Source organism: Aquila chrysaetos, chromosome W (assembly GCF_900496995.4).
Source record: "Aquila chrysaetos chrysaetos chromosome W, bAquChr1.4, whole genome shotgun sequence".
Lineage (NCBI taxonomy): Eukaryota > Metazoa > Chordata > Aves > Accipitriformes > Accipitridae > Aquila > Aquila chrysaetos.
In genome coordinates, this window is record NC_054457.1 from 8255084 (window position 1) to 8831799 (window position 576716).

General features: G+C 42.1%; 1 protein-coding gene across 1 annotated transcript; it reads right to left on the reverse strand.

The window, feature by feature from the left end:
- Positions 1-166714: 166714 nt before the first annotated feature.
- Positions 166715-406819, reverse strand: LOC121232755 (potassium/sodium hyperpolarization-activated cyclic nucleotide-gated channel 1-like). The gene is made up of 8 exons (XM_041121157.1): positions 406230-406819; positions 368914-369337; positions 274701-274862; positions 239456-239674; positions 221041-221187; positions 192149-192389; positions 170422-170586; positions 166715-168529 (listed from the first exon to the last, which is right to left on the reverse strand). Exons 1-8 carry the CDS (start codon positions 406613-406615, stop codon positions 167715-167717), a joined length of 2559 nt encoding a protein of 852 aa, XP_040977091.1. The 5' UTR covers positions 406616-406819; the 3' UTR covers positions 166715-167714.
- Positions 406820-576716: the final 169897 nt, after the last annotated feature.

Genomic DNA, 576716 nt, shown 5'->3' on the forward strand with positions numbered 1-576716 from the left:
GGACAGCCTGCCATTTCACCACAGGCTGCAGAGGCATTCACCTCCTGTGGTGCACCCCTCCCCCTCCTTTTTCATTGACCTTGGTATCTGCATAGGTGTTTCTCTCATGTTCTAGTCCCCTCTCTACTGCAGGTTCTCCCAGAGGTGCTACCACCGTTGCTAATTGGGTTGGCCTTGGCCGGAGGCAGGTCCAACTTGGAGCCAGGGAAGCTTCTAGCAGCTTCTCACAGGAGCCACCCCTGTAGCCCCCTCCCCTGCTACCAAAACCCCTCCACACAAGCCCAAAACAAACAGGTATACCTTTGTTTATATATATCTCTTTGTGTCTGTGTGCATGCATGTGTGATTTGACCCAGGTATCTGATAGCAAGTATAGTATAAATATTGCCCTTTTGAATCTATAATTAAGTCACTGTTATGGTTGTAGCAATTCTAATTAATCATTTTATAAAATATTAAATTACTCAAAGATTAAGTGCTGCTAAATCTTGTGATTCACTTTAAACTGTGAATGAACCTTAGACTGCTGCTACACACATATAATCCCTTTAGATATAAACCTTTGACCAAGTCTGGGACTAGGAGTGGATATAGCCACACCTAAGCTCCATCAGGAGTTTAGAAAGCAAGGGGGTCTTCTCTGAACCTCATGACTCAATGGGAGGGTCTCCCCTATCTTTCTGCACCTCCGATCTTCGTACAAACCATGAAAAATTAATTCTAAGTTGATCTTTCTTTGTATGTTTCTCCCTTACTCTTTTGTGTTTTCAGTCTGTGTATGAATCATTCTAGTTTGATTCTAACTTGATTTTTCTTTGTACACTTCATCCATGTACTAAGTAATAGAGTGAACCTTGCCATCAAACTTTGTGAAGTTGTGCTTTTATAAACACCTATTAAATCACTTTTGCTAATACCTTTGATGGTGATTCTTTAAGCAGTCCAAACCACAATAAGCAAATAACATTTATAGTAACAGCTTTGTGTCCTGTATTTTTTGACAAGTGCTGGCTACTTAGCACATTCATTTACTCCCTTTTTATCCATGTATAAATGGATATATTACTTATTTTTAAACACCTATAGAATATTTTGAGTGAAAACATTGATACAAGTAGCAGATTATGAACAGTACTCTTCCGCTGATTGTGATTTGCATTGGATAGTTATTCTGTTTAGTACTAGGCTACATCTGGAACTTCGTGTGCAGTTGGCTCCATATACCATAACTTGTATCCTGACAAGCTTATAAAATGGGAAAGTTGGTGGCAAAAGATGTGGTACCAATATCCCTTCTCATATTGCTGAAACTTTAACACTACAGGAACATTTTTCACAACTATCAATAGTCCAAATATACAAGAAAATAAACTGTGATGAGCATGCATAGCAAGGCAAAGCAACTGAACAATTTTATTTGAAAAACATTTGCAAATCATTTTTGTTAGCAGCTGAAATAACTGTGATTATGAATATAAAGTATGTGATTGACAGAGTCAAGAGAATTGCTTTGAGGTTCACAGAATTCTGATGCATAAGAGAATAAATGAAATGCATTTTAAATCATATAAATAAGCAGATTTATTGTTCAGACTTTAAGAACTAGAAATTTTGTTTCTCAAAGTGATGTCACATTAAAATCTAGGTTAGGATTGTATTTTAACAAAGGTGCAGGTTATACGTAGCATCTAACCCTTTCTGGTAAAATTGCATTATGGATTTGAACACTTCTGAATCAAATCACTGTGTTTGATATGTTTCAGTTTATGACCAGATTAAAATATTGCAGTGCCATCATACTTTTAAAAGCAGGGGGTTTATGTCATAATTTGGCGGGGGGGGGGAAATTGTTAGATGATCTTCAGCAAAGGAACAGTATTGGAAATACCTTGCACAGATAGCTATCGGTGTTTAAGGAAAAATGTATAGTTCCATTTATTTTGAGAGATGCCTTTAGATTTACTGCATTGTGAAAAAGCTAAATGTATGTTTAACTTAAAAGACAGGCATAGTCCTTGGATGGGCAAGTTAGTAGAATTTACTTTTCAAAGGGGCTGTTGCTTCTATAAAATGTATTTGTTAGGTAGAACTACAGCTGCAGGATGTGGAATGATTGCTGGAGGTGACTTATTGATATGTCCCACCCCTCTTAAGGGAAGGTAAACCTCCAGGGTGGAATGCGGTGGATATACACGAAATCTGTTCCATAATAATTCCCTAAGCAACATAACCTGCAACCTTAGATGTTAGCAACACCAGGGGAGCTTGGTATGCTGACTAAGAAAAACAACACGGAGGGTGGAGCGGAGTGGAGACACCGCGGCCAGGCTCTGTGATATCATTGCAGGGATAGGGAACTGGAACTAGGAACAAGAATGGAAGGTCCCTGCATTGAATCCACTGAAGCAAGGAGGTGAAACAATGGGGGTTCTATCAACCTACTGCCTTACTTCTGATTTATATCATAAGTGCCCAGTTCTCGAGTAGTGACACGCTAAATCATGTCCTTTGGGTGAACCTTGCTCATTATAATCTCATTATAATACCAAAACACACCTCCATCTCAAAAGCTACCGCCTCAAGGTGCGACCACCCCTCACTGAGCATGCGCTCTGAATTTTCTCTAGCTCATACCTTTAAAAGTAAAGCGAGGAGATTTTATACCAATCAAAGTAAAGGTATGTATGACTAGAGTCACTCAAGCTCCACCTAAAAATAAGAAAATAGTATAAAAGGGCTTAAGAGAGGAGGAATGTTAGGGAAGACACCATCATAGACAAGTCGGGAGGACATCGCTGACTTCTGGGATCAGTCGACAGGCCGAACCTCTCTTCCCCCCCATAGGGACGCCTTTTGGGTAAGATTCGAACCCTCGGTTATACTGAGTGCTTCCCCGGGAAACTTAGAAATCTCTATAGAGTTTTTCCATAATTTAGTGTGCTTGTAGTCGACTGTATTCTTGGTACTTGCACATGCTTTGCAGACAGTGTATTTATCACTGGCAATCCAAAAGAACCTGTACTCCTGTTGCTTTAATAAACTGTACTATTGATTAAAATGTAGCTGTGATAGTTTGTTGAACGCAACCAAACTCCTTAAGTCTGGCCATTCTAGTTCACTGAACATGACTAAATTGAAAGTACAGTGCGCTATTAGTACATCCATAATTGTGATAGTTCAATATATTGAATGCGACTGGACTTATAGTGCTGAATTAGGTATCACCCAGAATCTAAGCCTAGCCGCCCCCAGCCCCTCTGACATCTGAGGACAAGCTGGAATGCAAGTGGGTTTATTTTCTGCTAAACTTCATTATGCTTTAATGCAACACAGCAGAAGAGGGATTTTTTCTTGAAGTAAATTAACTGTTCTATTGAATCATGGAAATAGCAGGGAAGATTGTTTTAAAGAAAATCTAATTAGACATTCCCTGGGGTCACAAAACATCAGCAGATCCAGCAAACATACACAGTTTTCTATTCTTCATGAATAGGGTGTCATAAAAGTACTAGCCATCTGTCCTGGGTTCAGCTGGGACAGAGTTAATTTCCACAGGAAGCTGGGAGGGGGCACAGCCGGGACAGCTGACCTGAACTAGCCAAGGAGCTATTCCATACCATGTGCCATCATGCTCAGTATATAATCGGGGAGCGGGCTGGGGGTGCTCTCTCGGCTTTCGGTGGGGAAAGTGGCGGAGCATCGGGTTCTGGGTGGTGAGCAGTTGCACCGTGCATCACTCGCTTTGTATATTCTTTTATTAGTACCGTTGTTGTTGTTGTAACTTCTCTTTTTGTGTTGTCCCAGTAAATTGTCCTTATCTCAACCCTCGAGGTTCTGGGTTTTTTTTTTCCTTTTCTCCTTTCTGATTCTCCTCCCCATCCCACCGGAGGGGGGTGGGAGGAGTGATCGAGCGGCTGCGTGGTCCTTTGTTACCGGCTGGGCTGAAACCAGGACACCATCATTTGCACTCAACTGGTGACATTTGTAAGTCATGTCATTATTTCTTTGTATGTCAAAATTTACCTGATTTTTATCACTATATCTATGTTAATAAGTGTTACATGGCTGAAGTAAGCCATTGTCAAATCTCTGCATTCATAAATATTGACAGTATTGTTATCTGATAATCATTTAAATGATTTTTTGCTTTACTGTCTCTAAAGCTTGTTGACAACTGTTTGGCAACTTCCAAAAAATACTCAATCCTCTCAAAGTCCTATGTTTTCAAATATTGTTGAACTTTGCATTGATTACAGCTATATAGAACAAGCCTTTGATCACTAGAAGTCTGACAGTTTGGCAAAACCTTAAGAAAATGCTTGGCTTTGAAAATTTTTTTTGTATTATTAAAGACAAAAAAGCCAGTGGAATTATTACAAAATGAAATAATGAGGATCTTATGACTCTGGAATTTGAAGTTTATTCAGTAATTCTTTTGACATATAGACCACTTAATACTCTCAGAATTTGTAAAACGAGATTAAAAATTTTGAATCTAAAAAAATTAATTCAGCTGTAGGAAATGACAGTTAGTACAAGCACAACGTATTGGCTTTGTGTGGCAAGGTTTTGGTAGCGGGGGGGGGTTACAGGGGTGGCTTCTGTAAGAAGCTGCTGGAAGCTTCCACTGTGTTTGAGAGAGAGCCAATACCAGCCGGCTCTAAGACGGACCCGCCGCTGGCCAAGGCCGAGCCAATCAGTGATAGTGGTAACACCTCTGTGATAACATTTTTAAGAAGGAAAAAAAAGTTGGGACAGAGAGATAACAGCAGCCGGAGAGAGGAGTGAGAACATGTAAGAGAAACAACCCTGCGGACACCAAGGTCAGTGAAGAAGGAGGGGGAGGAGGTGCTCCAGGCGCCGGAGCAGAGATTCCCCTGCAGCCCATGGTGAAGACCATGGTGAGGCAGGCTGTCCCCCTGCAGTCCATGGAGGTCCACGGTGGAGCAGATATCCACCTGCAGCCCGGGGAGGACCCCACGCCAGAGCAGGTGGATGCCCGAAGGAGGCTGTGACCCCGTGGGAACCCTGCGCTGGAGCAGGCTCCTGGCAGGACCTGCGGATCTGTGGAGAGAGGAGCCCACGGAGCAGGTTTTCTGGCAGGACTTGTGACCCCGTGGGGGACCCACGCTGGAGCAGTGTGCTCCTGAAGGACTGCACGCCGTGGAAAGGACCCATGCTGGAGCAGTTTGTGAAGAACTGCAGCCTGTGGGAAGGGCCCACGCTGGAGAAGTTCGTGGAGGACTGTCTCCCATGGGAGGGACCCCACGCTGGAGCAGGGGAAGAGTGTGAGGAGTCCTCCCCCTGAGGAGGATGAAGCGGCAGAAAATAACGTGTGATGAACTGACCGTAAACCCCATTCCCCATCCCCCTGTGCCGCTGGGGGGGGTTGGTAGAGAATCCGGGAGTGAAGTTGTGCCTGGGAAGAAGGGAGGGGTGGAGGGAAGGTGTTCTGAGATTTGGTTTTATTTCTCATTACCCTACTCTGGTTGATTTGTAATAAAGTGAGTTAATTTTCCCTAAGCTCAATCTGTTTTGCCCGTGATGGTAATTGGTGAGTGATCTCTCCTGTCCTTATCTCGACCCACAAGCTCTTTGTTATATTTTCTCTCCCCTGTCCAGCTGAGGAGGGGGAGTGATAGAATGGCTTTGGTGGGCACCTGGCATCCAGCCAGGGTTAACCTTGAGGCAAAAATAATCTGTGATGTGAGTTGTATGTTGTAGGAAGTAATGTAGCAGGAATGACCTGAACTGCAGAGGAGTGAACTTCGCAAGGAACCAGGCAAGTGCATCGGTGACCCAAACCAAGCCAGTGTTGGTGCCCAACAATCGAACATACTGCTTCTTCTGCCCTGACCACTCATCTTGATGGATGGGGCCCAAGTCATAACCTGTGTGTGAACATCTGGAGGAGTGGAAGAAGCCCATGGAATATCTATCTCTTAAAGGACAGGGGACAGTAATTAATAAGAATGTATAAATCTGTATGTTGGGTATAAAAGTGGTTTAAGTATGTAGTTTCAGTTGTAAGTGTTGGTAAGAAGGGATTTCAGTAATGAGAATTAAATACAATGGTGTGGTTAGAAGATATGTGTATTAAATTATGTGGGACCTGAGCATGACGCAAATGGTATGGAATAAGGGGTGGAGATTGTATTGGGTCTGGCTGAGATGGAGTTAATAGTCCCCATAGCAGCCCTCATAGAACTGTGCTCTGCATCAGTAACTAGAAAGGTGTTGATAACACACCAGTGTTTTGGCTACTGCTGAGCAGCGCTGGCACAGCATCAAGGCTGTCTCTCCAACATTTTTGCCCCCCCCTCAATGGCAGGCTGGGGCAGGGCAAGATCTTGGGAGGGGACATAACCAGGACAGCTGACCTAAACTAACCAAACAGATATTCCATACCATATGACGTCAGCTCAGATATAAAAGCTAAGTAAAGGGAGACGGAAGGGGGGGCATTTTGTCTTCCAGAGCAACCACCACGCGTACTGAAGCCCTGCTTCCCAGGAAGTGGCCAGACATTGCCTGCTGATGGGAAGTAGAGAATAACATTTGTTTTTCTTTGCTTTTGCGCACGACCTTTGCTTTCACTTTATTAAACTGTCCTTATCTTGACCCACGAGCCTTTTGTTATTTTTCTCCCCCTGTCTAGCTGAGAAGGGGGAGTGATAGAGCAGCTTTGGTGGGCACCTGGCACCCAGCCAGGGTCAACCCACCACACACACTCAGTAGGTAAAGTGATAACATTAGGTTGCAACAAAAGAAGGACCATTTTGCTAGCACGAAAGGGGACTGGTAATGTTCCTCAATGATTTGTTCCAGGATTGGCTGAATTTAGTATCTTCGTTGTTGTACAAGTTGGCATATGCTACTAAAATTTGCAGATGATACATTGTTGGCAGGTGTTGCCATTTCATGAAAGGATTTGAATAGCATGTGCTCTTGAGAACAGATTAAGAGATACTGTGCATTTAAGTACTTATCAAAACTTTTGCTGTTAAGAGTGGAGATCATGGGTTGAAAATGGTAGAGGAAGGAACATCAAGGTTAATATTAATCCTGTTATGGTCATCAGGATAATATAGATATGTAGAAGACACATGTGATTCCACGTGTGCAGTTAAACCACAACACCAGGAAAAAAATATCACCCAAGAGGTTTCCAGGAGAGATCAGAAGATATTTGTGTGTTTCTTTCTACAAGGCACTGGTGAAATATCACATATGATCCAACATGCAGTTCTGATCACCAAGGTATAAGGAAGACGAATTCAAAATGCTGTATGTGCAGAGAAGAGCTGCCAGGACAATTAGGAGGAGGAAGAGCTTATCTTCACTTAGCCAAATGAAGAAGCAAACTGAAAGAGGCTAGGACTGTTATCAGCAAACTTAGCAGGAGGGTAAACAATAGGAAGGGAAGGGAATTTGAAAGAAAATGCCGAAACGACAAATAGACATTAATTGGTCATGAATAAACTTGGAAATTCAAAGATTTATAATTGCTAAGGTCTGGAATGTCTTCCAGTGGATTGACAGACTGAACTTGAACTTTTTGTGAATGGAAAAATGTTATATAGTTGCCTGAAAACAGAAGAAGGAACTAAGTGAACCGGAAGTCCTTTCAGTCAAACATCCTTACAGTGTTGTTGGCCTCTATATATATGATGGGTGAAACACTGTTCAAACTTCAAACACTGCATAACTTGGAAGGGTGGGGATCTAGGTCTGTATTTACCATTGAAACTTCCTCCTCTTCCACTGCTAGCTCTTGCAGTCCTGTACATGTCCTGGTGTAGAAACTTTATGGAGTTTGCCAGACTGCAGCAAGAGTGAATAAAATTGGTCAAAAGATCGCTATCACTCCCGTTTAAGTTTAAGAAAGTTTCCTACAAAAAGCTGACTTTTCCTACAATTTTTATTTGGTGCATATTAATGCTCTAAGCCATTATCAACCTAATGAGTGCAAGTCCACCATGTTCATGATGCCAGCCAGTACCTATTTCAGCATGGATACGGAATATATGTAGATTCAACCTGAACAGTCCTGTTACTAAATGTAAACATCAAACAAGGTTAAGACATGCAGTCTACACTTTTGTCCAGTGATTCCTATTCATCCTCTAATATCCCTTCAGAGCATAAGGGTTGCTCCTGGTTTCTTGCTATCATTCCAGTGTTTGCACTTCAATAACCTAGTGATAATCTTGGATTCTGAAGGCCTGTGTGAGAATGGAGAAATTAATAGGAGGGTTTCGTTGTTCATAGGTTTTAGTGGTTTTTTTTCTCTTATCTGTCCGTGTTCTACTTCCACTGTTTAATGTCTGTCTAGAGGCAGACTGAGTTAAATGGCTTTGGATTCAGTAGTATGCTCACATAACAGCATTCAAACATAAAATTCATGTATAAAATAATAAAGCACACTTAAAGTTTCATTGTATTTTAGTTCCAAAAAAGTAGTACGTCTGCTTCTCTGTTGAGGAGTTAGTCTGGATCTGCATGACTGAGAATAACTGAAGTTATTTCCACCAAGTTTATTTGGCACAGATTCATTTAAAGCAAATGAGCTGTCTTCTTACATTTTGCCTTTGGGCTGGAGGCAGTGTCCATTGCTTGTGCTACCTTGCATTTTCAAATAGTTTAACCTGCATGAAGAAACATGGCCTGGTCTCAGCCAGCAGAAAATACTTTGGAAAACAAAACAATACCTCCCCACCTGAAAGAAATCCAAAGAAACCACCCTTTTAATCTGTCTTTGTATTTGCACATAGTCGCATCTACATGCCACTTTATAGTATTCAAGATACTAAATGCATCTGTCCATTTTAAAACCCAAGGCTTTGAAGAGCAACAGCTGGCTTTGCAGCACATCTATCTTCCGTGCCTCCCCTTATTATCTGTGATTCAGAAATATATACAGATTTTTCTTTGACAAAGTCAGGACTTCTGGAAATCATAAAGATTCATGAAATTACTGTTGGTGACAGTTCTTCCTCCTAGCAGAAACTGTGTGAAAGAAAGAGAAAGAATTTCATATTGATGATAGTCAACAGTATTCAGCATTTTTCTGGAAAGAAGTTTTAAAATATTTCTCTTTTCTTTTCTTTTATGTAGACTATTAATAAAGGTAAAAATCCATTGCTGTCATGGTCTTATATACTGCCATAAAAAATAGTCTTCTAACACTTGGAGAAAGGGTGCTGATCATTTTATGAAATGAGATTTCTGCCAGTTCTGGAATATAGATGCTAAAGAGGGAAGGGGAATTACAAAAGAGCATAAGTATATGCTGATTCTCCCCCCCTCAGAAGCTTAGCAGGATAACTCTGATTAAACACTTGGAAGAAAACCAGGTGTGTCTGGATGCAAAATAGCCATATGATTGCCATGCATCACTTTAAAGGGTTTTTAAGTTGGGAACTCTTTTTTTTTTTTTTTTTTAATTTTCCCCTCACATGCATATAAACAGCAGGCTGAAAGCTAGGTGCTCAGAGGCCTTACTATAGCTGACACACTAAAAACAACAACAAAAACTATCAACAAACCCCAAAAGGACACACGCGTTTTGGAAGAACAATTGAAATACATTATTTGTGCTTGCAATTACTAGAGATGCTCTGTAATAGTGAAAGAATAGTAATATCAGGTATTTTCCAAAGTAGGAAGAGCATTCAGGAATAAAGATACAGTCCTTTTTTTTCCTGTTTCAAGATTAAGTGCTCACCACTGCACTTATATGCAGGGGATGCTTACAATTTAATTTACCAACAGTCTCGTCTTGCTTGATACAGTTGTGAGGTACAGGCTCATTCACTGACAGACTTCTCTGGCACCCTGTGATTTCTCCTCCAGTCCATGTGTACGAGTGCAGGAGGAGCTGGCTGGCTGCTTGGGGGACCCAAGACTTACCTGGCTCCTGCAGCTTGTGACTTTGTTTCTCATCATCTGTCACAAATACCAGTCCCCTGACTTGCTTTTCCTGGCTGCTAATTCAGGGCAGGATTAGAAAAGAGTTTTGTCATCTGGACTCCACACAGCTTCCAGTGACCTCCTAAAGTGAGCTCGTCAGAAGGGAATAGAAGTGGAGCTAAATCCAGTAACTTATATAAAAGTATACCTTGGGCTTTCTTCTTTATTAAATGGAAAAAAATTATTTAAGCAGAATGAAACTTTTCTGCTGTGTTTGCAGGTTGCTTCTTCAGGGGTCCCAGCAGACCTCTGGTGTGAAATGCATCCTTGCAATCTGCTACAGCATGTCAGGGCCCACAAGCCTGTCCTGTCTCCTCTCCCGCTAAGAGCAGTTGTTGCATTACAGCCATGGCTGCTGTGTTGCATGTTATCTAATGCTGTTCCATATCAACAATTGTAAATGCTAAGTAATTTTTTTTCTATAGATTTTTCCAATCTAATTCTGTTTTTCTATCAGCAGTCATGTGTGATTATCTTTCAGCTGATACAGAATCCAGACAAAATTGAAATTATCATTATTTTAAGAGCTTCAGTGCTGATATGCAGCTATTCCCCTTATTCCCTATGTATTTGTAATGAACTCCTAGTATATTTTCCAAAGTCTTTCCTCCTTTGTTCCTTTCTCCAACTGTCATCCTACAACATAAATGACTTTTCTGTAATAGCTACTTTCCTCTGGTGCTGTAATAACATGATACACAGTGCCTGAGACTAAAAGTGGTAAAGAACTAAACACTCAGTTGGATTAGGCTCTTGAATCAGAGTTGTTAATAATTAAAAAGGAAGAAAAAAACCAACAGGGAGCTTAGTGTAGGTGGAAACATCACTTAGAGGCAGCTGTAGAAAAATCAGGTACAATATCCATGGAAGAGCATCACAGTCCATCAGGTAGCTGATTTAAAATTAAAAAAATGTAAACAACTGAAAAACCCCCACCTTTTTCTTTCCCTGTTGTTGGCATATCTAATAACTCCTTTTCTGTTGATAAGGATGAATTTGTTTTAAATACTGATTGTTCCTTATTTTTTTAATGTGCTCAGAATTTTATTAAGCAGTTTTGAGAAAATATCTTTGAGAAAATGTCTCTGCCCTGATTGTTAGGTCTGCTTCAGATACATTTATCACAGTAATATGACAAGAGTCTGCTCTTGTCAGACAAGGGACTGCTTTCCTTCTCCTTTCACCTCTCCACGTTCTTGGCCTTGTAAAGGACCTGGCCACCTCCACTTGAACCTGGTGTAGTTTTACTTGGCTGCCTAACTCCCTGCATTGGACCTTTCTGCAATGCAATAAGACTCTGTCCCTTCCTCTTTGCATGGTCACTTCCCTTGCAGAGAATAGCACCAGCCAGGCCAGTTTCACCAGAAAGAAGTTGCTGCACTTTTACAAAGTGAAATAAGATCAACATCTGGAGCTCAAGTTACTGTGTGATGATTCCCCTGCACTGAAATTACTGTTCTTCACTGTTAACGCAGTGTTTGGCATTAAATTATTGAACATTGACTCGAACTGTGCTTCTTAATGTCTAAATTTTGTCAGTTATCCGAATGCAATCTATTGCAAATGTTACTGACTCCCATGGTACAGTAAAGCTTATGTAAATAACAACACTCTTGAGGCCTTATTGAATTAAAATAATTTACTAATGCTGTGTAGGAGGGGAAGAGGAGGAAAGAAAAGTGGGAATTAAACAGGGTGTTGGTGTGGCACTAGAAAGATTTTAAATGGCAGTTATCAGATTCAGCTGTTGCAATGTATGGATACCGTGTTATCTGAATGTAGTAGACAAGGACAAGAAATTGCAGTTACATATTCCTGCATTTTTTGAAAATAACACTCTTTTGGATCCTTCTTACATCATTTAGGGGACATGATTTCTGGCTGCAGCTATACAGTTTCAGTGCTTTAGCAGAGATTGCTTGTGCTTTTGACACAAGCAATTGTGCCTGTTGCTGTCATTATTATCCAAGAAATTTTACCCTCTGCCAAAGCTGATATTCTTTAATGACCTGTCACAAACTAACACTAAGCATTGAAATTGCACTTGTTGATTTAGATTGTTCTGGGGTTTTTTACGTTGTATAAATGCATATGCATTATCCTTTAATGATTCAGGTTATTTAAATTTCACATCAGATTGGGGATGTAGTGCGTGTGATGTTTCTATATTCCTCTACCATCTGTCACCAAGGAGCTCCTTAAAGCTGCAGCCTCGGTTAGAACAGCTTGGTCCTATAATCTCTCTGTCACTGTTTCTAAGCAAAGACTAGAGACAGGCTTCTCATCTATTGAGAACAATTTTTTGAATTAAACTTTCATAGCGACAGTGGCAGAAACTAAGGCCACGTGGAATATTGAAAGACTATTGTGTTGGTATTACAAATGTTATGTATATCTAAGTGGTTCAGACCAGGGATGTTTCCTGCAGGAGCTCATGTCACCAGGTAGTAATTTAATGCAAATTCCTGGTGTTGAAGCAAGGCAGGTGACTCGTCTTAAATTGCACTCCCACAGGGAAGGGAGGCACTGTCTGATCTTACTGTTTTCCTTTTGGTGCCCTTCAGTCAGATCAGACAACCCTAGCTGAAGTTGTCACGACTCAGACTGGACAGACCAGGGAGTCCTGTTTAATTCAAAATTCCCTCGGGCTAAATTAAGGTGAAATGACACCAAATGATCAGTTAAAGATTTTATTCATGACAACAACTGAACTGGGGAGGCGTGGTAGTAGGTGGCAGGGTTTCTCACAACAGGAATTGGCATAAGACTACTTCTGTAAACTGTGTAACCATATACATTGATTCAGGGAATAAGGAGATCCCTTCCATTGAGTCACGAGGTTCAGAGCAGACCCCCTTCCTTTCCAGACTCCACTCTTAGTCTCAGACTTGGTCAACGGTTTATATCTTGAAACGGATGAGGTGTAGGGATTGTGGAAAAGGAAAAGGAAAGAGAGAGGAAGACAGAGAGAGAAAAAGGAAGAGAGAAAGATTTCACCGGTCCTGGGTCCAGCATTGGTTCAGTCAGCCGAGGTGTCCAGTCAGCTGAGGGGTCCAGTCCCGGTGGGCTTGCACACCCGGGGCTTCAGTTGGTGTCCTTTTATCATCCTTGCCCCTCCTTCGGGCGGGCACCCGAACTGGTCAGGTTAATGAACAGTTTGTGAGCCTTTGGGTTTGGGGGTCCTTTGTAGAGTAACTTCTCATTCCCTGCAGACACGGCCATTATTTGATCTTTGTATCAGAACAGCTTATCAGAAAAGGGAGCTGCACACCCTCCAGCATGCCCTCCCCCTCCTGTTGCTGATGTCTGAGCTGATGGGCTTTTCACCTTAGCTCCTTGCTGTGCAGGGTTTGTCTTTAAGCAGAACTTGCCCCACCACGATGTTTGAGACATTAACTCTTTCAGTCTCTCACAGAAGGAGAGGAGTCGCTCACTCATTTCAGAAGTGAAATGGGACTGACCAAAACAGAGAGACTGCAAAGATGGTCTGAGATACTTCAGCTTTAGAGTATCCTTGCAGAATTTGGGTGACAGCCTGGGAAGAGCTAATGATTATTTTCTGAGCAGGTTTCCCTGTGATGCTTTTGTTCTGAATAAATAGTACTTTATCAAAGCTGTCTGTTTTTGATTCAGGCTGTCCTTAGTCTTGGGAGACAGTCTGTTTTCAGGAACTGAGTTAAGTCAGTCTTGCTCAGGTAGATCATAGTGGACTACAGGCATCAGTCAGGAGAAAGAGCGGGGACAGGTTGGAGGCCTGCAACCAAAGAGGAATGTCCTTAGGGAGCCCCTGATGGCACCAGAAGCAGCAAGCCTGGATGCTGACAGCAAACAAGAGTGCTTATTCCAGTGCTGGAAGAGCAAATGTCTTTGACAGAAAGGAAAATGAATTAGTCTGCAAAGATTAGTTCCCCTCCATCCCCAAGAGTACAGCAAGATTTTTTTTTCTTCCTGAAAACATCTATGATATTTCCCCTTTTCTGCATGCCCATGTTATCTGGTTAAGTAATGCTGCTCTTGCTCAGCAAGAGGCCCAATAGCATAGCTGATAAGGTACGGGGCTCAAGAGACAATCCCATGTGTCCTGCAACGATCACTAACATTTTCTTCTCTCCCTTTTTCTGTCATATAGTTTGCAAACTCTCCAAGAGAATCTTGTATGAGGGAACTGTGTTATAGACGCTCGTGACAAATTGGAGGAGCCAATTTGTATTAAATAAAAGATCAAATTTATTAGCAAGCGATAAAAGAGCAAAACAGCGCTGGGCGGCCGGGGAGACAGTGCTCTGCCACAAGCTCGCGCCCAAACGGAGGAAGAGCCTCTTTATTTATACAGTCTTTTTAGTCCCTGATACCTGATGGCTGGCTGGTATCTTCGGTATCTTGTGCCATCAGGTGTTAAGTGGTCGTAATTTGCCTTCTGGTGGTTGTTGGGATGAAGGCCGAAGTCTTCCTCAGCTGTTCTTTAGGTGACTCAAGTCCCATTCATGCTCTGTAAACGTCTCTCTACATATGCTAATCATCGGTACTCATGGTCTTATCTAAGTGAAGAATATCCCTACTTCCACATGCGATTTCATGAACAAAGTTAACCCATTCATTACAATCCCCCCTTTTCTTTTTTATCCTGATTTTGTTCATTAAATCGATCTAATACTTCTTTTGCCCGCCCGAGGATAGGATTAATTCCTTCATCCTCGATTTGTTCATATTGTTTTCGTAGCAGCATTAAGCGTGCAGCTTCTAAGCGCCCTTTAAGAATAGCGATTAACTTATTAAAAATGCATGGCCTAACAAGCAAATACCACAGTAACATTATCCAAACACGGATTGCTGGTGGGGTTTCCTAAGGAACACCAATGGGTGTCGATGTCAATTCCTGATTATCTCTTTGCCAGGGCATACCTGGTCCAGCTCCCAGAGTCCATTCCTCCTCTCGAAGTGTCTGTTTTTCGTCATTACCCGCCGATGATCTCACAGTGTACTCACACTCCCTTTTTCGTACGCCTCTGCCTACTGCGCCTACTCCGGTGCCTGGAGCAGCAAGGTTTCTCATCTTCTCGGCAGCAGTCGTATTTCTTAAGGGCGTGTTTTCCACTTGCAATGTTACTGATTTGTCATTTATTTGTTGTTAGTTAGAATTAATCATATTTAGTTTTAACATTTTAGCAAAATCATATGTATGTTGTATTTTATACATTTAACCACCAACCAGTGTCTGTTGTGAAATCCCCTGTATAGCCCCGTACCAAGGCCGGAGAAATTGGCTAAAATCATCTAGTAGGAACATTTAGAACTTAGATAACAAGATAAAGAAATTAAAATCTGATTATAAAAGAGTTTGATTTGACTAAAAGTAGAAAATTGTGAAGCATAAGTATGGGAGTGTTAAGTTTGAAATGTAGCCTTAGGAACTTAGGAGCTTAGAAATGTATAATGTGTAACCATAAGTATTGTTCAAATCATTTAACCACAGAAGTTTTGACAAGATTGGTAGTCTTGTAGTGTTTGTTTTAAAAACTAAGGAAACCGTTATGGACACCAGTTTGTTGCTTGGAGACACCTGAGAGGTCAAGAAACGGACGAGTGAGGAAGACTATGAAAGACCACCAGAGGACTCCTGAGGACCACCAGAGACCTTCAGTGCGCCTGCGTAAAGGACATTTACATATGCTAATGATTTCCCAGAAGTCTAATGAATATGTATAACTTTTCTTGGAAATCTAATGAATATGCATCAATAAGTCCTAATATAAGGTGTATTGTTTTGGTGACAGGTGTGCGTGGTTCGTGAGAGGACTCGCCCGCGCACCCGGCCGTCAATAAAGAAGTGTCTGCTTATCTACACTAAATTGGTGTTGATAAGTTCTTCATTCCGAGCTTTTCGGTAACAGCAAAAGCCCTTACGGGATTTAGCTCCTCCCCGGGAACTGTGTAGAATATTTTATATTACCTGGGAAATGACAAGACACTCGCAGGATTCAGGGTTATAGGAGTTTCGGGTTGGTTAGGGATTTCCTGTAGCTACCTCCCCGCTCCGTAAGGCAGACGTGTTTAGTGCCCTTCTCCTTTGGGTACACTGTGTACAGCCGTCCCTAAATGGGTGGCTGTTCCTGCAGTGTGTCCACCAGCATTCCTTATACAAATTTTATTTAAGAGTAGACGCTATTCTAGTGATAACGTCTAGCTCGCTTCCATGCGAATTTGATAGCACACCGCCTTATAGTTTCAGGTACTAATAATTCCTACTCACAAATTAGTCTATTAATTTCCACTCTATTCAATTGGTCTCCACGGGAAATTGGTACTCTCGACACTTCATACAATATAATGTCCCCTTCTAGAACTACAATACCATTTCTGACCGTACAGTTACAAAACACCCAACTCCAATGGTTATGGTTACGATGCTTTAAACACGGAATCCCTAAATATTCCGGTGGTCTAGGGACCTTAGTCCCCACTTCACAATAAAAAGTAAGTACATAAAAAGGTAGTACTGAGGAGTTCCTGCTAATTTATGTATATATACCAGCTCCGCTGGTTTGATGAGGTATCTGTTCTGTACGCCAAGGAGTAAAGTTCACCACCTGTAAATTCTCTCCAGGTGATACCTGGAACCACTGGTATAGGTTTTACCGTTCTTCCAAAAGGATTTATTCATTCATGCAGTTCCTTTTTCTTCCTTATCACTAGTTTTAAGTCCTCTGAAGTCTTTGTTACTTCCCACTGATCTCTGGGTAAAGGTCCTTTAATTCGCGAGGCGTGCGTCCATCCTCGTTCTGTAGTCCGGACAGCAGTTTCTGTGGTAAGTAAAAAAAAGGGCCCCTCCCACCTAGGAGTGAGAGAGGATTCTTTCCAGGCTCTGATTAATACCATATCACCTGGCTTTACTGAATGTATGGATATATCTAGGGGGGCCTCTGTACCACCATTCCTTCTTTCGCAATTTCTCTCTCCTTTTCATCAGCTGAACAATATAAGGGTTAATACTATCTTCATCTAAAGTAGGGTAATTGGCTGGGCATTCCATATCATAGGGCATGCCATATAACATTTCAAATGGGGAAATTCCAGTATCCGTTCGGGGCTGAGTCCGAATATTTAATAAAGCAATTGGCAAACATTTTACCCACGACATTTTGGTTTCTATCATTAACTTAGTTAATTGTTTCTTTATTTCTCCATTCATTCGTTCTACTTTCCCGGAGCTTTGGGGGTGCCAAGGTGTATGGAACTCCCATTTAGTTCCAAAGGGGGCTAGAGCTTCTTTTACTACTTTGGAAACAAAATGTGGGCCTCTATCTGAATCAATAGTTTCAATATTTCCATATCGCGGTATGATATGTTCCAAAAGTACTTTTACCACTGTATTGGCAGTTGTCCTAGCAGTAGGGAACGCTCGATAGTGAGTGAGGTGGTCCACCAATACAAGTAAGTGTTTATATCGCCCTACTTTAGGGAGATCAGTAAAATCAATCTGTATTTTGGCGAATGGTCGGTGTGCCAATTCCCGTCCCCCTTGTACTTTTTTCTAAGATGCTGCTTATTGATCCTCTGACACGTTAGGCACCCCTGTACGATTCCCTTGGCTACATTATAAACCCCAATACACATGTATTTTATTGCGAATTGATCAACCAGCGCTTGGACACCCCAATGAGTCTTTGAGTGCATACCTCTCATTATTTTCCACGTTAGTGCTTTTGGTAATACTTGTCTCCCATCGGGTAGTTCCCAATTACCCTCTTTTTCCACTACTCCCATTTCCTTCAATTTATCCATTTCTGGTTTACTAAACTGTGGGCTAAGGATTTTTGCTGGCGTTTCACCTGCCAGCGGGTGATGGTCACAGCAAGTAGTGCTGCCGCCTTGGCTTCTGGTCAGCAAGATTATTCCCTCGAATTTCGGGGCTTGTTCCTCTTTGGTGTCCCTTAACATGTATTACAGCTATTCGCTTGGGCCCTCTTATTGCTTGTAGAATTTTGACAATCAGTTTCTCATGAACCAAACCCCTTCCTTGAGAATTAATAAGTCCCCGTTCCTCCCAAATTTTTCCAAAGTGTGTACCACTCCATACGCATATTTTGAATCAGTGTACACGGTTCCTCTTTGTCCTTCAAAGTTCCAATGCCCTAAGTACTGCATATAACTCACATGCCTGCGCCACCAACTAGGACTGAGGGGTCCAGATTCCTTTACTTTTAGGCTCCCCCGTCCACAATTGCATATCCTGACTTCCTTTTCCCTGCTATTACTCGAGATGACCCATCAGCAAAGCTTTTCTCCCTCCCCCAATTCTACCTCTTCTAGATCTGGCCTAATTTTTGTTTGTTGTTCTATGGTTTGGAGGCAATTATGTGCTAACTCTTCTTCAGGACCTCCATACAAAAATTGCGCCGGGTTCTGCAAGCTCGTTGTTCCGATCTCTAATTTAGGGGAATGGATCAGGATCCCCTCATATTTTAAAAGCCTAGCATCGGTGATCCATTTTCAGCCTTTTGTTGGAGAACCCCTCGAATATTATGGGGGGAGAACACTTTAATTCACTTCCAAATGTTACTTATTCTTCTTCCACTATCAGGGCTACAGCAACGACTGCCTGTAAACAGGTGGGCCACCCTCTGCTGACGGGGTCTAATAATTTGGAAATATACCCTACAGGTTTCTTTTTCCCTGCCCACTCCTGGGTTAAAACTCCGTATGCTGTCCCTCCTCAGTGGCCACAAATAAATAAAAGGGTCTCCTCACATCAGGCAGACTCAAGACAGGGGTTAACTAGATCAGCCTTGAGACTCTCTAATCTCTCTTCATCCTCCGGGGTCCATTTAAGCAACCCATCCATAGTTAACTTTTGATACAAAAATCGTGCTTTCGCACTAAAGTTTTCAATCCACTGCCTACAATACCCAAATAGCCCCAACAATTGTCTAATCTGTCGTTTACTCCTCGGGGCTTTCAGTGATAAAATTCCATTTACTCGTTCGGGGTCCAACTTTTAGTCCCCTTGCTTATCCAGTGTCCTAAATATTTCACCTCCTTTTCCACAAACTGTAGTTTTGGCCGTGATACCTTGAGGCCTTGAAGGCCCAAGAAATTTAACAACCGTATGCTTTCTTTTCTGACTGTTTCTTGATTTTCTCCTGCTAACAATAAGTCATCCACATACTGTATAGACGACCCCATCTGCAGTTATTCCCGTAGAACCCGTTCTAGGGCTTGTCCAAATAAGTTTGGGGATTCTGTAAACCCCTGGGGGAGTACAGTCCACCTTAACTGCTGTCTCCTATGAGTGTCTGGGTCTTCCCACTCGAAGGCAAAATAATCTCTACATTCCTCCTTTAGAGGGCATGACCAGAATGCATCCTTAAGATCTATTACGCTATACCATTGGTTCTCGGGTCCCAATTGACTCAGCAGGGTGTGTGGGTTTGCCACTACCGGGGGCTGACAGTCCGTTTATTGATTTCCCTTAGGTCATGCACCAACCGATAGCTACCATCGGATTTTTTTACTGGTAAAATCGGGGTATTAAAAGGGGACATGCAGGGTTCGAGTACCCCCTTTTCCATAGTCTCTCGATCTCAGGTTTTAGTCCCCTTTCCCTTCATTAGATAAGGGATATTGTTTAATTCTCACTGGAATCTCGGGGTTCTTAATAACCACCTCAAATGGTTCAATATCCAGTTTTCCAACCGTTTCGGGAGTATACCACACTTCGGGGTTAATTTGTTTCTCGTCCACCTCTGTAAGGGGACAAAGCCTAATTTTTAACTCTTCCTCTTCCACGTCTACTCGAATCCCCATTTCTATGATTAAATCCTTACCTAATAGGTTATATTCCGCTTCAGGTACTAACAAGAGCGTTCCGATTTTGCATCTGCAACTTGATTCCACCGCCACATCTTTTATCACGGGGACCCTGAAAGGTTCCCCTTTTGCTCCAATTACATTAACTTTATCGGATATTTTACATCCCGGAGGTAATGATTGTACAGTAGACCTTTCGGCTCCGGTATCTACAAGAAAGGTCACCTCCTGGCGCTGAGGACCCACTTTTAAAGTTATCAAGGGCTCCTTCTTACTGGGGGTCCTCAGCACATAGAGCCCCTGACCCCGCTAATCCTCCTGGAACATTTTTTCATCCTGAATCCTTTTTCTACATTCTCTCTTCATGTGTCCTTTCTTCTACAGTAAATAATATGCCCAGGATAGACTGTAATTCATCCCACGTGTACAAATTCGGTCCCAAGAATTGATCTAGCCTCTCGGCTACCCCCAGGGGATCATCTAACAAACTCCCCATTTCTTTCTTAAATTCCCTTACATCCCCTGTATTAAGGGGAACTGCCACATACCCCGTTCCCGGTCCCCCCTGTCCATCCCCACCAGGCACTAACATTTCTCGAAGAGGAAACAATCTTTCCTCTCCTCGCCTTATTTTATTGCTTGCAGACCTTCTGGGAGGGGGTGTCGGGGTCGAGGAATTAGGTTCCGAATCTGACCCTTCCTGGGCCTGGGCTATTTCCTGGCCTTGGAGTGGGTCCTGAGGAGGAGGGGGCCAAAGGGGGTCCTCATCATCTTTTCGAGGTTTATCTGGTCTGTTTTCCCTTAAGGCAAAGAGGAATGACAGTTCCCAGGATTGGGAAATCCATAAGGCAGCATATTCACTTTCCTCTGGGTTGGCTGGTGGTCTCTTATTGTTTACCCATATATTTAATTGTTGACACACCCAATCCTCAGAGGACCCGAACACAGGCCAGAGTACATGAGGATTGCTGAGAGGTTTTCCACCCCAAATCTCAATACAATAGCTAATCATCTTTTTCCTTAGACCTATCTTTTCTCCTTGGTGAACTGTCCCAATATCTTAACATCAGGTCTAGGGGACTATCCGGGGGTATGTCTGGTAACTTATTTCCCTTCCCATCCCCATGGGTCCAGAGGGCTTGCTTTTCCTCTGCCCCATCTTCCGAGGTGCCCTTATCCACACACACTCACTTCCCCTCGGTCGTGACTCGCTCCCTCGCGGGCTACGAGAACTGCACTACTGGAGGGTCCGCACTCGTGATCTCAGAAGACCTCTCACACAATCGCACCTCGGGATAACCACCCCAACCAAACGGCTCACGCTTTATATACTCACCCGCTCCCGGGGTCTTCGTTTGGTCATTGTGCACAAAATTTAAGGGGTCCTGCAGGTTCTTTTGCTCAGTTATCGTAATTTAGAGGGGTTCGTGGGTCCAGGGTATGGCGGCGGCACCTCTTCAAGACGGGGCTATCCGGGGATAGGGCGCCTCCCCGCTTGCAAGGGTCCACCAAAGAACCTGGATCCGAGTCACGGCACCAGTTTGTTATAGACGCTCGTGACAAATTGGAGGAGCCAATTTGTATTAAATAAAAGATCGAATTTATTAGCAAGCGATAAAAGAGCAAAACAGCGCTGGGCGGCCGGGGAGACAGTGCTCTGCCACAAGCTCGCGCCCAAACAGGGGAAGAGCCTCTTTATTTATACAGTCTTTTTAGTCCCTGATACCTGATGGCTGGCTGGTATCTTCGGTATCTTGTGCCATCAGGTGTTAAGTGGTCGTAATTTGCCTTCTGGTGGTTGTTGGGATGAAGGCCAAAGTCTTCCTCAGCTGTTCTTTAGGTGACTCAAGTCCCATTCATGCTCTGTAAACGTCTCTCTACATATGCTAATCATCGGTACTCATGGTCTTAGATAAGTGAAGAATATCCCTACCTCCACATGCGATTTCATGAACAAAGTTAACCCGTTCATTACAAACTGGATGTTTGTTAGGGCCTTTGTTAAAAAAAAAGTAGTGATATCTCTGTAGTTTTACTTAATTTATCCAGCTCTAACCTGTGTTGAAATATCTGAGACTGGAAGAAGGAAAGCTCCATTCTCTTCCCCCTTTTTTAATAAAATATAATAATAATTTAAAAAATCAATTATCGTCATAATTGATCTGTAGGGAACACCGTTCGGAAGATCTCGCGATGTCACGGAAAGGTAGAAGGCTAGTCGTCGCCTCCCTATGACATATCAGTAATCCCACCTACCGTTGTTAGTATAAAAGGAATTAACTGCGCAATAAAAGACGGAGCTGGCACTCACACCATGTGTGTTATCTGTCTCTTCCCTGGTCCAGGCCGACCAGTGATCTAATCGCGGCACCTTGATATGTAGCACTGCTACATAGTGGTGACCCCGACGTGATCGGCCCAACAGGCGACGATGAGGCTTGCGCAAGCGATTAAGGTATTAAAGGTGTTAGCTGATGAGGTGGGTGCCCGCGGTTCGATTAGGAGGGGCCCCACGGGCGAATGCATCCAATGGATGCTGCGCCGGGGGGACATTGAGTTTCCTAGATAAGTTTTGAGCCCCCCAAATTGGGGAGAGATTCGGGAGTCCTTGCTCCGATCCGAGCGCGGAGCTGCTGAACGATCGCAGAGTTGGGGGAAGGTGGAGCAGGTGGTCGCGGCGGGACGGGAGGCTGAGGCGTGCTGGTTGGCGGCGCGAGCTGCTGCGTCTGCGGGTGCAGCGCCGCCTCGGGAGCAGCGGGGACAGCGCCCTCGGGGACAGCGGGGACAGCGCTCTCGGGGACAGCGGGTCGGACTCAGACGGAGCGGGCGGCCGTGGAGCGGGGCTCGCAGAGTGGTCCGTCTTTGATCGCGGACATGGGCACGGAGGGTGCCGCGGAGACGGAGGTTTTTCCTGCAGAGGCGGCACCAGCGGGACCTGATGCGCCCCCCCCCGGTATCCATGAGAGGAGTTGCGGCGGGTGGTTCGGCAGCTCATGGGGAGGGACGGTTTGCAACGCCTCAGGCACAGGCACGGGGCATGCGCGGGCGTGACTTTACGGCAGTCGCAACAACTGCCTTGGCCGCTCTTGGGCGTGTCGCGGCCATGGATAGAGCGGACCCCCCTTGCGTGAAAGTTCCGCAGGGGATTGCCGAGAGGTTTACTGCCTTTTTAGATCGGCTTCAGCTTGCTGTGTAGGGCGGCAAACCTCCCGGAGGCGGCTAAAGTGGCGATTGTGCTTGAATGTGCTAGGGCTCAAGCTAACCCACAGAGCGCAGCGCTTGTCTCTCATTTGCCAGCGGGGTTCGTCCCTAGGCAACATGATACGCCATGTACTGGAGAGAGAGCAACAACCGGGAAGCGCGTTCCGATAGTGGCGGCCTTGCAACAACTTTTGCAGGCGGGTACAGCCTGATACTGCTTTTGAGGAGGCAGTCTGTAAGCAGACCACTAACGAGCAGGATTCTGATTCCGATAATAATTCTTTTGCATCAGGCAGGGTGGACTCTGGAAAAGAGCCGGATTTATATCCCTCATTACCTCCACCGCTGCCTGCCGCGGCCGTCCCGCCGCTGCCTCCCGCGGCCTCTGCGCGGCCGGGACCGCTGCCGTGCCGCCGCCGGCCCCTGCCCCCCCACCCCAATCGCCTGGTACTCCCTCTCCAGGGTCTGCAGAACTTACAACGGAACCTGGCTTTGCTGCACTGCCTGTATCTCCTTCTCCTGCTAATCCCTCTAACTCTGTGCCTCTGTCTAATCCATGACGATTCACTTAATGATTTGGGAAAAAATACACATAGTTTGATGCAACGCTGTCGAGAAAAAGCTCTACAGCAAGGAGATACCATGTTTACTTTTCCTGTTGTATGCACACCTGCCTCAAGAAATGCAAGAACCTCAAGAGAGAGTTGTTAGGATCAGTCATCATGAATCCCTGTGTGATGTTTAATTACACCCATAACACCACTCGAAAGGGTCAGAATATAAATGCTATTTTGCCTGTATATAGAAATGCTACAGCTTGGTGTAACTATATCTATTCCAGATTATCACACTCTTTTTTCTATTCCAGCTGCTTTACCTATGCAGATGTTTTTAATTTGTGGGAATAGAGCGTGGGAGAGGAATTCCATTGAAACTTAACAGGAGGCCATGTAGCCTCGGACAACTTACGTTACTAACACCCGATATTAATATGATTCACAGTAAAAGGCTCACGATAACTGACACAGGTTTAAATGGATGGCTAACAGTTGGGAATTATGGGATGGGTTGAAAGATTTGCTTATGCATGCTTAGTTATTTTAATTGTAATATTAGCAGTTGTAATGATTGTACCACGTATCATAAAATAGTTGAACGTATGATTGCAAAAGCATTTCATGTAACTTGGCTTGCATAAAAATAATTGGAAAAAAAAAAAAGAGAGAGAGGAAGAGACAGGAAAAAAAAAATTAATGAAAACAAACGGCTGGAGAGGGGGAAGAGAGATGCGGTTGCGGAACACACAGACATGGCAGCTGAAGAGTGAGAACATCTAAGAGAAATAACCCTGCAGACACCAAGGTCAGTGCAGAAGGAGGGGGAGAGAATGCTCCAGGCGCCGGAGCGGAGATTCCCCTGCAGCCCGTGGTGAAGACCATGGTGAGACGGGTCGTTCCCCTGCGGTCTATGGAGGTCTACGGTGGAGCAGTGTGCTCCTGAAGGACTGCACGCTGTGGAGGGGACCCATGCTGAAGATCTTCGTGGAGGACTGTCTCCCGTGGGAGAGATCCCACGCTGGAACAGGGGAAGAGTGTGATGAGTGCTGCCACTGAGGAGGATGAAGTGACAGAGATAATGTGTGATGAACTAACCGCAAAACCTCATTTCCCGTTCCCCTGTCCAGCTGTGGAGGAGAGAGTGATAGGATAGCTATGGTAGGTGACTGGTGTCCAGCCAGGATCAACCCATCACATAGACAAAATGCATTATAAAATAGAATGAAATTACATTGCAATTGGGAATTTCAAAAACAAGGGCTCTGTGTAACTCCTTTACAAGGGAATGAAAGTGTATGTGATTGGAATTAGGTGAAGGCACATTTGCAAGGTGCATTTGCTACTAATATTGCAGGAGAGACCTAAGACCTTGCACAGATATTACAAGATCAAATGGGAAATATACGAAATTAGCAGAATAAGGTGTTTTTCAAAGAATTGTCTAATACTGTTGAATGCTTAAATCCAAAAAACATGATTTGAAGGTTTAAATTTGTGTATCTGAATTTATATTGCTATTGGAGAATTATTAATCATTTGTGTGTTTGCAGCAATCAGAATCACCTGAGGAGCAGTACGAGGATTGCGTCAGTTCGAAGCTAGAGTCCTCGCTGCCTTCCTCGTGAATCTGATGTTCCTAAACAAAAAAGGGGGAGATGTGGGAGCAGCTCGGAACACCTGGCATTTGTTTTCAGAGTGACTGTTAGAATTTGTTGTGCTGCATGTTTGCCAAGCCTTGAAGAAACTAGTTTTACAAGGTCAGGTTGGAGGATGGCCTTGTGTAGGCCTGGGAAGATGTGGCTGAAGACAGTCACAGTATGTCTATGGAATGTTTTTATCTTTAACTGTTCTGAGGACTGGCAAACATCCCAGCTGGGTCAGATATGCCCTCCTGTGCTAGTAGTATTGGCTGTGAGTCGTTAGTACTTTTCTGGATCTTTGTTGAAACATATATAAGTTGGATTCTTTTGTGAAATAAGGGAATCTTGCAACGGAAAAAGAAAAAAAAAAAAAAAAAGACGAAGAAAAGGGCAAATTGTGGGAGATTTCATAGAAAATGGGGGAACATTTCTTTGAGCCTGATTATTTAGAGTTAGCATAAGTAGCCCGCAGTCAACATGAGTGGACCGGAGTACGCTCCCTTTAAGCCACTACAGTATTTGCATGTTACCGTAGACACCTATAGTAAAATATATTCTTGCTACAGCGCACAGGAAGCAAGAATAGCTTGGCGGTTGTACAACACTGGCGTGCTTGCCTAGCCCAGCGGGGATTCCACGACAGATCAAGACGGATATGGTACAGCTTATACTGCGGAAAGGTGAAACGATTTTGTGCAAATCTGGGGTATAGCCCTTGTACATGGCATTCCTTTATAACAGCACTGGCCAGGCCATTGTAGAACGAGCAACATCGAACCTTAAAGACCCTGCTAGACCGTCTTAGGGAGGGGGACCAGGCGGAGCCCTCCTGCTTACGGGATAATTCACCTGTTCTCCGTACACAGCGTCTCCTGTTAACTGCGTTAACTTCGTTAAATCAGACAATTCGGGGGGACCTGGACCAGACGACGGCGCAACGACATTTTACGGCTACGGAAGAGAAAGGCCCCTACCCACTGGTCCGTGTGCGTGATCCCCAGACACGCCAATGGGACGGACCGTTTGAGCTGCGTTGCCTCGGGCAGGGGTACGCCTGTGTACAGATGCCTGAAGGGCTACTGAAATGGGTCCCTAGTCGTATGGTTCGTCCTGCCCTAACCTTGTAGTGTTTGAGTGTTTTTCTTTACAGATTGCTGTTATCCTTTCCTGGCTTGTGACGTCTTGGGTATCTGCTACAAATTTCTGACGCTGGAGCAATTAATAAACAAGATAACAGAACTGCAGAAGCAAGAAGGCGCTGCAAGACCTTTATAGCAATTAAGAAAACTGTCATTTCGGCTTAGAACATTTAGCTGCAGGATGGAGACTTAGGAGTTGGTTTGTATCTTTGTTAAAAATCGGGGTTTCTTTTATTCTTGTGTATTTTATTAGGTATAATGTTGCTTTTACTGTGTTTAATTAATTGTGTTCATATATCTTGTAGGTCACCTTAGCCGACATAACAGGTCAAGATTCTCTGTGCACTGCAACCACATCACAAAGCCCGTGAACCAATAGACAGGATGGCTATGACTCGTGCGGCACGTCTGGCCAGCGACCGCATGTGCCATAGGCTCCCTGTGTTTCAACCGAGGCGAATTTTAGCACCCGCTGGCCACGTGTGCTGAAATCTGTTCCTCTGCAAATGTACAAATACCGGGATTTTCCAAAGAGCATCGGGCCGGTGTACGGCAAGGCCATCATTGCCTCTGTGGGGACGCCCACGTAAAGCTGGCACCTACCGATTGCTGGGCTGAGTTCGCGGATGGTGGTGACTAGATCTGCTAATGCTCTTCTAATAGAAAAAGGGAGGGGAATTGTTGTGGGAACATTTTCAGCTAACGGTCACAAAAGCATTCCAGACGCCTTTAGAAGGCTGTCGTGGTTTCAGCCCAGCCGGTAACAAAGGACCACGCAGCCGCTCGCTCACTCCTCCCGCCCCCCCTCTGGTGGGATAGGGGGGAGACGGAGGAGAGAAAAAAAAAAAACACCGGAACCTCGAGGGTTGAGATAAGGGCAGTTTACTGGGACAACGCAAAAAAAAGTTACAACAACAACGACGGTACTAATGAAAGAGTATACAGAAAAGAGTGATGCACAGTGCAACTGCTCACCACCCGGAACCCGACGCTCCGCCACTTCCCCCACCAAAAGTCGAGAGCAGGAGAGCCCTCCCCCCCGGCCCACTCCCCATTTATATACTGAGCATGATGTCACATGGTATGGAATAGCTCCTTGGCTAGTTCAGGTCAGCTGCCCCGGCTATGCCCCCCCACCTCCCAGGTTCCTGTAAAAATTAACTCTATCCCAGCTGAACCCAGGACAAAGGCCTTGAACAGAATAAACAAAAAGACAAAAACAAGAAAGATACCAATTAGAAAAACACAGGTGCATATTCCACGATAAAGAGAACTTGGCACAAACAACCTCAATTCGGCAGTTTATCTTGACAAATTAGACTGAGATAAGTCTCGTATGCTTAGTTAGTATGACCAATTATATTTTATGTTTATGCGCGTGTGCAGTGTTGATGCAGCCAATCATTGAGTGCAACTGGACGCGTGGACAGTGCATGAATAGTGTGTGTAACCAATGGGAGCTAGTTGGACATGAGGAGGGGGAGATGTAGGGAACACCGTTCGGAAGATCTCGCGATGTCACGGAAAGGTAGAAGGCTAGTCGTCGCCTCCCTATGACATATCAGTAATCCCACCTACCGTTGTTAGTATAAAAGGAATTAACTGCGCAATAAAGGACGGAGTTGGCACTCACACCATGTGTGTTATCTGTCTCTTCCCTGGTCCAGGCCGACCAGTGATCTAATCACGGCACCTTGATATGTAGCACTGCTACATTGATCTACAAAAGCTATCGGATTGTTTTTAGTTTTTCTTTCAGTAAAGGCTCTACTGTTGATTTAGTGATGCTGGCTGATGGGTAAATACATCTCTTATCAGTTTATTACATAGTTTAAATGGATGTTGGTATGATCTTTAAATAGCACTGAGATGTCAGTGAGGACAAATGCCATCCATTTACTGATACCTATAGGCTACTGTATATATGAAAAAGTCACATGTACAAATTAAACATATGATGTTTCCTAACAAGATCTTTCCTACTGTTTTGGATGCTGACTTGTAGTGCTTCACTGATATGTGAGTCAGAATCATAAGCAAAGTCATAATCTTCCTCTTACATGCAAATATACGACATGGACAAAATGGATGCTCCTTTCTATTCTCCAACCTCATTCATGTCTCAATAATGTTAGAATATTTTTTGCCTTTACATTTCTAATTGGCTTCATGCTGCAGTGACTTGCTGAAATTCTGTCCTTGTCATATGAGTGTTGCTAACATTTTTGTGTGAAACGGGTCCTGAACTGTTAGAAGAAAGCACTTTCATATGTTCCTGAGTCTTTGGGTTCTTTCATTCTTTGGAGTATTTTCTTCTCTTCAAAATGAATTCACTAAGTAACATTGACTTCCCATCAAAAAGATGTTTTCTGCTGGACAAGTAGGACTTCAGTGCTATAATTCAATATATGTCACTAACCACACTAACCACAGTTGTGATTTCAGTGCCAGTACTGAAAAATAATAACATTTTTAATGACCTTTTTTCACTTCTCTGTTCAATTTAAAAATACAGTCTCTAGCACATACATGTTTTCCATTGGTACACTTGGGCTTTTTGAAATTACTAGATGAAAAATATGTGCTAGATTATAAGCTTACACAGAGAACGTGACTTAAAGCATGTATATCAGAATTTCTTTTAAGTGTCTGACTGTGTATAAACACTGACAAAATTAAATCACTGAAACAGGAGATTATTAGAATACTCTAAACACAAGGCTTTCCTAATTCAAAGTATTACTTACCAGTGGGATAAAAAAAAATTATAGTTAACATAATACTGTTGTTACCTAAACTTCTGTTAGTTCTCAGTTCTCTGAGTGTAGAATATATTGTATACAATTATATATAACTATTTCTAAAATCTTTGTTCTCTTGTGCTCCAACAAGACACAGAACCCCTGCTGTGCTTTGGGCAGGACCTTGAACAGCCTGGCTTAATGGAGAGGAAAGGGCGTTATTGCTGTGTGCCATGAAAGAAGGACAATACAAATTCCTATGAAAGATGATTACAGAATTGTAAAGGATATTGCAAAATATCCAACAGCATATGAAGGAAACTCTAGGAATAGATTAAAACATTAGAGAGTAAAAGCAAAATCTGTGTATGCCTAGTATGATTCATAGAAGGCTGAGAAAGAAGAGATTATTGAAAACCTACCTGTAGGTTTGGGGGTGAATATTGCCTGCCAGTTCCCCTGGGCACTATAGAATTGCAGATTTTAAATGTCTCATAAAAGTGTCATTGCTCCCAGTTCTACCTTCTGTGGCAGACATCTGCACTTTGGGATTCTGCCTTCCTAATACAAAAGGCAGCCAACAGCACCATAAAGAGTCAGCTCACTTACCCTGCTGCAGTCCTTGTTTGTACAAGGCTGATCAAAAATTGCAAAAATGAATAAAAAAAGACAAAATTATCTACTGAAATATGGAAAATAATAATGGCAAACTTTTCACGAGTAACAAACCAAACAGCAAATAAGACATGCAACCGTTTACTCAAAGAATCATTTCTTTAATGCATGGGGTGCTTTTCAACACTGGGAACTAACCTATTCTGAACCACAGTAATTGAGAAGCAACAGTCTTTGCCATGAGTGAAAAAGGTGATGTTATACATGTTTTAGGTAGCTAATTCATATGACTGTCTGGTATGTCCTCAGTGCACAATGCTGTGCAGTATAGAGACAGCTGAGCTAGTCCCAAATGCACTAGTTTTGCTATCAGAAGTGGGGTAGCTAGAGATCCATACAGGTGCATTTGTTCTAGTTTTCACTTTTCAATCACCTGCAATTCAGACATGCTTTATGAATCATAGAACAAAATGTTCTACCTCCTCACTTCCAGCTTATGTTATCAAACAGAGAAAAACTTTACAAATATTCTGTGAACTGTGCTCATGCCATTTGTTATCAAATTTCTGGCACTTTGGTGAACAACTTTCTGTTGCAAAACAAAATCCTAAAAGATGAGTTTTTAAAAAATAAAGCAATGCCAATCTGTATGTGTATTGGGTCTGTCTGGGATGGAGTTAACTTTCCCCATAGCAGCCCTCATAGTGCTGTGCTCTGCATTAGTAGCTAGAAAGGTGTTGATAACACACCAATGTTTTGGCTGCTGCTGAGCAGTGCTGGCACAGCATCAAGGCTGTCTCTCCAGCCCCCACCCCACCCCCAAAGTCCAGCAGGCTGGGGGTGGGCAAGAGGTTGGGAGGGGACATAGCCAGAACAGCTGACCCAAACTGACCAAAGGGATATACCATACCATATGACATTGTGCTCAGCAATAAAAGCTAAAGGAAGGGGGGCATTCGTTATTAAGGCATTTGTCTTCTGAAGCAACCACTACACATACTGAGGCCCACCTTCCCAGGAAGTGCTGCCTGGACATCACCTGCTGATGGGAAGTAGAAAATAATTTTTGGTTTGTTTTTTTTTTTCTTTGCTTCTGCATGCGACCTTTGCTTTTCTTTATTAAACTCCCTTCATCTTCATCCATGAGTTTTTAAACTTATTTTCTCCTCCCTGTCCAGCTGAGGAGGAGGGAGTGATAGACTGGCTTGCTGGGCACCTGGCAGCCAGCCAATATCAACCCACTACAGTCTTTTGTGGGGCCCAATGTGGGGCATGAGGAATTCGAGATAAGGATTGTAATTGGAGAGGTAACAGGCAAAATATGGACTGAACATTGCTAGAGAGTGGAGAGTGGAATAATCATGGGAAATTTCTGTTATAACTATGGTGAAGGGATGAGGGGTGGAGTGTGTGTAAATTGTCCACCTTTGTCGGTGTTGTGATGATGTTATTTTGATTTTGGTGTGGGGAATTCTTTTTGTTGATGTAAGTGCAGTCTGTGAAGATTATAAATTGTGTGATGAATGTGTATTTTAATGATAAGTCTTATTTAAGTGATTCACAGAGGTGAGGGGTGGAATTTATTGGGTTTGCGTGGTAAGGTTTTGGTAGCAGGAGGGCTACAGGGGTTGCTTCTGTGAGAAGATGCCAGAAGCTGCCCCCATGTCAGACACAGCCAGTTCCAGCTGGCTCCAAGATTTACCCACCACTGGCCAAAGCTGAGCCAATCAGCGACAGTGATAGCACCTCTGCGATAACATATTTAAGAAGGGGAAAAAAGTTGCTGTGGAACAGCAACTGGGAAAGAGGAGTGAGAATATGTGAGAGAAACAACTCTGCAGACCCCAAGGTCAGTGAAGAAGGAGGGGGAGGAGATGCTCCAGGCACCGGAGCAGAGATTCCCCTGTAGCCTGTGGTGAAGACCGTGGTGAAGCAGGTTGTCCCCCTGCAGCCCATGGAGGTTAACGATGGAGCAGATATCCTCTGTGGAGGACCCCATGCCAGAGCAGGTGGATGTGCACTGAAGGAAGCTGTAACCTCATGGAGAGCCCCTGCTGGAGCAGGTTTTCTGGCAGGACCTGTGGCCCTGCATGCTGGAGCAGTCCGTTCCTGAAGGACTGCACCCTGTAGAAAGGACCCATGCTGGAGCAGTTTGTGAAGAACTGCAGCCCTTGGGAAGGACCCACATTGGAGAAGTTCATGAAGGACTGTCTCCCGTGGGTGGGACCTCACACTGGAGCAGGGAAGAGAGTGACGAGGAAGGAGCGGCAGAGACAATGTGTGATGAACTGACCCCAACCCCCATTCCCCATTCCCCCTGTGCCACTTGGGGGGAGGAGGTAGAGAAGCCAGGAGTGAAGTTGTGCCTGGGAAGAAGGGAGGGGTGGGGGGAAGGTGTTTTAAGATTTGTTCTTTTTTCTCATTGTCCTAGTTTCAGCTGGGATAGAGTTAACTGTCTTCCTAGTAGCTGGTATGGTGCTATGTTTTGAGTTCAGTATGAGAAGAATGTTGATAACACCGATGTTTTCAGTTGTTGCTAAGTAGTGTTTAGACTAATGTCAAGGATTTTTCAGCTTCTCATGCCCAGCCAGCAAGAAAGCTGGAGGGGCACAAGAAGTTGGCACAGGACACAGCCAGGGCAGCTGACCCCAAACTGGCCAACAGGGTATTCCATACCATGTGACGTCCCATCTAGTATAGGAACTGGGAAGTGGGGGCGGGGAATCGCCGCTGGGGGACTAGCTGGGTGCCGGTCGGCGGGTGGTGAGCAATTGCACTGTGCATCATTTGTACATTCTGATCCTTTCATTATTGCTGTTGTCATTTTATTAGTGTTATCATTATCATTATTAGTTTCTTCTTTTCTGTTCTATTAAACCGTTTTTATCTCAACCCATGGGTTTTGTTTCTTTTCCCAATTTTCTCCCCCATCCCACTGGGTGGGGGGGAGTGAGTGAGTGGCTGCGTGGTGCTTAGTTGCTGGCTGGGTTAAACCACGACACTCATTATCCTACTTTGATTTTGATTGGCAATAAATTAGATTATTTTCCCCAAGTCAAGTCTGTTTTGCCCATGACAGTAATTGATAAGTGATTGCTCTGTCCTTATCTCAACCCATAAGCCTTTCATCGTATTTTCTCCCCCTGTCCAGTTGAGGAGAAGGAGTGATAGAGTGGCTTGGTGGGCACCTGGCATCCAGCCAACATCAACCCACCACAGTATACTAGATAAATATTGCATTATACTCTGCATGCCAATGAAAGCCATTGAGAATGCAAATATACCAACATAATCTAGGTCTTCTCATCCTCTAGTCCAATTTTTGGGTTTTTTTAAGACTATCTTACAATTTTAAAAGCATCTGAGTAACTACTTCACAAAAAAATTAAATAGCATATCATTCTTCAACTTAAAATTTTCTTGTAGACTGCACATTTTTGTATAGACTCAGTTGTGGAGGAGGCTGTAAATTTCATATAGGTGCATTTGATTTAATTAGCTGCTTTGATGTATGTACTTGTATCTATTCTGAATGTCAGGCCAGAGCATCAGCTGGTGTAAAACAGTAGTCTTCTATTACATCCAAAGGAAGTATCTGAATTGCATCCTCTGAGGAAAAGGAGCTCTGTCTGCATTAAAAATATGTATATAGAAATCCAAAACCAAAATTCAAATGATTGGTGAAAACTTGAGTATGAAAAGAAATCATGGTTTGTACTCCACAGTTTGAATGTCTTCACTTGATCATGTAGTTGGTGACTTCATGCTTCTTGTAATCTACCCCAGGCTAAAAAGGAAAGCCATTTTATGGCAGCTATAAACCCAACTGTCAGCCCTTTAAAATCTGTTTTCTTAATTTCTTTTTGCTTTTTTATGATTTCCTGAGGCCTCCTGCAAACTTCTTTTGCTGTACCCATGGTCTTGTTTTGCATTTTCCATGGTACTCATAAAAACAGGCTGAATAATTCATATACAAATTTAAAGTACAGAGTGAGACTTTTGAAAAGTAATTGTATCCTCTCTTGTTTTTGCCAGAAGAAAAATTACAAGAATTTCCCTAGGTACCTAGTAAATCATGTTATTTTAAAAATTTGGCTCTCTTTGAACTTACCTTATGATAGGTGTTTGGGTATGCATTGCCATAATATCCAACAAAACTTCACCTACAGCATGCTTAACTGTAATATGGAAGTACTGAACACAGCATTGGACTTAATGTGTATTAGATTATTGAACATGCACAGATTGACTTTACAGCATGCATAAAATGAATCAAACGAGTCAAGGATATGTTGGATTTACTCCACCCACTCTGCACAGCAAACAGTAAAACATCATCTGTTTCACAGACTCAGGCCGGCATGCAGGCAAGCCGCACCTGCTCTGCTCTGCCTGAGTGCTCTGGGGTTGTCCTGGTTTCAGCTGCGATAGAGTTAATTGTCTTCCTAGTAGCTGGTACAGTGCTATGTTTTGAGTTCACTATGCGAAGAATGTTGATAACACTGTGTATTGGCTTTGTGTGGCAAGGTTTTGGGGGGGGGGGTTACAGGGGTGGCTTCTGTAAGAAGCTGCTGGAATCTTCCCCTGTGTCCGACAGAGCCAATACCAGCCGGCTCTAAGACGGACCCACCGCTGGCCAAGGCCGAGCCAATCAGCGATAGTGGTAATGCCTCTGTGATAACATTTTTAAGAAGGGAAAAAAAGTTGGGACAGACAGAAACGGCAGCCAGAGAGAGGAGTGAGAACGTGTAAGAGAAACAACCCTGCAGACACCAAGGTCAGTGAAGAAGGAGGGGGAGGAGATGCTCCAGGCACCAGAGCAGAGATTCCCCTGCAGCCCGTGGGGAAGACCATGGTGAGGCAGGCTGTCCCCCTGCAGCCCATGGAGGTCCACGGTGGAGCAGATATCCACCTGCAGCCCGGGGAGGACCCCACGCCGGAGCAGGTGGATGCCCGAAGGAGGCTGTGACCCCGTGGGAAGCCCACGCTGGAGCAGGCTCCTGGCAGGACCTGCAGATCTGTGGAGAGAGGAGCCCACGGAGCAGGTTTTCTGGCAGGACTTGTGACCCCGTGGGAAGACCGCACTGGAGCAGTGTGTTCCTGAAGGACTGCATGCCATGGAAAGGACCCATGCTGGAGCAGTTCGTGAAGAACTGCAGCCCGTGGGAAGGACCCACATTGGAGAAGTTCGTGGAGGACTGTCTTCCGTGGGAGGGACCCCACGCTGGAGCAGGGGAAGAGTGTGAGGAGTCCTCCCCCTGAGGAGGATGAAGCGGCAGAAAATAACGTGTGATGAACTGACCGTAAACCCCATTCCCCATCCCCCTGTGCCGCTGGGGGGGTTGGTAGAGTATCCAGGAGTGAAGTTGTGCCCGGGAAGAAGGGAGGGGTGGAGGGAAGGTGTTCTGAGATTTGGTTTTATTTCTCATTACCCTGCTCTGGTTGATTTGTAATAAAGTGAGTTAATTTTCCCCAAGCTGTGCCTGTTTTGCCCGTGATGGTAATTGGTGAGTGATCTCTCCTGTCCTTATCTCGACTCACAAGCCCTTTGTTATATTTTTCTCTCCCCTGTCCAGCTGAGGAGGGGGAGTGATAGAACGGCTTTGGTGGGCACCTGGCATCCAGCCAGGGTCAACCCACCACACACTGATGTTTTCAGTTGTTGCTAAGTAGTGTTTAGTCTCAAGTCAAGGATTTTTCAGCTTCTCATGCCCAGCCAGCAAGAAAGCTGGAGGGGCACAAGAAGTTGGCACAGGACACAGCCAGGGCAGCTGACCCAAACTGACCAAAGGGTTATTCCATACCACGTGACATCATGGCTAGTATATAAACTGGGGGGAGTGGGTGTGGGGGGATCGCCGCTCAGGGACTAACTGGGCGTCGATCGATGGGTGGTGAGCAATTGCATTGTGCATCACTTGTATATTCTAATCCTTTTATTAGTACTGTTATCATTTTATTAGTGTTATCATTATCATTATTAGTTTCTTCTTTTCTGTTCTATTAAACTGTTCCTATGTCAACTCATGAGTTTTACTTTTTTTCCCGAGTTTCTCCCCCATCCCACTGGGTTGGGGGAGAAGTGAGTGAGCAGCTGCGTGGTGCTTAGTTGCTGTCTGGGGTTAAACCACGACAGGGGTGCAGCTTCAGATTCTGGTTTTGCAATGAAGAGAACCTGTCATGGGTTGTGTTGAGCTTGTCTCCAAAATCTTTGATCTAAAGACTAAAGAAAAGATATTTCTCAATTCTTAAATTTATTTCCCCTTTGCTGTAACAGTAACCTAATTTGTTCTGCTCAGGGTACACGAGAAGCTCGGTTGAGGTTGTCTCTGATTGGGGCAGGGACTAGTAAATTTTAGAGCTATTATCTGGGTGAATTTTTATGAAGTTACTTTGTCAAACAAATGCACATAAACCTTTGATAGGACCATTCAGAGAATATGATGTGATACACTTATACAGGTATAATGTTTTCCTTCATTAGCCAAACTATTAACACTTCTCTCTCTTAATAAAAGGAAAAAAGTTACAGTCTAGAAATGATATGAACCAAACTCATATGGACCTTTAAAAATAATCTCTGCAATAAATGAATGCCTTTTCACTGGCTTCGCAGTTATTCATGTCCCAGTTAGAAAGTTAATACTCCTAAGTGTTACTTCTGCCATAGGACATTTCATCTGGGTATTTCTTTTGACTTCACACCTTCTCATCTTGAACTAATACTACCTACTCTTTGCTGTAGGTGTCAGTATATCAGCAACTGTCCTAACAGCAGTTTCTGATAAGGCATTTCTTGATGATTATCTACAAAAATGACAATTGTACATTCTCACTATTCAGACTTCTTCATCATTAGAGATCAGCAAGTTCAACAATGTTGAAATGATGTTCTGCAAAGTTGCAGAGCTGAGGGTGATATACAAGCCTAATAGTGATATTAAACAAGATGGATATTTTACTGTAGTCAGTAAGCAAATCACTGTTCCTTGCATGTCTGCTGCACTTGGTGTTTACATTGTTTACATTTACATTAATATTTAGTATATGCTTCTGAATCACATGAAGATCATGAAGATGTAAATTTTATGTAGTTATGTGTTGCTAATGCATTTTGGCTATAGCAAGCTATTGGTTTTCTTAGATGTAACTGAGGCTGAGTTTGTAGCGTCTGCAGCCAGCAGTGGTAGTGGTTGCTGTTTTTTAACACTTACACATGCACAGAACAGAATTTTCTCATTCTTCTGTGTATATGTGCAAATATGTATTATGAAAGACATGAAAGTACCTATTTATTCCTTGTTTAGTCAGATTGTTTGTCCTAATAATTTAGACCTGAAGCTTATTTTTAAGTAAACACTCAATTAAGGTGTCCTGGAAGCAGCACAAGAACTTTCTCCCTTAATCTAAGTGGTATTCTTTTCTATATGAGACATCCCTCCATTTCTAAGCATGCTGTCACAGATAAGTGTTTTTTCGGTATGTTTCCCAGAAGATGGATCATTGAGATTATTCAGAAATGTCAACCTGGTTGTCACTGCAAAATGACACATGATATTCTCTAGGGTCCACTCTGGCTACTACTGGAGTGTGAAGCTCCAGTTGGCATGGCAGAGGCTTCCCTAATTGCTTACAGGTGCTGTGCAAAGCCATCCTCACTGAGACCTGTCAAAACTGAACTATTCACAGCTGACACACTCTTCCTGGGCCTGTGGATAAATTTTTCTGGTTTGTTTTTTTTTTTTTTTTTTTTTTGTGTGTGTGTGTTTATCTCACTTGTAGCCCATATTTGTATGCATTTTTCCTAGATAAGACCTCAAAGAAGAAGGCAGCTACTTTGAGATGGAACCTGATCTGTTTATGAATGTTATTTATATCACATGCAAGAACAGGAAACAGAGCAATTCTTCTCTAAGCGTATATCCTACAGCATGCCAGTGTAGCATATTTTTCTGTTTATCATCTGGATTATGACAAATTACATTTCATACAAATGTTGAAATGTTCCTGGGGGCACAAATGATTACAGCATTCGCTGTGCAGAATCTTTAAACTTCTGTTTCACTACGTGAGTAAACTTAATATTTTAGTGGAACTGTTTTGCTTGTTTATTTCTTTTACAGTCAATAACTAAATTCTCATTTTGGAATGACTGATGATAAAGTAGCAGTTGAAATTCTGTGCAGATAAATGTAAAGTAATGCATTTAAGGAAAACATCTTAATTTTACATTAAAAATGACAGGAACTGAGTGAATATTAATATTTAGGAATAATATTTTGGGATTACAGGAGTTCTGTAGGAGCATGAACTCATTACCCAATAAGACTTAACACCTCTGCACTCCCAAAATATGTTAGAAATGAGAAGGAAAAGAACAGAACATAAAACAGAAAATATAATTTTACACATATAAATCCATGGTATGTCTGAATTTTGAACACTGTGCAATTCTGATCTTGCCAACTCGGAAAAATGTGGCAGAATGGGAGAAGATTTAGAAAGGAGCAATAAGTATGAACAAGTTATGGAGTGGCATGCATATGTGACAAGCAGACAAGGGCATTTTTGGAATGGTGAAAAATAGAGGTCTATAGACTCATAAGCAGCCAGGAGAAAGTGATTAGGGAATAACTGGAAATTGGTTATTGGCCTAAGGATACGTATGGTTTGAACTAATACAACTGTTCTTTTGGAAGAACAGGAAGCCTTAGTAATGATACCTAAAAGACATACAGTTTGCTTAGAATTTTCTGTTTAAATACACCAGTGAACCTGAGCTATGTTCAGACTGACGCAGTTTGGAAATTTGGATGAAATTTAATTTTAGTGAAGGTTCTTCAAACTGCTGCAAAATTCTTCACAGAGAGCAAATTATTTTTTGGGACATCAAGAGAAACATTGCTTTTAGTTTCTTTACCTTGTTTATGGGTAAAGTATTGACATCCCAGTTAATGAAATTTTGCCATACACTTTGATGGTGCCTAGATTTTTCCCTTGGGTACTTTCAGACTGTGATATGAGGAGCTTCAGCTATGAAGCTGGAGTTGAATGTTGAGCTAGATGTTGAACTCACCTTCTCCCACTTTGTTCTGGGTGATAATTAATTAATCTGCACAATCTGATGCCTCCAATTCTGTCTCTGATACACTAAGTACTGAGAAGGGGGGGAAAAGGGTAGGGGCTGGAGGCTAGGGAGAAACTATTCTTCATTTACATGCTATAATCAAAGAAAAAGTAGGTGAGCGACTGTCTAATCCCAAACATTAGCAGTCAAAGGGTGATATGTCCATCTAAGAACATAAGGATAGGCATTTTTTTAATTCTAGCTTTGAATCATGCTTACTCAGGCAGATCTTCAAGATAGGATCTTGTCTTTAAAAGCTCACTGCTGTGTAAGTATGCAAGAGTAATAGCTTGTTAAAGAATATGCCAATTATGAATTGGGTTCTATTTCAAAATCATTCTTCAAAAAACATTTTGAGTTATAATAAGATTTCACAGAAATAATCAAATCAACTCCCTATGTTTTCACTAGAAATGAGCATTTTTTTTTTAATCACAAATAAATTAGAGTTACTGGCTTTACTGCTGTCGTGGTTTCAGCCCAGCCGGTAACAAAGGACCACGCAGCCGCTCGATCACTCCTCCCGCCCCCTCCGGTGGGATGGGGAGGAGAATCAGAAAGGAGAAAAGGAAAAAAAAAACCCAGAACCTCGAGGGTTGAGATAAGGACAATTTACTGGGACAACACAAAAAGAGAAGTTACAACAACAACAACGGTACTAATAAAAGAATATACAAAGCGAGTGATGCACGGTGCAACTGCTCACCACCCGGAACCCGATGCTCCGCCACTTCCCCCACCGAAAGCCGAGAGAGCACCCCCAGCCCGCTCCCCGATTATATACTGAGCATGATGGCACATGGTATGGAATAGCTCCTTGGCTAGTTCAGGTCAGCTGTCCCGGCTGTGCCCCCTCCCAGCTTCCTGTGGAAATTAACTCTATCCCAGCTGAACCCAGGACATTATCCACCCCTTATTCTATACCATCCACATCATGCCCAGATCCTACATTTTCCAATTAATCACCACCATTTTCCTTGTCTTATATACATATATATATATGTATATGGACACCCCCACACACACACAAATAGCATTCCCTTAGTCTATGGGCCATCCCTCTAATGTGTCCATCAATTTTATTTAGTCCATGACTTTGGGGCTCCATCTGTTGCAACAGTCCTTCAGGATAGGAGAGATGGTGTGAGGTGTTGGATTGTTGCATGCTGCCTCTGGAGCTTGCGGCTGGTACATTTGGTGCAACCCACGCCCTTGGTCTGCAGGTCGAAGATGTTGATCTTGAGGAAATCGCTGGGCGCCAGTTCAAGTTCCATCACTGTTGCACTTGGCTCGGTTTCAAAGTCCATCCTTCAGTCATTTGGGTAATTCTTACTGTAATACCCTTGATATGGCATATAGCCACTATAGATACAATGACATACATTGGCAGGTTATTTAGCAATTAACATCATACAGCCTAATTCACTGGCTATTCTCTCCCAAAACCAAAGCTCCTTGAGGTACACATCGAACTTCCCCATCCTTCTGCATCACCCGCCAAGTGTACCCAAGTCCTTGAGCAAAAACAATCCCTTGGATGGGTTTGTCTCTGCTTGAGGCAGGACTAACCCAGACCGTCTTCCCTAACATACTCCTCATGTGCACTACAGGGACTTTATCCCCTTCTACAGTATGTGGAAGTCTTGGTTGGGCAGGGCCAGCCCGATCGATTGGCAGATCATCTAGTATTAACTAACCAGGTGGCTTTTGCTAAATGTGTATCCCAATGTTTGAAAGTCCCAACCCCCATTGCTCTCAACGTAGTTTTCAGCAGTCCATTGTATTGTTCGATGTTTCCAGAGGCCGGTGCGTGATAGGGGATGTGATATACCCACTCAATGCCATGCTCTTTGGCCCAGGTGTCTATGAGGTTGTTTCGGAAGTGAGTCCCGTTGTCCGACTCGATTCTTTCTGGGGTGCTGTGTCACCATAAAACTTGTTCTTCAAGGCCCAGGATAGTGTTCCGGGCAGTGGCATGGGGCACAGGATATGTTTCCAGCCATCCAGTGGTTGCTTCCACTATTGTAAGCACATGGCACTTGCCTTGACAGGTTTGTGGGAGTGTGATATAGTCAATCTGCCAGGCCTCCCACTGTTTATATTTCAGCCATCGTCCTCCATACGACAGGGGTTTTAGCCGCTTGGCTTGCTTAATTGCAGCACAGGTTTCACATTCATGGATAACCTGTATGACAATGTCCATGGTCAAGTCCACCCCTCGATCACAAGCCCATCTATGTGTTGCATCTCTTCCCTGATGGCCTGAGGTGTCATGGGCCCACAGAGCTATAAATAGCTCACCCTTATGTTGCCAGTCCAGGTCCACCTGAGACACTTCAATCTTGGCAGCCTGATCTGCCTGCTGGTTGTTTTGATGTTCTTCAGTGGCCCGACTCTTGGGTACGTGACCATCTACGTGACGTACTTTTACAAATAGCTTCTCTACCCAAACAGCAATATGTTGCCACAGTGCGGCAGCCCAGATAGGTTTACCTCTGCGCTGCCAGTTGCTCTGCTTCCATTGCTGTAACCACCCCCACAGGGCATTTGCCACCATCCATGAGTCAGTATAGAGATAGAGCACTGGCCACTTCTCCCTTTCAGCAATGTCTAACGCTAGCTGGATGGCTTTCACCTCTGCAAACTGACTCGATTCACCTTCTCCTTCAGCAGTGTCTGCAACTTGTCATGTAGGACTCCATACAGCAGCCTTCCACCTCCGATGCTTTCCCACAATGCGACAGGACCCATCAGTGAACAGGGCATATTGCCTCTCATTTTCTGGCAGTTTATTATACAGCGGGGCTTCTTCAGCCCGTGTCACCTCCTCCTCTGGCGACATTCCAAAATCTTTGCCTTCTGGCCAGTCCATGATCATTTCTAAAATCCCTGGGTGACTGGGGTTTCCTATGCGAGCCCGTTGTGTGATCAGTGCAATCCACTTACTCCACGTGGCATCAGTCGCGTGATGTGTAGAGGAGACCCTCCCTTTGAACATCCAGCCCAGCACCGGCAGTCGGGGTGCTAAGAGGAGCTGTGTTTCAGTACCAACCACTTCTGAGGCAGCTCGAACTCCTTCATATGCTGCCAATATCTCTTTTTCAGTGGGAGTATAGCGAGCCTCGGATCCTCTGTATCCCCGACTCCAAAACCCCAGGAGTCGGCCTCGGGTCTCCCCCGGTGCTTTCTGCCAGAGGCTCCAGGTAGGGCCATTCTCCCCAGCTGCAGTGTAGAGCACATTTTTAACATCTTGTCCTGCCCGGAATGGCCCAAGGGCTACTGCATGAACAATCTCCCATTTAATTTGTTCAAAGGCTTGTCGTTGCTCAGGGCCCCATTTAAAATCGTTCTTCTTCCGGGTAACTTGGTAGAGAGGACTACAATCAGACTGTAATTTGGAATATGCATTCTCCAAAAGCCCACGACACCTAAGAAAGCCTGTGTTTCCTTTTTATTAGTCGGTGGGGACATAGCTGCTATTTTGTTGATCACATCCATGGGGATCTGACGACGCCCGTCTTGCCATTTTATTCCTAAAAACTGGATCTCCTGTGCAGGTTCCTTGACCTTACTTTCTTTTATGGCAAAACCAGCCTTCAGAAGGATTTGGATTATTTTCTTCCCTTTCTCAAAGACTTATTCTGCTGTGTTGCCCCATACGATGATGTCATCAATGTACTGCGGGTTCTCTGGAGCTTCACCTTTTTCCAGTGCAGCCTGGATCAGTCCATGGCAAATGGTGGGGCTGTGTTTCCACCCCTGGGGCAGTCGATTCCAGGTGTACTGGATGCCCTTCTAGGTCAAAGCAAACTGTGGCCTGCACTCCGCTGCCAAAGGAATGGAGAAAAATGCATTAGCAATGTCAATTGTGGCATACCACTTAGCTGCCTTAGATTCCAGTTCATATTGAAGCTCTAACATATCTGGCACAGCAGCACTCAGCGGTGGCGTGACTTCATTCAGCCCACGATAATCTACTGTTAGTCTCCATTCCCCATTAGATTTCCGCACAGGCCATATGGGACTATTAAAGGGTGAGTGAGTCTTGCTGATCACTCCTTGGCTCTCCAATTGGCAAATCAGCTTACGGATGGGGATCAGGGAGTCTCGGTTGGTGCGATATTGCCGCCGGTGCACCGTCGTGGTAGCAATTGGCACCTGTTGTTCTTCAACCTTCAGCAACCCCACAACCGAAAGGTCTTGAGAGAGACCAGGCAGGGTAGACAGCTGTTCAATCTCCTCCGTCTCCAAGGCAGCTATACCAAAGGCCCAACGGTACCCTTTTGGGTCCTTGAAATACCCCCTCCTGAGATAATCTATACCAAGGATACACGGGGCCTCTGGGCCAGTTGCAATGGGGTGTTTCTGCCACTCATTCCCGGTTAGACTCACTTCAGCTTCCAATACGGTTAGCTCTTGGGATCCCCCTGTCACACCAGAGATACAGATGGGTTCTGCCCCTTTATAACTTTTGATGGCATTAGGGTGCATTGTGCACCAGTGTCTACTAGAGCCTTATATTCCTGTGGGTCTGATGTGCCAGGCCATCGAATCCACACTGTCCAGTAGACTCGGTTGTCCCTCTCCTCCACCTGGCTGGTGGCAGGGCCCCTCTAATCCTGGTTAGAATATTCGTTACTCGCTTTTCGCACACGTGAATCAGAAGTCCCTTCAAGAGGATCAGAAATGTGATCAGCCCTTCTACTCTGTCTGGGGGACTGCTCACGGGAAACTGGAGCAGCAGTCTTCCAAGAAGAATCCTCTTTTCTGATTGCTTTTTCTCGCAACTCCCGTACCCGTGCATCCAGGACTGAGGTAGGTTCTCCATCCCACTTCCTCATGTCCTCTCCATGGTCACGCAGGTAAAACCACAGGTTAGCCCGTCGTGTGTACTTTCTCTCTCCTCTCTCTTGGGCAGAGGAATGCTTACTCCTAATATCTGCGATGCGGGCCTGTACAGGTGGGGAGGAGGAGATATCCACTTTGAATTGCTGGAACTCTCGGGACAATTCCTCTACAGCTGAGACACAGGCCCGTAGGGAGGAAGAGAGACTTCCTTCATATTGCCGGAGTTGGACAGCCAATTCATCCACCGTTTGTCCATAGCCTTCTTTCCAGGACATTACTGCCAATGAGTTGGCATAGGTTGGTGGTGCACTTCGTAGAAACTTCCGCCACATGGGTTGTGCGCATTGGACTTCATCTGGATCTGTGGGTGACTGCCCATTTTCTGGATCATTATAAATCACCTCCAGCACGGCTAATTCCCTCAGGTACTGGATACCTCTCTCCATGGTGGTCCACTTGCCTTGGTGACATGTAACTTCATCCTTGAAGGGGTATCTTTCCTTTACACCTGACAGAAGTCGCCTCCAGAGGCTGAGGACTTGTGTTTTTCTCCCAATCGCCTTGTCGATGCCCCCTTCCCTAGACAGAGACCCCAACTGCTTGGCTTCCCTACCCTCTAATTCCACACTACTAGCTCCATTATCTCAGCATCAGAGCAGCCAGGTAACAATGTGCTCACCTGGGTGGCGTCCAAAATCTTTTCACGTCACGCAACTCACTCAGGGATAGAGATCGGGTGATTATTTCAGGTTCTGCCTCTTCCTCCTGTTCTTGCGATGACCCTGGTTCATCTTCATCTCTTACTAAGCAAACTGATTTCTTTGTGTGTTTCTTTTTCTGTACAGGGGCGACTGATACTGGCACAGGTTGGTTCTCTGGTTTAGCTGCAGTACCTGTCACCGGGGTTGGGGTAGCCACACTGCCTGTTGCCGGGGTAGGGGTAGCCATGGTGCCTGCTGTCCTGTTTTCCATCTTTTCCCCCTTTTCCCCCTGAGGGTGCTGCCTAGTACCAAGCAGTGTTTGGTAGATACTGGCCAGGGCCCAGCACAGTGCAGTGAGTTGTGCATCTCTGGAATAGCCACAGCATTTTCCTTTCAAATATTCCACCACTTCATGAGGGTTCTGTAGTTGTTCGGGAGTGAACTTCCAAGCTACTGGAGGTGAGAAGTTCTCTAGATACCTGCCCATATCCTCCCACATGCCGTGCCACCCATGAATATCCAGCTTTGGGGCAGATCTCTGGGTGGTACTCTTAAAGAGCCTTTTTGTAGCCCTAAACAAGACCTGAAACATATTCAGGAGGCATAGCACTAACAGCACACTGCCTTGTGCATCCCAAGGATATTCGAAGTTCTCAAAAGCTGTTGTAATTAGTCGGAAGGAGAGAAGGGAGGCGAACGGACGGGGGGGAAGTATCCCCCCTGACTTCCCCATGGATTGAGTGTAATTACCAGTAAAATCCGATAGAAGTTGCCCGAAGTATGGAAATGATATCACTGCCTCATACAGATACCAGCTTAACCTCATGACCAGTGATGTAATCATTTCACAAGTCGACATTGCCCAGTACAGCAAAATGATAATCCCAATCACTCTCCCAGAGGTGAGAAACGTAACTACAGGCAATACATAGAGCATATAAGAACTTACAAAACGCCACCATGTAAACAAATGAATCAACATTGTGACTAACATCTATTTATCTAATATAAGAAATGCGTATGACAAATTTGTTTCAACATGCTCTGGCCAGATCTGTCGTTATCTCAACCTTTCGTGACCCACGTTGGGCGCCAAAAAGGACTGTCGTGGTTTCAGCCCAGCCGGTAACAAAGGACCACGCAGCCGCTCGCTCACTCCTCCTGCCCCCCTCCAGTGGGATAGGGAGGAGAATCAGAAAGGAGAAAAGGAAAAAAAAAAACCAGAACCTCGAGGGTTGAGATAAGGGCAGTATACTGGGACAACAAAAAAAAAGAGAAGTTACAACAACAACAGTACTAATAAAAGAATATACAAAACGAGTGATGCACAGTGCAACTGCTCACCACCCGGAACCCGATGCTCCGCCACTTCTCCCACCGAAAGTCGAGAGAGCTCCCCCCAGCCCGCTCCCCATTTATATACTGAGCATGATGGCACATGGTATGGAATAGCTCCTTGGCTAGTTCAGGTCAGCTGTCCCAGCTATGCCCCCCCACCTCCCAGGTTCCTGTAAAAATTAACTCTATCCCAGCTGAACCCAGGATAAAACAGAAATAGTATTTCCTGTTTCCCGAGCAAAATGCTGGGAACACGAGTTCTGTTCAACAGGCCCATGTTAATACTTATCTTCATTTTCCTTGCAATTTTCATTAACAACTAACAAAATTCTAAAGCAAAATATGTAGTATGTACACTTCTAGTATAATTTAGTACATAATACCCCATATTTATTTGCTAGCACGGTATAATTTAAACTGGCTAAAATTATGTCCCAGAATATTGTTTGAATCAAGAAAGTAAAACCAGCAACTTTTTGTGCGCAATAAAACCCTGTGGATGGAATATGATATAGAATATTATGTGCACATAAGTATAGTATAGAATATGGGACTTAGAATCAGAAGGCAACTGGATATTGCAATGATGTATATAGTATGTGTATCTTTGGATTTGGGATAATAATAATTCTAAAAAGAAGATGAAATGTAGAGGGAATAATAGTAAGTAGTTAATTTCACAAACACTGGAAACAGCTTGAAAGTCTATTTGAATCTGAAGCCACTACTGAATTTAAATCTGGGTTGTTAGTCTTTGCATACGTATCTAAATGTGTGTGCGTATACGTGTGTATATACATTTATGTAGATGCGCGCACACACAGAGCTCATCAAAAGCTGATGCAGCTACTGAACATTGCTGACATTTTCTGTTGTTGAGATGGTTTTTCACGACATGCATTTGAACATAGGCTTTGCTGGAAAAACAGTAATGAAAAAGAAGAAAATTGTGGCTCTTTAAAGAAACTAGAGGCCAGACATGGTTTTGCAATATTCATCAAAGATTAAAATAGTTCCAAATGGACAATCCAAAATTTCTGATCATCCAGAGGCACTGAACATTCACAAACAATAGCTAAAATTTGAAAAAGATGACATGAATTGCCCTGCAGGCTGGGTCTTTGCCATATTTATGCATTTTACCAATTTGCTGTCATTTTTAATATTGATTTACAGGAGTGTGGCAGGTACACCCGCCCTGATAGAGAGCGAAACTTCTCGGCCCTGGAAAAGAAAAAAAAACCCTAGAAGCCACTGTTTGGGGATTGAGCAACCCTGCCTGCATGGCGGAGTAGGGTTATGACCATCAGGTACAGGTACACACTTCAGTCAGGAATAAGGAAGTGTTGGCCCTCGGCCAATGAGGACTAACATGACTTTATTTGACCACAGATCAGATTCAACTAGGGTATAAATGGAGCCCCACTGTGGCAGTACATCCCGCCCCCCCCCCCCCCATCCTGCCAGCAGGAAACGAAACTTCTCCAGGAAGGGAGAAGGGGAAGGAAACCCTGGAGGCTGCAGGTTGAAATTTGAACTGGCCAATCGAGATGCGCCAGGTACACCGAGGTGACCCTTCTAGCCAATAGAATTAAATGACCACAGGTCAGATTCGACAGGGGTATAAACGGGGTCCCGCCGGAGGACACGTTGGCAGTCCTCCTCGGAGCAGCGGGTCTGCAGTCGGGGACTCCCCCTCGGGTCGGGGCACCGCCCGAGGTAACTCCTCGAGGGAGAGAGCCCTCAGCTTTTAGGTGAGTGATATGTGCATTTTGAGCCATCACTTTAAATCTTGGGGATTCTTAAGTCGTCCGTGTAGTATTAATTCTCTTTACATCATTGAGCCTGTGGTTTTATAAAATGTTACCGGACTTCTAACTAACTTTTTACTGAAGAATAAATCTGAGTCTTAACACCTGTTGGATTTGGTTAGTCATGCATCCGTAACACCCACCAGAGGGCGGTCCTTCTCGCAGAAGTGGGTCTGCAGTCGGGGACTCTCCCCTTGGGTTGGGGGGCCGCCCAAGGTAACTCCTGCAGGTTGAGAGCCCTCAGCTTTTAGGTGAGTGATATGTGCATTTTGGGTTATCATTTCTAAAGCTTAAGAATTCTTAAGTTGGTTGTGAAGTATTAATTTCCCCTTACATCATTGAACCTGTGGTTTACTAATGTTGTTGGAGTTCTAAACGATTTTGATTGAAGAATAAATTTTGTTGAGTTTAACACCTGTTTAATTTGATTGTGTGAGCCCCTGTGACAAGGAGATACTTTTACACTTAGGCTCCTAATTTTCAGAGCCTCTTAGCAATCACCATATACTGAGTATTGAGCTAGTTCAGTTATTATCAGTCCTCAAGTGAGAATGAAGCACACCATATCCTATTATTTGTCTTTGCTTATCTTCCCATTGCCACTGAGCATATACTTACTGTGTTTTCCTTCTTCACTCATTTATGTGCCAGCATTTACACACATTGTGTTATTTTATAAAGTATGAAATATGTTTTGGCACACATTCAAGGCTCTGCCTTATAGCAAATTTTAAAAATAATAATGCATGGGAATATTTAGGAGACTGGATAAATTTAACTTGGTTTTACAGCTAAATTAGCTAGCTACAAATTAACTATATTGATCCTGTCTTCATACTATGGTGATGCTGTCTGAGTGAGTAGGGCCAAGAGACTTCTGATGTGTCCAAGACTCTCAGCAAAATCAGGAAGATGAAAAATATATCTTCTAGATACATTTTTCTAAGATAAAAATAAATATAGCTCCTTGTATGAATTTTAAAAAGAAAGACATGAATTTATTTCAATACATTTTTGTTTGTTTTGCTGTACTGTAAGATTAAAATAGTAGCTAGAAAGGCACTAAGGCTTAACTTAACATTTCAAGATTTTAAGAAAAATCTACATGTAGAATAGATGCTAGTGAATACACCTACACAATTTGTGTTTGTAGCATTTATGTTTTTACAACCACACCCTGGATTCTAGCAATGGTTTTCTAGTTAAAGAACTGACAGTTTAGTCTGTCTAGTTAAAGTGTGACAGTTCAGAACACTTGTAAATGTGAATACTTGTAGCCTTACCTTTACTAGCATTGCACTGCACAAAAAATAATTTTGTGGGCTACCAGTGGCCTATAGACTCTCTTTCTCCGATACTGTAATGTCAGCATAGATAAAAGCAACTGGAATTATGTCTAAAATTGTTCCTTTGAACTAGCTCTTTTTCTGCAAATAATTCTTATAAGATGCTTAAAGTTTCTTGCTACCATCTCAATAGTCACGCTGTTAAAATGTTTGTTTTAAAATAGAGTCAAGCTCAGCCTTTTAAAAGGACCGCTTTATTTAGCAACATCTTTTTTTCTTTTGCAAACTTTTCCTTCACTTACTTTGTGAATCCCACTCCATTTTCTAAGCTTATATATATTTTAAAAGTTACTCTCATCTTATGGACATCTACTATTGTGTCACCTCACATCAAACAAGCATCAAATGTCCCTACACAAGCTCCTGTCCTGTCACTTCAGGGGAAGTAGTGCAGATGTACAAAAATAAGATGCACCAAATGGTCATGGCTGCAGGCCATATGGAAGAGGCCTTAGTGGGTGTGGCAGGTACACCCGCCCCAACAGGAAACGAAACTTCTCCAGGCAGGGAGGAGAGGAAAAAAATCCCAAACCCTAGAGGCTGCAGTTTGAAAAATGAACTGACCAATCGAGATGCACCAGGTACGCTGAAGTGTTGACCTTTTGGCCAATGGGGATTAAAATGACCATGGATCAGATTCGACAAGGGTATAAATGGGGCCCTGCCGGAGGACAGTTTGAATCAGTCCTCCTCGGAGCAGCCGGTCTGCAGTCGGGGACTTTCCCCTTGGGTCGGGACGCCACCCTAGGTAACTCCTCGAGGTTGAGAGCCCTCAGCTTTTAGGTGAGTGATATGCGCATTTTGAGTCATCATTTTTAAATCTTAAGAATTCTTAAGTCGGCTGTGTAGTACTAATTCCCCTTACATCATTGAGCCTGTGGTTTACAAATGTTACCGGAGTTCTAACTAACTTTTGCTGAAGAATAAATCTGAATTTTAACACCTGTTGGATTTGATTGTGTGAGCCTCCATAACAGTGGGCCGCATCTGAAGCTGTTTTAATCAGCCAGAGCATCTTTTGCTGTAAAATGCAGAAAAAGACCTGGGGGTGCTGGTTGACAGCCAGCTGAATATGAGCCAGCAGTGTGCCCAGGTGGCCAAGAAGGCCAATGGCATCCTAGCCTGTATCAGAAATAGTGTGGCCAGCAGGAGCAGGGAGGTGGTTGTTCCCCTGTACTTTTGAGGCCACACCTTGAGTACTGTGTTCAGTATTGGGCCCCTCACTACAAGAAAGACATTGAGGTGCTGGAGTGCATCCAAAGAAGAGCAATGAAGCTGGTGAAGGGCCTGGAGCACAAGTCTTATGAGGAGCGGCTGAGAGAACTGGGGTTGTTTAGTCTGGAGAAAAGGAGGCTGAGGGGAGACCTTATCGCTCTCTACAACTACCTGAAGGGGGGTTGTAGCAAGGTGGGTGCTGGTCTCTTCTATCAAGTAACTAGTGATAGGACAAGAGGAAACGGCCTCAAGTTGCACCAGGGGAGGTTTAGATTGGATATTAGGAAAAATTTCTTTACTGAAAGGGTTGTCAGGCATTGGAACAGGCTGCCCAGGGAAGTGGTGGAGTCACCATCCCTGGAGGTGTTAAAAAAACATGTAGTCGAGGCACTTCAGGACATGGTTTAGTGGGCATAGTGGGCATGCTGGTGTTGGGTTGACAGTTGGACTCAATGATCTTAAAGGTCTTTTCCAACCTAAATGATTCTATGATTCTATGAAAAGAGATATGTCATTTTACACTGGCTACGGATTTGCTTCAGAATGAGAAATGGTTGGGGGTTTCCTTTAAAGTAGGCTATTTATCTATCCATAATATGTATAGCTGTCTCACCACCAGGTAATTAATAAATATAAAGTGACTGGGATACTTAGAGGATCACCTTTCTGTTTAATTTTGTTGTTTTTTTTTTTCTTTCCTCAGATGACTTGTTAGTTTACGGACAGACATGTAACAGGAGCAGGCAACTCCATTGTGTTGTAAGTCATGCAAGCGGAGCAGAAGACCAGCTTGGCTGAACAGGGAACTCCTCGTGGAGTTCAAGAGGGAAAAGTAATTGTACGATGTCTGGAAGCAAGGTCAGGCTTTGCAGGAAGATTACAGAGCTGAGGTTCATCCATGCAGGGAGAAGACAGAAAAGGGCTCAATTCTAGGGCCAGTTCATTTCAATATTTTTATCAATGATCTGGATGCAGGAGTTGAATGCACCATTTGCAAGTTTGCTGATGATACTAAACTGGGAGGTGGTCTTGACTCTCTTGAGGGATGAGAGGCCTTGCAGAGGGATCTAGATAAATTGGATCATTGGGCAATCATCAATGGCATGAAATTTAACAAGAACAAATGCCTGATTCTGCACCTGGGACAGAGTAATGCCGGACACAAGTGTAGATTGGGAGAGGAGTGGCTGGAGACAAGCCCTGCAGAGAGGGATCTGGGGGTGCTGGTTGACAGCAGGCTCAATAGGAGTCAGCCGTGTGCCCTGGCAGCCAAGAGGGCAAACAGCATTCTGGGGTGCTGTGACGGTCTGACAAATTATAGTCAATGTCTCAAACATTCGTTAAAGAACTTTGGTGGAGAAAACGGCCTCTGTAAAAACGCTGGAGTTTTGTGAACAGGACAATGTGGCCAGAGGAGAGGGCCCCACGGAGGGTGGGACTGCACTTCTCCAAAGTCGTAATTCCTTATCTTAAGTGACCAGGAGAAGGAGCACAGCATATGCGCCTGGAGGAGGCCCCACAGAAGATGGGACTGTGCTTCTATCTTAAGCGGTCATGCCAGCAGGAAAAGAGAGGCAGCTCCGCAATGAACCCCCCCCTCCAAAGCTCACCGACCAATTCCAGAGAACCCTGGGAACGGGAACTGTGCATGTCAAGACCATCGACTAACACACTATAAAAGAAGGGAGAACGAGTTCTCAGTGCGCGCCCTCCGGAACTGGATCTCTACGCTGGCTGGACCAACGCTGGACCCAGGACTGGTGAAACCCTTCTTCTTTCTCTCTCCTTCTCTCTCCTTCTCTCTCCTTCTCTCTCCTTCTCTCTCCTTCTCTCTCCTTTCCACAGTCCCTACACCTCATCCTTTTAAACATAAACTGTTGACCAAGTCTGAGACTAGGAGTGGATCTAGCTGCCCCTGGGCTCCTCTTTGAGAAGGAGTCCAGAAAGCAAGGGGGTCTGCTCTGAACCTCGTGACTCAACGGGAGGGCTCTCCTTCTGATACATTTCATGTTCCTTTTTCCATTTCTTTTTCTACACCTCCCTTCTCTTCTCAAACAGCGGCTTAACGACATGTTGCAAGGTTCATATTGATAAGTTCACTTGTACTTGGGCAAGGTTAGCTAGGTTGAATAAATGTTGATTGTTGTTTGAACTCCCCTGGTGTCGTTTCACCTTAATTCTGACAAAGGAAATCCACGAACCTGAGTCGCTCCAACTTTGGGATGCGACAGGTGCATCAAACACAGTATAACCAGCCAGTCAAAAGAGATGATTATCCTGCTGTATTCAGTGCTGGTGCCACCTCACCTTGAGTACTGTGTGCAGTTCTGGGCCCCACAATTTAAGAAGGATTTTAAGGTCCTTAAATGCATCCAGAGGAAGGCAACAAAGCTGGTGAAAGGGCTGGAAGGCATGTCCTATGAGGAGCAGCTGAGGACTCTGGGTTTGTCTAGCTTGGAGAAAAGGAGGCTGAGGGGCGACCTCATTGCTCTCTACAGCTTCCTGAGGAGGGGAAGTGGAGAGGGAGGTGCTGATCTCTTCTCCTGGTATCCAGTGACAGTGTGAGAGACTGAAAGAGTTAATGTCTCAAACATTGTGGTTGGGCAAGTTCTGCATAACAACGAACCCTGCATAGCAACGAGGGCATTGAGGGCGTGCCAGAGGGTGCGTAGTTCCATGTTCTGATATGCTAAGCAGGGCAGCTTACCATATATCGCCAAAGGTCAAAGAATGGTCGTGCCTGCAGGGAGGGAGAAGTGACTCCCCAAACGACCCCCCCAAGCACACCGACCCATTTCCTGAAGGTTCTAGAAGCACAAACTGCACATGAGACCTAATTAGCATACTGAGTTCGAGTGTCTGCCCGAAGGAGGGGCATGGAGATTATAAAAGGGCACAAATTAAAGCCCCATGTCCACATGCCCTCCAGAACTGGACCTCTAGGCTGGCTGGACCAACACTGGACCCAGGACTGGTGAAATCTTTCTCTTTTCTCTCTCTGTCTCTTTTTCTCTCTCTTTTAATTCCATAATCCCTACACCTCATCCCTTTAGACATAAACCATTGACCAAGTCTGGGACTAGGAGTCGATTTAGCCGCTCCTAGGCTCCTCTCTGAGAAGTCTAGAAAGCAAGGGGATCCACTCTGAACCTTGTGCCTCAATGGGAAGGCTCTCCTTATTTTCTTCCCTGAACTGATCCCCAAATAAGCAAGGCCTGTAGTATATGTTTGGTGATGTATGGTTAGCATGTGTTACACAGTTTACCGACGTAGTTTCATGCCAATTCTTATTGTGAGCGAATAAAAGTTGAGTTTTGTGAGGCAAAGGATCCCTGGTGTTGTTTCACCTTAATCCTGACCTGGGAATCGATGAACCTGAGTTGTCGTCCTGAGAAATTGTCCTAGTTTCAGCTGGGATAGAGTTAACTGTCTTCCTAGTAGCTGGTACGGTGCTATGTTTTGAGTTCAGTATGTGAAGAATGTTGATAACACTGATGTTTTCAGTTGTTGCTAGTAGTGTTTAGACTAATGTCAAGGATTTTTCAGCTTCTCATGCCTAGCCAGCAAGAAAGCTGGAGGGGCACAAGAAGTTGGGAGGGGACACAGCCAGGGCAGCTGACCCAAAGTGGCCAACAGGGTATTCCATACCATGTGAAGTCCCATCTAGTATAGGAACTGGGAAGTGGGGGCGGGGAATTGCCGCTGGGGGACTAGCTGGGTGCCGGTCGGCAGGTGGTGAGCAATTGCACTGCGCATCATTTGTACATTCCAATCCTTTGATTATTGCTGTTGTCATTTTATTAGTGTTATCATTATCATTATTAGTTTCTTCATTTCTGTTCTATTAAACTGTTCTTATCTCAACCCGTGGGTTTTGCTTCTTTTTCCCGATTTTCTCCCCCATCCCACTGGGTGGGGGGGGAGTGAGTGAGTGGCTGCGTGGTGCTTAGTTGCTGGCTGGGGTTAAACCACGACAGAAATTGGGACGCGACAGACAGGATGTGTGGGAATGGTTCAAAGCCGCATCAGGGGAGGTTTAGTGTGGACATTAGGAAGCATTTCATTACTGAGAGGGTGGTCAAACACTGGAACAGGCTTCCTAGAGAGGTGGTCGATGTCCCATGCCTGTCATTGTTTAAGAGGCATTTGGACAATGCCCTTAATAACATGCTTTAACTTTTGGTCAGCCCTGAAGTGGTCAGGCAGTTGAACTAGATGATCGTTGTAGGTCCCTTCCAATTGAAATATTCTATTCTATTCTATTTGACTTTTTCTTTCTTTCTCCTCTGTATCTCTACACCATGCAACACAGTGCCATGCACAGATATTTGACCTAGCTGTGAGCAAGGTTTCTTGGGTGCTAACAGCAGCGTGACCATATTCTGATGCATGATCTGAGCCTCCTAGTCTCCTCTGAGTGGAAAATTAGCCCCCTGGGATTGCTCCACTAACTTGCCAATATGGCTCCCAGGACTTAGGCTAATTACTGTATAGCTCTGTCATACTTTTGACCTACGTTCAGATCAGGAACTGCAAAATTATGAGAAGCATCTGCTCATTCTTTGTGTGTCTTGGGGACAGTAAGAGAAACTTACGTCACTGAAGCTTTAGATCAGTGTGAAATAATAAAAAAAATTATTTTGAAAAACTAGAAATATCTTTTCCAGTCTCTTTTTTTCTTTTTTGTGTCATAGCAGTAGTGATCCTATTGCTGATGAAATTTCAGACTGGCATTTACTTAATACAACAACAATTCATAGTGAACATCTGGGCTCATTTTTTTTTGTCTGTCACAGTCCATTCTGACCCAAGAGCATTGCCCTGGTGGGTGGTAAACACATACAAGGGAAAATAAAGCATACCATCTGCCTTCTTTTCTGTTTGCCCATAATGTCTTTCTTCATGTTATTTATTCACTAAGCAGGGTCAAGAGCTTCAGTGTGGTCAAACATATACAGCAAAATAGATTTGACTTATGGCATAGCTTCCATAATCATATTCCTATAAACTGCGTAGTAGCCTTAACACACCAGGCAGCATGGTCTAGATGAAAATACTATATCATGGCTTTCAGTCTGTTTGGGAACCTACTTGGAGAGTTATTCTGAATAACTCTATGCCATTATGAAAATGGAAGGTGCATCCAATGGGATTCTGTAAGGGTTGCTCTGACCCTGCTACCATTCAGTGTTTTTGTTAACAGCCAGATGCTAATACAGGGTACAAAGAGCCAGGAAGGGTCTGCTGGTGTGTTAGCTGAAAGGTTTTGAAATTACATTATGTGGACAAATTGGAGAAATAGTCTGAAAAAGATAAATTAGCATTTGACATGGACAAATGTTGAGTCCTGACCTTGGCAGGGATAAACAGCTATGCAGCTGTAGGAAGTAGTTCAGAGGGCTCTGTATCGTAAACTGAACATGAGGCAGCACTGACATCTTACAAGGCAAACATCATCCTGGAAAAGAGAAGGAAGAATAATTTGAGATAAGCAATATATCCTTGTGCTATGCAGAATGAGTAAAGCATAAGTCTAGAGTCAGTTACCTCGCTCTGAGGGACACTTGGGCCAACTGCAAACATTTCAGTAGGACACAACTCCTAGGCATCCAGAAAATATTTCCTACAGAAAAGACTTAAAGATTCAAGATTTTTTAGACTAAAGAAGAAAAGTGGAGGAGTTGTATGTGAAAGGAGTCTCGACTTTGTAAGAGAAATAGTAGAATTTTGTTGCAGCAATGAAGATTCAAACCAGCTGTTAGGAAAACCTTTGTACCTAGAAAGAGGGCCAACCTCTGTGTAGATTCTCTGGGGAGATTAATGAGGCTTTATCTGTGTAAGTCTTCACAGCTATGGTAGACAAGTAAATGTCGGGAGGTATATTGGTATGGCTGATTTTACCTTGCCTGTATGAATGACCCAAATGACACCTTCTAGGGATTCTTTCTAGCTTAACATTGCTGGATCTTGACAGCAAATTAGCTTTCACACGTAATTCAAGAATGGTTCTTTTATTAAACAAACATAGTTGAAGTTAAAGTAAATACAAAGGCACAAAGAGCTGTATTAACCTTTGTTTGCTTTCACTCCATTAACTGTTTTAATCTAATAGTTTACTAAAAAATAATTTTACTATTACTAAACTGTTTTGCATCAAATTGTAAATGTCTTACAATCCTGGCACTTGGCCACCAGCATACTATATTTATGTTCATCATGACTTGTAAAACAATTATTCTCCCTAGAAAAATAAGGCTGGGAAGATCGTGGTTTAAACTAACACACGGAAGAGTCAGGATAGCCTTGGTAGTAAATTTTATGCTCTTGAAAATTATAGGAGAAGAGAATCGGTGACCCTTTTATGAGGTCAGAACAAAAGCTAACACAAGCCTTTAAAGCACATGCTGCTTCAGTGAACATTTTCAATGTTTTAACCAAAGCAGATGACTTTCTGACTTCTGATGAGTGCCTCTATTGTCCATTTCACTAAAAAAGTTACAGGAGAAAACTCTACCTTGGCCTAGAGACATCAATTTTGAAGCTGTGATTTGTATCCATGTGTTGATTTTAATAAAGACTTTTAACAGAAATTCAGAATATATGGTCCATTCTGAAAGGACTTTTTATGTACATAATTTCTGAGTTTCCTATAAGTTTTCTATATAGAATCATAGAATGGTTTGGGTTGAAAGGGACCTTTAAAGGTCATCTACTCCAACCCTCCTGCAATGAGCAGGGACATCTTCAGCTAGATCAGGTTGCTCAGAGCCCCGTCCAACCTGACCTTGAATGTTTCCAGGGATGGGGCATCAACCACCTCTCTGGGCAACCTGTGCCAGTGTTTCACCACCCTCTTTGCAAAAAATTTCTTCCTTATATCTAGTCTGAATCTACCCTCTTTTAGTTTAAAACCATTACCCCTTGTCCTATCGCAATAGGCCTTATTAAAAAGTCTGTCCACATATGTAGTGGGTTGACCCTGGCTGAATGCCAGGTGCCCACCAAAGCCGTTCTATCACTCCCCCTCCTCAGCTGGACAGGGGAGAGAAAATATAACAAAGGGCTCGTGGGTCGAGATAAGGACAGGAGAGATCACTCACCAATTACCATCACAGGCAAAACAGACTCAACTTGGGGAAAATTAATTCAATTTATTACCAATCAACCAGAGTAGGGTAATGAGAAATAAAACCAAATCTTAAAACACCTTTCCTCCACCCCTCCCTTCTTCCCGGGCACAACTTCACTCCCAAATTCTCTACCTACCCACCCAGCAGCGCAGGGGGACGGGGAATGGGGTTAACAGTCAGTTCATTACATGTTGTCTCTGCCACTCCTTCCTCCTCAGGGGGAGGACTCATCACACTCTTCCCCTGCTCCAGCATGGGGTCCCTCCCACGGGAGACAGTCCTTCAGGAGCACACTGCTCCAGCATGGGTCCCCCATGGGGTCACAAGTCCTGCCAGAAAACCTGCTCCGTGGGCTCCTCTCTCCACAGATCTGCAGGTCCTGCCAGGAGCCTGCTCCAGTGCGGGGTTCCCACGGGGTCACAGCCTCCTTCGGGAACCCACCTGCTCCGGCGTGGGGTCCTCCACGGGCTGCAGGTGGAGATCTGCTCCACCGTGGACCTCCATGGGCTGCAGGGGGACAGCCTGCCTCACCATGGTCTTCACCACGGGCTGCAGGGGAATCTCTGCTCCGGCGCCTGGAGCACCTCCTCCCCCTCCTTCTTCACTGACCTTGGTGTCTGCAGGGTTGTTTCTCTTACATGTTCTCACTCCTCTCTCCAGCTGCCGTTTCTTTGTCTCCCGCAACTTTTTTCCTTCTTAAATATGTTATTACAGAAGCGCTACTACTATCGCTGATTGGCTCAGCCTTGGCCGGCGGCGGGTCCATCTTAGAGCTGGCTGGTATTGGCTCTGTCGGACACAGGGGAAGCTTCCAGCGGCTTCTCACAGAAGCCACCCCTGTAAACCCCCCCCCACCAAAACCTTGCCACACAAACCCAATACACCATCTTTCTTATAAGCCCCCTATAAGTATTGAAAGGCTGCAATAATGTCTCCTTGGAGCCTTCTCTTCTCCAGGCTGAACAACCCCAACTCTCTCGGCCTTTCCTCATAGGAGTTGTGTTCCATCTGTCTGATCATTTTTGTGGCCCTCCTCTGGAACTGCTCCAACAGGTCCATGTCATTCCTGTGCTGAGGATTCCAGACCTGGATGCATGTATTGGGTTTGTGTGGCAAGGTTTTGGAACTGAAATGGAAAGCTTATTTGAATTAGTTGTGTTCACAGGGATTTTAAGATAATTGACTCAGAATGAAACTCATGGAACTGTTAAAGCTCAAAGACAAATGTTGGTGAGAGGCAACACAAGGAAAAAAAACCCAGAACTGATAGTGATTCAGTGAGCTGTACAGCATGAGGGGAATTGAGACAAAACCCTTGCATCAGGTAAAGGGATATTTGATTTTTGGGTGTTTTATAGGTAAAATGAAATTGTACCCTTACGTAAATGGTACTCTCATATAAATGAAAGATCTTGGGGCATGCTTGCAGATAGTGTCAGCCTCAGAACCATCTCTGCCTTCCAGCTTCCAGGTCAAATTGTGCTAACGTCAACTCTGTCTGTAATTTTCAGAGTTGCTTCCTTTCACTTTTCATCAGCTCTACATTGTTGATGTTAACTAAGCACATGTCAGCGGAAGCTGACATATAATTGGAAAAATTAAAACTGAGCAAGAGTTTTCAGTGAACAAAAATTTAGGGGAATATTCAAAAGCCCTAAATTCACATTGGTTCTATCATCAGGTGTCTAGTATTGGAGACAGAAGGCTTGATTTTTTTAGAGGTGGTGTTCACATGAAGGACACAAAGTGATCTTTATTCAAGACTGAATAATAAGCAATTAATAGTACAGAAGATGGTTTGAAAAAAATCCTCCTTGGCTTGCTATTACTGAGAAACAGTAACAATTTATGGAGAACTAATAGAACAGGAAAAGATGGGAATAAAGAGAAATTTATTCTTGTTCCTTTCTGAGATTATAATCTTGCCCAAGATATAATTCCCAAAAAAGGGCAATTTACCTGCAAAACATTGTTGTTTACTTTTCTTTTGTCATATGCAATTGCATATGCATACAGAGAAGTAAACAGTGCAGTGAATTACTGTATGTCTGGATAACAATGTTTCGATATCAGAGCTTTGGAGATTTCTCAGAAACTGTGTCCTTATATGATGTAGAACAGTGTTTTATCTCATATAACAATATCCTCAATATAACATATGTGGTATATGTGACTAGGGGAACACATGAATAGAAAATTCACTTTTCGTTCACTTGAATATTAGTTGGAAATCATCACAAAAAACCCATGAATGATCAAAGAAAATTCACTTGCCAGATTTAATATGTCCAGGGAGTTCTATTTACTATAATCCTTTATGTAAATAACAGTCTATCTTTTTATTGACTTAAAAGGGTATACAGGGTGAAACTTAAACCATCAGAGAAAATCTGCCAGATGAAGTGGTAGGGAAGTTGGATAGATGATGAATTTTAAGGGCAAAATGTCTTTCTACAGATAAGTTGCTTTGTGCTAGACAGAAGGAATTTTTTAAAAGTCTACTTTATTCCAATGACAGAATTCATTTCCTCAAAAGTCTATTTTCCTTCTGTCAACAAAAAATAATTTTGTTAAGCTTCTTACTTCCTTCAGCAGATAAAATATGTTCCAGTGCACTATTGTCAACCAAATGTTGCTGTCATTTTACCAGCAGACAGAAAAAAACCATAATGTTATTTTCTTAATAAAATTGAGACATTTATTTTGGGATAATAAAAAAGAAGAAAATTTTTAGCAGTCACCCTGAAATTCAGCAAAATTTTCTCAGCTGATATACAAACTTGTTGATAGTTATATAAAAATGAGGGCTGTCTCAATATGAAAAACAGTGTCATCATGCTACAAACTGTGTGAGAAAGAAGAAAGATTAGAAAGACCTGGTGTGTTTTGTGGATGATCTGTCAAAGGAGATCGCAGTACTCCATTCAGGATTTTTCAGACTTAATAATGGTCCTGAAAGTATATACATCATTTTCTGCTGCCCATCTGATATGGCTTTTAGGAAAAATTGTTGTGTGGAGAAATAGTGAAAGGATTATTTCAAACTGTTTTGCAATTGAAAATGAGTTTTCAGATAACAGAAAATTTCAAGAGAAATCTCTAGTTTCTTTAATTATTCTATTTTTTTTCAGAAAGCTTGAGGGTGATTTGCCAGGAAAAAAAAGCCAGTACAAGTGGTCAGATTTTTAAAGATATTTAGATGCTCCATGCCCATTGACATTAGTAAGAACTAGAAACTTAAATCTCTTTAATATATCTTCTCTGTGATACTTCAAAATGGATACTTCATCTCTCATGAAAATAAAATGGTGAGGCACACAGCTGGTGAATACGTCTTGGATTGATTTCTGACAGAAACCTGTAACTAATCAGGAGTTACACACTGAGGTAGTGATAGACATAGAAAAAGCAGGTATCCTGGCTTGAAAGGTTTTATTGCAGTTAGTACATTTTGATGCCTCTTGGATATTTCCATGGATCTTGAAACATCTGAGAAATTCAGAAGGCATATTTGAGTTGAAAGCTTTATATTACTTACCCTGTTCACATTCCCCCATCTTGGGATACTGGGAAGTGGGAGGACAGGTAATGGTACCTAATGATATTTGAACTTATCTGAATTATGTTAAAACCCTGGCAGAAAGTTGTTTTCAAGCTAAGTTTAACTCTTGGGCGATAGCTCAGGTCTGCAATTCTATCTTCACACATGTCTATCACCAAATTCTGCTCTGTTTGAAAAGAGAACAAATAATTTTTTTCCTGGAAATTAGCATGGCTGTAAATAAGAATTGCATAGTGAGATTCAGCTTTTGAATTGTGTAATCCTGTCACAAAGCTTCTCTCTTCTGCAGTTTGGTACGAGGTGTGTGTTTCCATTCTAAAAGACACAGAGGGATCCTTCAAATATTTAGTTACAATGATACTTTTCTGGGGTTTGTTTTGTTTTGTTCTTTACTAGTCTGAACAATGAGCTAAAATGTAGTCTTTTGCGTTGTTTCTTTAGGAAGAGGGATTAATGATGAAATGGAAATATATACATTCCGATTTCTCCAAGCACAGTAGACCTCACTCAGCAGGAGAGAGTTATTTGAGCATTGTACAAGGTCTCCCTCTAAATACCAGTTTATCCTTAAAATCCTGCCTGTCAAGAAAGTTCTGTCTTTCTCCCTTTCTTTGGTTTTCTTAGGATCATGCTACAAGGACATTAATAGCTCTATGTTGGCTTCTGCTCTCTGATGTTTTGCAGCCTCCCAACATGTGTATCAACATACACAGAAATTCATCTATAATCAAGACCATATTCTGTACATTTTTTGTTCATCAGACTTACATGAAATCCAAAGGATCCCAATACTTGTATGGAGGTGGTGATTCCCATACTTGGGTGATGATTTTTCTACTATTTCATGTGAAGTTCACTAAAGTAGTTCTATTATTTCTTAATTTTCACTGACTGGAGTCTATCCTGCCAAATACTTTTTCACTGTCACTGACAGGTCCTTTTAAGTTGCTATAACTTACAATAGCAGGAGTTCAGATAAAAACTCTCAGGTTTTGTGTGTGCATGTTAAATTTATCTTCACAGTTTAACAGGAGAGAAAGAAAACTGCATTGCATTGAAATAGCCTGTCTTTTCTGCTTCGCCCACCTTGTGACAAATTCCAATAACTTGACAGAGTAAGATAAGATCAAACTCAATTAACCATTTCTTCTAAACACTGCTTTAAATCTTAAATTACTTCTAAGTCTTAAAGCTTGTAATGAATTTATAATAAATGTCTTAATAAAAGAAAATGAAAATGTCTTTAACATTTTAAAGTACCTTTTTATCCCTCCTGTGTTTATGTTTATAGGTTAGGAATATGATCTGCTTAGAATAAAAGAAGCAGAAAAAAAAATATCTGAGACTTTACTTCATTTATATAGCTCAGTTCACCTTATTTATCCCAAAGCATTTCACATATTATATGCATATCAGCAACAGATGTCAGTGGTTATAATAAAATATTTGAACTACCTGTACCATAAATAGGTCCCAAGTAGATTTCACTATTCCGGTAGCCCTGGAACAGCTCTATTACCATTGGAGAGTGCAGCAAGCCAATGATGCAGACCATGACATATACAAATCTACTTCCCTCCCTCCCCCTTTCTCTCTCTCTCTGTTGCTGTGCTTTTTCTTGATCCAGCCAGGACTACGACATACATACATACATACATACAACATACATACTAGCACTGCTTACCTGTTTTACCTGTATAAAACTAAATGTATTACATTTTAGGAGAGACCCTGTCTTCCTATTTATGTTGAAAATCTCAGAGGCTCTAGTTTGGATACGCATCTGGCTGTAAGGTGCTTGGCAAAACCATTCTGCTGGTATTTTTGATGTATCTCCACTTCTACACTTTGCCCAGTCTTGATGCTTTGTTGTTGCTACTTGGTTTCTGCAAGCATTTATGTACGTGAATAACTGTCATAAAGAAAAGTTGCTGGTTCTTGAAGAATCAGGCCGTGACTCCATGAGCTCCTTTTTAAGATTTCCATGAGCAGGCATGCTTTCCTGTGGCACCTTTACAGCACAAGGCAGAGCTGATCCTGCCTAGGGCTGCTGGCAAATATAGCACTGCAAACATTCATATATATTGCAAACAGAATACTGAAGCAAAATGAGGACAAAAAGATTGTGCAAGCATCTAATTCCACAATTCAATATGTGAGTGACTGCACGGTGAAGGACAAAGGAAAGGGAAAGTGAAAGGGAGAGAGTGGTAACTTTCATGTAGTCTAGATAGTTCTATCAGATACATATAAAAGGCCGAACAAGAATTTCTGCTGCAGATTCTGAAAACTACAAGCCCTTGCTTTCTCTAACGAGTTATACTGGGAGAGTCAGCCTTTTAGACTACCTGCTAAGGTTCTTTTCTCCCCGAAATTGTCATGTTAAAGAAGTTCAGTACACGTGAAGTCTATGAAGTCTATTAATCTAAAGCACCTGATTGCAGATTTTTTAGAAATAACAGTACTGAAAGGTGGTAAGGCAGCATTGGTTATATAATCTAATAATACAAGGGCTTTATGTGGTGCTGAGAATATATATAGCATTGACAGCTACAGTATGATTTGAGAACATGTAAAGTAATTTCAGATATACCTCTGTGGAGCTGATTTGACAATGAAAAGTGACTGTACATTGCCTTGGTCCAAACTAAAAGTTTCCTGAAAACTCTGTCTAAACAAGGAGGAGCTTATTCTTCAAACTATGCCAAACCTCACCAAGAGTTTATAAAGAAAATGCAAGGCAATCTTCCTGATTCCTGCACCCAATGTTATGTATGTCCACATTTGTTGGGCCCACCTCAGGACCAGAAACTACATGTAATCTGTGCAAACTATTACAGCAGGTTTTTAAACTAATTTTTCATAGCTGTAAATACTGCATTTGATGAAAAGGGGTGAAAAGTTAGGATGTTGAGGTAAATTGTCCTCCTGGAATGGACTTTCCACAGTTTGTTCTCTTTCATGGATGAGATATTCCACTGGCATAAACTAGTGTGGTCTGGTGGTTTTGAGGTACTAGTTCACATAAAGTAGGGATTTGGCATTATGGAGAATTCCAAACTGGTGTTCAATTTGATACAGAACTTAACAGAAAATACCAAATTAATACATTAGGGTGTTTGGCAGTATGCAGTAAGGATACAGTGTGGATTTGCCAGCTCTTCAATATACATGAAAATTCACTTTTAATTAAACAGGAAGGTGTCAGTTTTCACAGAAGTGGGAAGGGATTCTTTTGAATGTGGTACAGTTAAAATTCTGCATAAGTCTTTGAAATTTATCCAGTTTTAACAAAAAAAACCACCACCAAACCAAAAATACCTGACTAAAAATAAAAACTGAGTAAATAATAGTAGGCTTTAACACTTGTTTCCTTTTTTTTAGGGTAATGTAAACTGAAGCAGAATCACACATTAGGCAATAATTATGTTGCTGTCCTGGTTTCAGCTGAGATAGAGTTAACTGTCTTCCTAGTAGCTGGTACAGTGCTATGTTTTGAGTTTAGTATGCGAAGAATGTTGATAACACTGATGTTTTCAGTTGTTGCTAAGTAGCATTTAGACTCAAGTCAAGGATTTTTCAGCTTCTCATGCCCAGCCAGCAAGAAGGCTGGAGGGGCACGAGAAGTTGGGAGGGGACACAGCCAGGGCAGCTGACCCAAAGTGGCCAACGGGGTATTCCATACCATGTGACGTCACATCTAGTATAGGAACTGGGGGGAGTGGGGGCAGGGAGAATCGCCGCTCGGGGATGAACTGGGTGTCGATCTCGGCGGGTGGTGAGCAATTGCACTGCGCATCATTTGTATATTCCAATCCTTTTATTATTGCTGTTGTCATTTTATTAGTGTTATCATCATCATTATTAGTTTCTTCTTTTCTGTTCTATTAAACCGTTCTTATCTCAACCCATGAGTTTTACTTCTTTTCCCGATTTTCTCCCCCATCCCACTGGGTGGGGGGGTGTGAGTGAGCGGCTGCGTGGTGCTTAGTTGCTGGCTGGGGTTAAACCACGACAACCACCATCTACAGAATATTATACAGTGCTGGAGTGAAGGGAGGCAGGGTACTGGGAGAAGACAAACTGTAGAATCTGTTTAGTTTCAAACATGTCTATTGAAGCTGTTCTATTTTATGTGTATATTGGATTTGCGTGACAAGGTTTTGGTAGTGGAGGGCTACAGGGGTGGCTTCTGTGAGAAGGTGCCAGAAGCTTCCCCTATGTCTGACAGAGCCAGCTGGCTCCAAAACAGACCCACTGCTGACCAAGGCTCAGGCAATCAGCAACGGTCGTAGCACCTCTGTGATAACATATTTAAGAAGGGGAAAAAAAATGCTGCACAACACCAGTTGGAGTAAAGGAGTGAGAATATGTGAGAGAACCAACCCTGCAGACACCAAGGTCAGTGAAGAAGGAGGGGGAGGAGATGCTCCAGGCACCGGAGCAGAGATTCCCCTGCAGCCCGTGGTGAAGACCATGCTGAGGCAGGCTGTCCCCCTGCAGCCCATGGAGGTCCACAGTGGAGCAGATATCCACCTGCAGCCCATGGAGGACCCCACGCCAGAGCAGGTGGATGCACCCAAAGAAGGCTGTGATCCTGTGGAGAGCCCATGCTGGAGCAGGTTTTCTGGCAGGACTTGTGACCCCTTGGGGGACCCATGCTGGAGCAGTCTGTTCCTGAAGGACTGCACCCCGTGGAAGGGACCCATGCTGGAGCAGTTTGTGAAGAACTGCAGCCCATGGTAAGGACCCACGTTGGAGAAGTTTGTGGAGGACTGTCTCCCATGGGAAGTACCCCACACTGGAGCATGGGAAGAGTGTGAGGAGGAAGGAGCAGCAGAGACAACTTGTGATGAATTGACTGTAACCCCCATTCCCCGTCCCCCTGTGCTGCTCAGGGGGAGGAGGTAGAGAAATCGGAGGTGAAGCTGAGCCTGGGAAGAAGGGAGGGGTAGGGGGAAGGTGTTTTAAGATTTGGTTTTATTTCTCATTACCCTACTTTGACTTCTGATTGGCAATAAATTAGAGTTAATTTTCCCCAAGTCAAGTCTGTTTTGCCCTTGATGGTAATTGGTGAGTGATCTTCCTGTCCTTATCTTGACCCACGAGCCTTTTGTCATATTTCTCACCCTTGTCCAGTTGAGGAGGGGGAGTGATAGAGCAGCTTGGTGAGCACCTGGCATCCAACCAGGGTCAACCCACCACAATGTGGAATAAATAAATTCCACAGAAACAGAGTCTGGAAATAGGAAGGAGCCTTTCTCTTTCTTATAGTAGGTAAGGTATGTCTTTGTGCGGAAACATAAATTTAAGTATTCTTAAATGTTATATGTTTTTGTAAGGATAGCTTAATTAAGGTTTCTCTTTATTTGGCTGAGTTCAGCCAGTTGTGCTTCAAGACTACCAAATATGTTCTGCAGGAAAGAAAAGTGAACATATGGCTAGTTTATGCCTTCCTACAGAGTATAGAGGTGAGCTAGGTCCTAACTGCTGGACAGTTATAAAACTAAATTGACTTTTAGACTAAGATTAATTTTGCATCTACCCTGAAAAAGAACTGAGGGTCCCTATGAAAAAGTGAGTGCATATCACTCAGGTAGCAGCTGAGCTTTGAGGATCTGAATGCTCCTAGCTTGTTCAATCTAACCAAAAATAAATGAGATTTCTCTTTTTGACACTGAATAAAAGGTTAAAGGCACTCCTAGAATATATCAGTGTGGAAATATCAAGGCAATATTAGCTATGGATATGAAGCTACATTTGTGTTTGGTTTGGTGTCTACTTGCCATCATCAAACTGCAAAAAGGATACTCACAAGCTGCAAACATTTCAGGAACAGCAACAAAAATTATCTAAGGTGTTAAAACTAGTCTTTTAGTAACACTGAAGAAATTTAGTCTACTCATCAAAAGGAAACTAATCGGATGATCTTATCATTCCTATGTGGAAAAGAATTTATTTTCAAAAGAAAAGGCTTAATGGAAACTGAAGTTAGATTAATTCATAATAGAAATAAGGTGCAATTTTTTTTTAAGAATGAGGATAATGAATAATTAAAATTCTAAGAATGCTGGATTTTCAGTCATTCAAGGTCTTTAAATCAATATTGGCTAATTTTTATTTTAAGTATGCAATTACTCACATGGAAGTTATAGGTTTCACAAAGAAATTACAGCACAATATCCTTTGCCATTTCTGTGAAGAAGGACAGGCTATATAAATGGATTTATTCTTTTCTGTTTTCAAATAAACTGTTCTATTCTAACCCATTTATTTGCACCAGAAACATGTATCTCTAATCCATATTTTTTTGGTTGACCAAAATACTAGCATTGAAAGGTCAAGATGTCAAAGTAAGAGAAGGTGAGGTGAATTAACAAAATAAAGAACTAACAATTTACTTGACTGGACAGTGCACATGGCTTTCCAAATGACCTCTATGGTTTAAAAATCACTTTTCCATATATCAGTATCCTGTGTTACTATGGACCCACTAACTCTTCCTCTCCCATAGCCCTTTTATCTTAATTGAGCTTAAATGATTTGTAACTGTCATTTGCTATTAATTAAACTCTAATGTCATTTGCTATTGATTATATAATCTTAGACCAAAAGCTAATCACTGAAATGGTGACTAATCAAAAGGTTACCCAGCTTGTTACTGACTGTAATACCAGGAATAAAACACAGGTTTGGTTATTCTCAAATTAGGTTCCCTCCAAAGTTCAAAGCTGTAGGTATAAGTCAAAGTATTCTTTATTGCATCCTCTGGATTCAGACAAAAGAACCCAAGACAAAAAATTAGTTATCAAACTTCTACGGATTCGTTACCTGGTGTGCAACAGACCAATCTCACACACTCAGGAGAGATATTGCTTTATTCTGCACAGGGTGGACTTTCCACAAATCAAGCACACCAGATTCATCAGGTGTGTCCCTTTTATACAGTAACAATTGCATCTAATTTATTAAACTACTCCTACCTAATACATATTCAAACTATCTGATGCATATGCATAGGATTATGTAACCATGACACATCAGATGCCTTCTCCACATGCGCGGGGGTCTTGGGTGGTCTTCAGTGGTCGTTTGAGGAGGTATCCCCTCCTCACTTTGACTGCTAAGTTGCTCTGTATCGGGGCAGTGGTTCATTTTCCTGCCAAGAGGGTTGCACCATCAGTCAGGAAGAATAGAAAGGATCAGAAGGGGTGCTCCAGGTGAGGCACCATTAAACAGGAAGAATAGAAAAGCTCAGAATGATCTTGGCTAACTAACTTAATTTAAAACAGGACTTTCTAATCTACCACAGGATTTTCTGTATCTGACATCAATTTTCTCCTTTTGAGACTTATGAAGGTATTTAATATCCATCCTAAGTCTCACACCATTCCTTTGTAAATTCCTGGTCTACATAATGGATTATTACTGTAACTTAATATTGGGTTTTCTTTAGTTTCAATTTTAAAGGTCCTTTGGCATGGAAGTCCATAAGGGGGATGGTATCTTCTTTATTCTAGTGTAGTGAATTCAGGATTCAACTCCCTGGAGCTTCTCTGCAGTGTTTGTAGTCAGTAGTACTTGATAGGGTCCTCTCCACTTCTCCACAAGTGGTTCATATTTCCACATCCGCAGATATCACAAGAGCTTTAACCTGGATGTATCTATGGAGAGAGTTAATGACTTTGCCCAAAGATATTAAATAATCCCCCAAGATCTGTTCTCCTTTCAGGTGCATCTGACTATCTTTTCTTGTCAAATTTGTAACATGAGGCCTTCCATACAATATTTCAAATGGACTAATCTTGTCTTTTGTCCTAGGTGTTATTCTGATTCTAAGTAATGCCAGAGGCAAGACTTCAATCCATTTCATCTGAGTTTCCGGACATAATTTTCTAGTTTGTTGTTTAATTGTTTGATTCATACTTTCTACTTTCCCACTAGACTATGGTCTCCATGGAGTGTGTAAATCTCATTTTATCTGTAAGAATTTAGAAATTTCCTGTATGATTTCTGTTACAAAATGGGGTCCCCTATCTGAAGAAAATCCTTTGGGAACTTCAAATTTAGGTATTATTTCTTTTCAAAAGCATTTTTACCACCTCCCTGGCTTTGTTGGTGTGACATGGGAAAGCTTCTGGCCAACCTGAAAAAGTATCAACAATTACTAATAAATATTTATATCCTTTACACTTTGGTAATTCAGAGAAATCAATTTGCCAGTAATTCCCAGGTATAAAACCTCTTCTTACCTCTCCTGGTAAAGGTCTTTTTTTGAATTTTGGGATTATTCTTCAAACAGATTTCACAACCTTGTGTAATACCATTAGCAATTTTTAGCATGTTAATGCCTATTGCATATGTTCTCACCATTTCTACCAGGGCCTCAGCTCCCATATGAGTGGTATCATGTGTTCCTTTCATAAGTTCCCTCATTATTTGAGGGGTAACTATACATTGTCCATCTGAAGTTTTCCACCATCTTTCAGGAGTCTTAATACATTTTAGAAATTCAGCCAATTTATCTTCTTTCTCTGTATATTCAGGGACATTAACATTAAAAGCTCTTTCAGGAACTAAGGTTGCAATTTTTTTAAATGAAGCAGCTCTTTTTGCAGTCTCATCGGCCTTTCGATTTCCTTTGATTATATCAGTCTGTCCAGATTGGTGTACTTTGCAATGTATTACTGCCACTTTGGTTTATTGACTGCTTCAAGTAATCTCAAAATTTCTTTGCTATATTTTATAGGATTTCCTTGTGATGATAATAATCTTCTCTCTTTCCAAATTGTACCATGTGCATGTATTATTCCAAAGGCATACTTTGAGTCAGTGTAAATGTTGGCCCGCTTTCCTTCCGAAATCTCTAAAGCTCGGGTTAATGCAATTAGTTCGGCCTTCTGAGCAGAAGTGTTCACTGGCAGCGACGTTGCCTCTCTCTCTTCCAGCAGCCATGTCTGCCCCCAGCAGTATGTCATCCATGTACTGTAACAAGGTAACATTAGCTTCCTTACCTTGCCACTGCTCCAGTTCTTTTGCAAGTATGTTACCAAAAATCGTGGGGCTATTCTTGAATCCTTGGGGAAGCACTGTCCAGCATAACTGCATCTTTCATCCTGTTGAGGGACTTTCCCATTCAAAAGCAAATAGTTTCTGACTTTGCTCTTCTACAGGGATGCAGAAGAAAGCATCTTTCAAGTCCAGTACTGTAAAATAAACATTAGAATCAATAATAGTTGTTAGCAAGGTATAGGGATTAGGTACCTGTCGTGGTTTAACCCCAGCCAGCAACTAAGCACCACGCAGCCGCTCACTCACTTCCCCCACACCCAGTGGGATGGGGGAGAAAATTGGGAAAAGAAGTAAAACTCATGGGTTGAGATAAGAACGGTTTAATAGAACAGAAAAGAAGAAACTAATAATGATAATGATAACACTAATAAAATCACAATAGTAATAATAAAAGGATTAGAATATACAAGTGATGCACAATGCAATTGCTCAGCACCTGCTGATTGACACCCAGTTAGTCCCCGAGTGGCAATCCTCCCGCCCCCACTCCCCTCAGTTTATATACTGGGCATGACGTCACATGGTATGGAATACTCCTTTGGCCACTTTGGGTCAGCTGCCCTGGCTGCGTCCTGTGCCAACTTAGAATCATAGAATCATAGAATCATTTAGGTTGGAAAAGACCTTCAAGATCATAGAGTCCAACCATTAACCATGCCCACTAAACCATGTCCTGAAGTACCCCGTCCACTCGCTTTTTGAATACCTCCAGGGATGGTGACTCAACCACTTCCCTGGGCAGCCCATTCCAATGTTTGACAACCCTCTCAGTAAAAAAATTTTTCCTAATATCTAACTTAAATCTCCCTTGCCTCAACTTGAGGCCATTTCCTCTTGTCCTATCTCTAGCCACCTGACAGAAGAGACCAACACCCACCTTGCTACAACCCCCTTTCAGGTAGTTGTAGAGAGCTATAAGGTCTCCCCTAAGCCTCCTCTTTTCTAGACTAAACAGCCCCAGTTCTCTCAGCCGCTCCTCATAAGACTTGTGCTCCAGGCCCCTCACCAGCTTTGTTGCCCTTCTCTGGACATGCTCCCACACCTCAATGTCTTTCCTGTAGTGAGGGGCCCAATACTGAACACAGTACTCGAGTTGCGGCCCCACCAGTGCCGAGTACAGGGGAACAACCACCTCCCTGCTCCTGCTGGCCACATTATTTCTGATACAGGCTAGGATGCCATTGGCCTTCTTGGCCACCTGGGCACACTGCTGGCTCATATTCAGCTGGCTGTCAACCAGCACCCCACCTCTCCTTCCTTGCCTATCCCTTCTGAAGAGCTTATAGCCATCCATTGCAGCACTCCAGTCATGGGAGTCATCCCACCATGTTTCCATGATGGTGACTAAGTCATAGCTATCCTGCTGCACGATGGCTTCCAGCTCCTCCTGTTTATTGCCCGTGTTGCGTGCATTGGCATAGATGCACTTGAGCTGGGCTATAGATTCCACCCCCAACATTGGCATGCCACCCCTAGGCTCATCTCTGGTGAGCCTAGTTTTATCCCCTTCCCCCTTCGAACCTAGTTTAACGCCCTCTCTATGAGCCCCGCCAACTCATGAGCGAGGATTCTTTCCCCCCTTTGAGATAGCTGGACACCATCTATTGCTAGCAAGCCCGGTGCTGTGTAAACCTCCCCATGATCAAAAAACCCAAAATTCCACCGATGGCACCAGCCTCTGAGCCACGTATTAACCAGGTGTGTTTTCCTGTTCCTTTCAGTGTATTTCCCTGCCACTGAAGGGATTGAGGAAAGCACTACCTGTGCTCCCGATCTTTCTACTAATCGTCCCAGTGCCCTGAAGTCCCTTTTGATTGCCTTTGGATTTCTCTCTGCAATCTCATCACTGCCAACCTGCACAACCAGCAATGGGTAATAATCAGAGGTCCGAACCAGACCAGGGAGTTCCCTGGTAATGTCTTTTACCCAGGCCCCAGGGAGGCAGCAGACTTCCCTGTGGGATGGGTCAGGTCTGCATATTGGGCCCTCTGTCCCCCTCAGAAGGGAGTCGCCTACGACAATTACCCTCCTTTTTCTTTTTTCAGAGGATGCGAGGATGCGTGGGGCTGCCCGACTGGGCCTAGGCACCTCCCTAGATAGGCCTTCATCTACATTCTGACCTTCACTGGCCTGGTCCTCAAGTTCCAGAGCCCCATACCTGTTGTGTAGAGACAACTGGGAAGGTGAGGGAGACCGGGAGGGGATTTGCCTGCCTCCCCGAGCAGAGACCTGTATCCATTCCCCTCCATCTCTTAGGTCCCCTCCTGCCTGGTGGCAGGAGAGCAGGGGAACCTCCGCTTCTTGCAGAGCCTCCATCTGCTGCCTCTGCCTCAGGGATGGTAGGGTGTGGGCCCACCAATCTATCTCCCTCTCACACTCCCTGATACTCCTCAACCTTTCCACTTCCTCCTTCAGCTCTACCACCAGGCTGAGCAGATCATTCACCTGGTCACACCTCACGCAAGAGGTGTCCCCGCTGACCTCCATCATTTCTGATAGACTCAGGCACTCCCTGCAGCCAGAGACCTGGACAGCTGCACGTTTACATGGGACCTCTGTCTGCGTTGCCATATTTTTCCTAACAATGGCTTTCCCCCAAGTGGCAACCATACCTGGGTCTCCCTCTGGGCTGACACCTACCACTTGAGTAGCCTTCTCCAGCTGGGAAGAGGGGGGCTGCGCCCTACCTGCACGAACTGCTGCGCCACACCCTGTTCGCCGCGCTCCCGGTCGCTGGTGCTCCTCAGGGCCGTTCAAATCTCCCGCGGTTGCCCCTGGCAACGCCCACGCCGCGTCAGCCTCTCTCGCGAGAGCCGCCGGCTCTGGCCGGGTCCCTCCGCTCTTCCCCGGCGCTCCTGAGCTTCGGGAATCTCCCTGTCCGCCTCAATCTAGCGCTTAGCCGCCGACCTACCGTTGCCTCGCCGCTGAACTTCTTGTGCCCCTCCAGCTTTCTCGCTGGCTGGGTGTCAGAAGCTGAAAAATCCTTGAATTTAGATTAAACATTACTTAGCAACAACTGAAAACATCAGTGTTATCAACATTCTTCTCATACCTAGCTCAAAAACATAGCACTGTACCAGCTACTAGGAAGACAATTAACTCTATCCCAGCTGAAACCAGGACAGTACCACTGGATGGACATCCACTACTATTTGGTTGATAGCTCTTAGATCTTGTACTGATCTGTATTCCTGTGAATCTGGCTTTTTAACAGGTAGGATTGGAGTGTTATATTCTGACTGGCACTCTTGCAACAGTCCATACTTGAGGAAGTTGTTTATGATAGGTTCCAGTCCAACACAGGCTTCCAATTTTATAGGATACTGGTTTTGTCTTACAGGCTGTGAGAGACTGAATTGTTATCTGGAGCTATTTGTCTCAAAGATTGTTTGTTGTGAGGGACTGGGCTATCATCTCAAGCCATTCATCTCAAGGATTGTTTGCTGTGATGAGCCACTTATCTCAGAGATGGCTTGTTAAAGCAGGGCACTCCTCTGTCCAAAAGGACGATTACCAGGCTACTGAGGCATCCAGGGGAGGAGACAGGCCAGAGCCAACAAAGAAAGTGGAGACTACCATTCTCATGGAAACTGTAGTCTTTGAGATAAGGTACTGGTTTCTGGTGTTGATCACGCGAAGGTCGTGTGATAGACGAAACCTGCAGCACGTGAACAGTGCATGAACAGTACGTATGTGCATGCATCATCAGACTATGCCCTATAAAAAACCGTGGAGACAAGCCGTGGTGTGCACCCATCACTGAAGAACTGAAGACTGAGGACCAACGGGATGCCACTGGTTCCATGGTGGTGACTATCCTTGCAACTCTATCCCGACTGCTTGCTTGATTTCTGCCTTTTCCTCCAATCTATCCTATCGCTACTATTTTCTACTTTTGATACTTTTGATAATAAAAGCTCTTTTGGGTATACAGCATTTGACCTCTTTTGTGTCTTAATCTCACTCTTGGGATCTTATCAAAACATTCCCTGACATTGGATCGGGACACCGGCTTAGCTCTTGTCTTCAATTCTATTTTTACCGGTTCAGCAGATTTAGCTCTTCCAGGTTTCTCAGTTGCCCATACAAAGGGAGTTACAGCATCTTCTATTTCTACAATGGAGTTGACTTCCTTTTCTTTGTCTTCTGCTGTCCCAAGTAGTTCCTGTAACACACATATCTGCGCTTCCCAGGTATTATTTTGCAGAATATGGACTGTGGGAGCAGCTCGGAACACCTGGCATTTGTTTTCAAGAGTGACCATTAGAATTTGTTGTGCTGCATGTTTGCCAAGCCTTGAAGAACTAGTTTTACAAGGTCAGGTTGGAGGATGGCCTTGTGTAGGCCTGGGAAGATGTGGCTGAAGACAGTCACGAGTATGTCTATGGAATGTTTTTATCTTTAACTGTTCTGAGGACTGGCAAACATCCCAGCTGGGCCAGATATGCCCTCCTGTGCTAGTAGTATTGGCTGTGTGCCGTTAGTTCTTTCTGGATCTTTGTTGAAACATATATAAGTTGGATTCTTTTGTGAAATAAAGGGAATCTTGCACAGAGAGTTTGAGCGCTTAATTGAGTCTCTGCAATGGACTCTTATTTTATTTGCATCAAAAGCTATTTGTGCCCCTAATTTATTGAACAAGTCCCTTCCCATTAGAGGTAACGGGCATTCTGGCATGTATAAAAACTCATGTACAAATATCTTGTCACCAATTTTACACTCAGTCAGTTGGAAAAAGGGTCTAACCTCTCGTTTTCCCTTTGCACCAACAACAGCCATAGAATATTTACTCATAGGTCCTCTACAATTATTTAATACCAAATAAATTGCTCCTGTGTCAACTAAAAATTTAACTACATCATTCCCCATTTTAATTTCAACCAGAGGTTTGGCTGGGGACTCTTTTTCAACCCCCAGTCCCTATCAATCGGAGTCTTCATAAATGACTCCAATTAATTCCTCCGGCATAGGTGCTGCTGCAGGAGTTAAAATATGATTAGACTATCTTTTTGGGCATTCATTTTTCCGATGTCCTCTTTCCTTGCAAATAGCACACTGGTCCCTATTTAAGGGGACCCTAAACTCCAGATTTCTTCCCATCCCTCGGCTCTGTCCTTGTCCTCATCCCCTTCTAAAATCTCAACCTCTAGATGAGGTCTGAGACTTGACAAAAGCAGCAGCAAATATTGCTGCTTTTTGTTTTCTATCTTGCAATTTTTCTTTTTTTTTTCTCCACCCTCCTTTCTATTATTGTATACTTTATATGCAATTTCAATCAGCTGGGATACTGTCATCCCAGACATTCCATTTTTTATTCCCTACAGAATTAGCTGGTGGTATTGCTTAATCATTAACCTACCTGTACTTGAATTTGGGTTCCAATTAGGCTCCTGAATGGGCCATCTCTGGCACTCTGCCATTCATTCTCCTCCCTTGTCTTTTCTATAACCATTTTTTTTTTCTTCTGGTGCTACTAACATCTGGATATCCTCCTCATCTTCCAGGTTTAGGCACCTTTTCCCAATACTACAAGCAGAACAACACCTTGGTGCCTTCTTAATATCCTCCATCATCATCATTACATTTGAATCAGAAGTTAACAAATTACATTTTTTCCGTATCTCATGACTGTTCCTTAACGAGAAAAACAAATCAACATATGGCACCTCATCCCATTTATCCAATTTTTCTACAAAACAACATTAATTGCAGAATTGTATTGATAGCATATTTCCATACATTCTGTATGGTATGTCTAAATATTTTGATGGTTTTAATATTTTGTACCAGCCGTGGAAACTGGTTTGCTGCTAGATGACTGTAAAAGTGAGATTTGGTAAATAAGTATTAGAAATCTTATACTAACACTATGATTGAAACAATAGACAAAAGTGTAGCCAAGCAATTAACTAGTAGAGGTAGTTCCTCATAAGTTTTGCAGTTCTTTGCTCTTATGACGGGATGTTCCTGTACGCTAGATGAGAACAATGTTGAAACTGAACGCATGTGATTGAAACTGCATTAAGCTTCAAGATCAAAGAACAAGGACAAGAACAAAGACTTCAAGGACAGCCAACAGAATCTCCAATGGGTCGGTGGTCGTAAAAGCAGCCCTTCGACTCAAATGAATTCTTCATTGCGCATGATCGGATGTAGGCAGTACTATGATAATCAGTTACAATAATTTTTATGTATATGTATACTAATCTGATTAATATGTAATTGTTACTCCATATAACCTGTTTGTGCTGAAGCTTTGGCATGCATGCTAGGTGGAATTATCCCCCGTGCTGAAACGGGGAGCCAAAGGAACCTTAGTACATATAGTAGATATATGGATGTAGATAGGAACTGTTTAATAATTATCTAGCTTATAGTGAAGTTAAAGAAATTTCAATACAGGTAGACATGGACCAAGGGGATGAGAAGTGATGCTTAACGTTTGCATTGTTGAGGCTGGCTGGGGCAGGAGATAGTCCCTGATAAGAAGCAGCAGTGGACCCCAAGAACCAGCCAAGACCGGCCTTGTGACATCTTGGAACTAATTTTAATACGAAGCAGGGGTAGATCATGCCTATGTATAGGCGTATGGCGAAACTCCATGTATATGTAACACTTGACTGTATAAATTTGAAGCGAACTGCCGCGTCAGGTGCGCACGACTTTGGTGGGACTACCCCCCGTGCTGCCCAGCGCTGAATGAACATACCTACTTTACAATCTCACTGATTGTGGAGTCCGTTTCCGCACGTCAGTTTGGCGAGCCAGCCAGGAGACTCTCTGCTCGGCTGTGGGACTGACTGTGGAGCGGACGCCCCTAGGCACACCCTGAGCACTTTCCTCGGAGGAGCCTCTGCTGCCAGCCGCTCACCGTGGGAGCAGACAACAACCTCCTGAAGCCGCGGACCAAACGGTATGTGTCACAAAGGGAGCCTGTAAAGGTACAGGCCGGGGCGGCTGGTAAATCGCGCAGAGATGTCTGGCGTGCAGTGTAGTCCCCGTATGGGAGGAGGGTACCCTGTATGGTAACAAGGGGGGATTTGCTGACCGATAGAGCGGCCACCAGCGATCTTGGGGGTAGATCGAGCAAATCTGGGGTGACCGCTGTTTCCCAGTATCGGGGGCCAGGACGGGCCTGTCGATGACTGGTATATAAGAGGCAGGAGAAGGGTAAGCAGACCCCCCTCGCAATTGCGCTTGGTACATTTTTGCAGCTGCTGAAAGGTTGTCAACTGGAGCGATGATTGTATGATGTGAATGTTAGGAAATTTAATGTTAAAGATTTTGTGTGAGTATGTGGAAATGTTATGTTGAGATTTATATGTGTATATATGCTTGTTAATGTGTAAATGTCTAAAACTGTGCATTGAATGTTTGAGTAAAAGAGACGCAGCTCAGCTGCAGAGCGTGTGTGGAGTTCTGATCCGCAGTTTTGTAACTCCACAAGGGGTACGGCCGGAGACGAACGAAGTGTGACTCACTGATGATTTGGAACTTGAATTTATATGTTAGCGTTGTAATTGTAAGTGTGAGTTTGATTATCTTAATCATTTTGTGGTGTTGGTATAAGAAAGTCCCTGTATGGTGCATCGCATAAATGTGGGTATTTGAATGGTGTCTTTTACATCCAGGAAATGAGTGTATGCCCTCATATGTCCTGGAATGTGTGTGGTGTAAACAGAGGTTGCAAATAGATTGTGGAGGGGATATTGAATGCCCTGAGTGTCGGGTTTGGACTCCCTGGGATAAGAGGGGACGGGCTACGTATACAGTTGAGATTGTTTGTGGTTGGAAAGGTAGCCGAAATAGTGAAATTGGTGTGTGGAAAGGAAAATTTAATCCCGGAAATTCAGAACGTGTGGGAGGAAAACTGGGAGAAGACTATAAAGAGGTGTAAGAAACGATTTGCATGGAAGCTTCTTAAAAGGAGAAGTTATAAAATGGGAAACAATCAAGGGGGAATATTGAGGAAGAATCCTCTGGGTTGCGTAATTGCCCACTGGAAAGATATTGTTGGGACCAGAGGTATGGAAAATAAAAAGAACCTTATTAAGTATTGCAATCAATGGTGGCCATTGTATAAGTTAGAAGGTGATGCTAAGTGGCCACTTAATGGGTCAATAGATTATAATACTCTATTACAACTAATGCTGTTTTTAAGGAGAGAAGGAAAATGGGATGAGGTTTCGTATGCAGACATGTTTTTCACCCTCCAAAACCATCCGGAGTGGCAAAGGGACTGTGGAATGGTACCCCCACAGGACCCCATGGTGCTCGCAGTTGAGTGAGAAAACAACAAGGAACTTAGAGGTAAACTGAGGCAGTGCTGTTCAGCATGTAGTATTGGACAAAGATGTACAAAGACAAATAAAATCCATCAGGCACCAGAACAAGATCTAATTGATTTGTTTAAGCCTCCCCCTCGACCACAGGAACAGGATGCAGACTCGGATAGAACTCCGACCCCCCCCGGACAGCCCTGTATCTTCCCGGACTAGGAAGAAAACTACCTCAACAGCTTTACAAGCACCTCTCCGAGAGGCGGTGAGGCCGGATGGTGGGACGATGTTAATCAAAGTACCCTTTTCTACTGCTGACCTAGGGGAATGGAAAAAGGTTGCAAAAGATTATAGGAGTGATCCGGTAAGTGTAACTAAGCATTTCCAATTTATTGTAAAACAGCATAACCCTGATTGGAAGGATATACAGCTATTATTGGAATATATGACCGAGACAGAGAAACAGCTGATTTTAAAAACAGCAGGGAACTTAGCTGAAGATCATTATAAGATCACAGGAGGGGACAGTAAGGAATATTTCCCTCTCCAAGACCCAAAGTGGGATGTTAATAGATCTGCACATATGGAAAGATTGCAGGGGTATCAGGATTGGATTACAAAAGGAATGGAGAGGGCAATCCCCAAAACTATAAATTGGTCAGCTTTATATGCAGTTAAACAGAGTCCTTCCGAGTCTCCATCCGAATTCCTGGATCGACTGAGGGATGTAATGCGCCGCAGCACACCGCTGGATCCTGGGTTAGAGGTAGGAGTACAACAATTGGTCTCCCTGGTTTTGGGTCAATCTACAGGGGATATAAGGTGCAAACTTCAGAAATTACGCCCTACAGAGGGTAGGAATTTAGAAATATTATTGTGCTCCACCTGTTGAAGTTAGGATCAAGGAAGGCCGAAAGCCGGTAAGAATTAAACAATATGCCCTAAAGAAGGAAGACAGAGAAGGAATCTGGCCGGTGATAGAAAAATTTTTGCAGTTGGGATTACTAAGAGTGTGAGTCTGAATTCAATACCCCTATATTACCTGTTCAGAAGCCCAATGGGTCATATCGGGTGGTCCAAGACTTACGGGCGGTGAATAAGATAACTGAAGATCTTTACCTGGTAGTGGCAAACCCATATACCCTGTTGACCGTATTAACACCTGAATTGACTTGGTTTACTGTTTTAGATTTGAAGGATGCTTTCTTTTGCCTCCCTCTCCATGAGACCAGCAAAAAATTATTTGCATTTGAATGGGAAAACCCCAAGAGTGGTCGAAAGACCCAGCTCACTTGGACGGTGTTGCCACAAGGATTCAAGAATAGTCCTACCATTTTCGGCAATCAGCTTGCGAAAGACTTAGAATCCTAGGAAACCCCGTCTGAGGAGGGAAAGCTGTTGCAGTACGTGGATGATATCCTGATCACCACCAAGACAGAGAAAGATTGTATAATATGGACGGTGAGTCTGCTGAATTTCCTGGGACTCCAGGGGTACCAGGTATCCAAGAAAAAGGCACAGGTAATGCAATGCAAAGTGAATTATTTGGGCTATGAAATTAGTGCGGGACAAAGAACTTTGGGACAGGCCCGTAAAGAGGCAATATGCCAAACTCGGAGACCTCAGACAGTGAAAGAGTTACGGACTTTTCTGGGAATGACGGGGTGGTGCCGATTGTGGATCTATAATTATGGATTGCTTGTTAAACCACTGTATGCGCTGACAGCCACTGAGCAGAAACACCTTGAGTGGAACAAGGAGACCGAACGAGCCTTTGAGCTACTGAAAAAGGCTTTGATGTCAGCCCTGGCCTTAGGACTCCCAGATGCGAGTAAGCCGTTTCTTCTTTACTCCCACGAGAAGCAGGGCATTGCCCTGGGAATATTAGTACAAAACTGTGGGAGCATAATAATGGACTCAATGACAGATCAATATGATCATAGTTGAAGACCCTTTACTAGAGCATCAGACATCATTTTATACATTGGTTACATCTGTACATGCGCTTAGTTATTTTACTCTTGGTTACATACATTATTCACGTGCTGTCCATGCGCCTAGTTACACTTAATGATTTGTTATTGCCAACAAGTCACTCAGTCCCGTATATGGATGTCGTGGTTTCAGCCCAGCCGGTAACAAAGGACCACGCAGCCACTCGCTCACTCCTCCTGCCCCCTCCGGTGGGATAGGGAGGAGATGGAGGAGAGGAAAGGAAAAAAAAACACCGGAACCTCGAGGGTTGAGATAAGGGCAGTTTACTGGGACAACATAAAAAAAAAGGTTACAACAACAACAACGGTACTAATGAAAGAATATACAAAACGAGTGATGCACAGTGCAACTGCTCACCACCCAGAACCCAACGCTCTGCCACTTCCCCCACCAAAAGTCGAGAGAGCTCCCCCCAGCCCGCTCCCCATTTATATACTGAGCATGATGGCACATGGTATGGAATAGCTCCTTGGCTAGTTCAGGTCAGCTGTCCCGGCTATGCCCCCCACCTCCCAGGTTCCTGTAAAAATTAACTCTATCCCAGCTGAACCCAGGACAATGGAATATGTTGACATTCCTGTGGTTGATAGTCCAAACTTAGTTCCTGTTTTTGTGCATGCTCAAGCGTTTCAGCTCCTGCTTCTTTGTTTCACTGTGTCCTTTTCTTGACCTTGAGCTGAGGCCTATCTGAGCAGAACCAGACTTATGTCAAGCTGTTAGTTTGGATAGGCCATATGTCCTTGTTCTGCCAAGTACATGGCCACACAAAACCTAGGTCCATATCGATGGGCAGTTGCCTACCTCTCTAAGCAGTTAGACACGATTGCAAAAGGTTGGCCTGGATGCCTGCGGGCAGTTGCAGCTGTGATACTGAACATACAGAAAGCCCAAAAGTTTACTCTGGGCCAGAAAATTACTGTTTTGGTGTCTCATACAGTATCAGCAGTGCTGGAAGCAAAGGATGGACACTGGCTCTCTCCACAAAGATTCCTGAGATATCAAGCTATATTGGTAGAACAGGATGATGTGGAGATTGTAGTCACTAACATTGTCAACCCAGCTTCTTTTCTCAGCAGGAACACAGGAGAACCGGTACATCATGACTGTTTGGAAACCATCGAAGCAACATACGCAAGCCACCCAGACCTGAAAGACAGCCCCATGGAAAACGAGGAAACTTGGTTCACAGACGGAAGCAGTTACGTCCTAAATGGTAATCGACATGCAGGATACGCCATCACCACTAGCCAAGAGGTAATAGAATCAGGGGCTTTGCCCATGAACACCTCCGCACAGAAGGCAGAAATAATTGCTCTAGCCCGCGCCCTGGAATTGGCCCAGGGCAAAGTTGTGAACATTTATACAGACTCAAAATATGCCTTTGGAGTTGTACACGCACATGGAGCAATTTGGAAGGAGAGAGGACTATTGAATTCCCAGAGGAAAAATATCAAACACGCAGAAGAAATTCTGAAGTTATTGGAAGCTGTCCAGCTCCCTAAGAAAGTAGCAATTATGCATATTAAGGCACACCAGAAAGTGAGCTCAGATTTGGAAAAAGGGAATGAACTGGCAGACAGAGAGGCAAAACAAGTGGCCAAAACAAAGGTAAAAATAGAAGGGGCCGTAATTCCTGATAGGCAGATCTCCCTAGAAGGTAAGCCAGAATACACCAAGGAAGATCAGAAGCTCATTACAGATTTAGAAGGGTCATATAATGAAGAGGGGTGGGCTCATACCCCACAGGGAAAGCTAATCGTTCCCTCTTGCTTATTATGGCATTTGATACGGGAGGAACATAGGAAAAGACATTGGGGAACAGAGGCTCTGTATAATCATTTGATAAGAGAAATTGTGGCTAGAAATTTATACACCACGGTGAGACAGGTGACTCAACAGTGTGATCTTTGCCTTCAGACTAATCCTAAGAATACCCCCAAGCTGGAAATGGGCCAGATTGGAAAAGGCAATAAGCCTGGACAACAATGGCAAATTGATTTTAGAGAATTTCCAAGAAAAGGGGGGTATCGATATTTATTGGTATTAACTGATACCTTTTCAGGTTGGCCAGAAGCATTTCCAACAAGAACAGCTAAAGCTCGGGAGGTAACTAAAATACTGGTACAAGAGATAATACCATGTTTTGGGGTTCCAGCAACCATATCCTCTGACAGAGGACCACATTTTGTCTCAAAAATAGTACAACAAATTAGCTGCCATTTGGGTATAGATTGGCAGCTTCATACTCCATATCACCCCTGGTCGAGTGGTCAAGTGGAAAAAATGAACCACTTAATCAAACAGCAAATTGTGAAATTAGGACAAGAAGCAAATTTGACATAGCCTCAGTCTCTCCCTTTGTTGCCGAAATCCGGAATAAAACTCCTTAACAGCAATGAGAAGTTAAGAAGCAGGCACTCCTTTATTGCAGTGCTGGGCACACGGGGGATCGCTCCACCTAGTGTGTGCACCTGTCTGGTTTAACTATGCAGGTTAAATACACACCTGTTTTACATATTCACTAGATTTCCGAGAAATGTTATATATAATCATTAGTTTCCCGAGAAACTATTAACATATGTAAATGTCCTTTACGCAAGTGTGTTGAAGGTCTCTGGTGGTCTTCAGAAGCCCTCTGGTGGTCTTCCATAGTCTTCCTCACTTGTCCGCTTCTTGACCTCTTAGGTGATTCTGCGCAGTACGATTCTTACCATCATATATTAGATTACACAAAAGTACATTCTATGTTAATTCCTTTTCTATGATTGGTCTTTTAATCATACCACCTTATTAATATTCTTATGTTAAAACAATCATTGGTCGATCTCACATAATCCATTAACCAAAACTGTGATCAAAATAGGGTTTCTAAGCAACAGAACTAATGTCCATAACGATTTCTTAAAACAAACCACTATAATTAACCAATTTGTGTTAGAATTCTATGGTTAACTGACTGCCAACAGTACTTGTATTCTTATGATTATGCTTAGCACATTTTGTAATGTTCCTAAGTCTCTATAACTACATTGCAAACTTCACACTCCTATCTCATGATTTTGTTTTAATCAAATCTTAATCAAAGTATTTGCAACACCTTTAGCCCTTCTGCATATACAAACAAGACCAAGGGCGAAAGAAGGACTGAGCCCCTTTCAAATCCTGTATGGACAACCCTATGGGATACAGAGAGGGGTGTCTGTACAAGCAGGGGATGAAATTATGACTTCTTACATGGTAGCATTAGGTAAGCAACTTAATAAAATCAGGAAGCATGTGGTAGGGACTCAAGGGAGAGGTTTGGATGGGCCTGTACATAATATACAACCAGGAGATTATGTGTATATAAAGTCTCTTACAGAAAAAAATCTGGACCATTTCAAGTATTACTCACCTCCTTTACTGCAATCAGAATCAAGGAACAGAACGCCTGGATTCATCACACCAGAGTGAAAAAGACACCCAAAACTCCATGGAAAGTCACCACAAAATCCGATGGACACTGAGTTTTTACGCGGTAATATGGGCAACCATGGGGACAAGGAGCGTAGCATGGGATGGGAACGTGTTTGTTCAACTCACAGGATGATACTTCATGGGGATTTTCTGAGGTATGGAAAAAAATAACTTCCTGGTTGCCAAATTTAACATGGCTAAAACAACTGCTTGTGCCAACAAATATTTTGAGAGAATGCTAGATAGGGAAACAATGTATTAGAAGTACTAGGATTAGATATAGTAAAAGAATTTACTATTTTCTAGAAAAGGGGGGACTGAGACAAGGGGAGTCAAAAGAATCTCAGTAGACATAATAAAGGGGGATGAAAGATGATGTTTAGCGCTTACATTGTTGAAATTAGCTGAGGCAGAGACAGTTCCTGATAAGAAGCAGGAGCTGGCCCCAAGAGCCAGCTAAGACTGGTCTTGCGGCTTGGGTGAATACCAAGAAACCACTGAGCCTGCGCAAGAAAAGAGGTTACTAGCAGTGACGGAGTCATCTATCTTCATCACTGCGACCACCAGACGACCACCATAAAGAGGCACTGCGCAAGCGCAGTGCAGAGGAGACTATGGAAATGACCTCTCGGAGCTAATTTTAATATGAAGCGGGGATAAGTCATGCATATGTATAGGTGTATTGTGAATATGTAACACTTGACTGTATAAACTTGAGGCGAACTGCCGAGTCGGGCGCGCACGACTTTGGTGGGACTACCCCCGTGCTGCCCAGCGCTGAATAAACATACCTACTTTACAATCTCACTGATTGTGGAGTCTGTTTCCACACATCAGCTATAGCAGCTAGTGATTCAAAGTTGTAATCAGAATATTCACCTACAGGAAATCACAAACAACTCATATCTGCTTATCACTCTAGCATTATAATGTATCCTCAAACACTTTAATCTTTAATAGAATACTAACCTTCAAAGAACCAAGGCACAGTTTATAAAAATTAGCCCTATATAATCCTATAATAGTTTCATAAGATTTTTAATTTACATAATTCTGAGCAGGAAATGTAGCAGCAATACTTGAACTGAGATATTAAGCAGGTGACATGCATACTTCATATGATTCCAGCCCTTTAGACAGTGTGAGAGACTGAAAGAGTTAATGTCTCAAACATTGTGGTGGGGCAAGTTCTGCTTAAAGAGGAACTCTGCATAACAAGGAACCCTGCACAGCAAGGATCCATGGGTGAAAAGCAGTCTCTGAGCACCCATCAGCACAGACTTCAGCAACAGGGTGGGGAGGGCATGCCAGAGGGTGCACAGCTCCCTGTTCTGATGTGCTGTTCTGATAAACTGTTCTGATACAAAGAACAAAAAATGGTCACAGAAGTTACACCCCAAATGACCCCCAAGCCCACCACCTGAAAGGTTACACCTAATTAGCCTAAGGAGTTTGAGTACGGGTCCAAAGGAGGGGCAAGGATGATAAAAGGGCACGAACTGAATTCCCCTGTGTGCAAGCCCACTGGAACTGTACCCCTTGGCTGACTGAACCAATGCTGGACCCAGGACCAGTGAAAATTTTCTCTTCTGCTTTTTCTCTCTCTGTCTTGTTCTCTTTCTTTTTCCTTTTCCATAATCATAAAATCATAGAATTGTTTAGGTTGGAAAAGACCTTTAAGATCATCGAGTCCAACCGTCAACCCAACACCACCATGCCCACTAAACCATGTCCTGAAGTGCCTCATCTACATGTTCTTTAACACCTCCAGGGATGGTGACTCCACCACTTCTCTGGGCAGCCTGTTCCAATGCCTGACAACCCTCTCAGTAAAGAAATTTTTCCTAATATCCAATCTAAACCTCCCCTGGTGCAACTTGAGGCCGTTTCCTTTCATCCTATCACTAGTTACTTGAGAGAAGAGACCAGCACCCACCTCACTACAACCCCCTTTCAGGTAGTTGTAGAGAGCTATAAGGTCTCCCCTCAGCCTCCTCTTCTCTAGACTAAACAACCCCAGTTCTCTCAACCGCTCCTCATAAGACTTGTGCTCCAGGCCCCTCACCAACTTGGTTGCCCTTCTCTGGACATGCTCCCACACCTCAATGTCTTTCCTGTAGTGAGGGGCCCAAAACTGAACACAGTACTCGAGTTGCGGCCTCACCAGTGCCGAGTACGGGGGATGATCACTTCCCTGCTCCTGCTGGCCACACTATTTCTGATACAGGCCAGGATGCTACTGGCCTTCTTGGCCACCTGGGCACACTGCTGGCTCATATTCAGCCGGCTGTCAACCATCACCCCCAGGTCTTTTTCTGCTGGGCAGCTTTCCAGCCACTCTTCCCCAAGCCTGTAGCACTGCACGGGGTTGCTGTGACCGAAGTGCAGGACCTGGCACTTGGCCCTGTTGAACCTCATACAATTGGCCTCAGCCCATTGATCCAGCCTGTCCAGATCCCTCTGTAGAGCCTTCCTTCCCTCAAGCAGAGCAACCCTCCCTCCCAACTTGGTGTCATCTGCAGACTTCCTGAGGGTGCACTCGATCCCCTCGTCCAGGTCATTGATAAAGATATTAAACAGAACTGGCCCCAAAACTGAGCCCTGGGGAACACCACCTTTGACAGGCCGCCAATTGGATTTAACTCCATTCACCACAACTCTCTGGGCTCGTCCATCCAGCCAGTTTTTCACCCAGCAAAGAGTACACCTGTCTAAGCCATGAGACGCCAGCTTCTCAAGGAGTATGCTGTGAGAGACAGTGTCAAAGGCCTTACTAAAATCCAGGTAGACAACATCCACAGCCTTCCCCTCATCTACTAGGCGGGTCACCTGGTATTAGAAGGAGATCAGGTTGGTCAAGCAGGACCTGCTTTTCATGAACCCATGCTGGCTGGGCCTGATCCCCTGGTTGTCCTGCACATGCTGTGTGAGCGCACTCAAGATGAACTGCTCCATAATCTTCCCCGGTACCGAGGTCAGGATGACAGGCCTGTAGTTCCTTGGATCCTCCTTCCGACCCTTCTTGTAAATGGGCATCACATTGGCAATCCTCCAGTCATCTGGGACCTCCCCTGTTGACCAGGACTGCTGATAAATGATGGAGAGTGGCTTGGCAAGCTCCTCCACCAGCTCCCTCAGTACTCTTGGATGGATCCCATCTGGTCCCATAGACTTGTGAGTGTCCAGGTGACATAGCAGGTCATTAACTGCTTCCTCCTGGATTGTGGGGGGTATATTCTGCTGTCCGTCCCTGTCTTCCAGCTCAGGGGGCTGAGTACCCTGAGGATAACTGGTCTCACTATTAAAGACTGAGGCAAAGAAGGCATTAAGTACCTCAGCCTTTTCCTCATCTTTGGTGGCAATGTTCCCCTCTGTATCCAATAAAGGATAGATATTCTCCTTGGCTCTCTTTTTACTGTTAACTTATTTGTAAAAACATTTTTTGTTTTCCCTTACAATAGCGGCCAGATTGAGTTCTAGCTGAGCTTTTGCCTTTCTAATTTCCTCTCTGCATGACCTAACAAGATCCCTGTACTCTTCCCGAGTTGCTTGCCCTTTCTTCCAAAGATGGTAAACTCTCCTTTTTTTCCCCGAGTCCCAGCAAAAGCTCCCTGTTCAGCCAGGTCGGTCATCTTCCCTGACAGTTCGTCTTGTAGTGCATGGGAATAGCCTGCTCCTGAACCTTTAAGACTTTCTTCTTGAAGAATGTCCAGCCTTCCTGGACCCCTTTGCCCTTCAGGACTGTCTCCCAAGGGACTCTCTCAACCAGTGCCTTGAAGAGGCCAAAGTTTGCCCTCCGGAAGTCCATAGTGGTGGTTTTGCTGACCACCTTCCTTGCCTCACCAAGAATCGAGAATTCTATCATTTCATGGTCGCTAAGCCCTAGACGGCCTCTGACCACCACACCTCCCTCCAGTCCTTCCCTGTTCATAAACAATAGGTCTAGTGAGGCTCCTCCCTTGGTAGGCTCACCTACCAGCTGTGTCAGGAAGTTATTATCTTCCACACACTCCAGGAACCTCCTGGACTGTTTGCTCTCTGCTGTGTTGTATTTCCAGCGGACGTCTGGAAAGTTGAAGTCCCCCACAAGAACTAAGGCACACGATTCTGAGACTACTGCCAGCCACTTGTAGAATGTTTCATCTGCCTCTTCAACCTAGTTGGGTGGTCTATAACAGACTCCCAGCATGATATCTGCCTTGTTGGCCTTCCCCCTCATCCTTACCCATAAGCACTCGACCTTATCATCACAATCGTGGAGCTCTGTACAATCAAAACATTCCCTAACATAGAGACCCACCCCACCACCTCTCCTTCCTTGCCTATCCCTTCTGAAGAGCTTATAGCCATCCATTGCAGCACTCCAGTCATGGGAGTCATCCCACCATGTTTCTGTGATGGCGGCTAAGTCGTAGCTATCCTGCTGCACAATGGCTTCCAGCTCCTGTTTATTGCCCGTGTTGCGTGCATTGGCATAGATGCACTTGAGCTGGGCTACTGATTCCACCCCCAACATTGGCATGCCACCCCTAGGCTCATCTCTGGTGAGCCTAGTTTTATCCCCTTCCCCCTTCGAACCTAGTATAAAGCCCTCTCTATGAGCTTCGCCAACTCATGAGCAAGAATCCTTTTCCCCCTTTGAGATAGCTCGAATCCCTACACCTCATTCCTTTAAGACATAAACCATTGACCAAGTCTGGGACTAGGAGTGGATCCAGCCACCCTTAGGCCCTTCTCTGAGAAGGAGTCTAGAAAGCAAGGGGGTCTGCTCTGAACGTCATGACTCAACAGGAGGGATCTACTTATTCCCTGAATTGATGTATATGGTTACCCTGGGTTACACGGTTCACTGAGGTAGTTCCATGCCAATTCCTGTTGAGACAAACCCCGCCACCTACTGTTATACCTCCCAAGTTCAGTTTGCTTCTGTCATGAATAAAATGTTTAACTGATCGTTTGGTGTCTTTTCACCTTAATTTAGCCCAAGGGAATTCCAAATTCAACAGGACTCCCTGGTCTGTCCAGCATGGGTCCTGACAGAAAGCTGTAACTAAGGTGATTAGAGATAGTTTCAAGTATGTGAAAAATTAAGACTGAGAAGCTCTGCAAAGCAATTGTCGTGGTTTAACCCCAGCCAGCAACTAAGCACCACACAGCCGCTCACTCACTCCCCCCCACCCAGTGGGATGGGGGAGAAAATCGGGAAAAAGAAGCAAAACCCACGGGTTGAGATAAGAACGGTTTAATAGAACAGAAAAGAAGGGACTGTGGTGGGTTGACCCTGGCTGGGTGCCAGGTGCCCACCAAAGCCGCTCTATCACTCCCCCTCCTTAGCTGGACAGGGGGGAGAAAATATAACAAAAGGCTCGTGGGTCAAGATAAGGACAGTTTAATAAAATGAAAGCAAAGGTCGCGCGCGAAAGCAAAGAAAAACAAATGATGTTATTCTCTACTTCCCATCAGCAGGCGATGTCTGGCCACTTCCTGGGAAGCAGGGCTTCAGTACGCATAGTGGTTGCTCCGGAAGACAAAAAATGCCTTCCCTTCCTCCTCCCTTTACTTAGCTTTTATATCTGGGCTGACGTCATATGGTATGGAATATCTGTTTGGTTTGTTTAGGTCAGCTGTCCTGGTTATGTCCCCTCCCAAGATCTTGCCCTGCCCCAGCCTGCCATTGAGGGAGGGGGCAAAAATGTTGGGGAGACAGCCTTGATGCTGTGCCAGCGCTGCTCAGCAGTAGCCAAAACACTGGTGTGTTATCAACACCTCTCTAGCTACTAATGCAGAGCACAGTTCTATGAGGGCTGCTATGGGGACTATTAACTCCATCTCAGCCAGACCCAATACAGAAACTAATAATGATAATGATAACACTAATAAAATGGCAACAGCAATAATGAAAGGATTGGAATGTACAAATGATGTGCAGTGCAATTGCTCACCACCCACCGACCGACACCCAGCTAGTCCCCGAGCGGCGATTCCCCGCCCCCACTTCCCAGTTCCTATACTAGATGGGACGTCACATGGTATGGAATACCCTGTTGGCCACTTTGGGTCAGCTGCCCTGGCTGTGTCCTGTGCCAACTTCTTGTGCCCCTCCAGCTTTCCCACTGGCTGGGCATGAGAAGCTGAAAAATCCTTGACTTGAGACTAAACACTACTTAGCAGCAACTGAAAACATCAGTGTTATCAACATTCTTCACATACTGAACTCAAATCATAGCACCGTACCAGCTACTAGGAAGACAGTTAACTCTATCCCAGCTGAAACTAGGACAGCAATGTAACAAGTTTTATAGTATGATTAGAAAGTCCATGAAGTGATTTCAGTTAGTATGTGGTGATTTTTCTACTCCTTCAATGACTAATATTTGCTGCTGTCCATGAAGCTGCTGTCCAAGATATATTTTGCTATTTCCCCTGCCTTCATGGAAGCATCTCATAGTATTGTATTTTTACATACTTCTCATTTCCTTCAATTAGAGGCATTTTTGTCATTTTACTACTGATAATTATACGAGTATAGAAGCTCTTACTTTTACATAGTTGAACATTACTATAACATACATAATGAATCATGAAACTAGAGTTACAAAGAGTTATTTATGCTAAAGTAAGTAATTCCAAACAACTTATACTCAACTGCATTGTTTAGTCACCTGTGAGGCTTAAGAAGCAGGAGAAATGTGTTTCTACACTGTAGCTCAACATTTACAGTCCATGCTGTATGCAACATAAAAAAATGTACCTGAACCAATATCCCAATCCAACTAGAAAACTATTTTATTACTAAAATATTACTAAAATTGACAGATTCTGTAAACTGATTCACACAGAAGTGGCCACAGAGTTCCTTGGCAATGTACAACATACATTTCTCATTCTTACAGTTGCTTTGAAGATTTTAATACCTGCCTGACTGACTCTGTAAAGGAGAGTGTGTAAAAGACTGTGCTGGTTTTGGCTGGGATAGAGTTAATTTTCTTCACAGTAGCTAGTATGGGGCTATGTTTTGGATTTGTGCTGAAAACAGTGTTGATAATACAAGGATGTTTTTGTTACTGCTGAGCAGTGCTTACACAGAGTCAAGGCCTTTTCTGCTGCTCATACCACCCGACCAGCGAGTAGGCTGGGGGTGCAGAAGAAGTTGGGAGGGGACACAGCTGGGACAGCTGACCCCAACTGACCAAAGGGATATTCCAGACCATATGACATCATGCTCAGCAATAAACTAGGGGGAAGGTTGTCTGGGGGGCCACTGCTCAGGGACTGGCTGGGCATCAGTTGGCTACTGGTGAGCAATTGTTTTCATTTGCATCACTTGTCTTTCCTGAATTTTATTTTTCTCTTTGTTATTTTCCTTTTCATTACAATTTATTATTATTATTACTATTATTATTATTTTATTTTATTACAATTATTAAACTGTTCTTTTCTCAACCCATGAGTTTTCTCACTTTTACCCTTCCAATTCTCTTCCCCCCATCCTGCTGGCGGGGGGAGTGAGCGAGTGGCTGTGTGGTGCTTAGTTGCTGGCTGGGGTTAAACCACGACAGTGGCATAGTGAAAATGTATCACCTTCACCATGTGAAAGATCAGGTATTACAAGCCAGGCAGAGTAGCAGTATTTTTTATCTTTTACCTATGTGAGGGACTGAGAGACTGTGAGAGACTGGCAACCATTTTGTCTCAAACAACCAAGCAGGTAGCCGCAAGCAGCCGAAACAGGACATGCCCTGCAGAGGTGGGGTAGTGAACTGTTTCTGGGAGGCTTTCTAGCAGTTGTGCCTCGAAGAGGCTTTCTGGCGATTGTCTTTCTGGGAAGTTTTCTAGTGGTTGCGTTTTGGATGTTTTGTCACAGGTTCGGAGTTTTGCCACAGGCCCTTACCACAGCAGTTGTGTAAACAAGTTAAATGGGATAAGGGGGCATCAGCGGCCCCCCCCACTCCCTCCTCAAGAACTTTTGAGAAAACCCCACAACACATGCGCAAAGGGCTCTCGGACAAGGGTATAAAAGGTGGGGAGACCAACCCCCAGGCGTGCACCCGCAGCCTGAGGAATCCAGACAGTTACTACCGAGACTCTTTCTTCTCTGGATCCAAGGGTGGTAATACTTCTCTCTCCTTTTTTCTCTCTCTTATCTCTTCTCTTCCTCCTACCTTGTTGTTAGGAATATTTTGCTACGGCTGTTAGGTGTCAAGTTTTTTATTCGAAATATCTGCTATGCCAAATTTAGCCACACTTGTGTTACAAGTTAATGTTAAATAAAACATATTTCGAGCATTTAGGAGCCATTTTTGTGAATCCTGCCCTGGGATTCACTGAGCGAAATGGGGTGTTGAAATTTTCCCTGTCCCTCCTGAGTTATTGTCGTGACTCCTGTGTGCGGCAACAGACTATCTAAAAGATAACCTCCCCTGAGCCCACTGAGTGGGACAGGACAACCTATCATTATCAACCTATCTTTAACATTGGGTAAGATGAAACTGCAGTGACGACTGTGTCCCCCTAACTGTTAATCTCTGCCTTGATCTTTAGGGGAGAAAATAATGTCTTTTATTTTTCTGAAATACAAGTTTATATCTCTAGTACTTTGGGTGATAGACTGGAGCTGCACCCAACCCAAAAGACCATGTTAACTTAACAATTAAACTTTTTAGCCATTGCTTTAGCATTGAGAAGGTGTAAAAGAACACATATATCTTTTTTTTCTTCTTTTTTTACTTCATAGGACATATTTAAGAAGAAAAGACCACTGTGACTATATTAGTTTGCTCATCAGAACACTGTATTTAACTCCCTGGCCCATATGCAGAGTAGATTGTCATCTGAATGTGATTTACTTTAGATCTTTCTTACAATCCATTCTAGAGTGGCTGGATTGTGTCTAAAATCACTCTAGCTTTGATTTCTTATTAGAGCACTCTGAGCTGAGCTTATTCTTTTTAGAATGGATGAACTAGCTTTTTCCTTGCTTTGCTTATAAACCACATATATAGGAGCTATGTGGACAATTATTAGGGGGAAGAAGGGGCTCAGGATATTGAAAAATACTTACCTGTGCTGCATGTTACAGAAGACGTACATATGTTAACAACAGATCTCACAGGTCCCATTAAAAGTAGGATAGAGTAGCAGTGAGATATTATATAACTATGATGCTTTAATATAGTGTCATCACTATGAGAACAGCTGCAAAACATTATGCATTAAAACTTGAATAAAAACATTTACTATTATTATTATTATATGCATAAAAACTTGAATGTAGTGTATGCTGTGATGCATGTGATCCTTTTCTACCATGCCTTATATATTATTTATTCAATACCAACAGAACTTTCACAGGCTAAGTAAGAATGGGCTCTGCTCTGAGAAGTGTGCAATCTTCTTGCCAGCAATTGCACATTCATAAAGCATTATGATTTGCAAAAGGAAATCGCATGAGGAGAGTTGTAGTTATACCCCTATAGTCAGGGAGGAGGATGGAGATGAGACATGACTGTGATCCCTGCCTCCCAAACATGCTGCAGCCACCTTCCTCCTTTCCTCCCCAACATCTCCCTGCCCTCCACAGTCTCCTTCCAGTTACCTCTGTGGATATGCAGCCCTTCTTTCTGAGCAATACCAGTAACAGCAGCAACACCAGCAGCTAGAATGGCTTCAGCATGGTGATACTCCTCTTGCCCAACCCCAGTTAACACAACAAAAACTTAAAAGATTGCAACAGTCTGGCAGCATATGTCAGAAATATTTGCATGCTCATGCCACTAACAAATGATTCAGTGACATCTATTTGGTCACTGGAGCAGTTAAATCATAACCTCGCATAGAGAATAGAAAAAGAAAAGAAAAGAAAAGAAAAGAAAAGAAAAGAAAAGAAAAGAAAAGAAAAGAAAAGAAAAGAAAAGAAAAGAAAAGAGTGTCTTGGCCAAAAACTGATCAGCAAGGATATCTAGAAGAAAATGGTTCTGCTATCTGATAGTTGTTCCCTTTAGTCTGTTTATTCTCTCTAGTAAAGTTATGCTTGAACAAAAGGGGAGATTGAATTTTGTACTGCAGGGGATGGCTTGAGAAAAGCAACTATCTATACACAGATGCATTTCTATTACAAGGAACATGGGTCACATAGTGACTAGGACTAAAGAGAGAATTGGAACTAGAAAATAGTACAAATAGTACCAAGTCTGTTACAGAGAATACTGTACAGTAAGAGAGATCATGTGTTAGGAAGATGAAGTAGAGGTGTAATTATTAGAAGAGAAAATAAATAACATGTAATGAATTAAATTATAAATTACCTGAAGAGGTAATGAAGTTTGAGTTTTACAATGAAATGAAATTAAAATGCTTCTTCTATAAGAATTTGAACAATGACTGTACAAGCAAGGCATCAGGGAGTCCTAATCCTATTAAATCTAATCACCACAGTGTCTGTTTTGGCATACAGAATGAGTTTTCACACAGAAGAAAAAATTAAAGCACATTGCAGGGTTTCATACTTTTCTCCAGACAACATGATGGGACAAATCCTGCCCTTCTAAAATGCATACACTCACAACTTCTGACAAGTTCATATCATTAAGAGACTTAGGTGTTTGTCATGGTTTAACCCCAGCCAGCAACTAAGCACCACGCAGCTGCTCGCTCACTCCCCCTCGGTGGGATGGGGAAGAGAATTGGAATGGTAAAAGTGAGAAAACTCGTGAGCTGAGATGAAAACAGTTTAATAGATAAAGCAAAAGCCGCACACTCAAGCAAAGCAAAACAAGGAATTCATTTGCTACTTCCCATTGGCAGGCAGGTGTTCAGCCATCTCCAGGAAAGCAGGGCTTCCATCACGTGTAATGGTTACTTGGGAAGACAAATGCCACCACTCCAAACGTCCCCCCCTTCTTCTTCTTCCCCCAGCTTTATATGCTGAGCATGACGTCATATGGTCTGGAATATCCCTTTGGTCAGTTGGGGTCAGCTGTCCCAGCTGTGTCCCCTCCCAACTTCTTCTGCCCCCCCCCAGACTACTCGCTGGTGGGGTGGGGTGAGAAGCAGAAAAGGCCTTGACTCTGTGTAAGCACTGCTCAGCAATAACAAAAACATCCCTGAATTATCAACACTGTTTTCAGCACAAATCCAAAACATAGCCCCATACTAGCTACTATGGAGAAAATTAACTCTACCCCAGCCAAAACTAGCACATTCTTACTTAAGACACCTGGGGTGTGATGATCTTCTTGATCTACTTTTCACATTTTTTTGTGTAAATTTCAACAAGTCACTTCAAGTTTCTGTGACATGATTGCCTACTTATTCTTTCCTACTAATACTCCCCTTCTCTCAGCTAAATGAATAAAAGAAAAAAATTTTAGCCAGCTAAAAGTGAAAAGAAACAACTTAATACAATATCAGAATCTTAAAGTATCATCATCATGATCATCATCTTCATCGTCATCACAGGAGTCGCTTTAATGTCATAATATGCATGATGACTGCACTACAGTTATAATTTTTTCCTAACTCATTTTCTTTCTCATCTCTGTTTTCAGTTCCAAGCTACTTTCCCAATCTGGTCATGGAAAAGGAAAAGGAAAAGGATCAGCCAGATCCAAATGGACTACTCTGACAGATGAAAAAAACATTCTCTATGATTAGTGAAGCAGATGTGACATAAGAGAGAGGAAAACCATAAAGACAAAGAGAATAGGGAGAGGAGAGCTAGAGGAGGATGGAGAGTTCAATGAAGCTGCAGCTTTTAAAAATCTTTGTAATTTTTCACAGTGGACACTTGTGGGACAATGACCAAGCCTCTGATCTTGGGCATATGAACTGATGAAAATTTGAAAAGTGGTTTTAATCCCTTTCTCTCATCTCTGAGCCATGAATCTGACTGATTTTATCTTCTCCAATATCAATGTGTTGGTTCCCAGAGACAATGTTCTTAGTACAGCTATATTTAGTGTGACCTTAATCCTGCATACACTTAGGCACTAGTTCCATTGAACTTGATGTAAGCATATTTCATGGGTGCTTCACGATGCTTACTGTGAACATCAGGAAAGAATTTTCCAAAGCTGTCAGGTATATTAGCTGTTTTACTTTTTTTATTTTTGTCCCTACTCTGAAGCATCAGGAATACTCTGTTACCTGAAAAGGGGATCCTGCACTTACTGTAGAGAATGAATATACTGATTTGGTATGACAAATCCTACATCCCTTCAAAGGTGACATTTAATTTATCTTTTTCTTGGAGAATTTCTCTTTTGCTACTGGTGCTGACTGAGTTGTATAAGAGCAGGACTAGAAAAGACATCACTGGAATAATTGCACATCAGTTTTCCCTGCAGGATCTGTAAAAGCTAATATTTGTATGGAAGGGGAAAGACCATTTAGCAGAAAGATGCCTCTACCAAAATAACTATTATGAATAAAATATATCTGGCATGATGGTCATAAGTATAGCTCCTTTTAAGTCAGTTTCCCCAGAGAATATAACACTGACATTTTCTGTTGCCGGGATTAGTCCCATCTTTGGCTTTATATGGAGTCCTCAAAGTGCTTTGGATTACAAGAACCTAACAATAAACTATAATTCACTTGGAATTCTGTCTCCCTAAAAGAAATCTCAAGCATGTGGATCACTGTAAGAACATGTGAATTTTGTAGGGGTGAAATGATCTTATAGTGGTGGGGTCCAGTTGGGAAAAAATGTAAATTGATAGTGCGTATGAGCAGAGTATGTCTGGATCAGTCTGTGTACTCCATGTTGTACTTATCAAAGAGAGATAACACTAGACACATCTGATAACTTTCTTTGATAAAATAAGACCATATTAGACAAGAGAAATGAAGTAGATGCAATCTATCTGGATTTCAGTAAAGCATTTGATGTGACAATCATTTAAAAGGGAAAAGATAGGGATTAGTGCATGAATTGTAAGGAAGATAAGGGATGGGCTAGAGCAGAGAGCAAGTGATTGTGCTGAAAGTGAAAGAAAGGTTACTAGTGAAACATAAGAATGGCTCATGGGACTGAGCCATTTCCATTTTTGAACTGCTTAAAAAGTAGCAATGTGCAAATGAAAATTATGGAGATTTACAGAGATTTAGGATGATTCTTCTCCTAAAAGAAAAAAAAAGAGGAAGAAAGAAAAAAAAAGAAAGAAAATGTGAATATAATTTTTTTTAAAAGTCCCTGAAAGACTTTGCAGATTTTAGTAATAGAAATAGGATTTGTTTTTAAAGTACAAAGTAAAAGGATTTAGGAATTAACAGAATTTCTGTTATAAACTTAATGTTTTCATTTGCAAATGGCAAGGGGAAGAGCTCAGTGAGGTAAAGAGTGAAGGAGATGTTTTTCACCTAACTGTAGCCATCTACAAGCCACTGGGGAGAGATCATTACCCCAGAGGATGATTCATGTAATCTTAAAATATATGTCCAAGTTATATGGGAAATATGATACAGTTCCTGCAGAGAGGGATCCGTGGCTCAGGACATGCCACATCCTGTGCTGTGGCTGCCATCAGGGTCTGCCCAGGGGAGGGCATGGAGGAAAATGGGCACTCTGGAAAGTATGAGCAAAGACTGAGTGGGTTAGGACTGTTAAGAGTAAGGACATCAAGATCAAGGGTGGAAGGTACTTACACTTTGCTATTTTTCTGTAAGAGGCTGTTGAAATGAGGAAGGGAGCAATCCTGAGAAGGTTGGAAATTTGTATGAAAAAAATCAGCAACTATCTGTCAGAAATGATGTATTGATTCCAAAACTGCTATTCTTGTGACTTGAGGCCACTTTTCTGTGATTATTGAATGTTGATCTTTAAAACCTTTTCAAGATAAAACCAGGAACATTGACTGATTGACTCTCAAGTTCTTAAAAGTTCCTATGAAACAACAGTCTCTCCATTCAATAGCCTGGGGAAGATGAGGAACAGGTTTGACATCTGAGGATCCATTCAAAAGGATATTGTATTTCAGAAGGGCCACACTGAGAGAGGATGGAAAGAAAGGCAGCAGTGGGACTCCATCTAGACTGAAATGCCAAAAAGTATCCTACCACAGAGCAGGATGAGACTAGATGAGAGGCAAGAGCATTGCAGAATATTTGCAAAACTTTGTAACTCTTGACTTTTTTCTTTAGAGTAAATGTATGCACAGACTAAAATACATTGCTAAACTTTATTCCTAAATTTCCTGCTGTATTTCTCCAGAGGGTGTAAGTCACAATATCACCTTACAAGATGAGCTCTGTGGGATCACACAGCTCAAAAGAGTCTGAAGAGGCTGGCAGAGAGTGCCCTGCACCTAGGAAGGGCTTTGGGCAATAACACAAGATGTCCAGTCTAGATTCAGCTAGGATCCCAGATCCAGAATTAGAGTCATGTAGGAACAAACACTTTCAGAGAAATTCCCAGAGAGTACTTACTGGGTCAGTTTGTAACATTACCCAGATAGTGTTCATAAATAATACATCACCAGAGTGATGGATCATAATTATAGTTTTCCTTAATTCATTTCCCACTTGTGTGAATGCTATTGGCATGTCCTACTGATGCCATGTAATCCCAGTGTTGGGTTCACAGAAGGTCTCTACAATGGCTTGAATCAGTCCTTCCAAAGGACACGAACCATAATGAGGCATGAAACTACTTCTGCAATGTGAATCTAAGAGGGAAAAGATGGTCCAGCCTTCCATCAGGATCAAGTTCTGCTAGGGCATTAAGGTCCTATCCAGAACAGAGAAAACTACTACTAGTTTTAAACAATGAGATCACAGCAATTATTTATTGTATCCTGATTATTGATTCTGGTTCAGCTATAAGCCAGAAGCTGCACAATGAAAAATGTGAATTTTGTGAAATATAGTTGTGAAAACTGGCATAGTTTTAGATAACAAATCCAGTGAGAAATGAGGAGACCTCTCCCCTCCCTGAGATTTAGAAACTGAGCAATGTACAAGTCACTAGGATCAGGGTGCATGTCAGCATTTTGGATGTGCTCAGGAGCAAGTTAATTCAATTTGCTGCCAGTGCAGGCATGACAGTGAAGATCCCGGTACCTGTGCAGAGCTCCTGTACAAGTGACAGCACCTCTGTGCGAGGCCAGAGCTGTGCTCTGAGCTGCAGAGACAGTAACTGATGGGGAGTCAGTGCAGATCAGTGCAGATCAGTGTGTTCCCATCCTAGGTGGTGTAATGAGGCAGATCCAAAAATAAGGTTTAAATGCTTGATTCAGTTCAGCTTTTCTGTTAAGTGACATAAATTCTGAGAAGAATTTAACTTGCATGTATGAGTCCGAATATATTAAAGGTGCTAACGGTACCACTAATCATCTTGCCAACAACTATACACAATTCCCATTCAGGACAGCACTCTGCTCTCTAACAGCAGGAAACCTATTAGAAATGTTGCATACATGTAATATACCAACTCTTAGATAGTGCCTGAATATTTTTAGTCACTTCTGTAAGTCTGCAGAATAAAATCATCTGAAAAGCTGGCTGAGTGGTTTGAATTTGCTGTGGCTGAACCTGCGTACCTCTGGTTTTAGAACCTCATGACATAAATCTTTCTGGTGTCAGACTTTTTGAAAGTGTCTGTCACTTACTGGTGGATCATGTTTTTAAAAAGAGCCTAGCTCCTTCCCACAGGAGATGTTAATTTGATTTCTGATTTATTTGACTCAAGGCATGAATCTTCAATTCCCTGATTTATCAATTTTTACTGCATTTTTTAAAGATTCCATAGGGATGGACTTGCAGACTTCACTTAAATATATTCAAGTAGCATTTTCATTTCACTTCACATTTCCATTTGTTTCCATTTCCATTTTACTTAAATATATTTCTTTGGAGAACTTATATTTAATGTGATTGTAATAATAAAATAGTGTAAATTATATATGAAACCCATATAAGATCAATCTCTTTAAAATACACATTTTAATAGAAGGAAATTACATAATGAATGCTAAGGCTTGTGATTTACAGTGAATTTTGGCTCCATGTGAAATAAAATTGAATCCCATCATTTTCCTTTCTCTTATTTTTGTTAAAAATGCACTTTACTTAATATAAATGGTTGTCCTGGTTTCAGCTGGGATAGAGTTAACTGTCTTCCTAGTAGCTGGTACGGTGCTATGTTTTGAGTTCAGTATGTGAAGAATGTTGATAACACTGATGTTTTCAGTTGTTGCTCAGTAGTGTTTAGTCTCAAGTCAAGGATTTTTCAGCTTCTCATGCCCAGCCAGCGAGAAAGCTGGAGGGGCACAAGAAGTTGGCACAGGACACAGCCAGGGCACCTGACCCAAACTGGCCAACAGGGTATTCCATACCATGTGACGTCCCATCTAGTATAGGAACTGGGAAGTGGGGGCGGGGAATCGCTCGCTTGGGGACTAGCTGGGTGCAGTCTGTGGAGGACCCCACGCCGGAGCAGGTGGGTGCCCAAAGGAGGCTGTGACCCCATGGGAAACCCGTGCTGGAGCAGGCTCCTGGCAGGACCTGCGGATCCATGGAGAAAGAAGCCCACACTGGAGCAGGTTTTCTGGCAGAACTTGTGACCCTGTGGGGGACCCACGCTGGAGCAGTTCATGAAGAACTGCAGTCTGTAGGAAGGACCCACGCTGGAGAAGTTCATGGAGAACTGTCTCCTGTGGGAGGGACCCCACGCTGGGGCAGGGGAAGAGTGAGGAGTCCTGCCCCTGGAGAGGATGAAGCAGCAGAGATAATGTGTGATGAACTGATTGTAACCCCCATTCCCCTTCCCCCTGCGCCGCTTTGGCGAGTAGGTAGAGAATCCAGGAGTGAAGTTGTGCCTGGGAAGAAGGGAGGGGTGGGGAGAAGGTGTTTTAAGATTTGGTTTTATTTCTCATTACCCTACTCTGGTTGATTGACAATAAATTGAGTTAATTTTCCCCAAGCTGAGTCTGTTTTGCCTGTGATGGTAATTGGTGAGTGATGTCTCCCTGTCCTTATCTCGACCCACGAGCTTTTAATTTTATTTTCTCTCCCCTGTCCAGCTGAGGAGGGGAGTGATAGAGTGGCTTTGGTGGGCACCTGGCCTCCAGCCAGGGTCAGCCTGCCACAAGATCCTAAATATACTGCGCAATACTATGGGAATTCACCCTGACTATCTTTTGGCATTAAAGGAGGGAGGCTGCTCTTATTAAGCTCCCCAGGAAAAAGAAAACTTCTTCAGAGAGGGTTTCAGAGTGCTTATATTAACATCTTGCCTATATGCCTGCAACTCAGGACTAGTCTCCTGAGTTCTCTAATATTAGTCAGCATGAATACTATCCCTTAGCCCTTTTTGCAGTTGAATTTTCATTAGAGGGAAGTACTGCATGCCCATGAGCAGTAGCACATTCCCTTGTGGACTGCAGCAGACATTACAGCTAATAATTATTTTTCTGCTGCTTGTGTAAAGTATTCATAACCTGTACCCCTTCATTATTAATGGTTAAACCAAGCCACTGGTGTAGAAATAACTGTAATTGCTGAGATAGCTTGGCAGAAGACTCTTGATTTAAATCAAATCTCATGTGCTTGTAAATATCTTTCTTGACTTTTTAACACAATCTGCACTAACATAATAGAAGTCCCATTACTGTATAGCATTGATGTGTAAGGTGGTTTTGGTGGAAATATCACAGAAAATGTAGGTAAGTATGTAAGCCCTAATCTGCTGAGCTACACAGTTTACCGTATCAAGTCTTTACTGTATTCCACTATGGATATTTCATTCATCAGTGCCTCCCTAGTCCCTAATTAATCATGTAATTGGCCAAGATAAATGGCTTTTAAGAGCTGCTATTTATGGCAGTATAGTATTTAACTCAGATTCTTTTTCAAACTGAGCACTTATGGCTATTTCAGATCTATCTAGTCACTGACTGGTTTGAATGTCTTGTCTACTTTTACTGTTTGTTGCTATACTTATTGTGGAATGATTGCTGGAGGTGACTTATGGATATGACACACACCCCCTCAAGGGAAGGTGAACCTCCAGGGTGGAATGCAGTGGACATGTAAAGAATCAGTTCCATGGTAGTTCCCTAAACAACTTTAGATGTTCACAGCACCAGGGAAGCTTGGTGTCCTGACTCTGAAAAGTAACACAGAGGGTGGAGCGGAGTGGAGACTGCGGCCAGGCTCTGTGATTGCAGGGATAGGGAACTGGAACAATAGGAACAAGAACGGTTGGTTCCTGCATTGAATCCACTGAAGCAAGGAGGTAAAATAATGGGGGTTCTGTCAACCTAATGCCCTACTTCTGATTTATATCACACGTGCCCAGTTCTGGGGTACTGACATACAACATCAGGTCCTTTGGGTGAACTTTGCTCATTATAATATCATTATAATAACAAAACACACCTCCATCCCCAAAATTACCCACCTCCAAGGTGCAACCATCCCCCCACGGAGCATGCGCTCTGAATTTTTTCTAGCATATACCTTTAAAAGCAAAGTGAGAGAACTTCATACCAATCAAAGTAAAGGTATGTATGACTAGAGTCACTCAAGCTCTACCTAAAAGGAAAAATAGGATTAAAAGACCCCAAAAGAGGAAGACTATTAGGGAAGACACCATCATAGACAAGTTGGGAGGGCATTGCTGACTTCTGGGATCAGTTGACAGGCTGAACCTCTCTTCCCCCCCATAGGGACGCCTATTGGGTGAGATTCGAACCCTCGGCTGTACCGAGTGCTTCCCCAGGAAACTTAGAATTCTTTAGAGCTCTTTTCTTTCATAATTTTATGCGCTTGTAGTCGACTGTATTATCATTTGCATGTGCTTTGCAGACAGCGTATTTATCACCGGCAATCCAAAAGAACCTGTACTGTTGCTTTAATAAACTGCACTGCTCATTAATCTAGTCCTGATAGTTCGTTAACGCAACCAAACTCCCTAAGTCTGGTAATTCTCGTGTGTTGAACGCAGCTAAGCCAAGAGTGCAGTGTGCTATAAGTGCATCCGTCATTGTGCGACTAGACTTATAGCGCTGAATTGGACATTACTCAGAAACTAAACCTAGCCACCCCCAGCCCCTCTGACATCTGAGGATAAGCTGGAATGCAAGGGGGTTTATTTTCTGCCAAATTCCTTTACCCTTTAATGCAATACTTATAGATGTAGCTAATGGCATAAGCACCCTGATGAAAGGGTTAGTATTCATTCAGAATAGCCAGCCCATCTAAATAAATTCAAGTGTAAATGTAAAAGAGATTAGCAACATAGTACTTGATTCACACTTGCATATATACAGTTTCCACTAGCACCATCAAGAAATTATTGTGTCATTTATTACTGCAATGGGCATGCAGTCAGGAAAAAAAAAAAGGGAGGAAAAAGGCATTTTTATGTGCCAAAAAATGAACGGCAATATGTTATTAGGCCCTCAGTCCTAAAAAAACATCTGGAATCCACAGCCCCAAATTACCACCCGTTAGATCTGTAAAGCTATGTTTTACTTATGGCAATTAAATACCTAATGTTTGATTGCTGAATAACTCAGCAGAAACAATATCTTGACAAAATGTGGGTTAGGATTAGACAGTGGGTTATTAACATTTATGCTGGGAAAATTGGGGTTAGTTGTACATTCCATTATTTTTGTACTCAATGTGTAAACAACTTGTGATGACCCATGAAGGTGAAAATAATGAAGTTCTTGCTGAGTCACTAGCATATTTATAACAGCTTCTGAGTTCAATATAAGTCAGGAATGCTGTAATGTTTTGGTGACATTCTGTCAAATTTGAAGTTTTAAGTCACCTGACCTACATGTTGTCAACACTGAAATATGTGAGAAAGCAAGCTACAATTTACGAAAGATGTGGAAAAAAAAAGATAAAGTGACATTAAGTCACCTGTGTAACATTCTCATCCATATATGAAGTGGGCTTTAGTTTATTTCCAGAATAAACCAAGTGGAACCAGTCTGAGGCCCCTCTTACTGTGAGGAAGTGGCCAGACAGAAATTTAGTGATGTTGAACCAATCTATAAAATTTTCCTGAGTGACCATGCATAAACAGACTTAAAGGAATGACCTATTGCCAAGTGTTGGTTGTGTAATTGTCCCTACTAAATATGAACTAGCTTTGATACTGGCTGTGATATCCTGCTGGGACTCATTATCAAATATTGTTTCAGTTTTACTCTACATGGCCTCCTCTAATAAGTATTTCACAAATGGCATCCTAGTCAGGTAAGCAAGGTATGATCCTATGCTTTAGTATGATATTACTTTCCCAGCTCATAAACTGCAGCATGATATATTTTATAGCTTGTACAAAGACCAAAAGTTAGAGTAAAGCTGCTGTAGGTATCAAGGTGCTGGATTTGTGTTTACAGCAAAAACTTTAGCCATGTAGAAAATAGGGCAAATATAATCCCATACTCTACAAGGTTCTGAAACAGAGATAGTAGCACTTTATATCTATATATCTATATATCTACAATGCTAAGGTTTATAGCACAGTAACTGCAATAGTGGCACTGCTGGTAATAGACCACAAGCTTTGAACTGAGTCTGCAAGGCCTCAACACTGCGGTTTGTCATGCTTGCTTCATCTGAACTTGTCTTCACCTGCCTGGAGCTTTGTTTATACTTGATTTAGCTGTAATAGCAATTTGTCTAATGGCTATGTCTAATTTATTTTACTTTTCTTCATATGGTGTAGCCATGTTTTTATACTGACAGTGGAAAACAATATATTCTGTGTAGAATAAGATATTTATGAATCTGGTATAATGATATGCTGTGGAGAAACACAGGCATGGCATGGCATGGTACCTGAGGCCTTGAGAAGTGGGGGCAGAGGATGCAACATACGGGCATGGGGAACAGGCTGGCACTGGAGACCTCTTGGCTGTGACATTCAGTTAAGAAATGCAGCCCTGGAGCTGGGCAGAATAGGGTTAGGAGAAACAGAGAATGAGTACAAGCAGCTAACATACATAAACCCCACTATATATAATTAATTGGAAGTAACATGGACTCGCAGACCAATGAAGAAAGAGCAAGTTGTAAAAAACATGTCAGCAAAGATAAGAATTACCCCAGGTAGATTATAGACTGAGGAAGAGGAAACCATCAATATCAACAGCACACACCTCCTGGCAAAGGATGTGGGATACTAATGACTTCTTGTACACTCCACCACCACCACCAAATGGACACTATCAACATTAGGACCCCAAGAGACAATGAAAGGGCATGCATAACACAAAAAAAAGGCATAGACAATAGGAAGTAGTTATGTATATTGTGTGTATAGTCAATTTAATTTTATTATTTTGAAACTTATTTCCTATAGTGGTGTTGTCTGTCTTTTTGCATTAAAAATTTGGATCTTTACTAATAATAGCTTGTTGATTACATTGTTAAGATTTCATTTATACTAGCAACAAATTCCTGGTTTTACCTATTAGGTGTGTTTCCTGTTTGACCTTAACAATCCCACAATACAACTTATAAAATAGGCTAGAAGAGTTTATACACGATTTGATGTGACATTGCATACTGAGCTGTCAAAATCTGAGCAGGTTCTCTTGGATTTTCTGAAGTAACCAAATGGAAAATTAGGATATATCCTAAGCATATCGAATTGTGTTTGGCCACCAGGGACACAGATCTGATCTTTGCAAAGCAGGAGTTCATTCTTTTTTCGTTCTTGAGTTAAAATTTGAGTGTATGTTAGCAGATTTGATTTTCATGGTGGATGAATCTTGAGTGCTGTAAAATACTTAGTTGTTGTTTGAGTGACATGAAAATCATGACAGCTTTGTAAAATCACAGTCTGATGTTTTAGTCAAGATATTTACCATATGGGATAATAGGCTTCCTAATTTGGGTATTTAGGATCTAAAGTCAGAAAAGTTAATTATGGAAAAGGAGAAGACTGTAACACCAAGATCAGTGAATATCTGCAATTGAAATTGGGTGCCTTCTAAGTGATGGCATCATAAATTTAATATGTTGGGGTGTGGGGGAGACAGGAATTCCTTGATGCTGGGAACAAAAATTTGATGCACAGATGGAGGGTTTGGACAACTTGGAGGCACCACCACAGTTGTTAAGATATAAAGTCTTATTAGGAATTTGAAGTAGAATGAGTCTTGTACCCACATGGTGTGGTTACGTAATGGGCATGTGGGCATGATAATAGCTTGGATGAGAGCTCATGTTGCTCAGAGAGGAGAGTCCTTGCTCAGGGTCAGGAGTAGACAGAGGCAGTGACTTGGAATTGGTCAAACTAGTCCTGGCTTGTACAGACACAAGGTCACGAGGTGTTTTAACATGCTTAGGAACCACCTCAAATTGGTGGACTAATTTTACAAGATTATTCAGAGAATAGCATGCAGTTTTTGTACCAATGCTGTTTTCCTGATTTTTTTTTTTTTTAAATTTGCTTTATAGTAGATGTTCAGTCACAGTATTTCTTTTGTGGTTAATTGCTAAATGTAAGCTTGTACACAAATTTTCCAGTACTTTGGAAATTTACTGAGAAAAGTGAATTTCTCACTCAATAAGAATGTAGCATTTATTTTTCACTTTCATGTATTGATTAAAAATGTATTATTACTATGTTTCTTCAACTGCTTATCCATTTAGTTCCTTTAACTTCATGATTCATTTCCTTTTATTTTAGACTAGTTTCCATTTCATTCTCTTTTGCTTATAATGTGTGCTTTATTCAGTGTTATTAAAACTGTTAAAATATTCAACACTGACCTCACTCTCCTTATCACACAGTAATCTATTAGTAACTCTACTAGAGAGAGAAAGTGAGTCTTAAGTGAATCTACTCTTTTTATTCATGTATGAAATAAGATCTTGCTGAAACTTCAAATTCATGTCCATGAAGCACAGTAGCAGCATCTGAAGTATGTGACTATGAACAACCAAGAGTTAGATGGCTAAGAGCAGATTTATCCAAATTTCATAGGATATCCATGAAAATCAAATTTATTCTCAATTTTAGACATTTAAGAAGGATTCTTATAACTAACTTGTGCTTAACCAAACCCATTCTGAAATTCTTTCTTTCCTTGCAGCTGAGTTCTCTTTGCTGCAGCTTGTGACCTCTGCCTGCTGCTTGCCCTTTTGCTCTGCACCCCTGAGATGAGTCTGCCTCTATCTTCTCCATAATTTCCTGCCAGGTCATGGAAGGCTGCAGTGAGGTTCCCCCTCCATCTCCCCCTGCATCTCCTTGTGTGTCACCTGATGATGTCACTTTTGTAAATGCAGCTCCCTATGTGGATAGCCTCTGTCACCATAAGGGCACACTGCTGACTCATGGCAGAACAGGCACCGGAAATGATATCCTAGCATTCAGAAAGGATTACAGGACTCCAGAGGGCTTGAATTTTAAGAATTGACCTGAAAAATTAATAACAATGGCATGGCTTTACCATTTTGCAGAATTTAGCTGGAAAAGAATAGAGTAAAACAGAAGATAGAATTTGCCTATCTAGAGTTCTGTACTTCTCACTTGATGACAGCGAGTGTCTGCATTATTCGCCTTGGAATTAAGACTCAAGGATGCAAAGGGTGCTCCTTAAATCATCAAGTCCAATCCTCTTTCATGGTAGGCAGTTGTAATGTATAATCCTAGGAATACATTTATTAGAGTTCCTTGTAAAAAGTAGCTAGGGCTTGTGTTTCCAGTGCTTGCACTAAAAAGTGGTTCCACTACACTGATGGTTAGAAAAACTGTTCTAATTCTCAGACTAGATATATTCGGCTCAAGTTTATAACCATTTGTAATTGTGCCAGTATTGCCTTTTAACTTTAATAGCTCTTTATCCTCCCCAGTAATAATAGTGCTGATGTATTTATAGTTACATTCCTTCTTAGGCTTTCATTTCCTAGATTCAAAAAGAGAAAATCACAGAGCTTCTTTTCTAAAATGTTGTAGAATCGTACTAACCTGTTTCATGACTACATCACCTTAGTGTTTAATAGTTCCCCTAGTGTCTCTCACCACCTGTACTGCTTCCAATTACCTCACTCATTAAACATCTGACCTTACCCCTTGTTCCTTTAAAATACTGAGAGATTTGATTTTGCCTCACATATGTTCTGAATGAGAGCTGTAACCATTGGACCACTGACACAGTACTTTCATTTCACCCTCCTTTTCTCTGTCTCTTAGAAACTTCAAGTTACTCAAGATTTTTTTTTCTTTCTTTCTTTTCTGTTGAGCTGTCAGCTGCAAATAAAATAGATTAAATAGATCTAAGTGACAGAAGAACAATAGAACAAAAGTGAGAGGATAGAAATGTCTTTCTATTGTTCCTACAATGAAGATGATAGCTGGGAATCTTCCTGTCAGAGCTGTCACAAATTATTTGAGCAAAATTCTCTTGTATTGGAAGTTATTTGAGATGGAGGAGCAATTTCTTTCCCATAAAGTTATTGATCCAAATTTAAAGGGGAGTTTTTAATGGTTTAAACTCTGTGAACTATCCCTCTTGGTACCAAAAACTAAAAAGGTGGATATGTAAGTGATAGTCAGAGCATCCCTCAGCAGAAATTTCTCAATATAGTGTACAATCTATAGAAAGGTTGCCTAGAGATGTTAAACATAGGTTACAGGAAACTAATGATGTGTCTACAGCATGGCTGGATGAAGAAATGCAACCTTCAAAAGCTATGAAGATGAAGAGAATATCAGCAAAGGACTAAGTTAGATATTCTTTACTAATTAATCCCTACTAATCTTTCAAAAATATCATTTTTAAAACTGACCTGTACAAAAAACTATGAAAAAGAGTAATTTCTAGGAAAACAGAAAAGAGTTTGCATTAAGATACAGAAAGCACCATTCTCATATTATTTTCTGCTTTTGTTTTGCAATGCTGAAAGAATATGTATTTTTTCCATTCTGCATAACATTAAAGAAAAATATATGTATGATCAGGGCTAGGACAGTAGCAAGCTTAATGGGAGAATACCAGCATTACTACGTAACTGATTCTTATGAATACATTTTCAAGTATTTTTAAGTAACTTATCTGTCTTTTAATTTCAATATTTAATCTACTATTACTGGTATCAGAAGTAGGCACTTGAAACAAGTTTCATTTTAGATGGTAGCAAAGTTGTATCTTAATATTAATAGACATCTGATGAAGTACCAGTATTAAGTGTAAAGGAGTATTTTTTAAAAATGTGGTTTGTAGGTTTTTTAAATGTAGTTTGTACGTTTTTTTGTGTCATTTTTATGAAGTTCGGGTTTTCACAGTTTTAAAGATAAAGATTAGATTTGTTTCTGTTAAGCATTAACAGGTAATTCGAAGACACATGTTAATTAATCTCATCCTACAATGTCTAGTCATGCTTGTTAGCAAGAGAAAAAAGGCTTTCTTTTTTTACATGCAAATCCCATGAGTCCTCTGAAATCCATTTGTAAATGAATATTTTTCTTTCAGACAAAATGCTTAAGGATAAATTAAATAATAGCAAGCACAAGGGGCATCCTTACCTGAAAAAGTCATGCACCCAATTAAAAACATAAATAGACCCAAATAGTGACCTATCGCATTATTTTCTTTCTGAATGATATTGTAACATGACCCCTCCTCACCTCAAAATGCATAGTTTTAAGAACAAAAATGACATACAGAATTTTTAGGATTGTAAAACTAAAACTACTACTTTTGAAACATATTTTTAATTTTTTTTTTAGGAACATGCTTTATGACCTTGCTGCTATATATCTTAATATCCTATAGAAACTTAACACTTGTCTTCCAGGTGAATGCACTAACCATCAGGCTATAGAAACAGCATGGTTTCTTTTGCTCTCCCTCTCTCTGTTCCTGTAAATTTTGAATTATCCTTTTTTTCAGGATGGCACAATATTAAGAGGACAAGTGTCCTGCCCAGAGCAGCCAGTCACTTAGATGTAAGGCACTCTTCCACAAGATCAGAGCTATGGGTTTAGCCTCCCTCTGGCTGACACAGGTCTTTTCCTCTCCAGGTAATTCCTCTATCCATTTGCTTGTAGTGTTGAAAGGCAGGCAGCCTCCTTTATTAGGATTTTAAGAGAAAGCAGATTTGCTCAGTTCTTCAAAAGAATGGTTGTGGTGGGTTGACCCTGGCTGGATGCCAGGTGCCCACCAAAGCTGCTCTATCACTCCCCCTCCTAAGCTGGACAAGGGAGAGAAAATATAATGAAAGGCTCGTGGGTTGAGATAAGGGACAGGGAGATCACTCACCAATTACTGTCACGGGCAAAACAGACTCGACTTGGGAAAAATTAATTTAATTTATTACCAATCAAATCAGAGTAGGGTAATGAGAAATAAAAATTAAATCTTAAAACACCTTCCCCCCCACCCCTCCCTTTTTCCCGGGCACAGCTTCACTCCCGATTTCTCTACCTCCTCCCCCCGAGCAGCACAGTGGGACGGGGATGGGGGCTGTGGTCAGTTCATCACACGTTGTCTCTGCCACTCCTTCCTCCTCAGGGAGCAGACTCCTCACACGCTTCCCCTGCTCCAGCATGGGGTCCTGTTGTGGAACATTTTTAGCTAATGGTCACAAGAGCATTCCAGACGCCTTTAGAAGGCCTTGAACAGAATAAACAGAAGACAAAAATAAGTAAGATACCAATTAGAAAAACACAGGTGCGCATTCCATGATAAAGAGAACTTGGCACAACCAACCTCACTTCGGCAGTTTATCTTGACCAATTAGACTGAGACAAGTCTTGTATGTTTTAGTTAGTATAACCAATTATGTTTTATGTTTATGCGCGTGTACAGTGTTGATATAACCAATCATTAAGTGTAACTAGACGCATGGACAGTGCGTGAATAATGTGTGCAACCAATAGTAAAATAGCTAAACGCATGTACAGATGTAACTAATGTATAAAATGATGTCTGATGCTCTAGTAAAGTGGACTTCACCTGATCACATTGGTCTGTGTGTGCTGTCCTGTGCCTCCGCAGGGTCCCTCCCACGGGAGACAGTTCTCCATGAACTTCTCCAGCATGGGTCCTTCCCATGGGCTGCAGTTCTTCACGAACTGCTCCAGCATGGGTCCCTTCCACGAGGTGCAGTCCTTGAGGAACAGACTGCTCCAGCGTGGGTCCCCCACAGGGTCACAAGTCCTGCCAGAAAACCTGCTCCAGAGTGGGCTCCTCTCTCCACAGGGCCACACGTCCTGCCAGGAGCCTGCTCCAGCGCGGGCTTTGCACAGGGTCACAGCCTCCTTCGGGCACCCACCTGCTCCAGCGCGGGGTCCTCCACAGGCTGCAAGTGAATATCTGTTCCACTGTGGACCTCCATGGGCTGCAGGGGGACAGCCTGCCTCACCATGGTCTTCACCACGGGCTGCAGGGGAATCTCTGCTCTGGCGCCTGGAGCATCTCCTCACCCTCCTTCTTCACTGACCTTGGTGTCTGCAGGGTTGTTTCTCTCACATATTCTCACTCCTTTCCTCTGGCCGATGCTGTGCAGGTTTTTTTCCCGCTTTCTTAGATATGTTATCACAGAGGCACTATCACTGTCACTGATTGGCTCAGCCTTGGTCAGTGGCAGGTCCATCTTGGAGCTGTCTGGCATTGGGTCTATGGGACATAGGGGAAGCTTCTAGCAGCTTCTCACAGAAGCCACCCCTGTAGCGCCCCCCCCCCCCCCCCAAAACCTTGCCACACAAACGCAATACAATGGTTCAGACTGGGAGTCACAAAGAGATAGAGGCACCTCCCAATAGTTCTGGATCAAGCATTCAATCTCCACTGAGACATGGGATTTCAAAACACACCCTTTCCTCTGTGTTTCTTGTTTGTCAGCACAGGGGCCTTTCCTGCTCAATAGCTCCTTTTCTGGAGTGCCTAACTTTCCCAGGCCCTGAGATGACAAAACATCCTAAGGGTGAAATAATGAAGAAACTAAAAAAGAGGGTTTATTTTTGAAATCTCTCTTTAAGTTACAGCAGTAATCGGTTACCTGTAGAAGTGCTTGGAGTAACAGTGCATGTGCCAAAAACCTCTGTGTGATGAGCATGGTGGTAGAGCAGTAATGGAAATGGAGGTGGAAAACTTTTTATTTATGTTCATTATGATGAGTACATTAGTTCCAAACTTAATTAAAAACTGGGTTACGTAGCTCATACTCTCAGACAAGTTTTGTGTTGTTTAACATTATGTTATTCCCAAAATTGTCACCTTTCCTAAGCAGTTGTAAGTAGCATTTCTTTTTCCAGTTCCAACTCACAGCCTGATCCTGAGGGCAATGACAAAAATGCATTTAGATTTTAGCAGATATATACAATAAATTTCATTTTAAAAACATTCTTTCACATTTTCTTAATTTTTGTTAGTTTCTGAAACATCATTGTTGCTTTTTTTTCTAAACTTCAGTCACAGTGAGGACTTCAGTCCTAAATTTCTCATATGAGCAATCAATTACAATCTTGTACCCTTTATAGAATACATAACAGGAGTCCTTGGGAGAAAATACCTAGAAATGAATTTATTAGATGCTTCAGGCTCAAATGACAACTAATATACTGATAGTTTAAGAAGTATTTTTTGAAGACCTCTTTTATAAAGGAAGAACATTATTCACTGTTATGGAAAAATAACAGAAGATTGGTGAGGAGGTATCCTAGTTTCAGCTGGAATAGAGTTAACTGTCTTCCTAGTAGCTGGTACGGTGCTATGTTTTGAGTTCAGTATGTGAAGAATGTTGATAACACTGATGTTTTCAGTTGCTGCTAGTAGTGTTTAGACTAATGTCAAGGATTTTTCAGCTTCTCATGCCCAGCCAGCGAGAAAGCTGGAGGGGCACAAGAAGTTGGCACAGGACACAGCCAGGGCACCTGACCCAAAGTGGCCAACAGGGTATTCCATACCATGTGACGTCCCATCTAGTATAGGAACTGGGAAGTGAGGGCGGGGAATCGCCGCTCGGGGACTAGCTGGGTGCCGGTCGGTGGGTGGTGAGCAATTGCACTGCGCATCATTTGTACATTCCAATCCTTTCATTATTGCTGTTGTCATTTTATTAGTGTTATCATTATCATTATTCGTTTCTTCTTTTCTGTTCTATTAAACTGTTCTTATCTCAACCCGTGGGTTTTGCTTCTTTTTCCCGATTTTCTCCCCCATCCCACTGGGTGGGGGGGGAGTGAGTGAGCGGCTGCGTGGTGCTTAGCTGCTGGCTGGGGTTAAACCACGACAGGAGGATTGTAAACATGCTGTCACATCCCAATTTCTCAGGACAATGACTCAGGTTTGCTGATTCCCAGGTCAGGATTAAGGTGAAATGACACCAGGGATCCTTTAACTCACAAAACTCAACTTTTATTCGCTCACAACAAGAACTGGCATGCTCTCTGCAAAAATTGGTATGCTCACAACAAAAATTGGCATGAAACTATGTCAGTAAACTGTGTAACACGTGCTAACCATGCATCACCAAACATAGAGATTTAGGTTAGATATTAGGAAAAATTTTTTTACTGAGAGGATTGTCAAACATTGGAATGGGCTGCCCAGGGAAGTGGTTGAGTCACCATCCCTGGAGGTATTAAAAAAGTGAGTGGACGGGATACTTCAGGACATGGTTTAGTGGGCATGGTTGATGGTTGGACTCGATGATCTTGAAGGTCTTTTCCAACCTAAATGATTCTATGATTCTATGATTCTATGATATACTACAGGCCTTGCTTATTTGGGAATCAGTTCAGGGAAGAAAATAAGGAGAGCCCTCCCATTGAGGCATGAGGTTCAGAGCGGACCCCCTTGCTTTCTAGACTCCTTCTCAGTGAGGAGCCTAGGGGCGGCTGGATCCACTCCTAGTCCCAGACTTGGTCAACGGTTTATGTCTAAAGGGGTAAGGTGTAGGGATTATGGAAATGAATAAAGAAAGAGAGAAACAAGACAGAGAGAGAGAGAAGAGAAAGATGTCACCGGTCCTGGGTCCAGCATTGGTTCAGTCAGCCGAGGGGCCCAGTTCCAGTGGGCTTGCGCACCTGGGGCTTCAGTTTGTGTCCTTTTATCATCCTTGCCCTTCCTTCGGCCGCTACTTGAACTCCTTAGGCTAATTAGGTGTCATGAGCAGTTTGTGACCCTTTGGGCTTGGGGGTCGTTTGGGGAGTAACTCCCCCTTCCCTGCAGACGTGATCTTTTGCCATGCATGGTGAGCTGCCCTGCTCAGCATATCAGAACAGCACATCAGAACGGAGCTGTGTACCCTCCAGCATGCCCTCCCCCTCCTGTTGCTGATGGGTGCTGATTGGCTTCTTTCCACCAGTGGTTCCTTGCTAGGCAGGGTTTATTTTTATGCAGAGTTCGTCATAAAGCAGAACTTGCCCCACCACAATGTTTGAGACATTAACTCTTTCAGTCTCTCACACCACCCCGTGGCTCAAACATTGTCTATATAATATTCTCCATAGTCTTCTCCCAGGCTGGTGATTTAGATGTAAAGAAAGGGGAGAGAGAGAAAAAAGGAGAGAGATGATGGATGGAAGAGGGAGAGAAGGGAGGGAAGGGATGGCATGGGTAATCATACAGTGAACAATTGTAAGGCCAAGCATTAAGAACAAAAAATCCACATAACGACATGAGTCCAATGCTAACAAGCCATTTTCCCCACCCCATGAGTCCCAAGGACGTTAGGAGAGAGGTCAGCAACGATCCTCTGTTAAGCCAGTCTCTTGGTTGCATCACTTGGAAAAGTTCCCCAGTCTTGTCTGTAACTTCTCTCATCTTCTTTCGCGCTTCTTCTAAAGAGGTAGTTGCGTTGTGTATGGTGAGACAGCATTCTCCGTCGGAGAGATTTAACATCCCATGTACCCCATGTTCTTTTAACAACATCACAAGATTCAAGGTTTCCTCCTCAGGGAAGAAGATAAATCTTTGAATAGTCAAGAGGGAGGGTTTTTTGGTTTGCTGGTTTTTTTTCACAGGATAGGTGATATATAGATTAATGAGGCCGAATTTAATTCCTTTGTACAAACACTTGAATTGGTGTCATTCCAGAGGTGCATAAAACCTTGAATCAAATTCCAAGCTAAATCTGGAGAATCTTTTCCCTGTCCTCCAGTGGAAAGGATGAGGATGAGGGAGAAGGCTCCCCAAAGCATCTTTCCCTATAATAACAGACAAAAATTACAAATAACAATAAACTGTTAACACAAATAACAATATTGTCAGGACTAACACGCGTCCCTTGCCATCTTTCTCCTTGGTTCTACAACGTGCAAATATAAAGCATACATAGATTAAAATGAGGGCATTATCCATCGCGTGTGGATTCAGTGGTCTTTTCCATGTGCATTGGTTGCTATTCATGCATACAAGTTCAAAGGGCTTTTCAATATCAGATACTTCCCCTACAGTAGGTAAATCTACCAGAACAAGTTGTCCAGGATAGTGGAGCGGGTGTATTGTATCTTTCTTATCTCCCCTTCCTGGAAGTAGGGAGGGGGTCTTTGGGCAAAATGCAGTCAGTCTAGGACATCTGTTCACCCCCCAGCAGCTATTCATTTTCGTGACCATGTCTGGCACTCCTGCGGCCATCCCAGTTTGTGGAGTTTTAGGGTTTGTTTTAGAAGTCCATTAGTACCCTCCACTATCCCATTTGCTTGAGGGTAGTATGGGGTGTGGAAAACCCACTGTATTTCTTCATTGTGTACCCACTCTTGGACCAACCCGGCAGTAAAGTAGCTCCCGTTATCTGATTGGATTGATTGCTGTTGTATGATTCCTTCAGCTTCCTGCAAAGCTAGGCTAACTACAAAGAGGCCTTTTTCCCAAACTGAATACCGTTTTCCTGCACCTTTAAAACTGCGTGAATAGAATCCGATAGGCCGAGTTGTGCCTTCTGGTCCGCATTGCCACACATGTATGGACAGTCTGTGAATTGCAAAACCCCACTCGATGTGGAGTGGATCTGTCGGGTGTATTGGCCCTAAGGCCTGATATACCCCAGCCTCAAAGATTAACAGCTTCAGAGCTTCCTCATGAATGGGGGTCCAGTCCCATGCAGCTCTTTTGCGTGTTAAGTCATAGAGGGGCCGGGCTATGATAGACAAATCGGGAATATGTTTCTTCCAGAATATGAGCGAACCTAGGGCATGTTGTAGTTCCCTCTTATTTCCAGGCATTTTTAACCTGTTTCAGGGTAGTTAAGGTTTTGGGGGGTATGTACACTGTTCCTCCCCTCCACCAGATACCCAGGAATTTCGCTTGGGAAGATGGGAGTTGTATCTTTTCATCTGGAATTTGGAGTCCAAATTTTTCTAGGTGAGCAATTATCTCTGCTTGGGTCTGTCCCACTTCTTTGATATCAAGGCTGCCAATCAACACATCATCAATATACTGGTATACCTTAACCCCTTCTGCAGGAGTGATTTTGGCGAGCTCTTGATCCAATGCATAATGAGCCATTGTCGGCGAGTGCCGATATCCCTGGGGGAGACGTGTAAAAGTGAATTGCACGCCTTCCCATGTAAAAGCAAAGTGATCTCTGTCTGCTTCCTGCAAAGGGACCATAAAGAACAGATCTTTTACATCGATAGTTGCTAAAATTTGATGGGCTTGTTCTTGTGTGGTTGCAATTAGCTCAGCTATGTTAGGCACCACAGCTGTCAAGGGGCCCATGTTGGCATTCAGGCGCCGATAGTCAATGGTCAATTGCCACTTTCTGTTGGGTTTACGGACTGGCCACACCGGGGAATTACAAGGCGAGTGTGTGGGGACAACTATCCCCTGCTCCTGTAATTCAGCTATCACCGAAGTGATCCCTTCTCTTGTCCCTAGGGGGAGCGGGTAAGGTTTGACATTAACAGTCTTAGAAGGGGGTAGTTCAGGTGCAGGCTGTAATAGCCACACAGACACGGTGGGGAGACCAAACACCCACTCTCTTCCTCTCAACTCTATCCAGGCTCGTCCTTTCAGGAAATCTAGTCCCAATATCATTATAGTTTCTACTGCAGTTTCATATCCTGGCAACCAGCACTTAACTTGAGTAGGTGGTCCTTCTTTTGGGGGTATTTCCCCCTTTCCCTTCCACGCATGGACAAGTTTCTCCAGTGCCATGGCGGGCATCCCCTCCATTAAATCTCGGGGAATTCCCCTCTCAATTCCTTCAGCCAATAATAAATTCCTCCTGACTCCCATTCTCCTTCCATAATTAATTAATTCCTGGGCGACCTCCCCCCAGGTTAGGGTTCTGCCCGTTCTCAACCTGGCAGGATTTCCTGCTTGCAGAGTCAGGGCATCCCTTAACCGGTCTTGCAACTGAATTTTATCAGCTATCAATAGCATTGGGGATGGTTGCCTCAGGATTAATTGTCTATGATGCATGAATTGGAGGCAGGCGGTTTTTTGGATGCTTTCAGTTAAGTGATCGATATTGGGGCTATCAATACTGATTGGATCTCCTCTTTCTAGAGGGTCTAAACCTCCCGCCCAATAAGCTGCCCTTTGGGTCAGTGACCAAGGTCCTCTAGGGTCATCTCTCTTTGCTAGGGATGGAAAACCAGCCTCACTTTCAGAATCAGTCTCGTTAGCTCCGCTCTGGTTCTTAAGTGCCTCACACAGTATTTTCTCTCTATCTTGTAAGTCAAACAGGTCAGTACAAAGTTGGTGATTCACCTTGCATTCCACATCTAACAGGGTCTCTTCTTGTATCCTTCTAGCCCTTTCTTCCACCAATTGATTTTGCAGCTCCCTCACTAAGTCTTGGAGAGATTTCATGCTTTCAGCAGATTTGCTTACACTCCTATACCATTGGGCTGCATTTAGAGCGGCTCCCAACACTCCACATGCCATTGCCTTTCCTTTTCCCAGTCTCTGTTCTTGCTGTTTTGCCAATACTGTAATTCTTTCTGCCACTGATTTAGGATCATGCCAATTATTGTGAGCCCATATCATCCCTGGTGGGGTGGGACATGCCTTATATTCCTCCAATTTTTCAGAAAGGGCAAAGCAGTGAAGCTCCAGCATTTCCTGGGCAGCCATGGCTTGCCACTGCTTGGACCTCTCCCGGCCAATGGCTGAGAAGTCACTTCCCAATTCTCCTCGCCCATAAATCGAGTGGATCGTCAGTATTCCCATCTGATCCTCCTTGACTCCGGAAATCCTGTCCATGACGCCAATTAAAATGTCATGTCCCAATTTCTCAGGACAACGACTCAGGTTTGCTGATTCCCAGGTCAGGATTAAGGTGAAACGACACCAGGGATCCTTTAACTCACAAAACTCAACTTTTATTCGCTCACAACAAGAATTGGCATGCTCACCGCAAAAATTGGTATGCTCACACCAAAAATTGGCATGAAAATATGTCAGTAAACTGTGTAACAGGTGCTGTAAGCAGAACTTGCCCCACCACAATGTTTGAGACATTAACTCCTTCAGTCCCTCACACATGCTCAAGTGACTTGCAGCTGGGGTGTCGAAAAAAACATATCATACTAATTGTTTGGCCTTGTGTGTTGGACAAGTAGAACATCTGTGTTTAGATAACATAGGCCTGCGATAGACTTAGCGGCACCCCATCGAACATGCTTGAAAGTCCTGCCCTGCTGTGGGAAAGATCAAAGCACAGTGGTAAACTATGCCTGCGTGAATCCCTGAAATACAAGCGCAAACAGCAGGTTCAGTGATCCTCTAGCAAGGACTGAGCTCTGCGGTGCCTGTGTCCTCTCTTGTGTGCTTCTGCCCGGGTGCTGCTTCAGGGATCCCCCAGTTAGCGAGGTAATGAAAATAAATTTACTATTTGCATTTCATTCGTGGTTTTGTTATTGTTCCTGTGTCCTGCCTGTGCCAGCACGCAACTGTTCATCAGTGTATGTCTGCAGAAAAGAACATTGCAATCCATCACAGATTGCTAAGAACAGAAAGTATATTTTAGACAGTAAAACAGCCGCACTTCTATCTAGAGAGGGACAGATAAGAAAGGCTTTTCACAGAAGTGATTTATACAGATTCTGTTCATCTTAGCTGAATGGTCAGGTCTGGTCAAAATTAGTCCTGTACTTGCTGCTAGACAGAATATTCTGCTCTCTCTACTTTGATTTCTCCATGAGTATTCTGTGAGTACCCTCCTCTCCTGGTGGATGATAGCCCATAAAATACAAATGGTGAGTGGGTGTAAGAGAAGCAGTCCAGGGGCTCCTAAGTCAATAGTGGAAGACTGCAGCTCAGGCTAGCATGCTTTCTTTTCTTCCTCAGGCATATATATTTATATTGGGTCTGGCTGAGATGGAGTTAATTCTCCCCATAGCAGCCCTCATAGTGCTGTGCTCTGCATTGGTATCTAGAAAGGTGTTGATAACACACCAGTGTTTTGGCTACTGCTGAGCAGTGCTGGCACAGCATCAAGGCTGTCTCTCCAACATTTTTGCCCCCCTCAATGGCAGGCTGGGGCTGGGCAAGATCTTGGGAGGGGACATAACCAGGACAGCTGACCCAAACTGACCAAAGGGTTATTCCATACAATATGTCAGCTCAGCTATACAAACTAAGTAAAGGGAGGAGGAAGTGGGGGCATTCATTATTTACATTTGTCTTCCGGAGCAACCACTACACGTACTGAAGCCCTGCTTCCCAGGAAGTGGCCAGACATTGCCTGCTGATGGCAAGTAGAGAATAAAAACTTTTGTTTTCCTTTGCTTTTGCTTTATTAAACTGTCCTTATCTTGACCCACGAGCCTTTCATTATATTTTCTCTCCCCTGTCCAGCTGAGGAGGGGGAGAGAGAGAGCGGCTTTGGTGGGCACCTGGCATCCAGCCAGGGTCAACCCACCACAGTCCTTTTTGGCGCCCAATGTGGGGCACAACTTCACTCCTAAATTATCTACCTCCTTCCTCCGAGTGGCACAGGGGATGGGAAATGAGGGTTGTGGTCAGTTCATCACACGTCTCTGCCACTCCTTCCTCCTCAGGAGGAGGACTCCTCATGCTCTTCCCCTGCTCCAGCATGGGGTCCCTCCAACAGGAGACAGTCCTCCACGAACTGCTCCAACGTGAGTTATTCCCATGGGCTGTAGGTCTTCACAAACTGCTCCAGCATCGGTCCGTTCCACGGGGTCACAAGTCATGCCAGAAAACCTGCTCCAGAGTGGGCTCCTCTCACTCCACAGGTCCTGCTAGGAACCTGCTCCAGCACTGGCTTCCCACGGGGTCACAGCCTCCTTCAGGCATCCACCTGCTCTGGCGTGGGGTCCTCCCCAGGCTGCAGGTGGATATCTGCTCCACCATGGACCTCCATGGGCTGCAGGGTGTGAGAGACTGAATTGTTATCTGGAGCTATTTGTCTCAAAGATTGTTTGTTGTGAGGGACTGGGCTATCATCTCAAGCCATTCATCTCAAGGATTGTTTGCTGTGATGAGCCACTTATCTCAGAGATGGCTTGTTAAAGCAGGGCACTCCTCTGTCCAAAAGGATGATTACCAGGCTACTGAGGCATCCAGGGGAGGAGACAGGCCAGAGCCAACAAAGAAAGTGGAGACTACCATTCTCATGGAAACTGTAGTCTTTGAGATAAGGTACTGGTTTCTGGTGTTGATCACGTGAAGGTCGTGTGATAGACGAAACCTGCAGCACGTGAACAGTGCATGAACAGTACGTATGTGCATGCATCATTGAAGTATGCCCTATAAAAAACCGTGGAGACAAGCCGTGGTGTGCACTCACCACTGAAGAATTGAAGACTGAGAACCAACAGGACGCCGCTGGATCCATGGTGGTGACTATCCTTGCAACTCTATCCCGACTGCTTGCTTGATTTCTGCCTTTTCTTCCATTCTATCCTATCGCTACTATTTTCTACTTTTGATACTTTTGATAATAAAAGCTCTTTTGGGTATACGGCATTTGATCTCATTTGTGTCTTAATCTCTCTCTTGGGATCATATTGAAACCTTCCCCAACATTGGATTGGGACACCTACGCAGTGTGTGATACTACAAACCAGGTACCGGTTTGGTCTTGTGCTCCTGCTCACCCAATGCCAACCCTCATTCGGTACCCACCCAGCTCCTGCAGGGTGAGTGTGGAGCACTTGCACACACACACACATGCAGATCTAGAGACTGCCTGCCTGCCAGCATCCCTAGCACTGTGTGCATCATCACAACCCATCACAGGCTATACAATTTCTCTGATGCTGATGAGAAATCCTGTCACTAGGACAGAGTGCTCAGGACCCGATGAATCCATCTTGAAACCATCACTACAGACATTGGATTGGGACACAGGGGTACAGCCTGCCTCACCATGGTCTTCACCATGGGCTGCAGGGGAATCTCTGCTCCGGCACCTGGAGCATCTCCTCCCCCTCCTTCTTCACTGACCTTGGGGTCTGCAGGGTTGTTTCTCTCACATATTCTCACTCTTTTCTCCAGCTGCAGTTTCTGTTGCTCAGCAACTTTTTCCCCCCTTCTTAAATATGTTATCCGAGAAGCGCTACCACCATTGCTGATGGGCTCGGCCTTGGCCAGTGGCAGGTCCGTCTTGGAGCTGGCTGGCATTGGCTCTGTCGGACATAGGTGAAGCTTCTAGCAGCTTCTCACAGAAGCCACCCCTGTAGCCCCCCCACTACCAAGACCTTGCCACGCAAACCCAATACAATATTTTCAATAGCTAAAAAATAGAAATTTCAGGGTAAGAGATGTAGGCACTAGGAAGACAGGCATCAGCCTTGCCATATAGAAACTGATAAAGCAATGGTCATCTGTTTTCTAAGGTGTTCACTACTTATTACTAACTTAGAATCATAGAATTATAGAATCATTTAAGGTTGGAAAAGACCTTTAAGATCATCGAGTCCAAACGACAACTATGCCCACTAAACCATGTGCTGAAGTGCCTTGAACTTGTGCCAGGCCAGTTAAAATATGCGGCTTGTGGGGGGTGATCATAAACCAGAACATTTTCTATTTGTGGTTCACAGTGATCTAAGTGGGTTGCAACTCAAAGAAATTATGTTAATTTTTAAGCTTTCTGTATTCAGGCAACTGAAAAAATGATGCTCTAGAGCCCTTCAGTCCCAGTCTAGTCTACAAACTCCACATGCAGATCAGAAATGAATTCCACTCCAAAGAACCCCTGGTCTGACTGTTTTCTATTTCCTGCTACTAGTATCTATATTTAATGAAAAAAGATCAACACCCATAGTAAATGAAAGGCATGCTATCATGGTTTAACCCCAGCCAGCAACTAAGCACCACGCAGCTGCTCACTCACTCACTCCCCCCCACACAGTGGGATGGGGGAGAGAATCAGGAAAAAAAAGTAAACCTCGTGGGTTGAGATAAGAACGGTTTAATAGAACAGAAAAGAAGAAACTAATAATGATAATAATAAACATAATAATAAAATGACAATACTAATAAAAGTATTGGAATATACAAAACAAGTGATGCACAATGCAATTGCTCACCACTGACTGACTAATGCCCAGTTAGTCCCCGAGCGGTGATCCCCCCCCCCCCACTCCCCCCAGTTTATATACTAGATGTGACGTCACATGGTATGGAATACCCCGTTGGCCACTTTGGGTCAGCTGCCCTGGCTGTGTCCCCTCCCAAATTCTTGTGCCCCTCCAGCCTTCTTGCTGGCTGGGCAGCATGAGAAGCTGAAAAATCCTTGACTTGAGACTAAACATTACTTAGCAACAACTGAAAACATCAGTGTAATCAACATTCTTCTCATACTGAACTCAAAACCCAGCACTGTACCAGCTACTAGGAAGACAATTAACTCTATCCCAGCCAAAACTAGGATAGTATCTACCCCTTATTCTATACCATTGACATCATGCTCAGTTCCCATACTTTCAGTTACATCCTGGTCAATCATCATCACCTTTTCCATCCTTCGAAATATATATATGTATACGCACACACAGATATCATTCCCTTAGTTTATGGGCCATGTTTATAAAATGTTCATTGAGTTCATTTAGTTCCCAACTCTGGGCTCCATCTGTCATACCAGTCTTTCTGGGCAGAAGGGATGCTGCAAAGTCCTCTCAGTCGGCAGAGCAGGACTGGGCTTCAGTGCGGTGTGGCGAGCGGGTGACATTGGACGCAGCAGGAGGATGGTGTGCACCATTGGATTGTTGCATGCTGGAGTCAGTTCTGGTTCCATCACTACTGCGCTTTGCTCAGTTTTATCACAGTTCATTCTTGATTGATCTAAGTGATTCTTACTGTAATACTATGGATATAGCATATAACAATTATAATAATGATAACTTACAGTAGCAGGGTTATATAGCAACTAATATAATACAGTTTAATTCTGGCTATTCTCACCTAAAATCAAGTCCCCTTGAGGCACACATCAGACTTCCCCATCTTTTCGCATCACCCACCAAGTGCACCCAGGCCCTTGAGCAAAAGCAATCCCACGAATGGGTTTGCCTTTGCCTGAGGCAGGAGTAACCCAGGCTGTCTTCCTGTCATGACCCAGGCTGGACAGACCAGGGAGTCCTGTTGAATTCGGAATTCCCTCGGGATAAATTAACGTGAAATGACACCAAACAATCAGTTAAACATTTTATTCATGACAGAAGCAAACTGAACTTGGGAGGCATAACAGTAGGTGGTGGGGTTTCTCTCAACAGGAATTGGCATGAGACTACCTCCGTAAACTGTGTAACCCAGGGTAACCATATACATCAATTCAGGGAATAAGGAGATCCCTCCCGTTGAGTCAAGAGGTTCAGAGCAGACCCCCTTGCTTTCTAGACTCCCTCTCAGAGAACAGCCTAGGGGCAGCTGGATCCACTCCTAGTCCCAGACTTGGTCAATGGTTTTATGTCTTAAAGGGATGAGGTGTAGGGATTATGGAAAAGGAAAGAGAGAGCAAGAGAGTGAGAGAAAGATTTCACCAGTCCTGAGTCCAGCGTTGGTTCAGTCAGCCAAGGGGTACAGTTCCAGTGGGCTTGCACACAGGGGAATTCAGTTCGTGCCCTTTTATCATCCTTGCCCCTCCTTTGGACCGGTACTCAAACTCCTTAGGCTAATTAGGTGTCATGAGCAGTTTGTGAGCCTTTGGGCTTGGGGGTCGTTTGGGGAGTAACACCCCCTTCCCTGCAGACGTGATCTTTCGCCATGCATGGTGAGCTGCCCTGCTCAGCATATCAGAACGGAGCTGTGCACCCTCCAGCACACCCTCCCTGTCCTGTTGCTGATGGGTGCTGATCGGTTTCTTTCCACCTGTGGTTCCTTGCTAGGCAGAGTTAGTTTTTATTAAGCAGAACTTGCCCCACCACAATGTTTGAGACATTAACTTTTTCAGTCTCTCACACTTCCCTAACATATTTTTTATGTGCACTACAGGGACTTTATCCCCTTCTACAGTATGTAAAAGTTCTGACTGGGCAGGGCCACCCCGATTGGCAGATCCTCTGGTGTTGACTAACCAGGTGGCTTTTCATAATGTGCATCCCAATGTTTGCAGGTCCCACTCCCCATTGCTCTCAATGTAGTCTACAACAGTCCATTGTATCGTTCGATTTTCCCAGAGGCTGGTACATGATAGGGGATGTGATACACCCACTCAATGCCATGTTCTTTGGCCCAGGTGTCTGTTAGGCTGTTTTAGAAATGAGTCCTGTTGTCTGACTCAACTCTTTCTGGGGCGCCATATAGCCATAACACTTGCTTTTCAAGGCCCAGGATGGTGTTCCAGGCAGTGGCATGGGGCACGGGATATGTTTCCAACCACCCGGTGCTTGCTTCCACCATTGTAAGCACATGGCACTTGCATTGGTGGGTTTGTGGGAGTGTGATATAGTCAATCTGCCAGGCCTCCCCATATTTATATTTCAGCCATCGCCCTCCATACCACAGGGGCTTTAACCACTTGGCTTGCTTAATTGCAGCACATGTTTCACATTCATGGATAACCTGTGCAATAGTGTCCATGGTCAAGTCCACCCCTCGATCACGAGCCCATCTATATGTTGCATCTCTTCCCTGATGGCCTGAGGTGTCATGGGCCCACAGAGCCATAAATAGCTCACCCTTATGTTGCCAGTCCAGGTCCACCTGAGCCACTGCAATCTTGGCAGCCTGATCCACCTGCTGGTTGTTTTGATGTTCTTCAGTGGCCCAACTCTTGGGTACATGAGCATCTACATGACATACTTTTACAACCAGATTCTCTAGCTGGGACGCAATATCTTGCCACAGTGCGGCAGCCCAGATGGGCTCACCTCTGCGCTGCCAGTTGCTCTGCTTCCATTGCTGCAACCACCCCCACAGGGCATTTGCCACCATCCATGAGTCAGTATAGAGATAGAGCACTGGCCACTTTTCTCTTTCAGCAATGTCTAACGCTAGCTGGATGGCTTTCACCTCTGCAAACTGACTCGATTCACCTTCTCCTTCAGCAGTTTCTGTGATTTGTCGTATAGGACTCTGTACAGCAGCCTTCCACCTCCGATGCTTTCCCACAATGCGACAGGACCCATCAGTGAACAGAGCATATTGTTTTTCATTTTCTAATAGTTTATTATACAGTGGGGCTTCTTCAGCACGTGTCACCTCCTCCTCTAGTGACATTCCAAAATCTTTGCCTTCTGGCCAGTCCGTGATCACTTCCAAAATTCCTGGGCGACTGGGGTTTCCTACACAAGCCCGTTGTGTGATCCGTGCGACCCACTTACTCCATGTGGCATCAGTTGCATGATGTATAGAGGAGACTCTCCCTTTGAACATCCAGCCCAGCACCAGCAGTCGGGGTGCTAAGAGGAGCTGTGTTTCAGTACCAACCACTTCTGAGGCAGCTCGAACTCCTTCATGTGCTGCCAATATCTCTTTTTCAGTTGGAGTATAGCGAGCCTCGGATCCTCTGTATCCCCGACTCCAAAACCCCAGGGGTCGACCTCAGGTCTCCCCAGGTGCTTTCTGCCAGAGGCTCCAGGTAGGGCCATTCTCCCCGGCTGCAGTATAGAGCACATTTTTAACATCTTGTCCTGCCCGGACTGGCCCAAGGGCTACTGCATGAACAATCTCCCATTTAATTTGTTCAAAGGCTTGCTGTTGCTCAGGGCCCCATTTAAAATCATTCTTCTTCCGGGTCACTTGATAGAGAGGGCTTACAATCAGACTGTAATTTGGAATATGCATTCTCCAAAACCCCACAACACCTAAGAAAGCCTGTGTTTCCTTTTTATTAGTCAGTGGAGACAGAGCTGCTATTTTCTTGATCAAGTCCATTGGGGTCTGACGATGTCCATCTTGCCATTTAATTCCTAAAAACTGGCTCTCCTGTGCAGGTCCCTTGATCTTACTTTGTTTGATGGTAAAACCAGCCTTCAAAAGGATTTGGATTATTTTCTTCCCCTTCTCAAAGACTTCTGCTGTGTTACCCCATATGATGATGTCATCAATGTATTGCAGGTGTTCTGGAGCTTCACCTTTTTCCAGTGCAGTCCGGATTAGTCCATGGGAAATGGTGGGGCTGTGTTTCCACCCTTGGGGCAGTTGATTCCAGGTGTACTGGACGCCCCTCCAAGTGAAAGCAAACTGTGGCCGGCACTCTGCTGTCAGAGGGATTGAGAAAAATGCATTAGTGATGTGAATTTTGGCGTACCACTTCGCTGCCTTTGACCAGTTCGCATTGAAGTTCTAGCATATCTGGAATGGCAGCACTTCATTCAGGCCATGACAGTCAACTGTTACTCTCCGCTCGCCATTAGACTTTCGCACTGGCCATATGGGACTATTAAAGGGTGAGCGAGTTTTGTTGATCACTCCTTGGCTCTCCAGTTGGCGAATCATCTTGTGGATGGGAATCAGAGAGTCTCCGTACGTGCGATATTGCCGCCCGTGCACGGTTGTGGTAGCAATTTCCTGAGATAGTCTATGCCAAGGATGCATGGAGCCTCTGGGCCAGTCACAATGGGGTGTTTCTGCCACTCATTCCCAGTTAGGCTTACTTCAGCCTCCAATACAGTTAACTCTTGGGATCCCCCTGTCACACCAGAAATACAGATGGGTTCTGCCCCTTTATATCTTGATGGCATTAGAGTACGCTGTGCACCGGTGTCCACTAGAGCCTTATACTCCTGTGGGTCTAATGTGCCAGGCCATCGAATCCACACAGTCCAATAGACCCGGTTATCCCTTTCCTCCACCTGGCTGGAGGCAGGGCCCCTCTAATTCTGGCCAGAGTATCCAGTACTCGCTTTTCGTAAAATTGACTCAGAAGTCCCTTCAAGAGGATCAGAAATAAGATCAGCCCTTCTACTCTGTTTGGAAACTGGAGCGGCATTTTTCCTGGGAGAATCCCCTTTTGTGGTGGTTTTTCCTCGCAACTCACGTACCCGTGCATCTAGGACCGAAGCAGGTTTTCCATCCCATTTCCTCATGTCCTCTCCATGATCACATAGGTAAAACCACAGGGCACCTCGCAGTGTGTACCTTCTATGTTCTCTCTCTTGGGCAGAGGAACGCTCACTCCTAATAGCTGAGACATTGGTACGTGCAGGTGGGGAGTAGGACATATCCTCTTTGATTTGCTGGAAATCCTTGGACAGCTTCTCCACAGCCGAAATGCAGGCTTGTAGGGAGGAGGAGAGATTTCCTTCGTATTGATGGAGTTGGCGAGTCACTTCATCCACCATCGGTGCCTCTTTGTCTTTCCAGGTCATTATTGCCAGTGAGTTGGCATAGGACGATGGTGCGCTCCATACAAACTTCCGCCACATGGGTCGTGTGCATGGGACTTCATCTAGATCTTTGGGTAATTGTGCGTTGTCTGGGTCATAATGAATCATCTCTAGCATGGCTAATTCCCACTTGCTTGATTGACATATAGCATCTTCCTTAAAGGGGTACCTTTCCTTCACACTTGATAGAAGTCGCCTCCAGAGGCTGAGGGCTTGTGTCCCTTTTCCAATTGCCTTGTCGATGCCACCTTCCCTGGCAAGCGATCCCAGCTGCTTGGCTTCCCTACCTTCTAATTCCAAGCTATTAGCCCCATTGTCCCAGCATCGGAGGAGCCAGGTGATAATATGGTCACCTATATGGCAGCCGAAATCTTTTCACATATCCTGCAGCTCACTCAAGGATAGGGACCGGGTCATTATCTCTGGTTCTGCCTCTTCCTCATGTTCTCATGATGACCCTGGTTCATCTTCATCCTTCGCTAAGCGAACTGATTTTTTTGTATATTTCTTCTTGTGTATGGGAGTAACTGATACTGGTACGGGTTGGTTTACTGGTTCAGTTGCAGTGCCTATCACTGGGGTTGGAGGGGATGCAGTGCCTGTCGCCAGGGTTGGAGGCGCCGCAGTGCGTTTTGCGGGGGTTGGAGGGGCCGCAGTGCCTGTCGCTTTGTTGTCAGATCCAGAGACCTTCTCTTCCCCTTGAGGCTACTGAAGAGTGCTGAATATAGCTCAGTAGGCATGGGCCAGGCCCCAGCATGTTGCAGGGATTTGTATCTCTCTGGAGTTGCCAGGGTGACAGCATACCTTTTTCACATACTTTACTAGTTCTTCCAGATCTTGCACTTGTTCAGGGTTGAAGTTCCAAAACATTGGAGGTGCCCACTGTCCTAGGTACTTGCCCATACTACCCCACACACCCTGCCACTCATAATTATCCAGCCTCAGGGCAGATCTCTGGGTGATCTTCTTAAATAGTTGTTTAACCTTAAACAAGACCTGAACCACATTCAGGAACATGATAGTTCCTAGCAGTAGGACTAGGACCATGCTGGGCTCAACATCCCAAAAGTATTCAAATGCTTCAAAATTCTCAAACGCCATTGTAACTGGACTGAAGGAGAAGGGAAAGGGGAAGAAAGGTGTCTCACCCATAGATTGCCTCTCCGAGGAGGAAAGGTAAAGGGTGTAATTATTAATAGTTTCCCACAGATGGCTCCCAAATAATAGAGGTGACAACAATGCTGAGTGCAAATACTGGATTAGTCCCATGACTGATAATTTTATCATACCATAAGCCAGTATTACAGAAAACATCAAAGTGAAAACCTTAATCCATCTCCCATGGATGATAAGCAGCAGAAGAGGGACTACATACAGCAAGTGAGGTGATACATAACAGAACTCTAAAAACGAGCGCCACAGCTCTAAGAACTCATAAATCGACATAGTGACCAGCGACTATTAGACCAATGTAATGAATGCTTGTAACAAATTTGTTTTAACAAGCTCTGGTCAGGTTTGTCATTATCTCAACCCTTCGTGCCCCACATTGGGCGCCAAAATGGACTGTCATGGTTTAACCCCAGCCAGCAACTAAGCACCATGCAGCCGCTCACTCACTGCCCCCCACCCAGTGGGATGGGGGAGAAAATTGGGAAAAGAAGTAAAACTCGCGGGTTGAGATAAGGACAGTTTAATAGAACAGAATGGAATAAACTAATAATGATAATAATAACAATAATAAAATAACAATAATAATAAAAGGATTGGAATATACAAGTGATGTAGAATTGCTCACCCCCCACTGACCAATGCCCAGTTAGTCCCCGAGCAGCAATTCCCCCCAGCCCCACTCCCCCCCAGTTTATATACTAGACATCACATGGTATGGAATACCCCGTTGGCCACTTTGGGTCAGCTGCCCTGGCTGTGTCCTGTGCCAACTTCTTGTGCCCCTCCAGCCTTCTTGCTGGCTGGGCATGGGAAGCTGAAAAATCCTTGACTTTAGTCTAAACATTACTTAGCAACAACTGAAAACATCAGTGTGTTATCAACATTCTTGGCATACTGAACTCAAAACATAGCACTGTACCAGGTACTAGGAAGACAATTAACTCTATCCTAGCTGAAACTAGCACAGAATACATACACTTTTCAAGGAAGAATAAAAATCCCTTTGCCCATCATCCACATAAAGAAAAAGCCAAATAATGCTGGGACATAGCTCACCTGCTAAAACCAAAAGAGAAATTACATGACTAGAGCACTGAAAAATTAGGAAGATTGCAACAGAGAGTAGTGAGATTTTTAAATCAAGCAAGTAACCTAACATTAGTGTTCCTTACATACCACCATAGTCTCCATGCAGCACTGGTCAACCAGAAATGCCCTGTTAGGGAATCCCCCCAAATCCCAGAAGGTCACTTTCCACTTACACAGCTCTCTCCCATGTCTTTTCCCTCACAGGCTCCTGCAGGCCAGGAATCATTATGATTTAGGTCTACCCAGATGGCTTCTATGGGACCAGAGCCAAGTTAATCAGTAATTCAGAGCAGCTCTAGGTTGCTGTACTTTCCACTGAGGCAAATGTAGAGGTTTAGGATCAGGGAACTCGGAGCTGTCTTACCGTCACTTAGTTAGCTGCACCCAGTACAGGCCACATATTCAGGTGTATTGACTTTGCATGGCAAGGTTTTGGTAGCAGGGGAGGGCTACAGGGGTGGCTTCTGTGAGAAGCTACTAGAAGCTTCCCCTATGTCCGACAGAGCCAATGCCAGCCGGCTCCAAGACGGACCCGCTGCTGGCCAAGGCCGAGCCCATCAGCGACAGTGGTAACACCTCTGTGATAACATATTTAAGAAGGAAAAAAAGTTGCGGCAGCACAGAAACGGCAGCCGGAGAGAGGAGTGAGAACATGTAAGAGAAACAACCCTGCAGATACCCAGGTCAGTGAAGAAGGAGGGGGAGGAGGTGCTCCAGGCGCCGGAGCAGAGATTCCCCTGCAGCCCGTGGTGAAGACCATGGTGAGGCAGGCTGTCCCCCTGCAGCCCATGGAGGTCCATGGTAGAGCAGATATCCACCTGAAGCCTGTGGAGGACACCACGCCGGAGCAGGTGGATGCACTCGAAGGAGGCTGTGACCCCATGGGAAGCCTGCGCTGGAGCAGGCTCCTGGCAGGACCTGCAGATCTGTGGAGAAAGGAGCCCACGCTGGAGCAGGTTTTCTGGCGGGACTTGTGACCCCGCAGGAGACACATGCTGGAGCAGTGTGCTCCTGAAGGACTGCACCTCGTGGGAAGGACCCATGTTGAAGCAGTTCGTGAAGAACTGCAGCACATGGGAAGGACCCATTTTGGAGAAGTTCATGGAGAACTGTCTCCTGTGGGAGGGACCCCATGCTGGAGCAGGGGAAGCATGTGAGGAGTCCACCCCCGAGGAGGAAGGAGCAGCAGAGACAACGTATGATGAACTGATCATAACCCCCATTCCCCATCCCCCTGTGCCGCTGGGGGGAGTAGGTAGAGAATTCGGGAGTGAAGTTGTGCCCGGGAAGAAGGGAGGGGTGGGGGCAAGGTGTTTTAAGATTTGGTTTTATTTTTCATTACCGTACTCTGGTTCGATCGGCAATAAATTAAGTTAATTTTCCCCAAGTCCAGTCTGTTTTGCCCATGATGGTAATTGGTTGAGTGATGTCTCCCTGTCTTTATCTTGACCCACAAGCCTTTCATTATATTTTCTCTCCCCTGTCCAGCTGAGGAGGGGGAGTGATAGAGTGGCTGTGTGGTGCTTAGTTGCTGGCTGGGGTTAAACCACGACATCAGGCAAGCACTGAAATACACAGGGTAATTTTCCAAGCAAAAATTAAACAAAACTCTCCCTTTTCACTCTAATTTCTATTTATTATATTTTGCTCTCCACTACTAATGCCATAATTTCCATGCTCATTGTTCCAGCTGTCCTAGGAGAGCAAACTACTGACCAGAGAAGAGGCGAGCAAACCTCTTAGAAGACAGAGATCAGATCCTAAGATCTTCTTCTCCTTGATGCTGCCAAATGCTAAGTAAGTTCTAAGTGACCACTCAGCATGTATGCAACACAAATAAGAAAAACAGGCTTCCAAAGGAGAACTGATTTTGTCCGTAAGCTCTAAGAGGCCTACATATTATGCTGACCAAGATACTCTCGTTATCCTAACCAGCTTAAATAAGTCATGGAATAACATTAAAATAGAATTTAGATGCGGTTAGTCAATTACCTTTAAACATAGTTGGCTTAACTGAAAAAATAAACAGCTACCTCATCTGTAGTCATTCTCAGATCATAGGAAGTTTAGCACAATGCTTTCATTGACAGGAAACATTAAAAATTAAATTGTCCATCCTTACTGTGTTTGTTACAAATATCCTACATATATACCATGTTTCTATGTTATAGTAAAGCGTTATATATTTGTGTCAACACTTGTTAATTATTATCTTTCATATATTTTTACTTACATACTGCATATATTGGATACATGCAAGAACACAGCATACAAATAACATGATCAGGAAATGAATAATACATTAAACTTGAGGTTTCTTTAGAATTCATGTGGCTCCTGTATTTCTGAAACATTTACCAGTGTGGGTTTTCTTAGCTCCCATACATAAGAAGGTTGGCCTAAGTGATTGGGAACGAAAAGTATAGAAATGCACTCTCAGACCATAGCACAATGTGGAGATTAAGATAAGTGTTGAAAGCTTTTCCTTTTCAAATATATATTGCCATTACACTTTTGATAAAGCTAAAAGGTAATCAAAATTACTGGAAATAGTTATTTGAATGAACTTTAGCTATGAATTGCGGCGACTGAATTAAGCACTCAAGCTATCTGTACAAGATTCCGTTTATTTCACTAAAGGATCAAACTTATATATGTTTCAACAAAGGTCTGGAAAGAACTAACAGCATACAGCCAATACAACTAACACAGGAGCACATATCTGGCCCAGCTGGGATGTTTGCCAGTCCTCAGAACACTTAAAGATAAAAACATTCCATACACATACTCGTGACTGTCTTCAGCCACATCTTCCCAGGCCTACAACCAGGCCATCCTCCAACCTGACCTTGTGAAACTAGTTCTTCAAAGGCTTGGCAAACATGCAGCACAACAAATTCTAACGGTCACTCTTGAAAACAAATGCCAGGTGTTCCAAGCTGCTCCCACAATGAATGAACTGCATAAATACTTTTTCTTTCCCCTTTTGTAGGCCACAAATGAAGGTGAGACTATGGCATTTAAACTGGGTTAAAATAATGCTGCTAATTTTAATCTTGGTAGATGAGATAATAATCCCAGTACAAGAAAATTGCAGCATGGTTCTAAACCCAGACTGGGCATAGGAATATGTACCCATGGTCCCCAGAAGGGTGCACCTCAAGCATTTCAAATAAGATATCCTTACCACTGCATGAAAAAACATGTAAACTCATCTAGTGACTTCGCCATCTGAAAAAAGTCAGCTGATTGTTAAGAGAGCAATGACTCAGATGTCTCCCTAATATTGCTAGATGACCTGGCAAGGTTTACTGAAATTCCAATTACCAGAAGTCATTCAAGCACTCTCTAGTAATAATTATATCCTCCGCTACTCTAGTAGATGGTACTCAGCAGAAGGAAATTGGAGGAAACAGATAACCCTGCATTAGATTCTAATTACTTAAAATTTGGTAAACAATCCAAGGAAAAATTACTATTTCCACATGATTGCCCCTGAATTTCACAAATAAAGATAAATATTAAGCATTATCATTGATAAGCATTAAATGAAAGCACAGCTGAAAAACAATTACTTATTCGATGTCTTAATAACCCCATGGGTTCAGATATTTCTCATCACCACAGTTTGAGCAGGTATAGGATTTTGCTTCCTTCTTGGTCATTATGGCCTCGTTCCAACATTTTAATATTTAAATGAATCTTTATCTTTCTGTCCAAGACACCTAGGTAGTTAATGGTTGAATAGTAATTCTAATAAATGTGTTGAACAAAGTAGATGATGATCATCATAATTTAAAATAATTCCATAAATGCTTTATCACCATTGTGTAATAATGTAGCTTTAGAGTGTGTTTTGGCAAAGCTTGCACTTCTGATACATTGTTACCCTGGCCTCAAAGCAAGAGTCTCATTAAGAAAATTGCTTAAATGTTTTATCTGGCAGTTAATGTATACAATGTAAGAGTGGTCATCATTGACTCATTACAGTAACAAATATGATAGCATAAATCTGGCAAGACAGTGAGATTTATGGGGTCAATACATGTGGATAAAAGAGAGCAAGATGAGTCTAAATTCATTAGGTGCTGGGGATCTGTGGGAAGAAAGAAGATCCTGGGTGGGAAGTGTTATAACCAGGCAGCAGACAGTACCAACATCATTTTGGAGAGCTTACAGACCTTTTTGGAATTGTTTATCAGCTTTTTAGCAGTGATCTCATGGCTGTGCAGCCTTGCATAGACATACAGCACCCATGGGGAGTGTAGACACAAGGTAGATAACCTCACCAGGGACGGTGGCCAGCCTAAGGGTGAGTGTCCTGGCACACCTTGTGCATCTCTGTACGGAGCAGCCTTGTCTATACTGACTAATGAGAACAGTTTCTGACCTGTTCATCTCACCATGACTATTAAGCAAAATGGATAACTGGAGGCCAGAGCGTGAACCCTTGCCCCAGCTCTGTTCAGTTTGCAGCCTACCACATCCTGCCTAATTATCTCACAAGTGCAGCTGTACTGACATGAGTTGGGTTTCGGTGCACTCATCAGGAATTTACATCATCAGCTCTGGATGGAGTTTACATTTCCACAGTGTTACTTAAAGAAGTTATGTGAAAGATATAAGATACATCTGATATAAAGATATAAGAATATCTTCAAGATATTTTTAAAAAAACAGGGACTTGTATTCTGTGCTGTTAATGATCTCAGTGCCAAATAGCTCATGCCAGAACTTCTCAAATATGGCATTTCCTTTATCTGGTTTTCCCAGTTTAGCAGAACAAAACCACAACTAGCAAAGTATAGAATTTAAAATCGGGTACCTATTGCTAACTTCTTGAGTAAAAGAACTGGGAGTACTTACTAAGTGCCATGCTGCTTGCGCTGTCCCATGGTGCAGTGATGCTTTCCAAGGTGGTCAGTGCATCAGTTGCCCAGGAGCAGTCAGGCCACCAACTCTGGTGAAGGCATTCCCTGAGGCTTAGTTATTTCAAGCTGCTGGAGCTGCTTCTGGCTTCAACCTTCGCAGACAAAACAGACAACTCTCTGCTATTATTGCACTGAGAGAAGATGTTGCCCTTTTTTCTGTTTGTCTCTGTGTGGAAAGACTTGCTTTCATATCACAGGGGGCTGTGCCATTCTTTCCCATCATAGAAATATGTACAGTGTCTTCTTTTAGGAAGCCGTGTCAGCTCCAGGCAATAAATTAGAAGAGTTTTTGGTTTTCTTTTATATCTGCAAGTCCTCAGTGGACCTCCTACTAGGTAGCAGTGATGCTAGCAAGTCTTATTATCAATTTTCAACAGAAGAGAAAGTTGGGAGAACTATTCTGCATTCACTCCTTCTTGGCCTGTCTATGCACAGTGTGACCCAGTGGCAGGGGCTGCGTTACTGTTTTCCACCAGGCTCTTGGATCACTTGGGATAGCTGGGGCTTGCAATATATATTTATGTCCAGTCTTACTATGAGCAGCTTAAAGTCATGTATGTGGTTTGTTGTCAAACATAAAAATGAAAGGTTTACCTTATGAAACTAGGTATAATAGCCACAGTAAACTATTAAGTAGAGTACTACCTAGTCAATATAAATCAGAGAAATTATATAACCCAGTCTCATGCATGAACTCATCACTGATTTATTAGTAGGGTTAGGTTTTGTGAGGATTCCTCAATATCCCAACATATTTGAGACCTGCATAAACCATCTTCACCATCTTTCATATTTTTCTGCTCCCAAATAATCTCTGTGTGAGTTCATTAAACATCTCTGTTACACTTCAGAAAGCACTACGCAGATGTGTTTAAGCAAAATCCCAGCTAGGCCTGGCAGCTGTCTCTCAGAGAGACAGTAAAGGCTATGATTACACTGTCCAAATACTCTTAATAATTTTTTTCTGTGTCTTATTCTCAACAGCAGTTTGGGCAATCGCAATCTGCTTTCCCTTCACTATTGGAAAGGCAGGTTTGTTTTTTTTTCTTTTTTAAACTGATTGGCATGCTGTGATGGGACTCTGAGTTGTGCAGAGCTGTGAAGTAGAACTGCCTGCATCATTTTCCCTAAGGGAATACACCTAAAACCTCCCAAGACTTTTGAATCAATAAATCTAGAGATTTTTCAGATCTCACTCTAGAATAAGTAACTTCTTAAACAGAAAAGATCAGGGTTAAATAGAGGAAAATTAAAGGATTTATTGCAGAGATAGCTCCCTTCCTTCTGAGCAACTGGTAGTTCAGAAAAATCTGTACAGTCCCCTATGGGCCCCTTGAGATTTCTCCTTTCCATCTTATCTGACACTTGGCTATGCAACTGCTCTGTGTCTTGCTGGGAACCCTCCCAGCCTTTGACCGAATGGCTGAGCCATGGCTCACAGGGCCTCTCCCTCTCCACCTGCCCTGCCTGGCAGCCCCATGAGCCCTACTACCCCAGAGGGGCCCGTCTGACACTGTGTGCAGCAGCCTGGGCACAGCAAGCAGGTAGCTCTCTTCCTTGCTGCTCAGCCATGTCACGCAACCAGCACACATGGTGACAGAGAAAAAAATGAGAACAAACGTGATCACATCTCCACCACACAGGCAAACTATTGGCTTTGTCTCACTTTGTTTTTGTCAGCTGCTCCAGAAAGTGCGTCAGGATCAAACAAATCTTTCCCAGGTTTGTACCCAATCTGCAAATCATATAATTGCATCTGAAAACAAACAAGCATTAAAGTCCTTGGAGGGTTTTCTTCCTTGTGTCATGGTTTAACACCAGCCAGCAACTAAGCACCATGCAGCCGCACCATATTGTTGTCTCCGGGATTCTCTCGTATTTTGTTCAAAGGTGGTTTTATTTGTTTGTCTGGCTTTTTCTGATGTCTCCTTCAACTCACAGAAGACTCATACATAAAATGAATCATGGCAAGCTGGAGAGGAAATGCATTAATTTAGTATGTCTGCTTGTGCTTTCTCTCCTTTGTTTCACACTTTCACACTGTTTTGTTTCAATCTGAAAAACATGGTTCTGCAAACAAAAAATAAATTTGCTTTGTGTTTACACTGTATTAATGTCAGCTCTGGTGTGGACTTTCAGCCCTCCACCTCAGACATCCTTATGTTAAGAAGGACATTAACATTCCACCTAGAAAAAACAAACATGAAAGTGTATCTTTGTTTGATGGGAACATCTAGGGTAGGATTCATCTTAACTAACGTGAAATGTCTAAAGATGCCTAAACCCATGCAATTGGTTTAAGCTCCCTCCCTCATCAACAGAGAAAAAGTCACGTCCAAGCAGTGATTCATCCTATCTATTTTAGGCATTTATTTTAGTGAGTCTCTGGAGATGCTTGTTTTTCTTGGTTAAGAGAGATTTCTTAGTTCTGTTAAATTAAAGATTATCAAGGTCATCAGGAGTTACATTTTTAATTAGCATGTGTCATGGTTTAACCCCAGCCAGCAACTAAGCATCACGCAGCTGCTCACTCACTTCCCCCCCACCCAGTGGGATGGGGGAGAAAATCGGGAAAAGAAGTAAAACTCATGGGTTGAGATAAGAACAGTTTAATAGAACAGAAAAGAAGAAACTAATAATGATGATGATAACACTAATAAAATGACAACAGCAATAATAAAAGGATTGGAATGTACAAATGATGCACAGTGCAATTGCTCACCACCCGCCGACCGACACCCAGCTAGTCCCCGAGCAGCGATCCCCCGCCCCCACTCCCCCCAGTTTATATACTAGATGTGACGTCACATGGTATGGAATACCCCGTTGGCCAGTTTGGGTCAGCTGACCTGGCTGTGTCCTGTGCCAACTTCTTGTGCCCCTCCAGCCTTCTCGCTGGCTGGGCATCAGAAGCTGAAAAATCCTTGACTTGAGACTAAACACTACTTAGCAACAACTGAAAACATCAGTGTTATCAACATTCTTCTCATACTGAACTCAAAACATAGCACTGTACCAGCTACTAGGAAGACAATCAACTCTATCCCAGCTGAAACCAGGACACCTTGGTTAAGCCTCTCTTAGCTACGAGGATCAGCGTTTCTTATTTAGCTAATATTGACCTCCTATATGCAAAGACATGAAAATTATTTATGCCAGTGCCCGAGGACCAAAGCCTAGTTCTCCATTTGAATGTATTGTGACTGTTTTAGCAAGTACTGTGGTAGATAAACCATTGAACAGTAGTGCTTCTGGGCATCATTTTATCTTGCATTTTATGCTACAGCATGAACAACTCCTTGTACTGGTTTTGTCAACTCTGAGTTCGAACAGTACAGAACTTTCTCCCCCAGGTCTCTTTTCTTTCTCATTTTATATTCTTTCTCATGTCCAAATTGCAAAACCACTATCTGTCCCTATAAACATCAGACTGGATGAAGCAAATTCCCTTGCTTGCCAGATTTAATTACTTTGTCAAAGGCAAATCCTGGATCTTTCTGAATATTCTGCCTTAAATGCTGGAATAATGTGTTCCCTTGGTCAGAAACTCTCCTCAATTTTTATATTCTTCTTCTACTCTCTCAGTAAGCATACATCTAAAATGTTTGTTTGGGGTTTTTTTTGCCTGGAATAAAAAGGAAATGCAACACTTGATTCAAATGATTTTGTCCAAGTTCTGTATTCATATAACTCCTCAAAGGCCTATAAATTATACCAGTTTATAAGTGGAGTGTTAAACTGATGATTGGAATCACAGCTATCAGATTGCTGCACTATAGAAAAATTGGTTTGGGAAAAATTTCTTTTAACATCTTAGTCTGCTGTTATGTAACAGTCTCTGTGTTCCCTAAAGATGAATCAAGTTATAAAGAGCCTTTTGTTGGACATGAGTTATGTTCAAGTTTTAACTCCCTTAATTTATGATTGCCCCTTTGTTAAAGATTTCTGGGTACAAGGTCCAGAATTCATTACAGAAGTTATAAATGCTGACCTTGATCTACCCTTGCCTCTGGTAGTTCTTATATCTGCCTTCCTGCCCAGGGGCATGGATGCTAATGCTGAAAATATATTAAAATATGCTTCCACAGATTCTGTCTAATTGGCCAGATTTTTCTAAGATCAATAGCAAGCACACTGAGCTGAACTCTGAGTACTTCACCTATGAATGATAAAAAAAAAATCCCAGCAACCAAAATAGACAGGCTAAGTTATTAAGATTTGATCCCAGAATCCCAGAATATTTTTAGCAATTGCTAAATTTTCCTACTCAAAACTTGAAGCTACAAACTTCAAGTCTCTTGTACTGTGTCCTGCGGCACCATATTGTTGTCTCCGGGATTCTCTCGTATTTTGTTCAAAGGTGGTTTTATTTGTTTGTCTGGCTTTTTCTGATGTCTCCTTCAACTCACAGAAGACTCATACATAAAATGAATCATGGCAAGCTGGAGAGGAAATGCATTAATTTAGTATGTCTGCTTGTGCTTTCTCTCCTTTGTTTCACACTTTCACACTGTTTTGTTTCAATCTGAAAAACATGGTTCTGCAAACAAAAAATAAATTTGCTTTGTGTTTACACTGTATTAATGTCAGCTCTGGTGTGGACTTTCAGCCCTCCACCTCAGACATCCTTATGTTAAGAAGGACATTAACATTCCACCTAGAAAAAACAAACATGAAAGTGTATCTTTGTTTGATGGGAACATCTAGGGTAGGATTCATCTTAACTAACGTGAAATGTCTAAAGATGCCTAAACCCATGCAATTGGTTTAAGCTCCCTCCCTCATCAACAGAGAAAAAGTCACGTCCAAGCAGTGATTCATCCTATCTATTTTAGGCATTTATTTTAGTGAGTCTCTGGAGATGCTTGTTTTTCTTGGTTAAGAGAGATTTCTTAGTTCTGTTAAATTAAAGATTATCAAGGTCATCAGGAGTTACATTTTTAATTAGCATGTGTCATGGTTTAACCCCAGCCAGCAACTAAGCATCACGCAGCTGCTCACTCACTTCCCCCCCACCCAGTGGGATGGGGGAGAAAATCGGGAAAAGAAGTAAAACTCATGGGTTGAGATAAGAACAGTTTAATAGAACAGAAAAGAAGAAACTAATAATGATGATGATAACACTAATAAAATGACAACAGCAATAATAAAAGGATTGGAATGTACAAATGATGCACAGTGCAATTGCTCACCACCCGCCGACCGACACCCAGCTAGTCCCCGAGCAGCGATCCCCCGCCCCCCCTCCCCCCCGTTTATATACTAGATGTGACGTCACATGGTATGGAATACCCCGTTGGCCAGTTTGGGTCAGCTGACCTGGCTGTGTCCTGTGCCAACTTCTTGTGCCCCTCCAGCCTTCTCGCTGGCTGGGCATCAGAAGCTGAAAAATCCTTGACTTGAGACTAAACACTACTTAGCAACAACTGAAAACATCAGTGTTATCAACATTCTTCTCATACTGAACTCAAAACATAGCACTGTACCAGCTACTAGGAAGACAATCAACTCTATCCCAGCTGAAACCAGGACAGTATGAAATAAACTACATAAAGTACAATAAACTGGTATGGAATTCTGGCAGATTATTAAATACATTTCTTTGAATTACACTGGAATGAATGATTACTTGTTCTGGTAAGAATAGGACACAAAAACTTCCAGTGTTGAGATTGTCTTCTGATTTCTAATTCCATACTTGATACTTGATGTGCTCTTTTATACGAAACCTGAAACATTTCATACACTTTATCATTTCCTATGACAATCAAATGACCCTTTAAAAAGACTTTTCTGATTTGAATTTATGTTTCTCTTTAAACTAGAAGGGTGTTGAATCGCAAAGTGGACACTGCAAATACTTATTGATTCTCCTTTAAGGAGAAGCATTTTTCTCACCTTCTGTTCTGTAATATGAGAAGCCACATAAATGGGAATAGAAGTGAAACTGCCTGGAAAAAAAATAATAAAATAAAACCAACATAACGTATCACATCTGTTTTATTAGTTATTGGGGGGCACAAGACTGCCTATTCAGCTGCTCCTGAGGGCTGCATGCTGGGCAGGAGCCAGTGGGAAGGAGTTTGGTGCTGGGAAGAGCTGAGCCCACCTTGAGCCTGCCTGAGCTACAGGAACAGGTATGCCGGCAAGCTCAGGAGAGGAGGGGAAAAAAAAAACAAAACCAATACACAAAACCACACCAAACCCCACCTTTCCTTAGTGATCCAAAGGGAACTGTGAAGAGTTTCAGGCAATCAAGGAAACCAGGGAAAGGTACTGGGCTAAGATCAAGGGAAAAGGAACAGACAGCAAGCAGAGGAGATCTGTTTTGAAATTTTTGATATAAAGCTTCTCACCAGGAAGACTCAGCTTTCTCCATATTATAAAGTGACCTTTTTTCTAGTATAACTATACTAGTAAAGTCTGACTTCAAGAGACTGAAAGCAATTGGTGGTTTCACTGTGCTCAGTTAAAGGTAAAATTGTAGGCAAATCTACTTCAGTGTTCTGTCTAAATTGGGGACTCATCACAAAGAGAAAAACTTTTCCTAAAATCCTCAGTTATAGTGATATTAACTTAACTTGTTTGTAGTAACAAGGTGCAAAAAAAGATGTAGAAAGGTGCCTGGTCCTCATATAAGAACTATTTTATAAATGGTAGCTCAAGATATTTTTAATATCAATTGGATTGATCAGAGCATTTTTGTGTTATCTGGGAATAAACCCACTGAATCTTCGTGAATATTGTCATTGTATGAATAAAACAAGCAATAGCCTGTTCTTAATTTAAAAGGTCCTTCATAATATCCTAGTCAAATACTTAATGCACATTTTCCAATCCTGAAATCCTTACCAAGGGGTAGTCTTCTTCCTTGTTCTATGTGTTATTTTATGAAAACCTAGGTTTGAGGCAAAGACAGTGAAGTTTCCTTAAATTACATGCTACTTTGATCTCAGATAACCCTAAAGCTGGTGTGCACATGGCAACTCAAGTTTCCATGCATTGAAGGCAGCAGTAATTTTTACTTTAGGTTATTTGCATGTAGTTTCTACTTTGGTATTAAGCCTTTGCTGAGCTAGAGTTTAGTTTGTTTTAATTGCTTTTGTCTTCTAATTTTATTTCCACTTTTTTAATGTAGAAGACATCCAGCAGGATAATGTAGAAGCAAAGGAAATGGCCTCCTTTTTTGCAGTGTTTGCAAAGGAATAATATGTAGAAACTGTCTCTGCCCATATTACATGAGGGCTGGAAACTGCCTTGGAAAAGGTTGTCTGTGCCAAAAAAATCCCAGATGAAGTTTTTAGTTGAAAACTGCTGGAACAAAATATCCCGATACTCTGAGTTACCCATATGGAAAAAACAAACAAATGAACAATGGCATTTTAGTTTACTTACTTTAGGAAGAAGAGTTCATACTGAAAAATAAAGTCACTGACTTTCTAACTGTATTCTCAGTGGCCAATTATAAAATCAAATTAAAAAAGAGGAAAAATGGACTAAGGAGGTCACCTATTTTACCTCCAGGTTATATCAACTATACCTAACCAGTCCTGACAGATGTTTCCCTAACTTGTCCTTAAAATCCTCCAGCAATGGAAATTCTACAGCCTCTCATAGCAGTCTCATACATATCAATTTATTATGATAGAATCTAAATAGAAAACTGAAAAGTTTAATCAGAGATTACATGTAAGGCTCTAAAGGAAAACATGTATATAGTTTTAAAACTGTCTGGCTATCATCCAGGCTGGGTTGAGAGAGTCACAAGAAGAAAGATGTATAACTGCAGTGCACTCAAGGTCAAGGCCAATACCCAATGGGGTACATCCATTTACTCGAAAGGATGATGAATCAAGTGCTGAATGCAATTCAATATAGAATTATAAATTACTGGCAAAGGTACAGCACTAAATCCATACAGCACCTGGTAAGCATACATGCACACGCAGCTTCGCTAAGTACCCTAGTTCTCATCTATCAAGTAGGAGGAGATCTTACATTTGACAGAGGGAAGAGACTGGACATAGCCCAGTAATGTGGAATAGCTGACTAAAAACTCACACCACAGCTTACTTTGCAGTAATATTTTCAAGCATCTATACCTATAAAATGGATAAGGCAACACATCATATTCTTGATTATGCTTAAGATTTTGAGGAAAATATAGAAGATGACCTTACTTTTTTTTTCTTTTTCTAATCAAGGTTTCCCCAGTATCAACCCACTGACAATCACAGGGGAGTCTTATGCTGGGTCAGATGAAAAAAACAAAGGTTGAGCTTTTATAAAAACTAAAAAACAGCAAAAGGACTAAGTGATATAAAAATTTCTGTGAACTAGATAATAGGTTGTCTATTGTATAACTGGACTGGAAATCCAATACATTATTGCTATTTTTCAGTTCCTCCAGCTCTCCCAGTATGAGTGAAAAACTATCTATCTGACCTGCACATTGACTTTCATTGCAGATTAGAAAGTCCTTTGAGCCATGAATGTGTACTCAGTCTTTTGTATCATACATTTCTGCATCTGTTGTGAACAATACTAAATTTGCCACAAACTACACCCTGTAGAAAATGTTGGCTAAAGGAAAACAGAGTTGCAATATTTGGTCTTGCAGGTATGTTAGGAGTAAACATTGATGTGGACATCAGATATTAACACAAAACTGTCTATTTACACTGACTATACTCAACACCCTGCTTGCAAAGGGACCATAATTCTGCAAAAGGAGAATAAAAGAGTTTAAACAACATGACCTACAAAAAAAGACTGAAGATGCTGTAGTAGTTTTGGAAGAGAAGAGATGATCAAACAAAGGTGAGAATGAAACTAAGGGAATAAATATTCTACATCCCTTGAGAACAGGGCAAGAGGCAATAGTTTTAAATTACACCAAGGGAAGTTTAGCTTGGAAATTACAAAAGAGCAGGGAGAGTTAGGTACTGTAGTGCTGGAAACCAACTGCTTGGCAGAGAGAGGCTGGGGAAATGCTATCTCTGGATGTTTTTTAAGGCCTGGTTAAAATAAACCTCTGCGAGGATTGCTTTAGGAATAGCTGATCTTGGCTTGGAGTAGGGGACCGGACCAAGACACCTGTAGCTCTGTCCCGTGCTGTTTTCCCAGCCCTACGGATCTTAGAAAATGGCAGGGATTATGCAGTGGGAAGCCACTGCTTTGCTAAATGATCCAAAAGGCCTTCCAGCTAGCACTCAGAAAAAATCTCTACCTCTGCTTTCTCTCAGAGCCATGTTTCTAATCCTTTGCTTTGCATTTTCTTGGCTGCCTTTTTGTAATACTTTTTCTGTGATGATTTGCCACTTTTCCCTCAGGCAACCAGACATAGAGCTGTGAGCAAATCAATCCCTTACTCCTTGCATTAATTTTATTTTTTTTTAATCATCAGAGCTCTTGAGATTAGAAGGAAGTCTTGGGCACTGCCCATGTTTGCATAGTCTAGTTTTTGAAGTCTGCATATTCATAGTTTCTTCAGTGGCTAGATATAGGGCAATTTATTTCCTTATTTAGCGTGCAACAACTGTCACATCTTTCAAGAAGGTGATGAGATTACCGACCTAACTCGTAACAACACACACTCACATTGGGAGCTACTGCTCCAAAAAATGAGTTGGAGGCAGGAGAGAGGGAGATAAAAGATGCGTGAAACTTACTGAGACAAATGAAAAATGATGAGACCATAAATACAAAGCCACATGATGGCAGCATTTTGCACACACTTTTCTGACTACTACTGTGCACTAAGAAACTGGAGAAAATGCTAGAAACTAAACAGGAGTGATCTTTTTCTTTATATAAACCTAATTAAAACGTTTCTCTCATGTATATTTTTCATCTCTAGCTCCTCTGGAAAGAATGAGCACTCAGTAGAAAACAGATGCCACCTTCGCTCAGGTATGTTTTAGAGATGTTAGCAAAAGGGAGAAGGAAGTGGTACATTAAATAAATGAATTAATAAGATGTGGTGAAATAAGCTGCATCTGAAGCTCAGCTTCTCAGTTTAACTCAAAGATCAATTGTGGCTAAATATCTCCAAATAAATAAAAAAATGAAATCATTAAAATGACAAAGGCAAAATTTAACACAGATCTTGAATCCACAGCATTACAAATTTCAGTACAAATGCTCAAAAAAGACTTTGTGCTACTTCCTCCAGAAGCAAAATCAAGGAGACATTATCCTACTGAAAGTTCTTACAAATCTGTACAAGGCACTGGCATGCATGGAAGTATGAGCAGATCTCTTCAGAAGCAGACAATATCACTACAGTCAGTGCTTTTGTAATTCAGTGTCCTCAGCAGACCAAAAAATGAACAGTGGCTTGAAGACTCATTGATTCCAGGGGAAGAAGCAATTTATTTCACATTCTCTTCGACAACTGGTCACCCTCTGGCCAGCTAGAAAGCTGCAGTCTGTGTTCCCTGTACTGCCCTGGGGCTGCAACTCATGTGCTGAAGAGAACTTTGCATGAAGTGCAGCATTCATGCTACAGTACATAATATACATGCTCAGTACAAACAGTGTGAACCATTTGCAAGAATATTTCTGCTTTAGGTGTGGAAAATGGAAATGAAAGTTTAATTTGGAAAATAATTTAAAGAAACAATTGCATACACATTCAGTATGTACTTTTGATCCTGCTAGATATGTAAAAGCTAGAAGAAATACTAAATTGTAATAAGATTTAGCATGTGGTTCCAGCTCACTGAAACTCCATTTAGTATTCAAAGAGCTTAAAAGACTTCCCAAATACATAAGACCAATGTTGCAGACCTCTGCTCAAACAAAATGTAATAAATTTGGCTTTTCTGCCTACAGTAACTACAAATGTATTTGGAAGGATGCCAGTAGCATAACCTTATCGCTTATAACCATTTATTGCTTTATAAACTTGCTAGTAGGTTTGCCTCAATGCAGGACCATAGTGCAACTGTACCAATTAAGTTCTAGCCAAGTAAGAGAGAATGAAATTGGGAACAAGGCACTACAGGCAAGGCATATAGATACTATTCAACAAGTAAGAGAGGAATGTCTCTGAATGTAGCTTATTATAAAAGCTACATAGGTTGTCTTAAACACACTCAGTATAAAATCCATTTGAAAAATGCATGTGTGAGCTAACATATTTTAACGAATAATCTGTTTCCTGGTCTAGACATAACCTGGGGATGAGCCATTATATGTACTACATGTTGTTGGTAGTCCAAGTCAGTGAGAGTAACATAGTTCATTCAATTCATGCTGTCCACTTCAATGCTTATGCCCCTTCTCAAGGACAAGGTATTAGCTGAACTTCTCTACAAGGGATTTTTTTGTGGTGCTTATATGCTTTTGTAAAATTTTAATTGGGGAGGTTAACCAAGTGAATTGATTAATCTATCTAGTGCAGCTCAAGGAAATATCTTCCACAAGCAGGTAGGCTAGTAAGTCTCGGACAAGGTGGAACAGGACACTGTTGAAATACCAGCAGCCCCAAGCACATTGCAGCACAACTAACTAGCCCTTCATGAGAATTTGCAGAACTGCTCATGGATTCTGGGCATAGGAGTTATTTACTATTGTAAACCTCGTAATTATACTGTCTCTTATTTTAAGCCAAGCTTTTTTTGACTTACAAGTTTTGAGTGCTGGGTGTCTTTGCTTGTATATGATGATATGGTATTAACAGCGTACTGAAAAGATTTCTGGAAATTGGATGAGGGTCAGGCATGCAGATTCTCCACTCAGAGGGCAGAACGGTCCCAGTGTAGCTACCAGAAAATAAGGGGAGACACAAACATAGGATTCTTCTTTTAGTCCTCTGAAATGACTGCAGGATGAACAAACTTGCTACTGTTACTGCTGCTGTAGTCCCAATGGTTACAATGAGCACTCTCCAAGAAAAGGGATTGTATAGCTGGTCATCTCTTGTCTCTGTGTTTAATGGGGATTTACTTCAAAGCAGAATGCCGCACCAGCCAGGGGACTCATATTCCCTGCATGGCACTTCAAATTCAGGGAAGTGAAAACACACCCATTCTGCCTCCTTGTTAGTTTGGACATTCACAGAGGAGGAGGGCAGAGTCTACCACGACCTTCTGAAATTGAAGGCATTCATTAATTTGTATGCTTTTCTCAGTCTATGAACGTATTTGTGTTACCATGTGTTTAAGTACCATGAATCTTTTCTTACATCTGTGCATTTAATTTCAATTAATTAGAAATAGTGCTGATGCTAGCTGGATTATGCATGGATTAAATATGTAGTACAGCCTCTAGTAAGAAGGCTTGACCAGCACAGTGTCATACATACAAGGCCAAAGCACTCAGTAAGATTTAGGAGGAATGATTTAGACTTACAAATTGCAAACCCCCCCCCCATATTTTGATTAAATTTTTTTCCCTAATAAGTGCAATCTTCAGTTTAGAGACAAAAAACACAACTCATTCCCAGAAATGCTAGTGAAAAGTTAATGAATATACTTTAAAAAGCATAATAAACTAATTAATAACTGCCCAGCGAGCCAAAAAATGTTTCCTTACCTATGTAACTATTTTAGGAGAATTTTGCTGTTTGATGATCTTAGCCTATGTCTATTTCTAGTTTTGCAAGCACTGTTGTTTGGGAGTTTCACAGCATTTAATACGTTACACTGGTGTGCGCTGTCCCCGATGTGTCATTCTATGTGCTAAAATATATTTGCAGCATTGCAGGTTTTTTTCTGCTGACTCAGTACAATATCAAAGGCAGGTGCATGCAAAAGTTGGATAAAAAAATTGTTAACTACCCTATAATTTTTTTTACCATCAATATTTTTTTTGTAAGTATACAAACATTTTCGATACTTCCCAGGCTGCAGGGCTGAAAAATGCAAAGGCTCAAAATCTCTTTAAGATATATATAATTGGAGTTGTTTTAATAAAATTCCATGGAGTCATTTGTTCAAACAAATTTAACTATTTTGCTAATCTTATAGATGAACTAGATGCTCAGGAAAAGACTATTTGGGTAGCTGATTTGAGGGTTGGATTGTATTGTGAAAGTTGCCACATGCTCCCTGGAGCTTTTTTATTAATGCCCATTACTGTAGGGGATGGAGGGGCCTTGTAAATTCTTATAGAGAGATAGAAGTAATAACTAAGCCAGACTTAGTCCTCAATACTGTTACTATTTTAGCTCATCTTCTTTCTTGAGCCAGATCATCTGATATGTAAAAATTGTGGCTTTAGCCCTAATCTCTTTAAGTACTTGCACTGAAATTGTTCATGTGTCTGAGTGCTTCCTGGATAAGGACATCTAGTTATTAACTTCTTACATTTGTGTCCTATTTTAAGCAGAAAAACTTGAGTGTGGCTAAATCAGATGTCATGGGAATGTCTTCAGTGAAGCTGGAGATCAGCTGAGCTGTTTATGTCTTTCACCATAGACAGTTTTTAAGTCTGTCTATTTAAAATGTATTTAGCAACACTGAACTGAAAAGACAAAGAACAGATTTTTGATGTAGCCTTTTAGGCATCATTCTCCTACAAACTCCCTGGTCATTAAAAAATCTTGACTTTGTAAGAATGAGAACAAATTGAAGGAATCTTTACTGGTTATAGCAGCCCTTGGAGTAACTTTCCCTTCCCCACCTCTCCTCTCCCACACACACATGCTTGGCTTGGGTTTGTCCTAATTCTCTTATATGCTAAATTCCTAAAGCTTCTTGAAGCCTTTGGAAGGGAGAGATGTAATAAAAACAGCAGAGGGGAGAGGAGGTCATTAGGACTTAGAATAACAGTGTCACCAAATGGCTTCCACCACTGCTGAACAGTTGTAAACACATTCCTGAGGAGGGATTTGTCAGGCTGCTCACCTCTCCCCACTGCATGTCTGGAGGTAAAGATTAGCTTCACAGTAAGAAGCAGACTAATAGAGCAAATAGGGGGAAACACACAAATCTAGTAAACACAGTAGACAGGGAAAAACTCACGATCCCATTAGCCTGCTCTTATGTTGATTTACCTAGTGAGCAAGATTTGTGTGCATGCATCGGTCATGCCTCCATGTAAAATCCCTCCTGTACCAATGCGCTCGGGAGTTGCCCTGTATTGTGTTTTCTTCAAGATTTGTGCATGCCTGGAGACAGCAGGTCCTGGCCACTGGCATACTGCACCCACTGTGCTGTGCTGTAGACACCAGTTTCAGTCTGCATTGCCCTGCACTACAGGGTGCCTATGCTCTGCAGCAACAGCACACTAAACAATATAGAAAATACAGATTCTACTGCAACGAGCAGTTTGTCCAGTTCTGTGCTATTAAATCAAGGGATATGCATAAATGCTAAAACTTACCTTGCCTGAACAGGTACAGGGGTAAGTTACACTCAAAGAAGTGAAGATGCAACTAGAAGCCAAGAATGTCAAGATCAAAAGATGTATCTTTGTAAATAGAGAACTTGGAAATATTTAGAAATATTGGGACACATATAGGAAATGAAATATTGTATAATTAAAGTATAAAAATATGTTTTTTCAATGCTTATAAGTTTTGGAATCTGTTAACTGGATTCAACACTAGGTAATCAGGCATAGATAAAATATTATTTATATCATTAAAACCATTTAATCACTAAAACCAAATTCTATTTTCAGATTGTACTAAAACAAGAGCTTTCTCTTTATTATGCATATTCCTAAACAGGAGTAGACATTTTAACAGGCAGAAGATTCCTGCAGAAGAAATAAAATCTTTCTATTCTATTAACTACTTTATATATGATTTTACAGTAGCTTGGTTGACAGACAAGAAATTTGTTTGTGAACAAAAGAAAAACTACTTAGCACATTGACGAAAACCTATCTTATGCCATTTCTGTCAGAGTATGATAGATTGTAGTAGCCTAAATATGTTATATACAAATAATACACAAAAAATGCAGAACCTATGAAATACATAGTTCATGTTTAGTAAGGATCCCTCCTGTGAAGAAAAAAAACCTATTAATGGCAAAGACTCACAAAAGCTTGAGTGGAGGCATAGTTTCCCCATTTCCTGGTCTTTCCTCATTTTTCACAGGAGTAAGAAGTGTATTACAGAAGTATTACCACATGTAATACTGCACATATTGTCTCTACCATAATTCTTCATTAATCCAGGTAAAGAAAAAGGAACTTTTCAGATCATTCTCAGGCCTTTTACTTTTTATGCTAAAATAATGTTTTAATTTCACTTAGATCCTACTTGAGGTGCAATTTTATCTTGGACCTCTTGTTGGCTAGGACAGAGGTACAATTTTTACTGACATAACCAATAGTGGATAATTAAAATCCTAGTGAATGCATTGAAATAAAGTTCAAAAATAAATTGTGGTATTTTCTTGACTTGGAACTTTTCTGAAAACTACTAATCCCTTTGTTTCTTTAGGACTGTATACGAACCATCACGTGTTCAGCAATGTAATTTAAAAGCTAAGGGTCTTTTTCCTATTGAAAAGACAACCAAATTCTATTCTTACTTTTCATCTGAATCTAATGAACTGTAACTTGGTTTTATAAATGTAGTTGAAACTACTGTTAAGAGTTTGATGTTATAAAACACTGTGAAAACGTATGTGTTCATCCTGTGATGGCACTCTGGGAGTCCAGGTAGACAATATCCACTGCTCTCCCCATATCTACAAAGTCAGTCATTTCATTGTAGAAGATTTTCAGGTTGGTCAAGCATGACTTCCCCTTTATGAATCCATGTTGATTACTCGTGATTGATAACTTTATTGTCCTTCATGTGCTTGGAAATGGTTTCCAGGATTAGCTGCTCCATCACCTTCCCAGGAATAGAGGTGAGGCCGAGGGGCCTGTAGTTCCCTGGATCCTCCTTCTTGCCCTGTTTGAAGGTAGGAGTGACGTTTGCTTTTCCTCCTCTCACCATTCCAATTAATCATGTTGTCATTAATTGTGAACAATTTAATGATGAGTGCTACTGCATAAGAAAATAAGGATTATAACTTTTTTTTTTAATATTCCCATGACAACTCCCTCAATTAGAAGTATTTGGAATCTGTCCTGCTTCAGGTAGACACAGTTCTCACTTAATTCAAAATTGTGTATACAGAGGAGTTATATTTCTAAGATTACATCTGAGGAAAGGAAATGCATAAGTATAGCTCCTTGACTTTTCATGTGGTCATCACTTCTTCAGTCAACTTAAAAATTGTGTTAGGACCTACAGCGGTCTGTTCATTAAGTTCATGTGGAATTATAACAGACACCAACTATTAGAGAGTTAAAGCTATGTAAGCTACCCTTGGTCACATCAGTTCTGCTGGTAGTAAATCAGGAAAAATTCTGGAAAATGAATCAAGGAAAGATCAAGGAAATTCAAAAGAAACTTTATTAAAAAAAAAGTCACTTTGTTGGCTACTTCTATTTTCTAGTAAATACTTGCCATCTAAATCTGTTTTGTTTTTTCTCTGATATAATGATGGAAGATTTTATAAGATGAGGAAATAGACATTTCAATAAAATCTTGCAAAGCTTTATGCATACACATTAGAAAGAATACGTGCCCATTTTCTGTGGACATGTAATAAATAGAAGAGCTTTTTATAAAACATCAGGAAGAACTGGATAACGACTCATAAATACTATCAGTAAGAATGTGTCATTTTATTCAAATGACTTGTGTATATATATATGACAGTATGTTCTTTCTCTTACTGAACAAATTCTATCAAGATGGTGGAAAAAAAAATCTTAAGAAAAGTAGCTTCAGATATCTGAAAGTGAAAAGTTGATATACACATTTTTCATCCTTCCTGCATAAATGTAAGACAAAATCAGGGCTGCAGAAGATAGATGTGAATTAGAACATGTTTTTAAGAATCAACATCATTAAGCGCTGTATAAGTGCTAAGTTTTCCTCTAAACTTAGAAAATGTCCCTGAAAGATATATAGATACTGCTCACATGCATAAGGGAGCAAGAAAAACAGTGTGTCAGATCACTATTTCATCTTCAACAGAGCTTGTCCCTAAAGAATTTGGAGTCTTGTTACTGACACTTAGCTCAGCCTGCAGGCTATGGTCCCCAGAAACTCTGGGAAGTGGAGGCTGATAAACTGAGCACTGCAAACTCATGAGGACTATACACTTGCTAATTGTACTGTGCAAATGACCACCACTGGCTAAAACACAGATTTCCCAGCCCAAGCCCATGCACCCTGTCAGTACAGCTGACATTCGTCCACTGCACTATGGGTCCTGGCCAGCCCAGGGTGCCAAGGCAGCGTGCATGCTTCTGTCTCCTTGCGCAGTGCTGTTTATGCCAGCCTACACAAAGGTCATTCATTCAGGTCTTCTGGGTGCTGGACAGTCTTCTGTAGCATTGCAGTCATGTCCTCACACTCCCAAAACTGTCTCAAGCAAGCAAGGGCACCCTCACTCCAACCTCAGCTGCTTCAGTACTGTTATAAAGCCTAAGCTAATAAGCCTAGCTGAACTGTACCTTATTTTGGGACACAGTATTAGTGAAGTGTGTCTCACTCCTTGGGACCTGGTGCTTCAGACTGATGAAGGCATTACGCACCATACTATTACATGCTCATCTGCAGCAAGTCTCCAAATCTGATTCAGTAATAGGCATTGCCTGTGTTTCAGCTAGAAATCTTGCTGCATGAAATGCCTTGCAGGAATGTATTGAGTTTGCATGGCAAGGTTTTGGTAGCGGGGGGGCTACAGGGGTGGCTTCTGTGAGAAGCTGCTGGAAGCTTCCCCTATGTCCGACAGAGCCAATGCCAGCCAGCTCTAAGATGGACCCACTTCTGGCCAAGGCCGAGCCCATCAGCGACAGTGGTAGCGTCTCTGTGACAATATATTTAAGAAGGGGAAAGAGGTGCTGGGCAACAGAAACTGCAGCTGGAGAGAGGAGTGAGAATATGAGAGAGAAACAACCCTGCAGACCCCAAGGTCAGTGAAGAAGGAGGGGGAGGAGGTGCTCCAGGCGCCGGAGCAGAGATTCCCCTGCAGCCTGTGGTGAAGACCATGGTGAGGCAGGCTGTCCCCCTGCAGCCCAGGGAGGTCCACGGTGGAGCAGATATCCACCTGCAGCCCGGGGAGGACCCCACGCCGGAGCAGGTGGGTGCCTGAAGGAGGCTGTGACCCCATGGGAAGCCCGCGCTGGAGCAGGCTCCTGGCAGGACCCATGGAGACAGGAGCCCACACTGGAGCAGGTTTTCTGGCAGAACTTGTGACCCCATGGGGGACCCATGCTGGAGCAGTGGACTAAAGTCCTGAAGGACTGCACCTTGTGGAAGGGACCCACGCTGGAGCAGTTTGTGAAGAACTGTCTCCCGTGGGAGGGACCCCACGCTGGAGCAGGGGAAGAGTGAGGAGTCCTGCCCCTGGAGAGGAAGGAGCAGCAATGTATGATGAACTGACTGCAACCCCCATTCCCTGTCCCCCTGCGCTGCTCGGGAGGAGGAGGTAGAGAATTCGGGAGTGAAGTTGTGCCCGGGAAGAAGGGAGGGGTGGGGGGAAGGTGTTTTAAGATTTGGTTTTATTTCTTATTTTCCTACTCTGATTTGATTGGTAAGAAATTAAATTATTTTTTCCCCAAGTCAAGTCTGTTTTGCCCATGATGGTAATTGGTTGAGTGATCTCTCCCTGTCCTTATCTCAACCCACGAGCCTTTTGTTATATTTTCTCTCCCCTGTCCAGCTGAGGAGGGGGAGTGATAGAGCAGTTTTGGTGGGCACCCAGCGTCCAGCCAGGGTCAACCCACCACAGGGAAGCACTGCTCTGTAGGTATGCTTTTATTGTAACAAACAGCAACACTCCCTATTATAAAGAATCATTTCACTGATTCAACTTATTCAATTTAAATGGCTAATTAGTGGCCATAAGATTGCATCATGTGCTTTGAATAGGTTCAGCTATGGTGAAAAGAAACCACCAAACTAGTAAGGAAAGAAATGAAAGGTATGCTCGCTCTTCTCTCCTGCAGTTTGCCGCCTTTTGAGCACTAGTTAAATGAGTGTAATTGAAAAAGAAACTTTCACCCAGAAGCATTCAGCAAAATAACAACTGAAGGGATGTCGCGGTCGAGACGGACAAACGACAAGTACGCATTCTTATAGTACAAGCAAAGAAGGGATCTTTTATTACTACAAGCCAGCAAATTTATACCCATTATACTTGTTACCTTGTACATATGTCTGTCCCTTATTGGTCAAAAAGTTGTCAGAAGTTGTTTTTCTCACCCCTCATTGGGTGACTTTTTCAGGTTCCTTATCACAACTGCAAACGGTCAACACATTGCTTAAACTTAGTTTCCCAGGCATTCTTCTCCTCCTTTCTTGTTCTCTCACGGGAACACTGTAATCTTGTCAAGGTCAATATCCTCCCCAGGCCCCTCGGTCCAGCCGAGGTCCTCCACAAAGGGAGATAAGCTATTTTTCTCTATATAAATTTGAAATATATACATCTAAAAGAAGATGTTGGCTTTTTGTCGTGGTTTAACCCCAGCCAGCAACTAAGCACCAAGCAGCTGCTCACTCGCTTCCCCCCCACCCAGTGGGATGGGGGAGAGAATTGGGAAAAAAAAAAAGTAAAACTCATGGGTTGAGATAAGAACAGTTTAATAGAACAGAAAAGAAGAAACTAATAATGATAATAATAACAATAATAAAATCACAATAGTAATAATAAAAGGATTGGAATATACAAAACAAGTGATGCACAATGCAATTGCTCACCACTCGCCAACCCATGCCCAGTTAGTCCCCGAGCGGCAATTCCCCCCGCCCCCACTCCCCCCAGTTTATATACTAGATGTGACGTCACATGGTATGGAATACCCCATTGGCCACTTTGGGTCAGCTGCCCTGGCTGTGTCCTGTGCCAACTTCTTGTGCCCCTCCAGCCTTCTCGCTGGCTGGGCATCAGAAGCTGAAAAATCCTTGACTTGAGACTAAACATTACTTAGCAACAACTGAAAACATCAGGGCGTTATCAACATTCTTCTCATACTGAACTCAAAACATGGCACTGTACCAGCTACTAGGAAGACAATTAACTCTATCCCAGCTGAAACCAGGACACTTTTATAGTTTCAGGAGTATCAACTGTAAATAATGTGATAACACAAAGCAAACAACCATTAACACTGGATATTTAGAGCTATTAAAACCTGGAAAAATTTCCATGTGAAACCTGTTCATGCTGAACACACAAAACCTGACAAAAAATAAATTTAAAAAAGGACAATGTAAAAATCCAGCAAATCATAAACCAGCAGGAAATTATCATGGACTAGTAAAAAATAGAAAAAAAAAATAATGAAACTGTGAGGATATAGCTTTTCCATCACTGAAATCTGTAAATTGTCCCAAATCAAAAGCAACCAGCAATGGTTGGCTCAGCTATGTGATCATAAAAAAATAGAGTGCAGGTCCTGTTCAAGCATATTATGTTACATAGCCAAGGAGGTGTGAGAGACTGAAAGAGTTAATGTCTCAAACATTGTGGTGGGGCAAGTTCTGCTTAGCTACGAACTCCACCGTTGACCAAGTCTGGGACTAGGAGTGGATCCAACCGCCCCTAGGCTCCTCTCTGAGAAGGAGTCTAGAAAGTAAGGGGATCCACTCTGAACCTCGTGCCTCAACGGGAGGGCTCACTTTATTGTCTTCCCTGAACTGATTCCCAGATAAGCAAGGCCTGTAGTATATGTTTGGTGATGTATGGTTAGCACATGTTACACAGTTTACTGACATAGTTTCATGCCAATTTTTGTTGTGAGCATACCAATTTTGGTGGTGAGCATGCCAATTCTTGTTATGAGCAAATAAAAATTGAGTTTTGTGAGTTAAAAGATCCCTGGTGTTGTTTCACCTTAATCCTGACCTGGGAATCAGCAAACCTGAGTCGTTGTCCTGAGAAATTGGGACGTGACACCCCCCCCCGTCAATTGGGGCTGTTGGAAAACATGCACTCTGTCCCACCATCATCATTGTTAATGAAGACACTAAACGGTATCAGCCTGAGTAATGATCCCAGAGGATCACTACTGCTAGTTACTGACCACTAGCTGGACTTTGCACCAGTCCCACCACCCATTCAATGAGCGTATGCACCATTTAAACAGCCTTAAAAGGCAGGTAATCACTGTAAGTGGCCTGTGTTTGTCCTGGAGAGGAGAGTGAAAATTCAAGCTGGACTTGGGAAGACTAGAAAAAAGGCTAGTGGATAAACTACTGAATGAATAAACCTGTGCAGAACAGATGCACCAAAGCTAAGGGCTGGTACTGCAGTGAGACTGTGGGAGCAGAGCTGAAGAATTTTTATTCATAGTGCCTGGTAGAGTGTGAGATTTCTTTACTCTGGCCCTTAAAGAAAACCCTCTGTTCAGTTCTATCAGGTCAGGGGGTTTTGTTGCATTTAAACACTATTCTCTAGTGCCAACAGGAAATATAAGAAATAAAGGTAATAATCAAAACTTACCCATACTGATAGAATTTTAATCTTAGTATATGGTGTAATCTTAGTATATGGTATAAATGAGGGTTCTAGATACTAATTGCTGAAAAGAAACCTGAAATAAAATGTCTAAAGTATTATATTTAGTATTTTAATACCTGCTAACAGCTTAAGATTAGCAAATACTTTTGACTAAAACATTTCCCTGCACCTAAAGTTTGGAAGCAATAGTTTTGATTCCCAACATTCTTCTGCTGGCTGAAAAACTGTCTTGTCAGCCACTGAGAATGGTATTGCATCCATTTAGCAATGGCTGGAGATCACAGATGGTTGTAACAAAGTTAACATCCAACGTGTATTATTTGCATTTAAGGTGTAGAAGGCTGGGCTGCACTGCTGTCTGCATAAAAGCTCATGCAAGAGATTTAGATATATGTAGATAACTGAATATGTTTCAGTTTTGTTATATTCATTATCTTTTAGTTTAATTTTTTTTCTTTATACATTACTGAATAGCTTTCCATCATTTTGCTGTACGGGCATAGCTTCAAAGTGCTAGTGCCAATAAACTTTTAACAAATTTACATGATGTTTATTGGGATAAGATGTTCCATCACAAAATGCAATTTGTATGAGTGTTCTTAGATATTAATGGTTAAATGAGTTACACCTCTTTTCCTCCCAATACTAATTTGTTCTAGAGTTGTAAGCATAGTCACTAGATATTATATTTATTTATCCTAGGCTTGCTGTTACTATCTATAATGAATTCCTCTTCCCCCAACTGTAGTGTTAAAACAAAACTTAATGTACAAATAGATAGAATTCAATCATATTCTGGATATTTTCTTCTAGATGGATTTCAAAATAATGCATGCCTCTGTTTACCCCTAATGTTTGCAGGACATACTATGAAGCACACAAGTAACCTTTTCTGATTATAGTCTCTGGCTACCAAAGACAGCTTTATCATAGTTTTGTGGGGTTCTGTCATGATTTGCTGCCTTTCATCACCAGTACAGTGATGTTCTGGCTTCACTCCCAGAAGCAAAAAAAGAAATGGGAGATAAGCTGGACACAGCAAATAAGAAAGATAGGGAATGTGTGGGAGGGTAAGATTTGGTCTAAGTTAGAACAAATCTTTGGAAGAAACCTCTTTGGAAATCTTACATGCTGGTTATGCTGTGTTGCAACCTCCACCAAGTCCTGATCAGCAGTATTTTTTGTGGTTTCCATCTAAAGTATTTGGACCCACTCACATTCATCTCACTTCAGCCTACCATGGAGCTTGCTTAACTCTGTTGACAAAGATTGTACATATTTTCCAAGTTCATAAAAATAATTGTTAGACACAGAGTGCAATGCTATTATAACATGACAAAAAATTTACTACAGCATTTTTCAATATACAACAAGTGCTAAAAGGGTGCATGGGATCAAAAAAGTGTCCAGAATACCCACCAGTTTTGTGATTTTCCAGACTTTCTCTCTTACACCCTTCTAGCAGGCCCAGCTCTGATATCAACAGAAGCAACCAGCAACGTGGGTCTCTATGCTTTCAGTTCTCAAAAGAAATGAAATAAATTACCTAAAAGAAGTCATGTATTTGTGATGGAAACACAAGAGAGAGTGATTTCTCCTGCTTCATTGCTACTCTCTTGACAAAGCTGCTTGGCAGCCTTAAATAGGACATGACATATTGTCATCTTTCCTCCTCTATCTCTTTCATGTCCTTCAGGGTATCTCAACGCAAGTGCCTTATTTCAAGGAAATAATTTTTTTCTGCCTCTGGCACTTCTCTCTGCCTTTCTTCTACTCACTGTTATTGTTTCTTTTGCTCTTTTCACTGCTCTCTGGCAATGACATCAGTATGTCCCATTACTATTGAGAAGTCCCCCCCAAACATCTGAGAAAAAAAAAAAAACAGAGAACAATCATTCCACATAGCACAATGTATTTTATCACCTATCACAGCTGAAATTATGAAAAAGCTGTTCTAGAAGACAGAATAATTTCTGTATGTTCCAGATATCCAGTATCTCTGTCTTGCACAGGACTGTTAGGGACAAGATAAGAGAGCAAGAAGTGAGCCAGAAGAGTGCAGCAATAAACAATACGTGACTTCATTAACAACCATAGACCTGAAATAGCCAGTGTAACTGGGACCATGACATATGGTGCTCTGTGCTCAGTACTATCTTCTGTAATAACACTGCCTACACTATAGAAGTTCACCCCAGATACGTCAGTTTTTGCCAGCTATTAATGCCAACTCTCCTTTTCTTAGCAAGCTGTCCAAAAAATGGCAAAAGACAAATTAAAAATGTCTCTTCTTTCACAGAACACTTGACCATCATAGACCTGAGCAAGAAAATAAAGGCTATAAAGAATTCATATTCTCAAACTCCAAATCTGAGAGATGTCTTATGTGAGACATTTTCATTCAGATTAATTCAGCTCTCATAGAAACCAGAAATGCAATTGTAATGCTTGCTTATTGTTACGGATGCACGACTAACCAAATCCAACAGGTGTTAAGACTCAGATTTAGTCTTCAGCAAAAGTTAGTTAGAAGTCCGGTAACATTTTATAAAACCACAGGCTCAATGATGTAAAGAGAATTAATACTACACGGCCGACTTAAGAATCCCCAAGATTTAAAGTGATGGCTCAAAATGCGCGTATCACTCCCCTAAAAGCTGAGGGCTCTCTCCCTCGAGGAGTTACCTCGGGCGGTGCCCCGACCCGAGGGGGAGTCCCCGACTGCAGACCCGCTGCTCCGAGGAGGACTGCCAACGTGTCCTCCGGCGGGACCCCGTTTATACCCCTGTCGAATCTGACCTGTGGTCATTTAATTCTATTGGCTAGGAGGGTCACCTCGGTGTACCTGGCGCATCTCGATTGGCCAGTTCAAATTTCAACCTGCAGCCTCCAGGGTTTCCTTCCCCTTCTCCCTTCCTGGAGAAGTTTTGTTTCCTGCTGGCAGGATGGGGGGGGGCGGGATGTACTGCCACACTTATAGAGGATCAAAACCTAAGGAACTCATCAAGTCACAGATCCTTTTTTTTTGTATTTGGATTTATTATTCTGGGAGATTTAAATGTATACAAATAAAATAGGAGATTAAAAGCCCAAAGACACAGTTTCTCACTTTCTGGCTCAGAGGTTATATTTGATCTAACCCACACAGTAGATTAGTGTTTAGGGGCACATACCATCTTCAGTCATGTATACAGTGGTGACAAATGATTTTTTTTCCACTGTCTAAAAGCTTGCTTTCTGATGTTATGTGCCAGATGACATATGATTATCATATGCTCTAGAAAGGAAGTTTATTTCTCTATGTGCTAATCATTAGTTCAGTCAAGAGTTTGACTAAGAGTTCTGAACTGTGTCCACATCTTCTTGTCTTGCAAAGCAGACACGAACAAAAGCAAAAGCCTTGAGCTGTCCCATCTAGAATCTGATTTGTCTGATGGATCTGATGAACAACTTCTTGCTATGGAGAAAATAAAGGAGATGTCCAAACCATTCTCTTGGATTTTTCCACAGCATTCACCATTTCTGCCCAGGGCACCATTATCTGTGAGATAATACCAAAGGTCCAAGTGAATCATTAAAATTACTTGAGCCCTTCCTGGAGGAAGGCATTAACATTATACCAGTTGGTAAAATGTGCACAATACACTTCCTTTATAGGGTTTTAAAAAAATATTTCTTAATCTTTTTTGAGTATCAACATACAGGTATCAGCTAAACTGAAATACAGTTGAGATACAGCACTGCCTCCAAATATCGGTACACATTTCTGTTGCGAAGATGACTTAGCACAGGATGAAGATAAATCATAGGCAGAAAGGGTATCAACTGGCTGATTAAAAAAAAGCAAAATTTGCAATTACCATATAATCTACTTTCATAAAGGATTCAGATGTGAATTGATCAGTCCAGGTCATATTTAGGAATACTTACAGTTCTTTGTAAGACCATCTCTAATATTGTTGTCCATCTTCTCTCCTTACCTAGAAGATTGCCTGTTGCAGTGGATGATGACCTGGCATCAGTTATTGCTCACACCGCCTCTTGGCTGGACTAGAGGAACCAATATAATTGGATGTAAATCCTCCAGCATGTAGAAAAAGCTAATTAATATAAAACTCTGCAGGCATCTCCTCAACAATGCAGACTACACCTGTGGTGTAACAAGCACAGCAAACCCATTGTTTATGTTGACTTTGCACAGAAATAAAAAATCCAATTCAAACAGAGCCTGGTCCAGAACTGCAAAATGCCTAACTGTCCACAATGAAGACTAAAATCTGAAGTTACTGCCTTCTGATACAGAGGAGTTTTTCTTACTTCAAAACCAGGTCTCTGTTTAAAACCCCCACACTGCAGCAACAAAACAGGACACAGACTGCACACATTTTGCTCCCTAAAGAAAAGGTGAAAATAATCCATGAGCAATGGTCACGCTCAGTGTACCACCCAGAGAACGTCTCTTTTGTGATGCAAAGTTGTCCTGGTTTTGGCTGGGATAGAGTTAATTTTCTTTCTAATAGCTGGTATAGTGTTATGTTTTGGGTTCAGTATGAGAAGAATGTGATAACACACTGATGTTTTCAGTTGTTGCTAAGTAGTGCTTACACTAAGTCAGGGACTTTTCAGCTTCTCATGCTGCCCTCCCAGCGAGAAGGCTGGAGGGACACAAGAAGTTGGGAGGGGACATAGACAGGACAGCTGACCCAAAGTGGCCAACGGGGTATTCCATAGCATGTGATGTCATGCCTAGTATATAAACTGGGGGGAGTTGGCCGGGGGGGCAGATCGCTGCTCAGGAACTAACTGGGCATCAGTCGGCAAGTGGTGAGCAATTGTATTGTGCATCACTTGTTTTGTATATTCTAATTCTTATATTATTATTATTACCATTATTATTATTTTCTTCCTTTTCTATCCTATTAAAGTGTCTTTATCTCAACCCATGAGTTTTACTTTGTTTCCAATTCTCTCCCCCATCCCACTGGGTGGGGGGGAGTGAGCAAGCAGCTGTGTGGTTCTTAGTTGCTGGCTGGGGTTAAGCCACAACACAAGTGCAATATGCAACCTATAAAGAGTAGGGTAGTCATTAAATAGAAGACAGATAAGATGCTTTGCTAATGCTATAGGAACTATTGCCTGTGTCTATGTAAACTTTTCAGTAACTGTGGAGTCCAGAAGTAGCTGACATTGAAGATGCGTTTTCAGATTGGACCCTGGGTTTGTTGAGACCCATGGTTCAGTATCAGAATCCCTGCAGGTGTCTGCAGACTTTCCAGAGAAATGGGTCAAGTACCTGCTTCCCTTTTGTGCACAGGCTAATTTGGACTGGTTGTAGACTTGGCATTTGGCATCTTCCCTTCTCTTTTGGTCTGCAGTTCTACTCGATCCAAATTTGCCACTGACCTTTCAGCAAGAACTAACTCACTGCTGCAGATTGTCTTCAAAGCAGAGTGTAGGGAGAACCATACTACAAATCTGACATGTAAAACTGGAGAATAGTAAGAAATATGGTATCTTCTGCAAGCAGGTGAAATAACATCACATATCTGGAACAGTTTCAAGGATGGGGCAAAATTTAGTTTCAGTTCAAACGTGTGCTTGACTCTTTCAATTCATAGGCCAAGGATCACCTTAGCCATGGTGTACATCTTAAATCATCTAATGTAGTTGGTAAATGTGGTTTTCATTCTCACAGCATATATCTTTTTTCATTGGGTGCACATTCACGTAGCAGTATTTTAAAATATATATGGAAGGTACACAAGTAGATTTAAAATCAATTCATTTAGCTGGATACTCTGCTTGTCTACTATCACTGTGTTTCTCTTTCTAAATATTCCCATATCCTCACCTGAAAAATTCGGTGCTGCCATAAGTTCTTAAGATATTGCATGTGTTCACAGAGGTGAGGGAAATGTAATCACAGACCAGAAATTATGCCATCTGGCTGTATGACCCACTACACTAATCAAGTAGGTGATTCAAATTGCTAAGTATGCAATGGAGCACTGGGTACTGATTGTTGGTAAAAATGTATAGATTCAAGATTCACAACATGTATTTCTCAGAGGATATGGTCTAGGGCAATTTTAATGTTCTTACTCTTCCCTGTTCAAAAAAAAGATGGGAGGGGAAAGGCCAAATCTGCTAAACAAATAAGCTGTGCACACCCAATTCTTATAATGTGTTGTCATGGTTTAACCACAGCTGGTAACTAAGCACCACTCAGCCGCTCACTCACTTCCCCCCCCCACCCAGTGGAATGGGGGAGAAAATAAAAAAAAAAAAAAAGTAAAACTCATGGGTTGATATAAGAATAGTTTAATAGAACAGAAAGGAAGAAACTAATAATGATAATAATAACAATAATAAAATGACAATACTAATAAAAGTATTGGAATATACAAAACAAGTAATGCACAATGCAATTGCTCACCACTTGCCAACTGATGCCCAGTTAGTTCCTGAGCAGCAATCCGTCCCCAGGCCAACTCACCCCCCCCAGTTTATATACTGGGCATGACGTCACATGGTATGGAATACCCCATTGGCCAGTTTGGGTCAGCTGTCCTGGCTGTGTCCCCTCCCAACTTCTTGTGCCCCTCCAGCCTTCTTGCTGGCTGGGCATCAGAAGCTGAAAAACCCTTGACTTTAGTCTAAACATTACTTAGCAACAACTGAAGACATCAGTGTGTTATCAACATTCTTCTCATACTGAACCCAAAACATAATGCTATAGCAGCTATTAGAAAGAAAATTAACTCTATCACAGCCGAAACCAGGACATGTGTCCTAGAATGTGCCAGATAATGCTTGTAACTCAGATCCCTGATTTCCAAACAAATACTTTCTGTTCCTATCTTGTAACATTTTTTTTGTGTGAACAGGGGATTTTGGAACAGCTGAAATTACTAATGTCACTGCATATTCCCAGGGCAGTTGACTTGCAGGTTTGTTTAAAAATCCAACATCTTATTTTTAAAACAAAACATTTTTCTTCACTGGACAATGTCACCTATAAAGTAGAAAAGATCTCACATGGATAGACGTGTCACACTGACAAAGTCAGTGTAAGAACTCACATGAGCAAATTTTGAAAATAAAAATATTAAGATTGAATCTTAATGACATGCATCAAGACATGAAAGTTTGCTGTTTAAAATAAAATTTACTTTGCTTCCAGTTCTGCTGCTGCTTTTTAAATTAAAATTAAAATTAAGGTAAGATAGAAATTAAGCTGAGGTAGAAATAGATATTAGAAACAGACAGACTTTTAAATATATATACATTGGTGTGTAGGTACATATAGATATCATATGTAGTGATATGAAATATCACTTAAAACCAACCCTTTGTTTCTTTTGGTTCTGTACACATATATGTATTAAACAATAAGACTGGACCAAAACAGCAAAGTATACCCTGTGCAATGGTCAAATGTAGACGGGAGGACAGAATTTTGCTGCTAGACAAGAAATTTCTAGTACAATGCTGGTCCTTTTGGAAATAATTTAATTGACTACAATTGGACTGGAGTTATATCTTAGTAATGCAAAATAATTAATTAAATGCCACTTAAAAGAAATCACAATACATTTTAGGATGCAATTTGAAAATACAACTACTCATGCTTGCTTAAAATCACAGTTTATCAATCTAGGATTATATATCCTACTGAAGTTAACGCAAAAAGATCTATTATTGTTTTGAATGGACTATGCTTTTCCATTTACAGTGACCTAAAATGTAATTAATGAACACTACTTCCACACCGATGTTCCTTTGAAATCTCAACTATTATACACAAGTTCAGAGGTAGATCATCTGGGATTGGCACACGTATTACGATAAAGTGAACATATGATTGTGAGAGACTGAAAGAGTTAATGTCTCAAACATTGTGGTGGGGCAAGTTCTGCATAACAACGAACCCTGCATAGCAACGAACTGCAGGTGTAGCAACAGGGCCTGGAGGGTGTGCCTGAGGGTGTGTAGTTCCATGTTCTGATATGCTAAGCAGGGCAGCTCACCATATATCGCCAAAGGTCAAAGAATGGTCGTGCCTGCAGGGAGGGAGAAGATACTCCCCAAACAACCCCCAAGCCCACCAACCCATTTCCCGAAGGTTCTGGAAGCACAAATTGGGCATGACAGCTAATTAGCCTAATGAGTTCGAGTGCCCACCCGAAGGAGGGGCAAGGAGATTATAAAAGGACACCAACTGAAGCCCCATGTGCGTGTGCCCTCCAGAACTGGACCTCTAGGCTGGCTGGACCCATGTTGGACCCAGGACTGGTGAAATCTTTCTCTTTTCTCTTTTCTCTCTCTCTCTTTTTTTTCCGTAATCCCTACACCCCATCCCTTTAGACATAAAACCGCTGACCAAGTCTGGGACTAGGAGTGGATCCAGCCACCCCTAGGCTCCTCTCTGAGAAGGAGTCTAGAAAGCAAGGGGGTCCGCTCTGAACCTCATGACTCAATGGGAGGGCTCTCCTTATTTTCTTCCCTGAACTGATCCCCAAATAAGCAAGGCTTGTAGTATGTTTGGTGACGCATGCTTAGCACCTGTTACACAGTTTACTGATGTAGTTTCATGCCAATTCTTGTTGTGAGTGAATAAAAGTTGAGTTTTGTGCATTAAAGGATCCCTGGTGTTGTTTCACCTTAATCCTGACCTGGGAATCAGCAAACCTGAGTCATTGTCCTGAGAAATTGGGACGTGACAATGATAGAATATAGTTTTCTTAAGTTACACTAACAACTACTTGGGATTCTCCCCCAGGATATTTAAAATTATATATATAAGTAAACTTCAGTTTGAAATACTTGTACTCAAGAAATATTACAGGTTAGTGGTAATGGCTTAAATGAGAGTTTTTGTGGGGAAAATATTTTTTAGCACAATGAATTCCTCTAATCTACAGAGGAAATATTGCTTAGGAATTGCTTGAGTAAATAAGGTAGTATCCTCGAATTTCTAAGCCCTCTTTTTCCTACTGTGCACATAATTACTCAGGCTTTTTTTTCCCCACCTCCCCATACTTAGTGCATATAATTTCTGGGGCACAGAACAAAGAAAAGAGAAAAGCAAACATTTCTTCTTTCATGGTAAAGCAAAACTTGTTCACTTATAAAGATATTGGAACCAAAAAATATTCATGGTTTTATTGTTTATATATTTTCTTCGGTTTATTAATAGTATTTTTTATATTTATTTATGGCTTTGAGCAAAGACAAAAGAAAAATCTAAGTCATCCCTGGTCATACAATTATTGTAAGAATCTGATCTATAGTCTTCCCAGCAGCAGTAAGATCCAACCTTTTTCATTAATACATTTCATCCTGTACAGATGTGAGATTTCATACTTATGGGCTTAGTTATGTACAGAGAAAATAGGTCACTTCTGAAACTAGCAATGGACCTTTATATTACAGGAATGTAATTTGTTTCTTAATCTAAGTATATATACATTCATATATACATATATATACACGTATATAATTTTATACCCTGTACCATTTTTTTGAATTAATATACAAATCCTAGATATTGTCCACTCTATTACAAAGTCATTAAAAATTATTATGGTTTCACTGAAAGACAATGTGAATTAATATTTCTTCATAGTGCTTAAAATAAAATAAAAGTATATATAAAAATATTTGGCTACTAACCCCATTTCTCCTAGCAAATGTAAACCTTAAACAGTTTGAAAGATCAGTATATGATCTTAATTAACTGTCAGAATTTGTTAGTATTGAAATAATATAAGGGGTATTGTACTGATAAATAAATGGTCTTGCAGCATATCCATAATGTTCCAAACACTTTTAAACAATTGCTTCTTTGTATACTACTCTGGGCCACTTGGATTAATGGCAGCAGCATGTTAATGGGTTAATTACATTGATTTTTACTGGTGAGTGGGAGTCACCAAAACTGGAAGTTTATTTAAAATTTTTATTTGATGTACCACTTTAGTAAAAGGTATAACAGGCAGCATGGGTTCTAGCTCTGTTAACTTTAGAATGTTTACTTGGCTCTCAAGTACATCTGGATTCACTGCATTACATAGTTTGTGATGTTATTTAATTTTTCCATGCATTGTTAAACTCAGCATTAATGGGAAAAGAAGAACTCCTTTGCATTCACTTCCTTCACATGAGTCAGCTGGGTTTTAAGGAACAGAATATCTGCTTGTATCATATCCATAATGCTGATTTTTCAATGAGTTAAATTATGACACATTTAGTTTCAATCTCTATTTAATGTGACAAATCAGGCACAAATGATTACGGAAGAACTTTTTTTGTGGATAACATAACATGAAGGTTTGAGCAAACAAAACAAAACGTTCATGGAACAGTATGCTTTAACCCTGCTTTCTGTCACCATTTCCTTTCTGTTTTGAAGACATAAAAAATAATAAACCTTGTACCTATGGGTTATGCTTGGCACTACATGCCTTAGGATATACTAGCCATCTAATTACAATATACAATAATCGTGCATTTCCAGACAGACTTGATGCTATATTATATATATTTTTTTTTAAATTAACACCACAGTCAACTACAAAACTACAGTGAAGACAGAAAGCGCCTGAAAGCCTAAATCAAGCTGTGGTTTACAAATAATCCTTTAAATAAAAAACCTCACTTCTAGACTTAAACCAGAGATTCAAAGTCAGCATTACAGGAATTTTAAGGTAGACACAATTAATGAATGGTTATTATTTTCTAAGATACTGTAAAGCCTTTTCCTAAAATGGCTGACTGAACCTATTTTTATCGTCTTTTTTTTTTTTCCCAAAACATGCATGGAATATTTTCAGATGCTATTGAGGGCAAGGAGAAGAAAAGTGATGGTATTGGTGAAGTACAAGCAGTTTGCAGGATCAAGCGTACAATTTTGCATAAAACATTGCATGTAAAAGTAACATTGTAGGTTTTAAGCCATTGCATTACAATTCAACAGTTGTGTTGCACTTAGCTTTAACAAATTTTAAAACTGTAAATTTTGAAGTGAAGAGCTGAACCTAAATTCCTAAACAAAGACCTTGCAATGGTACACCACACAGCAGCTATTTTTGTTTGGGTCTAAAAAGTTATTTATAATGGCAATATTTATAGTCTTTGTAAAAGTCTTTAGCAATGTGAAGATTGAAGTCCACCCATTTTTCTGAAACAACAGAATGGTTGACATATCGTGAGGTTACAATCTATCCAGAGGAGTACTAGTGCCAGCCTTTTGACTGCAGGTGTTTGCAATTTATTTGTTTTCCAATTTAATTCTGAATGGAAAGTGCTAAAATATGAAATGCAATGGGAAATAACAACTGAATTCTTCATGTGAAATTAACAACATATATGTAATAAATAAAATAATGAAGGTTTCAGAATATCACTCAGTCAGTGCTATGTTTTAGTTACATTGATTTTTTTTAATATACTTGTTTGAAGTTTGTTATTGTGTTGACAATTTTCCCATGAAAATAGCAAACCTCATAAACAGAGAAATCTGTCAGACCGATTTTAAAGTCAACATGTTAAAATTAAATAATATTAAAGCTGAATTTATACTTCTTTAATGGTTACAAGAAAGGAAGACATGAATTCAAACAAGTTTTTTTAATTCCTTTTTTTATATATATATATATATATAATTTTTAAATTTGTTTTGTAGGGCAAAGCTGTCTAAAGTATTTTTCTCATAGTAGACTGCTGGAGTACATTAGGAAATAGGCTAAAACAGTTCCAGGAATGGTTCTCAGTTCATTACAAGTCTGTTGCTCACAGTTACCAGGGATCATAAGTTTGATGCGAACCGCAGTTTGTCTCCCTCGGGCTCTGTGCTTAAGACCATGGAAGAATCCCTTTGCAGAGGGGCTGTGGGCAGCATGGCCCCCCAGTTCAGGGGGATGGCTCCTGAGGACATCTGTCGGAAGAGCGAGACATGCTGGGGGACGGTGGCCTGGCTGGCCGGAGGCATGCTGGGGCCAGGGGTGGGCTGCGGGAGGGAGGCAAGGGACTCCCCCATGGTGGGGTGAGGCCTGGCAATCAGGGTGGAGATCCCATGGGGCAGGGAAGGCTGAGAGGCAGAGAGGGGCCGCACCTCCCGGGTCAGATTGGTGTTGTAGAGGGCCTGGGTGCTCTTGTGGACCTCGTTCTTCTGCACAGCACCACGTGGCTGCTGGGGCACCTGCGGCTGCTGCTGCATAAGGGAGAGCTGCGAGGTGGTCGGTGAGACATACTGGAAAGTTCGGCCAGCCAGAGGGCTCTGTACGGGTGGGCTGCAGATGGTGGTGGTGTAGGAGCAGGGCGAGAGGATGATGGCTTGCTGGGGTGTCTGTGTGCTGGGTGAGGTGGAATGCAGGTTTCCGTGAGAAAGGCTGCTCGTGGTGTAAATGGGAGGGGACTGCGTCCTGACACGCAATGATGAGGAGGCGGTGGAGGTGCTGGAGTTTGGCACGGGCATCTGCTGCAAGCTCACTGGGGTGATGGTCTGCACCATCTCTCTGTCATGCTTCACAATCTGCTTCAAGATCTCGTTCTCCTGGTTGTTGAAAACCCTGGTGTTGAGGTCCTTCTGGAACTTCTGCAGGAGGATCAAGTTCTTCTTCCCTTTACAGAGAGGCAGAAGAGTTAGCAAGCCTGACACACAGGGGCAGTTCCCCACTCTGACTTTGCATTTCAACCCCCATCACTGAGGCCTATATTGGCATTGTAAAAGCCTCAGCAAACACCAGACTGAGCGCTGGCCACAGCTCGGCAGTGAGCCCACTGTGATAGGCTGCGCCGCACTGATCTCCCCAGGAGCCAGGGACCAAAGAGCTCACCCCTTGTGGTGGAGCGGTGCTGAGCCTCTCCAGGCACCACCACAGCAACTCACGCTGGCATGCAGCTTCTGACAGCTGGCCTCCACGCACACCTAGTTCCCCCTCTCTCTGCACCAGCATGGCAGGTTTTCATAACACCATTGTGCTCAAAGACACCTGAACTTTCTGTGCCTCTTCACTTGTAGTGCATTGCTATTACTACAATTATTCTGAAAATGTAACCATGGTAATTTACTGAAAAACAGGGTGGAAAAAGCCACCAGTCTGCATGTATAACATCCTTCTCATTGCAAAACAATCCCAATTTCCACTAAACTGTTGCATAAGTTATAAATATATCTGTCATTTAGCACATTCCCTGGAACTAATTATTAGACATTAGTAACCAGCGAGCTCTAGCTTGCAAGAAATCATCTTCTTAAACATTTGTGAATTAATATGAACTCATGGCTAATGTGACACCTGCTTACACAATAAAGACTGCTATACACTGTGTCCTGATGTTTGCTTGATGGCTCTCAGTGTCTACAAGATGTAGATGCTATTCTGTGTCATCAGATACACAGGAACACAATTGCACTCAATTGTTTCTTTTTTTCAATAAAACAGTTCATATTTTATCTTTTGTCCTGTGTAGATTTCATATTGTAAACACAGCACTTCAGATGGAATTACTACTCCAAGAGCAGACTGAACTTTACTACTAATATTATTTAAGCACATATTACTTTGAGTTTGACTACATTTCCAAAGAGTCGAGAGACAAATTATAAGAGTTTGAAAAGTCTTGAAAACATAAATTAATGCACTGAGTGTTCACAACCTGCAAAATACTAAACCAGGTCTATTAAATATTTGAAACCTTTATACATGTATTTAATTTCTTTACTCTTGCTATATTAAAGAAAACAAGTTTTCTTCCAAATCAGAATAAACAATTTTTTATGCATAGCTGCATTTTAAAACAAGTGTCAATAATGATGATCAGAGTGCACTTTTCCCCACCAAAGACCATATATTTTATCTAGTATGTCCTATTAGAGAGGTCCAGAATGTCTGGACGCACAACAGCAGACTTCACACACCCTGTTTTGATAATCTGCCATATCATTCTGCCTTTCACTTGGATATCGTTGGCCTGCTTTTCTGATTGCAAGCAGATCTCAGTAATGCCAGTGTGCAGCCATCAATGCTAGCAGTGCCCATGTTGTGAGGAAAACGAGAGTCCTGCTGCAAAGGACTAATTCACTTCAACAAACATGGGTTTTCTGAGTGCTGAGAGACTTCAGCTCTTCCCAGCATGTCATCTGTAAACTATTTATGTAGGACAATGTCATCCACTGCTCATGAAACTGCAATAAACCCTATGAGTGCTGAGGGCAGCAAAAGAAATATACAGGATTAATAAATAATACTAATGATAATTAAAGTATACAAAATAATCCACAGAGGACTATGAGAGCTTTCTAAAATTCAAAGGTTTTTATTATTTAAAAGTGAGCTTGCAGAATTTCTTGTCTGGACATGTCTTATTCATACATCAACAGAACATTTACTGCAGCATAACAGAAATGAAACTTTTAAGAAGGATTTAATCTGGGCATTTTATCCTTCAACTCAAGGAAAAGAAAAGGTAGAAAAGTTTTAAGAATTTAAAATATGGAAAAAAAATAATACCTATCCTGTCAAGTCTATCAATTGCCACCGTTTCAAAGGCCCTTCTCATCATGGGGTACTCTTCCAGGACCTCGTTGAAGTTGTCCACTGAGAGGGAATACAGGCGACAGTACGTGTCTGCTCGTACACTGGCAGTTCGACGGCCCTTGGTCAAAAGGCAAATCTCTGGGGAGAGAAAAATTCAACACACACAGGAAACAAAGAAGTTAGTGAACCATGTGAAACTTAAAAGCTACGAAGTAACTTAGTGCTAACAGTACTCAGCAGCAATTTTTCTACTGCTGTTTACGCAAGGTTGCAGGGGCAATTATGAAGGTGTTTGATTCTATTTTTGCTACTCTGAAAAAATAACTAATCTCCTTTAAGAGCCCTGCTTATAGGTTTTCTGTCTAGACTCTGATTTTATCAGGCCTTTTTAAAAAGAAAAAATCTTCTTTAACTTGTAAGAAATGATCCATCTGCTGTCAAACACAGCTTGCTGACTCAATTAACCCAAGTGATTCTATTGATTTTTTTTAAATATTCAGCTGACATAATAATTCACCAGATTTACTAAAGTAATTTAATAATTCATATAATGATATTTGAATATAAGAACTGCTCTAAGAAAAAAATGCTTCAAGCATGAAAATGCCTTCTGTTTCCTTGGGTTTTATGTCCTAGGTATTTTGGGAGAGCAAATGTATGATTTTAGACTTTTTTTCCTCATTGGGCTAAACAACAGATCCCTTTGAACCTCTGCTTACTCCATTTGATTAGTCTAGTAGACTTTCTCTGCAAGTGCCTCCAACAGGAGTTCATCATTCTGGAACAGAGGAGACCAAAGCCATATGCAGAGTCCCAAGAAACAGCCCCAATTTTGCAACTGCTGATTCCTGAACCCGCAGGAAGAGGGTTACTGGATAAAGGCCAAAGTCGATGCCTGAGGCTTATAATGTGCTGGTTTTGGCTGGGATAGAGTTAATTTTCTTCATAGTAGCTAATATGGGGCTATGTTTTGGATTTGTGCTGAAAACAGTGTTGATAATTCAGGGATGTTTTCGTTATTGCTGAGCAGTGCTTACCCAGAGTCAAGGCCTTTTCTGCTTCTCACCCCACCCCACCAGCAAGTAGGCTGGGGGGGCACAAGAAGTTGGGAGGGGACTGTAGCAGTGCTACATATCAAGGTGCCGCGATTAGATCACTGGTCGGCCTGGACCAGGGAAGAGACAGATAACACACATGGTGTGAGTGCCAACTCCGTCCTTTATTGCGCAGTTAATTCCTTTTATACTAACAACGGTAGGTGGGATTACTGATATGTCATAGGGAGGCGACAACTAGCCTTCTACCTTTCCGTGACATCGCGAGATCTTCCGAACGGTGTTCCCTACAGGGGACACAGCTGGGACAGCTGACCCCAACTGACCAAAGGGATATTCCAGACCATATGACATCATGCTCAGCATATAAAGCTGGGGGGAAGAAGAAGGAAGGGGGGGATGTTTGGAGTGATGGAGTTTGTCTTCCCAAGTAACCATTACACGTGATGGAAGCCCTGCTTTCCTGGAGATGGCTGAACACCTGCCTGCCGATGGGAAGTGGTGAATGAATTCCTTGTTTTGCTTTGCTTGTGCACATGGCTTTTGCTTTACCTGTTAAACTGTCTTTACCTCAACCCATGAGTTTTCTCACTTTTACCCTTCTGATTCTGTCCCCCATCCCACTGGGGCAGAGTGAGTGAGCGGCTGTGCGGTGCTTAGTTGCTGGCTGGGGTTAAATCACAACAAAAACATATGGGGTAGAATAAGAGAGACGCATAAATGAATCTTAGGGAATTTTCCAAAGTCTTCAATATTCAGAAATGTTATAGAATTCTTCATAAGTTTGTAAAGTTGTCAAACTCAAAATATTGCTGATATGCCACTTTTTAAATGCATATATGTTAATTCTTTTCCACATCTTTGCCCCTCTTTTCAATGAAGATTTACATTAGAAAAGTTTGTGAGGCTTAGTATTACTTAAAATAAAAGAATATTTAACACAGTATTACATAAAGTAGAGTCAGTTAGAATTATTTTTCATTATATATTCCAGTTAGCTAAAAGTCAGGGTCTTTGCAGGATACTTCAAAATTAAAAAGAATTTGGAAGCTTCTTTCAAATTGTCTATCCATTCTTACCTATCTATCCATATTCCCTAAAAAGTAAAAATAAAATATGTTTTCTTTTAGATCACAACAGGTGTTTTATTAAAACATTCAAGTTAATTTATATTAAAATACAAAAAATTAAAAAGTCAGTTGCAAAAAGAAGTGTTTGAGTTGATCTCATTTTCAAGTCTGGGCATAAGAACACACTTAGAAATAGAAACAATTCTTGGACCCTACCTAAGTCTAGCAGTTGAGAGCAGTGAGTTCATATTTGTTCATATTTAAATACTAGCAGTGGGCTAGGAAACTGTCTCCTACCCTGCTTGTATGTTTATCACAAACTATCATTCTCAATGAATTCTGGAAATACAAATATTCTTCATTAATAAAAATAAAGAGTTCTGAAGGCGTTACTTCAGATGTATAATGTGCTAGAATAGTTCTTTCTTGTTTTGTATGTCTTTAAGAAAACACATTTTTTATTAATCTAGAATGTAAAGAACCTTGATGGTTTTCAGTCTCATACTTCTTGTTGAGGAATTTCCACATGCCACCTAACTCTGAAGGCTTAGGGGCTAAGATGCTTAAATAAGAGTGGATAAATCTGTGGTGGGTTGACCCTGGCTAGACACCAGGTACCCACCAAAGCCGCTCTATCACTCCCCCCCCCTTAGCTGGACAGGAGAGAGAAAATATAACAAAAGGCTTGTGGGTCGAGATAAGGACAGGGAGACATCATTCACCAATTACCGTCATGGGCAAAACAGACTCAACTTGGGAAAAATTAATGTAATTTATTACCAATCAAATCAGAGTAGGATAATGAGAAATGAAAACCAAATCTTAAAACACCTTCTCCCCACCCCTCCCTTCCTCCTGAGCTCAACTTTACTCCCGAATTCTCTACCTCCTCCCCCAGAGAGGCGCAGGGGGACGGGGAACGGGGGTTGTGGTCAGTTCATCACACGTTGTCTCTGCCGCTCCTTCCTCCTCAGGGGCAGGACTCCTCACACTCTTCCCCTGCTAGAGAGTGGGGTCCCTCCCACAGGAGACAGTTCTCCATGATCTTCTCCAACATGAGTCCTTTCCAAGGGCTGCAGTTCTTCACAAACTGCTCCAGCATGGGTCCCTTCCACGGGGTGCAGTCCTTCAGGAACAGACTGCTCCAGTGTGGGCTTCCCACAGGGTCACAGACTCCTTTGGGCGCATCCACCTGCTCTGGCATGGGGTCCTCCATGGACTGCAGGTGGATATCTGTTCCACCATTAACCTCCATGGGCTGCAGGGGGACAGCCTGCCTCACCATGGTCTTCACCACAGGCTGCAGGGGAATCTCTGCTCCGGTGCCTGGAGCACCTCCTCCCCCTCCTTCTTCGCTGACCTAGGGGTCTGCAGAGTTGTTTCACATATTCTCACTCCTCTCTCCCAGCTGCTGTTGTTGTGCTGCAGGGTTTTTTTCCCCCTTTCTTAAATCTGTTATCCCAGAGGTGCTACCACCGTCATTGATTGGCTCGGCCTTGGCCAGCGGCAGGTCCGTCTTGGAGCTGGCTGGCATTGGCTCCATGGGACACAGGGGAAGCTTCTGGCAGCTTCTCACAGAAGCCACCCCTGTAGCCCTCCCATTACCAAAACCTTGCCACACAAATCCAATGCAAAATCAAAGTACATTAATGTGGGATTAATACTAGTATTGAATGTATTTAAACTCCAACAGCTTTGGGGAGAATTTATAGAGACTAATGGCTATTGTAAGAGTCTTGACCTAACGTCCCTCACAAAACCTGATGTCCACGAAATAATGACAGTTTGCTGTAAAGAGCCAGCGAGGTCAAACAGAAGTCAGTCCTTTCCTCTTCCATCCCCTAGCTCAGCCTGACCCCTTCTCCTTTGAACCCACTGCTTTTTGGTTACAAGAGTGAGAAGGAAATTTTGCCGAAAAGGAGCAGTTAAATGCAGCAAATGACTGCTCCATTTCTTAAGTTTTACAATACATGGTTGAATTTATAGATAACAACTATCTGGAAAATCTGTGTGACTAATGATCACCTCTTGATTTTTAACTTTCTTCACTTAAAATTGCTGCAAACAATACTAAAGACATAAGGAGGTGTCTTCTGCTGTACTCAACAAATAAATATACTTGAGTCTAAAAATATCACATGCCCAAAACAAACATTGACTATGGATCCCAAGCATTCTGAACAGTGTAAAAAATAATGGAGAAAGTACTGTTTTCATCATTATTAATATAGAACATTGCATTTTTTATTACTTCAATAAGAAGTATAGGAAGAAACCATAAGAAACAATGCTAGATTTCATCACAGGACAACAGGACCATGGAATTCATGGATGTTACTGCAATAAATATCATTACTTTTTCCCCTTCTTTCCTCTTCCATTATTCTTGTCAAGTAAGGAGAATGGAAAGAATCACTCTGTAAACTATACATCATATTCTGCAAACCCTGTCAGCCCACAACTTATGGTTGAAGAGTATCTTTTCGGAAGGCTCTTAATAACCATAATAGTCTTCTAGTTAGATACGACAATAAAGGATGGGTCAGAAAAGATATGAGAAATGTCCCAGAGCCTAGAAACTGATCAGGAGTGCCACTGTGGAGCCTGAATGCTCAGGAAGCAGGGAAAACTTCATGTTCCCAGCTCCAGTTGAACGGTCTCATTCAAAAGATGAAATACATCCTTCTGACAGAAAAAGTACCATGTGATGAACATCCATAAAATGCATTTCCAGCAATGTTTCTTGACTGATTAGAGTTGTATTATAGCCACTGATATATCATCTATATTGCTTTGTTATACGTATCAATAGTATCATTTGTACTCTGGCCACAAGACTAATGTGCTTGTTAATTGTATGTGTTCTGCATTTAAGTTCATTTCATCTATTAGCTATTTGCTTGGAACAAACTTTCAAGCATAATAAGACATAATATATGAAATCTCATTTACTTGGACCGGAGAGCAAGAACAGAGAATGCCAAAATGTGTTCCCATCAAACACTTGTGTTCTTTTAAATAAATCAAAGTAATATTTTTTTTTTTTACAAATAAATAAACAATAGATTTCATGAGGAGAACTAAGTAATGAAAATATCCATGATATATTTAAAATGAGTCTTAGTGGCATCAAGTACACCAGGTACCTTCAACAATTACACTCTCCTTGACGTTCAGTTGATTTAAATGGACTATGAAAAACAATCAATAGCACAGGAGTGTGCAGTGAAAGACAAAGGGCACAGACTATTTTCAAACAGCTTGGACAAACAAGGTTCTTTATTAGCATAAAAAGAAAGCGGTGGCAGCATATTACTCACTAATATTCCCATCTGCGCTTGGCATGGTGCACTGCCTTCAGGCTGATGCTTTCAAAGTGTCAAATGTTTTATCTTTCCTTTCCAAATGTAAGAATGTCTTCAGTTCCAATTAATAATTATGTATTAGGCTACAATGAACCTGTAATTCAACTCTTAATGCAAGTTTTACTTTAATTATTTAATCCCTTTGGACAACTGTTCCCTAGAACATTCTGAAACAAATGTCAATCACTGCACTAATGAAAAATGACTATTTGAAAGTACTAAACAATGCTAAAAACATTAATTTGTTCATACATTCTATATTTAATACAAATGCAATTAATTTATCTGTGAAAATCACAATTTGTGTTCTGCTAAGATCTTTCTCACAGAACAATGCAGCTCTCAGAAGAACATTGAAAAGGGCTCAAATACCATGTACTTTTTGCTGTCAAGACATTGAACTAAACCCCACAATAATAAAAATTTGAAGCTAAGTCTGTTCTGAAGGTTATAATTATAATAATCAAAACTGATCAACAATATATCAGTTGCGCACATACATGGCAGCATTTCAGTAGGAGCATCAGGTTCAGTTTTTGGAACACCATGAATTTCTAAAGAAGCTTGCCCATATCTGTATCTTGTAAAACAGGAAACATGTAGATCATATTTTATTATTGCATCACTATGACAAAACATTCTGGATAGGAAATTCTACATACGTGAAAGACAGCACTAAGGAAGACTGATTTTAGGAAAACCTGAATGAGTGAAGGTGAATGATACAACCCATAGGTTGACTCTTAAAGAATTAGGATTAGTAGGCCTTTTGTAAGGGCCACAGTTTTGGTACCAACTGAAATCAGGTTCATACTTCTTATGGACTATATCGATATGCCACTGTAGGTGCTAATTTTCCCCCTCCCCTGTTGCTATGTGATTCCTTAACATTTTTTTCCTCAAGAAAATAACTGGTGCACCTCTAGCACCATTTGTGATGTTGCATTGCTTTATTAGTCTTTGCTGGATTGGTACATGAACTGGCTACCCTAGCGATAATTTCCTGTTTCCAATTTATATAGACCTATGAAAAACCTTTTCTTCTGGGAAGCAGTACAGCTTAGCTGACAGTGTGGCACCTATCCATTAACTGTCAGTTCATTTTCCATATAAATTATACTCCAGATGTAATTACTCAACTTTCTATGTCATATTAACATTTGACTAGAGATTGAGAAACTTCAAAAACCAAAATAACAATATAAAGTTGCCTTGAAGACAAAATGTGTCCACAAACAGATAAACTGATAATAAGGGAAACAGTGTGAGTCAAATAGTTAGCTGGTTTATTAAAGATATCAAACTGGTCCTGTCTCCATGGAACATGAGTCCTTCCCAAGGGCTGCAGTTCTTCACAAACTGCTCCAGCATGGGTCCTTTCCATGGGGTGCAGTCCTTCAGGAGCACACTGCTCCAGCGTGGGTCCCCCACGGGGTCACAAGTCCTGCCAGAAAACCTGCTCCAATGTGGGCTCCTCTCTCCACAGATCCGCAGGTCCTGCCAGGAGCCTGCTCCAGCGCAGGCTTCCCACAGGGTCACAGCCTCCTTCGGGCACCCACCTGCTCCGGCGTGGGGTCCTCCACAGGCTGCAGGTGGATATCTGCTCCACTGTGGATCTCCCTGGGCTGCAGGGGGACAGCCTGCCTCACCATGGTCTTCCCCACGGGCTGCAGGGGAATCTCTGCTCTGGTGCCTGGAGCATCTCCTCCCCCTCCTTCTTCACTGACCTGGGTGTCTGCAGGGTTGTTTCTCTCACATGTTCTCACTCCTCTCTCCAGCTGCAGTTTCTGTGCCCGCTGCAACTTTTTCCCCTTCTTAAATATGTTATCACAGAGGAGCTACCACTATCGCTGATTGGCTCAGCCTTGGCCAGTGGCGGGTCCATCTTAGAGCCGGCTGGTATTGGCTCTATTGGACACAGGGGAAGCTTCCAGCAGCTTCTCACAGAAGCCACCCCTGTAACCCCCCCCCCCCCCCCCCACTACCAAAACCTTGCCACACAAACCCAATACAAGTTCCTCAGCAGGAAACTTGTTTCATCATGTAGCAGGCATATACATTGCTGTGCAAATGGGCAAGGAGCTATTCAGACCATCTGGTTACTTTCAGCAGCAGAAGAAAGATAGAAAATCAAAGCAATTCAAAGGCTTGGGTCAGTTGGTCTAACGCATTTGGGAATGTTTTGTGAGAATGGGACAGCAGATTAGAATATTGTTTATTTTATAGAGAACAATGAGTTACTAAACTATTATAGACGGAACTTAAATGTATGACAGCTCTTTGCATCCCCCCATGCTTTCCTGCCTTTTTATAGCATGTCCTGTAAGTCTTCAGAGCATGTTTCCCAAAACTACCAGCTTTAGGTAATTCTCCCTAACTCTTCATAACAGCAACTCTTTGGCACAGTGCTAAGATCAGTAGTTCTTGATTTCCTTCAAGCTACTGAAGTTGTCCACTGACCAGAAACTAGCTAACAGGCACCTTCTTGGTGTGCCAGTCACAGGAAGGGACAGTAACCTTCAACCTGGGGCACTCTGCTCCCAGCTTTACAACAGGAAATGTGAGTGATATTTTTTCTTTAGCAAAGGACTATATAAACTTCAAGCAATTAAAAAAAAACCAACAGTAAGCTTCTTGAGAAATGGAGAATCCTTCAGAAATGGAGTGATTTTCCAGTTCCATGTTGACTTAACCATCTCTAATACAGAAAACAGAGAGAAGCTGTTTCATATGATAAAAATGTGATTGCTTTAACATATACTTTTGTATGTCTGTCTCCTTTTTCTTTATTAAACTCTGGAAAGCATCAAATACCTCTATCTTTAACTATTTTTTCTAACTTTTTAATATCTTCTTTTTATCTTTCAATATATTATCATTAGTGCACAAAATGGAAAACCCAGGGATATGCTACTTTTTGTTATAGACACTAAAATGACTAACACCAAGTCTTATGATTAGTCAGAATGTAACTTACACAAATTAAATGAGTTTCAGTAATTTATTTTCTCCACAGTAATAATTAAATGCTATGCCAGATAGCTATGTGGATTTTGTTTTGCAAAACAGTATTTACGTTCACAATAGTCAAGACTGTGGAGGGGAAAAAAAAAGCAATTCATATCCCCCAAATCCATATCTATGGAGTGGATGGAAATGAAAAGGCTCAGGTAACACTTAGCTCTGAAATCAGTCCTATATTTACAAAACTTTAAAATATAGTCACTGCCCAACAAGAACATTACCAGAGCAAAGGAGTGAATTTAAGGAGGAAGGAAAATGGAGACAATTACTGCCTTTTACAGCCAGGTTTGTAATCTGGACTGTCCAACAGAAAGGTATGCAAAACCTACATCTTTTCCCACCTTATTTATACTAAATATGGAATTGCAGACAAGACAGTTTGAGTTTGTCAGAGTGAGCAATAGCAGAAAATGCCTGCATGACCTCTTCATTTAAAATCTGCCAACAACAATTTTCTGTAAAGTTGCTTTCAGATATCTGGGCTCATCAACCAGAGAGAGGGTTCATGGCACATGGAAAATAAGGAGGTGGTTGGTGACAGCCAACGTGGCTTCACTAAGGGCAAATTGTGCCTGACAAATTTGGTGGCCTTCTACGACGGTGGATAAGGGAAGAGCAACTGACATCATCTACCTGGACTTGTGCAGAGCATTTGACGCTGTCCTGCACAACATCCTTGTCTCTAAAATGGAGAGACATGGATTTGATGGATGGACCACTCAGTGGATAAGGAATTGGCTGGATGGTCACACTCAAAGAGTTGCGGTCAACGGCTTGATGTCCGAGTGGAGAACAGTGACGAGTGGCGTTCCTCAGGGGTCGGTATTGGGACCGGTGCAGTTTAACATCTTTGTTGGCAATATGGACAGTGGGATTGAGTGCACCCTCAGCAAGTTTGTCGACAACACCAAGCTGTGTGGTGCGGTCAACATGCTGGAGGGAAGGGATGCCATCCAGAGGGATCTTAACAGGCTTGAGAAGTGGGCCTGTGCAAACCTTGTGAAGTTCAACAAGGCCAAGTGCAAGGTCCTGCACCTGGGTTGGGGCAATGCCAAGCACAAATACAGGCTGGGTGATGAGTGGATCAAGAGCAGCTCTGCAGAGAAGGACTGGGGGTGTTGGTTGACAAGAAGCTCAACATGACCCAGCAGTGTGCATTTGCAGCCCAGAAAGCCAACCATATCCTGGGCTGCATTAAAAGAAGCATGACCAGCAGGTCGGGGGAGATGATTCTCCCCCTCTACTCCATTCTCATGAGACCCCACCTGGAGTACTGTGTTCAGCACTGGGGCCCCCAACATAAGGACGTGGACCTGTTGGAGCGAGTCCAGAGGAGGGCCACAAAGATGATCAGAGGGCTTGAGCACCTCTCCTATGAAGACAGGCTGAGAGAGTTGGGGTTGTTCAGCCTGGAGAAGAGAAGGCTCTGGGGAGACCTTATAGCAGCCTTCCAGTACCTAAAGGGGGCCTACAGGAAAGATGGGGAGGGACTTTTTACAAGGGCATGTAGTGATAGGACAAGGCGTAATGGCTTTAAACTGAAAGAGGGTAGATTTAGATTAGATGTAAGGAAGAAGTTCTTCACTGTGAGGGTGGTGAGGCACTGGAACAGGTTGCCCAGAGAAGTTGTGGATGCCCCCTCCCTGGAAGTGTTCAAGGCCAGGTTGGATGGGGCTTTGAGCAACTTGGTCTAGTGGAAGGTGAACCCTGCCCATGGCAGGGGGTTGGAACTACATGATCTTTAAGGTCCTTTCCAACCAAACCATTCTAAGATTCAAACCATTCTATGAAGGAGGCCTGGATATACTGCTGAGTAGTTACTATTTTGAAGACGGACTGAAAATGGCCAATTACAATTAAGGGTCCAAACCAACTTCCTTAAAGCCTCAGTTTCAGTCTCCTGTCACTTTTTGAACTCTTTACCTAAACCTAATTTAAATTTAACTCTTTGTGATAGCTGTTGCCCTTATATAGTCATCGTATTTAAAAAAGAAAAAAAAAAATAAACTAGGTCAGTTTCTTTCACATTTTTATTGCCTGTTTCCAGTCATTTGATATTTCTGGCTCTGAAGACCCTGACATATGAGTTCTCAGCATGTACATTGTTTATTATTTTTTTGAATTTTATTTAATTTAACAGGGCAAATAAAAGAAATAGAAAATGTGCCCTAACCAGCAAGGTTGAAATTGTCAACTTTTTAAACAGAAAAAGATTAGAAAAAGGTGAATTAGGTACTTATTAATATAGCAATTAAAAATGCAAAAGTTTATCTATCTCATTCAGTAAGCTGGAGACTCATGCTTACTGACTTGTGTCATTGCAAGTTAGGAACATGATTCTTGTTTGCAAATACCTGTCCCTCCTTGCCAGCACCCTTACTGGCTGAGATAATTTCTCCATCATGAAGATATGTCATATATCTGAAGATAGGAAGAGAATGAAATGGTGTAAGAGACTGAATTGTTTTCTTGAACCATTTGCCTCAAAGATTGTTAGGTGTGAGGGACTGGGCTGTCATCTCAGGGAACTGTGAACTGCTTATCTTGAGCCCTTTGTCTCTAAGATGGCCTGTTTAAGCAGGACACTCCTCTGTCCATAAGGACGATAACCAGGCCATTGAGGCATCCAGGGGAGGGAACGGGGCTGGAGCTGAAAAGATACTGGTTTCTGGTGTTGATCACATGAAGGTCGTGTGATAGACGAAACCTGCAGCGCATGACATCATTGAAATATGCCCTATAAAAACCCATAGAGACAAGCTGTGGTGGCCTTTTCCCCACCACCGAAGAATTGAAGATCGAGGACCAACGGGATGCCGCTGGATCCGTGGTGGTGACCGTCCTTGCAACTCCCACCACCGACTGCTTGCCTGAGGACCAACGGGACGCCGCTGGATCCGTGGTGGTGACTATCCTAGCAACCCTACCCCAACTGCTTGCTTAATTTCTACCTTTTCTTCCATTCTATCCTATCGCCACCATTTTCCACTTTTGATACTTTTGATAATAAAAGCTCTTTTGACTATATGGCATTTGACCTCATTTGTGTCTTAATCTCGCTCTTGGGATCATATCGAAACCTTCCCTGACATTGGATCGGGACAAATGGGGACTGAAGAGAACATTTGCTTCTATATTTGAGGATGACATAATGATATGGTGTAATAGCCAATAAGTAATAATAGGGGTTTTAGTCTTCTTGAGGTACGAAATGGTCAGTAGGACAAAGAAGTAGATGATAAGGGATATCAGCACCCCCCCCCAAACAGTATTATACCAATCCCTTTGATCCAGAATGTTATCCTTTGAACACAATCACCACATTTGGAAAAAGGAAGTCTTGTCTCCAAAGCCTCTGAAACAAGAAGGAACTTTCAAAACAGACAAGTTGGAAGCAGCTGGAGACATGTATCCATGATTGGCATTTCAGAACCATTTTCCTGATCTACAATACAGGTGAAAGCTGATTAGGTCTTTTGCTATATTTCTTTCCATTACTCTTTTCCATAAAGGTCTCCCTCCAAAGCCCTCATTTGCTTAACTTTTGTGTATATATGTCAAATGTTTGGTAGAGTAAGTGGTCTAATTAGAGAGGTTCTATTCTTTATTTTTTTCTAATAGCATTTCTAATTGGCAGAGGTGTACATTTATTTCATTGTAGATAGCATAAATTTCCAGGGGGGGAAATTATTCTTCTGAAAAGAATTGCCTAACTTTCATTGACCCAAACTTTGATAGGATTTATAGAGGAATACTTATTTTTTAAAAACAAAGTCTGCTAATGGGTGAGCAACTTTTCATATTTATTTAGGATTTGTCAACAAGCCTAAAAGTATGTGCCTTTCTTTACTTTGACCCAAATTTATCTTTTATGCCACCTACCTATAAGAAGCCTGTTTCTTGAAACAACTTGTGTTCTTATCAGTCCATTTCCTTGAATAAGTCTTAATACAATACTTGATAGCAGCACTGAGAAAAGCAGTGTGATAACATGCTACTAATTTGGATGTTCTGAGACTTACTCAGAACAGGCCTCATTATTTCCATGTGAAATTCATTAAAACAACTTGGCAGATCCTTTAAAATATTATCTACTGTGATATAAGTAAATGTTGATACAGAAAAAGACATTTTAGGCATATATTAATTTTCAAGGCACGTTTGGATGCAATAAGCCAATCCATTTTAGCCATTCTCTAATGACTTGTAATTTTTTACAAGACTGATATATAACAATTTTTTTAAGCCCTCATATTTCCTGTAAAGTTAATACTGATACACTATTGAGCATATTTCAATGTAATACGCTTTATATATATCGACAGTGTTACAAATATTTTGATAAAAGTTAAAAATTCTATTTTATGTATGAGCTGGGTTTGATTAAAGGGTAAAGATTGTAGAACATAGGGGTGTGAAGCTCACAATGTAATTATAAAACTTAGGAACATACAAAACGTGTTGTAAACAATCATAAGAAAATGAGTATTGTCTAAAATTAGTTAACCATAGAAACTTTGACAGATTTGTTAGTTTGTAGTGTTTTGTTTTAAGAAACTAAGGGAGATCGTCATGGACCTTAGTTCTGTTGCTTAGAAACCCCACTTTGATCAAGATTCCAGTTAGTGGAATTAAGTAAGATTAACCAATGATTGTTTTAGTATGAGAATATTGATAAGGTGGTGTGACTGAAGGACCAATCATTAGAAACGTTAAATTTAAGAATTAACATAGAATATATTTTATGTAATCTAATACATGATGGTGAAAATCGGACTGCGCAGAATCACATAAGAGAGGTCAACTATCGGACAAAGTGAGGAAGACTATGGAAGACCACCAGAGGGCTTTTGAAGACCACCAGAGATTTCACTGAGTCTGCGTAAAAAGACATTTATATATGCTAATGGCTTATCGGGAAGTTGATGATTATGCATGACATTTCCCAGAAATTTAGTGAATATGTATAACAGGTGTGTATTTAACCTGCATGATTAAACCAGACAGGTGCACACGCTAGGTGGAGCGATCCCCCGTGTGCCCAGCGCTGCAATAAAGGAGTGCCTGCTTCTTAACTTCTCATTGCTGTTAAGGAGTTTTATTCCGGATTTTGGCAACAACAGTATAATTTAATTCTTTTCAGAAAGGTTGTTAGTAATAATTATTTTTACAGCAAGAAAGACAGCCAAATATACATGGTTAGAATACAATTGCCTTTATAAAAAAATGGCATGTTATCTGCCCAGAGACATTTTATGTCTTTTCTTTTTTCTATCTGAAGGTACTGCAAATAGCTGTGGCCAAGTTTTCATGACTAGAGCAGACAGAGGCAGCATTTCTTACATCCTGCCTATTTTCTCTTGTTAACTCAAATTCTCCTGAGAAAGCTCTGATAGAAGAGAACAGATAGAAGAGAAGCTTAGAATCATTATATAAAATAGAAATGCAAGTCCTTATTTTATCTTCAATGCTATTTATAACAGAGCATCTATATATTTTTATTTTACTTTAATGAAGTGTGCTTTCTACCAAGAGAGACTAAGATAGTCTATTTATTTTCTTTTAAAAACTCATAATTTGGATTATATTAATTTAATTTTCGTATAAAAAAAATTAAGCTTAGATTCTAAGATAATGTGCCTAAGTACAGATTCAGCTTTTATACTGGCTGGGTCAAAGTCCAAAAGTGACTTTGTTCCATTCATTTATGCCTACTTTTGTTCAGATGGATGCCTGTTGCCTTTTGAAAAAAGCCACTTAGTTGCTTATGTATTCAGTGTTATGCTCTTGTTATCTTGAGTTTGGCAAATAATAAGTTACAAATTAGACTATTCAACTTGAATTTAAGTGGACTGTAAAAATATTCCACTTCATTTTTTTTTATTAAATTATTAAAGAAATGATCAGAGACTGTCAGTTCTGAATTAAATATTTAGATTAAATATTTAATCTAAACCCAAATATTTAGTTTAAATTCTACTGTGTAAAAGTGAAGGTACTTGCAAAATCATCTTCTGGTTTATCTGTGTTGGTCACTTCAGATTTCCAAGCTATACTGATGTGACATTTTGCTTGTGTCCAGTAGACGCTCTTAGGTATAAAGATTAAATTAAATTTTTTTTATATTATTCATGAATTCACAGAACTAGAATTATAATTTGGTTTGAAGCCTATGTTATTTAGATACCAGGAATTATTATTAGCATTATTATCATTAACATTATTAAATATATATTTTAGTTTTTGCTAATTACTAAAACTCCTAAAACCAAATCCACTTCTACCTTCTAGCATCGCAGAGTAAGTTATTTTCTTTCTAACTTCTTTAGAAGTCTCTTAGACTTTTAAAAAGAATAAATAGCAAGTTCTTCTGACTGCATAGTATTTTCTATATAAAATATGGTGTCAAAAGAACAACATAATGCAGAACAAGGAATTATGCTATACCATGAGGAAACTGTATCCTCAAAATGGCAGACTAGTCTGTGCCAAAAAGACATTTCATTTTTAGGACCTCTTGCAGACAATACTTTTAGAAAAATGGTTTATACTGTTCACTTGAAAAGTATTTTATGAATGAGTTGGTAAGGAGATCTGGAGATCCTGCTCTCCTAAAGCATTTAATAGTGTACTTGCCATTAAGAATATGAATAATCACATCTCAGAGAAACTACTTATAATTAATTATGTATTTCAGTGTGGTGCTGGATTGGAGTATGAATACTGAGAGACTTAATTCACCAATACCTTGAATAAGAAGTAGCCATATGCAGTGTTTTTGCAAAATGTAAAACTGCATCATATCATATTGTCCAGGTATAAATTACAAGGTGTAAAGCAGTGAGCAGACAGGCACTTTAACAGCATTTTCTCTATTTATAATCAATATTATGCTGCAAATCCTTAAAAGTAGAGCATCAAAAGGAAGTACCTAGAGTGTACCCAGAAAAAAAAGTGGCAAAATATAATCTAAAGTGACTCAACATTTCCCATGGTATTATTTTCCAATGCACTGGTCTAAAATATACTGACAGTTGCTGTTCAGAAATGAGGAAAAAGCTCCATCAATAATAGGTAGGTCAAAGTAGTTCTGTCTAACTGGCCTTCTACAAGCTGAAGCAAATGCAAGATACAATTTATTAGAATTTCAAGTGTGTAAGGATAACTGTTAAAACAGTATTAAATAATTTAGGCAAAATAAAATATTTAAAAATCTAAAGTATTCCATGAACTACATGTTATAAAAAATAAAGGGAGGAAAAGGCCTTTCCAGAAGGGAAGGAGAACTTGCAGAGCCAGAGCTTATGATGATGACTAAAGGAGCACTAAGAGCCACACATGGAACCAATTGAGTAAGAGAAAAGGAATTGTTGGAAAGGAGTTCTTTTACTAAAACCAACTTCTCTCTAGTTTATTGCACTCTTGTATATTTTTTGTTGTTATTAATCATAAGACATTTTGAATCACCAACATATATAATATTATTATAGAGTGGTTCTGATATCATTTACTCCAGCAAAAATCAGAATTGCCTCGTATCAGCGGTATTACACCAGTTTATACTGATGTATATTGGTATAATGTAAATTAGATTAGTATTAGGTTCATTAGATACATTATTATTTCTGCTCTGTAAAGCCTCAGTAAATGATGAACTATGCTTCTCTATAAGCAAAAGACTCATATTCTTGTGCTTCATCTGTAAAGACTTCAGAATCTTTGCTTTTTACCAATTTTATGTGTCTAGTGAGGAAGAAATATGCAATCTGTTCAGTAATACCTCCTACCACAAGAAGCCTTTGAGTAATTTCTAATACAGTCATCTGGTACTCAGAGGAAAAGGTTCAGTAGGACTGAAACATGGCAATTTCCTCCTTACCATTTACTACTGGGATTATAGCATAAATGAGTTTGAAATACTGAGGTATTAAAGAAACACAAATATATACTGAGACAGACAAAAAAATTGGGGAGGTCTCATTCTCCACTGCTGTGTACTTAACAAAGACTTTACATTTTCAGTATTGTAAACTGCAAATACTCAAAACCATGGACCAGATGACAAAAAAAAAAAAAAATTTAGCCATCACAACATCCTCAAAATACAATTGCTTACATTTTTCACCCGCCTCCCAATTCTTCTCTGTCCCAGGAAGGCTGAATTCAAGTGTGTTCATATCAAGCTTACAATTCAACTTAGCTGCAAACACACATTCAGTCAGGTTTCCCTACTTGCTGTTCAAAAGGGATAAGTGTAAGCACCTTCCTGCTCCCTTTCCAGCTTCTGAAGGTTGCTTTAGGCTTGTTCACACATTCTCTTGCCCCTTGCATTTTCTTCCCTTTCCCATCAATCTCATGCCCACGACATTCCCCTGCACTCACAGTTCCTCTATCTCATATCTTTGCACCACTCACAACCTGACTCCTACCCACACAGTCCTCTCTCTGTTGACCTCCATCTCGCTCTCCACACTCTTCTGACCTCCCCTATGGTTTTGTCCTATACGTTAACATAGTCTACCTTCTCCTGGTCAGGAGTATCCACTCTCTCCTGACATTCTTCATTCACATTTTACTCTCCCTGCCCATCTGTCATAGTTTAACCCCAGCCAGCAACTAAGCACCACGCAGCCGCTCACTCACTTCCCCTCCACCCAGTGGGATGGGGGAGAGAATCAGGAAAAAAAGTAAAACTCATGGGTTGAGATAAAAACAGTGTAATAGAACAGAAAGGAAGAAACTAATAATGATAATAATAACAATAATAAAATGACAATACTAATAAAAGTATTGGGATATACAAAACAAGTGATGCACAATGCAATTGCTCACCACTCGCCAAACAATGCCCAGTTAGTTCCCAAGCAGCAATCCCTCCCAGGCCAACTCCCCCCAGTTTATATACTGGGCATGATGTCACATGCTATGGAATACCCTGTTGGCCACTTTGGGTCAGCTGACCTGGCTGTGTCCCCTCCCAACTTCTTGTGCCCCTCCAGCCTTCTTGCTAGCTGGGCATGAGAAGCTGAAAAATCCTTGAGTTAGTATAAACGCTACTTAGCAACAACTGAAAACATCAGTGTGTTATCAACATTCTTCTCATACTAAATCCAAAACATAACACTATCCCAGCTACTAGAAAGAAAATTAACTCTATCCCAGCCGAAACCAGGACACCATCCGACAGAAGCAGCTAGAAGGAGAAGGTTATAATTTTCATTGAGGGCAACCTTGTTTCCTGTTGTATGAAAACTGTGTCAGTCTCAGTGTGAGAAGTTCCATTCTCTTTTATTTGTAAAGAGAAAAGACATGTTTACTGCTTTGCTGAAAGTAGCAGCAATCCCATTCCTAATAATGGGGAAGTAGAAGATATTTTATAAAACGGAGTAAAGTGAAGGAAGACATCAAAAATCCATAGACATTTAGGAAAAATAAGTATTGCGGTATTTCCTCAAAAATAACAAGATATGGTCCTGAAGAATCTGATGAAAGCAGCTATAGAGTATTAAAATCCTGGAATTCTCCATTGGTAACTGTGGCTTATGTCATTTCACTGATGTAGAAATGAATATATAACTGAGCAATATAGTGAAAATTAGCATCATGTATTATTCATTGCCTAATTCCTTTCCCTGCTATAAAAACTCACACAAACACATCATGTAAGGACAGGGATTCTAAGTTAAGGCAATAAAAAGTTACTGTTTTCTTTAAATGTCAGTAAAAGGAAAAGGAAAATGGATTGTCCTGAATCTTTATGAAACAATCCTTCCACTGATCCATGTCTGTTCAAGACATAATTTATGGCACTCTTTAAAACATTTCCTCTGTGGTCATTACTGAAAGGTTTGAAAGAACATAGTCAACCTCAAATCACACTTTTTTTCTGAACATATTTATATATCTATTTTGTTATTCCAATAATTGGGGGACATTGTTTTTTGGTATGTTGACTGCAGATCTGAGGGAGTGTAGACTGGTCAGTATTTCTCACTTGCTCCCTTACATGTTTTGTGTATTCTGTCGAAGGGGAAGTGGAGGCAAAGGTAGGGGGGTACATGGCCTATGGAAAAGCATAATACCAAAAATTACTTTCAAATTCATACTAGTACTTGGAGTAGACATGTCGGATGATAATATCCTTCAATTAGGATATTGAAGGACAAAAAACTTGTTGGGATCAAAATTAGCATCCTACATGCTGCTGGGCTAAGTAATGCTCCTGCACACAAAGTTCAAGAAAATTAGATTTATGAACACACATGAAGGTTAAGGGATAGGATGTTCTTCCCACAGGAATAGCAATGAACAAACCACAGTATCTCTGTGGCTAGTCTTGTACTTCTTCCCTCCAGAAAGGAGAAACCAGTGAGCACAGATGAGGAAATGATGCAGACAGTAATCAAGCCCAGATCTATGGAGGGCTCTCTAGAGTCACCACTCTGCACCTCCCTCAAAAATCAATGTAAAGCAGAGATGAAATGTAGCCTGATTAATCAATTCCATTGATGGTTATCCAGGCACATTCTTTCTGAGAATTTCTAAGCAATTGTAAGGTTTATCTAGTTTCATGTGCGACTTATAACACCCAGATCCATAAGGAAGCCTGTTTTTTAATTAAGAACAAAGATCAGGCAAGAGAATTCTGCTTTCGTCAGGAAGCTTTACTCAGATTCTGATACACATTTCAGGGAAAGAACATCTCCAGAGAGAGGAGAATATTAGAATTTTTTTTTCTGCTTTGACAAGCCAAACATTTTTCAATTTGCAGTTGTCCAATATGCAGCTTGTTTCCTCTCTTTTCAGCTGCAGTCAAATAGGTATTTCTTCTCCAGGGTCTGAAACCAACTTCAGGGAATTCACAATGCTATATGGTATTCTGTTAAAACAGATCTGAATCGCAACACTTTGGATCTCAGGGCACTTCCTTTCTCAGGTTCTTTCTCCCTGTGTCCTCTCCTCTCTTTGTTACATCAAGCAGCAGCTATTATCTCCCATTTTCCTCAGCAGCTGTTAGGGTTTGGATGCATTTGCCCCCATTTTTGCACCCCTCGTCTCATCCCAGCTGCAGTTTGGATGAACAAAACTTCTTTGGTATGCAGTGTAATAAGTTCTTGTGGTGTCTGGATATTGCAAATAGCTTATTTTTTGTCTGCATTCCTGCTAAGAAGGGTAGCGGATGAACAGGATGAGCTAAGTAGTTGTTTGCACTGCAACAACAGGCTAACAGTTATGTAAAATACTTTCATGTGCAATCTCCTCTGATCCTCTGCTGGTTCAGAGGAGTATTATGGCCAGATTCAGCACACAGGCTCTTGCAAACTCATTTTCATAAACTAGGGCACTGCTAAGCATAGAGAAGACCGAGACCAAGGTTGCTCTGTTTCTTCATCCTCAGCATTTACCTTTTCTTTCTCCTTAATCTCCTGTCTTCAGCATCTACAGTTTAAGCCCATGTGTGGCAGTACATCCCGCCCCCCCCCATCCTGCCAGCAGGAAACGAAACTTCTCCAGGAAGGGAGAAGGGGAAGGAAACCCTGGAGGCTGCAGGTTGAAATTTGAACTGGCCAATCGAGATGCGCCAGGTACACCGAGGTGACCCTCCTAGCCAATAGAATTAAATGACCACAGGTCAGATTCGACAGGGGTATAAACGGGGTCCCGCCGGAGGACACGTTGGCAGTCCTCCTCGGAGCAGCGGGTCTGCAGTCGGGGACTCCCCCTCGGGTCGGGGCACCGCCCGAGGTAACTCCTCGAGGGAGAGAGCACTCAGCTTTTAGGGCAGTGATACGCGCGTTTTGAGCCGTCACTTTAAATCTTGGGGATTCTTAAGTCGTCCGTGTAGTATTAATTCTCTTTACATCATTGAGCCTGTGGTTTTATAAAATGTTACCGGACTTCTAACTAACTTTTGCTGAAGACTAAATCTGAGTCTTAACACCTGTTGGATTTGGTTAGTCGTGCATCCGTAACACCATGAGATAAGCACAAGACTTCTTTACTGAAGTGCTTCTACAAATACTGGTACAAATCACCTTGCAGAGGCTGCTGCAGAGTGACAAGGCCTGCTGGCCAGATCAGTAGGAGTTGCTTTAGCGTATTATTCTAAAATGGGATTAGTTAAGTAACTCTATAGCCCAATTCAAACACTGAGCCAAATTCACTTTTCTAAGCTTCCCACTTCTATATATCAGCTAAATACCACTGATTAGATTTTCAACTGAACATTTTCTGAAAGGCTTTTGACTCAGTTCTGGAATAATTCATGGGATTCAACAGAAAATTAATACAATAACCAACTAACTGTAACCATCATGGGTGGCAGTGGTACACACAAATGTTCAATCAGCTTCTGGAAACCAGTCTTGCTGCTACTCACAGAAGCAGACACCTATTCTATTGCACAAAGTCAATTTACAGTCACAAGGAACAACATTTTCATACCGGTCAATTATTATATGTAAAAAAAAGAGATTGTTTTAATCCAAATATAAAAATTTGGATGCCTTCATCTAAATAAACCCCTATTTTTCATTAGGATTACCAGATGAATTTAATTTGGATTAAAATTATGGTTTTTATTAATATACATCTGTTAGAGAGCTATCTAGTCAAATAGGGAGTCCAGTTTCTCATAGTATATACTGGAAGGATAAACATTGTTGTGTGCTAAAATTCAGTAAAAAAGCACTAATAACAGCCTGAAATATTCTTGAAGAATAACAAAATATCCCATGTAAATAATGGTCTTTTATCCACTGTCTAATTTTGTAATTCTTACAGTGATATTTACCTTTTAGAAGTACTTTACATTTATGACTCAAAATTTGTATCCCTTTTTAAAGAAGATTAATCCTGCTTATTTTACCTTTAAATAGCTATAAAATTACTATGCAAATTATTATATTTTTATTGAAATACTGTCTGTTAAATAACAGTGCTCAATTCAAAATAACTTGAAAATTCAGGAAGGTCATTCTGTATCTTCAATAGTTATCCTTGCAACAGTAAGCAGACTATGAATGTCTTATTCAGAAATATTTTGTGCACTCTTCACTGCAATTGAAATTTTCTAGGCAAAAGACACTCAGTAGACTTATTCTGATGTCTCTATATGTCTGATATCTGAACATGTTTTATTCTAGTGCATTCACTCCAATCTTATAATTAATTTTTTCCTACTCACCCCCAAAGTAAGAGCCATCTGTCAGCTTCAGCTCCTTGTTGGATTTGGTGATGACACCAGCAACACCATGCTGAATGAAATACATCTTTTTACCCACAGCCCCTTCTCGGATAATATAATCACCAGGTTGGAACACCTCGAATCGCAGTTTGCTTAGCATGGCAGTCACAAAATTTGGGTCTGCATTAGCAAAAAGAGGCATTGTAGCAACCAGCTTCCGACAATTGAAGTTGACAATCTCCTAAATGGGAAAGAAACATAATGATAATAATGGTCAGCAAATATGTACATTATGATGGGCATTGAGAAAAGACTTTCTGCTTTCTTCACAAATAAGTTCTTTATGCTCTTATTGGGCTTTTCTGTGTTTCTTTCCATGCCTAATTTTTTTACTCTTTTCATTACAATTTCATCTGTTTGTACTTAAGTGATTGAAACAAGAGTGCAATACTGATTTGTATTACTGAGGTTAAAGGTTGCCTTCTTCAGGTGATTTTCACATTATTTGTTATTTCCTTTGGCTTTTAAGGGAAAAAAGATGACAGAAAGATAAAAATTAAATAGGAATTACACTGGCTGACAACAAGATTAGCTGCTGCAATAACTGTATTAAGTGATAAAAGTTATGCAAGCAGAAAGTTTATCCCTGTGTTTTCAAATATTACACTAGTAACATCTTTCTGATTGGAACAACTGCAGTGGTAATATAAATGCACAGTATAGTTAGCTGCAGGGCTAGCTGAAATCAACAGGAAAATTTCCTTCCCAGAATTTAATTCATCTTATAAACACTGAGGCATACATTCCTGCCCTTCAAAGAAATGCATATACAGTAGACCCTTATATGCAGAAAGCACTACTATTTTCCTAAGACTGCTACAGGCCTTAAGGGCATCTCCCACCAAGAATATTTATATTTACAGAGCCAACTATGAGCACATCTACACGAAAGTATTAGTAGCAAAAAGCTATAAATGTACTACTTGCTTTAAACTAAAAAATGAACAATTCCTGAAAGAATTTCAAGAATTTCAAATTGTTTCAAGCTAATTCTTGCAGACCTTACTTTGTCTTAGGAAACTGAACATCGTCAGTTGTCATACAGATTTAACAGTGTATTGAAGAACTGGGACTAATCAGTATTAGACTTGAAGAGGGGCTCAGGCAAGCAACATCTACTGAGTTAGCAACCCAAACATGACAGGAAAAGCATATATGATCATCTGTGTATAAATGCACAGAGAAGAAATAAAAGAAAAATACAACCAGCAGTCACCTAACTGCTTTGGAAACCTAAATATTATTTCAATGTCAGAGGAGCATCCCTAGTATTTCTTACACCAAGACAACTCTTCATGACTGATGCAAAGGAGACATCCCACCTACCAGTGCTCTCGCCTCCTTGACTGAGGCCCCTTGCACTCCTGCTGGATGTTGCTCTTTCAACCTTCCATGCAACTGCTGTCTCATACTTACATATCTCACATATCCCATGCAGCTTGCTCTCTGGGCAGCAAGTTCAGTTATGCTTGTCCACAGTTCAGACAAATTCCTTCCTTCTTCTCCCACCCCCACCATCTGATATCCTGCTTGCAGACGTGATGGGAAAGTTCAGCTAATTCCACGGTATAAGCATCAAAACCATAATGGGTTCTTTGTAGCAGTGCTACATATCAAGGTGCCGCGATTAGATCACTGGTCGGCCCGGACCAGGGAAGAGACAGATAACACACATGGTGTGAGCGTCAACTCCGTCTTTTATTGCGCAGTTAATTCCTTTTATACTAACAACAGTAGGTGGGATTACTGATATGTCATAGGGAGGCGACGACTAGCCTTCTACCTTTCCGTGACATCGCGAGATCTTCCGAACGCCACACCCTACAGTTCTTAAAATCAGTCCCCTTGCATCTGGGAAGGAGGGGGGGAATCTGCCTTTGAAGGGTATGACGGTCTGACAAATTATAGTCAATGTCTCAAACATTCGTTAAAGAACTTTGGTGGAGAAAACGGCCTCTGTAAAAACGCTGGAGTTTTGTGAACAGGACAATGTGGCTGGAGGAGAGGGCCCCACGGAGGGTGGGACTGCACTTCTCCAAAGCCGCAATTCCTTAAGTGACCAGGAGAAGGAGCACAGCATATGTACCTGGAGGAGGAGGCCCCACAGAGGATGGGACTGTGCTTCTATCTTAAGCGGTCATGCCAGCAGGAAAAGAGAGGCAGCTCCGCAATGAACCCCCCCAAAGCTCACCGACCGATTCCAGAGAACCCCGGGAATGGGAACTGCGCATGTCAAGACCATCGACTAACACACTATAAAAGAAGGGAGAACGAGTTCTCAGTGCGCGCCCTCCGGAACTGGATCTCTACGCTGGCTGGACCAACGCTGGACCCAGGACTGGTGAAACCCTTTTCTTCTCTCTTTCTTTCTTTCTTTCTCTCATTCTCTCTCTCCCTCTTTTCCTTCTCTCTTTTCCACAGTCCCTACACCTCATCCTTTCAAACATAAACCATTGACCAAGTCTGAGACTAGGAGTGGATCTAGCTGCCCCTGGGCTCCTCTTTGAGAAGGAGTCCAGAAAGCAAGGGGGTCTGCTCTGAACCTCGTGACTCAATGGGAGGGCTCTCCTTCTGATACATTTCATGTTCCTTTTTCCATTTCTTTTTCTACACCTCCCTTCTCTTCTCAAACAGCGGCTTAACGACATGTTGCAAGGTTCATATTGATAAGTTCACTTGTACTTGGGCAAGGTTAGCTAGGTTGAATAAATGTTGATTGTTGTTTGAACTCCCCTGGTGTCGTTTCACCTTAATTCTGACAAAGGAAATCCACGAACCTGAGTCGCTCCAACTTTGGGATGCAACAAAGGGAAGCCATTGGCTACTGAGGCAATTAAGAGGCATGGGCATGATCTAAGAGTGAAGAAACAACCACCTTTCCAAGAGAAATTACATCCTTTCAAAATAAATCCAGTGGAACTTGGAAAAATAATGTGAAGCAAAATGTCTCACCAGGCACCTGGGAAGCAGAAAGCTGTTATCTCCAGCAATGTCTTATCTTCCACTTAAAAAAAAAAAAAGAAAAACCAGGGCAAAATTACTTCCTTGTGCTACTCCTAGGATAGACATGATATCTTCTGACAATCCCACAAGAAAGTGTCATTATATAATGGCAAGGTGGAAACAGAAGTGTCTGTAAGCAGAAATGAACATTGACTCTTAACAAAGAGCAGTACAGTGATTCTCTTTAACCTTGGTCTCAGTAGCATCACATCTTTATACTTAGATAAATATAATATCTTTTTTCCTCTGGAATGAACCAAGGAGATACAAAAAATATATAAATTTATATAATTTTAATTTAATGTAGATTTAATTTCAGAATTATTGGGTTAAAGATAGAGTGAATGAAGAGTAAGATGCTACATCTTTGAAGTCAATCACTAAACTCCAATTGAATTCAGTGGTGTCCTAGTTTCAGCTGGGATAGAGTTAACTGTCTTCCTAGTAGCTGGTACAGTGCTATGTTTTGAGTTCAGTATGTGAAGAATGTTGATAACACTGATGTTTTCAGCTGCTGCTAGTAGTGTTTAGACTAATGTCAAGGATTTTTCAGCTTCTCATGCCCAGCCAGCGAGAAAGCTGGAGGGGCACAAGAAGTTGGCACAGGACACAGCCAGGGCAGCTGACCCAAAGTGGCCAACGGGGTATTCCATACCATGTGACGTCCCATCTAGTATAGGAACTGGGAAGTGGGGGCGGGGAATCGCCACTGGGGGACTAGCTGGGTGCTGGTCAGTGGGTGGTGAGCAATTGCACTGTGCATCATTTGTACATTCCAATCCTTTTATTATTGCTGTTGTCATTTTATTAGTGTTATCATTATCAGTATTAGTTTCTTCTTTTCTGTTCTATTAAACTGTTCTTATCTCAACCCGTGGGTTTTGCTTCTTTTTCCTGATTTTCTCCCCCATCCCACTGGGTGGGGGGGAGTGAGTGAGCGGCTGCGTGGTACTTAGTTGTTGGCTGGGGTTGAACCACGACAAATGGGGATATGGGGATATGATTCCACCAAGAATATTTTATCTGAGAATTATTTATAAGTGATGGAAATAGAACACTCCTATCACTTTTCACTGTACTGCCTCACTCTCCCTCACCCTCTCTAATTACCATACTTCCCCTTATGAATGTTTTAGCATGCCTGAAACACTGCAACATGTATGGACTCCATGGCTAAGCATAAATGGGCTGGATTAAGACACGAGGAGACCAATCTGAGATCAAGAGCAGACTTCTTTGTGGTTGCATGAAACTTGAAATGTACAGGAATACATGGAAGGAATGGAAACCAGAAAAGATGGGAGGAAAAGAGCAGATGTAATGACTGGGAGACTCCTACTTATAGAAAGGAGGAGTGATCTGGCTATGACTTCCACCCAGTGCAGGCAAAGACATGGGTGCTACTGGTGCAGTACTATGGGACAATACTATCTCCTCACATGACATCAGAATCAGAGCTTAACCCCCACCTCACCCCCAAACTAGTCTTGCTTGTAAAAACACATGGAAAATTTGATGCAAGACGTGGTGCTGTTTGCCTGAATCCAAAAATAATCTCAAGCAACAGCAGTGCAAGGTGTGAACTACCAGATAAGTGTCATTGGCATTCAAGATCAGTGAATCCTGCCGAGTCATTAAGTCAAGAGGGGTAATCCCAGGCTACCCTGGTAAATTCTGTATGAGAGAATAAATATTTAAAAAGAGATTCCAGCTCACTGTCTTTCTAAAGGATGAGGAAAAGTCTGTTTTCCTTCTCATTTAAATAGGTAACAAGGAACTTAATTTCTCAGTAAAGCTTCAGCCACCACTTCCCTTCCAAGGGAAAGTTATTCTCTGCTCCCACTGCTTGCAGTATGGTGGCATCACACAAGAAGTCCCAGACTACATTCTTAGCTCTGTATGAGACTGCGTTACTGCAGTCTTGGCTGATGCTGGAAAGCTGGCAACAACTATTACTTGTCTTGCCTTGCTCAGGGACTTTTCAGTAGACTTGCTTCTTGTTTTCTGTTTCTGAAAGTGAATAACTCTGTCTTGCATGTCCAGGAGGCAGAGAAAGGAAATTACTAAAGAAAGAAAAAAAAAAATTGACTGGAAATTATATAGACACTGGTAGGGAAGCACAGAAAAGGCTGGGAGAGTGAAAAGTTCAACTCCAGTCACGATCAGGAAGAAAGAAAAATAGACCTAGGTGGAGTATTAAGAAAGAGAATGGGAGGAAAACAAAAAGAAGAAACACAAATGAACTAGAAGAAAGGGAAAAAAGGAGGCAGGAAGGCTGACTTTCAAAAACAGATCAAGAAACTTAAATTCCTGAACAAGTGAGAGCATGGGAGCACAGAACCTGGAGAAATGGTGTCTGGAGTGAAAGCTGAGAAGTGGGGCAGATGAAGTAAACAAAAAGGAAATTGGAAAAAAAAGACAAGTGATCAGTAACGTATATTAATAGCTTCATAGGCGAGCATAATATAGACAGACGGGAGAATTCAGGCCTTCATGACTCCTCCGCACAGAGCCAGCCCAGCTCAACTGAAAAGGAATTCATCTCGTCTTGGGAAACTCAACAAAGCACACCCTTGGTGCAGGATTTTCATCCTTGGAACCTCATGTCCTCTTATGGTTCCATCTTCTGCCTGCCTTTTTCTCTTGATATATAAGCTATATCTGGATATACCCATGTATACACACACCTTACCTGCTCAGCCTGAGTTGCCTAATGAAGGTACCAACATAGCTACAAAATCATACTGCTGTGGTGTGGTGGGTTGACCTTGGCTGGCTGCCAGGTGCCCACCAAAGCTGCTCTATCACTCCCCCCCTCAGCTGGACATGGGAGAGAAAACATACTGAAAGGCTCATGGGTCGAGATAAGGACAGGGAAATCGCTCACCAATTACCATCATGGGCAAAACAGACTTGACTTGGGGAAATTAGCTTAATTTATTGCCAATTAACACCAGAGCAGGATAATGAGAAATAAGAACAAACCTTAAAAACACCTTCCCCCCACCCCTCCCTTCTTCCTGGGCTCAACTTCACTCCTGATTTCTCTATCTCCTCCCCCAGAGCAGCGCAGGGGGACGGGGAATGGGGGTTGTGGTCAGTACATTACGTGTTGTCTCTGCTGCTCCTTCCTCTTCACACTCTTCCCCTGCTCCAGGGGCCCCTCCCATGGGAGACAGTCCTCCATGAACTTCTCCAACATGAGTCCTTCCCACGGGCTGCAGTTCTTCATGAACTGCTCCAGAGTGGGTGCCTTCCACGGGGTGAAGTCCTTCAGGAATGGACTGCTCCAGCATGGGTCCCCCGTGGGGTCACAAGTCCTGCCAGAAAAACCTGCTCCAGTGTGGGTTCTCCACAGGGTCACAGCCTCCTTTGGGTGCATCCACCTGCTCCAGCATGGGGTTCTCCACAGGCTGCAGGTGGATATCTGCTCCACCGTGGACCTCCATGGGCTGCAGGGGGACAGCCTGCCTCACCATGGTCTTCACCACGGGCTGCAGGGGAATCTCTGCTCTGGCGCCTGGAGCACCTCCTCCCCCTCCTTCTTCACTGATCTTGGTGTCTGCAGAGTTGTTTCTCTCACATATTCTCACTCCTCTCTCTTCCAGTTGCTGTTCTGCAGCAATTTTTTCCTTTCTTAAATATGTTATCCCAGAGGCGCTACCACCGTCATTGATTGGCTTGGCCTTGGCCAGCGGCGGGTCCGTCTTGGAGCCGGCTGGCCCTGGCTCTATTGGACATGGGGAGGCTTCTGGCATCTTCTCGTGGAAGCCACCCCTGTAGCCCCCCCACTACCAAAACCTTGCCACATAAACCCAATACATGTGGTAATTTCAGCCATTACATCCTAGTAATGCATTCATTTTGTTGATTAGTTTTCTGTGAAAGTTTATGCTAAAGTACAAACTTTCCTTATTTAAGACGTTAGAAGGTGGAAAATTACTTAGGGAGAAAGAAATGTGCTTTGTTTTTCTTTAAAGTGTTCTTTTATTTAAATATGAGATCATTCAGAGCAATAAAATACATTTCCCTGAGTCTTAATCACAAGCAGCACTGCAATTTCAGATTCTTGTGTATTACTTGAAATATCATCTCGGGGAGAAAGAAACAGTAAAGATTATGAATCTGTTTCATGTCGGTTTATGTAACTCAGAAAGTACTAGGAGAAATAGTTCTGTATTTTAAAACAAAGGTAACAAAAGAACAAACTGACAAAATAAAAGTTGACATTTCATGCAATGTGTCCTGGTTTCAGCTGGGATAGAGTTAATTGTCTTCCTAGTAGCTGGTACAGTGCTATGTTTTGAGTTCAGTATGAGAAGAATGTTGATAACACTGATGTTTTCAGTTGTTGCTCAGTAGTGTTTAGTCTCAAGTCAAGGATTTTTCAGCTTCTCATGCCCAGCCAGCGAGAAAGCTGGAGGGGCACAAGAAGTTGGCACAGGACACAGCCAGGGCAGCTGACCCAAAGTGGCCAATGGGGTATTCCATACCATGTGACGTCACATCTAGTATAGGAACTGGGGGGAGTGGGGGTGGGGGATCGCTGCTCGGGGACTAGCTGGGTGTCGGTCGGCGGGTGGTGAGCAATTGCACTGTGCATCATTTGTACATTCCAATCCTTTCATTATTGCTGTTGTCATTTTATTAGTGTTATCATTATCATTATTAGTTTCTTCCTTTCTGTTCTATTAAACCGTTCTTATCTCAACCCACGAGTTTTACTTTTTTTCCTGATTCTCTCCCCCATCCCACTGGGTGGGGGGGAGTGAGTGAGCGGCTGCGTGGTGCTTAGTTGCTGGCTGGGGTTAAACCACGACACAAAGAAAAATCTTTCACTATTATTTTCTTTGAGTTAATTCTTTGGAGCCAGACTAGTACCAGATTATGCTGCCTAATATATCTTATTTAGAAGAAATAGTAATGATTTTGTGTCACCTCTACACCAAGAAAATACCAAGTGAAGCTTTAGGAAAGGATTAGGAGTGTGTTATATAGCTAAAGTAGTTAAAGGGCACGAGTGATTCAGACCTACATAGAGCACATGTTGATCTAGTTCAATTGTTGGTCTCTGTTACACAAGAACTAAGTCGGAAGTGCAACAGTCTACTTTATGTAAGAGATTGGTTAGGTAATTACACTGGCTCCCACTCCTTTATATTGTACCAGTTTTATCACTCATCTTGGCCTTCCTGGCTATTTTTTCAAACTGATATTAAACCATCAGGTATTATAATTTTGCATGGGTTCAGTATTTCTGGATGACTGCTCTGATGCATCTCAGGATGTCACATTTACAGAAGCAGCTGCAAGGCTGTCCTAGCTGTGACCGGGGCACGACAGTGACCCACAGTATGCTACTTCTGTGATGGCATCTATAAGAGTTTTTAGGACCTTTTCCCCAGGAGATTTTTAGATAATGGTGGTGCTTTTAGTTAGACTGACTGGAAAACGCTGTTGCTAGAAAAAAGCAGACAAAGTTCTTGAAAGTTCTGTTTGCTTTTTCCCACTAATCCAATTGAGCTAATAAAAGGTACTACTTCCATCTACAAATTGTGTCCTTCTTATGTGTAGGCCACCAAAGTCTGTTTACGGCTACATCGAAGAATTGCTTAGTTTCATTAGGTCACTTCTACATACTATTGTAAAAATCTAGTGCATAACTTTAACAATGCAATTTTCTTTTTTTCTGAGTGTCCCTCCTTTACACTCCGCTTTCAAAGGATGAGTAACTAAATCAGTCTTAATTTCCTGGCTATTGAAAGGAAGAAATCACCTTATTAAGAAAGCTATTTTTTCTCTTAGAAATAATTCACAGAAGGAAAATTACTGAGCAGGTGATTAAGAGAGAACTACAGGAAAAAGCATGATATTTAGGGATTTGGGGTTATATGGGCAGGTTAAATATATTTAAGCTGGGTTTTAAGAAGTCATATTCTGTATGTGTTCATGACATCCCGTAGTTTTTTAACCCATTGGTCAATTATAGTCAACTTAGGCAGAAAGGAGGCATCACACAGATATTAAATTCTCACAGGTTTTATGACAGCATGCAATCTGGAGGACTAGGATTAGTAGTCCACTGAGGGAATGACTACATCATTAGCTCAGAACTTGTTTAATGCCAGAAAATCTACATGCGGCAACAGGATGCAATATTCTTTATTTCTGGTGCACCTGAAGTTGTTCAAATTACTTTGACACATTGTATTTAATCATCTATACAGAGTGTATCACTTAAAAATAAATTTTGCTCAGAGGCTTTCATATAAGTAATAATGACTATGTACATTTTTCTCTTTGAATGGGATTTCCATGATTTTTCCATTTTTCAATTACATTGATCACTTTTAACACAGAGACCCTGCTGAAATTTTACTTACAAATAGGGCGACTCTTGGATACCATCATTTATGTCTAGCGCTACATTGGGAAACACAATTCTCTTTTCATCAGAACTTTGATATTTTGCCATTCTGTTAACATAGCTGGATATTGCGGGTGTGTGGGCTTTAGAAAACCTTGCTCTCTAGCCCCTGTGGCTATATATTATAAAGCTCAAGAATGCTGAGGTAACCTACATGTTTGACTTACAGACAAAGCACAAAACCTGAAAAAACTCTGATCTCTAGGGCAAAGACAGTCCACATGATCTTAGTTGCCTTGAAAACCAATGGACAGCCTGTGTATTTACAGTTTCAAAGCCCTCAGGTCCCCAAGACCTCCAGCATACCTGCATAGAGGTTGCCCAGATGCAGAAAATTTTCCAGCCAGCTGTGAGATGAGACAGGCAAAAGGAGGTAGGCAAAAGGAAGGGAGGAATAAATATGCTTTCCAGCCAAATGTTGAATGAAATCCTCTGCTTGGATTCTGCCAGGACTGAGTGAAGGCAGGTTATTTTTTTTTTCTGTCTTGTTCTGTTCACCTCATTTTAAGACAAGTCAGTCTTAAAGAGTGCGTATGCTAGATAATATTGCTGCCTCCTAAGAGAAAGCAATCTTTTTTATGCATTTGCAAGCAGAAGGGATATAGATTTGACCAATTATGTTTTCTTGGCTTCATTGATTAAATGCTGGCCTTCTGCATACTTTTCTATCATTCCCTAGTTGGTTAGAATTTTCTATTCAACTCCTTATATGCATTTTTTAGGCTTAAGAATTATTATTTCATTAAATTCAAATGTAGACAGGATAATCCTTTTAAGAATATATGGTTCAACCAAACCTTCAATAAAGTCAGTCTGATGAAGGATATCCATCTTTTCCCAGCTTAATTGATTTAATTGAGCTTAAGGGAGAGCAGTTCTGTGCCTCTCATGCTTCTCTTCTCTTTTGGATCTTCCATTATATTTAGAAGATTAAACAAGAGCAAAAGAAAGATGGAAAGAAAGAAAGAAGACACTATCTATTCAGCCTTTCACTCACCCAACTGTCCATCCATGCCTAAACTGGGCTGTTTTTTTAAGGGAATTTAGCTTTAATCTTCTTTAATGTTCTGAAATGTTCTACACCTCTTAATTTTGGTTTCCAGCTAGGAAAGGGATGAGAAGCATCAAAATGAGAACAGAGATACAGGCAATGTTTTAAGGCAGTCTGTAATTGTGAGATAGCCAGTCTAATTCCAAAAGCCTGAGAAGTCCTGATAACTCAGATAAGTACTTAAAGTTTGGGCCAGTTGACCAACCTCTATTTCTTGTAGGTTTTCCTTTCTGAACTGTACTGCTGAAGAAATTTCCTGAATGCTCTTAGAAAAAACACACTCATGGTTTATTACAGAAGGTAATATGGAATTAGTGCTGTACAATACAGCAGTTGCTACAAAGACTGTTCCCTTTTATTAACTGAATAAATGAACTGCTATTTGCAAATATATTTAACAATTGCTATTTCAGTTTTCTGTCCCTGAGTATCCAAATATCTTTATTCCCATTTGTGTGTGTGTGTTATACTCACTAATACTAGCATATTACAGAGGGTAGATTTAGATTAGATGTAAGGAAGAAATTCTTTACTGTGAGGGTGGTGAGACACTGGAACAGGTTGCCCAGAGAAGTTGTGGATGCCCCATCCCTGGAAGTGTTCAAGGCCAGGCTGGATGGGGCTTTGAGCAATCTGATGTAGTGGAAGGTGTCCCTGCCCATGGCAGGGGGTTTGGAACTAGATGATCTTTAAGGTCCCCTCCAACCCAAACCATTCTACGATTCTATATTTCTATTATACTATTTACTAAATACTATCTTGGGCAGGTGGCACTTAAGACTGAAGTCTTGGTTTAGTAAGGCATTTTAAATATTGAAGTTGTCACATTATGCCAATGAGACTACAGATTTTAAAACATGTATTGTCAAATTGTGACAGAAAGGTGAATCCTAAGAGATGTGAAATTTACAAAATCCTATTGGTATCTATATCAGAAACTTGTGTTAGTACATGGAAGAGTGCCGTGAATTAGTCATGTTTGTTGTACAAAGAATGAAGCACAACTCATGTTTTTCTAAAACAGTGATTAAGGAACAGGAGAAAGTTGGTTTTGCTAATAATTACAAAACTTTGTCTAGTCTGCTTGCTCACAGGTTAATAGCTACTGTAGCATTGCTTTTCCACTGTCTTTGGAGCTTCCAGTCACCTCCTCTATCTGGTAATCTGATGATTCTGGAAACTATATTCATTCTTATGCATTTGTACTGAAACTCCAGTAATACTACTTGCTAACACCAATCAATCTGTGGTTGACCTTGTATGTGATCTGTGTGGCAGCTACAATTTTTTTCTACTATATCCTTAAAAAAAAAAAAGCTCAAATGCTACTTATAGCTCTTCTGAATGAAGAGTACTTCTTATATTCACCAAAGTCAGTGAGATTTCACCTGATTGCCAGAAAAAAATGGTTTTGTTTTAGAATAGTGGAGGAAAGAGTGTTGCTATTCTCAGGACAGTGCTTGATTCACCTGATTGCAAGGGAGCATAGTTGTGTATGAGAGAAAGGAAGCCACAGAGAAAAAGAGAGTGGAGTTTCACAAAGGCAGCCTGAGTTACTGTGATTTATTAGGTAAAATATATCCATTTGGATGCTTCGTTGTGTAAAATATGTCAGTCAGAACGCAGAACAGCATGTGATGCCTGAACAATAGTTTGTCTCACTGAAAAAAGGGAAGGCTATAACTTGTGGATGAAGGCAGGGAGGAAAAAATCTGTGTTTGAAGCTAGCAGGGGACTGGCTGGGGGCTAAAACAAAGTACTGAAGCAAAGAACTAGGTGGCAGGAAAAAAATCAACATGCCTTAGGAGAAATAGAAAGCTATAGCTTGGATATAAATTTTTGCATTGACTTATTTCTGATTTGTACTTCTTTGATCAAGAGCAGAACTTGAAGCTAGGAATACTTCCATGGAGAGTTTATTATGAGCTTTGCAACAGGCAAGAAATTCCTTCTGCCATCTTATCCCTTTCTCTTTGTCCCCTCCTCCTTTCTCCAGTCCCCTGTGTACTGCAACCCAAATGGCCAAAACAACTGAGTCAGCAAGGAGGTAGTTCTCAAGAGAATGTGCTTTATCTATACCCTATGTATATAGTTTAGCTGACACAGTAGCAACAACAACCAGGAAAACAGTTATTTAAAAATCAGTGGTGATTTGTTCACTGAGTTATTTTAAAGCTCTCTAAGAGCTCTGGATCAGAAATACTGTTATCTTGTTAATTGCTAGGTTAACACTTACTTATTATGAATTAAAAGCCCATTGGTTCAAAGCCTCTCTCTATAAAATTAAGTGACTTAAATTAAATCTTACTGATTATACTGGATAAATCCCAGTTAGCTGAGCTTGAAATATCCACACTGAAGTTATGTTTAGAGTTTTTAATTACATTTTGTTTGCATCTTATTTGATTTGTAACTATTTAATGAAGGCCTACTCTGTATTATGATATAGGATAAACAGAAAACTCAATCTAACACACAAAATCTAAACATTGCTGCATTATGTATATTCAGCATCTTAAAGTGGAGAAAAAAAGAGCATTTATAAACAATGAAAAGATTTATTTAGATTTCTTAGACAAATGTGTGATAGAACCCTGAATGCCTCTGTGTGTGTGTGTGTATTAGAATATTTACAATGTCAGCTATATATGTACACATCTATATATAACAGAAGGATATAAAAAGAAAGCTAAGGAGGATGCACAATCCCTTTCTAATTCTGAATCAGCCTTCGTCACTGCTTTACTATGTGACTGGGACAAGCTAATTATGAGACCATTTGAATTTGCCTTCTAAATGAAACTATTGAAAAGGGTGCTGGAGTGGGATCAGGTGTAAGGGCTCAGTGATGTTATGTTGTGAGTAGCAACTTGCGACACGAGTCTAAGGAACTCATGTCCCACATTCAGGCCACTGCGCTGGAGCACAAGCATGTAGATGTAGAAAAATACTGAAAGTGCAGATTCTGGAGCCCAGTTTTACAGTGAAACATGAGGATGCTGCTCAGTTACAAATGAAAGGGTGAGACATGGAGAGCTGGCTCCAGAAGAGATATCATCATCTGGTAAAAATGAAGATGAAGTCTCTGGAAATAACTTAGTAAAGTGACAGCCAGACACCCCCAAAGACAGAATTTGCTTGAGAGTGCCACTTTGACTAATATTGGTAGCTGCAGGGGAAAGAGATGCATAAATGGCACGAGAGGTGTAAAGAGTATAAGAAATTCTGAGGAGTGCAAGTAGGCATGGTGACAGCAAGAACAGCCTCGATAGCAGATCATGTGGAAGAAAGAGAAGGCAAACTGGCAGGAGTAGACTAAGCCTATGTGGATTAATAATAACAGCTAGAGTAAAAGTAATGCATCAGACTCTTTAAACACCCAGTAGGCAGACACACTTAATAATGGCAGATCTTGGGATGGCCAATTGGCCCTGAAAAAAAGATATTTAAGGATATCATCAGCTGTAGAACAGGTACCATAGTGAAAGAACAGGTGCCATAGTGAAATACCCTAAATCAGAAGTTAAAAAAAATAAGGCCTTTAGGGAATACAACTTGAAGGAATTTTAGGCCAGTATTTGAGCCATTAGTGTATAATATAAACAAGAGAAAAGGGAGTGCATGGTATCAGAATAACAAAGAAAGAGTCACATTACAACTAGGAGCCAAATCATGGTCAAGACTTGACAGATCAAGGACGCATGGAACATCCTCAGCATTTGTAGATCCTGAAAATTTTTGTTCTAGGGAGCATGGAAAGGAAATTGCTATGTAAATAATACATCCAAGAAGCCAGGGGAGATACCTGTAGCTTTCTATCATCTACATTTAGTAATTATGCTGTGCTTGCTCTTTGCATGCAATCACTAAGGCCTTAAATATTTGTGCCTGTGCTTTCTTTCGAGGACTAGACATGTGCTAAAAGCAAGGGGTCTGATGACAGCAGGGCTCTCAGAACCGCCATTAGCATCTGTATATGAGACTTGGCAGCCACAGGATGCAGGTGCATATGCAGTGCCACATTCTTTACATCAGTTAAATTTTTTTTTCAAAACAATTTCAGTTCATCTGTTTGCCCAAAGTTTTACATTTATTTAACCATTAATAGCATTTAAGTATAAGTACATTACTCACTTTATGAATTAAATATAGGTTGAGGATTATTTCCATAAGAAATATGTTCCTATAATTTATTCAGAAAGATTTTCAAATTATCTTAAGACTATATTAATCTCTACTTTTATGAATAAATTTATCTATATTGATTTTATATCATAGGAGAGCCCTTAAAACCTTGTCATTACAGTTCATTGTAAGGTAATATATTATAAACATAGACTGGTGGCATAGGAAATATGTGTTGAGGTATACTGTAACAGTGAGAAACATAAAGACCATATTGGAGTACATAATGCAATGTATGTATTTACACAGTACTATGCAAAGGTATCAACAGAGTATTATATAGTATTTTTCTCACACACACATCTTGGACACATGTTTGCCTGAATGTCTGTTTATGTGTGTATATATATGCAGTCCCCCACATATATTTATATGTGTACAGGGACATACCTATATGTATACAAATGTACATATTTGTACATTTAATGTAAAAAAAAATCAAAGTTTAATGTGCCCTATTATAACTATATTTCAAATTCATTTCAGTTAAATATTTAGAGGTTAATATAACTCATGTAAGAGTGTGTGCTTGTATAACTGAAGTCATAATCTACAAGCAAAAAGATGAGAGGAAAGAAGATTCTGCTCCCAGTCCCAATTATGTTCTTTGAAAATGAACTGATGTTCTATATTCTGCAAGGACACATGATTTGTATCTATTTTCAGCGAGCATCTTCTCACATGGTGGCCTAAAAATAGGCCAGCCATGAACTTTAAATAATGGCTCAGGAAGGGTATTAACCTCTTTCTCACATTATAAGTTTGTCACATTGCTGTAAGTATCAATATTATGAAGAACATATCTGGTGTTAGAGAATGGCAAAGCAAGCTACATACACCTCCAGTTCTGCTCAAAAGGTCTACAGATGTCATTGCCTCTTAATTCCTTTCAAGGTCTGTTATATATTAAGCCATCCACACATAATATTGACAGCATTTCTCTACCTCTCTGTAGTGAATCTATTTTGTGCCAGATGCTAAAAAGCATGAACTATTTTATTTCCAACCCCTACTGATGGGAGACTTTCTACTCTTGGTGAAATGTGGATGATTATGAAAACTGGTGTTTTCATAAATACCCAAGTGTTAATACAATGTCTAGCAATGAGTGATACAATGAGTCGCTAGATTTTTGTTTCAAGGACTGTGGATGCCTGAACTAGCCACTGTATTTCCCAAATAATCTGTTGTCCAATTCCCATAACATAATGCTCTCATCAGGTATATTTTTCAAATGATTCTAAGTAGTTCTACTATTTTCTTACTTTTTTAATACACACGGACCCATCTTCGCTTCCTGATTTTCAATTTAGTACAAGAAAAAATTCCTCACTATGAAATAAACTTATTTTTAATACATGTGTGAGGGACTGAGAGACTGTGAGAGACTGGCAACCATTTTGTCTCAAACAACCAAGCAGGTAGCTGCAAGCAGCTGAAACAGGACGTGCCCTGCAGAGGTGGGGTAGTGAACTGTTTCTGGGAGGCTTTCTAGCGGTTGTGCCTCGAAGAGGCTTTCTGGCGATTGTCTTTCTGGGAAGTTTTCTAGTGGTTGCGCTTTGGATGTTTTGTCACAGGTTCGGAGTTTTGCCACGGGCCCTTACCACAGTAGTTGTGTAAACAAGTTAAAGTATTCCACCTTTGGCTTGCCTGCAAGACAATTTTTGGAGAAAACATTATAAGCATTTGCTTACTGCATTTGCTAGATAACAGCAACAGTCCAAAACTAGTTTAGACAGATTTTTGTGCTGCTTTCAAAAAAAGGTACAATTTTTTTTGTTCAAGTGGCACTAGGAAAAAGGCAAAACAATGATCTAGCATTGCCATGATGTGCAGAATTTAACTTGGTTATGTCCCACAGCTTTAACAAGATTTACCTTCTTAAATCACCAGTGTACCAACTGGAAATTAAGTCCATAAGTGTGCATTCAGAACATATTTTATGCTTTGTTGTTTTTCATTCTCCTTATCTTGCATTTAGGATCACATGCTTTTAAAAGGCAACTCCAAATTTATGCATGGGAAATACTGTGTACCCTTCTGTATGCTGTTACTACTATTCCTAGTGTGCAAATGAGTGCATAAAAATAGGCACATGCATTTGCTTCTGCATCAGACAGTTCACAACGTATTTGTCTCCTCTTGCTGGTGGTGAGTCACAACACTAATCTTTATTTGTGGTGACTTTCATGGACACTGGCAGATTTAAAGGGTGCCCACTCAACACAGAAACTTTTGTATTACATGACCCCTAAAGCACTTTTACCAATTCCAAACAAATATGCTTCAAAAGGCTTTATCCTGCTTCTGGATCCAGAATATAAATTCCACAGTGGAAACTGAAGGAAAAGAAGTTCCTTCTCACCACCTCCAAGGATGAGATTTACAGGAAAGAGACATGGGCACATCCATACCACGCATCCCTGTCTTGTCTGCACCAGTGTTTCTACTGGGATCAGGACTGCATCCCGCCTTCTGCTTCCCCTCTTCCCCTTCCCACATTCCCCTTATGCAAGTGCCATGACTTTTTACTGCAGAAGCCCATGAGTGGAAAACGGAGAACCTTGACAGATACCAGAGTGCTTTCCTGTAGCCAGATCCTGCATCTCCTAATCTTGAATTAAAACAGACCATGTAGTTTCCAAACCTGCATCAAGAATTTTCATTTATTTATTTTTCATTTATCTTCAGTTATTCTCTAAAGGGTTCAGAGGAACATGTGTTAACTTTTGCTGTTTTAATGTAAAGGGCTCATTCAGGGATAAGGGCAAAAGATCATTTGGTTTTAGCTGAGTAAACCAAAACTTTCCAAATCCTACTAGAAAGAACACTAGCCAAACCAAAGCAAGCACAGTGTTAAAAGAATGTGTTTACATAAGGGAAACTAACTCAGAAGTCATCTGAAGTAATTTGTTATTATTTTTAACCTCCTAAAAATCAGCAACTCCATTTATAATTGCAATAGCATATTCAGACCTAATAGGAATGAATATGCTGTGGTAAGCATTGTTTAATATGTAGTAACTTTTCCTGGCTTTCAGCAGAAGCTACATGAAAAAAAAGTAAAAAATATCTGCCTCTTTCCATCTGCTGCCCCTAACACTCTGGGTATTAGCTAGCTGAACAATCCTTCACTCCGTTAAAAACTGAGACATGACAGACACTTGGAAGCATGGTCTGAATGGACTGAATGAGGCAAAGGTGTGAAATTATCCTCTGTGGGACAGTACTCCTGTTGCATTAGCTGCTATTCTCTCAACGCACTGGACCTGGTGCCCAAGAAAACCTTTCTGATTCTGCTTTTCAGATGCTTGAATAGCAGTTCAGACAGGAGCAGGCACAGACTGGACTTACTCTTCTATAATGGGCTTTGACATCTCTCACAGCATTTAGTTTGCACCTAAATAGTCTGGTACTTTTCTCAGACAACTTACTGTTTTATGAAAGAAAACTACTGCACTAAGATTTGGGGATTTGATTTGGATTAGTATACTTGAAGAGCTCATGAAAGAACTGTCATGTCTGAAATATTTATTAAACAATTACGACAAAGGAATCTTGTAGGTGCAAGACTGTTCAAAATCATAATTACTAAGAACTGCTGGTGTATTATTACCTGTATTATTGGAAGCAGTTAGATCTTGGACTTGCCAAAGCATGTCTTGGCTCAGGATGGATTTACTAACAAAGCATGTCAAACAGAAGGGACGACTGTTTCTGGAAAGTTTCTGGAATATGTGCAAGTGATGAAAGTGGTCGGTAATTCAAAAGCTGTGTCTCAAAAATTGAGGAGCAAACACACTCTCCATAGTTCAGGAAATTAAACTACATTGTCTAAGGTCCCTTGGAAACAGATTTGAGTGTGCACAGTTTGTTACCATGTCACACAGCCGGTGGGATTGAACATCTTAAAACACAATAATCTAATCACCTGGTGATTGTCTGCCCATTTCCAACATTAAAATGTCCCATTTATTGCTATTTTTAATTTTAAAAACTTAATTATAGTCCTTTCTAAAAGGTTTTCAGGGCTTTGCTTAAGCCTTGTATACTTAGACTATTATTTCGACATGCCTTACACAGATCTTTGAAAAATAGCAATACTTTTTTTTAAGCATTTGTCAAAGAATTAATGCTGTGGTATATCAGCATTTATTCTGCAAGACTGACATGCTGCATAATTCATTCATGACTTCAGTACTCCAGAGTATGAACTAAAGTTCTGTTTTATCTCTGTCTGTGTGAAAAAAACCTTTAATGCACTAGATAAAGAGGTATTCAATCTGTCCATATAGCTATAAAAAGAGATACTTAAATGAGTTCCTGTATGACTACATCTATAATTCTGATGCATTTTCCCTAGTTCCCCTCTTCAAGCTTCATACCAAGGTTCACTGCATATAAAAATGCACAGTGGATTATAATGAAACAATTACCTCTCAGTCTTTTATGAACTTAAATTTATGGACATAAGTTGTTATGGAAGCAAAATATTTGGAATCTCCAATAATTTAATATTGATGCTGATACTTTATTGTTTTTTAATAAACTCATTTGATATTCTACTATAATTTTCTCCTTGTTTCAGCTGGGATAGAGTTAATTTTCTTTCTAGTAGCTGGTATAGTCTTATGTCTTGGATTCAGTATGAGAAGAATGTTGATAACACACTGATGTTTTCAGTTGTTGCTAAGTAGTGTTTAGTCTCAAGTCAAGGATTTTTCAGCTTCTCATGCCCAGCCAGCGAGAAAGCTGGAGGGGCACAAGAAGTTGGCACAGGACACAGCCAGGGCAGCTGACCCAAAGTGGCCAACGGGGTATTCCATACCATGTGATGTCCCATCTAGTATATAAACTGGGGGGAGTGGGCCTGGGAGGCATTGCTGCTTGGGAACTAACTGGGCATCAGTCGGCGAGTGGTGAGCAATTGCATTGTGCATCACTTGTTTCGTATATTCCAATCCTTTTATTACAACTATTGTCATTTTATTATTGTTATCATTATCATTATTAGTTTCTTCCTTTCTGTTCTATTAAACTGTTCTTATATCAACCCACGAGTCTTACTTTTTTTTTTCCCGATTCTCTCCCCCATCCCACTAGGTGGGGGGGAGTGAGTGAGCGGCTGCGTGATGCTTAGTTACCGGCTGGGGTTAAACCAAGGCAAATTTTAATGTTTGATGGCCTGTATCCAAAAATCATGATTACACTATCAAAAAGGATTGAAGCTTACTATGCTCTAATCACACCATATTTTGGCCTCATACTATTAACTCTGGAGATGTTTCATCCTTTGCTCATAGGATTATAGCATAGTCTAAATAAGAATCTAATGTTTTGTGATTTCTAAAGATAAATATGAAATAGAAGGAAAGATATTACAAAAGGAAGTAAGTTTTAATGGGGAAAAGGAGAAAGCTAACAACTGGGAAGAATAGTGAAGTTACCGAATTGATAATTTTAAAAATTGATTTTGAAAGGACCAAATACTTTCTCTAAAAATATACTCAGTTTGTCTACATGTACCAAACTGATCTGGTTTTAGCCCTGTTTTCATTTAGATACAATTACTATTATCAAATTATAAATCCAGTAATAGAAGCTTTCTATTATTTTGTTTGAGAGTACCTCCCTTACAAGAACCGTCAAAAAACGCAGCTCTTGATGCAATACTAAGCACTGTGCAGGATCTTTTTCAGAATCTTACACCTGATTCATTAGGCTGTAATAGGTATGGGAACAACAAAGGCCAAGAACTTCATACAGTTTTGCTCAATTTCAGAAATGACACTGTGTAAAGATGAAGCAGCTTGTTAAAAAGAAACTAAAAGGGACTTCTTATGGGCTGGTTGGAAATTACTGATGGAGAGCAATGTTAAGTGATACACATAGGCAAATACAAATAATGTATCTATTACCTCTTAGGAGTTAGCTCTTACAGATAAAATAAAAACAAAAAAGTAAGCTCAGTGGTTGGAGTGATTAAAAAAGCAAATTAATGTTAGGAATTATTAGGAAAGGAATTATTCATATTATTATAACATCAGTATGCTGGGTGCAGATCTGGTGCTCTCATCCCTAAAAGGCTATAGTAGAGTCAGGAAAAAATTTTGAGAATGGCAAGAAGGATGATCATGGGGGTGATCTGGCTTCCATGCAAGAAAGAATTAAGTAGAATAGGTCTCTTTACCCTCAAAAGATACAATTTAAGAATGTTATCATAGAAGTCCATAAAATCATAACTGGCATGCAAAGGGTGGGTAGGAATTAACTGTACTATCACTTTTGCTACAAGAATTAATGGCCATCAAAACCAAAAAACAGTGGGAGCCAGGTTCAGGCCCAAGACAAGGAGGTGGTTTCTCATGCAGCAGGGTACAGGTCTGTGCTCCTTGTCAAAGGATGTTGTGGTTGCAGAGATTACATGGATTCAAGAGGAGTGTAAATAAGTAATTGGAAGAGATATGTATTAAGGATTAGTCAATAGACAAATCACATCAATCTCAGAGAATCCCTTGAACTGAAAGTAGTTGGAGTCTAGAAGAGTCATCAAGGGAAATACCATACTTGCCCTGTTCTTGTTCTTCTCTAGGTGTCCACCTACAGGCACTGCTGGGGAGGCTAGTAGCTTAGATGAACACCAGAGCTGACCCAGTTTGACATTTCTTACACTCCGTTCTTAGATGAAACTGTTTATGTATATGTCTTTTAACTTTTGTAATTCAGGTGCCCTTTTGGAAGAGATTTCTCTTAGCTGTGTTCGTTGTTTTGGGGGTTTTTTTCTTGTTGTCTGTACCATCTCCTTTTCATGTCATGACAGTTACAAAGACCACTTTTGGGACTAGGGCCTTCTGATGCCAGATGATGTTCAAGCATGTAGGTGGCAAGAACTTCGAATTAAAAAATGTAAACTCTAGAAAACTTCACAAGAATCTCTGTCTGCTGAAGAACCAGAGATGATATTTATGTAAGGGAAACATGCTAATTGCTACCAATTGCTAATTACTACCTCAAGAAATGACAGAGATAGTTAATTGCAAATATTATTAAAGACAGAATTTATCTTGCATGTCAACTGCTGTTTGAAGATGTAGCCTTTTTTCTAAGCTAGTCAGCTAGTTTTTCTTTAACAGTGAGAGAGTGTGTGTGGGGGGGGTTGTGCTGGTTTTGGCTGGGATAGAGTTAATTTTCTTCATAGTAGCTAGTATGGGGCTATATTTTGGATTTGTGCTGGAAACAGTGTTGATAATTCAGGGATGTTTTTGTTACTGCTGAGCAGTGCTTACCCAGAGTCAAGGCCTTTTCTGCTTCTCACCCCACCCCACCAGCGAGTAGGCTGGGGGTGCACAAGAAGTTGGGAGGGGACACAGCTGGGACAGCTGACCCCAACTGACCAAAGGGATATTCCAGACCATATGATGTCATGCTCAGCAATAAAACTAGGGGGGAGGTTGGCGGGGGGGGGGGGGGGTGGGTTGCTGCTCAGGGACTGTCTGGGCATTGTTCGTTTGGTGGTGAGAAATTGTTTTCATTTGCATCACTTGTCTTTCTTGGGTTTTATTTTTCTCTCTGTTTCAAGACATGGTTTAGTGGGCATGGTGGTGTTGGGTTGATGGTTGGACTCGATGATCTTAAAGGTCTTCTCCAACCTAAATGATTCTATGATTCTATGATTCTGTTATCACCACATTCCAGTATTTAGAGTGGCTACAAAGAAGATGGAGACTCCCTTTTTACAAGGAGTCACATGGAAAAGACGAGGGGTAATGGGAACAAGTTACTCCTGGGGAGATTCTGATTGGACACAAGAGGAAAATTTTTCACAATGAGAACAATCAGCCATCTCCCCAGGGAAGTGGCGGATTCCCCAACATTGGACACTTTTAAGATTCAGCTGGACAGGTGTGATGGGTTGATCTGGAGTGGGTGCCTGGAGCACCTCCTCCCCCTCCTTCTCCACTGACCTTGGGGACTGCAGGGTTGTTTCTCTCACATATTCTCACTCCTCTCTCTTCCAGCTACAGTTGCTGTCATGCAGCAACTTTTTCCCCTTCTTAAATGTTATCCCAGAGGCGCTACCACTGTCACTGATTGGCTTGGCCTTGGCCAGCAGCGGGTCCGTCTTGGAGCCAGCTGGCATTGGCTCCATGGGACATAGGGGAAGCTTCCAGCAGCTTCTCACAGAAGCCACTCCTGTAACCCCCCCCCGCTACCAAAACCTTGCCACACAAACCCAATACAACAGGGTGCTGGGCCATCTTGTCTAGACCATGCTTTTGCCAAGAAAGGTTGGACCAGATGATCCTTGAGGTCCCTTCCAACTTGGTATTCTATCATTTTTTTCCCCCCTCTTTTCCTTACAATATTTTTGGGTTTTGTTTTTTAATTATTAAACTGGTTTTATCTCAACCCACGAGTTTTCTCACTTTTACCCTTCCAATTCTCTCCCCCGTCCCACTGGGTGGGAAGGAGTGAGTGAGCGGCTGTGTGGTGCTTAGTTGCCAGCTGGGGTTAAACCATGACAGGGGTGTGTGTAGAGGGAGCCTGATGATTAGCTCAGATTTGATGCAGAACTTGTATAGAGCTACAGATAGGTTAGATGAATACAACCCTGCATGGCCTGGCATAAGCAATTTAAAATCTACCATCTCTACAGAAAATGTAACTGCCAGGAGTCTCCTGACTATCTGATTCTCAAGAAGGCTGGACACTTATTATCAAATAAGTCTACCTGTGAAAAAGGGGATATGCTTTTCAGTAAGAGTGAAATTTCTGAATTTAATTAAAAGAAACGTTTAATTCCTAACTTTCATGTGAGAGGACATTTCCTTACGAGCAGGTAGTAGCACACCATATAGTAATGTGTGGTTAATTCAGTTTGAGTGTGTAGAGTTGAGGATACCCAATTAACTACATTACCATGGGACTAATATACCCAAATTGTGCAACTAACTTAACCAGGGAGAAGATGAGGTTTTTAAGTCCCATTTTCTAATAAGTATCTACCTTTGCTCCCAGTCATTGAAGAGAATCTCTATTAATGCAAGCTTATCCTTAAATGATACAGGTCAGCTACTACTTGGTTTACCAGTTGCTTTACTCAGCTATGAAGCACCTAGAGAGCCTTGTAAAATTTAGAAATGTTCAGCATCCGTTTTTCCTTTTTAGTATGAAGCCCTAGCTAATTCCCCATAATAAACATGACTATTTTCTGTTACCCAATGAAGTTAGCCACTCACACATATGCATCAAACCTTTTCTTAGCTTTTCACTATTTTCCTCAACCAATCTACTATGTTTATACTCCAACTGAAAAAGAGATATTGGCAGCATATGAAGGAGTTTGAGCTGCCTCAGAAGTGGTTGGTACTGAAACACAGCTCCTCTTAGCACCCCGACTGCCAGTGCTGGGCTGGATGTTCAAAGGGAGGGTCTCCTCTACACATCACGCGACTGATGCCACATGGAGTAAGTGGATTGCACTGATCACACAACGAGCTCGCATAGGAAACCCCAGTCGCCCAGGAATTGTGGAAGTGATCATGGACTGGCCAGAAGGCAAAGATTTTGGAATGTCGCCAGAGGAGGAGGTGACACGTGCTGAAGAGGCCCCACTGTATAATAAACTGCCAGAAAATGAGAGGCAATATGCCCTGTTCACTGATGGGTCCTGTCGCATTGTGGGAAAACATCGGAGGTGGAAGGCTGCTGTATGGAGTCCTACACGACAAGTCGCAGAAACTGCTGAAGGAGAAGGTGAATCGAGTCAGTTTGCAGAGGTGAAAGCCATCCAGCTAGCGTTAGACATTGCTGAAAGAGAGAAGTGGCCAGTGCTCTATCTCTATACTGACTCATGGATGGTGGCAAATGCCCTGTGGGGGTGGTTACAGCAATGGAAGCAGAGCAACTGGCAGCGCAGAGGTGAGCCCATTTGGGCTGCCGCACTGTGGCAAGATATTGCGTCCCGGCTAGAGAATCTGGTTGTAAAAGTACGTCATGTAGATGCTCACGTACCCAAGAGTTGGGCCACTGAAGAACATCAAAATAACCAACAGGTGGATCAGGCTGCCAAGATTGAAGTGGGTCAGGTGGACCTGGACTGGCAACATAAGGGTGAGCTATTTATGGCTCTGTGGGCCCATGATGCTTCAGGCCATCAGGGAAGAGATGCAACATATAGATGGGCTCGTGATCGAGGGGTGGACTTGACCATGGACACTATTGCACAGGTTATCCATGAATGTGAAACATGTGCTGCAATTAAGCAAGCCAAGTGGTTAAAGCCCCTGTGGTATGGAGGGCGATGGCTGAAATATAAATTTGGGGAAGCCTGGCAGATTGATTATATCACACTCCCACAAACTCGCCAAGGCAAGCGCCATGTGCTCACAATGGTGGAAACAACCACCGGATGGCTGGAAACATATTCTGTACCCCATGCCACTGCCCGGAACACTATCCTGGGCCTTGAAAAGCAGGTCTTGTGGCGACATGGCACCCCAGAGAGAATTGAGTCAGACAACGGGACTCATTTCCGAAACAACCTCATAGACACCTGGGCCAAAGAACATGGCATTGAGTGGGTGTATCACATCCTCTATCATGCACCAGCCTCTGGGAAAATTGAGCGATACAATGGGCTGTTAAAGACTACATTGAGAGCAATGGGGGGTGGAACTTTCAAACATTGGGATACACATTTAGCAAAAGCCACCTGGTTAGTCAACACCAGAGGATCTGCCAATCGGGGTGGCCCTGCCCAGTCAGAATTTTTACATACTGTAGAAGGGGATAAAGTCCCTGTAGTGCACATGAAGAATATGTTAGGGAAGACAGTCTGGGTTACTCCTGCCTCAGGCAAAGGTAAACCCACTTGTGGGATTGCTTTTGCTCAAGGACCTGGGTGCAATTGGTGGGTGATGCGAAAAGATGGGGAAGTCCGATGTGTGCCTCAAGGGGATTTGATTTTAGGTGAGAATAGCCAGAATTAACCTGTATGATATTAGTTGCTATATAACCCTGCCACTGTATGTTATCATTACTATAATTGTTATATGCTATATCCATAGTACTATAGTAAGGTATTTTATATTCCATATAAAATTTTCAGAAGCTAAGTTAAATGAACATCCATCCTCTTTTACCAAAAATATCTTACCTCTACTATAAGCATATACAGCTTTATTAGTATTTATCATGTAAGAATTATTTTTACATCAGATTTCTACTCCTAATACTATGCCCTTTAGCTTCTTTTAATGGTTGAATGGTCATATTTATATCATGCATAATTACTTGTCTGCTAAAAAAAGTGTGAACCAAATTTTTAAAACATGGACCAAAAAAAAGGTCATCACTCCTAAAGAGAGTCTAGCTGTGGAAAATTTCAACCCATACAGTAAGCTTGAATGGCTGAGAACAAGGAGAACTGAGAACACTGCAACTTTTTTTATAGTATTTGATGATATTCATGCTCTAATTATGCAGTTGTTTGTGTGGTTTCTTTTGTTCTGCTTACTGTAAGTGAGGAAATAATGGTTTCAGTTGAATGTCTTCATCAGAAGCTACTTTCATCAAGCTAAATATGCCCTGTGGAGACTCTGAATGTTTAATTCTTACCCTACACCAAACTCAAGGTATAATAAAATGCAGGATTTATTAAAAAGAAATGCAGTAAATATTTATTCTTGAATCATGCAGCTAGGGTATCTCTGCTATCACCTGGACATTATAGCCTTGTGCAGTTATTGGCACGTAAAATGGTATATCCCGTCCAATATAAGAACAATTGTGTTCTGCCTTTAAAATGGTCTAATTTACTATCCATTAGTAACACCAAACAAACAGCCACTACCTGCACTACCAAACTGCGCATACTGAAGCAGTAGCTAAAATAGAATTTGAAACTGCTAAACTAAGCAAACACCCAAGTCATGTTTTCAGAGCACAGTGTGTGAGCTGCAGCCAGAATTTGGACAGATTCATTAGGAAACCTGTTCTGGCATTGCCACTGTCCAGTTCTTACTTTTTTTTTTTTTTTTAAATCCAACTTTTTCTGGAACAACTACTATGTTGTCATCAGGGCAGTGTGCAAGCTGATTGTACCTTCTGAGGAATGCACTCTACTGAGTAAATAATTTTTTTATATAATACAGAGAACAAAGAAAACATGCGAAGTACAGCATGATCATAGCAAAACCAGAAGCTACTCCTTCAGTGAAATACTATTCTTACTCCATGTTTTTAGTGGCTCATTAATTTTTTAAATTTTCCATGCTTGATCTCTCCCCAGAAGTGCTTTTTGGTTTTTATGCTTGACCAAATTTACCTTGCTGTTCTTAAGCAATGAGAAAAAAGGAAGGGGAGGGAGGAAGGAAATAAGGAGGGAGGAGGGAGGAAAAGACAGATAATTTTTTTTTTTTTTCAGTGGAAGGGTATTAGGCTTTATTTATGGAGAAATGCTTTCCTTAAAAGCAGAAATAGATTAAACTGTTTCTGATGTCTGTGACTGATGAGTCTGTACATTCATGTGTTTTTTTAACAAAACAAAAGCTCCATACTGGCCAAGATTCATGTTTTGACTGTCATTGTACTCTAGGGATAATTTCCACACTTTTCCTGTCCTGTATGATAGACTTTTATAATGCATTCTCCTCTTGACATTTCAAAAGATACCAAGGGGACCTGCAGGCTAAATTGGCAGTGCAGAAGCCAGAGCCCTCCACCTACCCTCCAAAACACTTACAATTCCACAATGAAAGGACTCAGGCTACATCTATGTTAGGGTATTAAATGGGTCCAGGAATTGAAATTCAGTCATCTGTACTGTTAAATTGTTAGAACAATCATGGTTTGGCCTGATTTTGACTTGAACCATCTAGCAATGACTGAGTGATTTTGGGCACCATTCGCCATTCCCAGTTGTCATTTTGTAAGGAGGAAGGCCACTTTTGGACTATAATAACACAGACATGGCCTCAGAGCCCATGAACAGGAATGGCATTGTTTCTTATAACTTGAATATGACAACTATTTTAAATATGGAACTTGATTGATTTTGGAAATGGATTGTATGACATGTTTTCCCTTCACAACAAAGAGCTGGATTCAATGATACAGACAATCCATCACAGACCTATGTTCTTCTTATGCCACAAAACTTGTTAAAAAAAAAAAAACAACCTTCACATATCTTTCCAAAAGTATAGATGTCATCCTGTGCTGTGTTGGGAGTTATATATACATGTATTCAGCACCACTCCTCCCATAGCAGAGGACACTAAAAGGCATTACTTGGTATCACTGAAAATTACATAGGTTTCATCACACATCAGACCACTCCTCCTTTATTCTCCTCTTTTCTTGTTTCTTTTCTCTTTTCCCTATTTATGCTTTCTTCTCTCTGAATTTTTCAACTTCCTTCTTCTCCTCTGTTTTTTTTTTCTCCTCCTTTCTGTAGAAGATACCAGCCAACATCCTTAAGTAGATCAAGCATGAGCATCACCCAACAGAAGATAGTCAGATTTATATTCCAATTAAGCAGCTACCTCTGTTACAGGAAGATGAATTCTGCCTTCCTCCCACACAAGCACCTTGCCAAAGAAAATTCCAACTGCTTCCACACAAAACATAACATTTAAAAAAACCACAGAACTGGAATACAAACTAGAGTTTTAACAAAAGATATTTTTTAATGGCTTGTATGTCATATTCCAGCTTCCTCTCCTCAAGTACAGACCATCTTAACCAAGGATGCTACTTCACAGAATGAAACAGAGGAGCTTTCCCTTCACTTGTGGCTTTCAGTGGTTTCATCTGCACAGATACCTGGTTAGCAAGTAGAGAGAGCAGAAAAAAACATTCTAGTCTAGCTACTCTATTTTAAAGAATGGCAGAAGACCAAGAGTTTCTCTCAACACTTGACAGGATTTTACTCTTTGACATCCTTGTGTGGCAGTGACTTCTTTAGACTGATTCAGAATAGTGTAAACTTGCTTATTTCTTTGTATTGATCTAATACAAAATTCATTCTCCTGGTCATTAATTGACTAGGTAGATGGTCAAATGAGATTAAATGTTACAGAATAGAATCAGAAAGAGCATTTCAACACAGAAAGAGCAGACATTAAAGTTTTCCATACCGTAAAGAAACACTTGAAAGCTTACCTCCCTAAGGGGATCATTGAGCTCATTGAGAATGTTTTCTTCATCAAAGATCTTGCCTTGGTAGCGGTGCTCATAGTAATCATGGATCTTCTGGCGCATTTCAGCAGGTAACTTGTGGAATGACATGTACTGTTCCACTTGTTTGTACTGTCAGGAGAATAAAAAGAAGAATCAGAAAAAAAACCACCCACTTTTTTACTATCTAAAGGCACCTACAAAATGAAAATTCATTCATGTATCCACTTAAGCTTTATATATTTTATAAAGATAACATTTTATACATATGTCAGAGGACCCATGCAGAAATATTAGTTAATTTAGTATTACTGTTGCTCATGTGATAGCACAACTGAAAATTATGGAAACTGCCTTTAGTGGTGATACTAATATCCACATTAATTTATAAGTTTTAGAAGTCAAACCCTCATGCTTGTCATGTGTTCCCTAAATTCCCAGCTATATAGAAGTTGTGAAACTACACCAACACCATTTTTAGCTCATTCCATGCAGCAGACAGGGAAACTGTATGCAGTGTATATCTACTTCTCTAGTGCTGCATTCAGAGAGAGTTTAAGGCGTGAAGTTTCAGAAACTGGATATGCTGTATTAATATGCAACATATTAATGTTGTGTATGCTTATAAGGTGACTGAAGAAAAAAGTTAAAATCTGTGGAGAAAATGAAGTAGAAAGCATCCCTCAGGAGGAATGAAGAGAAGAGAGAAGTGAACTGGAAAACCAGGCATGGCATCAGGAAACAGATAGATGCCAGGACCCAGGAGACTCAGAGGACCTCACTCAATTTACCTTGTGCATTTGGTTTCCTTGTTTCTACTAGTCCTCTGCCCTGTCTTCTGCTTTGTTTGCTTCCCTTCTTCAGAAGCTATTTTGGATAGCATAATTTTCAGAAAAGAATGTCCCGAACTAACATACTCAGAGTTGTACTGTACTAAACTATATGATACATCTGAGACCCACAAAATGGAGAAGTTGCCTAAACCACAACTGGACAAGTATCACCTGACCAAGACTTTTGCCTCTCCAAACCCCCATCCATGTCTGGTTGAAGAGAATAAGGCACTGAGACAAAGAAGGAGAAAACCCCACCCAGGCTTATAGGTGAGTTAAAACTTGGCAGAAACTTGGTTTCCTTATGTAAAGAGTCTTCATTTAATTTTTTCTTCATTTTTTTGCATGCTGAATTAGGCAATTTTAACTGTTTTCAATCAAAAAAGCCAACGAAGTCTTAATTAGGATCAGCATCTCTGTAGAGCAATTAAATGAATTTATAATGTACTGTCCTGGTTTCAGCTGGGATAGAGTTAATTGTCTTCCTAGTAGCTGGTACGGTGCTATGTTTTGAGTTCAGTATGAGAAGAATGTTGATAACACTGATGTTTTCAGTTGTTGCTAAGTAGTGTTTAGTCTCAAGTCAAGGATTTTTCAGCTTCTCATGCCCAGCCAGCGAGAAAGCTGGAGGGGCACAAGAAGTTGGCACAGGACACAGCCAGGTCAGCTGACCCAAAGTGGCCAATGGGGTATTCCATACCATATGACATCACATCTAGTATAGGAACTGGGGGGAGTGGGGGGTGGGGGATCGCCGCTCGGGGACCAGCTGGGTGTCGATCGGCGGGTGGTGAGCAATTGCACTGTGCATCATTTGTACATTCCAATCCTTTTATTATTGCTGTTGTCATTTTATTAGTGTTATCATTATCATTATTAGTTTCTTCTTTTCTGTTCTATTAAACTGTTCTTATCTCAACCCACGAGTTTTACTTCTTTTCCCGATTTTCTCCCCCATCCCACTGGGTGGGGGGGGAGTGAGTGAGCGGCTGCGTGGTGCTTAGTTGCTGGCTGGGGTTAAACCACGACATGTACATGCACTCCTTATGAACTGTAGCACATATCCTTTAACTTGTATAGTTGAAGGCTGCTCCATCCTCTGGAACTGAAATTAGTTTTTGCTTTGCCAAGTGGCAAAAGATTAGATGAGGCCACATGTACAACATGCATTCCCTAAATAAGAAGAAAGTAATTTTGCATGGGACTATTTAACAATGTATGATGAATATATAAGTCTGATTTAACCTCTGTACAGCTATTTTGCACCTCTGAAGCAAGAATTCTTCACCCCCATCCTTTAGAACTGAGATTTAAATTTGCATGCTCATCATTGGTTTCTGCTCAAAGAAGAAATTTATCCATATATTCTGGGTATAAATCAGAGTTCTGGGTCACTAGAAGACAGACATGCTCTAGCATAAACAAGGTATTGCTTCTAAAATTACCCTACTAATCAGTTGCAGCTAATCTAGGCATGGATTTACTTGGAGGGAAGGGATATGAGATCGCCCAGTGCTCTATATAGCTCACCAAGGTGGTCACACAGTCCCAGCTGTTGTGCAGTGCTCCAGCTTTTCTGCAGCAAAGCCAAAGAGAAGATGCTGCACTATGCAATGTCCCCTTTGTGTTTGTGTCCAGTCCTCCATTGCTGTGGTCTCATGTAAGAAGGACATGTAACACGTGCCATGTCATAGCATACATGGACAGGGAAAGGACTTCACTATGCTCCTTAGCACAGGGGCTGCACCCCTCTACCCAATCTTATTTGCATACAAATGTGCTTGAGCAACACTAATAAAGAATAATCCTTGCTAATCAAAAATATATATTCATTTGAGATATGTAGGGTATAATGCAAGAGAGTTGCAAAGGACTTTTATATGAGCATTCCTTGTTACTGCAAGGCCTTCATGTTATGCAAACACAACATAGGTCTAAGCATTTACCTACTGCCCTTGGTTGAGCACCTGAATGGTTTTTAGATTACCGGAGGACAGAAAGGAGAGAAAGGTCAAAAACATCTTCCTAAGCTATAATTTTTGGATAAAAATTCCTATAGTGTTTAAGCTCAACTTCTATTGTCTCACCCAACATTTAAAAGCATTATCTTCAGTAGCTGCTACTACATATTTGCTATTTGCAATGCTCATTCTCTTCCATACGACAACAGTTTTTTCATCTGTATAGGAGTGGACTCATTGATTTTGTCCTAATGTTAAAAATAATCTCTTTAGGCTCCTGCTTCATATTCACTAGGTGGGCTGCAGCTGGTTTCCATGCACTTGGTCATGGGGACTCTTGTCCTTCACTGGAAATTCAACCAGGAATCAAGAAACATTGCTGTGCCCCTTGCAAGGGTTACTGTATGTCTGGTATTTGTACAGTTCATCCTTTTAAAATCCTTTTAATCCTAGCCTTGACTGGGATTATTAGGAAAAGAAAGAAAGGTTTTGAATGTTGAAATACCTCTGTTTCAAATGGGGACAAGACTCAAATCCCTGTCCCTCTCTTGTATGACTTTCCCTAACTGCATTTGAAAAAGGAACTACTTCCATTTTACGAACACCTCTCATTTATGTGTAGTCCTCTAGACTAGGATAGCAGGTTATTTCATGAGCCAGCTGAAGTTTAGATCTGGCTGTCAAGGCTCCGAAGGACAGTCTCTAACCGAACACTTGGTCAAACTTGAAGTTAACACTAACCTTAACATTTACTCATAGGACGATTACCTGTGATGATAACTGTACATACCAGAAAATGAGTAAGCACAAATGGTTATCAAATGACCAGATATCTGGTTGTGTTCAGAAAAGGTAACAAAAAGCGAACCTGCCAATCATCCATTTGGTTATCTTCTTTTGGTATTAGCAAAGTAATAAGCTCACCTGTCCATCCCACAATCACTGAATGGCTGAATTCATTATGAATCCAGAGATATTTCTACGATCTGTTTTCTTCACCACTACTATGCTTAGCTTACAGATATTTTCACAGAAAAAAACCAACAATTTATAAACAACCACAGATCAAAATAAAAAGTAAGTTTCCTGCTGAATGATGCGATAGGTTCACTTTTATAGTTCTTTATCAGTGACAAAGTTTAGCCTAAGTGATTTGTTTAGCCTAAAAGCTATCATTTTTTTACTATCTATTTTTCACTAATTACCCCCCAAAGAGCACTGTTGCTTGCAAGAATGCTTTAAGCTGTCATTTTACTTACACACAGTAATTAAACATTTCCTTTCAATTGCCACAAAATACACAATCTCTTATTATTGTTCTTTATAATTAGTGTAATTGAGAAATTAAGTTATATGGAATTTTCTGAATAGGATTTGTTTTCTTATCCTGTTCTTTATATTGCACAAATTTGCTTTTTACTGTTTTAAAAAGGGTAGGGGAGAGGATGGAAGGAGCATGAAAAGCAAGCTCAGTTCCTCTCTTCACAGAGGCAATGATAGAACTCTGATTTAATGAAACAACTATCAAAGCCTTGAGGAATGAAAAGCATCTTTTCTCCATGCTACTATAGGTGAAACTGTATCAAGTCTAAAGCAGGATGATTTTCTTTTTTAATGAGAAAAATACTGTACAGATGACAGCTTATTTAATAATATCAGGTACACTGTAATGGTCTCCTTAAAGTTGCCAGTTTCAAAGTGAAATTTAATACCTATCCAGTCATCTTGTACAATTTTCCGTATCTTTTGAATGTTTTGGATTTTTTTTTCTTTTCAATTTCCCTGTGCCAGTAAAAAAGAATATACATTAAAAAAAAGTGCCTGGAGTGAAGGCAGAGGAGGCAGGAGTTCTCCCCTCATGCGCACTCTGGGAGAAGTGCAGGGGCGAGGGAGCTCATCTCTGCTCGGTCGCTCCTTCAGTTCAGTTCTAGGCACGAGCAGCAGTTTGTGCCAGCTGAAGAACCTGTAATGGGGACATCTGTCTCTAGGCACTGAACACACACTGCAGCTACCTTTGATGCTGACTCTGAACACAGGGTGAAAAGTGTCAATTGCCTATTTTCATTTGAATGAATTTTTTTTTTAGAAATGCATGTTGGGTCTGCCTATCAGGAGCAGTAGTTTCCTGTGGCATTGGCTTCACCTCACCCCATTGGTCCTGCAATACAGAAACATTGCATAATGCTAAATTCAGCACATGCTACAATGCCTTTAGCTAAATGGGCATGCTTAATTGTTAGCATCTCGCCCACAGGAAATCCAGTTATTTCAAGAAGCAATTTGAAGTAGTAATTTAGAAAAGGAATATAGAAAAAGGAATAATTAGGTTGAAATTATGTAACTTTATATCTATTGCTTAATAGTTGTAATGAAAAGAAAAAAAAATGTTTTATTAGCACCATAATTGTTACATCTGCTTGGTGTTGTGCCGACATCTATGCTAATAGCAGTACCAGCACAAGTAAGGTAGAAATGCTGGTATGATACAGCTGCTGATCCTGGAAATTCTGGCTCTGATAAGACCTAATTATGGCTTGCCTTGCTTGCCTTTTTATTATTATTATTATTAATTAGTGGAAAATGCCAATTTACCAAAAAGAACTTGCTTTTTAAATTGTTCCATTTCAAAGAAACTTGCATGGCAATAAGTTTATCATGCATGGGAAGGTCTGTCCAAAGCCAAAGGGAGACACAAAGATTCTTCAGTAAACAAATATGGTCTAGTTGCTCAATTATTGGATATGTTGCTTTTCTTGACTTCTGATCAGAGACCTGAAACTGGCCGTCCCTCATTTCACAGCAGTGTCCTAATGATGAGGAAATGGTTGTTCTAGGCTGGGCATTTCTCAGTGTATTTTCTGCTTTGCATAAGCACGTATCAAGCGAGAGAGAGAAAAAAAGTTCTCTTGTTCTTCATAGGGATAGAAATAGCGATGTAGATGATCACATTTCACCTTGCTTTTCCAATATAGTCACTTACACAGAATCGAGGTGGTGGGAAACACTGACAAAGACTCATCCCATGCAGATGCTACTCATGGGAAAGAAGGGTCTGCACAGGGCTATTGGCTGCAATTAATCCACCTCATCACAGGCATTTAACATGTAAACACCTGAGTCAGTGTCAGACAGCTGCAGTACTAAGATTTTTTTTTAAGAACCACAGGAGCTTAGAGCTCAGAAAACCTCTGCTCTGAGCAGGTAACCTCATTATATACTATTATTGCTTTATGATCTACTGCTTAACATATACAGTCTGAAACCTTGCATATGTTATTTGAGCATATAGCTTGTCACTGCATGATGCAAAGAGCCCTTTCACTTATAAAGGTGACTTGAAGATTATGATTAAATTTTTAAAATAATCTAAAATTGTCTGACTGTTCAAGTCTCCAGCTTCACCTGAATCACTGAGGTTAGCATGCAATATCACCTGGCATTCATGATTCTGAGCCTTCTGCACCACCAACTGCAACAGCCTCCACCAGTCCAATGAACTGCTCCTCTTCTTCATGTTCCCAGGAGTTTTGTTTCATTCATTCTTACAAAATATCTATAATCTTCCTATCTTCTTTTTCTCCTTACCTTTCCTTTATCTAGTCTTGAAGTATAAACACTTCAGAGACATCCTTAGGGAAAGGAATTTATGTCACCTCGAGGCTTCTTTGATAAACAACAGCCCTAGAGTCATGGCAGTAAAGTAATACTCCAAGCAACCTTTTGTACTCCAACGAAAAGCAGTCATTATAGACCTGATGGTTCCAGAGGAATGCCTGTGAGCGACAGGATGTTTCCCCTTGTATTTCAGAATTATGGAACTTATTCACCTGGTACAGAAAAAAATTAATAAGTTTTAATAAGACTTAAAAATAATTCTTTAATTAGATAATGATGAGAATTAGGAGAGCTAGAGGGCCTATCAGAGAAAAGCCAATGGGGTGCATTCTGCAAAGAACATAGTTTAAGGCAATTTACAGCTTGCTTCAAACAAATAAGCTAACAATCCTTGTTTTATTTCTGGTTGTGAAGAAATAGTTCAGTGCATCAACCAGAGTAAATATTATTTTCAAGTCTCCAAAAAGACAGAGAAAAAGTTCTTAGTAATAGTGGATTACTTCCCACATCTCTATAGAGATTTAACTCTCAAACGAATGATGACATTACATTTCTGTGCTGATCATTTTAGCAGAAACACTCAGGGAAAGTGTTTTATTCAATATAGCTGGATTCATCCAAAGGTAAAGTCACAAAGCTGTAACTTCTGAAGAGAAATAATGGAACTTCTGTCAAATACTACCTTTATTTTCTTTTTTTTCCTTCCTCGATAACATGAAGGAGAAATATAGAGAGCTTTGGAGAAGTGGGCAAAACATCTGTAAGAGGCTAAGAAAAAAATGTGAAAGTAGTGAAAGGCTAGCAAAGGGTTCCTAAAAAATTCTATAAACAATTCTAAATTAAAAAGACCGAAGGATTATTTACATTTTCTTTGACTTCAGAGAAATCAGATTTATACAATACATATCTCTTTCTTCCTATCTTATGTATTTTTAGGAGAACTCTGTCCAGCATCTGAAATTTTAGCAAAAATTACATTAGTTTTAGAGTAAAGAAGCCTTTATTTCCATGGCAAGAGAAGCAATTTGCACTATAGTACCACTGGCTGTAAGTATGATAGCATCCAATGGCTATTGTTTCACATGTGCAATTGATAATCTAAGTCCACCTTTATTTTGAACTTGTGTGGTGGGTTGACCGTGGCTGGATGCCAGGTGCCCACCAAAGCTGCTCTATCACTCCCCTCCTCAGCCAGAGAGAGGAGAGAAAATATAATGAAAGGCTCGTGGGTCGAGATAAGGACAGGGAGAGATCATTCACCAATTACTGTCACGGGCAAAACAGACTCGACTTGGGGGAATTAGTTTAATTTATTACCAATTAAATCAGAGTAGGGTAATGAGAAATAAAACCAAATCCTAAAAACACCTTCCCCCCACCCCTCCCTTCTTCCCAGGCTTAACTTTACTCCTGAATTCTCTACCTCCTCCCCCAGAGCGGCGCAGAGGGACGGGGAATGGGGGTTGCAGTCAGTTCATCACACGTTGTCTCTGCCGCTCCTTCCTCTTCAGGGGCAGGACTCCTCACACTCTTCCCCTGCTCCAGAGTGGGGTCCCTCCCACGGGAGACAGTCCTCCACAAACTTCTCCAACATGAGTCCTTCCTAAGGGCTACAGTTCTTCACGAACTGCTCCAGCGTGGGTCCCCCACAGGGTCACAAGTCCTGCCAGCAAACTTGCTCCAACATGGGCTCTTCTCTCTCCACAGATCCTCAGGTCCTCCCAGAAGCCTGCTCCAGCACGGGCTTCGCACAGGGTCACAGCCTCCTTCGGGCACCCACCTGCTCTGGCATGGGGTCCTCCCCGGGCTGCAGGTGGAGATCTGCTCCACCGTGGACCTCCATGGGCTGCAGGGGGACAGCCTGCCTCACCATGGTCTTCACCACAGGCTGCAGCAGAATCTCTGCTCTGGTGCCTGGAGGACCTCCTCCCCCTTCTTCTTCGCTGACCTTGGTGTCTGCAGGGTTGGTTCTCTCACATATTCTCACTCCTCTCTCTTCCAGCTGCAGTTGCTGTCGCGCAGCAACTTTTCCCCCTTCTTAAATGTTATCCCAGAGGCACTACCACTGTCGCTGATGGGCTCGGCCTTGGCCAGCAGCGGGTCCATCTTGGAGCCAGCTGGCATTGGCTCCATTGGACATAGGGGAAGCTTCTAGCAGCTTCTCACAGAAGCCACCCCTGTAACCCCCCCACTACCAAAACCTTGCCACGCAAACTCAATATAACTAGTACTCTAAACACCATTACCAGCACTGACAATGGCATCCTATCGAAAGGCTCTAGTGCGGGAACCCCAGTGAAGCCAACCTGGCACCAGCACAGCCCTGCTGAAGAGGGTCCTTCCAGGTGGGCAACGCAAAGTGGTTGTTTTTGTTTAAAAGAACTTTTTTCTTGTTGTTTTGAAGGGGGCTTGATTTTAAGGATGCAATAGATAAATAATAGATCACCAGGCCATTTTTCAGTCTTCTAGAGATATGTGGTCTAGACACAGAACATAATTTCTGAATTTCTTCCAGATGAGGTCATGTACTGCCCAATCAGAGGCTCTTCTCAGCAGATGAATTCAAGGTCCATCAACAAATCCTCCATTATAAGCTCCTATGTCTATCATGGTTCTTCTACTTAAAAGAAGCTGACAGCCTCTCCCCCCAGTGCAGTCCCAGTTCTTTTCCCTCTTCATCCCTCCCTACCTCCCACTTCACATATCCTTTGGCTCCTACTTCCAGCAGCTTTTTTCCTTGCAGGCATACCACAGGAAAAAGTCACAGGTGCCTTCCTCTGTTACACTGATCAATCATCCCTTTGGGCTCTCTGCCTCAGTTTTCCTTTGCGTTAGCCTTTTGGGCTGCCTCTGGTGTCAGTGGTACTCATGGCTGAGGTGAGGCCCATGTCCATCTTCTGATGCTGCCCTGACACTGCCCAAATGAGGGCTGAAGAACTCCTGATGCTGTGCAGGAGTGAAGCAGCAACAAAGAGAGCTAGACTCTTCTGCCAGGTGATTGCCCTCTCCTCTTACTTGCTTAAATTCAATACAAATTCAGGGGAAAAGAAAGACCTGTGCCAGAAAAAATATTGTTGAAAAAGGAAAAAGGATATGGAGGTATCTGAATTAGGGGAATTAACTCCATTAAACTCAGGTTACCAGCTCCAATCAAATGTATAAGAAACACCCAAAGACTTGCCTTCACTTTTCATTTAAGAATAGCTCAAAGTTTTCTTCAAAACTTTATAAAATTTTTTTTTACATTTACATCAAATTCTGCACTAAAGGTATATGTCCAGCCAGCTCTGCCTGAATATATATAGGCATCCAGCACTGCCCATAATAAAAAACAGCTGATGAAAAAATATTTTTTCTAGAAGGCAATTGTATAGATGCTTATGTGAAAATGACATTTTCCTAACCCCAAACTGTACAGTGCTAACTCATAGCATTGTGCATTTTTATGAAAAGATCTGCTTTCGTTATGCTTTTAGTAAATACTTAGTGTTTAGAAAAATGTGTTCTAAAGGATTTTTTTTATTTTTTGTTTTGCACAGTTTGGCACAGGTATGATGCAGCTGGGTGGATAGCACTTGGCTTGCACAGTACCTGCTACTGGGAGGAACCAATCGCCTTTTTAGAGATACAAGGCAAAAATAAGCAGCCTGATTACCCCAGCAAGATTGACTGTAACAAGAAGCTGACATACAATAATGAAGTACCGGGAAAAAAACAGGAGAGCAGTCTAGTGAGAACATTCTGACTGATTTTTATTCCTCTCCTAAAGTCTTACCCTCAAACTGAGGATATGTACTGGGTCTGGCTGGGATGGAGTTAATTCTCCCCATAGCAGCCCTCATAGTGCTGTGCTTTGTAATTGTAGCTAGAAAGGTGTTGATAACAAACCGGTGTTTTGGCTACCACTGAGCAGCACAGCATCAAGACATAGCCAGGACAGCTGACCTAAACTGTCCAAAGAGATATTCCATACCGTATGACCTTGTGGTCAGCAATAAAAGCTAAGAGAAAGGAGGAGGGGAGGGGGACATTCGTTATTAAGGCATTTGTCTTCCGGAGCAACCACTATGCGTATTGAGGCCCACCTTCCCAGGAAGTGGCTGGACATCGCCTGCTGATGGGAAGTAGAGAATAATAATTTTTTTGTTTTCCTTTGCTTCCATGTGTGGCCTTTGCTTTTCTTTATTAAACTGCCTTTATCTCAACCCACAAATTTTTCATCTTATTTCTCCCCCCCTGTCCTGCTGAGGGGGGGAAGTGATAGAGCAGCTTGGTGGGCACCTGGCAGCCAGCCAGGGTCAACCCACCCACCACAGCATACTATTCAGTTCCACTTGAAAAGAAACACATTTATTTTGTTATTGCTGTATTGTTAAAGGTGAGTAATTTCTGGTTTTTGTTTAGGGGGAGAGGGGGAATAGTTTTTGTCCTTACTTGTTGCAATAATATCTATTTGTTCTTTCCCATTTCAAAACCTGGGAAGATCAAGGTCAAATTAAATATCACAACTATGTGCAGCAAAAATTCAGATAATTATAATAAATGAAAATTGATAAGATGAGCTGACAGAAAGAGAAAGCAAGTGATGCTAGTAAAGGCCTTATCCCGACACAACAAACATTTTCACATTCAATGAATAAGTCTCTGTGCAGTCCACACTGGCTCTAGTGTCTGTATTTACATATTCAGTTATATATCAGAGGGTTGAGTTCATGATGGTCTTTATTATGCATCAAAATATTTAAATAATCTTTAAGAATAAATAAAAGAATTAACATATCTATAAGTGCAAGCATGTTCTTTTAAATAACAGTATGCACCCTTTGACACAGAACATCTGAAAAGTTTTTTCTGAGCTGCAGCTATGTGTTTTTTCCCTTTCAGAACATTTTGTAATTTGGCTATACCAAATATCTTTTAATAACTTGTTTTATTCTAAGAAATCTCAGCACTTTCTACAAGGATCAATAAGGCTCACAGAAGACAGGAATACTACATCTATCCATTTAGCAGCCTGTCATTGGATGGTTGCCAAAATAGCATAAGATGATATAATGATTCAGAAATAATCCAAAAGTCAAGACTTCCAGACCCTTTCTAACTAGAAGACCCCATGGACTTCCAAATAAAATCACAAACCCAAGAATTATAACTACCAGAAACAATCCATAGATACTGGCTCAGGCATTGGCTCTCAGTTATTCCTAAATATTTAGGAGAGGTGGGGGAGCAGAGTGTGTTGTCCCCCAGGGAGTCACGGTCATTCACCTTAACCCTCTCAGGCACAGTGCATTTTCCATTCCTTTCAGCAATGTAATGTGTTTTGAGCTGCTGATGTGAGGAGTCTCCTTTCCATTTTCCATCTGCTTCATCTCGCACCAGCACAAGGAGCCCAGAGCAAGTGGCAGGGACATACTCCTGCTTCAGGTGCAGGTTGGCTCTGAACCTGCCCCTGCAGTTTCCAGGACTGTCCTCTGCCCCAGGTGCATCTTGGGCAGGGGAGGCATTTCCATCTGCTCTTCTGGCCGCCTCCGAAGAGAAAGGTGGTCCCTCTTCCCTGTTTTCAAATGAAGGAGCTCAGATGTCTCACTGCACAAGGTGCTTGAGTATGTGCCACAGCTTCATGGAGGGGAAGGGAAATGGAAACATGCTTCAGCCACTGCTGCCCCAAAGCACCCTGAGAGCTTGCTGTTTCTTGTGAGTGCATGTTGAGTATCTCCCCATGTGCTACACAGACAATTTAGATATCCAAACTGCAGCTGTGAGAGGCAAACTTGAAAAGCCAGTGCAAGGCCCCATGCTGCAAAATCTAAAGCCATCTTCCTGCCCTAACCCTGTTATTCATTTGTAAACATTTATTTGGATGCTTAAAAAGAAAATGAAAAATGAACAATCTGTGCTTCAAATCACAATGCTATGTAAAAATACCCAAAACCAATTAGTAAGTTGCTTTTAAATAATCTTTATATGCAATTATTGCTTTTTATCTGTAGAAAAGTACATTTAGATCCTTTTCTCCCTTTGAACTAGACTGATTTAACTGAAAATGTGCTAAAAGACCATAAATTAAGAGAGAAGATAAAAGCAGAGTATAGGGCTAGGAGGAGATGTCTTTTGGGACATTTGAAGTTGATGTCAAGCCCAGAATTCTTTCATATCTTTAATAATCATTTAACATATCTTCCCAAGACTAGGACAACATCCACTATATGGAGATAGTTGTAATTTTTTCCATTTCCTATGATATGCATATGGTTGAATTAAATATATTTTATGCCTCTCTAATACTTGCAACTGGTAAAATTGCTTTGTCTGTCTTTTCTATTTTTGAAACCTTGCGCAGTTGAGTTGCTTACCAATAGAGAAAAATCAAAATATACAAAATGATAGCATAATGAAAATGGATCCAATAGCTGTCATTTTATCAAACCAATTTTAAAATCTTTATGAACATGAGACAATCTGTATGCTATCACAAATCTTGCCTCTATTAGCTTGTTGTGACTTTGTTCCTGGATATTTTATGCCCACAACAGACTGGAACAGATGAAATACTAACCAATCTTCAGTCAAGATTATTCAATGATATCCAGAGCGTTAGGTGAACATCTTCCTATTAAAAAACTGCCAACATCGAAAGGAAGAAGTATGTTACTAATGATCTTTAGTTCCTTGTCAAGTGACTGTTCATTTGGCTGCTTTGTTTCGCACTAGTTTGTTAACAAATTCTGCATATGCATTTCTAGTTGTTTCAAACGTTGCCTTAGCAAAGGCAAATGTCTTTCAGATATGGTGAATTCCTAGATATTAGAAAATTTCAAAGGAGTTATCTCTTAAAATATGACTTCTATTTACTGATGCATTCATCTTGGACTTATACCAAAGACTGGGGAGGGAGAGTGCTAAGATGCCATTGATTCATTGACGACTTCTGTCCTTTTATAAGGTAGAATGGTCTGTCAGACTTCCTTATTGAAAAGGGAATATGGACTGAGTATACCTGGCTTGGACACGTCTTTCTTCTCTGTAAGGCATTGGCACTTCACTCACTGAAACTAAGTTCTGATGTATGTATTCACTCTGAGAGGTATTTTTGATCTGAGAACAGTTCCATTCACTTCAGCAGAAAAATCTCTGAAGCGTTCCTCAAAGTGACCAGAATGCACTAATGTGTCCTTTTTTTGTAGCAATTCTTGGTATGTGATTTTATTGTCCACCTTCTACATTTGGCAGCTAATAATCACTGTTAATTTCCTCTGATAAATTATGTCTTTGGCCCATAACAGTAAACTCGTGGAACAATATTTCCTTTCTTACCATACTTTGATTTCTCTCAGCATGCAATGCTTGGCACAGGTCAAGTTCTTAGATGGTGTTTGACATATTTGGCTTAATGAAAACTCTCTCTTGTCTTCCTGTGTTTATTTCCTCCATTTTGAATTATGCCTGTTCTAGTTTTGCATACCCTGAGCTTTGGAAGGATCTGAATGAAGAGGATATGGTGATTTCAGCAAATATGTCACTTCTAGCTGCTTTCAGTGTGAGAAGGACCAGAACTCTCCTTCCATTAGTTGCATTCCACAGATACATTTATGAAATATCATTTTAGCTACAGCAGAAAAAACAGTAGGACAACAAGGAGGATAAGATTTTGGCATCATGTTACTCAGAGAAGAACCTAAGAACAACATCTTTCTTCATCTCCACTATCATTCTATGTTGCCTAGCAATTCATGTTAATTCCATTATTTTCTGTATCTCTTATAAAGAAAACAATGGAGCCAAGAACTACAGAGTCCTATATACATAAGACTAAAAAAAAGAAGTTGATCCTAGCATTTAAGCCCCAAAAAATCTAAACAAGTCACAGTCTCCTGATTTTTCCAGTTTTTGAATTCCAGGAGAAAAAAAAGCAGCAATGCACTAGGCAAAAATAGATATTGCAGTATATATATTAAAACTCTGAAACCTGTGGCTGAAGATTTGATTTACTTTTTTCTCAAGTCTCAGTTAAGTGAAATATAAGCTATTTTTATCTGTCAATAATTTAGAAAATATGCTGACAAAATGGATAGCATAAACTGGTCTTTGAAATACCCATTTATCTAGTTTGCAGAGTAAAGAAAAATATACGATATTCATTAGCAGTATATAGTAATGATTTATAATTCTTAGGCCATAATCAAAGATTTATTTCAAAATATATGATTAACTATGATAAAGCAATGGACAAGAATATACAAACATGTCAGTATAGTTGTTATAGCTGATACATATGATTTCAGGGTCTCAGAAATCAGTAGAAAAAATTCTTTAATTAAGACATCCTTTAGCTCTAGCCCATAATAACTGGCATACAAATGGCTGCCAGAAAGACAGAGAAACATACAGTTTCTGGCTCATTTCTTTCATTCCTGATTGTCAATGCCATGTTATGCTTTTGCGTCTGATGTCAGGAAACAAATAAAGTAAAAACAAAAAGAAGAATGAAAATGTTCAGAATTGCAGGAAGTGAAAAATGCCAGACATTTCTATACTAATGTTTAATAAAGTGTGTGCATAAAAAACAGGGGAAAAAACAAGAAAAGCTTTGTTATGTGAAAACATGAGAAATGCAACACCACTTGACTGCTGCCAGGTATTAATTTACACCAAAAATGCAAATGAAACAGGTTTTACTTAACACAGTTTAAAATATATGAATATTTTTACACATGCACTATATTTCTGATGCTCAAAACATTGTCATATCATGCTGCAGTTATACTAGGTTTAGGATTTCCTTCTCTCACTCATTGTCTCCTAAACCTCTCATCCTCACTTATGTTTTAAGATAACATTGTGTGGGCTTTCTTGCTTGCAAACTTCTGTTTTAAACAGCTGTGAGATTAAGGTGTCAGCCACTGGCTAATTTTTCTATTGCTGGACTTATAGCTCATCCCTTACCTCTCCCTGTCTCTTATATATTGACTCCATGGTCTTGTTGCAACTTGAGCTTAACAAAACTGAATGTAAACTTTTTTTCTCCCACACACTCTTGTCTTCCTCTCTCTTTGCCTGCCTGCAAAGAAAATGCTCCAATCTATCCTACTCAAATCGGTTTTTGGACTTTTCCCTTTTTCTTGCCCAGCAAACTCAGGCCATTCCTTTTCATCTTCAATACATGCCAGGGACACCCTCTCCTCTACTTACTCTCTGCCAGGTTTCTCCCCAAGGCTTGTGTTCCATCACACCGGGATTTCTGCCCAATTTGCCTTTCTGGACTTTCTTATGGACATATGCCAAATACTATTGCTCAGGCCGTGTTTTTTATTTGCTGATTTGAACTCTCTGATTTCACTACCTTGCTCAGCTGACCTCTCTCCTGGCATGGTGTCCTGGTTTTGGCTGGGACAGAGTTAATTTTCTTTCTAGTAGCTGTTATAGTGTTATATCTTGGATTTAGTATAAGAAGAATGTTGATAACACACTGATGCTTTCAGTTGTTGCTAAGTAATGTTTAGACTAAGTCAAGGATTTTTCAGCTTCTCATGGCCAGCCAGCAAGAAGGCTGAAGGGGCACAAGAAGTTGGGAGGGGACACAGCCAGGGCAGCTGACCCAAAGTAGCCAACGGGGTATTCCATACCATGTGACGTCATGGCTAGTATATAGCCTGGGGGGAGTTGGCCGGGAGGGGCGGATCACTGCTCTGGAACTAACTGGGTGTCGATCGGTGGGTGGTGAGCAATTGCATTGTGCATCACTTGTTTTGTATATTCCAATCCTTTTATTATTATTATTGTCATTGTCTCTCCAGGCAGGGAGAAGAGGAAAAAACCCTAAACCCTAGAAGCCGCAGGTTGAAATTTGAACTGGCCAATCGAGACGTGCCAGGTACACAGAGGTGACCTTCTTGGCCAATAGGGATTAAAATGACCACAGATCAGATTCGACAAGGGTATAAACAGGGTCCCACCAGAGGACATGTTGGAATCAGTCCTCCTCGGAGCAGCGGGTCTGCAGTCAGGTACTCCCTCTTGGGTTGGGGCACCGCCCGCCCGAGGTAACTCCTCGAGGGAGAGAGCCCTTATCTTTTAGGTGAGTGATATGCGTATTTTGAGCCATCACTTTTAAGTATTCTTAAGTAAGTTGGCTGTGTAGTACTAATTCCCCTTACATCATTGAGCCCGTGGTTTATAAAATGTTACCAGACTTCTAACTAACTTTTTACTGAAGAATAAATCTGAGCTTTAACACCTGTTGGATTTGGTTGTGCGTGCATCCGTAACAATTATTGTTATTATTATCATTACTAGTTTCTTCCTTTCTGTTCTATTAAACTGTTCTTATCTCAACCCACGAGTTTTACTTTTTTTTTTTTCTCGATTCTCTCCTCCATCCCACTGGGTAGGGGGGAAGTGAGTGAGTGGCTGCGTGGTACTTAGTTGCTGGCTGGGGTTAAACCATGACATAATGGTATTGTTTACACTATCCTCCATGACCTGTTAGATCCTCTCCAAGGACAGAAGGAATGGTGGCCAAAGGTTAGAAATGTAGAGAGAATTTAGTGGAAGAGAGTTCTTTATGAAACAGGAAGAAAAAGTTGATTCAATTTCTTATTAGGTCCCTTGTAGGTTGGAATTAAAAAAGCATAAATAGGTACAGGGTGGGAACTTTCTGAAATGAGCATAAAGATGCACTAATTAATAGTCAGTTGTGTAATAAAAGGCAGAGGCAAGTATAGGTGAAGCTATGAATCCAGGTGATGAGGCAAGGAATGGTGGCGTAAGGAAGAAAGGATCAGAATAAACCTCAGCAAGGGACAATAAGGATATGCAGAGTTATTGAGGTGCTTAAAAGAAGACAAAATTGGTTATTATAGCAAATGGGGAACTGAAGAGGCCATGTGTCATGGTATAACCTAGGCAGCAACTAAGCACCACGCAGCCGCTCACTCACTCCCCCCCACCCAGTGGGATGGGGGAGAGAATCAGGAAAAAAAAAAGTAAAACTCATGGGTTGATATAAGAACAGTTTAATAGAACAGAAAGGAAGAAACTAATAATGATAACACCAATAAGTTGACAATAATAATAATAAAAGGATTGGAATATACAAAACAAGTGATGCACAATGCAATTGCTTACCACCCACCAATCGACACCCAGTTAGTTCCAGAGCAGCAATCCACCCCCCCCCGGCCAACTCCCCCCACTTTATATACTAGACATGATGTCACATGGTATGGAATACCCCGTTGGCCACTTTGGGTCAGCTGTCCTGGCTGTGTCCCCTCCCAACTTCTTGTGCCCCTTCAGCCTTCTTGCTGGCTGGGCATCAGAAGCTGAAAAATCCTTGACTTAGTCTAAACACTACTTAGCAACAACTGAAAACATCAGTGTTATCAACATTCTTCCCATACTGAACTCAAAACATAGCACCGTACCAGCTACTAGGAAGACAGTTAACTATCTCAGCTGAAACCAGGACACATTATAAAGGAAAGAAAGACCTCTTCTGAGCACTTCTCTGAGGTAGTTCCAAACTAAACTAATTGGGTTTGGTCCTCATTTAAAGGCCATTCTTTTAACATGTTCAAGTTTTTCCCTAAATTGCAGTCCAAAGGAAGTTGTATAGACATACCCAAGGTACTGAGCTCAAGGCCGTCATTCAAGCTACGTAGATCAAGTACCTACAGAGTATAGCACAGGGGTATAAAGCACAGTCTGAACCAGAGGATGGAGTTTTCACAGATTTTACAGAGTTTAAAGCAAGTTTCACATCCAATATTTCATTCAATGCATGTGACACACAGAACCATGTGCACTCTAAGGAATGTGGGTTCATGCAGGAATATATTTAGCCCATGGCATGTTCTGAATTCAATGAAATTTGCTGCAGGATTCAGATGCTACTAGATTATTTCATGTAAACTTGTAAGGCCTTTTCCATTTTTAAAACATCTCATTAATCTATTTCAAAACTTAAGAATTTACATTAAAATGAGTTACCTTTTCTTGATATTGTCGCCGTGAGGAATCCAGAGACTGAATGAGGGCAGTGGCGTGACCAACAAACATGGCATAACAAGTAGCCCCCACAATCATACTCAACATGGTTATCCAGAGGTCAGACATGCTGACAGGGGCACGGGCTCCATAGCCAATGCAGAGCATATGGCTCATAGCTTTGAAGAGTGCGTATGAGTACTGCTTTCCCCAGGAATCGTTCTGCAAGAAAAGAGACAAGTGACTGAGCCAGCAAGCAACTGAAGGGAAAAATACATTTGTACCTGTATAGTGGGATCATAGATTACTGGCTCTGAAAGAGCAGTCTAGTAATGTATCCTCTGTACATGAGAAGAGATATTCCTTCTAAATTAAATGTTACATAAAGTGTCAGAGATTCTGCCAGATAGTACTTAGCACAGTGAGATGAAATAAAATTGACTATTTTTAATACATAATTGTTTTCTTAAACGTGGGTGTTAAGCTAATTACAAGGAGACTAAAAGTCAATTATATTTTACAGTCCATGGCAGATGGATTAGAAAGAGCTGAGCATGCAGACTTATCAAGCGCAAGAAGGTAGTATTTTGTTTTAATATGCATGAACATACTCCTATGGCCCCATTTCTTTCTTTTCAGTTGTCCATTTTAACACACAACCACATTTCATCTTATCAGATGTTTCACTTTCCAAGGAGAGAAAAAGTATTATTTGTTGTAACATATGCTTGTCCTGTTTTTCTTGTAATATTGTTTATACCAGAAGCATCTCAATTCAAAAGAAGTCTGTTTATTCTGCAATTATAGCAAACCCATGTTCATAGCCACTATCTGTGAAACACAGCTCAAAATAAAAGGTGAATACCTGGGTCCTGCATGTCTGATATGTAGCTACCCCTTCCCATTCTCTCTGGGAGATTAGAAGGACCCGACAGCTCACTCACAAGCTTTTAAAATTGCAAAGGTGTTGTCAGCATCCTCCCTTTAGCTTTACATAGAGACAGTCAAAGGGGTTGTTCCCAGAGAAAAGCAGACACTTTAACACATTCCAAAATGCCCTGGGAGTCCTTGTCAGATTTTTCTATTTTCCTTGTCAAAGGAATGAAACGAGAACAGTTTTATAGTTCTTGATCATCCAGTGCCCAGGAAAACAAATTGTGCTTGGAGGCACGCAGCATACATGAGAAAACACAGTATTTGCCACAAAGAACTGAGAATAATTTCAGAAATGAAGTAGTGAAGAAGGAAGAACTGGTATGACATTAGTAAGATTAAACAGTTATCCAGTAAAGTGTCTAATATACAAGACCAAAAATAATAAACCTGTTAACATAAACAAATCTCCAAATGAGCAGTAGCATTTATATATAAAATTTACATATGAAATATCAATATTTGTGTCCCTCTTCCATCCATACAAGTTTTGCTCAAATGCTCTTTTTCCTCAAAGAGCTTCAGGCTTGCTCTCTTGCCTTTTAAATGCCAAGGTTACAAACTACTCTTGTGCTTTTCATCTATTCAAATGCTTTTTTTCTAGACCCTATCAGCTAAAATAACTGGTAACAGAAAATAAGCTAACAATTCTTGGATTGCAGATGACAAAGTTACTATTTATTCACTAATATAATAATTTACAAATTAATGGTTCCTCTGTATTTACACTTGTTTCACTTTCTAAGTTAAAGCTTTTCAGATTTGTGAGCTGTTTCTGTCTTTACAAATGAAACTTCTGTGTTGTAGATACTGCTAAGGAATAAATTTTCAATGTCTGTACTAAAAAAAAAAGAATTATCTTAGATTAAAATTACACTGCTGGTAATCAGGTGGGTTTCACTGAGTAATAAGGATATAAGCTTCCTTTTGTTTTGGGGCTTTAAAAAAATACTCAGAAAATGAAAGAAATTAAGAAGCTTCCCTCAAAAATCTCCAGTTCAGGATTCAAATATCCAGCTGGAGCACAGAAACTCCTTGCCATCTGGGTCAGTGCAGTATTTTAATCCAAGTTCCCTGTCTCTCAGGAAAGCAACTTATATCAATCAAGGTTCGGTGTATTTTGAAGGACTTTCCTTCCAGCTGGTATCAATCTCCTTTGGGTGGAAATAATTAATAAGGGAATTGTTAGAGAACCATACCAAATTCTTTGGCAGTTGCAGCTTTATATAGACTACATTGGGGAAAACAATAAACTACTTGCTGGAAAAAAAATTAAATCTGAACTTTAAGGCTACAAGTAGCATTACTAAAGTCATAGTATTCAAGAGGTTGTAAGATCAAAACCTCACTTCTCACGAGACTCCATACAGTGGATCTCACTCCTAAACTGTACTTTTTAGCATAACTATTATAAATATTAAATAAAAGCTGATCTTGATCTTGTCTATGAACCTTTTCTATCATATCCTCGGTGTGATAAATCTCAATTAAAATTCTTTCAATAAAATGATATTTTTACATCAAAGCGTTTGAGTTAATCCAAAAGCTGGTTGATTTTATTTCTTGACTGAGATCCTTTCCAAGTCTGTGAATTACAATTTTAAGTAAAATACCACTGTCTTTAAGAAAGAATAAGAAAACGGAAGTGAGGAGAAGCAAGAAGAAACAAAATACAAGGAGGGCTTTCTACTAAATATGTAACAGGGTGAGTGAAAACTAAGCTAAATATTAATTGAGAAGTAGTACCACAAGGGAATAAGTGAGCTGTAATGACAGAAGAGAAATAACTAAAAATGTATAAAATAAAAAAATATATATTTAACCATATATCTACCCATATATATGCCAAAGTAGCATCCAATACCTCAAACAGTCATGATTACATCTGAAACCCGACTGGAGGTCAAGGCCATCTCAAATGGCCATTTTGTTATATAAGCGGCATTAGATATTACTACTTAGCTTGTCATAGACCTTGTTACAGGCTAGGCACATTTCAGACATTTGTGAATGGATGGTCCTGAGGAGCTGGTCCTCAGATGGGTAGAAAGGGTTTAGCAGAAGGAGAAAAAGACCTGGTGAAAAGGCCTGACAAAACATTTAAATTCAACTTGGATTTGTCTGAGGATTTTGTTGCTGAAAATACTTGCCAATGCTTTTTTATTTGGGTTTTTTTTTTTCCTTAATAATCAGTTGCAAACATTGGTCTTTTTAGTTTCTATGGGGATTTTTTTTAAGATGGTGCTGAACAAATGCCATTGTGGAGAGTACAAATTTCAGGACAGTTACTTGTGTTGTTCACTGTTTTATCCCAAATATAGAAACCACTTAAAAAGAACATTGGTTCTAATGTCAAATTCTATAAATCATGTATGCTGCTACCAATGTTACTATATGAAATAATAATTATTATTTAATTATTTTTCTACTTGTGTTGTATAACCTAAGGGTTTGGCAGGAGCAACCCTAACTTTGTTTCAATGTGAGAGGTTGGAATTTTCCACAACCCAATTCTGCTGTGCTGCTCTTTGCTGTACAAAAGTGAGGAGTGGCAATTCCTCTGCTACTAGCCTACAGAGGTTTTTTTTTTATTAAGAAGCATTTTTGCACTTTCATCGTAAGGCTATTTTTACATAACACATTCACATATAATATTCCTGAGTTAATAAAAGCCCATCCTATGAAATAAATTCCTCTGTTTACATAGACAGCTTTTCTTTAATATAATTGTTAAATATTAATATTTCTATAAATACATGTTAAATGTTTCCCTAAATGGTCATATTCTGTTTTTAAAGTATAGATTTTAAAAAAACTCCAAACCCCTATGAGATGAAAAAATCTCCTACCAATCAGTAAAAAAGGGCATTTAATTTCTTAGTTGACAATGGGTTGATCACTGGTTCCAGATTAGCAGTAATCGGTTTAAAATGTTTTAAATAAAATTAGATTAATTGGAAAAACTATTAAAGACTGTAATCATGAGAAATACGAAAGCTGTTTATCCAAGGACTGATTACATAATCTAGCTTGATGACATTAGGAAATCTTCACATTTGTGAAAGCAATGATCACTGATCATTTGCAATTAGTTTTGTAAGTATATACATTAACTTAGCAGTTATCCTAAAGAATACATTCATCACAGGGCACTTCTGATTTTTAAAGGTCTGTTTCCAAGCCTCTTCCTTCACTGCAGGATGCTATCCTTTGTCTCATAATTTCACACAAAACTGTTACAAATATCTTTTTGTAATATTAACTCTTCAGTTCATAAGAAATAAATCACAGAAATGTCACATGGCACCTTCTAAGGGACAACAATAAAAGGCAAATTATTTTTCTCAGTGGATTAGGAAAGGGTTTCTATTTTACTGGAATCTATGGAGGTTTTCACCAGGAGATTTTGTTGTCATCAGACAAATCAATTCCACTTCCATATTGTAGTCATTCCCTCAGGCACAGCTTATCTTCCCTCAACCATACCCTTGCACTGAGATATAAATTGATTTAGAAATCTCGTAACAAGCAGACTATTGCACAGACAGTAGTGGTTTCCAAATTTTTTACTCGGTTCCTTTTTCCTTTCACATCACAGTTGCTGCGTGTGTCACAGAAATGGTCCTCTCAGTTTGCAAGGGCATGCTTTACAATCATGGAGCAAGGATTGACTTGGGAATTAAGTGAAATGGTTTCTACAAGGATCTTGAACTCACACTCCTGATTCTCCCTTTCAAAACTGCAGTAAGAGTGGGGGAGTAGCCTGCCCCTACCCTGAAGAACTTGCCTTGTAATCCATCACATAGATCCATTCATGCCCACCATAGACTTTGGATTCTCCTGAAAGGAAGTGATATCTGAAGGAGGGAAGATGGATACAAATCTTGACAGGGTATAGATGGTCTGTGTCTATACTAGTAAATTAAAAAATATTGGAAAGCATTTCCAAGCTCTAGAACTTGGTTCACATGGGTATACTCTTAGAAACACCCCTGACGTGGCACTGGCCACATAGCACTCTCCCAGCAATACCAGTTCTATTTGGAAGCTGGTGTGGGTGAGGATCCATTCCTTCTAGGCTGCTGACATGAGTCTGTCCTGTGCTGAAACCCAAACAAGATTAATACTATGGACACACTAGGTAGCTCATATCCCACTCCTTCCCCAGTGCCCATTAAAAGTGGGCACTTTTAATTTATGAGAGTGGAGGCACAAAGACAGTCCATAAGCCCTCTGGTTTTAGCATTGTCACAGAAAGTTATTGCACAAAACAAATGTAAAGTTCAGGGTGGGGGTTCACAGGTGGAAGAAAGCACAAAGCATCCTTGCTGGTTTGGTAGCACATAGTATAATGCAGTGGTGGCCCCAAGGAAACATCCGCCTAAAATCTGGAGGATGTGAGCCACTGCTGGTCAAAGTTACTGTAAAAATTACAGTCTTTTCCAAGGGGAATTTGATTAAACTGTATTTATGTCTTATATAGCCATAATATAAGTTATTTTTATATATTTATCTGCAAGCCATATTTAAAATATAATTTAACTAATCAAAAAGGCATGCTAATAAAAGACTATATTGCATGTTTATGACACTTCTAATATGTCAAACAGAACTAGAAAAAAAGATACGTTTCTTACCAAATCCTGCATCATCTAAGTTCAATAACCAAATCTTCCCAACAGTTACACTTAAATTTCCATAAAAGTTTTATTGACATCAAAAGTTTCTCATGCTCTAGATTTGGCATCTACATGTCTTCAAATTCTGGCTCTGCTTTCATATTTCAGAATACAAGTTATATCCATTAGCAGTAATTTCCCTGTGTCAACTAAGTTATATGCATATAACACTGACATCAGACTAGAATTGGGCCCCTATAAGAAATCTATCATTTCAACAGCAATCCATATATACATTTTTATATGGATATACAGCTTACATACTTGTCCATCAGTCAGTTGCATAATTTACTGCCTCTGGCTTCATACAGTTCCTTAGAATGACACATTAGTTAAAATCTCAAACAGCAAATTACAGCAAAATACTATCATCTCAGCACTTCAACTTTAAAAAATGTTGTTTGAATACCACAGTGAATAACCAAGCTGGCCAATGGGAAAGTTGTGCAATGTTTATTGTTTCAAAACTCATGCAATGGTGAATGTACTATCATGCAAAACCTCTACTTCTTATCACAGCTATTATTACTAAGAATCTCTTGTTTTCTAAAACTAGTAAACAAAGGCAAAGTGAGATCAGACTTGGAAGACTAAAAATTCTGCTGTTATTCAAAAAATCTTAAGAAGCACTAGGAAGAAGAGTATATTTTAGGAAGTGTGTAAGTACATATGATTTAAGGAAAAAAAACCAACCTGAATTGGTAAGCTCAGTGGAATAAGCAGATATCTTCAGAATATTCTCAACATTTCTCTCTGCTGATATGTGTACAGATAACAGATGGTGCAAATGATTCAGCATATACTTTCAAGACCAATATGGGCAGAAAAATTTTAGAAAGTGTTTGGCATTGCATTTCACAGGAAAAGAGGTTTGACTGGAGGAGCAATGACTAAATATTATATATTTACTTTGTCCAGAGTTGTGCAGTGACTTTGCTGTCATTACAGTTTATTCATGTTTTGGTGCTATGTCTTTGGCACTAGCCATCAAACAAAAACACAGTAGTGAAACAGATCTTTCTTCTGATTATTTTTCTTGATGCAGAGGAAATTAAATATTCCCCTATTAAAAACAAGCAGCAAGAATATCTCCCTGTGATCACCTTTTTGTGGTAAGGATGAATAATTTTATTTGTGGAATCAGTGTGGTAAATCATAAACAGCAATAACTGTGCAAATATTTGGCTTATGCACACAGCCTGGTCTTTCACATATATTTGAGTTATGTTCACATGAATATGCCTATTGCATTCAACAGGATGGTTCACATAAGAAGATATGCTCAGAATTTCATAGGGGAGGCTTCCCTGTACACTGCTTAGTACTGCTCTTTGTTCTGTGTATCTGTACCTAATCAGAGATACAATCATAAATTCCTACAGTTGTATATAAAAGTCACAAGATAATAAATTAAAGCTTATGGGAAAAATACTTTTTCTATTCTTTTGCCTATGAATCAGCCTGCTCTGACTCAACTTTTTATCTGGTCACTGTGCTCCCTTCATTGAACCAAGAACAATAAAGACAGTTCGTAATGCATGAATCCCATTTAAAATAATACTCCATTCCAAAGGACTATTTTAATAATAATTTTTAAAGAAATACAGCTTAAAAAGATGTTACAAAGCTTTTATAAAGTTTAGAATAAAATTTTAAAAGCACGGAGTATGTCGTGGTTTAACCCCAGCCAGCAACTAAGCACTATGCAGCCGCTCACTCACTGCCCCCCCACCCAGTGGGATGGGGGAGAAAATCGGGAAAAGAAGCAAAACCCATGGGTTGAGATAAGAACGGTTTAATAGAACAGAAAAGAAGAAACGAATAATGATAATGATAACACTAATAAAATGACAACAGCAATAATGAAAGGATTGGAATGTACAAATGATGCGCAGTGCAATTGCTCACCACCCGCCGACCGACACCCAGCTGGTCCCCGAGCGGCGATTCCCCGCCCCCGTTTCCCAGTTCCTATGCTAGATGGGACGTCACATGGTATGGAATACCCTGTTGGCCACTTTGGGTCAGCTGCCCTGGCTGTGTCCTGTGCCAACTTCTTGTGCCCCTCCAGCTTTCTCGCTGGCTGGGCATGAGAAGCTGAAAAATCCTTGACTTGAGACTAAACATTACTTCGCAACAACTGAAAACATCAGTGTTATCAACATTCTTCTCATACTGAACTCAAAACCCAGCACTGTACCAGCTACTAGGAAGACAGTTAACTCTATCCCAGCTGAAACTAGGACAGTATCCACCCCTTATTCTATACCATTGACATCATGCTCAGTTCCCATACCTTTAGTTACATCCTGGTCAATCACCATCACCTTTTCCATCCCTTTGAGACATATGAACAATGATATATGTATATATGTATATATGTATACATACACAGAGATATCATTCCTTTAGTTTATGGGTTATGTTCATTAAATGTTCGTTGAGTTCATTTAGTTCCCGACTCTGGGCTCCATCTGTCATACCAGTCTTTCTGGGCAGGAGGGATGGTGCAAAGCCCTCTCAGACAGTAGAGCAGAATTGGGCTTCAGTGCAGTGTGACGATGTCCTAGTTTCAGCTGGGATAGAGTTAACTGTCTTCCTAGTAGCTGGTACGGTGCTATGTTTTGAGTTCAGTATGAGAAGAATGTTGATAACACTGATGTTTTCAGTTGCTGCTAGTAGTGTTTAGACTAATGTCAAGGATTTTTCAGCTTCTCATGCCCAGCCAGCGAGAAAGCTGGAGGGGCACAAGAAGTTGGCACAGGACACAGCCAGGGCACCTGACCCAAAGTGGCCAACAGGGTATTCCATACCATATGACGTCCCATCTAGTATAGGAACTGGGAAGTGGGGGCGGGGAATCGCCGCTCGGGGGACTAGCTGGGTGCCGGTCGGCGGGTGGTGAGCAATTGCACTGCGCATCATTTGTACATTCCAATCCTTTCATTATTGCTGTTGTCATTTTATTAGTGTTATCATTATCATTATCCGTTTCTTCTTTTCTGTTCTATTAAACTGTTCTTATCTCAACCCGTGGGTTTTGCTTCTTTTTCCCGATTTTCTCCCCCATCCCACTGGGTGGGGGGGGGAGTGAGTGAGCAGCTGCGTGGTGCTTAGTTGCTGGCTGGGGTTAAACCACGACAGTCCATTTTGGCGCCCAACGTGGGGCACGAAGGGTTGAGATAACGACAAACCTGACCAGAGCTCGTTAAAACAAATTTGTTATAAGCATTCATTATATTGGTCTTATAGTCGCTGGTCGTTATGTTGATTTATGTGTTCTTAGAGTTGTTGCTCTGGTTTTTAAAGTTCTGTTATGCATCACCTCGCTTGCTGTATGTAGTCCCCTCTTCTCCTGCTTATCATCCGTGGGAGGTGGATTAAGGTTTTTGCTTTGATGTATTGTATAACACTGGTTTATGGTATGATAAAGTCATCAGTTGTGGAATTAATCCGGTATTTGCACTCAGCATTGTCACCTTTATACTGCGGGAGCCATCTGTGGGAAACTATTAATAATTATACCATTTACCTTTCCTCCTTGGAAAACCAGTCTATGAGTGGGATACCTTTTTTTCCCCTCTCCTTTCTCCTTCAGTCCAGTTACAATGGTGTTTGGGAATTTTGAAAAATTTGAATACTCTTGGGATGTTGATACCAGCACGGTCCTAGCCCTACTGCTAGGAACTAGCATGCTTCTGAATGTGGTTCAGCTCTTGTTTAAGGTTAAACAACTATTTAAGAAGATCACCCAGAGGTCTGCCCCGAGGCTGGATAATTATGAGTGGCAGGGTGTGTGGGGTAGTATGGGCAAGTACCTAGAAAAGTGGGCACCTCCAGTGTTTTGGAAATTCACCCCTGAACAAATGCAGAATCCAGAAGAACTAGTAAAATATTTGGAAAAGGTATGCTGTCACCCCGGCAGCTCCAGAGAGATACAAATCACTGCAACGTGCTGGGGCCTGGCCCATGCCTATCGAGCCCTGTTCGACACAACTCAGCACCCCCAAGGGGAAGAGAAGGTCTCTGGACCCAACAACAAAACGATGAGCACTGCGGTCACCCAAACCCCGGCAATGGGCGCTGCGGCCCCTCCAGCCCCGGCGACGAGCATTGCGGCCACCCAGACCTTGGTGACAGGCACCGCGACCCCTCCAGCCCTGGCAATGAGAACTGTGGCTACCCAAACCTCAGCAACAGGCACTGCAGCCCCTCCAGCCGTGGCAACGAGCACAGCAGCTACCCCAAACCCTGGCAACAGGCACTGCGGTCCCTCCAGCCCCAGCGACGAGCACTGCTGCTACCCAAACCTTGGCGACAGACGCTGCGGATATCCAAAACCCGGCGAGTGATACTGCAACTGAACCAGCGGATCAACCTGCACCAGTATCAGTTGCCCCCGTACAGAAAAAGAAATATAAAAAATCAGCTCGCTTAGCAAAGGATGAAGGTGAACCAGGGCCATCACGGGAACAGGAGGAAGAGGCAGAACCAGAGGTAATAACCCGGTCCCTATCCTTGAGTGAGCTGCGGGATATGCGAAAAGATTTTGGCCGCCGTAGAGGTGAGCATATTATCACCTGGCTTCTCCGATGCTGGGACAATGGGGCTAATAGCTTGGAATTAGAAGGTAGGGAAGCCAAGCAGCTGGGATCGCTTGCCAGGGAAGGTGGCATTGACAAGGCAATTGGAAAAGGGACACAAGCCCTCAGCCTCTGGAGGCGACTCTTGTCAAGTGTGAAGGAAAGGTACCCCTTTAAGGAAGATGTTATATGTCAATCAAGCAAGTGGACCACCATGGAAAAAGGTATCCAATATCTGAGGGAATTAGCTGTGCTAGAGACGATTCATCATGACCCGGACAACCCACAATTACCCAAAGATCCAGACGAAGTCCAATGCACACGACCCATGTGGCGGAAATTTGTACGGAGCGCACCATCGTCCTATGCCAACTCACTGGCAATAATGACCTGGAAAGATGAAGAGGCACCGACAGTGGATGAAGTGGCTCGCCATCTCCGTCAATGCAAAGAAAATCTCTCCTCCTCCCTACAAGCCTGCATTTCGGCTGTGGAGAAGCTGTCCGAGGATTTCCAACAATTCAAAGAGGATATGTCCTATTGCCCACCTGTAAGGACCAATGTCTCAGCTATTAGGAGTGAGCGCTCCTCTGCCCAAGAGAGAGAATATAGAAGGTACACACCGCGAGGTGCCCTGTGGTTTTACCTATGTGATCATGGAGAGGACATGAGGAAATGGGATGGAAAACCTACCTCGGTCCTAGATGCACGGGTACGTGAGCTGCGAGGAAAAACCACCACAAAAGGGGATCCTACTAGGAAAAATGCCGCCCCAGTTTCCAAACAGAGCAGAAGGGCTGATCTTATTTCTGATCCTCTTGAAGGGACTTCCGAGCCAATTTTACGAGAAGTGAATACCGGATACTCTGGCCAGAATTAGAGGGGCCCTGCCTCCAGCCAGGTGGAGGAAAGGGATAACCGGGTCTATTGGACTGTGTGGATTCGATGGCCTGGCACGTTAGACCCACAGGAGTATAAGGCTCTAGTAGACACCGGCGCACAGTGCACTCTAATGCCATCAAGTTATAAAGGGGCAGAACCCATCTGTATTTCTGGTGTGACAGGGGGATCCCAAGAGTTAACTGTATTGGAAGCTGAAGTAAGCCTAACTGGGAATGAATGGCAGAAACACCCCATTGTGACTGGTCCAGAGGCTCCGTGTATCCTTGGCATAGACTATCTCAGGAGAGGGTATTTTAAGGACCCAAAGGCGTATCGATGGGCTTTTGGTATAGCTGCCTTGGAGACGGAGGGCACTGAACAGCTGTCTACCCTGCCTGGTCTCTCTCAAGACCCTTCGACTGTGGGGTTGCTGAGGGTTGAAGAACAACAAGTGCCAATTGCTACCACGACGGTGCACCGGCGGCAATATCGCACCAACCGAGACTCTCTGATTCCCATCCACAAGTTGATTCGCCAACTGGAGAGCCAAGGAGTGATCAGCAAAACTCGCTCACCCTTTAATAGTCCCATATGGCCAGTGCGAAAGTCTAACGGGGAGTGGAGACGAACAGTTGACTATCGTGGCCTGAATGAAGTTACGCCACCGCTGAGTGCTGCCGTTCCAGATATGCTAGAACTTCAATACGAACTAGAGTCAAAGGCAGCCAAGTGGTATGCTACAATTGACATTGCTAATGCGTTTTTCTCAATCCCTCTGGCAGCAGAGTGTCGTCCACAGTTTGCCTTTACTTGGAGGGGTGTCCAGTACACTTGGAATCGATTGCCCCAGGGGTGGAAACACAGCCCCACCATTTGCCATGGACTAATCCAGACTGCACTGGAAAAAGGTGAAGCTCCGGAACACCTGCAATACATTGATGACATCATTGTATGGGCAACACGGCAGAAGAAGTCTTTGAGAAAGGGAAGAAGATAATCCAAATCCTTCTGAAAGCCGGTTTTGCCATAAAAGAAAGTAAGGTCAAGGGACCTGCACAGGAGATCCAGTTTTTAGGAATAAAATGGCAAGATGGACGTCGTCAGATCCCAATGGATGTGATCAACAAAATAGCAGCTATGTCTCCACCGACTAATAAAAAGGAAACACAGGCTTTCTTAGGTGTTGTGGGGTTTTGGAGAATGCATATTCCAAATTACAGTCTGATTGTAAGCCCTCTCTATCAAGTGACCCGGAAGAAGAATGATTTTAAATGGGGCCCTGAGCAACAGCAAGCCTTTGAACAAATTAAACGGGAGATTGTTCATGCAGTAGCCCTTGAACCAGTCCGGGCAGGACAAGATGTTATAAATGTGCTCTATACTGCAGCCGGGGAGAATGGCCCTACCTGGAGCCTCTGGCAGAAAGCACCCGGGGAGACCCGAGGTCGACCCCTGGGGTTTTGGAGTCGGGGATACAGAGGATCCGAGGCTCGCTATACTCCAACTGAAAAAGAGATATTGGCAGCATATGAAGGAGTTCGAGCCGCCTCAGAAGTGGTTGGTACTGAAACACAGCTCCTCTTAGCACCCCGACTGCCGGTGCTGGGCTGGATGTTCAAAGGGAGGGTCTCCTCTACACATCACGCGACTGATGCCACGTGGACTAAGTGGACTGCACTGATCACACAACGGGCTCGCATAGGAAACCCCAGTCGCCCAGGAATTTTGGAAGTGATCACGGACTGGCCAGAAGGCAAAGATTTTGGAATGTCGCCAGAGGAGGAGGTAACGCGTGCTGAAGAAGCCCCGCTGTATAATAAACTGCCAGAAAATGAGAGGCAATATGCCCTGTTCACTGAAGGGTCCTGTCGCATTGTGGGAAAGCATCGGAGGTGGAAGGCTGCTGTATGGAGTCCTATATGACAAGTCGCAGAAACTGCTGAAGGAGAAGGTGAATCGAGTCAGTTTGCAGAGGTGAAAGCCATCCAGCTAGCGTTAGACATTGCTGAAAGAGAAAAATGGCCAGTGCTCTATCTCTATACTGACTCATGGATGGTGGCAAATGCCCTGTGGGGGTGGTTACAGCAATGGAAGCAGAGCAACTGGCAGCGCAGAGGTAAACCCATCTGGGCTGCCGCACTGTGGCAAGATATTGCGTCCCGGCTAGAGAATCTGGTTGTAAAAGTACGTCATGTAGATGCTCACGTACCCAAGAGTTGGGCCACTGAAGAACATCAAAATAACCAACAGGTGGATCAGGCTGCCAAGATTGAAGTGGCTCAGGTGGACTTGGACTGGCAACATAAGGGTGAGCTATTTATGGCTCGATGGGCCCATGATGCTTCAGGCCATCAGGGAAGAGATGCAACATATAGATGGGCTCGTGACCGAGGGGTGGACTTGAGCATGGACACTATTGCACAGGTTATCCATGAATGTGAAACATGTGCTGCAATTAAGCAAGCCAAACGGTTAAAACCCCTGTGGTATGGAGGACGATGGCTGAAATATAAATTTGGGGAAGCCTGGCAGATTGATTATATCACACTCCCACAAACTCGCCAAGGCAAGCGCTATGTGCTCACAATGGTGGAAACAACCACCGGATGGCTGGAAACATATCCTGTACCCCATGCCACCGCCCGGAACACTATCCTGGGCCTTGAAAAGCAGGTCTTGTGGCGACATGGCACCCCAGAGAGAATTGAGTCAGACAACGGGACTCATTTCCGAAACAACCTCATAGACACCTGGGCCAAAGAACATGGCATTGAGTGGGTGTATCACATCCCCTATCATGCACCAGCATCTGGGAAAATTGAGCGATACAATGGACTGTTAAAGACTACATTGAGAGCAATGGGGGGTGGAACTTTCAAACATTGGGATACACATTTAGCAAAAGCCACCTGGTTAGTCAACACCAGAGGATCTGCCAATCGGGGTGGCCCTGCCCAGTCAGAATTTTTACGTACTGTAGAAGGGGATAAAGTCCCTGTAGTGCACACAAAAAATATGTTAGGGAAGACAGTCTGGGTTACTCCTGCCTCAGGCAAAGGTAAACCCATTCGTGGGATTGCTTTTGCTCAAGGGCCTGGGTGCACTTGGTGGGTGATGCGAAAAGATGGGGAAGTCCGATGTGTGCCTCAAGGGGATTTAATTTTAGGTGAGAATAGCCAGAATTAAACTGTATGATATTAGTTGCTATATAACCCTGCTACTGTATGTTATCATTACTATAATTGTTATATGCTATATCCATAGTACTATAGTAAGAATCACTTAGATCAAGCAAGAAAAACTGTGATAAAACTGAGCGAAGCGCAGTAGTGATGGAACCAGAACTGACTCCAGCATGCAACAATCCAATGGTGCACACCATCCTCCTGCTGCGTCCAATGTCACCCGCTCGCCACACCGCACTGAAGCCCAGTCCTGCTCTGCCGACTGAGAGGACTTTGCACCATCCCTCCTGCCCAGAAAGACTGGTATGACAGATGGAGCCCAGAGTCAGGAACTAAATGAACTCAATGAACATTTAATGAACATAACCCATAAACTAAAAGAATGATATCTCTGTGTATGTATATATATATATATATATCATTGTTCATATGTCTCAAAGTGATAGATAAGGTGTTGATGATTGACCAAGATGTAACTAAAGGTATGGGAACTGAGCATGACGTCAATGGTATAGAATAAGGGGTGGATACTGTCGTAGTTTCAGCTGGGATAGAGTTAACTGTCTTCCTAGTAGCTGGTACGGTGCTATGTTTTGAGTTCAGTATGAGAAGAATGTTGATAACACTGATGTTTTCAGTTGCTGCTAAGTAGTGTTTAGTCTCAAGTCAAGGATTTTTCAGCTTCTCATGCCCAGCCAGCGAGAAAGCTGGAGGGGCACAAGAAGTTGGCACAGGACACAGCCAGAGCACCTGACCCAAAGTGGCCAACGGGGTATTCCATACCATATGACGTCCCATCTAGTATAGGAACTGGGGGGAGTGGGGGCGGGGGATCGCCGCTCAGGGACTAGCTGGGTGTCGATCGGCAGGTGGTGAGCAATTGCACTGCGCATCATTTGTACATTCCAATCCTTTCATTATTGCTGTTGTCATTTTATTAGTGTTATCATTATCATTATTAGTTTCTTCTTTTCTGTTCTATTAAACTGTTCTTATCTCAACCCACGAGTTTTGCTTCTTTTCCTGATTTTCTCCCCCATCCCACTGGGTGGGGGGGAGTGAGTGAGCAGCTGCGTGGTGCTTAGTTGCTGGCTGGGGTTAAACCATGACACACTATTTAGGAGAGCTAAAAAGGCAGAGTGCATTAAAGACATCATATCTTTTTTTCTGCTCTTTTCAGTTTCTGAAAGGAGCTGGATATGATGCAAAACACATTACTTAACAAGCCTCAAGCACTGCATCAAACCATTTATGAAATGCTTTTAGAATGCAACCACCAAGAAAAGCTTTGAATTTTCAACAGTAGTTATCTGATAGTGAAGAACAGGCAGATGAAGTGTACTAAATATAGTACAGTTCTGGGAGACAGCTGAAGGAGTGAAGTGATATAAACCTGACTCGTGCCTCCACAGTGTACTGCTTTACTGAAAACTGTTAGGTAGAATCTCTATTATAATAGAAAAGTATTTGCAAGCAATTTAGAAAAGGGAACTCAGCAAAAGGAACAGCATCTCTGTATTCTGTGAACAGCTCAGACTAGACAGGAAATTATGTGAAGCATCTGATCCCAAATAAAATGACAAATGAAAATGAACTGTTTATGGCAGTGGACATTTAGCTTTTTGAGTGCTATCACCATTCTCTTTGAATCAAAGTGACTTCACATGGCCACTCTGTTGGTCTGGAATTCCCATGTGAATGAAATCTCAACAGCTGAATCATTAACTTGAATGCAGCCATACAGGTACATTTACGTTGCATTCAGGGCTCAAATTAGCATATCTGCAAAGAGCTGTGCTCTATGAACTCTACAACAAACATGCCATAAATTTCCACGAGGATTTTGGTATCTCTTGAGAGAGACAAGTTCATCTCAAGTATGAGTACACTTCCTTAGTCCTGGGATGCAAAGGAAAAAGGGGATTTATTTTGTCTCCTACTTATTCTTCTCTTTTCTCTGCCCACCTTCCTACCTCTTCCCCAAAACCTCTTGTACTCTTCACCTGAAAGTGAGATGCACTAAAACCATTGATGCATAATTCTAATTCCATGTTCAGTCTTTTGTATAGCCTATTTCACTGCATTATTTTTACCTGATTAGTGAACATGTGGGTTATAACTTCCTTTACTATCATGTGTAGTTTTCAAACAAATATATTCTTTGTTGCTGATCAGAGAAACAACAGTTCAAAAACATTAATTCCTTGTTCCAAATTATCTACCTCCACTAAGATTTTTATAATCTAAAGAAGAGAGAAAAAATGTACTTTAAATAAGTCAAATTTGGAGCGAGCCATGGCCAAATCATAAATAGGCTTCACTGTTATATGTTCACTATACTCTGTTTCCACAGATTAGTGAATACAGAAAAGGATTAAATAAAAAATTACCAAATTTTATGGGTCTAACTTTTCTTTAGCCAACTTGCCTTCTCACAACTTTATAGTAAGTATTCATGAGACTGTTGTTCCATTCACATAGCAATGGTAATGACATTTAACTGTACAGAAATGCTTGGAAAGCATATAGGATACCTTCATAGCTATAACATAGCTACTGTCTATATGACTACTGTCATGGTTTAACCCCAGCCAGCAACTAAGCACCACGCAGCCGCTCACTCACTCCCCCCCCCCCCAGTGGAATGGGGGAGAAAATCAGAAAAAAAAAAGTAAAACTCGTGGGTTAAGAACAGTTCAATAGAACAGAAAAGAAGAAACTAATATGATAACACCAATACAATGACAATATTAGAAATAAAAGGATTGGAATATGCAAGTGATGCTCAATGAAATTGCTCACCACTCACCAACTGACACCCAGTTAGTCCCTGAGCGGTGATCCCCCCACCCCCACTCCCCCCAGTTTATAAACTAGTATATATACTAGACGTGACGTCACATGGTATGGAATACCCCGTTGGCCACTTTGGGTCAGCTGCCCTGGCTATGTCCCCTCCCAACTTCTTGTGCCCCTCCAGCCTTCTTGCTGGCTGGGCATGAGAAGCTGAAAAATCCTTGACTTAGTCTAAACATTACTTAGCAACAACTGAAAACATCAGTGTGTTATCAACATTCTTCTTATACTGAACCCAAAACATAGCACTGTACCAGCTACTAGGAAGACAGTTAACTCTATCCCAGCTGAAACCAGGACAACCACCCAAATGTAAAGAACACAATTCTTGATAAAAAAAGAAAATATATTAAAGTATTTTTCAGATCCAACCTTTAGAATCAAGCCTGCATTAAGGAACAAAATCACTCCATGCAAGGAAGTTCATCAGAGGAAGTATATCAAAGGAGCATTCATTCTTCAAAATACCAAAATACCATGTTTTTCCACTCTTTTAAAATAAAATCTAGAGTCATTATTGATTAGAAACACAGGTTATATTTAATTTGGGTGAGTTTTTCATTGACACTATACATATTTAGTTGTTCAATCAGATAATGCATTCAATGTCACCACTGTAAGTGAATTTCTTAAATAGTATTTTTTTCTGTCTTAAAGTCTGAAAGATTTTAGAAGCAAAGGAGTAAAACCAACACGCTTTTTTAAACTCTAGAAATCCTTCAGCTTGTATTTATTTGTACACATGCCAACTTTATATTTCCTCAAATCATGTTGAGATGGATGAGTGCACTGGCTCATAGAGTTTTTTTTTAAGAAGAGACCTACGCTTCAGATGTTATATTTCTATTAAAACTGGGATGCTGGGATGGAGGGCTATAGGCTGTTCAGGAGGGACAGGCAGGGCAGGCGAGGTAGAGGAGTTTCACTGTATGTAAGGGAGAGGTTTGACTGCACGGCCCTTACAGTTAGCGATGATGTGCTTGAGAGCCTCTGGGTGAGGATTAGGGGGGTGGAAAACAAAGCAGGTGTCATTGTGGGTGTCTACTATTGATCACCCAGCCAGGATGATAGCACTGATGAGTTATTCTATAGGCAATTAGGAGAAATCTCTGGATCAATAGCCCTTGTCCTTACAGGTGAATTCAACTTCCCAGACATCAACTGGGAATAGCATACTGCTGTGATGAGCAAGTCTGGGAAATCCCTGAAGCTTGTGGAAGATAATTTCTTGTCACAAGTACTCAGTGAGCCAACTAGGAAAGATGCCCTCCTAGACATGTTGTTTGTGAATAGAGATGTGGTGGTAGGTGGCTGTCTTGGATGATGAAATGGTTGAGTTTAAAATTTTCAGTGTAATGAGGAAAAATGTTTTGGTTTAACCCCAGCCAGCAACTAAGCACCACGCAGCCGCTCACTCACTCCCCCCCACCCAGTGGGATGGGGGAGAGAATCAGAAGGAAAAAGGTAAAACTCCTGGGTTAAGATAAGAACAGTTTAATAGAACAGAAAAGAAACTAATAATGATAATAACAATAATAAAATGACAATAATAATAAAAGGATTGGAATATACAAAGCAAGTGATGCACAATGCAATTACTCGCCGACCGATGCCCAGTTAGTTCCCGAGCAGCGATCTGCCTCCCAGGCCAACTCCCCCCAGTTTATATACTAGGCATGACGTCACATGGTATGGAATACCCCTTTGGCCAGTTTGGGTCAGCTGTCCTGGCTGTGTCCCCTCCCAACTTCTTGTGCTCCTCCAGCCTTCTTGCTGGCTGGCCATGAGAAGCTGAAAAATCCTTGACTTGGTATAAACACTACTTAGCAACAACCGAAAACATCAGTGTGTTATCAACATTCTTCTCATACTGAACCCAAAACATAACACTATCCCAGCTACTAGAAAGAAAATTAACTCTATCCCAGCCAAAACCAGGACAAAAGGTCAGCAGAGTTGCTACCCTGGATTTCAAGAGAGCCAATTTTAAGCTATTCAGGGAGCTACTTTGCAGAGTACCCTGGGAATCTGCTTTTGAGGCCTTAGGGGTCCACGAGCGCTGGTCAGTTTTTAAGAACTACCTTTTAAAAGCACAGGAGCAGGCAATACCACTGTGTTGTAAGTCAAGCAGGTGGGGCAGAAGACCAGCTTGGCTGAACAGGGACCTCCTCGTGGAGCTCAAAAGGAAAAAGAAATTGTACGATCTCTGGAAGCAAGGTCAGGCTTCGCAGGAAGATTACAGAGCTGTGGTTCGTCCATGCAGGGAGAAGACAGAAAAGGACAAAACTCAACTAGAATTGAAACTGGCCAGTGTTGTGTCAGGCAACAAGAAAGACTTTTTTTAAGTATGTTAATAGCAAGAGGAGGGCTAAAGAAAACATTGGACCGATACTTGTTGAAGATGGTCACCTGACAAATGGGGATGAAGAAAAAGTGGAGGCATTCAGTGCTTTTTTTTGCCTCAGTCTTTAATAATACCAATAGATCTTGGGCTGCACAGTCCCCTGAGTTGGAGGACCATGACTGTGGGAACAGTAACTTTCCATTTGTGGACACTGGAATTGTAAGGGACTAGCTGTATCAGCTGAATGTTCATAAGTCCATGGGACCTGATGGGATTCATCCCAGAGTACTGACGGAGCTAGCAGATGTTACAGCAGGACCCCTCTCAATCATCTACCAAAGGTCTTGGGAGTCTGGGGAGGTCCCTGCTGACTGGAAGCTAGCCAATGTTATTCCAATTTACAAGAAGGGCGTGAGGGAAGACCAAGGAAACTACAGACTTGTTAGTCTAACCTCAATTCCTGGAAAAATTGTGGAGAAGATTATACTGGGTACTACTGAAAGGCATTTAAAGAACAATGCAATCATCAGGCACAGTCAACATGGGTTCACAAAGGGAAAGTCCTGTTTAACTAATTTGATATCCTTCTATAATAAGGTCACCCACCTAGTCGATGAAGGGAAGGAAGTGGATGTAGTTTTTCTGGATTTTAGTAAGGCTTTTGACAATGTTCCTCACAGCATCCTTCTGGACAAGTTGTCCAACTGTGAGATGAGCAGATACACAGTGTGATGGGTGAAGAACTGGATGAACAGCAGGGCTCAAAGGGTTGTAGTGAATGGGGCTACATCTGGCTGGCAACCAGTCACCAGTGGTGTTCCTCAGGGCTCAATTCTAGAGGAAGTTCTGTTCAATATTTTTATCAATGATCTGGATGCAGGAGTTGAATGCACCATTAGCAAGTTTGCTGACGATACTAAACTGGGAGGTGCTGTTGAGTCTCTTGAGGGATGAGAGGCCTTGCAGAGGGATCTAGATAAATTGGAGCATTGAGCAATCATCAACGGCATGAAATTTAACAAGAATAAATGCCTGATTCTGCACCTGGGACAGAGTAACGCTGGACACAAGTGTAGATTGGGAGAGGAGTGGCTGGAGAGCAGCCCTGCAGAGAGAGATCTGGGGGTGCTGGTTGACAGCAAGCTCAATATGAGTCAGCTGTGTGCCCTGGCAGCCAAGAGGGCAAACTGCATTCTGGGGTGCATCAAACACAGTATAACCAGCCAATCAAAGGAGGTGACTATCCCGCCATATTTAGGGTTGTTGCGGCCTCACCTTGAGTATTGTGTGCAGTGCTGGGCCCCACAATTTAAGAAGGATGTTAAGGTCCTTAAATGCATCCAGAGGAGGGCAACAAAGCTGGTGAAAGGGCTGGAAGGCATGTCCTATGAGGAGCGGCTGAGGACTCTGGGTTTGTCTAGCTTGGAGAAAAGGAGGCTGAGGGGCGACCTCATTGCTCTCTACAGCTTCCTGAGGAGGGGAAGTGGAGAGGGAGGTGCTGATCTCTTCTCCCTGGGATCCAGGGACAGGATGTGTGGGAATGGTTCAAAGCTGCGTCAGGGGAGGTTCAGACTTGACATTAGGAAGCATTTCTTTACCGAGAGGGTGGTCAAACACTGGAACAGGCTTCCTAGAGAGGTGGTCAATGCCCCATGCCTCTCAGTGTTTAAGAGGCATTTGGACAATGCCCTTAATAACATGCTTTAACTTTTGGTCAGCCCTGAAGTGGTCAGGCAGTTGGACTAAATGATCATTGTAGGTCCCTTCCAACTGAAAATATTCTATTCTAATATTCAAAGTAAGCAAGGCAGCATGATCTTTTCAGTCAAACTTGATCTGGAGAGGCACAGAAACCAGTCAACAACTGTTCCCCATGGACTCACTAGACTTTTTGGAAGACCAGTGGTGGCAATGGCTCCACAACTATCTGCCTGCTCCAGCCCTCTGTCGCAGTGGGGCCCTGGGTAGTGGACACGCAGTGGACATCCTACCAGCACAGCACTCCAGCACTGACTTCCAGGCCACTAGCATCACACTAACACAAGCCTCCTGGCATGTGACCAACACCCTCATCTTGATAAAAGGTTCATGGCAATCAACAATAATAATAGTTTAACTGGCCAGAAAACATTTCAGAACCACAAGTTTAATTTTTGCTAGACTTTCACAGAGCATATGGATTACATTATAATTCGGAGGTTGCTTGTTTTATTCTCTAAATGATCCAGGTTCATAAGTTCCCTTTGTTTTAAATTTATCCCTGAAAATATTTCTCAGTTTACAAATTGCTGATCTGAGAATATAAATAATTAACTGTAACTGTAAAACACACTAAAGGGGGAGTGTCGTGAGAATTCCCAGTTTTAAAATTCTTTATTCCAAGGTAAACCTACAGAGATTAGGCTTGACTATCATTTGAGAGAGTAGATGGCAAGGTACCTTTAACTGGTACTCAGAAATTGCATAAAAGAGACTTTTCAAGTAATTCCCTATGTACCACAGTGTGATTTGTCTTACACATTTTCCATCTTACAATAAATGTGAATGCTAATTGCTATAAATATTCAGTTTTATCCAGACTCTATGTATTTTTGCTTAGCATGTGATGGTATTCATCATATCTGTACACTTGCACAAACTTCCAAATTTCTCTTCTCATTTTTTTAATTCATATAATAGGCTTATTGCTGTGCTAGATTCCTTTTCAATAATCTAGAATTACCATACAGAAGGAACCACTAAATTAATACATCACTGCTACTATGATTTATAGGTACAACTACTACAACACTTTTACAATGCTATTGACCAAAATATTTCACAAGGCTGTTTTGGGAGAATAGGCTTCTCCAAGGAATCCTGAAAATGAGTGGAAACCAACTAGGAAATAATCACAAGAGATGTACATGTATCTGAGGCTCACTCCTAAGCAAAGCATTGCTTGATTTCAGATTGACCTTTACATTTAACCAGCACAGTGAGTAGTTACGTAATGAAGGCTAACCAAAGCCACACAAAAAACAGCCACCCAACTAACATAAAATATAATACTGAACCAGCTGATTTTATCCTACAGTAATCCACAGTTTAAAGGATTATTATGCACTGTGATTATGCAAAACACACTGGAGTTCCTGATGTTGAATGTCAGCGAAAGTTGTGGTAAAGTCAGGGCTTCAGTAATAAAATAAGACTGAATGCTAAGGACTATGAGATTGTATCAGTTTTGTATTTTGATTTTAGCCCAAAATATAGTATGATCTGATTAGTTGTAAGAAAAAGTCTTATTATATTATGATTCGTTTTTCATTTAGAAATGAATCAGACATTTTTCTTTTAGGAAAATGTTTCCAAGTGCCATTCTGTTGGCCATGTTACATGATATTTTTCTTTCAGGTGAGAAAAAAATACATGTGACTCCCTGTATTGCCCTTCTGTGACCTGTGCAGAGAAAGTAATACAATGTGTTCCTTGCCTACTGGTTCGGAACATCCTACTATCCATGTAACCAAGAGCTCTACATTATCTCTACATTTTAAAGAATCATTTTATACAGAAATAATTTTTAAAAATCACACTAATTATTACTTTTACATTTGGACAATGCCCTTAATAACATGCTTTAACTTTTGGTCAGCCCTGAAGTGGTCAGGCAGTTGGACTAGATGATCGTTGTAGGTCTTTTCCAACTGAAAATATTCTATTCTATACGTATTTTGTGTTGCATCTGCGTTTCATATACAGAGATGAGAGTAAGGGACAGACAGCCTTTATGTGAATGGTATGAGTTATGAGAGCTTATAGAGAGATGCTTGAATAGGTCCAAAAATTCTAGAGCCAAATATGCCCTCACCTAATGGAAACTGAGCATGCCTACCCATTGCCTTTGAGTGTACCTTTCCAGGGTGTGCTCTTGCATCTTCTCTTCACACAAATCTGACTTAAATTTATATTTTGTTCCCACTGAAGGTTTCTGTCATGCACCATAATCTTTATTTTTGAACATCTAGAAAAAGCTACTCAAAATAAATAGAAAACTCCTACAAAGATTCTTCTGTCAACAGTGTTTTAGCAACATTTAACTGAGTTTAGATTTGGCAGAACTTTTGTAGTTGTATCTAAAAGATAAACTTAAAAGTTTTTTTACTATTAAGTATAGGGATATTAGGTATTATTGCAGAGTGACAAACAATTGGTGCTATGTCTTTATTCCTGACCATTACTCAATTACTCTCTGTAAAACTGAACTAGCAGTCTGAGTAGACTCTGTTTGAAAATGCCACTTCTAAGTAGAAAGGTATTCAAAACCAGTCATGTAAATCCCTCCCTATCTATATCAATCTAGATAATCCTTTTTTTGATTATATGTACTATTGTCAAAGTGCTAGGCTACCCTCAAATGCAAGCTAACTTCATCCCTTTCCAAATACAAAAGATCAAATACAGTGACTACATTCTAATGTATTTTTGCCTAAAAATACTGAAAAAGGACAAAAATATTTTATGGAAATCCAAGAGAAATTACATTCTCTTATTTTATTACAGATTAAGGCATCTTGGACTGACTAAAATGATATATGAGATGGACTGGAAAAGGTACATGAGTCATCTGTGAAGAATATGGGAATTATTTTCTTGCCTCATTCAAATACCAAAGAATATTTAAGCTTGGTGATTTTGAAAGAGATTGCTTCAAAGCATCTCTCTGACTGTATTAGCAGTAGTGCGAAACCTAGGTAAAACTGTGTTATTGCACTAGACCTAATAGTGTACATCTTTCTCTTCTCCAATCCTATTCACATGAGATTGTCATGAACTTTTTGTAATAAAACCCAGCCATTCTAAACAAAGAGAAAAAAATATTAAGGTCATTTCAATAATATTTTTTTTAAATTTAGGGAAAACTATTGTTTGGGGTTTTTTTAACATCTAGAGTAAATAGATGTGTAACTTTTATAAACAGTTTTTAAAAATAGATGCTCAGCAATTTTTTAATGTCAATTGCTATTCCTCCCACATGAGAAAAAAAACACAGCAAATTATTACAAGTAGTGTATGGACCAGAGAAGGTCCCACACAGGGCTTTGTTCTTTTCCTTATATTATCAAAAGTATCGGCTAAGCAGTAAATGAAACAGACATAAAGATCCAAAAAGAAAGCAAAGTATATTTAAGAGGCATTTAATGTTTAAAGTTTGCAAGAAATTGATACAAGAAAGCGCTCACTGCTTGCTCATACAGATAATATGGAGACATCTGTAGAGAGACTATCTAGAAGATATTCTATTTACTCATGAATAATAATGTTACATAAGATGCTGCACATTTCAGATAAGGTAAAATTTGTGGAATATTACTGTATTTCTCCAATAGAAAATCCTTTCCATCATTTCTAGTAAATTACATTATTTTCTGAAAGTTTTATACCTCTAGTTGAATTACTTCAGGCTGAGTCTGCCCAAATGAGAGTATGTGCATAAAGCAGATTTATTGGAGAGCAGGAAAGGGAAGGGAGCAATGTTAAAGAAAATAACCCCACTCTTAGGGATGTGAAAGAAAAATCAGTAGATTAAAACAAATGAAAGAAAATAATAGTGCCATATATTTCCTCCTTTTCTCATGTTTTGGTAACCAGAACTGGATGCATATTGAGAATTCCTGTTCTACAGGGAGTTCTCCTTATTTAGCTTTTAGCTTCATTCTGAATTAAAGTGAAAATGACCTGGGGGTGTTGGTCGACAGATGGCTGAATATGAGCAGGCAGTGTGCCCAGGTGGCAAAGGCGGCCAATAGCATTCTGGCTTGTATCAGAAATACAGCAGAACTAGAAAAGTGATTATCCCTTTGTACTCAGCACTGGTGAGGCCACACCTTGAATACTGTGTTCAGTTTTGGGTCCCTCACTACAGGAAAGACATTGAGGTGCTGGAGTGTGTCCAAAGAAGAACAACGAAGCTGGTGAAGGGTCTAGAGACCAAGTCTTATGAGGAGCAGCTGAGGGAACTGGGGTTGTTTAGTCTGGAGAAAAGGAGGCTGAGGGGAGACCTTATCGCTCTCTACAACTACCTGAAAGGAGGTTGTAGCAAGATGGGTGTCGGTCTCTTTTCCCCAGTAACAAGTGATAGGCTGAGAAGGAACGGCCTCAGGTTGCACCAGGGGAGGTTTAGATTGGATATTAGGAAAAATTTCTTCACCAAAAGGGTTATCAAGCATTGGAACAGGCTTCCCAGGGAAGTGGTTGAGTCACCATCCCTGGAGGTATTTAAAAGACGTGTAGATGTAGCACTTAGGGACATGGTTTAGTGGTGAACTTGGTACTGTTAGTTTAACAGTTGGACTCAATGATCTTAAGGGTCTTTTCCAACCTAAATGATTTTATGATTCTATTCTATGAAAATATAAAATATTAAAATTTCCATTAAAGGAGAAGTTCAGAAATAACTAGATTAAAAAACATTGGTATTATATCCTCTTGCCTCCCTCCGGGATTTTGGGCATCCAGATTACAGACCCTACAGAGTAGTGATGTAGGTCTGGTGGACACAGGTCAATGGAAACAAAAATATCTCAAGTGTCTGATGTATGAAAGTGCCTCAGTTCAGAATGACATGACCCAGAACAAAGTATCTTGCTTTGATTTTTTTCTAATGTGAAATGTAAGCATTCTAAATGCCACAATTTCAGGTGGCCAACTGCATCTCAATAGAGACTTCTCTCCAGATGTACTTTAGATATTAGAATGAGTCGGGTGACGCATAGCCATGTATAGAAAGCTCAAATTTGATATGGCAAAAACCCTCAGTTAAAAGCAGTAAAATCAGTGCTCTTGAGAAAACCTGATTGTGAGATGGTTGATAATGACCCCTTGGAAATAATACACAGCTTATACAAAGCCAATTATCTTTATACAGTCTTAAAGCATACAGATCAAGAAGTTATATTGTGCATATTAATATCAGTTTGCAATGAAAATTAGAATGATTTGCTGAAGAGCAGCTGTATATGAAAGGTATTCATCTGGATTTATCTACACCTGGATTTATTCTGGCATAAATATTCCAAGGGTTCAGTGTTTGGATATTCCAGTCACAGGAGAAAAGGCCACCCATGGAAAGCTACTTCAGAATAATTGTTCCACACCAATATCCCAGTTCAACCTGGAATACCACAACATGCAGATAAACAGTGTAAAATTTATAGAGACAGAGCAAAGTAGCCTGATTCAGCTCCCATGAAACAAAGGGAATGCTCTCTTTTACAACAGAGAAGCTGCATTTGGCCATGAGGTGCATATAACTCTCCCCCTGAGTACTCATTATAAGGCAAATGGGGGATACAAGGTTCTAAAATATGAGAGGTCCAACTTTTGTTTCTGCTTTTGTTCACTTTTTTATTAAAGAAATGGCTTAAGGCATTGTCGTGGTTTAACCCCAGCCAGCAACTAAGCACCACGCAGCCGCTCGCTCACTCCCCCCCACCCAGTGGGATGGGGGAGAAAATCGAGAAAAGAAGCAAAACCCATGGGTTGAGGTAAGAACGGTTTAATAGAACAGAAAAGAAGAAACTAATAATGATAACACTAATAAAATGACAACAGCAATAATCAAAGGATTGGAATGTACAAATGATGCGCAGTGCAATTGCTCACCACCCGCCGACCGACACCCAGCTAGTCCCCGAGAGGCGATTCCCCGCCCCTACTTCCCAGTTCCTATACTAGATGGGACGTCACATGGTATGGAATACCCTGTTGGCCACTTTGGGTCAGCTGCCCTGGCTGTGTCCTGTGCCAACTTCTTGTGCCCCTCCAGCTTTCTCGCTGGCTGGGCATGAGAAGCTGAAAAATCCTTGACTTGAGACTAAACACTACTTAGCAACAACTGAAAACATCAGTGTTATCAACATTCTTCTCATACTGAACTCAAAACATAGCACCGTACCAGCTACTAGGAAGACAGTTAACTCTATCCCAGCTGAAACCAGGACAGGCATACATTATGATGCTTATTATTTTTCCCTAGAATGTCTATCAAATACAACATTAGACTTAACCATATTACATGCAGTTACTTGTATTCTTTCAAGTTCAAGCCTTACATTAAATATTTTGTAATTTATAGTTTACCAGAAATCCCTTCACAATATACTGCAGTATAAAAATTTATGAGTTGGGTTGATGGCGGGGGGAGGGAAATGGAAATTAAATTTTGATGATAAATGGGCAAATCCCTCTTTGCATCCACATCTTGATAATTCCCTACTAGCTCTTATGATAATGAAGAAAAAGTGTGGAAATAAGTTAGTATCTATCAGATATATCAATTTGCTTTTGCATGCTTCCTCCAAGTAATTGTTTTATTATTCTTATCCCATATAAGGAAAACCAGCTTTCTATCTGAAAGAAACAGAAGCAGGCAAGGCAGTCAACTAATTCATTACAGAAGTCATCCTCTTTAGCACCTATTATCACATCAGTAACACAGTGCTACAATCAACACAAACACCACGGGTGTCCTAATTTAGATCCTTTGCAGGACTGAGCACCAATACCTACCGAGATAACTATCACCATCAGCATTAAATAATTATATCAATACTGCTACATTGAGTTTAAAGTATTTTATAACTAAGAATAGTGAGAGTAAAGTAAGGTAGCAGGGCTTATGACAGTACTTGAGTTCATAATGCTAAACAATTTCCAAGGTTGGTGGAGTTTTGGGATTACAACTGGGAATACCTCCTTTGAAAGACTGTTTTCAGTTTTGTCTCAGTTGTAATCCAAATATTCATGGACATCATGGCTTGAAAGAGAAAGATAATACAATCTCAACCAGAAGACATAAAAGAAACAATAAGAAAGTAACTTGGAACAAATGAATACAATTTTTAGGACAAGAAACAGCAGCCATGATGGAAGTAACTTTTAAAGCATACTGTATAGATGCTGGGTTGGATCACAGGAACTTGCTTATTATTTGGAATCAATTTCATGTTGGCAGAAATCAATACACAGAAAAAAATATAAATAATGAAATATTTTCAATAAACATGAGGAATGGGAAATCTAATAACTGCTTTTATGTAAGCACATCAGAAATCTCTTAAAATACACAGTCCAAAGGTACAGGAGACATCAGCAAAATTATATACAATATTATACCAAAAGCATGAAGGTAAGAAGGAAAAGTTATTATTACTTCCTTTTCTACAGATGTTCTAGCCCTGCAAAAGCAGATGACCTGCTAACCTGTCAGAGAACAGAAAAAAGCATAAGCCAAAATCTATGTGGTCTTCCTAAAGCCTCAGCAATTGTTGTAAAACTGAGAACTTGATTTCTTTTCCTCTTCATTGATCATGATGGATTGAGTTAAATCAACAGTGTCCTCAGCTACCCCATTTCTCTGGTCTTCGCTAGCTTGGCATAAAACTTTGGTATTGCAGTTAACACAAATCCTCAGTCTACATTAAGCATACCTTGTCGTTCAGCACTGCATGTCTACAAAATTTTCCTCTGCAGTTTCTTATAGTGTCAAATCACATGAACTAATATATTTTTAGGCCTAACACTTGATCCCAACCCACTGAAACAGGTCATTACTTCATTATCTTGACGCAGCAGGAAATGGACTGACCTTAGTGGTTGGGTCAGTGCTGTGTGCAAGAGAGCGCAACAACTGAATTCTGAACAACTGCACATACTAGAAGGGATATTATTACTCAGTGTAGATTCCCAAAATATGGGTACCTTAGTCCTAAGAATATAAATTACATATTGTCATTATTGGTATTACCATATTTCCAAATTGTGTTGTAAATGGAGCACTTATCTGAATTGGGCAATTCCCACTTAACTAATATTTTGATCACAGTCCATCTCTGACAGGTAATTTCAATCTTTCATCTGTTCCTAGAAGCATTTGCTATAACTAGACATACATAAATATACATATATGAGTATAAAATATGTTAGAGTAGTAGTATACCTCATGAGATCCTCAGTGCCTCTAGTAATCAGATCATTCCCATGTGTTCCATATTTTCTAAGCACCCAATTTAAGATTGTGGGATTTGATTTACATAAGCATTTATTGCTTGGCATTGCAAACAAAGTCAGAGGAATCTATGCTTTGAACATGGCTCTACAATATCTTGCTATATAATGAAAAGGTACTCAAAAACATTTGTGAAGTACTAAATGATGATTATCACATAATGATCAAATGCAGAAAAATCTCATTAAAAAATTAGCTGCCCTAATGGCCAGCTATAGGGAAGAAGGTGCTAAGCCAATGCATTATCAAAAAGGAGAATATCCAATGCTGAATAACACATCAAATGACTATAATGCATTCCTTGATCTCCACTGAGTAAAGCAGAGATCTACATGTGATTCTGTATTTGAAAATGGTGTTCATTACTAAGAAATGTTGAGAATTAAAATTAAAGTTGTGTGTTACTACTAAATAGGTTTTGTGCATATTATATATATGTTAGCATAATTCTTAGAGCATTATAAATCCTCACCATCTATCATCTCCTGCATTTCTGAATTTCCCTATCAAGTATTCAAGCCATTCATTTTATAATGGGAAGGACTTTCAGACTCTACAGCAGAAATTCCAGATGAGGATCTGAAGTCTAACATCTGATTTCTTTTGCCCCTGAGCAAATGATGTGACACAAAGGGGAGTTAATATAATGCAAAATCCCCTTCACCAAATCCAAAACCTAAAAACCCCCAGGAGTTGGAAACAATCCAACTGCAAGGACAGTAAGGAAAAGCCAAAACAAAGAAACCAGAGTACCCGAAGGGTTCTTGCTGAGCAAACATTGGCTGACTGCTGTGAGAAATGCCAGCAAAGCACCCCTTTCCAAAAGCTTTACAATCCCTTTTGGCTTTTAAAAACCTCAGCATTCAAGTTAAATTCTATACTTCTCTGCTACATTTTTATCTCCCTAAGGGAACATTGTACATGAAAAATCTGGAAATTTCAGGTAAATACCTTGATTAAAGGACTATTTCCTAACCATCCAACAAATTATTGCATACATAGACATGAAAATAGAGGTTGGGGCTTTTCAGATACTGTTACTTCAAGGACTAACATGCTTTTGAGACTTTGCCATAGGTGATATGAAAAGCAAGAGCAAACTTCAAATACAACAAAAAATAATCTACTGCAAGGGATGCTTTATTGCAGGCAGTCATGCTTAGATGGCCAGGTGGCATCAGTGGCAAAAATGTCATCTCTCATCTCTACTTGCCTAGAAACTCTGTCCCATATAAGACCTGGCTATATCTGTTCATCAGTTGGGACTTACACGCTGTGTTTTTGTAATTCACTGCAGCTGAAACCAAATGCAAAAAGTAGAATCTCGGTTTGCACAGACTGACTATAGGAGAGGATCACTGTGTTTTTCTGTTCTTGTGCCTCCCCTGGTTTCAGCTGAAAGTTTTACTCCTAATTTTCTAAAAAACTATTGGTTCAAACTCTGAGGTATGATAAAGATGTTTGGTGTATGAGTCATTATGGAAATACACTAGTCTGAAGCAATGCAGATCAGATAGCTGAGGATAAATCATACAAGGAGATGTGGATAATAGGCTTTCTGAGCCAAGGAGAAATTAGGCAGTATCATTAGGAAAGTCTGTGAAACTTCTTCAGAAAAGACCTTTTTTAGGAATGAAACTCCCAATCCTAGTGTTAAAAAAACCTGGGAACAGCATCAGAACACCATATACCCTGGCAGAAGTAATTGTTATTTTGTTTGTAATGGATTGGTTGGAACATGACTTAAAGTGAGCAGAAAAAAAAACAGCTGCTGCTTACTTTTATATTGTATTTACTGGTTTTCTTATTTTGAATAAGTGCATTGATATTCTGGAAGAGCACAAGATCCTGATTGTCAATAGTAACTCAGCATTAATAAAGTCAGTGCAATCAAATGGAAGTAAAGATATAAAAGTGGGCAAGTGGGATCACATTTAGAAAAATTAAAGGAAGATACCAGCTCTGGCTTTCATTTCATAGCAACGTGAAGGCCAATGTTAGGAACTAGCCAAGAAGGCCAATCTGAGAGTACAAATATAATCTGTGTTTAATATTAATATTATTAATATCCCAATGTGATCTGAACATTTTTGTTGAACTACTTAGGCTGTAGGTTGGTACAGTATTAGCCAATGGTGATCTTATTCCCTTTTACACAGGAGGCTTTCCATTTCATTTCATAGTCTACTTCATGATCCACTGTGACATTTTTATCATCCTTTCAAAGATGAAAATCCAATCAATTTGTTTTGCTTTAATTGCATTCAGTTTCATTGTTCAGAGAGGCAGTAAGCAAACTGCAGCTTGATTTCATTATCCTATTGCTTTGTGACATTAAATTTAACCTATGTTATTTTTCTTAACCGTGAGCATGCCTGTGGAATTTGAGTACTTCCACATATCAGACTGTACAGAAGAAACAGCTTTCAGGAGAAGGCTTTTAGAAGTTCTTGCACTCTGCAGCCTGAAGCAACTAATGTGCAAGACAGAAGACAACTATGGGCTGGAAGAGTATGCTGGGCTGTGTCAATGGAGACAGCATGTCATCTTCATGGCATCCTTACTTCCTTTAGCATCAAGTTATCTGCAGATGCTCTGGCTTGCAACTGACCACTGGCTGTGCTGCATATTGGAAAACTAACTTTTTCTGGTTGAGCATACATTGGCTTGAATAAATCTTCAAGGCAATGATCAAAATGAATAAGTGTTAAAATTTTACTTCAAAGCAAATTTGGTGTATTAGCCTGAGGTTAGCCCTTGTAATAACGTCATTTTGAGGAATACACATTGGAGCCACAGTGTGAATCTCAGGAAATGCTCACACAAACCCTCCTCTACTCAAAAAAAGATTGAAATTCAAAGAGGGGTAATTTTGCCTTTCTTTGAGCAGTTCTATTTCAGAATTCTTTGACTTAGAAATTTGAACAAAACTCCAAATGTATGCAGGTGCAAGGAGTTATCTTTACCTACTAATCTACTAAAATTGACTAAAATATGAGTAGAAGGGAATACTTTGACGGAAAGGTGCATTAGCTGGGGTTAGGGAAAGACCTCCTCTTCCTGACAATATTGGCCTTTCACCGTGGCCATCATTACCAATTCACAGATAAAGAACTTAAGGCCAGAAGAAATAATAAGATTCTTATCTGACTTTCTGTCTCAACAGCATTTGAGTCTAAACCCCAGTATTAGGTGCAGTCATTTCAGTAACAAAAGTGCTTAAATTCAGAGCAGCTTAAATTGTTATATGCTAAAGTATACAAGGGGGAGTAAGGTACCCCTCTTCCCAAAGCTCTTGTAGTATTAGGAACCTGATGCCTTTCCAAATTCCAAAGTTAACAGTTGGTTAGACTCTGAATACACCAGCAAAGTATATAACTGTCATGGTTTAACCCCAGCCAGCAACTAAGCACCACGCAGCTGCTCACTCACTCCCCCTCCACCCAGTGGGATGGGGGAGAGAATCGAGAAAAAAAAAAACTCGTGGGTTGAGATAAGAACAGTTTAATAGAACAGAAAGGAAGAAACTAATAATGAAAATGATAACACCAATAAAATGACAATAGTAGTAATAAAAGGATTGGAATATACAAAACAAGTGATGCACAATGCAATTGCTCACCACTTGTCGACTGATGCCCAGTTAGTTCCCGAGCAGCAATCTCCTCCCAGCCCCACTCCCCCCAGTTTATATACTGGGCATGACGTCACATGCTATGGAATACCCTGTTGGCCACTTTGGGTCAGCTGTCCTGGCTATGTCCCCTCCCAACTTCTTGTGCCCCTCCAGCCTTCTTGCTGGCTGGGCATGAGAAGCTGAAAAATCCTTGACTTGAGACTAAACACTGCTTAGCAACAACTGAAAACATCAGTGTGTTATCAACATTATTCTCATACTAAATCCAGAACATAACTATACCAGCTACTAGGAAGAAAATTAACTCTATCCCAGATGAAAGCAGGACAATAACCATCATCATCATCGTCATCATCCTTTTATTCCCTCTATCATTTCAGAGGACTGATGTTCCGTGATGGGTTCTCTGTCTGTATTTAGTGCTAAAGAATTGACTTCCAGAGCCCAGAAACCAATCAGGAGATGTCTCATAACATCATGACGGGGTCAGAAGAAAGGTCTAGTTGTTTCCCCCAACAGTGGCCTTAGATATGCTCCTGATTCCAGGCTGTCAGTCCACAACTCTTTGTCTTGACGTAGGACTAAAAGACTGCCTATGCTGTGAACATAATCTTGCTCAATTTTCAAATTTCCCCACAATGTTCATTAATGGCAACAGATTAAGTTGCCAGAGGAAAAAAAAAAAGCGCAACTTTCAAAAAGGATCTTTCCAAGAGTATGTGGCCTGTAAGGACAGCAGAAAGAAGGTTCTCCCTGAGCATGTACACAGTGTGCACAGCCGCCTTAGATTAAATGTAGCTCTTATGGAAGAGAGAGAATTTTATAGTTCAGTGTTCTTTAAAAGTTAAATACTTTTACACTAAAAGTGTAATCCAAGGCTTCCTTTCACTCTCTAGCATGGTTTTCATCCAGATCTTTAACAAGCTGGTAGAAAATGTACCCTTTCTAAATGTGAATAAAAGATGTTACAAAGCAGAACTCAGAATGCAGCAGAATGCAAAGACATGCCAGTTGGCATCCTGGTGACCTACTTTTATTGTAGCGATCCCATTTTTGAGGATGTGTCACTATTTTTTTAGGAAAGCTGCACAATGAGGTATCAGCAAACATGCTGCTTATCATTAAAGATGTTGCTTGATGACTGAAAATACTTGTCTGTATGACTGACAATCTTAGTCAACAAGCTCCCACAGTAATGTGCAGTACCACAGAAACAAATACTGTTATGTTTCTACAGTAGAAATACGTGGGACTGAGTTGCCCATCTACAGTAAAGGTGTTCTTTTATGGATTCGAAGATTGTAAAAAGTGGAGACACTCACGTTTTCAGATGGCCAATCACAGTTGCTTGGGGCCTTTTCTTTTTGGTATAGGTATTTTTCAATAATTTTTTCAGTGTATTTCCTATGAAAATGTTCTATGTATTACCTCATTATCTGACTTCATAAAAACTATTTAATTCTTCACAGCCGTTGATTTTAAGACACACGTCAAGCAAGTGGAACATCCTTACCCTTCCTTATAAATAAGGCACAGCCAAATTCCGCCCTTGAACTGTCCTTTCACACATACAAAAGTATCACAGAAGTAAATCTGTATTTCCCATATTTTACTTAGAAAAAAATCATGTTGACAGTTAAGTTGGGAACAACTTCATAAAGGTGCTCCATGAGATGGCCCAGAAGTTATTTACAAAACAAACTGAGGACAACATTAGGTGAAACAAACACAAATAATATACCTTCAGGAGCATTCTGAAACTAGAGTCTACATTGAAAGCACTGGTGAACTGAGTGTTTCCAAATTTCTTTTGGTGGCTTTTTTGAGGGAATGAGGATTAATAAATTAAAATGACCTTAAAACTGAAAATATTTTCTGGCTCATTTACTGACAATGAGTCAATATAATGTTATCGGTGATGAAGGCTAAAAAAAAAAACTTTCATTCATTAGCAAGCCAACCAACAAAAAACAAAAGTAACTTTGAATAAAATGCAGGGCAGTGTATTACTAGGCATGTATATTTACACTTAAGTCTGAAGCTAACTGTTTAGAAAAAAAATGTTTAGAAAGCACAATGAAAAGTGACCAATACTTACAACCATACCATTTAGGGACACCCAGCAATCTGGTGGGAAATCCTGGAGTAATGGTACTAAAAATTGCAGACAACCATCCCAGTGGCACAGCAGCAGCATCATTCCGATCAGATTAAAGATTCTCACCACAGCACTGGCCAGATCGTATGTCATGTGGAAAATCTGTAGGCAAAAATTACACATGATGCATGTGATGCAAATCAGAAATGCAAATCATTTACTTCTCATCAGGCAGGTTAAAGACAAAGAAGTATCATCCTGAACTTCTAAGAAAGCTGAGAGTTCTCAGCAAGGCCCATTAATTTGGGCAGAGCTGTGCTGACACATCTGACTTTTGGCTGCACCCCAGTGTTATATAAGCTGCTGAAAAGGGCTTATTTTGGATCCGAAGTCACCAACTGAAGTATTTTCTTAAAGCCTACAACTTCTTTCATTTGAAGCAAGTCTCACAAATTAAAAAAAAAAAAAATTGGGAAGCTTGGTAAGGCAGTGAGACCATTACTTGTCTGTGAACTTGGTGTCTAAATACTCATGAAGTTGTGGGAGATACAAATTCAATGACCCATTCTGAAAAGATTCACTTTCACATTTCTTACCTTCTTAAAAGCACCAAAATCTGAGTAAAGAAACTATATAAATAATGTTACATATTTTTGGACTTCTGTTTCTACACTGTGTATTTATTAATCCAATTTGTACATACCAGTCCACCAAGAAAAATGACACTTAAGTATTTCATTGCTCTTAATCATTGGCAGTTTTCCTAAAATACTGGGAATCCTAAAACACTTGTAGTAGCTAAGTTTATGTCAAACTAATATAATCATTTGGATTTCAATATATTGTTCTATTCTTAGACAAAAAATGTTTGCATTTGAAAAGTCTTACAGCAACACATATATATATACTCTTAAAAACAACATAGACATTTTCAAGTTTGTCATGGGCAAGATTGTTGGACAGAATTAGCATGAACAGCAGAAGTCAGTTGCCAAATAGTATGGAGAAAAACATTATATTTAGCACTTTTCTTCTATATTGTTTTTAAAGCACTTCCAAGCTACAAATACAGCCATATTCTTTACTTATTATGCAATTCAGTCAACTCAGGGTAAATATGCTGTATTTTAATACACATAATTATCACTATCCAGGAGTTCAGTTTAGTAGATGAAGAATGTCCAGTTGATATTTCATGGAATTTTAAGTAGAAAATATTATTTAATTGTACAGATAGACATAGAAATCAGAGACTTTAGCGCTGAAAACATCAGATTGCTAGAGGTATACAGCCATGTTGGCACATGCCATTTTGCATTTTTAAATAAAAGAATTCACACATAAAAGAGGGAATGTTTGTATCCTGACTTACATATCTAAACTGAAAGTGGAGATTAAGTACCCACACTGTAAATGAGTGCAAGTGCAAATATGGAGAGTGCGTTAAGGTGCCTTTCAACATAATTTTCTGTTAGTGAGAGTTTGTCCTTGTTTGAAAATGATGGCGTATGTTTTGAGTCCCAAAATGCAAAACCTACATAGTAGAAACATACCTCAGACATTAACTTTATGTGCAAAACATTTTTTCAGGCTAGGGTATTTTAAGAGAATATATTCCAAATACCAGTTTGATAAACATTGGAAATAGATGCTTGTAACATTATTCAAAATGTCATGTCTTATCCAAATACCATCTATCTCCTGTCAAAATTGAGGAGATGACAGTGATATTTAGGAGATACTATAAATGGGAATAAACAGAAAAGTGTCACTATTACACATTTGTGTTGTTTAGAAATGTATTTACATTATAGCTATTTCAATAGCTACATTTTCAGTAGCATGATATGAATCGAGAGTAGATATGTGAAACTGAAATAATTTTCTTTTAAAAAACTGAAAAAAATAGCAAGGATTACTACTGTTTTGGAACACTAGCACTCATTCAAGTTACACCTTATCCACACAGTTATTTTATTACACCTGCAAAGTGCAGATTAATTCCTGATCACATGAAAAGTTGCAGAAGTTTTTTCAGAGAAAGCAGGATTTCCCTTAGAATATTTGTCTGGAAAAGTGCAGAAGATGAGATAGAAATAATACATATTTTACACAGAGATCACAACTTCCCCGGGAATTTTCTATTGCTCCAGAAAAGCAAGTTATCACATCTCTACACTAGGGCTGGACAAAAATCAAAGTTCCCACCCATACTGTTTTCATACTGCCTCAAGCTTCCCATTAAGCTTTACTGTAACAGACCAGATTTTCAGAATAATTCACTGTATTGGATACTGAGTGTTTTTAAAAAAACGGGTCACAAATATGACAATCAATCAGAGCCAAACTGAGCACAAACATCTTCATTTCTGTACTAACTTAGAAAGAGAACTTTTCTGAAAACATTCACCTAGGTGTATGTGATGAGCAGGGGAAGATCTGGTTCTCCAAAACTCTCTGGAGTCCACAAAACAGCACTTGCACAGACCCAAGGCTCCTGAAACCTTATCCTGCCTCTGTAACTATGTGCCTAGGCACCACGACAGATTGTGCATGTATCCTGTGATCAGAGCTGCATAAAAATGATCATTCTGTGGCTCTTTCACTTGGATGGAGCCCATTTTTGGGCATCAGTTCAGATTACCGAGATGCTCTGAATTGCAAAGCTCATATCTTGATATAGAATTTTGAAGATTTTAGATCATTTTGTGCTGGTACATTTTCATTTCAAATTTTTAAAGTTCCACATTATTCAATTGGGTAATGTGCACTGAAAAACAAAAAAAGCAGGTGGATGGATTTGCCAATGTATTTATTTAAGCATTTCCAAGATCTTGCCTAGCTCTTATGGATGTATCACCTCCTGCCTACCCTGTGAGACTGTGTGATGGCTCAGTAAGGCTTCCCAAATGAGCCAGTAGACCAGTACAAAGAGATATTACAAAGGGAGACTAAAATTCAAACCAAACAGCTGGAGCACTGTGTTCCAACTAAAGGGCCTTGCTGAACCAAAGAAGCCTGTCATTGGGGTTTGGGCTCTATTCTATCTTGTTACAGTGGTACGACTAACTTGTTTTTCTTCAAAGCCTCTTCATTAGTAGTGTGCCTCTGCAATAATGGTCACATACTGCAAGAACAATAACATGTTGAAAATTTTATGTGAAACTAAATCCACCAAAGGAAATGACTGCAACAGTCAGTATATGACACTGCAACCTTCCATCATTTCTGAAACCTTTCACTCCAGAAATAGCTCCTGTACAGCTTAGCATTCAGGATCAGTATTATTAAAAATACATGAACATATTCTGGATATTATCTGGATTGCTTAACATGGTAACATTGTATCAGCATTTCAACCATACCACCGATTAATTGTAGAGGTTTATCGCTCATCTTTTGCTTATATAGTCTAATATGTGTAGCCTATTCTAATAACTGTGATAACTCTGTATTAAAGAAAATAACTTCATAAGAAAAATCTTAAGCAAATGTTGAAAAAATCTTTTCAACAGCTCTGCATATTATCTCTCCAGTAAATAAAAGCTTTTTTTTTTTTTTTCCTGAAAAGAACTTATCATGGAAATGTGTGTTTGGTTGGAAAAAACATTTAAATACCCAAAGCATACACTGTAAGTGAACAATATTTGTTGATGGTACTGTATTGACATCTTTATGTTTAGAAGGGGGGGGGGGGTGTTTTTTAAAACTAATAGCCAAACTACCCTGTGGACTGAAGTCATATATTGCATATTTTATGTTCTTCTATTCAGGAACTGATTGTGATACATTGAAATAAGAGCAGTAAAAGAAGTCATATTTTTATAGCATTTTCTTTTTGTAATCACGAAGTACAGTGCCTGTATTAACAAATTAAACCTTATTAAAACTACTAAGGGATGTATGCTTCATACATAGTTTGTTAAGAGAGGAACTGGAGCACAGAAAGCTAATGCCACTCATTTCACCAGATAGTGGCTTGCCCGTCAGCCGGTCCTCCAGTAGGACAGGAAGAAATATGAGAAGACCAAAAATTGATTCACCTTGATTTCGCAGTACAGGTGTGTTGTACATTCAAGTCAAATCTCTCTGAATGGATGTCTTTTCAAGATAATATTCATAACAAAAATAATTCAAACAGTTGCACACAACTAAAGTTAGGCTCTTAAACACATTACTCAGGTAGTTAAATATAAATAGCCTAGTCATCATTAAATGCTTACCATCCACAAATCCCATGCAAATGAGCAGAAATTGCAGCTATAAAACACAGTTGAAAATCTGGCCACTTTATTTAGACTCCTAATTGCATACCTAAATATTCAGTTTAACTACGAAGAGGTGCAAATTTTGGACAACACATTTAAAAAAAAAATTACTAGAGTGACATGACATTACTGCAACTCAGAAAAAAATAAAACTCCCTTGAGAACTAACTCTTTCCGCATTTTTATTTCACATAATAGGAAAGATTTAATAGATATCTCTCCTTTTTGCTTACTACTCACTTTCATTTCAATTATGCATGATATTTTTAATTATTATTATCATGTTTGTCGGGGGGGGTGCTCTAATACTGTTATTTTTAATAGTTTCCATATAGTTCAAAATCATGCTTAATACTAAATTTAGTTTATGAACTTGCTTCTGAAAACTTGTAATTTCTTCCTATATTATTTTTATAACCTTTTCTCAATATCCCAGAAACCTTAAATTTTTGCCTAAAGAGCTGACAATGCCTTTTGACAATGACTGAAATGTAACCACAGATTAACAGGTTTTAATATTTTGGCAAAATATTGCTCACAAAGAATAAAAAATTGCTGAAGAAGTCAGAGTTCACGTTTTATCTCAGTTTTTACTCACACTTTATTAATGACTCTTTTTATTCCCACGTGTGAAACAGGAAGCAGACTATTCCTTCCTCACATTTATAATGGAGTGTATACTTTAAATCGGTTTTGATAACTCTGATTTCTGAGCCTAGAGACAGAAAAACTGTTCCAGTGTCCTAGTTTCAGCTGGGATAGAGTTAACTGTCTTCCTAGTAGCTGGTATGGTGCTATGTTTTGAGTTCAGTATGAGAAGAATGTTGATAACACTGATGTTTTCAGTTGTTGCTAAGTAGTGTTTAGTCTCAAGTCAAGGATTTTTCAGCTTCTCATGCCCAGCCAGCGAGAAAGCTGGAGGGGCACAAGAAGTTGGCACAGGACACAGCCAGGGCAGCTGACCCAAACTGGCCAACAGGGTATTCCATACCATGTGACGTCCCATCTAGTATAGGAACTGGGAAGTAGGGGCGGGGAATCGCCTCTCGGGGACTAGCTGGGTGTCAGTCGGCGGGTGGTGAGCAATTGCACTGCGCATCATTTGTACATTCCAATCCTTTCATTAGTGCTGTTGTCATTTTATTAGTGTTATCATTATCATTATTAGTTTCTTCTTTTCTGTTCTATTAAACTGTTCTTACCTCAACCCGTGGGTTTTGCTTCTTTTTTCCCGATTTTCTCCCCCATCCCACTGGGTGGGGGGGGAGTGAGTGAGCAGCTGCGTGGTGCTTAGTTGCTGGCTGGGGTTAAACCACGACATCCAGTCTTACCAACCCACTTGCTTAATAGTATTTGAGGGCTGTCATATTATGTTAATAGTGAATGTATAGTTTAACTAAATTAACTGCTGTTGTGGAATGCATAGCTTACCTCTTCTGCCTTCTGATAACTGGCATGTAATATTTGTTCAGTTTCGATTTTTAGTTCAGTTTATATAAAATTTGATTTATATAAATTATCAGAATTTAATTCCTCCAGGAGGAGAAAAAAAAAAAAAAAAAAAAAAAGTCTTAGGACTTCCTGGAAAATGTATTCAAATCTCACACCACCAAGTTCATCCTGATACCTCTTCTCTTCCACACGTTAGAAGTACTAAAGGTGTTTAGTATCACAAAGCTAGCTCAGGTTTATTCTTCATATTAGGATTTGCATCATGCCCTGGGCAATATGAAATGACACTCGTACTGAGCTGTGTGGAGTCTGGAGTATTAAATAGCCACAGTGGGGAGACAGAGAGCGCGGCATGTGCACGGCAGCTCTGGAAAGCATGCTGAAAGCAGTATCAAGGGCAACACTGGAACTTCAGGCTAGACTGCAGGGCAAAATAACAGTTATAAAAATGACAAGGGTTGTTTGGTTCAATCTCTGGGTCAGTCCAGAATTATTAAGTTTATCCCTCAGAGCAGCAACGAGAAAGAGATTATAAACTGTAGGATCCAAATTTTCCTACCTGAGCTAAATGTTCACTTTTAAGATAGTAATTGTAACAAAGCTCCCCAGGAAATAAAATAATATAAAAAGGGGGTGGAGCACAAAGCCTCTTTGTAAATATCACTTGGGACACTGTGGGTCTGATCCAACTCCTACCAAAGCCAATTTCTTTGGGAGTTGCAGGTTACTACACTCTACACTGAAAATATATCTGTACAATGTAGATGTAAAGGCCCATCGATTGAAATGCTTGGCTATGCCCTGAGAGTAACATTTTACACTCAACTGACTCTTGATGTGTGTGCTTAATTTTATGATAAATAATTCATCATTGATAATTCAGTAGTGGGGAAAGGTATATAGCACTATTTAATCTAGTTGTATTTGTGACCTTAAGCTGATGACAAATGTGAAGATCTGCTTCTGCTTTAGTTGCCCCTGAAGGTAAGACACCAGTGATTTAATAAACAGAGCAAACTATTTTTAATCAAACATATTCGGAAAAAAGAGCAGAGAATGTCCCTATTTTATGTGACCTTTAAAAATTGTTATTTTCTAGATGGAGTCAATCTGACATTAGGTTTGATAATGGAAGTCCTATTTATTCCTCTTCAAGGCACGTACAAATGGAAGCCAGCTTCGGTGGAGCAAAAAGAACACCACAACAACATATAAATGTGACAGTGCACTACGTCCAGATTAAACCTGAAAGCATTAATAAAACTACTTTGCTGAAGGAAGAATTAGGCAAGCCTTGGAAAGGTCATGTATAACCAGGAAGCAAAATTTATTTGCTATATATAAATTCTGCAATATATATTTTCTACTGTAAATTTGCCAATGCCATACTAATATATTACCTCTGACACAGAGGGCATGACTTCACTGCCAAAACGTGTGTTTTTATTATCCTGTTGTGATTAATGTGTGTGACCTGTCTTGACATTAAAATAGAGAGGAGCGGTCACTTTAGTTCTACAATGAAGAAAACAAGCCAAGACTGACAAACCTCAGGATCCTGAAATAAAAAATACAGTGCTAATTTTCACTGTTTTTACAGAGGTGGAGGTCTCATTCAACACTTATTTTGATGACAGAATGTACCTTATTAGACTAAGCCTTTACCTTCATTAACTGAAGCAAAGTAAAAACAAACAAAAAACCCAGTTCATAGCTGTCAGAAAGACACAAACATGCAATACTAATGGTCTGTCTTCATGACAAAATTTAGCTGAAGCTATTCTCCTTAAGTTATAGTACCAAATTGAGAGTGTCCATATGGCAAATAATACTTGGACTGTACATGAGCACAGAGATTGAGAGTTTTGTCAGCTTGAAGTATAGCTCAGTTTCCGTTTCAGCATTTCAAGCATCAACATTGCCTGACCTTCAGCTCAAGCTTCTTGATAGGCCAAGTATCTCAAGTGACAGCATCACTGAACTCAAGCTGGAGACCTCTGTGGGTGAAGCTGAGCTAGAAGGAACATTTCATTTATTATCTTTTATAATTATTTGTATCTTACAAAGAAGGAAGCTTGAAGATACAGCCAGTCTCTAAATGGCCCAAAATATTATTTATGATTTATCTTACTAGCTGAGCGAGAGGAACTGTTTCTCATATTAATGTGCAAATGAACTCTGGTAGCAAGAGAAAAGAAATATTATTCACCATCACTCATCTGCCCACAGAAAGGCCAAGGCAGGGACTCCCACAGCGCTGAAAAGGGCAGCAGAGTGAGCAATGTGAATCCTAAAAAATATCACTGCCTACAACATTTCAAATATAAGGGCATAAAGTCAGATACCTGATTGCATTTTTAGGAATTAATACGAGCTTCTGAAGCCTAAATTCCCCAGTTTTAATATACTTACTTACACAAGTTGTTTTCGTCCTTACTAAATGTGAAATAAAGCAATAAATATCAGACATATATTTATAAAGAAGTCTACCAGAAAATGTGTCAAAACTGCTGAGACAATTTAGGGATATCCTTAGGAAGTACTGAAGTCTTCACAAAAAGTGCCATATCTGATACTTGTTTTACACCATTTTTGATCGCTCAAGTCTCACAAACCTTGAACCCTTTTGATTTCCATTTTTAAAACATAACTTTGGAGATTATAACACTCCTTTGAGCCACGTATTTAAAAGAGAGGAACAGGGCAGTGCCTTGGCTGCACCTGCCATCGAAACAGGTGGGACACAATCTGGACTCCTGGATTCACAGATCCAACAGTAAAACAGATCACGAACAATGTTTCCTGTGATCCCTTTCAGACTTCTTAGTTCTGTCTGTTGTGGCTATGAGCAACGGTTGCCTTGAATATTAAATGCATCCCAGGATGTTTCAAAGTATGGACTAGGGTACATAAAGCATCTAAAGAATCAAATGGTTTTAGGTTTAACTGGGACAACCATAACTGAAGAAAAAGACTTCTACCCAAATTCAATAAAAATGAATAAACACTGCAGGAAGTATTTATAAATACATAAAAAGTAGCAGCATATCCCAGAACAATATATTTTTACAATCAGTATGGTACAAATGGGACACATGTAACCAACTTCTTTCAACCTCAGTATTTTCCTAAACTTCATTAGTTTTGGGTTTTTTTAGGGTAGTCATGTTTTAACTTCCAAACTCTGTGAATATGAAATGAAATCAGATACTTTCTGAAAGTAGGAGAAGCATCAAAAGATTGGATGTATACAGAAACTTGAAAGCTTGCACATTTATAAAAATTGTATCTGAAACTATTGTTTCTGTAAAACAATTCTCTCGGTGTTTTTTCTTTTCGCTAGATCTCCTGTATGTCATGACAGGCTGCAAATACTTCAAGGAGCTTCTCTTGTCTCAGCCAGAACCAGGCTTGGGAAGCAAAAGAAAGTGTGTGAATAAAAGGAAAAGAAAATTTTCTCTTACATCATCCTAAATGCCCAAAAGAATCAGTTTGAGATTTAAGGGGATGGTTCATTAATGTTCTTAAATCACCAGTTCTTTTTACATGATGCCTACCCCCAAAGTCATACTGGTGCATATCTGAGCTTCAAACTAATTGTCCTAATTATAATACAGCAACATAATGATCTAATAGGAAACAACTGAAATAATGAGGAATATTTCTCCAGGGGAATTAAAGTTGGTGTCTTACTGAAGCTGTTGAGGTTAATCTTCCAAACATGGAAATAATGGGCAAGGAATTGAAAATAAAAGTTGTTATGTTAAATTTCCTGTGGAATAAAAGTTCTGAAACCAAATTGATTCAGAATGCTTTCTTTTAATATCATGTGATACCTTCATTTTTAAAAGCCCCAAATGTTGTTTTATGAGGCACAATTGTTACATTTTAATGTTTAAATATTTGGGTTCTTAAGATTAAATATAAGCCATGAATAAAATATGTAAAATTCCATACTGTATTAGAATCTAAATTTTGCTTTTTATAGTAATCTAAAAGAAGAGTTCATAGGCCAATTCTTATTAAAAAAATAAGACTTTGGTTATAACAAGGATTGTCAGTACAAGTCAAGGCAGAAGATTAGTGCATGATACTCTGTGAAAGTCAGAACTCTTCATCAGTTGGATGCTTAAAGCCCAAAACACAGAAAATTCATTTATTCCTATGAAAATCTTGGTAATCTTGGTAATAGCAAACATGATAAAACCACATAATCACACACACACTTAAAAAATCAAAGGAATGACATCTAAAAGTATATATATGAATAAATTATTATCCTAATTACATGTCAATGATCTGAGGTCTAAGTCAATGTTTCACAATACTGAAAAATTATTTTTAAAATTATATGGTTAATTGAACTGCATTATAAAAAACTTTTTTCCGGGAAGTGCAAATGAAATCTACAGTTAAAATCTTATTGTCACTCAAAATCACATAAAGGACCTCTTTTGGGGTATTAAAAATTAAATAAAAACAAAGAACTGATGACTGAGCAGGTAGAAAGAACACGTCAGAATAGTAGTCTTAATCACCTCAAAGTTTGCCAGCAGAAATTAAGAATTCAGTTGCCTGCTAAAAACTTCATGTAGTCAGAAAAATATCACCAGTTCAAAGAAATTACTTTGGAGATTTGCATACAATACCATCTCTTGTAAAATATTATGTTTACTTGGTTTAGTACATAAAACTACCTTGAGCAGAAATTTTATATGCTAAATTATTCTATTTTTGTAACTGTGTTCAACATTTGGTAAATACATGACTAGCATTATGAAAAGTGAGTGTATGTTTGCATATCCACAAACATAATTTGCACACAGTTCTGAATACTCAAAAGTCTTTACTAATCTCTACGGATAGTCTGAAAAAATGAGAGATTGAAAAAAAAAGACAAAAAAGGCATACATACAAGTAATATCAGAAAAGAGGAACTACAGTAAGAAGAAAGAAGTGTTCTTCTATGCTCCTATTTGGGTTCTTTTTTTTTGCCTAATATTATTTAAAATATTAAATATATTTTTATTAAATTTTAAAAATATTAAAATATTTTTGCAAAATATTATTTAAAATAATACTTGCTTCTGATGGGTAAAATTTTTCACTATTCAATACGCAATTGTTTTGGACTTTGTGTTTTAATGTTGTCAGTCATAATGATGAAGAGCTGATGAGGGGACATTGTGCCTGGACTGAGTTTTTCACATTATTATTTGAACAAATAAATTAATATTAATTAATTAGTTATATTTTAACATGGTTATTTTACTATGGTAAGGTATTTTGAAAAAGACAATTGTTAGTGCACAGGAAGCCTAATGTGTAAAGCCATGGTATTTCTCACAGTACTTACTATTATATAGTCTCTCCAAGAAGAGTTTACATTTAGTAATATATATTTTTTTAACTAGTACCTCATTAAACACTATGCCTAGCTATAGTTTGCCATATGAATAATGGAACAAGACAGACTGCTTTATAGATGGAACAACATGTCTGCCTATGAATTTGAAACATACACTAAATGTGAGTAATATAACTGAAATAATTATTTACTAAAACTCATCAACAGCAAATCATAAACTACACAAAGATGTGGTAAGCCTGGTAAGCTTTCCAACTCCACTGAAAAATAATGATACCATGTAATTTCTTTTCACGCTAAATGAATATTCCTACATCACTACCACCACTACCCCCATTTTTTTTCTTTTGTATCATTCTTGCACTCTTTGTAGCACGCCAGTAAGAGAAGTGCAGGATGTGCACTGAGCCTCTGGCCAGCCCAACACGATGCCCTTCCTTTGGCCTCACACTCTACTGCACATTAATTTTGTGGCTTTCCATGCCACTCAGTCATTGAGCACAGAGGTGCTCCTGCGTGCTCTTTGTCCTGATCCATTTGTGCAGTGAGCTGCCTACCTAACCAGCCTTGTCCAGCGTCTCTGTTGGGCCATGGCACACCGGCACTCCTAGGAAGGTTGCCCCCAGCCTAGCAATCACCACATTAGGTTTATTCCTGCTGAAGGTGTACTGTGATGGCCCAGCATTTCCAGATACAGATCTGTACTTGTCTCTTTGCCTTTACTTTCTTGGCTGTCTTAGCACTGGCTTTCTATTGTTTTCTAGATGATCTGATGAAGATGTCTTGTTCTCAAATTGCCCTTCAGCTATAAATCACTTTGCTGCAAAATATTTTGCCCCATTTTCTAAGTACAGAATATCCACCAGGTTGCACTTTGCAAAGGCTGGCTTCAGTTCCCTACTGCAGCTCTTGCTGAAATTGGAGTCATCACAGTTGACCATCTATTATCTATCCTCAGAAGTTTGATCTGAACATTTTATCATTGCATTCAGATTTTATGAGGCTGATGGATCTTGAGTGATCTGTTGTTGAACACTATACAAGTAAATACCTTTTGCACAATTACTGCTGTTTCTGTGTATGCCTTCAATGGCCATTCATGTTGTGGTAGACAATATACCTCCTTATTTGTCCCAGGAATACCTCTGTCCTCTCATGTATTTTGATTTAGTATATCAACATTTCTGCTAGCTAATGCTATTGCCAGATCTCCTTCAGAGCAGTATTTCATTCCATCCTGCACTTGGTACCAGGAACAACCTTCTGTATACTCATTCCTTGCAATCTTTCAGTGATTTACTGCCAGGGGTTTGTCTGTTGGATTGTAGCCTTTTGCTACAGATGCAAATGTATGTCAAAAAACTTGACTGCATGTTGCTCCACAGAGCTAATCCATGCTGTGTTCTGCAAAAGGCCTTACTTAGAGGCTTGGCAACCATCAGTGAGCTTTTTTGGGTGATATCCTACTCAGACCACTTTGCTAAAGGCTCAGTAATTTAGGTTGCAGTCACATAGATTAATTTGCTTTCTTATGGCTTATTATTCACAAAAGCAAAAGTGACAGAATTTTGTCTGTTCTCAAGAGCACTTCATGCTGCCCTTTACTGTGACTCCCATCTCCAGACTATACCTGTTACAAGCATACCAGCAATTAAAGCACTCCCACAGCATGGTAGTCAGTGCAGGCTGGTGCTAGCATTACCTCTTCCTTGACATCACAGACTACGATTCAATGTCGTGGTCAGTGGCTTAGTTTTCTTTTCTCTCTTGTATAATAACCCTTGCTCTTTCCAAGATGTATAACAGTGCCTCTTCTTTTCAAGCGTAATAATTTCTTCTTTTTAGTTTCATAAGATTATTGTGACTCAAGGACTGCACATGGGGATTTCATTTTGTCTTCCGCTTTCTCTTTGTGGGTCTGTCTCTATGAAATACTATCCTTTTAAACTGCAAGATGCCTGGCCCCACAGGAACTGCTCCACTGAGGGTGGTCAGCGTTGTACAGAGATCATGAGTATAGCCTGTTCCTCCTGCCTGTGCAACACTGAGAAATACTCATGTTTGTCAACTGTGCAAAGCAAAACCATCTTTCGTTTCACATTTTCTTATGAACAGGCCACATTTGCCTGTTGGCTTCTGAGTGGATTTAATATACTCTTGACCCCACACAGCCTTTTTCCAGTCTCCTGTTTCTGCTTTCTGTCTGCTGACACTGAAGCTGACTCCACAGTCCAGCTGGAATCAAACTGGCTATTGAGGAAAAGCATATATGACAGCCAAATAATTGGCACCCACTGAAGAGGACACGTAGTGAAGCAAAACTTGAGTCTAAGAACTTGAAGCAAACATACTCTTCTTCACTGAAAGCCTCAATTATACCATGTACCCCTGCTTTTTTTTATTCTTCCTTGAACAGAAGGAAAACTTTGGGACATCTCCTTTGGGACATTTAATAGTTTTATCTTCCATTCACTTAACATTGCTGTTAAAAGATGGAGATTTTTCTTGTTGTACTTTGAATGTGTTCCTCTACAATACAGGTTGCACTCTACTGCTTTTCTTCTCTGTCAGTCTGTTTCTGTCTAGCCCTTATTTTGTACAGTTCTAACCTCCTGATATTTTCCTTTTCTGCTTTCTATATATAGCTCACATTTAAAACAAAAGACAGACTGCTAAAGCAGAATCATGTGGGGCTTTTTGAGAAGAAAAACATATCCTTACTTTCTCTTTGTGGATTATAAGCAATTCCAAATTGGTGTTGAGATTTTGACTCGCTTGCATTTTTAAAGGCAGACTCTTCTGTCACTAAACATCTGGAGGAAAAGGATTTACTTTCAGTAAGTAGACCAGAATTTCCTTCTGGTTTCTGTGCTTTGTCTTATTCTTGTCCTCCAGAGTATCCCTGCAGTACATTTTCAGTCCATCCATTCCAAATGATCTAATTTTTCTATACCCCATCCCTGTGCCACATCGTCTTTTTTTTCTTTTTTTCATACAGTCCCACAGAGAACATGAACATTACATCCAAAAAATATCCAGAAAAGGTTCTCAAATTTAGAGAAAGTAACTGTCCATCCTTTTTCAGAGTCATTGTATCCAATGGCTGCCATTAAAAAGTTAGTATTTCAACTACCACATTGTGGCAATATTACCAACTCCAAGCAAATATAACTGTGATTTAGGTGACCCCATAAAACTTGAGATTCATTTAAAAATATGCTTTGAGTTGTTCACATTTGCATGCCTATCAAACTTCCCTCAGAAATTGGTGAGAGGCTAAAAATAGCTGTAAGAAAAGAAAATAGTAATAAATATGAGATGTTTACAAAGTCACACAACTCCAGGAACTGGGACTTAGAGAGAAAAGCAATACTGTAAGGCCTACAATAAAATTGGAAGAGTTTGCAAATTTGCAATGGTATTTCAATCATCTTACTATTACTAACATAGTCCTAAATTACAGAAATCCTTTGTTTCCAGAAGGCCAAATCCTGGAAATGCTTATCCTGTGTGCTCTTAGTGTTGCAGTTCGCATCTCTGGGACAGTGCTGTGACAGAGACTTCTCCTCCTGCCTCAAAACTCCCACCTTACCAAAACAGTGGAAAATTAAGAATCACGTTAATTGCCTGTATTGGATGTGTCAAACTCCATTTCACATGCTTGAGTTTGCATTTCATTTCCTCCAGTCCAACAAAAGATGGGCCAGGTGGGAGGATTCCTTGGCAGTGGCATGAAGCCAAAGGGGAAGTCAACCACAGCATTTACTTACTCACTTCAGTTTTTAATTCTTGGGTTGCTTTGTTTTCTTTTCTTTTGTTTTCCCCCTTGCTTGTTAGTTTTTGTCAATGAGGGATATATTGGCGTTATTCTGGAAAGTCTGTGGATAGAAAAGTGGATTAATCTATTTAAGGCTACTTTCAGACACAGTTAATTGATCAAAAGTGCACTGCTACCAAAAGGAGCCTTGAATGTACCATACATCACCAATTACAGATAAGGATTGCTTCATTTTTCAGGCAGATTTTGTATAGAAAATTCTACAGCAAATATAATATATGCACAAGAATAATTCTTGCTATTGTTTTTCACTGCAAACTTGGAATGATCAAACTGACCAAACTCATGAAAACATTTTGATCAGGCTACCTTAGCAATGGAAATGCCTCACCACCTTCCGTGAACATGGTATGAACCCACCCCACAACAGTACCCCAGCACCTCACCAAGCCAGAACTGTATACATTAACTTGTTCAATAACAAAATATGCGTTTGCAGGTGATGTGGCATGAGCTTTACTGCCTAATCCAGGAAAGCACTTAGCAAGTACCTTATTTTAAGGATATTAGCAGTTGTCTTGACTCAGTAGGAAAAAACCCAGCCAACCAAACAGGGGTCTGTCCATCATTTTAACTTTGTATAGTTAGGTTGGCATCACTGGAAAGTTATCGTCACCTGTCAAAATGTAGATCCATCCTGGTTTTAGCTCACTCTGCTACATTCCAGTGGAGGACTCTCTGCTTTACATCATCGACCAGTCCAGAAAGCCTCCTCAATTACATTATTTCTCTTCTCTGAAGTTAGTACTTCTGCACCTAGATCCTGCAAATCCTATTACGCCCTTGTATGAGGGTCCCTGCATACAATTCACTAAAGTAATAGCATTTCCATATCTGTATTTCATTCCAATCTAATTTGATTTTCTAGTGGAATGGTTTAACCATCTATTTGGAAATAACCCCTCTCTGCTGTATTCTCTTAGGTTATTTTTCCCCTGCATGGAAAGAAAACAGTTAAGGACAATTACAATTACTCTGATAGAGGGAAAACTACATTTGAAATTATGTTCAGTAACAAAGAGTTTGTTGAGCTGACCTCACTGAGTTACAGAAAGGCCTAAAAATACAAAACAAACGAGTACCTCTCCTTGATACATTGCTTATTAACTTTCTCTTTCTTACAGAAAAACTGTTTAGACATTGTTGGTTTTTTCCCTTATAAATTACTGCCTTCATTTACACAAAGTGAAATTTTTATGAGTCAGGGACAATCTAGACCAGCCTATCTCTACCACATTCCCAACCTGTTATATTTTTCAGTCTGCCCAGAAAGTTATACAGTGGTCCCAGTTAAAACCCATGTTCTGTGCTAGATCTGCTTAGTATGCTGTTTGTCCCTTCTTCTGCTCTGTAAAGGCTACATAGCACAGTAATCACACTGAGTAACGGTTTCTGAAGCGGTGCTCTTAGCCACCTCCCCTTCCCTTTTGACTATTTGAAACATTTTATGGATTTATTTGTTTAGTTCTTCAGTGCCTATACTCTGAGATCCCATGGCACTGATCACATCAGAAATTCAAAATGGAATTTCTCCTTCTGCATAAAAACAGAAAAAAAAAAATGTTATAAGCTTTGTGGGGCTTTCTTATATATAAACTCTTCCTTATCACTCTTGAGGGGATCCACACTCAGACCAAACTGAGAACCAACAGAAGGCAATGCAACAGTTAGCACGTGAATCTTGCAAATCAGCATGGACTAAACAACGAATGCCTATAAATAACAACCGTGGAGACCCTAGTAAAAACATGGGTACAGTAAGACAGGATGGGATAAAATATGTGAGGAGTCAAGCTAGGCCCCTCTAAATAAGATTTTCAAGGATTGGTGGTAGTAGGCAGGGGCATTTAGCAATATTAATACACTTTCTGATTGGGAAAGGGAATATCAGAGGATAGAAATAAACACAGGTTTTCTTAATTCTTCCTGCAGAGCACACGAAGAGTTAGTGAGCGAGCTGTCCCACCTGAGCGCCAGCCAACATCCCAGATCTAGATTCACTGCTCCGGAGATACCTAGTAATCTGCTGAGACATAATAGCAGAGCACACAAAGATACTTATGTTTGATATGCAGCTAAAGGCCTATTTTGCTATTTTGTAGAACCAGCTGTAACAATTTCAGGATTCTCTGTCCGAAATAACAGCTTTAGCACCAAGTTTCAGCCAAATATTGCTTTTCTTTCATTTAGAGATCCAGGCTGTCCCTGGCCAGCCACAAAGCTGAATAAGGACTTCGTACACCCTTGGCAAGCTATAAGGAGCCCCCTCCTTTTGCAGAGTCACAGGCACCAGAAGCCAGCTCCCCTCTTCCCACCACCAGTTCACCCAGCCCTAGACGGAGAAGAAACAGGACTGCACACCAGCACTTCACCTCCATGCTCCTATGCAGAAGCCCCTGGCACATCTGTAATATGCGGTGAACTGCAATTCTCAGTTTCATTATCAAAACCAGGGCAAATGATTTGGCATCAATTATATTTTGAATAAAGTATCTAACGCAGCTTTGACACTTGAATTTGGACTTGTAGGTCACCTGAGGGTTTTAATGGAATGGTCTCATACACACTTACATGAACACTCAGAGATGAACCTATCCAGTGATACAAAACAGCTAAATTCACACATTGATCCCTGACATCAGACGGTGGAAGATGGTACTGAATGCTCCTCCTATCAAGGTCTAAGAAAATTAACAAATTAAAAGTACAAATCTCAATAAATGGGAAAAGAAAAATCATTGGCTTCTTTTGGTTCTTAGCTCATTACTGCTACAGTTAAATTGGCTTGTCAATGCTTATAAAATGTTCCTCAGATTCATACTGCCTGTGTCCAAAAATTATTCAGAAATCTAATCCATACACTTCTTTCTTGTGCCTCGCTTGGATGACTGCAATGCTTTCTCAGCAGGTCTACCAGTAAAGCCAATTAGTAGACTCCAAGCAATTCAAAATCCAGCTGCAAGACACATAGATAAAAAGAAAAGGATATTTCTGAACTGTAACCCCAGCATAAATCTTTCAAACAGACTTTTAGTTTGCACTTGGAAACATATCATTTTGCACAGAACACAGTAAGATTCTAAATTACCTTACGAAGTTGCTCATCACATACTTCATTCACTCCTCACTATCCCTTTGGTAATGCGGAAAACAAGACAGACATCACCAATCTATCTGTTTCATTGAAACAGGATGCTATTATAATCTGTATTATCACAGAACCCCACTGTGATATATTAATCAGAATAAACTCCTGATCCAGAAGGTTTACCCTTTGACAGGACAAATAATATCTTTAGAGTGGAGAATAGGGTTAAATATAGAAATTTTCTTATTGTGCAAGGAAATAGGTGACAGCAAGAGAATCCCTCAAATCTATCCCCAGCCAAGTCATGCAGGCAGCAGTGCTGTTTACTGTTCTCCTGCAAGCAAATGAACCAAAAGGAGGAGGGAAGAGCAGCAAACTGGGGGAGGCAGCAGAGACCCCTACATAAAATGTTAAGTAACTTGTGCTCACAATGTATGCTCCAGCTATAGGGTGCAGCTATACCAACACACGCCCTAAAACACAGGGCATGTATGCATGCCTGTGTCTTCCCAAAAGATGTACTATGACTGCGAGACACTAGAAAATGCTTTTCAGGCAGGGATATGCACAAAATGACCTTTGGACCTATTTCTTATCTCTCATAACTGTGATGCTATAAAATAGCTTAATGGCTAATGGCTTTTAAGCAAATTCATATGCATCTGACACAGCAGAGCAAACTGATTTGAGATGGGATTCTATAGACATTCTTATACATATGCTTCTACTTTTTAGAACTCTATTAATTTTCTAAATCAGAATTTGGAGTTACAGGGTAAAGTTCATTTCTAGGATAGGAGAATATGCATTCCAATCTACAGAAATTAAGACTGTCAGGAAAATGGAGTTTAGATTTTTTTAAAATAGTAAAATATACTAAATTTTGCTAATGCTTATATATGGCATTCAAGATCACATACACTATTAATCTCACTTGAACAATCACCGCCTGATATTTTATGTTTTGTCTTGCTCTAAATCCCCTCCAAAACTTGAAAATGACACTTTTTATGATGTCTTATTATTCTGAACTCACAATGAGCTCATGTTAAGGTACCAAAAATGGTTACATTGCAAACATATAGAATAGAATAGAATAGAATAGTTCAGTTGGAAGGGACCTACAATGATCATTTAGTCCAACTGCCTGACCACTTCAGGGCTGACCAAAAGTTAAAGCATGTTATTAAGGGCATTGTCCAAATGCCTCTTAAACACTGAGAGGCATGGGGCATTGACCACCTCTCTAGGAAGCCTGTTCCAGTGTTTGACCACCCTCTCGGTAAAGAAATGCTTCCTAATGTCAAGTCTGAACCTCCCCTGACGCAGCTTTGAACCATTCCCACACATCCTGTCCCTGGATCCCAGGGAGAAGAGATCAGCACCTCCCTCTCCACTTCCCCTCCTCAGGAAGCTGTAGAGAGCAATGAGGTCGCCCCTCAGCCTCCTTTTCTCCAAGCTAGACAAACCCAGAGTCCTCAGCCGCTCCTCATAGGACATGCCTTCCAGCCCTTTCACCAGCTTTGTTGCCCTCCTCTGGATGCATTTAAGGACCTTAACATCCTTCTTAAATTGTGGGGCCCAGCACTGCACACAATACTCAAGGTGAGGCCGCAACAACCCTAAATATGGCGGGATAGTCACCTCCTTTGATTGGCTGGTTATACTGTGTTTGATGCACCCCAGAATGCAGTTTGCCCTCTTGGCTGCCAGGGCACACAGCTGACTCATATTGAGCTTGCTGTCAACCAGCACCCCCAGATCTCTCTCTGCAGGGCTGCTCTCCAGCCACTCCTCTCCCAATCTACACTTGTGTCCAGTGTTACTCTGTCCCAGGTGCAGAATCAGGCATTTATTCTTGTTAAATTTCATGCCGTTGATGACTGCAGTCATCTTTCTGTGCATGAGAGATAATTTTGCACTAAAATTTGACTGTAATTTATTCATGCTTGACATTAAGGCATTAACTAATGGAGTCCAATTTCTCAGGAACAACCATATAAATAATGTTGCAATCATTCAAGTATTATTTACTAAAATCCAGTTTTGAATATATTTACATTATTATTATTATTTGATTATTCTAAGGGTTTTTTTCTGTGACTATTTGACATTTTTCAGTTCAGTTCCACAACCTCCTGCTTCCTCTTTTCAGTCATCAGAGCAGAGGATAAGATTCCTATTGACACCCCGTTCATTACCATCCTTGGGAAAGCCGCAGAGGACAACGTGACAATGAGGACACATGTAGGCATATTTCATTTTGATTTTTGTATTTGTGGAAAGCTTAACTGTGAGGGTAAAGTGAGAGAAAGGAAGCAGCATCCTCACAGTTTAGTGACCATCAGGGTAGGTGAAGAGGGTAGAGAAATCCATTTCACTCCTGCAATTTCACAGTGTCCTCTCTTCCCAAGAGGCCAACAGAGAAAACAGGTAGAGATTCTCCCACTACTATTGGGACTTCCAAATTATTTTTTGGAAAACAGTGGCAGTTTTATGAAAGAATAAATCTTTCACCACTGCTAACCAGCTACCCATTTCTTTAAACTACATGTCTAATTTTTTTAAGTGGTTTCAGAGGCATGTGTGCATGTGTATGCATGGAGGTCTAAGTGACAGCAACTGGAGTAGGAGCACAGGTGTGTCCATAGTGCCAGCAACTGGAGAGCCAGTGTATGTGGATATCACATGGGCATGTATGTCAATGTGTAATTGCTAGGAAACACCAAGGTGGACTAGCTGGTGAGCAGGATAAGAGGCTGGGGAGCCAAATATCAATGGGGCCGTAAGTTTGGGCTGGATACTGGAGAGACCAGAGGGTCTGTGAGTTGGCTCCTTGAGGTTCCAGGGGTCCAACCCAGCTACTGGAGAGACTGTGGGGTCTGGGTTTTGGCTAGTGGTAAGGTCATATGCCTGGACCAGCTACTATGCAAACATGTCTGCATGTGTTTGTGTGCAAGGTAATTGGGAGATGGAGATCCAGGGGCAGCTACTGGGCAGACTGAGTGTCTAAGCTCAGTTATTGCAGGGAACCATTGTGCATGCATAGTGCTGTGGGCCCCAGTGTTTGCATGTCCAGGTGCCAGCAACTGGGGACACCGAGGACCCAGGGGCAGCTACTAGGCATAGTGTCTGAGCCCAGCTCCTGGAGGGATCAACATTGTATATGTTATATTTATATGCATATATATTTTCCAAGTGATGGGAACAGGTTGTGTTTGTGTGAGTACTGTGTTTTCTGCATGGGTTGATCTATGTGGCTAGCTGTATGTATATGTTTAAGTATTGTGTGCATGTGTAACTTACTGGAAATACATGTTCAGCCTCACTACTGGCTGGACCTGGGTACATGGAGCTGCAGCAGCCTTGACTTTTTGGGGCTACCAGATCTGGCAACTTCTAACAAACATCACTGACACAAATATGGATTCTCAAAATAGTATTATGCACTATTCCAACTGAATTAAAATAGCTTAACATGTCTGTTGCTGTAGCTGTGCTACAATATATAATGATACAAGAAATACAAGGAGACTAGCTGATACAGCTGGAAAGGTGCACAAGCTTTTGGACATGCAGTCCTATCATTATGTATTTTTGTAATTCCTAAAAGAACAATATTATCTGCGCAGAGAACCTGTTTCTCCAAGTACTACATACCATAAACATGTAAAGCTGTCAATGTGACACCAAAACTAATTGCATTCTGAGGCCAGTATTACAGCTGAAGACGATGGCAGCAATAGAGAGGCTTAGGGAAGCTAAGCACAGAGAACAGATTTTCTGTGAGAAAGCCAAAAGGAACCAAGTATCTGTGTGGTCTGGAAGGATTTTATGGAATGACAATAAATCCCCATTAACCATCTCTAAATCTAAAAAGGGTTATATGTCCTAAGATTAATCTACACTGCCAAGATCTCTCAAATGTGCAGATACTTCCCTTTCTCTCAGTTAACCTCACAAAAAAACATTCGGGATGCCAGTATTTTAACTTTGCTTTTACATGACTAACATCCCAAGGTGTTTCACAGCAGTTAAGCAAGACTACATTAAAAGTACCGGATTCCATTTATTGTTATGCCAACTAATCTCCTGTTTGACATTAGTGAATAAAAGATAATTCCATACAGATAAGTAAAATAGCCAACTAAAGGATCTTATTACGGAAGCGGTGTGGCTGACAGTTCTTGAATCAACTGCATTTCTAAGCTCTACCTGGCCTCCCCAAGGGCATTTGCTTAATTTCCCAGGCTGCCCACTGTCACCTTTCCAGGGGCAGTATCCCCTAGGCTGCTCCCTCCAGAGCGGGGACTTAGTTGGCAGCCTCCCGCCACTCACAGTGATCTGTTTAGCAGGTCTGTATGGAGATCAGTGCTGCTCGTGACAGAAATGACAAGGTCACTTACTGGCCAGCCTGCTCTGGACAAGCAAAGGAGCATTTGATCAGAACAACATTTGGGGAGGAGGGGAAAATGTGTCTCAAAACAGCAAAAAGTTTACATACCTACTCAATTTATTGGGTAACAACCCATCTTCCACAAACAGCTCTCAGGTACTGGGAATGCTAGAGTCTTCAGAGCTGTTGAGGTCTTTGAATACAGTCCAGGTAGGTTATGTGAAATTTATTACTTAATTGTTTCATTATTCATAATTTATATTAATTATCCCTCTTGGCTTTACTTTCTCCAGAAGGTATTCCATATTTTAGCCATTAAAATATGTAACCCATTAAAAATAGCTAAAATAGTGTCTGAATATTCCCAGCCTCCAAAGTATATTGAAGGACAACAAACCATGTCTTTAATTCTTCTAAACTGGAGAATTTCCATTTACTTCATTGAAGTTAATAAATTTATACCAGTCAAAGAAGGGATGAAATGGTTAAAATGCATTTACATTACTAAACATGGCACAACTGCTGACAAAAGTAAAACATTTGTCACCTTAAACTAAGGTGAACCTCATTTTTGTCTTCTAGACCCTACTTCAAAGGGCTGTTTAAACTGAGAAAAGGTTTTGTTTCAAAACTGAGTGTACTTCAGAGACATTAATTAAATGATCCAACATCACTGTTACAAGTAAGCCCACCCTAACCTGACCTACAGGTAGGCTCAGCTTTAAATAGATAATACTTATTCAGCCCAGGAAAGTTTTGTGATTCAGTCTCAAAATTTGCCCCCTGCCATAAAGGGAAAAAAATTACTTCTGCCTTTGAGAGGACCATTCTCCATCCTTTTCTCCAAAACTTCATCCAGTGTAACATTTTTTCTCAAAACATCAACTTCTAGAATCATGTGATAATATGATAATCAAATTTTACTTTAGCTTGGTTTCTTAAGGAGGGGGAAGAGCAATTTTTTTCTGTGAATCTCTTATAGTGCCCCTTTGTCACCGTACTTTTGTGGTGGGTTGACCCTGGCTGGCTGCCAGGTGCCCACCAAGCTGCTCTATCACTTCCCCCCCTCAGCAGGACAGGGGGGAGAAATAAGATGAAAAATTTGTGGGTTGAGATAAAGGCAGTTTAATAAAGAAAAGCAAAGGCCACACATGGAAGCAAAGGAAAACAAAAAAATTATTATTCTCTACTTCCCATCAGCAGGCGATGTCCAGCCACTTCCTGGGAAGGTGGGCCTCAATACGCATAGTGGTTGCTCCGGAAGACAAATGCCTTAATAACGAATGTCCCCCTCCCCTCCTCCTTTCTCTTAGCTTTTATTGCTGACCACAAGGTCATACGGTATGGAATATCTCTTTGGACAGTTTAGGTCAGCTGTCCTGGCTATGTCTTGATGCTGTGCTGCTCAGTGGTAGCCAAAACACCGGTTTGTTATCAACACCTTTCTAGCTACAATTACAAAGCACAGCACTATGAGGGCTGCTATGGGGAAAGTTAACTCCATCCCAGCCAGACCCAATACAACTTTTCAATGAAATCCAACAGAAGGGAACAAAAGGACAGGGTTTAGTATATCCATTTCCTACAACTTTCAGGAAAATAGCTGTATATAGAACAGGAAATTTTACCTCAGTGGAAACTTGCTTTTAGTGATTTTAAAAATTATTTTTATAACCACAGGGTATTAACTACACAGAAAGTTGCTCTGGTAAGTCTTCTTTTCATTACAATTGTTTCTTCATTACCCTTCTTACCCTTTCTTGCAGCAAGGACCCAGATATCAAAAGGAGGAAGATGGTATATGATCTTAAAGCCAGGCTTTTCAAAATTGGGTGCCATATTTAGGCACCTATATATAAATGGCCTGGTTTTCAAAAGAACTGAGTGCTCATCAGTTCCCATTGATTTCAATAGGACCTAGAATTGATCACGCCTCTGCAAATCAGGCCATTTCTATTTAGGCTTCTGCATGTGAATATACCAGAACCGCTTTAAGCATCTGTGTTTAAAAACGATAGCCAAAAGTTCTACCATAGAGTTTTTAGATAAAGATTGTAATCTGTAAATGAACTCACATAAACACAAGAGGTGAAATAGAGACACCTGAGCTGTGACACTTTCTATTGCCCAAATGGAGTTGGTGAGAATTTTGCTGTCGAGAACAACTTCTCTTCAGAGCTTTTCAAAATACAGAACTTTTATATTTGTAAATAAAGTGGATCTGAATAATCTCATATATTCGTTTTCTTTCCTAACTAAAATAACCCAGTTTTCAGTTTCCATTTCACTAGCTGCCTGCTGTGACACTAAAAATTATGTTAGTTATATAACAACATGTTCTTTGTAGCTGCAGAATAAGAGAATAGTGACAGGGACTGGGACAGCAAAGTCCCCATGATGTTTCAGCCTTAGCTGTTTAATGACAGTAGGTTGCAAATGCACTTTGCTGAGCTGGAAGGAATTTGCTCCTTTTTTTCAACAGAACTAGAGAAGTTCAAGAAAAAAATATGGTATAAATTGCATGAACAAGAGGCATGAAATTCATTTTTAAACATTGTAATTGTGGGGAATTAGAGACCACTGTGATGGGTTGACCCTGGCTGGTTGAAAGGTGCCCACCAAAGCTGTTCTATCACTCCCCCTCCTCAGCTGGACAGGGGAGAGAAAATATAACAAAGAGCTTGTGGGTCGAGATAAGGACAGGAGAGAGATCACTCACCAATTACCATTCACAGGCAAAACAGACTCAGCTTGGGGAAAATTAACTCACTTTATTACAAATCAACCAGAGCAGGGTAATGAGAAATAAAACCAAATCTTAAAACACCTTCCCTCCACCGCTCCCTTCTTCCTGGGCACAACTTCACTCCCGGATTCTCTACCAACCCCCCCCAGCGGCACAGGGGGACGGGGAATGGGGTTTACGGTCAGTTCATCACACGTTGTTTTCTGCCGCTTCATCCTCCTCAGGGGGAGGACTCCTCACACTCTTCCCCTGCTCCAGCGTGGGGTCCCACCCATGGGAGACAGTCCTCCACAAACTTCTCCAACGTGGGTCCTTCCCACGGGCTGCAGTTCTTCACAAACTGCTCCAGCGTGGGTCCTTTCCACGGCGTGCAGTCCTTCAGGAGCACACTGCTCCAGCGTGGGTCCCCCACGGGGTCACAAGTCCTGCCAGAAAACCTGCTCTGTGGGCTCCTCTCTCCACAGATCCGCAGGTCCTGCCAGGAGCCTGCTCCAGTGTGGGCTTCCCACGGGGTCACAGCCTCCTTCGGGAACCCACCTGCTCCGGCGTGGGGTCCTCCATGGGCTGCAGGTGGATATCTGCTCCACCGTGGACCTCCATGGGCTGCAGGGGGACAGCCTGCCTCACCATGGTCTTCACCACGGGCTGCAGGGGAATCTCTGCTCCGGCGCCTGGAGCATCTCCTCCCCCTCCTTCTTCACTGACCTTGGTGTCTGCAGGGTTGTTTCTCTTACATGTTCTCACTCCTCTCTCCGGCTGCCATTTACTGTCTGTCCCAACTTTTTTCCTTCTTAAAAAATGTTATAACAGAGGCACTGCCACTATTGCTGATTGGCTCGGCCTTGGCCGGCGGCGGGTCCGTCTTAGAGCCGGCTGGTATTGGCTCTTTCTCGAACACAGGGGAAGCTTCCAGCAGCTTCTCACAGAAGCCACCCCTGTAACCCCCCCCGCTACCAAAACCTTGCCACACAAAGCCAATACAACCACACACAAATTAATTTTATGTGCCATTTCAGAGACATAGAAGCAATAAGAGCAACCTTATCTTTTCACAGAAAATGTCAGATTTTCTTTAAATAGCCCAAATAATACCTTGCCAGGCTGCTCCCAGGGCTGCCCCAGGAGAGCCTCAGTCCCCATGTCCAGGTGTAAAGCCCATCAAGCCAAGTCAACACTATTGCATCTTTTGAACTGAGGGGGGTGGCTGCCTAGAGGGTATGGGACACATGATGGGATGGAGGGGAAAAGCCAACTCAGACACCTCTGTATCACTGTCCTCAGCAAATCTAATTCCAACATGACTCTGTGCAATTTGATAGCCTTGCAATCAGGATAGGTGAGATGGGTATGAAAAGAGCCACTAGTGATGAGCTCACAGCAAGAACTTTCACACATAAGTTTGTAAATACAAACTCTCTCAGCATAGAAATTACCAACCACTCCCTTTAGCTCCTAAAGGACCACTCCTAAACCACAGCAACAGGGACACTGCAGCACTCTGTATATGCCTTTGCTCTTCAGGGACTTTGATGGATATCCTTCATCACTCCTCTCTCCTCCTCACTTCAGGGAGATGCTTGTACCAACATTCTTTCTTTCTCCCAGACCATAAAACGTGAATATTATGGTGCCTTCTCTTTTTGACAATTTTTTATATATATGTTGAAGCAAGCTTTTTGTAACATTTGTTTTCCTTATCACAAGCTCACTCAATCTTAATGCCTTTGCAATAAACAAGCCTTGTAAACAGAGAAAAAGGAGAGGGTTCAGGAGTGAGGCTGTTTTGTTTCAAGTTGGTAGCTAGCATGGATGCTGCTGCTCTTTTATGGAGGTGTTTTGGGATGAATGTCACAGGTGACAGTGACAGAGAAGCAGCAACAGAAATAAGTTGTCTTGAGCCCCCGTAACTCTGATTTGGAGGTTTACATTAAGAACTCTGAAAAGTATTATACCTCAAAGACACATTAAAGAAGCGGTTAAAAGCTGGATGCAACTGGATTGTGAATGAATGGGGGAGAAAACCAGGCATCTGTGATGGCAAATCGATCTGCTCCTGTTCACTGAATTCATGCCATAATGGGCAGTTCCAAAAAGGGCAAAGGAGCTTCTGCAGCCTTAGACCCTACTGCTCCTTATAGCTGTAATTTCTTACGCTAAGTTAAAGTGTGCCAGAGATTTTTCCCCTCTGCTATAGGGAAAGAAGTTTCACTGAGACGCAGAACATGCTGTTGTCCTAGTTTTGGCTGGGATAGAGTTAATTTTCTTCCTAGTAGCTGGTATAATGTTATGTCTCGGATTCAGTATGAGAAGAATGTTGATAACACACTGATGTTTTAGTTGTTGCTAAGCAGTATTTACACTGTCAAGGATTTTTCAGCTTCTCATGTCCAGCCAGCAAGAAGGCTGGAGGGGCACAAGAAGTTGGGAGGGGACACAGCCAGGGCAGCTGACCCAAAGTGGCCAAAGGGGTATTCCATACCATGTGATGTCATGCCCAGTATATAAACTGGGAGGAGTTGGCTGGGGGGGATTGCCGCTCGGGAACTAACTGGGCATTGGTCGGCGAGTGGTGAGCAATTGCATTGTGCATCACTTGTTTTGTATATTCCAATCCTTTTATTATTATTATTGTCATTTTATTATTCTTATTGTTATCATTATTAGTTTCTTCCTTTCTGTTCTATTAAACTGTTCTTATCTCAACCCACGAGTTTTACTTTTTTTCCCAATTCTCTCCCCCATCCCACTGGGTGGAGGGGAAGTGAGTGAGCGGCTGCGTGGTGCTTAGTTGCTGGCTGGGGTTAAACCACGACAGCTGTACATAAGCACAAAAAGCTAAAGTGTAGAAAATTTAAATGCTTGCCAGTGTTGGAGAAGCTGTAGCCTGGTTCCACTTTGAGGCCAGACTGAAATACAAACTGCTGAGACAGCTTGCTCACTTGCACCACAGCAGAACTAAGTGTCCATGAACATACAGAAATCTTTCCAGAAGAGTACAAAACACATATATCCTTCCATTGTGCCTGAAAAAGTGCATCTCAGTAGCTCCAGACAAAACAGTGAATTCATTCAGATTAACAGTTATTGGGGAAGGGGGGAGTTGTGGTTTTTTCCTTTTTGTGCAAAATGTATAGCTTGTGTAAATTCTGTTCATCATTTTTCCCTACTGTTATTTACAAATATTCCCTTGTTAGACCTAATTGACAGCATTTTCACATACTCCTAGAAAAGGGCTGTGGCATCATGTTTCTATTCTGAGGCTTCCACTCACGCAAATTGCTGCCTTTGTGATTGTTCTACTTATAAATAATTTCTGTGTTATTGTATATATACACAAAGAAACATATGATCATATTATTCTAAACTCCAAAGTCTAAGGATGCCAAAGATAATAATGAAATGAGACACTGATCCTGGAGTCCTGAAAAAAATGTGGTTCAGAAATAACAATATAAGACAAAAATTACAGATGATGCAACTATATACAAATGAGACTGATAGCAGGAAAATACCCATCTATCACATCAAACCTGGTTTCTTTAGACCTTATTAGTTCCCAGCTATCTGACTTGACATTTTCATTCAATGCCTTCCCTTTTTTTTCTTTCATTTACATACATATAATTAATATACATATATCACTGATTTCATATCTCCTTTTAACCTCCATGTTTTCTGACCAAGGTCAGAAAAAAAGATGTCAGGAAGAAACATTATAGATGTTTTTCCTTCCAGAGGGCACACCATTTAGGGGCCTCATTGACAGAGTCCCTTGGGAGGCAGTCCTGAAGGGCAGAGGAGTCCAGGAAGGCTGGACATTCTTCAAGAAGGAAATCTTAAAGGCACAGGAGCAGGTGTAAGAGACTGTAAGAGACTGTGTTGGACTATATTTGTCTCGACTTTGCCTACCATTTGCTAGCCTCAGCATCCTGTTGCTGTGGGGAGTACGTGCTGAAGGCCGAGAAGAAATCACCATATCCGCCTGAAGCTAGCAGTCTCTGTGGAAATGGCTGAACTCTTCGGAAAAACTGCGTACTCCTCCCTCGAAAAAGGAACTGCAAGGGACTGGAAAAAGGAACTGAAAGGAACTGCAAGGGATTGATAATCAGCGCTTGAAACTGGGACTTGGTCATCGTCAGTCTGCTGTAACCTGGAACTTGGACCCCCATCACCTGCACCGAGACCGAGCCAATGGGATGTTGCTGGCTTCGTGGTGGTGGTAACTACTCTTGCTGCATCTCTCCCATTTTCTTGCTTAGGCCTGCCTCTTTTTCCTTTCTTCTTCCCTCTGTCCTGTCGCTATTATCAGTTGTTATAGGAAATAAAATTTGTAAGGTTGTACGGCATCTGACCTCGTTTGTGTCTTAATCTCGCTCTTGGGATTGTTTAAGAACCCTCCCCGATATTGGATCGGGACAGCAGGCTGTCCCTATGTGCTGAAAGACGAGCCGGCGGGGAAGAAGACTGGCCTGGCTGAACAGAGCGCTCTGGCTGGAACTCAGGAAAAAAGAGTTTACGACCTTTGGAAGAAGGGGCAGGCAACTCAGGAAGACTACAAGGATGTCGTGAGGTTATGCAGGGAGAAAATCAGAAGGGCCAAAGCCCAACTAGAACTTAATCTGGCTACTGCAGTAAAAGACAATAAAAAAATGTATCTATAAATACATTAACAACAAAAGGAAGGCTAAGGAGAATCTCCATCCTTTATTGGATGCGGGGGGAAACATAGCGACAAAAGATGAGGAAAAGGCTGAGGTACTTAATGCTGCCTTTGTCTCAGACTTTAATGGTAAGACCAATTGTTCTCCGGGTACCCAGCCCCCTGAGCTGGAAGACAGGGAGCAGAATGAAGCCCCCATAATCCAAGGGGAAATGGTTAGCGACCTGCTACACCACTTAGACACACACAAGTCTATGGGGCCAGATGGGATCCACCCAAGGGTACCAAGGGAGCTGGCGGTAGTGCTCACCAAGCCATTTTCAATCATTTATCAGCAATCCTGGCTAACCGGGGAGGTCCCAGTTGACTGGAGGTTAGCAAATGTGACGCCCATCTACAAGAAGAGCCGGAAGGAGGATCTGGGAAACTACAGGCCTGTCAGTCTGACCTCAGTGCCGGGGACGGTTATGGAGCAGATCATCTTGAGTGCCATCACATGGCATGTACAGCACAACCAGGTGATCAGGCCCAGTCAGCATGGGTTTATGAAAGGCAGGTCCTGCTTGACTAGCCTGATCTCCTTCTATGGCAAGGTGACCTGCTTAGCGGATGAGGGAAAGACTGTGGATGTTGTTGACCTGGACTTTAGTAAAGCCTTTGACACTGTTTCCCACAGCATTCTCCTGGAGAAACTGGCTGCTCATGGCTTGGATGGGCATACTCTTCACTGGGTAAAAAACTGTCTGGATGGCCAAGCCCAGAGGGTTGTGGTGAATGGAGTTAAATCCAGTTGGCAGACGATCACAAGTGGTGTGGTGTTCCCCAGGGCTCAGTATTGGGGCCAGCTCTTTTTAATATCTTTATTAATGGTCTGGATGAGGGGATCGAGTGCACCCTCAGGAAGTCTGCAGATGACACCAAGTTGGGAGGGAGGGCTGATCTGCTTGAGGGTAGAAAGGGTCTACAGAGGGATCTGGACAGGCTGGATCGATGGGCCAAGGCCAATTGTATGAGGTTCAACAAGGCCAAGTGCCGGGTCCTGCACTTGGGTCACAACAACACCCATGCAACGCTATAGGCTTGGGGAAGAGTGGCTGGAAAGCTGCCCAGCAGAAAAAGACCTGGGGGTGCTGGTTGACAGCCAGCTGAATATGAGCTGGCAGTGTGCCCAGGTGGCCAAGAAGGCCAATAGCATCCTGGCCTGTATCAGAAATAGTGTGGCCAGCAGGAGCAGGGAAGTGATCATCCCCCTGTACTCAGCACTGGTGAGGCCACACCTTGAATACTGTGTTCAGTTTTGGGCCCCTCACTACAGGAAAGACATTGAGGTGCTGGAGTGCATCCAAAGAAGAGCACTGAAGCTGGTGAAGGGTCTAGAGACCAAGTCTTATGAGGAGCAGCTGAGGGAACTGGGGTTGTTTAGTCTGGAGAAAAGGAGGCTGAGGGGAGACCTTATCGCTCTTTACAACTACCTGAAAGGAGGTTGTAGCAAGGTGGGTGTTGGTCTCTTTTCCCTAGTAACAAGGGATAAGATGAGAGGAAACGGCCTCAAGTTGCACCAGGGGAGGTTTAGATTGGATATTAGGAAAAATGTTTTCACTGAAAGGGTTGTCAAGCACTGGAACAGGCTTCCCAGGGAAGTGGTTGAGTCACCATCCCTGGAGGTATTTAAAAGACATGTAGATGTGGCACTTAAGGACATGGTTTAGTGGTGGTCTTGGTACTGTTAGGTGTATGGTTGAACTTGATGATCTTAAGGGTCTTTTCCAACACAAATGTTTCTGTGATTCTATGATTTTACCCCTGAACATAATGATTTAAGTAAAAATCGGAGGAAAGAAATATATAATTGCAAAGGTACACTATTAACCAAAGACTTCCCAATAGCTCAAGGAGCCTTCCCACCCTTTACTGTCCTAGGCCGGACACAGTAAGTGGATGGCTTTTTATAGTACTTACATGTTCCTTTTATTTTTTTTCAAGAGAACTGGTAGGCATTGCCATAAAATGAAACAGGGAAATGATTGGGTTAAAGAAAATAATAAAAAGTCTATTTTGGTTTTGAGCTTTGATCTTCTCCCTGATCTGCTTTAGAGAGTGACCTGACAAACACCCATGCTGGCACAACCAAAGGGGTGATTTCAGGTTAAAGAGGTCAAGACAGGCACTTCCAACTAGTTTTTCTAACAAAGCATATTCTCTGAACTACACCATCAGCTACATCTTTTAAGAACGAGTCCTTCCATAATGCAGGGGTATAGGCTGTGCTCTTTGTCTCCACGCCCATTATGTTCCTTACTGATGCATTAAAATGAATTTTATAGCATTGATCAGTTTTCTTTCAAGATCAAGTTTTATGAGCAAAAGTTTTATATCTTCCTTCAAGTTACTGATAAATACATGAAGGAGCACTGGATAAAGAGCAGATTCTTCTAATACCCTGTTAATTTTCTGAGTTATATTGGTTTTCTTTTTCTTAATTTTCAGTGTGTGTTCAATATGTTTAGCTCCATTAGCCCTGGTTTCTTTAGCCCTTATCAGTTCCCAGCTATTTCACTTGACATTTTTATTCAATGCCTTCCCTTTTTTCCTATTATTTACATACTTATTAGAAATATACATGTATCACTGATTTCGTATCTCCTTTTGACCTGGATATTTTCTGACCAGTTCAGTGCTGAATAAATGTGGATCCATGGCTTTCTGGGCATTCAGGAAGATGTCCTTGAACAGTTTTTTTCTTAAGACTTAGCCTAACTTAAATGCATAGTCCTGCTCAATATAAGGACAGAAGCATTTTAGAAGGCTAGTCTCATACAGTCCTAAATTCTGATCATCTCATTTGCATACAGAAAATACAGCTAAATGATAATCACTGCAATCTGCACAGTGACTGATTTTCAGCTTCCATAATTAACTCTTTAGAACAATGTCTAAAATTGAGTTGGACCTGGTTTTCCACACAGGACTTCCTGCTCTGAGACAGTCTTTCTGACTTATGAGAAACTCTGAGAAAGTTTTCTTGGGTTATGTATTAATCAGAGAATCACTGAGGTGGAACAGCACCTCTGGAGATCACCTAGTTCAACCCCTTGCTCAAAACAGGGTCACCTGCAGCAGGTTGCTCAGGGCAGTGTCCAGTCATGTTTTGAGTATCATTAAGGATGAAGACTCTGTTGCCTCTCTGGGCAACCTGATCTATTGATTATAGATTAACATCACTGATTAATACATTCTATTTACTCTACAGTAACCTACTGAACTAGGGATTATTAGATTACTGCATTATGAACCTCTGTAGCATCCACCTGTGCATGGAGCCTTCCATTTTTATTGCTGAGAATGAGATAGAAGACATTTATTTTCTGAGAGATTTTAATTTGGTAGTTTGATGAGAAAAGTATAAAGCAGCTCTTGAGGAATAAAAATTCAACTAAAAACTTTCTAGTATTAGAGGTTTGGACCCTAAGAGAATGTGGAATTTCAGTCCAGCCAACATCAACCCATGTGAGGTGGATCAGATGAATCAGAGTAAAAATTTGGCTGGGAATGTAAAGACAAGCTGCTGCTGCTCCTCTGTGTTTATGAACTGCCATCTGTGGTGGGGTTGACCCTGGCTGGATGCCAGGTGCCCACCAAAGCTGCTCTGTCACTCCCCCCCTCAGCTGGACATGGGAGAGAAAATATAACAAAGGGCTCATGGGTCGAGATAAGGACAGGGAGAGATCACTCAACCAATTACCGCCACAGGCAAAACAGACTCAGCTTGGGGAAAATTAACTCACTTTATTACAAATCAACCAGAGCAGGGTAACAAGAAATAAAACCAAATCTTAAAACACCTTCCCCCCACCCCTCCCTTCTTCCCGGGCACAGCTTCACTCCTGATTCTCTACCTACCGCCCCCCCCCCCCCCCAGCAGCACAGGGGGACAGGGAATGGGGGTTACGATCAGTTCATCACACGTTGTCTCTGCCACTCCATCCTCCTCAGGGGCAGGACTCCTCACACTCTTTCCCTGCTCCAGCTCCTCCAAGAACTTCTCCAACATGGGTCCTTCCCACAGGCTGCAATTCTTCACAAACTGCTCCAGCATGGGTCCCTTCCATGGCGTGCAGTCCTTTAGGAGCACACTGCTCCAGCGTGGGTCCCCCACGGGGTCACAAGTCCTGCCAGAAAACCTTCTCCAATGTGGGCTCCTCTCTCTCCACAGATCCTCAGGTCCTGCCAGGAGGGTCACAGCCTCCTTCGGGCACCCACCTGCTCCGGCGTGGGGTCCTCCACGGGCTGCAGGTGGATATCTGCTCCACCGTGGACCTCCCTGGGCTGCAGGGGGACAGCTTGCCTCACCATGGTCTTCACCATGGGCTGCAGGGGAATCTCTGCTCTGGTGCCTGGAGCACCTCCTCCCCCTCCTTCTTCACTGACCTGGGTGCCTGCAGGGTTGGTTCTCTTACATGTTCTCACTCCTCTCTCTGGCTGCAGTTTCTGTGCCCGCCACAACTTTTTTTCCCTTCTTAAATATGTTATTGCAGAGGCACTACCACTATCGCTGATTGGCTCGGCCTTTGCCAGCAGCGGGTTCGTCTTGGAGCCGGCTGGCATTGGCTCTGTCAGACATAGGGGAAGCTTCCAGCAGCTTCTCACAGAAGCCACCCCTGTAGTCCCCCTGCTACCAAAACCTTGCCACACAAACCCAATACACATCACAACCACAGTTTTGAAAAATAACTCAACCCTACCTACTCAGTTCAAGAGGTGATATTCTTTGGTAGGTAAACTGGAATTGGAGTTGACTTTGTAAGTATAAAGATCTAGACTTTGGTGTTGAACTTGTTTCTTCAGGGTGTTCAGGCTTAATGCTTTGTACCCTCAACCATCTGGAACATGTAATAACGAAATATGTTTTTTTTCTACAAGGCTTCAAAAAACCAAAAATTTTAAAAGTCACTGTTTATTTTCCATTAGAACGAGCAACTGAAACCTCCTTACTGAAAAGTGTAACTAGGCCTCCTAACTCTTCTTTGTTGAAAGAATATTAATATTTATTTGTACTCTCAGCAATGATGAAACATTAAGACTGATTGCTAAAGGACATTCTGATAGCATGATGCTATAATGTACATTATTGACAATTATATTTTCTTTTGGTACCTTTCAGTAACTCAAAGACAGTTAAGAAAGTTGGCTACTACAGATTTAAGCTGTAACAGAAGCCTCTTCAGGCTTACTCTGAAAAGCTTGCTAACAGCTGTTTGTCTTTTAGATTTCAAATGGAAAACAAACCATAAAGCAGCCAATATTTAATGTGGAGACTTGCTAATTTTGTCTTTTCCCCATGCTTTTTCCCAAAATTGTCACTATTCAAGGGATGGCATATAAAACTATAAAGCAGGTGACGTTACTAAAAGGGAGACTGCAAGGAAGAAAAAGCTATTACCAATTCAAGTAAGACGACATTCATTATGAGTTTAATTCCCCTTTCTTTGACACTTCTTCCTCAATTTAATTAGTTTCTCCTGAGGCTCTCAGTCTTAGCAGTCTTTTTATGCAAAAGAAAACTTGCTTGCCAAGGAAAATATGTCCAAAACTCTCCCAACTCTGTGTCAGTGAGACTGGATTCTATAAATAATCCCCATGAAATCTATCACATTCTCAGCCTGCAAAGTCAAATTATTAAACCTGACATCTCCATTATATCCAGCTGTGGCACGATTCCTCTTTTCTATCTGAGATCTGCTACTTTACCTTGCAGAGAACAGAAATGCTGCAGCTGTGTCCCAATTTGTATAGAGATTAGGAAAACCTTGAAAAATACTAGTCTCAGAAGCTCAAAATTTCGACTCAACCATTTTTTCTTAAGGGAAATATCACAGTCTTTGAGGGACATAACTCCTGAATTTTGAACTCCTGGCAATACTTCTGGTATTTCGAGCCAAGGTTTCCATGAGATACTTTCATGGGGTATAGAAGGATTTATAAACTCAGTTCCCAATGACACATATCCATGACAGAAAGAGTGAAATACAGACCAGTTATTACTGCCCTGAATGTTCTCAGTTTAAGGCAAGGTAACCAGCTGTAAAGTTTTGTTGCTGCTTCTAAAATCAGGATGCTGCTTTGCTCACATTACTGTATCCAGCTGTCTTGTCTGCTTTAGGACCTGTTTATTTGCAATCATTTTTCAATGCATTTTTACTTCTGTTCACCAGTCTATAAATGTAGCGATGTTACCAAACTTTTGTCCTACATTCTTCTGTGCTACACACTTTCAAATATGGTGTTTGCTTTCTTTATTTCTCTTTCCCTCCATGAAGAATGTATAACAGTGCTCAGCAGAGGCAACAATGAACAAATGAGTTGTTCTAAAATGGGATTTTTTTCTCGTTATGTCTACCTTAAAGAAACAGAAGAGGAATACTCAGTTTTTCTATTTCATGACTGCAAAAGAATAGACTATAATATCTGACATCAAACCAGAAATGGAAGAGTCTGCATCAGTAAATGATCTTTCCACTTTACTTCTCCATATGGCTATGTCCTGAGCATCAGAAAGTGTCCTGGTTTCAGCTGGGATGGAAATAATTGTCTTCCTAGTAGCTGGTACAGTGCTATGTTTTTGAGCTAGGTATGAGAAGAATGTTGATAACACTGATGTTTTCAGTTGTTGCTAAGTAGTGTTTAGACTAAGTCAAGGATTTTTCAGCTTCTCATGCCCAGCCAGCAAGAAAGCTGGAGGGGCACAAGAAGTTGGCACAGGACACAGCCAGGGCACCTGACCCAAACTGGCCAACAGGGTATTCCATACCATGTGACGTCACATCTAGTATAGAAACTGGGGGGAGTGAGGGCAGGGGGATCGCCGCTCGGGGACTAACTGGGTGTCGATCGGCAGGTGCTGAGCAATTGCATTGTGCATCACTTGTATATTCCAATCCTTTTATTATTGTCATTTTATTAGTGTTATCATTATCCTTATTAGTTTCTGTTCTATTAAACTGTTCTTATCTCAACCCACGAGTTTTACTTCTTTTCCCAATTTTCTCCCCCATCCCACTGGGTGAAGGGGAAGTGAGTGAGTGGCTGCGTGGTGCCTAGTTGCTGGCTGGGGTTAAACCATGACAGAAAGCTTCCAAGTATTTTGTACCAAGCACTCCACTGAACACTGTTAGTTTTGTAAGGAGGCAAAAAAAAAAAATAATAAATCATCAGCTAACTCTCTCTTACTCCAGTCTTTCCAAAGTGCACAAAATACTTGCAATTACAATTATACAGCCCTCAATATATTTATCTTCTATTGATGCTAAAGCTGTTGGCTTCACAGCAGTTTACCAAGGCAGCCTATCACTTCAGGCATTTTCCCTAGAAGTCCATTACGTCATGACCCAGTTATCTCTGGATCTGCTCTTAAATTGTTCACAGAACTTTCCTTTTTGCTTGAACTTCACCCTCAGTCATCAGGCTCATTCGTCTCTCTGCAAGAGAAGTCTACTAACTCAAGTAAGAGTAATGAACTAGTTCTTACATTTCACACCAGAGCTATATACCTCGAGACCACTCAAAGCATTACCATAAAGAGGGGTCTCCAAATCATAACCCATGCTGGATTATTTGGATTCATGACAGCTATAAGAACGGGGTGCTACCCACAGCATTTCCCTTCACCAGCCTCAAGGCAGAAGACATTTAGTGGTAGGGTAGGAAATCTGTATTCCCATCATTCTATCCCACAAGCACCATATTCATTCAGGAAATGAACATGGGTTCAAGGTGGGTTTTTTCACCATTATTATGCTACCCAGCCAAAAGCAGAAAGGGGTAACCATACATCTTGCCACATGCCTCTGTTAATAACTCTGATGTACAATCTTTGCATTTCAAGACTAGAATTTAATGCTAACAGCTCTCCATAGCGTTGTTCTTGTTGATTTGCATTTTAACAGTCTACAACTGTCAGCAGAAAGAACAAAGCACAGATATAGAAATATATCTACTTCCTTGGTATCATCCTTAAAGTAGCTGAGCTGGTCCCAAGTATTTGTAAACAAACATATTTCTCTTTATACACAAGCTATATAAAGCATAGTTCAATTAATTTACCATTTCAGAGTCCTAACTGATTTCAGGAGGAATTTCTTTTTCATCAGTATATACTGACTAATTCCTCAGTATTTTTATATATTGACAAATACAAGCACTTCAAGAATATATTCAGCCAAATTGTTACCAACGTATACAGAAAAAATAGTTGTTTCAAATACATAACCCCACATTGAAGGAACAGTGACTTGCTTTCTGAACGTTCCTTGACCTTCTGTCTTTTTGTGAACAAAGCATGTAATAAACGGGTTAACTTTGTTCATAAAATCTCACGTGAGGGTAGGGACATTACCGCCCCACTTTGTACTCTGGCTCCCATAAGTCCATGCTTGAACGAAAAGCCCTTCTATTTTTGTCCTAGTTTTAATCCAGGGAAGGGGTATTACAATGCACCTAACCAATATTACTGTACTTATTGGAACTGTGTTACAATTGCAGAATATTACTGCTAACCTTAACTTTTAGTCCAGGTGTTTTAAATAAAGTTATAGCCCTTGTTGAAAGCAAGATAGAATCAATCCAATTAATGATAATAAGACAACAATATAACAACTTAGATCTTACATACCAATTGGGAAGGAGGAAGAGACATATTGAGATTTAACAGATGCCCCGTGTAAATAACAAAGCTTGCTTAAATGGTGCATAAAGGTCATGGGAAAAGGGCAACGGCTATAACTTACTAGATAAGGAGGGAAAAGACAACAGCTACAATTTACCAGATAAGGGGATTAATTCTGCCAAGATTGTACTTCTCCACATCAAAGGACATTCTACATCAAAAGACACTCATCCTTGAGAAGATCGACCGAATCTGCCTGCACGAGTGAAGAAAGAAGGAGCAGGACAAGGCGGAGACTTACAAGAAAGAGGTGCATGAACTGTATATAAGGAATATAACTATAACGTAAAGTTGCGAGCTTTTGGCGGAGCACTGTCTCCCCGGCCGCCCAGCGCTGTTTTGCTCTCTTATCGCTTGCTAATAAATTCAATTTTTATTTAATACAGATTGGCTCCTCCAATTTGTCACGAGCGTCTATAACAAAGCAGAGAGAAGAAAAAAAAAAAGTTTACATAATTGTCCTGGCATTACATACACAAAAGTAACTGTTTGTCCTGTTCTATAGCATAAGAAAAAGAAACTTCAGACTTCTTTAAGTCAGACTGTCGTGGTTTAAGCCCAGCCGATAACAAAGCACCACGAAACCGCTTGCTCACTCCTCCCCCCCCGGACCCTGTGGGATGAGGAGAAAATATAAAGGCAGGCTCGTGGGTCAACACAAGGACAGGGAGGGATCACTCCCCACTTATGGTCACGGGCAAAAGACAGGCTCAACTTGGGGAAGAAACAAAATCAATTTCATTTACTACCAATCAAATCAAAACAAGGACACTGAGAAGTAAAACCAAACCTTAGAACACCTTCCCCCCACCCCTCCCTCCTTCCCGCCTCAACCCCACTCCCGGTTCTCTCTCCCTCCTCCCCCCGGCGGCGCAGGGGAACAGGGGGTGGGGGTTGGGGTCAGCTCGCCACACCTTGTCTCTGCCGCTCCTTCCTCCTCAGGGGGAGGACTCCTCACTCGTCCCCTGCTAAACCGTGGGGTGCCTCCGAAGGGAGACAGTCCTTCACGAACTTCTCCATCGTGAGTCCTTTCCGCGGGCTGCAGTTCTTCCCGAACTTCCCTGGCGTGGGTCCTTTCCACGGGCCGATCTTCAGTCACAGACTGCTCCAGCGTGGGCTTTCCTATGGAGTCACAGCCATCTTCGGGGGCATCCAACTGCTCTGGTGTGGGGGGTCCTCCCCGGGCTGCAAGTGGGCATCTGCTCCACCATTCACCTCCATGGGCTGGGGGGGGACAGCCTGCCGTCTCACCACGGGCTGCAGGGGCATCCCCTCCTCCGGCGCACCTCCTCCCCCTCCTGCTTCACTGCCCTCGGTATCCGCAGAGGGGTTCCTCTCACATTCCAATCTCCTCCTCCACTGCAGGTTCCCCTTCTGAAATCTGTTCTCCCAGAGGCGCCACCACCGTCACTGATTGGGTTGGCCTGGGCCAGAGGCGGGTCCGACTTGGAGCCGGGGAAGCTTCTAGCAACTTCTCACAGGAGCCACCCCTGCAGCCCCTCCCCTGCTGCCAAAAACCCCACCACACAAACCCAATACACTCTCTTGCAGTGAACAGATGCTTTGGACTGAAATAAAAGTTTAAAACTTTCATCTTCCTTTAATCTTCTGTGGTTTTATCCTCCATGTTGTTCACTTTCTCCAGGAGACTTGGACTGACCTAGAATCCCAAGTCTATAAAAACTGTCCTGATATGTATATATCAGCACACAGCTTAGCCAGACATAAAACCACACTTCTGGCCCCTGTTTCAGCAAAAAGGTTTGGGTTTTCTTTATCAACTGCATCTCTTCTGTTCTTCACTGTTGTACAAACATTGGGCTAAAATGACAATCTTAATTTCTTTTTAGCTCTTTTCTTCTTCTTTGTGCTTTATCTCTTCCTACAGAAGTTGGCTACAGTATCTCAGATCAGCAGGGAGCAGCATGGTCAAGCCATGTATCCTTTAAGTCAGAAAATGTAGTTAACATTGAATTGTCTGAATTTTTATTTTTTGAGTAATGTTTTCAGCAATGTTTAAGATGCTGCTCAGCATATGTAAATATTTATACTAGTCTCTATCCTCTACTTCTAGTTTTTAATTTGCTGACTGCAAAGTCAGAGGGTCCTAGACTATCTTCCTCACTATTTGTCAGCCAGGGGCATTTCTTGGACTGGCATGGCTACATGCTACTGTTGTGATTATAAAAGTCATCAACAGTAATACAGAACCACTGAAAAAGTTGTCTTTCATAGAATCATTTAGGTTGGAAAAGACCTTTAAGAACATCGAGTCCAACCGTTAACCTAACACTGCTAAGTCCACCACTAAACCATGTCCCTAAAGTGCCACATCTACACCTCCAGGGATGGTGAGTCAACCACTTCACTGGGAAGCCTGTTCCAATGCTTGACAACCCTTTTGGTGAAGAAATTTTTCCTAATATCTAATTTAAACCTCCCCTGGCACAACTTGAGGCTGTTTCCTCTCATCCTATCCCTTGTTACTTGGGAAAAGAGACCAACACCCACCTTGCTACAACCTCCTTTCAGGTAGTTGTAAAGAGCGATAAGGTCTCCCCTCAGCCTCCTTTTCTCCAGACTAAACAACCCCAGTTCCCTCAGCCATTCCTCATAAGACTTTGTTGTCCTTGCCACCCCCTTCTTGGTTTTAGTAACCATTTTATACTTTCAGTTTTGACACAGATTTCTTTCATCCTCACTTTTCAACTTCTGTCAGTGACAGTCTCATTTGGCTAACTTCTCTGTCCTATACTAGTACTAGGTTTGTTTCAAAAGTTATCCAAATTAACTTGTGGAGTGGTTAAGATGCCTTTGCATCTTTCAAATTTGTACTAGAAGTGGCTACACTGACAGCTCCTTTTATTATGTTTTTGGAGATGAAAATAGTGTGGTTCATTGAGGATGAAAGAAGTGGTCAGGAAATTCCTGGTCTTGAAATATTTGTGTTTGAAAAAATACAAAAAAGTTTAGACCCCTGAGAAATTTGTTTGTTTGAGGCAGGATGAAGACAGCATAGAAGAAATAAAAATTTAATAGTCAGGGATCTATACGTTAAACAATATGCAAGTTAAAAAATTTAAAAAAAAACAAAAACAAACAAAACCCCCACACAAACCACAAACAAAACCCCAAACAAAAAAAAACCCCACACCAACACACACCACGAACACAACAAAAAAAAAAAAACAAAAAACCCACACACACCAAAACCACAAAAACCCCTAACCCTCAGCCAAAAGATATCTATCATATCACACCAGCACAGCTACAGCATTTTCTAATAGATTTTGAATCTGTATTGGAATGCATTCCAACAATAGTTGAAATTATGTATAATTCTGTTGTGGAACAGTTTTTATCATCAAAATATCAAGTCATTTGATTCTCACCAAAATACTCAAGTAACAAAAATGTTACACTGGTAATTCTTGACTCCTATAAATCCTCTTTAAAGGTTATTAAATCCATACCATTTAAGTTTTTGAAAATGCTTCTCAATTACCTTCCTGTAAATCACCAAACCAATATCCTATCACCACATATCTACTGAGCTCAGAACAAACTAGGTATGAAAACTATAAACCCTGAGAGACTTGAATGCTAACTTAAATGATTTAAATTGGTCCCATTGTTCCAAAACTTCATATTTTTTTTTATAGAGCCTAAAATAAGAGTTTGAACGTGACTGACAAGGATTATTCCTTTTTCTTTCTTCAGGGCATGCATATTTGCCAATTCTTGCATAACTTATATTTGGATAAGCAATAGATAAACAAATAGTTGACATTAGGAAGGAGTGTGAATATTATTTTTGTAAAAACTTAACAGAATTGCTATACTACAGTGTTTGACACCAAACTAGCATTTTATCCAAGCACCAACTGTTCAAGATGCTTCAATAAATATTGCTTAAAATGAAAATGTGTACATCAGTTGAGAAATGGTTACAAGAGTAATGAAGGGCAAAAAGTTCGCCAAATTCAAAGACCTTCTTCAAGCTGAATGAGCAAGAAAAACTGGAAAGACACATAGATCCATGACTGTTGTGCATTGCATGAGAGCCTACCTGGGAACATCCCTGAAAATTCAAAGGGACATTTTAAGCACATACAAACAAATTCCTAAGCTGTATCAGCTGCTTCTTCATGGATGACGTCCTGTCTTCAATACCCCTCCAACACAGAGGGAAATAACAGGGAGGAAGGTGTGGGAACATATTTAGCTAACGGTCACAAGAGCATTCCAGACGCCTTTAGAAGGCCTTGAACAGAATAAACAAGAAGACAAAAATAAGAAAGATACCAATTAGAAGAACACAGGTGCACATTCCACGATAAAGGGAACTTGGCACAAAGAACCTCAATTCGGCAGTTTATCTTGACCAATTAGACTGAGACAAGTCTTGCATGTTTTAGTTAGTATAACCAATTATGTCTTATGTTTATGCGTAATGTTGACCATTTTTTCTATAACCAATCATTAAGTGTAACTAGGCGCGTAGACAACGCATGGAATAATGTGTGTAACCAATAGTAAAATAGCTAAACGCCTGTACGGGTGTAACCAAGGTATAAAATGATGTCTGATGCTCTAGTAAAGGGTCTTCAACTATGATCATATTGATCTGTCATTGATTCCATGATTATGTTCCCGCAGGAAGGTATCCTGAATTAGAAATCTCTGAAGCAACTACTCATGGAGGGCAAGGAAAAAAGTTGTGCATTGCCTTGCCAATTCCTCTGCTATTTCTTTCCTAGAACAGCAGGTTAGGGAAGAGGAATTTTATAGATCTGAAAAATCCTGCTAAGGGCAGATATTTCTATTTGATACTTTGTGCTAGTCCCTGAGCAAACATACAATTGCTGTACCTAAGTGAGGCTGGGCACCCATGTTAACAGCATGGATTTTAGGAGATGTGCTATCTCATCCTGATACTCAAAAGTTGAAGCTCGCAGGTTGACACAGTGTGGTAGGTTGACCCTGCCTCAGTGCCAGGTGCCCACCAAAGCCACTCTATCACTACCCTCCTCAGCTGGACAGAGGGGAGAAAATATAACAAAAGGCTCGTGGGTCAAGATAAGGACAGTTTAATAAAGTGAAAACAAAGGTCGCACGCGAAAGCAAAGAAAAACAAATGATGTTATTCTCTACTTCCCATCAGCAGGCGATGTCTAGCCACTTCCTGGGAAGCAGGGCTTCAGTACGTGTAGTGGTTGCTCCGGAAGACAAAAATGCCCCCCTTCCATCTCCCTTTACTTAGCTTTTATATCTGAGCTGATGTCATATGGCATGGAATATCTGTTTGGTTAGTTTAGGTCAGCTGTCCTGGTTATGTCCCCTCCCAAGATCTTGCCCAGCCCCAGCCTGCCGTTGAGGGGGGCAAAAAAGTTGGAGAGACAGCCTTGATGCTGTGCCAGCACTGCTCAGCAGTAGCCAAAACACTGGTGTCTTAAAAACACCTTTCCAGCTACCAATGCAGAGCACAGCACTATGAGGGCTGCTATGGGGAGAATTAACTCCATCTCAGCCAGACCCAATACACACAGATGTTCTTCTTCCCAGGAGCAAATACAAAACTCTGTTCAATTTTTTTTGATTCAGTGTCTTGCAGCAACAGCAAGAAATCAGAGAGAAGCCCTAAAAACCTTCTCCAAGCTTAGCTTAGGTGAGCTAACACGTTTTTTTCTCGTAGCATCAAAACTGAAAGAATAACTGTTCAGTAATTAATCTTTTACTTCATGAGCGCTGATACCATCATCATTCTCCATTTCTCAGCACAGTTCTATCTATTTATCTGTTTTTATGAAATAAATAGAGCTTTTCAGATGCAGGGAAAGCTTCATATTAGGGAAGAAAATACTGAACTGATTTTAGTGATTATAGTATATGCATGCATCCATTACAGGTATGAAAAGCTAATTCTCTAATTGCAGTCCCATCTCAAAACTGCAGTGCTCTGATGTTTAGATATTTCCTTCAACTGTCAAGTTGAAGTGTTATTGCAGATTTCTAAATATATTCCATTTAAAATGGTCAAAGTAGTGCAGGAGGCTTCAAGACCTTTTTATACTATAACTGAAAAAAAACAGAATTCATTTTAGAAAAGCATGCAATGTATAAGTGTCCTGGGTTCAGCTGGGATAGAGTTAATTTTTACAGGAACCTGGGAGGTGGGGGGGGCATAGCCGGAGCAGCTGACCTGAACTAGCCAAGGAGCTATTCCATACCATGTGCCATCATGCTCAGTATATAAATGGGGAGCGGGCTGGGGGGAGCTCTCTCGGCTTTCGGTGGGGGAAGTGGCGGAGCGTCGGGTTCCAGGTGGTGAGCAGTTGCACTGTGCATCACTCCTTTTGTATATTCTTTCATTAGTACCGTTGTTGTTGTTGTAACTTCTCTTTTTTTTTTTGTGTTGTCCCAGTAAACTGCCCTTATCTCAACCCTCGAGGTTCCGTTTTTTTTTTCTTTTCTCTCCTCCGTCTCCTCCCTATCCCACCGGAGGGGGGCGGGAGGAGTGAGCGAGCGGCTGCGTGGTCCTTTGTTACCGGCTGGGCTGAAACCACGACAGTCCTTTTTGGCGCCCAACGTGGGGCTCGAAGGGGTTGAGATAACGACAGATCTGACTAGAGCGTGTTGAAACAAATTTGTCATACGCATTCCTTATATTAGATAAATAGATGTTAGTCACAATGTTGATTAATTTGTTTACATGGTGGCGTTTTGTAAGTCCTTATATGCTCTATGTATTGCCTGTAGTTACGTTTCTCACCTCTGGGAGAGTGATTGGGATTATCATTTTGCTGTACTGGGCAATGTCGACTTGTGAAATGATTACATCACTGGTCATGAGGTTAAGCTGGTATCTGTATGAGGCAGTGATATCATTTCCATACTTTGGGCACCTTCTATCGGATTTTATTGGTAATTACAGCCAATCCATGGGGAAGTCGGGGGGGGATACTTCCCCCCGTCCGTTCGCCTCCCTTTTCTCCTTCCGACTAATTACAACAGCTTTTGAGAACTTTGAATATCCTTGGGATGCACAAGCCAGTGTGCTGTTAGTGCTATGCCTCCTGAATATGTTTCAGGTCTTGTTTAGGGCTACAAAAAGGCTCTTTAAGAGTACCACCCAGAGATCTGCCCCAAAGCTGGATATTCATGGGTGGCACAGCATGTGGGATGATATGGGCAGGTATCTAGAGAACTTCTCACCCCCAGTGGCTTGGAAGTTCACTCCCGAACAACTACAGAACCCTCATGAAGTGGTAGAATATTTGAAAGGAAAATGCTGTGGCTATTCCAGAGATGCACAACTCACTGCACTGTGCTGGGCCCTGGCCAGTATCTACCAAACACTGCTTGATATTAGGCAGCACCCTCAGGGGGAAAAGGGGGAAAAGATGGAAAACAGGGCAACAGGCACCGTGGCTACCCCTACCCCGGCAACAGGCAGTGCGGCTACCCCAACCCCGGTGACAGATACTGCAGCTAAACCAGAGAACCAACCTGTGCCAGTATCAGTCGCCCCTGTACAGAAAAAGAAACACACAAAGAAATCAGTTCGCTCAGTGAGAGATGAAGATGAACCAGGGTCATCACGAGAACAGGAGGAAGAGGCAGAACCTGAAATAATCACCCGATCTCTATCCCTGAGTGAGTTGCGTGACATGCGAAAAGATTTTAGCTGCCACCCAGGTGAGCACATTGTTACCTGGCTGCTCCGATGCTGGGATAATGGGGCTAGTAGTGTGGAATTAGAGGGTAAGGAAGCCAAGCAGTTGGGATCTCTGTCTAGGGAAGGGGGCATCGACAAGGCAATTGGGAGAAAAACACAAGTCCTCAGCCTCTGGAGGCGACTTCTGTCAGGTGTAAAGGAAAGATACCCCTTCAAGGATGAAGTTACATGTCACCAAGGCAAGTGGACCACCATGGAGAGAGGTATCCAGTACCTGAGGGAATTAGCCATGCTGGAGGTGATTTATAATGATCCAGAAAATGCGCAGTCACCCATAGACCCAGATGAAGTCCAATGCACACAACCCATGTGGCGGAAGTTTCTGCGAAGTGCACCACCAACCTATGCCAACTCATTGGCAGTAATGTCCTGGAAAGAAGGTCATGGACAAACGGTGGATGAATTGGCTGTCCAACTCCGGCAATACGAAGGAAGTCTCTCTTCCTCCCTACGGGCCTGTGTCTCGGCTGTAGAGGAATTGTCCCGAGAGTTCCAGCAATTCAAAGTGGATATCTCCTCCTCCCCACCTGTACAGGCCCGCATCACAGCTATTGGGAGTAAGCATTCCTCTGCCCAAGAGAGAGGAGAGAGAAAGTACACACGACGGGCTAACCTGTGGTTTTACCTGCGTGACCATGGAGAGGACATGAGGAAGTGGGATGGAAAACCTACCTCAGTCCTGGATGCACGGGTACGGGAGTTGCGAGAAAAAGCAATCAGAAAAGAGGATTCTTCTTGGAAAACTGCTGCTCCAGTTTCCTGTGAGCAGTCCCCCAGATGCAGTAGAAGGGCTGATCTCATTTCTGATCCTCTTGAAGGGACTTCTGATTCACGTTCGCGAAAAGTGAGTAACGAATATTCTAAGCAGGATTAGAGGGGCCCTGCCTCCAGCCAGGTGGAGGAGAGGGACAACCGAGTCTACTGGACAGTGTGGATTCGATGGCCTGGCACATCAGACCCACAGGAATATAAGGCTCTAGTAGACACTGGTGCACAATGCACCCTAATGCCATCAAGTTATAAAGGGGCAGAACCCATCTGTATCTCTGGTGTGACAGGGGGATCCCAAGAGCTAACCGTATTGGAAGCTGAAGTAAGTCTAACTGGGAATGAGTGGCATAAACACCCCATTGCAACTGGCCCAGAGGCCCCGTGCATCCTTGGTATAGATTATCTCAGGAGGGGGTATTTCAAGGACCCAAAAGGGTACCGTTGGGCTTTTGGTATAGCTGCATTGGAGACGGAGGAGATTGAACAGCTGTCTACCCTGCCTGGTCTCTCTCAAGACCCTTCGGTTGTGGGGTTGCTGAAGGTTGAAGAACAACAGGTGCCAATTGCTACCACAACGGTGCACCGGCGGCAATATTGCACCAACCGAGACTCCCTAATCCCCATCCATAAGGTGATTTGCCAATTGGAGAGCCAAGGAGTGATCAGCAAGACTCACTCACCCTTTAATAGTCCCATATGGCCCGTGCGGAAATCTAATGGGGAGTGGAGACTAACAGTAGATTATCGTGGGCTGAATGAAGTCATGCCACCGCTGAGTGCTGCTGTGCCAGATATGTTAGAGCTTCAATATGAACTGGAATCAAAGGCAGCTAAGTGGTATGCCACAATTGACATTGCTAATGCATTTTTCTCCATTCCTTTGGCAGCGGAGTGCAGGCCACAGTTTGCTTTCACTTGGAGGGGTGTCCAGTACACCTGGAATCGACTGCCCCAGGGGTGGAAACACAGCCCCACCATTTGCCATGGACTGATCCAGGCTGCACTGGAAAAAGGTGAAGATCCAGAACACCTGCAATACATTGATGACATCATCGTATGGGGCAACACAGCAGAAGAAGCCTTTGAGAAAGGGAAGAAGATAATCCAAATCCTTCTGAAAGCCGGTTTTGCCATAAAAGAAAGTAAGGACCTGCACAGGAGATCCAGTTCTTAAGGAATAAAATGGCAAGATGGATGTCGTCAGATCCCCATGGATGTGATCAACAAAATAGCAGCTATGTCCCCACCGACTAATAAAAAGGAAACACAGGCTTTCTTAGGTGTTGTGGGGTTTTGGAGAATGCATATTCCAAATTACAGTCTGATTGTAAGCCCTCTCTATGAAATGACCCGGAAGAAGAATGATTTTAAATGGGGCCCTGAGCAACAGCAAGCCTTTGAACAAATTAAACGGGAGATTGTTCATGCAGTAGCCCTTGAACCAGTCCGGGCAGGACAAGATGTTAAAAACGTGCTCTATACTGCAGCCGGAGAGAATGGCCCTACCTGGAGCCTCTGGCAGAAAGCACCTGGGGAGACCTGAGGTCGACCCCTGGGGTTTTGGAGTCGGGGATACAGAGGATCCGAGGCTCGCTATACTCCAACTGAAAAAGAGATATTGGCAGCATATGAAGGAGTTCGAGCCGCCTTCAGAAGTAGTTGGTACTGAAACACAGCTCCTCTTAGCACCCCGACTGCCAGTGCTGGGCTGGATGTTCAAAGGGAGGGTCTCCTCTACACATCACGCAACTGATGCCACATGGAGTAAGTGGGCCGCACTGATCACACAACGGGCTCGCATAGGAAACCCCAGTCGCCCAGGAATTTTGGAAGTGATCATGGACTGGCCAGAAGGCAAAGATTTTGGAATGTCGCCAGAGGAGGAGGTAACATGGGCTGAAGAGGCCCTGCTGTATAATAAACTGCCAGAAACTGAGAGGCAATATGCCCTGTTCACTGATGGGTCCTGTCGCATTGTGGGAAAACATCGGAGGTGGAAGGCTGCTGTATGGAGTCCTACATGACAAGTCGCAGAAACTGCTGAAGGAGAAGGTGAATCGAGTCAGTTTGCAGAGGTGAAAGCCATCCAGCTAGCATTAGACATTGCTGAAAGAGAAAAGTGGCCAGTGCTCTATCTCTATACTGACTCATGGATGGTGGCAAATGCCCTGTGGGGGTGGTTGCAGCAATGGAAGCAGAGCAACTGGCAGCGCAGAGGTGAACCCATCTGGGCTGCCGCACTGTGGCAAGATATTGCTGTTCGGATAGAGAAGCTAGTGGTAAAAGTACATCACGTAGATGCTCACATACCCAAGAGTCGGGCCACTGAAGAACATCAAAACAACCAGCAGGCAGATCAGGCTGCCAAGATTGAAGTGGGTCAGGTGGACCTGGACTGGCATCATAAGTGTGAGCTATTTATGGCTCTGTGGGCCCATGATACCTCAGGCCATCAGGGAAGAGATGCAACATATAGATGGGCTCGTGATCGAGGGGTGGACTTGACCATGGACACTATTGCACAGGTTATCCATGAATGTGAAACATGTGCTGCAATTAAGCAAGCCAAGCAGCTAAAACCCCTGTGGTATGGAGGGTGATGGCTGAAATATAAATATGGGGAGGCCTGGCAGATTGACTATATCACACTCCCACGAACCCGCCAAGGCAAGTGCCATGTGCTTACAATGGTGGAAGCAACCACTGGATGGCTGGAAACATATCCTGTGTCCCACGCCACTGCCCGGAACACTATCCTGGGCCTTGAAGAGAAAGTTTTATGGCGACACGGCACCCCAGAAAGAATCGAGTCGGACAATGGGACTCACTTCCGAAACAACCTCATAGACACCTGGGCCAAAGAGCATGGCATTGAGTGGGTATATCACATCCCTTATCACGCACCAGCCTCCGGAAAAATCGAACGATACAATGGACTGCTGAAAACTACATTGAGAGCAATGGGGGGTGGAACTTTCAAACATTGGGATACACATTTAATAAAAGCCACCTGGTTTGTTAATACTAGAGGATCTGCCAATCGGGCTGGCCCCGCCCAACCAAGACTTCCACATACTGTAGAAGGGGATAAAGTCCCTGTAGTGCGCATGAGGAGTATGTTAGGAAAGACAGTCTGGGTTAGTCCTCCCTCACGCAGAGACAAACCCATCCAAGGGATTGTTTTTGCTCAAGGACCTGGGTACACCTGGTGGGTGATGCAGAAGGATGGGGAAGTTCGATGTGTACCTCGGGGAGATTTGGTTTTGGGAGAGAATAGCCAGTGAATTAGGCTGTATGATATTTAACTGTTAAATAACCTGCCAATGTATGTCATTGTATCTATAGTGTCTATATGCCATATCAAGGGTATTACTGTAAGAATTACCCAAATGACTAAAAGATGGACTTTTGAAACTGAGCCAAGTACAACAGTGATAGAACTTGAACTGGTGCCCAGCAATTTCCTCAAGATCAACATCTTTGACCTGCAGACCAAGGGCATGGGTTGCACCAAATGTACCAGCCACAAGTTCCAGAGGCAGCATACAACAACCCAGCACCTCACACCATCTCTCTTATCCTGAAGAACTGTTACAACAGATGGAGCCCTGAAGTCATGGACTAAATAAAATTGATGGACACATTAGAGGGATAGCCCATCGACTAAGGGAAATACTATTTGTGTGTGTGTGTGTGTGGGGGGGGTGTCCATATACTTATATATAAGACAAGGAAAGTGGTAGTGGTTGATGGGAAAATGTAAGATCTGGGCATGATGTAGATGGTATAGAATAAGGGGTGGATAATGTCCTGGGTTCAGCTGGGATAATTTTTACAGGAACGTGGCGGGGGGGGGGGGGGGGTGGGCATAGCCGGGGCAGCTGACCTGAACTAGCCAAGGAGCTATTCCATACCATGTGCCATCATGCTCAGTATATAACTGGGGAGCGGGCTAGGGGGAGCTCTCTTGACTTTCGGTGGGGGAAGTGGCGGAGCGTCGGGTCCCGGGTGGTGAGCAGTTGCATTGTGCATCACTCTTTTTGTATATTCTTTCATTAGTACTGTTGTTGTTGTAACTTCTCTTTTTTTTTTTTTTTGTGTTGTCCCAGTAAACTGCCCTTATCTCAACCCTCGAGGTTCCAGTTTTTTTTTTTCTTTTCTCTCCTCCGTCTCCTCCCTATCCCACCGGAGGGGGCGGGAGGAGTGAGCGAGCGGCTGCGTGGTCCTTTGTTACCAGCTGGGCTGAAACCACGACAATAAGCTAAAACTCTGAAATGCTGAAGTGCAATAAAAACCATGAAAGAATAAAGCTGAAAATTAACAGAGAGAAAGCAGTAGAAATAATGTCTCCAAAACAACTAACGCTTATTTTTTCCCCAAAAATATTATTGGGTGAAGAATGACAATGGAATGACACTTGAAAACAGTTTCTAAAAATGTATTATTCATATTAATCTATTTTACAAATCATATTATCTTGATTGCAGATCACTTTCATATTCTCCATTTTTTCCTATATCTGGACCAGTACCTCATATTTGCTATCATAATTAAGCTTAAATTCCATCTTGTTTAGTATTGAGTTAAAGTGGTTGAAACTTGTCTTAAAGAATGAACCCTGTATAGAATTTAATAACATAGCTTTAACAGGTCTGTATTTACTGTAGGAAACCTAAATTCAGAGGATCTTTACTTCCTTAAAATCCCGTGTCACCATAGTTAAGAAATGCTGAGCCACAGACTGATCAAATGAGGCATTGATGGAATAAGGGTACCTTTCTCTGATATACAATATTTTGCTATAGAAAGGATGTGGAGTGGGTGGATGCTTAGATGCACTCAGTGAATACAAGGTAATTCATAATTGCTATGACTTGTGTAAGGTGGAGAAATACAGGACGGGGAAATGAGAGAGAGGGCAGACAAACTGCCAAAGAGGGTGACAATTGCATGTCTATTTGAACAGCAGAAATGAACAACAAAGATGCAATATTATATTATTTTAGAAAAGCATGAGTTCAAAATATACTCAATGAGCACAAATTAAAGAGCAAAGAAAGGTACAAATAGATTGGTTTCTCTTTTTCTGCAGCCAACCTTTATAAAGAGCTTGTCCCATTAAATATCATGATTTGTGGCAGCTGAAGTTCAAGAAATATATTGTTCAATGGTAGTAAAATATGAACGGGTAATATAATGCAGTCTAATTGGTTCTGGTTTTAGTCAAAAGCAATGCTGTGCCATCACCACAGTAACAAAGTCCTCCCTGTATAAAAAGCTGAGTTCAGGGGAGTACTGACTGTTCAGCATACCAATGCTAAATTGCTGTTGTGGAAATATTACAGATATCACTTTACAATGGTTATCTTTTGCCACTACTTAAAATGAAACATAATGAAGGTATCCAGACACTGGAAGTGTGCAAAAGTGACATATCATATGCCATATACTCTATTCTTTGCTACACGTGTTCTCATCTCAGGTAACCAGTTACTTATAGTTGTATATCCTTTAATCCTTTATTGCAACTTGAATCTGATGCATATGGATTTTTTAATCATAGTCAAGAAGAAAAACCCCTAACTTTTCTTTAATGCACGCAATTGCTTATTAATAACTTTCATCCAAGTTTTAAGCTTGCTTTCTGTCATAGGATATTAACACCTTCAAATAGAAGCCTGAAATGTGGAGAAAGAAAATGCACTCAGGTGGTAAAGACTTTTTTTTTTTTTTTTTTTTTACACTAATGGACATTTATTTACTTGATGCATTTTGAGGGTTTTTTGTAGCCTGTCAAAATGAAATTAACAATGCCACAACTGTCATTTCTCTCATGGGACACTACTCCATAACATAACAGAACTTAACTTTATAAGCTATTTCATACTACTAAGCCCAACCTTTCTACAGAAAAGAAATGGGAAGAGCATGCAAAAAAACTTTATAATTCACAGACGTGAACTCACATCTGGTACAATCCTCTCAAAAATAGGAAGTCTCAAGAAGATTTATTAAACACTCTATTGAAGTGATTAATTCTTGAATAGAAGGCATAATATGGAATAGTAAAGATCTGGCCTGGCCAGAACACATGACCAAGAATATTACATTTCATGAAAAATGTTGAGATTTAAAAAAAAAAATAAAATAAAATTCATTTTATATTGAAAGAAAAAAATATACCTTCTGCAAATAATAAAAAACCCCACAACAAACCCCCAAACAAACAAAAAAAACCAAACCCAAAAAACACATAGAAAAGAAAATACAACCACATATTGTAGGTGAGGCTGGAATATTAACAGCCCCATATCAGGTTACTCAATTGGTATACGAAAGACTGGTTTTGACCTGAAGCTTGCAAACAACATTAACAGTTATCATCATCTTTCCTTTACAGTTCTAGTTAAATATATTTTGCTTTTAATATACCATTCTTCATTGTCTCATGTTTCTGCATATTGAGGAAATGTTTAATTTTCCTAACATTATCTTTCTCATATCTCTTGTGTGATGACAAAGAAACAATTTAGTCCATACAGCTCGAGATCCATGTGCAAATAGAGACTGTGATGGATACCAGGTGAGTTAGCCATTTTGAGCTGTATCCATCTTCAACACTGACTTCAGAAAATTATCTAAACAATTTCTCTTTAAAAGAACAACTAACTGCAATAGATACCAGCAGAAGGTAAGACATGCAGAAAAATATTTGTCAGTAGCCATTTCTGAACATAATGCTTCTTATAATTTTAAGTTAAATTGGGAAGAAGAGGCCAACATAAAGCCATACAGGAGACATTTGAAATACACTGCACTCGGAATAAAAATGAAATGTGATCAATACACTTTTTAAAAGAGAAAACAAATAGAGTGGAAACATAGGAGTTTATGATCAGTTAAAAGCTGAAGAACAAGTCCAGCATATTTTTGAAGGAGAGGAGGCTTATGATGTGTGGGCAATGTTCTAACATAAACAGACATTTTAAAGAACCCAAAATAAGAGAGAAAGGCCTCTAGAGTCCAAAATGGAATCTACCCAAAACCACAAAAGTGCATACACAGTTGTGGCAACCAACACAGTATAAGAAGTTATGCTTATCTTACGTGAAAAGATGCAAGAAAGGGAACAAATAATATTGCTTTGTGAGTTTGCTAGCAGGGACCAGAAGTCCAAATTACATCATCTGCCATAATGTTGTCTGTTGCATTAGCGAAGATAAATTGCTATCAGCCTAACAGCACAAAATATTTTTTTTTTAATTTTAAATTGGACAAAGACATACAAGCAAGTATTTTGCCAGGACAAATTTAACTGGATATTAAGACAGTAAATAGGTGAAACTCTGGGAATGTACTAACAGCATGTAAATAAAAAACGAAGTAGAAAAATAGAGTTCATAAAATCACATCAGTTGAAAGGTACTTCTAGAGGCCATCTGGTCCAATTCCTTGCTCAAAGGAAGGCCACCTTCCATCAGGTTGCTCAGGTCCACGTCTAGTCAAGTTCTGAATATCTCCAGGGATGGAGATGCCACAAGTACCCTGGGACCCTGTTCCAGTATTTCACCAGTCTCATGTTAAAAAAAACAGATATATCTTAATATGTAATCCAAATTTATTATTGCAATTTGTGTCTACTAACCTTCCTTTTATCCTTGTACACCTCTGAGAAAGGTCTAGCACCATCTTCCTGAAGACCTCCTAAAGTTAGGTGGTTGTAGACAGCAATAAGGACCCCCAAAGCCTTAAATAAGCTCTGGTCCCTCAGCTGCTTCTTGTACATCTTGTGCTCCAGCCCCTCAAGCATCTTGACGGTTGTATTGGGTTTGTGTGGTAAGGTTTTGGTAGCAAGGGGGTTACAGCGGTGGCTGCTGTGAGAAGCTGCTAGAAGCTTCCCCTATGTCTGACAGAGCCAATGCCAGCCGGCTCTAAGATGGACCCACCGCTGGCCAAGTACGAGCCCGTCAGTGATGGTGGTAGCACCTCTGTGATAACATATTTAAGAAGGGAAAAAAAGTTGTGGCAGGCACAGAAACTGCAGCTGGAGAGAGGAGTGAGAACATGTAAGAGAACCAACCCTGCAGACACCAAGGTCAGTGAAGAAGGAGGGGGAGGAGGTGCTCCAGGTGCCGGAGCAGAGATTCCCCTGCAGCCCATGGTGAAGACCATGGTGAGGAAGGCTGTCCCCCTGCAGCCTATGGAGGACCCCACGGGAAAAAGGGAGGGGTAGAGGGAAGGTGTTTTGAGATTTGGTTTTATTTCTCGTTATCCTACTCTGGTTGATTGGCAATAAATTAATTTTCCCCAAGTCGAGTCTGTTTTGCTTGTGGCGGTAATTGGTTGAGTGATCTCTCCCTGTCCTTATCTCGACCCACGAGCCCTTTGTTATATTTTTTTCTCCCCTGTCCAGCTGAGGGGGGGAGTGATAGAGTGGCTTTGGTGGGCACTTGGCATCCAGCCATGGTCAACCCACCACGACGGCCATCCTCTGGACTTGCTCCAGTACATCAATGTCTGTCTGGTACTGGGAAGCCCAAAACTGGACCCAGTACTCCGGACATGCTCTCAAAGGTGCCAAATAGAAGAGAAGGATTACTTCCCTCCATCTCCTGGTTGCACCCCTGCTCCTACAGCACCAGATGCTGCTAATCTTCACTACTGCCAGCCCCAGGGTAGCTCCTGTGCAGCTCATTGTCCACAGGGCCATTTCTACAGAGCTGCTGCCCAGGTAGGTAGTGCCAAGCCTGGACTGACAGGGAAATGACAGATACCATTGTACTAACCTGAGTCTTTTAAATAGCAAGATTAAACAGCTGAGGGAGAAGTTTAAGTAAGTACATCTTGCAATGCATAACAACTCTGTCAACAGAGGAGTACCACATTTCAAAATTAACAGATTCAGCAGTTGAAAGATCAGAAGTGTATCAAGATTGGCAACTAAAAAATATTAGAAGTGAAACCATAGTTTATGGACAGACCCAACTGAAAAGAAAGATATTTTTTGAGAGAAGTAAAGCAAAGATCAATAAATGGGGAGAGCGAATATTTACTCCTATGAGCTGATGAAGCAAGTGCCAAGAGTAAAACAGGGCAAACATTTGTGCTCAATTAACCCCTTCTTGAAGTTATGACTGCCAGATGAGGTCCTCAGAGGTGGGTTGGGAGAAGAACCTGACCAGCAAGAGACTCAGCAGAATGGCTGAGGGTTTATTGTTTTCAGGTTTGTTTACTGCAATGAACACATCTAGGGAGTACCTCCTTTATTCCTGGCATCCTTTACTTTTACATTAGTAAAACACTTGCATATTAAATATTCAGAATGTACCAGCTGTTGTGAGACCCAGCAGGCAAATGACCCTTCTACAGCTTGTTGTGTGTGTGCTGGTTTTGACTGGGATAGAGTTAATTTTCTTCACAGTAGCTGGTATGGGGCTATGTTTTGGATTTGTGCTGAAAACAGTGTTGATAATTCAGGGATGTTTTTGTTATTGCTGAGCAGCGCTTACACAGAGCCAAGGCCTTTTCTGCTTCTCACCCCACCCCACCAGCGAGTAGGCTGGGGGGGGCACAAGAAGTTGGGAGGAGACACAGCTGGGACAGCTGACCCCAACCGACCAAAGAGATATTCCAGACCATATGACATCATGCTCAGCATATAAAGCTGGGGGGAAGAAGAAGGAAGGGGGGGTGTGTTTGGAGTGATGGAGTTTGTCTTCCCAAGTAACCATTACACGTGATGGAAGCCCTGCTTTCCTGGAGATGGCTGAACACCTGCCTGCCGATGGGAAGTGGTGAATGAATTCCTGGTTTTGCTTTGCTTGCGTGCGTGGCTTTTGCTTTACCTGTTAAACTGTCTTTATCTCAACCCACAAGTTTTCTCACTTTTACCCTTCTGATTTTCTCCCCCATCCCACTGTGAGGGAGGTGAGTGAGTGGCTGTGTGGTGCTTAGTTGCCGGCTGGGGTTAAACCACGACAGTGTGTTTCCAAGATCGTGTTGAGAGGCAAACTGACAGACAGCTAGAGAGGAATGGTTTGCCATACGTTTATAGTGACACCTTGAATTGGACTGGGTACAAAATTTGTTTTAATTCTAAGTTTGAACTGGAAGTAGAAAAGGATTGTTCTTGCCCATATTCAAGAAAAACTTCAACCACATCCTCTCTGTACTCAGATAAAAAGTTTTGGAAATATTTTTTGAGCAAAGGATGGCAAAATTACTTCCAATTATGCCTGAAGTGATGTTTACTTTTCGCATTTATTTTCTTCATGGTAACAAAGACAGAACAGTGTACTACGTGTTAGATCAAAAGCCTAAAATGTTTTCCTGTCAAGCCTGAGTCTAATATTATATTCATTATAATATATAATTCATTGCCAAAAAGAATCAGCTGTAATCACCATCTGGAATGTGCTTTAAGTCTAACTGTGACATCTTTAACACACTGCTGAGAAACGTATGAGCTCATACTTAGGATCTTCCTGATGCTTATTATTATTGTATTTGTAAGTCATGTAGCCAAAACTGAAATAATTTAAATTAAATTCTTGAATTCATTTTGCATTTGAAGGTGTCATTCATTTGACAGATTCAGAGCAAGGATGATTAAAATGTTCATTCATCTATTTGAATATATTTGCATATGCAAAAAAATGAACAAAGTCTTTAGCCATATGATTTGGGAAGGAAGACTTACCACTTTTTTATTTATCGACTCCTTTTGAGTCTTTATTTTCCACTTAAATGTAGGGTAAGGAAAGAGAGTGTTTGTATATATGCTGGGTAACTTTCAGGTTTATGATGACACATTTTATCAGGTGTTTCCAAGACCAAAAAACACAGGATATCTCCATTAAATATTAGCAATTTTAGCAATTAATATTCATGCATTTCAAAAAGAACCTAGCTGTTTTGCTGTGCTGACAGCTTAAAAAAGGTCATTCTGGCTTATCGATAGTCCACAAAGTTATATTTCATCTCTATAAAATCTAGAGCAGCTCCTCAAGCTTAAAATAATGTCATGATATTCTTCTTCATCTTAAATACCAAACAACCCTCCAAAAGTGAATTAACACAAATGTAATATATTATTTAAAAAAAAAAAATCAGTCCATCATATGCAACTTCATATTGAGCTCTTTTTTCACTTTTCACAGGAGGCTTCCTTCCCACTCAGCTAGTTTTTACAGGCACAGTTTTAACAGAAGAGTGGCACTCACACCCAGATAAGCAGCAGTGAGGTCACATTAGCAAGTTTCAAGTTCAGTTTTCATCAGACGTTCACTTAGCCTTGATGGAGATCTCTATTAATGAGACACTAAAGATGGAAAATCTCTGTAGCTGCTAGGCAACTTTCTAAGGAACTGGAGAGTGTGCTGAGAGAGAATACTTTAAACTCTGTTTGACTGCTACCTCTCTGGTAAAATATAGCATGCTCAAAAGATCAGAAGAAAAAGCAGGAATCACTGAGAGATTATGCTTCAGTCTAATTATTGAAATACTTGTTACAGTGTCACATTCCAAATAAAATACACTCATATGCAGAACAATATTTATTCTTTTGATGGCCATCAAGAACAACAGTGCTTCAAATCAATTGGTTTGGGGAAAGGTGACACTGAAACAATTATAAAGGCAGCAAGAGGGTTTTAAGTATTTTTAGTCTTAGAAAAAGGGGAAATGAATGAAGGGATAGAGTTAAGGGGCAGAGAAAAGCAAGTAATTTTATGTACTTTGCGATCATATGTCGAAATAGTAAAACATTGGTAAGACTTCAGCTAGTCTGTCAGTATGATGATGTCATAAAAATTTTGACCAGAAAGTCATTTGAAAATGTCAACCACTTCATGTCAAGCTACTCTTGAGTCAGAAAAGCTGTAAAGAGGCATATTATTATATTAAATCAAAAAGCAGAAATGTCATACTTAAAACATCACATGTTAAACAATTGCACAATGTTTTCCTTTTGCTAAGAGGTCTGAGACTGAATTCTGATGCTCAGTTGTTTGCAGTTTATTGCTTTGTAATGGAGCTAATAAAAAGTATAGGAGGGAAAAAATGTTCCAAATTCAGTCTTGGTGTAAAAAGACTGACTCAGCTCACTTGATTTCATTTGAGTTTAATTCACTTGCCTCCAAATGAAATCAGTTGAATATTCTTAAAAGAAATGATAATGAGATCATTAGTCTTTATCTAGCAGATGTTGATAATTCAACAGTGACTATTTTTTAGAACAGTATGTTTAAGTTTCAGAAGCTCCTTCTTTCCAGGAAGGTTAATTACTCTAACTGTGTTTATCTAGTTCTCTAACAGTAATACCCTGTCATGTGGCAATATCACTTTAAAAATAGGGCAAATTAAACAAATCTCTTTACTTGACCTGTAAAAATATTCACTGTAGTTTAAAATGCACTTTCATAAGTATGCCATTAATGGCTTCTCTTCTAAAACATTAAGGCATGTGTAACTACAGTATTATGTTCTTCATAAACCCTAAGGCAATGTTGAAAGAAGATAAATAACACCTTAATTCTAACTGCTATTAGCTAAATCTAAAAGTGCACTAAACCAATAAGATCAAAATTAAACAACACTGAAGATCTGCTTATGCAAAGCAATATGTACTTGCTGAATTCTACTGCATCTTATTTCTGCAGTTTTCATGTTTAACACCTTTAAACAAGAAAAAAGCATAATGGTTTAAAAAAGCAAGAAGGCAATTTACACTATGCTTTTAACATTTAGCTCTCTTCTGCAAAGTGCTATACAGTCTTAACAAAACACAAGTTTTTGCAGGATCAAGCCCAAACATCTAAGTAACCCAATGCTTAACATTCATGCCTAGCTTTTGCTTCAGTGCCTTGACTAATTCATGTGTTTAAGCACAGGCCCTGGGTTGGGAGGGGGCTGCCCACCACACCAGCCCCTTCTTGTGAGAAATGCTCACAATGGAGAGGGGCCACCGCCTCTGCTGGGACTATGCTGGTCCCCATACTCATGAACAGCCTGGAAAGGGGGTAATGATGTTTGCTGATAATAATTAGTTAGGGTAATAAGGGCAAGGACAAGTTGAGAACTGCAGAAAGACATAAAAATAATCAATAAAATGACAGAAGAATTTTTATTTAAGTGTAAAGTGACACACAAGGTTAAAAAAAAAACCAACAACCTTAACTTCATATCCAAGATGATGAGCACTGAGCTAACTATTATATCAGGAGCAATATCTTGGGTGATGATAATCCCATGAAAAGAACAGCTTAATGCTCAGCTCTGGTTGAAAAAGCAAATTGTATGTTGGAAATTATTGAGAAAGAAATAGAGACCAAAATAAAGATCACTGTGCTGTGGTATAACCTGCGGCTTTCTTGCATCTTAAATACATTTTTTTGCCTAAATTGGAGACAGAGTACTCAGCACTCAGCAAGAGTTGCTTTCTAACATCTGTTGTCCACTATTATTCATAATCAGAAGATTCAGACTTGCTAAACAAAATACTGGATTGTTATTAGCAACACAGGAAAAAATTAACTGAGACTCTCAACGAAAAATTGCTTTGAAACAGAGTATCTTTACCTTAAAAACTCAGTGATTACACTTCTCACATTTTCCATTACAAATAGCACCTTCATTAGTTTTCTTTCATAAAGAACTAAATTAAAGCAAATGTTCTTATGAAAAGCAGATAGAAGTTATGCTTAAAAAAAAAAAAAAAAGACCAGTAGATGAACAGTACTGACTTTGACAAGGGACAAACAGCAAAATCTCAACTGTTTTGCTATGATAAATTTATTATGTAGAAGGCTGAAAGTTTCCCAGAAGTAGATATTTATATTTAATCAGATTAATTTTATCCCATGTGTCCATACAACTTTGATCTTGGCTTGAATCTCTAGGCACTAAGAGGAATAGAAAATAAATAGTAACAACTATTAACCTTGAAGATTACAGTGATATCTCAGTGAGTGAGCTATTGGAATGCAGATCAAGTTATTAATAGCAGTTATTAATTATATTACAGTAGTCCCTGCAAACCCCAGTTGAACACCAATACACAACTGTGCTGGTATTTTACAGACAATAAAAGAAAGCAGTCCCTGCTCCAGAGAATTCAAAATCCAAAATTTAGATAAGGCAGAATAAGTGGCCAAAATAGACTGCTGGATTGAAGGTAAGCCAGAATGATGAGTCAGCAATAAAACATGAAGTTTAGCAGAGTAGGTGGAGAGTCAGGTTTCTACTTGCATAAACAAAAAGTAAAACTGTCAGGGAAATGGAGTCAAAACAGAATGAAAGATGGGAATTATCCTGTTCCTGAAAATCTGGGTGCCCTCAAGTAGTGCCAGTAGTCTTCGACGCACAGATTGCCTTTATTTTCCCCCAGCGCTCTCATGACATTCTTGCAATAACCTCCTTGGTACCACAGCCTGTGAGCTTTCAGGGTACAATGCTGCAGCAAGAGAAGCACAGATTATGATAGCATCCCTCTAAATAATCTTCTCAAAGAGCACCTTGGGAAGGACGCATCAGCATAGGGATATTGGAAGAAGGTTTTATTTTTTAATTCACGATTTCAAAAACTGAATTGGTTCTGAAAAGGTTAGTGAAGTGACTACATTAATATGGTGTCACAGGGATTAAAAAGACAAGTGCAAATGAATGGCTGCAGGAAGAACATTATGTCTATAAGCAGGAAAATACTGACAAATAATTTCAGGGAATATTAACGTTGCTTTTCCGTCAAATCCATTTCACTTCTATTCATAGAATCATAGAATCGTTTAGGTTGGAAAAGACCTTTAAGATCATCGAGTCCAACCGTCAACCATGCCCACTAAACCATGTCCTGAAGTGCCTCGTCTATGAGCTTTTTGAATACCTCCAGGGATGGTGACTCCACTGCTTCCCTGGGCAGCCTGTTCCAATGCCTGACAACCTTCTCAGTAAAGAAATTTTTCCTAATATCCAATCTAAACCTCCCCTGGTGCAACTTGAGGCCATTTCCTCTCGTCCTATCACTAGTTACTTGAGAGAAGAGACCAGCACCCACCTCACTACAACCCCCCTTCAGGTAGTTGTAGAGAGCGAGGAGGTCTCCCCTCAGCCTCCTTTTCTCCAGACTAAACAACCCCAGTTCCCTCAGCTGCTCCTCACAAGACTTGTGCTCCAGGCCCTTCACCAACTTGGTTGCCCTTCTCTGGACACGCTCCAGCACCTCAATGTCTTTCCTGTAGTGAGGGGCCCAAAACTGAACACAGTATTCAAGGTGCGGCCTCACCAGTGCCGAGTACAGGGGGATGATCACTTCCCTAGTCCTGCTGGCCACACTATTTCTGATACAAGCCAGGATGCTATTGGCCTTCTTGGCCACCTGGGCACACTGCCAGCTCATATTCAGCCAGCTGTCAACCAGCACCCCCAGGTCTTTTTCTGCCAGGCAGCTTTCCAGCCACTCTTCCCCAAGCCTGTAGTGTTGCATGGGGTTGTTGTGAACCAAGTGCAGGACCTGGCACTTGGCCTTGTTGAACCTCATACAATTGGCCTTGGCCCATTGATCCAGCCTGTCCAGATCCCTCTGTAGAGCCTTCCTACCCTCAAGCAGAGCAACCCTCCCTCCCAACTTGGTGTCATCTGCAAACTTGCTGAGGGTGCACTCAATCCCCTCATCCAGATCATTGATAAAGATATTAAACAGAACTGGCCCCAATACTGAGCCCTGGGGAACATCACTTGTGACAGGCCGCCAACTGGATTTAACTCCATTCACCACAACCCTCTGGGCTTGGCCATCCAGCCAGTTTTTTACCCAGCAAAGAGTACACCTGTCTAAGCCATGAGCCACCAGCTTCTCAAGGAGTATGCTGTGAGAGGCAGTGTCAAAGGCCTTACTAAAGTCCAGGTAGACAACATCCACAGCCTTCCCCTCATCCACTTGGCGGGTCACCTGGTCATAGGAGATCAGGTTGGTCAACCAGGACCTGCCTTTCATGAACCCATGCTGGCTGGACCTGATCCCCTGGTTGTCCTGCACATGCCGTGTGAGCTCACTCAAGATGAACTGCTCCATAATCTTCCCCAGTACCGAGGTCAGGCTGACAGGCCTGTAGTTCCCCAGATCCTCCCTCCGACCCTTCTTGTAAATGGGCGTCACATTGTGTCCTAGTTTCAGCTGGGATAGAGTTAACTGTCTTCCTAGTAGCTGGTACAGTGCTATGTTTTGAGTTCAGTATGTGAAGAATGTTGATAACACTGATGTTTTCAGTTGTTGCTAAGTAGTGTTTAGTCTCAAGTCAAGGATTTTTCAGCTTCTCATGCCCAGCCAGCGAGAAAGCTGGAGGGGCACAAGAAGTTGGCACAAGACACAGCCAGGGCAGCTGACCCAAAGTGGCCAACAGGGTATTCCATACCATGTGACGTCCCATCTAGTATAGGAACTGGGAAGTGGGGGCGGGGAATCGCCGCTCGGGGACTAGCTGGGTGCCGGTGGGTGGGTGGTGAGCAATTGCACTGCGCATCATTTGTACATTCCAATCCTTTCATTATTGCTGTTGTCATTTTATTAGTGTTATCATTATCATTATTAGTTTCTTCTTTTCTGTTCTATTAAACCATTCTTATCTCAACCCGTGGGTTTTGCTTCTTTTTCCCCGATTTTCTCCCCCATCCCACTGGGTGGGGGGGAGTGAGCGAGCGGCTGTGTGGTGCTTAGTTGCTGGCTGGGGTTAAACCACGACACATTGGCAAGCCTCCAGTCGTCACAGCCATCTCTTTGCGTCGCAGGAATAATTTGCCAAAGCAAGGCATTTTAAATTCGTACTAAAGAACATTAGAAAACAGAATTGTTATTTATAGCTGGGAATACTTGTACCAGAAATATGATTAATTTTTTTCTGGCTGGGGAACACAAGAACACGTGACCTGTTTGTTCAGTCAAAATCAGCTGAAATTTGAAGACTGGCTTTACTTTTCATTCTAGCAGATGAATAATTGCTTTCAGAAATAATCCAGCAGTTTCTACTTGATACATTTGGAAAAATACCATGTAAGTAGTGAACAGGGAAAATGAGTTTTGACTGCTTAATATTAATATAGAGGAAAAATCAACTAATCTATGTGTCAGAATTGTTAAACAAGCAGGAATGCTCACACTGTAACAAGACTGTTCTTCAAATAGCAGCATTTCTCATCTCATCCATTAGTTGTATAGCTCGGTAACTCCAAATTTGCACTGTAGTGTAACTAAGCACAGTGAGGCATTAAATAAGGAAAATAGCATTTCTGGAATCAGTTACATTTACTTGTGGAAGCAATAAAGAACCCACGAATTATTCCACGTGAAAAGAGAGTTTATAATAAAATGTATCTGAGGTAATAACAGACTACAATATAACTACACAACAGTAGGGGTGAAAAGTAATTTATATTTCTGTAATTTGGAAATCTACACTGCTGCTACTAAGGCACTGTGAATGCAGTAAGTATGGATGAAGAAGAGGAGCTTTGGCTTGACTCAGGCAGAGAAAAGCAGATAGCCACCCCACTAGGCTCTCTCTAAATCTTGCACAGCTTTTTCCCATGATACATGTAAGCATATTCCTTGTCGTCTTTAATGATAAACCCAGCATTATTTAGAAAATTACCTATGGCTACTTTCAAAATTATAAAATCATTTCTCAGAATAGTATACATTTTAGAGTCATCTATTTGTTGTTCAAAAACTTTACAAGTAGTAAGTTCAAAATAAACACCAATAGTGTAAGTTCACATGTGATTTGAAATATTAATTAATAAAAGCAAACTCAGTGCATACACTGCAAAAAAGTGAGAACGTTCAGCAACTTCTGAGATAAAATTTATGTATTTATGTATTCTAAATGGAGCATATACTATTTGAATAGTTATAAAAATAACAGCAGCTTAATTTGGTAAATTCTAATGTCATAGGTTAGATATGGGTTAGATATAGACTAATCTAACAAAACTATTTTGCCTACAGAATGATACCTACTTTTCCCTTTTCCTCTCTCTTCTCAGAAAACCACAGTAGTTCCTGACTTGAAAATAAGTGAACAGTCACAATCATATTCCTTATGTTTCTTTTGTTGTTAGTCTAGAAAAACATAAGTCCATTTTTCTGACATGCTAGTGGAGCACTAAATAGAATATTGGTGGAAAAAATAACTCTCACACAGAGTAAATTACTGGCACTGATGCTTCAAAGTTGTTGCCGGAACCTGACCTTGTGTTTCTCATTCCTTATTAAAAATGTGCATACAATTAATACATAATTCCTCTATTTCCACTGAGAGGTGGCAAGCCTTATCTGTGCCATTCCATTGACCTTACAAGTAAAATTATCAGGAAGCACGTATTTCAGCTGCTGGTACACTGGGATATGTTTTCTGTTGATTGTTCTGTACTACTTTATAAATTATGCTTGGTTTATTTAGTTTTGCCTGTAATTAGTAATTTTTAATAGACTTGATACATTCAGTCTAGCTCATAATACTGTATATAAAGAGAAATATCATAAATATATTAGGGGAAAGTTTGGATGTACTGAAAAAGTCCTTTATGGTGAACTAAATAGGCCAACAGATTACCCTCCATCTGCCTCTAGCAGCTAACAACCTTGGACAGACTCCTGCTACATCTGAAACAATGTGACTTCCAACATCAAATAAAGTATTTCAGGTAGCACTATAGTACAATTAATGAACAAATATAGAACTCCATTTGATGTAAGGTTTCTTAAGAACTTGTCAATAGATCATATAAGATGTAAATGTCTTTGTCCTACTTAGCTGAGACATGGGCATAGATTGCATTATCCATTATAATACAAAAACTGAAGTAAGTCTTTGTTGCCTGCTCTTGCAATTTAACTGTACTGCTTGTACAGTATTAGCTTGTGATAGTGTATTTAAATCCATTATTAGACTAGAATATCATCATTTGGGGGGGTTAGATTTTGTTTAACCCTTTGAATCAAGCAATACTAAAACTGGATAATATGATTCTCTCCAATGTCTCTTATTGAGCTAATGTAACTTTTTTAGTCACTTCTATGAAAATACTGATGAGTGTGTTCAGTTTATTCATAGCCATTTCACTTGCTCCTCCACAAGATCAAAACACATAGATTTTATTTGATTTATTGGAAAACTGATGAATGATGAAGTTCATGACTCAAGTAATGGATGTGACAAAATTTGGCCTTATATACTAAATGTCTAACAATACCAAATTGCTTACTGTGGAGAAATCAGGACAATGTATTTTCCCCAAAGCTTTCATGTTGCTATCTTCATGAACAGCTTCCATTTTATTAATTAGAAAATATCAATCTTTAGTTACTGCATTTCAGGATCAGTTTAGCAGCTTAACAGAGAAGTGAATGGAGCTCAATGTTAAATGAATATTGAACTACTAAAAAAAAGAACTTACAACCAGTAACTGGTCCATTTTACAAAAACTCTTCACAGAGACAGTCAAATAGGCTTACCCTCTCTCACTGACTCTTATCATTTGTGAGCCAAAGATCATATGCTTCCACCCTGTCCCACAGCCCACAGTCTCACAGCAAAGAGAGATGTCACATCAGTGGAGCTTGTGCAAAATGTAGCAGAAAGATGAGCCAACAGTAGCTCCTACCTTCCAATGCAACAGACATCCTGGTGAAAGTGAAAGATGGAGCAGAGAGGAGAGAATAAAGGAAAATGGGGGAAAAAAAACCCCAAACAGCATGGCATACAAACATTAAAATTCCTATTCCTGCCATAATAATGAAACAAAGAAATTTAAGACTGTAAAAGCATGAAGATTCAAAACCAACCTCAGATTACCAGCAAAGAGAGACAAAGAGATAAATTCAAAGCTCAGGCTGAGGACATGATTCTCATTACATCCCTGGAAGCATGGTCTAGAAGCACTCCAACAGATCAGACTGAAGGTAGGATTACCTACACCTACAGCATTTACCTGACCTGGATAGACCCAGGACAGGATCCTGTGGAATACCTCTGGTTATGTATGTACATCTTTGAAGCACTATTTATTTCCTAAGGTATTTTTTTTCCAGACAGTTTAGTTCCCATACAATCATACTTTGCTCACACAATAGTGTGACCTCCTGTTCCATACAGATAAAGTATACTCAAATGCAATTTAAAGGACAATGTGAAAATAATACCTAGATGATGGGATATCTAGTGTCAAGCAGGAAACATGGGAAAGTAGAAATTGACTGAATTTAAAGCACGGTGGGTTAATAAATACATCATTTAACCTTAGCTAAACACATACCTTAATTTACCAACTTTAAATAATTTTCAGCCTTATTTGCTGTGAAGTCAAAACTAACAACAGAGCAGAGAGCACACTCCAGCATGCTCCAGAAATACCACACAGTCATGGGGTGGCAGGGTTGTTGTCACTTTAAATGAAATAAAATTAAGTGTGGTTATGGACATGATATAAAACCTAAACTGGCATATAAATTTACGATGGACAAATTCCTACTAAAGGTGCTGCCTATTTCCTTGGGTTCTTTGAAGGTGATAATAAAACATCAAGATATGTAAGGTTCTGCAACAGCCCATACAGCTTAATGCTGACTTTCAACTTGAAATGTTTTGAGTATTTTAAATAAATCCTATCTATTTCTTCTCTTAATTTTCTGAAGGCCAGTTTGGTAAGCCTTCTCAAAGCAGCCTAATACAAGCCATTGGGAGTTGGCTCCTCACAGAATTAAGAAGTGACTATTAGTGGCACCAGTTTTAATAACGATATACCTAGCTTTTATATAATAGCTTAGTAGATTGAGTACTTCATGATGATGGAGATGGGCCCCCTTTTCAGGCTGAAAGACCTGCCTCCATCTCACAGGACATATGCCTGAACCACCACAGTACAGACTATATTGAAGGGCAGAATCCTACACTACTCTGGCCTCTGGGTTTTATATTATTTACCCAACCGCATCTGGGTCAAGGTGAATGTATGCATTTGGGGGTGCAGCTTTCAGAATTGCTTTGAATCCTATTCTGAAAGTTGCACCTATGGGGTACTTTCCTCATACGCTGTACAGGGAACTTAGGCCTTGAGCAAGGTATTCTGGATTCCAGAAGATAAATATCAATGAGTAGCACTTGATAATGCTAAGCTTTAGGTATCAAAATCCGTTATTTTATTTCCCTGTTAACAACAGTAATGGCCCAGAGAATTCTTTCATTGAGAGGCTGCAGTATAAATTGAGTAACTGGAAAAAAGAAAAAAATTCCAAAACTTAGGAAAGGAATAATCTGTTATGAAAATGAATGAAAAAGTGAAACACCAATACTTTCTTAATCATACTCATTCACATATCCAGACTTCAAATAACAAAATCCCACATCAAGTTACAATAATACATGCTCAGACATGTATGAGCAACAAATTCCTTGGGACAAGTAATGGCATAAATATTGGGTATCATGAATTCTCCCTAGATATAATTTCCATGGTAAATTTTGTGCTTTCTGTATTATTAGCTTTTTAATGTTGCAAAGAGCAGAGAAGGTATATAGACCTTAAGATAAGAAAAGTATTAAATAACCTATGCTGTAATTGAAAAGTAAAAGCCAGACAGCATCAAAACTGTTCCAGGCAGTATAATAGTTTTATCTGTTCCTGAAAATGAGTCATTATATTTCAGCAAATGCATGGTCACCAATCTTAGTCTGCATTAAAATCTGTTATGGTTTATATAATTGTATGTGACTCAGTACTAGATCTGATAAAAAATTACAAAATTGTTACATATTGGGAATCACATTTCTTTGGAAAAGAAAGAACACCACTTTTTCCAACATTTTCTGGAGGAACAGCAAGGGGGAAGTTAAGGAGCTGACAATGCTGAAATACCCTGTCTCCCAACTGAAAATAAAATTGTAACAACTTTATATATAATAATGAAAATGAAAAATAAAGGTGTATTGGGTTTGCGTGGCAAGGTTTTGGTAGCAGGGGGGTTACAGGGGTGGCTTCTGTAAGAAGCTGCTAGAAGCTTCCCCTATGTCTGACAGAGCCAATGCCAGCTGGCTCCAAGATGGACCCACTGCTGGCCAAGGCCAAGCCAATCAGCGACAGTGGCAGCGCCTCTGGGATAACAGATTTAAGAAGGGAAAAAAAGTTGCGGCAGCACAGAAACTGCAGCCGGAGAGAGGAGTGAGAACATGTAAGAGAAACAACCCTGCAGACCCCAAGGTCAGTGAAGACGGAGGGGGAGGAGGTGCTCCAGGTGCTGGAGCAGAGATTCCCCTGCAGCCTGTGGTGAAGACCATGGTGAGGCAGGCTGTCCCCCTGCAGTCCATGGAGGTTAATGGTGGAGCAGATATCCACCTGCAGACCGTGGAGGACCCCACGCCGGAGCAGGTGGGTTCCCGAAGGAGGCTGTGACCCCGTGGGAACCCCGCACTGGAGCAGGCTCCTGGCAGGACCTACGGATCTGTGGAGAGAGGAGCCCACGCTGGAGCAGGTTTTCTGGCAGGACTTGTGACCCCGTGGGGGACCCACGCTGGAGCAGTGTGCTCCTGAAAGACTGCACACCATGGAAAGGACCCATGCTGGAGCAGTTTGTGAAGAACTGTAGCCTGTGGGAAGGACCCACGTTGGAGAAGTTTGTGGAGGACTGTCTCCCATGGGAGGGACCCCACGCTGGAGCAGGGGAAGAGTGTGAGGAGTCCTCCTCCTGAGGAGGAAGGAGCGGCAGAGACAACGTGTGATGAACTGACCGCAACCCCCATTCCCTGTCCCCCTGCACTGCTCAGGGGGAGGAGGTAGAGAATTTGGGAGTGAACCTGTGCCCAGGAAGAAGGGAGAGGTGGGAGGAAGGTGTTTTAAGATTTGGTTTTATTTCTCATTACCCTGCTCTGATTGGATTGCTAATAAATTAAGTTAATTTTCCCTAAGTCGAGTCTGTTTTGCTCATGACGGTAATTGGTGAGTGATCTCTCCCTGTCCTTATCTCAACCCACTAGCCTTTCGTTATATTTTCTCTTCCCTGTCCAGTTGAGGAGGGGGAATGATAGAGCAGCTTTGGTGGGCACCTGGCGCCCAGCCAGGGTCAACCCACCACAAAAGGTGAAATGAAAATATTTTGATTTTGTCAAAATAAAATATTCTAGCTTAACTGAAGAATATTCTTCTTGATTCTTCCTGTTGCTAAATTTGACATTAGCATATTTTGTTCTTTACTGAAGATAAGAAAAATGTCAAAATCATAAAATCCTTTGCAGAACAGAATTGCTGAACAAGAGATCGTCATGCAACTATATGTGCTGTTTCTTCAATTCACATCCTGAACATATAAAATTGTGCTCCTGCCTACATTCATTGAGGTTTCTTTGCCATTCTCATCTACATACAAAAACCAATGGCTTTGAGAAGTGAAAGTGAATAACTTCATTCAGAGTGTACTGAACTAATAAATAATTGCAAATCTGCATTGGGAAATTGATCAATATCAAAGAGTCATAAATAAATTGTTCCTATATTGTCTTTTCTCATGGTTAGATTGCAACTCTAGACCTACACAAACATACACACACAACATACATATATATCTCTTACCTGTAGATAAATGAAGAGAAATTCCACTAATTTATTTTTTCAAGCTAACAAAATGACCTTTGAGCTCAAAAATGACAAAATAGCTTTAAGCTAAGAAAATAACATTGCCTCCTACCAGGAAAAAAAAATTAGAGAGAAAACAAGGCGATAACTGGAAAGGTGGGAGGGAGGGGGGAGAAACAGGAAAACAGAACAGTCAAAGCTGCTGTAAGGATTGTGGTTCTGTGTACTGTTATTTTTATGACAAAAGACATATTTCCCAATAATAGTGGTTGAAGCAAGTCTCCTGATTCTTTTTTTCTAGCTGTAGGGTGAAGAAAGCGGATGGACTCTTTTCTGACTTTTCAAAGTTACAAATATATTTATACTCTCTGTCTATCTCTTTTGTACCAGCAATCAAATAATATCAAACTCAATGGAACTGAGAACACTTCTGAAAATATGATGATTAAATTTATCTGCATATCAATTTGCTTAGATATGAAGGGCTATTAGTAAGCAAACATTCCATTACAACATACATCAAAAAGCCTGGTCACTTTACGGGGTTCACTAATAATAGAGAGAAACAGAATTATTACAGTGCATTGGCATTGACCATTTTCCCAGCAATGAGCAGCTATTTTGTAGCACTGTTAATATTACCTTTTCATGAATTGCCAGCACTGACAGTTTAAAAGCAACTGCTTCCACCTCTTCTGTCACCAGTGGTTATAACCACCTTAATGTGGCAACTGGCAAGGCTCAGGAAGGCAAATGGAGAAAAGTTAATTTTCAATGGAAATAAGACAGAAACACCAGTTCAGAAAATTATTAAACATACTAGTTTCAATTTGATACTGAAATTTTGGAATAGGATGCAGACATAACATCTGCTTATCTTTAGGAATAAGCAGGAAAGGTTCTCCTCATCCTAAAAGCCTCTACAACTTCAAATAAAACACAGACACATTCCTATGTGTACTGTAACAGGTCCAAGACATTTTTGCAATAGAACAAAAAAGAAATAGGGAGGCATTTCTCACTGAGCAGCCTGGAGGCTGGACCACTTATCTGAGATAAGGAATAGATGAATTATTTCCTAAATAGTTGCCTAGTGAACAAAATGGAACTGCTTTAACAAATCAAAAAGAGAGTAGATAGTCATCTGATAATTCCAACCACTCCCTAGGGAGTATAGGAGCATAGCCAGGCAGGGACTTTATCTGATTCTATGCTCTAGATGACTTCTCTCATTTACTGAACATTATTCTTTTTGGCATCTCTCTCTCCTCCCTGCTTTGATGAAAAATATTCAGATCATTGGTCATTGGTACCACCACACTATTTTTTATTATTATTATTATCATCAATCATGAATTGACATCCTCTGTTGAAAGCTCATATTTGCAGAAAATGCCAGCTCTAATTATCCTAGAGACTTAACTTACCACTGCCATAATTAAGGCACGATTGGCATGCCACTTGGGTGTGTTACAACGCAAGGTCAGACATTGCTACTGCTGTTACTGGAATCATCTGTGGTACATAAAAATAGCAGAATAAGAAAAGAAAATCCCTACTAATAGGTAAGGAATATTTAATAGTTTAACAGTGGAATTTTCCTTTCGTTGGTTACAGTAACCTCCCTACTGCTTTCTCCCAAAGAAAAGAAAAACATGGACAAAATAACATCTGGGCCTAAACAAATTATATACATGGAACATGCCATTCATAATGGACTGAAAATATTATTAAAAGTTTTAAATATGTTTTTTCAAGAAACTGAAGTTCGCTGGCCTTATAGCTACCCAGCACAGTTGCATTTGTCATTATTTGTATAACACTCAAGGAATTGAAAAGAAAAATTGGTATCATGAAGCATCTTCAAGGAAATCCTGGAGTTTCCCTACTCTAGCGAAAGGTGTTATGGCAGACAGACCCCCTGGGAGTTTCCCAGTGTCTCCTCCCTCCCTCCCCCCCATAAACTTAGTCATGTGATTCCCTCATAATTGTGTCTTGAATATAGAGAATCACTGAATTTAAGACATTATGGAGAAAAAAGAACTCAGCACATGAAACCTATTTTCTCTTTAGAATTTGCTATATTCAAATTCAAGCCTTCAAACTATCTTCAAAGTATTCCATGTCTCTAGCCCTGAAACCTAAAAGTCTGTCAAATGCTCCAAAATGAAGACTGTAGGGAAAAATGATACTCCCCAGCAGAACTGAAAGTTTCACAACATCAATAAAACTTGCATTTCTTTAAAAGATCTTTAACAAAATAATAAGAAACCGACCAAAATAAGACAATTCATGTTATGCACTATTTCTGAATGAAAAAAAAATTAAAATATCAAATAAATCAATTTTAAGTAGCTTGAGAAATAAGACTTAAGAAACAATATTTCATTGGCTAGCATTAGACAGCGCTCACAGAAACATTAATAGAAAGGAATAGGTGATCTGCAAGGCATACAGCAGTTCCCTACCAGCTGCACTCACATGCAACAGGTGTATAAATCTACTTGCCTAAAAACTGCAGCAATCTCAAATCCATAGTAGATGCGGGGTATGTTTAACAGTGAGCTTGGCATGGGCACAAGGGAGCAAGACCAACAGAGCATCAAAAAGGGCTTGTCTCTAACAGCCTATTCAAGTTCTTAAAGACCTGCCCCTATTAGGTATAGAGATTACTGTAACTTCATTCATCTTAAGGAATAAACAGGATAAAAGGATACAGACACGTGAATACTGCTGGACCAAAGATCTGTGATAGCTAATCTGCACTACAAAGAAAAAGAACATTTTAGCGATCCTTTTTGGCCACTGCAGGTTCTCACAACCTCTTATCGACAACATACCTAAGAGACATAAAACAAAGTTAATTTGTAACACTTTGTTGAAGAATGGTGCTATAGCACCAGGGAAATTACTGACAATTAAACATAAGCATTGGTATATATCAAATATCATTCTGGATTGCTGTCAACTATGCCAAGGTTATAAGCCAATCTGCATTACCCTGAGAATGCCAAACCCCAACTGGTTCCCAGTTTAAAAAGTGCTGACTGTCTAGGAATTGGCCGAGACAGGACAATATAACCTTGTATCTTATCATGCATTTTTATATGCCAAGGACTCCATAGCAAACAACCAACCATGAAGGAAGAGGAGTCTTCAGCTGTCTACTGATTTTAGAAATCTCAGATTTGGATGTCCACTTTCAGATAGGTCATACCTCACTACTTCAAGGAATCAAGGAAAGGTGTGGCAAATCAGGAACCCTGAATAGATGTCATTTTGTGGAAAAAAAAAAAAAAAAAACCACAAAAAGTTGGTGACGGTACATGGTACAGGCAAAATCACCCAAGGACACAGGAGAGATCACAATCCAATAGAAACTGCATTTGAAACTAGATTTCAGCAGAAGAAATGGTAAACAGTGAAAAAAACATTAACTTACAACAGATATAATAGCAGCCTTTACTGATGCTGGTGCACTTAGCATGGCTAACAGGCAGAGTACAATATTTTTACATGCCAGCAAAGAGAGCACTATGAATTACAAAGCTGTTATTTAGGGTAGGGTAGAAATACATTTTGAAGAACTGTCTAAAATAAAAGATATGCCATGCCAGGCATTTTTCTGAAGGTGTGCAGATTTTACCTTAGCTTTTTAAATATAATACTCCAATTTCTGAGCCATTTTGGCTCACTGTTCTTATACTGATTAGTTATCGAGGCAGCAGATCTGTGTCAGTGTTAGACCACCTTTTATCACTTTTCAGTTACTGATAGTTTATCTCATCAAACTTTCAATCAGGAGGTAGATTAAGTCATCAAGCTCCTACAGAGACATGCTTTTCTATGCATTATCATAAAACTTCACATTGAGCACTTCAGGATAAAAGGCTTATTAAAATGTGCTTTATTTATTGGTAGAAATATTTTTTCTAAACTAGACATAGTAAGTAGAAGATTGAAAATCTAGTAATGGGCCAAATCAGCTGATGATTTTGATACATGTCTATATGTTTAAGAGTTATTATAACTGATTTCGTTTTACCTACATAGTAGTGTTCATCAAGCAACACTAGTGAGCTAATGAACTCTACTCCCCATATCCAAGAAATCTATGGTTATTCTTTCAAAGCACATAATGCAGAATATATAACTCTGTTTTTCAAGTACAAATACTTGATCTGCCATGGAAAACATCGTGAATAGGTAGAATCCTACTTAATCTTCTTCATCTGCTACTTTAGAAATATTGAGAACATCAGAATGCGACAGCAAAGACGCAAGGGTTGTTGATGTGTTAGAAACCACCGAAGCACCTGAGAACAGTCACATAGGAATTAGGGCTTCTCCCCCAAAAAAGGTGGTAGGATCAATAGCCCAACTGAAGTGCATCTACACCAATGCACACAGCATGAACAACAAACAGGAGGAGTTGGAAGCAATTGTGCAGCTGGAAAAATATGATACAGTTGCAATCACAGAAACATGGTGGGATGACTCACACAACTGGAATGCTGCAATGGATGGCTATAAGCTCTTCAGAAGGGATAGACAAGGAAGGAGAGGCGGTGGGGTAGCCCTGCATGTTAGGGAGCGTTTTGACTGTCCAGAGCTTGATGATGGTGATGAAAGGGACGAGTGTTTATGGGTAAGGATGAGGGGAAAGGCCAATAAAGCAGATATCATGGTGGGAGTCTGTTATACACCACCCAACCAGGTTGAAGAGACAGATGAAATATTCTATAAGCAACTGTGAGAAGTCTCATGATTGCTAGCCCTTGTTCTCATGGGGGACTTCAACTTACCAGATATTTGCTGGAAATACAATACAGCAGAGGGAAAACAGTCTAGGAGGTTCCTGGAGTGTGCGGAAGATAACTTCCTGACACGGTGAGTGAGACAACTAGGGAAGGCACCCCACTGGACTTGTTTGCGAACAGAGGACTTGTGGGTTATATGATGGTTGAAGGCCACCTTGGGAACAGCAATCATGAAATGATAGAGTTTTTGATTGTTGAAGAAGTAAGGAGGGTGATTAGCAGAACAGCTACCTTGGACTTCTGGAGGGCAGACTTTGCCTATTTAGGGACCTTGTAGACAGAGTCCCTTAGGAGGCAGTCCTGAAGGGCAGAGGAGTCCAGAAAGGCTTGGACATTCTTCAAGAAGGAAATCTTAAAGGCACAGGAGCAGGCTGTCCCTATGTGCTGAAAGACGAGCCGGCGGGGAAGAAGACTGGCCTGGCTGAACAGAGCGCTCTGGCTGGAACTCAGGAAAAAAGAGTTTACGACCTTTGGAAGAAGGGGCAGGCAACTCAGGAAGACTACAAGGATGTCGTGAGGTTATGCAGGGAGAAAATCAGAAGGGCCAAAGCCCAACTAGAACTTAATCTGGCTACTGCAGTAAAAGACAATAAAAAAATGTATCTATAAATACATTAACAACAAAAGGAAGGCTAAGGAGAATCTCCATCCTTTATTGGATGCGGGGGGAAACATAGCGACAAAAGATGAGGAAAAGGCTGAGGTACTTAATGCTGCCTTTGTCTCAGACTTTAATGGTAAGACCAATTGTTCTCCGGGTACCCAGCCCCCTGAGCTGGAAGACAGGGAGCAGAATGAAGCCCCCATAATCCAAGGGGAAATGGTTAGCGACCTGCTACACCACTTAGACACACACAAGTCTATGGGGCCAGATGGGATCCACCCAAGGGTACCAAGGGAGCTGGCGGTAGTGCTCACCAAGCCATTTTCAATCATTTATCAGCAATCCTGGCTAACCGGGGAGGTCCCAGTTGACTGGAGGTTAGCAAATGTGACGCCCATCTACAAGAAGAGCCGGAAGGAGGATCTGGGAAACTACAGGCCTGTCAGTCTGACCTCAGTGCCGGGGACGGTTATGGAGCAGATCATCTTGAGTGCCATCACATGGCATGTACAGCACAACCAGGTGATCAGGCCCAGTCAGCATGGGTTAATGAAAGGCAGGTCCTGCTTGACTAGCCTGATCTCCTTCTATGGCAAGGTGACCTGCTTAGCGGATGAGGGAAAGACTGTGGATGTTGTTGACCTGGACTTTAGTAAAGCCTTTGACACTGTTTCCCACAGCATTCTCCTGGAGAAACTGGCTGCTCATGGCTTGGATGGGCATACTCTTCACTGGGTAAAAAACTGTCTGGATGGCCAAGCCCAGAGGGTTGTGGTGAATGGAGTTAAATCCAGTTGGCAGATGATCACAAGTGGTGTGGTGTTCCCCAGGGCTCAGTATTGGGGCCAGCTCTTTTTAATATCTTTATTAATGGTCTGGATGAGGGGATCGAGTGCACCCTCAGGAAGTCTGCAGATGACACCAAGTTGGGAGGGAGGGCTGATCTGCTTGAGGGTAGAAAGGGTCTACAGAGGGATCTGGACAGGCTGGATCGATGGGCCAAGGCCAATTGTATGAGGTTCAACAAGGCCAAGTGCCGGGTCCTGCACTTGGGTCACAACAACACCCATGCAACGCTATAGGCTTGGGGAAGAGTGGCTGGAAAGCTGCCCAGCAGAAAAAGACCTGGGGGTGCTGGTTGACAGCTGGCTGAATATGAGCTGGCAGTGTGCCCAGGTGGCCAAGAAGGCCAATAGCATCCTGGCCTGTATCAGAAATAGTGTGGCCAGCAGGAGCAGGGAAGTGATCATCCCCCTGTACTCAGCACTGGTGAGGCCGCACCTTGAATACTGTGTTCAGTTTTGGGCCCCTCACTACAGGAAAGACATTGAGGTGCTGGAGTGCATCCAAAGAAGAGCACTGAAGCTGGTGAAGGGTCTAGAGACCAAGTCTTATGAGGAGCAGCTGAGGGAACTGGGGTTGTTTAGTCTGGAGAAAAGGAGGCTGAGGGGAGACCTTATCGCTCTTTACAACTACCTGAAAGGAGGTTGTAGCAAGGTGGGTGTTGGTCTCTTTTCCCTAGTAACAAGGGATAGGATGAGAGGAAACGGCCTCAAGTTGCACCAGGGGAGGTTTAGATTGGATATTAGGAAAAATGTTTTCACTGAAAGGGTTGTCAAGCACTGGAACAGGCTTCCCAGGGAAGTGGTTGAGTCACCATCCCTGGAGGTATTTAAAAGACATGTAGATGTGGCACTTAGGGACATGGTTTAGTGGTGGACTTGGCAGTGTTAGGTTAACAGTTGGACTTGATGATCTTAAGGGTCTTTTCTAACCTAAATGATTCTATGATTCTCTGATTCTATCATCTAAAGTATCACTGCAAAGCTTTGGCACAGTCTCAGAACTGGAACAAACTATGCAGTTACCTGCTTTACACTTAAACACAGGAGCAACTTAAAAAGAAAAGTTCAATAAGGTTCCTTCCTTTCTTGAAGATATTAGCGCACAATATGGTGGACTTACTTTGGTTTGTTTCTCTCTATATAAGAAAGCAGTGCTACTATAGGGGAAAATGTTTAATGGGGAATAAACTTGATGATTTTAACAACTCTACATTCTGTAGCTTTTGTCTGGGATGGACTGCAAAAATATTCTGTTTAACTCAGCAAATGTGACAAGTTTAGAAAACTGGTTTTCTCTCTTTTTTTTCAAACTGTATAAAATAAACTGAAGCATATGTCTTCTTGGTATGCTTATTTGTACTAGTCTAAGTAAACACTGTCACTAAAACCCCTCATGTTTTGCATCTTCAACTATGGAAACAGACTTGAAGAACTCAGAGCTATGAATTTGGTAACAGGCTCTTACCCTCTGCAGGCACTGCCTCCAAGCACAGGCTTTCTATCTTCCCAAGACACTTCCATGACATAAAGGACTGTATTGGTTTTGTGTGGCAAGGTTTTGGTAGCGGGGGGGGTTACAGGGGTGGCTTCTGTAAGAAGCTGCTAGAAGCTTCCCCTGTGTTTGAGAGAGAGCCAATACCAGCTGGCTCTAAGACGGACCCGCCGCCGGCCAAGGCCGAGCCAATCAGCGATAGTGGTAACGCCTCTGGGATAACATTTTTAAGAAGGAAAAAAGTTGGGACAGAGGGAAACGGCAGCCAGAGAGAGGAGTGAGAACATGTAAGAGAAACAACCCTGCGGACACCCAGGTCAGTGAAGAAGGAGGGGGAGGAGATGCTCCAGGCGCCGGAGCAGAGATTCCCCTGTGTCCCATGGTGAAGACCATGGTGAGGCAGGCTGTCCCCCTGCAGCCCATGGAGGTCCACGGTGGAGCAGATATCCACCTGCAGCCCGGGGAGGACCCCACGCCGGAGCAGGTGGATGCCCAAAGGAGGCTGTGACCCCGTGGGAAGCCCACGCTGGAGCAGGCTCCTGGCAGGACCTGCGGATCTGTGGAGAGAGGAGCCCACGGAGCAGGTTTTCTGGCAGGACTTGTGACCCTGTGGGGGACCCACGCTGGAGCAGTGTGCTCCTGAAGGACTGCACGCTGTGGAAAGGACCCATGCTGGAGCAATTCGTGAAGAACTGCAGCCCATGGGAAGGACCCATGTTGGAGAAGTTCGTGGAGGACTGTCTCCCGTGGGAGGGACCCCACGCTGGAGCAGGGGAAGAGTGTGAGGAGTCCTCCCCCTGAGGAGGATGAAGCGGCAGAAAACAACGTGTGATGAACTGACCGTAAACCCCATTCCCCGTCCCCCTGTGCCGCTGGGGGGGGTTGGTAGAGAATCCAGGAGTGAAGTTGTGCCCGGGAAGAAGGGAGGGGTGGAGGGAAGGTGTTCTGAGATTTGGTTTTATTTCTCATTACTCTGCTCTGGTTGATTTGTAATAAAGTGAGTTAATTTTACCCAAGCTGAGTCTGTTTTGCCTGTGATGGTAATTGGTGAGTGATCTCTCCTGTCCTTATCTTGACCCACAAGCTCTTTGTTATATTTTCTCTCCCCTGTCCAGCTGAGGAGGGGGTAGTGATAGAACGGCTTTGGTGGGCACCTGGCATCCAGCCAGGGTCAACCCATCACAAGGATGAGGTGGGGGACTGAAAAGATGTTGCAGAATAAATGCCTGGGGGTATATTTCTCAGTGTAAAAAAACAGCTGAGGGTCAGTCGAGTACATTTGTAGCTCAATTTATAAATAAACTAAAGTTTGATAAACTTTATCCATGTAAAACTTCAGAAATGTGAAAATGCTAAAAAAATATTTAACAGATTTGTATCTCTGTATTCCTATATCAGGTTTTCAAGCATAAATCAGCGAAAAGAACAATGTCAGGCCCCAAAATAGTATCTACCTAATCTGCTACCCAACTGGAATACCGCACACACAATGTTACATACATGCAAATGGAGAGGGGAAATGGTGCAAATACTGTAGAGCGAACACTTAGGACTAGAGCCATGGAAGCAGAACATGGGTGAATCTGAGGCACTTCAGTCGCAAGTATAGTGTTCACAACAGTCCAGCTCAGCTGCTGCCTACCGCTGATGGGGTCTGCATGTGCCTGACCCTACTGAAGTCCTCTAGGTAGCTAGAAACCTGCTTCTACACATTTCCCAAACTGCCCTAAGCAGCCCAGACCACCAAAGACTGATGAACATCCAAGAATTAGAACAAGGCAACTGAACTTGCATGATGACCAGCAAGAATATTCCTTTGTAATTTACTAATTAATTCAATTATTATATGATAAAATTACTGCAAACCTGGAGATGCCAGTCAAAACTGGAGTCCCAAAATATAAACACAGATTAAAAGATGGTGGCTGTTAAGGAAAACTGAGAAAAAGCTAAGCTAAGGCTAGCTGAAGGCTAGTAAGTCTTCAAGCCATCTTGAGAGAAATTATCAGACATTGTGATTTCCAGTATAAATTCCCTCAGTGTCCTGAACTGCCAGACATAATTCTAATATAGTCATAAATTCTGTGAAGATCAGCCATTCTTTCCATAATAACAACTATGAAAATACAGTAAAATAAAAATATTTACAAATAAAATTAATAAAAGCACTATTTAGCATATTCAGAAGAAGTTACATTGAATATACTTTCTCTCTTAGGAATTCAGAGAGACATTTTCTTGTGAGTGCCACTAGTCCTGCTGCTTTTTCATTGGACTGATTCTGCTGAGTATCTGCAATGAGAAGAACACAGTCAGGGGAGAAATTAATATAGTTCTCAGCTTCCAGCCACAAACTGGATGTCAGGGTACTGGACACAATTCAAAAGATCTATGTTACTGCCAGCCATATCACTTTGTCCTGGTTTTGGCTGGGATAGAGTTAATTTTCTTTCTAGTAGCTGGGATAGTGTTATGTTTTGGGTTCAGTATGAGAAGAATGTTGATAACACACTGATGTTTTCAGTTGTTGCTAAGTAATGTTTATACCAAGTCAAGGATTTTTCAGCTTCTCATGGCCAGCCAGCAAGAAGGCTGGAGGGGCACAAGAAGTTGGGAGGGGACACAGCCAGGACAGCTGACCCAAAGTGGCCAAAGGGGTATTCCATACCATGTGATGTCATGTCTAGTATATAAACTGGGGGGAGTTGGCCTGGGAGGCAGATTGCTGCTCGGGAACTAACTGGGCATCGGTCGGCGAGTGGTGAGCAATTGCATTGTGCATCACTTGTTTTGTATATTCCAATCCTTTTATTAGTATTATTGTCATTTTATTATTATTATTATCATTATTATTTTCTTCCTTTCTGTCCTATTAAACTGTTCTTATCGCAACCCACGAGTTTTACTTTTTTGTCCCGATTCTCTCCCCCATCCCACTGGGTGGGGGGAAGTGAGTGAGCGGCTGCGTGGTGCTTAGTTGCTGGCTGGGGTTAAACCACAACACACTTCCATAATTTTCACATAGCTTAAACTAAAAGATGGTAGTCAAGGAAAATATCACAGTTGAGCTTTTTGATATTGGTTTTCTAGACAGCAGCAGCTAACGAGAAGCACTAGTTATAGAGAAAAAAGTCATTTATGGGCATGAGATTGCTTGCCCCTTCTCTTGCTAGATTTTCTTCCCCCCCCTCTTCTCTCTCCTCCCCTAGGTTTAGCACACATAATGATTAATATATTATTAAATTTTTGAGTATATTTAGCACTGGAACATAGAGCTAGGAATGCATTGCTCCTCCAAAAAGCTTACTGTCAAAAGATCAAAAAAGGAGAACTAGTGGAAAATGAGACTCCTCAAACATGTATAATAATCCTGAAATTCAAGCCTTAACTATCTCAAGCTATAGCTCTTTCATGACTTATCAAAAAATTATAGTTTTATATTAGTGGGGAATTATTTTGCACTGCTCAGATGACAATCTACTACTGAGCTAAATTTTCTAATTCTGAATGACATAATTAAAGCTTCTAAAGACCACCATGATATGTTTGACATCAGAGGAAAACTTTTAGAGAAACTGGAAGGAAATCCATAGGACCGTGGTTATGACTCATTTGGGACTATAAGTTTCAAAACTGTTTAAATGAGGAGATAAACAAGAGTTGACAAGAACTAGTAAGTCAATCAATTATGTTAATAAACAGAAAAATAGTATATGTAAAAATCTTAGTGTTGATTGATTAATTTTATTTTCACTAGCTTCCATGGGAATAACAATGGGAAGGTTAAATGAAAAGGAAGAAAGCATGTAAAGTTCTACCAGAATTTATTTAATAATAATTTTAAAAATAAGCTATCTCGTCATGGATTTGCTTTTGATAAAAAAGTTACAGGGCTGATTAGTTTTATTCACGCAAAGTATTTCGACATCTTCATTTCCATTGCCTGGCAGTTACCATGTCAATTAAGAGCCCCAATAAACTGAATTTTTTTAAAACTATTTTTAAAAGATCAATAAATATACACATTTGTGATATGCAAACATTAACAGAAATACAAATAAAAATCCACATAGGGCTAAGATGTGTATTCAGTTACTAAAAGTATCACATAATAAAAAGGACAAAAAGAATGCCACATTTGTGGTATAGGTTGGTTTTGCCATGGGCAATATAAGTAAGTGATGGGGAAAAGAGTGTTTATATGATTGATGCTGAAGGAAAAACAGTGTTTGGCTTAGTTCATTGCAAAGAGTCTGCAAGAAAAGAGTATCTCACCCTTGTGAAAATATATATAATCAAACTACTCAAGTGTTGATCCCAGCAAATTATGACCATATATAAAGTTACTTGTTTGAGTTCAATATCTTAAAACTTCTTGGTGATCAAAACAATGCAGCAGTTCTAGAAGTTACCCCTTGCCTGTTGAAATCACATTTTAATTGCTTTTTTTTTTTTATTTCCTTGTTAAAACATATCTGATGTTAAATTTCACCAGTTGGAAAACAGTTCTCAGGTGGGATGCCCAGTCATTTCTGAGACAGATGAAGACATAATTCATTGCTTTGGTTGAGGGAAGAATTGATCATCTTGAAGAGAACTACTACACCTTTCTCAATAATGTGCTTTGGAAATCCCACAGGAAGGTAGTCTTAAAAACAGATTCATTTTAAATTACGCACAGCAATGCTCTCTACAGGTTCAGGTTTTGGCCATAAATATTGTATGCCACCATCTTAAAAGTATGATCAGACGCATCAACTCAGCAGCAAAACTTATAGGTTTTAGTGGAGATAAAACATTGTTTGTCATAAGCCTTTGAATATTTTCAGTCAGGTAAGGTAAACTGAACATATGATGCATGGAGAATTAATCTGGAGAGATAAAACCTGTAGATAGGACAGTTTTCTCTGGTTTCTATTCAGAGGTACATAGATACTCTTAGGAACCTTCACACTTGGAGACATATTCACATAAATATGTACATGCACATTTGTTTGAATTAATTACCATTATTTTCTCACTTTTTTTTTTTTTGACAGTTTCACCTTTCCTCTCTTCTACAGGCAGCCCAATCGCATGAGGCCAACGACTATGGCAAGATTACAGCAGTTATATCATAATTAGCCATTCATCCACTTTCAGTTTTTTACAGATGGTTTCTCCCATGCATGTGCTATACAGGGTTTTACTGTCACAGCTCCTCACCTAGGAGCACCTACTTGGATGCAAAGCAGGATCTCCAATGTTGCATACCATTTTATCATACAAAACCAAGATTGAAATGACACCGAATACACTGCACAGCAGCAGTTTCTGCCAGATTGATAACAACAGTTGAAACATTTACTGTACAGAAAGCCAGTGCAACTACAAGGCACCGTACCAAAGTAAGCAGATGTATAGTTAAGCTTGTTGCCATCGGTTCTGAAAACAGAGGCTGGGAAAAAAGAGCTGTTTTAAGATAACAATAAGTAACAGAGGAAAACACTATGAGCCTAGATGCATGGAAAGGCTATGGCAAAGCACATGTCTGGGTTAAGGAAGATTAAAATGGTGAGAAAGAGAGTGTGTTCCCAGTGCAGTATGGTGAGGAGAGCATAACAGTTCAATCACAGCCTTAATTTCTGCTTGGAAGCAAGGAGCACAGCTCTGACAATTTCTGAATTAGGTTATTTTCCTGTTCTTTTCAGGTCACAACTATATTTAAATCATACATTACACATGTGAGATAATGTCATGGCTATTTGGAATAAACTCCATGAGATTCAGGTTAGAAATAACTCATTAAATATAACTTGCAGTTGGAAAAGCCATTTCTACACTGCCATCTCAGTTCCTCAGCACTCACTAAATAGGTTTATGCATTTGCATCTTACTCCCTAAGTGGTTAATTCAGACCATTTTATGCTTATAAAGCAGAACCTTGTTCCTAATTAACTATTAAACCATTATTCCATTGTCCTCAGAAACCTACTTAAACAAGTAGTGTCCCAGATATTTTATTGTATTAGAAGGTAGTCAAATTTGATCAAAATCAGAACATGATCCTCAGCCCATTGATATGTGGTGAATTCTGTATCATTTCAGTCCTGGTCTTATTTGATAAAATGCCCAGATGAACTAAGGAACATGACAGACTGGAAGAATAAATAAAGGCAACAGTGCACGGACAGTCTATCCAGCACAGCCCAGCACAAGTTCTCCAGATATCTCCCTTTTCTACCTCTCAGACCTTTCTGAGATAACTGAGGCAATGCTCTCCCACAAAATCCGCATTCCTTAATTAAAACCTGCAGTTTCACCATCACACTGTTCTCTGCAGAAGAGAATGAGAGAATACATTGGTGGTTTTTTTTATTTAAAAAGTTGCTCACAGCAACTGACAACTTTCTCCTTAAAGTAGAACATAGAATTATATCAACTTGAAATCTAATGAGTTATCTTTTCACCCTTTAATACATGACTATTTAATTTAAGAAATTAAATGCTTCTTGTAGCCAAATGTTAGGAAAAACTTAAAATTGTTCATACCCAGCTTCTACCCGTACACTTTTATGATTTGTCTTTCCTGTATAATTTGTTCCTCAACTTTCAATTAGTAATGATGTCTTATAAGGGCATCTTGTTGCTTTCTTAAAAAAAAAAAAAAGTATTAGATATTATTACAGTGGACTACAAATCTCCCATTATGCTCCCATCAGGGCATATTTTACCACGTAGACTAGCAACCCAACTTCACATTTGTCTTCTAAAACTTTATTTTAAAAGTAAGTCTATTTAAGACAGCATAAAATGGCCATAATGTATCCCTATAACAATCTCTAAAGATGACTTGACCTAGCAGCTATATAAAGAGAATACCAAGACAAATTAAAATCTGGGCACAAATCTAAGGTATTTATTCAACTGACTACTTGCAAAAATCTATTGGTATTATGCAAACAAACACAGAGGGGAAAGATCTCACAAGGCATTAGTGACAAGCTGAGAATATCTTTTAGTTAAATTACTGTTGCTGAGTAATATAGAAGTGAAAAAAGTCATTCTGAACCGGTCACAATTAATACAAAGCTGAAAATGAAGAGATACCTGAATGGACTGTGTTTAGCCTACAAAGAAAAAACCCCTAAAATTATCATTCTTGTTAAAATACAGTGGAAAAAAATGAAAAAAACAATTCACGGGTTCCCCTTCTGTCTCATCACTGCAGGAACCAAAGGCAGCTTGTAACATGTGCGGTCACCACAGGAAGGACTCTGCAACATCGCAGTGTCCAACCAATGAATCACGATCCAGATCGGGGCCTGCCCAAACAGGTCTTTGTCCATCATCACCTTCTCTGACAGCTCTTCAGCTCCAGGGAAGGAGTAGGACAACTTGGTGAGCAGCCATCAGCCCTGTCTTGCAAGAGAACTGAACATCCCCTACCTCCCCTCCTGCCTGATGTGGGGGTGCATCCATCAGGTCATTACCCTGTGAAAGCCAAGGGGTCTTTTTGCTTGTGTTAAAAGCTTTTTTCCAAATCCGCAACCAGGAGCAATGCGTGCAAGCTCTAGTAGGTGCAAAACAAGGAATTATCTCCAGAATAGCTTAAAAAATAATGAACAACAAATTAGACCTTAAAAATTCTTCTAAAAAACCTGTTACGCTTCAGTGTCAAAGACAGGCTGACACAGTTCTGATCATTTTCAAAACTGATTGACTGGCATCACCTAGAAATGCTACTGCAGGGGTGAACCCACCTTCTTTGGTCTACAGCCAAGACTCCCAGCAACAGGGCCATTACTATAGAAGTCAGACAAACACTCATATAAAGAAGAAAACATTATCTTCCAGCATTTGAGTTCAGGGAAATCTATCTCAGGCTATGTTCTACACGGTTTATCTCCTAGGGAAAACATCATCGCCACACAATTACTCTATTGGCATATGCACACAAGAAAGGCAGCTTAGTTTGCACAGTCATAAAAAAGGGGGTAAAAACATGAAGCAAGAAACTTTACACTTGTAACACTTCCTATTTTACTCTGTAGGGAGATGGATTATTCCTCCCATGAAAGTGATTATGCTTAGATCATAAAGTAGGAAACTGAAAAACAGAATACTCTATGACTTGCTTGCATTTCAATAATTGCCTGCTCTACAAATGTGCTGTTCTTTTTCGGCAGTTAGTATTCTGTTATTAGGAGACCATGGATCACAATGCCTTATAATTGTCTGTATCAGTTATGTGTATTTTCCTACTGTTGTACAGAATTTAAAAGAGTGAAAAATAAAAACTTGAGAGTATGCTCCAACATTTACGTCAGTGATATTTCATGGATGTATACTTTAGCTGTAATAATATATATTTTTCTCAAATAAATAATTTTCATTGAAATAAAGAAAAAAGCTCATGAGGTTCAACAAAGTTAAGTGCCAGGTCCTGCACTTGGGTCATAACTACCCCACGCAACGCTATAGGCTTGGGGAAGAGTGGCTGGAAAGCTGCCCAGCAGAAAAAGACCTGGGGGTGCTGGTTGACAGCCAGCTGAATATGAGCTGGCAGTGTGCCCAGGTGGCCAAGAAGGCCAATAGCATCCTGGCCTGTATCAGAAATAGTGTGGCCAACAGAACTAGGGAAGTGATTGTCCCTTTGTACTCGGTACTGTTGAGGCCGCACCTCGAATACTGTGTTCAGTTTTGGGCCCCTCACTACAGGAAAGACATTGAGGTGCTGGAGTGCATCCAAAGAAGAGCACTGAAGCTGGTGAAGGGTCTAGAGACCAAGTCTTATGAGGAGCAGCTGAGGGAACTGGGGTTGTTTAGTCTGGAGAAAAGGAGGCTGAGGGGAGACCTTATCGCTCTTTACAACTACCTGAAAGGAGGTTGTAGCAAGGTGGGTGTTGGTCTCTTTTCCCTAGTAACAAGGGATAGGATGAGAGGAAACGGCCTCAAGTTGCACCAGGGGAGGTTTAGATTGGATATTAGGAAAAATGTTTTCACTGAAAGGGTTGTCAAGCACTGGAACAGGCTTCCCAGGGAAGTGGTTGAGTCACCATCCCTGGAGGTATTTAAAAGATGTGTAGATGTGGCACTTAGGGACATGGTTTAGTGGTGTGTTGTGGGAACATATTTAGCTAACGGTCACAAGAGCATTCCAGACGCCTTTAGAAGGCCTTGAACAGAATAAACAAGAAGACAAAAAAAAGAAAGATAGTAATTAGAAAAACACAGGTGTGCATTCCACGATAAAGAGAACTTGGCACAAACAACCTCAATTCGGCAGTTTATCTTGACCAATTAGACTGAGACAAGTCTCCCATGTTTTAGTTAGTATAACCAATTATGTTTTATGTTTATGCGCGTGTACAGTGTTGATATAACCAATCATTAAGTGTAACTAGGCGCGTGGACAGTGCGTGAATAATGTGTGTAACCAATAGTAAAATAGCTAAACGCATGTACGGATGTAACTAATGTATAAAATGATGTCTGATGCTCTAGTAAAGTGGACTTCACCTGATCACATTGGTCTGTGTGTGATGTCCTGTGCCTCCGCAGTGGTGGACATGGCAGTGTTAGGTTAACAGTTGGACTTGATGATCTTAAGGGTCTTTTCTAACCTAAATGATTCTATGCTCAGTGTATTGGCTTTGTGTGGCAAGGTTTTGGTAGTGGGGGGGGGGGGGGTTACAGGGGTGGCTTCTGTAAGAAGCTGCTAGAAGCTTCCCTTGTGTTCGAGAGAGAGCCAATACCAGCTGGCTCTAAGATGGACCCGCTGCTGGCCAAGGCCGAGACAATCAGCGATAGTGGTAACGCCTCTGTGATAACATTTTTAAGAAGGGAAAAAGGTTGGGACAGACAGAAACGGCAGCCGGAGAAAGGAGTGAGAACATGTAAGAGAAACAACCCTGCGGACACCAAGGTCAGTGAAGAAGGAGGGGGAGGAGATGCTCCAGGCGCCGGAGCAGAGATTCCCCTGTGTCCCATGGTGAAGACCATGGTGAGGCAGGCTGTCCCCCTGCAGTCCATGGAGGTCCACGGTGGAGCAGATATCCACCTGCAGCCCGTGGAGGACCCCACGCCAGAGCAGGTGGGTACCTGAAGGAGGCTGTGGCCCTGTGGGAAACCCACACTGGAGCAGGCTCCTGGCAGGACCTGAGGATCTGTGGAGAAAGAGGAGCCCACATTGGAGAAGGTTTTCTGGCAGGACTTGTGACCCCATGGGGGACCCATGCTGGAGCAGTGTGCTCCTGAAGGACTGCACGCCGTGGAAGGGACCCATGCTGGAGCAGTTTGTGAAGAACTGCAGCCCGTGGGAAGGACCCACATTGGAGAAGTTCGTGGAGGACTGTCTCTCATGGGAGGGACCCCACGCTGGAGCAGGGGAAGAGTGTGAGGAGTCCTCCTCCTGAGGAGGAAGGAGCAGCAGAGACAACGTGTGATGAACTGACCGTAAACCCCATTCCCTGTCCCCCTGCACCGCTGGGGGGGTTGGTAGAGAATCCGGGAGTGAAGTTGTGCCCGGGAAGAAGGGAGGGGTGGAGGGAAGGTGTTCTGAGATTTGGTTTTATTTCTCATTACCCTACTCTGGTTGATTTGTAATAAAGTGAGTTAATTTTACCCAAGCTGAGTCTGTTTTGCCCGTGATGGTAATTGGTGAGTTGATCTCTCCTGTCCTTATCTCGACCCACGAGCCCTTTGTTATATTTTCTCTCCCCCGTCCAGCTGAGGAGGGGGTAGTGATAGAACGTCTTTGGTGGGCACCTGGCATTCAGCCAGGGTCAACCCACCACACTCAGAAGTTCATAGAATCATAGAATGTTTTGGGTTGGAAGGGACCTTTAAAGGTCATCTAGTCCAACCCTCCTGCAATGAGCAGGGACATTTTCAACTGGATCAGGTTGCTCAGAGCCGTGTTCAACCTGACCTTGAATGTTTCCAGGGATGAGGCATCTACCACCTCTCTGGGCAACCTGTGCCAGTGTTTCACCACCCTCATTGTAAAAAATTTCTTCCTCATATCTAGTCTGAATCTACCCTCTTTTAGTTTAAAACCATTACCCCTTGTCCTGTCACTACAGGACCTATTAAAAAGTCTGTCCCCATCTTTCTTAGAAGACCCCTTTAAGTATTGAAAGGCTGCAATGATGTCTCCCCAGAGCCTTCTCTTCTCCAGGCTGAACAACCCCAACTCTCTCAGCCTTTCCTCATAGGAGATGTGTTCCATCCCTCTGATCATTTCTGTGGCCCTCCTCTGGACCCACTCCAACAGGTCCATGTCTGTCTTGTACTGAGGACTCCAGAGCTGGATGCAGTACTCCAGGTGGGGTCTCACCAGAGCAGAGTAGAGGGGAAGAATCACCTCCCTCGACCTGCTGGCCACGCTTCTTTCGATGCAGCCCAGGATACAGTTGGCTTTCTGGGCTGCGAGCACACATTGCCAGCTCATGTCCAGCTTTTCATCCACCAGTACCCCCAAATCCTTCTCCACAGGGCTGCTCTCAGTCCCTTCATCCCCCAGACTGTATTGATACTGAGGGTTACTCTGACCCAGGTGCAGGCCCTTGCACTTGGCCTTGTTGAACTTCATGAGGTTCACATGGGCCCACTTCTCAAGCTTGTCCAGGTCCCTCTGGATGGCATCCCATCCCTCAGGCATGTCAACTGCACCACTCAGTGTGGTGTCATCAAGTTCTGGGAATACATTTCATTAAATGCTTGAGCTTTAGCAATAGCTAGAATGGATATCAACGGTTGCGTAGGTTCACGAGCCTTGAAAAGGTTTGGCAAATTGAAAACCAGATTTCAGTACAAGTCAAACCAAAATAAGACATGGCTGCAATTTACAATTATTATATATTTTGCTAGATGATTTTTTGCAAAACATAACCTTTTTTGCACATCTTGCGATAAGCATTCAGTCACTTTAAAATTTGTTCTAATTCTAAATAATCAGGCATTGCAGAACAAGAAAGACTTAGGGTACAGTTTTAGAAGTAACACTTTTATTTAGTCATACATCTACTAGATTTTGTCTTGTGATTAGAATAGCTTTAAGCAAACCTATTAAATCTGGTTTTTAAGCAGCTTTTGGAAAATACTGTTATTTGAAAGAATCAGTAAATTTATATCATAGGCAAATATAAAGCCAAGTGGCATATCATTCGACATCTCTTAACTGAAACAAAAAAAAAGAAAAATTCATATTTAAGAATGTAAATTAGTTGATTGTAACGATGTATTTATTCCTAATTGTTCATATCTTTTATTTTTAATTGTTCAGTTATCTATGAGCATTGGTAACTAAGAATAACTTACTAGTTGCATGCAAACCTATGTAAAATGTTCAGGGGTCAGCAGCTTAAGCGGTCTCAGTCTCTTTGAGAAGTATTTTACAAAAAAAGAATTATGAATTTGATCATTCAACATTCTATAATTATTTCATCTCAAGCAAACATATTTTCTTCTATGGCTTTGGTTTGAAGTTAACTACTGTCTAGTTCTCTGCGTATTCACTTCCTGATCATGTCAGGAATATGTTATTGGTTCTCTCATACTATATTCTCTGAATTTAATAAAGTTAAAGTAAATAAGAAGTCCAGTACTTCCTGTTTGGTATTTTTAGGAACCTATGCTAAAAAAATAAATAAATCCAAAACAACCCCCCTGTAAGAAATTATTGCAAAAGTATAATTTCTGCAACCAGCAATTTAAATAACAAATTTGTCCTTACATGTTATATTATATAATTTTGTTTAAATAAGTATATGATCTATTTGTCAACATCTGGGTTGTAAAAGACTGGCATATTAGATATTGTAGCTAAAACCAGTTTTAGGACAATGTGAATTTGCAAATTCAGTAAATAAATTCCTGCCAACATATCTCCTGTCCCCTTGTTTAAGTGTTTCTTCTCATTTCCACTAAGTCATTCATTTGGATAAACTATTAACATCAGACATATTAATATATCAGTCAGATTTCATATATATCGCACCACAGGCTATAGCTTTGTTCTCTCATAACAGTTAAGGAGAAAGCTTCTACAATGCATACATTATTTACCTCGATATTACTCTATGTGGCTGTTAGCAGCTTGATCCTGATTTAATTGATTTAAGTGATGTGAAAATAAATAAAGAAAAGGAACCATGTTTCACTAGTATCATATAAAAGTCTTTTAAATTTTTGCCTACTCATCTTAAAGTTCAGGATACTAACCAACTGAAGTCCAGGTATGTGATACTAAAAAAGGAAAAGCTCAAATAATTTCAACATGTCTTTTCTGTTTGAGGATGTATAAATACCTCAGTGGAATAAAAGCCTTATTATACATCCTGGTTTGTTCATTCATCAGTTCTCCAGGAAGTATCCTCTTGGCAGTTTATGAAGAATGAGTTTGCTGACTGTCCTCTCAATATTTTTGACATAATGCTCATTATTCTGGATCCAAATACATAGTATTTCAGGTTTATCTGCACCACATTTAAAACCAACATGTCAGCCCATATGCAAAAACTATTTATCCTTTTAACCACACACAGTCACTAGCTCTTTGTCATAAAAATTAGTTAACAGTTGCTCCCTGTTGTGCATGTGCAAACACACACAATACAGAAAAGATTCATATCAGCAGCAAAGGTCTCACTGACTACCCCATGAGATCATCCAACTGTTGTTTCCTAATTCAGCAAAGTTCATCCCTAGCCAGTTTTGTTGTTTTAAAACATTACAATGCTATAACATACAATTTCTCCAAAGTGGTAATGAATCACCGTGCAGAAGTTTCACACTCTACATTCAAAATAATAATCAACTACTGTGATAACAAAAGCCAAATATGAAAATCCATGACCACCTTTATTTCTGATCTCTATAAGATGCTAAAGAAAAGATTAAATTTTTTTTTTTGCACACATTTCATTTTGGGATTTATCAAAACTTGATTCAGTCTACATATTCATCACTGTTCCCACATGTTCTCACAGTCATCAGAACTCTTTTAAAAGCAGCCAGCGAGCTTCTTGCTGATTTATTGCAGGCTCAAAAAACAAAAAAATATTTCAGATCCTCTTTCACCTTCCTGAGAACATCCAGGGAGCTCTATAATATGTCATCAAACACAAAAAGATGGACTCTACTTATTTTTCAATACTTGCTAAATAAATTATCATACAAGAAATATTTCGCAAGTTTTACCAGTGGAATCAAAGGTGAAGTTGCAATCAAGCAGCCTGGAGACACCAGCAGCCATTAGCTATAGATTACATGAGCCAAACACCAGCTATTGCTGGTTTGGACCACATCTGGTCACTTCTAGTCCCACTTAGTGCTTGATTCAACTACTTTTGATTTAGAATACCTGATTCATTTTTGACAACAGATGGGAGGGGAGAAAAAAAGTATTAATTTCTCTGCTTAGTAGGGCTTTATAGTGGCAAGCTATTAACTCAAGCTACCATAAAATAATGTCATTGAATGCATTTCAGAAGGTTGTCTCTCTGTAAAACACAGAGACAAAAGCACAGCTTTATGGTAAAACTGCAAGATATGCTTAATCATTTGCCTTAGTTAAATTGAGTACAAAACTGCAGTGTTCTATTTCTGTGTCAAAAATATAGTTACACTGCATTACAGGGAGGCAAAAAGAAATAGAATTTACAAAATACATTAATAAAAAATAATGACCTATTTCAGGAGGGTTTTGAGAAACAACTATAAATTTATTAGACTTTGATACTTAGTATCATCCAGCATTGTGCCATTTTTAAATATAATCTGACATTATTTGTGAGATGGCTTTGCATTTAGGTTTCTATTAAACTGGAAAGTGAACATAATACTTTAAAAATGAGATAACCAGCAGAAAAAGCACCAGAAATGGTACCAAATAATCCTTCAATATTCACTTAAATAAATCTTTATTAATATAGGTAAATAAATTTATGCAAATCTATTTTAACAATGTTTCTGTGAAAATGCTTTACAAAATAATTCTCATTACACTTGCTACAAGAAAGGTTTAGAAAACAGCAGTTATTTTTCCTATGTTTTTAGCACTTCCTTTTAAAACATATTATGATATTTAGAACTACAGAAATGGGGACAAGCAAGAAATGAAATGACTGAATCATGGTGCTGTGTGCCAAAGCATTAAACACTTCCTAGCCATGAGCATGCCAAATTAGGGAATGCCATAATTTCCTGGAAACATCACCATGCCAAATTGGCAGGCAGCATAAGGTCACGTCTGGAAATAGTGGAGTTGACAGTTTAGAAAGAAATGACTCAAAATTTGAACTACCCATTTTTTATGAAAAAGGTCAGCATTCAATATATTCAGCCTACGTACAACCTTAAAACAATGAGCGTTCTAGGAAATCTACTCAATTATAAATGGTTTCAATTTTTCCTGAAATAGAAAAATATGAACATGTATTTTAAGTTCTCTGTGATTACAAGAGTATTAACTTCATAAGTCTAAGTGCTAGTCACCAAACTCAAATGGAGATTTAGGTGGTTGCTAAAGTTTCTAATATTCTCAAAAGGAGCCCATCCATGCTCATCGTGCTGATGGTCCCAAACATATTTTTGGTCTCTGTGGTTAGCAGACAGAAGATGGTTACTCCTTTGTGCTTTTTTCCAGCAAGGCTTTCCTACTAGCACCTGTATGTAATTACACTAACTGGGGAGTAAAAAGTCTTTATTCCATTCTGGTTTGTGTGTAGCTCTTTGGAGAGACCTGAATAGTTTTTTGTAGGAATAAGAACTTAGCAAATGATGTTATAACCATATATATCTTACCTCTTCCCACTGGTGTATGTATCTAATCAGTCTTGAAAGGCGTAATAAACGTAACAGGCTGAGGATTTTTGTAAATCTCACAATACGAAGTGCTCTTGCTGTCTTGTAAACCTCCGAATCCATTCCTTTTTCTACAATGAGAAAGATATAATCCACTGGTATTGATGAGATGAAGTCAACCACAAACCAGCTTTTTAAGTAATTCATCTTAATGATTTTAGGGTCCAGTATTATTTCAGAGCTGTCTTCATTTACAGTCCCAGTTCTAAAATTCATTATCAAGTCCAATAGAAAAACAGTGTCTGATGCCACATTGAAAATAATCCATGGTGTTGTTGTTTGTTCTGTGAAGAACGTGATTCCAACTGGTATAATGACAAGGTTTCCAACCATCATTATGAGCATGATTAAGTCCCAGTAAAACCTAAAAAAAGGAAGAAACAGAACGGTTGATGTAATGTGGTCTCTATCATGCTGTTTCTTCACCTCAAGTACATTTTTGGTTCTATACAAATTAATTACAGTACTGAAACTCGGTGTCAGTTTTGCCCAAATGAGATTAGTAATTATACTATGCTTTTGTATAGAGATACGACATATATGAGGATGCTTAAACATTTTGTTAATGCTAAGTAAACTCTCATTGTTTTAACTCATTCAATATATTCACAGTCAGTAGAGAAGACAAAGTAATTAATACATTTCATTATGTGCTTTCCTTCTCAAGAATAAGCATCTAGGATAAAGACAGTACCATAGTTTATCACTCCATGGCATATCTGAAAGGTGTGCATGTGTGGCACTCAGTAGACTTCTCCAGACTCCTGTCAAAACCTAGTTTTAGTTATATAAACACACTAATATGTCTGGTGCCAATCACAAGTGCTTTAGCAATGCAATATTTTTTTAAGGCTTCTATCCAAATGGAAACCCAAATATGTAACAGATAACATATGAAATGTAAGTACCTCTTTGCAAATATACTCATACCATTACAGTGCTGGAATAAAATTATAGGAAGATAAAAAAAAAAGCACTGAAGCAAAAATTAGAAACAAAAATTAGATAAGATCAAAACCTTCATCCACTTTTACAATCTGAATTGAACTTTCATGCATTTTTACAACCTGATAGTCTGTCTTCTTTCACAGCTAGCTAAGAAGTCTGGACAATAATAGCTGCAACTTCCATAGTATAAAATGGATACTGCATTTCACTATTTTGTTCCAGAAGTATTTAAAGGCTCCCCTCTGAATGCTGCTAACAGTGCTTGATACAGATGGTAGAGAGCCAGACTCATAACTTTAGTATCTACTATGGAAACGGTGCATAAACCCACCTATTACATAGACCATCCATCCATCCTGATGGAAGATTTCCAGGGGATGGTAATATATGCCCAACAGTTTTTATGATAAGTCCTAAATGTTAAATTGTCAAAGAAAGTTATTCTTGTTCAATAAAAGAACTGAAACCGAATCTGAGAAAGTCTGAACCCAAAGCATAACCTCTTGTTCTGCTTGAGAACTGATCTAACTCAGTAGTCCTATATTGTACAGGTGGTTGGACTAGATGACCTCCCACAGGTTCCTCCTGACCTAAATTATTATGCAATTCTATGACTTGAATACATTTCCATGCAAGGTATCAGTATTCCTGTGTTTCCACAACCCCATAAAAACCACCAATATCTTATTTACTAATAGAAACATTGCAAGAACTACATGGACACCAGAGCAGTGTGAGGAGGAGCAGCAGCAAAGACACACAAGAAATGGACAAGGACAAGGAAAGACTACAGCTGAACAAGGGACATTCCCCAAGTGACTGAGCCCAGACCCACTGATTGGACAAGCCAGCAAGGGGTGGAGCCTGCACCCAGCAGCACAGGTGATTTAAACAGGCTAAAACAATCAGCCCAGCTAACTGATGAGCATGTATATTTCCCAGTGGGGAGGTATACAGCAAAAAAGTGGTGTTCTCTGCCTCTTCTGAACTTCTAGTATCCAGTAAAACCAATGCAGACAGAGCTCCTGTTAAAGCATGTGACCACTCAGGTTTCTGGCTGTGGGATGTGTGCAGGGATATCCTTGGAGATGGAGAATGATAACAAGCAAGTCTGTGGGTGGTGTGACCAGGTGGATGAACTGCCCTGCCTGGTGGCTGAGCTGCAGGAGGAAGTGGACAGATTGAGGAGCAGCTGGGAGTCTGAAAAGGAGATTGACCAATGAAGCTGTGCTCTACCATATCTATTGCACACAAGCCAACTCAGCATGGCCACTACTGATGTAGGTCCACGATCTGTTTTGTGCCAGGAGGAAAGCAGCATTACAAGGGATAGGGAGGGGTTGAGGCAAGTTACTGCATGGAGCTGTAAGAGCAATCACTCCTTACCCTCTCAGATACCTTTACAGAACAGGTATGAGGCTCTGGGTACATTAGACAAAGGACATGATGAGACAGAAGAGGAGGAACCTATGCAAGTACTCTCACCAAGGTCAGATCAACCAACACCTCGCGACAAGACCCACATTAAGACCAGTGCCGAAAAGAAACAGTGGCAAGTTATGATCATAGGTGACTTCCTCCTTAGTGGAACAGAGGCACCCATTTGCAGACCGGACCCTCTTTTCAGGGAAATTTGCTGCCTCCCTGGGGCCCAAATCAGGGATGTCACCAGATGACTGACAAGCTTAGTACAGCCTTCGGACTATTACCCACTCCTGCTCTTTCATGTGGGTACAAGAAGTCTAAGGTCGATCAAAAGAGATTTCAGGGCCCTGGGAAGGATGCTAAAAGATTCAGGAGCACAGGCAGTGTTTTCCTCAATCCTCCCAGTAATGGGGAGAAACTTTGGAAGAAACAGGCATGCCCAAGACATCAATATCTGGCTCCAGGACTGGTGCCTCTGCCAGAACTTTGGTTTTTTATAACCATGGAAGAGTCTTTGAAACACAAGGTATGCTGGGGCCTGATGGCATCCACTTGTCCCGATGGGGGAAATGTGTCTTTGCTCATAAGCTGGCAGGACTGATTGAGAGGGCTTTAAACTAGAATTGGTGGGGGGAAGGGGATACCATCAGGAGAGCTGAAGGTAAACCAAGGGTTGGCATGGCATCCCATGAGGGTGGCAATGCTAAGGGCAGCATTTGCACTGCTCCAGGGAGCACTGAGAGCTTAGGAGCACATCTGAAACACTTGTACATCAATGCATGCAGTATGATGAACAGGATGAACTGGAAGCCTTGGTCTGTTCCCAGAGCTATGATGTCATTGGTATTAGTGAGACTTGGTGGAAGGAGTCCCACGATTGGAGTGCTGGGATGGAGGGCTATAGGCTGTTCAGGAGGGACAGGCAGGGCAGGCGAGGTAGAGGAGTTTCACTGTATGTAAGGGAGAGGTTTGACTGCACGGCCCTTACAGTTAGCGATGATGTGCTTGAGAGCCTCTGGGTGAGGATTAGGGGGGTGGAAAACAAAGCAGGTGTCATAGTGGGTGTCTACTATTGATCACCCAGCCAGGATGATAGCACTGATGAGTTATTCTATAGGCAATTAGGAGAAATCTCTGGATCAATAGCCCTTGTCCTTACAGGTGAATTCAACTTCCCAGACATCAACTGGGAATAGCATACTGCTGTGATGAGCAAGTCTGGGAAATCCCTGAAGCTTGTGGAAGATAATTTCTTGTCACAAGTACTCAGTGAGCCAACTAGGAAAGATGCCCTCCTAGACATGTTGTTTTGTGAATAGAGATGTGGTGGTAGGTGGCTGTCTTGGATGATGAAATGGTTGAGTTTAAAATTTTCAGTGTAATGAGGAAAAATGTTTTGGTTTAACCCCAGCCAGCAACTAAGCACCACACAGCCGCTCACTCACTCCCCCCCACCCAGTGGGATGGGGGAGAGAATCAGAAGGAAAAAGGTAAAACTCCTGGGTTAAGATAAGAACAGTTTAATAGAACAGAAAAGAAACTAATAATGATAATAACAATAATAAAATGACAATAATAATAAAAGGATTGGAATATACAAAGCAAGTGATGCACAATGCAATTACTCGCCGACCGATGCCCAGTTAGTTCCCGAGCAGCGATCTGCCTCCCAGGCCAACTCCCCCCAGTATATATACTAGACATGACGTCACATGGTATGGAATACCCCTTTGGCCAGTTTGGGTCAGCTGTCCTGGCTGTGTCCCCTCCCAACTTCTTGTGCCCCTCCAGCCTTCTTGCTGGCTGGCCATGAGAAGCTGAAAAATCCTTGACTTGGTATAAACACTACTTAGCAACAACTGAAAACATCAGTGTGTTATCAACATTCTTCTCATACTGAACCCAAAACATAACACTATCCCAGCTACTAGAAAGAAAATTAACTCTATCCCAGCCAAAACCAGGACAAAAGGTCAGCAGAGTTGCTACCCTGGATTTCAAGAGAGCCAATTTTAAGCTATTCAGGGAGCTACTTTGCAGAGTACCCTGGGAATCTGCTTTTGAGGCCTTAGGGGTCCACGAGCGCTGGTCAGTTTTTAAGAACTACCTTTTAAAAGCACAGGAGCAGGCAATACCACTGTGTTGTAAGTCAAGCAGGTGGGGCAGAAGACCAGCTTGGCTGAACAGGGACCTCCTCGTGGAGCTCAAAAGGAAAAAGAAATTGTACGATCTCTGGAAGCAAGGTCAGGCTTCGCAGGAAGATTACAGAGCTGTGGTTCGTCCATGCAGGGAGAAGACAGAAAAGGACAAAACTCAACTAGAATTGAAACTGGCCAGTGTTGTGTCAGGCAACAAGAAAGACTTTTTTAAGTATGTTAATAGCAAGAGGAGGGCTAAAGAAAACATTGGACCGATACTTGTTGAAGATGGTCACCTGACAAATGGGGATGAAGAAAAAGTGGAGGCATTCAGTGCTTTTTTTTGCCTCAGTCTTTAATAATACCAATAGATCTTGGGCTGCACAGTCCCCTGAGTTGGAGGACCATGACTGTGGGAACAGTAACTTTCCATTTGTGGACACTGGAATTGTAAGGGACTAGCTGTATCAGCTGAATGTTCATAAGTCCATGGGACCTGATGGGATTCATCCCAGAGTACTGACGGAGCTAGCAGATGTTACAGCAGGACCCCTCTCAATCATCTACCAAAGGTCTTGGGAGTCTGGGGAGGTCCCTGCTGACTGGAAGCTAGCCAATGTTATTCCAATTTACAAGAAGGGCGTGAGGGAAGACCAAGGAAACTACAGACTTGTTAGTCTAACCTCAATTCCTGGAAAAATTGTGGAGAAGATTATACTGGGTACTACTGAAAGGCATTTAAAGAACAATGCAATCATCAGGCACAGTCAACATGGGTTCACAAAGGGAAAGTCCTGTTTAACTAATTTGATATCCTTCTATAATAAGGTCACCCACCTAGTCGATGAAGGGAAGGAAGTGGATGTAGTTTTTCTGGATTTTAGTAAGGCTTTTGACAATGTTCCTCACAGCATCCTTCTGGACAAGTTGTCCAACTGTGAGATGAGCAGATACACAGTGTGATGGGTGAAGAACTGGATGAACAGCAGGGCTCAAAGGGTTGTAGTGAATGGGGCTACATCTGGCTGGCAACCAGTCACCAGTGGTGTTCCTCAGGGCTCAATTCTAGAGGAAGTTCTGTTCAATATTTTTATCAATGATCTGGATGCAGGAGTTGAATGCACCATTAGCAAGTTTGCTGACGATACTAAACTGGGAGGTGCTGTTGAGTCTCTTGAGGGATGAGAGGCCTTGCAGAGGGATCTAGATAAATTGGAGCATTGAGCAATCATCAACGGCATGAAATTTAACAAGAATAAATGCCTGATTCTGCACCTGGGACAGAGTAACGCTGGACACAAGTGTAGATTGGGAGAGGAGTGGCTGGAGAGCAGCCCTGCAGAGAGAGATCTGGGGGTGCTGGTTGACAGCAAGCTCAATATGAGTCAGCTGTGTGCCCTGGCAGCCAAGAGGGCAAACTGCATTCTGGGGTGCATCAAACACAGTATAACCAGCCAATCAAAGGAGGTGACTATCCCGCCATATTTAGGGTTGTTGCGGCCTCACCTTGAGTATTGTGTGCAGTGCTGGGCCCCACAATTTAAGAAGGATTTTAAGGTCCTTAAATGCATCCAGAGGAGGGCAACAAAGCTGGTGAAAGGGCTGGAAGGCATGTCCTATGAGGAGCGGCTGAGGACTCTGGGTTTGTCTAGCTTGGAGAAAAGGAGGCTGAGGGGCGACCTCATTGCTCTCTACAGCTTCCTGAGGAGGGGAAGTGGAGAGGGAGGTGCTGAGCTCTTCTCCCTGGGATCCTGTGACAGGACGTGTGGGAATGGTGAAACGCTGCACCAGGGGAGGTTCAGACTTGACATTAGGAAGCATTTCTTTACCAAAAGGGTGGTCAAACACTGGAACAGGCTTCCTAGAGAGGTGGTCAATGCCCCACGCCTCTCAGTGTTTAAGAGGCATTTGGACAATGCCCTTAATAACATGCTTTAACTTTTGGTCAGCCCTGAAGTGGTCAGGCAGTTGGACTAAATGATCATTGTAGGTGCCTTCCAACTGAACTATTTTATTATATTCTAAACTGAGGAATTGGTGTTTAGATCAAATCAAAATGATCATTTTCTTCATTTTTACCTTATACTTTGATGAAAAAGGATTAAAATATATTTCAGACACTTTTTAGAAAAGCAAAGGAAAAAAAAGTTCAAATTCACAACAGAGCAACAAGAGAAGTCATTAGGGGTCATGTCACGCGCATACTCCTTTTACAAAACAGCTTAATACCTAGAGCTCTCACCAACGCCTAGGAAAATCCATGTGACTTTCCTCATCTGTCTGTGGGCAGCTGAGCCCAGAATCTCCTGCCTCTCAGGAAAATTCATAACCCCCAAGACATACTATATCTCCTGAAGCGAGGTACACTGCTGACATGTTCTCCTTTTTCTAAACAAATATAAACTAGAGCAGGAACCAAAACATTCTTCCCAGGGAAGGCAACCACTAGACTGAAGAGGAGTTCTCACTTTTTTGCTCTGTCACAGCAGAACAACTGAGAGGTGATATTGATATTGAAAGTATCCATGCCAGAAGTGCTATGCAAAGTAAACATACAGGTTCAAATCCTCTCCAGCAGAGGATGGAAATTAGTCTTCACTTTCAACATCTGAACTGAATAGTTTCAATTCCTGAGCTGATCAGTGACAGGAAACATTCATGTACATGCTCAAATATACATGCTGAAAATTATATTAGTATTTTTATTGTATTGATATTTTATTGACTGAATTCATTATATCAATTTGTCTCTCTAAAACATCAGTTAATTGAAAATGCAATGTGTACAACACAAAATATTTTAAAAAATGACAGAAGTAATCTTCCACAAGCCTGCTTATGCTTTTCCCCACATGTATTTATTATAATCCCCTTTTTACAGAGTGACGTGCCTGTGGCGGGTTGACCCTGGCTGAACGCCAGGTGCCCACCAAAGCCGTTCTATCACTCCCCCTCCTCAGCTGGACGGGGGAGAGAAAATATAACAAAGAGCTCGTAGGTCGAGATAAGGACAGGAGAGATCACTCACCAATTACCGTCACGGGCAAAACAGACTCAGCTTGGGGAAAATTAACTCACTTTATTACAAATCAACCAGAGTAGGGTAATGAGAAATAAAACCAAATCTCAGAACACCTTCCCTCCACCCCTCCCTTCTTCCCGGGCACAACTTCACTCCCGGATTCTCTACCAACCCCCCCAGCGGTGCAGGGGGACAGGGAATGGGGGTTACGGTCAGTTCATCACACGTTGTTTCTGCTGCTTCATACTCCTCAAGGGGAGGACTCCTCACACTCTTCCCCTGCTCCAGCATGGGGTCCCTCCCACGGGAGACAGTCCTCCACGAACTTCTCCAGCGTGGGTCCTTCCCACAGGCTGCAGTTCTTCACGAACTGCTCCAGCATGGGTCCCTTCCACGGCGTGCAGTCCTTCAGGAGCACACTGCTCCAGCGTGGGTCCCCCACGGGGTCACAAGTCCTGCCAGAAAACCTGCTCCAATGTGGGCTCCTCTCCACAGATCCTCAGGTCCTGCCAGGAGCCTGCTCCAGTGTGGGTTTCCCACAGGGTCACAGCCTCCTTCGGGCACCCACCTGCTCCGGCGTGGGGTCCTCCCCGGGCTGCAGGTGGATATCTGCTCCACCGTGGACCTCCATGGACTGCAGGGGGACAGCCTGCCTCACCATGGTCTTCACCACGGGCTGCAGGGGAATCTCTGCTCCGGCGCCTGGAGCATCTCCTCCCCCTCCTTCTTCACTGACCTTGGTGTCCGCAGGGTTGTTTCTCTTACATGTTCTCACTCTTCTCTCCGGATGCCGTTTCTGTGTCTGTCCCGCAACTTTTTTTCCCTTCTTAAAAATGTTATCACAGAGGCGTTACCACTATCACTGATTGGCTCGGCCTTGGCCGGCGGCGGGTCCGTCTCAGAGCCGGCTGGTATTTGCTCTGTCGGACACAGGAGAAGCTTCTAGCAGCTTCTTACAGAAGCCACCCCTGTAACCCCCCCCCCCCCACTACCAAAACCTTGCCACAGAAAGCCAATAGAGTGCCTTAGGAGTTCTGCACTAATGAGAGGGTAGGAAGGAGACTGCTCAGCTAGGAAGTTCAATATTCAGTTCTACCATTATCTTTCAAAACAAAATTTCATACTTCATACATTAAAACACCTATCCCTACCAGAAATAAAATGCAGCTCTTTCAGGTTTTTCCTCCTTAAAACCAACCATATTCAGAAATCTCCATTTTTTTCATTATTCAACTTGTATCCAGATCTCTCTGCTAGCCATTTGCCTTCAACTGTATTTCAACAGATGCAATATGATTTTAAAATTTCTCAATTTACATACTGCACGCTCCAGTCTTACCATCCTTTTGACAGCATAGTGCTCTGCCTGCATTGCCAAAACAATTATGTAGCTAGACAGAGCAGTGATCAGATAGACCTGATATTCACTTGTTTAAAACAAAAAGGAAAAGCAAACAAAGCAAACAAGAAAGAGAATACATGATGTTCAAACATGTTCTAGTTATTGGCCTACGTAACTGTGATCTTGCTAGTTTTACCTCTGCTCCTCATCATCTTTTCATGCTAGTTACCCTCTAACACTCCAGCAAGTTCCATGCAAGCAGGCCTGAGCAAAACCTCATGTACTGCCATTCCAAGCAGCTCAGTGAAGCGTAGAGGTTTGGAATACAAACCAAGTTTCTGGGGATGTAAAATCTGTCTCTGACATGTATGAACACTGGTCAGTGTAATGAAATGTGATTGCTGAATGGACCTTTTGCAATTTAATTCAATGTAAGGAAACAAAGAAGTTTTTTTCAATGAAATGTCTTTGGTTATTCTTCAAAAAGCAAACAATCAAATGCCTTCCAAAAAAAAAAAAAAAACAAAAACCCAACAACAAAACAACCTATGTACACTTGTTTATTAGAGGTTTTTTGACCTGCAAAACAGGAGATAACCTGCAACATCAAGCAGTCCAGAGAGATTGCCTTTACATGCAATGAGGCCTTTTCTCTTTCCAGTACACCTTTGCCAGCAGCAGTACTGCTGGTTGTAATTAAAAAATGAGGTTCCATTACAGTTTGTCACAGGTATATGCAACACTGAAATAGATGGTCAAGATCCATTTCTAAAAACAATATGTATTAAATTTAGAAAGCTATCTGTTGAAAGTATTTATTGAATTATGGCAGATTATAGGCTTGAAAATATATTTGTTAATTATTTTGTTTTAACTTAGTCATATGAAATGGTTGTTGAGCCACTGGAAGATATCTGTTACCAATATATAAATTAATTTAAAATTTAAGTTTCTATTCTATCTTCATTGAGACAGAACCATCTAAAGTAAACTTGTTATTCAAAATATGTATATTAGATACAGGTTTTTTCCTCCACAGTTGCCTTCATTTTTTAATAAAAAAAGAAAGGAAGTCACTTCAAACTGCAGAAAAACATGTCAGTCAACCTGAAAAATAAAAGATTAATAAAGATATTAAGATCTGTAAATTTATTCACACTTAACCACAGGCTTTGTTATATGCTTCAAATATAAATATTTATCAGAAAAAATATAAAAGGGAATTATTTAATAATCTACTTCTCCACTTTATATTTTGGTAGAATGTTTGTTTTTCACAAGTGACTTTGTGTCCTGGTTTAACCCCAGCCAGAGACTAAGCACCACGCAGCCGCTCACTCACTCCCCCCCCCACCCAGTGGGATGGGGAAGAAAATTGGGAAAAGAAGCAAAACCCGTGGGTTGAGATAAGAACGGTTTAATAGAACAGAAAGGAAGAAACTAATAATGATAATGATAACACTAATAAAATGACAACAGCAATAATGAAAGGATTGGAATGTACAAATGATGCGCAGTGCAATTGCTCACCACCCGCCGACCGACACCCAGCTGGTCCCCGGGCGGCGATTCCCCGCCCCCACTTCCCAGTTCCTATACTAGATGGGACGTCACATGGTATGGAATACCCTGTTGGCCACTTTGGGTCAGCTGCCCTGGCTGTGTCCTGTGCCAACTTCTTGTGCCCCTCCAGCTTTCTCGCTGGCTGGGCATGAGAAGCTGAAAAATCCTTGACATTAGTCTAAACACTACTTAGCAACAACTGAAAACATCAGTGTTATCAACATTCTTCTCATACTGAACTCAAAACATAGCACCATACCAGCTACTAGGAAGACAGTTAACTCTATCCCAGCTGAAACTAGGACAGTATCCACCCCTTATTCTATACCATTGACATCATGCTCAGTTCCCATACCTTTAGTTACATCCTGGTCTGTAGGGAACACCGTTCGGAAGATCTCGCGATGTCACGGAAAGGTAGAAGGCTAGTCGTCGCCTCCCTATGACATATCAGTAATCCCACCTACCGTTGTTAGTATAAAAGGAATTAACTGCGCAATAAAGGACGGAGTTGGCACTCACACCATGTGTGTTATCTGTCTCTTCCCTGGTCCAGACCGATCAGTGATCTAATCGCGGCACCTTGATATGTAGCACTGCTACATAGTGGTGACCCCGACGTGATCGGCCGCACAGGCGACGATGGGGCTTGCGCAAGCGATTAAGGTATTAAAGGTGTTAGCTGATGAGGTGGGTGCCCGCGGTTCGATTAGGAGGGGCCCCACGGGCGAATGCATCCAATGGATGCTGCGCCGGGGGGACATTGAGTCTCCTAGATAAGTTTTGAGCCCCCCAAATTGGGGAGAGATTCGGGAGTCCTTGCTCCGATCCGAGCGCGGAGCCGCTGAACGATCGCAGAGTTGGGGGAAGGTGGAGCAGGTGGTCGCGGCGGGACGGGAGGCTGAGGCGTGCTGGTTGGCGGCGCGAGCTGCTGCGTCTGCGGGTGCAGCGCCGCCTCGGGAGCAGCGGGGACAGCGCCCTCGGGGACAGCGGGGACAGCGCCCTCGGGGACAGCGGGGACAGTGCCCTCGGGGACAGCGGGTCGGACTCAGACGGAGCGGGCGGCCGTGGAGCGGGGTTCACAGAGTGGGCCGTCCTTAATTGCGGACATGGGCACGGAGGGTGCGGCGGAGACGGAGGTTTTTCCTGCAGAGGCGGCACCAGCAGGACCTGATGCGCCCCCCCCCAGTATCCATGAGAGGAGTTGCGGCGGGTGGTTCGGCAGCTCATGGGGAGGGACGGTTTGCAACGCCTCAGGCACAGGCACAGGGCATACGCGGGCGTGACTTTACGGCACTTGCAACAACTGCCTTGGCCGCACTTGGGCGTCTCGCGGCCATGGATAGAGCGGACCCCCCTTGCGTGAAAGTTCCGCAGGGGATTGCCGAGAGGTTTACTGCCTTTTTAGATCGGCTTCAGCTTGCTGTGTAGGCGGCAAACCTCCCGGAGGCGGCTAAAGAGGCGATTGTGCTTGAATGTGCTAGGGCTCAAGCTAACCCACAGAGCGCAGCGCTTGTCTCTCATTTGCCAGCGGGTTCGTCCCTAGGCAACATGATACGCCATGTACTGGAGAGAGAGCAACACCGGGAAGCGCGTCCGATAGTGGCGGCCTTGCAACAACTTTTGCAGGCGGGTACAGCCTGATACTGCTTTTGAGGAGGCAGTCTGTAAGCAGGCCGCTAACGAGCAGGATTCTGATTCTGATAATAATTCTTTTGTATCAGGCAGGGTGGACTCTGAAAAAGAGCCGGAATTATATCCCTCATTACCTCCACCGCTGCCTCCCGCGGCCTCTGCGCGGCCGGGACCGCTGCCGTGCCGCCGCCGGCCCCCGCCCCCCCCACCCCAATCGCCTGGTACTCCCTCTCCAGGGTCTGCAGAACTTACAACGGAACCTGGCTTTGCTGCACTGCCTGTATCTACTTTTCCTGCTAATCCCTCTAACTCTGTGCCTCTGTCTAATCCATGACGATTCACTTAATAATTTGGGAAAAAATACACATAGTTTGATGCAATGCTGTCGAGGAAAAGCTCTACAGCAAGGAGATACCATGTTTACTTTTCCTGTTGTATGCACACCTGCCTCAAGAAATGCAAGAACCTCAAGAGTTAGAGTTCTTAGGATCAGTCATCATGAATCCCTGTGTGATGTTTAATTACACCCATAACACCACTCAAAAGGGTCAGAATGTAAATGCTATTTTGCCTGTATATAGAAATGCTACAGCTTGGTGTAACTATATCTATTCCAGAATATCACACTCTTTTTTCCATTCCAGCTGCTTTACCTACGCGGATGTTTTTAATCTGTGGGAATAGAGCGTGGGAGAGGAATTCCATCGAAACTTAACAGGAGGCCATGTAGCCTCGGACGACTTACGTTACTAACACCCAATATTAATATGATTCACAGTAAAAGGCTCACAATAACTGACACAGGTTTAACTGGATGGCTAACAAGTTTGGGAATTACGGGATGATTAAAAGATTTGCTTATGCATGGCTTAGTTATTTTAATTGTAATATTAGCAGTTGTAATGATTGTACTACGTATCATAAAATAGTTGAACGTATGATTGCAAAAGCATTTCATGTAACTTGGCTTGCATAAAAATAATTAAAAAAAAAAAAGAGAGAGAGAGAGGAAGAGACAGAAAGAAAAAAAAAATTAATGAAAACAAACAGCTGGAGAGGGGGAAGAGAGATGCGGTTGCAGAACACACAGACATGGCAGCTGAAGAGTGAGAACATCTAAGACAAATAACCCTGCAGACACCAAGGTCAGTGCAGAAGGAGGGGGAGGAGATGCTCCAGGCACCGGAGCAGAGATTCCCCTGCAGCCCGTGGTGAAGACCATGGTGAGACGGGTCGTTCCCCTGCGGTCTGTGGAGGTCCACGCTGGAGCAGTGTGCTCCTGAAGGACTGCACGCTGTGGAGGGGACCCATGCTGAAGATCTTCGTGGAGGACTGTCTCCCGTGGGAGAGATCCCACACTGGAACAGGGGAAGAGTGTGATGAGTGCTGCCACTGAGGAGGATGAAGTGACAGAGATAATGTGTGATGAACTAACCGCAAAACCTCATTTCCCGTTCCCCTGTCCAGCTGTGGAGGAGAGAGTGATAGGATAGCTATGGTAGGTAACTGGTGTTCAGCCAGGATCAACCCATCACATAGACAAAATGCATTATAAAATAGAATGAAATTACATTGCAATTGGGAATTTCAAAAACAAGGACTCTGTGTAACTCCTTTACAAGGGAATGAAAGTGTATGTGATTGGAATTAGGTGAAGGCACATTTGCAAGGTGCATTTGCTACTAATATTGCAGGAGAGACCTAAGACCTTGCACAGATATTACAAGATCAAATGGGAAATATACGAAATTAGCAGAATAAGGTGTTTTTCAAAGAATTGTCTAATACTGTTGAATGCTTAAATCCAAAAACATGATTTGAAGGTTTAAATTTGTATATCTGAATTTATATTGCTATTGGAGAATTATTAATCATTTGTGTGTTTGCAGCAATCAGAATCACCTGAGGAGCAGTACGAGGATTGCGTCAGTTCGAAGCTAGAGTCCTCGCTGCCTTCCTCGTGAATCTGATGTTCCTAAACAAAAAAGGGGGCGATGTGGGAGCAGCTCGGAACACCTGGCATTTGTTTTCAAGAGTGACTGTTAGAAATTGTTGTGCTGCATGTTTGCCAAGCCTTGAAGAACTAGTTTTACAAGGTCAGGTTGGAGGATGGCCTTGTGCAGGCCTGGGAAGATGTGGCTGAAGACAGTCACGAGTATGTCTATGGAATGTTTTTATCTTTAACTGTTCTGAGGACTGGCAAACATCCCAGCTGGGTCAGATATGCCCTCCTGTGCTAGTAGTATTGGCTGTGAGTCGTTAGTACTTTCTGGATCTTTGTTGAAACATATATAAGTTGGATTCTTTTGTGAAATAAAGGGAATCTTGCATGGAAAAAAAAAAAAAAAAGGGAAATTGTGGGAGATTTCATAGAAAATGGGGGAACATTTCTTTGAGCCTGATTATTTAGAGTTAGCATAAGTAGCCCGCAGTCAACATGAGTGGACCGGAGTACGCTCCCTTTAAGCCACTACAGTATTTGCATGTTACCGTAGACACCTATAGTAAATATATTCTCGCTACAGCGCACAGGAAGCAGAATAGCTTGGCGGTTGTACAACACTGGCGTGCTTGCATAGCCCAGCTGGGGATTCCACGACAGATCAAGATGGATAATGGTACAGCTTATACTGCGGAAAAGGTGAAACGATTTTGTGCAATCTGGGGTATAGCCCTTGTACATGGCATTCCTTATAACAGCACCGGCCAGACCATTGTAGAACGAGCACATCGAACCTTAAAGACCCTGCTAGATTGTCTTAGGGAGGGGGACCAGGCGGAGCCCTCCTGCTTACGGGATAATTCACCTGTTCTCCGTGCACAGCGTCTCCTGTTAACTGCGTTAACTTCATTAAATCAGACAATTCGGGGGGACCTGGACCAGACGACGGTGCAACGACATTTTACGACTACGGAAGAGAAAGACCCCTACCCGTTGGTCCGTGTGCGTGATCCCCAGACATGCCAATGGGACGGACCGTTTGAGCTGCGTTGCCTCAGGCGGGGGTACGCCTGTGTACAGACACCTGAAGGGCTACTGAAATGGGTCCCTAGTCGCATGGTTCGTCCTGTCCTAACCTCATAGTGTTTTGAGTGTTTTTTCTTTACAGATTGCTGTTATCCTTTCCTGGCTTGTGATGTCTTGGGTATCTGCTACGAATTTCTGACGCTGGAGCAATTAATAAACAAGATAACAGAACTGCAGAAGCAAGAAGGCGCTGCAAGACCTTTATAGCAATTAAGAAAACTGTCATTTCGGCTTAGAACATTTAGCTGCGGGATGGGGACTTAGGAGTTGGTTTGTATCTTTGTTAAAAATCGGGGTTTCTTTTATTCTTGTGTATTTTATTAGGTATAATGTTGCTTTTACTGTGTTTAATTAATTGTGTTCATATATCTTGTAGGTCACCTTAGCCAACATAACAGGTCAAGATTCTCTGTGCACTGCAACCACATCACAAAGCCCGTGAACCAATAGACAGGATGGCTATGACTCGTGCGGCACGTCTGGCCAGCGACCGCATGTGCCATAGGCTCCCTATGTTTCAACTGAGGCAAATTTTAGCACCCGCTGGCCACGTGTGCTGAAATCTGTTCCTCTGCAAATGTACAAATACCGGGATTTTCCGAAGAGCATCGGGCTGGTGTACAGCAAGGCCATCGTTGCCTCTGTGGGGACGCCCACGTAAAGCTGGCACCTACCGATTGCTGGGCTGAGTTCGCGGATGGTGGTGACTAGATCTGCTAATACTCTTCTAATAGAAAAAGGGAGGGGGAATTGTTGTGGGAACATATTTAGCTAACGGTCACAAGAGCATTCCAGACGCCTTTAGAAGGCCTTGAACAGAATAAACAAGAAGACAAAAATAAGAAAGATACCAATTAGAAAAACACAGGTGCATATTCCACGATAAAGAGAACTTGGCACAAACAACCTCAATTTGGCAGTTTATCTTGACCAATTAGACTGAGATAAGTCTCGTATGTTTAGTTAGTATGACCAATTATATTTTATGTTTATGCGCGTGTGCAGTGTTGATGCAGCCAATCATTGAGTGCAACTGGACGCGTGGACAGTGCATGAATAGTGTGTGTAACCAATGGGAGCTAGTTGGACATGAGGAGGGGGAGATGTAGGGAACACCGTTCGGAAGATCTCGCGATGTCACGGAAAGGTAGAAGGCTAGTCGTCGCCTCCCTATGACATATCAGTAATCCCACCTACCGTTGTTAGTATAAAAGGAATTAACTGCGCAATAAAGGACGGAGTTGGCACTCACACCATGTGTGTTATCTGTCTCTTCCCTGGTCCAGACCGATCAGTGATCTAATCGCGGCACCTTGATATGTAGCACTGCTACACTGGTCAATCACCATCACCTTTTCCATCCCTTTGAGACATATGAACAATGAGATATATATATATATGTATACACACACAGAGAAATCATTCCTTTAGTTTATGGGTTATGTTCATTAAATGTTTGTTGAGTTCATTTAGTTCCCGACTCTGGGCTCCATCTGTCATACCAGTCTTTCTGGGCAGGAGGGATGGTGCAAAGTCCTCTCAGTCGGCAGAGCAGAATTGGGCTTCAGTGCAGTGTGACGAGCAGGTGACATTGGACGCAGCAGGAGGATGGTGTGCACCGTTGGATTGTTGCATGCTGGAGTCAGTTCTGGTTCCATCACTACTGTGCTTTGCTCAGTTTTATCACAGTTTTTCTTGCTTGATCTAAGTGATTCTTACTATAGTACTATGGATATAGCATATAACAATTATAGTAATGATAACATACAGTAGCAGGGTTATATAGCAACTAATATCATACAGGTTAATTCTGGCTATTCTCACCTAAAATCAAATCCCCTTGAGGCACACATCGGACTTCCCCATCTTTTCGCATCACCCACCAAGCGCACCCAGGCCCTTGAGCAAAAGCAATCCCACAAGTGGGTTTACCTTTGTCTGAGGCAGGAGTAACCCAGACTGTCTTCCCTAACATATCTTTTATGTGCACTACAGGGACTTTATCCCCTTCTACAGTATGTAAAAATTCTGACTGGGCAGGGCCACCCCGATTGGCAGATCCTCTGGTGTTGACTACCCAGGTGGCTTTTGCTAAATGTGTATCCCAATGTTTGAAAGTTCCACCCCCCATTGCTCTCAATGTAGTCTTTAACAGTCCATTGTATCGCTCAATTTTCCCAGAGGCTGGTGCATGATAGGGGATGTGATACACCCACTCAATGCCATGTTCTTTGGCCCAGGTGTCTATGAGGTTGTTTCGGAAATGAGTCCCGTTGTCTGACTCAATTCTTTCTGGGGTGCCATGTTGCCACAAGACCTGCTTTTCAAGGCCCAGGATAGTGTTCCAGGCAGTGGCATGGGGCACGGGATATGTTTCCAGCCATCCGGTGGTTGCTTCCACCATTGTAAGCACATGGCGCTTGCCTTGGCGAGTTTGTGGGAGTGTGATATAGTCGATCTGCCAGGCCTCCCCATATTTATATTTCAGTATTGCCCTCTATACCACAGGGGCTTTAACCACTTGGCTTGCTTCATTGCAGCACATGTTTCACATTCATGGATAACCTGTGCAATAGTGTCCATGGTCAGGTCCACCCCTCGATCACGAGCCCATCTATATGTTGCATCTCTTCCCTGATGGCCTGAGGTATCATGGGCCCACTGAGCCATAAATAGCTCACACTTATGTTGCCAGTCCAGGTCCACCTGAGCCACTTCAATCTTGGTGTCCTGATCTGCCTGCTGGTTGTTTTGATGTTCTTCAGTGGCCCAACTCTTGGGTATGTGAGCATCTACATGACGTACCTTTACAACCAGATTCTCTAGCCGGGACGCAATATCTTGCCACAGTGCGGCAGCTCAGATGGGTTCACCTCTGCGCTGCCAGTTGCTCTGCTTCCATTGCTGCAACCACCCCCACAGGGCATTTGCCACCATCCATGAGTCAGTATAGAGATAGAGCACTGGCCACTTCTCCCTTTCAGCAATGTCTAACGCTAGCTGGATGGCTTTCACCTCTGCAAACTGACTCGATTCACCTTCTCCTTCAGCAGTTTCTGCGACTTGTCATATAGGACTCCACACAGCAGCTTTCCACCTCCGATGCTTTCCCACAATGCGACAGGACCCATCAGTGAACAGAGCATATTGCCTCTCATTTTCTGGCAGTTTATTATACAGCAAGTGTTCTTAAGCACATGTCACCTCATCCTCTGGCGACATTCCAAAATTTTTGCCTTCTGGCCAGTCCATGATCACTTCCACAATTCCTGGGCGACTGGGGTTTCCTATGCGAGCCCGTTGTGTGATCAGTGCAATCCACTTACTCCACATGGCATCAATTGCGTGATGTGTAGAGGAGACCCTCCCTTTGAACATCCAGCCCAGCACTGGCAGTCGGGGTGCTAAGAGCAGCTGTGTTTCAGTACCAACCACTTCTGAGGCAGCTCGAACTCCTTCATATGCTGCCAATATCTCTTTTTCAGTTGGAGTATAGCGAGCCTCGGATCCTCTGTATCCTCGACTCCAAAACCCCAGGGGTCGGCCTCAGGTCTCCCCGGGTGCTTTCTGCCAGAGGCTCCAGGTAGGGCCATTCTCTCCGGCTGCAGTATAGAGCACATTTTTAACATCTTGTCCTGCCTGGACTGGTTCAAGGGCTACTGCATGAACAATCTCCCATTTAATTTGTTCAAAGGCTTGTTGTTGTTCAGGGCCCCATTTAAAATCATTCTTCTTCTGGGTCATTTCATAGAGAGGGCTTACAATTTGACTGTAATTTGGAATATGAATTCTCCAAAACCCCACAACACCTAAGAAAGCCTGTGTTTCCTTTTTATTAGTCGGTGGAGACATAGCTGCTATTTTGTTGATCACATCCATTGGGATCTGACGATGTCCATCTTGCCATTTTATTCCTAAAAACTGGATCTCCTGTGCAGGTCCCTTGACCTTACTTTCTTTTATGGCAAAACCAGCCTTCAAAAGGACTTGGATTATTTTCTTTCCTTTCTCAAAGACTTCTTCTGCCGTGTTGCCCCATACAATGATGTCATCAATGTATTGCAGGTGTTCCGGAGCTTCACCTTTTTCCAGTGCAGCCTGGATCGGTCCATGGCAAATGGTGGGGCTGTGTTTCCACCCTTGGGGCAATCGATTCCAAGTGTACTGGACACCCCTCCAAGTGAAAGCAAACTGTGGACGACACTCTGCTGCCAGAGGGATTGAGAAAAACACATTAGCAATGTTAATTGTAGCATACCACTTGGCTGCCTTTAACTCTAGTTCGTATTGAAGTTCTAGCATATCTAGAATGGCAGCACTCAGCGGTGGCGTAACTTCATTCAGGCCACGATAGTCAACTGTTCGTCTCCACTCCCCATTAGGCTTTCGCACTGGCCATATGGGACTATTAAAGGGTGAGCGAGTTTTGCTGATCACTCCTTGGCTCTCCAGTTGATGAATCATCTTGTGGATGGGAATCAGAGAGTCTCGGTTGGTGCGATATTGCCGCCGGTGCACCGTCGTGGTAGCAATTGGCACTTGTTGTTCTTCAACCCTCAGCAACCCCACAATCGAAGGGTCTTGAGAGAGACCAGGCAGGGTAGACAGCTGTTCAGTGCCCTCCGTCTCCAAGGCAGCTATACCAAAAGCCCATTGATACCCCTTTGGGTCCTTGAAATACCCCCTCCTGAGGTAGTCTATGCTAAGGATACACGGAGCCTCTGGGCCAGTCACAATGGGGTGTTTCTGCCATTCATTCCCAGTTAGGCTTACTTCAGCTTCCAATACAGTTAACTCTTGGGATCCCCCTGTCACACCAGAAATACAGATGGGTTCTGCCCCTTTATAACTTGATGGCATTAGAGTACACTGTGCGCCGGTGTCCACTAGAGCCTTATACTCCTGTGGGTCTAACGTGCCAGGCCATTGAATCCACACAGTCCAATAGACCCGGTTATCCATTTCCTCCACCTGGCTGGAGGCAGGGCCCCTCTAATTTTGGTCAGAGCATCCAGTACTCACTTCTCTTAAAATTGGCTCAGAAGTGCCTTCAAGAGGATCAGAAATAAGATCAGCCCTTCTACTCTGTTTGGAAACTGGAGCAGCATTTTTCCTGGCAGAATCCCCTTTTGTGGTGGTTTTTCCTCGCAGGTCACGTACCCGTGCATCTAGGACCGAGGTAGGTTTTCCATCCCATTTCCTCATGTCCTCTCCATGATCACATAGGTAAAACCACAGGGCACCTCGCGGTGTGTACCTTCTATATTGTCTCTCTTGGGCAGAGGAGCGCTCACTCCTAATAGCTGAGACATTGGTCCTTACAGGTGGGCAATAGGACATATCCTCTTTGAATTGCTGGAAATCCTCGGACAGCTGCTCCACAGCCGAAATGCAGGCTTGCAGGGAGGAGGAAGAGAGATTTTCTTTGCATTGACGGAGATGGCGAGCCACTTCATCCACTGTCGGTGCCTCTTCATCTTTCCAGGTCATTATTGCCAGTGAGTTGGCATAGGATGATGGTACGCTCCATACAAACTTCCGCCACATGGGTCGTGTGCATTGGACTTCATCTGGATCTTTGGGTAATTGTGGGTTGTCCGGGTCATGATGAATTGTCTCTAGCACAGCTAATTCCCTCAGATATTGGATACCTCTTTCCATGGTTGTCCACTTGCTTGATTGATATATAACATCTTCCTTAAAGGGGTACCTTTCCTTCACACTTGATAGAAGTCGCCTCCAGAGGCTGATGGCTTGTGTCCCTTTTCCAATTGCCTTTCAATGCCACATTCCCTGGCAAGCGATCCCAGCTGCTTGGCTTCCCTACCTTCTAATTCCAAGCTATTAGCCCCATTGTCCCAGCATCGGAGGAGCCAGGTGATAATATGCTCACCTCTACGGCGGCCAAAATCTTTTCGCATATCCCGCAGCTCACTCAAGGATAGGGACCGGGTTATTACCTCTGGTTCTGCCTCTTCCTCCTGTTCCTGTGATGACCCTGTTTCACCTTCATCCTTAGCTAAGCGAACTGATTTTTTTGTATATTTCTTTTTATGTACGGGGGCAACTGATACTGATGCAGGTTGGTCCGCTGGTTCAGTTGCAGTATCGCTCGCCGGGTTTTGGATAACCGCAGCATCTGTCGCCAAGGTTTGGGTAGCCACAGTTCTCGTCGCCGGGGCTGGAGGGGTCGCGGTGCCTGTCACCAAGGTCTGGGTGGCCGCAATGCTCGTCGCCGGGGCTTCAGGGGCCGCGGCACCCATTGCCGAGGTTTGGGTGACCGCAGTGCTCATCGTTTTGTTGTTGGGTCCAGAGACCTTCTCTTCCCCTTGAGGGTACTGAGTGGTGTCGAACAGGGCTCGATAGGCATGGGCCAGGCCCCAGCACGTTGCAGTGATTTGTATCTCTCTGGAGCTGCCGGGGTGACAGCATACCTTTTCCAAATATTTTACTAGCTCTTCCGGATTCTGCACTTGTTCAGGGGTGAATTTCCAAAACATTGGAGGTGCCCACTGTTCTAGGTACTTGCCCATACTACCCCACACACCCTGCCACTCATAATTATCCAGCCTCAGGGCAGATCTCTGGGTGATCTTCTTAAATAGTTGTTTAACCTTAAACAAGAGCTGAACCACATTCAGGAGCATGCTAATTCCCAGCAGTAGGGCTAGGACCGTGCTGGTCTCAGCATCCCAAGAGTATTCAAATTTTTCAAATTTCTCAAACACCATTGTAACTGGACTGAAGGAGAAAGGAGAGGGGAAGAAAGGTACCCCACCCATAGACTGGCTTTCCAAGGAGGAAAGGTGAAGGGTGTAATTATTAATAGTTTCCCACAGATGGCTCCCGAAGTATAAAGGTGACAATGCTGAGTGCAAATACCGGATTAATCCCACAACCGATGACTTTATCATACCATAAACCAGTGTTGCACAATACATCAAAGCAAAAAACTTAATCCACCTCCCACGGATGATAAGCAGCAGCACAGGGACTACATACAGCAAGCGAGGTGATACATAACAGAACTTTAAAAACCAGAGCAACAACTCTAAGAACACATAAATCAACATAACGACCAGCGACTATTAGACCAATATAATGAATGCTTATAACAAATTTGTTTTAACAAGCTCTGGTCAGGTTTGTTGTTATCTCAACCCTTCGTGCCCCACATTGGGCGCCAAAATGGACTGTCGTGGTTTAACCCCAGCCAGCAACTAAGCACCACGCAGCCGCTCACTCACTCCCCCCCCACCCAGTGGGATGGGGAAGAAAATCAGGAAAAGAAGCAAAACCCGTGGGTTGAGATAAGAACGGTTTAATAGAACAGAAAAGAAGAAACTAATAATGATAACGATAACACTAATAAAATGACAACAGCAATAATGAAAGGATTGGAATGTACAAATGATGCGCAGTGCAATTGCTCACCACCCGCCGACCGACACCCAGCTGGTCCCCGAGCGGCGATCCACCGCCCCCACTTCCCAGTTCCTATACTAGATGGGACGTCACATGGTATGGAATACCCTGTTGGCCACTTTGGGTCAGCTGCCCTGGCTGTGTCCTGTGCCAACTTCTTGTGCCCCTCCAGCTTTCTCGCTGGCTGGGCATGAGAAGCTGAAAAATCCTTGACATTAGTCTAAACACTACTTAGCAACAACTGAAAACATCAGTTATCAACATTCTTCACATACTGAACTCAAAACATAGCACTGTACCAGCTACTAGGAAGACAATTAACTCTATCCCAGCTGAAACTAGGACACTTTTGAAGTCTCTTGGTACAAAAATTCTCTTTCTCTAATCTTCAAGCATTCAAACAAAGTAGTCCATATTCCTTAATGATGGCACAGCCCCCGTGCTGGCTCTCGAGATCAGCCACACCGTACAGGTTAAAGGTGACAAGGGAAAGTGTTTGCCTGCAAGTAAAAAGTTGCCTATAATCATAGCCACTGCGAAGTGGCTCTAAAATAAGCACTCAAAGAAACTTTGGTTGGGGACCTATGACCTGAACTATAGACAACAGCAAATGTACCAAAGCAAAACAAAAAGTGTTTCCTTTTACTATGCTGAATAAAACACCAGATGTCTATCTATATCTTCCATCCGTATTCACTGAAAATGAAGTTGTCTAAATATAATAAATAGGTTTCTGGCTTTCAGCAAATGAAAACATTTTACTTTGGAGATCTCTGAAGAGGTTTTAGCCACAAGCCAATATTCCTTAGAAAGACAAAATTTAGTTTAGCCAAATATTTATGTCTCATTTTTAGAGGACAGTGAGTTATGAACTATTCAAACATGTTTAAGATAAAGATGTGTAATAATTAGAACAGCCAAATAGATATTAATAATTCATTGGTGGAGAACAGCAAGAAATTGAGGGTGAAAAATTATTAATGGAACTTCTCATCATAATCTTAGAAAAGATACTGATCTGTTGCACAATCAAAATATATAATATGACAGCGTGGTGGGTTGACCCTGGTGCCCACCAAAGCCGTTCTATCACTCCCCCTCCTCAGCTGGACGGGGGAGAGAAAATATAACAAAGGGCTCGTGGGTCGAGATAAGGACAGGAGAGATCACTCACCAATTACCGTCACGGGCAAAACAGACTCAGCTTGGGTAAAATTAACTCACTTTATTACAAATCAACCAGAGTAGGGTAATGAGAAATAAAACCAAATCTCAGAACACCTTCCCTCCACCCCTCCCTTCTTCCCGGGCACAACTTCACTCCCGGCTTCTCTACTAACCCCCCCAGCGGCACAGGGGGACGGGGAATGGGGTTTACGGTCAGTTCATCACACATTATTTTCTGCCGCTTCATCCTCCTCAGGGGGAGGACTCATCACACTCTTCCCCTGCTCCAGCGTGGGGTCCCTCCCACAGAAGACAGTCCTCCACGAACTTCTCCAACGTGGCTCCTTCCCACGGGCTGCAGTTCTTCACAAACTGCTCCAGCGTGGGTCCTTTCCATGGTGTGCAGTCCTTCAGGAACACACTGCTCCAGCGTGGGTCCCCCACAGGGTCACATGTCCTGCCAGAAAACCTGATCTGTGGGCTCTTCTCCACAGATCCACAGGTCCTGCCAGGAGCCTGCTCCAGCGCGGGCTTCCCACGGGGTCACAGCCTCCTTCAGGCTTCCCACCTGCTCTGGCGTGGGGTCCTCCACGGGCTGCAGGTGGATATCTGCTCCACCGTGGACCTCCATGGACTGCAGGGGGACAGCCTGCCTCACCATGGTCTTCACCATGGGCTGCAGGGGAATCTCTGCTCCGGCGCCTGGAGCATCTCCTCCCCCTCCTTCTTCACTGACCTTGGTGTCTGCAGGGTTGTTTCTCTTACATGTTCTCACTCATCTCTCCGGCTGCCGTTTCTGTCTGTCCCAACCTTTTTTCCTTCTTAAAAATGTTATCACAGAGGCGTTACCACTATCGCTGATTGGCTCGGCCTTGGCCAGCAGCGGGTCCATCTCAGTGCCGGCTGGTATTGGCTCTATCGGACAGAGGGGAAGCTTCCAGCAACTTCTTACAGAAGCCACCCCTGTAACCCCCCCGCTACCAAAACCTTGCCACACAAAGCCAATACAGACAGGAATGGAACATGAAGCATATTCAAATTATTCTGATATACTAATTCAGAAAATGTACAGCACCCATGGGTGACATTTTTTAAAAATCAGTTTTACCATTTATGGCTCCTTATGGCTAGAATTCTGAAAGATGTTCAGCCACAGAGTCCAGATGCTTACAAGTATCTAGGTCCCTAACTCGTTCTGAAATCCAAAGATATATAGGCTCCTGACTTCCATCTCAGATCTTCATCTAACATCCTATAGATTTGCACGCTTTGTGCAGAGCACTGGGTAAAATTTACATTTTTCAAAGCTGTTCCAGAAATGGAAAACTTTGTACTGGAAACATGAAACCAAGTTAAATATCATATTCCGTTTGCTCATTTTGCCAGTGGCATAAAATCAGTATGTACATTCAACATTAAGATGAGCTGCAATTCAGTGACACTTCATGGAATTACAAGTCAGTAGCCCCAGCAGGAACATCTGCTACCATTTTACACAGACTCATCATACCTGCATTCCTGGGCTATAAAGCTAGCTCTCCTTCCCTGAACCAAGTCTGAACTCTGTCGCACTGTAAGAAGCAAGTGTGGAAGTTCACTGCAGCTCTTCCATCCCCTCCACAGAAAGATAAATTTGGTCTATCCTGTCGAGAATGTAAAAGTTAGCTGCAGCTTAGAAATGATACAATCATGGTCAAATCAAGCAATGTTAATACAGTCCTTGGGAATGAGGGTGGTGGTGGTGGAAATTGCTGAATAACACTGACAGGTCGTATAATACTGAAGGAGTATTCCTCAGACCTGTCTTAATGAGAATCATCTTTCACCAAAAGAAAATTAGTCTGCATGTGAACGACAGAGCACAGCATACAGGCAGACCACAGGAAAATGTACCTTTAGGAAACAAGAACAGAGGAGTTTTCATCTTCAGTTTAAAAGAGAAGCAAGAAATTTTAAACTCATGGCTAATATCTTTAAAAAGCAAACTAAAACTCAGGACATTTAATTGGATTCAGTCATCATTTATATTGTATTTACTTCACATCTAGCTAAGTAATGTTCATATGAAATAATACAATTATATAGGTACTGGATTTAATTCTTTTCAAGATCAAAAACCTTGAAATTGTTTTTAGATTTCTTCTTCTGTTCCAGTGAGATCAGCCATCATAATAAATTCACTCCTTCAGTAAATACACAATAAGTACATGTACAAATCCTACTCAACTTTTCAACACCCAGCAGTATATCATTGCATTTAATATTCAGTTCCAAATTTCAATAAACACCTATAAGTTAGTAAAAACATGCATTTCAGATATTTACTGACAAGATGTATGCAATTAAAAGTCGGGTTTGGTCATGTGGGCACCTAAATTAGGTTACTTCTCTCTCACTTGTCCCATACATGCAATGTCTATTGCTTAATAAGCCATTGAATTTCAGACATTTTCGATTTTGACCCTTTTTAAATGCTTTGTTAGATTGCCTACCATCTGGCAGTGCTTACTCTTAATACCACACTCCCTTTGCATTACAAAAGTGTGTTTCTTATAATTATATCTTAGATGTATGCAACACTAGAATTCCCAAGTGGGCAATAAATGGGCTGAGGAGACAATTTGGGCAAAAAGTATCTTGTTACTAGGTCTATGGTGACAGCATGTTCAATTGCATCAGATGCATTCTCAACAGAAAGCTGCCAACCTGCCCAAGTCATGGGAAATAGAAAATGTGCATACAATTACTTTTTTTTAATTATTACAAGGTATTTATTTACTGTCCTGGTTTTGGCTGGAATAAAGTTAATTTTCTTCTTAGTAGCTGGTATAATGTTGTGGTTTGGATTTAGTATGAGAATAATGTTGATAACACACTGATGTTTTCAGTTATTGCTAAGTAGCATTTAAACTAAATCAAGGATTTTTCAGCTTCTCATGCCCAGCCAGCAAGAAGGCTGGAGGGGCACAACAAGTTGGGAAGGGACACAGCCAGGTCAGCTGACCCAAAGTGGCCAACGGGGTATTCCATACCATGTGACATCATGCCTAGTATATAAAATGGGGGGAGTTGGCCAGGAGCATGTGGATTGCTGCTCGGAAACTAACTGGGCATTGGTCGGTAAGTGGTGAGCAATTGCATTGTGCATCACTTGTTTTGCATATTCCAATCCTTTTATTATTATTATTGTCATTTTATTATTGTTATTATTATCATTACTAGTTTCTTCCTTTCTGTTCTATTAAACTGTTCTTATCTCAACCCACGAGTTTGTTTTTTTTTTTTTTTCTTGATTCTCTCCCCCATCCCACTGGGTGGGGGGGAAGTGAGTGAGCAGCTGCATGGTGCTTAGTTGCTGGCTGGGGTTAAACCATGATATTTACAAACTCCAAGACACTATGAAGAATACCTAGCTGAACTTCTCCCTGCTAGTTTGAACTAACAGCTCAGTATCTCCTAGCTAACAGACTCAGAAAGACTGAAAAACTGCATAGCAGAGCTAACAATTTTTTTAAAAAAAATCAATGCATTATTTCCATTTATATAAAGGAATTCATTATATCTTCAGGAAGGGATGTAGGAGTGGGAAGGAAAAACAGAATGAGGGAAAAGAGAAGTTGTTTTCAAAACAAAAAAACCAAAGCAAAACCAACTACGCAACTGATTTGTGAGGGACTACATCACCATGCTCTTGCTAACTTTCAAATGAGAATTGCAAGTTGTCTATAGCAGGATTTCACTACCTGAAAATTAGACCATAAGAAATGCTATAAATAAAAGACATCAAAAGCAGGATTCAGTATTTAGGGATTCACCTAGATAACAGTTTCCATAAACAATGGGGACACAGCTCTGAAAAACAGGAAATCTCTGAAGTATACTTGGTAAGGTGGGTAACAAGAAAGGTACCCAATTATTAACTGAAGCTTGAGGTATATGCTTTATTTATTTTACTACTTTTGTTTTGTTTCCAAGGGTTTGTCTGACAGAGTAATCCCTAGATGGAGCAAGGAAATCTTTGCTTTACTACTGAGTTCGTCTGGCAGTGAAGACAAGGTGAACCAGAGTGACAGACAAGCTTGGCTGTTATCTTCGCTGAGAAATCAAGTGCAAACAAGCACATATGCAGCCATCCCTAGGAACCTGTAGCCCAGGATGTGTTTGGGGAACCAAGAAGCTTGCAAGTATGTACTGTCAGGCAGTAAAAGGATGTTTTAGGGGGTAGTATTGCCTACTACTGGTTTCATGGTAATTTCTCTACCAGATAGAAATCATAAGTCCTCCTGAAATGAACAAATAGACAGAAGTCATTCAAGAGCCTGATGGAAAACCTCTCAGTAGTCATGTGAAAGCTTGATTGCATGCCCATGGTTTTCCACCCATACTCTTATTCCATCTCCTGGGTAAAGTTGGATAGATCTTACTGTATATATCTTATAAAGGTTCTGTATATTGTCCATAGCTTTGACCTAGAGCAAGTTAGAATAATAACAAGCAAGTTGGTGAGGGGCCTGGAGCACAAGTCTTACAAGGAGCAGCTGAGGGAACTGGGGTTGTTTAGTCTGGAGAAAAGGAGGCTGAGGGGAGACCTTATCGCTCTCTACAACTACCTGAAGGGGGGTTGTAGTGAGGTGGGTGCTGGTCTCTTCTGTCAGGTGGCTGGAGATAGGACGAGAGGAAATGGCCTCAAGTTGCACCAGGGGAGGTTTAGATTGGATATTAGGAAAAAATTCTTTACTGAAAGAGTTGTCAGGCATTGGAACAGGCTGCCCAGGGAATTGGCTGAGTCACCATCCCTGGAGGTATTCAAAAAACACGTAGACGAGGCACTTCAGGACATGGTTTAGTGGGCATGGTTGATGGTTGGACTCGATGATCTTGAAGGTCTTTTCCAACCTAAATGATTCTATGATTCTATGATTTATCATTAGGATCCTATGATATATTACCCTAAATTTACTGCAATCTACAGATTTGCTTAAAGTTCAGATCATATCAGAACAACACTGCATATTGCTGCAGTCATGCCAAAGAGAGGTGCTGCTTTGAGGATCTGGTAAGTTATTGTAAGATACAACAGAACCAGCCAAGGAAACATCAGTACTTCCATACTTTGCTGACAGGAGAGAAAAATCTGGAGGCAACCACAATACGCTACATATAGAATTGGAAGATTTGATATTGTGAGGGCACATTTTATTTCTGTGGGGCTCTTCACATATCGAAGGTTCAGCGCAAGCATAAGCTTCAGTGGATTGCAGACTAAGAACTGGATGAAAAAGAACAATAATTTTTATGTATATTGGCTATTTTAAATTACATCATTTAAAAAAAAAAAAAAACCTTATTCCTGACAGTAACAGTCTTGACTATCATTTTCTATATTAAACTAGCTTTGACTGTGAGCATAAAGCAATCTGTGTTTTTTCAGCTGAAAGCAAAATATCTTAATAAGAATTTTTTAATAAATGTGATGTTTTTAGAGATAGAAAATGTATTAATGTCAGCAGCATGCTAAATTCCAAAAGTGTATCAAATTATTTGTTAAATAACATGCTTCATTAGATAAGACATCCACATAAACAGCACAGAAGTTAATAAAATAAGAACAAAATTCTGTTCTTAGCTACATGCTGCGACTCCAATTGTGGGAATTTCACTGGCATAAATAAGAACAGGTTTAGGGGTTTTGGGGGGTTTGTTTTTTTTAATATATAATGGAAACAGACTGCATTTCTTTTGTAATCAAATGAATATTTTCAGAACACAAGTTTACTCCAGACTCGTTCCAGTTGCATTGCAAACCAAGGCAATAAGATTGTTTCAAAATATCATGCAGATTTCCTGAATCTGACTATGATCAGATTAAAAGATATTAGCAGAGGTTTTATGGAAGCTAAATGACAATGTCCTTGAGGTAGTACTGACATTGACTCCAGCTGATACAGTTTTTGGTCATTAACATACCTTACTATGTGTCTAGAACAAGCCCTCCAATAATTAGAGCTGAATACACTATGGTTTTTAAAATTAAATCATGCCTCTGGGAAAGAATCAGGGAATAGACAGCTAAAGGACTTTCAAGCGATTAACGAGAACTATACTGTCAGGTTAAAAATTAAACATTGCAAAGTAGGTTAAGAATTTTTTCTCTCTCAAAAATTGGATGTTGACATAGAAAACGGCTCTCAGGCATGCTGTTGAGTGAAAGCAGAGGTGAGAATGGATACTGCTTATTTACAACCAAATTAAGTAAGTTTCTCTACTAATTTTCATAATTCAAACTGAGCCTTCAAACCAAGCCTCTCAAAAAAGCTGACAAAGTTTAATTAAATATTACAGTTCCACTGATCTTAGATAGGTAGACAGAAATGCAGAGGTAAAGATTCATACTTTTTAAGTAAGTGACCTCTGATTTCATAAGTCTCTATTTCTGAGTACTCTGAAAAACCTACCCCAGACTGAACAATCAGAAACTGAGCCACTCAAATTTTAACTTGATTATATAATCATAAAAAAGCCTAAGCAACTTATGCATTTTTTTATTCAGCTTTGTAGTCACCAAAATCCTCAAACCAAATCCTAAACCCAGACCTTTATTTACTATTCCATGCTTTTACGTAGTATTCCAATTCACAGTTCCCTCCATACATTCAAGTCCAAGAAACCTAATATAAAGAAAAACCTTTTACTGATGTGATTATAAGCATTGCTTATTTTGATGAACTAATAAATAAAGTGCCAGTACACATTCAAAAATGTGTAGTCTTGCTAAAATAACCAATGGGAATAACAGAATCAGTACTTTTCCCCCCATGAGCCCAAACATGATGCTGATCTTATGAGATCTAAATCTTGATATGTGTATATATAGAGATAATATAGATCAAGCACTTTTTTCTCACTACAGTCAAAACAAAAAAATCAGAAAACTGAAGAGGAAGTCTCATGATATTGAGCATCCCAGGTCAAAGTTTAAAGACTCACATATAACACCCCCAAAATATCATCTTTTAGATTACCCATAGGAATTCTGTAATGATTTGGTTTGGGTTTTTGTTTTGTTTTGTTTTAAACATATCTCAAAATCATGGTGAATGCATTTGCCTTCATTTAGGTTGTGAGAAAGCTGAATATTCTAAAATTAAGCATCCTGCAGAAAAAATGTACTTGTGTGCTTCTTCATAGGTGCTGCAGGTGATCTTCAAAACATCCCAAGTTAAATTAAAAGTACCTCAAAGAACTGAGGAATTATTTGAGTTATGCTTACTGAGCTCTTTCTCTGCTGTAAACATTGCGCTATGTTCAAGTATATAACACGTCCAAAGTTTGAAAGAAAATGCAGTGAATGGACTGTTATTCCAGGACTAGAATGGACATAATAAAAATTGGGAAATGTTCAACATATATGTGAGCTCAAACTATAGATTAGTATCCTTCATTATCCAGAGACAGAAGGATGTCTTATCAATAAAATGAATTGCTTTCGTTGCACAAATAAAGGCATAAACCTTCCCACATCCCCTAGAGGACTGGAAGGTGAGTGGCTGCTGCACCAACCTCAGGTGGACTCAGATGGCTTTCTTTTGTGGTTCTTGAAGAAAATTTCAAAGAGGACAAGAACACATGACCCTCATGAGCCCAAAAGCACAACATACGCTTCTATGTATCCATTTTCACTAATACGTGCTTATAACTGGTACAAAAAGAAATGCCAGTAGCTAGCTTTAGTCAACTAGATTTCATAACAAATGAATCAGTGACAGCCAATGATGAGACATTATTCAATATTAAAAATAATAGGAACTCAAGATGATAAGAACCTAATGCATTTCTGGCCCATATTCCACATCAAATCATTTCCAATAGAATATTTCATTGCTTATTTTTGGTCCTGCTTCCTAAATGTCTAATTTTGATATTTCATGCTGCAATTTCACCCCATTACTTCTATGTAATTTCTTTCCTCTTTGTAACATCCATTTATGCATTTGAGGACCGTTACCATATTTCTCTTCAGCCTACCTTTATGGGAGTTGCATTTTACCTGGGGAACTATTATAAAGCTTAATATATAATTTGCTGTCAGAAAGAATTTTTGGACATTATAAATTCATTGTTTAGATTAATGCTACAAATTTGTCATTTTATCCTTTGGGGCATTTACAGAAGTGCAAAAATTGTTGGAATGCAGCAAATAAAAAGCCAAGCACTACTAATAATCTTTTTAATACTAAATGGTTCTCTGTGTTTAGTCACATACAAAGAGTGAATGCTCATGTAATAGGAATAGTTTAACTGTACAAAGTTTTTCTTTAATAGAAATAAAAATTATAATCACCACAATAGTATTTGAAAATGATACATGAAAGATAGCCCTAGCTAAAACTGTGCTTCAGTCATAAAAACATAAATAAATAAAAAAAACCCCAAAGAAATCGGTTCATGCAAGGAATGTATACAGTATAATTATAAATCCTGATTATCAGTTTATTAGCAAATAATTCAAAAGTCTCGATACCATAAGAGAACCTCATGACACATCCTGAGCAACAAGACTGAGATGACTACCTTTAGGATCCAAAACTACAGATATTTCATACTCCTACACTACCAGTGACATACATAATGTATCCATTAAAACCCACACTAATTTGTAACTGATCTATTTAATATAAACCAACATGATTTATATACTTAATTTTACATACATATATCTATATCAAGTACACTTAAGTATGATACAACACATTTTGTCTTCATCACATATAACATTACTTTCAAACTCTACTGCTCTGTATAAACCTAAGTATATAACAGCTCACAAAAAGATAAATTTCATTAGCTTCAACTGAGACATTACAGACATGTGACAAAAAAGAGGGACAAAGTGCTTACCCTAAGCTTCTTAAAATATAAATGATAGCTATATAACATGTAGAGCGAAGACTGGTCCCAAGAAATAACAGGTTTTAAATCAATATATGCACAAATTTTAGAAATATGTATGTGAGCTGCACATATAACATACACAGTCTACCACGTTAGGGTGACTGCTGGTGGTCAAAGGCAGGTCCAAAAGACATGTACAAATTAAAAAGAAAGTTGATGCATAAGGCAAATGTAAGTTCAAAATTGAGAGAAGTATAATAAAAAACATGAAGCACACTAATACATTGCAATTATGACTTACACTTTGGCACATACTTAACTGAAAAATTAAGCTGCACATGTGCATGACAACATGGATGGGTTGCATAAAACTGCACAAAATAAGAGAATATTTTTAATAGCAACAGACATAAAAATATTCTTCCATAAGTACCTAGATGTACATATGCAAATATGATTGTGTCTTTCACCCTGATTAAAACCCATTAAAACCTGACATTAAATTTACTTACAAGGTAGCATCAGTAGAGCTTTGTGATTTATAAAGGTTTATATGATAAACCTCATAGGTTTACATGATAACCCTCAAATGTGTATACAAAAAGGTTTTGAAACTGGAATGCCACACATTAAAAAAATCTGGCATACCTTTACTATTCACTATACTCTGAAATTTTCTGTTCGAGTTTTAGAACTAACTCTGCTTTTACTTTTCTGTTATTATTAAAATAAGGCTTTGTGCTCCTTGAATAGATGAGAAGTTACCCAGAGAGATTCTCCAAATATAAGATGGTAATAGTTTATTGCTATTGTTGCAAATCAGTTCATACTTTATATTCATCTATATAGGAAAAAGACCTTCAGCATTGCCTGCATTGCACTTCCTTATCCACTACTCTGCCAGTTAACTCCACATCACAGTCTTACTTCACTTCATCTTGAAGCCAATTAAAGTTTCTGTCCCCACTTTCAGTCAAAGGCTGTTCCCAAGCGTCAAATTAAGAACTGGAACCATCAGAGTGCGAAGGCTACATTTACTCACACACATATTATTCCCACTCAGTCTTTCTCATACATTGCTCTTTCTTGTCAAAAGATGCCTCTCTCTTGTGACTCTGGAGGTAGTAACTCTGATTTCTTTTTAGAATGCTTACTACAGATGCCCTAGCTGATGTGGTAATAAAAACAAGATTTCCACGACAGCGCGAGTTTCTCTGTGTACTCATAGACAGGGAGGGAGGGAGATGCCACAGGGCTGGACCCAACAGTCCAGGCATGTGCAAGCAAGCCCTCTGAGCATTAATGAAACTCCTGATGTGCCTAAGGACACTGAGTAATTGTCTTAAAAATCAGCCACGTACATTTCCACTAATACCAGAAGGCCATAATATATAAAAGTCACCCAAAGCCCAGGTCCACTGCAACTCTGCTATGAAATGAGTGAAATGTATGGCAGCACCAGAACCATGTGCAGTTGCTTGCATCTCCCATTGGCTTTATGCTGCTCTCATCCGGTGGCTGCAAGGCCACGGGGCTGGCTTGATGATGCTTTCCCATGGGCTCGTTCTGCACACAAGCAGGGATGACCGGAGGCACTTGGTATCTCACAGAAAGCATGCAGGACTTCAATAAACTCTAACCAAAACACTGACCATAAATTCACTTTTTGTGAGTCATGCAATTACACAGAATTGTTGTCCAAGTTTAGAGATGCAGTAATCACAGCCGTGAAGAGATAAACAGAGGTCTTTTGCTGGGTTTGATGTGCATTAGGTGCTCGGTTTACATAACAGATTCCAAATTAACATTAACCTCAGAAGACTGAGAAGAGACAACCAGGAACAAAATGGTCCCCTTGTGGAAAAATTATGTAATACTTATTGAATTTAATTCTCCAAGGGTGTATCTGTCTGATGAAGAGCAAATTCTTCCCTGAAACACAGGCAGGACAAAGAGCCATAAAACTAGAGACCAAGCCCCACAAGGATGCAAGTAACTGATTCACAGAGCACTGAGTTTACAGACACAGCTTCCACACTCTGTTCATACCTAAAAAGGGGGGCGGGAGGGTGCAGGGATGCTGCCCGCCCCCCCCAAACAACACAGCAAAATATTGCTCGGTGTGTAGATAAACATACTAAGTTCTATAAAAATCATGAGAATGAGGTCAATAAATGTAACCAAATGCATCAAAGTATCCCAGCAAGCATCCAGAACTAGAAAAAAAAAAAAAAAAAAGAGAATCCACAGGAGTCTGTACCAGAATTTTCCCATGTCTTACATGGTTAACCCAATATTCTCCTAAGTGTGCCTATATTTAAAATTTACTGTGATGTTCATTTTCATATGTGCTACAAACACCCTAATAATAGCTAAATTTACAAACTTACCCTAAATCTTCCCATTTGGATATCAAAAAATATTCAGCTTTTTTACCTTATTCCCATATAGGAAGATGAATAGAATATATATATAGTACAACTTCTTCACACGTTTCTATAGACACTGCCACCCAAAAAGAGTATTACCATTATACCAATTATTTCAGGAGAAACAACACAAACATCTCACATTTCTCACTGAAACAGTCCTACTGGCTAAAAAATTGGGTCCAGATCAGGCCACATCATTCCAAGACTAATGAAAGACTATGAACTTTATTTAAAAAACAAACACCTTTATTCTAATAAAATAAAAACATAATAAACCCCCCAGAAAATACAGTTAATTTAAGAATATGCAGATGACAGTCCTGAAAAGGATGAGGTGTTGTTTACTCCTACTGAAAAAAATAAGTAAACATATGCTATGATCTCTAAACCTTCCCACAGGAAAAGGTAGGACAGAATTAGAAGATATTTGTGTAATGAAACAGAATCAACATACCTATCACCTATTTCACATATCAGCTTAAAAAGTTACATGGGCAAAATATGATGCATAACCTCCTATTGCCCAAAACATCGTTCGGTTGTGTACCTCACTCAGAATCCAAGCTTACAACAAAACGAGGGAATTTACTCACAAGAACAATTTCATTCATTTTAAGGGAATTCTCATGTGAATGAAGTTACTCATGCACACATGCGGGTAAGAGGCTATCAGACACCCCCCCCCCCCCCCCCAGTCTCCTATGCATGTTACCACAGCACAAGATGTGACCTGCTATGTCCCTCTCCGGCTGGCAGAAAGGGAGCGAGTGGACTCTTGGCTCTTTCTCCCCCCTTAATGCACCTGCTAGTGCAGCTGAGCTGGCATGTGAGGGAAAAGGTATTCCAGGAAAAGAATGAGTGCAGCTTATTGCCTCCAGGGACCCAGGAAAAAGCAGGGATTTGAAGCATGATTTTGAGTCATAACTGAGTGCTGCCCTGCTCCTCTGCTCTTATAGCTGTACTGCTCTCAAGCTTGACTGCAAAGTGTTAGCACAGCTCACTGCATAACACCTCACTCTGAATAGTCCCACAGAAACTCGGACTTTGGAAGTATTTCCTCTCATTCCCTCTTGAAGCATGTTCTATTTAAGCTACTTTTTCTTAGAAGATCCATGTAAATTGATCATTTTGGATTTTCCTTTTTTAAAAAATGGTTTCCGATGTGATTCACTTATTGTATACATGCAGGCTGTTCAATTCAAGCTATTGATCAAATATGCTTAACACCACCGATAGTTCTTTAGCAAATATCATAGAGTGTAAAATTTACAAAGGCATATAGCCAGCTGGCATATATAGCAAAATTAAATAATCCTTCATTTAAGATGTAATTTTAAAGGGAAATATCTCTTCCCTGGAATTTATTTGCACTGCTTTTCATGCGAATATTCCAATTTTGCATACCTTCAACTTATTGTGACAGCAACGTTCTAATTTAGCATCACATTTACCTCTCTGTCTCTGAAAACGTAGTTTCCCACACAGCGTTAGCATGGATAAAGTTATTTTGCTGCAACTCTGACAAAAACGTGCTTCCTTCACGTGACACCATGAACAAGTGTTTACGCCGGGCGCTCAGGAAGGAGCCGGCATGCGCCCAACGAGGCCCCCAGGATTTTAAATAAATTATTATGTAACTGTCGCTGCGTGCACCCCAGCGAGCTCTCCCACCCTTGGGCAAGGCCGTGCCCCACTCCGGCGGCGCCCCCGCCCGCTCCCCGCCTGACGGACGCAGCCAATGCGGCGGCCCCCGCGACGCGACCAACCCGGGATGGCCCCGCTGCCAGCGCGGCCTCCCCGCCGCGCCGGCCGGGCTTATGCCCGCAGCCCCGCGGGGGCGGCCGGCGTGGCCCGGATGCAGCACGCTGGAGAGCGCCGCGCCGGGCCAAGCCCCGCGTCCGCCCCACCGGCGGTGCACGGACCGCGGAGGGCAGGGCAATTGCCCTGCGCCGGTTTCCAGCCCCTTCCCCGCCGCACGGACGGGGGAGGCAAAGTTTTAGTCTCCAAGCGGGGCAGTGAGGCGCCGCGGGGAGTGAGGGAGGGAAGGGGCGAGGCGAGGCCTGCCCGCGGGGGCGGCGAGAAGGGGAACATCCTCACCTCCGCGGGGCGCGGCCGGCCGCCGAGCGAGCGCCGGTGCTCGCCGCCCCCCCCCCAGGCCGGAACCCGCCGAAGTTTCTGCCGGGCGAGGTGCGAGGCGGCGGGGCCGCCCCCCGTGCGGTCGCGGGAGCTCCGTGCTCACCTGAAGTCGCTGTAAGGGTGGATGATCCAGAACCCCGCGGTTTTAACCCTTTCCTGCTCCTTCTCCACCGCCTTCTGGCTGCCGAACATGCGGAGGGAGAATTTGTTGACCCCCGGCTGCAGCATGGAGGTGAACTGCCGCTGCATGAAGCCGTACTGCCGCCGGGGCCCCTCAGCATCCTCGAAGCCCAACACGGACTCCTCGCCCCCGCCGCCGTCCACTTTGAAGCACACCGAGTTGCCATGCTCCTTCACGCCGCCGCCGCTGCCCCTGCCTCCGGGGCTGCTCTGGGCTTTCTCCGCCGGAGCCGCCGGCTTGGCTGGGAAGGCGTTAGCGCTGCTATCGTCCCGGCTGCCGGGAGAGGAGCTGCGCTTCCCAGCCTCCATGCTGCGGGGCGGGCGCGCACCAGCTGCGGAAGAGCGCGGGGAAGCCTCGCCGCTGCCGGTGTCCTTCAGCGGCGCGGCTGGGCTGGGCTCAGCTCTACGCCGCCGCGCCGCCCGGCATGGCCAGCGCCGCTGACTCTGAGCCGCGCTCCCGCGCAGGGCTGGCACCGCTTCCCCTCGCCCGCCCCCTGCCAGCGGCCGCGCCACACCGCCCGCCTGACATTGAGCGCTCCCGAGTCCTTGAGGGGCTGAGGCGCCCGGGCCGAGGGGAGGGGGAGGAGCCCGGGGGGGGCGGGCTCTGCCCTCGTGGCCGCGGCGCGCGTGGGCCTGGCGGCGGTTCGATATGTGGGCTCGAGTGCGGTGGCCCACGGGGCGGGAGGCCCGGCCTCCCTCCCTCCACATGGCAGTGGCGGCGGTGCTGCCCGTCGGGGTGGCGCTCTATGCGGCCTGAGGCGACGGTCGCCGGGCAGAGGGGAGGGGTGGGGAGGAGAGAGGCTCCTCGGCTGAGTGCGGGGCTGCCCCGAGGGCCTCGGCCGGCGGCCCTGCCTGTTCTTCCAACAGAAATACAATAAAACGGGTGGGTTTGTATTTCACCTTGGCTGAACCGAGCAGTGAGATGCTGGGTGGTAGTGTGCCTCCACAATGAGAGCGGGAAATGGTGGCTGGAAATGAAACTGTAGAGAGGTCTCACAGGCTCACCCTTTATGCACAGCCTGCCTCTTGCCAAGCCTGTCTCATGCTTGTTGTGGAAGAGAGCAAGAGACAGACGTCTGCCTGGTAATGGAGCCAAGTGACAGCACTGGAGGTAGCACAGATATTTTGGGTTCGTACTGCTCAAAATGAAATCAGAACCTACCCTTTGCTGGTGCGGTGTGTGTGCGATAGCAAGGGAGGAGGAGGGGGTGTGAGGAGGGAAGGCCAGGTTTTGAGTGACATTTGTTTTCACACACAAAACAGTTCGCTCCAGTTAGATGACATTTCACTACCTCTGAGTGGCTGTTTCCGTGTTCCAGAACATTATGCTGACTGAAAACGCATGGCCGAGTACACAACCATACAGGTGCATGATGTGTGGGCTGCTTCACATGCAGCTGGAGCACGCAGGGGTGCAATTCCTGATGGGAAGTCACAATGGTGTGCAGGAGGGCTGTGTCACCATGGGAGCCTGCCTGTCTTACTGTAAAGAGTAAAACGGCAGGTGTACCCAAGTGCGGATAAAAGCTTTTCACATATGCCTGTTACGGAGGCTCACACAATCAAATCCAACAGGTGTTAAAAATCAGATTTATTCTTCAGTAAAAAAGTTAGAACTCCAATAACATTTGTGAACCACAGGTTCAATGATGTAAGGGGAATTAGTACTACACAGCCGACTTAAGAATTCTTAAGATTAAAAATGATGACTCAAAATGTGCATATCACTCACCTAAAAGCTGAGGGCTCTCAACCTCGAGGAGTTACCTAGGGTGGCATCCCGACCCAAGGGGAGAGTCCCCGACTGCAGACCTGCTGCTCCGAGGAGGACTGATTCAAAATGTCCTCTGGTGGGACCCCGTTTATACCCTTGTCGAATCTGACCTGAGGTCATTTTAATCCCCATTGGCCAAAAGGTCAACACTTCAGTGTACCTGGCACATCTCGATTGGTCAGTTCAATTTTCAACCTGCCACCTCTAGGGTTTGAGGTTTTTTTCCTCTCCTCCCTGCCTAGAGAAGTTTTGTTTCCTGTCGGGGCGGGTGTACCTGCCACAATGCCAAGCAGTGATTTTGGTTTTGTTTGTGTGTAAACAGGGATCTGGAGTCCGTGTTCAGATGGCTCCACCTCACATTGAAGTACATCAGTTATAGTTAAGAAGTCTCCAGGAGACAGAGAAAAGGCTGTTGGACTGGAAGGAAGCAGGAGGTATTTCTAGATCCCAGATACTGCAAGTAGACTCAAAGGAAATAGGATATGTATTGCCATGGGTATCTCTACACACACTATCCTGGGGACATTTGTAAGAGGGCTGGAAAGACACCCAAAATCTCAGGAGTGCATTAACGATAAAGTATAGTATTTGGGGAGCTGTGGAGTGAGGTAGGATCTGAGAAAGCATCGAGTACTTCCAGTTCTGCCAATGGTACGCAGCTGTTTACAAGCCATGAGCGAGGAGGAGGGCCTTGGTCTCTCCTCTGAAAACTGAAAGATGTTGATATTTACCCTTAAAGGGTGTGAGTTTGTTTGGGTTACAGAATGATGGGGAATCGATATCCGCAGATGATATCACAGGAGCTATAACATTATGTGTACCTGCAAAAGCATAAAGGCACGTATTACAGCACATATGCATAGGTCCTGGGACTCCATTTGGTTTGACATAGGTTTGTTTTTCACAAATTCTCAACACGCTTTTCATTTTGCACATTAAAAATATGTTAAGAAAGAATTAGTAAAGACTCCCAAGCTTGGCTCCGGTATTTTCAATGGTATTTGTCACTTCATTGTTACCCAGTTCCTCCTTTACAAAACAGACATTTAAAACAAACTTGTTAGAGAAACAGATGTGCAAATCTGCATACCACAGTTTTCACAGTGCAAATCAGGTGTGTTGGGGAGTTGTGTTTCAAAACTGGATCTGAGGGCTTTTCTCAACAATTCCAGCTCTAACAGAATGTTTACGCCTAGTGCACTCAAACACGCAAGGTTCAGATGATGTTAATGTGTTGTTAAGTGTGGAAGATGTTAACATTAACATGATGTTAGTGTGGAAGAGGATGGCAAGTGTAGATGCACCAGGATGGATTGCTGGAGGCTGGGCAGTGACCAGCATAGGAAGGAATATGCTTGCAGTGTGATTGGTTGAGGGCTGACATACATAAACCTTCCTCATCTGGAGTGATACTTTTCTGTATGATTTTATCCTAAAACAGTGAAGAGTGTGTGCACAGCTGCTGATGGCTCATGCACAGCTGCTGATAGACAAAAACCCTCTTACTGGTTTATCCCCAGATGACGTCCTCCTCCTTCCCACATCCAATGTCTGTCACCAAATGATAATTAAAAAGTAAGAAATCATTATTGCTTTACAGCTATGTGAAAGAATTAGCTCACATCATATTTGACAGAAACCCACAAAGGCAAGGGATGAAAAGGCTACATCACATTGTGCTGTTCCACGCACTCACATGGTTTACCACGTCAGCATCAGTGGAACTGACACTTTCCTCACTTCAGTCATGCATATCCTGCAACCTTAACTTTCCTCTCCAAGAGAAAGCAATTTTCCTACCTCTTCACTCGTTATTTCAGAGGACATCTGCATGCAGCCCTTGACCTGAATGGTCTCTCCCAGCATAAGCTAAACAACAACTAGTCATGTACAGGAGAAAATAGGCTTGTAATGGAGTAAATCAGAACAGTGAAATGGAGACATTTACAGCTGCAGTAAGCAGATTCTGATGTACATTCCTTTAATTGGAGAAGCAGTGACATTGTATTAATGGCGATGGTCCTTCATTTCTGGATGATGAAAATTGTGCACAACAAGAACATCCAATTTCTTATTTTATGAAATTTTGCTTTTGCTTGTATTTAATGTCTCATTTTGTCAATGTTTATCTATCCTTACTTATAATGGACTACAGAGCTACCAGAATGACTACCCCTGCCTAGCTGCCCCCTCTTTCTACAGTACAAGAATCTGAAAATATTCCATTTCATTTGGTGGCATTATATAGATCCGAAAGTGGTTTATTACATCAAAATGTCATATGATTTAAGAGAAGTTGTGAATGAGAGAAAATAACCTGCAATATATGTAATACATTCTCTGCATGCTTCTCAAACACAGCATATGTATAAACTACACAGGTACAAGTCTCTTTGTAAAACTGACATTTTAATATTTTGTGCTACCTGTGATCAGATCTTAGATTTTTATAATTTTTATTCTATGTAGAAGAAATGTATACTTATTCATGCATGTTCAAGTACTATGTCTTGAGTATTTCCATAGCCTAAATGGCCTTAACATCTGAGCATCTTGCAATTTTTAATAGCAATCCTGAGACTGTAAGGCTGAGATAGAGGATTTTCATAATCTGTAGTTTTCATGTAGGAGAATGGATTCTTCTCCAGGTCAAAATAACTTACATTGTTGTCAACAAGAAAATTGACCTCTCCAGGCTAACATGTTAGTTTAGATGAGAGAATTTTGGTTTCACAGACATAAAGAAGTAATGGAGCATGGCATGTGTGAATAGTTCTAGAGACCATACCAAGGCTACTGTGGTGGGTTGACCCTGGCTGGATGCCAGGTGCCCACCAAAGCTGCTCTATCACTCCCCCTCCTCAGCTGGACAGGGGAGAGAAAATATAATGAAAGGCTCGTGGGTCAAGATAAGGACAGGGAGAGATCACTAAACCAATTACCGTCACGGGCAAAACAGACTCAACTTGGGGAAATTAGTTTAATTTATTACCAATCAAATCAGAGTAGGGTAATGAGAAATAAAAACTAAATCTCATGGGTTGAGATAAGAACGGTTTAATAGAACAGAAAGGAAGAAAATAATAATGATAATAATAACTATATTAAATTACAATAATATTAATGAAATTATCATTATCATTATTAGTTTCTTCTTTTCTGTTCTATTAAACTGTTCTTATCTCAACCCAAGAGTTTTACTTCTTTTCTCGATTTTCTCCCCCCTCCCACTGGGTGGGGGGGAGTGAGTGAGCGGCTGCGTGGTGCTTAGTTGCTGGCTGGGGTTAAACCACGACAGAGCCGCTTCAGAAGTTGTTGGTACAGAAGCATATCTCCTCTTAGCACCACGACTGCCCATGCTACACTGGATGTTCAAAGGAAACATCCCCTCTACACATCATGCAACCAGCACTACATGGAGTAAGTGGATAGTATTGATCACGCAACGAGCTCGACTGGGGAAATCCAACCACCCAGGAATCCTGGAAGAGATCATGGACAGAAGGCAGAGATTTTGGAGCATTGCCTGAGGAGGTGGCTCATGCCAAAGAGGCACCACCATATAATGAATTATCAGAAGATGAAAGGCGTTATGCTTTGTTTACTGATGGATCCTGTTGTGTGGTAGAGAACCATCGGAAGTGGAAAGCTGCTGTGTGGAGTCCCACACAACAAGTCATTGGGGCCACTGAAGGAGAAGGTGAGTCAAGTCAGTTTGCACAAGTGAAAGCCATCCAACTAGCCCTAGATATTGCTGAACGAGAAAAGTGGCCAGTACTCTATCTCTATACTGACTCCTGGATGGTGGCTAATGCCCTATGGGGGTGGCTACAGCAGTGGAAGAAGACCAATTGGCAGTGCAGGGGTAAACCCATCTGGGCAGCTGCATCGTGGCAGGACATTGCTGCCCGGGTAGAACACATGGCTCTAAAGGTATGTCATGTAGATGCTCACGTGCCCAAAAGCCGTGCCACTGAAGTAAATCAAAATAATGAACAGGTATGATAGCATATTTCCATACATTCTGTATGGTATGTCTAAATATTTTGATGGTTTTAATATTTTGTACCAGCCGTGGAAACTGGTTTGCTGCTAGATGACTGTAAAAGTGAGATTTGGTAAATAATTATTAGAAATCTTATACTAACACTATGATTGAAACAATAGACAAAAGTGTAGCCAAGCAATTAACTAGTAGAGGTAGTTCCTCATAAGTTTTGCAGTTCTTTGCTCTTATGACGGGATGTTCCTGTACGCTAGATGAGAACAATGTTGAAACTGAACACATGTGATTGAAACTACATTAAGCTTCAAGATCAAAGAACAAGGACAAGAACAAAGACTTCAAGGACAGCCAACAGAATCTCAAAGGGGTCGGTGGTTGTAAAAGCAGCCCTTCGACTCAAATGAATTCTTCATTGCGCATGGTCGGATGTAGGCAGTGCTATGATAATCAGTTACAATAATTTTTATGTATATGTATACTAATCTGATTAATATGTAATTGTTACTCCATATAACCTGTTTGTGCTGAAGCTGTGGCATGCATGCTAGGTGGAATTATCCCCCATGCATCCAGCATGGCAATAAATAATGCCTGCTTTCTAAAACTCCAAGACGAGTCTTAGAGAGTTTCTTCGACCGGCTTTTAGGCATCAGGTACACAAGGCTGCCAAAATAGAAGTAGCTCAGGTGGACCTGGACTGGGAGCGTAAGGGTGAGCTATTTGTAGCTCAATGGGCCCACGAAACATCAGGACATCTAGGGAGACATGCAACATAGATGGGCTCGTGATCGAGGGGTGGACCTGACCATGGAGGCCATCACACAGGTCACTCATGAATGTGAAACATGTGTTGCAATCAAGTGAGCCACCAGAGTAAAGTCTCCCTGGAACAGAGGACGGTGGCTGGGTTTTCGATATGGCGAGGCCTGGCAAATTGACTACATTGGACCACTGCCACGAACACACCAAGGCAAGCGCTACATACTCACCATGGTGGAAGCAACTACTGGTTGGCTAGAAACATACCCTGTAAACCATGCCACTGCCCAAAACACCATCTTAGGCCTTGAAAGGCAAATTTTATGGCGACATGGTACCCAGAAAGAATTGAATCAGACAATGGGACTCATTTCCAAAATAACCTCATAAGCTCCTGGGCAAAGAAACACGGCATTGAGTGGGTGTACCACATCCCCTATCACCCGCAAGCATCTGGAAAAATTGAGAGATTTAATGGACTGTTAAAGACTATGTTGAGAGCGCTGGGCAGTGGGGCATGGAAGCATTGGGATACAAATTTAGCAGAAGCCACTTGGCTGGTTAACACCAGAGGATCTGCTAACCATCCTGGTCCTGCCCAAACAAAACCCCTACATACTGTGGGAGGAGATAAGGTCCCCGTAGTGCACATGGAGAAGTGGCTGGGGAAGGCAGTGTGGATTTCTCCTCCCATGGGAAAAGGCAAACCCATTCACGGGATTGTCTTTGCTCAAGGACCTGGGTGTACTTGGTGGGTAATGCGGAAGGATGGGGAGACCCAGCGTGTGCCTCAAGGACATTTAACCTTGGGGGAAAAATAATCTGTGATGTGAGTTGTATGTTGTAGGAAGTAACGTAGCAGGAATGACCTGAACCGCAGAGGAGTGAACTTCGCAAGGAACCAGACAAGTGCAACGGTGACCCAAACCAAGCCGGTATTGGTGCCCAACGATCGAACATACTGCTTCTCCTGTCCTGACCACTCATCTTGACAGATGGGGACCAAGTCATAACCTGTGTGTGAACATCTGGAGGAGTGGAAGAAGCCCATGGAATATCTATCTCTTAAAGGACAGGGGATAGTAGTTAATAAGAATGTATAAATCTGTACGTTGGGTATAAAGGTGGTTTAAGTATGTAGTTGCAGTTGTAAGTGTTGGTAAGAAGGGATTTCAGTAATGAGAATTAAATACAATGGCATGGTTAGAAGATATATGTGTATTAAATTATGTGGGACCTGAGCATGACGCAAATGGTATGGAATAAGGGGTGGAGATTGTATTGGGTCTGGCTGAGAAGGAATTAATTCTCCCCATAGCAGCCCTCATAGTGCTGTGCTCTGCATCGGTAGCTAGAAAGGTGTTGATAACACACCAGTGTTTTGGCTACTGCTGAGCAGTGCTGGCACAGCATCAAGGCTGTCTCTCCAACATTTTTGCCCCCTCCCTCAATGGCAGGCTGGGGCTGGGCAAGATCTTGGGAGGGGACATAACCAGGACAGCTGACCCAAACTAACCAAACAGATATTCCATGCCATATGACATCAGCTCAGATATAAAAGCTATGTAAAGGGAGATGGAAGGGGGGCATTTTTGTCTTCCGGAGCAACCACTACGCGTACTGAAGCCCTGCTTCCCGGGAAGTGGCCAGACATCGCCTGCTGATGGGAAGTAGAGAATAACATCATTTGTTTTTCTTTGCTTTCACGCGCGACCTTTGTTTTCACTTTATTAAACTGTCCTTATCTTGACTCACGAGCCTTTTGTTATATTTTCTCTCCCCTGTCCAGCTGAGGAGGGGGAGAGAGAGAGCGGGTTTGGTGGGCACCTGGCGCCCAGCCAGGGTCAACCCACCATCATATACTGTCTAATGTAACCTTATCTAATGCAGCTAATAAGCTGCCAAAGCTGTTGATAACAACCATTTAATGAATTCAGTGTTGAGATTTTAAATTTTTACTTTTCTCAACTAGCTCAGCACACCCCACTGGGTAATCTGAAGATTGCATATGATTATGTACTGTAAAGAGTGATTTTAGGATTATGCTAAATATATCGGCCACAAATCCAGAGGTTTCTCCTTCACTACCTGTAATATAAAACTTGCAATGTTTTGTCTTAAATGTAAATATATATAGTAGAAATTATTCTACTGAAATCAATGGAATTAATAGCCTCATTTCAATACAAGTGGCAGAATAATCTAATTCTGACACACATTTTCATTGTGTTGCTGAGATGTGTCTTAGATTTTACAAAGTATAAAGTCAAATTCAAATGGATAGTTAATTCTATAAGCTAAATTCTCTATATAAACTATGAGGATGAAAATCTTTGAGCTAGTACTCTTGCATGCAAATTGAATTCAATCTAGAGAGAATAGCACTACCAAAAATTATCTAGAGAAATATTACTGTCTTTGAGTTTCAGTCTTTACTAATAAGATTAAAAGCTTTTTCTTTTTTTTTTTTTTTACAGGAAATAATTTAAATATCACTGAATTTTTTGAGTTATGGATAATGATAACATCTGCATGGTTCTGTTGCAGTAGCATCAATAGGTCTTCCTTTTACAGTTGCCACATTGAAGTTTCCTGCTATAACAAAAAAGACTATAAATTTCACTCTTACTTGAGTAAAACTATGCCAAAATATGAAGAAATGCCCCTAAAATCTTTCTTCTGTCCTATTAGGTAAATCTCAAATCACAGCTCAGTGTGTGCCTTGTCCTCACATCAGTGATAGCAGAATATGTATGATTGTTATAGGAACAGTAAAGGGCTCACAGTACAGAGTTCACAGCCTTAAAGTAGCTTTTTGTATGTTCCACAAACTTTCTCTTCAATGTAATAAAACTGGATGTAGCTGAGGGCATTGGCTTGTGAATGAACACTGAAACGGACTGACCAGGGCTGTGTAGCTTTGTACTCTCAGACTGAATAAATCATTCAGCTTTTCCTGGGCCTCTGTTGCAAAGCATTTCCTGGAGGATAAATGGTAGCTAATGTGCCAGTTGGCACCGAGTTTCTGAAATGAATAAAACACTGCCTGGTATTCTTTAACATCTTCTAGTCTGTTTTATCAACTGCTAGCAAACTTTTCAAATTAGCATGTCACATTCTATAGACAGCTGAGAGACAAATTCTCTCAAACACAGCATATTAGGCTAAATAATGTAACATATTATTTGAAAAATCAATAGATCAAAGTGAGTGGTTTTGGTGTCTCATAGATCCAAACAAACAATACATTATAAATCAAATTCAGCACTAGAACTCTGTGAGAAAAGTCTACCACGTAACAGTAATTATTCACTTACTTGCTTTGTCCTCTCTTGCCAGTATTTCCTGTTTGAAGATTATATCAATAAGAAATAATGCTGACGGTTGTTTTCAAACCCTTTTTGGCATAAGTGCTTTCTAAATCTTAAGCAAATCATAAAATTCACAGGAAATAAATGTCAGCACCTTTCTAAAATCTAAGTATAGAAAAAATGATTTATATACATATTATTTTCCAATAAAATGAGCACTCTTCTTACAGCAAGAGATTTTCAATATTGATTGCATAATTACAAATAATATTTTTGAAACATAATAAAATTGCAGCATCATCTGCATTCCACCACAACTATTGGGACTAAAAGTTTTTCCTCTGCAGAAGGGACTGAATTCACCATCATAGCTGTTCACCAAAAAAAGTAAGACTTACTTTTTCCCAAATCAAATAGTCTCTTCCTCTCTCACTCCCCTAATGAAGGTTTTGTCCTCAGAACTACCACATTGAAGGTGACTCCACCCTGTGATGAGATCTTCAATGATGAAGTGATTTCTGTGAAGATCTTGCACTACTGTCAAGAAAGCTTTTTGGATTTCCTAGGCATGAAATGAATTGACATTTCGATTAATGAGTTGAAAAAAATCCACAGGCAAGCTAATAATAAAACAGTTGAGGATACAGAGATTAAATTAAGAGAAAGGCTTGAGCTTCCACCCTTTACCTTCTTCACTTCAATGGAAAATTGGCCAGGTCTTCTTGGAAGAATAATACTAGAAGGTCAGTGGATGAAATAAAGAGCTAATTCTGTGAATAATAAAAGAACACAGGGGCGGTTCTCCCTCAGGAATGACAGCCCTAATAACTGACTTCCAGCCTCCTTCTCTTTGGCTTAGCAAATCTTGAATTCCTTTCTTGGAAAACAGGTAGGTGTTTTAAAGTGTTGCTATCCTACTTTCAAGGCAGATAGAAGAACTTAATGGGTTAAAAACCTCCTCAGGCTGAGAAAATAATTTGACTGTTGACTCTCATATCTTGTGTTATTATAAAAAGTGACCATCACCACATTTGCTAGGCAGCCATGCTTAGAAAAAATATTGGTTGATGAAAACTGTTTGTTTTTAGGAATGAATATGATCTGTTGAAGCTTTTGATTTGAGAATAATTCTAGAGGAACTTTTTAAATCTATTTGACATTACTGGACTTTCAGAATCTAGCATTATTAAGTGGTGTTTTTATCGACATTTCCACACCCCAAAATAAATAAATAAATATAAAATTGAGAAAGACTACTAAAATAAGTAAAGGTTTTTATTGTATTGTATAGCTATGTGTTTTGTCTGATATTGTAGCAAGATTGATTTTCACCAGGAATACAGCATACCTTTGAGGTGTTACTTAGGCTTCAACACTTTAAAACAGAACCTCAAGGGAAAATACAAGATAAAAGAGAGCCAAATTACAGAAGGGGAAAGATTTTCCAGAGCAGTTCCCAGTGTTGGATCTTTGCAGTCTACTAAAACAGCAAGACTTTGAATTTTTAATCTGATTAAGTTAAAATTATGAGACTAAAAAATAATCTTCAAACCTCTGAGGTAAAGCTCTTAAAGATTTTTTGTTTATTTGTTTCCTAGTGTCGTGGTTTCAGCCCAGCCGGTAACAAAGGACCACGCAGCCGCTCGCTCACTCCTCCCGCCCCCCTCCGGTGGGATAGGGGGGAGACGGAGGAGAGAAAAGAAAAAAACTGGAACCTCGAGGGTTGAGATAAGGGCAGTTTACTGGGACAACGCAAAAAAAGTTACAACAACGACGGTACTAATGAAAGAGTATACAGAAAAGAGTGATGCACAGTGCAACTGCTCACCACCCGGGACCCGACGCTCCACCACTTCCCCCACCGAAAGTCGAGAGAGAGCAGAAGAGCCCTCCCCCCGGCCCACTCCCCATTTATATACTGAGCATGATGTCACATGGTATGGAATAGCTCCTTGGCTAGTTCAGGTCAGCTGCCCCGGCTATGCCCCCCCACCTCCCAGGTTCCTGTAAAAATTAACTCTATCCCAGCTGAACCCAGGACATTATCCACCCCTTATTCTATACCATTTACATCATGCCCAGATCTTACATTTTCCAATCAACCACTACCACTTTCCTTGTCTTATACATATATATATGTATATGGACCACCCCCCCCCCACACACACACACATACAAATAGTATTCCCTTAGTCAATGGGTTATCCCTCCAATGTGTCCATCAATTTTATTTAGTCCATGACTTTGGGGCTCCATCTGTTGTAACACTTCTTCAGGATAAGAGAGATGGTGTGAGGTGTTGGGTTGTTGTATGCTGTCTCTGGAACTTCTGGCTGGTACATTTGATGCAACCCACGCCCTTGGTCTGCAGGTCGAAGATGTTGATCTTGAGGAAATTGCTGGGCGCCAGTTCAAGTTCTATCACTGTTGTTCTTGGCTCAGTTTCAAAATCCATTCTTCAGTCATTTGGGTAACTCTTACAGTAATACCCTTGATATGGCATATAGACACTATAGATACAATGACATACATTGGCAGGTTATTTAGCAGTTAAATATCATACAGCCTAGTTCACTGGCTATTCTCTCCCAAAATCAAATCTCCCTGAGGTACACATAGAACTTCCCCATCCTTCTGCATCACCCACCAGGTGTACCCAGGTCCCTGAGCAAAAACAACCCCTTGGATGGGTTTGTCTCTGCGTGAGGGAGGACTAACCCAGACTGTCTTTCCTAACATACTCCTCATGTGCACTACAGGAACTTTATCCCCTTCTACAGTATGTGCAAGTCTTGGTTGGGTGGGGCCAGCCCGATTGGTGGATCCTCTAGTATTAACTAACCAGGTGGCTTTTGTTAAATGTGTATCCCAATGTTTGAAAGTTCCACCCCCCATTGCTCTCAATGTAGTTTTCAGCAGTCCATTGTATCGTTCGATTTTTCCGGAGGCTGGTGCGTGATAAGGGATGTGATATACCCACTCAATGCCATGTTCTTTGGCCCAGGTGTCTATGAGGTTGTTTCGGAAGTGAGTCCCGTTGTCCGACTCGATTCTTTCTGGGGTACCATGTTGCCATAAGACTTTCTCTTCAAGGCCCAGGATAGTGTTCTGGGCAGTGGCGTGGGACAGAGGATATGTTTCCAGCCATCCAGTGGTTGCTTCCACCATTGTAAGCACATGGCACTTGCCTTGGCGGGTTCGTGGGAGTGTGATATAGTCAATCTGCCAGGCCTCCCACTGTTTATATTTCAGCCATCGCCCTCCATACGACAGGGGTTTCAGTCGCTTGGCTTGCTTAATTGCAGCACATGTTTCACATTCATGGATAACCTGTGCGATAGTGTCCATGGTCAAGTCCACCCCTCGATCACGAGCCCATCTATATGTTGCATCTCTTCCCTGATGGCCTGAGGTATCTTGGGCCCACTGAGCCATAAATAGCTCACCCCTATGTTGCCAGTCCAGGTCCACCTGAGACACTTCAATCTTGGCGGCCTGATCTGCCTGCTGGTTGTTTTGATGTTCTTCAGTGGCCCGACTCTTGGGTACGTGAGCATCTACGTGGCGTACTTTTACCACTAGCTTCTCTATCCGAACAGCAATATCTTGCCACAGTGCGGCAGCCCAGATGAGTTTACCTCTGCGCTGCCAGTTGCTCTGCTTCCATTGCTGTAGCCACCCCCATAGGGCATTTGCCACCATCCATGAGTCGGTATAGAGATAGAGCACTGGCCACTTCTCTCTTTCAGCAATGTCTAACGCTAGCTGGATGGCTTTCACCTCTGCAAAGTGGCTCGATTCACCTTCTCCTTCAGCAGTTTCTGCGACTAGTCGTGTAGGACTCCATACAGCAGCCTTCCACCTCCGATGTTTTCCCACAATGCGACAGGACCCATCAGTGAACAGGGCATATTGCCTCTCATTTTCTGGCAGTTTATTATACAGCGGGGCTTCTTCAGCCCGTGTCACCTCCTCCTCTGGCGACATTCCAAAATCTTTGCCTTCTGGCCAGTCCATGATCACTTCCACAATTCCTGGGCGACTGGGGTTTCCTATGCGAGCCCGTTGTGTGATCAGTGCGGCCCACTTACTCCATGTGGCATCAGTTGCATGATGTGTAGAGGAGACCCTCCCTTTGAACATCCAGCCCAGCACTGGCAGTAGGGGTGCTAAGAGGAGCTGTGTTTCAGTACCAACCACTTCTGAGGCAGCTCAAACTCCTTCATATGCTGCCAATATCTCTTTTTCAGTTGGAGTATAGCGAGCCTCGGATCCTCTGTATCCCCAACTCCAAAACCCCAGGGGTCGGCCTCGGGTCTCCCCAGGTGCTTTCTGCCAGAGGCTCCAGGTAGGGCCATTCTCCCCAGCTGCAGTGTAGAGCACATTTATAACATCTTGTCCTGCCTGGACTGGCCCAAGAGCTACTGCATGAACAATCTCCCGCTTAATTTGTTCAAAAGCTTGTCGTTGCTCAGGCCCCCATTTAAAATCATTCTTCTTCCAGGTAACTTGGTAGAGAGGACTTACAATTTAACTGTAATTTGGAATATGCATTCTCCAAAACCCCACAACACCTAAGAAAGCCTCTGTTTCCTTTTTATTAGTCGGTGGGGACATAGCTGCTATTTTGTTGATCACATCCATAGGGATCTGACGACGCCCGTCTTGCCATTTTACTCCTAAGAACTGGATCTCCTGTGCAGGTCCCTTGACCTTACTTTCTTTTATGGCAAAACCAGCCTTCAGAAGGATTTGGATTATTTTCTTCCCTTTCTCAAAGGCTTCTTCTGCCGTGTTGCCCCATACGATGATGTCATCAATGTATTGCAGGTGCTCTGGATCTTCACCTTTTTCCAGTGCAGCCTGGATCAGTCCATGGCAAATGGTGGGGCTGTGTTTCCACCCCTGGGGCAGTCGATTCCAGGTGTACTGGACACCCCTCCAAGTAAAGGCAAACTGTGGCCTGCACTCCGCTGCCAAAGGAATGGAAAAAAATGCATTAGCAATGTCAATTGTGGCATACCACTTAGCTGCCTTTGATTCCAGTTCATATTGAAGCTCTAACATATCTGGCACAGCAGCGCTCAGCGGTGGTGTGACTTCATTCAGCCCACGATAATCTACTGTTAGTCTCCATTCCCCATTAGATTTCCGCACGGGCCATATGGGACTATTAAAGGGTGAGCGAGTCTTGCTGATCACTCCTTGACTCTCCAATTGGCAAATCAGCTTATGGATGGGGATCAGGGACTCTCGGTTGGTGCGATATTGTTGCCGGTGCACCGTCGTGGTAGCAATTGGCACCTGTTGTTCTTCAACCTTCAGCAACCCCACAACCGAAGGGTCTTGAGAGAGGCCGGGCAGGGTAGACAGCTGTTCAATCTCCTCCGTCTCCAATGCAGCTATACCAAAAGCCCAACGGTACCCTTTTGGGTCCTTGAAATACCCCCTCCTGAGATAGTCTATGCCAAGGATGCACGGGGCCTCTGGGCCAGTTGCAATGGGGTGTTTCTGCCAGTCATTCCCGGTTAGACTCATTTCAGCTTCCAATACGGTTAGCTCTTGGGATCCCCCTGTCACACCAGAGATACAGATGGGTTCTGCCCCTTTATAACTTTTGATGGCATTAGGGTGCATTGTGCACCAGTGTCTACTAGAGCCTTATATTCCTGTGGGTCTGATGTGCCAGGCCATCGAATCCACACTGTCCAGTAGACTCGGTTGTCCCTCTCCTCCACCTGGCTGGAGGCAGGGCCCCTCTAATCCTGCTTAGAATATTCGTTACTCACTTTTCGCACACGTGAATCAGAAGTCCCTTCAAGAGGATCAGAAATGTGATCAGCCCATCTACTGCATCTGGGGGACTCCTCACAGGAAACTGGAGCAGCAGTTTTCCAAGAAGAATCCTCTTTTCTGGTTGCTTTTTCTCGCAACTCCCGTACCCGTGCATCCAGGACTGAGGTAGGTTCTCCATCCCACTTCCTCATGTCCTCTCCATGGTCACGCAGGTAAAACCACAGGTTAGCCCGTCGTGTGTACTTTCTCTCTCCTCTCTCTTGGGCAGAGGAATGCTTACTCCCAATAGCTGCGATGCGGGCCTGTACAGGTGGGGAGGAGGAGATATCCACTTTGAATTGCTGGAACTCTCGGGACAATTCCTCTACAGCCGAGACACAGGCTTGTAGGGAGGAAGAGAGACTTCCTTCGTATTGCCGGAGTTGGACAGCCAATTCATCCACCGTTTGTCCATGACCTTCTTTCCAGGACATTACTGCCAATGAGTTGGCATAGGTTGGTGGTGCACTTTGCAGAAACTTCCGCCACATGGGTTGTGTGCATTGGACTTCATCTGGGTCTATGGGTGACTGCGCATTTTCTGAATCATTATAAATCACCTCCAGCACGGCTAATTCCCTCAGGTACTGGATACCTCTCTCCATGGTGGTCCACTTGCCTTGGTGACATCTAACTTCATCCTTGAAGGGGTATCTTTCCTTTACACCTAACAGAAGTCGCCTCCAGAGGCTGAGGACTTGTGTTTTTCTCCCAATCGCCTTGTCGATGCCCCCTTCCCTAGACAGGGATCCCAACTGCTTGGCTTCCTTACCCTCTAATTCCACACTACTAGCCCCATTATCCCAGCATCGGAGCAGCCAGGTAACAATGTGCTCACCTGGGTGGCAGCTAAAATCTTTTCGCATGTCACGCAACTCACTCAGGGATAAAGATCGGGTGATTATTTCAGGTTCTGCCTCTTCCTCCTGTTCTCGTGATGACCCTGGTTCATCTTCATCTCTCACTGAGCGAACTGATTTCTTTGTGTGTTTCTTTTTCTGTACAGGGGCGACTGATACTGGCACAGGTTGGTTCTCTGGTTTAGCTGCAGTATCTGTCACCGGGGTTGGGGTAGCCACGCTGCCTGTTGCCGGGGTAGGGGTAGCCACGGTGCCTGCTGTCGGGGTTGGGGTAGCCACAGTGCCTGCTGTAGGGGTAGGGGTAGCCACGGTGCCTGCTGTCCTGTTTTCCATCTTTTCCCCCTTTTCTCCCTGAGGGTGCTGCCTAATATCAAGCAGCGTTTGGTAGATACTGGCCAGGGCCCAGCACAGTGCAGTGAGTTGTACGTCTTTGGAATAGCCACAGCATTTTTCTTTCAAATATTCTACCACTTCGTGAGGGTTCTGTAGTTGTTCGGGAGTGAACTTCCAAGCCACTGGGGGTGAGAAGTTCTCTAGATACCTGCCCATATCCTCCCACATGCCGTGCCACCCATGAATATCCAGCTTTGGGGCAGATCTCTGGGTGGTACTCTTAAAGAGCCTTTTTGTAGCCCTAAACAAGACCTGAAACATATTCAGGAGGCATAGCACTAACAGCACACTGGCTTGTGCATCCCAAGGATATTCAAAGTTCTCAAAAGCTGTTGTAATTAGTCGGAAGGAGAAAAGGGAGGCGAACGGACGGGGGGAAGTATCCCCCCCCGACTTCCCCATGGATTGGCTGTAATTACCAATAAAATCCGATAGAAGGTGCCCAAAGTATGGAAATGATATCACTGCCTCATACAGATACCAGCTTAACCTCATGACCAGTGATGTAATCATTTCACAAGTCGACATTGCCCAGTACAGCAAAATGATAATCCCAATCACTCTCCCAGAGGTGAGAAACGTAACTACAGGCAATACATAGAGCATATAAGGACTTACAAAACGCCACCATGTAAACAAATTAATCAACATTGTGACTAACATCTATTTATCTAATATAAGGAATGCGTATGACAAATTTGTTTCAACACGCTCTAGTCAGATCTGTCGTTATCTCAACCCCTTCGAGCCCCACGTTGGGCGCCAAAAAGGACTGTCGTGGTTTCAGCCCAGCCGGTAACAAAGGACCACGCAGCCGCTCGCTCACTCCTCCCGCCCCCCTCCGGTGGGATAGGGAGGAGACGGAGGAGAGAAAAGAAAAAAACTGGAACCTCGAGGGTTGAGATAAGGGCAGTTTACTGGGACAACGCAAAAAAAGTTACAACAACGACGGTACTAATGAAAGAGTATACAGAAAAGAGTGATGCACAGTGCAACTGCTCACCACCCGGGACCCGACGCTCCGCCACTTCCCCCACCGAAAGTTGAGAGAGAGCAGGAGAGCCCTCCCCCCGGCCCACTCCCCATTTATATACTGGGCATGATGTCACATGGTATGGAATAGCTCCTTGGCTAGTTCAGGTCAGCTGCCCCGGCTATGCCCCCCCACCTCCCAGGTTCCTGTAAAAATTAACTCTATCCCAGCTGAACCCAGGACACCTAGGTTGGCCTAGAATTGAAAATGGAAATAAAAAAATTAAATCCATAAACTACTTTGGAACTATGTTTTGTTTTGTCTCTTTGTGAACTCAGGAAGCTCTGAAATTATTCTGTAATTCTAGTTCTAGCTCGTCGTCAAAGCATTTTAGATAAGTCTAAATAAATGGTGCATAGTCATCTATCTGAGCAAAGTAATATTGTTCTAAAAACATTTGTTTATTTTGAACAATAGCTTTACACCTATTTGAGCAATAATGAAATATGAGACTTGTAAGTAGTAATGTCTGAAATAAAATAAAACCAGTCTGATTAAAATCCAGACTAGGTATTTGGCTTTTGCTGCGGTCTTTATTACTGAGTATCAGCATAAACATGGGCAGATTTTAACTCAAAATCATTATTTTGTTGATAGTCAATATTGCATGCAATAAAAACAGTTTCATAATAATGATATCATTTAAACTACTGACTGTGAGTGGTAACTCAAAGTGCAATGTGAAGCATACCAAAGTCTTAGTAGAAAGAGGACAACAGAACGTCAAAGTATTTTTTTGAAGCAAAAACCAGTTTGTTTCAAGTTCAGTTTGAAATGAGAGAATATATAGAAAATCCAGCAGGAGGAAATGTCCTTCTAAAATTTTGCTGTGAACTTTCACTTTACTCAGCTGTTGTCCAGCCTTGCTTCATTTAGGAAGCAGTATATATCATGGAAAAGTTAGGGATAGTACCATATGCCATGTAATTAACTTTAGATTTATTGAATGAATACATTGAGTAGGGTAAAATAATTACAGATTATCTTAGGAGAAAGAAGAAATTATAAAGACAGGCTATGTCGCTGTTTTAAGTTGATAAGAATTAGCATGTTGAAAGAGAATTGCACATCCTTATTTGTAACTCCCCCTTACTTCCTTACATTAGTGTGTAATTCAAGTCTTGGGCATTGCCAGCTCAGGATATAACCCTAAATTACGGTCTGGTTGTAGTATCTCTTGTTCATCTTGCAGTCCTTACTGAACAGAGTAAATTAAGTCAGTGGAGCTGCTCACATGATCTTATTCAAGGGATAACAAAATCCAGCTACATTTTTAGTATGACATATTTTTTTCCATTCTTATCCATAATTCATTTGTGCAAGTGGGCTTTTTTACATTTTAATAAACAATATGAAAAAAAGAGCTATTCTCATGATATTTGCAGAACAAAGAAGCATTGAAATGTTTACAGTAGCCCTTTCTTATGATACATTTAGACTAATTTCTCTGATTAAGGTGTTTATTCACCCAATCAACACTGATTATTTGATGTTACAGCAGTATTGTTCTTTTATTCCCTAGAAAAACTAAATACAAAGAAAAATATTTTATCAGGACAGTGTTTGAATTGGTGATTTTTTTTTTTAATTGTTTCTGTACATTTCACCAAGTAAAATGGCAAGATCTGTAGTGCCCAGAAATTCTCTTTCATCTGAAAAGTGATATTCATGCAAAACGAGCAAGAAAAAAGAATGGCTATCATATTAGAGAGATAATCCTATGTGGAATCCAAATCATTGAATCATTTTTCCAACAGATGTTGCAAACAAATTTCAAAAAGCAACTTACTAACGTTTTCAGTTGTAGTGGCTCAAAGCCTTCTTGTAGAAATTTTGACCACCATATCTAAGTTTTTATATATAATATTTGAGGGTCTTCTTTTAATTGTATTGTACCTAATGTACCATTTTCAACAAAACTACGTAAATCTAAAAAGAACAGAAACATCCTTAGGCAGCATGGATCAACAGGGTTATATATTAGGTGACGTACCAAGCACAGTTCTAGAGATCGATAAATAATGAATGCATAATACATCTGCTACCTCCCAGTGGTTAGGGATGGGAATTGTCCCACTTATGAGCATTGACATGAAGCTATACTTTAAAACCAAACAATTTGAACTTGGTAATATTAAAACCCCACTATTTTTATCTTTACTGTAATTGATTGGACTTGAAGATATGGGGACGGGAATTCTTCTTTATGCCAAGATACATCAGTACAAATTAAGCATTTCTGTCTGTTAAAATGACCAGAAAGGCAAATAGCTAAAGGCAACTTGTCTACTGCCATCTGGTTAATGAAGATTGCCTGTGCAATTTTAGCACTGATATTTTGCACTCTGGCCCAGATCCTCGAATGCACTTCAACGTCTACTGAAATCATTGGGAGTTCAATACCTGAATGACTCTAGGATCATCAAAGCAGTTAGATGTGTTGAAACTGATGGCTCTTGTAATTGCTGGAAGCTGCTTGAACATCCACCTCTCTTTTGGGTTTCTCATAAATTATAGGTAGGTATTCAGAGTCATGAGTAGGATTGAGATTTTTACCAAGATGTGCTTGCCATTTACTTTGCCACAGTGGGAATTGAGTATCCAGATATAGAAGGGAAAAGTTGTAGTGATTTATAAATAAACAGAAATGCCCATGTTCAATGTGAACTTATTTTCTGATCATAGAGTTCCAAAAGCAGCCAGAATAACCTTTTCATTATGCTGTTGAAACTTAGATGTTCAGTAATCTTGAAATGCAATTGCTAGATGCTCAAAAATATTTCCCAGCATCAGGTAAATTCCCAGTGATAGCACATAATATTGCATAAACAAGTCTGTCTCACATAGCTGATTATTTTAGCACAGGAATAATGCATCAATAGTTACTGTGGATAAACAAAATTCCATTTTGCTTTTGCTGTCAACTTTCTGAATACTAAACACAGGATTTAGCTTAGCTGAAGTGATTCTTTGAGATACAGTGATAAAGGACTTCTACTGTGCAATACTTCAAATATCATGTTTCTTTCTTAATGTCCCTTTAATTTCCACCTTTGGCTTGACAAAGTTGCCTGATAATTTCAGTGTGGCTTTGGGTTAAGGTTTGGGGCTATTTAGGTATGTTTAGATAAGTTCTTTTTTGGGCTCAACTTTTTTTTTTTTTTTTTTTTTGTCCAGAAAATTGCAAACCCATTTTAGATTAAGAGTATGCTGGTTTTGGCTGGGATAGAGTTAATTTTCTTCATAATAGCTTGTATGGGGTTATGTTTTGGATTTGTGCTGAAAACAGTATTGATAATACAGGGATGTTTTAGTTATTGCTGAGCAGTGCTTACACAGAGTCAAGGCCTTTTCTGCTTCTCACCCCACCCCACCAGCGAGTAGGTTGGAGGTGCACAAAAAGTTGGGAGGGGACACAGTTGGGACAGCTGACCCCATGTCACGACCCGGGCTGGACAGACCAGGGAGTCGTGTTGAGTTTGGAATTCCCTTGGGCTAAATTAAGGTGAAATGACACCAAATGATTAGTTAAACATTTTATTCATGGCAGAAGCAGCCTGAACTTGGGAGGCATAACAGTAGGTGGTATGGTTTCTCTCAACAGGAACTGGCATGAAACTACCTCAGTAAACCATGTAACCCATGGTAACCATATACATCAATTCAGGGAAGAAAATAAGGAGAGCCCTCCCGTTGAGTCACGAGGTTCAGAGCGGACCCCCTTGCTTTCTAGACTCCTTCTCAGAGAAGGGCCTAGGGGCGGCTGGATGCACTCAGTCCCAGACTTGGTCAACAGTTTTATGTCTTAAAGGGATGAGGTGTAGGGATTATGAAAAAGCAAAGAGAAAGAGAGAGCAAGACAGAGAGAGGAAAAGGGAAAGATTTCACTAGTCCTGGGTCCAGCATTGGTCCAGTCAGCCTAGGGATTCAGTTCCGATGGGCGCGCACCCGTGAGGCTTCAGTTTGTGTCCTTTTATCATCTCCTTGCCCCTCCTTCAGGCGGGCACTCGAACTCATTAGGCTAATTAGGTGTCATGCATGGTTTGTGCTTTCAGAACCTTCAGGAAATGGGTCGGTGGGCTTGGGGATCATTTAGGGAGTAACTTCTCCTTCCCTGCAGACATGACCATTGTTTGATCTTTGGCCATGCATGGTGAGCTGCCCTGCTCAGCATATCAGAACACGGAGCTGCGAAACCTCCAGCATGCCCTCCTTGTCCTTGTCCATCCTGGTCCTGCCCAAACAAAACCCCTACATACTGTGGGAGGAGATAAGGTCCCCGTAGTGCACATGGAGAAGTGGCTGGGGAAGGCAGTGTGGATTTCTCCTCCCATGGGAAAAGGCAAAACCATTCGCGGGATTGTCTTTGCTCAAGGACCTGGGTGTACTTGGTGGGTAATGCGGAAGGATGGGGAGACCCAGCGTGTGCCTCAAGGACATTTAACCTTGGGGGAAAAATAATCTGTGATGTGAGTTGTATGTTGTAGGAAGCAACGTAGCAGGAATGACCTGAACCGCAGAGGAGTGAACTTCGCAAGGAACCAGACAAGTGCAACGGTGACCCAAACCAAGCCGGTGTTGGTGCCCAACAACTACTAATACTGTTGGCATATTATGGGTTTTGTGGAATCTGGTCTTGTCCTGGTGTAAGAGAAGACAAGTTTTGGGTGAGGCAATACTGAAATGTGCCCTCAAGTGACCAGTCCCTAGGTGGCAGGGTGTGTGGAAGGATTTGGGCAGGTGCCTAGGGCGGTTATCACCTCCCATAACCTGGGACTTTACACCTGAACAGGCAAGTAACCCTGGCAAACTGACATGCCACCTGATAGAAGGGTGCCTTACTTACCCCAATGAAACACAACAGCTTCTCACACTGTACTGGGCCTTGGCCTGTCCCTATCAGTCCACAGTTCAGTACTCTCAGAGGACTGTGGTTGAGGCAGGGACCCAAACTGCATCTGAGGACACTATGCTTGAGCTGGGAACCCAAACAACAACTACAGTAATTGCCCCAGTAGTGAAAAAGAAACAGTGGACAAGGAGATCAACAGGTCCATATCATCAATTAGTAAGGCAGGAGGAGGAAGAGGAAAGGTTTGATCAAGAAACCAGTCATTCGACAAAGAAATTGGAGGAAGGAGTGAGAGAAATTGGGCAGGAAGCAGAAACTACCTGGTCCCTGACCTCATTAGAACTTTGAGACATGCAGAAAATTACAGCCACCAGCCAGGTGAGTGGATTGCTGACTGGTGTTGTCGGAAAAGTGGATTCATCACCCGGTGTGCAACGAGCCAATGCTCCCACGCTCAGGAGAGACATTATTTATTTCATATTTGTGCAAAGATGGGTGCTAGGTAGTAATTCCACAAAGCTAGCACACCGTACAGTTAAACAAACAAGCAATTTATACAGTTTTAGATTCACCCATTTAGTTTCCAAAGTCCTTCCCCAAAATCATTATTGGTAGTCACTGACTGTCACTATTTCTACTGGGCTAAGATTTTCTCTGCTTCAAATTAAAGGTACAGTGTTCTTTTATTCTACAGCAAATACTCAAGGAGCGTGGGGAGGTAGGTCTTTTTGGTCTTAAATTGAGTCAGTGGTCGTAATCTCCCCCTGCTGCCTTTACATTTCCCCCAGTAAACACAGATGTCCACTGACTTCATGCCCATTATCAATCACTCAACTTTTGGCACCTTCTAGGGCGAGATGTTTCCTTCTAATTGGTCTTTTAATTCTTCTTCAAGGTTCTTCAAGGCCAAATTACTCCAGGATGTCCTTGGTTAAAGAATGCTAGCTGTTTTCTTTTCTGATTATATATGATTAAGTGTCTTCAGACTGTCAGCTTAATATACATACAAAGAACATCTTGCATAGAAAGAAACAGATCATTTCATTTTTTGGTTAAGCTTCAACACTGGCTGCTCTGATGCTGGGATAATGGGGCCGACAGTCAGCAATGGGAAGGTAAGGAAGCCCAACAGCTGGGATCCCTTGCTAGAAACCAGGGAATTGAAAGAGGAATTGGAAAAGAGGCAGCAATTTGCAGTCTCTGGAGCCGGCTCCTCTCAAGTGTGAGGGCAAGATATCCATTCAAGGAAGATCTTGTGAATTCCTCAGAAAAGTGGACTACTGCAGATGAAGGCATCCAGTACCTGAGAGAATTAGCAGTGCTGGAAGTCATTTACAGTGATCTAGATGATGAGGAGGTCTCCAAAGATCCAGAGGATGTCCTGTGCACAAGGGCCATGTGGAGAAAGGTGATTCAAGGTGCCCCAGCGTCGTATTCTAACAGCTTGGCAGCAATGTATTGCCCAGATATGGAAACACCAACTGTGGAGAAAGTGTCGTCTTGGCTCCAAAACTTTGAAGAAAATCTCTGTGTCTCCTCATCCCTACAGGACAGTGCCTTGGCTGGTAGGGATGCTCCAAGAAATCAGTCCTCTCCTACCCCGGTCAGAGGGAAAGGGAGCCCAAGGCGTATGCCATGTGGTACACTCTGGTTCTTCCTGTGTGACCAAGGGGAGGACATGAGGAAGTGGCATGGTGAACCCACCTTTAAGCTGGAAGCCCGTGATACGTGAACTGAGAGGGAAGACAGCTGTTAAGAAGGGGTCACCCAAGAAGAAGGCTGTCAGTGTTGTTGCTGTAGAGGCCCAAGAAAGCAATCAGCGATCCTCCAGGCATAAAAGAACTGAAACCACCTCCCTTGATTCTGGTGAGGGGACTTCTGGTCTGGCACCGCAAGGGTCAGACAGTGAATACTCTGACGAGGAACAGCAATAGAGGGTCCCTGCCTTCGGCCAGGAGGAGGAAAGGGATGACCGGATATACTGGACTGTGTGGATTCAATGGCCTGGCACATCAGACCCACAGAAGTATAAGGCTTCGGTAGACGCTGGTGCACAGTGTACGCTGGTGCCATCAGGGTACAGGGGCACAGAACCCATCTGGATCTCTGGAGTGACAGGGGGATGCCAAGAATTGACTGTATTGGAGGCTGAGGTGAGCTTAACAGGGGACAAGTGGGAAAAGCACCCCATTGTGACCGGCCCAGAGGCCCCTTGTATGCTTGGCATAGACTACCTCAGGAGAGGGTACTTCAAGGACCCAAAGGGGTACCGATGGGCTTTTGGTGTAGCTGCTGTGAACACAGAGAAGATCAAACAGCTATCTACCCTGCCTGGCCTCTCGGAAGATCCCTTCATTGTGGGATTGCTGCGAGTTGAAGAACAGCAGGTGCCAATTGCTACCAGGACAGTGCAACAGCGGCAATATCACACAAACAGAGATTCCCTGGCTCCCATCCATGAGCTGATTCATCAACTGGAGAGCCAAGGAGTCATCAGCAAGACTCACTCACCTTTTAATACTCCCATATGGCCAGTGCAAAAGTCTGATGGAGGGTGGAGATTAACAGTAGACTACCATGGCCTGAATGAAGCAACACCACCACTGAGTGCTGCTGTACCAGACATGGTAGAGCTCCAATATGAACTGGCATCAAAGGCAGCCACGTGGTATGCTACAATTGATATTGCCAATGTGTTTTTCTCCATTCCTTTGGCAGCAGAGTGCAGGCCACAGTTTGCTTTCACATGGAGAGGTGTCCAATACACCTGGAATTGACTGCCCCAGGGGTAGAAGCACAGCCCTACCATTTGTCGCGAACTAATCCAAACTGCACTGGAACAGGGTGATGCCCCTGAACATTTACAATACATAGATGACATCATCGTGTGGGGCAACGAGGCAGAAGAAGTGTTTGAGAAGGGAAAAAGAATAATTCAGATTCTTCTGAAAGCTGGTTTCACCATAAAGAAAAGCAAGGTCAAGGGACCTGCACAGGAGATTCAGTTCTTGGGATTAAAATGGCAGGATGGACGCCGTCATGTGCCTATGGATGTGGTCAACAAGATAGCAGCTATGTCTCCACCAGCTAACAAGAAGGAAACACAAGCTTTCCTAGGCCTTGTGGGGTTCTGGAGAACGGATATTCCAGGTTATAGTCAGCTTGTGAGCCCTCTCTATTGAGTAACCTGGAAAAAGAACTATTTTGAATGGGGCCCTGAACAACAACAAGCCTTTGAGCATATCAGACAGGAAATAGCTCGTGCAGTAGCTCTTGGGCCTGTCCGGACAGGACCAGATGTACAAAATGTACTCTACACTGCAGCTGGGGAGCATGGTCTCAACTGGAGCCTCTGGCAGAAAACACCAGGAGAAACCCGAGGTCGACCATGAGGGATTTGGAGCCGGGGGTACCGAGGATCAGAAGCCCACTACACCCCGACTGAGAAAGAGATACTAGCAGCATATGAGGGGGTTCGAGCCGCTTCAGAAGTTATTGGTACAGAAGCATATTTCCTCTTAGTACCACGACTGCCCATGCTACACTGGATGTTCAAAGGAAACATCCCCTCTACACATCATGCAACCAGCACTACATGGAGTAAATGGATAGCATTGTTCATGCAACGAGCTCGACTGGGGAAATCCAACCACCCAGGAATCCTGGAAGAGATCATGGACAGAAGGCAGAGATTTTGGAGCATTGCCTGAGGAGGTGGCTCATGCCAAAGAGGCACCACCATATAATGAGTTATCAGAAGATGAAAGGCGTTATGCTTTGTTTACTGATGGATCCTGTCGTGTGGTAGGGAACCATCGGAAGTGGAAAGCTGCTGTGTGGAGTCCCACACAACAAGTCATTGGGGCCACTGAAGGAGAAGGTGAGTCAAGTCAGTTTGCACAAGTGAAAGCCATCCAACTAGCCCTAGATATTGCTGAACGAGAAAAGTGGCCAGTACTCTATCTCTATACTGATTCCTGGATGGTGGCTAATGCCCTATGGGGGTGGCTACAGCAGTGGAAGAAGACCAATTGGCAATGCAGGGGTCAACCCATCTGGGCAGCTGCATTGTGGCAGGACGTTGCTGCCCGTGTAGAACACATGACTCTAAAGGTACATCATGTAGATGCTCACATGCCCAAAAGCCGCGCCACTGAAGAACATCAAAACAATGAACAGGTAGACAAGGCTGCCAAAATAGAAGTAGCTCAGGTGGACCTGGACTGGGAGCGTAAGGGTGAGCTATTTGTAGCTCGATGGGCCCACGAAACATCAGGACATCTAGGGAGACATGCAACATATAGATGGGCTCGTGATCGAGGGGTGGACCTGACCATGGAGGCCATCACACAGGTCACTCATGAATGTGAAACATGTGTTGCAATCAAGTGAGCCACCAGAGTAAAGTCTCCCTGGAACAGAGGGCAGTGGCTGGGTTTTCGATATGGCGAGGCCTGGCAAATTGACTACATTGGACCACTGCCACGAACACACCAAGGCAAGCGCTACATACTCACCATGGTGGAAGCAACTACTGGTTGGCTAGAAACATACCCTGTAAACCATGCCACTGCCCAAAACACCATCTTAGGCCTTGAAAGGCAAATTTTATGGCGACATGGTACCCAGAAAGAATTGAATCAGACAATGGGACTCATTTCCAAAATAACCTCATAAGCTCCTGGGCAAAGAAACACGGCATTGAGTGGGTGTACCACATCCCCTATCACCCGCAAGCATCTGGAAAAATTGAGAGATTTAATGGACTGTTAAAGACTATGTTGAGAGCGCTGGGCAGTGGGGCATGGAAGCATTGGGATACAAATTTAGCAGAAGCCACTTGGCTGGTTAACACCAGAGGATCTGCTAACCATCCTGGTCCTGCCCAAACAAAACCCCTACATACTGTGGGAGGAGATAAGGTCCCCGTAGTGCACATGGAGAAGTGGCTGGGGAAGGCAGTGTGGATTTCTCCTCCCATGGGAAAAGGCAAACCCATTCACGGGATTGTCTTTGCTCAAGGACCTGGGTGTACTTGGTGGGTAATGCGGAAGGATGGGGAGACCCAGCGTGTGCCTCAAGGACATTTAACCTTGGGGGAAAAATAATCTGTGATGTGAGTTGTATGTTGTAGGAAGTAACGTAGCAGGAATGACCTGAACCGCAGAGGAGTGAACTTCGCAAGGAACCAGACAAGTGCAACGGTGACCCAAACCAAGCCGGTATTGGTGCCCAACGATCGAACATACTGCTTCTCCTGTCCTGACCACTCATCTTGACAGATGGGGACCAAGTCATAACCTGTGTGTGAACATCTGGAGGAGTGGAAGAAGCCCATGGAATATCTATCTCTTAAAGGACAGGGGATAGTAGTTAATAAGAATGTATAAATCTGTACGTTGGGTATAAAGGTGGTTTAAGTATGTAGTTGCAGTTGTAAGTGTTGGTAAGAAGGGATTTCAGTAATGAGAATTAAATACAATGGCATGGTTAGAAGATATATGTGTATTAAATTATGTGGGACCTGAGCATGACGCAAATGGTATGGAATAAGGGGTGGAGATTGTATTGGGTCTGGCTGAGAAGGAATTAATTCTCCCCATAGCAGCCCTCATAGTGCTGTGCTCTGCATCGGTAGCTAGAAAGGTGTTGATAACACACCAGTGTTTTGGCTACTGCTGAGCAGTGCTGGCACAGCATCAAGGCTGTCTCTCCAACATTTTTGCCCCCTCCCTCAATGGCAGGCTGGGGCTGGGCAAGATCTTGGGAGGGGACATAACCAGGACAGCTGACCTAAACTAACCAAACAGATATTCCATGCCATATGACATCAGCTCAGATATAAAAGCTAAGTAAAGGGAGATGGAAGGGGGGCATTTTTGTCTTCCGGAGCAACCACTACGCGTACTGAAGCCCTGCTTCCCGGGAAGTGGCCAGACATCGCCTGCTGATGGGAAGTAGAGAATAACATCATTTGTTTTTCTTTGCTTTCGCGTGCGACCTTTGTTTTCACTTTATTAAACTGTCCTTATCTTGACCCACGAGCCTTTTGTTATATTTTCTCCCCTCTGTCCAGCTGAGGAGGGGGAGTGATAGAGCGGCTTTGGTGGGCACCTGGCACCCAGCCAGGGTCAACCTACCACAATTATTCCATGGCAAATGGTGGGGCTGTGTTTCCACCCCTGGGGCAGTCGATTCCAGGTGTACTGGACACCCCTCCAAGTGAAAGCAAACTGTGGCCGGCACTCTGCTGCCAGAGGGATTGAGGAAAATGCATTAGCAATGTTAATAGTGGCATAGAACTTGGCTGCCTTTGACTCTAGTTCATATTGAAGTTCTAGCATATCGAGCACGGCAGCCCTCAGCGGTGACGTGACTTCATTCAGCCCACGATAATCTACTGTTAGTTTCCATTCCCCATTAGATTTCCGCACGGGCCATATGGGACTATTAAAGGATGAGCAAGTTTTGCTGATCACTCCTTGGCTCTCCAGTTGATGAATCATCTTGTGGATGGGAATCCGGGAGTCTCGGTTGGTGCGATATTGCCACTGGTGTACCGTTGTAGTAGCAATTGGCACTTGTTGTTCTTCAACCCTCAGCAACCCCACAATCGAAGGGTCTTGAGAAAGACCAGGCAGTGTAGACATCTGTTCAGTGCCCTCCGTCTCCAAGGCAGCTATACCAAAACCCACTGATACCCCTTTGGGTCTTTAAAATACCCTCTCCTGAGGTAGTCTATGCCAAGGATGCACGGAGCCTCTGGGCCAGTCACAATGGGGTGTTTCTGCCACTCATTCCCAGTTAGGCTTACTTCAGCTTCCAATACAGTTAACTCTTGGAATCCCCCTGTCACACCAGAAATACAGATGGGTTCTGCCCCTTTATAACTTGATGGCATTAGAGTACACTGTGCGCCGGTGTCCACTAGAGCCTTATACTCCTGTGGGTCTAACGTGCCAGGCCATCGAATCCACACAGTCCAATAGATCCGGTTATCCATTTCCTCCACCTGGCTGGAGGCAGGGCCCCTCTAATTCTGATCAGAGTATCCATTACCCAGTTCTTGTAAAACTGACTTAGAAATCCCTTCAAAAGGATCAGAAGTAAGATCAGCCCTTCTACTCTGTTTGGAAACTGGAGCGGCATTTTGCCTAGAAGAATCCCCTTTGCTGGTGGTGGTTTTTCCTCACAACTCACGTACCCGTGCATCTAGGACCGAGGTAGGTTTTCCATCCCATTTCCTCATGTCCTCTCCGTGGTCACATATGTAAAACCACAGGGTACCTCGCGGTGTGTACCTTCTATATTCTCTCTCTTGGGCAGAGGAACGCTCACTCCTAATAGCTGAGACATTGGTCCTTACAAGTGGGAAGTAGGACATATCCTCTTTGAATTGCTGGAAATTCTCGGACAGCTTCTCCATAGCTGAGATGCAGGCTTGTAGGGAGGAGGAGAGATTTTCTTCGTATTGCCAGAGTTGGCGAGCCACTTCATCCACTGTCGGTGCCTCTTCGTCTTTCCAGGTCATTATTGCCAGTGAGTTGGCATAGGATGATGGTGCGCTCCGTACAAATTTCCGCCACATGGGTCGTGTGCATTGAACTTCGTCTGGATCTCTGGGTAATTGTGCGTTGTCACACAATTGTGAGTGGTCACAGTACCTGTTGCTTTGTTCTTCGATCCAGAGACCTTCTCTTCCCCTTGAGGGTACTGAGTGGTGTTGAACAGGGCTCGATAGGTATGGGCCAGGCCCCAGCACGTTGCAGTGATTTGTGTTTCCCTGGTATTGCCAGGGTGACAGCATACTTTTTTCCAAATGTTCTACTAGTTATTCCGGATTCTGCACTTGTTCAAGGGCGAAGTTCCAAAACACTGGAGGTGCCCACCACCCTAGGCATTTGCCCATACTACCCCACACACCCTGCCACTCATAATTATCCAGCCTCGGGGCAGATCTCTGGGTGATCTTCTTAAATAGTTGTTTAACTTCTTTAAACAAGGCCTGAACCACATTCAGGAACATGCTAGTTCCTAGCAATAGGACCATGCTGGTCTCAACATCCCAAGGGTATTAAAAAATTTCAAATTTCTCAAACGTTATTGTAATTAGCCAGGAGGGGATGGGGAAGAAAGGTGTCTCACCCATAGATTGGCTATCTGAGGAGGAAAGGTAAAGGGTGTAATTATTAATAGTTTCCCACAGATGGCTCCCGAAGTATAGAGGTGACAACAATGCTGAGTACAAATAACGGATTAGTCCCACGACCGATATTTTTATCATACCATAAGCCGGTATTACACAATACATCAAAGCGAAAACCTTAATCCACCTCCCATGGATGATAAGCAGCAGCCCAGGGACTATATACAGCAAGTGAGGTGATACATAACAGAACTCTAAGAATGAGCGCCACAGCTCTAAGAACTCATAAATCGACATTGTGACCAGCGACTATTAAACTAATATATGGAATGCTTGTAACAAATTCGTTTTAACAAGCTCTGGTCAGGTCTGTCGTTATCTCAACCCTTTGAACCCCACATTGGGTGCCAAAAAGGACTGTCGTGGTTTAACCCCAGCCAGCAACTAAGCACCACGCAGCTGCTCACTCACTTCCCCCCACCCAGTGGGATGGGGGAGAGAATCAAGAAAAAAACAAAACAACAAACTCATGGGTTGAGTGAGATAAGAACAGTTTAATAGAACAGAAAGGAAGAAACTAATAATGATAATAATAACAATAATAAAATGACAATAATAATAAAAGGATTGGAATATGTAAAACAAGTGATGCATAATGTAATTGCTCACCACTCACCGACCAATGCCCAGTTAGTTCCCAAGCAGCAATCTGCCCACCCCAGCCAACTCCCCCCACTTTATATACTGGGCATGACATCACATGCTATGGAATACCCCTTTGGCCACTTTGGGTCAGCTGCCCTGGCTGTGTCCCCTCCCAACTTCTTGTGCCCCTCCAGCCTTCTTGCTGGCTGGGCATGAGAGGCTGAAAAATCCTTGACTTAGTCTAAACATTACTTAGCAACAACTGAAAACATCAGTGTGTTATCAACATTCTTCTCATACTAAATCCAAAACATAACACTATACCAGCTATTAGAAAGAAAATTAACTCTATCCTAGCTGAAACCAGGACAAGTAAGTAGTGAATGTTGCCTTCACCTCTTTCTTCTGTGATGTTTTCTCCCTCTTTACAATACCTTTTCAGTATCTTGAACATCCTTGGGTAACCAAAATACTTCTTTTGGTATTTCTTAGGTATATTTTTTTGGCTTCTCCTAAGTTTAACAAGCTATTTAGGAATATGATCCAGGCCCCGCAACAGTATGGTCATGGGTGGCAAGGCATGTGGGAGAATATGTGCAGGTATCTAGAAAACTTCTCACCTCTAATGGTCGGGAACTTCACTCCCAAAAGAGTGCAGGATATTGATGAATGATAGAATGTTTGAAAGAAAGATGCCTTGGCGATTCCAAAGAGGCACAACTTACTGCAGTGTGCTGGGGCCTGGCCAGCACTTACGAAACACTGCTCAATACTATTCAGCAGCCTGAAGGAGAAGAGAAAGTCTCTGGATCTGAAAACATACCAACAGACCCTATGGCTAAACCAGACACTATATCAGTCACCCCTATAACTAAAAAGAAACAATTGAAGCACAAGTCAACTCCTTTAGTAAGGGATGAAGAAGCTTCTCCTAAGAGGGAGCAGGAGGGAGAATCAGAAAAGCCAGCGTATTCTACAGCAGAGCAGTCACAAGAACAGAAGGATTAAGAGACTGAAATCATAAATGAGACAGAAACCACCTGATCCCTCTCCCTAAGCGAGCTGCGAAATATGTGAAGAGATTTCAGCGGACAACCAGGTGAGCTAATTCTCAGCTGGTTACTCTGATGCTGGGATATTGGGGCCAATAGTCAGGAATTAGAGGGTAAGGAAGCCTGGCAGCTGGGATCCCTTGCTAGGGATAAGGCCATTGACAAAGGGATTAGAAAAAGGGCAGGAGTCCTCAGTCTTTGGCAGCAACTTGTGTCAAGTGTGAAGGACAGGTATCCCTTCAAGGAAGATCTTGCAAATTCCTGAAGCAAATGGACCACCACTGAGGGAGGTATGCAGTATCTGAGGGAATTAGCCGTGGTGGAGGTGATCTATAACAACCTGGATGACGACCAGGCATCCAAAGACCCAAATGAAATCTGGTGCATGCAGTCCATGTGGCGAAACTTGATACGAAGTGCACCAACATCATATGCCAACGCCCTGGCAATAATGAGCTGGACAGACATGGAGGCACCAACTATGGATGCATTGGTCAGACAACTCTGAGAAAGGATAGGTCTTCCTCACCCACACCAACCAAGGTCTCAGCTATTAAGGATCAGCCTTTTTCTGCTCAAGGGAGAGGGTACCGGTGGCACACACCACGTGCCACCCTGTGGTTCTATCTGCATGACCAGGGGGAGGACATGAGGAAGTGGGATGGTGAACCTACCTGGAGACTAGAAGCTCAGGTACAGGAACCACAAGGAAAAACAATAGCCAAAAGGCATCCATCCAGGAAAATTACTGCTCCAGTGTCTGTTGGGCAGAGTAGAAGGGCTGATCATACTTTTGACCCTGATGAAGAGACTTCTGTTTTGCAGTTACAAAAATAAAGGAATGAAGACTCTAACCAGGAATAGAGGGGCCCTGCCTTCAGCCAGGAGGAGGAAAGGGACAACCGGGTTTACTGGACTATGTGAGTTTTGATGGCCTGGCACCTCAGCCCCATGGGAGTATAAAGCTGTGGTGGACACTGGTGCACAGTGTGCTCTAATACCATCAGGTTACAAAGGGGAAGAAGCCATCTGTGTTTCTGGAGTGACTGGAGGATCCCAAGAACTGTCTGTGTTGGAGGCTGAGGTAAGCCTAACTGGGAATGAGTGGCAAAAGCATCCTATTGTGACTGGTCTGGAGGCTCCATGCATCCTTGGCATAGACTACCTCAGGAGAGGGTATTTTAAGGACCCAAAGAGGTACTGGTGGGCTTCTGATATAGCTGCCTTGAGTATGGAGAATATTAAACAGCTGTCTAGCTTGCCTGCTCTCTCAGAGGATCCGTCTGTGGTGGGGTTGCTGCGGGTTGAAGAACAGCAGGTGCCAATTGCTACCATGACAGTGCACCAGCAACAATATTGCACCAATCGAGACTCCCTGATTCCCATCCATAAGCTTATTTGGTCAGTGACTGGAGAGTCAAGGAGTGATCAGTAAGATTCATTCATCCTTCAATTGTACCATATGGCCAGTGCAAAAATCTAATGGAGAGTGGAGGCTAACACTGGACTATCGTGGCCTGAATGAAGTCACGCTGTTGCTGAGTGCTGTTGTACCAAACATGCTAGAACTCCAATGTGAACTGGAGTCAAAGGCCACCAAATGGTATGCAACAACTGATATCGCTAATGCGTTTTTCTCAATCCCTTTGGCAGTAGAATGCAGGCCACAGTTTGCTTTCACGTGGAGGGGTATCCAGTACACCTGGAATCGACTGCCCCAAGGGTGGAAACACAGCCCTACTATTTGCCATGGACTAATCCAGACTGCACTGGAGAAGGGTGAAGCTCCTGAACACCTGCAGTGTACTGATGACATCATTGTGTGGGGCAACACAGCAGAGGAAGTGTTTGAGAAGGGGAGAAGAATAATTCAGATTCTTTTGAATGCTGTTTTTGCCATAAACCAAAGGAAGGCCAAAAGACCTGCACAGGAGATCCAGTTTTTAGGAATAAAATGGCAAGATAGATGTCATCAGATCCCAATGGATGTGAAAAATAAAATAACAGCTATGTCTCCACCAACTAACAAAAAGGAAACACAAGCTTTCTTAGATGTTGTGGGTTTTTGGAGAATGCATATTCCAGGCTATAGTCCAATCATAAGCCCTCTCTATTGAGTGATTCGGAAGAAGAATGACTTTGAATGGGGCCCTGAGCAGCAGCAAGCCTTTGAACAAATTAAATGGGAGATAGTTCGTGCAGTAGCCCTTGGACCAGTCTGGACAGGACAAGATGTGAAAAACGTGCTTTATACCATAGCCAGGGACCATGGCTCTACCTGGAGTCTCTGGCAGAAAGCGCCTGGAGAGACTCGAGGTCGACCTCTAGGGTTTTGGAGCCCGGGACATAGAGGATCCGAAGCCCATTACACTCCAACTGAAAAAGAAATATTAGCAGCATATGAAGGAATTCGAGCTGCTTCAGAAGTAGTTGGTACTGAAACACAGCTCTTTTTGGCACCTCGATTGCCTGGGCTGGATGTTCAAAGGGAGGGTCCCATCTACACATCATGCAACTGATGCTATGTGGAGTAAGTGGGTTGCACTGATAATGCAACAGCCTCAAATGGGAAACCCCGACTGCCCAGGAATTCTGGAAGTGATCATGGAGTGGCCAGAGGGCCGAATCTTTGGAGTGTCACCAGAGGAGGTGACTTGTGCTGAAGAGACCCCACTGTATAATAAATTACCAGAAAATGAAAAGCAATATGCCCTGTTTAGAGATGGATCCCATCACATTGTGGGAAAACATCGGAGGTGGAAAGCTGCTGTGTGGAGTCCTATACGACAAGTTGCAGAAACTGCTGAAGGAGAAGGTGAATCGAGTCAGTTTGCAGAGGTGAAAGCCATCCAGCTGGCTTTAGATATTGATGAAAGAGAAAAATGGCCAGTGCTCTATCTCTATACTGACTCATGGATGGTGGCAAATGCCCTGTGGGTGTGGTTACAGCAATGGAAGCAGAGCAACTGGCAGCGCAGAGGTAAACCCATCTGGGCTGCCGCACTGTGGCAAGATATTGCATCCCAGCTAGAGAATCTGGTTGTAAAAGTACGTCATGTAGATGCTCATGTACCCAAGAGTTGGGCCACTGAAGAACATCAAAATAACCAGCAGGTGGATCAGGCTGCCAAGATTGAAGTGGCTCAGGTGGACCTGGACTGGCATCATAAGCGTGAGCTATTTATAGCTCAACGGGCCCATGACACATCAGGACATCTAGGAAGGGATGCAACATACAAATGGGCTCATGACTGAGGGGTGGATTTGACCATTGATGCCATTGCACAGGTTATCCATGAATGTCAAACGTGTGCCATAATCAAACAAGCCAAGTGGCTAAAGCCTTTTTGGGCGATGGCTGAAAAATCAATATGGGGAAGCCTGGCAGATTGATTATATCACACTACCACAAACCTGCCATAGCAAGCACCATGTGCTTACAATGGAAGCAGCTTTTTAAAATAGTTTCAGGGAAGTCCATTCACATCCTATATAATGCAAAAGAAATAATTTTTTGCTAGTATGCATATAAATGCTGTTCATGGTCAAATGTATAATCAGCAGAGAGATTACTCCTATTCCCTGATTTATCTAGCCAATGCAACTTGTGGTGATCTGTATTTCAGGAAGAGGAAAAATTGAAGTCGTGCTATGTAACAAAGACAGATAATGTCTCTATAAAAAATGAGCCCTCCTGTACTTGCCCATACAACTCTCAACAGATTGTTTGCCCTCCTGGCTGCAACACTACCTACTTTTCATACTCTTCATATTTGAATTGCAAATAAGGATGCTTTTTGCTTGATAACAGTAATGAGAAAGATAGTCTTTGCAGCTTTTTCAGTCTCCTAGTTGTCCCGATCCAATGTCAGGGAAGGTTTTGATATGATCCCAAGAGTGAGATTAAGACACAAACAAGGTCAAATGCCGTATACCCAAAAGAGCTTTTATTATCAAAAGTATCAAAAGTAGAAAATAGTAGCGATAGGATAGAATGGAAGAAAAGGCAGAAATCAAGCAAGCAGTCGGGATAGAGTTGCAAGGATAGTCACCACCATGGATCCAGCGGCATCCCGTTGGTCCTCAGTCTTCAGTCCTTCAGTGGTGGGTGCACACCACGGCTTGTCTCCACGGTTTTTTATAGGGCATAGTCCGATGATGCATGCACATACGTACTGTTCATGCACTGTTCATGCGCTGCAGGTTTCGTCTATCACACGACCTTCGCGTGATCAACACCAGAAACCAGTGTTTCAGTCTCAAAGACTACAGTTTCCATGAGAATGGTAGTCTCCACATTCCTGCATGCTTCGTCGGCTCCAGCCCATTCCCTCCCCTGGATGCCTCAGTGGCCTGGTAATCGTCCTTATGGACAGAGGAGTGTCCTGCTTAGACAGGCCATCCCAGAGACAAAGGGCTCGAGATAAATAGTTCACAGTTCAGTCTCTCACATCAAACAATCCTTGAGATGAATGGCTTGAGATGACAGTCCACTCTCTCACACCTAACAATCTTTGAGACAAACAGCTCGAGATAACAATTCAGTCTCTCACACTAGTCCAGGTACTCAGAGGTGCTTGCAATTTAACCTAGTAAAGATTTGTTTGAAAGTTACTAAGCCAGTGTGCCTGCTTGATACTTGCTACTGAAAATTGAAGATATAGCATTTGTGTTCACATATGGGTCCATAAAATAAGAGAAGTTGGTTGAAAAGGACACGTTGGGCTATTGGACCTTACTTTTCCAAGCAGGGCTAGCTTCAAGGTTGGATCAGGTTGCTCAGACTTGCCCAGGTGAGATTTGAAAATCTGAGGGACAGAAGTTGCAAAAATCTTTGGGTAGCCTTTTCTACTGCTAGACTACCATCCTAGTGAAGAACTTATTTTTGTGATGTCCAACCTGAGCCTTCCAAGCAACAATTTGTGACCATTGCTCCCTTTAGCTCATCTGGCATTACCAAGGAAGAGGTTGGCTCTGTCATCTTTGTAACTGTCCTGGTTTCAGCTGGGCTAGAGTTAATTTTCTGTCTAGTAGCTGGTAGAGTGTTATGTTTTGGATTTAGTATGAGAATAATGTTGATAATACACTGATGTTTTCAGTTGTTGCTAAGTAATGTTTAGACTAAGTCAAGGATTTTTCAGCCTCTCATGCCCAGCCAGCAAGAAGGCTGGAGGGGCACAAGAAGTTGGGAGGGGACACAGCCAGGACAGCTGACCCAAAGTGGCCAAAGGGATATTCCATACCATGTGATGTCATGCCCAGTATATAAACTGGGGGGAGTTGGCCTGGGGACAGATCGCTGCTTGGGAACTAACTGGGCATTGGTCGGTGAGTAATTGCATTGTGCATCACTTGTTTTGTATATTCCAATCCTTTTATTATTAGTATTGTCATTTTATTATTGTTATTATTATCATTACTAGTTTCTTCCTTTCTGTTCTATTAAACTGTTCTTATATCAACCCACAAGTTTTACTTTTTTTTTTCTTCACGATTCTCTCCCCCATCCCACTGGGTGGGGGGAAGTGAGTGAGCAGCTGCATGGTGCTTAGTTGCTGGCTGGGGTTATGCCATGACAGTAACTAACTTTAAAATAGTTGCAGGGGCCTTATGGTTTATAATAAGCTAGAATCTTTCAGGATTCTATATTGTTTTACACATGCCCATAGAGAATTTCAGAAAGAAACAGAGAACTGATAAATGGGGAAAGGTGCACAATTACTTTAGAAGAGAACTAGTTTGATGGAATTTTTGTTGGAAGGGATATCTGCAGCACCACATAGAGAGATTCCTTTGTGTCATGGAATTAAAACTAATTAGGGTTAAATAACTACAACTAAAATTTGGAAGAGTTATCTCTTAAATTTTGGCTTTCATTAGAGGTTGATATTTATTTTATTCATTAGAGGTTGATATTAAATTTGTTTTATTCATAGCAAGCAGGTATTATGTAAGTTAACATATGATGAAGAACTTCCTCAGAGTGTGCTGTAAGCTGATGGCATGTTCTTGAGCAAAGGGGATTTTGGTGTAAAATTGATTCCAAAGTTAAAAGAAAGTTACTGTTCTGAATGCTGTTTAAAGGAATTTAGAGAAATGAAGGCAAGTCAAAATTTCAGATTGTTGTCTGCTGAGGTTGTTATTTTTAGTGTGTTCTGGTGAATCTGTTTAGTGAAACTCATGGCAGCTGATACTAGTTGTAATGAAAAGATACTAATAATATTAAGAGGTGTGGGGTACAGCTGTGCATGCCATTCACTCTGTATGGAGAAGAGTCACTTGCAGGGAAAATATGAAGTAAATGCTGTACATGAAGAGTAAAAATATTCATCACTTGGAAGGAAAATGGATGATCTCAGTGAGGTCAATATATATAATCAGCATAGAAATGCATTCAAGAAAAATATAGTCATTGCTCCATGGAGACTACAAAACGTAATGATAATAGCACAAAGCGTTATGGCGTTAAGTCATTTGACAATACATCTAACTCTAAGATCTTAATTTGATTTTACTCAAATAGGTATCTTTTACAGGTTTTGTTTCGATGGGACCAAGAGTTGCAGTTTAGACTTTAGACTTCAGACTTCAGCAAGTCTAAAGTTTTATAATTTGTTTTATTAGGGTATTTTTGTGTATTATCTTTAGCACAGATTTCAACAAAGTAGTAGTTATAATGAACTATTTCTATTAACAATATAGAGCCAAACTTCCCTGTATTTGAAGCCTCTCAGTGGAATTACTTAGATTTAAATTAAAATTTAATTTGGTATTCTGCTGCAAATCTTATATGTGAAATATGAGGTGCCACATTTTTGTAAAAGCTCTATAGTCCTTTAACTTCTGCAGCTGCAATTATGAAAGTAATGATCAGCTGTGATTACAGCTTCCTTTCATGGAGTAGACTTGTCTTTAAAATCAGATTAAATCTGCACATAGCCTACAAAACTGGGTCTCATAAGATCCAAGGTGGCTATCATTCAGGGCAAACAGTGCTTAAACAAAAGAAAACTTTAAAAGGATGCAGCAGTTGCCTAAAGCTTACTTTTCAGTTATAAGAAAGTATAGATGAAAATCAGAGCAAAATTAGTGACTGAAAACTTTTTTATTCTGTTCATTTTGTGCTGACTCTTTTCAAGAGTGAAGTATTCTGAGGAATGAAATGTGTTAGTGCACTATGGGATGAAAAAGTGACCGAGAAGTAATGAGTTAGCTGGTTACAAATGAGGCCGTATCTTTAAGATCTGCTGAAATGTATGAAAAATACAATAGAGCCAACACTGCTAGCTTGTTGCCTTCTCCTGCAACAAGCATTTAAGTTCAGAAACATACTAATCTGAAAGTGAATCTCATATGTATTAGTGACATTGCAATCACTTCAGTCAACGTAGTTAATGAAGATTTCAAACAATGTAAACTAGGATTACACTTAGCCCAATGTAGTCTATTAGATTTACCTAATATCGGTCACTTATGATTTACATTATATATAAGGAGAACTAAGCTTTTTTGAAGAAAAATCAATCACTAACCAGTATGTTGAAGTGCAATAAATATATTTACAGTTCAAAATTTACCATGTTTTAGTTAAATTTAAAACATTGTTACTTTACCTGTAATACGTTCCACTCATGCCATAATTATGTTAGTTTAGTAGCACACTTGAAATATTATTTAAAATAAATACTGGTGGTTGCAGATTATGATGCAAAATATTAAATATTGAATGTCAAATGCCTACACAGCTGCTGCATATTACTACATATGAGAGGATGCAAAATATTTTTCCTGTGGTAAGCAGTCTTTGAAAGGCAAAATAACATTCTGGTAATTTTAGTTTGTTGTGGTTTAACCCCATCCGGCAACTAAGCACCACACAGCTGCTCGCTCACTTCCCTGCCCCAGTGGGAGGGGGGAAGAGAATCAGGAAAAAAAAAAAAAGTAAAACTCATGGGTTGAGATAAAGACAGTTTAATAGGACAGAAAAGGAAGGGAAAAAAATAATAATAATAACAGACTATACAAAACAAGTGATGCACAATACAATTGCTCACCACCTGCTGACTGATGCCCAGCCAATCCCTGTGCCACACTGTCCCCTGGCCAATTCCCCCCAGTATATATACTAGACATGACGTCACATGGTATGGAATACTCCTTTGGCCACTTTGGGTCAGCTGCCCTGGCTGTGTCCCCTCCCAACTTCTTGTGCCCCTCCAGCCTTCTTGCTGGCTGGGCATGAGAAGCTGAAAAATCCTTGACTTTAGACTAAACATTACTTAGCAACAACTGAAAACATCAGTGTGTTATCAACATTATTCTCATCCTAAATCCAAAACACAGCACTATACCAGCTACTAGGAAGAAAATTAACTTTATTCCAGCTGAAACCAGGACATAATTATTAAAAAAAAACCAACCTGGGATGCTAGAGATCATTCTGTGACTTCCTTCTTTTCATCTCTTCCCTAAAAAAAAATAATAATAAAAAAAAATCTTTGCTGAATCTATTCCAAGAGTAACACACAGCCTCTCTGGTGAATGATTGCCACATCTGGGATTCCGTGGATATGTTTTTCTCTGCTTAGAAATTGGGGCAGAATATGAGGGGTTTATGCACTTGTTTGTGAGTGCTTGTATTTGTGCTCACCTTGAGGTCCTTGTCAGCTGCAGACTCACAGAGGTGTAGTGTGCACCAAGAGTGAATCTGATGCTTCTGGAAAGTATTGACACTCTTTGCACCTGTACTACACAATGCATAAACATGTGTGGAAAAACCCAAGGCAGAAATGCAATGCATCACCTTCTGTGGCTGCTTATCCTTGCACTCAAGATGAAGAAATGCATGTGAGAGTGAACTGTAACTTGGGGCTTGAGAAGAGCTTTAGGGGAGTGGGAGCTGCCTGAGTCCATCTAAGACAGACACAAGAGTTTTTCATAGTTTTTTTTTTACACTTTGGTTAGGTATGATAAGAATTGCTAAATGGGAGATTTGGGATGGGGTAGGGGGAATCAAGCTAGTCCTAGCTGCTTCAGAAGACTGAAACTAGCAGGAAATAAAATTTATAGAAAAATAGGTCTCTATTGGCTTTGTGTGGCAAGGTTTTGGTAGCAGGGGGGGTTACAGGGGTGGCTTCTGTAAGAAGCTGCTAGAAGCTTCCCCTGTGTTTGAGAGAGAGCCAATACCAGCCGGCTCTAAGACGGACCTGCCGCTGGCCAAGGCAAAGCCAATCAGCGATAGTGGTAACGCCTCTGTGATAACATTTTTAAGAAGGAAAAAAAAGTTGGGACAGACAGTAAATGGCAGCCAGAGAGAGGAGTGAGAACATGTAAGAGAAACAACCCTGCAGACACCAAGGTCAGTGAAGAAGGAGAGGGAAGAGATGCTCCAGGCGCCAGAGCAGAGATTCCCCTGCAGCCCGTGGTGAAGACCATGGTGAGGCAGGCTGTCCCCCTGCAGCCCATGGAGGTCCACGGTGGAGCAGATCTCCACCTGCAGCCCGTGGAGGACCCCACGCCGGAGCAGGTGGGTGCCCGAAGGAGGCTGTGACCCCGTGGGAACCCCGCACTGGAGCAGGCTCCTGGCAGGACCTGAGGATCTGTGGAGAGAGAGGAGCCCACATTGGAGCAGGTTTTCTGGCAGGACTTGTGATCCCTTGGGGGACCCACGCTGGAGCAGTGTGCTCCTGAAGGACTGCACACCATGGAAAGGACCCACGCTGGAGCAGTTTGTGGAGGACTGTCTCCTGTGGGAGGGACCCCACGCTGGAGCAGGGGAAGAGTGTGAGGAGTCCTCCCCCTGAGGAGGATGAAGCGGCAGAAAACAACGTGTGATGAACTGACCGTAAACCCCATTCCCCATCCCCCTGTGCTGCTGGGGGGTTAGGTAGAGAATCCGGGAGTGAAGTTGTGCCCGGGAAGAAGGGAGGGGTGGAGGGAAGGTGTTCTGAGATTTGGTTTTATTTCTCATCATCCTACTCTGGTTGATTTGTAATAAAGTGAGTTAATTTTCCCCAAGCTGAGTCTGTTTTGCCTGTGATAGTAATTGGTGAGTGATCTCTCCTGTCCTTATCTCGACCCACAAGCTCTTTATTATATTTTCTCTCCCCTGTCCAGCTGAGGAGGGGGAGTGATAGAACGGCTTTGGTGGGGACCTGGTGTCCAGCCAGGGTCAACCCACCAGAAGGTCTAAAGATTGATTTAAGTGCGAATAATTCAGTATTTTGAATACCTAGGGATTACTTTAATTTTATTTTTTTCCCCAGTTTCTTTTTCCTGATTTCTTATGGTCAAGTTATGTCCTTGCTGCTCTGTTGCAGAGCATGCGTGCGTTCTCTGGACCCAATTCAGTGAGTGTTTCCGCTCAGTAACGGGTTCTGTACATCTCTTGGAGCTGTTGGCTCCCATTAGTGAATACATCAGTTTGGAGACCAGTTGTGAGCAGAATTATGACTTAATATGAGTTGCTTCTGTCTTGGGAGAATTTAAGTGTAGTTGTTAACACTGAAAATGGCTGCATGTAAAGGTAGGCAAGTTGGTTCTTAATGCATTTATAAAGAGTAATTGCTCCCTGAGAAACAGAACTTAAGAAAACATTCAGAGTAAATCTCTACTGTACAGTAAAGCCTATTTTAATTTTAAGTTCCTTAGATCAGCATAAGGAAACATCTGCTCAATTTATGGCAATGCCTCTAACTTCATCTATCTGCTGCAACAGGGTAAATACCTTTGTTGTGGGGGGGAATGAGAGAGAAGAGGGGTTTGGAGCACTTAAAGAATCACCTCCAATTGTATTAGCAATACAAAAATTATTTAATAGAAATTTATATAAAAGTGTGACTTCACAGAATTTGATGGCAAGGTTCACTCTATTACTTAGTACATGGATGAAGTGCACTCAGGAAAATTAAGTTAGAATCAGACTAAACTTCTGTATATAGATAGGGACTGAAAACGTAATAGGGCAAAAAGAAATATTACAAAGAAAAATCAAGTGAGATTTAATTTCTTGTGATTTGTGCAAGGATTGTGAATGTGGAACAGTAGGGGAGACCCTCCCGTTGAGTCACGAGGTTCAGAAAAGACCCCCTTGCTTTCTAAACTCCTATCGGAGTCTAGGTGCGGCTGGATCAACTCCTAGTCCCAGACTTGGTCAACGGTTTATGTCTAAAGAGCTAGCAGCCTAAAATTCATTCACAGCTGAAATAAATTCACGACAGTAATTTAAGTATAAACTTGAAAGTAATAACTTATAATATACTGTCCTGTTTTCGGCTGGGATAGAGTTAATTGTCTTCCTAGTAGCTGGTATAGTGCTATGGTTTGGGTTCAGTATGAGAAGAATGTTGATAACACTGATGTTTTCAGTTGTTGCTCAGTAGTGTTTAGACTAATGTCTAGGATTTTTCAGCTTCTCATGCCCAGCCAGCAAGAAGGCTGGAGGGGCACAAGAAGTTGGGAGGGGACACAGCCAGGGCAGCTGATCCAAAGTGGCCAAAGGGATATTCCATACCATGTGACGTCATGTCTAGTATATATACTGGGGGGAATTGGCCAGGGGACAGTGTTTGAAGAATGCATATTCCAAATTACAGTCAAATTGTAAGCCCTCTCTATCAAGTGACCCGGAAGAAGAATGATTTTAAATGGGGGCCTGAGCAACAACAAGCCCTTGAACAAATAAAACAGGAAATAGTCCACGCAGTAGCACTTGGGCCAGTCTGGCCAGGACAAGATGTTAAAAATGTGTTCTATACCGCAGCCGGGGAGAACGGTCCTATCTGGAGCCTCTGGCAGAAAGCACCCGGGGAGACCCGAGGCCGACCCCTGGGGTTTTGGAGTCGAGGATACAGAGGATCCGAGGCTCGCTATACTCCAACTGAAAAAGAGATATTGGCAGCATATGAAGGAGTTCGAGCTGCCTCAGAAGTGGTTGGTACTGAAACACAGCTCCTCTTAGCACCCCGACTGCCGGTGCTGGGCTGGATGTTCAAAGGGAGGGTCTCCTCTACACATCATGCAACTAATGCCATGTGGAGTAAGTGGGTTGCACTGATCACACAACAGGCTCGCATAGGAAACCCCAATCGTCTAGGAATTTTGGAGGTGATCACGGACTGGCCAGAAGGCAAAGATTTTGGAATGTTGCCAGAGGAGGAGGTGACATGTGCTGAAGAGGCTCCACTGTATAATAAACTGCCAGAAAATGAGAGGCAATATGCCCTGTTCACTGATGGATCCTGTCGCATTGTGGGAAAACATCGGAGGTGGAAAGCTGCTGTGTGGAGTCCTATATGACAAGTCGCAGAAACTGCTGAAGGAGAAGGTGAATCGAGTCAGTTTGCAGAGGTGAAAGCCATCCAGCTAGCGTTAGACATTGCTGAAAGAGAAAAATGGCCAGTGCTCTATCTCTATACTGACTCATGGATGGTGGCAAATGCCCTGTGGGGGTGGTTGCAGCAATGGAAGCAGAGCAACTGGTAGCACAGAGGTAAACCCATTTGGGCTGCCGCACTGTGGCAAGATATTGCATCCCAGCTAGAGAATCTGGTTGTAAAAGTACATCGTGTAGATGCTCACATACCCAAGAGTTGGGCCACTGAAGAACATCAAAATAACCAGCAGGTGGATCAGGCTGCCAAGATTGAAGTGGCTCAGGTGGACCTGGACTGGCAACATAGGGGTGAGCTATTTATGGCTCTGTGGGCCCATGACACCTCAGGCCATCAGGGAAGGGATGCAACATATAGATGGGCTCGTGATCGAGGGGTGGACTTAACCATGGACACTATTGCATAAGTTATCCATGAATGTGAAACATGTGCTGCAATTAAGCAAGCCAAGTGGTTAAAGCCCCTGTGGTATGGAGGGCGATACTGAAATATAAATATGGGGAGGCCTGGCAGATTGACTATACCACACTCCCACAAACCCACCAATGCAAGCGCTATGTGCTTACAATGGTGGAAGCAACCACCGGATGGCTGGAAACATATCCTGTACCCCATGCCACTGCCCGGAACACTATCCTGGGCCTTGAAAAGCAGGTCTTGTGGCAACATGGCACCCCAGAAAGAATTGAATCAGACAACGGGACTCATTGCTGAAACAACCTTATAGACACCTGGGCCAAAGAACATGGCATTGAGTGGGTGTATCACATCCCCTATCATGCACCAGCCTCTGGGAAAGTTGAGCGATACAATGGACTGTTAAAGACTACATTGAGAGCAATGGGGGGTGGAACTTTCAAACATTGGGATACACATTTAGCAAAAGCCACTTGGTTAGTCAACACCAGAGGATCTGCCAATTGGGCTGGCCCTGCCCAATCAGAACTTTTACGTACTGTAGAAGGGGATAAAGTCCCTGTAGTGCACATAAAAAATATGTTAGGGAAGACAGTCTGGGTTACTCCTGCCTCAGGCAAAGGCAAACCCATTCGTGGGATTGCTTTTGCTGAAGGACCTGGGTACACTTGGTGGGTGATGCGAAAAGATGGGGAAGTCCGATGTGTGCCTCAAGGGGATTTGATTTTAGGTGAGAATAGCCAATGAATTAAACTGTATGTTGATTGCTATACAACCCTGCCACTGTATGTTATCATTACTATAATTGTTATATGCTATATCCATAGTACTATAGTAAGAATCACTTAGATCAAGCAAGAATGAACTTTGATAAAACTGAGCGACGTGAATTAGTGATGTAACCAGAACTGACTCCAGCATTCAATAATCCAACACTACACACCATCCTCCTGCTGCGTCCAATGTCATCCGCTCGCCATACCACACTGAAGTCCGATCCTGCTCTGCTTACTGAGAGGACTTTGCACGATCCCTCCTGACCAGAAAAAATGGTATGACAGATGGAGCCCAAAGTCGGGGACTAAATTAACTCCATGAACATTTTATAATCATGGGCCATAAACTAAGGTAATGATTTATCTGTGTGTGAATACATAGAGATATATATATATAACTCTCAAAGGATGGAAAAGAAGATGATGATTGACCAGGATGTAATTGAAGGTATGGGAACTGAGCATGACATCAATGGTATAGAATAAGGGGTGGATACTGTCCTGGTTTCGGCTGGGGTAGACTTAATTGTCTTCCTAGTAGCTGGTAAAGCGCTATGTTTTGGGTTCAGTATGTTACCGAAATCCAGAATAAAACCCCTTAACACCAATGTGACGTTAAGAAGCAGGCACTTCGTTTATTGCAGTGCTGGGGACACGGGGGATCGCTCCTCCAAAGGCATGTCCAACTTAGTATTAAAATCCATTAGTTTTTATATACTTTTTCTGTCAAATCATCGTTACATAAGTTTCTTTACATAAAAATGCATACTATGCTCACTCTTAAATTTAACCTCTATAATGATTGGTCCTTTGATTATATAACCTCATCAATATTCTTATTTAAAAACCATCATTGGTCAATTTCACTTAGCTCTACTGATTGGAATCCTTCATATTCAAATCAAGATGGGAAGGGTAAGGGGGTTTTCAAGCAGCAAACTGGTGTCCATGACGGTTTCCTTAGTTTCTTGTCCTTGCTCTTTGAAGCTTAAGACAGTTTCAATCACAGGTGGTCAGTTCCAATATTGTTCTCATCTAACATACAGGAACATCTAGTCATGAGAGCAAAGAACTACAAAACTTATGAGTAATTACTAGTCAATCACTCAACTACACTTTATAATTACCTCTATTGTTTCAATCATAATGTTAGTTTCCAGACACAAAATTCAATAGAAAATATATAAGGTTCTATGGTTATACCTAACATGATTCATTGCACCTAACACAATTCCCTATAGTTACAATTTTAACTTGTAAGTACAAAACTGATTTTTCCTTGTATTGTAACAAGTATGAGAAGAATGTTGATAACACACTGATGTTTTCAGTTGTTGCTAAGTAATGTTTAGTTTAAAGTCAAGGATTTTTCAGCTTCTCATGCCCAGCCAGTAAGAACGCTGGAGGGGCACAAGAAGTTGGCACAGGACACAGCCAGGACAGCTGACCCAAACTGGCCAACGGGGTATTCCATACCATGTGATGTCACATCTAGTATATAAACTGGGGGGGGAGTGGGGGTGGGGGGAATTGCCACTTGGGAACGAACAGGGCGTCAGTCGGTGAGCAATTGCATTGTGCATTACTTATATATTCCAATCCTTTTATTATTATTATTGTCATTTTATTATTGTTATTATTATCATTATTAGTTTTTTCTTTTCTGTTCTATTAAACTATCTTTATCTCAACCCACAAGTTTTACTTTTTTTTTCCAATTCTCTCTCCCATCCCACTGGCTGCATGGTGCTTAGATGCTGGCTGGGGTTAAACCACGACGTATACTTGCTATAATATGCTTATTATAGACTATTCAGGTTAGTACACATGCATGCATAAAGACACTAAGAGAAATACATATAAGAGAATAAGAGAGATAAAAAGAGCTATACCTGTTAAAAATGCCCCTCGAGGTCAGTGAAAATATTCACGTCAAATGCTTCGGCATTTGTCTCAACCAGCGAAGGGTCAAGCCTCAAGGAGCAAAGAGAATCAGCCCAGGTCGTGTCGGCTTTCAGCAACAGACCTCCGATTTTCACAAACAGGAAAGTTTGCGAGCTCTGAGAGGTGTCCCTCTCAGAGGGAGATGCTGGTCACAGCCCGCTGCGGTCCAGGAGAGCTCAAAGGGCCTCACTTAGTACCACTGTTTATAGGTTTGGGAGATGATTGACTTTCTTCATTAACAAATATCTAGAATCCCAGCTGCATTGGAAAATTCTGAGACTGTTGGAGAATAACTCGAAACATAGATACGGGATGCTCCAAGATTGTCTGGGGAGGATTGTAATGTCTCAAGGTTGTTATGAGAAAGAACTGGCTGCAGGTTGTTATGAGAACTGGCTATCTCTACTCCCATCCCCCTGCCTTCACTGGGCAGCAGGAGTCCTTGAGACGCACAGCGTATCTCCCTGTCTTAGCTGTGTAAGAGTTTCTGGCACAGTCAAGGGTCGCTTAACTGCCCGACTCATTACACTTATGCTAAGGCCTAGTGAGACTTCCCGAGTTCATAAATCAGCCTGGAGAGGGGAAAGAAATGCACCACCACAACCTTTGAGCTTGTTTTAACTTGGTGCCTACCTCTTTGTTCTTTGTGTTCCAGGATAATCAACTCCAGGGCAGAAGTATAATTTTTATTGATAGAACTCATTATTTCCTTGTAGCTACATTTACATAAATGTCCTGTAATCTGTGTTGCTCAGTCTCAGCATGTAATGAGAACTTTCAGGATCTCTACCAAAAGATACTGTTCTCTGTGTTCTAGAACATGTAACCCTGAAATTTCCTCTAGTCTCCTACCCATGGTAGTATAGATACTGATAAAATGAAGCTGAATACTGCTGCTGTCCAAACTGAAGCAGCATCATGTTCTCTCACAACCCAGCTGTTCAAGCATGTCAACTGCACAGTTTCTGTATTGGGTTTCCATTGCAAGGTTTTGGTAGTGGGGGGGGGGGCTACAGGGGTGGCTTCTGTGAGAAGATGCCAGAAGCTTCCTCCATGTCTAATAGAGCCAATGCCAGCCACTTCCAAGATGGACCCACCACTGGCCAAAGCTGAGCCAATCAGCAACGCTGGTAGCACCTCTGTGATAACATATTTAAGAAGGGGAAAGAAACTGCTGCGCAACAGCAGCCAGAAGAGAAAGGAGTGAGAATATGTGAGAGAAAAAACTCTGCAGACCCCAAGGTCAGTGAAGAAGGAGGGGGAGGAGATGCTCCAGGCGCCGGAGCAGAGATTCCCCTGCAGCCCATGGGGAAGACCATGGTGAGGCGGCAGGCTGTCCCCCTGCAGCACATGGAGGTCCACGGTGGAGCAGATATTCACCTGCAGCCCATGGAGGACCCCATGCTGGAGCAGGTGGATGTGCCCAAAAGAGGCTGTGACACCCTGGAGAGCCCGTGCTGGAACAGGTTTACTGGCAGGACTTGTAACCCTGTGGGGGACCCACACTGGAGCAATCTGTGCCTGAAGGACTGCACCCCGTGGAAAGGACCCACACTGGAGCAGTTTGTGAAGAACTGCAGCCCATGGGAAGGACCCACATTGGCAAAGTTCATGGAGGACTGTCTCCTGTGGGAGGGACCCCATGCTGGAGCAGAGGAAAAGTGTGAGGAGGAAGTAGCAGCAGAGATAATGTGTGATGAACTGACCACAAGCCCCATTCCCCGCCCCCCTGTGCCACTTGGGGGGAGGAGGTAGAGAAGCAGGGAGTGAAGTTGATCCTGGGAAGAAGGGGGGGGGGGGGGAAGTGTTTTAAGATTTGGTTTTATTTCTCATTACCCTACTCTGATTTGATTGGCAATAAATTAAATTAATTTCCCCGAGTCAAGTCTGTTTTGCCCGCGATGATAATTGCTGCATGATCTCTCCCTGTCCTTATCTTGACTCACAAGCCTTTTGTTATATTTTCTCTCCCTTGTCTAGCTGAGGATGGGGAGTGATAGAGGGGCTTGGTGGGCACCTTGCATCCAGCCAAGGTCAACCGACCACAGTTTCCAATTACTCTAGCTGATTTTGTGTTAAGAAAACTTACTTTACAGTGCAGGAAGGTCCGATGAACTTCTATTTGTAGGTATTGATCATGAACAAATTAATCTGCCTGGGCAGCAAGGCTGACATAATCTGAATGCATTGGGTTGGCATGCATAAAGTAGACCTGCTACGTTCATCTATCAAAGAACTTCTGGAACTACTTACTGCCTCTGTGCAGTTACCTGTTGTTATGGGTTTGCGTGGCGGGGTTTTTTGGTAGCAGGGAAGGGGCTGCAGGGGTGGCTCCTGTGAGAAGCTGCTAGAAGCTCCCCTGGCTCCAAGTCAGACCCACCTCTGGCCCAGGCTGACCCAATCTGGGAAAACAGATTTAAGAAGGGGAACCTGCAGTGAGTAGGTAGGATTGGAATGTGGGAGGAACACCTATGCAGATGCCAAGGTCAGTGAAGAAGGAGAGGGAGGAGGTGTGCCAGAGGAGGGGATGCCCCTGCAGCCCATGGAGGTGAGTGGGGGAGCAGAGGCCCCCAAAGATGGCCGTGACTCCATAGGAAAGCCTGCGCTGGAGCAGCCTGTGACCGAAGATCGGCCCGTGGAAAGGACCCACGCCAGGGAAGTTCGGGAAGAACTGCAGCCCGCGGAAAGGACTCACGTTGGAGAAGTTCGTGAAGGACTGTCTCCTGTGGGAGGCACCCCACGGTTTAGCAGGGGACGAGTGAGGAGTCCTCCCCCTGAGGAGGAAGGAGCGGCAGAGACAAGGTGTGGCGAGCTGACCCCAACCCCCACCCCCTGTTCCCCTGCGCCGCCGGGGGGAGGAGGGAGAGAGAACCCGGAGTGGAGCTGAGCCAGGAAGGAGGGAGGGGTGGGGGGAAGGTGTTCTAAGGTTTGGGTTTACTTCTCAGTGTCCTTGTTTTGATTTGATTGGTAGTAAATGAAATTGATTTTGTTTCTTCCCCAAGTTGAGCCTGTCTTTTGCCCCTGACCATAAGTGGGGAGTGATCCCTCCCTGTCCTTATCTCGACCCATGAGCTTTTCTTTATATTTTTTCTCCTCATCCCACCATGGCCAGGGGTGGGGGAGTGAGGGAGCAGCTGCATGGTGCTTTGTTGCCAGCTGGGCTGAAACCACGACACCTGTGTATGCTCAGCACTTTGTAGATGGTGGTCTCTGCACAGGCCACCTGTTAGCACTAAACTTCTTGCAATGCTTCATGTGTGGTTTAATGAGTTGGAAGATGACTCCAGCCACAGTATGGTACAGCTAGTGGGGTTGTTGGCTGGGGAATGCAAAGCATTCTGGCATTATCTGACTTGTAGCAGTGGATAGAAAACCCTGCTTACTTCTCATAAAAGCCTGGACTCAACCACGCTCTTGAGTATATGTTAAACGTAATCTGCACTGATAAAATTAGTTTATTGTAGTAAGATGGTTGGATTTTCATACTGCTGTACACATTTATTATGTGGTAATATGGCATAAGCAAGAATCTCTGATAGGACTATACAATTTTATAATACCTGTGTATTTCAAGAGCAGTACCATAAACTATATTTATATGCTAGACTTGAAAATACTGTCAATACCATAAATGACATGAGTTACATGAAAGGTCTATAAAAAGAAAAAAAACTATACTGGGGAAAAGTCTTGTGATAAATATTTTTGAAATATCAACTGATGCCACTGCACAAAACATTGCTTTAGAGAAATTGCTGTAAACTTGAAATTCTTTCATTATCTCAGTTTGTCTCTGAAACTTCCTATATTGCTTTAAAAGCACTTGAGTTTTGCTCAGTATCTTTAATATACAAAGGCATGAGAGAAAAATGTCTTTATCTTAAAGATTTTTAAAATAAAATGGAATGGGAAAAACTTTTTGTTCTAATTAAGGAAGTGGTCAGAGGATATAGTCTGCTTCCATTATAATATGAAGGCCTAATTCCCTGCTCTTACCAGATGCTAGCCTGGGGTAAGAAATAAAATCCCTTGGATTATTGGTATTGTATTTACTTCTGTTGGACTAGTTGTACTGGCTCACCTATGTGCACAGGGGGCAGAATAATTTTTTAATTTAAGGTACTACAGTTTAATTCGGCTAAACTAGCTCAGGTGGGGAGTTGTGCAGCAGCTATTTCTAATCTTCTTACCTGAGCTATGTAGTTTTAATCCTATGGAACATAAGCAATCTAAGTACATGGGGTGGTAGAAATGGGACCTAAGCTATGCTTACAAATGAGTACAACTTAAAGTGGTGCCACATTACAATAAGGATACAGTTGTGTCTGTCTTTTTTTTTTTTTTTTCCCATTCCAAATGGTAAAGGTTAACTTTATCTGTATCCAGCCAGATCTGTCTCTATACAGGCCTGTGTGAATGCACTGAAATGGTTTAGCTTTGCTTTGAAATAGTACTTTGAAGCTGTATTAGACTTCATCAGTGACCTTAATCCAGATTTTTCTGAACTGGCTAATATGCTGTTTTAGCTTGGGGTTGGGTTTTTGTTTTGTTTTTTGTTTAGTTTAATAGTATATCTTTTTAATTACCCAGAAGGCAATTTTCTAATGTAAATCAGTAGTGGTAAGTACTGCAACTGCCACCCAAAATAAGATGTTTTCTACCATTATTAGGGAAGGTGTTTTCCTGAAAAAGTTTTAACAGAGGAGAAACTGGCAAATCAAGTCATGCACTTCATGAATCACCTGAGAAGAATAAAATAGGCAGATTGCTGTGCAAATCCCAGAATGGAGTGCATGGGGAGACATAGTCAAGCTTCTCAGTCTGTGAGAGAACAATGAATTGCAAAAGAAGGATCAAAGGGTGAGCTTAAAAGCATGATTGCTATAGCAGAAATAAGCTTAGCTTTATTTGATATATCTTGCTTGGGGAGTTATTTTAATAAATAGAAGCAGAAGCCATTATAACACCATTATACAATTGTTCTGATCTTTGATTATTGAATAGAAGAGCTTTAAGTATTGGTAACTTGTGTCCTAACAGGACCAAGGAGCCCTGAATCACACTGGGACTCTCTTTGTTGGGTACTCCTAACACAATAAGAGTTCCTGTCCTGTAAAGCTGCCAAAGATGAAGCAGCACCCAACAAGTAGGCTTAAGGAATAGGAGAGTGAGAATGGACAGCCAAATTGGAGAAGAATGTCTTGCAAATTCACTCTGGATTATTGCAAGCATCTACCATAATTGTCTAGGAAGCGTCTGATAAGGGAATGGCATCTTGTATTTGATCACTTTTAAAACTTAACATTCTTCAGTTCCTGTTCAAACACAGCACCTGTGTTCTATAAGGTATTTGCATGTAACCAATTTGACTGCCCTTTGCAATCAGAGAGAGGATTCTCTTCTGAAAGAGTGAGTTCTAGCCTCTCTAAACATTGTGAGAAATACTGCTGGAAAACTTAGCGTTTTGGGATCTGTATGCTGTATAACAACGTGGTTTCTGCTATTTGTCACATCTAATATAGAACACAGAAAGATGGGGAGTAGGAAGGGCAGTAGAAGCTGCGTTTCCTTCAGCAGTGACTGTTACAGCTATAATTTCTTTTCTAGGAAATGCTGGATATCCTCCTGTGTCTGACAACGTCTCAAACTTGCTGATAGGGTCTGAGCTTTTGACACTTGCTGCCTCTGCGGGCAGCAGGTCAGTCTGGGCTATGACCCTAAAAACCTGGGGCATGAGGCATGCTGGATGTGATCAGAATGCAAATGTGTCTGAAACGCAAAGGAAGGGTTTGCTAGAGCTGTGTCATGGTTTAACCCCAGCCAGCAACTAAGCACCACGCAGCTGCTCACTCACTTCCCCCCCCCCCCCCCCCACCCAGTGGGATGGGGGAGAGAATCAGAAAAAAAAAAAAAAGTAAAACTTGTGGGTTGAGATAAGAACAGTTTAATAGAACAGAAAGGAAGAAACTAATAATGATAATAATAACATTATAATAATAATAAAAGGATTGGAATATATAAGTAATGCACAATGCAATTGCTCACCACCTGCTGACCAATGCCCAGTTAGTTCCAGAGCAGTGATCCCTCCCAGCCCTACTCCCCCCAGTTTATATACTAGGCATGACATCACATGGTATGGAATACCCCTTTGGCCAGTTTGGGTCAGCTGCCCTGGCTGTGTCCCCTCCCAACTTCTTGTGCCCCTCCAGCCTTCTTGCTGGCTGGGCATGAGAAGCTGAAAAATCCTTGACTTAGTATAAACACTACTTAGCAAAAACTGAAAACATCAGTGTGTTATCAACATTCTTCTCATGCTGAACCCAAAACATAGCACTGTACCAGCTACTAGGAAGACAATTAACTCTATCCCAGCTGAAACCAGGACAAGCTGATACTGAAACCATCAGTGAGTGTGCTCTAGAGGGTGGCAGTGATGGATGGAAAGAAATGTGTAAGCTTTGAAGATCCAGGTTAGTCAGGCTTTATTCATTGAAGTTGACAGCTGCCACCATGGTATGTTTTTTGTTCCTTTTCTGTGAAAATCACAGAATGGTCATAAAAATTCCAAAGCCATATGGCTGACCACTGCAGTCCAGATTGGTGACTCTAGAGCAAGACCCTAGAATGCCTAATCTTTATCTATTCCAGTTTTATTAAAAATTAACAGGTTTTTGTATATTGAGAATTCCAGTACAGCATCTTTCTGGATGGATATATTCCCAATTAACCAAGTATGTCTCTCTAGTGGATCTCTGAGATCAGCTGTAGACTAGAAGCAGTCAGCAGGGTATAATCTGTGGATTTCAGGTTGAAAGATTTTCAGAAGGGAAATAAATGTTACCTTCCATGGGGCTGTGATTGAGGAAATTCCTTGATGCTTGCAGGGATTCTCTGCAGTGAAGTGCAGGCTCTCTGCCATGCCATCTGCAAGGAAGGAGGTTGTGAGTAGGGGGAACTTCCTTTTTGGAAAAAGGGAAAGTCCATTACCATGTGATAGGATTCTTAGAAGTTAAAGCAATTTGATCAGCTTTACAGATTCAGCCTGAATCCTGGTGAATAGTTGCCTGAAAGGACAGAGGAGAGCTGTGAAGTGTACTTAATTTGACACCTATGAAATTTCTGTTCACCAATCTTGAACATAATAGTTTAAAATAAACCCTCCAAAACAAAATTTATTCCATGCAGAATGAAGTGTATAACTTTCTTTCTGACAAGGAATGCTTTACAAAGGAATAATTTAACAATTATGGCTGTCATTTATAGGATGAAAACATATCTTTTTCCCTAGTAGCTCAGATATTTTGTTTGTAATAGATTATTTGATTAGTGTTTGAGATCCTTCACGTCCCACATGTCAGAGACTTCCTTTGTCATGATGCAGAATATCCACACTTCCAGCTAGACTAAACTTTCTCCACAAATTTCATTATGTGACATATGAAATGGAACTTAGATGTGATATTAAAGCCACATAAATGGAATTATGTAGCATAAAAGTAGCATAGTTATGCAGTTTCAGATGAATAATGGATCAATATAAGCTTATAGCAGTAAAAAGAAGTTTTATCCCACAATATCTTCCTAAGGTAAATTTTAGAAGTTCTGACTTGTCTACAGTACTTGAGTACTATTGACTTTCAATGTGTGTTGGTTCTTAGTTTTATAAGTCATATAACATACCTCTGTAAATGCAAAATATTGTAAGACACTTGGGGGGTTTGGTTTTAAGCAGCTCCAGAATTAATCAACCTCTGGTCACTTGGTGAATTTTGCTTATGACATAGTCTCTAGTTACATGATTCAATACATTTAAATTCTAAAAGCTAGATTATAGGAAGAGATGAATGATTTAGCACAGCTGTAAAAATAATAGGCTCAGACTCTGCCTAATCTAAAGCTTATGTTGAGTGGTTGACTAATCAATAATTACTTATTGTGTTTCCTGAGACCATACCTATGTGCTACTCATGCTCTACTCCTGACTAAAAGTATTAACCTGTTTTCTAGAGACTCTCACTAACAAAGACCCTTGTAACTTAAGTTAGGAGTTTGAATTTTTAAATTGTTCAGCTCTTCTTCAACTTATTGTTCACCTTGATGTTTTTCATCATCTTGCCATTTCCTGATTCATTTATATACCTTCAAAAAGGTTACCTAGTGTTTTAGCCTAGCAAACTTTAAGCCCCTGATTCAAAACATACACTTTCTAGCAGTCGTCAGTGAAATTATTTTAATTCAGTATAGGCAACTGCTTTTTTTCCCAAAACACCTTCTGTAATCTTTTCCCTACAACTGTGCCTGAAAAAATCTCAATACATGTAGACTTTATGGAGGAAATGAACCTGTTGAGATAGCGCTCCTATAATCTAAATGTCATGTGCAACTGGAAACTGCATTGAAAGTGAGGTCTGAACTTCAAACTTGCCAATATACCAAGATTAACTTATGTATGTTTTTATATACATGACATTAGCTTGCAACAGCTGTACTTAGTTGCACAGTACATCTAAATCATATTTTAAATTTGGAAAACCCAGATCTAGATCAGTAACTGTTTGAAGCCATTTTTTTCCATCCAATATTTTTTCCCCATGTTCACCTTGTTGATCTTCCTCATATGTGTATTGATTGCTGTAGTAGTAGAAAGCATTTGTAACAACAAAAATAGCAGAATTATCTGAATTGAACTTTGCCCCATTTTTACACAGTCAAATTAGATAATGTAATGGCTTTTTAAGCTTCCTTCTCAGCTGTTTCCTGTCACACTTGATTTTTGAAGTGGGTTCAGAGAAGACCACAGCAGTTTACTGGAGGTGTCCTACAAACTTGGTCTGAGGCCATATTCTGTCACTTCTCAGAGTAAATCTAAGTAATGCTTGCTTCACATTTGCATGTGCTGAATTTTGTGAAATTCCACTGATACTTTTTTTGCTTTTATGAATAGATGTTAGCAAATATGGGCTCAAGTTTAAGACCCCTGAAAGTCAGTTTTTGTCTGTTCAATTCTTTTAACAGTGAGTCTAGTCCTCTTTCAGCCTCTACATTGCAAGAGGCAACAGAAAAGACCTGAGGAGAATACTTTGTGAAAGCACTTTTTCTTTGCACTACCACCAGCATTTAATGTTTCTTATACCTCTTGCTTCTCTCTTTTACTTCATCTACTCTATGAAAATACTTCTCATAAGAACTAATACCACTGTAAGGATTTTATAATACATACAGAAAACAGTACTTGGATGAAAAGTAGCTGACTTGGACAAAACTAAAGTGATAACCAAGCTACTAATAAAAGAAAAAAAGTTCATTACATCCATGAGACTTCTGGTTTACTCGTGTATTGTGCTTTGAGGCTATTGAAAAATGTCTTGGACCCCAAGGAAATACATGAAATGAATAACAGAAAGACTAAGATAGCCTTCTCCAAGTCTATAAATACTAAATGTCATGTTTCTCTCTATACTTCTGTAATATTCAGGCTGCAAACATTGTAAGTACCATTGACAACCTCATCCTGAATAAATACAGACTACCTGTCACATAGTGCTCCAGTTAAGAGAATCCTTACTTGGTTAGATGAATATCCATAAGATGATGGGTGGCAGACTTGCAGGCCAGCTGATCAGGTTTGAAGTTCTTGGTTTGAAATGGGAGTTGCTCTGTGTGGGTGTAATAGAAGCATTATTCTCACCTTTTAACCCATTTGGAAAAAAAAAAAAAAAAAGCAATAGTATTTTTTCTTCTGAATTCTGGTAACCTCACTCTTTAGCTTGTTTTAAATAATTATTTATTTCCAGTACTTGTCAGTGAAAATACTTCATTCATACTGCCTCACACAAAGAGGCTTTATATTGCTCTAATGGTCACTTTTCATTTATCATATAGGATTAAAACAAATTGTTCTTAGGAGTTATGTGGCTTGAGAAATGACTTGGTTTTCTCTGTTGCCTACGATTTGTATTGGATTTGAGGTGTGTTTAGTTTGATAAAATGGACTTCATGTTTTCCAGATGTATTTCAATAGGCTATTCTGAGACCGGGAGCCAAAGGAACCTTAGTAGATATAGTAGATATATGGATGTAGATAAGAACTGTTTAATAATTATCTAGCTTATAATGAAGTTAAAGAAATTTCAATAGAGGTAGATGTGGCCCAAGAGGATGAGAAGTGGTGCTTAACGTTTGCATTGTTGGCCCAAGAGGATGAGAAGTGATGCTTAACGTTTGCATTGTTGGCCCAAGGGGATGAGAAGTGATGCTTAATGTTTGCATTGTTGAGGCTGGCTGGGGCAGGAGATAGTCCCTGATAAGAAGCAGCAGTCCACCCCGAAAAACAGCCAAGACGGGCCTTGTGACTTTTGGGACTAATTTTAATATGAAGCGGGGATAGATCATGCCTATGTATAGGCGTATTGCGAAACTTCATGTATATGTAACACTTGACTGTATAAATTCGAAGCGAACTGCCGCGTCAGGTGCACACGACTTTGGTGGGACTACCCCCGTGCTGCCCAGCGCTGAAAGAACATACCTATTTCACAATCTCACTGATTGTGGAGTCCGTTTCCGCACGTCAATTCAAACAAGAAAAATGCAAGAATTTTTTTATTTTATTAATCCATAAATCTAGTAATTCCTAATGTCAAATAGTTGTCTTAAAATAGTTACAAACCCTTTCTTGGCAATTTAACAATTTGCCAGAGAAGGCTTATGTCAAGAATTGCCAAATAGCCCTTATGACTGTTGCCATGGATGTGTTGCATGAACTATAATATTAAACTTCTAATTTTGATTAGGATGGTTTTGTTGCCGAAATCCGGAATAAAACTCCTTAACAGCAATGAGAAGTTAAGAAGCAGGCACTCCTTTATTGCAGCGCTGGGCACACGGGGGATCGCTCCACCTAGCATGTGCACCTGTCTGGTTTAATCATGCAGGTTAAATACACACCTGTTATACATATTCACTAGATCTCCAAAAAAAATGTTATACATATGTAAATGTCCTTTACGAAAGCGTGTTGGAGGTCTCTGGTGGTCCTCAGTGTAATGAACGGGTTAACTTTGTTCATGAAATCGCATGTGGAGGTAGGGATATTCTTCACTTATCTAAGACCATGAGTATCGGTTGAGTAGACAATTGCATACTGATGATTAGCATATGTAGAGAGACGTTTACAGAGCATGAATGGGACTTGAGTCACCTAAAGAACAGCTGAGGAAGACTTCGGCCTTCATCCCAACAACCACCAGAAGGCAAATTACGACCACTTAACACCTGATGGCACGAGATACTGAAGATACCAGCCAGCTGTCACATATCAGGGACTAAAAAGACTGTATAAATAAAGAGGCTCTTCCCCTGTTTGGGTGCGAGCTTGTGGCGGAGCACTGTCTCCCCGGCCGCCCAGCGCTTGTTTTGCCTCTTTTATCGCTTGCTAATAAATTCGATCTTTTATTAATACAAATTGGCTCCTCCAATTTGTCACGAGCGTCTATAACAAACTTGGTGCCGTGACTCGGATCCAGGTTCTTTGGTGCGGACCCTTGCAAGCGGGGGAGGCGCCCCTATCCCCGGATAGCCCCGTCTTGAAGAGGTGCTGCCACCATACCCTGGACCCACGAACCCCTCTAAATTACGATAATTGAGCAAAAGAACCTGCAGGACCCCTTAAATTTTGTGCACGAAGACCAAACGAAGACCCTGGGAGCGGGTGAGTATATAAAGCGTGAGCCGTTTGGTTGGGGTGGTTATCCCGAGGTGCGATTGTGTGAGAGGTCTCTCTGAGGTCACACGAGTGCGGACCCTCCAGTAGTGCAGTTCTCGTTAGGCCCGCGAGGGGAGCGAGTCACGGCCGAGGGGAAGTGAGTGTGTGTGTGGATAAAGGCACCTCGGAAGATGGGGCAGAGGAAAAGCAAGCCCTCTGGACCCATGGGGATGGGGAAGGGAATAAGTTACCAGACATACCCCCGGACAGTCCCCTAAGCCTGATGTTAAGATATTGGGACAGTTCACCAAGGAGAAAGGATAGGTCTAAGGAAAAAGATGATTAGTTATTGTATTGAGATTTGGGGTGGAAAACCTCCCAGCAATCCTCATGTACTCTTGCCTGTGTTCGGGTCCTCTGAGGATTGGGTGTGTCAACAATTAAATATATGGGTAAACAATAAGAGACCAACCAGCCAGCCCAGAGGAAAGTGAATATGCTGCCTTATGGATTCCCAATCCTGGGAACTGTCATTCCTCTTTGCCTTAAGGGAAAACAGACCAGATAAACCTCGAAAAGATGCTGAGGACCCCCTTTGGCCCCCTCCCTATGCCCCTCAGGCCCCTCCTCCTCAGGGACCCACTCCAAGGCCAGGAAATAGCCCAGGCCCAGGAAGGGTCAGATTCGGAACCTAATTCCTCGACCCCGACACCCCCTCCCAGAAGGTCTGCACGCAATAAAATAAGGAGAGGAGAGGAAAGATTGTTCCTTCTTCGAGAAATGTTAGTGCCTGGTGGGGATGGACAGGGGGGACCGGGAACGGGGTATGTGGCAGTTCCCCTTAATACAGGGGATGTAAGGGAATTTAAGAAAGAAATGGGGAGTTTGTTAGATGATCCCCTGGGGGTAGCCGAGAGGCTAGATCAATTCTTGGGACCGAATTTGTACACGTGGGATGAATTACAGTCTATCCTGGGCATATTATTTACCGTAGAAGAAAGGGACATGATTAGAGGGGCTGGGATGAGACTGTAGGACCAGCAACATCAGGCTGGCCCGGCGGCGGATCAAAAATGGCCCTTAAATCGGCCAAACTGGAATAATCAGGATCCGGCTCACAGGAATAATATGTCAGACTTGAGAACAATTATAATTCAGGGGATACGGGAATCTGTTCCCCGAGGACAGAATATTAATAAAGCCTTTAGTGAACGGCAGAAAAAAGATGAGACCCCGACAGAATGGCTTGAAAGGTTAAGGAAAAGCTTCCAGTTATACTCTGGGGTAGATCCTGCCACTCCTGTGGGACAAGCGTTGCTGAAAACTCAGTTCGTGGCCAAGTCGTGGGGAGATATTAGGAAGAAGTTGGAGAAAATTGAGGACTGGCAGGAGCGGGGGTTGGATGAATTACTTAGAGAAGCTCAGAAGGTGTATGTGAGGCGAGAAGAGGAAGCGGAAAAGCGGCAGACTAGGCTGCTGGTTGCAGCAGTAAGGGAAGGACAAAAGGGTGTGATAAGGAGACCCAGTAGGCCTGGTGGGGGAGATAAGGGAAGAATGGAGAGGAGAGGAGATAAAGCCGTGGAATGTTTCTATTGTGGGGAAAAAGGACACATGAAGAGAGAATGTAGAAAAAGGATTCAGGATGAAAAAGCATTCCGGGAGGATTAGCGGGGTCAGGGGCTCTATGTGCTGAGGACCCCCGGTAAGAAGGAGCCCTTGATAACTTTAAAAGTGGGTCCTCAGCGCCAGGAGGTGACCTTTCTTGTAGATACCAGAGCCGAAAGGTCTACTGTACAATGATTACCTCCGGGATGTAAAATATCCGGGGATAAAGTTAATGTAATTGGAGCAAAAGGGGAACCTTTCAGGGTCCCCGTGATAAAAGATGTGGCCGTGGAATCAAGTTGCAGATGCGGAATCGGAACGCTCTTGTTAGTACCTGAAGCGGAATATAACCTATTAGGTAGGGATTTAATCATAGAAATGGGGATTCGAGTAGACGTGGAAGAGGAAGAGTTAAAAATTAGGCTTTGTCCCCTTACAGAGGTGGACGAGAAACAAATTAACCCCGAAGTGTGGTATACTCCCGAAATGGTTGGAAAACTGGATATTGAACCATTTGAGGTGGTTATTAAGAACCCCGAGATTCCAGTGAGAATTAAACAATATCCCTTATCTAATGAAGGGAAAGGGGGACTAAAACCTGAGATCGAGAGACTATTGGAAGAGGGGGTACTCGAACCCTGCATGTCCCCTTTTAATACCCCGATTTTACCAGTAAAAAAATCCGATGGTAGCTATCGGTTGGTGCATGACCTAAGGGAAATCAATAAACGGACTGTCAGCCCCCCGTAGTGGCAAACCCACACACCCTGCTGAGTCAATTGGGACCTGAGAACCAATGGTATAGCGTAATAGATCTTAAGGATACATTCTGGTCATGCCCTCTAAAGGAGGAATGTAGAGATTATTTTGCCTTCGAGTGGGAAGACCCAGACACTCATAGGAGACAGCAGTTAAGGTGGACTGTACTCCCCCAGGGGTTTACAGAATCCCCAAACTTATTTGGACAAGCCCTAGAACGGGTTCTACGGGAATACCAACTGCAGGATGGGGTCGTACTAATACAGTATGTGGATGACTTATTGTTAGCAGGAGAAAATCAAGAAACAGTCCGAAAGAAAGCATACGGTTGTTAAATTTCTTGGGCCTTCAAGGCCTCAAGGTATCACGGCCAAAACTACAGTTTGTGGAAAGGAGGTGAAATATTTAGGACACTGGATAAGCAAGGGGACTAAGAAGTTGGACCCCGAACGAGTAAATGGAATTTTATCACTGAAAGCCCCGAGGAGGTAAACGACAGATTAGACAATTGTTGGGGCTATTTTGGGTATTGTAGGCAGTGGATTGAAAACTTTAGTGCGAAAGCACGATTTTTGTATCAAAAGTAACTATGGATGGGTTGCTTAAATGGACCCCCGGAGGATGAAGAGAGATTAGAGAGTCTCAAGGCTGATCTAGTTAACGCCCCTGTCTTGAGTCTGCCTGATGTGAGGAGACCCTTTTATTTATTTGTGGCCACTGAGGAGGGGACAGCATACGGAGTTTTAACCCAGGAGTGGGCAGGGAAAAAAGAAACCTGTAGGGTATATTTCCAAATTATTAGACCCCGTCAGTAGAGGGTGGCCCACCTGTTTACAGGCAGTCGTTGCTGTAGCCCCTGATAGTGGAAGAAGCGAATAAGGTAACATTTGGAAGTGAATTAAAGGTGTTCTCCCCCCATAATATTCGAGGAGTTCTCCAACAAAGGCTGAAAAAAGTGATCACCGATGCTAGGCTTTTAAAATATGAGGGGATCCTGATCCATTCCCCTAAATTGGAGATCGGAACAACGAGCTTGCAGAACCCGGCGCAATTTTTGTATGGAGGTCCTGAAGAAGAGTTAACACATAATTGCCTCCAAACCATAGAACAACAAACGAAAATTAGGCCAGATCTAGAAGAGGTAGAATTGGGGGAGGGAGAAAAGCTATTCGCTGATGGGTCATCTCGAGTAATAGCAGGGAAAAGGAAGTCAGGATATGCAATTGTGGATGGGGGGAGCCTAAAAGTAAAGGAATCTGGACCCCTCAGTCCTAGTTGGTCGGCGCAGGCATGTGAGTTATATGCAGTACTTAGGGCATTGGAACTTTTGAAGGACAAAGAAGGAACCGTGTACACTGATTCAAAATATGCGTATGGAGTGGTACACACTTTTGGAAAAATTTGGGAGGAACGGGGACTTATTAATTCTCAAGGAAGGGGTTTGGTTCATGAGAAACTGATTGTCAAAATTCTACAAGCAATAAGAGGGCCCAAGCGAATAGCTGTAATACATGTTAAGGGACACCAAAGAGGAACAACCCCCGAAATTCGAGGGAATAATCTTGCTGACCAGGAAGCCAAGGCGGCAGCACTACTTGCTGTGACCATCACCCCGCTGGCAGGTGAAACGCCGGCAAAATCCTTAGCCCACAGTTTAGTAACCAGAAATGGATAAATTGAAGGAAATGGGAGTAGTGGAAAAAGAGGGTAATTGGGAACTACCCGATGGGAGACAAGTATTACCAAAAGTACTAACGTGGAAAATAATGAGAGGTATGCACTCAAAGACTCATTGGGGTGTCCAAGCACTGGTTGATCAATTCGCAATAGAGTACATGTGTATTGGGGTTTATAATGTAGCCAAGGGAATCGTACAGGGGTGCCTAACGTGTCAGAGGATCAATAAGCAGCATCTTAGAGAAAAAGTACAAGGGGGACGGGAATTGGCACACCGACCATTCGCCAAAATACAGATTGATTTTACTGATCTCCCTAAAGTAGGGCGATATAAACACTTACTTGTATTGGTGGACCACCTCACTCACTATGTCGAGGCGTTCCCTACTGCTAGGACAACTGCCAATACAGTGCTAAAAATACTTTTGGAACATATCATACCGCGATATGGAAATATTGAAACTATTGATTCAGATAGAGGCCCACATTTCGTTTCCAAAGTAGTAAAAGAAGCTCTAGCCCCCTTTGGAACTAAGTGGGAGTTCCATACCCCTTGGCATCCCCAAAGCTCCGGGAAAGTAGAACGAATGAATGGAGAAATAAAGAAACAATTAACTAAGTTAATGATAGAAACCAAAATGTCGTGGGTAAAATGTTTGCCAATTGCTTTATTAAATATTCGGACTCAGCCCCGAACGGATACTGGAATTTCCCCATTTGAAATGTTATATGGCATGCCCTATGATATGGAATGCCCAGTCGATTACCCTACTTTAGATGAAGATAGTATTAACCCTTATATTGTTCAGCTGATGAAAAGGAGAGAGAAATTGCGAAAGAAGGGAATGGTGGTACAGAGGCCACCCCTAGATATATCCATACATTCAGTAAAGCCAGGTGATATAGTATTAATCAGAGCCTGGAAAGAATCCTCTCTCACTCCTAGGTGGGAGGGGCCCTTTTCTTGTTTTTTACTTACCACAGAAACTGCTGTCCGGACTGCAGAATGGGATGGACGCACGCCTCGCGAATTAAAGGACCTTTACCCAGAGATCAGTGGGAAGTAACAAAGGCTTCAGAGGACTTAAAACTAGTGATAAGGAAGAAAAAGGAACTGCATGAATGAATAAATCCTTTTGGAAGAACGGTAAAACCTAGTTTATACCAGTGGTTCCAGGTATCACCTGGAGAGAATTTACAGGTGGTGAACTTTACTCCTTGGGTACAGAACGGATACCTCATCAAACCAGCGGAGCTGGTATATATACATAAATTAGCAGGAACTCCTCAGTACTTACCTTTTTATTGTGAAGTGGGGACTAAGGTCCCTAGACCACTGTAATATTTAGCGGGATTCCGTGTTTAAAGCATCGTAACCATAACCATTGAGTTGGGTGTTTTGTAACTGTATGGTCAGAAATGGTATTGAGTTCTAGAAGGGGACATTATTATTGTATGAAGTGTCGAGAGTACCCAATTTCCCCGTGGAGGACCAATTGAATAGAGTGGAAATTAATAGGACTAATTGTGGGTAGGAATTATTAGTACCTGAAACTATAAGGCGGTGTGTGCTATCAGATTCGCGTGGAAGCGAGCTAGACGTTTATCACTAGAACAGCGTCTACTCTTAATAAAATTGTATAAGGAATGCTGGTGGACACACTGCAGGAACAGCCACCCATTTAGGGACGGCTGTACACAGTGTACCCAAAGGAGAAGGGACTAAACACGTCCGCCTTACGGGGGGGGGGGGGGTTAGCTACAGGACAATCCATAAACCAACCCAAAGCTCCTATAACCTGAATCCTGCGAGTGTCTTGTCATTTCCCAGGTAATATAAAATATTCTATACAGTTCCCGGGGAGGAGCTAAGTCCTGTAAGTGGCTTTGCAAGTGGAAAACACGCCCTCTAAGAAGTACGGACTGCTGCCGAGAAGATGAGAAACCTCGCCTGCTCCAGGCACCGGAGTAGGCGAAGTAGGCAGAGGCGTACGGAAAAGAGAGTGTGAGTACACCGTGAGATCATCGGCGGGCTGTATAATGGCGAAAAACAGACACTTCGAGAGGAGGAATGGACTCTGGAGGCCAGACCAGGTATGCCCTGGCAAAGAGATAATCGGGAATTGACATTAACACCCATTGGTGTTCCTTGGGAAACCCCACCAGCAATCCGTGTTTGGATGATGTTACTGTGGTATTTGCTTGTTGGGCCTATGGTATCCGGCAATGTCAGCCATCAACCCTTCAAATGGTCACTAATACAACTAGAACACTCAGTTATCATACAAAACAGAATTACCCCGGGCGCTCCCTCTTTCACGGCCCACTTAAGTTCCCTAGTAAGGTCATACCATGGATGGGCCCCCCATTAATGAGAATACTCGCAAGTATACAGTTCAGCGTAAAGCCTTTTATATGTGTCCAGCTAACAATCCAGGAAAAGGATATTGCAATCACCCAACTGAATATTACTGTGCATATTGGGGCTGTGAAACAATAGCATCAGAATGGGCACCAGGGGGAGGGAAAGACCAATTTTTAACTGTAGGATGGGGACCGCCAGGATGTCAAAAACCCACCTATGGGCCTCAGGGTTCGGTTCAGGGAGGCGCATGTTGGCATATTTATCTTAACGTTTTGAAACCTGAAGATCTAGGATGGACTATAGGGAGAAACTTGGGGAATCAGGTTTTGGGAACCAGGCACTGATACAGGGGGAATAATTTTAATAAAAAAGGAGCCGGTGCCCAATGAACCCTCCGGTGTAGGACCAAATCCAGTCATAGAAGAGGAAGATGATAGTAACAGTATTGTACATACTGTTACAATCTCTCCTAATATAAACATCACTGAAATAACACCCCAGGCGTATCAACAAAAATCAAACCCTCGACTCTTACACCCGAAGTCAGCCCCATTGTGGGATATGCTTCAAGCCAGTTATCAGGTACTGAATGCCACCTACCCTAATATAACTGAGCATTGTTGGTTATGTTACAACATTCGGCCACCCTTTTATGAAGCTATTGGGGTAGACAGTAGATTTAAGAAGGCCAACGGAACAAATCCAGCTCAGTGCTTGTGGAATAAGGAATCTGGACGTAAGCAAGGGATAACAATTGTCCCCAAGTATCAGGAAAGGAAGATGTATAGGGAATGTCCCAAAAGACAAATGACACCTGTGTAACACAATTCACAAATCAGGAGAAATAACAGCTGAGTGGTTAATTCCTGCAGATAATACTAAGTGGATTGTTCCCAAACTGGGGTTACACCTTGTATATCCCTAAAGGTCTTTAATTGGATAACTGGAATATTGTATACAAGTAGCTGTAATAACTAGGCTTATTTACCATCCTGAAGATTTTGTTTATGACTATCAAAACTAATCAGGCCCCATCACATACAAAAAGGTGAGCCCTTGACAGCCCTCACGGTAGCAACCCTCATAGCAGTCGGAGCTTGCTGGAGCTGGTACAGGAATAACCTCCCTCGTACAACAAAATCAAAAATTTCAATCCTTAAGCATAGCAGTCGACGAGGATTTGGCTAGGATATGAAAAAGCCATGACAGCCCTAGAACAGTCTGTTAGGTCTTTATCAGAAGTAGTATTACAAAACAGACGGGCTTAGACCTAATGTTCATGCAGCAGGGGGGGTTATGTGCAGCCCTACGGGAAGAGAGTGTTGGTGTAATGTTGACCATACTGGCGTAGTTAAAGATACAACGGCCAAGCTACGGGAGGGGTTAGAAAAAAGGAAGAAAGACAGGGAAAGCACAACAGAGCTGGTATGAGTCTATGTTTAATTATTCACCCTGGTTAACCACCCTATTGTCAACTATTACAGGACCCTTATTTTTGTTGATCTATTTTTTACTTTTGGGCCATGCATTTTTTAATAAGTTGAATCGCTATTGTTAAGGGCGCTTAGAAGCTGCACACTTGATGCGGCTACGGAAAAACAATATGAACCAAATAGAGGATGAAGGAATTAATCCTATCTATCCCGGGGGGCAAAAAGACTAGTATTAGATCGATTTAATGAACAAAATCAGGATAAAATAGAAAAGGGGGGGATTGTAATGAACGGGTTAACTTTGTTCATGAAATCGCATGTGGAGGTAGGGATATTCTTCACTTATCTAAGACCATGAGTATCGGTTGAGTAGACAATTGCATACTGATGATTAGCATATGTAGAGAGACGTTTACAGAGCATGAATGGGACTTGAGTCACCTAAAGAACAGCTGAGGAAGACTTCGGCCTTCATCCCAACAACCACCAGAAGGCAAATTACGACCACTTAACACCTGATGGCACAAGATACCGAAGATACCAGCCAGCTGTCACATATCAGGGACTAAAAAGACTGTATAAATAAAGAGGCTCTTCCCCTGTTTGGGTGCGAGCTTGTGGCGGAGCACTGTCTCCCTGGCCGCCCAGCGCTGTTTTGCTCTTTTATCGCTTGCTAATATATTCGATCTTTTATTTAATACAAATTGGCTCCTCCAATTTGTCATGAGCGTCTATAACATGACGGAAAAAGGACTTAACTGCAAGGTTCAAGCAAACGACTTGAACTTCACTCACAGACTTAACACGCCACTATTGCAGGTTTTACAGATACAATGGAGGAATGCACTATTGCAATTTTTTAAGGCAAGAGTAGTACATTATTACAACCACAAGCGATTCACAGACAACCACAAGCACACACGCGTTTACAAACTTCAAGCATAAACAATATTCACTTACCCCTCCAGGTAAGGGATCTCAATCCCAGGGAAGTACCTCGACCGGCATCCCGATCAAGGGGGGAAGGGTTTCCTTCACAAGCCAACTGTATAGTTGGAGAAGTGACTCCCCATTTCCAACCTGAATCTTAGAGTTTTTATCCCCTGACTTGTGGAATGGTGTTGTATGACTATGTCTGAGTGGATTATGATATATGCCTAAATGGATTATGTATATCTGAGTGGAGTTTCCCCTTATCTTTCCTTTGTTGGTCTGTGACTGTTTGAATACACAAGGTTGTCATTTGAAACTGAAGCTGAAACCCTCCAGGTTTTGGGTTTTTTTTACCCTTGCTTCCTCAGCACCTGAATAGTGGTTGGATTTGAGACTCAGGGCATTACTATTTGTTTAAGGGATTTCAAGGCTCAGTTCAGGTTTTTGGTTCTTTGAATGGTTGCAGCCACTGCCCTGTTTCCTTTAGGGTTTATCAGACAACCCAGGGCTAAGCTGTCTACACAGCTCCTGTGAGTCATCTCTGCAGAGAGGACAGGGCTCAAGGCAACCCAAGGCCTGGGGTCGCTTTTTGTAACCCCCAATGAGTAGCCCGTGTGCACTAGACATGGTCTGAACCTCGTTTGTGAACTGTGAGCCCGACAATCCACAACAATCTACCACGTGACCGAGTCACAATTAACCACATGCATGTCATCATTGACTGGGTATGGTTATAAGTTTCGTTCTGTGTGTTTAGTAGGTTATGTATTGCTCAGTTTTTGGTGAGCCCTACCTGAGGAGATAGATTTACAATCATTCTTTTTTACACAACTAACGGCAATGCATACTACAATAATAGAAAGTACAAGAACAATCAGTGTTTGTAACAAGTCAACAATCCATCCAGGAAAATACCATCCTATCCTACCAAAAATATTTCCCAACCAGGTGTCCCTTATTTGGTCCTGCAGTTCATGAGTAACTTTGACTATCTTCTTCATCTTCTGGAGGTTTTCCCGAAGAGGGTAGTGACACATTAGGAATTGTGACGCAACATTCTTCTTGTTCATGGTTTGCTTTCAAGTATCCGCACACCCCTTGTTCTTTGAGTAATCTCATATCCAGTGCTCAAGTCGATTTGAAGTGCAACTTTTGAGGCAGTTTGTACTTGTGTATCTAGCAATTCAAAATTGACCTTTAGTGAGGTCTGCCAAGCTTTCCACTTGTGCAGTAAATTGGACAGCACAATTCTAGTTTTTAAGGTGACCTATTCCTAGCCCAAAGAATCCTTCGGCCCATACTGCTAATTTCTGGGATACAGTCCAATCGGTGGTGTTTGTTCTTCGTTTGGTACGGGGTTGCCACAGTCCTTGAGAGATAAATTACTCGGAGTAATAAGAAGGACATAATGATGGTACTCCCAAAGTACACTGCAGACCAAGATGTATAGGTCTTAACATATCTGTAATAGTCCCATCTGAGCATATCCACGTTAACTGACGTGGAGCATATATAGGTGAGTCATCACAATTACCCATGGTTCGAGGAATGCGACAGGAGGATTTCTCAGAATATTTTAAGTCTTTATAGCTTGTGCTAGTATTACATCCCATTGCTGGGGGATATGGCCTGGTGTAATTTTGACACAAGCAGGCAGCACTGATTAAATGCCGTAAGGAAGGAATTAACCACAAGCAACTATTTTCTAGATCCCCACCAGTGGTACAATTTATGATATTTGTACAATTCCACAGGGGTATTTTTTTCACATTGGGTTGTGTTGAGAACCTTTGTCTAGACCGCCAGGGATAGCACTCCTTCCTGTCATCTTTCCTCTCCTCATGGGCTTGCGACCATAAACAATTAGCAGGTGGTCCTTCCATCACATTGAACCACATACATGAATTACCAGGTGTTGAAGGAAACTCAAAGCACCACTGGGTGTTTACCGGTTCCACATACCTCAGGACTAAGCGTTTTCCCCAATATGGCTCATCCCCATACTGTGTATCTGCCCAAGGGTGTTTGGAACATGGCTGTTGGGAGGATTGAGGCTGTTTGCCCCTCCATCGTAAAGTCTTATTGTCCTGACAAAGTGGGGCATAGGAACAATTTAGGCTCCAAACGGAAGTTCGATTTAACATATTGTTAAATGGCCACTTCCATTCAAATTCACCCCAAATGATAGACTTATTTTGATTCCAGAGCCAATCTAAATTCTTACCTATATCCACGGGGAGAGCTGTTATGGGGATTCCCTGAGTGGGGGTATGTGGTAAAGGCAAACAGGTAGTCACATGAGAAAAGTTAAGCATGCGAGCAAAACCTTGTATCATCTTATAGATCATATTGTCCTGTTCGGTATGATTCACAATTGGGGAACCATCATGTTGCTCAAAAGCCTGAGGCTGTCTATTCCATATCCTAGATTGTTTACTTATGCATATGGTTATTATAGGACTAACAACAATTATTACAGAAAACCTTACAATTACAGCCATAGTATAGCGCTATTAAAACTTAGATTAACAAACAATTATCCCTACCAAAACAAACATACAAAAATCAAAAGATAAAACTCCTGATCCATGCTCCAGGTCTGTGTAGCTTGTAAATTCCTCTAAGGTACAGTTCACATCAGCTCGGATCGATGTCTGTGAGGTCTCCACCCCGTGTCTTCCCAGTTGTCCCTTATCCTTCTTCAACTGGAACAGTCCTATAATTTAAAGAGAAGAGAGATGCTCGAATGTATATACGCTCGACAATAAATTGGTTAGAAATCTGGTATAATCCACCTGCTACTTATCCAATGTATGCGATTGGAGCTATCTTTTGCTTCCCATGCATACAGCCTGTCTTGGTTTCAGCTGGGATAGAGTTAATTGTCTTCCTAGTAGCTGGTACAGTGCTATGTTTTCAGTTCAGTATGTGAAGAATGTTGATAACACTGATGTTTTCAGTTGTTGCTAAGTAGTGTTTAGACTAATGTCAAGGATTTTTCAGCTTCTCATGCCCAGCCAGCGAGAAAGCTGGAGGGGCACAAGAAGTTGGCACAGGACACAGCCAGGGCAGCTGACCCAAAGTGGCCAACAGGGTATTCCATGCCATGTGACGTCCCATCTAATATAGGAAATGGGAAGTGGGGGTGGGGAATCGCCGCTGGGGGACTAGGTGGGTGCCGGTCGGCGGGTGGTGAGCAATTGCACTGCGCATCATTTGTACATTCCAATCCTTTCATTATTGCTGTTGTCATTTTATTAGTGTTATCATTATCATTATTAGTTTCTTCTTTTCTGTTCTATTAAACCGTTCTTATCTCAACCCGTGGGTTTTGCTGCTTTTTCCCGATTTTCTCCCCCATCCCACTGGGTGGGGGGAGTGAGTGAGCGGCTGCGTAGTGCTTAGTTGCTGACTGGGGTTAAACCACGACACACAGCTAACAATACAGCTCGTAGTTCCCCTATTTGGTCACTACCTTCTCCTTTTTCAGTCTCAGTTCTTCCTGTCTTTATCTCCAGAGCCACTGCTGTATATTGCCAAGTCCGATTTTTTCGTACTGCAGAAGCGTCTGTAAACCATACTCCTGTCAGGTCTGATTCAACTGTAAACGGGGGTGCTTCTGGAATAGGTGATGGTTTATTAGGTTTGATTAACATAGAAGGGTCTGCATTAACATCCTTTTGTAATTTAGATACTTTTACTGGCCCTTCAATAATAGTAACTAACTGACTGATACCTTCCAAGTAAGAGTATCATTTCTGGATAGTGGGTTTTTGGGCAATTCCCTCGGGGGGAGCAGTCCCCTTCCTGACTGATTCCAGAAGAAAGAAAGGACCCCAAACAACCATATCCTGGCTTGTGTGAATCCGTTCAGCCTTTTTTACTGCTCATATTAGCGATAACATACCCTTTTCCCAATCAGTGTATCGTTGCTCTGTATCATTGAATGAATGAGAAGAGAATTCCAAAGGTCTATCAGGGCCTTCTGGTCCCCGTTGCTATAAGTTACAATGCGAACCATGTTCACTGAATCCCCACTCGATCTGTATAGGATCTGTCCGATGTATGGGACCTAAAGTCTGATATATGCATAGTTCTTGAATCAGTAAATTCAAGGCCTCCTCATGCTGAGAGGTCCACTCACTGCCAATGGGCATTCTTCTTAATTAAATTATACAGAGGTCGAGCAATTATGGAAAATCCAGGGACATGTTTTCGCCAGTAACCTAAAGTCCCAAGTATCTGTTGTAGTTCCTTCTTATTTTCTGGAGTTTTACCAGCCTTTATTTTTCCCAGGGTATCAGCTGGTACAGCTACAGCTCCTCCTGACCACCAAACACCTAGAAATTTAACCTCTTGACTTGGTCCCTGACATTTAGCAGAAGGGATTTTCAACCCCAATGAAGTCAGTGAGGCCCAAATTTGACTAGACACTTCTCTGACCGTCTCTTGGTCGTCCCCAGCAATTAAGATATCGTCAATATATTGGTATACACTTATCCCATCTGGGACTTCTATTTCCTTCAATATTTTTGCCAGTGCATTATGGGCAATAGTGGGGGAGTGTTTGTATCCTTGGGGAAGTCGGTTAAAGGTATATTGTATTCCTTCCCAAGTGAATGCAAATTGAGGTTTATCCTCCTCTTGAAGAGGAATCATAAAAAACATATCCTTAACGTCCAATGTGGACATCCATGTGTGATGTTTTGCTTGGATTTGGGTGACTAGGTCAGCAATGTTAGGAACAGCAGCTGTGAGTGGCATTGTATTACTATTAAGCCTCCTGTAGTCAACCGTCAGTCGCCATCTGCCGTCGGGTTTACGTACTGGCCATACTGGAGAATTATAGGGCGAGTGTACTCTAGTTATAATGCCACGCTTCTCCAAGTCTTTGATCACCTCTCTGAGCTCTGCTTTAGCAGCAGCTGGTAAAGGATATTGATTAACATTCGTTACTCTGGAAGGGGGTAACTTAATGGCTGGTTCAAGCACCCGAACTTCACATGGTGGGGCTCCAAAGCTCCACACTGTCCCATCAGGCAGTTTCCAGACTTTGTTTGCTAAGACATCAAATCCTAGTATATTATTTCGATATGGACCAATGACCACCTTTATCTTAGTCATTCGGTTTTCCCCTGGAAGCCAAACACATATTTTACTAATTGGTCTGGTTTCAGGGACTCCAATTACTCCTATTATATTTATTTTTTTCCGGGTAGGGGTCAATCCTAAACTTTTAGCTGTTTTTTCAATGTTAACACTTATTTGAGCTCCAGTATCAATTAGAAAATTTACAGGTATTCGTCTGGGGCCAGTGGCTAAAATAATATATGGATCAATATGCTGGTTAGGCCATTCTAAGCTAGATATTACGCGAGTGGGTCAGCCTGAAATTCCCCCCGTGCTTCCTAGTTTTTTAGATCAATCAAATCCTTCCTTAAGCCTGAGTAAGGGTTGGCAGAAGCAGAGGGTTTGCTCTCCTGCGTTTTGGCAATATCAGTACATTCCATAGCCTTGCTAATAGGCTGCTCCACCAGGTTTATCACTGTATGAATATTTTCTGTGGACTGCCCATGTAACACTGAGCGGGGTATTCCTAATGCTAATGCCTTTTTCCATAGTTCATTGTGCTGAGAGTCAAAATGAGAATAGATTTTTTGAGGGGGATGGGAGTTATGCTCCTCAAAAAATCGTGCCTGTCGGACTCGGCACTGTGAATCTGAACCTTCCTCTAACCAGCCCATCTCTCTACCATAAATCACTATTTCTTGTAATAATTCCCCCCATGTTAAAACAGGCTGTTGTTGCTGGTTGGGGTTGCGAGTATTATGATCAATTGCCCGTATAATTTTTTCTTTTAGGTTTTGCACATAAATTTTCAAGACATCAGGGAGACCTCTAATTAATGGTTTAAGGCAGACCGGATCAACCAGAGCAGCAAGGGGAATACCCTGCTCCCCACACTTGTACATAGCTTGTATACAGGCAGCCTTTTGCACTGATTCAGCCAACCTAGATAATCCAGACGTTTTAATAGTCAGAGGTTCACCTCATTCTCTAGAATCTAGTCCCCCTGCCCAATAGGCAACTCTCAGCGTCAAGGGTTGGTTCCCCACAGAACCTTGATCAAGGAACACACCAGGACCTCAATATCCCCTAGCTTCCTCCTCACTCAACAAGACTCAATCCCCTCCATTCAATGACACACACCATAAATATTCAGTTTCACTTTCCCCCAGCTTGCGTGAAAATTTCTCTTGCATTTGTGCGAGCTCAGGTCCAGACCACGGGGTGGTTCGGGTTGTAGTTAAATTTCGATTGTTCCTGGCCCTCGACTGTACCTCTGTTTTGATGAGGGGTCAAATTTCAATATTACTTGCCCCATCAGATTCATCATCTGGGTCACCCCAGATATCCCCGTCCCAAGTGTCAGGATCGGCACACATAACTAGATTCCTGACTTGGGCAGGAGAGGGAGTTGGAGCACTTGATAACAACAATTTTAATTTTTCTAGTAATTTTCTGTTCTTCTCCCTTTCAGAATTTAATTCATCTTTCAAAAACACATTTTCAACCTCCAATTGTCCATTATGAACACTCAAGGCTGCACTTATCTTTCGTTCTGCCTCTAAAGCAGTTTTGGTCACTTCAACTTCAGTTTCTAATGCCCTGAATTTTGTAGCTTCAATGAGATCGGCTGCACCCGTTATTTTTGCCGTCTCAGATTTCAGTGCCTCCTCCTGTGCACAAGTTAGGCATGCTCCAAAAATAGTGCACAGGATACCTTTACCTTTCCCATTTTTCTTTTTCTTTTGTTCCTTCCTACAGTGCTCTACCCATGCCACCACTTTCTCTTTACTTCTCCACAACTTCTTTGCCTTATCCTTGTCTGCAGGAGAAGGTTTACAACCATGTTTCTGCAATAGTTCCTCCATTGTATCCTGCCGACTACGCCAAATTAATGTGACGGAAAAGGACTTAACTGCAAGGTTCAAGCAAACGACTTGAACTTCACTCACAGACTTAACACGCCACTATTGCAGGTTTTACAGATACAATGGAGGAATGCACTATTGCAATTTTTTAAGGCAAGAGTAGTACATTATTACAACCACAAGCGATTCACAGACAACCACAAGCACACACGCGTTTACAAACTTCAAGCATAAACAATATTCACTTACCCCTCCAGGTAAGGGCTCTCAATCCCAGGGAAGTTACCTCGACCGGCATCCCGATCAAGGGGGGAAGGGTTTCCTTCACAAGCCAACTGTATAGTTGGAGAAGTGACTCCCCCATTTCCAACCTGAATCTTAGAGTTTTTATCCCCCGACTTGTGGAATGGTGTGTATGACTATGTCTGAGTGGATTATGATATATGCCTAAATGGATTATGTATATCTGAGTGGAGTTTCCCCTTATCTTTCCTTTGTTGGTCTGTGACTGTTTGAATACACAAGGTTGTCATTTGAAACTGAAGCTGAAACCCTCCAGGTTTTGGGTTTTTTTTACCTTGCTTCCTCAGCACCTGAATAGTGGTTGGATTGAGACTCAGGGCATACTATTTGTTTAAGGGATTTCAAGGCTCAGTTCAGGTTTTGGTTCTTTGAATGGTGCAGCCACTGCCCTGTTTCCTTTAGGGTTTATCAGACAACCCAGGGCTAAGCTGTCTACACAGCTCCCTGTGAGTCATCTCTGCAGAGAGACAGGGCCTCAAGGCAACCCAAGGCTGGGTCGCTTTTGTAACCCCCCATGAGTCGCCCGTGTGCACTAGACATGGTGAAACTCGTTTGTGAACTGTGAGCCGGACAATCCACACACTCATCAACTGAAGTGGTCTGTGTCATTAAGATGTCTATTAGTTGCGGGACAACTTCAGTTGCAGAGAGAATGCATGATCTATGCTTGTGGTTCTTATGACATGGGCCCTGTAAAAGCTTTCATACATACAGTACTGAAAAAATTAATAAAGATAGCATAATTGGGACTTTATCATCAATGCTATTTTCTTAACAAAAATACCAAGTATTTTTTGCATATCTGTCTTTTGAAATGAAAAATTTGCACATGATTATTTTACACATGATTTAAATGCACGGGGTATACCAATACAAGTATGTTATCCTTTTTAGCTGGAGAAATGTATTGGAATAAGTCTATTACACAAGAAGTTTGAATTTTCACTCTTACCATTTTTATAAAAATAAAAATAAATTTGCCAAAAAGACCATTATCAGAATCACTATCTGAAATACACGCAAGTTGATCTCTGTGATCTAGTCAGCAACAGTAAGACCTCTGTTGCAATTTTCAGAAATATAGGCCAACTTTAGAAAACAGGAGAAAAGCAGGAAGAGTGATCAGGATCCATGCAGATCCTGTATCAAAGATTGGTCTCTTCTTTGGATGAAATATCCCAGGCTATTGAAAACTTACATGATATGCATGTTTTTATGCATCTGAAGAAAGGAACCAATCAGTTCATGGTCACTGTAGGACAAAAAGTAATATTGGACTTAGTAGTTAAAATATTCAGATTAGATATTAGAAATGTTTCTGTCAATACAGGACCAGGGGAACACACTGCCTGAAGAGGCTGTGGAATATCTATCATTTCTTAAATACCTCCAAAGACTTCACAGACATCAGGAAAGAGAATTATAAATTAGTGTTGGTTTGGGGTATTGGAAGCATTAGACAATTTCTTAGGGTCCCTTTCAGTCAATGACTCAATATTAGTTGGGCTTATTTTGTACTCTGATTATTGCAGATTGTGTTTAAAGGCTGGAATAAATTTTAAGGACTAAATATTAAGCAAAGGTGTATCAATAATTTAATACATTTGTCCCCTGTTAATGACTGATTATACAATAAGACTGCAGAGTGCTACTTTGTCATAAATAGCAATGAATACATAATAATGCTGAGTCTAATGAGTTAGATTTTTTAATTAAAAAGACACTTAGCTATAGATTCTACAGATAATTCCTGAATTTTCTTTTTCCACTCTAGGATTCCACATTCTATTGACTTAATCCGAAGTCAGTGTAATTGCTGCTTTATGGCATCATCCCCTTAAATTGTTCTCCTTTGACTGTTGAGTTGTTGGGGTTTTACAGCCCTAAAACAATTTTGCATCACTATATAAAATCAAGTTGTTCAGAATTTATCCTTGTGCTGGTTTTGGCTGGGATGATAGAGTTAATTTTCTTCACAGTAGCTACTATGGGGCTATGTTTTGGATTTGTGCTGAAAACAGTGTTGATAATTCAGGGATGTTTTTGTTACTGCTGAGCAGTGCTTACACAGAGCCAAGGCCTTTTCTGCTTCTCACCCCACCCCACCAGCGAGTAGGCTGGGGGGGGGCACAAGAAGTTGGGAGGGGACACAGCTGGGACAGCTGACCCCAACCGACCAAAGAGATATTCCCTACCATATGACATCATGCTCAGCATATAAAGCTGGGGGGGAGAAGAAGGAAGAGGGGGACATTCGGAGTGATGGCGTTTGTCTTCCCAAGTCACTGTTATGCGTGCTGGAGCCCTGCTTTCCTGGAGATGGCTGAACACCTGCCTGCCGATGGGAAGTGGTGAATGAATTCCTTGTTTTGCTTTGCTTGTGTGCATGGCTTTTGCTTTCCCTATTAAACTGTCTTTATCTCAGCCCACAAGTTTTCTCACTTTTACCCTTCTGATTCTCTCTCCCCATCCCACTGAGGGGGAGTGAGCAAGGGGCTGTGTGGTGCTTAGTTGCCAGCTGGGGTTAAACCACGACAATCCTCTTAATCTGATTTTTATTGTATTATTGAACTTTTTAGCCTTGATGATTATGCTTATGGTTATTGTTTTGTCACATGAAACTCTGCAAAAGCATTTCATGAATGAGTCATGGTGAACTATGTTTAAATTACAGATTGTGACTCACTGATTTTCATATTGTTTTATCCTTCCAGGATTCTTCTATAAGAATCTGAGACAAGTGCCTGCTTTGTCAGGCCTCCAACCCATCAGAAGGGCCAAGAATGAGTAGTAGATCACCCTAACCAAGGAAAGAAAGTAGTAAACATTTTCTTGCATCTTCAGTATGTCATAACTTGGGGGAGCTATGTGCTGGAAAAATCTAAACACAGTCTTGTCGAGTAGGTAACAGAACAATCTTATTTATGGCATCACAGCATCTGAAGCTGTATTTTTCATGGTTGGTCTTGACTGCTTTAATCATTAGTACAAACCCAAGCTAAATCAATAATTTCTTTAAAGGAAGAAGCAGAGTTTTATATGAATAAAATAAGCTTTTCCTAGCCATAGTTCTCCATTTTTAACCCTTTGTAAATTCCTGGCCTGATTTTTTTAAAAAAGTATATATCCTTCAACATTACTCTTTCCTTTGAAAAGCACAACTCATGCCAGTACTAACTAGTGTCCCACTAGCCCCATGTTAGTTTGTAGCACTAATGACACTAACAACATGTATAAACTGGATCCATCACAGAAAGCTCAGATTAGAGCTAACACAGACTTGGGTAGTGACTTCTCCCATTGCTGCCTGCCTGCCTTCTGGTGATAAGTGTAACTCATATGGTAGAAGGTGTTTCTCTCCCTTGAGAGTGGAGGGGTGTAGTGAGCAAAAAGCAGATGCCGATCCCTCAGGGACTAGGCATGACACTCAGCAAGTGAAAATGACAAGGGTGTTCAGCCCCTTTGCTGCAGTTAGGGTGAGGAACATGCCAACTCTAAGTATCATGCCCTCTACCTTAACTGCATTGCAGCATACTGGTCTGAGGCCAACTCCATGGCTGTGATGTACAAGATACAACTGCTTTTCAGTTACACTCCCATCATAGCTGTGGCTTCAGGTGTGGTCCTCATTGTGGGGAGTACAACTGAGTAACAACCCTTTCTCAGCACATCTGACCTGTGCTCTGTAACTAGCTTAGGGGACATCAGCTCTCAAGTCAAAAAAGTCACCAGAGACTTTACCTGACTAACGATGCTTGAACTGTAATCATAGAATGGTTTGGGTTGGAAAGGACCTTAAAGATCATCTAGTTCCAACCCCCCTGCCATGGGCAGGGTTCACCTTCCACTAGACCAGGTTGCTCAAAGCCCCATCCAACCTGGCCTTGAACACTGCCAGGGAGGGGGCATCCACAACTTCTCTGGGCAACCTGTTCCAGTGTCTCAATACCCTCACAGTAAAGAATTTCTTCCTAATATTTAATCTAAATCTACCCTCTTTCAGTTTAAAACTGTTACCCCTCATCCTATCACTACACTCCCTGATGAAGAGTCCTTCCCCATCTTTCCTGTAGGCCCCCTTTAAGTACTGAAAGGCTGGTCTCCCCGGAGCCTTCTTTTCTGCAGGCTAAACAACCTCAACTCTCTCAGCCTGTCCTCATAGGGGAGGTGCTCCAGCCCCCCGATCATCTTTGTGGCCCTCCTCTGGACTTTCTCCAACAGGTCCATGTCTTTCTTATTTTGGGGGCCCCAGAGCTGAACACAGTACTCCAGGTGGGGTCTCAACGAGAGCAGAGTAGAGGGGCAGAATCATCCTCCCTCGACCTGCTGGTTATGCTTCTTTTGATGCAGCCCAGAATATGGTTGGCTTTCTGGGCTGCGAGCGCACATTGCCAGCTCATATTCAGTTTTTCATCCACTAATACCCCCAAGTCCTTCTCCACAGGGCTGCTCTCAATCCATAACAAAAGAGTTTAATGCTAATGAGCAAATGAATCTGAGTTTTAATTACTAAATCTTCTTCTCCAGTGAATAATCAAAATCTACAGCTGGCCTAGACATCTCAGAGCAATAACAAACTGATGAACCTATCACACAGTCTCTTTTTATGGCATACACTTCTATGTTGACTGAAAATAAGAGTATGTGAAGCATTGCTAACTGCAAGATCAATTTTATGGGGAAAAATTATATATTTATATAGACAGATCTATCTATATATCCATATTTATATAGAGATAATATAAACAGAAAATACATATCTATATCTATATATGAAGATATTGATATATAAAATAGATATCATTAGATATGTATTAAATACATATACAAATGGATATATTAGATAACTAATTTTGTATATATTTATATAGGTATATCTAGATATATCTAAATATAAATATATTTTTATATAGATATATCTATACATTTATCTATATAATGGATATTTAAATATTGAGATCTATATATAGAGAGAATATGTATAATATAATATATAGATATAATATAAATTAAGAAATACATATATAGAATACATCATATTTACTCTAGAATAAAAGGCTTCAGTGCAAAGTGGGACATGCCAAAACACCTACATAGTGAAAAGTCAACGAAGAAAATGCATCATACTTTGGATTTGATTAAAATGTTTCATTTCAATGGTAAGCTTGTTCCTAATATTTAATAAAACATTCAAGTTTTTAATTTAAAAATACAGCATGTTCCCAAATATGAGACTATTTTGTTTTTCTTCTTCAAAATTTGACCTCACTTAGCATTCTGAAATCAACAGAATCATCTTGGGTTTATGCTAGTGTTTTTGATGGATATTCATTTGGTGATCATTGCACATAGCTGAAAAAAAGCATCTAAGACATCTGGTAAGCCAGAGGAATCTTTCATTGATTGAGTTCAGACACAGGCCAATCCAACTACCACTAAATGGTTTAAGGGATACAATACTCTGGTTCAGTATTAGGAAACTGGTAGAATTTCTCAGCCTTGTAAGTAATCTGTTTTTTTCAGCCTGGAATCTCAGCCTACTACTCACTATGAACTTACAGAGCTATCAAAAAGCTAGTAGACCACTGTTGCAAGGAGCCACCCAGAGACGTGAGCCGAGTAACAACTGGACACTGATACGGTTAAGGTTGTTCTCCCTTTATTGCCCAAATAGCGTGCTTATATACTTTATTAAGCTAAGCATCAGCTGTCCACGCGCCATAAGCTAAAACACCACTGGTTAATGTCTTCCTATCACGCTCCCGGCTCATCCTTCTATTGGCTGCTCAAGCCCTCTAACGAGCATCCCGCGGTTGCTTATCTCATTCTTTGGCATCCAGGAGTTGTTTGTCAGGCCCTTCTTATCTTCCTTTTCCCAGTGTACAAGGACACAGTGTCCTTGTCCGTTTCAGCACTTTGTATGTTTATGCTTCGTTCCAGCTAAAGGCTGGATTTCTCACACGTCCTCACTCAGCCAAGAAATCCCCAACAGAACACTTATAAAAATTAAAGACAGAGTGCGATACCTGCTCAGCTTAAGGCTGTGCATACATATTGCTTTAATAACAAGATGCTCATGCCAGGTGTCCTGGTTTCAGCTGGGATAGAGTTAATTTTCTAGTAGCTGGTATAGTGTTATGTTTTGGATTCAGTATGAGAAGAATGTTGATAACACACTAATGTTTTCAGTTGTTGCTAAGTAGTGTTTAGTCTCAAGTCAAGGATTTTTCAGCTTCTCATGCCCAGCCAGCAAGAAGGCTGGAGGGGCACAAGAATTTGGGAGGGGACACAGCCAGGACAGCTTACCCAAACTGGCCAATGGGGTATTCCATACCATATGACGTCATGTCTAGTATATAAACTGGGGGGTGTTGTGGACACATATTTAGCTAACGGTCGCAAGAGCATTCCAGACACCTTTAGAAGGCCTTGAACAGAATAAACAAGAAGACAAAAAAAGAAAGATACCAATTAGGAAAACACAGATGCGCATTCCATGATAAAGAGAACTTGGCACAAACAACCTCACTTCGGCAGTTTATCTTGACCAATTAGACTGAGACAAGTCTCGCATGTTTTAGTTAGTATAACCAATTATGTCTTATGTTTATGCGCGTGTACAGTGTTGATATAACCAATCATTAAGTGTAACTAAGCGCGTGGACGGCACATGCTAACCAATCAACAGATGGCTTACGCATGAGCAGGAACTAGAAATAATATATAAACCGAGCTATTTGTACAATAAGGGGGTTTCACTTGATCACATTGGTCTGCGTGTGATGTCCTGAGCCTCCGCAGGGGGGAGTTGGCCTGGGGGGATCGCTGCTCAGGAACTAACTGGGCATTGGTCGGTGAGTGGTGAGCAATTGCATTGTGCATCACTTGTTTTGCATATTCCAATCCTTTTATTATTAGTATTGTCATTTTATTATTGTTATTATTATCATTACTAGTTTCTTCCTTTCTGTTCTATTAAACCGTTCTTGTCTCAACCCATGAGTTTTACTTTTTTTTTTTCTTCACGATTCTCTCCCCCATCCCACTGGGTGGGGGGAAATAGAGTGAGCGGCTGCGTGGTGCTTAGTTGCTGGCTGGGGTTAAACCATGACACCAGGCTAGACCAAAGCAGCTGGGAGTTCAAGAGATGTGATCAGAATTTACCTAGAGAATAACAGGCTGGTTTTGTGATGCACAGGCCCTGAGAGAAAATGACAGATGCCTACATCAGCAACACTACTGTCAGTAGTTTTGCTTGTACTGATCAAAATCTTTGAGAGGTACCTATTCTAGAGGTTTCTACATAACCTCCTTGCTAGCAAAGTATGTGATACTGCTTATGGTATGAGGTACTTACTGATGAAGTTAATGAGCTGCAGGAGGAGATAGCTCTGTCAAAAAAAGTAAGAGCAAGAGAACTTCAAAGAAGTTGCATAAACAAACACCTAGTGCTCAGGAAGCCAGGTGGCTTTTCAAGGATGACCAACAAGCCGTTTTACAGTAAACAGCAGTCTGTTTCCAGTTCTGTTTGCTGAACTCAAAAAATGTCATATGGCCCTGGGAGCTGGAAAGGGGGGAACAGACTCCAGTAACCAGGATGATGAAACAGCATGCTGGGGGCAGCGGTCGTCACCACACAGAAGGCGGCAGCCTTGGTCAGTCTCCTGGGAGGACCAGAGGCTTGGCCTACAGAAAGTACCCTGCCTGCAATAGGGCTAAAATCCATGTTTTGCAGGATACCAAGTCAGCTTCCTACCTGTTATGCCCTTGCAGGCAGAACCTTACTTTCAAACTTTTTCAACATTAAATCAGTAACCAAGTAGTAACAAATCCTGCTCTGTCCCTTTTGATCCTGGAGGGTTCTCCCCATTGCCTCTGAAGTCTGGCTGTTTGCTCCCTGCATTCTCCCACCTCTGTACTGTAATTACCTGCCAAGCTGCCTTATTACATGAGTACGCTCAGTTGCTCACCAGACAGGAACAGTCTCTCCTATGCACTCTTTAGGAAGACTCCAATTTATCCTATGACTCAACATCTATAAACATCACTTAAAAAAATAAAAAAAAAGAAGTACTGTTCATCTCAAAGAACAGAAAGGAAAAAAAACCAAGATGGGCTTTACAACGTTAACTGCCTGACTATGCATATACTATCCATGAAAAGGATTACAAGTAGTGGGCAGAGGGATGAAGGTGTTATGCACGTATGTAATGCTTTTATCAATACCTAAACTTATACGGACCTAAGTTCTTAAATAGCTTTCACTCAAACTTAAAGCCAACTACAGTCAAATTACCGACTTCTTTAGTCTTTCAATACTTGAGGTCTTTCTGAAAGGGTTATTGCTATCAAGGCATCAGTCACAGGCATAACGTAGTAGCCCATTACATCTTACCCACTGTCACGGTCCACTCGGTGGACTCGTGATGGTTCGTTTGCTACGATCTCGAAAGTGCAAAATTAAGGTGACCAACACCAAAGGGGATAGCAGTAATCACACAGTAAAACTTTATTGTATTGCCTGTGAAGAGGCACGCGATAGTTAGAGATGGGTGAAAGAAGGGAGAAAAGTAAAGTTAAGTTTAGAGAGAGGAGAAAGAGAGGTTATAGCTACCACCGCTGATCTCAAGACATCCTAACGGTCCCGGGTCCAGCTACTGCTGCGTCGTCGATCGTCGTGGTCCTTGGTGGGGAAGCTTCAAATTCCCGTTGTTCAGAAGTCATCTTTTATGTTTAGTAACACACCTTGCTCCACCTCTGCCTCAGGAGTCTCCGCCCTTCTCAGAATTCAATTATCATATCTCCGCCCTTCTCAAGCGAGGCTATCACGCAGGCGCAGGGTCAGTGTCCGAGGCGTGGTAAGTCTTGGAGGCGGGTAGCCTTCGACCAGGAGGTGTGTTTTGGTATTATAATGAAGCAAAGTTCGTCTAAAGTTCATGATTTCTTCATCGATGTTATGGCAACAGGTGCAATCCATCCTTTTTGACAGTAGCTATGCGGTTATCTCTAACGGCTCTAGCCAGGGACCTTCCAGGAGACTTGTACCGCACATTCTGTCCTTGGGATTGGCCGCTGCGCTCCAAACAGGCCGTTGTCAGGTAACGTACTGTTCATGTTCCTGATGACAATGTTGAGACAATGCTGATTTTCTGACCGACTCTTACACCCACCACCTAGAATAATGCCCTACCAGCTGATATCCTGTTGGAGAGGCCCTGCTGGGATTATCTGCTCTAATTCACTCATGTCAACATACCATTTAAAAAAATAACAGATCAAAACAAAAGATGAAGCAAATCCACTTGAGATCACAAATAAAAGGCATACCAAAAGCCTTAGAACCACATGAGGCTGACATTTTATAAGTGGAAAAATAGTTATGCAATACTTCGGAAACTTCCCCAGTCCATGCAAGACCTCTGTCATGGTCTAGAACCTTAGCCTGAACATAAATAGAACACGTTTTTCCAAAGAAAACTATAATTATTTAGGATATATGGATATACAAGCATCCTGGATAACTTCCCATTCTCTCAGACAGTGCTGCCATCTTCAGCAGCTAAGGTTCAGAAAGATATAAGATTTACTTCTAAAAGGCTTTAATGCATTCAATAATCCTGCTCTAGGAATTTGTCATCATGATAGGTGTTCCATATAAATTGACAAATACATAAATAAAAATACAAAGTATTCCACATTACTCCTCTGCAAGAGACTTAATTTGCCCTGGACATGCCAAGACTTGTTCTGTATTTAATATACTGAGTTTCTAAGAAGTATCATAGTTAAATTATCTCTTCTGTATGATGTACTCAAAAGAAGTGAATGGCTACCATCTATAATTGGAACAAAGTAAGGACACAGAAAATGAAACAAATTCACAAGAGAAATATTTTGGAAAATAAAGTGCTCCAATTGAGATAATAAAAGGTGTCTGGAAGTGGACGAACATCATATTTTATTATAGATACATTCAGCTGTAGCGTGGCTACATATCAAGGTGCCGCGATTAGATCACTGGTCGGCCCGGACCAGGGAAGAGACAGATAACACACACGGTGTGAGTGTCAACTTCCTCTTTTATTGCGCAGTTAATTCCTTTTATACTAACAACGGTAGGTGGGATCACAGATACGTCATAGGGAGGTGACGACTAGCCTTCTACCTTTCCGTGACATCGCGAGATCTTCCGAACGCTGTACCCTACATCTCCCCCTCCCCATGTCTAGTTAGCTTCTATTGCTATAAACAGTTACCACTTCTATCACCCTATAACGGGGTTTCTTCTGCTAAGGGTGTGTAAGGAACATAAGCATATGCAAGCATGGTTTGCTGGACTAGTATATTTAACAAGTTTCTAATAAACGCTAAGATACAGGGGATGAGCATACAAATAATCACTAACATACATAGACCTCCTGAAGTGAGTCTATCGTGTCGTTCACAGTCAAGTTCATCAGTGGTATGCTGATGTTAAAGCTTACTGTCTGGGGCGTAAAGATTTCCGGCTGTGAGCGATCTCGACTCTTCTGTTGACACTTGTTCGTACACAACGTTTTCAGCTCCGTCTCTGACAGCCGGATCGCATAAAGACACGTATTGATGGGCTCTGAGAGGGATGTCATCCGAATACACATCGGGCCCCCCAATTGGTTTTGCATCCACTGCCAGAAATTCGTAGCAGATACCCAGGACGTCACAAGCCAGGAAAGGATGACAGCGATCTGATTAGGGCGAGATTCCGTTTTTCTATTCACTTGCACGCGCTTCCTTGTCTTCCCCAGCTCAGCTGGTCATCCTGCTGAGGCAGCAGGGATGGTTTCGGCTGGCTTCTCCGCTCCCTCTCTCCGTCGGCTCCTGTCGTAGAATTCAACACCGATCCGAGGGTCCCTTGCTCGGGTGCCAATTGCGGAGGCTCAGGACATCACACACAGACCAATGTGATCAGGTGAAGCCCACTTTACTAGAGCATCAGACATCATTTTATACATTGATTACATCCGTACACGCGTTTAGCTATTTTACTATTGGTTACACACATTATTCACGCACTGTCCACGCATCCAGTTACACTTAATGATTGGTTATATCAACACTGTACATGCGCATAAACATAAAACATAATTGGTTATACTAACTAAAACATGCGAGACTTGTCTCAGTCTAATTGGTCAAGATAAACTGCCGAAGTGAGGTTGTTTGTGCCAAGTTCTCTTTATCGTGGAATGCGCATCTGTGTTTTCCTAATTGGTATCTTTCTTTTTTTGTCTTCTTGTTTATTCTGTTCAAGGCCTTCTAAAGGCGTCTGGAATGCTCTTGCGACCGTTAGCTAAATATGTTCCCACAACAATTCCCCCTTTTTCTTTAAAAAGAGCATTAACAGATCTAGTCACCACCATCCGCAAACTCAGCCCAGCAATCGGTAGGTGCCAGCTTTATGTGGGCGTCCCCATAGAGGCAACGATGGCCTTGCCGTACACCAACCCGATGCTCTTCGGAAAATCCCGGTATTTGTACATTTGCAGAGGAACGGATTTCAGCACACGTGGCCAGCGGGTGCCAAAATTCGCCTCGGTTGCAACATGGGGAGCCTATGACGCATGCGCTCGCTGGCCAGACACGCTGCACGAGTCATAGCCATCCTGTCTATTGGTTCACGGGCTTTGTGATGCGGTTGCAGTGCACAGAGAATCTTGACCTGTTATGTTGGCCAAGGTGACCTACAAGATCTATGAACACAATTAATTAAACACAGTAAAAGCAACATTATACCTAAGAAAATACACAAGAATAAAAGAAACCCCGATTCTTAACAAAGATACAAACCAACTCCTAAGTCCCCATCCCGCAGCTAAATGCTCTAAGCCGAAATGGCAGCTTTCTTAATTGCGATAAAACTCTTGCAGCTCCTTCTTGCCTCTGCAGTTCTGTTATCTTGTTTATTAATTGCTCCACTGTCCAAGTTCCTCATGTCCGTTGTTTCTCTGGTGGTTCAAAGTCCGTTCATACTGCAGCTGTCCCGTACTCCGGCCCACTCATGCTAACTGCGGCCTACTTACGCTAACTCTAAATAATCAGGCTCAAAGAAATGTTCCCCATTTTCCATGAAATCTCCCACAATTTCCCCCTTTTTTTTTTTTTTTTTTTTGCAAGCCAAGTTACAAGAAATGCTTTTGCAATCATACGTTCAACTATTTTTATGATATGTGGTACAATTATTACAACTGCTAATATTACAGTTGAAATAACTAAGCTATGCATAAGCAAATCTTTCAACCATCCTGTAATTCCCAACCTTGTTAGCCATCCACTTAACCCTGTGTCAGTTATCGTGAGCTTTTTACTGTGAATCATATTGATATTGGGTGTTAGTAACGCAAGTTGTCCGAGGCTACGTGGCCTCCCGTTAAGTTTCGCATCTCCATAGGTAAAGCAGCTGGAATAAAAAAAAAAAAGTGTGATATTCTGGAATAGATATAGTTACACCAAGCTGTAGCATTTCTATATACAGGCAAAATAGCATTTACATTCTGACCCTTTCGAGTGGTGTTATGGGTGTAATTAAACATCACACAGGGATTCATGATGACTGATCCTAAGAACTCTAACTCTTGAGGTTCTTGCATTTCTTGAGGCAGGTGTGCATACAACAGGAAAAGTAAACATGGTATCTCCTTGCTGTAGAGCTTTTCTTGACAGCGTTCCATCAAGCTATGTGTATTTTTTCCCAAATCATTAAGTGAATCGTCACGGATTAGACAGAGGTACAGAGTTAGAGGGATTAGCAGGAGAAGGAGATACAGGTAGTGTAGTAAAGTCAGGTTCTGTTTTAAGTTCTGCAAACCCTGGAGAGGGAGTACCAGGCGATTGGGGGGGGGGGGGCGGGCGCAGAGGCCACGGGACGCAGCGGCGGGACGGCCGCGGCAGGCAGCGGTGGAGGCAATGAGGGATATAAATGCGGCTCTTTTTCAGAGTCCACCCTGCCTGATGCAAAAGAATTATTATCGGAATCAGAATCCTGCTCGTTAGCGGCCTCCTTACAAACTGCCTCCTCAAAAGCAGTATCAGGTTGTATTGATATGATTTTCTCTGCCGGCTATAAATGCACCAGCATAGTATAAATAAATTTCCATGTCAACAACAAGGTTTTAGCAAGCATTCGCGAGTCATGTGGAGTTAAGGTTGACCCAGAAAATGTATGGGACAAAACTGCCTGTGTAAAAGGCGATTTTAAACCATACTGAGCAATTGTAACCTTTTTTTATGATTTTCCAATCAAATGGAACCCATTGATTAGGTCCACCCCCAGCTCCAGCAATAACCAGAAACGCTGTGGGAGCTGCTATGATTTCTCCCTCAATTAAGGCATCGTGAATAATTCCTCGCTATCTATTCCGGGGGTCCGTTGTTTCTGGAAAGGTGGGGATCGGTTCCCGGGGACAAGGAAGGGGTAGAGGTAGGAGGAAGGGGGGGGGGGGGGGGGGGAAGGGGTGCATCAAAGGATACGGCTGGCGGTTTTTCTCGCTTCACAGCAGCTTCCAGCTGTGCCAGCTTTTCTATTACTGACTGCAACTGCTGCGAAGTGAGCTCCGGCCCTTCTTCCTGATTCTGTAGGGTTTCCTTTAAACGTATGGTTAGGGAGGCTTGGGAACTGTCAGATGGCTGATTAATATCGGCAGTCCCAGGGAGTGGAGCAGAAGTCAAGGGCACAGGAGCAGGCGGACAAGCTCTGGGAAAGCCAAAAGTTTCTCTCGCTGTATTATGTTTTTCTCCCTGCGTTTCCCCTTCGCATGTGGTTGGAGAGAGAGCAGCAAAAGCAGATGCAGATGCTTTACGATCTGCTTTTATTTCTTGCAGAGTTGTCTTAATTTATTTCCATAAAGTTGCAAGACCTTTAACTTCTTTAGACCCGTCACTAATTTCATCCCATAGGGAGGTTCTGATAGCTTCCCAGGTACTAAGCTCAAAAGCTGTACCCACACTAATTAAAAGGTTTCTGTCCTTGCTCCATTGTAAAAGCCGCTTTAAACAAGCTTCATCATATTTTATGCCTCTCTTAGAGAGAATATGTTGAAGGAGATTTAGGACTGCTTCTTGCTTTTTGTCCAACCCCATCTCCTTCTCCGACCGCTCACCTGATTAGGGCGAGATTCCGTTTTTCTATTCACTTGCGCGCGCTTCCTTGTCTTCCCCAGCTCAGCTGGTCATCCTGCCGGGGCAGCAGGAATAATTTCGGCCGGCTTCTCCGCTCCCTCTCTCTGTCGGCTCCCATCGAAAAATTCAACACCGATCCGAGGGTCCCTTGTTCGGGCACCAATTGCGGAGGCACAGGACATCACACACAGACCAATGTGATCAGGTGAAGCCCGTTAAAATTTGACCAGAAAATATATTCTCCAATAACGCCTGCATCACTGTCCGAATTATTTACCACCTCGCCACACACACTTTTCTCTTTTTCTGGGGTATTTTCAATTGAAATTTTTACAGTAGCAGCCACCTCCTTTTCTGCCTTAAGGGCTTTCAACGTTTCCAGCACCAGTCTCCACGTAGCGGAGATTTTCTGAGCCTTCACGTCCCCACGCAATACAAAGCCCCAAATTACTTTTCCCATTTCTTCCCAATTTTTAATTTCAAAGACTTCTACATTCGAAGTGGGGGCACCATGGTCCTTAAGCCACTTCAGCATCATACGTAAAGTATTTGAATCATATTTAACTCCTCTCACGGAGAGGATATGCGAAAGCATTTGTACAATTGCCCCTTCTTCCGCAGACATCTGGGCACCCATTTTAATCCTTCTAGCCGCTCACCTTACTTCCAAACGAGCAGGGTGATTGATCTCCCGGGAGAAAGTTGTCCGCTCAGTCCAGCTGGCTAGACGATCGTTCGGCTAGAGTCTCCTCCGGACGCACTTCCAGCAATTCCAGCGTTTTCTCGGCCCGCAATCACGTCGGGGTCACCATTTGAGGAGATTGAAGTAGACGGATGCCTGTAATCTTGAGAGCAGACAACAGACGACACTTTATTGCTAAAACACACACATACTTATAGTCACATATTCTGCAAAGTCACTGTACACGCGCACAAGCATAAAATATGATTGGTTATATCAACACTGTACACCCGCATAAACATAAGATATAATTGGTTATACTAACTCTGTACACGCGCATAAACATAAGACATAATTGGTTATACCAATTAAAACACGCGAAACTTGTCTCAGTCTAATTGGTCAAGATAAACTGCCGAATTGAGGTTCTTTGTGCCAAGTTCCCTTTATCGTGGAATGCGCACCTGTGTTCTTCTAATTGGCATCTTTCTTTTTTTGTCTTCTTGTTTATTCTGTTCAAGGTCTTCTAAAGGCCTCTGGGATGCTCTTGCGACCGATGTCAGCTAAATATGTGTCCACAGGCCACAGCGGGAGGATGGTGTGTAGTGTTGGATTGTTGCATGCTGAAGTCAGTTCTGGTTCCATCACTACTGCGCTTTGCTCAGTTTTATCACAGTTCATTCTTGCTTGATCTAGAGGGATTCTTACTGTAATACTGTGGATATAGCATATAACAATTATAGTAATGATAACATACAGTACCAGGGTTATATAGCAATCAACATCATACATTTTAATTAATTGGCTATTCTCACCAAAAATCAAATCCCCTTGAAGCACACGTCAGACCTCCCCATCTTTTCGCATCACCCACCTAGTGCACCTTCAGCAAAAGCAATCCCACAAATGGGTTTGCCTTTGCCTGAGGCAGGAGTAACCCAGACTGTCTTCCCTAACATATTTCTTTTTTTTATGTGCACTACAGGGACTTTATCCCCTTCTATGGTACATAAAGGTTCCGATTGGGCAGGGCCAGCCCAATTGGCAGATCCTCTGGTGTTGACTAACCAGGTGGCTTTTGCTAAATGTGTATCCCAATGTTTGAAGGTCCCACCCCCCATTGCTCTCAATGTAGTCTTTAACAGTCCATTGTATCTTTCGATTTTCCCAGAGGCTGGTGCATGATAGGGGATATGATATACCCACTCAATGCCATAAATCCAAAAAGCACTGTACCAGCTACTAAGAAGAAAATTAACTCTATCCCAGCTGAAACCAGGAGATTTGTCAGTTCACTCTTCAGAGGAAAAACAAAGCTTTGTCCTGGAAAAGAAGGCATTCCTGAAGGAAATATAAAACGAGCAAAATTTTTTTTTTGGTTTGGTTTTTTTCTGAGGTGGGGTAGGTTAATTGGTGTCTCTGGAAATCAGGCCATAAGTAGACATTGTTTCAGTTAGAAAATACATTGGTTTTTTTAAGACATTCCTTTTATATTGTTGAATTAACTCTAAGCTTCTTTATGAGCTATTTATATTGATGTACTAATCTTCTACTAGCAAAAAAAACATCTTTCTGAGGATGTAGTTAATTTGTCTTGATCTATTCTGTATTTTAAATTGAAACAGAGCATATGCATCACACTTGAGTAGCTTGCTAAGACACCAGCTCAAATGATTAATACTCTTCTGAATCAAATGTCAGCTTTCTTTCTAAATAAAATAAATTCAAATTAACATCTTAATATAGTAATACAAAATATAAGCAGTGTGCTTCAATGTGATCCATTAGGTGCAGCCCACAGTAACAAGAATTGTTAGAGCTATACTCTCTGAACTGTTTTAAGTTCAGCCATAAGGCAGGGTGTGCTAGTTTTGGCTGGGATGATAGAGTTAATTTTCTTCACAGTAGCTACTATGGGGCTATGTTTTGGATTTGTGCCAAAAACAGTGTTGATAATGCCGAGATGATTTTGTTACTGCTGAGCAGTGCTTACCCAGAGCCAAGGCCTTTTCTGCTTCTCACCCCACCCCACCAGCGAGTAGGCTGGGGGGGGCACAAGAAGTTGGGAGGGGACACAGCTGGGACAGCTGACCCCAACCGACCAAAGAGATATTCCCTACCATATGACATCATGCTCAGCATATAAAGCTGGGGGGGAGAAGAAGGAAGAGGGGGACATTCGGAGTGATGGCGTTTGTCTTCCCAAGTCACTGTTATGCGTGCTGGAGCCCTGCTTTCCTGGAGATGGCTGAACACCTGCCTGCCGATGGGAAGTGGTGAATGAATTCCTTGTTTTGCTTTGCTTGTGTGCATGGCTTTTGCTTTCCCTATTAAACTGTCTTTATCTCAGCCCACAAGTTTTCTCACTTTTACCCTTCTGATTCTCTCTCCACATCCCACTGAGGGGGAGTGAGCAAGGGGCTGTGTGGTGCTTAGTTGCCAGCTGGGGTTAAACCACAACAGAGGGTTAGGGTTAGGGTTAGCTCGTATGATAAGATGACATGGAATCACTTGTGACTATTGGAGAAGAGAAGGCTATGAAGAACTCAAGGAGCATAACAAAGTTAGGTGCCTGGGAGGCAGAATGACAGATGAGACTGACTATTGTCAGTGCAAGCTAATGCCCAATAAAAGGAATAATTAACCATACCTTTAAGGGAAAAGGATCTGTGCATAAGTCCATGAAATTATTTGCCTAAAACATAGTTGTGAACTAGGAAAGCAAATCATAAAATAAGATTGTAAGAAGGAAAGATAATAAGGATTCCTGTAATCATATTAACCCTTATATAATGAAGATTAGCTATAAAACTTGATTATTATCCTTTATCTATGTCTAATCCTGGTTATCTTATTTAGAAAGAAAAAATATATATAGCATAGAAACATGGCTTAAATTTATATATATTAATGTATATGAAATAAGCAGGACCTTCTGTAGCTAAACAATCATCATTTTTAAAATAGCTGTTTTGTCCTGATGAAACAGGACCTATTTATTTGCAGAGAGAAATGTGGTTTCTGGGGAAATGTAGTGAGCTGAGGTGTCCTGGTTTCAGCTGGGATAGAGTTAACTGTCTTCCTAGTAGCTGGTACAGTGCTATGTTTTGAGTTCAGTATGAGAAGAATGTTGATGACACACTGATGTTTTCAGTTGTTGCTAAGTACTGTTTAGTCTCAAGTCAAGGATTTTTCAGCTTCTCATGCCCAGCCAGTGAGAAAGCTGGAGGGGCACAAGAAGTTGGCACAGGACACAGCCAGGGCAGCTGACCCAAAGTGGTCAGCGGGGTATTCCATACCATGTGACGTCATGCCTAGTATATAAACTGGGGGGAGTGGGGCTGGGAGGCAGATCGCTGCTCGGGAACTAACTGGGCGTTGGCCGGTGTCGTGGTCGAGACGGACAAACGACAAGTACGCATTCTTATAGTACAAGCAAAGAAGGGATTTTTTTATTACTTACAAGCCAGCAAATTTATACCTATTATATTTGTTACCTTGTACACATGTCTGTCCTTTATTGGTCAGAAAGTTGTTAGAAGTTGTTTTTCTCACCCCTCATTGGGTGGCTTTTTTCAGGTTCCTTATCACAACTGCAAACAGTCAACACACTCCTTAAACTTAGTTTCCCAGGCATTCTTCTCCTCCTTTCTTGTTCTCTCACGGGAACACTGCAATCTTGTCAAGGTCAATATCCTCCCCAGGCCCCTTGGTCCAGCCAAGGTCCTCCACAATTCCCCTTTTTTGTTTTTGCACCAAATATGCCATGTGAATTGTCCACTGCAGGGCCCTTTGCAGTAAGGACAGCACACATGGGAGGATGCTCAATGCAATGATAACAATTGCCAATATTAATAATCCTGTTTTCAATACCTTTTTTTTTTTTTTTTATCCTCCCTCCAATCTCCTATTGAGAGAACAAGCTATCCAACCCCTCCCAAAAAACCCCAACATCTTCTGTCAGCTTCTGCACCTCCTTTTGCAGTTGTTGGATACTTTGGGACACTGACACCGAATGACTTGATAGGTTTATACAACACATACCAATAAGGTTTTCACAACTGTGGCCATAGGCCAACAATAGAAAATCAATAGCTGCTCTGTTTTATAGCATAGCATGGCATATAGAATCTATATTTAGCAATAATCCAGAAAGAGTTTGTGATGTAGCATCGCTTTGCGTGTTTAGCCAGCATCTCTCTTGGCCCATAGCATTTGCAAGCATTACTCATACGTTCATCTTGGGCTGTGATGGTACTCATATTGCAACCACTACTCTGAGGAGACTGCAGCAGGCGATGACATTTCTAAGTAGGGTTTTACCAGTCGTGCCGGCACCCATCGCGGTCCAGTATCTGTGGAGACACAAGCATAACCTCGACCCCAGGTTAATAAGTCACAAGGTGTAGACCATTGACCCGTCTGCAGGTCCCGTATCTGAACCTTAACCCCGGGGGTCACACCAGATATACTTGTCAATGACCCAAAATGACGCAGCATTGGTGGTTGTTGAACATCATCAGTGACCTGCAAAAAATTTAATACATATGTGGCCTTGTTAAGTTGAGCCTCCGGGCTCTCACCCATCATTCCTCCTTTTTGTTTTTGAAGCATATGCTTTAGAGTTCCATGGGCGTGTTCTACAATGCCTTGTCCTGTGGGAGAATGAGGGATACCGGTGACATGGGTAATTCCCCAAAGCTGCAAAAAGGTAGTCACCTTGGCAGAAAGATAGGCTGGACCGTTGTCAGTCTTAATCTGCTGAGGTACACCAGCCACAGAAAACATTTGTTGCCAGTGTCGAATAACATCCCTGGTGGCTTCACCTGTATGAGCAGTGGCAATAATAACAGAAGAAAAAGTATCAATAGACACATGCACATATTTTAACCGCCCAAACTCAGGAATATGTGTCACGTCAGTCTGCCAGATTTGCAAGGCTCGAAGGCCTCTAGGGTTGGTTCCATAATGATGAGGTATGTGGTGGCCCTGACAGTCAGGGCACGCGGCGACGATGGCACGAGCCTCAGAGTTCGACAATCGAAATTGTTGTTTTAAGGCCCGATGTACTTGATGAAAAAAATGATGAGCTTCGATCGCCTGTTGTCTTACATTTGGTACTGGACCTATTGCCACCCCCGATACGAGAGCATCTGCACGAGCATTCTCTTCCACAATAAAACTAGGCAAGCTTGCGTGGCTATTAATATGCATGACATAATATGGGGAGCGGCGTTCCTGAATCTCCATCCATAACAGCTTCAACACCCCAAATAACTTTTCATTTCCCACCTGACCAAGCACAGCCTTATCCAATCTTTGAACCAAACCCGCCACATAAGCTGAATCGGTGACAACGTTTACAGGATCTGGAAAATGTTGAAACACCATCACCATTGCTCGAAGTTCTACAACTTGAGGGGAGCCTTCTTGCTGTTCTATCTTCTGTTGCCATTGCTGGCCATCATGCCACACAATGGCTGCTTTTCCTGTTTTTCCTGAACCGTCAGTGAACACTGTGGGACCAATCACCGGCTCTGATTGACTTAGTTGCTTTTGTGCAAAGCGTATTTGACTTCCCATTTTAATTAATGGATGAGAGGGAAGATGATACCCAATTTGCCCAGTATAATTTGCCAAGGCTGCTTGCAATGCGGAGCTATTAGCAAGACACCATTCAAAATAATCAGTTTTAACAGGCACAGTGATACATTCCGGGTCCCTGGCTATCAATTCCATACATCGAACTCGGGTCTTCATGATAATTTGGGCTAAAAGCTCAAAAAGACCTGGGGCGGTTTTGTTTGGTCTGAACGGCAAGAAGGCCCATTCTAACACATGCAATGGATCTGGCCAATCAGAATTCCATTGTGCGATCATGGCAAAAGGTACCAATTTGTCTATTAATACAAAAACTTGAATTGAAACTGTCAGATCAATTCTCCACACATGTCTATGCACAATTGCTTGCTCTACTTCTGTAATTACCTGTTTTGCCTCAGGGGTTAATGCCCGTGGTGCAGCAATATCTGTATCACCCTTCAATAAATCCAAAAGTGGCTGTAATTTCGATGATGGTAACCCTAAATAGGGTCGAACCCAATTGATTACTCCGGCCAATTTTTGTATATCATTTAAAGTTTTTATCTCTAATTGTAACTGAATGGGTTGTGGTGCGACCGTCTGATTTAATATTTTCATACCCAAATACAGCCACGGCTGTTGACGCTGTACCTTTTCAGTTGTAATAACTAGGCCTAATCGCTGCAGTGAATCACGTGCTGTGACTTCCATTTCACTTAACATCTGTTGAGATGGGGCGGCTAACAAAATGTCATCCATATAATGATAACAATAACATGTTGGGAACGCAGCACGAACTGGACTTAAGGCCTTTGCCACAAACCACTGACAAATGGTGGGAGAATTTTTCATTCCCTGAGGCAAAACTTTCCAATGATACCTTTTTGTCGGCTCACCGTTGTTCACTGAAGGTACAGTGAAAGCAAACTTCTCCATATCAGGTGTGGCTAAAGAGATGGTGAAAAAACAATCTTTTAAGTCCATTACAATAATTTCCCATTGCATTGGAATCATAGTTGGAGAAGGTAACCCTGGCTGCAATGCCCCCATGGTTGCTATTACCTCATTAATCTTTCGTAAATCATGCAATAGCCTCCATTTTCCAGATTTCTTTTTGCTCACAAACACTGGTGTGTTCCATGGGCTATGAGAGGCCTCAATATGTCCTGCGGCCAATTGTTCTGCAACTAAAGATTTCAAGGCGAGGAGTTTTTCTTGATTGAGGGGCCACTGATCCACCCACACTGGTTTATCTGTTAACCAGGTCAGTGCCAGTGTCGGGTGCTCCACGCCCTGCAGCACAGTGGCCCCTATGAAAAATCCGTGGTAAGACGCACCCCCCATTGATCCAATACATCTCGACCCCATAAATTAAGTGGCAAAGTGGTGACATATGGCCTCACAGTGGCTTTCTGTCCCTCTGGGTTGTTTATTAGCACAGGTTTTGCTGCAATAAAACTATTTGAAACTCCACCTACACCCAACACTCCTTCCGCATTTACAACCAATGGCCACGAGGAGGGCCAGTTACGCTGTGCTATGATGGTCATATCAGCCCCAGAGTCTAGCAAACCTGTCAATTTTATCTGTGATGGGGATGCATTTGCCATAGTGAGGGTACAGGTCATTTCTGGCCTGCTTTCCGTAATGCGTTGCGACCAAAATACCTGCAGTTTCCCCGTGGACCCAAAACCTTGAGTACCACGAATTACCTGTTCTGTCGCAGGCACGCAGCTCATAAATGGCACGAGTTGAGCAATTCGTGTACCTCCTTTTATAGTGACTGGAGGGGTTGCAGTAGATACCATTGCACATATTTGCCCATGATAATCAGCATCAATAACTCCCACATGCACCATTAACCCTTGCAAAGTACTACTTGATCGTCCTATTAGTAAGGCACTTAATCCTTTACCAATCGGTCCCCAGGCTTCCAGGGGCACTTTATGCACTCCTTGGGTAGATAAAGTTACTGTGTGGGCGGTGCATACATCCATCCCGGCTGCTCCTTGGGTTTGTCCCTGTAACTTGTCACAAAGGCTTGTGGTGTCTGCGCTGGCTGTTGTACCAGAAAGGGGTTGCTGGAGTGGTAGGGCATTTGTGTCTGCACGCGCCCCTTCGCGCTCTTTCTGCCGTTTCCCAACTGGAGGGGTTGACCGTTAGCATGAAATTTAGATTTACATTGCTTTGCAAAGTGTCCCAGCTTTCTGCACTTAAGACATGTAGCTGCTCCCACGGCCACCTGCCCGGCTCCTCCTTTTCTATTTTTAGCAGGACAGTTAGCCTTGACATGTCCAGCCTGCCCGCAGCAGTAACATTTCTGATTAGACATACGCATTACAGACATAGCTGTAGCTAATGCAGACATTTTGTGTTCAACAGAGCCCACCTTCCCGCAAGCCGTAATCATAGCTTCTAGGGTTGGATCCCCAGGGAGCATCTCAATCACCTTTTGACAATCTGTGTTAGCATTGCCACGGGCTAACTGTTTTACCAGCATTTCTCGTATATGTGCATCAAATACCTGCCGCTCTATAGCCCCCATCAATTTCTCTACAAACGACAGAAACGGCTCTTTAGCCCCTTGTTTAATCATGGTATATCTTGCCTTAGGCTCTGCCAGCTCCGTCGTTCGGAGCAAAGCTTCTACACCAATAGTCTTTACTTGCTCCAATACAAGTGGATGCCATTGAGCCTGATGTTGAGGATTATTAAATTGACCAGTCCCGGTCAGAACATCAGCTCCGTTACCATAACGTGGATCGGTTTGTGAAAGCTGCAAATTGTGTACTGCTTGCGCCTCGGCTCTCTGAGTCCAGATACTACGAAAAACAGCACATTGCACAGGTTGGAAAATAATTTGAGCAATTTGAGCAATATCATAAGGTGTCATTTCTTCCATAGTTAACAGGCGTATTAATTGCATAACTGCGGGGGAGTTGGGACCATATTGCGCAGTTGCTTTTTCTAAGTCCTGTATCACTTTCCACGAATATGGTCTATGTTCATCCATAATTCCTTGTCCTGGATCACCCCGTACCACGGGGAAAGCCATCGCCCCAGTCCCCCTTAAATTCGTTTCACCGGAGCTGCCTGCTGTTACAGGAACGTTAATTTGCTCGGACAGGTCCCAATTTCCTTCTTGCAGAGCTCGAGCTTTCACCTGCTGCCAGAATTTCAGGGGGTTGTGGGGACTGACAGTAATTCGAGCCGGCGGGAGGACCCAGGGCTGTCCTCGGCAACGCGAGCCTCCCTGTAACTGTCCCTCCTTCGGTGTTCCCGCAGACCCCCCAGGTTCAGGATCCCCCATATCATTGCCCATGGGATCATCCCAACCCTCTGATGTTTCGGCTGGCAGAGGGGGGTACAGGCATGAGGTCCCCTGTTCCCCTCCCCGCGCCCGGGGGGGGGCTTTTCATCCCTTCTTGATCCTCTGAATCAGGCGGCACGGGGGGGGGCGGACGGGTTAACCGGCGCCTCTGCCGTTTCAGCGGGGCATACGTCACTACCAGGAAGCAAGTCCCGGGGCCGCTTATAAGTTCTATCTTTAATAGTCCGAGGATGTCCTGAGGGCCGCTCATCATCAGAGTCATCAACGAAAGGGTTCTTTTGTCGGCCCCGTGGCTTTGGCTGCCCGGCGCGCTTGCCAGAGGACTGGGCAACAGACCCCACGTCCTCTGTGGGAGAGGACTGCCCTCCCCCCGCGATGGGGACGTCTGGCTCCTTCATCCTATCCCTTTGTTCTTTAATGTCTTTGACGGTTTCAAGGAGCAGGTACCACGTCGTCAGGAGGCTGGCTGCCTCCTTAGACCCTCGGGACGCACTGTCAAACAGCTTGTCCCCGAGTCCTTGCCACACAGGCACACTAAATGCAGTCACTGTGTCTGCTTTATATCCGTGTTGCTTGCCCCATAAGAGCATTTTCCGCAACATCAACTCTTCTACTTTAAGTCCTCTCTTTTGCAAAATTACTTTCCACATATTTACAATTCCGGCGTCCTCTTTACTGAGGGTCCCGCCCATGTTCCCGGCAGCTCACCTGTTTATCTGCAGGTGTCAAGTACCGGTCCGGACTAGCAGCTCTTCCCGCCGCTCTCAAGCTATGCCGGGCTCCGTCTCCACTGCTCTCCTCGCAGTCACAAGCATAATTTACAGCATCACGTCGGGGTCACCAATTGTCGCGGTCGAGACGGACAAACGACAAGTACGCATTCTTATAGTACAAGCAAAGAAGGGATTTTTTATTACTTCCAAGCCAGCAAATTTATACCTATTATATTTGTTACCTTGTACATATGTCTGTCCTTTATTGGTCAGAAAGTTGTTAGAAGTTGTTTTTCTCACCCCTCATTGGGTGGCTTTTTTCAGGTTCCTTATCACAACTGCAAACAGTCAACACACTCCTTAAACTTAGTTTCCCAGGCATGCTTCTCATCCTTTCTTGTTCTCTCACGGGAACACTGCAATCTTGTCAAGGTCAATATCCTCCCCAGGCCCCTAGGTCCAGCCAAGGTCCTCCACAGTTAAACAGTGATTTTATCAATTATTTAACAATAATTTAACAATTATTTAAATCATGATTTAAACAGTGATTAGACAATTGTTTAGATGGCAGTCAAACTCTCTACTACTTACTACACTTCTAATAATTAAGCTAAGCTGTATAGATATAAATGTCGCTAGCATAGAATATAGTTTTAGGCCTAATGTAAAATGTCGCTTACCTCGTTGTAGATATCAGATGCTGGGTAAGGGAACTCTCAACCTCAAGGAGTAACCTTGAAAGGCATCCCTGCTCAAGGGGGAGATCACCACTGTGCAGCCTGCTGCTGTACAGGAGAGGTTAATGGGCTTGGGGAGGCTACAGATATTTATAAAGTGATTGACTTGTAGTCAAACCCCCCTTGGGTGTATGTGCAGGTGTGCAGCTGTAGCAGTTTAGTTTTGTCTAGTCCCAGCTCATGCTGGTACTGTTAGCTCCTGATAGGACATGGCCTAGATTCCTTAGTTCCTGAGAAGATGTGGCCTAGCACAGTTCTGACAGTTTGCACAGCAGGGCTGACTTCCGTGAGGCTTACTTGTCAGTGATGCCTGAACCAAAGTACTGTTCACTCAGTCAGGGTGGGTGCATTGATCACACAGGGGCAGGACTTTGCGCTTCTTGTTGAACTGCATCAGGTTCCTGTCAGCCCATTCCTGCAGCCTGTCCAGGTCCCTCTGGATGGCAGCACAACCCTGTGGTGTATCAGCCACTCCTCCATTTTGGTGTCATCTGCATACTTGCTGAGGGTACACTCTGCCTCATCATCCAGATCATTAATGAAGACGTTGAACAGGCCTGGACCCAGTGCTGGCCCCCAGGGTACACCGCTAGTTACTGGCCTCCAACTAGACTTCATGCCACTGATCACCACCCTCTGGGACTGGCCTTTCAGACAGTTTTCAGTCCACCTCACTGTCTGCTTATCCAGCCCATACTTCAGCAGCTTGTCTATGAGGATCTTATGGGAGACAGTGTGAAAAGCCTTCCTGAAGTCTAGGTAGACAATATCCGCTGCTCTCCCCTCATCTATGTTTTGCTGAATGGCGAGATTCCAAGTAAAAACACAGACTCCAGTCTAATATATAAAAATGAATATGCTTTAATATATATACATATATTATAGTAATAATCAAAAAGGAAAGATAAGCAGAGTAGCGATGCACCAGTTCATTACTGTAAAGCAAGGCAGTAATTAAGAAAAGGATACATCACCAATTACCACTTCAAAACCATCATCCGGGTTCACACTTCGGCTGGGAAGCCCTTCAGCAGACGGCCCCTGGAGATCCTCGGTAACTGGGAAGGTCCTATGCGGTCCGTCCACCCATAGGTGAGGCTTCAGGAGTCAGCCCAAGAGTTTCCCGCTTTTTATAGTAAGTAACAAACATCTTACATAAGTCTTTTTGGCAGTGTGAACATGTAGACTGTTATGCTCCCCTTATCAATCCCATCTGGAACACTGGCCAGGTGTTCCGGGTGTGACGGAGAAATGAACAATGTCCAGTCAGCACACAATAAAATATTGTCCAGATGTTCATGTTGCTATCTACAGAAGTAGATAACGATAAAAGTGGTAGTCAGTCATAGGTAATATCATCCAGATGTTCGGGTTGCTATTTACAGAGATGAGTAATTATAAAAGCAGTAATCAATCACAAGCAGTAATCAACTATTCTCATCACAGTCTACCATACCAGTCATGTCATCATAGAAGGTTATCAGGTTGGTCAAGCATGACTCCCCCTTGGTGAATCCATGCTGACTACTCCTGATGACCACCTTCTCCTTCACGTGCCGTGAATGGTTTCCAGGATTAATTGCTCCATCACCTTCCCAGGGATCAAGGTGAGGCTGACAGGCCTGTAGTTCCCTGGGTCCTCCTTCTTCCCCTTCTTGAAGATGGGGCTGACATTTTCATTCCTTCAGTCCTTGGACACGTCTCCCAGTCACCATGAATGATCAAAGATTATCGAGAGTAGCCTTCCAATGACATCTGCCCACTCCCTCAGCACTTGTGGGTGCATCCCACCAGGGTCCGTGGACTTATGTACATCCGGTTTGCTTAAGTAGTCACTGATCTGATCCTCTTCCACCAGGGGTATGTCTTCCTTGCTCCAGACATTCCCCCTAGGGCCTGGGATTCCTGAAGACTGGTCTTGCTAGTAAAGACTGATGCAAAGAAGGTATTCAGTACCTTAGGCTTTTCCATGTTCTGTGCCACCAGGTCCCCCCTCTGCCCACATTCAGCAGCAGGTCCACATTTTCCCCAGTCTTCCTTTTGTCACCTATGTAGTTACAGGAGCCCTTCTTGTTGCCTTTGACATCCCTCGACAGATTCAATTCCAGTAGGGCTTTGGCTTTCTGGCCCCATCCATGCATGCTCAGACAGTACCTCTGTATTCCTCCCAAGTTTACCTGTCCCTGCTTACACCTTTTGTATACTTCCTTTTTCTGTAGGGGTTTGGCCGGCAGCTCCTTGCTCATCCACACAGACCTCCTGGCATTTTTGCCTGACTTCCTGCTCATTGGGATGGACTGCTATTGAGCTTGAAGGAGGACACCCTGAAATATTAATGAGCTTTCTTGGGCTCCTCTTCCCTCCAGGGCCTTAGCCCATGGGACTTTTCCAAGCAGATCCCTGAAGAGGCCAGAGTCTGCTCTCCTCAAGTCCAGTGCTTTTCACCCTCCTCCCTGCCCTCAGGATCCTGAACTCCACTATTTCATGGTTACTGCAGCAAAGGCTGCCTTTGACCTTCACATCCCCAACGAGTCCCTCCTTGTTGGTGAGTATGAAAGTATGTGGTAGGTTGACCCTGGCTGGGCGCCAGGTGCCCACCAAAGCCGCTCTATCACTGACTTCCCCTCCTCAGCTGGACAGGGGGGAGAAAATATAACAAAAGGCTCGTGGGTCAAGATAAGGACAGTTTAATAAAGTGAAAGCAAAGGTCATGCATGAAAGCAAAGGAAAACAAATGGTGTTATTCTCTACTTCCCATCAGCAGGTGATTTCTAGCCACTTCCTGGGAAGCAGGGCTTCAGTAAGCATAGTGGTTGCTCCAGAAGATGAAAATGCCCCCCTTCCATCTCCCTTTACTTAGCTTTTATATCTGAGCTGATGTCATATGGCATGGAATATCTGTTTGGTTAGTTTAGGTCAGCTGTCCTGGCTATGTCCCCTCCCAAGATCTTGCCCTGCCCCAGCCTGCCGGTGGGGGGGGGGCAAAAATGTTGGAGAGACAGCCTTGATGCTGTGCGAGCACTGCTCAGCAGTAGCCAAAACACTGGTGTGTTATCAACACCTTTCTAGCTACCGATGCAGAGCACAGCGCTATGAGGGCTGCTATGGGGAGTATTAACTCCATCTCAGCCAGACCCAATACAATCTCCACCCCTTATTCCATACCATTTGCGTCATGCTCAGGTCCCACATAATTTAATACACATCTTCTAACCACACCATTGTATCTAATTCTCATTGCTGAAATCCCTTCTTACCAACACTTACAACTGAAACTACATACTTAAACCACCTTTCTACCCAACATACAGATTTATACATTCTCATTAACTACTATCCCCTGTCCTTTAACAGATAGATATTACTCTCCCATTTCATAGGCTTCTTCCACTCCTCCAGATGTTCACACACAGGTTATGACTTGGGCCCCATCTGTCAAGATGAGTGGTCAGGGCAGGAGAAGCAGTATGTTCGATGGTTGGGCACCAACACCGGCTTGGTTTGGGTCACCGATGCACTTGTCTGGTTCCTTGTGAAGTTCACTCCTCTGCAGTTCAGGTCATTCCTGCTACGTTACTTCCTACAACATACAACTCACATCACAGATTATTTTTCCCCCAAGGTTAAATGTCCTTGAGGCACACGCTGGGTCTCCCCATCCTTCCGCATTACCCACCAAGTACACCCAGGTCCTTGAGCAAAGACAATCCCATGAATGGGTTTGCCTTTTCCCATGGGAGGTGCAATCCACACTGCCTTCCCCAGCCACTTCCCCATGTGCACTACGGGGACCTTATCTCCTCCCACAGTATGTAGGGGTTTTGTTTGGGCAGGACCAGGACGGTTAGCAGATCCTCTGGTGTTAACTAGCCAAGTGGCTTCTGCTGAATTTGTATCCCAATGCTTCCGTGCCCCATTGCCTAGCGCTCTCAACATAGTCTTCAACAGTCCATTAAATCTCTCAATTTTTCCAGATGCTTGCGGGTGATAGGGGATGTGGTACACCCACTCAATGCCGTGTTTCTTGGCCCAGGAGCTTATGAGGTTATTTCGGAAATGAGTCCATTGTCTGATTCAATTCTTTCTGGGGTACCACGTCGCCATAAAATTTGCCTTTCGAGGCCTAAGATGGTGTTTCGGGCAGTGGCATGGTTTACAGGGTATGTTTCTAGCCAACCAGTAGTTGCTTCCACCATGGTGAGTATGTAGCGCTTGCCTTGGCGTGTTCGTGGCAGTGGTCCAATGTAGTCAATTTGCCAGGCCTCGCCATATCGAAAGCCCAGCCACCGTCCTCTGTTCCAGGGAGACTTTACTCTGGTGGCTCGCTTGATTGCAGCACATGTTTCACATTCATGAGTGACCTGTGTGATGGCCTCCATGGTCAGGTCCACCCCTCGATCACTAGCCCACCTATAGGTTGCATCTCTCCCTAGATGTCCCGATGTTTCGTGGGCCCATCGAGCTACAAATATCTCACCCTTATGCTCCCAGTCCAGGTCCACCTGAGCTACTTCAGTTTTGGCAGCTTTGTCTACCTGTTCATTGTTTTGATGTTCTTCAGAGGTGCGGCTTTTGGACATGTGAGCATCTACATGACGTACCTTTAGAGCCATGTGTTCTACCCGGGCAGCAATGTCCTGCCACAATGCAGCTGCCCAGATGGGTTGACCCCTGCGTTGCCAATTGGTCTTCTTCCACTGCTGTAGCCACCCCCATAGGGCATTAGCCACCATCCAGGAGTCGGTATAGAGATAGAGTTCCGTCCACTTTTCTCATTCAACAATCCCTAGGGCTAGTTGGATGGCTTTCACTTCTGCAAACTGACTTGACTCACCTTCTCCTTCAGTGGCCTCAACGACTTGTTGTGTGGGACTCCACACAGCAGCTTTCCACTTCCGATGGTTCCCTACCACACGACAGGATCTGATACCGAAAAGCCCGTTGAAGAAACTCTCTAAGAGTCGTTTTGGAGTTTTAGAAAGCAGGCATTCTTTATTGCAGCACTGGATGCACGGGGGATAATTCCACCTAGCGTGCATGCCACAGCTTTAGCAAAAACAGGTTATATAGAATAACTAATTACATATTAATCAGATTAGTATACATATACATAAAAATGATTGTAGCTGACTATCATAGTACTGCCTACATCCGATGATGCGAAATGAAGGATTCATTTGAGTCGAAGGGCTGCTTTTGCGACCACCGACCCATTTGAAGTTCTTGCTGGCTGTCCTTGAAGTCTTTGTTCTTGTCCTTGTTCTTTGATCTTGAAGCTTAACACAGTTTCAATCACATGTGGTCAGTTTCAACATTGTTCTCATCTAGCGTGCAGGAACATCTAGTCAGAAGAGCAAAGAACTGCAAAACTTATGAATAATTACTAGTTAATCACTTGACTACACTTTTGTAATTACCTCCCCGGCTACCCTTTGTCTATTGTTTCAACCATAATGTTAATATATGATCATTTATCAAATCTCACTTATACAGTTATCTAGCAGCAAACCAGTTTTCATAGAAGGTACAAAACATTAAAACCATAAAACTTTGAGGAAACCACACGGAATGTATGGACATATGCTATCAGATCCATCAGTAAACAAAGCATAACGCCTTTCGTCTTCTGATAACTCATTATATGGTGGTGCCTCTTGGGCACGAGCCACCTCCTCAGGCAATGCTCCAAAATCTCTGCCTTCTGGCCAGTCCATGATCTCTTCCAGAATTCCTGGGCGGTTGGATTTCCCCAGTCGAGCTCGTTGCGTGATCAACGCTATCCACTTACTCCATGTAGCGCTGGTTGCATGATGTGCAGAGGGGATGTTTCCTTTGAACATCCAGTGTAGCACGGGCAATTGTGGTGCCAAGAGGAGTTATGCCTCTGTACCAACAACTTCTGAAGCGGCTTGAACCCGCTCATATGCTGCTAGTATCTCTTTTTCAGTCGGGGTGTGGTGGGCTTCTGATCCTCGGTACCCCCGGCTCCAAAACCCTAATGGTCGACCTCGGGTTTCTCCTGGTGTTTTCTGCCAGAGGCTCCAGGTGAGACCATGCTCCCCAGCTGCAGTGTAGAGCACATTTTGTACATCTGGTCCTGTCCGGACAGGCCCAAGAGCTACTGCACGAGCTATTTCCTGTCTGATATGCTCAAAGGCTTGTTGTTGCTCAGGGCCCCATTCAAAATAGTTCTTCTTTCGTGTTACTTGACAGAGAGGGCTCACAAGCTGACTATAACCTGGAATATGCATTCTCCAGAACCCCACAAGGCCTAGGAAAGCTTGTGTTTCCTTCTTGTTAGCTGGTGGAGACATAGCTGCTATCTTGTTGACCACATCCATAGGCACATGGCGGCGTCCACCCTGCCATTTTATTCCCAAGAACTGAATCTCCTGTGCAGGTCCCTTGACCTTGCTTTTCTTTATGGCGAAACCAGCTTTCAGAAGAATCTGAATTACTCTTTTTCCCTTCTCAAACACTTCTGCCTTGTTGCCCCACACGATGATGTCATCTATGTATTGTAAATGTTCAGGGGCATCGCCTTGTTCCAGTGCCGTTTGGATTAGTCCGTGACAAATGGTAGGGCTGTGCTTCCGCCCCTGGGGCAGTCGATTCCAGGTGTATTGGACACCTCTCCACGTGAAAGCAAACTGTGGCCTGCACTCTGCTGCCAAAGGAATGGAGAAAAATGCATTGGCAATATCAATTGTAGCATATCACGTGGCTGCCTTTGATGCCAGTTCATATTGGAGCTCTAACATGTCTGGTACAGCAGCACTCAGTGGCAGTGTCACTTCATTCAGGCCGCGATAATCTACTGTTAACCTCCACCCTCCATCAGACTTTTGCACTGGCCATATAGGACTATTAAAAGGTGAATGAGTCTTGGTGATGACTCCTTGGCTCTCTAGTTGATGAATCAGCTCATGGATGGGAGCCAGGGAGTCTCGGTTTGTCCGATATTGCCGGCGGTGCACCGTCCTGGTAGCGATTGGCACCTGCTGTTCTTCAACTCGCAGCAATCCCACAATGAAGGGATCTTCCGAGAGGCCAGGCAGGGTAGATAGCTGTTTGATCTTCTGTGCGTTTACAGTGGCTACACCAAAAGCCCATCGGTACCCCTTTGGGTCCTTGAAGTACCCTCTCCTGAGGTAGTCTATGCCAAGGATACAAGGGGCCTCTGGGCCGGTCACAATGGGGTGCTTTTCCCACTTGTCCCCTGTTAAGCTCACCTCAGCCTCCAATATAGTCAATTCTTGGCATCCCCCTGTCACTCCAGAGATCCAGATGGGTTCTGTGCCCCTGTACCCTGATGGCACCAGCGTACACTGTGCACCAGTGTCTACCAAAGCCTTATACTTCTGTGGGTCTGATGTGCCAGGCCATCGAATCCACACAGTCCAGTATATCTGGTCATCCCTTTCCTCCTCCTGGCCAAAGGCAGGGACCCTCTGTTGCTGTTCCTCATCAGAGTATTCACTGTCTGACCCTTGCGGTGCCAGACCAGAAGTCCCCTCACCAGAATCAAGGGAGGTGGTTTCATTTCTTCTTTGCCTGGAGGATCGCTGATTGCTTTCTTGGGCCTCTACAGCAACAACGCTGACAGCCTTCTTCTTGGGTGACCCCTTCTTAACAGCTGTCTTCCCTCTCAGTTCACGTACGCGGGCTTCCAGCTTAAAGGTGGGTTCACCATCCCACTTCCTCATGTCCTCCCCTTGGTCACGCAGGAAGAACCAGAGTGCACCACGTGGCATACGCCTTGGGCTCCCCTTCCCTCTGACCGGGGCAGGAGAGGACTGATTTCTTGGAGCATCCCTAACAGCCAAGGCACTGTCCTGTAGGGATGAGGAGACACAGAGATTTTCCTCAAAGTTTTGGAGCCAAGATGACACTTTCTCCACAGTTGGTGTTTCCATATCTGGGCAATACATTGCTGCCAAGCTGTTAGAATACGACACTGGGGCACCTTGAATCACCTTTCTCCACATGGCCCGTGTGCACAGGACATCCTCTGGATCTTTGGAGACCTCCCCATCATCTAGATCACTGTAGATGACTTCCACCACTGCTAACTCTCTCAGGTACTGGATGCCTTCATCTGCGGTAGTCCACTTTTCTGAGGAATTCACAAGATCTTCCTTGAATGGATATCTTGCCCTCACACTTGAGAGGAGCCGGCTCCAGAGACTGCAAATTGCTGCCTCTTTTCCAATTCCTCTTTCAATTCCCCCATTTCTAGCGAGGGATCCCAGCTGTTGGGCTTCCTTGCCTTCCAGTAGCTGACTGTCGGCCCCGTTATCCCAGCATCGGAGCAGCCAGGCAGCAATCCACTCACCTGGCTGGCGGCTGTAGTCTTTCCGCAAGTCCCGAAGTTCTGAGGAGGTCAGGGAACGGGTAGTTTCTGCTTCCTGTCTAAGTTCTCTCACTCCTTCCTCCAATTTCTTTATCGAAGGACCGGCTTCTATATCAAACCTTTCCTCTTCTTCTTCTTCCCTCACTAATCGATGGTATGGACCCGTTGATCTCCTTGTCCACTGTTTCTTTTTCACTACTGGGGCAACTACTGTAGTTGTTGTTGTTTGGGTCCCTATCTCGAGCATGGTGTCCTCAGATGCAGTCTGGGTCCCTGCCTCAACCGTGGTCCTCTGAGAGTGTTGTACTATGGCTCGGTAGGCATAGGCCAGGCCCCAGTACAGTGCGAGAAGCTGCTGGTTTTCATTGGGATAGGCAAGGCACCATTCTATCAGGTGGCGCGTCAGTTTGCCAGGGTTACTTGCCTGTTCGGGTGTAAAGTCCCAGGTTATGGGAGGTGATAACCGTCCTAGGAATCTGCCCAAATCCTTCCGTACACCCTGCCACCCAGGGACCGGTCACTTGAGGGCACATTTTGGTATTGCCTCACCCAAAAGTTGTCTTCTCTTACACCAGGACAAGACCAGATTCCACAAAACCCATAATATACCACCAGTATTAATTATTGGTATTGAACAGCTCACATAAGGGCGAATGAGGACCTCGGGGGCCTGCATAATAAAACCATTCACATCAGTGCCAGGTAGGGAGAGGGAGATGTATTCCCTCATCTCCTCCACAAGATAGCTCCCCCAGCACAGCAAAGCCATCAGTGCCAGGACAAAGCACATAGCCGTTATTTGCATTACCATGTTCCCAAACTCAGGAAGATAGAGATAAGCAAGCAGCCAACAAACTCCGTGACCTGCACAGGAGCTTGCCACTTAATAACTACTATAGCTATAGCATGTTTAATGCAAAACTGCCGTTGTCGAGCCCCACGTTGGGCGCCAAAAAGGACTGTGGTAGGTTGATCCTGGCTGGGCGCCAGGTGCCCACCAAAGCCGCTCTATCACTGACTCCCCCTCCTCAGCTGGACAGGGGGGAGAAAATATAACAAAAGGCTCATGGGTCAAGATAAGGACAGTTTAATAAAGTGAAAGCAAAGGTCGTGCATGAAAGCAAAGGAAAACAAATGGTGTTATTCTCTACTTCCCATCAGCAGGTGATGTCTGGCCACTTCCTGGGAAGCAGGGCTTCAGTACACGTAGTGGTTGCTCCAGAAGATGAAAATGCCCCCCTTCCATCTCCCTTTACTTAGCTTTTATATCTGAGCTGATGTCATATGGTATGGAATATCTGTTTGGTTAGTTTAGGTCAGCTGTCCTGGCTATGTCCCCTCCCAAGATCTTGCCCAGCCCCAGCCTGCCATTGAGGGGGGCAAAAATGTTGGAGAGACAGCCTTGATGCTGTGCGAGCACTGCTCAGCAGTAGCCAAAACACTGGTGTGTTATCAACACCTTTCTAGCTACCGATGCAGAGCACGGTGCTATGAGGGCTGCTATGGGGAGAATTAACTCCATCTCAGCCAGACCCAATACAAAGTAGTAAATTAATTCCTCTTTTTGCTTTGCTTGCATGTGCAGCTTTTGCTTTTCTTATGAAACTGTCATTATCTGAATCCATGAGTCTTTTTGCCTTCTTTTGTTTTTTTTCTCACCATCTCCTAGGGTGGTACCATGTCACCACAGGACTTGTCTTTCAAGGCCCAGGATGGTGTTTTGAGCAGTGGCATGGCTTACAGGATGTCTTTCCAACCACTGCCCTCTGTTCCAAGGAGACTTTACTTGCATGGCTCACTTAATTGCGACACATATTTCATATTCGTGGGTGACCTGTGTTATGACCTCAATGATCAGGTCCACCCCTTGAGCATGAGCCCATCGGTATGTTGCATGTCTCCTTAGATGTCCTGATGTTTCATGGGCCAACTGATCTACGAGTAGCTCATCCTTGTGTTCCCAGTCCAGGTCCAATTGAGACACTTCAATTTCGGGCAGCCTGTTCTACCTGCTCATTGTTTTGATGTTATTTGGTGGCATGGTTCTTGGGCACGTGAGCATTTACATGATGCAGTATTTTCCACCCAGGCAGCGATGTCTTGCCACCATGTAGCAGCCCAGATGGGTTTACCTCTGCTTTGCCAGTTGGTCTGCTTCTATTGCAGTAGCCACCCCCACAGGACATTTGCCACCATCCATGAGTCAGTATAGAGACACAAAGCACAGTACCATACGGGCTAAACACAGAAAATAATAGCAATAATGCTTCTGACTCTTTTTATCAATAAATGAGGACTTAAAGAATGGGTATCTCAAGCAGCACTGAAAGCGCAAAAGTGATATGATGACTATGTACCTGTCTTCTGTTATAATTTATATGAATTCTAAACAGATGTGTATTGTTATTTATATTTATGTATGCATGTCATGTACATTTACAGTACTGTCAATTAATAAAGGTAATGCGTTAGCAGTAAATAGCGATATTTTCTTATCCAATGTTGCTTAGTTTCTGGCTGGTGATGGTAAATGAAATTTTTTTCTATAACACTGAGTAAAGCAGGTATAACTCTTTCACTGATCACCTAGTCTTTGTGAGCTCTGTAATGGATTCATGCAGTGTATGAAAACCAGCTGTCGTGGTTTAACCCCAGCCAGCAACTAAGCACCACGCAGCTGCTCACTCACTTCCCCCCCACCCAGTGGGATGAGGGAGAGAATCGGGAAAAAAAAGTAAAACTCATGGGTAAAGATAAATACAGTTTAATAGAACAGAAAGGAAGAAAATAATAATGATAATAATAAAAATAATAAAATGAAAATAATAATAATAAAAGAAATGAAATATACAAAACAAGTGATCCACAATACAATTGCTCACCACTCGCCAACCGATGCCCAGTTAGTTCCCGAGCAGCGATCCACCCTCCCCGGCCAAATCCCCCCAGTTTATATACTAGGCATGACGTCACATGGTATGGAATATCCCTTTGGCCACTTTGGGTCAGCTGTCCTGGCTGTGTCCCCTCCCAACTTCTTGCGCCCCTCCAGCCTTCTTGCTGGCTGGGCATGAGAAGCTGAAAAATCCTTGACTTGGTCTAAACACTCCTTAGCAACAACTGAAAACATCAGTGTGTTATCAACATTCTTCTCATACTGAATCCAAAACATGACGCTATACCAGCTACTGGAAAGAAAATTAACTCTATCACAGCCGAAACCAGGACAGTATCCAGCCCTTATTCTATACCATTTATATCATGCTCACGTCCTATACTTTCCAATACATCCCAATTAATGACCATCACCTTTCCTGTCCTTTGAGATATATATATATACACACACACACACACACACAGATATCGTTCCCTTAGTCTATGGGCCATCCCTATAAAATGTCCATTGAGTTCATTTAGTCCATGACTTTGGGCTCCATCTGTCATACCAGTCTTTCTGGGCAGGAGGGATGGTGCCAAGTCCTCTCAGTTGGTAGAGCAGGATCGGGCTTTGGTGCGGTGTGGCGTGCAGGTGACATTGGACGCAGCAGGAGGGTGGTATGCACTGCTGGATTGTTACATACTGAAGGCAGTTCTGCTTCCATCACTACTGCGCGTTGCTCGGTTTTATCAAAGTTCATTCTTGCTTGATCTAAGTGATTCTTACTGTAATACCCTTGATATAGCATACAACAATTATAGTAAAGATAACATACAGTGGCAGGGTTATATAGCACCTATCATCATACAATTTAATTCACTGGCTATTCTCACCTAAAATCAAATCCCCTTGAGGCACACATCGGACTTCCTCATCCTTTCACATCACCCACCAAGTGCACCCAGGTCCTTGAGCAAAAGCAATCCCACAAGTGGGTTTACCTTTGCCTGAGGCAGGAGTAACCCAGACTGTCTTCCCTAACATATTTTTTATGTGCACTACAGGGACTTTATCCCCTTCTACAGTATGTAAAAGTTCTGACTGGGCAGGGCCACCCCAATTGGCAGATCCTCTGGTGTTGACTACCCAGGTGGCTTTTGCTAAATGTGTATCCCAATGCTTGAAGGTTCCACCCCCCATTGCTCTCAATGTAGTCTTTAACAGTCCATTGTATTGCTCAATTTTCCCAGAGGCTGGTGCGTGATAGGGGATGTGATATACCCACTCAATGCCATGCTCTTTGGCCCAGGTGTCTATGAGGTTGTTTTGGAAATGAGTCCCGTTGTCTGACTTAATTCTTTCTGGGGTACTGTGTCACCATAAGACTTGCTTTTCAAGGCCAGGATAGTGTTCTGGGTGGTGGCGTGGGACACAGGATATGTTTCCAGCCATCCAGTGGTTGCTTCCACCATTGTAAGCACATAGCGCTTGCCTTGGTGAGTTTGTGGGAGTGTGATATAGTCAACCTGCCAGGCCTCCCCATATTTATATTTCAGCCATCACCCTCCATACCACAGGGGCTTTAACTGCTCAGCTTGCTTAATTGCAGCACATGTTTCACATTCATGGATAATCTGTGCGATAGTGTCCATGGTCAAGTCCACCCCTCGGTCACGAGTCCATCTATATGTTGCATCTCTTCCCTGATGATCTGAGGTATCATGGGCCCACCAAGCCATAAATAGCTCACTGTGAGAGACTGAATTGTTACCTTGAGCTGTTTGTCTCAAAGATTGTTAGGTGTGAGAGACTGGACTGTCATCTCAAGGGATTCATCTCAAGGATTGTTTGATGTGAGAGACTGAACTGTGAACTGTTTATCTCAAGCCATTTGTCTCTGGGATGGCCTGTTTAAGCAGGACACTCCTCTGTCCATAAGGACCATTACCAGGCCATTGAGGCACCCAGGGGAGGAAATGGGCTGGAGCCTGACAAAGCATGCAGGAATGTGGAGACTACCATTCTCATGGAAACTGTAGTCTTTGAGATAAGATACTGGTTTCTGGTGTTGATCACGCGAAGGTCCTGTGACAGACGAAACCTGCAGCTTGTGATGAAACCTGCAGCGCGTGAACAGTGCATGAACAGTACGTATGTGCATGCATCACCGAACTATGCCCTATAAAAAACCGTGGAGACAAGCCGTGGTGTGCACCCACCACCGAAGAATTGAAGACTGAGGACCAACGGGACGCTGCTGGATCCATGGTGGTGACTATCCTTGCAACTCTATCCCGACTGCTTGCTTGATTTCTGCTTTTTCTTCCATTCTATCCTATTGCTACTATTTTCTACTTTTGATACTTTTGATAATAAAAACTCTTTTGGGTATACAGCATTTGACCTCATTTGTGTCTTCATCTCGCTCTTGGGATCATATCGAAACCTTCCCCGACATTGGATCAGGACACTCACCCTTATGTTGCCAGTCCAGGTCCACCTGAGACACTTCAATCTGGGCAGACTGATCCACCTGTTGGTTATTTTGATGTTCTTCAGTGGCCCAAATCTTGGGTACGTGAGCATCTACATGACGTACTTTTACAACCAGATTCTCTAGCCGGGACGCAATATCTTGCCACAGTGTGGCAGCCCAAATGGGTTTACCTCTGCGCTACTCTGCTTCCGTTGCTGTAACCACCCCCACAGGGCATTTGCCACCATCCATGAGTCAGTACAGAGATAGAGCACTGGACACTTTTCTCTTTCAGCAATGTCTAACGCTAGCTGGATGGCTTTCACCTCTGCAAACTGGCTCGATTCACCTTCTCCTTCAGCGATTTCTGCGACTTGTCATGTAGGACTCCATACAGCAGCCTCCCACCTCCGATGTTTTCCCACAATGCGACAGGACCCATCAGTGAACAGGGCATATTGCCTCTCATTTTCTGGCAGTTTATTATACAGCGGGGCCTCTTCAGCCCGTGTCACCTCCTCCTCTGGCGACATTCCAAAATCTTTGCCTTCTGGCCAGTCCATGATCACTTCCAAAATTCCTGGGCGACTGGGGTTTCCTATGTGAGCATGTTGTGTGATCAGTGCAATCCACTTACTCCATGTGGCATTAGTTGCATGATGTGTAGAGGAGACTTTCCCTTTGAACATCCAGCCCAGCACTGGCAGTCGGGGTGCTAAGAGGAGCTGTGTTTCAGTACCAGCCACTTCTGAGGCAGCTCGAACTCCTTCATATGCTGCCAATATCTCTTCTTCAGTTGGAGTATAGCGGGCCTCTGTGACGGTCTGACAAATTCAATGTCTCAAACATCCGTTAAAGAGCTTTGCTGGAGAAAAAGGCCTCTGTAAAAATGCTGGAGTTTTGTGAACAGGACAATGTGGCCAGAGGAGAGGGCCCCACAGAGGGTGGGAACGCACTTCTCCAAAGCCCCAATTCCTTATCTTAAGTGACCAGGAGAAGGAACACAATTTATGCCTTCCTGGAGGAAGAAGGCCCCACGGAAGTTGGGACTGTGCTTCTATCTTAAGCGGTCATGCCAGCAGGAAAAGAGAAAGGCAATTCCACAATGAACCCCCCCCGCAAAGCTCACTGACCGATTCCAGTGAACCCCAGGTGTGGGAACTGCGCATGTTGAGATCATCAACCAACACACTATAAAAGAAGAGAGAACGAGTCCTCAGTGCGCGCCCTCTGGAACTGGATCTCTACGCTGGCTGGACCAACGCTGGACCCAGGACTGGTGAAACCCTTTTCTTCTCTCTTCTTTCTTTCTTTCTCTCTCTTTCTCTCTCTCTCTTTTCCTCTCTCTTTTCCACAGTCCCTACACCTCATCCTTTTAAACATAAACCGTTGACCAAGTCTGAGGCTAGGAGTGGATCTAGCCGTCCCTGAGCTCCTCTTTGAGAAGGAGTCCAGAAAGCAAGGGGGTCTGCTCTGAACCTTGTGACTCAATGGGAGGGCTCTCCTTCTGACACAGTTTCATGTTCCTTTTTCCATTTCTTTTTCTACACCTCCCTTCTCTTCTCAAACAGCGGCTTAATGACATGTTGCAAGGTTCATATTGATAAGTTCACGTGTACTTGGACAAAGTTAGCTAGGTTGAATAAATGTTGATTGTTGTTTGAACTCCCCTGGTGTTGTTTCACCTTAATTCTGACAACGGAAATCCATGAACCTGAGTCGCTGCAACTTTGGGACGCGACAGCCTCAGATCCTCGGTATCCTCGACTCCAAAACCCCAGGGGTCGGCCTAGGGTCTCCCCAGGTGCTTTCTGCCAGAGGCTCCAGGTAGGGCCATTCTCTCTGGCTGCAGTATAGAGCACATTTTTAACATCTTGTCCTGCCTGGACTGGCCCAAGGGCTACTGCATGAACAATCTCCCACTTAATTTCTTAAAAGGCTTGTTGTTGCTCAGGCCCCATTTAAAATCATTCTTCTTCTGTGTCACTCGGTAGAGAGGTGTGGTGGGTTGATCCTGGCTGGGTGCCAGGTGCCCACCAAAGCCGCTCTATCACTCCCCCTTCTTAGCTGGACAGGGGGGAGAAAATATAACAAAAGGCTCGTGGGTCAAGATAAGGACAGTTTAATAAAGTGAAAGCAAAGGTCGCGCGCGAAAGCAAAGAAAAACAAATGATATTATTCTCTACTTCCCATCAGCAGGCGATGTCTGGCCACTTCCTGGGAAGCAGGGCTTCGGTACGCGTGGTGGTTGCTCCGGAAGACAAAAATGCCTTCCCTTCCGCCTCCCTTTACTTAGCTTTTATATCTGAGCTGACGTCATATGGTATGGAATATCTGTTTGGTTAGTTTAGGTCAGCTGTCCTGGTTATGTCCCCTCCCAAGATCTTGCCCTGCCCCAGCCTGCCATTGAGGGAGGGGGCAAAAATGTTGGGGAGACAGCCTTGATGCTGTGCCAGCGCTGCTCAGCAGTAGCCAAAACACTGGTGTGTTATCAACACCTCTCTAGCTACTAATGCAGAGCACAGTTCTATGAGGGCTGCTATGGGGACTATTAACTCCATCTCAGCCAGACCCAATACAAGAGGGCTTACAATCAGACTGTAATTTGGAATATGCATTCTCGAAAAACCCACAACACATAAGAAGGCCTGTGTTTCCTTTTTATTAGTCGGTGGAGACAGAGCTGCTATTTTGTTGATCACATCCAATGGGATCTGACGACGACCATCTTGACATTTTATTCCTAAAAACTGGATCTCCTGTGCAGGTCCCTTGACCTTGCTTTCTTTTATGGCAAAACTGGCCTTTAAAAGGATTTGGATTATTTTCTTCCCTTTCTCAAAGACTTCTTCTGCCGTGTTGCCCCATACAATGATGTCATCAATGTATTGCAGGTGTTCTGGAGCTTCACCTTTTTCCAGTGCAGTCTGGATCAGTCCATGGCAAATGGTGGGGCTGTGTTTCCACCCCTGGGGCAGTCGATTCCAAGTGTACTGGACGCCCCTCCAAGTGAAAGCAAACTGTGGCCTGCACTCTGCTGCCAGAGGGATTGAGAAAAATGCATTAGCAATGTCAGTTGTGGCATACCACTTGGCTGCCTTTGACTCTAGTTTGTATTGAAGTTCTAGCATATCTGGAACGGCAGCACTCAGCGGTGGCGTAACTTCATTCAGCCCACGATAATCTACTGTTAGCCTCCACTCCCCATTGGACTTTCGCACTGGCCATATGGGACTATTAAAGGGTGAGTGAGTTTTGCTGATCACTCCTTGGCTCTCCAGTTGACAAATCAACTTGTGGATGGGAATCAGAGAGTCTTGGTTGGTGCGATATTGCCGCCGGTGCACCGTCGTGGTAGCAATTGGCACTTGTTGTTCTTCAGCCCTCAGCAACCCCACAATCGAAGGGTCCTGAGAGAGACCAGGCAGGGTAGACAGCTGTTCAGTTCCCTCCGTCTCCAAGGCAGCTATACCAAAAGCCCATCGATACCCCTTCGGGTCCTTAAAATACCCTCTCCTGAGATAGTCTATGCCAAGGATACACGGAGCCTCTGGGCCAATCACAATGGGGTGTTTCTGTCATTCATTCCCAGTTAGGCTTACTTCAGCTTCCAATACAGTTAACTCTTGGGATCCCCCTGTCACACCAGAAATACAGATGGGTTCTGCCCCTTTATAACTTGATGGCATTAGAGTGCACTGTGCGCCAGTGTCTACTAGAGCCTTATACTCCTGTGGGTCTAATGTGCCAGGCCATCGAATCCACACAGTCCAGTAGACCCGGTTATCCCTCTCCTCCACCTGGCTGGAGGCAGGGCCCTCTAATTCTGGACAGAGTATCCAGTACTCACTTCTCGTAAAATTGGCTCAGAAGTCCCTTCAAGAGGATCAGAAATAAGATCAGCCCTTCTACTCTGTTTGGAAACTGGAGCAGCATTTTTCCTGTTAGATTCCCCTTTTGTGGTGGTTTTTCCTCGCAACTCTTGTACCCGTGCATTTAGGACCGAGGTGGGTTTTCCATCCCATTTCCTCATGTCCTCTCCATGATCACATAGGTAAAACCACAGGGCACCTCGCGGTGTGTACCTTCTATATTCTCTCTCTTGAGCAGAGGAACACTCACTCCTAATAGCTGAGACCTTACAGGTGGGGAGTAGGACATATCTTCTCTGAATTGCTGGAAATCCTCGGACAGCTTCTCCACAGCTGAAATGCAGGCTTGTAGGGAGGAGGAGAGATTTTCTTCGTATTGACAGAGATGGCGAGCCACTTCATCCACTGTCGGTGCCTCTTCGTCTTTCCAGGTCATTATTGCCAGTGAGTTGGCATAGGACGATGGCGCACTTCGTACAAACTTCCGCCACATGGGTTGTGTGCATGGGACTTTGCCTGGATCTTTGGGTAATTGTGGGTTGTCCAGGTCATAATGAATCGTCTCTAGCACGGCTAATTCCCTCAGATATTTGATACCTTTTTCCATGGTGGTCCACTTGCTTGATTGACATATAACATCTTCCTTAAAGGGGTACCTTTCTTTCACGCTTGACAAGAGTAGCCTCCAGAGGCTGAGGGCTTGTGTTCCTCTTCCAATTGCCTTGTCAATGCCACCTTCCCTGGCAAGCGATCCCAGCTGCTTGGCTTCCCTACCTTCTAATTCCAAGCTATTAGCCCCATTGTCCCAGCATCGGAGCAGCCAGGTGATAATATGCTCACCTATACAGCGGCCAAAATCTTTTCGCTTATCCTGCAGCTCACTCAAGGGTAGGGACCAGGTTATTACCTCTGGTTCTGCCTCTTCCTCCCGTTCCCGTGATGACCCTGGTTCACCTTCATCCTTTGCTAAGCGAACTGATTTTTTTGTATATTTCTTCTTCTGTACGGGGGCAACTGATACTGGTGCAGGTTGATCCGCTGGTTCAGTTGCAGTACTGCTCGCCGGGTTTTGGGTAACCGCAGTGTCTTTCCCTGGGGTTTGGGTAGCTGCCGTGCTTGTTGCAAGAAGAACATTCTTCTCATACTGAACTCAGAACATAGCACTGAACCAGCTACTAGGAAGACAATTAACTCTTTCCCAGCTGAAACCAGGACAATGGTTTTAATATTTTGTACCAGCCGTGGAAACTGGTTTGCTGCTATATTACTGTAAAGGTGAGATTTGGTAAATAATTATTAGAAATTGTTGTGAAACATTTTTAGCTAATGGTCACAAGAGCATTCCAGACGCCTTTAGAAGGCCTTGAACAGAATAAACAAGAAGACAAAAATAAGAAAGATACCAATTAGAAGAACACAGGTGCGCATTCTACGATAAAGGGAACTTGGCACAAACAACCTCAACTTGGCAGTTTATCTTTACCAATTAGACTGAGACAAGTCTCGCATGTTTTAGTTAGTATAACCAATTATGTTTTATGTTTATGCATGTGTACAGTGTTGATATAACCAATCATTAAGTGTAACTGGACGCGTGGACAGTGCATGAATAATGTGTGCAACCAATAGTAAAATAGCTAAACGCATGTACAGATGTAACCAATGTATAAAATGATGTCTGATGCTCTAGTAAAGTGGACTTCACCTGATCACATTGGTCTGTGTGTGTTGTCCTGTGCCTCCGCAATTGGCGCCCGAACAGGGACCCTTGGATCGGTGTTGAATTCTTCGACGAGAGCCGATGGAGAGAGGGAGCGGAGAAGCCGGCCGAAATTATCCCTGCTGCCCCGGCAGGATGACCAGCTGGGCTGGGGCTGACAAAGACCGCGTGCGCGGCGGAAAAAGGGGAATCTTACCCTGGTGGATCTTGCCCTAATCAGGTGAGCGGTTGGAGAAGGAGATGGGGTTGGACAAAGAGCAACAAGCGGTCCTAAACCTCCTTCAACATATTTTCTCTAAGAGAGGGTTGAAATGTGATAACTCCATTATAAAGGGGTTACTTTTATGGGCTTGGGAGAGAGAACTTATTCCGAGTATAAATGTTGCATTTGAAGTAGCGACTTGGGACGATGTAGGCAAGGCGCTGTGGGACACTATTAGTGCCGGGGGAGATAAGACAAAGGAAGCAATCAAATACGCAACGCACTGGAAGGTAGTTCGGGATGTGCTGCAGGCAATGAGGGTGGAACAGCAGGCAGCCGCTGCTGTCTGCGCGGCCGTGACCCCTTCTGATGCCTCCATGTCAGCCGCGTCAGCCTATCCCGCTGCAGTTAGAGGAACATTTTCTACGCAGCTGTCTCTACCCCCCCGAGCATCCATTTCTGCTAGTGCTGAGACGTCTGTACAGACACAGCCTTTGCCTATACCCAGCCAGGTTGCTGGTGCCGAAAGTATCCCCCTGCCTGTTACTCCAAGAGAGACGGAGGAATTAGGGGGGGCCGTTTCTCGTCCGATTGATTCGGACGAGGCAGACTCGGAAGTGATTAATGTGGATAGACAGATTGTGGAAGCTATCAGAACCTCCCTATGGGATGAAATTAGTGAGGTCTAAAGAAGTTAAAGGTCTTGCAACTTTATGGAAATTAATTAAGACAACTCTACAAGAAATGAAAGCAGATCGTAAAGCGTCTGCGTCTGCTTTTGCGCTCTCTCCAACCACAAGCGAAGGGGAAACGCAGGGAGAAAAAACATAATGCAGCGAGAGAAACTTTTGGCTTTCCCGGAGCTTGTCTGCCTGCTCCTGTGCCCTTGAATTCTGCTCCACTCCCTGGGACTGCGATATTAATCAGCCATCTGACAGTTCCCAAGCCTCCCTAACCGTACACTTAAAGGAAACCCTACAGAATCAGGAAGCGAGTAAAAATCTGCCTAGGAAAAAACAGCCCCCAGATATCGCCGCTCAACATGAACAAATTATACCTAGCATATACCCTCCGTTGCCTTCGTCTACGGGGTCGCCTCAAGAGCACAAAAAGGGGCCGGAGCTCACTTCGCAGCAGTTGCGGTCAGTAATAGAAAAGCTGGCACAGCTGGAGCCTGCTGTGAAGCGAGAAAAACCACCAGCCGTATCCTTTGATGCACCCCTTTTACCTGCGCGGGGAATTATTCGTGATGCCTTAATTGAGGGAGAAATCATAGCAGCTCCCACAGCATTTCTGGTTGCTGGGGCTGGGGGTAGACCTAATCAATGGGTTCTATTTGATTGGAAAATCATAAAAGAACAAAAGTTACAATTGCTCAGTATGGTTTAAAATCTCCTTTTACGCAGGCAGTTTTGTCCCATTTCTGGGTCACCTTTAACTCCACATGACTCGCGAATGCTTGCTAAAACCTTGTTGTCGACATGGAAATTTATTTATACTACGCTGGTGCATTTACAGCCAGCAGAGAAAATCATATCAATACAACCTGATACTGCTTTTGAGGAGGCAGTTTGTAAGCAGGCCACTAACGAGCAGGATTCTGATTCCGATAATAATTCTTTTGCATCAGGCAGGGTGGACTCTGAAAAAGAGCCACATTTATATCCCTCATTACCTCCACCGCTGCCTGCTGCGGCCGTCCCGCCGCTGCCTCCCGTGGCCTCTGCGCGGCCGGGACCGCTGCCGTCCCCCACCCCCCCACCCCAATCGCCTGGTACTCCCTCTCCAGGGTTTGCAGAACTTAAAACAGAACCTGACTTTACTGCACTACCTGTATCTCCTTTTCCTACTATCCCCTCTAACTCTATACCTCTGTCTAATCTGTGACGATTCACTTAATGATTTGGGAAAAAATACACATAGCTTGATGCAATGCTGTTGAGAAAAAGCTCTACAGCAAGGAGATACCATGTTTACTTTTCCTGCTGTATGCACACCTGCCTCAAGAAATGCAAGAACCTCAAGAGAGAGTTGTTAGGATCAGTCATCATGAATGCCTGTGTGATGTTTAATTACACCCATAACACCACTCGAAAGGGTCAGAATGTAAATGCTATTTTGCCTGTATATAGAAATGCTACAGCTTGGTGTAACTATATCTATTCCAGAATATCACACTCTCTTTTCTATTCCAGCTGCTTTACCTACGCGGATGTTTTTAATTTGTGAAGGTAGAGCGTGGGAGAGGAATTCCATCAAAACTTAACGGGAGGCCATGTAGCCTCGGACGACTTACATTACTAACACCCGATATCAATATGATTCACAGTAAAAGGCTCACGATAACTGACACAGCTTTAACTGGATGGCTAACAAGTTTGGAATTACGGGATGGTTGAAAGATTTGCTTATGCATGGCTTAGTTATTTTAATTGTAATATTAGCAGTTGTAATGATTGTACCACGTATCATAAAAATAGTTGAATGTATGATTGCAAAAGCGTTTCTTGTAACTTGGCTTGCAAAAAAAAAAAAAAAAAAGTGGGGAAACAGTGTGGGGTAAATGTCCGGATGCCCAGAAGTTATCAGATTATTGACAAGACATGGAACGACACAAGAAGGTATTAGGTGCGCCACCGTTGGTGGAAACACTTTGCTGCCTCATCGCAATATGTGCGGTGGTACAGCCAGCATTACCATTACACTGAATTAACCCAAGGCAAAATATGTGGATAACCTGGGCCACCCAGACAGGACAACAGTCTTTTTGCCTCTCAATGAGTACACCCTCAGATCCATTTCGAACATGTTTGGTGGGAGTGCCATATTTGTACCTGCCAGATTTTCGAGCATGGGTTTCTGATGGCAGTGCTTTGAATGAAACAAAGATCAATGAGACCTGTTACAGCTTGTATTCGTCGCACATCCCACAGCAGCATTGCCAAAATCTTACAGGGGTAGCAACTGCAAAGATTATCAATTCTCTTAATGTTACATTGCCCTGGGATCCGCAAGAGCTTGATTTAGTAGGATCAACATATGGTAATAAGTCATGTGTATATTTGCAGGAGGGTTTACACAGGAATTAATTATTATGGCAACACAATATGTCGGGGTGGACAAATGTATCTAGTCCAAGCTCTTGGTATAAGTTTATGGATAGTAGGGATTATTGTGTAGGAGCCGTGGGAGCAGAAACCCGGGGAGTAAGATATTTATAGGTACTAATTATACCGCCAAGGCTTTACCAAGCGGATATTTTTTGATATGCGGTGATCGTGCTTGGCACGGCATCCCAGTGAGATCTTTTGGCGGACCATGTTACTTGGGTAAGCTTACATTGTTTGCACCCTCTATTATTCAGTTACTGAATTTAACAACAATCGAAGACACAAGGATCTATAGAAAATCTTGGGCCTGATTGTAACGATAACGTACGACTGTTAGGCAAGGCCACAAGAGTGCTGCTATCTCTTTTTACACCAGGGGCTGCGGGTAATGCGTTACGGGAGTTGCAACGTTTAGCATGTTGGACGTCGAAGCAATTAAATCTTACATCTAGTATTATAAATGATCTCTTAGAAGACACAGAAAACATAAGGCATGCTATTTTACAAAATAGGGCGGCTATAGATTTTTTATTGTTAGCACAAGGACATGGCTGTGAGGATTTTGAAGGAATGTGCTGTATGAACATATCAGGTCATTCGAAGTCTATACATGAAAAGTTGCAGCAGTTGAAAGATAACATGAATAAGTGGTAGTAGAGAAGAACCCCTTGGATGAATGGTTTGGGTCATTAGGGATAACAGGTTGGTTTAAAGAATTATGTCGCATGGGTATTGTTGTAGTTATCGTGATTTTTAGCTATTGTAATAATTTTACCTTGTTTGGTTAGCTTGTTGAGGAAAATGGCATCCCAAGTTATTAGTCAAGTCTGGATTGCTCATAAACAAAAGAAGGGAATTGTGGGAGATTTCATGGAAAGCAGGGGACATTTCTTTGAACCTGATTATTTAGAGTTAGCATAATTAGGCCGCAGTCAACATGAGTGGACCGAAGTACGTGACAGCTGCAGTATGAACGGACCTTTGAACCACGAGAGAAACAACGGACATGAGGAACTTGGACAGTGGAGCAATTAATAAACAAGATAACAGAACTGCAGAGGCAAGAAGGAGCTGCAAGAGTTTCAACGCAATTAAGAAAGCTGCCATTTCGGCTTAGAACATTTAGCTGTAGGATGGGGACTTAGGAGTTGGTTTGTATCTTTGTTAAAAATCGGGGTTTCTTTTATTCTTGTGTATTTTATTAGGTATAATGTTGCTTTTACTGTGTTTTAATTAATTGTATTCATAGGTCTTTGCAAAGGGCTGAGTTCACAGGCCCACGATGGACTCCCGCTCGATTTGTACGACCATCATCATCTGGAACACCCTAGATGGTGCGACAATGTGAATACCACCTCAGCCAAAAACTAACGTGTAGGTCACCTTGACCAACATAACAGGCCAAGATTCTCTGTGCATTGCAACCGCATCACAAAGCCCGTGAGCCAATAGACAGGATGGCTATGACTCGTGCGGCATGCCTGGCCAGCGACCGCATGCGCCATAGGCTCCCTATGTTTCAACTGAGGCGAATTTTGGCACCCGCTGGCCACGTGTGCTGAAATCCGTTCCTCTGCAAATGTATAAATACCGGGACTTTCCGAAGAGCATCGGGTTGGTGTACAGCAAGGCCATCGTTGCCTCCGTGGGGACGCCCACGTAAAGCTGGCACCTACCGATTGCTGGGCTGAGTTCGCGGATGGTGGTGACTAGATCTGTCAATGCTCTTTTTAAAGAAAAAGGGGGGAAATGTTGTGAAACATTTTTATCTAATTGTCACAAGAGCATTCCAGATGCCTTTAGAAGGCCTTGAACAGAATAAACAGAAGACAAAAATAAGAAAGATACCAATTAGGAAAACACAGGTGCGCATTCCACGATAAAGAGAACTTGGCACAAACAACCTCAACTTGGCAGTTTATCTTGACCAATTAGACTGAGACAAGTCTCGCATGTTTTAGTTAGTATAACCAATTATGTTTTATGTTTATGCGTGTGTACAGTGTTGATATAACCAATCATTAAGTGTAACTGGACGCGTGGACAGTGCATGAATAATGTGTGCAACCAATAGTAAAATAGCTAAACGCATGTACAGATGTAACCAATGTATAAAATGATGTCTGATGCTCTAGTAAAGTGGGCTTCACCTGATCACATTGGTCTGTGTGTGTTGTCCTGTGCCTCCGCAAGAAATCTTATACTAACACTATGATTGAAACAATAGACAAAAGTGTAGCCAAGCAATTAACTAGTAGATGTAGTTACTCATATGTTTTACAGTTCTTTGCTCTTACGACTGGATGTTCCTGTATATTAGATAAGAATAATATTGAAACTGACCATATGTGACTGAAACCATGTTAAGCTCCAAGATCAAAGAACAAGGATGACAAACAAAGACTTGAAGGTCAGCCAACAGAATTTCAAATGGGTCAGTGGTCGCAAAAGCAGACCTTTGACTCAAATGAAGAACCATTGCGCATGATTGAATGTAGGCAGTACTATGATAATCAGTTACAATAATTTTTATGTATATGTATACTAATCTGATTAATATGTAATTAGTTACTCCATATAACCTGTTTGTGCTGAAGCTGTGGTATGCACGCTAGGTGGAATTGTCCCCCAGGCATCCAGTGCTACAATAAAGAATGCCTGCTTTCTAAAACTCCAAAACGAGTCTTAGAGAGTATTTCTTTACAGGCTGGGAATTTCGGTATCACAGCTTGACTGTTTCATGCATCGAAGTGATTTGGAACAAACCCTCTTTATTGTAAGCAAAGATTCTCTGTAAATTCACATTAACCATGTGTATATCAGACAATATTGCTGCTTTCATAGTATACTAGTTGCATTTCAAATTAATTCCCACTAGCAGAAATAATAAGCACTTTCCAAATAAAATCAGCAAACACTGGATCTAGCAATTCTCTCCATCAAAGGAAAAAGTCAAAAAAGCAATAAAAATCTCATGTCTGGGTGTAAAAAAAAATGTGCTTTTCCACTTAGTTGCATTCACCACTGTCTTGACTATTTTGCAACATCCTATTAAATTAGCCAACAGGGATATTGAACATGGCCATTGCTAAAAACAGAGTTTTGTTTTGTGAAGATGAGTCATAAAAGGAAGTCATTAAAAGAGTAATGCAGCATATATACAGGATTTGAGATAAAAACTTACAGAAATTGATAGCAAAAAGGAAGTTAAAATTTTCAAGTACAAATACTATATTGTTGAATTTGGTGGTAAAGGAAACAATTTCCAAACACTTCTCGTCACAACAAAATAACTGCTAAGGGAAAAAAAAGCCAAACAAGCAAACAGCAACAGAAACAGGCTTACGCTTTTTCTAAGTATCAAGAAATAAATACCAGTGCCTAATTTTTTCATGATTTAGCACACACTCTGGATTACAAACATGAAGTGCACTATCTGTGCCTGTGCGTCTATGAATGTCAAGTATTCATTCAGTTCTTTTCAGAAAGCCAAGGAAAAAAGGTTACAACAACAACAACGGTATTAATGAAAGAATATACAAAACGACTGATGTACAGTGCAACTGCTCACCACCCGGAACCCGATGCTCCGCCACTTCCCCCACCGAAAGCCGAGAGAGCACCCCCAGCCCGCTCCCCAGTTATATACTGAGCATGATGTCACATGGTATGGAATAGCTCCTTGGCTAGTTCAGGTCAGCTGCCCCAGCTGTGCCCCCTCCCAGATTCCTGTGGAAATTAACTCTATCCCAGCTGAACCCAGGACACGTGTAACCCAGGGTAACCATATACATCGATTCAGGGAATAAGGAGATCCCTCCCGTTGAGTCACGAGGTTCAGAGCAGACCCCCTTGCTTTCTACACTCCTCCTCAGAGAAGGGCCCAGGGGCGGCTGGATCTACGCTTAGTCCCAGACTTGGTCAACGGTTTATATCTTGAAACAGATGAGGCGTAGGGATTGTGGAAAAGGAAAAGGAAAGAGAGAAGAAGACAGAGAAAGACAAAGGAAGAGAGAAAGATTTCACCGGTCCTGGGTCCAGCGTTGGTTCAGTCAGCTGAGGGGTTCAGTCAGCCAAGGCGTCCAGTTCCAGTGGGCTTGCACACCCAGGGCTTCAGTTGGTGTCCTTTTATTATCCTTGCCCCTCCTTCAGGCAGTCACCTGAACTCATCAGGTTAATGAACAGTTTGTGAGCCTTTGGGCTTGGGGGTCATTTGTGGAGTAACTTCTCCTTCCCTGCAGACACTGCCATTGTTTGATCTTTGTATCAGAACAGGGAGCTGCGCACCCTCCAGCATGCCCTCCCCCTCCTGTTGCTGATGTCTGAGCTGATGGGCTTTTCACCTTGGTTCCTTGCTGTGCAGGGTTTGTCTTTAAGCAGAACTTGCCCCACCACAATGTTTGAGACATTAACTCTTTCAGTCTCTCACAACTCCAAAAAGATACATTGTTTTTTTCTACTGCCAAGAAACACACATTGCAAATTTACATTACCATAGAAGAAAGAAAAGAGATCAGCTGGATTTCTAAGGTCAAAATTTTCTCATCTGTGGGGGTAAAGTAGTGCATTCATTTGTATTTGAGACTATATGCTTTTATTCTGTTACAGTTTTTAAGTGGCAAAATCGGCTTCACCTGTAGCAAGTCCACATTCATTATCTGATTGCCTCAACAGGGCCTGTGAGCATGTGCAGTGAGTTTGAATTTGTGCATAAAAACACAGTACAAACATTGTCTAAGTTCAAGCGCATTTGTAGCAATTGCATGTTTTTCATGGCTCTGTCTACACAGACATGTATGCTGCAATGGATGGCTACAAGCTCTTCAGAAGGGATAGGCAAGGTAGAAGAGGTGGTGGGGTGGCTCTCTATGTTAGGGAATGTTTTGACTGTACAGAGCTACACAATTCTGATGACAAGGTGGAGTGCTTATGGGTGAGGATGAGAGGGAAAGCCAATAAGGCAGATATTGTGCTGGGAGTCTGTTATAGACCGCCCGACCAGGTTGAAGAGACGGATGAATCATTCTACAAGCAGCTGGCAGTAGTCTCAGAATCGTGTGCCCTTGTTCTTGTGGGGGACTTCAACTTTCCAGACATCTGCTGGAAATACAACACAGCAGTGAGTAAACAATCTAGGAGGTTCCTGGAGTGTGTGGAAGATAACTTCTTGACACAGCTGGTGGGTGAGCCAACCAGGGGAGGAGCCTTGCTAGATCTACTGTTTACAAACAGGGAAGGACTGGTGGGAGGTGTGATGGTCAGAGGCCATCTTGGGCTTAGCGACCATGAAATGATAGAATTTTCAATTCTTGGTGAGGCAAAGAAGGTGGTCAGCAAAACCACCACTATGGACTTCCGGAGGGCTAACTTTGGCCTCTTCAAGGCACTGGTTGAGAGAGTCCCTTGGGAGACAGTCCTGAAGGGAAAAGGGGTCCAGGAGGGATGGACATTCTTTAAGAAGGAAATCTTAATGGCTCAGGACCAGGCTATTCCCATGTGCCGCAAGTCGAACCGCCGAGGAAAACGACCGGCCTGGCTGAATGGGGAGCTTTTGCTAGGAGTCAAGAAAAAAAGGAGAGTTTATCATCTCTGGAGGAAAGGGCGGGCAACTTGGGAGGAGTACAGGGATCTTGTTAGATCATACAGAGAGAAAATTAGAAAGGCAAAAGCTCAGCTAGAACTAAATCTGGCCACTATCGTAAGGGACAACAAAAAATGTTTTTACAAATATGTTAACAGTAAAAAGAATCCCAAGGAGAATATCTTTCCTTTAATGGATACAGAAGGGAACGTAGCCACCAGAGATGAGGAAAAGGCCGAGGTACTTAATGCCTTCTTTGCCTCAGTCTTTAATAGTGTGTCCAGTCATCCTCAGGGTACTCCACCCCCTGAGCTGGAAGGTGAGGCTGAAGAGCAGAACATACCCCCCTTAATCCAGGAGGAATTAGTTAGGGACCTACTACGCCATCTGGACACTCACAAATCTATGGGACCCAATGGGATCCATCCAAGAGTACTGAGGGAACTGGCAGAGGTCCTTGCCAAGCCACTCTCCATCATCTATCAGCGATCCTGGTCAACAGGGGAGGTCCCAGAGGACTGGAGGCTTGCCAATGTGATTCCCATTTACAAGAAGGGTCGGAGGGAGGATCCGGGAAACTACAGGCCTGTCAGCCTGACCTCGGTACTGGGGAAGATTATGGAACAGTTTGTCCTGAGAGCACTCACATGGCAAGTCCAGGATAAGAAGGGGATCAGGCCCAGTCAGCATGGGTTTACGAAAGGCAGGTCCTGCTTGACCAACCTGATCTCCTTCTATGACCAGGTGACTCGCCTAGTGGATGAGGGAAAGGCTGTGGATGTTATCTACCTTGACTTCAGCAAGGCCTTTGACACTGTCTCTCATGGCATACTCCTTGAGAAACTGGCGTCTTGTGGACTGGATAAGTGCACTCTTCACTGGGTGAAAAACTGGCTGGATGGCCGAGCCCAGAGGGTTGTGGTGAATGGGGTGAAATCCAGTTGGCGGCGGGTCACAAGTGGTGTTCCCCAGGGCTAGGTGTTGGGCCCTGTTCTGTTTAATATCTTTATCGATGATTTGGATGAGGGGATCGAGTGCACCCTCAGCAAGTTTGCAGATGACACCAAGTTGGGAGGGAGGGTCGATCTGCTTGAGGGTAGGGAGGCTCTACAGAGAGATCTGGACAGGCTGGATGGATGGGCTGAGGCCAATCGTATGAAGTTCAACAAGGCCAAGTGCCAGGTCCTGCACTTTGGTCACAGCAACCCCATGCAGCGCTACAGGCTTGGGGAAGAGTGGCTGGAAAGCTGCCCAGCAGAAAAAGACCTGGGGGTGCTGGTTGACAGCTGGCTGGATATGAGCCAACAGTGTGCCCAGGTGGCCAAGAAGGCCAATCGCATCCTAGCCTGTATCAGAAATAGTATGGCCAGCAGGAACAGGGAAGTGATTGTTCCCCTGTATTCGGCACTGGTGAGGCCGCACCTTGAGTACTGTGTTCAGTTTTGGGCCCCTCACTACAGGAAAGACATGGAGGTGCTGGAGCGTGTTCAGAGGAGGGCAACCAAGTTGGTGAGGGGCCTGGAGCACAAGTCTTATGAGGAGCGGCTGAGGGAACTTGGGCTGTTCAGTCTAGAGAAGAGGAGGCTGAGGGGAGACCTTATCGCTCTCTACAACTACCTGAAGGGGGGTTGTAGTGAGGTGGGTGCTGGTCTCTTCTGTCAGGTGGCTGGAGATAGGACAAGAGGAAACGGCCTCAAGTTGCGGCAAGGGAGATTTAGGTTAGGTATTAGGAAAAATTTTTTTACTGAGAGGGTTGTCAAACATTGGAATGGGCTGCCCAGGGAAGTGGTTGAGTCACCATCCCTGGAGATATTAAAAAAGCGAGTGGACAGGGTACTTCAGGACATGGTTTAGTGGGCATGGTTGATGGTTGGACTCGATGATCTTGAAGGTCTTTTCCAACCTAAATGATTCTATGATTCTATGATTCTATGTATCACTTTCAAACTCCAAAAAGCACCTTACACGCTCTGGGTGGGATACTGTTGCTAAAACATAGGCACCTAATTTTTTTTAGATTTTGGGGGGTATCCATGTGGCAGTATATTCCCCCCCCCCCCCCCCCCCCCCCCATCCTGCCAGCAGGAAACAAAACTTCTCCAGGAAGGGAGAAGGGGAAGGAAACCCTGGAGGCTGCAGGTTGAAATTTGAACTGGCCAATCGAGATGCGCCAGGTACACCGAGGTGACCCTCCTAGCCAATAGAATTAAATGACCACAGGTCAGATTCGACAGGGGTATAAACGGGGTCCTGCCAGAGGACATGTTGGCAGTCCTCCTTGGAGCAGCGGGTCTGCAGTTGGGGACTCCCCCTAGGGTCAGGGTCACCGCCCGAGGTAACTCCTTGAGGGAGAGACCCCTCAGCTTTTAGGTGAGTGATAAGCACATTTTGAGCCATCACTTTAAATCTTGGGGATTCTTAAGTTGGCCGTGTAGTATTAATTCTCTTTACATCATTGAGCCTGTGGTTTTATAAAATGTTACCGGACTTCTAACTTTTGCTGAAGAATAAATCTGAGTTTTAACACCTGTTGGATTTGTTTAGTCGTGCATCCATAACAATCCAAGACATCTGAATAGAGTTGATAGATGGTGCAGGACCTCTGTGGTCTTCTGAAGAAGCAACTGGGGGTGTCTCAAGCAATGCACATTAGCTAGCACCTCTCAAATAGCACTAGATGCCTGCATTGAGGCAATGGAATCCCATCCCATGTGTCCACCTGTCAAAACTCCAGCTCATTTACAACTGGATTTCTCCTTTTTGAGCTCTGATACTCTGGAAGTGTTGGACCAGAGATGAAGGACAGAGTTCTGGCAGTCCATGACATGCCACATAGGCTTGAAAAGTAGCCATTCCTGAGTAGAAGCGCTTTCCAATTACACTGTTTTTATGGGAAAGTTAGTCCTGGAAGCCTAAGTTATGGAAATAACCTTTCTTAATGAACCCTCTCTCCCTTCTAGAGCAAAACCTCTAGATATGCCTTTAACTTTATTTTTGCCTATTGTGTAACTCATAGTAAAAGTAAAAAATGTTGTTTGTCTAGCTACAAACTTTTCCATTTAAAATCTCTGAACATGAACAGCTGTTCCTAGTCCATTCTTACTACATTCAGGTTGAAATCCCTGAAAGTGACCAAAGAATCAGGGAACTTGCTCCCTCAGAAACCTCCAAACTGCCTGCTAGCAAGATAATATAGCCATGATACCTGTACAATAACAGGCTATCCAAGATTATAAGATGTAATTTAATGCATACAGGTACCAAGGAATAAAAGGGAAAAGGGTATTTTATATAAGTGTAGTGAGGACCTAAGAAATAATTGCTTGAATTGGTTAGGAAAGATGATAGAGTTTAGGAACCAACATTTTTTTCTCCAGGCCTCTGCCTGAACAGAGTATAGCACTACACACATTAAAAAAAACCCCACAAAATCATAGTTAAACAGAAAACTGCTTGCCATGAACAGGCTTAAAACACACCAGCTGTGAGGTATGGAAGCAAATGTAGCACTCTTAAAAATGGAAAGAGAGTCTGAGAGCTGTATGTCATCATAGAGATGGCTGAATATCTTCCATTGAAAATTGTAACTTCCAAAGAACTACTGAGGATTTCAGGAGAAATCACATTACTACTGCTATTATCTTAGCATTAAGGACTGTATTCCCTAGGACTGGACCCGGATACCACTGTACTAGAGACACAAAAATATACTTCTGCTCATTAAAGAGTGCAACATAATAAACACAAATGTTCAGATCAGCCTGTTGGAGAGCAGACACGTGCAAGAGAAAAGCCACAGTTCTGTCTGATGGCCCTTGAATTCTCAGCAGCCTTTAATACAGGATATGGAGCAAGTGACAGCAGTCACTAAGGTTCCCTATTCATTGCTGCAGGCAGCTAGTCTGCTATGATTTCCATAAACACCTTCATAGGGATGAACTTTGCCATCAGAAATATCAGTAATACCATGCACAGTAGGCACATTGAAACAATCTCTGACCCAAAGGAACTATATACTGAATAAGACCACTCCACTTGCATGAACATGTTAGAGTCAGTCTTTGGGAGAGTTAAAGTAGGCAATCCAAGTTTGCAGACCTTGGGGAAAAATTAAAATGGCTCAGTCTTGATGAAATCAGAATGATCATGGCACATAACGCCAAGAACAGATGCAGCAGGGACCTTGGAGGACCAAACATCAATGTTTGGAGCTTGGCCCCACTGTACAGCATCAAATGTGCTACACATCACAAGGAGAAGGTGATCTTCATCCCTCACTCCTCCTTCAAGCAATGTAGCTCCAAGAAGAGTTACCTCCATTTCACCATTAGGTCTCTTGACAGGCATTTGTAACTTTACTCAGGATCTGCATACTGAATTCATTAGAGCATAGATGAGCCAGATATGCATTAGCCATTTTGCTAATTAGTTAACAGGGCTGGAAAGGCTTTCAGTAAGCTTGTGAGGTTACAGGACAGGACCATGGTGTCCAGCACAGCACAGCATATTAGTCCATGAATTGTGTAATACTTTTTATCTTACTGTCATGTCCCACATACGTGAATGTGAAGGGGGGCACATGAGAAAGGAAAACAAGATAGATGGCCATTATGTAGGTATACAATAATGAAATAAACCCATCTTCATATCCCCCTTCTCAGATTTTCAGCTATCAAATTTCCTGCCCTGACATCACGGTCTGACTGCTGTGCTAACTGCAATGTCATGTGAATCTTGCATGTGTTTCGCAGGGTATATTCTTTTGGTTTATTCTGCAGTGGTTAATCACTGCATCTGAAATTCAGCTCTTCTTCTCCCTCCTGCAGCGAAGTGTTACAGAAATCCATCTTTTATGCACACAGCCCTGTATTGGGTCTGGCTGAGATGGAGTTAATTCTCCCCATAGCAGCCCTCATAGCGCTGTGCTCTGCATCGGTAGCTAGAAAGGTGTTGATAACACACCAGTGTTTTGGCTACTGCTGAGCAGCGCTGGCACAGCATCAAGGCTGTCTCCCCAACATTTTTGCCCCCCTCAATGGTAGGCTGGGGCTGGGCAAGATCTTGGGAGGGGACATAGCCAGGACAGCTGACCTAAACTAACCAAACAGATATTCCATACCATATGACGTCAGCTCAGATATAAAAGCTAAGTAAAGGGAGATGGAAGGGGGGCATTTTTGTCTTCCGGAGCAACCACTACGTGTACTGAAGCCCTGCTTCCCAGGAAGTGGCCAGACATCGCCTGCTGATGGGAAGTAGAGAATAACATCATTTGTTTTTCTTTGCTTTCGCATGCGACCTTTGCTTTCACTTTATTAAACTGTACTTATCTTGACCCATGAGCCTTTTGTTATATTTTTCTCTCCCCTGTCCATCTGAGGAGGGGGAGTGATAGAGCAGCTTTGGTGGGCACCTGGCAGCCAGCCAGGGTCAACCTACCACATGTTCCTATGTTTTACAAACAAAGTTTAATATTTACTGAATATAGTAAATAATTTTCATTTACCATATATTATATATAAAATATAAAGATATAAAATATTCCTTACCTGAAAAAGAAATATATACCACAAATATGTGTAGTTCCTCATTTTCTTCTGATGTAATATTCCATGAAAGAATAGTGATCTCATTGTATCACTGTCTGTCTCTCTATGAACCATAATTTAATTTTCCGGAAAGCTTAGACTGAAGGTGCTTAGAAGTATTATTTTCATATGGGAATTTGAATGTTTAGCTTTGTAGTGGCTTCATTTGCCCAGAGTGGGTAATCAAAATTTTCTGAATACTAGGTGTATTAATTGGGGAATTTAAAACAGAAGCATTAGAGAATTTTGGTGACATGATATATGCTTTTTCTAAAAGAAAACATTTCTGCAGTCTAAAGTGAAATACACCTCGACAAATCCCAAGTGTCTTATAGTGAAAATCAGTGCAGGCAGAAGCGTCCACTCATACAGATTAAATTGTGGGACTGGATTCTAAATATTTAACCCCCCAGCTCCATGCATTCATTAAGCACACTGAATGTTTTCCAAACATGAAACATGTGGTCAGTGATATATATTATTTTGGATGCCTTTCTGATAGCATCCCATAACCCCTTTAGCAATTTTCCTGCCTTGATATGATAAACAGTGCCATGCATTATGGGGTGAGAACTCTTTGATTTATGAGCATTTCAAAGCAGCAATGTGTACTTGTTCATTTGGTATATGCAAGAACAAATTCTAGAAAAGCTCAGGTGTCTTTTGCTTTGGTTTGTTTTGCTGAAACATTACAAAATTGAGTTTTAATATTTAAAACTTACAAGAAAAAAAATGCAGAATTTGATTATTTTCTGAAGCCTGGTCCAAACTTCTTGAAATCAATGGGAACCTTAATTTGATTTTGGTTGGTCTTGGATCAGCCTTTTTGTCATCACATGTGGTGGGTTGACCCTGGCTGGGTGCCAGGTGCCCACCAAAGCCGCTCTATCACTCCCCCTTCTTAGCTGGACAGGGGGGAGAAAATATAACAAAAGGCTCGTGGGTCAAGATAAGGACAGTTTAATAAAGTGAAAGCAAAGGTCGCGCGCGAAAGCAAAGAAAAACAAATGATATTATTCTCTACTTCCCATCAGCAGGCAATGTCTGGCCACTTCCTGGGAAGCAGGGCTTCGGTACGCGTGGTGGTTGCTCCGGAAGACAAAAATGCCTTCCCTTCCGCCTCCCTTTACTTAGCTTTTATAGCTGAGCTGACGTCATATGGTATGGAATATCTGTTTGGTTAGTTTAGGTCAGCTGTCCTGGTTATGTCCCCTCCCAAGATCTTGCCCTGCCCCAGCCTGCCATTGAGGGAGGGGGCAAAAATGTTGGGGAGACAGCCTTGATGCTGTGCCAGCGCTGCTCAGCAGTAGCCAAAACACTGGTGTGTTATCAACACCTTTCAAGCTACTAATGCAGAGCACAGTTCTATGAGGGCTGCTATGGGGACTATTAACTCCATCTCAGCCAGACCCAATACATCACAAAATAAAGATAGATTCTTTTACAATCAGGTCATATTAGCACAAAACTTTATATTTAACTCTGTACATTAATATTATGTTGATCTTTTTAAAAACATATTTTATTTTAATGCTTATTTTGCATTCTGCATGTTTAAATGGATCCCTTTTATTTTCTTTTCAATTATTCATCTCTAATGTCTACTAGGGCTCTGCTGCTACATGACCCTAATTCCTCTATTTGTGATTTATTCTCTTCTTACAAATAGTCATTCTATTTTGCCCTTGTAATACCTTGCTTATGTGTAGAAACATTTGAAGAAGACTGAAGTTATTTCACTGCAGTATTTTTGCATGAAGAATTATGTGGCAGAAAAGTAAATTGGGAGTGGAAGGAGGTCATGTCTTTACTCTTTTCCTCTTTAAAGCAGGATCCAGTTGGTGTGATTAGCAGCAACTTTTAGTTCAGCATCTGTATTTAATCAGAAGTTAGTTCCACATTTCCTAGACCACTTAGTGTAACACTTTACCATTTCATCTCTCTTCCTTGCCAACCAGGCAATAAAAGAAGGGTTTCTAACTTTCTCCTCTTTTTTTGGCCAACCTTGATAAAACTTAAATATCTGATTTTCTGTAAAGAAGTGATAACATAAGTAAAATAAATGACTAGACAAAACTTTTCCTGAAGATTTTGTACAGCACTGTGCAGGAGTGATTCAACAACACCAAATGGGATGAAAAAGTTTAAATAAGTACCTATATTTAATTTTAAGTTCAAGTATTAATTTCAGCTTACTGTAGTTAGAGGTGCAAAAGAGCAGTGTTTTCATGGTTTCTGGCGCATCAGTGACACTTTGCTGTGTTTCAAGATTCATAAGTTTGCGTTAAGGAATCCTCAGCCTTGAATCTCACCCCCCCGCCGCCCCAAGTGCTTAATCTGCTATTCCATGTAAGCAGTGGATCAAAAGTAATTCATATATTCAAGGCAAACCATATGAAGAAACAACAATTTAGCTATATAAAGCTGAAAGAAATTTTTGGCTTTTTTAAGAAAAGAAGCCTTCCTTTTCCTGTATGAAGTTTATAACCACAAAAATATTGACATTCACATTCAAATGTTGATAATTCTTTAAAAGGTGGAAATGTCTTTTTTTTTGTTATCAGACACCAGACATGAGATTGGTTATATTGAAAGCAAAGATGGATAAAATATCTTTTAAAATGATCTCTTGCATGAAAACCTGCTAGCAGGTTTAATTAGTTTAAGGCAATTAATAAATAAAAAAATTAATTCTCTATTACTTTTTTTTTGAGCTAATCTCGCATGAGATTTGTAATTACATTCTGTTGCCTTTGTTTTGCTTCCCATGTCTTTGCTTGCCATAATGCCCAAATACTATGCAAAAATTTTTATGCTATATAAAAATATAATCACCACAAGGATCAGTTTGTATGGGCCCATCTGGCTATGCCCAGAAGATGCAGATAAGAAATAATCAGTAAAAAAAATCTCAGCAATTCTTACTTCCTGTAGGTAAGGGGTTCGTGTAATCTTGTGAAGACTGATATGAGACTGAAACTAATTGCCTGTTCACTTCCAGATCATGGGAACTGAGGAAGTAAAATATGGAAAAAAAGTTTAACAAGTTTAAAAGTTCAGAATCTCGTATCAAATGTTAAGATTTTAATAGATCTGTTGCAGAACTGTTCTCTGTCCATGAAAGTGAAAGATTTTAAAGTGTTCTGTGTGGAGGCTAAAATCTGTCTCTAAATACAGGTGATTCCTCTCATCTAAGATCTGAATTGCCTCAGAGCTTAAATCCTTTAGAAGTCTACCCTTGAAGTGCAATGGTTAAATGAGGTAAAGTACAAACTAAACCAGAGAAAATATGTCAACTAAAACAGAAATATTTTTCTCTCTGCAGTATATTGCACAAGTACAGACAGCAAGGCAGCTAGTATTCCTTAGAAGTCTAGAACAGAATTGATTGATAATGATATTAAGTTCCCAAATTTTTGTTGCCCTCTTAAGAGTTTAAAGAGAGAAAAAGAACTGTAGTTCATGGGTTGTGTAATATAAATTTTAAGTCTTTGTCTTTAATGAAATTGTGTTACACATTACCCAGATTTTCCCATCATTGAATTTCCAGGCACAGCTGAATGTTACCATTTATGTCATTAAGGAATGTCTGGGGGCTGTTTTTTAAGGCTGGGAGGAGAGAGCTACTTGTGGTGGTTTCTTTTTTTAATATATGCTTTTCTTATCTGTTTGGACATCCATTACATCATATAAGTGGCTCTAAAGTTATTCTGCTACCTTGTGGCTGTAACGAAATACCATATCCTCAGTGGTTTAATTTATAAAATTCTCCATTATATTGATACTCATTCCACTTGGCACTTCTGAAGCTGTATCCAGAATACTGTATTCAGTTTTAGACCCCTCTCCAGTAGAAGAGAGAACTCTCTTGTACTAGAGGCTGAGTAGCAGAGATGATAAATTTTCCTTTTCTCCTCACCCTTCTTCTGTCTCATGGAGGGGAAATCTGCACTGCTGCTGTTCTTGTGCCTGAACATATGGCAGACTTTGATGAGAGCAGTCCAGGGATGATGGAGAATGTCACACAGAATCATGGAGAACTGAAAAAATTTACATCTTTAATGTTTAGATGACACAGAAACTGTATGTCTTCAGGATCAGAATTTTATGTGCCTTAATGTTGCATAGATCCCACCTTAGATACCCTTTCTTTTGATCTCTTCTTACATATGCTCCTTTTGAATATTTTTGGACTTTTCTTGAAATGCAAGTCATTTAGTTCAGAGGAATCATCTATTATTAGGCACTTGCAGTGACCATGTGTGTCATACTTCTCTGTCAGTGGTGGGCAATGTACAGCGTAAATCATTTGTCCAGTCTATGTGAATAATTGACACATAGCTCTCTTCTAGACACTTCTAGAAAGGTCTTCCTGTGGACCTTTAGGCATGAGAAAGATAAGATTTTTGGAAAGCTGAACTCTTCCATTAGCCTGTTCTTGTCCTGAGGGCTTTGTAGTCTGATGTCCATCATGTGCCCAGATATATGTTCGTCTAGTAGTAAAAAGAGACTGTATAGCCCATTTTAACTGAAACTTTTCCTATCCTGACTTAATTAAAATGAGTATAAATGGCTTATCATAAGAATTACTATGCTGAGACTTTGAACCTCTGGGCCTTTTTAATTACCTAATTTTGAACAGATTATGCAAATGTTATTTAAATCCCTTATCGTTCAGAATTCCCGATTTGTGGTGTCCGATTGTAGATATGCTGACATTAAAGCATCACTGACTTAATACTTAAATAGCATAGAAATAGTGAGATAGTCTCTAGCCTCAGTCTAATCATAATAATAGTAAGATAATTTGAATATCCAGGATCCCATTCTGTTGCAGGTATTTTGAGAAATACTTTATATAGCTCTATTTGCTAGTCCATCTTCAGATGACCTCAAAAGTCCTTTTCTCATTGAAACCAGCTTTAGGTCTGTCCTGGTATTTGTATCTATTCTTAGCAGGGAGAGTTTGAATAACTCAATTAGCTTTTAAAATAGTATAGAATACTGACAGAATAGCTTCTTAATAACATTAACTTTCAGGCCATATTCTAGAGCAATATTTTCTTAGTGCTAATATTGACAATAATCATAAATAACTACAATGAATTATTATTGTTTATCATATTCCAAATATGCAGAGAAGCCATTCCTTTATAATCTCCAAACCGTGTTGCACTGAATCAGATTTGCTGGATGAACTGTCTTCATCTTGTATTTTATATAAAAACACATTAACTAAACTTCTCAACAGTGTTTTTCTGCAAATGTTTTTTATTATACTAACAGATATTAAGGGTCATGCTGGATAAAGAGAGAGCTTTAGAAGTTCTCTGTTTAACATAAGAGAAGAAAAAAACCTTTACTTATGAGTTATCAATTCAAAATTTAATTGGAGGACCAAAATACTTGTTTCAGTATTATTTTGTACTTTAAGCCTTGAACAACTTTTTGCATTTTAAACTGAAGGACAAAGTCCCACTCTCTGTTGACAGAAGCACATCTAACACAGAAGTAAGTACAGATCAACATCAGACATTGAGAAATTAAGGAAACATTATGCAGCAGAAGTTCTTTCAGGAAGTGGCTGTGTCTGGGGAAGCTGCTGATAGAAAAGGAAAAAATCTTCCATTCATGTTACAACTAAAGCATTTAGGTATGGAATGATAATATCATGTAAAACAGAAGCCAAGTAATTGTGGATTTGTATGGGAAAACACTGAACACCATATTTGTACAAGAATATAAATTTGTATACATTTTCTTATATTTTTATATGGAGGAGATGTTCTGCTGGCATACGAACTATTGTTTCATCTTACTGTAGTAGACAAACACACAGTATAGGCTTTACCTCACTATGGAATGTCATTCACGATTTACTTCACTGCTTACTTTCAGTGCCAAGATACTTCTGCAATATAGAAAACAAATCTTCTTAAGGGGAGGGGCATGTACATTATTTAGTACAAAATCAACATATGTTCTTTACTGCCATTGATCAAATTACATACCAAGTTTTTCTCAATAACTACATCATGTTGACAAAGTTGTTTATTATCAATAATGTTGAAAGTGGCCAAAACTCTACAATTAAAAAAACTGATTTACTTTTCTTAAAGAAAATCTGTAACTCCATCTATAGTGGCAGGGTACCAGTAATACTCAGACTGGAATGATAACACAGCAAACCCATGAATCTGAAATTCCGTTTTTTCAAAACTTTCAAAATAAAATGTCTTCCTTAAAACATGGCTGTTGCGTAGCTTGGATTTAAAACCGCTTAATATGCATATTAATCCAGTCTAGCTTGATGGGCTATGTTAGCACAGAAGCTAATGTGCCTAGTTAATTTTTGATACAGCATTATATCTTTTCTCTCTTCAGTCTACAGCAAGAGTTCCTTAAAGGGTAGAGAGAAAATTATTTTTTTATGGATGGGCATTGGAAAATAATAGGACAAAGCTTAAGACTGTGAACTAGATATGAAAGTTATGAATTTCAAAAGAGAAGAACAAAGGGATTTCCTTTGGATGCTAAATCCCAAATCATAGATTAAAATTTTGCCACCACAAAAGAGAGAAAAATGCTCTCACCCAGACTTTCCCATACAACCTGTTTTAAGTAGCTGAACAGCAGTTGCATTCAGCTGTTCCTTTATAAATACAATCATCTTTACATGATTGAGTGAAAGCTCTTTTATTTTAAACTTCCATTATTTTAATTACATATTGTAGCGTTGCTACATATCAAGGTGCCGCAATTAGATCACTGGTCGGCCCGGACCAGGGAAGAGACAGATAACAGACATGGTGTGAGTGCCAACTCCGTCTTTTATTGCGCAGTTAATTCCTTTTATACTAACAACGGTAGGTGGGATCACAGATACGTCATAGGGAGGTGACGACTAGCCTTCTACCTTTCCGTGACATCGCGAGATCTTCCGAACGCTGTACCCTACATCTCCCCCTCCCCATGTCTAGTTAGCTTCTATTGCTATAAACAGTTACCACTTCTATCACCCTATAACGGGGTTTCTTCTGCTAAGGGTGTGTAAGGAACATAAGCATATGCAAGCATGGTTTGCTGGACTAGTCTATTTAACAAGTTTCTAATAAACGCTAAGATACAGGGGATGAGCATACAAATAATCACTAACATACATAGACCTCCTGAAGTGAGTCTATCGTGTCGTTCACAGTCAAGTTCATCAGTGGTATGCTGATGTTAAAGCTTACTGTCTGGGGCGTAAAGATTTCCGGCTGTGAGCGATCTCGACTCTTCTGTTGACACTTGTTCGTACACAACGTTTTCAGCTCCGTCTGACAGCCGGATCCCATAAAGACACGTATTGATGGACTCTGAGAGGGATGTCATCCGGATACACATCGGGCCCCCCAATTGGTTTTGCATCCACTGCCAGAAATTCGTAGCAGATACCCAAGACGTCACAAGCCAGGAAAGGATGACAGCAATCTGTAAAGAAAAACACTCAAACACTACGAGGTTAGGGCAGGACGAACCATACGACTAGGGACCCATTTCAGTAGCCCTTCAGGCGTCTGTACACAGGTGTACCCCCGCCCGAGGCAATGCAGCTCAAATGGCCCATCCCATTGGCGTGTCTGAGGGTCACGCACACGGACCAACGGGTAGGGGCCTTTCTCTTTCATACTCGTAAAATGTCGTTGCGCCGCCGTCTGGTCCAGGTCCCCCCGAATTGTCTGATTTAATGAAGTTAACGCAGTTAACAGGAGACGCTGTGTATGGAGAACAGGTGAGTTATCCCGTAACCAGGAGGGCTCCGCCTGGTCCCCCTCCCTAAGACGGTCTAGCAGGGTCTTTAAGGTTCGATGTGCTCGTTCTACAATGGCCTGGCCGGTGCTGTTATAAGGAATGCCATGTACAAGGTCAATACCCCAGGTTGCACAAAACCGCTTCACCTTTTCCCCAGCTCAGCTGGTCATCCTGCCGGGGCAGCAGGGATAGTTTCGGCCGGCTTCTCCGCTCCCCCTATCCGTTGGCTCCTGTTGTAGAATGCAACACCGATCCAAGGGTCCCTTGTTCGGGCGCCAATTGCGGAGGCTCAGGACATCACACACAGACCAATGTGATCAGGTGAAGCCCACTTTACTAGAGCATCAGACATCATTTTATGCATTAGTTATATCTGTACATGCGTTTAGCTATTTTACTATTGGTTGCACACATTATTCACGCACTGTCCACGCGTCCAGTTGCACTCAATGATTGGTTATATCAACACTGTACACGCGCATAAACATAAAACATAATTGGTTATACTAACTAAAACATTCGAGATTGTCTCAGTCTAATTGGTCAAGATAAACTGCCGAGTTGAGGTTGTTTGTGCCAAGTTCTCTTTATCGTGGAATGCGCACCTGTGTTTTCCTAATTGGTATCTTTCTTATTTTTGTCTTCTTGTTTATTCTGTTCAAGGCCTTCTAAAGGCGTCTGGAATGCTCTTGTGACCATTAGCTAAATATGTTCCCACAACAATTCCCCCTTTTTCTTTAAAAAGAGCATTGACAGATCTAGTCACCACCATCCGCGAACTCAGCCCAGCTATTGGTAGGTGCCAGCTTTACGTGGGCGTCCCCACGGAGGCAACGATGGCCTTGCCGTACACCAACCCGATGCTCTTCGGAAAGTCCCGGTATTTATACATTTGCAGAGGAACGGATTTCAGCATACGTGGCCAGCGGGTGCCAAAATCTGCCCCGGTTGCAACATGGGGAGCCTATGACGCATGCGCTCGCTGGCCAGGCGCGCTGCACGAGTCATAGCCATCCTGTCTATTGGTTCATGGGCTTTGTGATGCGGTTGCAAGGCACAGAGAATCTTGACCTGTTATGTTGGCCAAGGTGACCTACAAGATATATGAACACAATTAATTAAACACAGTAAAAGCAACATTATACCTAATAAAATATACAAGAATAAAAGAAACCCCGATTTTTAACAAAGATACAAACCAACTCCTAAGTCCCCATCCCGCAGCTAAATGCTCTAAGCCGAAATGACAGCTTTCTTAATTGCGATAAAAATCTTGCAGCTCCTTCTTGCCTCTGCAGTTCTGTTATCTTGTTTATTAATTGCTACACTGTCCAAGTTTCTCATGTCCGTTGTTTTTCTGGTGGTTCAAAGTCCTTTCATACTGCAGCTGTCACGTACTCCGGTCCACTCATGTTAACTACAGCCTACTTATGCTAACTCTAAATAATCAGGCTCAAAGAAATGTTCCCCATTTTCCATGAAATCTCCCACAATTCCCCCTTTTTGTTTTTGTGCAAGCCAAGTTACATGAAATGCTTTTGCAATCATACTTTCAACTATTTTTATGATACATGGTACAGTCATTACAACTGTTAATATTACAATTAAAATAACTAAGCCATGCATAAGCAAATCTTTCAACCATCCCGTAATTCCAAAACTTGTTAGCCATCCACTTAAACCTGTGTCAGTTATCGTGAGCCTTTTGCTGTGAATCATATTGATATTGGGTGTTAGTAACATAAGTCATCTGAGGCTACATGGCCTCCCGTTAAGTTTTGATGGAATTCCTCTCCCACGCTCTATCTCCACAAATTAAAAACATCCCCGTAGGTAAAGCAGCTGGAATAGAAAAGAGAGTGTGATATTCTGGAATAGATATAGTTACACCAAGCTGTATGTGAAAAATGATCATGTCCAAAACAGGATTCTAATTAAAGTTTACAATTTATTACATGAATAGAGGCAAGCAAACAGCGCTGGGTGCACCGGGAGCCTCTGCTCTACCAAGGCACACCCCGTCAGGTCTAATTGTGCAGGTTACTACAGGTTCTACATACATATTCACTAGATTCCTGAGAAATGTTTATACATATTCATTAGTTTTCCGGGAAACTATTAGCATATGTAAATGTCCTTTATGCAGGCGCATTGAAGGTCTCTGGTGGTCTTCAGGAGTCCTCTGGTGGTCTTCCATAGTCTTCCTCACTTGTCCGCTATTTGACCCTCCTCAGGTGATTCTGCGCAGTATGGTCCTTTACATGTTTTGATACATTAGTGCTTGTTAGTGTTCTTATTATCTAAGTTCTCATTAGTGGTATAGCACCATATGGTTAGTTTAAGCTAAATTATCTACAAGGATGGGAACAAAAGGCAGTTGTTCTTATCTTTTCCGGCCTTATCTATTCAAGCAAGGCCTCTACTTGTGCTTTCTTAACAAGATCGTAAATTCCTCAAACACTTAATTAAGTCTTGTGATCGCTCTTGGTTCCTTCTTGCTCATCATTCCTAAGTACCAGTCTCTGACAGGCTTAATCCTTGACAAACACCAGTCCTTGGTATGTATAGTTACAGAGAGACAATCATTAAGCAATAAGCAGTTTGTTCTCTATATCAATCCCCCCCCTTTTCTTTAAACCTTTGCAAATTCTTTTGCAACTATAAGATTCCACTACTTCCAAGAGACCGTGTAAAGTATTTTTCAATTTCTACTTGATGTCTGATTTTATTTCGTTTCCAACTTTCGTAATTCCCTACTGTTATATGGCTTTTGCAGGAAACAAGAACTATATACATACTCTCCTACTTCTCTTAGGCCTATGGTTATACAAGATCAAGCAAAATGGTTAAAGATTACATATGCAGAGAGTGTCACATTTCACCATGCAGCTCTATCATTGTTTTATATTGACACGAATCAGGTTAATATATTTCACACTGTAGCATTTCTATATACAGGCAAAATAGCATTTACATTCTGACCCTTTCGAGTGGTGTTATAGATGTAATTAAACATCACACAGGCATTCATGATGACTGATCCTAACAACTCTAACCTTTGAGGTTCTTGCATTACTTGAGGCAGGTGTGTATACAACAGGAAAAGTAAACATGGTATCTCCTTGCTGTAGAGCTTTTTCTCGACAGCGTTGCATCAAGCTATGTGTATTTTTTCCCAAATCATTAAGTGAATCGTCACAGATTAGACAGAGGCATAGAGTTAGAGGGATTAGCAGGAGAAGGAGATACAGGTAGTGTAGTAAAGTTAGGTTCCGTTTTAAGTTCTGCAAACCCTGGAGAGGGAGTACCAGGGGATTGGGGGGGGGGGGGGGGGGACGGCGGCAGCACGGCAGCGGTCCCCCGTTGTTTTGCACACCCCGGAGCCCCCTGCTGGGCCCCGGTGCGGCATTCCCGAGCTCTGTGCCCGAGCTTGCCAGATTTCCAACAACGGAGGTTGCCCGCCCCCACCTCCTGGGCCGACCCTCCGGGTTTGGTTGCGCAATTCCTCGCTATATGGCCTCTACCCCCACATCGGTGACAAGCGCCTGCACCCGCCTGCAAAACTCGTTGCAAGGCCGCCACTATCGGACGCGCTTCCCGTTGTTGCTCTCTCTCCAGTACATGGCGTATCATGTTGCCTAGGGACGAACCCGCTGGCAAATGAGAGACAAGCGCTGCGCTCTGTGGGTTAGCTTGAGCCCTAGCACATTCAAGCACAATCGCCTCTTTAGCCGCCTCCGGGAGGTTTGCCGCCTGCACAGCAAGCTGAAGCCGATCTAAAAAGGCAGTAAACCTCTCGGCAATCCCCTGCCGAACTTTCACCCAAGGGGGGTCCGCTCTATCCATGGCCGCGACACGCCCAAGAGCAGCCAAGGCAGTTGTTGCGACTGCCGTAAAGTCACGCCCGCGCATGCCCCGTGCCTGTGCCTGAGGCGTTGCAAACCGTCCCTCCCCATGAGCTGCCGAACCACCCGCCGCAACTCCTCTCATGGATACTGGGGGGGGGGGGGGGCGCATCAGGTCCCGCTGGTGCCGCCCCTACAGGAAAAACCTCCGTCTCCGCCGCACTGTCTCCCGCTGTTCCCGAGGCGGCTCTTCATCCGCAGACGCAGCAGCTCGCGCCGCCAGCCAGCACGCCTCAGCCTCCCGTCCCGCCGCGACCACCTGCTCCACCTTCCCCCAACTCTGCGATCGTTCAGCAGCTCGGAGCAAGGACTCCCGAATCTCTCCCCACTTGGGGGGGCTCAAAACTTCGCTAGGAGACCCAATGTCTCCCCGGCGCAGCAACCATTGGATGCATTCGCCCGTGGGGCCCCTCCTAATCGAACCGCGGGCACCCGCCTCATCGGCTAACACCTTTAATACCTTAATCGCTTGCGCAAGCTCCATCGTCGCCTGTGCAACCGATCACGTCGGGGTCACCACTATGTAGCAGTGCTACATATCAAGGTGCCGCGATTAGATCACTGGTCGACCCGGACCAGGGAAGAGACAGATAACATACACGGTGTGAGCATCAACCTCCTCCTTTATTGCGCAGTTAATTCCTTTTATACTAACAACGGTAGGTGGGATTACTGATATGTCATAGGGAGGCGACGACTAGCCTTCTACCTTTCCGTGACATCGCGAGATCTTCCGAACACCGTACCCTACAACATATGTAGTCCGTCATGAAAACTGGGTTTATTCTTTAAAACATCTTTGGGACTGTCTGGTGCTTGAAGCATTCTCTTTGATGTTCATACTTTTTATTTTCATCAGTGGACCAACTAAAGCAACTAAAATCAATTAAGATCCAAAGTTTTCCAAATGGAGGGGATTTGATTGTAATTATATTTTGATGCAAAGGGTGCATACATTTCAGACTTGTGACTGTTCTATAGGTCATGGGCTTCTCAAGTTAGTTCTCATTCCTCAGCAGGGGAAAAAAATCGAAAAATTCCCATCCTTCTCATCAGGAGGACCTGTTCTCATGAAAGATGGAGGTAACTGTTGCTGGGTTGAGTTCCTTGGCTATGTAGGATAAGCAATAGAACAATATCATATCTGGAAAGATTTCCCAGAAGTCTATGGTACTGCAGCATTATGTGACTATTGTAGATGCAAACTCCTCTGTTTTTATGTGGTTTTTACAGCTATGAGCATTTACTTTTTCAGAGAAAAATGTATACAATTTCCAGTCAGGATGTTTTTTATTTTGTTATTAAAAAAGTCTCTAACTTTTTTTAAGCTAATGGTAGGCAAGAAGGGCCACTTTGCTCCTGTACTGGATTTGCATGGTAAGGTTTTGGTTTTGGGGGGGCTACAGGGGTGGATTCTGTGAGAAGCTGCTAGAAGCTTCCCCTATGTCTGACAGAGCCAATGCCAGCTGGCTCCAAGACGGACCCACCGCTGGCCAAGGCCGAGCCAATCAGTGACAGTGGTAACGCGTCTGTGATAACATATTTAAGAAGGGAAAAAAAGTCACTGTGGGACAGAAACTGCAGCCAGAGAGAGGAATGAGAATATGTGAGAGCTACAACTCTGCAGACACCAAGGTCAGTGAAGAAGGAGGGGGAGGAGGTGCTCCAGGTGCTGGAGTAGAGATTCCCCTGCAGCCCATGGGGAAGACCACGGTGAGGCAGGCTGTCCCCCTGCAGCCCATGGAGGTCCACAGTGGAGCAGATATCCACCTGCAGCCCGTGGAGGACCCCACGCCGGAGCAGGTGGATGCCCGAAGGAGGCTGTGACCCCGTGGGAAGCCCGTGCTGGAGCAGGCTCCTGGCAGGACCTGTAGACGTGTGGAGAGAGGAGCCCACACTGGAGCAGGTTTTCTGGCAGGACTTGTGACCCCGCGGGGGACCCACGCTGGAGCTGTTTGTGAGGAACTGCAGCCTGTGGGAAGGACCCACGTTGGAGAAGTTCATGGAGGACTGTCTCCTGTGGGAAGGACCCACGTTGGAGAAGTTCATGGAGGACTGTCTCCCGTGGGAGGGACCCCACGCTGGAGCAGGGGAAGAGTGTGAGGAGTCCTGCCCCTGAAGAGGATGAAGCGGCAGAGACAACATGTGATGAACTGACCATAAACCCCATTCCCCATCCCCCTGCGCCACTGGAGGGGGTAGATAGAGAATTCAGGAGTGAAGCTGTGCCTGGGAAGAAGGGAGGTGTGGGGGGAAGGTGTTTTAAGATTTGGTTTTATTTCTCATTACCCTACTCTGGCTTGATTGGCAATAAATTAAGTTAATTTTCCCCAAGTCGAGTCTGTTTTGCCCATGACGGTGATTGGTTGAGTGATCTCTCCCTGTCCTTATCTCGACCCACGAGCCCTTTGTTATATTCTCTCTCCCCTGTCCAGTTGAGGAGGGGGAGTGATAGAGCGGCTGCGTGGTGCTTAGTTGCTGGCTGGGGTTAAACCATGACACCTCCTTTGCCCAAGTACCATCAATGGCCAAGAATTGGCCAACTGATTCTTGACCAGAGTGCAGTTTTTTCTATTAGATATAGGACTGGTCATGAATATTTGAGTCTTGTTTTTTTTTGTAATGCACTCTGAAATTAAAGAGCAAACCTGTCCAAGTGGCTGCTGGAATAGATGAGGCTGTACTGCTGAGTTTGGGAGAAAAAAGCTGAAATGGGGACTGAATGATTCCAGCCCACCGTTCTGGAATATCCCAGACTCAGAAACAGTCTTGTCTGGGTAGTCTTGGACATCCTTGGGAAATCAGGTCCCAGACAATGCTCTTAGTCTGACAGATAAGATATGGGAAAGAAACAGCAAGGAGGATCCAAGCAGAGACTGAAGCTGGCAAAGCAACTTAACATAGGTTAAACAGAGCAGGACAGATCCTAGTAGTGTTTTCTAGAATTCTGACTAGTTGCTTTTTGCCCTGAGCAGATCAGCTAGGTGATCCAGTCCCTTCATACCTTTCTTCCTTCTCATCTGTTTAGTCCACCTTCACTTGTCTTTGTTTAGGTTATCTAAACAGTGTTACAGTATATATTGCTTGTATTTATTTATTTGTTTTTCTCCAGCTTTTCACTTGTCTTGCTTGTGTGAAGGTGGTGTTTATAGAGTGTCATGTTCACTATGGATGGTCCTGTTCTTGTTCCTACTTGGGCACTGCCATAAATGCAATTAATAATGATGCAGAAATTGCACAGTGTGATTGCCCACACATGGCATAAGGGTAGGATAGTGCAAACTGTAATTTTTTCAATTGAAAGGCTCAGTGAGGCAGTAATAAAAAAAAAAAACCGAAACATTTAGTGTATAGTAATAATAGTCAAATTTCTACATTGAATAATGTAAAATTACTCAGCCCAAGAATAACATTATGTTCACATGGATAATGGAAATTATTAGCCAAAGTTTCCTTAGCATGAAAGGTTCATCTGGGTACAGGTAGACATTTGCATTTAAGCTACTCTAAGCTCTGTGAAATAATCAGAGAGGAATGTGGTAGTTAATGTCATTCTAAAACAGGTGTCTACAATTGGTTAGATGAATCGTCTTAAAAGTGTCTGTTTCTCACCACTGACTATATAGACAGCCTACAAGTATTTTCTCAGATGTAAAAGCTACATTATAGAAATCTGAAGTTAGGTGAAATGAGTCGCACTTGAAAGATCTTGTTTCCATTTTCATTATTGTTAACAAACATAAACCCATGAACATGAAAAGCTAGATTTATATATCTGTCAAAAAACAAAAGGTGAAAGACAAGCTACAATCATGACTCGGTAAGAAAACAAAGCTAAAATACCCAACAGTCAGTTGTTAGAATGCCACCCACTTAGGGTACTTATATCAGTTATGTCCATTGCCTGAAGGCTTCCCGTTTTCCAAGAAATATCTTAATTAGTAGACTATAAGCTTTGTGTAGTGGAAAACTGCTTCCAGTTTTGGTTTTGACACTCTGCCATTGTGAGTGGCACACTTAAAAATGAGTTGCTGGATACTTAACCTCTGATGGACCGAAGCTTCTTGACCTAGTGAACACTGGCCTAGTGTGATTATGAAAGAGACAGGTATGGCATACCGGTCGACACTCTCAGCACCCAAAATATCCTGTCTCAGATAAGCAAATGGGCATAGAGCTATTTTTTTCTGAAATGTCAGGCCAGATAGTAAACAAGTCTGAAAATCCCCAGTAGCATGGTGGGGAGGAGCAAACATTGCCACTTGTCAGTTCAAGTTCTACCAAATACACTTGTTTCCTCCCTCTGTGGAAAAAAACAAACCAAACCAAAACAAAAACACACGAGGAGAACAGAGACATGAAGATTTCACCAAAACCAAAACTTTTTCTTTTGAATTACTAAGACCCTGTTTTCATAACTGATAAGCAAAAGGCAGCTGATCTAGTAATTGAATCAGGTTTGCTTCTATGTTTTGCATAGAAGCACAATCTGGCCCTATATGATCAATGTAACCTTTTCTAATAGTTATTTTAACACTGTGTATCAGTATCAACACTCGTGTTTAGTAATGTAGACTTCATTTTGCACTCGAAGATCTGAAATCTTATGGTTTTACTTAGCAACTAAATTCAATTTCTATTCTTAGCATAAGAAGTTAGTAACATAATTCAGCAAGCAGGAAGCCTTTTGGAGTTCTGTACTTGTAGGAAGCAGTTGTGTGCTAATTTGGTGATTATGTATATTCCCCCTTGGTATCTATATTTCAACAATAGCTGGAGTAGAAAATCATGAACATAAATTTTGAAGATATAACCTCAAGAGCTGTCTTAGGCTGAAGACCATTATTTCTATTGCACTGTTACAGATATAGCACACTTACTACCTCTAACAGCATCAGTTATGTCCTAAAAGATCTATTTATCTGCAGTACATTACAGCTGGATAATATTTTTCTGATGAAAAGTTTTTCTATGGGAAGAACTTTTCATGAAAACCTTTGTTTTCTATAGGAATATATTAATCTTAGAAAAAACTTTGTAAAATTTGCTTGAAGAGATGTCCTTGTTTTGGCTGGGATAAAGTTAATTTTCTTCTTAGTAGCTGGTATAGTGCTGTGTTTTGGATTTAGGATGAGAACAATGTTGATAACACACTGATGTTTTAGTTGTTGCTAAGCAGTGTTTATACTAAGTCAAGGACTTCTCAGCTTCTCATACTGCCCTGCCAGCGGAGGCTGGGAGTGCACAAGAAACTGGGAGGGGACACAGCTGACCCAAATGAGCCAAAGGGGTATTCCATACCATGTTACATCATGCCCAGTATATAAACTGGGGGGAGTTGGCCAGGGGGCACTGTGGCTCGGGGCTGGGCTGGGCATTGGTCAGTGGGTGGTGAGCAATTGTAGTGTGCATCACTTCTTTTGTATATTCTAGTAGTAGTGTAGTAGTAGTAGTATCCCTTCCTTTTCTGTCCTATTAAACTGTCTTTATTTCAACCCATGAGTTTTACTGTCTTTTTTTTCCCCGATTCTCTCCCCTATCCCACTGGGAGTGGGGAGGAGTGAGTAAGTGGCTGTGTGGTGCTTAGTTGCCGGCTGGGGTTAAACCACGACAAAAGAGTTAAAGCATTCTGACTTTTTCTGGTCTTTCAATATTTCCTAGCAATATGAAAATGAAACACAGTCTTCTTCAGTTCAAATTACTTGTCATTTGAAATAAATGACAGACTATAAATACAGCTTGCCTGACTCAAAGTAACATTTTGAAAAATTCTGTTTCATGGTAGAATCGGTTTTTGTTCTGATTTCTAATGGAAAAAAATGTCATGGTCAGAATTTCTTCTCAGCTGTCTTTTACCTTGCATGAATGCTATGATTAAAATCAGTATAAATATTTGTATTGAGCCTAGAAAACAAAGCTTATGTCATCAATAGTTTGCTAGTACATCCTAGGATTTGAAATTGCTAGCTAATTTCAACTACATTTAAAGGGGGGAAGAAGTTTCAACAATAAGTGTTACTATAAATTTTACAAATACAGCAGCTGGATAGAGGAGTGGAACCCAGATCATTGTGTCCCCAGAACAAAGTTGAGACAGAACTCAACTGTTACACATTTTATTTGGCAGCAGATGGCTGCCAGCTAGCGCTTCAGACCAGCCACAGTACTGCTGATTCTTTCCCTGGTGAGGATATGAAAGATGTGTGTTGAATGATATGAGGGAGCAAAGAACACAAATTCTTCTGAAACAACGCTTCACTAGTTCTGCTGACCACAAAAACAGTTTTTAATTGTTAAGATATCATTCTTAGCCTATAGTCAGCAAGTAAATGATTAGCCTCAGTTTATCTTTGGCATCTATCACATTGGACTAAGGTTATCTCGTTGGATTGGGATACGGTTGATGTGATTTATGATGATCTTATGTGAGACTAGACCAGACTGGCAGAGAAGCTGTCCAAATTGCCTTTGTGGATGCTGTATCTATACACTAGACAAATCAATGACTTCTACTTACAATGTTCCCTGATATGACTTAAGCTCTATTCTATTTACAATATTTTTTATATCACTATGCCTAAGCTCTTAAAATATGCAGTCATAGAAAAATTTAGGTGAAAGGCACCTCTGCAGGTCTTCTACTTCGGCCTCTTACTCAGCACAGAACTCATGTCAGGCCTCAACACAGGACTTAATGCAGGACTAATGTCAAAGTTAGATCAGGTTGCTCAGGGCCTTGTCCAGTTGAGTTTAGCGACCTCCAAGAATGGATGTTCCATACCCTCTCTGAGCAATGTCTTCCAGTGCTTCAGTACTATCATGGAGAAGATTTTTTTCTATGTCCAATTACAATTTCCCTTGTTGCATCTTCTGACCATTACCTCTTCTTATACATCTCTCAGAAGAGAAGGCTAGAATGCACCTTCCAGTAGTGGAATCAGCAATTAGGTCCTCTTCTTCAGGCTAGCAAACCCAGTTCCCTCAGCTTCTCTACCAGCATGTTCCCCAGTCCCTGGTAATCTTAATGGCTGTCTGTCTTTTAGATTCTCTCAGGCCTATCAGTATCACTTTTGTACAGGGGGTGTGTGTCTAAAACTAATCCCAGTATTCCAGATGCAGCTTCACAAATGCCTAGTACAGCAGCATAGTCACTTCCATCAGTTTGTTTGCTACACTGTTGTTAATACAGCCCAGCATGTTTAATCTTCATGCTGCAAGGGTACACTCCTCACTCATGTTTAAATATGGTGAACATCTCTCATGCCAAGTTTAGTTGTTATCAGACCCAATTTTGAATAAGCACTGAACAGCTTCTTTCTCTAAGTCAGACTCCTTTTTGTCTACTCAAACTAAAACATACCAACAAACTGAAAGACTAAACAAAGTTGTTAATCCCTTTGAGGTGTTTTGACCTGTGTACTTAGAGTAGTGTGGAGAATTGAAGATGTTGTTATTGTTCCTGCTATTCTTGTGCCTATCTCCTTTTTTACAGTCTGTATCCTATGAGTATGTGTCATAGTTTAACCCCAGCCAGCAACTAAGCACCACGCAGCCGCTCTATCACTCCCCCTCCTCAACTGGACAGGGGAGAGAAAATATAACAAAAGGCTCGTGGGTCGAGATAAAGACAGGGAGAGATCACTCAACCAATCACCATCATGGGCAAAACAGACTCGACTTGGGGAAAATTAACTTAATTTATTGCCAATCAAGCCAGAGTAGGGTAATGAGAAATAAAACCAAATCTTAAAACACCTTCCCCCCACACCTCCCTTCTTCCCAGGCACAGCTTCACTCCTGAATTCTCTATCTACCCCCTCCAGTGGCGCAGGGGGATGGGGAATGGGGTTTACGGTCAGTTCATCACATGTTGTCTCTGCCGCTTCATCCTCTTCAGGGGCAGGACTCCTCACACTCTTCCCCTGCTCCAGCGTGGGGTCCCTCCCACGGGAGACAGTCCTCCACGAACTTCTCCAACGTGGGTCCTTCCCACAGGCTGCAGTTCCTCACAAACAGCTCCAGCGTGGGTCCCTTCCACGGTGTGCAGTCCTTCAGGCACAGACTGCTCCAGCGTGGGTCCCCCACGGGGTCACAAGTCCTGCCAGCAAACCTGCTCCAGTGTGGGCTCCTCTCTCCATGCGTCCACGTGTCCTGCCAGGACCCTGCTCCAGCACGGGCTTCCCACGGGGTCACAGCCTCCTTTGGGCATCCACCTGCTCTGGCGTGGGGTCCTCCCCAGGCTGCAGGTGGATATCTGACATGCTCTGACTTCAGTGTTGTGCTCCTTCATAACTTTACACTGCTTTGGGGGTCTGGTTTATGAGCAAATTTGCAGACAGAGAACTCCATTCACCTGAGGAGTTGTAATTCCTGGGTTAGGAACCTTAGCTGAGCTCTTCTGTTGAGACATTTTGCCAGCAGGCTTGTTAGCAAACAATTAGAGCCCTCCTGACTGGTTGTTGTCTTTGAAAATACAGTTCATGAATCTTCTGCTTTGAAATGTTACATCCCACATGTCTGTTGAACACTAAGGTTGCTCTCAAGGCCAGCTTCACCTGCTGCCCATGCTGTTAACCTGCTGGAGAGCTCCCTGTGTTTCACCCTTTCCACTTTGGTAAGACACAACCCCTTACTACATGCAGGGTTCACATATTTCCAAGTAGTCCCATTTCTAAGTCAGTAGATTGGGCCTTGGTTTCATTTCAATCACATGGGGAGATAGACAAGCACAAAATATAGTGTATATGAGCTTGAGCCTTAATCTTCCCTAAATCTTCCCATTCTATATGTTTAGTTGTATGATGTGACCCAGCATATTTAAATGATGTTCAAGCTTTTTTTAGAAGGTTTTTTCTTTCCATATTTGATCCTTCTCATTAAGATGATACTACTTGACTCATCATCTCGATAATTGTCATCCATTCCATCCTTACAACTGTGCTTCCAGCTGTGTTTCCACTGAGAGCATTATCTTCTGAAACTGTATGCTTGGCATTTCCCAGGAAATGGCTATGTCCAAACATTAAAGAAAATAGCTCTGTTACTGAAACCATTCCAATTGTTTTCGGTGTCAGTGTCTTCCAAACAAGTTTTAATCTAGAGGAGCAGAAACACTCTCACATTGGTATTGGCATTAGCACACATTATTAATTATCACTGGTTTTACTTTGAGATGCTAATCTAGGATAAGGATACATACTATCTTAGGACCTGTATGGACACAGTGAAATGATAGAGGAAACAAGTTTATTCAGCAATAATTTGTGTAAGTAAGTAGAATATATGGGTACTTTACAAGATAGAACTTTAAGAAGGCATATCCTGCCTTCATTCAGCACCAATTGAATTCAAAGTATGGCAAAAGAGGATTTCATCCTCCCAGCTTCCTGCAATTAGGAATTTGCTACAGAAACTCCATGTCTTGTGGCTAAGTGTGGATGAAAAAAAAAAACTACATCCTTCCTTCTCTGAAACACTGACAGTTCTAAGATCCAAATTTAATTATGACATGGAAGAAAAATTCTATTCAACTAAATTTTCATTTATAATCTGCATGAAACTATCATTTTTTTCATTTTTATTTAGGCATGTGCATTTTCTCATCAGCCACGAGATGGGAGTATTGACCTTTAAGGCTGTATTTTAGGGGTTTTGTTTGTTTGTTTTTTCCTTGTGCTGTGTCAAGCAAGGACTTTGAGAAAATGTTTTGTTCCCTCCTGAACAAGTTCTCTGCAATGAATTAAACTGGAGAGAGTTTCTGGATTTTTTTAGAAAATATTAGTCAGCTTTGTTCCTGATATGAATCCAGGAGGCAAATATCATGTGCACATTAAAAGAATTTCTTGTGACTAAGCATCACATTACTCTGATAGAGCAGTTCTTTTTCAGTTCTGCATTGACCTGACACCTTTTCAGATAATGGTTTCCCCTTAGCACTCTCACTAGGCTGTAAGGATAAGTGGAATAACAACTCAAATCACTTCATGCTGTATTTACAGGTCACCATCTGCAAGCCTGATAGAGCGCAGCTTACTTGCTAAAATGACCATCTCTGAGGAATTTTGGGAATGAGAACTCGTGTTAAGAAGGCATCAAGAAATAGAAAATCCCACAGTTAAATTTTACTACATGGGCAATTGGAGGACTATTTGTTCTGCCTTTAGGGTTATTTCTGAAAGGTATGAGCATGCAGTGATGTCCTATTTGTCACATGATACATAGTGAAATGGTGCCTACGATGGCACTAAAAGAAAATAGACCAATCCCAAACTATTGATTCTAAAATTTCCGAGCATTGAGGAAGTTCAGATATGAACCTCCTTGGCCTGTATTCAAAGCTTTCATAACTTTTGGGAAACTTTTATCTGCGCATAAGCTATGATGTGATCCATAACCCTCTTACATCTGAAACACAGCATCATACAAGCTGTCTTTTTTTTGTTTGTTCAGTTTTTTTAAGGAGTATGTAGGAGGTACTTGCATACATTGTTACCTGTTAATGGAGTTTGTATATGTATACAGATGTCTGTGAATAACATTGAAAAATTGTGAAGCATAAGCATGCATGTACTTATTTTGAACCAGCTGGTGCAAAAGAAGAGAGGGAATGACTTAACCATTACATACTGTGTGCAGGTATTAAAGCAAGAGTATTCAGACAAAATATCATTTCTAGTTTGGCTCATTAGATGAATGTTATAAACAAGAGCTGATTAATGCTTTTGAGAGGTAATATCCTAATAAATTTTCCAAAGCATTTGGCTCCTATTCAAATACTGAAGAGAAAAACCAGATTTTTTCAGAAGCCCAGTACTTGCCATTGAGAAATTTTAAGTCAGACTATATTGTGCACTGTTACTGGTTTTTTTAAGTAAAATTCTAAAGTTTCATTCCGTTTTATTCTTTTCCATTAAAAACTCTTAAAATTGATGCTGGATTTAAATTAGTTTAATGAAGGTAGATGTAGTAGGAAAGAACAACCCCTTATTTGGTATAGCTGATACTAGTAAAAAAAATGGATTAGCCATTACATTTTGCGTTGGTAAAACTCATCTTTTCAGGGTTTGTCAACTGTACCTAGCTGTAAATTATTAGCCAACTTTTGGCTGCATTTGAACAAACTGAAAACTTGAATCTTCTTGCTCCTGTATTGCAGGCACACTGAAAACTTTTGGGCTTCTGCTCCTTCCATGCCTACAATAAGGAACAGAAAGGCTGAGCTGACTTGTGACGAGCAGTAACAAAACTGCGGTAGAGATATTCATGCTCTCCCCATATGTCTGGGCCTCCTGTTAAATCTAAAACGTCTTTCCTCACTGCGCTCCTGCTAGGAACTTGATATTATGGCCTCTCCCCAAGGATAAAAGAGACTAGTCATAGACATATACAAATAGCTGAGGAAATATGGCCTTAGACATAGTGCTGCATTTAAAGAAATAAATAAAAGTCTCACTAAGAAAGGAGAAAAGGAAATGCAGCATTTTCATGGCAAATAGCATGCTGTCCCTTTGGCAGAAGTGAGCTTGGAAGATGACACTTTCTGCCTCTGTTCCATAGTTGCCTGTTTTCTCCCTGAGTGCAGTTATACTATGAGAAATGGTTGATGCCTTTTTGGACCGCATCTTTACTCCTTCTATATATTCAGAATCATACCTGTTTGCCTTCAGGTCAGTAAAACATTTATTTTTGTTTTCCATTTCTGTTAACAGTGTAACTACATAGCTATGTGAGAATCTTTCCCTTAGTGTCCATTCACAGCATAGTTTATTGACTTGCAGTCAGTTTAATCTTTTCCAGTCTCCCACACAGAATTAAGGTCATTTCCAGAGGAAGAGCCCAGAGACAATAAGTTTCATGAAAGAATACTCAGTACCTCCTGAATGTGACACTACAGCTCTTCTGTAGCACACCCTTTCAGGCCCTTCTAAGCCACCTGGTGCATATTTATGGGGGAGAAGAAGGATTGATTCCCAGGTGGGAGGCAGATCTAGCTCAAGGAGTACAGACAATTTAAACCTAATTGTTTGCTGGGTTACTCCCTTAGCAGGGAACTCTTGAAGAAATGTAGAACTGTTTTTCTTTCCTTTCCCAGTATATTTTACCAGAGATTTTGAGTTTCTGGATGTTAAACTGCCTGGTAGGAAGGCAGCCAAAGACCTTTGCCAGCTTTGAATTGTCTTGATTAAATTAGAACTCCTTTGATGTAGATGTAGAAAGAATGAATCAGACAATATAATATTGGAGATGCCGCTTTATTTAAAAATGTTACCTGCATGAAAAAAACACCTTACAGTACCAGACCATGCTACTTCTGTAACAGTTTCATTAGGATCAATGATCTCTACATACAGTAAAATTGAAGGTAATAATGAAAATCATGCTCCTATGTGCCCACAGGCCTGAAAGGCTGAATTCAAGTCTATTTCCACCCTCTGTGATAAGATGGGAGCAAAAGGAAAATCACAAGCTGAGTGAGACGGGAGTCCCAAGTCTCTAGGTGATGCCATGTCTGGATCAATAAATGGCCGTTAGAGGCTTCAGTGCACATCTCATTCATTTGGGGATTTATTAAAGTGTTTCTCATTGCCTTGTATAGGAGACTTTCCACTGGATAAGTTGACTTTTGTGGATTGTATTATAAGGCAAACAATTCCACACAAGCATTTTCTAGAGGTACCTCGGCACCTACTTCAGAGCTCATGGGACAATTCAATCTCATAGCTAGTGGCATTAAAGTCAGGTATTAAAAGACTTCCATCTTTTTGCCCTGTCTCATTTACAAGTCTGTTCATTTCAAATGCACTGGCAGTCCCAAGGAAGCCAATGGTCCTTGTCACATGTGCTTATAGAGTTAGTGTCTAAAAGGGCTTGCTTTCTGTATTCCTGAGATGTTACCCAAATGTAAGATATCATGTTATTGCAAGGACAACATTGATAAGATATAAGACTCCTTACTGCAGTTGAATTCACCTGGTTTTGTTTAGTTATCTCACCACAGCAAACTTTTTTGTCAGTAGAAGTATTTGTTCATGGATTTTATTTTCAGAATGGTGACAGAGTATGTTAATAAAGCAGCATCACAGAGGTGTGAAAGAAAGGGCATAATAGTATGAAGAGCTCTAGAGGCATTTCAGTTTTTCATCTGCAATAGTGATTTAAAAGTGACAAAAAAAGAATTTTCTTTAGAGGCCTAACAGGAACTGGGGTAAAATGCTGGTAACATTTTTAATTCACTGAAGGCTGTGGACAAACAAAAATATTTCCCATACCTTGTGCAAGCTCAGAAAGTATTGTGAAACAAATCTTGTGCAAACATTGCAGAGGTGGAACAGAAACAAAGCATTTCTGATCCTAGTATCTCCTTTACAATGCTGTTTTGGTTTTCTTCTGTCCCCAGGTTGCAATCTGGGTGTAGCTGCACTGCCTAAGAAGCCTGTCTCTATGCACAGAGATCACGTGTCATGTGCAGCATAGCCTGTTGTCTTTGCACACTCCCTGGAACAGTCAAGGCAGAGCAGGGAAAAGACAGGGAGAATTGGGGCTGGAGTGGCACTGGAATTCAATTACATGTCTGCTGTAGACCCAACCTCATCATAAAAACCAGCCTGACAATTTTAACTTTAATCATCCCTATCTGAACTCTCTTTGATGTTAAAGATGGGTTATTCTTATCCCCCTTTCTTGTCATATTGTGGGCAAGCATCACTAAATCAGGTAGCAAGATGCAGACTTTTCAGGAAACCCAGACATGGATTGAATAGTTTTATCCAGCCCTTGAAAGTACATGGGATTGATCTGTTTGCTGTACAATCCCCAAGCCCCAGGCTAGGGATAAAATTTCTTAGAAGAGAGGAAAACTAAATCAATTCTCTTCTGTTGCTAGCGTAAAGTTGGTCAATAGCTGATATTTTAAAGCACCTCCATCAATAATTTATGAGATTTATTCAGTTTATGAGAAAGAGCACTCGATAATCATCACTACACAGTGATGGCCCAACAAGGTGTTGCTAACTGGATATCATTTAATAAAAGTTTTTCAAGTGCTCAACATGCTTTCATCAGAGGGTGATTTTTGTTTTTAACCTTGTTTTGTATGAAAATTAGGAGGTAATCAATAAGTAAGATTTATTAAGCTTTTGAAGTGGTGGGTGAAATTGTAGGCTAGATATAATGTTCATATTGATCACACTGTTGGTAAAAGCATGATAAGACTGTTGGCTAAAAGTACTATTAAAATGAATTTTATGACAGGCTGTTAAATAGAGATTTAGTATTATTTTCATAACTTCATCTTGGTTAATAGTGGCCTTGGTCAACACTGGGCTGTAAAATGTTGATGGGGCACAAACCTCACAAATATTACCAAAACTGGTGGATAGTCCTGGTGTATTTTCAGAATTGGGAATGTAGTTACATAATTATCAAATCACTCCTATACCAGCTCTTCAATTTCTTAGGTTGCCAGCAGTATTCTTGTCTGTTACACTAACTTTTTGAAATTTTTGTTCAATGCTCATGGGTTCATCCCAGTCTGCTCCTTTGATACCTCAGTCTCCTCTTGCTTTGTTGATAATTTTTTATACAATTCTTCTACTTTTTCTTCCTTTTCCTTTTCTCATATCCTGAGACTACTTTGTTTATTACCATTCTTGTTCCAGTTTTGAAAGCACAAGGGAAAACAAAGTCATGATTAATCTTTTTGCATATGTAATCCCATACCCATTAGTTCCTATCACACATTTACAAAGAATTCTGAGAACTTTTAAAAGTTTCATAAGTATCTCAAATTCAGTCCTTCTTTTGAGTTCTTTTCTCTCTCACTACTATGTTTTTTCATTTCTGGCTACTTTCATTCTGGAGAGAGTCTCAACACTTTTATTCCTCTTTCTGATAAATCACCACCAAAAAATAGAAGGAAATTTTTGCCAAATCTTGGTTTCTCATTTTGATACATTTTATCTTTACATCTCCTTCCTCTACTTTATTTACATTCTGTTTCACTGCATCCAGTTAAAGAGCTGGTGTCTTCATATCAATGCCCTTTCAATCTGCTAGTTTTTGGTTAGGTGAATAGATGAACGCAACCCCTAAGTTTGGAAAACAATCTAGTGCTAGCCTTTAGGACTGTGCAGCCTCACTCTCCATCTTTTCTGTGTGCAGATTTTTGTTTCTTTGGTTTTCTGATATTGGTACTGACCATCTCTAGTGCTATATTTATCTCCAACAATGTTTATATAATATACAGTATTTTTCAGATAAAAATATTGATTCACATATTTTTGGAATGAGATCTGGTTCCTTTGGCTCATTTAGTTTATCACACATCTGATGTGTAATCTAGCCATGATATGAGAATGTCCAATGCTATTATGAGAAAACTGCAAAATCCATATATATATATGTACTAATACAGAACCATGTTTTCAAAGTACACAGTAGTGGGTATGTCATGAAAAACACTTGTCAAGTACCTCATCTGAGAACACAGTTGCCATGGTCTGCATTTGTGGGTGATCATCTGAGGCTGTACAGTACAGATCTCTGCAGGATGTGCTGTGTTCCTCTTGAAGAATTACTCCCCTTCAATCTAATCCACACAAGCTCATTTACTAATTTAAAGTTAGACTGGATATTTTATTATTCTTCTACAGTTGTCTTTTGACATAGAATAAAACTGACTTTTAGCTTTGCTTATCTTCAGAAGCATTTCAGAAGCAGAGGTTCACTGAAGTTAGTTATAGCATTCCTGTTCATTACAGTAGCTAAATGAATGCTTTAAGAGCAAAATCACTCAAGAGACACAGCACAGTTGCTGGAAGTTTTTTTCAAATTTAGAAAACATTGCCAACAGTAGAGCTCTTTTGTTGTTTGTTGCAATAAACCAAGATATATATGACAAAATCTTAGCAAACCTAGAAATGCTGTCAAATCTGGCTGTAGTTTTCATTTCTCCTGAAAGTATGGTGAGATATCTCTAGAGTATCTCTGAAACTGGGAAATTCTAGGATGTATTGGAAAGGTGTTGGTATGTCTCTCTTCAAAGGTTTGGTTCCAAAAACCACAGAAAACCAGATTGGAAGCACTCTCTGTGAGCCTGTTATATATACAGAAATTATATCCAATATTAAAGCTAGACTAAATTTGTGACTAAAGAGTAAGAATAGCATTTATGTCTGTTGCTGTTACACTTAAAATATATTATATAGTCTTTCCTGAAGCATGTAAAGTAGTACAGAAGATAAAAAAGTAAACTGTATCAATAACGTGGGACTAGATCTTCCACAAAATAAAAATTAATAAACATTATTCCTATGATTAAAAATATAAATATCTTGTTCAATAATTAATTCTCTTTTAAAATGTTTAATTTGCCTATCTGCTGAAATTTGAGCTTGTAATAAACTTGGATCTGTTTATATTTAACGTGAACTCATTCCTCTTCTGATAATGAAGAAATAATAGTGAAGAGGAATTTAACTTGTAAAGACAGTAGACATTCTGGGGTTTGTTAGGCACATGCATGTAATGTCAGTTTGAGAGCAAGAGAGGTGTGAATTAAAAAAAGAATGTTTCAGTCCTTGGGTTTTCTGTGGGATGTACAGTGAAAGGCTAACAACACAGGAAAAATTGTAGACATTAGAAGAAAATCATGAACTAGAGAAAAGAAAAAGAAGACAAAGTATTGGGTAAAAATTGGCTTAAGAATGACCTCACATAATATTCACATATGTGAACTTTAAATGGCAGGCTGTATTTATGGACATTAGACAAGTATGCAATTCTTTGGAAACTTATCTAAGCAACATGGGAGTTCTCGTTTTCATTCATGATGATGTAAATGATAACAACATTGATAAGCCTAAATATTGAAAACTAGGAGAGAAGATGATATCATTGTTAGATATTTGTTTTGTCATAACAATTAACTCAACCATCCTGTGTAAATCAACTAACCCTTGCCTGCTGAATCATCAGTTCGGCTTGAATCTTTACAGGTAGAATACCCTGTCAGAGAGTTGCACCATGTTCTCCTCCTGAATGTCTTTATTTTCACTCGAATAGACATGAGAAAAATCTTTTGTGGTGTGTTAGAAAATTGGTAAAAACTTTTCGATGTTTATGCGCTGGACACTGATCTTTTTTAGCATGGAGTCCCACATGATACAAATCAGAACAGCTCTGTTGAAGTCAGTGGAGCAAATCAATCAATACTGGCTAAGGGTTTTGTCCCCAGTCAGTGCTTTGATGGGAAGACAGAAAAGGGACACTTTTCACTGTCATGTACTGAAAAACATCATGTGTCTTACTGGGTCAGGCTAAAGACTGCCCTTTGAAAAAAAAATAAAAATCACTGCCTCTTGGTTAAGCAAAAGAATTGTGCAGTTTTGAGTACAAACAATAGAGCCTTTGAACTAAAGATGTGCAGGAATGAAACTGGTTATTTATAGGGAAAAATGACCCACTTCTTTTAGGAACATGACCCAATTTAATCTGCTAGAAAAAAATTGAAAAGCTATTTGACCTAAATTTTCTGAAGCAAAAGGTGTGTGGCAAACAGAGAACTGTCCATAGAGTTCACAAGGCAGCATCATTTACAGGTCACTTATTCCATGAGTCAGATAGGATTTTGTTTCTTTTAATAGGCTATGATTAGAAACAATTCCTGAAGAACTTCCACAGAGCTTTGATCTGTCATGTCACTCCTTTGCAGCTGTCTCAGGGATACAACTACACTGTAAGCACCAGTATCACTTAAATACACTCAGTGTCTCAGGACAGGCTAAGATAATATTTTGTGATAATGAAGTACCTTCCTCAGACAGATGTGCAGAGAGAGGAAGACCTGATCATTGAATTGTCAGATCTGAGATAATTTGGTTAAAGGATTAATCTCAGTATGGTTGTCCCAAGCACTCAGCCCTCAATACCACTGCTTTTAGAAATGGGCACAAAAAATAGAATTTGATTAGTTCAGATGATTAGTATGGTGGAAATCTCATATGCTCATTTTGTCTGAAGAAATTCACGCTCCCTTGTCCATGTAGGAATCTTTCCTGGGAACAGACCTGCTTTGACTTTGACCTATTTCTTGTTCTCTACATGTCCATCAATGTATTGAATCATCAGAGACAGTAAAAACTGAGTCACTGCAGAAGTATTTATTTGCAATATTTCAATGACAAGTCTTTCCTCACTCTCCTCAATGTGAATACCAATGCTGCAATTTTAGAGAATTGTATGAGTGACGTAGTATTCAAATCATGTTGGCATTTTTGTTAAAAGCCCAGATATTTCCATTCCTCTTCTCAAATCAAAATCTGGATAGAGAATGCTCAATGGACATTTCTTCTTTCTGTCTACAAAACTGCAAATGCAAAATGACTCATAGCTGCTTCCTACTCTTTTGCTTGCAGAATTATGAAGGGACCACCAATTTGGAACAAAGAATAATATGAGCACACTATCATCCAAGTTTTTGATAAAACTAAATATGTGAGAGAGCAGTAGCAAAAAAGGTAGTTTGAGACTGTGATCTTCAGTCACACTGAGATCAGTAAAATTACTTGAGGTGTGAGATACTCATCATGGGGATTTCAGCATTTACTCCATTGTCATTTCTTCTTGTATGTGAATAGACAATGTGTGACAAAAAGGAGAATGGATTTTTTTTTTAATTAAAGTTTTTGTTCATTCGTTATCTTGTAGATCCTTTGTATTACCTCTGATACTTTGTACTGCCTCTGGATGGGCAGCAAAAAGTCCCATGTGAACTTGGGAAGCAACTGAAAGGTACGGGAAAGTAACGTAAGATGGGAGAATACCCTCAAAGGATATGGTGGCCAGAGGTAGGTTGACATTAAAGCTTTTTATTAGGTCCCAGTAATTCTGCCTTTCTCAGTGATTTACCTTGCTACAGGTAATTCTTGTGGTATCATAAAACTTCAGCTTTAACAGCTTGATTCAGTGGGTATTACTGTTAGTATTTTCACTTCTGTCATGATGTACAAAATCATAACATCTTTTGTAGAAGGCACATAAAATATAGCAGCATGCTGGAGAAAAACAAGTTTTCACTGCACAAGTCTCAGTTTTCTCTACTTTCTTTAACAGAGGATGCACTGTGTGGTTCATTCAGCCACTGAACATGACTTCACATAAATGTATAAATGCAGTTATGTGGCATGTACAGGGCCTGAACTGGCCTTTCCAGTTACCCCTACTCAGCTCTACTGATATTACAGAAACTCTAATAAAAGTCACACCAGTCTGTTGAGCAATCTGGGAATAAGTATCCATATCTTTAAGAACTAGCAGGATTGGCAGAAGACGATAGCAGTTATCTCAAGCACAAAAATGGAACAAACAGCAAAATTCTTCCAGCCCAGATGTGCACATGTCATAAATAAAAAGGACTCATGAATATTATCATATCAAATTCACTCCTTCCATTTGCAAAGATTTTCAGATACAAAATACCTTTCAGTATCTGTCCAACTGAAATGCTTGCACATTCTGATGAGATAATTATCTAGCACTATCAATTTTGACAGTGATTCTCAACAGACAAATGGTTTATCACAGAATGAGGGTTTTTTTTCAGTATCTGTAGTGAATCCAAGTTGGTCATCTTCAGATGCAGGGTTTAACTCCCCTAAACTAACCAGAGCTCTCCAATTAGTGTTTGGCATTATTTGCTTGTTTTCTTCACAGTACTCATCTTCAAGTTTTCCACTTTCATATTTGCCCTTGCACTAAGTGTGGTGCTAAGCACTGCTTGTATGTTAGTAACAGATTTATAGCCTTGATTACCTGTAGCTTTCCTAGTCATCAAGTGTGCATTTGAATATGAACTTTTCATAACAGACTCATCTTATTTACAGACAGCATATGGCTTACCATGGCCTTTTTAATCTAATTCAGGAATTTAACATTAGAAATCAAAGCTAATTAAGTTGTCCTGGTTTCAGCTGGGAGAGAGTTAATTGTCTTCCTAGTAGCTGGTATAGTGCTATGTTTTTGAGTTAGGTATGAGAAGAATGTTGATAACACTGATGTTTTCAGTTGTTGCTAAGTAATGTTTAGTCTAAAGTCAAGGATATTTCAGCTTCTGATGCCCAGCCAGCAAGAAGGCTGGAGGGGCACAAGAAGTTGGGAGGGGACACAGCCAGGGCAGCTGACCCAAAGTGGCCAACGGGGTATTCCATACCATGTGACATCACATCTAGTATATAAACTGGGGGGAGTAGGGCTAGGAGGGATTGCTGCTTGGGGACTACCTGGGTGTTGGTTGGTGAGCAATTGCATTGTGCATCACTTGGTTTGTATATTCCAATCCTTTTATTATTACTGTTGTAATTTTATTAGTGTTATCATTATTGTTATTAGTTTCTTCTTTTCTGTTCTACTAAACTGTTCTTATCTCAACCCATGAGTTTTACTTTTTTTTCCAATTCTCTCCCCCATCCCACTGGGTGGGTGGGGGAAGTGAGTGAGGGGCTGTGTGGTGCTTAGTTGCTGGCTGGGGTTAAACCATGACATAAGTAAAGATAAGAGCACTGCTGATTGTTATACTATTGGAAATAAATAACTGAATTGGTGACTGAAATTAGTGGAGTATTGGATTGTTGGGACTAAGAAAGTTTTTAATTTTTAAAGTAATTCTTTAAAATGATTAATTTAGCCAATGTAACTGCTAAAAACGTGTTCAGAATTTCCTCCAGCAAACACTAGAAAAAGAGAGCCTTGTGCTTTTAGAGAAGTTTCATATCAAAGAAGGATTGTCAGAAGCGCTTGGCTGACAAAAGCCCCCATCTTCAAGGTCGCCTGCAGGTCCATCCTATTCTCCTCCTCCATCTGACTGCCAGCAGTTCTGCTCTGAGTGCTGCTGCCACTGTGGTACAGCTACCAGAAAGTATGAGTCAGGAAAACTTGAACATTTTTAATATCAGGAATAATGGTACAGCTATTCATTTCCTTGAATATTAGGTTTATTTTAAATCAGAGTTATTCCTTTACAGTTAATAGATTTTTTTTTTTTTCCTACTAACACACTTCCAGTATCTACATTTCAAAAATCAGAATTCTGGCAGTTATTTAAAGTATGGTTATTTAAAAATTATAATTAAAAAATGATCTGTTTTTTCTTCGAAGAATACTTATGGCCTATGCAGTATTAGGCAATAAAATGCACTTTGCGTTACTTTTTATTTTAAAATATTTCTTGTGTTTATTAGAAGCTGATTGATTTATGCATGTACTAAGTGCTTCTGGAATAGAGTTTGCAGATTCAATCTTACAGTACTGCACAAATTATTACAGAGCTGTTTCAGCCCTTGGCTTGGCAGTAAGGAATGAAATAAAAAATATGAAAAAAAGGAGACCCTCCTCCATATATAAAAAAGATATAAAATAAATTAACATAACATTTACCATGTTTTCTAAATTGCTTTCTAGAATCTAATAACCTCTTCAATAGACATAACAGCATAACTGCTTAATAGCATTTATTTTCCGTTATTGCTTTAGTGTCTTATTTTTGGCAAAATCCTGGTTCCAGGCCAGAGCCCAAATAACACTGCCTAGAGTGGAAGTGCAGTACCTTCCCAGTTTGCCATTTGGGAAGAGAAGTGCTGTAGAAGTTGCAGTAGTCTTATGGCCTGCATCTTGCTCAATTTGTTTCAGGCACTTAGCCCTTCCTCCTGCTGAATGAAGCCATTGCCTCCATTCCTCTACTGAAAAGAATCACCTATCTTATGGTGGTTAATTCAGTTATGCAGATTTTGTTCTGCCTGTCTTTGGAGCTACAGCTTCACTGAGCATTTAATCATCAACATCCATTCCTCACAAGCTCCTTTTCCATGTAGAGGTTTACTGCTTCTAACATGGGGTGTTTATTCAGAGCATTGCACCTCCATGCAGCAGTCAAGAGGTCTGTCCATCCCGCATCCCATCCCAGAATCTTCATCAGCATAATTAGTTATGATATAGCCATTCACCCCAAATTCACCTTGTTCCAGTTAACTTTCCTGAAGTACTCCTTCTAACACCTGGCTATCTTTATTACAGACTTTTATCCCAATCTTTTCCAAAATTATTTTTTGCCAAATCCTGGTTCCAGGACAGAGCCCAGAAAATCAACAGTTCTGGCCATTGTTTAGTGGAGAGGAAATGTGATCCTTTCCCCAGTTTCCATTTGGGAGGAGAGGTGCTATTGGCCCAAGAAGTTTCCTTCATCATTTGATGACTCTACCATCAGGTTCTGTGTTCTGCAGATTTCCCTCTCGGAGAGAAAACCCTTTTTATTTTAACTGTCTTCCTCCTTTCCAGTCAGCTTCACTATCATCCTACAGTTCTTTTTGCTTTTGGCAGCTCTCCCAGAATGCTGGGCTGAAAGCAGAAAGAAACCACATTGATTCTGTGGTTTCCAGAAGAGACCAAGGCTCCTTATTACATATTTCATGCAGCTGTGCTTTCTTGGCCATCTCTCTCACTTCCCCAGCTAAATTGCAGCCTTTTTTATCCATTAGCACATATGCATTTCTAAGATGATCAGGTCAATAACTAATTATACACGCTTGTTAGAGGAGATCATTTTGGAGGTGCTTGGCGGTGGTCTGGTTCAGTTAGGGTGTACTGGAATGCAGAATTACTTCTCTTGCCATTGGAAAGAATAGGTGCTTCTATTTTATGTCTTCTTGAATATTGGTAGGCAGCTTTTTACACTAAAATACACTAATTAATCAATATCCAAATTGTATACATCACTATTAAATCACCTTTAAATATGTTCACTTTTAGTAAACCTGTACTTTCTTCTGGGCTCTGTCAAGGAGATTATAGAAACATGGATTTCATCTGTGTGACTGTGTATATGTGTGTGGGTATATATGTATATTTTGATACATATGTGTATACAGAGAAAATACTGATGCTTTCATATATCATTTTTTTTCAAAATATAGAAGTAATTATAGAATAGAATATAGAATCATTAAGTTTGGAAAAGACCTCTAAGATCATCAATTCCAACCATCAACCCAATACCACCATGCCCACTAAACCATGTCCTGAAGTGCCACGTCTACATGTTTGTTGAATGCCTCCAGGGATGGTGACTCAACCACTTTCCCTGGGCAGCCTGTTCCAATGCCTGACAACCCCTTCAGTAAAGAAATTTTTCCTAATATCCAATCTAAACCTCCTCTGCCGCAACTTTGAGGCCATTTCCTCTCATCCTATCACTAGTTACTTGATAGAAGAGACCAGTACTCACCTCACTACAACCTCCTTTTGCCCATCAGCCTCCTTTTCTCCAGACTAAACAACCCCAGTACCCTCAACCGCTCCTCGTAAGACTTGTGTTCCAGGCCCTTTGCCAGCTTTGTTGCCCTTCTCTGGACATGCTCCAGCACCTCAATGTCTTTCCTGTAGTGAGGGGCCCAAAACTGAACACAGTACTCGAGGTGCAGCCTCACCAGTGCCCAGAACAGGGGAACAATCACCTCCCTGTTCCTGCTGGCCACACTATTTCTGATACAGGCCAGGATGCTGTTGGCCACCTGGACACACTGTTGGCTCATATTCAGCTGGCTGTCAACCAGCACCCCCAGGTCTTTTTCTGCTGGGCAGCTTTCCAGCCACTCTTCCCCAAGCCTGTAGCGCTGCATGGGATTGTTGTGACCCAAGTGCAGGACCTGGCACTTGGCCTTGTTGAACCTCATACAATTGGCCTCGGCCCATCGATCCAGCCTGTCCGGATCCCCCTTTAGAGCCTTCCTACCCTCAAGCAGAGCAACCCTCCCTCCCAACTTGGTGTCATC

Coding starts and splice junctions, on each gene's coding strand:
- LOC121232755 (XM_041121157.1), bottom strand. CDS start 406,615: ATGGAGGCTGGGAAGCGCAGCTCCTCTCCCGGCAGCCGGGACGATAGC. Junction 369,338..406,229: donor CACCCTTACAGCGACTTCAG/GTGAGCACGGAG, acceptor TCCTTTTTTTAG/GTTTTACTGGGACTTAATCA. Junction 192,390..221,040: donor TCAATGATCCCCTTAGGGAG/GTAAGCTTTCAA, acceptor TTTCCCATTTAG/GAGATTGTCAACTTCAATTG.